This window comes from Aythya ferina, assembly GCF_964211825.1.
Source record: "Aythya ferina genome assembly, chromosome: 4".
Lineage (NCBI taxonomy): Eukaryota > Metazoa > Chordata > Aves > Anseriformes > Anatidae > Aythya > Aythya ferina.
The window spans coordinates 30,842,875-31,398,750 of record NC_140300.1 but is presented as its reverse complement, the minus strand read 5'-3'; the positions used below and the strand labels follow the sequence as shown (position 1 = coordinate 31,398,750).

The 555,876-nt window shown below is 43.5% G+C and overlaps 7 protein-coding genes and 3 long non-coding RNA genes across 29 annotated transcripts; 1 reads left to right on the top strand and 9 right to left on the bottom strand.

Annotated features, from left to right (window-relative positions):
* Positions 1-46,406: 46,406 nt before the first annotated feature.
* Positions 46,407-111,027, bottom strand: LOC311435581 (uncharacterized protein). Its single transcript, XM_084516752.1, has 16 exons — positions 110,999-111,027; positions 109,537-109,668; positions 108,619-108,748; positions 107,875-107,958; positions 106,580-106,675; positions 100,998-101,069; positions 100,170-100,294; positions 97,952-98,233; positions 97,329-97,384; positions 96,119-96,227; positions 95,783-95,936; positions 94,583-94,690; positions 79,739-79,783; positions 70,655-70,708; positions 63,006-63,135; positions 46,407-46,436 (listed from the first exon to the last, which is right to left on the bottom strand). The coding sequence occupies exons 3-9, from the start codon at positions 108,647-108,649 to the stop codon at positions 97,376-97,378; spliced, it is 699 nt and encodes a 232-aa protein (XP_084372878.1). The 5' UTR covers positions 108,650-108,748; positions 109,537-109,668; positions 110,999-111,027; the 3' UTR covers positions 46,407-46,436; positions 63,006-63,135; positions 70,655-70,708; positions 79,739-79,783; positions 94,583-94,690; positions 95,783-95,936; positions 96,119-96,227; positions 97,329-97,375.
* Positions 111,028-115,458: 4,431 nt separating this feature from the next.
* Positions 115,459-156,936, bottom strand: BMP3 (bone morphogenetic protein 3). Of its 4 annotated transcripts, XM_084516562.1 has the most exons (7): positions 156,641-156,936; positions 156,430-156,508; positions 148,534-148,642; positions 146,913-147,407; positions 135,312-136,219; positions 126,306-126,527; positions 115,459-115,805 (listed from the first exon to the last, which is right to left on the bottom strand). In XM_084516562.1, the coding sequence occupies exons 4-6, from the start codon at positions 147,265-147,267 to the stop codon at positions 126,336-126,338; spliced, it is 1,455 nt and encodes a 484-aa protein (XP_084372688.1). In that variant the 5' UTR covers positions 147,268-147,407; positions 148,534-148,642; positions 156,430-156,508; positions 156,641-156,936; the 3' UTR covers positions 115,459-115,805; positions 126,306-126,335. The 4 variants fall into 4 exon arrangements, with proteins under 4 accessions (XP_084372688.1, XP_084372686.1, XP_084372687.1 ...); XM_084516560.1 differs by lacking the exon at positions 115,459-115,805 and having other exon boundaries at positions 121,592-126,527; positions 156,641-156,935; XM_084516561.1 differs by lacking the exon at positions 115,459-115,805 and having other exon boundaries at positions 121,592-126,527; positions 156,430-156,504; positions 156,641-156,935.
* A 2,633-nt stretch (positions 156,937-159,569) lies between these two features.
* Positions 159,570-369,214, bottom strand: CFAP299 (cilia and flagella associated protein 299; the record flags this gene model as incomplete). Its single annotated transcript, XM_084519236.1, has 8 exons — positions 159,570-160,585; positions 161,478-161,982; positions 164,601-164,730; positions 173,079-173,129; positions 191,045-191,187; positions 295,844-295,934; positions 367,457-367,581; positions 369,068-369,214. 7 exons carry the CDS (start codon positions 369,212-369,214, stop codon positions 161,887-161,889), a joined length of 783 nt encoding a protein of 260 aa, XP_084375362.1. The 3' UTR covers positions 159,570-160,585; positions 161,478-161,886.
* LOC311435496 lies at positions 219,498-227,085 on the bottom strand. Its single transcript, XR_014692173.1, has 3 exons — positions 226,985-227,085; positions 221,392-221,500; positions 219,498-220,950 (listed from the first exon to the last, which is right to left on the bottom strand). It is a non-coding gene; the product is annotated as an uncharacterized lncRNA (long non-coding RNA).
* On the bottom strand, positions 341,597-344,864 carry LOC311435497. The gene is made up of 2 exons (XR_014692174.1): positions 344,678-344,864; positions 341,597-342,482 (listed from the first exon to the last, which is right to left on the bottom strand). It is a non-coding gene; the product is annotated as an uncharacterized lncRNA (long non-coding RNA).
* Positions 369,215-370,410: 1,196 nt separating the features above from the next.
* FGF5 (fibroblast growth factor 5) lies at positions 370,411-375,037 on the bottom strand (the record flags this gene model as incomplete). Its single annotated transcript, XM_084518584.1, has 3 exons — positions 370,411-371,286; positions 373,223-373,326; positions 374,740-375,037. 3 exons carry the CDS (start codon positions 375,035-375,037, stop codon positions 370,927-370,929), a joined length of 762 nt encoding a protein of 253 aa, XP_084374710.1. The 3' UTR covers positions 370,411-370,926.
* A 4,131-nt stretch (positions 375,038-379,168) lies between these two features.
* PRDM8 (PR/SET domain 8) lies at positions 379,169-382,833 on the bottom strand. Its single transcript, XM_084517009.1, has 4 exons — positions 382,647-382,833; positions 381,276-381,496; positions 380,903-381,134; positions 379,169-380,720 (listed from the first exon to the last, which is right to left on the bottom strand). The coding sequence occupies exons 2-4, from the start codon at positions 381,492-381,494 to the stop codon at positions 379,303-379,305; spliced, it is 1,869 nt and encodes a 622-aa protein (XP_084373135.1). The 5' UTR covers positions 381,495-381,496; positions 382,647-382,833; the 3' UTR covers positions 379,169-379,302.
* Positions 382,834-390,809: 7,976 nt separating this feature from the next.
* On the bottom strand, positions 390,810-392,930 carry LOC311436680. The gene is made up of 3 exons (XR_014693025.1): positions 392,674-392,930; positions 391,607-391,677; positions 390,810-391,380 (listed from the first exon to the last, which is right to left on the bottom strand). It is a non-coding gene; the product is annotated as an uncharacterized lncRNA (long non-coding RNA).
* Positions 392,931-398,713: 5,783 nt separating this feature from the next.
* LOC311435492 (uncharacterized protein) lies at positions 398,714-443,454 on the bottom strand. Of its 17 annotated transcripts, none has more exons than XR_014692147.1 (11): positions 442,906-443,454; positions 441,072-441,258; positions 440,653-440,819; positions 430,983-431,092; positions 417,041-417,128; positions 416,055-416,104; positions 412,677-412,785; positions 403,797-403,869; positions 402,738-402,849; positions 401,139-402,165; positions 398,714-399,188 (listed from the first exon to the last, which is right to left on the bottom strand). XR_014692147.1 is itself a non-coding variant. In XM_084516556.1 (7 exons), the coding sequence occupies exons 1-4, from the start codon at positions 409,170-409,172 to the stop codon at positions 403,841-403,843; spliced, it is 267 nt and encodes an 88-aa protein (XP_084372682.1). In that variant the 5' UTR covers positions 409,173-409,198; the 3' UTR covers positions 398,714-399,188; positions 401,139-402,165; positions 402,738-402,849; positions 403,797-403,840. The 17 variants fall into 17 exon arrangements, 5 of the variants coding, with proteins under 5 accessions (XP_084372682.1, XP_084372685.1, XP_084372683.1 ...); XR_014692148.1 differs by having other exon boundaries at positions 440,653-440,810; XR_014692149.1 differs by lacking the exon at positions 441,072-441,258.
* Positions 399,691-510,870, top strand: ANTXR2 (ANTXR cell adhesion molecule 2). Its single transcript, XM_084516554.1, has 17 exons — positions 399,691-400,019; positions 400,567-400,638; positions 403,625-403,696; positions 409,056-409,137; positions 410,125-410,229; positions 410,325-410,393; positions 411,292-411,372; positions 428,242-428,302; positions 429,372-429,467; positions 433,551-433,620; positions 451,535-451,613; positions 454,311-454,406; positions 459,654-459,695; positions 460,842-460,937; positions 464,434-464,601; positions 465,896-465,976; positions 509,016-510,870. The coding sequence occupies exons 1-17, from the start codon at positions 399,880-399,882 to the stop codon at positions 509,052-509,054; spliced, it is 1,449 nt and encodes a 482-aa protein (XP_084372680.1). The 5' UTR covers positions 399,691-399,879; the 3' UTR covers positions 509,055-510,870.
* The last annotated feature ends 45,006 nt before the right edge of the window (positions 510,871-555,876 follow it).

Genomic DNA, 555,876 nt, shown 5'->3' with positions numbered 1-555,876 from the left:
ATGTGGGAACTCTCTGTTCTGAGCACGTCCCCTTTGATATCCAACGAGGTGCAAAGTGCCACTTACATCTCAGTAGGGTCTGGCCAGCATCCTGCTACACCTGCTGTTCCACAGCACGGTGCCAGTACAGCCATGGTACCGAGGCTGTGTGCTGGTGGCAGCCCTGCCCAGCCAGCAGGACAGAAGCCTTTATCTAGGCTTGGTGAAGATCCAAAAAAAAAAAAAATCATCTTCACCGAGTGAAGATGATTTTTAACAGCACTGCCTGCACCCACAGGGAAAGGAGTGAATGCAGTTGACTAAAAGCACAGATTTCCTTTTGAGACTCTACCTGTCTCAGCACAGTACTTCACTAAATTCCTACTGCATGCAGGGCACATTGCTCCAGCAGCATCAGGATTTTCCCCTCAAAAGCATGAGCTGTGGCGCGAGGAACTGCTAAGTCCACTCCTACTGGGAAGAAAGCATGATTTGAAAAGCTTTCCATGTCGCCTGTTTTGGGGAAACAACACTGTCAGGAAGTCTCTACAGGCACACAGGTCCTCGCAAAGGGATCAGAGGAGAACCAGAGCCAAAGCACCAGGATGATGTGGGGAAGGACTGTAGTGGAGAAAAGTGGTTAGATCAGCTCCACCTTTGTCACTGCTCAGAGAGAAGAAATACTGCATTCAGTAATACAGCTGCTCGTTCACTCACTGCTCAGCGGCCTTTTTGAGGCATTTCATCCTGTGCTAAGACACAGGAGGGGAAATGAATACCCCTGGCTTCAAGGCACAACATTAAGCATCCAAGTAACTCTAAAAATTTCATCTTTTATTTTCCTCCCCCATTCTGATTCAACTTCATTGGCAGTTCTTCTGTCTCTTTTCCCCTAGTGCACATGAATAAAACTTTGACTCATTTTATTTAAGTCATTCAGGCTTCAATCCAGCCAAGGATATCCTCCTAACTTAAGAGCACACTGTGTGTCTGTAATGAAGCCTCTTGGGTATTTTGTGCATTTGTGGAGTGTTTGGACAGATGGAACCCAGAAAGTCCAGCCCTCGGCAGGACTGAGCCCAACACAATCACTCCTGGGTTGACGGCTCATTTTGCCTGCACCTCAGTAAAGATCACCAAGCCTCACTCAGAAGACTAGCACTCACAGAAAAAAATTGTTTCTCTCATTCACTTCATCCCAGTGGTAGCATCCAACACTCGGGGCTGAAGAGCAATATTTAGAACAATCAGATATTTAAAATAGAGAACTACAGTACATTTAGATTGCAGAAACTTTCCCCGGTAGTCAGAGAACAAAGTGAAGAAAAAAATCCAGCAGTTACATATTCTTGTGTAACAAGGTTTTGATTTGCCTTTTGCTTCTCTTTGCTCAAAGGATGCTAGCAGGTGGTACCATAATTATATTTTACTATTTCCAAGCACAGAAACATTAAGTTGTCAGGTTAAATACCCAGGAGGTAGACAAGGAACTTAACCAAGACAGGTATTTTCTACTACTTGCTGTGATTCAGTTGTAATCCTGAAAGTCATCGCAGATTGCATGAAATCACCTCAAAATTTGAGCCCAACTCAACACAAATGTTTACTGAGTTTCACATGAAACTTAGACTATTGCTTTTGGCTGGAAACCATGGGAAATATGTTAACTTCATATGATCAGACCACAAAATGGATGAAAAAGAGCAGTCTAATCTGAGCTTTGTTTTGAAAGATTTGGTTTTGTTCAAAGTCAAAACAAAGCCCAGCTACTCGGAGTTCACGTGATGCAAAAACAGAAATAAAACATACACAAAGTCCCTGAGAAATGAAAGAGTGGTATTTTGCACAGTACTACTACTTGCTTTTATATGTGGAGTGGAAATAACTTTTCTCCACTGTTTCCCATGCCTTTTTTCCAAGGGTTTATATGAAGACCAAGATCTACCTCAAACAATATCTTTGCTGAGACCATGTTGAAGAATGCATTGGTTTGGGGGTTATTTGCTTTTTTTCCTTAAATATGAAACAAACAAACAAACAAAACAAAACACTACAGGCATTTGTTCTGCACTCAAGGGCTTGATTTTGGTAAATTTTAGTCAAAAATTGAATGCTGTGACTCAACAAACCAATTTTATTTTAATCAATATTTGTGATCATGTGTGACAGAAAACATTTATCTGTTTTCCAGTGCTTGTATATAATCTGTAACACAAGCCAAACAGCATGGATACCTATGTTGCCAATAATCCTACCTATCCTACACTCATGATATGGCAAGGTGCCACATTTAGAAGAGACAATGACAGATCTCCGGACTTGAAAAAAAAATAATAGCCCTCCCAAGACCAACTATGCACATGGGGGTGATGTGGATGTGGGGGGCAGGCCATCTATCAGCTTCAAGTTTCATCACCACCACATTTGACTGCATTCCAGTCCCAGAAATGAGCAACATGAATTAATTATTTCTTCTGGATGTTTGTATCTAGTTTTATAGCTTATATAAATATTGCCACAGATGTGAAGATCGGGTCGAGAGATAAGACCTGCTGTTTGTATGTTCCGAAGAGGAGGCGTGTGGGGTGAAAGATGTGAGAGTTTAACACCTGCATGAGTCAGGAAGTTCTTAATACATTAATGACACGAATTTCCACTGAAATATCTGGATTTTTCAGGAGCTGTCACAGTCATCAGCTGCCAGAGATACATAAAATCTGAGGAAAAAGGACAAAGTGGACAGAACCTCTGGAAAATTCCTAAAAGGCAGAAGGACCACACGAAATAGGCTAACACCAGGAAATTATCCTCTCAGAGAAATCTGAAGACCAAAGCTAGGCCATCAACTTCTAGGACTGTGGGTCCAAAAAGTGTCCACAGCATGCCAGCCAAATACATGACACTTTTTAGGTAACATCCTGATATAAGCAAATAAAGCTTGCTTTTAGTTTCAGTTTTCTTTTTTCCCCCAGTGGGCTTGGTCTTTTCTATGCTTTAAATAATTAACCACCTTTGTTTGTATTTAATCTAGCTTGAATTAAGATTTATTGCAAAGTCAGTGGTAACAATCACATTACTTGAAGGTAAGGCCTTGAGACACGCGGCTGTGAGCTCGGCTGGCTGAAAGCTCCTCTGGGGCTGCACTTCACAGCAGCCAGAGAGCGACAGGACGTGGCACCATGCCAAGCACACAGCCCTGCTGGGCAGTCGGTATTGCTGGAGACGGGCTGAAGCGAAAAGCTTCCTCAGAGGCCAGTAAAAAGCAGGAGAAATCTCTGGCAAGTTGTAGTGGGCTTACGTGGCATGGTTTTGGTAGCTGGGGGCCATACGGGTGGCTTCTGTGAGAAGCTGCCCCATGTTACGTAAGGGCCCCACTGCTGACCAGAGCTGAGCCAACAAGTGATGTTGTTTGCGCCTCTGTGAGAGGAGATTTAAGACAGGGAAAAAATAATGCTGCCACACAGCAGCTGGGAGAGTGAGAGTTGTGAGGAACAGCCTTGCAGGTGCCAAGGTCAGTGCAGAAGGAGGGGGAGAGGTGCTCCAGGTGCAGGAGCAGAAGTCCCCTGCGGCCTGTGGTGAGGACCATGGTGAAGCAGGATGTCCCCCTGCAGCCCATGGAGTACCACGGTGGAGCAGGGCTCCACTCTGCAGCCCGTGGAGGAGACCACGGTGGAGCACCGACGGAGGCTGCCGCCTGTGGAAGACCCCTGCCGGAGCAGACTCCGGGCCGGACCTGTAGCCCGTGGAGAGGAGCCCACGCAGGAGCAGGTGACCTGGCAGGAGCTGCTGCCCGTAGGGGAGCCAGGTTGGAGCAGTTTTCTCCTGAGGGATGGACCCCGTGGTACAGACCCGTATCTGGAACAGTTCCTGAAGAGCTGCTGCCTGTGGGCAGCCCACATCGGATCAGTTCACCAAGGACTGCATCCCGTGGGAGGGACCCCACAGCACAGGGGATGTGAATGACCAAGAAGGAGCGGTGGAGAAGAAGTGCTATAGACCCCTATTCCCCCGTGCCACGCGGGGGGAGGAGGTGGAAGAGGGTGGATGGGAGGGGAAAAGGTGCTTTTGGTTTCTTTCCTTTGTTTCTTACTTCTTCTAGCTTGTCAGTAATAAGCAATAAATCTTACTATCTCCCTACACTGAGTCTGTTTTGCCCATCACAATAATTACCGTGAGATCTCCTCGTCCTTATCTCAACCCTTGAGCCCTTTGCATCGTATTTTCTTCCCATTCCTCTTTGAGGAGGGGGAGTGAGAGAGCGGCTGTGCTGCAGCTCAGTCGCCCACCTGAGTAAAACCACCACACAAGTGACACAGTCTTCAGGGCATGCTTAAATCCTCAAGTCCAAAGGAGTTTTGACAGTATGCAGTCTGCTGTACAGAGACGGCCTCTGGAGCTGAACAACTCCTTGGCTGCGATTCCAGTTCAAGCTGGACTGTTGCTGCCTGCTTGCAGCATTTCAAATGTTTCCCCAAAACCATGTGATGCCACTGTCTGTAGCACAGATTGCCTTAAAAACCAGATGCCAAGCAGCCTTGGGATGCCCACAAGTTCCTATGCAGATCCAGGCCGAGACCCAGCAGAAGAAAGTGGCACCCAAAACCTCATCGCCTCCCGGGTGCAGTGCCCTCTGAAATCCTGTTACAACGGGGTTGAATGAAAACACACGCCCATTTCAGGGGTTTCCAATGCACGGCCATTACAAGTTCTGCCCAAGGTCTCCTTCTGCAGTTAATTTCCTTGGCTCCGCAAGTACCCAGTGCCCAGCAGTAACCCCTGGCTAATAATAAAACCAGCCGATACAGGCAGTGCGCTGAAGTTTACTGACAAGAGGCTGGAACAGTCTGATAGCAGGGGAAAAACACCAACCCCGCACCAGCTATGCCAGTGCTTCCAGCTTCAGAACAGCTCGCTATCACCCAGCAGTCACCGAGGGTATTACATACAGAGTTTGTGAAAAAGACCCCTGCTCCTTTTATCCTTTCGGGAATTATTTATAGATCCATTACACTTCATATCTCCAAGTCAAAAATTAAAGAGGCCTTTCAGCCCAAATGACATATGCTAAAAGTCAATTTAAATAGTGCTACCAAAGGCTGAGGATTTAAAAGCCCATCCTGACATTTAATAATTTTTAAAACACTCCGGAGACTTCCAGCTCCCCGTGTCATTACATACCATCACTTCTGAACTAGCAGAGAATTCAGGAAGCTCAATTCTCCAGAGCTTTCTTCCTGGTCAGTTTGCTGTTTGTTTTCTCTAAATCAGCTCTCCTCACCAGAGAGCTCCTAGCCAGGTCAACAAAAGCACTCTAACAGCTGTGTGGCTACAAAGGGCTAAACCATTCCCCTCCTGCTGACTTCTCCGAGTGGATCTTGGAGGCTGTGGGGCTGGCACTTTTCCATTGCCAGAGGCACCAGTACCCATGAGAATCCCTCACGCAGTTTTTGGGAGGCCACAGCTACAGAGCACCCTCCCATTTGCCAGCAGATCCACTGCAGTGCTAAGATCCCACTGTGCACAACAAATATGTCATTTCACAACACTAAGGAAGTGATTTAGAAAATGGTATTTTCTAATGGGAATTTGAAAGCTAGAGGCTGTCTGAACACGTCTCTGCTCACTGTGCAGGCCGCAGCTTTGCCACTGACTTCAACAGAAGCTATACTAGGTTCTTTGGAAATTCCCTTCAAGCCACAGAAAGAAGCTGTAAAAATTATGGGAGGGGGATTTCCACGGAGGAAATGAGAGTAGTATCCTGTCTCCAGAAAGGCTAAAAATAGAAAAAGAAGGAAAACCCCAGAAACTTCCTTCTGCCCCAATGGACATGCTGCACATTGCAGCAACCTTGTGCCAGAGGACTTCCAGTCACAGCAACTCAAGAGCTCCACTTCTTTTCTGAGACTGTTTAGTGGAATCGTGCTCTATGACAGAAAGGCAGCATAGCTTAATCACTTGAGTAGCTGCGTACCCCCAAGATGAAACAACCCCCCCCCCCCCCAAACTTAATCTTACTTTTGTTCCTACCTTACAGGTGTTTTTTGTTATCTGCCAGCACTCCGAAGGACAGGGGTTGCTCATTATCAGCCACCAGTAGTGCTGAGGGCACTTTGCCAGCTACCACTGGACCTGGCAGAGTGCAAGATCTGCCAGCCGTGCCAGCTCCTCGAAGTAATGGCCAAAAAATCCCATCTATAGGCACTCCCAATGCTTCTGCCCTTTCAAGGCGACTGACAAATGGCATCTTACAGGCAGCTGCTTGGGACCTTGTGTGTGCATTGCTCAAGCAGCTCCATTTCTGCTGGGTGCCACCCACGTCATATAGAAAATACCATTAAGACAAGCAGCACTCTTGGGGATATGCTTTGCTTTGAGAGAGTGCGAGCATTTGTGTTCAATTTAAGACAATCTCGTCAGAACCAGAGTCAAATGGGATCTATGTACGTGCAAAACATGCAAAAACTGAAATAATGCTAACAGTCCCATTCGAGATGCATCAGACAAACTTAGTACAAATGCCCATTTTTTTTTGAGGCAGCTAATCTCACATGGTGTCCCCTCACATTCTTCCCCCATCCCACAGCAACAGAGCTTGCTGCTAGTGGGGTAAATGGAGCAGACTTCTCTGAAGGAGCTTCAGATATTTCAGCCTATTTTTATTTGGCCTCTGATGGATACAGTAGGATCCTAAGGAGGAGAACAGTGCTGCATTCTCCAAATCATGTGGGAAATCAGAGAACCTGCAGTCAGTTCTCAGCAAATTTAGTCCCACTAGCGTAGTTCCTTATCAACAAATTAGGAATAGGCAGTTTTCCCATCCTTTATCTCATGTTGTCTATCAAAAATTGTGGAAAGCAAACCATTTTCTCCTCTGTCCCTGGAAAGTGCTTGCCACAGTGCAGGCCCCCAGAACCAGTGCTCCCACATCAAAATTGTGCACAACAGCCCCCTCTCCAAGTCTTTATAATGGAGAAAAGTGAGAAATAACCCTCAGCTCCCTCTTTTTCCCCTGCTGAATGGCCTTCCCCTTCACCAGTTCATCCCAGCACTCACATGAGGCTCACATGAGTTTCCATCTGACCACCTTCCTTTCTGCGAACACGCTTGCTCAAAGCTCACAGCTTCGCTTTTAGCCCGGGAGAACCTCCCACAACCCCCATCAGCTCAGATCTTCTGGGCTGCAGCTCCCCAGCCTGCCCACAGATCCCCCTCAGTGACAGCTGGCTACTGCTCCTGGGTCCCCCCAGTCACATTTCTCTTGCGTTACACTTGACACTCGAGGTCAAACACCACAGAAGCTTTGATGCTGCAGGGATGTTCACTCCGTCCATCTCTTGGGGTCGGGCTGTTCCAGGCTGAGCAGCAGAGACAGAAGAACTGCTTCCCTCCCCCGCATCTTGGTCCTGCAGTGAGCATCCACAGCAGGGAGCAATTCCCAATACTGCTTCTCCTGCTGCAGCAGCATTACAGTGTCCTCCTCGCTTAGGTAGGTAGGAGTGAATCCTAGAATGGTTTGGGTTGGAAAGGACCTTAAAGATCATCTAATCCCAACCCTACTGCCACGGGCAAGTACAGCAACCGCCATCCATGTTACCATTATCCAATGAGAATGCCCTCCCATATTAGAGGGATTAGAGCCACCTCCTTTCAGAAGCATCCATGCTATTAAATACTCGCAAAGACTGATCTCTCATGCTCTTCAAATCAAAAGCTGTGTTATTTTCTCTGATAGTCACATACAAGCTAGCCAGTTGCATTAATTTTCTGCCACAGTTAACTTCTCATAAGCTATTCTATTGTGAATAATGCTTTGTAGCCATCTCTTTGCTTGCTTGATTTAAAAACAAGCAAAAAAACCAACAAAAACAAAAACACACACACAAAACAACACCACACATTTGCAAGGAGTCAGCAGCTCAGGTACCTTTTGCTTTTTGAAAACATCTAGCCTGCAGAGAGCAGGTTGCTACGTGTCCCTGCCTTTGCAGGTCAGCTTTCCTACATGTAAGAGCAACAGCATCATTACAGACCTGATGGATAAAATGCAGCCTGTCAAACTGAAAGAAATCCATCTTCCTTGTTCATTTCCATTTAGACTCCTCTTTACAACCACCATTCAGCATCCATGTCATGTACAGCTCAAGCTTCCAATTTGTATTCCATAAACGGTGCCCTCTTTTTCCTCATCTTTCTCTCACAATAAGCTGTGACAAATCTGTTATCGTGCAAGCCCCTTTACACTAACTCCACTTAGAGAAACACAGAGCTCATTCCATTTTCAGGTTGCAGAGCCACCAGGCTGAGTAACCTGCCTCCCAGCAACATGCTTTCGTGGCAAGCAATCCACTCCTACCATGGGTAGGGGGGTACAGACAGTTACACTACACTGCACAGCAGGGAATAAGTTGCCTTCTACTCTTCACAATTTTTTAGGTTGTTGTTAAAGTAAGGTGAAAGCAGCCCTGCTGCTGTCAATGAGAATTGTGTTACTGATCTCTACAGGGAAAACATTTCAGCCTGACTTTTTGGTTGAAGAACTAGAGCTGAACCACAGCATGGCATTTCAATTGTGGGCCTGAAGCTTGAGTGAGGATTCGCTTCAAAGTCCTAAGTCGCTCTCTTCCCACACCTGGACAGCACAACCTCCCCATAAAACCATAACTTCTACAAAAGCTGTCCACAGCCCAGAAGGAAGCCTTGGGTTATGCTATGTTGTAAAATCAGTACAGCCTGATAGCACACAACCAATGAAACCACAGGTTTTTTACACAAATTTTAAGAGAATAAACCTAAATACCAATTGAAGACATTCCTATTTCTGTTCCTGAAGCCATTCTCAAGATGCTAAAGGAACAGCAGCAGGAAAAGGGAAATCAGAAAAAAATAAATAAATAAAAGCCCAGAGAAGTTAGGGGGAAAGTGAACCTGCTTACAGCTTCACAAGCAGACATCCTGCTGGCTAGAAAGATGGCTGTTTGTTTGCTGAGGGGCATTAACACATTGCTCAGTTCTATCTGATGGGAACAGCTAGCTGGGTTAACAAGCATTTTATCTTTGGATAACGTGTCACAGGCTTTAGAAATGACCCCATAGGATGGAGAATGAATGTTCTCCCTTCTGTTATACCTCCCCGATAGAACAGAAGCCGGACTCCCACTCGCTCCGCCTGAGCACAAGATGCTGTCGCAGCATCTTCCCAATCGCCTCCTCTTCTGCTCTGCAGCTGTCACCTCACCTTGCAGCCCAGCACAGCCTGCGTGTGGCAAACAGGACCACGGCCTCTAAAACTGGCATTACATCAGCTCATTGTTATCGAGTCTCCAGCCCCTGCCCCAGGAAAAATGGGATTTCAACTTGGCCATTTATTTTCTTGAAAATACAGATGACCAAAATCTTTTCCAGCCATCTCTTTCCGACAGGACGCACACTCCTGTTAGGAAGGGAATTCAACTGAGGTTGTGAAGGAGAGGAAGCAGCTGCTGTTAAACGCCTTTCTCTTGTACCCCAGTGTGATTACCAGTCACGTGCCTGGTTGTCTTTGCCCAGTACATGCAGCCCATTTTATCTGCTACCTTTTTCAAATAACATTTCAACAGCTTTCTTTATCGTCAGGGTGAGAAGGCTTTTCTGCCAACAACCAGGGAGAGAGAATGAGGAGGGAAAGCAAAGCTTGCAGCTCTTACTAACAGAAGCACGGATCCCACTGCACCGTCACGTTGCGTTATTCAACAGGCTGATACAGGCACTTCACCGGGTCGGCTGTTTACAGCTTGCTTCGTTTTGTTCATGAGAAGCATGTGAAGCTGCTACACAAGCTGGGCCAAAATCATCTGTTATGTAAATAGATGCAATTCACCAAGTTAAAACAGCGGAGAGCTACACTGAATACACACACTGGTTTTCGGTCAGTTTGCCCCTTTATACAATAAAACAGCATTGTGTAGAGAGTGCAGAACCCATTCAGTAGAATGAAATGTTCCCAAAAAAGCTTCTTTAGCTTCATCCAAAAGTAACAACTGCCAGTAAATAGTTTTTTTTCAACCGAAAGTAATTGTAAGGCACCATCTCGCAAAACACAACACATTGCAAGTACGTTCGTGGTTTCTCTGAGCTAAACATGTGGCGTGTGCTAACTACCCCGTCCAGAATACTGGAACATTTAGCTATGAGTTTGCCAACAGCACATGCGGGCACAGCGCCAGCACAGCTGCCAGCAAGGGCTGCCACACCTGGTGGCAGCACTGCGGTTGGTCTGCAAACAGCTTGCAGAGGTGGGCCATAGCTGCTTCCTGCTGCAACGGGTGGTGCAGGCTCTGGGCACACTAGGGACCACATCAGCTTCCACGGTCTAGGAGGAAGGCTCACCTTCCTCCTAGAGGTTAGCCTTCCTAAAGGAAGGAAAGCCAGGTCTGGGTTTTCAGAGACAGCTATGATGTGGATTTCTCCAAAGCCATGCAAAGGCTTGGCATTGAGCAGCTCTGTCCTTCCTCTTTCTCCCACCAGTTTCACTAGGCCCTCTGACTGCACTGGAGTTCCTCCTGATGTAGTCACAGGAGGATGAGCTGGCAGTGTTTGCAGCGTGTTTAGAAAGCAGAGTCTCACCTCTGCTTCCTCCAAACCTGCCTATGTCAAAAGAGAAAGCCCAAACTGCTGGAGCCTTCAGTTCCTCTTCTCTGGGGACTCATCTGTAGGGGCAGCCAACACTCCCGATCCCACTGCAGAGCAATGGGACCAGCCCCTGCACACCAGGCAGCTGGAGGCTATCGGTACGGCTGGCCCTTTGTGCAAAATGGCTTTCTTCCAAGTAAAATCCTCAGTCACACACTTATCTACCTTAATTATCTTTCCTATTATCAGCTAATAGGTGAGAACACAAAGAGGCCAAGACACATCACCAGGACTGTATGAGTAATACAAGTTCACTTGTCTCAAATCAGAGTAATCAGAAGCATTAATCATTTAATGTAGAAGCAGAGTTGTAATTTTCTTGCTAATGAAAAACAAACCACCCTGAACAGCCCCTGACAAGCAGGCAGGTTCTGAAATGGACTCTTTGTACTAAACACCCTTATTTTGTAGCATTCATCTGTGGGCAGCAGATACTGACACAGCCCCAGCCACCCACAAGTCCTCACTGCTCACTGAAGGAGGCAAGAGTTGATGGGCTATGTTGAGACTCTGCAGATAAAGAGAAAGAAAAAGAAAAGCCTGACACAGGAGGACAGCTTTTCAGTCTGGATTCACTGCACAACCACGTGCAGTGTATGCACTCTGCTTTACAATTAGCTCTCTGGAAACAACAGCACACCCCATGGAAAAAGTAGGTGAGACTATTTCTTGTGCATCTTGAAAGCAAGCACACAAGTCAGTGCTCTGCTGAGCCCCACCTTGCTCTTTGGTGCTGAGAGGATGTGAGGATGTTTCAGCCCCAGGGAAAAGAAGCTGACAAAAAAAAAAGTTTGATCACTAATTTTATGATCAACACTGCTTGCACAGTAGTCTCACCTTTCATAAATATATGTAGTTTAAACACGTGTGGGCCCCTTACGCTTTCATTCCGACTCCACTACTTTAAACTGAAATACTCCTAAATTTGAAATACTCCTAAAACACATCCAGAAAGTTTCTGACAGCTGTCTGGATGGTAGGGCTGTGAAACAGCTCAGTGGCAGACAAGAAGGATGCAGGACACCTATGCTTTTGGGGCAGAGGTATAAAAGCTATCTAGTTTCTAGATAACTACCTAGAAATACTAGATAACTATCTAGGAATCAAGAAGCTCAGAATGTAAAGAGTCACTTCTGTATCCTTCCACTACTTCTATTTAGACAGAGCTGGACAAGACATCCATGCCCAGAACTTGACGTAGATAGAAAAAAAAAAAAACAAACCTGAATCAACCACGGGAACTTTTGTTCTGTAAATTTACACAGAAATAGTCTCTGTATTCTTGCTCTGACATACAACGAACTTTCTTCTCTGCTAACAAGTTACTCTCCTGCGCTTGCATAAACGTCCTATTAAAATCAACAGGTACACTTTGACAGCATGGTGTACATGTATCAAAAGGCAGGCAACTCATGTTTACCTCTGCAACATGATGTATCTGGGAAACCACAACAGATGGCGGATGTGCAGCTTAGAGTCCAGACCAAAAACTGGCAAGATGGGAATATTCACTGTATCCCAGGCATGGTGATCTGGACCAGTGACATCTTCACTGCTCTGCAGAACTGGTGCAAGGACTAGGCAGTGCTTGGATAAATAGGTTTAGGAATTATCCTATAAATAAGTTGCACCACAGGCAGAAAGTACAACAGGCAAAGTGACATATTCAGTTTACATAACGCTGTAAAAAAAGAGTCAAGTTGCTACTATTCAAAACCTAAAAGAAAAGTCAACAAGGACATAAATTGCTTCTGGCTATCCCACAACAGCCAGCTCAGCATCTTCTGCAGATTTAATTATATTTTGGTTCAAAACATTCAGTACAATGCAGTAATATGTAAGTAAATAGTAACAAATGACCACATCCGTCCCTTTCTAAGCACAAGGTTAAGTGAAAACCAGCTATACAGCAGTTCACCTATTTCAATGTGAAGAAAGGACATAAAAAAAAACAACACAACACCCAGCATTTAAAAACCAAATACACATCCATTCAGCTGCATTTTTTCCAATGCCTGGAACGTTTGCTCTGCAATTGAAAAAACTGTCTTCGTCCAAAATTCCTGCAAAACCCTATGTGTCTGTTCAACATGACAATGCAGTGTCATGCAGCATAAGAGCACACACACAATCGCACAACTAACTGTATTCTTAGACTCTCTTGCAGGCAAACAAAGCAAACGGCATCTGCCTCCTAGGAGTCCATTTCATTATTTATCACAGAATCTTCCTTTGCAAGGCTTCTGTACAGCATCCTCTCCTGAAAGCTCATTTCATATAATTCCACCCAAGTTGCTGCTGCTTTTTCAGCTGGGTGTCCTTCTCTGATTTGTTACCTACTAACATAAATAGTCCAAAACATCTGCTGCAATACCAGCAGCATGCTTTTCTCCCTCTCTCGGCAAAGCATTTCCAGATCCACCTTACTCCTTTTCCTCCAGTAAGAAGCCAGTGTTTTTCTTCTCCCGGCATGCTCTTTCACCACCCTAACCTTTGAATTATCTGCTATCTACGTAGTGGTTTTCCTAAGGTTTAAAACGGTCTTGTTGTACTAAGACCTTTGTCCTTCCCTTCCAAATGACAGAAGAGGTAAGTGACAGAACGTGACTATGATTTTCACCTGAAAGTACAAAACAGCTTCTCAAATGCCACTACCACATGCCATATTCCTCCTACACTGTGTTTTCTACTCAGAACAAGCTGGTTTCATTAAAGGGACCCGGAGTATGGAACTCCATCTGTCCTGCCCATTTACAGGATCCCAAGTGACGATTTTCAGAAGTGACTAATATTCTCGGGCTCTTTAGCTTTTCAAAGTTACTATATGGTATCTTCCAAAAGGTGGCCAGAGCACACTGCATTCTAACCTCTGTAAACCTAGCCCTCTCGTTGTGATGGCTCAAGGTGAACACACTCAAAACCTCTGACAGTGAGAAGAGCAGGACACCTAAAGCATGTTGGCCATTTTGTTCCAGGTTTACCCTTTCTGAAGGTGTCCTGAATGTGCAGTTCTGAAGTTGTGTACCTTCAAAACCTTGTTGCTCCCACCTTGGCCTCTGTGTAGCTGCTGACACCTGAGCGAGGCAGCTGTGAAACACTGTACAGACAGACACACTTTGCCTAGAGAAACTAACCATCCTAGCCAAAGGAAGAAGAGAATCAGGTCTGTGAATCAGTGCGCTTTGAAAAACTAATTGCCAGCACCACCTCTATGAGACTGCAGTTCCTTTTGAACTGACCCAAACACAGACCATGTTTCATTTCTGTCACACAGTTGTCTCTAGTCTCAAGAGAAGAGCCACAGCTTCAGCTTACATTTATTTGGCCCAGAAATGCCACGTTGAAAGCAAAGCAAGGGAGTCATTTTCCATCCGAGCACAATGCATTCGACATAGCATTTATCCTACACAGTCTTTAGCAACTCAGTTTTCCTAGAAGAAAAGAAGTTTCCCAAATTGTATGCTTTGTTTGTCAATTTTAACCAAACTTAAGTGCCAAGAACACAGACTGGGCTTTTAAAAGTTAAAAGAAAGACTCTGCTCAGAAATTCATGTTTAATCTGAGCTTCCATTGTCAACTTTGTAGCTGTCAAAACCAGCTGTTATCTTGGAGGGCTGAGCCAAAAATGAAGCAGGGGACTTAAATACTTCCTTAATGACTCCCATTCTTTCTTTGCTCTTGCTGAGCAACATCCCCCGTAAGCCAGGGTTTCAAAACACAATTAAAACTCAAGAACAAAGAGCTTCTGATATCAGACAAAGACTCGATCTAAGAGGCAGAAGCATGGTTTCTTTAGACTGTGTCTTGCTAGTGGGGAAAAAAATTAGGATTCCCCTCACCTAAAGACAGATAAAAACTATTTGAGTTGATCTTTGAGAGTCCCCCTGGCAGACCAAGGAGAGAGACATGCACTTCTCAGGTGTGACTCACTTTCTTTGAAGGCCAACTTTAAAATAGATCAGACAGATCGCACCTTAAAGCGCCTCTTCTCCAAACACACAGGCAGTCTAGACACTAAGGTACGGATTGCTCCACTGTAGCCACATAATATAGGTAAAGAGTAGTAAATGGGATTTCCTGCCAAGTAACTCCAGCATAACAATCAAGCGTAATTGCTCGCTCACTCAAATCCCAGAAACTGCTTTGCGAAGTTCAAGCAATTTGATCAAGAAAGGGGAGGAAAAAGGGAGCCTCTAGTTCAGTTCCACCAAGACATATTTGAGAAGCTAATTCCTTAAGGAATTCCTTTATTGTCCCTACTTATTTTAAAAAGGAAAAAAAAAAAAAAAAAAGTTTAAATGACATCTAACAGGAAGAGAAAAACATCAAATGATTTCTTGCAGGGCCCTATTCTTGTAATGCTGCTGAACCCACGCCAGAGAACAGCCAACGGTTTCAGGATAAATCTGCTTCATAACATTCATGTCCCACATTCCCTCCCAGCAGCCAGAAGTATGTACTACAACAGGAGGGGACAACTACGGCAGGGAACATTTCATCTATAACAGCTCATGTGCCTTCACTGGTAGCGTGAATCTCATTAGTAAACCGTTCAGGCAGTATCACTGCGCCCAGTGTATTCTAAGAAAAACAAGATTCAAGAGTCCATTGACTTCTAAGCTTATAACACAGCAGGAATAGGCTTATTCTTCACCACCACGAGGACATGAGAGATATATTTAGAATCCTCCTGTAAACAGAACCACAGATGGAGAAAATTATTTTCTTGCAGAAGAGACTGCCAGCACATTTTGTGCCCTTGCAAGGGCACAGCTTATGATGTACATACACATCAGCTCCAGATGATCTGTTTTTCAACACTGCTCCATTTAAGCACTGCAAAGTGCAGGCACTCACTGCACAGAAACTATGCCAAGGCAGCTCTGCTATTACACATGTGAAGTGTCGACAGCCCTGGCTGGAGGGGGGCCTGAGATTTCTCCCTTGCACAGACACATGCACACACACCTGTGTTCACTCTTACAGCATCCTACCTCGTGCTGTGGTCAAAAGCTCACGTCAGCAAGTTAAAAAGCAAGAGCCAGGCTCTCCAACAGCAGCTCTGAAGTGCTCATGAGCTCCAGCCTTTATGATGTGCACTGTAAGCAGCAATTCCTGCTGCTGCAACAAATATTGCCCCCTGCAGAAGACAAATGCACAGTTCTTTTGTTTTCAGTAACTTAGCAGAAATGTAAAGAAAACCCCAACCATGAACAGCAAAGAGTTCTTTACATTTTGATTGCGAAGGCCAACACATCTGGAGGAACAGCAGAAACAAGCCTAGGGAGGGATGCACAGACAGCGTAAGCTGGTTTTCATCTCAGCTTCTCCAAGGATTTTAGGATTTTCAGACCCAATTTTAAATCCTTTACCAGAACACGTACTCAGAGGGAATGATCACGACAGCTTAAAAAGCCCAGCCCTTGTAACAGATGGGTTGTCCTTGCGGGTCAGCTGCGGGCTGAGAACTCCTTTCCTAAAGCTCTCTCTGCAGTGATACGCATCCCCCAGATGTGAGGGCCCAGCAGGCTGTAGAGCCACAACAGTCAGTGTGTGGCAGCGGGGCTGCCTCCGGCCGGGCAAGTTCCCAACCATTTGGGAGTGCTTTAGAGTTGATCATAAGAGCAAGTGGTGTTTTAGGGTTATAACACTGAAAATCAAGTCAAAATGGACATTATCATTGGGTTGGTTTTGTTCAAATGGAGTTGGAAGTATTACTGCCTGTTCTGGGCTTTTTAATGGTGCGGAAATTTGTCCCTTTGAGCTCTGATCCAGCAAATTAATCTACTGGCAGGCCCAGCAAAGCATGCAGCTTAGGATCTAAACAGTAGATACAAGCTAGTTTATAGCTATCAGCAAGATTAGAGTTCCTAAAATAAACCTGTAAAACTGTCTAATTCACCTTGAAAGATAAAAAGGTTTCTTTGTCTATCCAATCACCAAAGAAACAGAAGATTGTCAATTATATCATATACTTATTTTCTTCAGAGGCTTGGGTGCATCTCCACAGCCCTGTTCCTTGCAGCTAGGGTGAATATGGCCATGGGTTTGGGAGAAGGACAAACTCTTTCTGTGACTGTCATTAAACAAATGTCTTTTTATAGGATGATGCATTGCAGCATGCTTGTTTTAAATTGCTTCAAGTCCTTGAGTAAATTGCAATTAAATAAAGCACCCATCTAAGACTGTTTATTTATTTGTTGCAAGCTGCTTACGTTCAGGAAAAATATTATTTCCTCTATCAGCTGGTTAACAAGCATATGAGAGTCACACTGAGCAGGCAAACACATAATTCAAAGCTGTTCTTTAAAATAGGAAAACCTTCATCTTTTGCCCAAAGCTTTCCAGGCATTCTAGCAAGTCGCAACAAGAAAAAAATCCTGTAACTAACAGACAGAAAAATCCTGCCAATAGTCCACAAAAGACAAGAAACTAAAAGGTACTCATGACAACATAGAAGGACTGGAATAATCTCATCATCCCATCAGAAACCTACAGAAAATACATATAACTTTTGCAAAGATGCCACAAAACCAGTCTGGTACAGATTAAAAATCATGAAGCACTATCATGAAACTAATTGTTTCTGATTTAAACGTGTTAAGCAGGCATGTAGCTAAAAACGTTCTCCCTTTTCTCCCCCTCCATCTGTTGAGCAGAGTTTGTTCTCAGTAGACAATCTGGAAAGCCATACCAACTTTGGTTCGCTGCAAACAGAATCCTTTTTTGCCATCGGACTCCAACTTTTAGCACTCAGGTTTAATTGTTTTAACTACATTTTTAGTTGAAAATCATACACACTACGTTCCTTGACTGACAGAACTATTTCCACACTACATTCTTGAAAAACACTCTGAAACACAGTACCATGAAGTGCACCACAAGGCAGATGACAGAACGCTAACTTCAGATCTATGTCTACTTGCACACAGGCTACATTTCCAACTGTGTTTTGCAGGTGGGGATAACACAATTTTAAAATTACAGTCAGACTCCTGCTGAATGCAGTAACTGTCCCGTCAGATTAGAGGGCAGACGACCCTTAGAGAGCCTTGTGTGCAGAAACTAAATGCACCGTGCTGAAAGTACAGTTAGCAATGGGATGCTTATCTTGCAGAATAAACACAGCGCTTAAAGCAAAGAGCATCTAAAGGCAGGTAAGTGCACAGGAGATCTTCAAAGGGAGCCCTGGAGAATCTGGAGGGCAGGAATGCGGGGCAGGCAGCACACGCAGGCCTGGACAGAGCGGATGACTGCTAATATCTAAGGTGAGTGACCCCACTGCACAAAGCAGCCTTGGGAGAGGCTGCCTTCAGTGCTCCAAGGAATGCTCTTAAACCTCAGCGCAACAAAACGTGACCCATTCCGAGATAAAAGAAGCCCAGACATTAGAAGAGAGGGTAACTTGCTCGAGCTGATTTCACACACCCCCAGCCTTAGCTAGTTTCTCTCATAGCAGGCATTCATTAAAAAATTCAAAGCAATTCATCACTTCCTCCTACACACAAACTGTTTGATGCAGTCCTTGAGTACAGCAAGGGAGCATCGGGCCAAATGCATCACTGTCATCACCCTGCTTCTCACTATTTGCCACAAGCATTGCTACAGGCCACTGTTGGAAAATACATGACAGGATGTGCACAGCTTTGGTCTCACCTGGTGCTGTTATTATGCTGCTGCCTGGTGTTCACAGCACTCACATGAGAGATGTTCATGTGTGCTCATTATTTTGAGGTGTTTTTTTCTGAACAAGCAAGTGAAGTCCATAGGCTATGGAGGCTAATAAAATGCTTTGTGCAGGATGGTTTAAGGAATATGAAGTTCTCTCAGAGGAAGAAGACATGCTTGCCAAAAGCAGAATGTGTTTTTATATGGTTAAGAGTATAACTGGGCTGGTCAGAGCAGCAACTGAGGATAAGGCTTTGAAGTCAGCAGCAGAGAAATATTCATGAGTCAAGAAGATCTTCCTTCAGAGCTAAGCTTGCTTGCATGCTGACATTCGAGGTGAGCAAAATAGGAACAAAATCAATGACAAAGCAAAAAAAGCTCAGCTGGGTTGGAATTCCTGACCCTGAACTATGGTCAAGACCATCACATCTCCTCAGACTCGCTTCTTACAGTGAATTGTGAAGGTCCCCTGGTCAGGGATGCTGCCTTCCCTTACGATGGTTATACTGCCGCATAAATCACCACTGAACCAGCATCAAGCACAAACCAGCTGACTCAGGGGCTCAAAGCTTTAACTGATTACATTGTTGGTTCACAACCTACACTCATTTCAAGAGCTTCTTGAGGAACAGCCTCACAACTTCTCTGAATTACCTAAACATCTAAAAGGCAAAGCTCTCTTGAATGTCAGGCTGTTTATCTTCCACTTTTCAAGACATGTGAAGAGTGAAATACCAGTACTAGTTTAAGCCTGGATCCAATTCTACAGTTTATTTGCATTTATTTACAGGCCTTCTCTCCTGCCAGGGCTGCCAAGGAAACACACAGTCCACCACGGAGCTGGTAGGGGCAGTGGGGAGCTGCTGTCATGTCTCCCATGGGGGAACAGACCCAAAGAAATGAGCTCTGTGCAAGGCACTCCTTATGCCCAGGGCAACACACAGAACAAGAGATGAAAAACAAAGGCAAAAGGGGCTGTGGGGACAAGAGACACTCCCCGTGCTGCCTGTGCCAGTGTTTTTCCCGATGGGTCACGAAGAAGTGCTCCCATCTCAACCTCTGCAGGCGGGTTAACCTGTCCACAGACCAGGACGAGGGAACAGAGAGGAAAAGGGGGACACGTAGGCAAGAAAAGCAGGATGGAGAGCAGCACAGCACTGAATCACCCAGCTGTTGACAGGCATGCCATTCTTTCCACAGTCACGTGAAGCCACCACCTCCTCTGGGCAGGGACACAGCCCCTGGTGTGACCTCTCCCCCCCAGCCACGCTCCCATGCAACAAGCCCAGCACGGCACCTTCCTGCAGAAAGCACCGTGCTCTTGTTAAAACCATCATCCTTAACTCAAGCCATTTTTTTTCCCCTGGTTTGTTCAAAACCCTTTCAGGAGCACGGTAGTTTCCTAGATGTATGCTGCTCTTAACTCCCCACGTAGGTTTTTGTTATTTTATAGCTGCCTGACTCTTTCTTGTGCTAGATTGAGTGGCTCATGAATTTCTCCTTTGGTCTTCTGTAGCCCTTGTGGAAAAATCTCCCTTGCAAGAGTAGAATTCAAAAGAAATTAATATCCCTGTGATAAGTAGCATTTAGGACTTAAAGTATTAGGTGTATACTTAAAGTATTTAGGACTTAAAGGTGAGTCACATCCAGCTCACCAGTAACATTTCTTAAGGAAACTTACTGAGTTCTGCAGCTGTTAAGTACACATTATACTCCAACACACACAGACACAAAAAAAACCCTTTGGTCTCTCCACTTCCTTCTCCTGCTGTCACAGCTTCAGCTTCCTCTTTCTCTTTTGTTTTCCTGATTAAACCAGACTGAGGTTTTTCATCATTGTGAAGCACGAACTTTATTTTCGGCTTGTTTCATGGTGCGGGCACTCCTGCTTTGGGGCAGGCAATGACCTAAGATGCTCCTTGCATTGCCGCCCGGTTCTGCTTTCATTTCTCCAGGCAGGGCCATCGCCTGACTGCTTTCTCCAGTCTGCCCTGCCAAGTACACTGTGCAATCCAAAAGAGAAAGCTAAAAACATAGCTCATTCTTCACACAGAAAGAGCAGAAATCCTTAATTGTCGCTGACAATTTTGAATCACTTGAAACATCTCTGGAGACAACACAGCAGGGCTTGAACAGGGCCTGCTTGGCCTCTTCTTGGACCTTGAGAAGCTCCCTGTCCAGCAGCACTAAACCCAGGTGCCAAGGCCTCTCCTGCACTGTCAAATGCTGGTTTGATAATAGAAGAAGGGGTTTGAGGAGCTTTGGCCTCTGGTAATGCTGTATAAGGTAGCAAGCAATTGCAGCCATGCAGCATCTGCAGAGCTCCACCTCCTAACCAACCTGTACTTCCCCATTTCCACAAGAAAACAGTCCTGGCTGGTAAGACAACAGACCACAGTTAAGCTCATCTTTGGAAGTAATTCACTCCTAAGACACCACTGTTATCATGTCTCCCAGTTCAGCACAAATGGGCCTTTCACTCATAGGTGATTACTGGTGTGAGTCTTCTCAGACTACACACCACAGGTAAATGAACAGCAACATGCATGCATGGAAGCTTCCTGCCCGCTCTCTCCAAACCTGCCAGTATCCCAGCCGTGCGCTTTGTTTTCCTGCACTGCCTTTTACTGTCTGCCTACGCTGGAGCTAACATACGCTCACTCGGTCTCCTCTCCATACTCACCTGTGTCACGTACGCTGCCCAACAAACTAATCCCAACCGGCAAAGGACAGCCTAAAGCACTTCAAAAGCATCCTAGAACTGGCCGATATTCTGGGAGCTGGAGAGCAAGCTTTTTAATTATCTGACTCTGCTCAAGGTAACGATGTGTTATTGACCTGCTGCACTACAGCACACACAGACGGTTTACTCTCGTGGGCTAAGGTGCACTATGAAATTTAACAGGAAACCTAACAAGGCAAGACAAAGAGCATTATTTCATCCTTAGCTTTGATGAGAACTAATGTCTCAAGTACCAGACACATTCAGTGACTGATCCTAGGTCCCACATAAGTCTGAGGGACAATTAACAACTAAACCCACGCCTTAGGTGTCTTTTCTATCAGTGTGGGAATAAAAAGCAAAACTGGAAACTGAAAAGTCTTCTCAGCTACGGCTTTGCAGAAACCAACTGTCCCTTTCAACAAGCTGTCTTGCCATGCAGTAACAGAAAAAAACAACTGCCTCAACAGCAAACACAACCTTCTGTGAATTCATTTGGAGAGGCTGTGTTCCCATGGGGATCCTTTGATGTCTAATAAAAGATCTCATCCTACAACCTTTCCTCGTGGTTCTCTTTTCTCTCTTCAGCTGCTTTACTCATGCAAAAGCTGAATTTCCTTTGGTCCCCTGCTCTACTACTGTCTCTCGTTTGCGTGACTGGAATTTAATTTTAATTTGAGCTTAAGCCCCACCACCACACCAACCTCAGCATGTGTTCATCATGTGCCAGCACAGTAATGCCAGAGAACAGCAACTCCTAAATGCCTGCCTGCTCACCTGTCAAGCTGCAGGACAGCCTGTGCCAGTCTGGGCTATCAGGCCAGGGGACCCAAGTCCAAGGGAACAGCTCGGTGGCACCAGAGTCAGGTCAACAACAAGACTGAGTCAGTAACCATAACCATTTCCAGACCATCTTAGAAAAACTCTCTCTCATCGCCTGGAGATCCCTGCAACCAAAGCTTGTTATTTCCACAGATAAACCCTTAACACGGTTCACATTGATGCAGTGTTTTCTGTAACTTTTTTGGACTTTCCAAAGCTAATACTGCAGAGTGTGGGTGTAACCCCAGGAAAAGTAGCCACAGGCAGCAGAAGCAATACTGCATATAAGCCCTGTAATTTTATGCCTACAGAGAAGATTTGTTAGGAAGAGTTAACTTCATCTGCATTAACTAGACAATGTTCTTTCCCCCCAAAGGAGGGAATTAGTACCATAACTGTAGGATCAAACCTGTAAGTCAACATCTACAAAAGAACTACCGACACTGGTTTTAGCTAGCATGGGGAATTTAACAAGAAAACTGAAAAGCAGATGTAGATATATGAGTTGTGAACATTTTTCCTCTCACCAGATCACTCTGGCATTGCAGCTACCATTCTTGAAAAGGTCTTGGGTCACACTGCTGGGTGCTGGGATTAATGCCAGAGCAGTTTAGCTGACTGTAGTCTGTAAGAGAAGAGCTCCTGAGACTGCTGACCAGATCGGTCTGTAAACCCTTATCTAAAGGGTCTTAGTAGCAAAAGCCATTAGATTTCACTATAAATTCATTTTTAGTAGGCCTAATCCTCAGGCAAAGTACACAATCAGGAAGTTAGGTCCTCATCATCGGTGAGCGTCTGTCCCAAGAAGCTGTGTTATATTGTATTGGAGCAAAGGAGCATACACAGAGCGATGAGCACACTGCTTTGTAGTCCTATTGCCGAATCTGAACTGACACACACGTATGAACTCTGGCCCAGAGCAGCGATTGAACACGCAACGCACAAGGAAGCTTACTCTTTAATTATGAAGAAAGCATCAATCAATACCTGTCTGGGGCAGTAACTGCAGCAAAGTTCCTTTTCACTACTGCTGAATCATTATCTTTCAACACCTACACAGCTTCGCTACACCCACTGTTTACAGGAATGAATAGTGTCACGAGTGACCGACAGGAGAGCTTTACAAACCCACGAAGTGGTGAACGAAGCTCTTTACAACGTAGTCCACCCTGTGTCAGTCAGACCTGTCTCCTGCTGTTCAGTAAAGGCCAGATAATAACACCTGCTGAGTACCTTCTGTTGTGCTCAGTTCAAGACTGGGATGATTTCAGTATTTAGCTCCAAGTTAAACTATTTTTGAAAACTCATGAGCATAAGAACTTTCTTTCACGCCAGCAGTGCTTTTCATAAGTACAAGACTAGATATATTAATGCTGGCTGATCTAGAAATACAGGTTATTCTTTTTTTTTCTGATTTTAAACACCATTCATCCCATTAGAAAACGGAGCTGTGTCACAGGTGACCTTTTCAGAGGAAAGTGATCTATTCAAGGTGACTATCATCAGGAAAATCAAACCTGTTTTCCAGCTAGCAAAGGTCAGTATTTGTCTCTGTGCCTGAGTTAACCGCTGCAGTTTCATCCCCCTAGAGCCCACGTTCTCTCTTGTGGGGCTTGTTCCCTGCATGGAATATAAATGCCTCAATATGTCCCAGCTGAACTGCTATGGAGGGTCATCAAAGATTTAGTGTAGTACCTACTGTAGACTGTAGTCAAGTGCTTTATGATCAATGCCTTGATTTTGGGATGCGATTCATGATGATTAGTATGTTCTGTGCAGCTGCTGCTTTTTCCAGACTATAAAGTACATGGACTAAGTTACACGTTAGTAATGCCATTTTTTCTAAGCTTTTTTGCACCTCTGAGAGCAAACCGATAGACTAAAGACAAGAGAAGTAACAGCATTATGAAACAGCTTTCACAAACACCCAAGCCAATGAAGGGATCCAATCCCGATCCTTAGGAGTGTTTGTGAATGCTGTAGCTTAATTACCATGCTTAAGCTGTACTAAACAAATCCAAGTTATGACCTGAGCTAACAAAATGAGGGTTCACCTGCTGGTTACTGATCCGCAGTAGTTAATGGGAGGATTTCCAATTTATGTTACTCAATTTGGATGACCAAAAAAAAATCTTTTAACAATTTGTAAAATGGAGGTTTAAGAAGTAACACACTTCTTGGTCTTAGGTAAGTAAAGATACTACACCATCAGGCAAAGATCATGTGTCACCTACAGACAATAATCAACGTGCTTCGCCCTTGTGACATTTAAAACGTGCGTGCTCTCCCACCCTGATTACAACCTCAGGCCCGTCAGAGATGGAACATCCTCAGATCCTGTTGTTAAACTCATCTCCTCCAGAGCCATCCTTCTTTTTGACTGCAGACACAGAGAGGACTTGACCTCTCTCCGGAGGGCCCCTGTGAACAGGAAAACATGGGCAGGCAGCATGCTAGAGAAAACAGACCAACTCCCCTCTCCTTTCACCTTATTATGAGGGAGGTTCTAACCAATTTAACCACCACCCTTCACTACTCAGCCCTGACTGCACAGCACCGTGACATGTGTCCCACACAGCCAAAAAATCTGGGAACTATCATTTAGTTTATTTTAAGAACCTCAGGAAGAAAAGCTCCAGCAGCAGCCAACTGTGACAGAGGGGAGGGCAAGCCTCTTTCCAGATGACCCATCCCTCCCACTCTCTCATTGAAGCACCAGCATATCAATTACAACATAAATTAACCGCCAGGGTGGGTTAGCAAATGATTAAGCACTGAACCGGTCTAGCCCATAAAGCCAAGAGAGAAACAACAAAGGAAAAGGAGGGCAGGGGAAGTCGGTCTGGATTTGGCCTCTAACCCCCTCCCCTGCCTGGACCTACCAGGAAGCTGAGCCCCGCTGAACTGTGCCATGCCCAACTCATCAGGGTGGGGTGAGGACGTGGTACAGTCCCCAGGGAAAATTTTGCAGCAGCTTTCTGAAGTGAAACGTTACAAAAATCCACGGTCCACTGGAACTCTTGTACTCAAATGAGACTCATGTCCAATGAAAGGATGCCTTTAGTACTTGCCGTGGCTATTGTACACAGAAATAGCATTCCATCTCACACGGAGTATAAATAACTTTGTCACATTCATAAGCTACTAGCGCAATGCCACTTAAGTTGTGGTTAGAGTTTAAAAGAGATCAATAAAGTTAAGTTCTGCACACCAAAACAAACAAATTAAGGGCCTGAGATTAACTGGTTTAGCTAAAGCCATCTTAACCTTACAAAATAAATTCTTAGATTTCCTTAGCTTGGCCTATACCATAACCTACGTGTCTATGACGTGTGTAAGCATGGTTTAACTAAACCAGTTCTGAGTGAAATTCTGAGGATAAATATCTCTTATACAAAATTTTGATACAAGAATAATGTCTGAAAAAAGGATAAAAAATCCCCCAATGAAGAGATGTCGTCCCTAAACTCCATACTTGAAGCTGCAGTTTAAAGTAGTAACATGGGTCAGCAGAAGGTTCTCAGCTGGTAAAACTATCACAGCACAGACAGCAATGGTTGAGTTAGGCTTCAAAAATACATTCTCGACATGCAATGCTCTGTCAAAGGCCACCTGATTTGGACAGTTTGAAACTCTGAAGTTTTGATATGTGTCCAAAAAGCTCTGTTCGGATCAAAGGAAACGGATAGGATGAATGATCTCTCAGAAGATAACAAATGTAAAGAAAACCTTTGGCATCGTTTGGAGACAATAGCCTAAAATAAAGCTTAACTGAATTCAATTCCCCAATTTTTGAGAAGCATAGAAATTCAAGTCTTGTGTGTAAAGGATTGATCAGGTACAGAGGGCTCCAAAATTTGGCAGAAAACCAGAGCATGTGCATCTCTGGAAGAAAGCAGGGCTGCAATTTGGGATTAAAGTTGGCACTCACTGAAGGAAATAAAAATTTAGCAGAGGTTCGTTCCATCATTCATTCCTTCCTCTTGAATTCCTGCCCACAGTCCCACAGCATGTTTTAAGAAGTTGGAGACATTAGGAAACAGTTTCACAAAATGGAGAGCAAGCAGAAAACTTTCTGGTGAGCCAATTAAAGGACATCACTGGAGGAGGTGGAGGAAACTTGAGCACAGAGCGTCCATAAGCTCCAAGTATATTCATGTGGCCTAATGGCACTCCTGCAATTTTGCTTTTATTCCACAACAAAATTCTGCAGTGTGACAGTCACACTGAATGTGTCACTAAGTGCATGTATTGTGTTTCTTCTCCACCCCCCAATAAACTTAAGTCACATGTGGTAAGGCATGGTTACTCCAGCGTGTACCATGTATTTTGTGATATTGCTAGCATCGTTTATTCAGGACTTGAGAATGCAGAAGCGAGCAACAGCAGAAGGACAGATGAGATTTTGGGGCAACTCCTTTATAGCCACTGCAGAATGAGACTAAAACAGAAAGGAAAGCATAATAAAGTCATAAGGTTGCTTGGATTAAGAGCCTGGGATATGGGATGCTTCTGAACATCAACAAAAAGACAGAAAACGTGAAAAGACATTTCAAAAACAGAGACTGATTCTGACACGCTCCAAAGCTGCGACTTCTCCTCCATGAAATTCATAGGGTGCCTGAGAACAGCTACAGGTTTTTGTATGTTTCAACAAGAGCTATTGCAAGCCACAGACAAATTCTAACCATGAAATTCCTTACCTGCATTCTGCAAAATAAAAGTTTTAGGGGAATCTGAACCTGACTTTTGCTGACTCAGGCCTACATGTCCAGCCAGCATCTTTAGAGAACCTCAGCAGGCATGCCATCCCCAAACAGGTACCTTTCACTCTGCTTACCAAATATCCCAAAGTTTGCTTACCAACAATTCCAACACATTTTCCAGTTGTTCCAGATCTATCCATCCCTCCTTGTTCCTGTTCTGATATGATGTCCTCTGCCCCTGCTTCTTGCAAGACTCAAGTCCCATCAGGTGACAGTAACGGCCTATACCAACATCCTGCTAATTCATACTTGAACCCAACAAGCTTAAGCCTGTGACTCAAAACATCGTGCGTACCGATGTGTGTGCCTGGCTAACAACCAATTATTCTGAATTTCACAATTTCCAGTTTCCAGTGAACTCTGAGCTAAACATACTCATCAATCTTAAATTCAATGTGAAACTAAATCCCATTGAAGGCCATTCAGAAACATCATTCATTTGCTGACCCTGTACAAAATAAACAAGAACTTCCGACTTTCTCTTCATTAATATCTTTGTTTAAATGTCTTGAGATACTCAAGCAAAAATAAAGCCAGTGACGCTTGCATAGAATATGAGAGCAAATAAAAGGTCTTTGCAGCAACAAGTCTCCCAGAACAGAGACTTCAGGTATTTGAAACAACATATTAAGAAGTTGCTGTCCGGAGAAGACTGATATTTACACAGCCTATTAAAGAGATCTGAGCACCAGAAAGTTTCCTTTGATGTCAATGGCAGCTGCCAGATGCACTGCACTTCTGAAAACAAATCAGGGTGATGCTTTGACCTCTGGTCATCTTCTCAAGTGCCCTGTTCTGTTAAAAATTGTCATTTCAGAGAGGGAGTTCTACAGCTGAGTGACTATTCAAGAGCTTAGCAAGAACTCATACATAAGACTGTTGGCCAAAAAAAGAAAAAAAATCATTTGTGAGGAATTACTGGGTCTAAGAGAAACAGTACTATAGTAGTACAGAAGTTTACTCGATATTTGAGCAACAGATGTATTTTGACTCCTGTCACGTAATTACGTATTTCACGGTTTGATAAATTCTTTTAACCTCTCATTATCACTCTTCCAAGAGGTTATTTTTTCAGATAGTTTACAAACTCAGGGCTGTCACAAGTATCTCCTCCCTCCTCTTTGGGATGTAGCAGGTTGCTGTGGCTAAGGTGCAGGAGATCAGGGATTAGGCTGTTGGATGCAGTCAAGTGGTTATGGAACAAGTCAGGAGCCAGGGATACAATGCACAGGCAACATCCTTCTCAGTGGGTGCGAACCGGGCCAACAAAGTAAAACAGCCAGGTTGCACTCTCCAAGTGTTTCCAAACCAAGTACTATGGCTGCAGATACAATGAAATTTGAGCAAAAACCTTCAACTCCAGAGATTTTCAGAAAAGCTGCCAGCTTTACGTCACAACTTCATGTCAGTATTCCATTTGGAGAGCAGGAAAAGGAAGAAGTATTCAAATCAGGGTCAGAGTTGAACAAAATCAGAAATGCTAATCATACACTAAAACAAGCAATTTAAAAAGAGCCAAAGAGTCAGAAGCATATTCAAAGGCTGCTTCCTACAGTTCCACCCTGCTGACTACACTGTTCCAACACCACTTGCTCCAAATCACAAGGTTTGTCCTCAGTCACAAGGGACTGCATACAGAGACCATGTAGGAGCCTGAAACATTGCTGCAACGCAAGGTCTTCAAAAGTATACACAGTTGAGCGTGACTGTTCTCAAACAAGAACCAGCAGACACTGAATGGAACTAACAGCAGTCCGGCCAAAAAACAAAGAGCAGAACACGACACATGGAATTCACTGCAGAAGCCAGCTCTGGTTCCTAAAAGGTAGCCTAAGTTCAAACTTAGACCAAAAATTTCATGGAAGAGAAATCTATCCATGGCTGAAGAACAGCCACATACTCAGAATATTTCAAAGGCACGGAAGTAGATGAGGCAAATCTCACCTAAGCATGCCCTCTTGTTACTGCTCTCTGGGTATTTACCTATGGGCACAGTATATTCCTTAGTAGACCGCAGCCATCTCGAGTCTGACCCTGTATTGTCGCTGCCACGGGCTTAGTTATACCTGCCAGGAGATCACCTGGATCAGGCAGGTACTCTGCTCTTCCTACCTATTATTGCATGGCCACACAATTCTTCCCTAAGTTTCATTACAATCAGTAGATGTAAGCAAAACAAGACTGTTTTGGAACAATGCAAACACCCCGAATTACTCACAGGGGAGAAGGGCTATGGCAAAGTCTCTCATGTCACACACAAGCAGAAGGTGGCTAATCAAGGGAGAGGCACGTTTACATGCTGCCAAGTAACCCGTCACCCAAAGCCCAACTTCACTGCACATTTTACTGGCGTTCCCAAGAACAAAAGGTGCCATCTTGCAAGGCAATTTTCATGGTTCACGAGTTGCCTCCAGCAGCCCCATGACCAGACAGCTGTTACTTTGCTCACACAAGGGGGGAGGCACGCAATAGCTTTCCTAGCAGAAACTGCTCCGAAAGGAGCTAGCAGAAGGAGCAAGGTGCAGTTCCTGTTAACAGCCTACACAAAACAAGAAGGAGAAATAAACAGACCTCACTGCTATACAATAAGCAAACAAGCAACTTCCAAGAAGTTTGCTTTGCCTATTTAGCAGTTCTGATCCACACCACATGTTTAAATGTAATCACTCCAAACCCTACTTAAGGGCAATAATAACATCTCAGGACATCTCAAGGAAAAAGAGAAAAAATGGAAAAAAAAAATCAGACCAGTCACAAAAGCCGCATGCAGCAATGAATGAAGGAAAGACACTGAATATCAGGAGCCACAGTACTCAAACTCTACCTTAGTAAATATGCTACTTTTACATTTTAACGTCAACTATATTCACTCCCCCTGCCTAGGCACTCAAATTGCTGCAGCAAAAGAAACGTGGAAGGTGGCAACAAACCATAATGCCAGCAGCAGCTGCAGCTGATGCAGCTACCTGCCACCAAAAAGGCTCATTCAGAAAGGGACAAAGTGGAAACCTGTACTGTACCCCTGTAAAACTGAAAACATGTTATTTGAACGTTTTTGCTGTGAAACTTTACGATTGAGAACTAATCCTGCATTAATTGATGCATCAGCTGAAATCAGTGTAGGAGGAATAAATATCGCTAATACTAAGAGCTCCAGGCATAAAGCCATGGTATCTGATGAACAGCAGCTGAGATGAAAGTAGGGATGGAGGGCTGTTAAACGAGGAGTGCTGGACCGGAGGCTGCTGTACTAATGCTCTGTCAGTTCCCATCAAATGGTGTGTCTCTTTAACTGAAAATTCAGTTTCTGTTGTTTGTTTTTTTTAAGAACTCAATGCTGAGAAGCTTTACGCTACATGCACAGAACTGGCAGGTCTTCAGGTGCAGGTATTTTTCACTGGACAGAGCTCTACTAGCTGTTAACCTGAGACAGCGTCACACCTTCGCTTGGATTTTGTCTTTAAGCCCAGTTTTTGAAAAGGGCTGGGGGAGAAAGAAACTGATCGCCCCTCAACAGCCCGTTTTCTCTCACCCCCACAGAAGGTGCCCGAGCTCCAGGGCATTTGCAGCCCAAGCAGAGCTGCGCCACAGCAATCGGCAGCTGTTCAAGAGAAGCACATCAGACAGCATCAAAACACTGCAGGCCTGGTAATGCAGATTCCCAAGCAAGCTGGGACGGCTCCGTAACCACCCTGCCCTCCGGGTGGGGGAGACGCATCAAAACAGCAAGATAAATCAAACACCTGACAGTGTGGGACATCACAAAGCCTGTTTTAGTCAAAGCTGCCTGTCTCTTCGGGAATCTGCCAGTTAATAACACCGGGAGATGAATGGCATCCCAGGATGTAAAGTTAACTGAGAATGTGCTGCTTAGCAAGGGCAACCTGAGAGTTGTGTCCAAGGCATTTTTTCTCTGTAATGTACCTCCTACCTCACTCAGCCAGATTAAAATTAGTTGTGTACCTGGTCTTCTATTTTACTAGTCAGTCCACATTCAGGATGCATAGGAGCTGCTGCTTTTTCAGAAGACTACAGGAGGCCAAGAAAGTAGAAATACACTTGGAAAGGAAGGCCACATGGAAAAGAGCTGTCCTGACAGGACAGGGAGCTGGGATGGGTCCTACTTCCCACCGCTCCTTGCTGCAGGAAAATCAAGGGTCACCTTTTCTGGGACTGCTGCTCCACAAAGAGGATCACAGTGAAACTCTTCAGATTAGAATATATTCATATTATTTGCCACATGCCTAAACACATTCTATATGGCTTACATGTTGCTCTTGTGCATTTTCTCTTTCTGTCCCAAGCCAGTTGCCTCCCTCCCTACCTGCCTTCCTCCTTTCCTGCACCAGTCAGGTCAACTTGAAACACAAAACTCCACCAATTCCTCTCGTTCTCACCACTCTGGTTAACAGGATAGACAGATAAACTACGATTTTATGCCATTAAACACATGCTGCTGTGCTACATATATGGAAGACCATCTTTATTTATTCTTTGGGTGCAAGCAGCAATTTCACTGTTTGTGGACACAGTAGTTCGTGCAACAAAATTTGTTATATTTTCTGTTCTCTGAAGTTCAGTCCTACATTCCAAGACTGCTTCCTCTTCAGACATTCATCAAGAAGCTGAAGTCTTAAAGTCCAATAGAAAGTTTCAAAGATGAGCTGCAGACATTTTAGAAGAATTATTATGAATCCACAGCCCCTAATCTGCTACCTACTGCTACTATTAGTAGAATTAGTTTAAAAACAACCCCACAAATCAGGCCAGTTGTAAAAGTTACGATTCCCTCTTTTCCCTTCATCATAGGTACGTCCAGAGTTCAGCCTGTATTATGTTGCTGCTCCAGTATTCAAGAACAATTTTAATACTGAACTCTTCATCTCTCTGTATTCAGAAACTTCAGACTTCCTTGCAGTAATTCAGGATATTGTCATAAACACTTTCAGCACATCATACTATTTAGGACAAAAAAAAAAAACAGGGTTTGATATCTGTGTTGGATTGGTGATCCTCTAATAAGCCCCCAGCTTTGCTTGAGTGCTTCAGAGAAATAACCAACTCAACTGCAGAAAGCACCTGGATCCTTGGCAGGATTCCTCTGTAGCCAGAAACCAAGTGCAGGCAAACTTCATTCATTTTTATCCTACCTAACACACTGAAACTGAGTAGCCTCCTTAGCTGTATAAGTATGCAGTTCTGTAGCTTCTGCTATGCAGTGAGCATCTGTTTTCATTGAACAGTCAACATTAAAACCTTGCTTTTCTTCCTGTCTGCTCACAATAAAGTATACCACAACAGTACTCTAATTCTTACTTCCAGCATGTCCTATCCAGCAATGGTTTGCATTTAAGCTCATCTGCTACGTCTCCAAATCTTTGCAGCTCTGTGAGGTCCTGCCAACGTGCTGCAAACTCTTTTCTAGTTTTTGCTAACACGTAGTTATATGCCACTTGCCAATTCCGCCCCCTTGCTGTTGACCCTTTCTGTTCATCTATACACTAGCAGATAACAATTGTTCAACTTGAACTTTCAGCCCTGATTCTGATAGCTTGTGTCAAAGAAAAAATACTTGGAATTTTGATTTGCTTCCCACTGCCACAGAACACAAGATAAACAGGAAATACATGACATGTGGAAATGCAGACCAGACGCACAGAAGGCACCGCTTATAGGCAGGAAATCAATAACCACTCACAACTGTCTTCTCCAATTCAAAAAACATTAGGCAGACTTACCCAAGACCATGCCAGATAAAAATATTTTTCTTCATTAAAGTAGCTGTAGTACTATGCTAATACTACTTGGTCAAGCACTGGAGGAGGCTGCCCAGGGAAGCGGGGAAGCCCCTGTCCCTGGAGGCATTTAAGAGACGTGTGGACGTGGCACTAAGGGACACGGTTTAATGGTCCAACTGCGTAGGTCAGGTTGAGAGTCAGGCTTGATTTTGAAGGTCTCTTCCACCCTCTTAATGATTCTATGATTTCTAACTTACCTTAGGCTTAAAGAAAGCTCCAGTTTTGTCTTTGACACATTGTCAGGCATAAGCTAGCAGTCTCAAGGAGGCCTGCCCTGCGGGAATCAAAGACTACATGAGTGACATCTCAAAACAAATTCACGTCACTGCTTTCAGAGCAGGACTCTCCCATTACTTTCTCCAGATAAGCAGACTCCTACATTCTGTCTTTTCCTCATTACTCACCAAATGATCATTCTTTAAAATGTGCCCTTTAAAAAGCAGTTACCAAACCTCCCACATAAACAAAAAGGGAAAAAATGCATCACAGTTCTAAAGTTTATGCTATCAGTGTGATATACACAGACTCAGACTACATGGAAAAAGTGGCACAAGATCCCTCTGGACTGTAGCAGCTGTCTAAATTTCTTCCAGGTGATGAAGACAATCGTTTAGAAGGGAATGGGCTTTAGAGAACACATAAATCAGTAGAACTAGGGAAAATCTCAGCCTAAGTAGGAGTTTCATGAAATCGTGGTGGTGTTTTTTTGGAAATAACATTCACAGGGAGATATGGGCCTGGATACTGTTGCAACAAATAAACTCATGTACACCAGCTTGCCAACAGCACCTTTGTGTTAGAAGGCTGCCCTCATTTCTCATGTACTATTACCAAATTCTGGGACAAGCTGCAGTAATTGTTGAGATAAAAGCATGAGAGAAAAAAATGGAAAAGAAAAATGAACAAATCAATAGACAGCTTACAAAACCTCATATAGACCTCAAATTTAAGTGCACTCAGAACCATTTAAAGAGTATTTTCAGCCAAAACAGCTATATCACTAAGTATTTATTTTGAAGCCTTCCCTAACTTGCATCAAACACAGGTGAGCCCATGCTCAGTGCCAGCCAGAGTGGGTCAGAGACTCACAATGGTTCCAAACATGACTCTTGAGGAATGGATGAAAGAAAGTAATTGCTAAGTACACCAGAATAATTTTTAGAAATAACCAGAAATAGTAAGGACCAGCTGAAATCAATAGCATTTTATCTTCTGTATCTCTGGGAAGGAACAGAGTGCCTAGCACAGCTCAGAGGGTGTTGCCCTCAGCTCTAGCAAGCCTATGGCAAGCGCGCAGGCTGCTGGCTGCACCCACTGCTGCCCAGATGGGATATCCCATCAGCAGTTATCCATTCCAGCTGGACAGCAACAGCACCATCTATGTTACATAGCCCACCTAGAACACAAATCAAGCTGAACAAAAAAGAGATCTTTTTTTGCCAGGTTATATTTGTTTGGCCTTTCATATTACACGCAACGCTAGTACTTATTAAAAAGTTTCAAATATGCAGTTTCAGCCATTGGCAAACCTAAGTTCTGCAGTAAGCCCAAGGCTCTGCAATAGGTCATCCAGAACAAACAGCACCTTCTATGTTTACATTCTCCAATTCACTTCCTTTTGTATTTCCAGATCTGCACAGTGCCCTCAGATAAAGGGCAGCGCTGGTACTTCAAGTAGTGTGACAGCTGGGCATGCTGTTACATGATCTATACCTTCCTGGAGTCTGTTCTCTTTCTCTCTATGTATAAATACATAAATATAGATACACAGAATCTATATAATAGGTAATATATATTTAAATGTACCTGAAATGTTTAGTTATTATACCTTTGTGACTTCCTAACCCATACTGCGGGTACTCCTGCCATTACTTCACCTAAAAAAGCCTATTTCTTCCATACCACTGGTATTTTATTTACATGTTATACATGTTTCTGTATCACCTATGATTGCCTTATCATACTATGCTTTCATTGTAAGTAGCCACTCTTAGCTATGTAACTGGTAGGTAAGAGAACAATATAGAAAAGAGCATATAGGAGAGAACATACAGAATATAACAAGAATATAAAGAGAACAATGACCTTTTTTCCCTTTCCTTCTACAGACTTGCATCTGCATTCTCTTTGTGGTGGTTTTGGTTATCTGTTAGTTACCCAGAACTGAAGTTACATACCCTGCTGTGCAGAGCTATATATAACCTTTAGGCCAGCTGCCAATGCTTCCTCCAAATGTGATCCAAGCAGGATGCATATATAAACTGTTAGGGCATAGAGAAGAGTCAGGTGATGAGCATGCAACAGGCAAATTACTGTGCTGGATACGAATTCTCAAGTCCAGACCTGTCAACACATACGTGCTTTTGGTCTATTGATGGAGTCATGCTGAAATAGTCACAGGACTTGCTCCTAAGTTTGAAAAAAAGAAAACCAATCATGTCTAAGCTTTTGACAGCAATTTTATATAACTTCAGCCAGACCAAAACCAAGCACATTTCCCTATATGCTGCAATGAGTATTTGCTGTGCAATTAACATGATAAAAGTCTGCATTTTTGACAGTCTTTATTATAAAAGTTTTGCAACCTTCACATCCCACAGATCTCTGGTATACCATCTGTCCCCTAGATATATTTCCCATTACTCAAAACAAAGGAGATGTAACAAAGTCCATCCTGTAAGCAATAAAGCTAATATTGTTACCTATACTTGTACTTGTGTGCATTATCAGTTTCAGTTGTGCATCCCTTTACTTTTTGCAAACCAAGAACCCCATTCATTTTGTTACATCAGCACATGGCTTTCCATAAAAGCAAAAAAAAAAAAAAAAACACCACAACAACAAAATCCTCACACACTCAGACTTTGAGAAATTTTAGAGAAATAATATTCATCCTCAGTACCAGAGAGTCTTTTAAAGATGTATTCGTAATACTGACTCCTTGTCCTATCAACATTACTTCAGAAGTCAATTTAACATATACCACCGTGAGCATCCTCCAGATTGGTAACAGACTGTGGAAAGCAGATGTTTTCCCGTTACAATCCTAACAGGCACATGGCAGCCAAAACCTTTTCCAATGAGTCACATTTTCGCAAACATCACATTCCTTTGTTGTGCTTGGAAATGAAGGCAAAACACTGATGACCCCTGGCAGACTTCTCTCTCTCCGACCCACACCCCGTGAGCAGTCCAGGGAGATGAAGCTAACCCACGAGCTGCACACAGACAGGAAAAGTTCCTCTTTGGAGGCCAACTCCAATTTATTTACATGTGTCACAGCTGTATTTCAGGCCTTGCCTTCTGCTTAGGACAAGCCTTCATTTCTCCCAAGAGATGAAGATTCTCTTTTCCATCTCAATTTTCCACCTGTCAAGAGGCAAAAGTCGTTCAAATTCAGAGGCCTAAAAGGTAGAAGGATCCAGGATAGTCTTTGTATGGGCTGCTATGTAATTACTGATGCTACTTTGATCTGGTGATAAGCAGCTGGAGAGGATTTGATTTATTCCAAGCACACTGAGCCTCAGCACCTTTGGAAGCATTCTCTGCGTTGGACAAAGTCTGTGTTTTAGTTTTAATATCTTGCTTCTAGTGACACCTGGCAGGTCTATTACAAAAGGAAGGCTGAGTATAAAAACGTTGAGTACTTACAAAATAATTTATCCCCAAGGAGACTTTGCAGCCTTAAAATTCACAGCCATCTGATCTAGCCTCAAATTGACTGCTTATGCTTTTTGACACTTACTACACTAATATGAGGAATCCCTCTCACACATTAGTGTCACATCAGTTTAGGAATTCTGACAGTGACAGATAAGCTGAATGCTATCTGGGAAACCAGTTTTGCATGTCTTTCTGCTTGGGATGAGAAGTCAGCATCTTGAAACAGCCCTGTCCTCCCTTGGACATGCAGTAAAAAAGAAAACCTTATAAAGGTAAATGAATACTTCCATTAATTCAAGATGTTGTATAATACAGCTTTAAATATAAGTGAATCATTATTTAACTAAAGTTGCTCATTACCTGCATTTCTCTTAAACACTTTCTAAAAAGGTCAGGTTTGGTCAGGGTGAGTAACACTGATGTAACAGCTGTCCATGAACAGTTGTACTGCAGATTTAAGAAGGTAACAAACTCAGTTCACAGCACTAACTCCAAGAAAAAATTAGTAATTGAGCTTTCTAAATGGCGGATGCAGTACACCGTTACTGGCTTTTACCATGGGACAGCCTCTATTTGCAAGACACCAGCAACAGAATTCCTGTTAGCTTCAATGAAGCATGGAAAACAAAGCTCTGTAAAGAACTCAGGATCTGATAATGTAAAGTGATTCCTACACAATTTTTCATGTCGTCTTAACATCTATTCTGATACTTTTATTATTGGAGCTTAACTTGAAAGCACTCTAACAAATCTGATCCTCAGCTGCTAATATGCATGGGAAAAAAAATACACATACACACCACTGAAACCTCCATTCTCCCCAGCCAAGTTGCAACTCATCTGACTTTCCACTCCAGAAAACAGTCAGTGCTCCTGCCAGAAAAGCGACTGAAATGAAACACAGCAATATCCATTCCTCTACAAGGTAGGTATTTACAGTATATTTTGGAGTTTTGTCCTGGGACCCAGGTTTAAATGACTCAAAACTCTGAGGCTTCCACTATTGTCCAAGAAATTACTTCACACTTTTCACCATTGCAACCTGATTTTCCTCTGACACGGGAACGTTTCTTTTCTTCCCCAGTCTCATCCTGTTCTAACTCTTTACATCATCAACAGCTCAACTGTTTGCTGTCTCAGCTCTTCTTTGAGGATCATTGTACATGCTTCCCAATCCATCTACATTGTTTGCCAATTGCTTTCCTCTTGCCATCAATTTAAGCGCTCTCCAGTTTTCTTAATCATTTCGTAGTCCACACAATTATCAGAAAGGTATTAGAAAAGGCTACAATAATCTCCTGTTATCTGTGTATCAGCTCTTCTGAATATATCCTTAGAGATGCTTACAAATTTGCTTCTTCAGGCTTTGTTGCTTCTGGTTTGCGTTTGAACACTCAAAAGAATACTCTGGCCTTTGTTGCAATTACAATTCACAAGCAGCACCACTGCCTCATCCTTATTAGTTCAGATGCAATATTTTCAGCCCTACACAGCTTTACCAGTAAAACGAAGCACGAAGGCAGCTTCCGTAGAGTAAAAAGGAAGAAAGCTGTTGTACACCAGGTGCTCAGCACTCAGAGTAGGGCCCTTCAGTTGGTGCTGAGGAGTAATGATAGACAAGGTGCCCTGGTCAGACCAAAGCACTGTCCAGACCTTTTCTGCATCTCCAGGAGTGTGTTGACATGCAGATCTTCAAGACGAGGGAGGTCTATTTGACAGTCTCTCCAGTAAAGCATGTGGGAGCTGAGAGTGCAAGCACAGAGCTTTACTGGGTTGGATGTGAAGTCTGTGTGTTGAGCAATGCTCAGTGGATTTCTTTTTGATGAGTTTTTATTCAACAAGATGTAGGGCTGCAAGTGCGATCTTTTACTATGCAAAGGGAGAAGAGCAGTAAGCCTGAGAACTTCCAGCAGAGAAATATTAGCACTTGACTGAGTAGTTTCTGCCTTTTTTTCCTTCCATTATAGCATCTCACAACTTCAGACAAAATCCTGCCTCTTACTAAGTCATGGCAACTGCCAGCCCAGTGTGACACTGACATCCACTCGAGTCCCCCAGGACACAGTACTATTAGTAATGGTGTGATCAGACAACTTTCTTTGGAAGGGTAGTGACAGTCACCACTATTCAACAGCATCAGCCCCTTATTCATCCCACCAGCTCAATTTCATCTTTTATTTACCACCCATCAGGATTTTATTTATTTAATTTATTTTTAAGGCCTGTACTGGCCAAAGGAATGCAAAGGCTCCAAGCTAAAATAAGCCAGCTCAAAGAGCTGAACAGGGCTCAGACAGCGGTTGCCTGTCCCTCACGTCTTCCCCTTCAAACCAGGAATAACTTATTTCCCCAGTCATGAAGTTACAAGGCACCAAACAGATGGAGTGGCATTCAGCGACAGGAACCTTTACTGCAGCAGTACATGACACAGACACCCTACCGCAGGGCTAAAGGGCAGCATCTCACAAAATCCAGTTACCCAGTCAGATGGAGACTTCATGTGTAAGACGTCTTTCTCTCAGGGCTCTTTCTATCACAGACACAGACAAGAAAAAGAACAGCCTTCTTGTTCTGCCTCAAGAGGACAAAGACAATTTGCAGCACTGAGACCATGAATCAGGCAGTGAGCGTTCTGGGGAGAAAAGGAGCCCTCTCACATGCTTTCCACAGCATCACTGTGACCCTGCTGGCCTGTACATAAATCTGAATTCAGAAGCAAACACACTGCCCCATGTGCTTTAACAAACAACTTACCTAAGATGCAATGCTGGCCATGGAAAGCTCAGGGCAGAAAGCTGTCCCGGAGCCACAGCAGCCCAGAAAGAGAGCTGGAACCCAGCAGCAGCTGGAGGTTTCCATTTGACATACTGGAAAGCTCAACAACATGCTCACGCTATCAAGCTGCAAGCAATTAACCACTTTGCAAACATACACTTTCTATACAAGAAAACACTGATTTCAGGATCTGGTAGTGTCCTACATTTGTTGCTTTGATGCCATCAATAACACGTTATGAAAAGCCTTAGAGTTCTTGCTATTTGCTACTTGAAATGGGTCCTTTTGCATTTTTCATAGAGCTCTCCAGCAGAAATACACGTAAAAGATGACAAGCAAATGCCAAATGGTTGAGTTCAGTTACTGCTTTGCTTCAGGAGACAATGAGGACTGCTTCTGCTGCCTGCATCACAGAGCACAGCAGCTTACCTCGAGCTGCTGGGGCTCCTGAGCAAGCAGCTAACCGCAGACTATCCAAAACAAGAAACACATTTGGTTCCTCTGTACGGCACTAGTGCTGTCTGCAGAGCCACAGGTGAATCCCTACTGTTCAGTTAGGTTCTGACTCTGCTTTCAGTTGTCCAATACATGGCTGTTCCTGGTAGCAAAGCTGGCAGCAGCTTCCAGAGAGGCAAGGACCCCCAGAGCATCTCCAGCTCTGAACTCCATCTGCACCCACACAGCGCCACATCATGTTTCTGAACTGGCTTGACACTTGAGCAGAGTTTTTACCACCTCAGAGAATTTGCTGTGTTTCTTCTAGAGACTATTAAGACTTGTTACAAGTTTCTGCATCTGGCCCAGCAAATTCACGAGACCAATCACACCATCGTTCTTCTCCAAGCCTTCCGAGCTGCTCTTACTTGAGCTTCTTTACATCAGCTTTACGCCAACACCATCTTTAGGGGTGTTAATTTCATGCTTCCAACCTACTGTAAAGCCCCTGCTCCAGGAAGGCCAGCAAACTCAGGCTTAGTTTAATCCATGTGAATCGTTCCACTGAGACTAATAAGAAAAGGTAGCATATGAACTTAAGTGCTTTGCTGAACCGGGGCCAAAGCCTCCTAAACCATTTTAACCACAGGAGACAGAAATCAGAGCCTCAGGCTTTTGCTCTACAGCTTTATATCATATTACAAAGTTCCCTGCTTCCAGACCCCTTCCTTCTGAATTAGAGCCAACAGGCTTACAGGATTGCCCAGAAGACAGTCAAGTTTATGACTCGACTAGGGTTTTCCCACATCTTGTGCCATTTCACATCTTCTTTCCTTTTGTTTATATGTTATTCTGTCCCCTCTAAATGAATCGTACTTCCTTAAAGAAAAAAGCAGGAAACCAACACCCGAGCTCAGCATCAGCAACTCCCTCCACCACAAGGTACCTACGTCAAGCCAACTCCAAAGGTTTTCTCATGATTTTCGGAGAAGCATTATCCTGTGACATCAGTAACAGATTACTGTTTTCTGGCTAAGTATGCCACTGGCCCTTTACCCCAACGCCTTACAACAGATTATTTGGATCTATAGTGCACGCTAAACAGGATCTGATGATTACAACATTATTTACAAACCTGAGCTCACCCATCTAAGGAAAAAAGAGAAAAAAAGAGGTTCTCCACAAAATTCGTGGAGTCATTTTCAGAACTGCATGGATTTTGACAATGTTTCTAATTAAAAGATTCAATCTCCTTTCAATTTTGAACCTGCAGAATTTCCAAGCAAGCTGCAATAACCACAGGAGAAACTGGGAGTTTTCAGGACAGGTCCTGAACTGCCTGATTCTGCTATCAAGTGATAGCAGAAGTTGTGGGGCTTTTCCATCATCCAGCTGCCAGCACCACGTAGCTGTCCCACAGACTGCAATTATGAGGAGCCACTGAAGCATGTGACAACTTGGACATGCACATGTGTGGGGAAATGGCCTGTCCCACCAGCCTGAGTGCTCTTCAGCAAGGAAACAAAGATGCAGCACAGCAACCAAACGCTCATGAGACCACGGAAAGCAATCATGGGTCTGATTTCAGAAACTCAATTAATGCTCAGCCGTAACAGGACTGTACACTTAAAGGTTAGGAAGAAGCTGTAGCTCCAAGGAAGATTCTAGCTTTATGTCATTGCACTTCTTCACATTAGCAGGGAAATACAAGGTGTCTCCGGAACAAGATAAGGAAAGGTTTCCTCCAGTCATCTCTTCAGAGGCTAAAATAAGCTGCTCAAAACAAACTCAGCTGGCCTGAACCCAGGAACAGGTCTTACTGTGCAAACTGGATGAGGTATTCAGGCACGTGAGTTCTGCTGCCCGCTGATCCCATCGCTGACATTTACCTGCCACCCTGGGGAGCAGGGAGGAAGTTTGAGACAATTTACAACACTGGACAAGCAGGAGCACAAGACAAGACAGTACAAGCTCCTGAAAAACAGTAAGTGCCTGACCTTTTTTCTGCTTCTCTGTGCTTCAGACGCACTGCTCGAGAGAAGGGAAAGATGAGGGAGGGATTAATCTGAGGAAGTAACACATCTACACATTCATGCTTGCTTCTGGAGCCCTTCTCAGCCAGCTTGCTTTATCTCCCATTACACAAAGCTGCAACTCACCTCACAGGTCTCCCAATTGCCTTGCAGACAGCAGTATCTACAATCAGGCCCTTTGGAGTCAGACCTCTTTGTCAGCTGCCTGTATTTTCACAGAGCCACTGAAAGCAAGTGTTTCTTGAAGCAGCCAACAACCACACAATGAAACCAAGTGAGTGCTTTTTAAATATCTTGGAAGCAGACTGCACGCCTGTGGTTCAGGGAAGAAGGTAGTCACAATGAGGCCATGTCAGAAGTAAGAACTGGCAATAGACAAATCTCATTCGCTGTACCCAGCAAACAACTTGGCAGGAAGGATAAGGAAGCCTGAAGTGCAGCGCTCATCAGGAGCACAAAAATGATGCCACATTTCCATTCAGCCTGGCAGCAGTTTTTCAACTGATGATTTCTGGGAACATGTTGCAACACCTTTCTGTAAAGCAGTAAGCAAGCAAGTAGAGCCTGGCTTTGACACTTATGACAAAGGTTGGGTATCATTTCCCTAAATGTAGACCCTTTTACATTTCAGAAATAGATGAGGTTTAAATTATGAACTCTCTTACATGGGGAAAAATATCTCTCCAGTGTCTTCACTGTGAAAATCATGAAGTAGCACACACATGCTACAATTCACTGATGTAAAAAGGAATAGGAGCAATTTCAGTCACCTCTTCAGTTAGTTTACCTTTGTGCAGCATTTACAAAGTTGGAAGCACTGAGTGGCTGCAAAGGAACTCCATCCCTGGGAATTTAAGTCTGTCTCTTGGTTACTAGACAAGTAACATTCATGTTGTTAATGTACTGATTTTTAAACTGCTGCAAAAGGAGTTTAAGTTATGAGCTATTAAGGTCACCCAACTTAGTGAACAATTTGATCTGTTATTAGTACAAGTCACTGCTCATCTCCCCACAACATCTCAAAGGAAGCTCCCATAGACCTTCAGCTGCAGCGGACTGTCAGTAAAGTGCACAGAATGTGACTGAACATCTGACACAGGCCCTGAGATACCACTTAGGTGATATACAAAAATAAACTACAGTGAGTAAAGAATGAAGTTGCAAAGTTAAATTTTCAGAGTTAGAAGATCTAAATAGGAGATAACCAGGACATTTAGCAAAGAACATTTAACCTCAAAGTTTGACACATTAAGAGCAACTAAAACAAGTCTGTCCTGAATGCCACCATCTTCATCTGAACTGAGAACTAATTTTGCACTGTATGCTTGCATATGTCTAATCTCAGCCAAGGTTAACAGAATCTATTACATTACCAAATAAAAAATAGTAATAAGATCTATGAAGCCAGTAATACTGATACTTCTAGCATTGCTCTCACCTCTTAGAAGCAGTGACTGCCACAGCCACAGACTGCCTTGCAACAGTTGCATGACAAGCAAGCAAAAATAAGGGCACAGGAGACATGTAATTTTCTTGATTTTGCCACCTTTACAATGTTTCCCTAACATGCCAGGAGCATATTTTGTTGCCACTATGCTCATCTTGTTGACTGAGTAGTATGAAGATTTCAGGTTTACTCCCCATCTTCATGATCCTTTTTTCTCTTGTCTGGAAAATCGCTTGCTCATATGAACTTGGTAGTGTTTATGGTCTGGTATGGTCATACTGTGTCCTGATTTTATTATCATCCTGTGCCCTTATTTTTGCTTGCTTGCCACAACTTTCATAGTGTAACACATTTAACATGCACACACACACATATATGTATATATATTACCTAGAGGCAATCTGCATCAGACACAAAGACTTCCCTACGCAGCCCTGCAACATCAGTTAAATACTGCAGAAAAAAGACCACCCTCCCTTTTAGTAAGCTGAGCCATTGTTTTAGGACAGGACAGCAGTAGCAGAAATACTCATTAATAACACAATCCCATATTCTTCTGTTCCTAGGCTCAAGGGCTCAAACCCTCATACTTGAGCCAGGAGATCAAAGATGCACCCAAATTCATGCAAGTCCCCCATGTCCAAATTCTGCCATCATCAATTTCCTTTCTGGACTTCAGAACTAAAACACGCCAATGCCCTGGACCAGGTGTTCACTGGATGTAAAAGAGCACTTCTTCAAAGCCAAGAAAATTAGCTTTACCTAAGCATTAGCTAGCAGCCTAGCCCACTGTGACTTTCATGACTTCATCCATTGAAGGGCTGAATTTTTGTTTCTACTTGCAGTGCTCCACGCGTGTACCTGTAAGCACAGAACAGCACTGGCTAGGCACTGTAACAGGACCTCACCGACTGAACGCCACGTGTTCCCTGCACCTGTACAGGTCAGCCTCAGCACAGAAGAAAAAGTCCATCGTTCTGTCTGGACTGTTTTCTCTCAAGTAATGGAAAGGGCATCATTCTGAACAGTCTGGCAACAAACCAAGGTGACACCATAATTGCCAAGAGCTTGGAGAAAGTATTAAATATGAAATAGAAAGGAAATATTCGATCAGATCCAATTATCCTGATGAGCCTGAGATGTAAGTTATTGAAGTTCTTGGCATATGCACCGGTACGTAGGCTATCCTGAACCAACAACCACCTCAGGAAAAGACATGGCTGCACCTCTTAGTATCTTTAGGCTGATCTTCTGCAAGGGAGCAATTTCACCTTGTGCCTCATGGCTCAGGTGGATTGAAGTTTCTTCATGCCTTTCTTTCAGCTCCTCCACCTCTTGTCTAAGAGACCAGAGTACAGAGCCTGCCCCTCTAAGGGTTAAGAGATGTCTCAGAACAAGGCAAGCTGAGCATTTGCTTTTAATTCTGTCCTTTCCTCTGCTCCCAGCCTCAGTTTTTCACTTTGCCTTTTAAGCTTGCACATGCCATGTGAGCTTGTGGGATAACTGACCAGCCTGAGACTAAGAAAGCCTTTTTGCTTTGAAACCAGCAAAACAAGTTCAGGAATTGCAACTACATGTAGTCAAGCCTGCCCTGTAATTAGCTTTAAATAAAGGTCCCCTCGACAGGAAACTAAATACCCAGACTGTTTAACAATGACTAGCACAGTGGACAGGGCTTTCACTCCTTTGCCTCCAACACAGCAGCAGCTTTTCTGCAAAGCACAATCCAAGCAGCACAGTAAAGCACTACAACAACAACCATTTACAAAAGGGTCTTATTTGGGCTCTCAAAGAGGACATTTAAGAGTGGCATGATGCCTTTCCTCACAAATCAATTGTTCCCAGGTGGAAGACCGCATTCATTCCCTGCAGCCACAACCACAAACCCAAGAAAGCCATTAGTGACCCAGCCACATGACAAAGCCTGGGGCACCCACAGACCCTACACAGAAGAGACAGCCTTCCAAATGGATCAAGGGGCCAGAGGTTGCTGCTACTGGCTGGGGGCTGCTCCGCCTGGCTCCCCAGAACAAAGCACCGCGATGAAGTGGGCTGAGTACACGGTTCTCATGTACGGTGGGCAGTACACGGCTGCCCCTGCTTCTGAGGAAGGCATCCAGTAACCATCATGCCTGAATGTCAAGCGCCAGCTCCACTTCCACCAGGGCTTACCAAAGAAGAATAAAGCCTACTCCAGCTTCCCATGACCTTCACTGTAAGATGAACTGACGCAATTAGCCATTTTCCCTGATTTACCATTTTTAAGGATCATTGAAATGGGTGGGAAGACTTCATTTGTTCAAAAAGCTTTTTGAACTTGGTTTCAAAGGTTACACGACCCAAGGATACTAAAAAGGCCTTAAGAGGCAGACTGTCATTTCAGTGTGTGCAAAACATTTAGCTGAAGGTAATAACACTTCCCCCTGCACTGATGTTTTTAATCTGGTTTGCTCCCCTTCATCTACTGGTTAGTGATGAAAACACCGAGTCCCTCATGTCTTCAATACAGTGTATTGAGCTTTACAGAAGCACCTGTGCCACCTCATTCCTTGAAAAAGATTTCTGGGTTTCATTTAACTCTGCTTTACAACCTGAGAAGACCTTTTGAGCTACAGCTGACTTGCTGCCTGCAACAGTCCTTGTTCTGGCATAGAGCTGAAAATCAAGGTCTCTAGTTGTATACTACAAAGAAAAATAGCAAGGTCAAACCATCCAATTTTGTCTTACTTTACACTTGGAAAAATGTTACCTAAGCACTTCTTAAAACCTGATGGTCTCAGCTAAACAAACCGATGCTTGACCTGAAATTCCTGCAAAGTGAATGCCTGCTCAGTGCCCTTTGCAAGCCAGACTGCTCTGAGAAGTAAAATTCAAATGTGCTGAAAAGTTATGAGCAAAATTACAGCAACTGAGACCTTGCACCAACTTGGCTGTTGCTGTCTATAAATAACCTGGTTGTTGATCCTGGTCCCTCGTTCTAGGAAAAGCATCCCATGATTAGGATTTCAGTGCTGTGAGAAGGATGGGAGAGAGCGCAACAGATGGAGCTGAAGACTTGGTGAGATTGAACTTTAATTTGCAAGCAGGATTACAATTCAAAGGGCCCTCGATTTCTTCCCTTCCTCCTAGATACCATCAAGTTTACAAGTATTTCAAAACACTAACAGCACTGCAGCTGACAGGTATGTACCCAGTGATTGTTATAGAGTAATACCACCCAGCTGTGAAGTAGTTGTATTATACTCTTTTTACTTCTCAGCTATTGAAATCTTCTAGCTGTGTAGATAGGTAAATAAAGTACACCTGGAAGGATGCCTCATTAGAAAATTGTTTCTTTGGATTTAAGTAGTATTGTGACCAGGCTGACTGCTAGAACTCTGATTTAACACTTGCAATTTTATCTAGTCCCTGATTTCTTAAACCAGGGTGCCATATCCTAAGTAGCTGCTCCTTAGAAGTTAAACACCCCAAACATTCTGGCCAAGATGAAGTCCTGCTCTTTTCAGAGGAGACCAAACATTACTGTACTTTGTGAATTAAGCAGGAACCCCAAGTGTGCAACACTGGACCAAAAGATCCTCCCGCCTTCTTGTGTGCATGGCTTTCTTCCACCTCTTTTCAGTTTTGAGGCTCCCTTGGAAATCTTCTCCAGAGTCAGACCTACAAACAGCAAGCCTGAGGTGGGATGGGCAGCATTTGCTTGCTTGCTTTCATGCACCACTTAGAAGACAGCAGACCACCAGGCGTTCATTGGTACAGGACTAAAAACCTGTTTTACAAGACCCATGTCTGAGATAGTGATACACTGTAATAGCACTGCTGCTCTAACAAGTTTAGGCTTTTCCTCAGATCCTCAAGCTTGCCGTGTAAGAATGCTGTCCAAACAAGGAATGTAAACACGGCAGGTCATAAAGTAAAGGAAGGGTATTTTTACAGGTATAAAGGTGAGAAGAGAAAAGGCCAGTTTCAGTGGGGCTGAATTAATAGCACTGCATATCTGGAAGTGCTGACCTCAGCAAAGTGTAGATCCATGAGGTGGTGCCATCCTTCCCAGCCAATCTCCCTTGAGACAGATCTTGCCTTTCCATCGCTGCTGTCTCAAGCTGCCCCAAATGAATTTGCAGTTTCAAAGCCAATTGCAGTTCAGCCAAAGACAGAACCCTGTGTGAACGCTTCCAAACTCATTTGGAATAGCCATCCACAAGGTCAGTCAGGAAATCAGTTACACCAATGAGGCTGTGAGGGTCAGTCACAGCCCAGCCTTACAGCTAGAAAGTACTGCAGGAGTTCTGAGTAACTCAGCATTTCCCTTGTCACCGCTCTAAAATGAGAGGCAACAGTCAGAACCACCGGAGTGGCAAGTTTGGCCTACATCATCGTCACACCCTTGCAAAATAAGGGAATAATATCCTGTCAGCTTTCTTTTATCTACAGGAAACAGAAGCAGTAAAGTCTTGAGAGCTGAGTCAATCTGTAAGTGTAAGGCAGTGATAGTAATAGAACCCAGATATCTTCCCACTCTCTCTTCCGTGCTGTCACCACAAACCCACCCTAATCACAAGCACACTGCGTGATGACAGATGATCTGCAGTTCATTCTGCCTCTAAAAGTCCCCTCATTAGCATCCTGAAAACCCGAAATAGCTCTAGACCCATAATTCCAGGTTTACCCATTTCTCTTCATGCTTCTATCTGAAATTTAATAGACAACATGTGAAAGACAGTGATCGAGAGCTGTTCTAGTATGTACCTTCCACTCGAAGGAACCTTCACCTGCAGCTCCGAAGCCATCAGGTCAGCTTCCTCTCTTCAGCGTCTATTCCCCTCAACTCTACCTCTGCAGCTTTGACTTGTACTATATCCCTCTCGCTTTCTCCTTAGTTCAGTTTTGTGCAGAAGGCATTGTTCCTTCTCCTTTCAGACACACCTTTTTCCCTTTCTCAAGATACTCATTTCTATATTTTCAGTTCTCTTTTCTTCAATGTTCTGTCCTATCCTAGGTCACTGGCTATTACACTACTACCAGTGACGTGGTACTACAAGATGTTTCATTAAATGGCTTACAAAACATGTTACATGATGCAGTAAGAGCAGGAATCAGCTTCTGGGCTAAGGTGTCTCCAATTTAGGCATCCACCTTGGAATAAGCTTCATTCAGAGATTCATACATCTCTGCTGTCTACAAAGGGGGCCAAAAAGTCTGGCGATAGCTTACACATCTATATGCAGAGACATAAGTTCATATGCCTTCAGCTACAAACTGTATCCCATGTAGCGTCCTAAACACTGGCTAACAGATCTCAGATCACAACTATGAGCAGTAAACAGATCAGTAAATGCGTACAATTCTCCAGCAAGTTCCACAGAGATCTGGCCTTGGTCTGTAGTATTTAGATGCCAAAGAAACCCAAGGAAGCAGAGGGCTATGTTTTACTAAAACTTGCAAACAGGACAATGTGGACTCCCATCACTGGCAAAAATTTTCAAGAAGATTATATGGCTTCCTAAAGAAAATAACTAATTTCCACATGTCCTACAGCCCACAGACTAGATGACAGTCTTTCTAGCTTTATAATACACAAAGACCTTTTTCCTTTTCTGAGTTTCTTCCTTATGTCCCCCTCTTCAAAAACCCTCAGTGCAGCAGCCATTACCTTCACCTGCTCCTACAGTGACTTTTAGGAGACTGTCTTTATTCCTTCCCTGTCTTGGCACATGTCCTGCCTATTCTGGTTACACAACTTTAATAATCTCAGTTAGAGAACTCTTCCTGCAGCAACATCCTCTGCATTTTTTTTTTCCCTTCCCACCACTCTATTAGGAAGCTCCGAAAGCCCTCTCACCTGACACTCACGGTCACCAACAGGCTGCACACAAAAACACTTGGCACACTGACAAACTGAACTCAAGCAGACTTCACATTGTGCTTCCTCATCAAAAGAACGGGCTCAACTCATTCCCTTCTGCAGTCACACTACCCTATATATGATGGGATCTCTTCCAAGTCATTCTGTGCTGCCTCTACCTCCAATTTGCACCCAAGTCACTAACACTCAGGAATTAGATGTGATGACTTGCATACCTGCCTGTTAGACAAATGGATTATTCCTTAGGCATACTCGGTCTTCTGCAGCAGATATGAGTCAACTGCAGTTATTAATGAATCTGAGGTGTTCCGCTCTCAAGCATCATACAACTATGAGCACATTCCATGGTAAACTGCTTAACACAAACAGTTGAATCGCTGTGGAGGTAGGCTTATGACCTGCAAAACGTATGGATAAAATACCCATGCAACAGCACTGTTATGCAGGGGTCCTGCCCTCCATCAGGAGTTCCCACTGCTCTGCATGGGGTTCAGCGTCCTCACCTCTACTGGTCTAGGGTCAGCCTGTCACTCGATGGCTGATGCTGTCTTGTGCCACTGTTTGATGCTGCACATCTGCGTCAGCCTCCTTGCTGCTCCACAGTCAAGCCCCACAGTGTCCCATAGCAAAAGGCCACACTTAACTGACCTGCCGAGAGAAAGCTGATCTACCCATGCTGCTGAACTGCACAAATTAGCAGTGTGCAAATTACTGAGGGACTTCCAATGGTAACAGTGCAATTAAAGCACTACAATACCTGAATTTCTTTAAGAGCTGCGCATTCCCTGTGGCTTCTGTGTTCCAGCATTAGCAACGAGTTCTAAATGATTTGTTCAAGGATGCAAACACAGCAAGATCCAACCAAGCAGTCAATCAAATCAGAGCCAGTCATCTTAGACAAAAAAAAGTGATGGGGAAAGTTCACGTGCTTCAGAAAAACAAAGCTTTCAACCTTGATTCAGTACGTACCCTGAAGTTCCACAAAACATCCTATCGGAACTTCAGCTTTGAAGTATGGGCTTATCTCGGAGCAAATTTCTCCATCACATAATGCAAACCACTGAATTCCATCCAGGGACCTGCATTTATCGTGACACCTGCATTTTGTTTTGGCACCATTCTGCAACTAGCAGGGACCAGCAACTTTTAAACTATGTACCTAGCTTTCTAGCATGCTTTAGTCGTGACTTGAACTGCAGAACACTTACACAGCAAGAAGTATTGCTGAATTCTCTGTCACGATGACCAATTCTGCACTTACCTCCTCCCCAGTAATCGCAAGTTTGTTCAAACTCCCAGCTCCATAAAACATACAGCATAAGAACTGAAATAGAAGCCTGTTTATTTCCTACTTAACTTTGAACAGTCCTTCAATTCCCCCTCTACTTTGTGCCTCACTTGATTTAAGGCAACTTCATTTGTTAAAACTAAAAGCACGAGCCAGGCTCTAGGTGGGTACAAACAGCATCAAAATCCAGGGCACCAACAACAACTACATGCAGAAAAGAACAGGCAACTTGCTTTTGATTCAGCAAGTTTCTTTTCTTCTGGATGGTTCAGCCCTCAAAGGATTCAGGTAACTATGTGCTGTTTGCAAGATGCACTCATTGTTCTGAGCACTGCACATTACAGGCTGCACGTTCTTGTACAGAACGCAGGATACACTTTCCCATATAGATCTACCTTTGGCTTGGGAACAGGCAGTTTATTTGCAATGGCAAGGTTAGCACAAAATTGCATAGATAGTTCACATTGGTCAGGAAAAGGTGAGAGGAAACCATTTCTAACCAGCCATTTTCCACTATGCTTTTAATTTAAAGGAGTTAATTGTGAACTGCAGATATGCTTAAGACAGTTTTCAGCTGGTAATCCTCTCCAGAAGGACTTTTCACAGTTATTATTTCTGACAGTTTGTTACTCATCCATAATATGCTGCTTTTCTGTTCATAAGGCTTCTCACTTCAGACTGACTTATTTCACAGCCAGAGAGACAGTGTCATGAAAACAGTGCATCCAACACTGACCGTGAAGAGCTCATCTGAGAAAGATGACTGAGATAACTTCCTCTTGTGGTTCTTGGAGCTATTAGTATTTCTGTTCTCCAAAACTAAGGGCTCTGGGACAAATTCATTGCCAGTAGCAGGCTGTGCTCCTGCAGCAGCACAGGACTACTCCTGAGGAGATGATCTCCAAGACCTGCACTACCAAGCAAGGAGAAGCCTTGTTCATGTTCCCTGTGGCTTAGCTCTATCATCTGAAAGGACTTCGCTGTTTCAGCTTTGTCAGTGGCTGAAATCGGTGTAAGCCTACAGTCACAGGCTCCAGAGGAATCACACTACAGCTCTGATTCTGAGCCAGCACCCAGTTTAAGCAGCAAAGCTTGACCTTAGACCATGGAGTGTCAGGAAGGCATCTATCCCCTCGAACCCAGGACAGTACTGGAAGAGGAAAACCCAGTCTCTCCACAGCTGTTCCTTGCATGGAAACAGGAAGGACGAGAGGGAGAAGAAATCAATCATCGCTCCTTCAAAGCGGCTTTCAAAGCCTTTTCCAGCACACACCCCTCCTCCTAGCCTGCAGATTACAAGGAACCAGGGATCCTGCTGAAGCCAAACATCCCCCACATTCAGTGACTGGCAACACATGTAATGCTGTCTGCTAGTCCTCCAAAACCCACCTCCTGATGCTCTCGCACACGGTGTTTCAGCCTCATCTTAGAGTCAGCAGTCACCCCCTGAAAAGAGCAAAGGAATCCCCTGAGGCTACATCTTACTTTGTACTGGGAAGTTCCCATTCCAATTTTCTCCCCCGAGCAACTTCCAACACCTTCACATGCAACGAACAGCCAGATCAGTGCCTAGTAGGGGGTTCTTCAAAGCCATATAGCTTAATCCATTTGTGCTATAATTAAATCAACTCCAAATGCAATTCATCAAGAAAACAAACTTTGAGTGAAATTCTACTCATCTTCCATCATTATTGACACATGGCAATGCTTAAAAGCTGGAGGAGCAAAAAGCAAAAGTCTTCTCTTATTATTCTGGCATCTAATAACCACTTTTGTAGGTCCCTAAAAAAATGGAAGTTGCAATTTTATTTAAATATTAATCTGAACTGGATTGCTTGGCCTTCCTTGATCATTAAACCAGGTAAACAGCCATGATTTATTTTTTTTTTTTTTAATGTTTTATAAGCCTAGCATACAGATCAACCTTAAGAGTAAACACTTCATATATTTCTTTTCTTTTAAGCTATTTGGTATCATCACATTTAGATGTGCTTTTCAGAACCACCTGGAAATGTATGAAACCTGTCCTTCTCAGGTCTCTGAGAACCCCCCTCTCCTCCCCTCCCCTTGTACAGTAAAATACAACCAGCCTAACAAAGGACCAAGACAGGTGAAGAATTTAAAAGGCATTCCCGACACCTGCACAGCCCCAGGCCTGCTCCAAGGGGAGCTATTGGCCAAGTTCCTATTGCCTTTGGTAACAGCATGTGGCACTACAGGGGGCCTACATTGTGTGGAGTGCATCACCCTAATTTAAGAATATTCAAAAAAAACAAAAACAAAAACAAACAAAAAAAAACAGGGGCAGGGAGAGCTTTCTCCATTTTAGTTTTCGATTTCTCGCTCAGAGCTTGTAGTAATATACATGTATAACCTTTGCCCAAATATCAACAACTTAAGTAACATCAGGACAACGCTGCCACTGACTTACAGGGGTCAGAAGCTCACACTGAAAGCAAGCTCCCAAAATAACAGCTGCAAGCAACATTTGACCTAGTCAGGGATGGCTACGTTTCACCTAATGTAAAAGGAAAAATGCATTTCCATACTGTGAGGAAACCTAAATTCCCAGAGGACACTGGTAGCATTGAGACAGGAACCAGGAGACCTGCATCTGTGAAAACAATTCCTCCATGCAAGCTCAAAAAACTCATCTGTGTTCCATGTAGAGCAGCCTCTCCAAAAGGCACTTGACCTGCCTCCTGAACTCGCTCTCCCTTTTTTGACTTGAACCGTCTTGTATTTAAGAAAAATTTAGGTAGCCTATAAGGAGGAAAGAAAAGAACTGCAGACGGAATTCCACAATCCACTCCTCCACCATCAAGCAACTCAGCACCTGGCATTTATCTCAGCCATCAGCACAGGAGAGTGGCAGGCAGAGCGGCGCTAGGACATCTGACTGACAGCTGGTGCTGTCAAGATAAATTACTTGCCAAGGGCGCGCTGACCTTCTGGCAAACTCCTGCAAGCTGAAGGACTGCACTGCCCACCCGTCAGCCTTATCCATGGGCAGAAGAACCTTGCTCCCTCTCGATCTGCCTTCTATCTGAAGACATCTGTTCTCAGCAGGAGCCAAGGTAGCGCTCTCACCTTGCGGCAGGCACCTGGGAGTCTGCATGGCACTTCAGGAATGCTTTGTTTCTTGCGTGGACACAACAATCATTTTCCAGGATTTCTTGATGCATTCTATTTTATGTCAGAAGAAATGTTGACTCCCAACAGCCACCAGCAACAGGGCGATGCTTTTGATGGCCATTTTTAGGACCTATATATCCATTTGTTCTAAGGGTATTTCGGAAGGGTATTTCAGAAGATTACCACTAGCTTTATTGTTCATAAGGTTCCTGTTCATTCATCAAAAACAGTTCTACTGAGCTGTTTTCTCTGGTGTGCCTCTACCTCATATTCACCATGCGGTGCTGTTGCGAGTCCTCTCTTCTTCTATATGCTAAATGCCACGCTGCATTTGCACAGCCTATTTCACCCTTCCTCTAATTGGAGGACACAAAAGTAAAAAAGGTTTTCAAATAGAAATATTTCTATTTGATGATCATAGAGCAGCTCGGGTCTACCCCATGCCTACTTACAGAAAGTTGAAAGAAAACAAGTTTTTAATCATAATTAGGTCCAATTTATACCACAAAGAAGCGTTTACCAAAAATAACATGCTTAAGTGTTCTTATCACATTTCCAGCAGCCAATCCCTTGAAAAAGGCAGAAACAAATAGCTGGCATCATAAATCTTCTGTTGCCACCATTATAATGTATAGGAGCCTGAGCTGCATTTCAGAGGTAATTAGTACCCTGTGTGTCAGTGAGCCAATAATTGCACTCTGTTTGGAAAGCTGTTTGGTGCACGTCTCAGTTTACACAATGAAACACGCTGTATTTTCCCTCAGGTTAAAACCAAGGTTGACATTCTGAGTAAAGGAAACATGCACGGAAAGGCAATGAAGCTTCCTCAGAGGATGCTTGCTATTTCAGAGCTCTAGTTTGGAACAACAGCCTCTGACCTATGGCCAGCCCAGCTTAATTACCCTGTCCCATTAGTCACAAACAGCTGCGCCAGGCCAGCAACGAAGTCAGTCTCACACTGATGTTGGGGACTGCTAACTCGCTCACTGATACTCAGGGGTAGCTGGGCTTCACACAGGCTGCTGCTTAAAAGGCAGCTTGTCACTCAGTGTTTAAACAACCACTTGGTTCAGCTCACTGATCTGGCCAAAAACTGGGCCTCACTCCATCGCTGCCTTTTTTTAGAGGAAGAAATTGTTCCTCTTCCTCCTGTAGCTATGCTAGTACTTGCTTGGATCTAAGACAGGTGATGGAAGTAACTCCATACACATCACTCCAGGGTACTTCAAGAGCTTTCACCATGCTGCAAACTGAACGACTATCAACAATTTACATGGTGTGCGGTCAGCGTATGCCATTTCTCATCTCTCCTTCCCTTTATCTAATAATCTAATAATAAAAACATGAATAGCATTTTGCACATTCAGTGCTGAATCACTGACTAATAGGTGAAGTTAAAGATTGCCTGCAGCCAGGATGGCACCAACTGCTGTTGTTCCTGTACTGGAATAACAAGTACTCCTTCAAAAACAGTGGGTTTCTCACTTTCAGGGTCCCCTCTGTTTAAAAGGACTCAGAGAATACAAATACAGAAGCAGAGTGCAGTCCCAAGACAAGCAAAACATACAAAACACTGGCTGAGAACATCATGAGCTCTGCTGCTCTCACTTGGTACCCTTGGAGCAAGCAAGTTACTCTTTTCCATATATGTGTTCAAAGAACTGCCATTTTCCAATGAAGTTGCTACAATCAGTTTTTGGTCACTGTACAGAGCCTCTCATCTGTATTAATTAGCTGCCCAGCAAGCTCCTTCAACTAGTAGCTCCTGTTGGAAAATACACTAACTGATAATTCCCAAGACAAGCCTATCAATTGCTAATTAAACTGGAGCACAGACTCTATTTGCAGAGAAGGTTTCCAGGTGATTCAGGTGAAGAAGAAGCCAGCTCTCCTCACATAAATCATCCCTCTGGTTTGTGACTTCCTCCCCTGTATTCCCCTGCAAAGACAAGTGCTGGAACTCATTGCAGCATGTGCAGGCTTGAAGGGGAAAATGCCCCTGTCCGACTTCATAGCTCCTTTCCCATCAGAGAAAGGTCCTCTGAGGCAGGAGTCTTGATTTATTATCAGTGGCACCGATGGCTGTAAGATCCACAAGTCACAATCACTGCACACACACGTATGGCTATTCATATAGCACACAAGCCATCTCGTCTTTCCCCAAGGGTGCCATTTTAATGACTAACCATAACTGGCAATTTGTCATGTCTAACGAGCAGAAAGCCTTCAATCAGAGACACTACGGAAACATCAATGCTACTCTGAACCAACTGTATTTTTTTGTTTTGTTTTGTTGTACACACAAACACTTCAATTATTTCAGGGAAGATCAAAAATATTTCCAAAGCACAACTCTAAAGACGTCCTATGAAATCCAAGCACTCACTTGCTGATTGATCACAGTGCTGGGTTTACCTTCTGATTTTACTTTCTTACAGTTCTGTCTCAAGGCTGTCCTTAGCCTCAGAATGTCCACGTGTTAGTTAATAGCTCTAATCAAGCAGAAGAATTCCCAAGTAGATGAATTCCCAAGCATTTGTCAGCACAGATATTTAGCAGAGATAATTGCTCAATAACAATTTCTCATCCTTTGAAGAGATAGCCTTTTCCATGCCAAAAGGTTGAAGCTTTTCAGAAGGACATTAGCACCTCAGCACCTAACAGCTCAGCACAGATTCACAGAATAATTTGGGTTGGAAGGGCCATTAAAGCCCACCTGGTTCCAGCCCCCTGCCAAGGGCAGGTTCTCCTCTCACCAGCCCAGGCTGGCCTTGGGCACTGCCAGGGATGGGGCAGCCACAGCTTCTCGGGGCAGCCCAAACCAGGGCGCCACCACCCACATGGTGGGGAGTTTCTTCCTTACATGAAATGTAAATCTGCCTTCTTTCAGTTTAAAACCATTAGTCCTTGTTCTGTCACCACACGACATTGCTAAAAGGATCTCTCCAGCTTTCCTGTAGGCTCCTTTAGGTACTAGAAGCCTGCTTTAACTAGAGACTAGAGCCTTCTCTTCTCCAGGCTTTACAACCCCAACTCCCTCAGCCTGTCTTTGTAGGTTTGTAGGAGAGGTGCTCCAGTCCTCTGAACATCCTCACAGCCTCCTCTGGACTTGTTCTAATGGGTCCCTGTCCTTCTTATACTGGGGGATCCAGTGCTGAATGCAGGTCTCCAGGTGGGGTCTCACAGGAGCAGAGGGGGAGCACCACCTCCCTCCCCCAGCTGGTTATTCCTCTTTTGATGCAGGCCAGGATACCATTGCCAGCTCCTGATGAGCTTCTCACCAACCAACATCCCCAAGTCCTCCTCCTCAGGGCAGCTCTCAATACATTCTCCACCCAGCCCATATTTGTCCTTAGGGTTGTCCCAGCCCAGAAGCAGGACCTTGCAGGTGGCCTTGTTGAACTCCGTGAGGTAAGCGCAGCCCATCTCTCAGGCCTGTCAAGGTCCTTCTGGGTGGCATCCCTTCCCTCCGGAGTGTCAGCTGCACCACACAGCTTGGTGTCATCTGCAAACTTGCTGATTCATTGACTTAGAGCAATAATAAAAAAAGGGATGGAGGACTTTTCTGACCAGCCGTGTAAGTAGCACACCACTGTTCCATCCTTACTAATTATGACATGCCTAGTGGATGAGGGAAAGGCTGTGGTCTACCTAGACTTCAGTAAAGCTTTTGACACTGTTTCCCACAGCATTCTCCTGGAGAAACTGGCTGCTCATGGCTTGGAAGGGTACACATCTCACTGGGTAACAAGCTGGCTGGGTGGCCAGGCCCAAAGAGTTGTGGTGAATCGAGTTAAATCCAGCTGGAGGCCGGTCACTAGTGGACTCCTGCACAGAGAAAATAAGGCACAGGGGATAACTAATCACTCTCTACAAGTACCTCAAAGGAGGTTGTAGCAGTTGGGGTCAGTCTCTTCTCCCAGGCCGAAGAACATGAGAAAAGGGCCTCAAGCTGCACCTGGGGAGTTTTAGGTCCAATATTGGGGAAGAAAAAAGTCTCCACTGAAAGAGTTATGAGGCATTGGAACAGGTTGCCCAGGGAAGTAGTTGAGTCACCATCCCTGTAGGGATTCAACGAAGGCAGAGCTGTGGTGCTTAGGGATACGGTTTACTGGTGGACTGGGTAGTGCTAGTTTAATGGGTGGACTTGATATTAGAGATCTTTTCCAACCAGAATGATTCAATGGTTCTGGGATTAGAAATTGTCGTGGTTTTTCAACTACTACATGTTTGGAGCCTATATTTCCACACAGAATTTAAATTTAGTCTGTGTGAGGTACAGGACAACAAAGAACAAGACAGCAAGATGGACGTGGGGAGATCTGAGCTCAAGCCTCCATTTTCTCACTTTATCCCAAAGTTGACTGCGTGACAAAGGGGAAACTTCTAGCACTTGGAGCTCTAAATCAACCCAAAGAAGCTGTACTCCAATATAGTGCAGCAGTCAGCCCTTTTTACAAGGCAGTTTAAGTTAACACTTCAGTGGCATCTGACTTGTAATTTCTTCCCTTTCATACTGCACCCTATACTACCTGGGTCTGTCTGCTTGGTGAAGCAAACTCTAATAGTGGCTGAGCATCTACCACATAAAACTGTAGGGGGAGATTATATTGCTTTGAAAAATGCAAGTCCTTTATAAAGGAGATGTTTTAGGAGGGCTACACACCCCTGCATTACCTATCAGGGTCAGTTTCCCTCACCAGCTTGGCTGCCAGTGCAGCCAGTGTCAGCCTAGCCCACATGCTCCATTTTCTCCAGTCATTTTCAATGCACACAAAGGTAGGTGGCCACAGTGAAGAATCAAAACACACTGCCAGTAGTTGAAGCCAACTATGCCCCCTGAATTATTTTAATAGTGGAGATGAGTAAACAGCAAAGTTCAGGAAAAAAAAAAAAAGGAGCAAGTAAGCATTCCAAGTTTGTTATAAGAGTATGTGAAAGCCAAGTGGTATGGCTGAATAGAAAGCACTGGAAGTAACCACCAGCTCCAATGGATTGTCACTGAGGTCCTTGGTTTTGTTTCCCCCCAGAAAATTGGCATGAATGGTGGGGAAAACATTAAGGAAACAAAATCTTGGGGAATTGTATTATTTAAGCAAGCCTTGAGCTGTCAGCATGCCAAACATCAGCTCTGTTTCCAGTAAATAAAATATAAACAGATATTCAGAACTGCCATCTTCCCAGGAAAACTTGGCAGGCACTGGTTTTCTACTGCCCTTATGGTACTGCTGCCCAAACAAGCTGGCCACCAACCAAGCTGCAAGCTGAAACCAGCTGAAATAGCTGTAGCAGTTTCAAGTCAGCCCAGGCTGACTGCAGACATGTGTTGTTTGATCTGCTCAAAGTACTCTACCAGACCACAGCTTCAGAACTGCTTCTTACTACTTCCCATAGACCTTAAGACAGCTGAAAAAGCAAAGAAGCTGATGAGGCCTGGAGAAAGGGTTGATTCTCTAAAACTGTTAAGCAGCATACCTGAGTTACAAAGCACCTAGATACTCACCAATGCTTATGTGTGACCTCTCACAATACAAAAGGTCTGACACTAGCAGCTAAAATAGCAGCTTTTGGGAGAGACCTTCATCCTCTAATGGTTTTTGCATTACAGGAAGAACAGAATATACAGACCCATCCTTTACTGTAAGCCAGTGTCTGAAGATACAAGTGCTTACTGGAATACAGTTTCAGAACTTAACCATTTAATAGAAGATCAGTTAGTGAGAGCACATAACACTAAGTAAGGATCTTATCAAGCGTATTTATGTTGTGCAACTTGTGTCAAAAAGCTCTAAAGCTGAAGAGTGTTTAGGCAGCTACTCTCCAGCTACTTAGCAAGCCAGGTTCTCTCCCTCCATAGTTGTGTTATTTCCAGGGACCTTATTTAAACGTAGAAGGGAAATAAGATGTATGTATGTTTTTCAACAGAGTTTAGGGAATCAAAGAGTTCCACTAAGACAAACCTTACAGTGCACATGAAAAGGCTAATGAAGGGCTCTGTGCCAACCAAGACAGACATTACATTGCAGAAGTTACTGAGATGCTGTACTTTCATTAAGGGAATCATTACGTGCACATCACAACTCACTTGCCATGTAGTGGCACAGTGAGAATTCATTATTTAAGACAAACCACATCAGATTAATCTCAGCTTCAGGAAATGTGACTAACCTGACCTTAGGAAACAAATGTTACTTTTCCTCATTATAAACCAAACATTGCCACAGTAGGGGCTATAGTAATTATCTGAAAGGTGTAAATTCTGTACACTTAGATCAAGCATAATCAGACAAGACCAACAGGATCTCTACAAAGCAGACTAAATGAACAGGAACAGCAGAAACCCATTGTGAACAAATTTAATTAAAAACAAACAAACAAACATGCTCCAACCCAACAGAGATGGAAGGAAACAAAGGGAACTATCAGATGGGGATATTAATTCCAGAACATCTCCCAGCAGCAGGAAGCCAAGCTGTAGATTGCCACGTAGGTAACTGCACAGAGCACCTCTGGCCCAAGCAGCCCCATCAGGCAGGCCCTCAAAAGCTCGAGTCATTAGCCTGGAAGTTTTATCTCCAGCCTGCCAGCAATTCCCTCCCGTAAACAAAATTCGAGTTACCTGCATTTCTGCCAGGTTTAAGCAGAACAAGTCTGCTGTCCTTGTCCTAACAATCCCACTGTGGGACATTGCCACCTTGTGGGTCCTGCTAGTACGGAACAAGAAGCTGAAGGAAGAAGACAAAATTCCCTAACAGTCCAGGTATAATGGTAAATCCCAGTACAGAAATTTTCGTTCATACATTTAATAAATCAAACAGCATTTCTGAAAGAAAAGCCACAGACAGGATCCAAGTAAAAATCAGACCAGATGAACCCTTTTAACCAGAGCACGCAGAAACTGACAAAAAGTGATCTAGAACTTCCAGTCCTAGACCAGCTTCCTAAGCAGAACCCAGCAGCTGATCTTCCAAAACAAACAGGTATCACTCAGACCAAGCAACAAGTTATTCTCATGCTCTGCAACATTTTTCTCCTGACCAAATACCTGCAAGTGCATGGTTAAGTGGGAGCCTAGTGGTTTTTATGGGTGGAGAAGGTAGCATTTTATTTAGTAAGTTAATACAACAGGTTAATTGCCCTTCTATGCTTCAGTTATCAACATCATTAGCACATAACTTAATAGCCAAGTAAACTGGCCAAAACAAAAGCATTCTTCAAAGAAGTCCTTGGAACTTCAGAGATATGTTGCCTGTCCTGTTGGGACTTGATTCTCCTTGCAAAATTAAACTGTATTTGCTTTAAGAAAAGTCACAAACAATTTCATGCCTTTTTTCCCCCACAAATGAGGACTTGGCCCTTATTTACCTTGAAGAACTGAAGAGATCTCAAATACATTCTAAGCTGTATTCTTTTCCTTTTAATAACTTACCAGAAATGACAAGTGTCATCTCATCTTTTTGTTAATACACCACCCAAGGACACTGAGCGCCACATACATTTAATCAAAGGCATTATCCCCAGTGATCACTAGAGCTAAGTAAACAGGTTAACAAAAACCTAGAGAACTGAAATTAGAAGTGATTAAGTTAACGACGCTCAAGTTCTCTTCCCTGTTTCTGTCATTCAGCTTTTAGTCCCCTCATTATAAAGCTGCCATTACTTTCACTAGTCTGCCAGTCACTGAACACCCTCCTAGGGTGTAAAAAACTCAGGATTCAATGGCAGTCCTTCATCATGCAGAAATGACACCATGCAGTTCCATTTCTACCTGCAATTAATTTAGAAATTTATTTGGATTTTTTTTTTTTTTTTTTTTTTTTTTTTTAAAGTCAGGGAATATTAATGGCATTTTACTGACTAAAAGCAGCAGCCTTATTAGCTTAAGAGTAAATCAGAAGCAAAACCTACTTTTATTCTCTCGCCACTGGAAACTACCACCTCTGTCTCAGATTCCTAGTTACTTCAGAACACCCACCTGCCTCCTATCTCCATAATGCAAAGGAATGGGGGTTTCTATGAAGAGAATCCTTATTTTTTCCCCTTATAATAATCCTAATGAAAACAACAAGAAAATTATCTGATTGCACTATGTAGTTCTATACCTCTGAGTCAGAAAAGACAGCCAACAGCATGCATTTTTCCCATGTCTCTGTGTTTCAGGCCTAACACAGGTCTAGTTCTTTGCCTGGGGACTGACTCAACTGCAGAGTCAGAAGTTGCCATTTACCACAACTTGCACCAAACTTCTGTAGCACCAAACTCCTAACAGTACAAGCTGCTCTTCATAGCAAGCAGCAATCCTACGCTGAGAAAACCTGCCAATAACTTTTTATACAACAGCACCATCTGGATACTCCTACCAGAAACGGGCTTGTTATTTAACTCATTTATCTTTCACGGGAGGATGCTTTGTACAGTCATCATTGCGCTAACTATTCAGCACGAGTTGTGAATTAAAAAAAACACATCCCACAAGGCCAAATTATGAGGTAGACTGTTTCCTACTTATTTACACTGCTTGAGCATCTCACTTGGAAAGCTAAGATAACGTGGGATCCTTCCCCCATCCCACCACCTGAGGTGCTGTGCCTCCTCCACTTTTCAACTCTACCACTCAGTCATGCAAAGGGTTTGGTGCAAAAAGGCAGAAATCTGCTCTACAGCCATGCAGAACTGCAGACCTACTTGTTTCAGGTAGCTGCTCAAGCGCACAGCTTGACCACATTGCTAAATGAACTCCTGTTCTTGGGGTGGGACTCCCACCTGTTCTCACAAGTTTTTGTCACTAGCTGCCTGGGGTTTGGAGCTATCTGTACAATTCCAGTAAAGCCATTTCATTATTTTCCTGCTCTACTTAAGTTTTAAATGGATGTATTTAAACACACAACGATCATACAGAATTTGCACGATACTTCATTGGAGATAGGAAAAATCTGCCAGAGATTTCACTGGATCAGGAAATTTGTTTAAATTCCTGTGTACTCCAATGGATCCCTTACATTATCACAAAAGCAGAGGCAGTATTTGTCTTTGCTTCACTCTCCCTCTTGTTCTCCTCCAGTATACCAATGGACAGTGCTGATGGGTAGCCAAGGGCTGACACAGTACAAGTGAACCAGCCCGAGCCTTAACAAAACCTTGCAGCACTACCAGCAACCACTATCTCCAGCCACCTTTCATGCCAGCAGCAGCAGCAGGCTACGGTGCAAGGAGAACCTGCCACTGATCAGTCTCCCCAAAGCCTGCCAGCCCTGCTTTAAGTTGCAGGGGAGAGTTAGAGAAATCAAGAGGAAGAAAGGATTGAGCAAGCCTGTGATGACAGCTTCTGTCAAGTAGTTTTAGTCTGGAGAGGTTCCCGGCATGTTTACAATATTCATCAGCTTCTTTTGAAAGAAGGTGTCCACAGCGGGAGCTACGCTGTAATCAGGATGGCCAGAGCTGTGCAGATGCACAGATGGGATGCCTCCAAAGCCTGCTACTTCCATAGCAGCCTAAACCCCCCTGGTTTCAGGCTGCTAACCCTGTGTTAGATACCATCCACTGTGAGAGCAGTGTAATCTCTTCAAATTAACATTCACAATGACACCTTGCCCACAAAAGGGGCACAACTGTGGGTAGAATGGCAGACCACAGAGAGCAGGCAAAGCATCACAGAGCCCATCCCTTCTAGGTCACTGGTCCAAACACACAGCAGATTACAAGGGCACAAAACACGACCATCTGCTGTGTCTCTGGCATGCTGCACAGAGTAAGCTTTGTGATCTTAAGCCAGGTCTCAGTAAACAAGTATTCACAAAGACACCAGCATTAATTATATACAATCCCGTACGTGTCACAAGTGCTCAGCACTGCTGCCAAGTCCCACGTTAGCAGCCACAGCAGGTGCACCCACTGCTTCTGGTGGCCAGCTCTCCATCCGGAGCTGAGCTTTCAGACCTACCTTGGGACCAAGGTGCCCAGCACACCACAATTCTGGGTCAAAGCGCCAGCGCAGAGCAGTGAAAAAGGCGGCGTGCCAGCACAGCATTCATCTCTGCCTGTTGCCTGTGTACTTCTCATCTTTGAGTCAGCTATGGACAAGAAACACAAAACAAGACCAAGAACAAGCAGCCAGGAGCCTGTCTCATGTCCGCTGCACTTTGGTAGCAGAAGGTGCTGGATGGCAGCTGCACAAGGAAAGCTGATGCCACAAGCAGGGGAACAGGGAGCACTGCAGGCATTTTCATGTCACAAGAGGGAAGAAAGCATGGATGTCCGGAAAGCAGTGGAAGATAACACATTTAACAAAATATTCATCCTTGTGGGATGTATCTCCATTCCTGCAGTATTTCCAAAACACAAGACAATCAACAGTTTTGTTTTTTTCAGACAACAAAGTATGAAATTATGCCCGATTTCTACAGAGTAAGAAATTGGGAGAGATACTGCTCTTCAGGTGTTAAACTCTGCTTCTGCAGCAAAGTCTGGCACCCTTGATAGCTATGAGCAAAATACAAGTAACAATGCATTATTAAATATGGACTGACATTCCCATTAGAGGATCCCTTTTAACAGGAAAAAAAAAAAAAAAAAAAAAAAAAAAAAAACTCTAAAATCCACAGTATGGCTATGTCAGCACACTTTCTTAGCCCCCAATGACATAAATTCACCTCACGAGATGGAACCTGATTATTAGGTACCACTGCAACAGGGCAAAGACCAAAAGGTTAATAGAGAACTTCAAACTACATGTCAATCTAAAATACGTTTCTAGCTCTTATGGCCAGTGAGAGTTTGTGGTCTCTAAAAACACACAAGATTTACTACCACTCATCAGGAAAGATCATGAAAACACCTCCATCATCAGAATACGCAAAAGCGTTTCTTGCAGCTGGTCATTCTGATGTGAGCATCCAGAAGTAACATACAAGTGAAGCATCCCTCATGACCAAACACAAGAAATAGATGAGAAGGATACAATCCCATTCTAAACTATAATTATGGCACAACAAATGGCATATTTTTATACACCAGAAGCTTAATGAAAGAAGAAGAAATATAGTACAATGGCAAGCTACACAATTTGATCACTATTACAGAAAACACAGCTAAGCAATTTCTCATCAGCCCTCCAAGTTAGAGGGACAGTTTTGCACCAAAAAAAAAAAAAAAGGCAGAAAAAAAAAAAAAAAAAAGACAGAAAAAAACAGCCCTAGGTTCTTGCATGAGGGGTACCAGATTAAAGGGGGAACTGGAAGAAAAACTTGACAACACCTCAGGGAAAGCAGACACCCAACACTACCACAGGCTATATTATTAGAGCCCTTTGGAAAGAGATCACTAAGCATGAAAATGAAGTTTAGACAATCCAGAGTACAGCACCATACCAAGCTATGTCCTCAGTACTGAGATGTCAGGTTACTGTCCAACAAGTATTCTGATACTATAAATATGAAGGCCAGGGAATTCCAACAGGATTAGGAAATCTCAACCGAGCTCCTCCTTCAAAAAAATCTTTGTGAACTACTGCTCGATCCAAGTCTTCAGTCAGTACTTCCCCTGCCTGGTCTAAGGCTTTCCACCACTCATCCACATGACAATCATCAAAACAATCCTGATGAAGGGGCCCAGCTTCAAGCTTTAACATCCCACAGAACTGTAGTACCAGGCTGGCCCACACTTTGCATGCCTCCCTAAGCACTATTTTCACTGCATTTTAATCACGTTTGGATTTGTCCTTGCTGCTTTGTCTGTGGTCCCCAGCAGAGCACTGCAATACTAACTTTTACATGGGGGCGTCACAAGTCAAACACACTGGCAAACCTCAGATCTTCAAGCTTTTTGAAGTAACAGCTGAATTCCAGGCTGCTTCAGAAAACTACATCCACTATATAACCTTTTTGATCATTAGGGACAAGACAGCAACTGTAACTACTCCTCATGTTATCTTTTCAGTTTCATCTTAGTGGCTTTTTTTTTTTACTTGCATTTTTAAGTGTGAGGGGATATAAAAAAATATTATTTTCCACAGTTTGGGAAATAGCACTGGAGCAAAACAAGTGTTTATTGCTAAAGGGATCCTTCAAAGTTGCTTAAAAGCTATTATATTCAAAACAATACATTTTAACTGCTCTTAAGTTTCATCCTGATTGTGCTCTTTTTGCTGTACTCAAAGACGAATTCTGTCTAATACAAGCTCTGTCTTTTTAATACCATCTCATTTGCAGGTCTGTGTAAACAATTCTATGATAGGGCTCTAGGAACAAGGCTCATTATTTGGTTTGCACAGTTTGATTCTGAAATGCCACAGAAAAACACTTCGCAGTACCTGATTTTACAGCCATTTTGAAGCAGACTAGGACATGACTTTACAACCTGCAGCAGCATTCGGCTGGTTAAGCACTAATCCAACATTCTGTTCTCTATGTCTCCATGATATTGATTTCAAATGGATCCATGTTCTGCTTTCATGCTTTTAAAGTTGAACAGAACTTTCCTCACAGATTTAAACAGCACAGCTGAGGCATCACCTTCGGCTTATAGATAATTTAAATCCAACACAGGAAGTGAAGCCAACAGAAGTGGATTTCCTTTATTTTGCAGAGTTTTGAGAAGGAAAGCAGCTGTGGCAACTTGCCCAACAAAGTGTTGGTACTAAATTAGATCAGTTGATCGAAAAAAATTTAAGCACTCAAGTAGGATCGAGTCCTAGCTGTGTTGATAGCCCCCCCCCCCGCAAGAAGATTCACAACTCATCCATAACATGCCACATATGCCTCCCTCAAAATGCAGTTGAAAACTGAGCCCTCCCCTTCATGGGTTAGTACAGGACTGACACACAGGGCCTAAGTTTCCATTTTAAATGCTAGAGCAAGGCCTAAATGCAGAGCATAGAGGGTTAAGATTGAAACAAGAATTTCAGTTCCAAAAGGAACTTTAAGCCGTCTTAGGGAAACAACACTGACAAAGGGCAACTACTAAAGAACTGAAGCCAGGAGAACAGGAAACAAAAGGTTTTCCTTTGCATATTTCCAAAACATGCAAGGCCGAATTAAACGCTAATTACAGCCTGATGGCAGAAAACAAGCCTCTGCAGCATGTACCAGGGCTTACTAAACAGAATGAGCCAGGGGCTTAACACATTGTATAACACTCCTGCCATAGACTTACAAACTTCTCTTGCAGCATGATTTTGCTCCAGCATTGATCACTTCCTTTAAAGTATATTGCCCATTTTTCTTAAGGAAATCCTACAACACATGAATTGCAATAAACTCAAACACATCTTCTAGAATCTACAAAAAAAAACAAAAGGACATCTCAGAATTATAAATCTCTCTATCCTACAGGATTGCTATCACTAAAAATGCTAAGAGATTTACCACCCAAGGCAGACAATCTTCAGAAACATATAATTCTCATATTAATGTCTTAGTACTACTGCCTGACAATTTTTGCATTTATTACTCAAGTCAAAGAAGGTCCTTTTTATTGAGCTGTTTTATATTGTCGTCACAAACATCCACAGAAAAACAAACTATACCAAGTTCCAAAATATGTTACATACTAGGAAAACACACCAGCTTCAAGGCTACAGGATAGGACAGAGATGATATTTCCTGGCTCCTCTGATAGAAAAAAAAAAAAAAAAAGATATTATCCGTAGTCAAATTATGACGCCAAATTTCACTGGCCCTGGCAAATTTCACATCTCAGTAGCAGAAGTTAGCCTTACTAATGTTACTGAAACTAAGGATCACAACTCCTAAGTAGCTAGTGTAAGAAGAGTAACAGTGGTAACAGGTTTCTGGAACCATCTGATATCCTGGCCATCCTTCTTGCTACCCAGGAAATAAATGCAGAGAAGGGGGAAGATACATATGACTTATAACCGTGACAGGACCAGTTATGGACAGCTGAGCTTTATAATGAAGTTCAAGTGCTTTTTCCTAAAAAAAATTTACAGGGAGAAAACAGGGACAGAAATCATCTTCGCTCCTGCTGCCTTTGGAAACTCAAGTCAATGGGGGCTGACTAAGAACTGCAGCATTCAGACCCCATGCGGTGCATCCCCCAGCAGAAGGCTCAGCTGCTGGTATTATGATCCTCATTACAATGCAATTCATCACAGTCAGCAGATAATCCTCCGGGGTTCTGTTTGCCAAACCACACAGCACTAAGATGAACTCCTATTCTGCAAGGTTCATCAACACATAAGCAATCATGACATTAAATACTGGTATAAGGAACACAAGAAGTGCTTGTCAGGGAAGGCAGAGCACTTCAGTATCTCAGCAGTCCACACAAGTCAGTGCATTCTGGCTAGCACCCCCAGCAAACCTGAGCATGCTGTTGTTGCAGCTATATCCGTTATCCGTCAACCTGGAGATGGAGACAGACAAAACCCATGTGTTATTCTCCTTTGCCCCTTCCATGGAGTTATGTTTTAGTGAACATGTTGACACAATATTAGATGTGAACTTTTACTTATTATTTTGAGTACAAAAATGCAGCATCATAACTATTCTCACTTATCCCATGTCCAGTTGTTCCTTGTCTTCGTTCTCAAATTTACTTGTGTTTCCCAATCATCAACAGGAATCCTCAGCTTGAAAATCATCTATTGATCTCACCCGCACCCCTTTCACAGAATCATAGATGCACAAGGTTGGAAAGGACCTACAAGAATTTCATCCAACTTGGTGTCTTCTGCAAATTTACTGAGGGTACACTCAAACCCCTCATCCAGGTCATCAATAAAGATACTAAACAAGATAGGCCCCAGTACCAGCCCCTGGGGGACAGCACCTGTAACAGGATGCCAGCTGGACTTAACTCCATTAACCACTACCTGCTGGGCATGGCCCTCCAGCCAGTTCTTTACTCAGAGAAGAATATACCTGTGCAGGCCACGGGCAGCCAGTTTCCCCAGGCATCTGAGCACAAGAAGGAATTTCTTGAAGGGATGAAGTGTTGTGAAAGGATTGTTGTTAATAGTGTACTTGGAATGCATTACCAAGTTCCATTTAGCAAGTACATGACTAAGATGCATGAAATGTGTATGTCCCTTCATAAAATAAATGACTTTATACTAGCTCACCTATTTTCCTGTGTTTTTCACTCCAAAGCTGCTTCTTGAGATAGAGCTGTGGCTGGAAACAAAGCCTGAAAAACTGCCACCTGCTACTGCTTGGGGTAATCTGAAGAGTGTCTACTCACTGAGTGATGCCCTGGGCTTCTTCAGGCTCAAGATACACACATTTTTACCTCTCAACTCAAACTTGCTTTCAAGCCTCTGAGAAAAGCACTTGGTGACTTGTGTCCTTTTTAAGATTCTTTTTCCTGTGAGGGGAAAAGGGGCAAATAAATTGCTTGATACCATGGACGAGTCTTGTTTCTGCACCCAGTTGATCTACCTGCCCTGACAGTGTATGTCCTCAGAACATTTCTTAGGCCCCTCTGTACTAACGAAGAACTTCTCAATACAGTGTTTCTGTAAAGCTCCATTTTCCTTCGGAGAAAAATTCACAGCTACGTTTGGGTTACTCTTCTCATTCCTTTCCCATTACATGTTTTTTAACCTCTGTTTCTCCACTTCACTCTGATCAAACAGACTATTTCAACGTCTGCCTTTGATTGCTTCTCTGTCATCAAACATACCTTGGCTAAATAATTTTTTGTCTTTCAGTAGAGAATCATGCTCAGACACGAGCAATGATGTGGTACAGTTAATACTGGGAGCTTTTTGGAGAGACTGTGGCCTTCTCAGCAGTGCCACCTACCTGCCAATAAGCAAAGTGTTAACATGATCCCAAACCACACTGCCCTGGGCAGGACTTGCTTTCTATTCTGAGTAATACTAAGCCCTTTTCTCCCACATGCTGCGATTGAATGCACTAGACCTTCCTTCACAATGTGATCCGCAACCAGTCATTAAACTATTGGACATTAGTCTTGAACCATAATATTAGCCGTTCCAAATTCCTTCACACATTTCTAAGGCAGCCAACCTACAGAAGCTCCAGCTTTTCTCTCAAACCAGACTCTCCTTGACATTTCTCCCAAAGACAACACATTTTTAACTCCACTCTGGTCTTCCCATGCTCAGCATCACATTTCCCAGCACCACTGGAACATGCTGCACTGGTGACAACTCAATGATTTCTTCAATATTGCAGTATGAAATAAAAGCCCTAGGTAATGCAAAACTAAATTCATGCCTTCCTGTAGAAAATAAAGGCAGTTTTCTCATTGCTTTGGTTGAGAAAAAAGTCAAGTGCAACTAGAAGACAAAAACATGAAGATCAACCCACGCAAATCCAAGTAATCCAGAAACTGCAATTTCTGGAAGTCACTAATTAAGAAGAAGTTCGGAAGAGTAAGCCTGATGCATAAGATACAAACATTTGAAAAAGCAATATGAACTCTGTGACACGTGCAGAACTACCAAAGCCATGTCCTACAAAGGTACTAGAAAGCAGAGACAAAACCAGCAACAGCCTCGAGCTGACAGAGGCACTATAAAACCTGCCTGTCGTTGCCAGTCTGCACAACAGGCTGTAGAGAACAGTCAAACTCTGTAGTGTAGAAGAGTTATCTATATTAGTAGTGAAATACATCAAATAGGAGACCTGGTACTTGTAAAGAAGGAATGCATTTAGACCCTTTTCTTGCAAAAAAAGAAACAAAAATCTTCCAAAGCCACAGTTATTGACTCAAGCAAGATGATGGCCAAGAACAATCCTTATATGAAGGAATTCTCTCCAAGATATTTAAGTATGTAGACCAATGGCACAGAAGCTTCTTACAGTCCTGTGACAATCATGTCTACATCACATAAAATAATACACTGTTGGAGCTCCTTTCTTATTCCCCCCCCCCCCCTTATTATTAATATTATTTTCCCCCCTCTTATAGTTAATTAATGACCTCTACATACATTTAAAAGATTCAACCTGAAATCTTTCAGAAATACAAATCCAAGCAGTTTTCCCTGCAATTGGCATTAAGTTAAGCCTTACATCAAGTCAAAAATCAATCTGGCACATTTCAGATTAAAAACAAAACAAAACAAAAACCACAAAAACAGAAGCAACACAGGATTGTTTCCATAGGGTGCTAAGTCACAGCACAGCAACCCTTTTTACTGAAGCTGGATACAGGCTCACAATGGGTAGGGTGATTAAAAACCAAATTTTTTTCTCAGGTGAATTCTGTTCCAAATCCCTAATCCATAATGGTTCCTTCTACCTCTTTTAACTTTCCATCCATTTCCAACATTTTCCATCTGTATTAAAAGCAACATATTAGAAGTTCAAGTAAAAGAAACATTAAGCTATCTGAACAGCTTGGCAGCAGCATTTCCCATAATCACCTATGCGCAAAGTCAGATCAGGGAGCAACATGCGAAAAACTTTACCCCAGAAACTGAAGACAAAATCAAACGGTGTTCATCTCTGTTTCAATCACAGGTTATCAAGTTCCCTGCCGCATTACACTACTTACTTGCGGAGGCTGCTTGGTCTTAGGAGCACCCAAGCATGTAGTTTTCTACATGCCACTGTTTTCTTAATATATTAAAAAGATGTGCACAATTGAAGGTTAGCTTACCTGTTTGTGGGCAGTTAAGGGCTTCTCCTTGGCCAATGCCCTGAAGAGCACAGTCTGAAAAATAAAGGACATAAGATCCGTTAGTCTGGACAACTACTGTTGTATTTTCTGGAGGATGAACAAAACACCTTTCTTTTAACAAAATGTCTCTAAACATTAAAATAAATCACTACTGTACAGTAAAATTTTACCTTGGTATCAAGACATGCATGCTACCCTTAGGTTCTTCTAGTCCTTCGGCTAGGTGACATGGAATAAAAAAGTTTCTCTAGTGTTAAGTTGTGCAACGTGCTGTAACGTATACAGTTGTTTTACATGATACAATATTCCGGGCTTGAAGTTCTGTAAAAGAGCATACTCAAAGTTCCAGTAGGAGTTAACTGCAAGTAGGAAGACCCAATGGAACCCTAAATAGTCCTTTTTTTTTTTTTTTCTTCTTCTTTTCCCCACAGTAATCACAGTATCTATGCACAAAAGCACTTTAAGTACAGTCCAGCAAAACTTTTGCAAATCGAATGTGAATGCTGTCCCTTCCACAGCTCTCTGCAATGGTTAGTTTCAGCTGTTCTGGTCAGTTTTCCCTCCTACTGTAACAGGCAAGGCATTCCTGGAGGGGTGTCAGGCTCAAAGAGACACTCCTAAGTGAGGGGTCAGTCAGAGAACACCCGTGCTCTATGCGTCACCCTCCATCCACCTGCAGAAGGGCCATTAACTTTCAACAAACCACCAATACTTTTGACAAGAAATCTGTGTTCACGTACCAGGACCTCATTTTATCTCCTTGTCAGTATGAATCATTTCTGCACAACACAGCAAGCACTTGGGCATCTCAGCACATGATGCACAATATTCCTAAAGTACTAACAATGACCGTAACCTGGTGCCCACCAACTTTGGCTTGTGCACAGCAATGCTTTCAATAACATCCTCAACTTCTAAACAGAATGTTACATCAAGAATGAGCACTACCTGCTAGAAATACATTAGTTCTTTTCCTTCATCAAGCCCTTAAGTCTCTAATCAGTTTTATTTCCAGAACAAACAGTATCAACACCAACCCAGCAATAAAATATACAGAAACAATCTAAAATACTAAACCAAATGTAGCTGATAATTTATATTTTCCTGTGCCCCAGTGAAGAAACTGTTAACTGTGCCAGCAGGATCAACCCTCCAGTCTAATGACCATCATCTGCATCCTATTTAGATAATGAAGGTTTGCAGCACAATTAATGGAAAAGCTGTTGGGATAAAATGCAAAACAGGGCAAAGAAAACTACTTATCCTCATTTAATGCAAAGTGGAGCTAATAGCTCACCCAATAAAGACGTAATATTTGCCTGTGAGATGACCTAAAAACTTAAGAGTTCAAGGCAAAATTAGGCTCTCAAACTGGAATCAGTTGATACATTTTTTTTCCTTAAACATGTTCAGCATTTCAACTCTAGGCAAGCATTTCCTCAAAAAGGCTGGAGAAATGAGCACTAAACGTTTCAGCCTACTGTATGCCCGAAGGCTGCTCAGCATATTAGTCAAGCACGGAAGGTAACAATCCTCAGTGCTTGTTCACAGTAGTTTCACCCACATTGACAGGAACTGATGCATTGAGAGATTTTCTGCCACTGAAGCTGAATCCCCTGCGTGACCAAGCATACAGCATGAAGCAGAGATGTTCTGTTACAAAGCACCTGAAGCTAGACAACTCAGACATCGTGTAACTGAAATTCACACATGTGATCCAAAGCACTCTCAGATAAACATTAAGAAGCCAACAGAAAAATAACAAACTTTTATAAAAATAGGTTCCAAAACTTAGAATGAGTTTTTTGGCTAAGAAAAACAAACATTAGGTTTCATATATTACTGGGGTTTCTTCTACTGAAGTTAACAGGAGCAGAAAGATACATACTTCTGTCTGTTAAGTGACAGGGTTAGAGCCCTAAGACTGTATCCAGCCCCAGAGGAAGCCCTGAAGGTTTCCTCTAAAAATACCCTTAGCAAGAGTAAGTACTCTTAGCAAGACAAGTCAAAGGGGAGGGAATTTCACACAGAATTCCAATTACATATACTGAACAAATTAGTGACCTTTTAAATCTTTTACTTGTTAATACGAATTTAAAAGGAAAAGTAGTTCAACAAGTCTTCTCTTCCATTGTTTCTCATCCTAAAAATCGAAACTCTTACCCTCCGGAGTAACTGCAATGTATCAGACAACTGGGCTTACTCGTGGAAAAACAATATCTAGCACTACACAAGTAACTACTGGGTCAAGCACGGCCATGCAGCTGAAATACATTTTTGCATCCTAAATGCTACCTCATTCTCCACAAAACACATTGTCCCAAAGGACAATGAGTGACATCTTTCCAGCACAGTCACACCTTCACTTAACCTGAATTTCCTCAGCCTTGGACATAACCTCTTATCTTCTTCCTGCCTGAAGAAAAAGACTCCTTACCTTCCAAAACAGCAGGACTGTTTCCCTGCTGCTGTTAGTCAACCATCAACCGGAAAGCTTCTAGGACTAGACAAAACCTCATCACCACCAGGCCTGGGTTTTATTTAAGAAACTAGCCTACCAGCTAAGAATCAGCCCCTCCCCGATTCCAGCTGTTCATGTCAGGAAAGGATTCTCTATCAGGTTATAGCACAATCAGCCCTCACACACAGGTATGAGCAACAAGACTGAGTACCACAAAAACGCCTGAAGTCTCAGATTCCCAAGAGCCCACAGTTTCCCCATTTATATCATCCCCGCATCCATACAAATTTCTTAAGGAAAGCAGGCAGGTGGCTCAGGTCATGAGAAAGCACAGGTGTGTTACCCTTGAGATTTGGAGAAGAAATTTATGATTAACTCAAACAAAATGTTTCAGTGGATTGATATAAGCATCCTATAATGCCCTTCAGCTGCCACTTGCAAAACCAACCCAATTCTACTCACCAGGAAGCCATCTTCAGTGTTTGAGCATACTCCTCTCAAAGGGCTCAAAGACATTCAGTTGTTAGGCTGTCACCTGCTAGGGAAAACATCTGAAGGTGACAGGAGCTGCAGGTCTCGGCACTTTCAGAATCAGCCCCTTTTGTATAGCCACCTGTCCTCATTGCACACAAAAAGTCATGTTCAAGTTCTTCCACACTACATTTTCATTTTTATTGCATCAGTTAGATTACATTCAGCAACAGTGCTAATTATACAGAAGTCTTTGTAGCGAGTTTTTCTTCTCTGAATTCACATTATCCTTTTTCTCTCCCACTAATAGCTCCTCTGCTCTGCCTGAGGTTTAGCATGGGCTATTGGAATATGTGAGGGAGCCTCAGAACCTGTTTTAACTAGCAACTTGAACATATGCAGGGTATTTATGACCCAAGTCAAACACAAGAAAAAGCAATCACACCACACTATCCTGTTAGTTACAGCAATAAAAGCAGTTAATTAGCATTAACTCATTTAGTCACCGAGAATCTTCTCAGAGACTTGGGTTCAGTTTTCAGCTCATAGGAAGAACCCAAATTTGATATTTTTACACTTCCTCCCACATCAGGAAAGCAGGGGCCCTCATTAAAGCATTTTGCTTGGATTAAAAACCACCTTAGCCTGATCTCTGCTACCCATTTCTGTATGAGTAGAAAAACCAATTTCATTTCATCTCAACCTCCCAGCAGTTTTACCCTTTATCTGTAACTGTTTTTCCCAATTTAGTACACTCAAAGAAACTGGCACTGTGCAGAGCCTAACATAATGTGCTTTTAAGCCCAAGACAATTCCTGCTGCTGCAGCTACAGCTACCCAGAAATTCAGCCAAACAGCTTGAGCTACCCTGTTAACAAACAGATGAATGTTCCTGCCAGGTTAAAAGGTTTCAACACATGACTCACAAGGCAAGGTTAACAAATGTATTTTTTCCTAATACATGTTTCAAGTGCAGAACAGTAATTGCACGAAAACAGCTACACACTAGGTATGAAATGGTATAATTGCTCATAAGTCACAACAAGACATTAACACCTGAGAACATGAAGAAAGGAAAATCTCTTCATTGGCTGCATAGCTTGTCACAACCAGTTGGGTTGCCTAACTGTACAGCAGGGTTGCTCTCAGAGGCGTATGTCAAGCTCACAGATCAGTTCTCATTCTGTACTGCATTTCCAGAGTTAACAATTAAGAAAAATATAAATAGGGAGAAAGGAACAGGAGGTACCCTGTAACCACTGGGGGAGGGGGAACAAGAAAAAAGAAAAAAAAAAGCACGTGAATTCTAAGTGCAATTTTTAGGGCTAAAATCCCAGAAAAAAAAAAAAAAAAAGTTTTATCCTTTATTGCCAGTTTAATGAGGCTTTCACCCTGTTGTGTAGGACAAATTGTCACAATAGAAGTACTGAATTAAGATTTTCACTGCGATAATTTTCACTTCCAAGAGCATCGGTATTTTAAACCATAATGGACCTCCTTCCCACCCCATACTGAAATATAAAAAGGACCAAAAAATGGACAGGAAATTATCATTGAGCTGTTCGCAGCTGAGATAACTACTAGTGTAATCACTTTTTTCAGTTTACCTGAGTTCAAAGTGTTTTTTTTTTTTTCCCCCAGTAGATTTTCACCTGGCCCTTTAACCCCCATCCTTTCTTCTTCATCGGTTAATCCTCTGTGGCCAGTAGGTTCAGAAGCCTACCAGCCTACACTCATTGCCAACAGACTGCATTAAAAGCGTAATAGCGGCTGATGAAGTGAACACAAGGGGCAAGTTCAGAGATGCAGAGAGTCATTACTATAATCACCAGCTATTACACATCTTTTAAACCAAAGCAGAATAGTAATGATGGCCCCAAGTAACTATCTGATGGGTTCTTAAAAGCTAAGCTCTGATGCTGGCGAAACAGCCCTCATTTGCTACCAGAGCTGCTGTGACAACTTGACAAGAAATCAATAGCTACACTGCCCACTGGAAAAAAGAGGAAAACCTGACAAGTTTGTCCCACAGCTAGGGCACTGATGGATAGATCCTCCCGCTACTTACCCCCACCTGCTACAAAACACCATTTCTGTTTCAAGACTCCCACGGGCCTTCTCCATCAAAGCCTAAGGACAGGGGACACTTCAGTGCTGCAGCTGACAGCTCCTCTCTGTCCTCCACCAGTGACATCAGTAGACATCACACGTGGGGTCTAAGCATAAGCTGCTCCAGGAGCACCAGCACGATCCCCCAGGTTTCTTCAAAGGCTACACCCAAATAATGCTCAGGAAACAGGCTGGCAATAAAGAGTGGTTGCTTTTGATGCATTCACCAGGAGACGCAAAATAAGGTGGCTCGCAGCAAACCTATTCACTGAAGAATACCTTATTAGAGCTTGCAAATTAACTAAGATCCAGCTCATTAGAAAAATTACAGCTTTCATCACAACACTTATCCTTTTCAGGAAGCAGTTCACTTAATTGGAGATAGAGACAGATAGACATATTTAAGGGAAACCATTTAAATACTACCAAAATGCTCACGTAGGCAGTATTTCAAGGAGGCCTGTCTGAACCAAGCACATGTCTAAAGCAGTCCAAAAGGAGTCTCACCTCTTAATTGACAGTATATGCAATACTTAACTTTAAGCAACGGAATTGAATTGGGCTTTCCATCAACACTAGCAAAGTGTCCTTTGCTTGGAAAAAAAAAAAAAAAAGCCTTACTTCTGGCCAAGCAGTGTTGATAAGGATATAGAGGGACAATTTTTACCTAGGAGTAGAGGGAACAGCCCTGAAGGCTAAAAGGCTTTTACAAGTTCAAGCGTAGCTGGTACCTTCTTTCCTTACAGGATCTTGTATTTAGACTGCACAGGAAACACACAAGACACCTGCCAACCTCTCACAAGGAAAGGATGCTGATCTGTAACAAAATCTGCGAGAAAAACTAAGTGATATTTATAGCCTAACTCAAGTTTAGTGACCTCACCTAAGCATTGTAACCTGTTTAAACCTGTACAGTATTCCAAGTTTTAGTCTTTCCAGAACCAAAAGTATAGGGACAGTTTTTTCTGAAGATGGAACTCACCTCCAGTGCTTTCCCCATCTTTAAAGATCCCGTACTCCCACTTGTTAACTCACTGGAGAAAAGTCAGTTCATTCACTTAGAATATGCTAATAACAACACTAAAGAAATCTGTTCAACTTTGTGCTGCAGAAAACCTAGGAAACAAGTGTATTTACGGGACAGACCACCTAACACACTTAAATTTAGCATAAAAGTTAGTTCCTAATTATGACATAGCTCTGTAGGGTCCATTACACAACATTCATGTTTCCCCTACAGTAGTCACAGCTGGATAAAGCAAGCACACACAACTGACAGCAGCAGTTCCAGCACCGAGCAAGCGAGGCCAGCCCAAGGCACTCTGGTGAACACAACTTCCTAACGATGGGATTTGCAGCACTTAAGATCCTTCAGCCTTGCATGCGATCATGCTCCACAGAGAACATTAACCACGTTATTTCAAGACAGATAACCACGTTACTTCTCATGCATGGCAGCCAGACAGCCAACCATGCATGCAATTCCACTGAGAGATGCAGACAGCCTCCTAGTTCCTCTCTCAGAGGCCCAGTTCCCATAACACAGCCCAAGGGGAGGGAACGCTGAGGGGCAGTTCATCCAGAGAACAGAGCACGCCTTCCAGAGTTGGTGCACATCACTGTTTCCATTAGAACAATCAGTGAGCTTTACTAATTCTATATGTGCTTGCTTGCAGACACTTAGCCAGCCATAATTACACAGGCATAATGAAAGCAGACCCCTAGAGGCCACGCTACCTGCCAGCCACCTCTACACACAGATTTGTATGCCCCTTTTATCTTTAAAAGATAGTGGAAGCACATGGGGAAGAGCAGCTGCGGTGACAAAGTCTTCTCAGTAAGTTTTGACTGATGTCATTTTTCTATGATTTAAAGAACAAATTAAAGAGGACAAGGATTTTAGCTTCTGCTATCAAGTCTGTCAGAAGGCAGCTTAGTTTTCCAGCTGGAAAGCTTAAAGCACCTGGGCTAGCAAGGTAGGGCAAACACGCACCCTTTGTGTTCTGCCACTAGTTTCATCAGCCAGAAGCTTATTTCTTGAAGGGTTTGGCTTCTCTTCCTGGTTCAGGCTAACTAAGCTGCTTCCTGCACCCTTCACTGTTACCTCAAGCCCCCCTCCACTCTCCTGCACTCGGCCTCCATCCTCTACATGCAGGGTACAAGGAGGTGTTCCTTTTCTCATACCGGGAGAAAACATCACTCCAGGGTCATGTTTCTCCCCCTAAGCAGGATATGAGCACACACATGCACAAACATTCCTTTTCTCACAACAAAATATCACATTTCTGCCCTATACCTCTGATCGGAGTTAAGATCTAGTTGGCCTAACGCTACCCACTGCTATTAGCAGTAGAGCAAAGAAGAAACATATGGTAGTGCCTGCACAACTGGCTATTTCACTGGTGAGCTGGCATCACTTGATACAACGGCTAACGCTGTACTGATGCAAAGGAAAAAACGCAAAAGGTTACCAACTTCTCTGCCTTGTCAAGTTTACTTCCCCACAGCCTTTTCAACCAAGCCCTGCAGGCATGCTAGCATTATAAGCAAATAATGAAGCATCTGGGGAGTCTGCAGTGGGAGCACTCCAACAGCACAGCTCACTACCACAGCTCATTATATTTGCATGAGGCAGCAAAGCGTAAGGGGGACCAGCAAGTGCAGTGTTTGAAAAGAACAAAGGTAACAAGGTTAGTGGGCTAGGGAGTGAGGAAAACCCAGAATTAGCAGTAAGCTTAAGGAGACAGTACAGAAACAAAACAAAAAGGGTGATAGTAGGGAAAGCATCCTGAAATTTAACTTGAGAAACTTATCAGGATGGCAAGGAAAATACCAGGTGTCAGTAATAATTCACATTCTACCATTTCCTCCCCCTCCCCCCCAATATCTACCTGACAGACTGCCAGCACTAACCATGTCTGACTCCAGCTGTTCTGTTGTCCCTGGCACACTGACCACAGGCAGTCTCTTCCCCTGCATGTGATCCTTAATACCCTGAAGGGAAAGCCCCAGGGAAGTGACAGTTTTTTAACCTCAGCTCAGTATTAGACCACTCAAAGATTTCAGTTTTATTAATTGTTGTTTGTAGGCAAGTGCAAAGAACTCCACGTGCACCACTGGGGCACTTTTCAGCTGTGATTTTTGAGCAGCTTAAGGACAGGCTTGCACCTGCCACACATTTCCTATCTTCAACCTTCCTGCTTGATACTGCACTCTAAACAGTTTTCCAGCCACCCATATCAAAAGATGATAATTTCCTTGAAGTAGAAAGAAAATGAAAAAGCACATAAAATGGGAAAACATCGGTTCAGTTCTCCATCAACTCCCAGATTTACACATATCACCCAGTAATTACTAACTACAAGGGCCAAGTGTGAAAGCTCCATTTGCATACAGCCCCGCTCAGATTTGCAACTGTAGGCAAAATTGCCAATTATCCACAAAAAACACCAGTGCAAGGTCTCCTAAAAATGTAGCCCTAGGCCTGTTGGAAAAATCTCTTTCAATTCCTGCTCAAGTCATTGAGAATCCTTCCAGTGACCTTAATGGCTCTGGAGTTTGTGACTGCGTTGGCATTACAAATGCACATTGCTTTCAGTGACCCAAGGTCTGACACTACCATCCTCATTTATCTGCAACCTCAGTGAGACCATTTAGTAAAACAAATGGTTGAGACTGGTCTAACAAAACAGATACAAAATTGTGTACCATGAAATCAGATCTAGTCTTTTCAACACCAAACACCAAGTGGTTTTAGGGTGGTGAACTACGTGGTTTTCAAATGAAAACCACTTGAAAAAAGTGTTTAGATCAGCTTGTTACTGCATGATTTAAACCCAAAATATCATTACTGCTCAAATGATAACTTACTAATACATGCATCCAGGTCAGTAGGCAGTCAGAGAAAGTATTAGGTCACTCAAGAATTCCCAGTTTTCTAGCATGTTTTGAACACAAATGCACCCAAATGCTTTATAGGGGAAATAAAACAAATCGACTGTTTAAAAAAAGTTTGAGCATACCTTCTGCTTAGTGCTTTGCTTCACACCACCACGGGACTGTCTGGACTAGAAAAGAAAGAAAACAAATTCAGCTGGGAGAAAAAGAAAAGGTAAAAACATACCACAGAAAAATCATTTAAGGTACTCATGGCTGCTTTTCCAAGTTCTTATCAGAGCTATCTGTCACCATATCCTTTTCCTACACCCCATCCACACACTAGTCTGCAAGTAGCACTTAGTGTTTGATCCCAGCAGCCAGACCAAGCAGGATGCAAGCCAGCAGGTCCCTGGGCACCTCTCCTGCATGGAGCAGGTCTGCAGCTACAGAGCTCACCAGAAGTACACTTGCTCCCAGCCTCTGCTACTGACTGGACACAACTGAAGCAGCGTGCAACGCTCCCTGCTTCTTGGGAACTACAGCATCAAGGAAACAGGGTGTAAAGTCAAGTCTGTATCAAGTCAACTGTGGCTTTCATCCCTACCCCTCTATCAGGAGCAGCGTAGCTCAGAAGCCATCCTCCAAATACAGCTCAGATATGTGGAAATAAATATTTTTCACCTAAGAATCACACATCACAGAAGAGAAACTTGCCTAGACAACACTCATGATTCTTCTTAAAGAGCTTCATGTTCAGAGACAATTTGATCAAAGGAAAAAAGCCACTGAGGCAACACAAGCAAATCCGGAAGCCAGTAAAGGATAATTAATTTTAAACAGCAAGCAGAATGCTTAATTGTGCTGTGTCTCCTCTCTAACCAAACATTTAAATAGCCTGAGACCAAATCCTGAGGTTTAACGCTTTGCCCTTGCACAGCCCTGAAATTCTCCTAACCTCTAGTTAAGTGCACCAAGTCAGCTAATAACATGCACCTTGATAGAGTCTGAACAGAACTGGCTTCAACAGGTGTTTTAAGGTTTGCCAGAGTGCCATCAAACAATGAAAATAAGAGGCCATCCAAGTAAGATACATAAGCAATTCCTGGATCCCACCCAGAGCACTGGGCAAGTCATTTACTGTATGACTCTACAGGTAACCATTCAGAAGTTCCAGATGAGCAGTAACCCAACAACTACAGACACCGCTTTTATCTGCACCAGCAAAGAACGCATGGAGCTTGTGTAAAATCAGCAGAACTGATAAGCTCTGAGCTTCTGCACAATCCCTAACCATTACTCAGCTACAGCTTTTGGAAGAAAAAAATACTTCTGCAAAAAAAAAGTCACGCTTTATTCTAGCAGAAGGAGCCTTTAGACCATCTTGTCAACAACACTGTTGCCAGGTGTCACTAACACCAAATTAAAGAAAAAACAAACATTCACATGATACATAGTTGGTTATTCCCAAGTACACTAGGCAATTCAGTGGATACATTAAAAGAGTTTGTTTCAAATGAACTCTTAAATAATTTAAGAGCAAACTCATTATGGACATTTGGTAAGGCAACCTTATTCAAGAGGCTTATAAACCAGTTCTATATATAATGATATTCCCTGCCAACTGCATTGCAAGTACATTATCAAAGACCAACACAAAAACAAAGAAGCAAACAACAAGAACATGCTGCTGCCACTTGTTCTGTGTGCATTTGTTATGAATTAAATCACATGTTTTATTAACCAGTATCCTGAAATGTGGAGACCCCCCTGAATTTAATAGGCTGTCTTCCTCTGTGCGTGGTCAAGGTCTCACCACTCCAGCGGTGCTCAGCCTGCAGTACCTCTGTAGCCAGGCTCACCTCAGCCAAGGGGAGCTCAGCCTAGCAGAGTTCCAAGCAATTCAAAACGCCCACTCAGAACAAGAAGCAAGCACACCATTCAGGAAAAGTAGCACAAACATTACTTGCAACTATGCCATTCCTACCTGTGATTCTTTACGCTTTTATATGTGGACTCAAAGAAAGACATTTGTACCTAAGTACCTTTATAAACAGCCAGGAAAGAGCTCCATGTTTAAACACAATGCTCAAACTTCAGTCATTCAGAAATGAGCAACAGCATGATTTTTATCCTTACTGCAACCCATCTTAACTCTACAGCTGCCGGGATTACCACTTATACCACCTTTCCAGTTACACCTACCTCAAGCTAACACTTTAGATACAGTTTGTATGATAGCTTTTTTATTAAAATGTTGTAGCCTATCTTATTAGGTTAAGACCACAGATTTGTTAATTGCATTCATTTCTCCTTCAACAAAATACTCTTCATCTCCACTGACTATTTTGCCTTACCAGCTTCAAAAATGCTTAGAACATTTAAAACAAGTGCATGTGACTTGTTCTTTAGCAAGAAAATGCAACTAGCCAATAAAGCTTGCCAGTCTTATCTTTATACCTTACAAGTCAAAAACCTTTTTAAAGGTTTTAAGACCTTTAAAAAACAAACAAACAAAAAAAAATAATCAAAAAACGTTGAAACCTTTAAAACCTTTTTAAAAACATTTTAAAGGTTTTAGACCTTTAAAACCTTCTTAAAGGTTTTTAAACCTTTTTTTTAAAGGTTTTAGACAAAAGTCCTGACACCTGAGGCATCCCAAGCAACCTTAAGCCAATGCTTCATCACTTCCACTGAAGCATACATTTCTTTACAGTGCAGTTATTTCCAAGTGAGCTCTAAGGATATAATGTCTTCTCCAGACTGCTGCATCAGGCTTGCATAAAATTGTTTTTCACTCCCAAAAAGTAGCTGTGGGTCTCCAGAAGCACACACCTGCTATGAAGCATGGCTGAAGCTTTGCCTCCAGGAGGACAATGCAAAAAGCCTCAAAGCCTAGGGAAATGGCCCACCCAGTACCATAGCTGGTTTATGCTGAAGAACCTTCTTGCCACTGACTTATTCCAGGTCTCTGCCTTGGAATAGGGGGAAAGTTGAGCTCAGTTCTAAAGCAATTGTGTTTCTGTTGCAGAAACATTGTTATTTTTGTTTTCTCTTTTCTCAAAATGATTTTTTTCCCCCACATTGAGTATTTCCCTTAAAGTTATGCATCTACATCAAATGCTCTGAACATCTCTTCTCGAATAATGGATAATCAAGAAAGGCTAGAATAAAAATCAATTCCAAACCCATTACAGATGTTCAAGAAACATCCTGTCCACTCAGCACTGGAAGCTAACTGCATACAGAAAGACCTGCCTCCCGAGACCTCCTTGCAAAAGTTCATGCCTCCGTTCATCTTTCAGTAGCTGCTCACATGCTTCTGCCAAGCGACATGCATTCTGTCAGAAGAAATCAAGTCAAATGGACTCCACTTGTCAAACAGAGGTATGTAAGCACTGGAGGGAAAGAACAGACATGATGCTGAGCAGGCTAAATTAAATCTCATGCTAAGAATTGGATAGCTTACTTTTCAAATTTGAAGACAACCACAGAGAATTAAACATAAGTTTACAATACAACATCAGCCAAACACCACACCTTGCCGGTGTTGAACTTGCATATGAGTCACTTGAACTTGAAATCATATACAGGGGCAACGTTTTTCATATCTAACAGTAGTAATAAAATGTGAATGCTTCCTTCTTTCCCCTCCCATGGAAATACTACAATGAATCCCAGCAATGAAATTACATCAGGTATTGTTCTCATACCTTTTCTAATCAAGTGCACTTTCTCAGTTTAATGGATTCTAGCTGAAAATCTGATCAAACCTTACAGCTGAAGAAAACTGCCCCCTACTGTTATCATTCCTTACCATACAACATTTTCTTTGTATCACTTCAATGCACATGAAAAATACAAGACAAGTAATCCCCCTTCCAAGTAATGTGGGCTGATATTTTCATTAAACATTCAGGATTCAGACAGGGGAAAGACAACCAGGAAGTTCATTTTAAGGTCAGTACACACAAGCTATTCCACAATGCACAGAGCAGAATAGGAGAGAAATCTAATGCACACATTCTGAAACATTGATTAATTCTCCTAAATAGGACATAGCAAAAATTCACTCTACAGTTATAGTACACAGTGTTTGTTGCAAGAAAGGTCTCATGGCCAATAGCTTCTTAAATAATTCTTGGATCTTTAGAACTGTATCATTCCTTTCTGACCTTAATGAATGTCTCCCAGGCAGACAAACTGCCCATTTTAAGAGCTGCAAAGGCTAATGGTGCAGACCTTCTCATAGGTAACAAATCCCAACCCTCTTTTATTTTGTATATACTAAGGTCCTGAGTGAGGAGATGAGAACCACAATGTTTGGCCTCAACAACAGCTCAGGAGTACTGACAGGTTTAGCACAAGGTGGCTGTGATTATCCAAGCCTTGCTGTAGGGACAGCTCAACTGCTGGTAGCTGCTGCTGAAATATTACTACGTGTTTGGTTTAGCTGACAAGGGTGAAAAGAAGCATCCTAAGTAACTAAAATGAGCTTGAAACGCTGCTGCTATAACAATGTTCAATTCCTATTTCTGAATCAGAATTCTCATTTTGCTTACAAGCAGGTACATTTTCAGGTTTTCATTGACTAAGCAAGCAGACACATGACACACTCAGTCACCTTCCCTTCAGAGCTGTGGCCAGCTCCAACAACTCTACCTCTAGTCCCCACCCCCTGCTTTTTAAGCTTTGGAGTCCTGGAGACAGGAGACTACGCTTTCATGGAGGAAGGTGAATACCTGTATAAAAAAAAACATTAATTCACAAACCCTTAAGAACATGGAAAAAGAAGATGGCAAATACCCAGATGCGGAATAGATTAGAGCTTCCGTTATGTCATGCTGCCTGCTAACAAACCCCTGCTCAGTAGGGCACCTAGGAAACTGCATCTCAGGAGTCAAGTCCAGAGGATTAAGCCTCAGCAACAGACCCACACACTTTAACCTTAAGACACTTGAAATTCTGAATGGAATTTCCAAAAGCATTACCACCACTCCACCTCTGATATCACTGCTGTCTAAGTAAAGGGACCACAAAGCACTTGAGAAGCTCACTCTGTCACGTGGTACTGCCATCAGCTCCACGTACATCTCCATCCTCGACTGCGAAAACATGCTAAAACTTGTCCAAAATTGGACTCTATAGGATTTACAAGCATAAAGTTTCTCCTGTTTTTAAGTTGATGTACTCACAGCTGTCATCACATACAGTTTCGAACTATGTTTTAATCTAGCCAATCCAGTCATCCCTCACTGTCCTTCAGCAAATAAATAACATCTGGAACACTTAGTTTAGGACTTAGCTCTTCCTGCTAGCAAGTATCTAAAGCTCACAGGAATGAACTCTTTTCCTATAACAACAACAACAAAAGTTCCTTATGTGAACCATTTCACTTGCATTTTACAAACAAACTGTGTCAAAGCTTCCCTCTGCTTGGCTCTTTTTGAGCATACAAATTAAAATAAACTACCAGAAGAACAGAAAGAGGGATGCTTTTATGCTTGCTTACTTTTCTCCTCAGGGGAAAAAAACATTTTATGAGATTAGGAGCAGTTCAGTAAACAAAGGAGGCGAGGCAGCTGCTTCAAGCTCACGGAGAAAAAAAGGGAAGGAACAAGTAAAGGGGGAAAAAAAAATAAAAATCAAACAGCGCAGCAGAATCCTGCAGTGATTTTTTCAGATCAAACCTTGAGCTTTCTACTTCCAGTTCCAAGAATCTGAATGACATTAGTCATCTTAAGAAGCAACAGCTTGAGTAAAGCTAAAGGTAAAATTCCTTACACTCAGAAGATATCAAGTGTTTGCAGTAGATTAAATGCTCTTTGATTACACCACACTATCTCCCCACCCCTCCCACCCCCCAGTACAGCAGAAACAAAGTATTCTATTTCTTTCCCACCCCCCACAAGAAATTGAGGGACTGTCCATTGAATAACTTCCTGAAATCTGCAAGTCAAATGACAATGCCCAACTCCGCAGGACCTAATCCCAGCACTGCTAAAGAGAAATTGCATGCCCAGAGCTAAGAAGGATCCAGGTCTGAAGATGAACAGATATGACTGATGGCTGATTTATAAAGGATGCTGCTGGTACGCTGAACATGTCTGAAGACTGTCAACTGCTGTAATGTTTCACATTTGTTCTGTGATGTGACAGTTTTTAACTCCTGAAGTTAACCAGGAGTTAAACGCTCTTTAACGATTAAGAGATTAAAAACCCACACCCCTTGCAGTCATCAGTGTTAGGAAAGTCTTGCAAACATGTTCATAGACACTCTGAAGTTTGACTGTCATGAACACATGAAGATGCTGTGGCTTTTCTGTATGCTTAGGCCTTGAGCAATCTTTTGAGTTCTAGGTACATTTCCTTGCATTTGTCTCAAAGAAATGTTAGCCAGACATAGCCCTTATGATTGGACACCTAATTGCAGTTTCAGGTCTCAGTGCTCTTAAGTATTTCATTACTGGTCAGCAGAAAGATGTAGGCAGTACAAAACGGATTGAACAAATCCACTAGTGATAAATACAGACCTTGGACAGTAACGCTGGCAGTTGAGCCAGTGATGGAAGCCATGAACACAGCTGCCTGCTGATCTCCAGGGTTTGGGTTAGTCTTCAACAGATTTGTCAACTGTAAATTATGATTTCCAATTTTACGTTTTGGAAATCATGGTGACATATCATAACCTCCTTGCTATATCACAAGTTGGTATTTACACAGGCACACACCAGAACAATTAATTCTATTTTGAACTGACTATTAAGCTCCCACAGCATTATGACTCCTAAGGCCTTCTGAATACTTTTTGTATAGTTTTTAATCTGACTCCGTGAAATGGTGACAATTTTAAGATAGGCCTCCTGGCAAGAAATCTACAAGCTATTTTCTCCTGTGCACATCACCTCCACCTAGCTTTCACTTAAACTCTCTTAGCAAGTAGAGTAGTCACACTAGTCAAGGATTAAAGTTCCTTTTAAGCTACAGATTTAGACATTTAAGATTCCCCAGCCCAGCAATCGATATGACTTGACAGCTATTACGAATGTGTCCAATAAGTTTACTCTTGAATTCAGTCTGAAGTTAACATTAAGGAGTAGTAAAGTATTTTTAATCCCTTCAGTTAAAAGCCCAGACTTCTGTACCTTGTTGGAGTCCTAGCATCTTTCAACCAAAATCTGTTTTGGAGTACTACAGGCCCTGCATTCAGATTACAATTAAACTGAGAGCAATGTGGAGAGCTTCTTACTTGGTCATCAGCAAATTCAGCAGGAAATCCAATCAGACTTTTTTGTATGCTAGGCTTTGAACCACCATTCAACCACTTCAGTTACATCAAGGTCTCAAGAGGAACTTTATACAAATGCAAGGTGTTTATGCATGAGCAACTGAAGCATTCTCTTGGGGGTGAACTTCTCTGATCACACTTGCATGTAATTAATGGACAAATCACATCACTCTAATAGCTCTCTAAACCACTTGTGAGTCACCAAGAAACTAAGACTGAACAACAGGCAAAACCCTGCTTGTAGCTAAATCAGTCTGCTGTTTTGACCAAGTACTTCTCCAGAAACTGTTTCATCATTTGGCCTAACAACGTTTTGCTGGACTTGTGCTTTAATTACAAGACCCGGGAACAACCAGTGATTGTGTCTGGGATTTCCTGTTGTGTTTATATGGACTTGACCTCTGAAAAACTGCAACTCATTGACTTCAGAAGCATTCATTAAGATGAAATATTTGGACAGATTCTACTGGTAGGTTTCCTGCATCAAACTGGTCAATGCAAACTAGGTCAATGCAGGGCACGGCCCACCATGTGAAGCTAAAGCAGCAGTGGACTTTTCTTCCACAGGAGGCAAAACACTGGGCCACAGGATCTACATCTGCAGTGGTTAGATGTAAACCAGATCTCCAGCAGCACACAATGCTTTCCTGGTCAAGCCAGACCTATTTGTTGCTTGCCATTTATTGCTAATATGCACATGTAAGTTATTTTATCAACATACAAGCCTCTGGAAACCACTAGTCAAATGTAACAGATATTTTACTTGCACCTACCCTTGCCAGTCATTTCTGAAGGTAGCCTAATATTTATCAGCTTCTAAGCAGCAACTAATACTTACCTGCACAGCCACATGCACACACCCCTCTGTATCTATGGGTACATTAACGAGCAAAAAGATTGCACAAAATTTTGTACTATCCATGCTCTTTCTCAAACCTAAAGGTAGCATTTCCCAATGAGCACCCAGAAGTACACACACCAAACATTACAGACACTGTTCTCTACAGACATTCTGGAGGCGCAGGCTTGCCAATATCAAACACAAGGCAGATCACACCACGCTTTGAACATCTTGTTCTCGTGTGACAGATGCTGACAGTTTGAACAAACATCACCCCCGCTAGCATTTTGTTATTGGTTTCAGACTGCTTTGTCACATCTTTCATTATCAATGAGAAGAGCACAATTAAGACTGCATAAAAATTGAGGTAGGATGAAGCTGAAGGTCAGCGCATCTAAAGGTAGCTGCATACATGTAAACAAAGCTGCTTAGCTCCTACTGGAAGCACCAGAGACCTACCAAAGGAACAGTAGCCAACAGCCCCAGCTGACCAACACAAAATGCCCGTTTCCCAACCAAAACGATTACAGACTCTATTAGTTGCCTAAATATAGGTGCACAGAACCATTTCAAGTGCTACCAGACATGCCAGCTGGCCTGCAGCTGCTCCTTGGCAGCCATGTGGTTGTGGGCGACTGCCAGGTTCCATAACCACCAGTTCCTACATCTGTTATTATCCTGAGAGACTGCCCCAGAAACAGAGGCCAAGCAAAGCAGGCCATGTTAATTCCTTGCAGACCAGTTATCATCAAGCTGACTTTGGGAAAAAAAGTTTCTCCAGTGTAATAGATCATTCCAAATCTCATTCTGGACAGTGATAGATATTGAAATGAAATTCCATTCTACCATGAGTAGTCCTAGCTCCTTCATTGCCACTCATGCTCACCTGCTGGTCTGCAGAGCACTTTCCTCCACAGCAGCCCTGCCACATCGCCTAGCTGCAGCACAGGCTTGCCTGGGACAAACTCTACTAAAACCCAGAGGCTGCCCAGGAGACCTGATGCCTGCTAGCTTCCACTTGCAAAGCGTGGCCTCAGAAAGGTCTGAAGAGCATTCGCCAAACTGAGGCAAGGCTCTGCACACCCAGCCGTGCCAGGCACAATCACAGCTGGCAAACCAGGTCCCGTTGAGCCACAAGGGCCACAGGGCAGGCACAGCTGGAAGCCTCTCACTATCCCCAAGCTGCCCCATGACTGCAACCACTGAGCACCGTTCACGCAAAGCCTGCTTGAGGATATCCCTCTCACCCATCAGCTCCATTCAGGCTGCCTTAAGCACTCCAATCAAGCTTCTGGAGCGAGACCACCGATTCATTTGGGTTTCACCACCAGAGACAGGCTCAGAGGGGCACAGGCACACGCTCAACTGAAGAGCTACATGCTAAACCCTGTCTCTTAAATGGAGAAGTTTAATTACAGTACTTGCAATCTGCTGTGATGGGTGGTGATAGCAATCACATAAGCACAGGACAAAAAGTACACCAAGCAATTTGTTGAACTAGAACAGATCTTTCAAGTCATGCTTTCAAGAAGCTATTTACCACAGGAGGTTAAGGCACAGAACAGCAAGTGAGCTCACGTATATTGCCGACAATTAAGACACAGGGGATAACGCAAGCTAACCGGCAAACTTAAATTAAAAACATCGACAATTTATTTGCCAACTTACTTATACTTTTGTCAGGTATAATCCATGCGATGGAAGAACTGCGCAATTCCAAACTAATAAACCTTTTTTGTGCTGTTTCTCCAGACAAAATTGAGTTCAGCAGTACCTCGTTTGAAATACCAGCCAAATCCCCAAATGCATGCTAAAAGGCAAGCTCTTCCTCTGCTCCTGCTGCCCACACACAAAGGGATATTGCTGCAGTAAGTTGCTATCCAGGTTTGGACTGGAGCCCCTAAAACTAGGCTAATAACCCTCCCATTAAATACACTGCATGGGGGGTAAAATCCTCTCCTGAGTCTTTAGACCAGACTTCTCCAAAGCACTGAGAGTTCACCTAGAAGGAACATTACAGAGGCACTCCTCTCATCCTAAAGTTGAGGAACTTCATTTTCTAAACCATATTCTTTCCAGAACACTAGAAATGCCTGCAGCCCTATCTTCGCCCCAAAATTCAGACAGGGAACTTAAGGTGCGTGCTGTGTCTTGCTGTACACACCAAGGGAGTTTGTTTGTCGCCTAGTAGTCGAGACGTGTCAGTTTACGTGCATATATTTGGGGGTGGGAGAACCGATGGCTGTTCATTTCCTAAGCCAAGCACTTTTCAGGTGAGCAGTGAGCAGCAGCACACAATTAAGCTCCAGCTCTTTGTCCACCAACATGTGGAACAGTAAACCCCTGGGGGGTTACTATTACACAGAACACAAAACATCCCAGTTTCCTGAACCCCTGCCCCAGCCCTGGCTATTGCTCAGTGGAGAAGAGGCGCGCAAGCTGCCAGAAGGTACCTGCAACACCCCGGAGACATTTAAAAATCACTAGTCAGACAGCATCGCTGCACAGTCACCTACCTCACATGCAGAAGAAGCACCCTTATCTGGCAACACGCAGCCTAGGAGCTCAGCAAGAAACTTTGCCATATATGAGCAGGGAGGAAAGGGTCTTCCTTGTCACCGTGCCAGGCAAATATCCTTCAGCAAGAGAGGAGCTCAGCAGAAAAATTCCTCCTCGCTGCCAAGCCAGGGCCACTCTTTTCTGGGCTCGTTATCCAGGCCATCCACCAGCATATTCCTGCTCTGTCATTTCAACAAGGCTGCGCAGGTTCACTGCGTAGTAGCTTACCAAAATAAACAAATCAAGTAAGGCACCAGCACAGTGCCTGGGCTTTTCAATGTTTGCTTCTCCCCTTTCCCCGCTGAATGTCACTATTATCATAGAAAAGGAAAGGGGCCCCGCAGAGGGGTGGTAAGAGGGACAACGCTGCAGGACTGCTGGCAAACAGACGAGCACTGGCAAATTACCTCAAGTTGCCTGTGGTACAGGATTTGTCCTGTGCACGGCGCATACACCTCCTTCCTGTACCAACGCACAAAACACTCCCTGACAGGATCCTTTTCTATTTACACTCAGGAATACTCGACTACTTCAAAGTCAAACGGCAAAAGAAAAAAGCAAACCCATTTCCAGCCCTGACTACCAATGAGTAACATCCTCCATAGATCATCTTTTTGTCAGCAAGAAAGAAACTTGCCTGGAGCCTCTGTGCCCCCCCTGAGGCAGTGACTAGGGCTTGGGGCTAAGGCTCCACACCTCAGTTTGTCAGCGTAGGATGCACTGCATGTTCAGTTTCATGCACTGTGCAGTTGTACAAAAAACAATCTTGCCTGAAGCTTATGGAAATTTATCAGTGAAATATAACTGTCTCCACATCAGCATTGAGTATCTCAAGTCCAAGCCTTGACAGTTGCTGTGCTAGGCTTATTTTTCTGCTCTGCTACAAGTGAGGGCACAGACAGCCCAAGAAAAAAATGTCTCTGTGCACCACTGTTCTCAAAGCTGCCAGGCTTACTGCAAGCACAGGCACAGGAAGTTCCTAATGCCACTTACACATTTAGGTCATGTATCAAAACCCTAATCCTCACTGAAAAGTCTGAAAAAAAAAAAAAAAAGAAATAAAAAAAATGAGAGGAATTCAATTTCTCTGCTCCAGGAAAAACTGGCTTGACAGCTTGGCAGCAGCTGAAGTAGCACGTGGTACAGTTTAAGCACCTCAAGTAGCCCTAAAAGTCAAGCAAATGTTATTACAGCCATTATGGCTCCTGGCTCTATCAGCAATCTCACAACATCTTGCATTTTCAAGCAGTTCTAAAGCATCTAATCCACTTCTCTCAAGGACACTTTATTTGCTCACTGTACAGCAAGTATTGTGCAGTTACCACACAGGTCAACCCACAAGTGGAGTCAGATGCAGTCAGTGGCAAGGAAGGAGCAGAACATTAGCACTAACACATCCTGTTTGCAGAAGACAGCTGAACTGGCCACTCACCCAATGCAAGTCTCTTGTACAATCGAGTCAAAAAATAAAACCCTGCTTTGCACATACTAGCTTAGAGAGAGCAAGTGTAGCAGTCTAGACAATAAACAGCCTGCACAACTAATATTCTCCTTTGTTTCTGTCAGCATCCACACAAGTGGCAGCAGAATCAAACTGCTTTAACACACTAAAAACCCTTTAAGCGTTTCCCTTAACATTCTAATACTTCCTGATACAACACCTAGTTCCTACCTGTAGAGGGCTTGGAAGCCCCAATTAGTCCAACAGGCTTTACACCACCTAGCACAGCAACTGATGAGATGCACTAACATAGCACTGGGATGGAGACAACAACAGTTGATCAAAGTCAAGCACTTTAATTTGCAAGCAGACCATGGACCCACACTGCATCTTCAAGGGAGACCATTTCACATCTGAGACTTCAGAACACTGTTCCATACTTGCAAACCAAAAACAGGGGCAATCGTCCTGTCTTCCTCTGACAAATGGGGAACCAAACACTTAATAGAAGCATTCAAAGTTTTTCTCCCAGTCAGAAGCACCCATGGCACAAAGTTTCTAAAACGGAATACTAGGCTTAACAATCTTCTTTCGCTACCCATAAAAAAATGGAAACCCCAACATTTTCAGACACTCTTCTATAGGTTAGTTGCCCTCCTGCTTTCGGACTGGATTTATACCTCCACTGAAGGGCTTCTGCTGAGCTGGAACACTAGCAGGGAACTCAAACATGCAAAGATTTATCTATATAAATAAAAATGAGGAAAGAGAGCAAGACCATCCTTTACCAATTTGATAAGCCTGTTGTATTAGAGATCAGACTGTCCTTTTAAAAATCTTTCTTAATTCTGGCCGGGTGACAAGGGGGTCAGTATAATCCTATGCACTCAGGAGGAAGGACTTGTTCTTTTGTCACCTCAGCTGATGCCAAGGGTATTACAACAGCTACTCTGTCCCCTTACTCCCTTTCATACGCAGACATTTCAGAGAATGTCAAGTATTTTCAGTTCTATGTCTGAAACACAACCCTCTATCAGTGCCTCCCTTAATAACCAGGCACAGGGGTTATGTGGGACAAACAACTCATTTCTGTGTCACCACTGTCATCAGGTGACAATCAAACCAAAGGCTTACTGCATTGCTTATTCTGCATCAGGACGTAAGCGACATGCTCCTCAGATCCTGGTACGGTGACAGGAAGGCTCCTGTGGGCCTAATGACAGGGAGAGATGTGCTTCCAGTGCCTCCTCCATCCCAAGCAGACCAGAGGGGCCTGCCAGAAGCACCACCAGCCACAAACAAGGCACTACACCTGGCGGTATTGGCCAGTGGGCTCCATCCACAAAAGTCCTTGTCAGTTCTTTCCTTCGGCTGGCAGGAGGGTTTCTCTCTGGCTGGGATTTGCAGAACCTCAATTCAAGCAAGTAAGGCCATCCCATGAGGCTACAATAAGCAAGGACAAGTCCTCTCAAGGGAGAACAGCCAACCTGCTGGATTAGTAAATCCACAACTCTTGCCACAAATCCCTCTGCAGATTACTGAAGGCCAAGTAAAACAGTTGAAAAAGCTGTTCCACGAAATGCTGCACTGACCCCTTTCACTTTGACTTCATGATGGCTAGATATGTTCTCAAAATTGACACAAAGCTGACAACATGGAAAAAAACAATGACTCTCCAACCCTGCAGTGAACCACATCACTAAGCATCAAATTCCTTCAAATTCAGCCATCCTGACCTGAGGTCAAATCAGTCAAGGCAAGAACAATTCTCGATACTCAAAGGGCCGAAGATGACAAATAATCCAAGGCATCACTGAAACTCTGTTCTGAGTTGTCACTCAATCTTTTGAAACATAAAAGGAAACACAAAAAGGAAGAACGAACCTGCAAAGGTCCTTAAGACACCTTAACAAGACCTTTCCATATTTGTTCAAGAAAAGCAAATAATCTTTGGAGACTAAGGGTGATTTCAAGTGTTTTTATGCTTGTTTAAGTCAGCTATACCATTGTACGTGCACGTTTTGCAAAGGGAACAACAAGCTTAGACCTATCCCCAGCCCCACTACCTACTTTACGGCCTAAACATTCCACGTGTTCCTGTATTTTCAAATCAATTGCTGCTTCACTAACAAACCCAAACTCTTCCACTGCAAAGGGAATTTGTTCATTTAATATTTGAGCCAGTTTTACACGGGCATGCTCCTGGCTAGAATGCAATGAGTACACAAGAAGGTACTCTGGAGGTTTCACTCCTGTCCCCAGCTCAGGTGCAGGAGGAACACCACCCGCTGTGTTCCGAGCCAGTCAATCAAACTCCATGCTCCACACATTTAATGTCATGCCTGACAACAACCCTGAGGGGATTATCAGAGGCCTAGGATGTTCTACACTATTTTAAGACATTATTCAAGAATATTAAATAATGCAAGTAAAACCTTGTCTGCTGATAAATACTTTATGTCTTTTTATAGCTGTTCATTCCTCACCAACTGCACAAGTCACTACTTTAGAAGCTACCACAAATTTTGAAATGGATGTCCCTTTGAAACAGTTTGCAACACAAGTGGCAAGCTCAACACCTGCTGTAAACACCTTTCCTTTTCCTCAAAGTCCCTTTTTTTTTTTTCCCCCTGCCATGCTAGAAATGTAACTAAGTCAGGTTTGCAATACATTATTAGCAAAGTTTGCAACAGGCAAAGCTAAAAGGTGTCCCTGAAAGCAAAGTTCTTGCAAACATATTATGCTAGACAGAAGTTATGCAATGTACTGAACATTATAACAACTTTGGTAGTCTCTAAAGAAAAAGACATTTGACTTTCACCGACAGAAAAACCAAGAGCAACACAATGCATAAAACATACCAACTGGGTTTTGGATACTTTGATGGTTGTCTTTGGAGTCTTCTTGCAAGGCAGACATCATTGGAATCCATCTTTACATGCTCCTAGGATATACTTTGTTTCTAAGGCCTGAAAGGAAGAGGTAAATAGTTACACTGTGATTCATTATAATATTTGGCACATGAAATTAGTAAACACAGGGCAACCATAACTCTATTACACTTCCATGAGGCAAAGCTTATGCAGAGGATTGCTTAGGCCCATTATGATCAATAAACATCAACACTTGACACTGCCTGCTCAAATGAGGATCAAAGGCACTTAAAATCCCACGTGGCCTGGACACCGTCCCACAGTGCATGGCAAGTATGCCGGCAAGTCAGGTGCCCTCAGGCAAAGACCCCCCCCACACCATCTGCTGCTTCTTCAGGGCTCAGCTCAGCTCAGCAGCCAAGCAGGTGGCCGCCTCAAGGCTCCCCCATGCCACAGCCACCAAGCCCCTGGGCATGTGAGGCAGCAGGCGCGCAGCCTGCTCCGCTGCTTGTACAAGGGCCCCAGCTGCTGCATGCAAGTGCCCAGGAAGGTGGGGCGCTGCTGGGCTCTGTCTCACAGGGCAGCCCTGTTCCTTTGGCCTTGGCCACCTGTGAAGCCTCTTGTTTTGGGATGTTGAGGTCTGCAGCATCCCTCAAGGCTGCAGCAATTGTAACAGGGGCCTAAAGTACAAGTGAACTTGCTCACTCAATCACAGCAACCTGGGCAAGGACAGGGATGGGGCCAGGGCCAGGGCCAAAGCTTGTGTTCCAGTGGAGAAAGGGAGCTGAGTGCAGCCAGTGCCCAGGCAGCAACCCCTCTCTCTCTGCTAGAAGGATAGGAGAGCCTCATACTCGTCGCATGGGGCTGCACGAAGACCACAGACCAAAACGTGCCAGAGGCTTCCCAGATGGCAAAGTGCAAAGGCTGTGACACACCCTGATGACAATGAGTCATGCTGGCCAGGCTGCCATGTGGCAGAAAGCTGCTGAGGCCACAGGAGTGTGGCAGGGAAACAGCCCTCCCCTGCTTACAGGGGGCTCGTCTGGTGCAGGGAGACATGGCCTTTTATGGTCCTTACAGGGTGGCCAAGCTCTGCTGGCAACCAGGAGGAGCAACAGGAGAAAAGGCCACAAAGGCCAGAGAAGCCAAGACCCATCCCTGCTTCCAGGGAGGTTACCCAGCACAAACCAGACTGGGCATCGCAGGTGTCAGCTGTCATCTTCTATACACCCAGGCCTGGTGACAGGAGGGTCCCTGTGCTCCTCATCATTACCCTGCTCCTCTTCTGCCTCACAGCTCCACACCACAACTCTTTCTTCCTTCTCTGCCAGCTCGGCTGCTGCTGCAAGGGAAGGAGGACACCGTGAGCCACCAGAAGCATTGGCTCCTCGCTGTGGCACCCTGCGAGGCCTAAAACTCGGCGCACCCCTCACTCAGCCAGGCTAGTTTCCTCCTTGCAGCCCCAGCAAGGACGCTTCTCTATTCTCCCGTCCTCTGCTTTCTGCCCTGCTGCCTCTCACTCACAAGAAAACTCCGGCCCGTGCTCAGTGGGAAGTGCTGGTGATCCTTCTGCAGCCTTCCTCCAGAGACAACATGGCTGAGTCGAGGCTGAAGTTGCCCTTCAGAGCTGTCACTGAAAGAAAACAGCAGAGGTCCAGTGTTAAATGGAATCGGTCCCCATGAAAATGGCTTTTATGCATGAAAATAGCACTCCATTACCATTGCCCCAAATGTCAGTTTGTACATGTATACTCTAAAGTTATGTCAGAATTTCTCTGAAAAAAATGCTTTTTTTTTTTCCTCTTTTCCTCAGTTACCTCAGCTTTTTCCTCCAAAAAAGCTCACTGTGTCACTTCCGAGTTTCTGCAGGTTTTCCCCAAAATATGTCCAATTACCCTCTGCAATTAACTCCATCCCCCTTTCCAATCACTCCTCCCTCTAAATTATTATAGATTTTCCCTCAGAAAATGCTTAGTTTTCCTATATAAGTTACCTCAAGTTCTTCACCGACAGTACCATTTAGTATCCTCTAAGGGTACCTCAGCTTTTCTACCCAAAAAAGTAATTTTACATCAATGTCACTGCAGCTTTCCCCAAAAAATGCTCATTTTATCCCTTCTATGTTACCTCCTATTTCCCCTCTAAAAGTGCTCATTTTTGTCCCACCTAATGTCCCAAATTTCCAACCACTAAAATGCACTTTGTATCATCTAGTTACTTCAGGTTTTCCCTCCAAAAATGCTTTTTGTCACCTAGAAGTTACCACAGATTTTCCCCATAGAAGATGATTATTTTGTCCCCTTAGGATTACCTCAAATTTTTTGGGACCTTCATTTTGTTCCTTTTCTTAACTTAGATTTCCCTCCCTCCCAAACTGCACAACTTTCTCTCAAAATATCATTTTATATCTTCTTATATTACCACAGCTTTTCCCCCTAAAATGCTCATTTTATCCCCTCTGAGTTACCTACTTTTTTCCCCAAGGCAACTGTTTTTATACTCTAAAGTTATATCAGCCTTTCCCTTAAAAAAAATATTCATTTTTTCTCCTCTGTTACCTCATCTTTTTTTCTCCAATAAAGCTCACTTAGTCCCTTCTGAGTTTCCACAGATTTTCCCTAAAATGTTCATTTATCTTCTACACGTAATTCAACAACCCCCCCAAATAATTTTCCCCCTCTAAATTACTATAAATTTTCCCTCAAAAAATACTCGGTTTTCCTGTGTAAGTTACCTCAGTTTGTTCCCCAGAAGCGTCACTTTATATCCTCTAAAGTTACATCAACGTTTCTGTCAAAAAAATACTCAATTTGTCTCTATTTGTTAACTGAGGTTTTCCTTCAGGAAAAGCTCATTTTGTCCCCTGTAAGTTTCCTCATGTAATTTTCCCTCTGTTACCTCAGATTTCCCCCTTCCCGCATTGCTCCATTTCTCCCCAGGATGTATTTTATAATTTTACATCCTCTAAAGTTATTTCAGATTTTCCAGGAAAAAGAGTCCTGTTTTTCCATCTAAGTTACCTCATATTGCCCCCCACCCCCCATTGCCTATGTTGTCCACTCCAGGCTAGCTCTAATTTTTCTTCCAAAAACATTCATTTTGCCCCCTCCAGATTACCTCAGATTTCCCTCCCAAAACATCATTTTGTACCACTGAGAGCTGCCTCAGCCTTTCCCGCCCCCAAACTCAAAGCGCCAGCCCGCGCTTTCCCTCAGGCCCTCCCGCCTCTCCTGACGCCCCGCGGCCAGGCGCTGTGAAGGGCCGGGGGCAGCCGCTAGGAGCTCGTTTGCAGCCCTTGCCGCTTTACCCCCTCCTCTGCAGAGCACCCTCTGAACAGCACTCAGCTCAGCAGAACACCTTTTTTAATCTTCCAGCCTGTGGGAGGAGGTCTGCAGAGCTGTGTGGAGCTGCAGCAGGACCAGACTTGCACAAAGCGGGAACACCTTGCAAGGTAATTGCTTGGGCTAGTTGCTTAAAGTGATGATTTCTTTTCCTTATCTGTTTCTTGCTGCAGTCCACAGAATGGCAAGACCTGGCCAGGCTGCTGCTCCCACCACACATCATGCTAGGATCTGAGTGCATCCAGCCCAGGAGAGGGCTTATGCCACTGGCTGCAACACCAGAGGCTTCCTTTCCAACCTGCAAGGAAAATAAGGACTACTTAGTAAGTATGGCACAGATGCATCCTAAAAGTCAGAATCCTGTTTAATACATCAAAGTGGGAGAGCTTGGCACAAAGGAAGAGACCAAAAGGAAAAAAAAAAAAAAAGTCAAGATCAGTTAGTTAAAGGCATCTATCGTTCTTTTGCCTATCTGGGGAGCAGTAACATTGACAAGGGAGAGAAATTGGGGAAAAATAATAAGAAGAGCAAAGATAGCAACAGAGAGCATATTGATACTACAAAATGAGATATTATTATGGGAATCCCACCGAAATACCTTTAAACACAAATCTGGAAGAGCACACTATGCACTATGGCATGGCGAGTTCAATGCTCTGACCAAACTGTTTGGTGCAAGCTGCTTCATGACACAGTTATGTCCAGTCTTACTCTTTGTGCTACATGGAAAAAAACACACACACACACAAACACAAAAACTTGTATGCATTTTTAACTGCATTATCTCTCTGTTCAACAGTAAACCTGACTTCCAGTCAAGGAGTGCGTAAGGGAAAGTATTTAGATGCTATATTACATTTATACCACTACTCTTGAAAATCAAAATAGCTGTGGTAATTTTTGTTACTAAAATGTAAATTGACAGCTCTATAAACCTAAAGGAAGTAAAATCTTATGAAATTTAATTCATTAGTTTCAGAGGAAAAGAGAAAGGGAAATCTCTCTGCAAAGCCAACAAAGGAAAGGAGTGCTTTACTCCAGGAGCGTCAGAATGGGAGGGCATCCTACAAACAGTACCGTGGTTAGGGACTAACACCTGCACTCAGGTTCTTGGTCTTCAAACACCAGAGCAGGGTGGAAGCAGCAGTGATAAGTGCTTCCAACTCCTGGGCTGCCTTGACTGATGCATTCCCTATTCTTGCTTTTTTTTTTTTTTCCTCCACCACGTGCTGTGCTACCATCCACCCATTCTGACATGGCAGTGCATCTTCACACAGACCTCAGGATAAAGAGCCAGGATTGTGCGTGGTGAGTTTCTGAATTATTCTGACTTATTTTTATGTAGTCAGCTTCAGCAGCTAGGGAGAAATACACCCTTCCACAAACAACGAAAGCCTAGCAGATAAATAAGTCTTTTTCAAGTAGCTGGAATAAGAGCCAGAGTAAAAACATGACAAAGATAAAGAAACAATCAAAACCATGGTGAGGATCATCATGAACTAGTGAGAAAGCTATTTTTCTCTTCTTTAAGAGCCCCATATGAGTGTTTCCCACAAAATTCTTGACTACTCCTCGCTCCCTACACCTGCTTCACTTTGCATCTCCACAGAGAAAAGTGGGTAAGACACTTCATGCCACAGACATTGGTCCTTAAACAAAAGGGAGAACTACTGTCTGCCCAGATCTCAGTTCTGCAGACACCAAGTGTAGTGTCAAAACAGTGTATAATGCTGTCAGTTAATGTTTCCATCTGGTCATAAGAAGAATCCTAGGAGGCAACAGTTGCTTAATACAATATTTAATTTGAAAGCAATACAGCAAGATTCCTTCACAGCCTTCTCTACCAGCTCTGAAGGCATTTAGGTTCAGATTTCTATTTCTTCCCATATGGAAGAAAAAATTCCTACTGTTATGAAAGGGCTTTATTCCTAGAATACTCAGTTAGTAGTAGTATTCCAGAAGTGACTACAGTCCTACAATTTATATGCCAGAACTGGAAATGGTTCCTGGGAGCAGAAAATGTTTTCCTGTGCTGACGCAAATCCTGACCAAACCACAACAGGAGACCGCTGTGTAAATTAATGATGAACATCTCTAAAAACCACAAGCATGGACTTTACTAATCCCACAGTTCTGATGCAAACAAATACACTGTCCTTACACTGATAATTTGTGACTCATGCTCATATGTAAACATTCAGAAAGAAAAATGCTCTAGGACCTGGCAAAGAGACCTTTTTAATACTGTCTGTGGAGACTGGGTTGGTGACGTTGGCCTGTAATGACTGATGTGTGGCAGATGGCAGTGCCCTTGGGACATCATGCAACTTGGACATGACACCATGTGAGATCCAGGAAGCTGCAAGCAAGGAAAACATACCTTAGATAAAACATAAAACCATTCGCTGTGCTGAGTGTTGTGCATTCACACAAATAGACAGCTAAGCACCACAGAGACAGTGGCTCACTTCCCCTGTGTGCCTGGTGGGACAGAGAAAGAGGAAAGGAAGAGTAAAAAAAAAAAAAAAAATCAATAAAAACTTATTGGTTGAGATAAAAAAATAAGTAAAAAGTGAAGAAGTAGTAGAGTAGAAATAAAACACAACAAAACAAGTGATGCAGAGGTAATTGCTTACCAGCTCACACAGTTAGATTTGTTGAGCCAGTTTCCAGGCAAAAAGATGCCAACCTCCCTAAGCCCTCCCTCTTCCCTTTTTATTGCTTGACTTGATACAGTGTGGAATACCTCTTTGGTTCCTTTGGGATATCTACCTTGCTGTGCCCCTTCCCAACCTCTTGCATACACCCCAGTGTGTTATCAAGGTGGGCAGAGAGAGGAAAAACCAGCCTTGATGCTGTGAAAAACCACAAGTTTTTCTTTACCATCATTGCATTACCAGCACTGGGTTTGGTCACAAACCTAAAACATACCACTATAGCAGCTGCTACAAAGAAAATTAATTCCAACCCAGCCAGACCCAGAACACAGATAAGCAGGGAGCTGTCCTTACAACGAATGCAGTGTCAAGCATCGCCTGTTAATACAATTCTTCCCTCCTTACCAGCCTCGGGGGTCCCAGGCAGCCAACCAGGTGGTTGCACTATGATTTGGAACAGACAAGGGAAGATGTCCACTGTAAGAGGAAAATAAACATCTCTAAGGTGCAAATTTTACACAAAGACAGGAAATAGGATTTCAGTTCCTCACTAGAGTAAATGTTTTACCTGAGTACTGAAGTGTAAGAAAGGAAACACAAATAAATCTGAAGACACAGCACTGGTGTCCTTGCTACCCCTCTAAGGCTTCCAGAGAGTGCACGTTAGTGCCTTATGCGAACAAAAACACCATACCTAGACCCAGCCTGAGGGCAGGTCACAGTTATTCCCTGCACTAGTACAAACTGGACGGTCTCTTCTCTCAAAAAAAAAAAAACTTCTCACTTATGCGTGTGCAATCATTTTGGTGCATGGAAAATTGGATCTGTTACTGCTTTATTTATAAAGCCAAACATGTATGGAGTAGCCTCAAATCCATTTTCCTAAACAAAAAAAGTAAAAATCCTGCCTTGTCAAAGGGATGTGTATGTGCTTCCACGTAAACCATGAAAACAGGCTTACACTTTCTAAGGACAAACAGTTATGTTTTGGCTAGGTGATTTGCTGCCAAGAACAGGATAACCATTTCCATTCGTCATACCTGTGCGATTTAGGGTGTTGAACACCTGCAGTTTTTTTTTTACTAGGGAAACTACCCCAGAGAAACTACCAAGGACTTGGTCCCTTCTGGACAGCAGTGCTGAAACCTCACACTTGCTGCTGTGCGAGTAACTGACTGTTCACCAGCTCTCCTCCTGACTGTCCATCTACATTCACAGCAAGTCTTAAACATGCCCTTCAATTGCAACTTCTTCAGGGCTGTCTGACTCAAGAAACTGTACAGACTTTGATACTAAGTTGTTTTCTCTGCTTTCGTCTAAGTCAATAAGCAGTTCTACTTGTGCAGACTTTACTAAAGCACGGTGAGGTGTATGTCACTGGACAACACCACACACACAGCTACCTTAAATCAGCCATCCCTTTCTCCAAAGTTATTTTGGTTAATTGGTAAGTTTTACAGACATTCATTTTGGAAAAAAAAAAAAAAAAAAAAAAGTGAATAACCCCACCCAAATATATTTTTTTATCCGTCAGATTCTTAGAAAACAGGACTCTCTGGGTTCTTTTACTTTGTTTTCTGCTCTAGAACAGATTTTCCTTTTAAATAACTTGCCTTCAGCACTAGAATCCATAAATGGACAGAGAATATTTCTGATGTGCTTGAAGATTTGCATTCAGACACAAGTTACAGCTGGTTGCTAAATCTGCCTGAATACTGTGCATTATTATGACACCCTGTCCTGTGTACAGAATCCCCTTCTGTGCAGCAATTTTACTTCACTCGTAACAAAACTTCACGTCTTCCATCTCTGGGTTTTCCTGTCAGCCTCTCCTCTAAAACTTCTTGCACTCCTTTTAAAATAGAAAGAAGGACTACCACTTTCAACTTCTCATTTTGAGTTTGCCAAATTTTGTATTTTAAATGCCAGTAATGAAATCAAACGTGCTTCAAGATCTCCTTCACATGTCTCCCCGCCTTCAATATTTAGAGAGGCTTTTGGAAGAGCACCCTGAACAAGAAGTATCTGAGTAGATGTTTGTAACCTATATGTATGAACTCCTATTGGTGCATCCCATCTTCTGAAACTCGGGTGATATTTTATAAAAAAAAATATTTTTAGCAATTTGGTTTCCTCTATCCCACAGTTGTTGCACAGATTATTTCCCCCAACACACTTGTGCTCAAAATACTAAGATGAACGCTTGACTGATTCTTTAGTTTAGCCACTGACTGTTCTGGTCATGATTTAGAGATTACACCACCAGTAAATCCTGTAGGAGGGCAGCTCTGAATCCACAGGAGATGGCCCTTGCTAATGATTTAGGCTACTTGCTTATCCTCAAAATATCTAAAAATACAATCAGCTTGTTGGATATCCAATTCCTCAAAGCTCTTTTCTTGTCCATTCTCCTTTCCTTCTTCCTTTGTCTTGAGGAGTTAAGGTTCTCAATTATATTAACATCTATGAACCCCTCTGCTTCAGAGGCTTTGTCTTTGTATAGCTGCCTCCTGTTATCATAAGTTAAACTGAATTTTTGTCCCTGGGTACATTTGTTATAACTATCCTTATTCATTCTGGCATAGGATCTGTTCCTATTCATTCTTAAATCCTTTCTTTGCCATGCTGCAAATGCTACTGTGTTGTCAGGGTGTTCTCTAAGTCATTAATTTCCCCATGTGCCTCATTATCAATAGTTACTTCAGTCTCGTTAGGATTATTAAATACATTTGAAGCAATGCTGTGGTACAAGTCACATGCAAAGGCACATGCTTTGAGGAGGCAGGTGTCTCTATTCTATGTTCAAAAAAGCTCAGGGTACTTTGCGTATGCTGCATCAGTTTAATGAAAGTATCTTGCTTTGCATGTGAAATTAAAAACATTTTGATACAACTTCCTCAGTTGTGCTTATGTGTTCTGGCCTGAGGACTAGTGAAAAAGTCTTCAAAACATTCTAATCAGTAACACTGCACAGAAATTTCCTCAAATACAAAATAAAAACATTGGACCTTACAGGGACAGTGGAGAAACAAGGCCAAAATCTATTCAGCCACCTCCTAACCTTGAGGCTTCCTAAGGTCTTAAGAGAGGGTCTGAGCTCTAGCCACATACCGCTGGGGTTTTTTGTATTCTTTTTACTGAGAACTCATGAGATTACCACACTAGCAAGATTTGGTTAACGTGCCAGCTATCTCCTTCACAATGTGAAGATACAAATTAAGCTCTTCCATCAGAATCTATATTCACAGAAAAAAAAAATCCAAATTTGATTTACTATGCATAATTTATCAACTCAGCTTTTTTTTTTTTTAAACTAGGGTTCACATTTTTAAAGGTATTGAACAGCCTAAGATGCTACACATGCACTTCAGCAGGATTTTCTACTTATCTAGAAATATCTAGATATCTAGAAAATCCTGGGTGTTCTAAAATCTCGTCTTGATACCATCAAAACTAAATGGTGTGGGTACTCTAACTCAGCCTTCTCAGCTGTAAAATTCTGGTGTCATTCATTATCTAAAATGACTTGCATTACATGGCCCTTATGGAAGCCATTTATACTTTTTGGAGAACAAATTTTCAAATAGCTTTCAAGATTTTTTTTGCCTAAAAATTTATCACTTCACTTTGATCATTTTTAGGATGATTTTTCCTCATCCAGGCTAGGAAAAAGTACCAGCTGAGAGTGATTCCCATCGTATATACTTACAACTGAACAGATGGAACTCAAAATGCTCCGCAAACACTGGAGAGCTCAGATATAAAGCATGCCTTTCAGACCAACTTCATTATACATTATTCAATTTGTCACACACCCCCAGCCCCCAGCCCTTTCTAAAACACATAGCTGGTACTGTTTGCACTTTAATTAGCAATTGCTATCTCCAGTGCAACCTCTATGCCAATTAATGTGACGAGGGAGATCCAAATCCAATTCCTATTGTATGCACAGTTACATTCCCTTCACTTCTTAGTGACAATTACATTGCAGTTCCTTGTGCCCATATGTTACTGGCTCCAAATTCCTTATTTGGCCAGGGCTCACTTTGTGGTGTTTTTGGTTTTAAAAACAAAATCCTTCTTCCTTCTTTCTTTCACTCTTGCTTGAGAAATCAGCAGGATTTTATCTAGAAACGTTGACAGCCTTCAAAAATGGTTAACTTCAAAAAGAAGTGCTACTGTGCTATAGTATCATGAAATGAAATTAAAAGTGTAAATTTTACATTTGAAAAAGTTAATGACATTAGCCCTCTATTTTTATTACAGTGGTCCAGGAAAGCATGTAAGCATTCCAGTTATACTGATATACAGTGGTATATTCATTTCTCAACCAGGTAACACTGGTTTTATAAACAAAGGCCTGTTTTATCTGGGAACTAGCTGTAGCTATCAATGTTATCAGACTAAAGGAAATGGTCCATAGCTTTGTACTGGTACAAATGGGGAGAAACTGTGAAAAACATGCCACCTGTGATCGAGTCATGGCACACCGAGGTGCTGAGCACTACTCTAGCATTCGACTGCACAAAACAAATCTGTCAGAATTTCAGATATAGGGGATGAATGCGAGGAATCCACGATGAGAACTATACAAAACTGGGCTGCTGACATTTTCCTCACAAAATGAATACTTGGCCAACAGTATGTGAAATGCCAATGGGAACTGCATGACACGATGCTCAATGAGTATTTGAGTGATGACGGGAACAAAGATGCACCATAGCTCCCCTAAGGGGTGTTTCAACAGCAACACTGAGCAACTCAAAGTTAAAGTTTAAAAAAAAAAAATCACAAGACCTCCTCACCAAAACAGCCCTTTATGAAACCAAATTGAGAAAGTTGAACGAAGACTTCACCTGAAACCAGCCTTTTTCTGGAGCATTCTCCAAGCAAGCATTCAGAGCCCTCCAAGGAACAGCTACAGCTCTACTGCTTCCTTCTCAAGGCAGCTGCTGGGGACAAGGCTTCATGCAGTCACGGGAACAAAGACAACTGTTCTGATACTATGGTTTCTGCTTTTTTTTTTTTCTTTCTTCATTGTCCTCTGCAACATGATGTTCACTGGCCTTAACCATCTACTCTAATCCAGCAAGTGAGCAGTATTTCCATAGCCAAAGTGCTCTTTACTCTCCCTATCATTTTTCAGTTAGGCCAAAAGTTATCATCTCTACTAATTTCATTAAACATTATCTGCTCATGCAAGTGTTCTATGTGAAGGTCTAGATTTGACAGAAAGCTAATTGCTGGCTCAGTGAAAGCTTTAGCCAAACAATTTTCTTTTACTTGTAAAGGAGAATGATACAGAACGACACGTATTTTGATCCCGAATAAGCTAATCAAAGTTTCATCTTGAGGAACATAGCAGTTCATTCCTACTCTAACTAGGAAATTACCCACTTAAGCCTCAAGAAAACCAACTGCCTCTCAGCTCTCCTGGCAGGTCTTTCTCAGCAGGCTGCTAGCATTCTCAATTATATTTTGGTATAACATAACAGAGTAATCTTGCCACCTCTCACTGGCACCCAGAGGAGAGGATTTTAAGAAATGGATCAAAAATTACCTACTTCTGTATTTACATAAGGTTGCCACCTTGTGTAAACAGTTTGAGAGTGTGCTTGGATAATGGCACTTATATACAATGCAATTCACATATTGGGTGGGTGTAATTAACACAAAAACACTATCAATAATGTGGCACTGTGTATCTGTGGATATGCTGAATGGATGCATACAGTATTCATAGTTTTATAACAACAACGGACACGATGCAAGTTAGATGGAGATTTAAAATAAAGAACAGTGCCACTGAAATAATCCTTGGGATCAAATATTTATCATGTCAGAGGAATACCTTGAACAGCAGTGCCCTCTCCAGCCCAGTTCTGCAATACTAAGACACAACAACACACATCTGTTCTTCAAGCAAACAAACCAGCTCATTCAACCTCCCCTTGTGGGATTTTCAAATCAAAATTTTCATAGTTTACCTGGACTGGACAGACTACACGGTTGGTCTGCACTCTTCTCCAGGAGAGCTTTCTTAACCAAGACAGTAGCGCAGGTGAATTGCTCTACAAGCAGAACTGAGTAGAAAATAAACGTGACTCTTCTCTTACAAGGCATATTGGCATTTAAACTCCTCCACACAGGTTTTTACTTCTTACACTCTTACAGCACAAGAACATTGACTCATCCAAGCAGATTAAAAATTCTTATTAAACATCACAAATAAGCAACAAATGTAGAGATAAAACCAGTCAGCACAGCTACATAAGCAAACCAGGGGCTACATGGCAATTGCTAAGAGCTGAAGCCTCTCTTTGGAGTCTTTCTAAGTCCTTCTGCCAGCCCAGGACCACTGGGGACAGGAAAAGCACCTCTGTCTGTCAATATTTGAGTAAGGAAGTGGCAATTTTCAGTTGCGTACCTCTGCACACCTTCTCCCTCACAGCAGTATCAAACAGATAACAGGAGAAAACAAGACAGTCTTGCCAGAGATACAGAAAGGCACACCTGATGAGTACAGGTGAAAGCTGCTCGCACCATCACTTGTCACATGGGCCCAAAGCAGCTCTCGCTCTGCTTCACCAGTGGAGTAAAAACATCAACTAGTTGAAACTCAAGTGACATGGCTTAAGCAAATGACTTTTTCCAAGTCACTGGAATGTGCCCTTTCTCATGTACAATGATCAGATGACAGAAAACAAATGAGGAAGCCTTAGTACCTTGCTTTCACTGGCTCATATAACCCCTTCTAACAAACCCACAACACTGTCGTGGTTTGCTGTCTTCACTGCTTAAAAACTTAAATGCTGGACATCCTATCCACTGCAAATCTGGTCTTCCCTTCTCTGAACTTATCCTTGCTCACTTTACCTGTTTGTAACATTTGCCTTTTGCTTCAATTTCCTCAATGTATCTTGGTGTTTGGACAGGATGCTTATAATCTGCTCCAAAATATACTTGCTTTGCAGGGGCCTGCACATGAGCAAAGAGATGTCGCTGTTGCTCTTGGCTCCCTCATTTCCCTAATCACAGAACAGAAGGAAACGCCTGGGATCCACTGCTCCCAAGTGCCCTCACAGGTTGAGTCCCAAAACCCAGCTAGGTTATGATGAGGGAAAAAAAGTGATTTCCTAACTCAGTGCATCTTCTGCAGCCATAGCTGATCTCAGAGGAAGATGAAACACAAAGCTTATTGCTTTACAGCTCATCCCAAGCCACAGAGTCGGCCAGCAGCAGCAGCATGGCACTAGGAAATAGGAAAAGGTCCCCAAGTTACCGAGCCTTGGTGCACAGAGCACAGGCAGCCACATCAGCACTTCACAAGGGTGAGACACCACAGAAGGGAACAGCATGGTCCAGGCTGAGAAAGGGAAATGATGCTAATTACTAATTTGTCTTAGAGTAGCTTCCTACCATCCTTGAAGTGTTTTTTCTTTCTTTTTTTTTTTTTTTTTTTTTAAAGACATTGAATGACAGCTTGCACATAATTCTGTGCAGGCTCTGCTGTAGAGAGGGAAAGGCAAAGGCCACTTTCCATAGACTTCAGAGAGGAGAAGGTGGACTGCAGATGTCCCGCAGCTGTACACAACATCTTTGTTTCACTGGAAGCTCATTGTAAATCTGTTGTTTAAGTATACCTGTTGCAATGATTCTTAATTTAGAGGACTTCAGGAATATCCTTGCATCTGACCCTCATTTATAATCCTACATAAGGTGCTTTGGTTCAGGTTTAATACCCCTTTGGGAAACACAATAGACTTACGGAAAAGCTGAGTTACTGCATGCACTTTGAGAGCTGGAAAACTGAGAAGGAAAATCTTGCATTGATCAAACTTGTGAAGGAGATATCAGCTAAAATGAGGGCCTCAAATCTCCCCCAGGCCCTAATAAATATGCTAAGTTCACTCTAAGGACATATATATTATGTGAGCTTTAAGGGGTACACAAGTATGATTTCGTGTGTCAGAGGAAGCAAGGGAAGCTTGAACTGCTTTGTGCTGGAACCATCCTAGAAACTGACCTTGTTCCTGTGCAAGGTTCACAAGCCTCATGCCACAGCACCACGTATCTCTGATTTCTCCCCTTTTAGTCCTCCAGGCCCAAGCACAGATGATTAATGTAGGCTGAGCACGTACCAGCGTAAATGGAAGCTACCAGAAAGGAAAGATTGAGGGTCAGACATTTCCAAAGTAAATCCAACAGCTCTAAAAAGTTCTTTTGCATGCGGGTTTAAGAACTACACTTTGGTTGTACTGAATAGCCCAATGGGAAGAACAGAGTTCAACACCCAGTCACGACCAGCTTGGCCCAAGGTTATGCAATCATCTGGAGCTAGAACCAACAGGCCAGAGACCAATTCCTCTAACTACAGCAGACTTACATCTGACACGTTGTACACAATAGCAACATGCAGAAGCACGAAAGCCTATGTCAGACCAATTCAAAACCTGCTGAGTGAGGCCTGTTGAAGGACCTCAAGAATCCCTCTACCCCAAACTCACACATGCCCCATGGTCTGACATGGGCACCCCCAGCTCCTAGCTCTGCGCAGTCACTAGGCACAAGTTCTGCCCAAAAGAGCTTAACTCTTGGGACAGGCTGGCAATTCTTCACTTAGAAACAAAAATCAAAATGGGAAAACTTGCTCAAGTGATTATGATACAAATTAGATACAATGCCTCTTACTATCCACAGCATGTTTTGAGTTAATTTATGATATAAAATGATGTCATTATACAAGATAATTTACACTGAACCATAACTTAAGCACACATCATACCCATTAGTATAGGGCTTCTAGATCAAGACCCAGTATCACAAAACACATACTGCTAATCACGGTAGAATAGTTCTCACATGCATAAAACCACATCCCTGCTTCCTTCAGGCCAGTACCCCATCACTCTGCTCATGTAAAGCTTTCAGTAAATCTACTCACACGAGGCCTATGATGAAGGTAATTCTCCACCAGCACAAGGAGGTGTCTTCCAGCAGCTACACTGCCTTTGGAAGAGGCAAGGTGTCTTCTTGTTCCAAGAAGATTTCTGAAGAAAAATCCAGTGACAATTCCCTAGATGAGGCCCCAAAAGCGGTCACCTCAGCAATCCTCCTGTTCACTACTATTTAATAAGCAGAACCTGATACTAAGGTCTAAGAAGTTGACGAATGATCAGCAAGGCTTCATGGTTTCAAGGCAAGGGGCCCTCTCAGCAAGGCTGGCCCTTAATCACTTATTTGGCAGCAGTACTGTAGATGTTTTCAATTAAGTGAAAAACAAAGCCTCCAGAGAACATGTCTTTAGCCCAAATAAAATCTCTTGAGCATCACTTTTTTTTTTCCCTGTGTCAGCAAAGTTGTTGAGACAGCTGCTACACACAGGTGGTACTCCATACAGTGCATTACACTGCTTTTATGGGTGCCTTGAGACTCCAAGTCTCTGAACAATTAATTTTACCACTGCCGCTTTGACCTATCAACACTTTTTATCACTGCAATAGCTCCTTATCAAATCCACATGTGCAGGTGCACCATAACCACCTTAGGGAGAGCACAGGGCCTGCAGCAGGTACAGCTGGGAGCAAACTAGAGAATAATGGGCAATAAAAATAGAAGCAGCAGCCACCAAGGCAAAACTAACCCAGGCTAAAGCAAAATAACACAACTGTCACCTCTCCCCTGTGATCAAAAACACTCCCAGCAGTGGGGTCCTTGCCCTCAACACGAGTGCACGCAAAGAACATTTCTGTAAATGTCTCAGATAACCTGCCACTGAAGATAAAGACTTCATATGCAGGCTGTTCAGGCACCAGCTTAGGAGCAGCTGTGTTTGGCTCTCCAATGAGCCCTCTGAAGAGGGGCAGGTGTGATCAACACCTTACCACACTCAGCTCTGCCCAGGCATTACCAGGCCCACCTAAACCACAAGAGCCACAGCCAGGCACTGAGCTGGGGAACCTTCCTCCGCCTCCAGACCCTTCAGGAGGGTTTCCCCTTGTGTAGTCAGCTTTGTACTGTGCTCAGGAGCTGGCACCCAGCTGCATGGGTGTAATAGGAAAGGTTTGCTCAGGATTGACTGAAAAAATGGAGCTTGAGAAAAACCTTTTCTGGAAGAACTTTTAAATATAGTATGACAAAGACAGAAATAAGTACTCAAAAGGAGAATCCTGCCCTAAAAAAAAAAAAAAAAAAAAAACGCAACTTGTCACATTTCCTTCTTTGGGTTAAGAACCAGGTTTTTCAGGACTTAAGCTTTGCTGCTGCATGCCTTGACTGTAGCCTCCGTTGGTATTTAAACACAAAAGCTCTGCCAATTTTGCAAATCCATTGTCACAAGGCTGCAAAATCAGACATTTCATTCTGTATAAAATTTAAACAGGCTAATGTCTGCCAACTTACGTCACCTTTTGACACTGACAGTAGCTACACACAGTACTGGCTAAGTCTCCAGAGGCACATGTCAAGGTTTCAGTGACCTATGAAAAATTAAGCAGTAAATCAGCACAGGCAGCAGCAACTGGGATTTTCTCTTGCTTGGAAGACAAGTCAGATCATCCCTCTAGGAAAAGGGAAAGAGACAAGTGTTAATCCAACAATTTGTAAATCAGCAACATCATTAACAAATACCATTGTGTTCTTCAGATACACGGAAGACCAACCTTGTTAAGTCTTCACTTCTTTTAAGAACTAAAGCTACCACTGTCCATGACCAACAAGTAATCAGATTTAATAAAGATTATATCATTTTCTTGATATACGGAGCTCATTCTGGGTAGCAGTCTTACCTTTCTCCCTGCAAGGTAACACTTATTAACACACGTGCCTCACATAAAACAATCTTCTGATCAAAGACCAGAAGCATTCACATGCCTATAACATAAAAATTGGTCAAAGACCCTAGAGACCCTCAGATGTACGTCTGAACTCCACAGATGGTATGAAGAGTAATAAGTCACCCTGTCCTGAATTATGAAGGCATCAAACGAACACAACAGAAAAAAGAGCTCATTGAGAAACACTCATGCTTTTTGGCTCTCTGAAAGTGCCATAAGTAATGCTAGGCAAAAAGTAGCCTCTTAACTAGTGAATTTTATATATTCATAGATTCAAATTACAAAGTAAACTTTCATATTCATCATCCCCATGGCTCAGGTCTGCCAAGTCTGTTTGGGCTTCACCTGAGAATACTTGAACTCACTGCAAGTGTTTTGTGTTTCTGACCACATGAATATAATGAAGTTTTCTCTTAACTTTTTAAGGAGCATTTTGTCTCTTGTTTCACTTACTAATATGGGGATGAGGTGGGGAAATAAGTCTTTTTTGTCATTGTAGTAGTGTACTTAAGCACAACATTGTGCTCGTTTCTTTTCAAAATAGGATGGAACAATAACATTGGATCTAGACTCCTATCCATGCAGTTTAAGAATGGAACAGCTGTATCCACACTGGTGAAGCAGGAGAAAAAAGGATAGCAAGGTAAGCCTTTTGAAGAAGGGACAGCACAAAATGCACTTTGTGGACAGACATTGGAGGGACTCCCATCTGAAAAGCACAATTCTGCCTAAGGGCAGAAAGACCACAACACATTGACAGGACTCACTCAAAGAAACTTCAAATTATAAACAAATTTTTGTCACGTACCTGTTAAGAAAGGTTTCTGACATCCAGTCCTTCTTCCCCCGTTTCCCTGACAGCTGACATCCTGCACAGGCAGTCAGCCCAAAAGCTGAGCCTCTCCTAACTGGGCACTACCATCCCTTCTTAGTCCTGGATAGCTCTCAGCAGCTGCACACAGCACAATGATGGTCTGATCCTTGCAGTTAGGACACCCTCACACATTTAGAGCATTAAGACTTCATAGCCTCTCAGAACTAGCTATATTTTCAGACTGCTCTGCAGGCACTGCTGCTTCCATTCAACTCCAAAAGCCTCCTAGTATTTCTTATTCTTACCTGAACTCCCTTTTACCTCTTCCACATTATCTATCATCACTCTGACCACATCCAGCCAGCAACCACTCTCACCTCAGTTTACCCCTCATAACATCTCCCTGCTCTTTTCCACAGCCCCTGTGCAGTGGTTCCCTACTTACGGTATTTCCAACACAGATTCTTCAGCTGTGGCTGAAGGAAAGCACTCAGATCCTGACTTACCTGGATCAGACACACTTGAGACCAAAGAACCTTCAGCAATTTAAAACATTCAGGTACGAACTCCCCTTAGGCTTCTCCCCTTGGCCACAATCCTCCCCCCAGGGTCAGCTGCTGAAGAGCACCCTGTGGGAAGCCAGTGCTGGAGCAGCTAACAGCCCCCCACCAAGGAGAGCCTGTGCCAACATTTACAGCCATTTACACCAGCTGGGCAGAGCTCTCCAGGCCCAGAAGGAAGTGAGCTGGGACTGAGGAGCCTGATGGGTGTGAGAGCCCCAGCAGCCTTCCCAGGACACAGCCCTGTGGAGCCAGACTCTGCTGCTGCCCTGTCTGCCAGCAGAGGCACATCACCAACTCCTGGCTCTCCATCCTCATCCCTGGAGCTACAAAAGCAGCCACAGCTGTGCAGGACAGGCTGGCCATGCTGTCTGGCTGGGGAGAGGGGATCCTGCTGCATCATCCTGCTTTTCTCATCGCTGCCACCACCACAGGCTAGGCAGGGCTGTCTGGTTTGGCCCCAGTGTGGTCACAGACCTTTCCCCATGTCCCTTCCCAACAAAACGCTGTGGTCCCCAATCTACAATGGGAAATGGGCATGGGGTTGGATGTACAGCACCTTTTTCTGAGGTCAAACACACACAGCTCTTTCCTAGGAACTGAAAGGATGATCTGATGCACTGACCAAGAGAAACTGGGATGTTTCTGAATGCAGTCTAAGAACCCCAGCACACAAAGCACTAAGATATTACTGTCCCAGGAGATTTGTTCCTGTAACAGAGCATTACAGCACAACATCATGGGCGTCACAACATCACGGAGCCATTAAGGGTGGAAAAGACACCCCCCGGGTCACCTGGCCCACCCTTGGCCCAGCCCGGCCTCCTGGGTTCAGCTCGCTCCCTGCTGTCCCCAGCTGGCAGCAGCTCTGTCCCCTGCGGTGTCCCCCTGCACTCAGATCCGCTGCGGGTGGGTTCAGCGAAAACGTGCCAGGAGCAGTGACAACTATGGAAATGGTGCAGCTGCTGGGTGTCGGTGTAATCTGGATGTGTTTCTGCCCATGGGCACCAATTCCTAGTTCCCCATCCACCTGGATCTCTGGATTAATGCTTGCTTTTTGCCACGAGAGGGAACCCTTCGCCTCACAACACTGCATTTCCTCAAGGCAAAGCTGGTCTTGAAATTACACGCATTAAAGGAGCTCGCAGGGAGAGGAGCCGTGAAGGCAGAGCCGTCTGGCAAAGGTCAATCACAGCTGCCCGTGAAAGGCACAGGGCAGCAGAGCACAGGATGCACCGAGTGTGGATAGGGGTGGAAGCAGCACAAATACTGACTTTTCAGATTTTTTGTTGGTGCAATTCCTAAGGCACAAGACCGAGCGGCTCACAGAAGAAGCATGCAATGCTGCTTGGCTTTTATTTTCCATTCACATTTTAGGCTATTTTCAAAGCTCTTGCCCTGTGTTGTGCCAAATGCTGGCTGATGGGGGCAGCTGGACTCCTGAGGGAACCGTTTATTCTAAGAGTGCTAGATATTCACTTTCCTACTACGAAGTGTCCAGCAAATTTGTAAAAAAAAAAAAAAACCCACAAACTATTTAAATATTTATATCCTGGTCATGTTTATATCCTACTTGGATATTAGGTGAAATTTCCTTATTGTAAGGGTTGTGCAGCATTGCAATATGCTGCCCAGGGAAGTGATCACCATCCCTGGAGATCTTCAAGAAATGTGTAGATGTAGAACTTAGTAGCATGGTTTAACGGTGGACTCGTCCCTATTAGGTTGAAGGTTGGATGAGATCATCTTAGGGAGCTTTTACAATCGGAATGATTCTATAGTTCTGTGAGATGTGGTAGACAAGGAAATGAGACACTTTAAAAGGGAGGTTTTTAACCTAATTTTATGATCTATAGCACTGTTTTGGTATCTTGCTTGGCATTTTTCCTCACTGACGATGTTCCCATTTCCCAGTGAGAATCTCACTGGAGCTGTGCTCACTGTTTGCTATACACATGTGGCAGGAATATCACAAAGGCAGTGAAGAAGCTGCCTTGGTCTGTTCCTGAGTCACCAATACAGGCAGCCTGCAGGTTGCAGAGTCCGAGGAATCCATGCAAACTGGCTGTCACAGCTGGTGGCTGTGCAGTAAAACAAGCTAAACTGCAGCAGCTGTTTGTACAAGCTGCTGAATGGGCATCGCCTTGCCTCCAATCAATTTAAAGAGTTTGTTTGACATTCAGTCCTAGTAAAGGCAGAGGAATACGTTCCACTGAATTTAATGAAGGATGGAGTGAGACCACATTCAGCTGCTTTTGTTTCCCTGCCTCACTGCAAGCTAGCTGCAGGTTTCCAGCATAGCTAAGTCTGTGGAGAGTGTTAACAGCTATACACTGCTGAAGAGGGAGCAGACTATGAGCACTTCAGGCTGTGCACTTCAAGCTAGTACTACTTAGCAGTATCAAAAAGCAGATTTTCTTTTTGGGGACTAGATGAACACTAAACATTATATATATGCATGGGCACACACATCTCACAGCAATTTTTGTTATAAGCCACCCTCCAAAAAAAACCCCCAAAACACGTCCCATCATTTTGATAGTATTTTTTTATTTATAAACTTTTCCCATTTTATGCATAAGTACTTAAATAGGTTTTAAATGCAGAAAGAAAACCAATATGATAGATTTAAGGAAGTCAGCAATTAGATAAATTTATATGTAGAATTTCAGTTGCTTACAAAGCAATTATACAAGTTCTTTAACTCAGAGTTTAGATAAATAAACTGACAGTTCAATACATTCTCTTCTTATAATGACATTCCTTACAGCAGTCCAGATTCTTCATTCTGAATTGTACTTGTTGTCCACATGTTTCAGAAGAGACAGAGAAGAGGGGCTATCCGTGGGACAGAGCCACTTTTCGTGCAGCTCAGTCTCTTGCTCAGATACACTACAGCAAAATCTATGCATTTGCTGCTGAATATTTTTCTCAAATCTTTTCCAATTTATACAGGGCCCACGTACTTCAGCTCATTTCATTTCTAGGGCTGTATGCACAGGACCTGTAAGTTGAAGAAAAAGAAGAAGCTGAGTCGATGCAACATAAACATTTTTTGAACTAAGTCAAAATGTCTTTAATACAGAAGTACTTCAGACATCAGCTCAGAGTCAATGAAGCTACACGGTCATAAAAAAGAGAAACAAAGGCTGGGGGGGGGGGGGGCTTAACAGTGTGCCAGAGATGGCAAGAGATTGGAAGGAGTCAGTTAAGATCATTAAACTGTGCTTAGAGCTGCAAATTGCACTTTATTATTATTATTTTTATTTGGGTCAGTAGAAAATGGGTTTTGACATTCATTTTTTGGGTCTGCTACAGATTTCTAGTTACTATCTCTTTGAATTCATTCTCTCCTCAACATTCCTGTACACCATTTGTACACCATTCTTCCCCTTACCACAGGGCACTAACAACCCCCCCCCCCCCCCTTTTTTTTTTTTGGTGCAGGACAAAACTCTACTTTTGCCACTAGAGAACTCATCCAGGGCTGGGTAGATGGAAGTGCCTTTCCCCATCTCCCACACGAGAGCAGAGATACAGGTAAGCACTCAGGACACGCAGACAGCAGAGTGAAAGAGAAAATTGTGAGGTGTCTGCTACTTACATCTAGTTTTCTGTGCAAGTGATGAATTTTCATCACAGCCTCACTGCTGCCCCTTCAGGCCTTGTGGAGAAGCAGGACACTGGCTACTAAGTTGTCATACAGTCCAGGTACTGCCCTCATTTGGTTGGCATCCCTGCAAGGAGTTTGGCATTTCTGTTCGGATTTTTCTTAGTCACTCCTTTTCAGCCTCCACCAGCTTTACTCACTTCCTTTGCCATTATATTTATCAGTGCCAGCACCGACCTTGTCTGCAGCATGCAAGGAGGTGGAACAGATGCCTCAGACAACACTCACCCTGCCTTCTCCTGTGAGAAGGACCAGGAAACAGGGGCTAAATGTCTCCCCCGGTGTGTGGGGAACAGACACAGAAGTGACCCAGCACAGGCTCTCTGAGAAGCATCTTGTTTTCTTTCTCCCCAACTCCAGGCATAAATGTGGCTGGATGACTTCAGAAAAAAACTTCTCTTGGGCCTCAGAACTAAATTATGCTTCTATTAAAAGAATCTGGGCAGTGTTTGGGAAGAAGCTTGTCACTGTTTAAGAACTGCTGACTAAGAAAACACCTGTACTGGCCTTGATAAGTGAAAGAGATAAGGGTACCTTTGCACAGTGAATTTCTCTACCACGGGGCTCACTGATGACTGAGTAATCTGGAAGCTGAATTGTTGAGGCTAGTCACATTTATTTAACAAATTGAATTTAGTATGAATTTCCTGCATCACCTGGTAATCAGAATCAGCTGTTGGAGGGAGAATTAACCTCGGTGCATCAGAGTTTTGAGTTCATACATTTGGGTGGATGCAGGGTAAATGTGCAAGATTCTCACACTGAATGAGAAAACAGACAGACTGACACGTACAGAATCCCAGGGATTTCAGGCAGGTCAGATTCAGCCAAAGCTCTCATCCTTTCCCCTTGCCTTGAGCGCAGTTGAGCCTTGTAGTGAGTGATAAAAGAGCAAAGGCCAGAGAACAGCTGGAGCCTTGCAAGTGGCCAAACTTACAGCCTTAGAATGAGGGTGTTTGTAGTCCAGTTCTGAACCTGATGAGTTTGGCCTCTTTTCCCCTGTGCCTGTTTGCATTAAAAACACTGCTCAGGGCTGTCGAGGTCACTCTTACACTAACCTGGCCTCAGAGTCACTCTGACTGGGCAGACAGGGTGTTTCCCTGCCCAGCAGGGGCTGTCTGTCTCCTGAGGCTGTCTGTTCCTTCTGGAGGTGACAGCAGGATCCTGGCAACCTACTCCTGACTGGGGGAAGCAGCACCAAGCAGATGTGCATGTTGTGCTCTGCTGTGCATGAAATGGGATTGGGTTTCTGGTACAACCCTCTCTCCGTGACTCTCACCCAGATACTGGGGTTGTGTGAGGAAACATTCCCTTCCTCGCTCCCAAATTAGTCCCCATCTGTCAAGCCTAAGGTCAGGTCTGCATCTTGGCAAGGAAATGGACTAGGATGGGTTCTTCTGTCCTTACATTCAGGATTTCACAGGTCCCATATGCAGAGAAAACCAGCCGAGCTCCTCTTTTTCTCGCACTACTCAATAAGCTGCCTCTGAACAGCCATGGCTTTCCCCCGCTGCACTCCCCATGGGCTTTGTGGCAGAGTGAAGGATTTTTCTTTATTTGACACTCAGTTAGAGCTCAAGTCTTGAGAGATTTAAGGCCCCTGGAGAATTTTGCATTCTCTCAAGAGACTTGTGTATAGGTTTGTGTTTAGACACCTGTGACAGTTCAATGATTTGCCTTCTTTCAGACAGCAGAAAGTGAGGGAAAGCTCAGAAAATTGAAGCCAGTCTTCTTGGCTGCATGGAAGCATGCTGCCATAAATTCATCCTTCTTTCTCATTTCTTGCAAGGTGCACAACAATGGCATTTTGTATCCTTGAGTTCTCTATGGCTGAGTGCTGTAGGGCAACTATCTTTCTTCCTGGCATGGCAACGAGCATTTGTGATTTGCTTCTTCACTTCTTAAACTAGGGCTAAACGAGCAGGAATAAATCAAGAGCCTCAGATGCACACACCTGAGTGTGTCTGCTGTTGAACATACAGTTTCATTTTTCACTGCTTAAGTGGCTGCACGGCCGTGCTCAGATAAATGGTTTAAATGGTTGTGGTGCTTTCTAAGTGTGTAAGATCTTTTGAGATTAAAAGCCAAGGAAAATGGATTGACACTACATTATGGTTAACATTTTCTGCATGGTACAGTTTTAGGGACAGAGGGGAGGCAGTAATCATGACATGGAATGCAGCGTGAGTAAAATGAGACAATTCCTTGCAAAGGTAGAAAGGAAGGAGGAGGTTGTGCAGAGGGCAGACATGAAGAGGTGAAATTAATGACAAAAATTTAACGTTGTGGAAAGCTTAAAAAACCTGTTTTTAAATTAGATCCAGCTCTCTATTCACTATCATGTTTCCAGTTCCCTTGGAAATTGGGATAACCTGGGGCTCACTAAAAAGTCTCATTTATGAGAAAGGGATTCTCTGATCTGTGTTGCAGTAAAAGAACCTCAAAGTGAAATACGATGCTGAAAAGAGGGAAGCATCTTTTCATAAAGACCTCATGAAAATTCCACATGGCAAGAAAAAAGTGATATTTTCTCCAAGCTTCATACATCAAAGTCCTATTTCTCTGCATCCTTTGAAACGCGTCACCTTCTCGCAAGAGGTAAGATCAAAATTAACTTTATGGGTAAAAGACTGCCTCTTGAAAGTAAGCAGATAAAAGACATGAGCTTTGCTCAAAAGGAGAAAGTGTATTTAAATGGAAAACTTGATTTGTGAAGACAACCCCATGCTTGAGCACTCTCACGTGCAAGAATGCTTTCTTTTTGTTCCATGTCGTGATGGAGTTGGATTTAACTAGGAGCCTTCGGCCTCTCCTCAGTAATAACTAACATCCCTCTAGCAGGCAGTGATCAAAACCCAAGGGAAGCCTGGAGCAGCTCCCTGTGCTGCAGATGAGGCGCACCTGCAAAGCTCGGACACAAATACTAATCCTTAAGGCCCCGAGCACCTGCCTGCATGCAGATTGTGGGCTAACTGGGAAGGATGTGCAGTGTGGCCGTGCCTGAGGCAAATTCTCCTTCAGGCTTATGTTGTGAGCACATGCATTTGTAATCCTGAAAGTCAAAACCCATCTTTCTTGAACTATCATGTCCTTATGGTATGTGAACCTTGGTCACCTTGAGGTGGGAGACCTTTAGACCATGCAGAGTTTCTGGAGGGACTGGGCCAGTGGGGAAGCAGTCAAAAGCATCTTTTCACTTTGTAAGTCAGAGTCCCCTTTCTTGTTTCCTTCTTGTAACCAGAGGTTAGAGATAATAGCCTGATTCTTTACATTGTGTGCAAATTCACACCAGACAGAGAGTTGTGGTTTCAGAGTAAACTAGCCTGTACAGCAGCCACAAGGTGGCTAATTATGTTCTTCCAAGTCTGTGATTCCTTGTTTGCCCCACTAATGTTGCATGACAATCTGTTTTGGGGATAGTGAGACATCAGTAAGATTTCCCTCAGTGTTCAGGTGCATCCTTTTGCAGAACTCCTCAGTGTTAGATCACTGTGACTTCTGATACAGGGGGACTTCGGGCTGGTTGGTGGGAGCTGGCACAAAGCTACTGAAATAAGGTGAGCTCCTGGTCCACACAAGTCAAGGGTAAACTGTGGCTGACCTCCCTTAGCCAGTATTTCATTGATGCACAGCAGCTGAGAAGTGGCAAATGTAATTTTTTTAAAGCTTATCTGATGTTCTTTGCAGAGCCAAAAGCAATTACCCTTACCAAGGCTGCTGGCCAACTGCATCAAAAGCCAGAATGAATATTCCAATTAAATTATTGGGCTGATAGCAGAAGGCATGGCTGCTTAATTATCTAGTAAGTCACTAGGGAAGTAAATTACCGAATCACAGCATGGTTTGGGCTGGAAGGGACATTAAAGCCCATCCAGCTCCACCTTGCTTGCCATGGGCAGGGACACCTCCCACCAGACCAGGTTGCTCAAAGCCCCATCCAGCCTGGCCTTGAACATTTCCAGGGATGGGGCATCCACAGCTCTTTGGGGCAGCCTGTGCCAAGTGCCTCACCACCCTCAAGGGGAAGAATTTTTCTTATATCTAATCTGGAGGTACCTCCCCCTTCCCAGGAGAGGGCAAGAGGCCAAGCGTGGCCCTTGGTGCACCTGCCCTGAAGCATTTAGAGCGGGGTGCTCTTGCTAGGCCAAGTTGTGCTGTGCAGGGAGTTGTACTGTGCGTACCGTGGTTTTGGTTTCTTTCCAGAGTTTCTTTTCCATAGTTTTGTAGTAAAACATTTCTATAACTGAAGCCAAATGTCTTGTATTGGAGTGGACATGTGGGTTCTTCTGTTACCCTAACCTGGGGACACCTCCCAGCTGCCCAGAGAACAGAACTGGTGACAAGAAAACTCTCCTTGTTTCCTGGGGACAGAGCAGACCGGAGCCCTTGCTTCCCTTTGCATGCATTCCCAGGGGGGCAGTGGTCAGCTGTCTGCTCTCATTTGCTTTTGTGGAACCACTGAGCCTCCCCCAACTTTCTGTAACTTCATTCAGTAGGAGAGGCAGAGAGGCATCTGCACAGTGGGTATAGCCCATGAGCTTCTCAGCTGCTGCCTCCTATGTGGCCAGCTCAAGAAGGACAACGCTGTAGCTAGCCCACCACCACCATCCTTCTTTGGGGAAAGTCAGAAGCGCATCCTGCTGGGACCTCCCGACTTCCTTTCGTAGCTGTGTGCTGTATGCAGTTACAGGAATTGCTTCCCTCCGTGGTTTTAACACAACAGCCTCAGGTTCTGTCCACACCAAGAAAGCAATTAGGGTGGCCTCATTCTTCTGAGGAACTGCAGGGTGTCACCACAATTTCTGCACTATTTTTGTAGGCTGGAGTCAAAACTTGGTGAAACCAATGGACAGAAACCCACTGACACCTTTGGGCCTTGGATCAGGTCCAATAACCTTTGCAGCTTATTACTGTCATACTAGCTAACCTTTAACTGAATCCATAGTACCCACTCCCCAGCCACTGTGTACTTTGCTCTATAAACACAATCTCTGTTTGGATTGCCTTTGCAAACGAGCACTTGAGACGTACATGTATGCATATCTGGAGTGCTGAACACAGAATGCAAAGAAAACTTCAAGGTTCTTAGAAAGACCTGGGTACAACACAGAACAAAGGAGTTTTCATGTAAAAAGTGATTTTATTTTATATTTTCTCCAGAGTTCATAGTGAAAGTTTCCCATTACTGAAAGGAAACAAATACAAATTAGGCAAGCTTATACATCAGTAGTGAAACATGCCCTTCACAGTGTTGCTGCAACCTGTCCTTGTGAACTTGCCCACAGTCCCAGCATTTCATCTTCGCAACGACAGTGAAAAATGCATTGTTTGAAGAGCGTTGGGAGGAAAATATGAAAAGGACAGGATGGCCACAGATATAAAATAAATTAAAAGTATCTGTAAAGTTTCTTTCCATATACAAAATAACTTTTCTTTTTTTTTTGTACTTTTAATTTTTTTTTTTTAAATTGACATTGTCTGTACAAACATTAACTTTTAAACAAAAATCATTTACAAAGGCTGTTTTTACAAGGAGAAATGGGTTGCTAAACAAAATGTCAGTCTCCTGCAAACCACTGAGCATCTCCTCGGAGATGAGCATCCTATAAGCTTTTGGACCGGTCCAGCACTGGAGCAGAGGGATTCACAACCCCAGGGGTGCATGGCACATCACGAAATGTACTTGGCTCCTGGCAAGCTCAGGGTCCCCAAACAAATGAAAGAACGTTGCCCACTTTGTAACCCTGTGTCACTGATTCCAATGGACAACTCTCCTGGGTCCAGGTATCCGCACTGCAGGGTGAATACGTTTTATTTTGCAGCCCGTTTTTTGCACACTTACTGCCAGATTCTGTATTCAGCCTGAAAGAAGGGGATTTTCAAGAGCTTTCTGCAGAGGCTTGCTCACAGTCTGCTCCTCACGGGGGACTTTGCTCCCAGAGTCCTTGGCAGACTGAGGCAGTGCTGAATCTTTCAGGACAGCCTATCTGAGGAGAGTGTTTGAGGAGCTTGAGACATTCTCTTGGCATCTTTTGAGCCAGCCATAAAAATAACGCGCAGGCATTAGATACTATATAATTAGATGGGAAGCAGAGCCATTTATCAATTAATACTATTTAAAAAAACAACAGGTGGCAAAAGCCCCCCATGCTGATTTAAGACTAAAATGGTGATTAATAACATTAGCTGGAAGTTATTCTGAAGACCCTAGTAATACAAAGTTATATACAGAAATCATTGCTTATGTGATTAATACATTACTGATGCTAGACATGGCTTTACTTAGAAAGTTGCATGTAAAAATAAAAATGCAAAAACAAATCCTGTGCATAAAATGTCTCACGTACATAGTTAATTGAAGGTAACACTCAGTACAAAGTTGGAAAAGGCAGATCAAATTTTACTTGGAAGATTGTACTTGTTCAAACATGACAAGGTTAATGACAAAGACCGGCTTTATCGCAGTGAAAACCGAGCATAGCATATTGATGCTCCAAAAAGAAAACAGGTGATGCTTTTCAGGTTAACTCCAGGCTGCCTCGTAACAGCAGTGTAAAGCATTGCCTATAGTCTTGAACTCATCTTCAGTCCCAGAGAGTGACTCAGAGCACTGCTGCGCAGGAGAAACTCCTATATTTAGGTTGCGCCTCTGTTTTGGAGTGCAGAAGCCAGGAAGCTTGGCTGCCAACACCCTCTTCTGTTCTGGGAAACTCCTGCCATCCAAGGGGCGGGCCCAGGTGCGTCTGATCTCTGCGGAGCCCAGTTCCTGGCACTGCTTGTGCCAGGCACTGTTCACACACACAGCTGAGCCCAGCCCTGGCCTTCTGCCCAAGAGCCAGCGGCTCCAAATCCTCCCTCCCCCTTGCAAACAGGACACTGGGGCTTGGACAGCATTCCCTGGGGGACTGACTGCCACTCTCAGAGGCAGTGGTCTCTTTTGCAGTGTGAGGACCCATCCCATGAGGATTTAGAAGGCTGCAAGGTACTTTTTCTGCTGCGTTTGGGAAGATGTAGACTGGTGCTGTTCTGAGACAGGAACATGCTGTCATCCTAAAGCAAGGTGATGTGAGAAATCCAGCCCTCAAGTGCTGCTGAGCTGCACCCACCTTTCTATGGAAAACAAGACATGCACCTTGAGAGCCTTCAGCCTGTACTGAACAGCAAAAATTACTGTAAAGGAAAGGATTTTGGCAATAAACTATTACTCATCACCAGCTACCTCACCCTGGACAAAGAAATGGGACATTCTGGCACAAAGCCGAGGTTGCCTTGTCAAGCTGCATGAAATCTGTTTTGCAACAAGCTCTCTACAAATAGAAGATTCGATTGGGTTAGGTTTATTGCTTGAGCTTGCGCACTGTTTAGCAGTAGCCATCACCGTGCAGAGCCACATAAACAAGGCATTTATCCATGCAGCTATTGCAGAAGGCAGCTAGGGGAAGCCCCTAACTCTGCTCGTGCTTGCAGGGCCTGCTGTCTGAGGGCCGGAGCCACCTTCCAGCTTAGCACCCCATGTGCCCTGGTGACAGTGGGCCCTGCAGCAGAGCGGGGGGTTCACAGGTGAGCCCCGCAGGATGGGCAGCCTGGTGCACATCGCTGCTCCTGACCATCCTGAAAGCCACCACCAGAGTCCCCACAGCTCAGCAGCACAGACAGGCTCATTTTCACCACCAAGACACAGCAGTGAAAAGCTCTGCTGTCTGCACCTGTCTGTCATTTCAGCCAGAAGAAAAGCACAGCTTTTTTACTCCAGTTTTTAAGTCAAGCTGATTCGCACACTGAATGTCTAACTTTTTCTCCAACATATGGAAGTGGATCAAAAGAGCCTTGATCTAAATGCACACAGCTGCACACTTACGGCTTACTTTTGATGGAAATTTTGCTCCTATATGATGAAGATGGCACTTACTTTAAAAATGGAGACTTTTTTCTTGCAGTTCCAGGGAACTAATTCTTCAAGGCAATATCCTGCTACAGAGCTCTTGGAATCCTAACATAGGACAATTGAATCTGATAGCTGTGCTAATTACTGTTGCTTAATTGCAGACAGTAAGAAGGTATCAGATTGTGATTTGGGGAAATCTGACTGCATGGGTATGCTGTTGAAGCAAGATAAGGGAAGGACTGAAAACCTAACTTGCATCTGGGACTCATCTTTTTCTTCCACCCCGCCCTTTTTTTTTTTTTTTTTTTTTTTTGAAGCGAAACTCCTGTCAGCTTCCACTGAGACTCTGTGCACTAAAAAGTCATTGCTGAAAGGATCCCTAAGTTGTGTGTTCCACACCTCTCACACCTACGCACATGCAAATTACTCAGGTTGGTAAGCATGATAGCACTGCTGACCAAATACAAAAATCAATCATTGACTGTTTAAATTAGCTTCAAATAGTCAAGAAACTGCAAGAAGGTATTTACATAGGAAAACTGTTATCACCTTCAATACACCAAGGAATCACTGACTCCAAAGTAGAGAACTGAACTCTCTTGACCATGGGGAATTAATTTATTCCCTATGAATATTTGCCCTGTAAGTACACTACTTCACACAGGCAGTTATGTAGATTACTTATCAAAAAGGTGGTTCAATGTTTACTCTTAGCACAAACTACAACATTGTTCTTGACAGTCAGAAGTGCTTTAAAAAGCTTCATCTCCTACAGAGGATATTGCTAGAAACAAAGCCTGAAGTTTCTCTGACATTGACCCAATAACAGATACAACTTTTCGCTGATGTGTATATGATTCATTACATCACTTCTTTCCTGCTTGTAGTTTTGCACAAAAATTTTCCAGGTGGAATGCATGCTTTGTATTTTTGTTGTGCAAAACCTGCTAGCAATAAACCTTAAATTGACAGAACAGGTACAGCAAACTTGATTTTCCGAGTAGAAGCATAGAGAAAATAAAAGCTGCTATTTGATTAACGTGACAATCAAACCTCACCAACCAGAGCTGGTTTTGATAAAATAACTCTAGTGAAGGTCTACGGGTTAGAGTTATGCACCAAATAATTTCACGTTCGGAATCAACTACAATAATTTACTCATAGATTATTTGCAAATATGTTCTCGAATATTTGTTATCAACAAGTCACTCAGCCACTTCACTGAGCATGATACTTTCAAACCCTTAGCCTGCTGAGTTTCTACAGTGGCAAGAAAGAAAAGTCTTTGCTTTTGAGATACCACAATTTCCCATGCAGCAGTAATGTGTTTTGTGTTCTTCACACCAAGGGCACTGACATCTAGTAATATGTTAACAAAAATGAGTACACACATGCAGTCAGTGACATGTCATACCAAGGGAATATATGTTTAAGTTGGATTATCTAAGGCTCTTAGAATGTCAGATATTTTTTTTTCTTGCTGCACTACTCAGTAACCTAAGGCAGAAAGCTTAGCTTTAAAATGATTAATAGTATGTTTCTAATCTCCCTCCCCATTAGTCACCAGAAGAACGGAGACAAAAATTAACAGCTACTGCTGTTTCCAGAATCATGTACAAAAATAGATTAGTATGTCCTTGTGACAGTTTAAGAAATCTTGAAGAGTCTTCGGTAAATTCCTCTTTCATCTCTGTATTTCTACAGAAACAGTCAGTCCCCATTGCTGTGAGTTACGTCTTGGTCAAATTCAAAGATTTATGAAGTTCATGTTCCCTTTCATTGGGACTGCTCTTCAGAATCCATGTCATTTCCATCCTTTTAGTTTGGATAGATTCATTTTTTTTTTTTCCTTCTCCCCTCTTCCCCCTCCCCCCCAAAGGAAATGCATTGGCAGTGCAAACAAAAAGTAGAAATCATAAAAAGAACCTCACAGAATAGCAAGTGATCACCTTAGCACTTCAAAAGGGTCTTCTGAGATGTTATCTGCATGCACAGGATTCCACTGTCATGTTGGGGTACACCTTAAGAACCACATTCTTATTTTCATCGAAGAACAAGATGCTGAGAGAAGACATTTTGTCCGGAACACAGCAAGGCTCAGGAATGCCCGGGACTACTCCGACTGCTCTCACTATACTCTGGATGGTGGCATGGTTGGATGGCTTCAAGGCCTGCAAGAGAAAGATAAAAGCAGAAAATATAATTTCACGTATGTTAAAAGGGACCTGTATACTCCAGAACAAAGCTTGTTTCTTTAAGAAGGGCCCTGTGGCCGACACACTGTAAAATCTGTCTTTTACTCGACTATTCCCAGTTGTCACCGCACACGCCCCGAGCCAGAAGCAGGGAATATGACTCCGGCCTGGTTCTGCTGGCCACTGGATGTCACTGCTGCTCCACTGCTTTCAGCTAGAGCATCCTGCTCAGGACAGGGGCCTCTTGCTCTCGGTGGGACATCCTTCCCAGGAAAATGCCCAGGCAGCAGACCTTGCACCAAGGTCAAGGTCAAGGCAGTCTCTTCTGATATAAATTAAGTTTCATGTGGGCTGCAATTTAGTCATAAACTTGTACAGCTGGGAGTGAGGCAGTCAACACGTTAGCAGGCTGATTCATTAGGGGAGCAAAATAAATACACCTTCTATGATAGGAAGTCAGGCTGGTAGAATATGAGTACATCAGGGGAAAAAAAAAAAAAAAAAAAAAAAAAAGGATAAAACATATACAGAGAAGAGTATGGAAATACTTCAGGTCACAATGCTAACTGCTCCAGTTTGCTGTCTTCCAAGCTTAGGTTGTTTTGCTAATTCTTCCATGCCAAATCACTTCTCATCTGTAATATACATCATCGGTGACACTGCTGAATAACTGAGCCTTCAAATCCCATGTCACTTGTGCCTTATATTATGGGGACATATTGCTCTAAAGGACTAAATTACCTGGATTAATACTCATACAATTTGAAACAAATTTTGGTTTAATACAAATGAAAAGCAAATCTGAGCAGTGAAATAGTTATTTCGCTACATTTGTACAAAACAAACAAACAAAAACAAACAAAAAACCAACCACCCCAACAATCCAACCAACCAAATAAAATATGAGTTCATTCACAAAATGAAAAGTCAATATATTCAGAAAAGTGAAAACTAAATATCCTAAATTTTACTTCCAATGCCCTCAAACCCTTCCAGATCCAAATAGCTGTAGCAGATGAGCATGAAACATGCACAAGACAGATTTTAGCCAGAGACTTATTTTTGTAATAGAGAAATTTTAACAATGCATCTTAGAGCTCATCTTGCATCCAGAACCTGGGAATCACATGGTTAAGTTCACTCAGTCAGGTGTCACTGAGAAATATATGGAACAAGATCAGGCGGGCCAAATTTGCAGTTTGCGGTTTTGTTGGGATAAGAGATGATTTGTGTTGCGATAAATCAGTCTTGAGGCTTAGATATCTACCTACCTCATCTGCAAGTCCTAATGACCTTTCACGCAAAAATCAGAGGAATAGCTGTGAGGTAGCGGCTCGTCAAATCGCTTGTGCATAACGTTTGTACATTTAGAGGTATCTGCTTCCAGTTCAGCTGGCTATGGATGCCTAACCTGTCCCTTTTAAGGAAGGGATAGCTCATGACTCTGCATTTTTCCTCTATTCTCACAGGGACAGATGTTCCTTGAATTCCAATAGAAGTGAATCAGAACGGACTTTTTCCATACCCCATCGCTGAAAGCAATCTCAAGTGAGAACTGGAACCACTTGACAGAGAATTGGAAAGGATTCACTGGGGAGCACTCAGCCTTTCTTTAGGTACATGTTAAACATAATCTGTTTTTTTTGTTTGTTTGTTTGTTTTTTTTTGTTTTTTCCTTCTATTGAGGAGCCTATTTTGCATGCAGAAAGGCGGAGCAACAAATGATCCCAGTCCTGCGTGCCTCTTGCTTCTGTTTACAGTCTGACACTCCAAATTTTCTCATGTATACTCAGGATCCAAGTCCATTTTAAACACAAAGGTTGTATAAACCCTGATCTTTTTTTCCCTTTGCTGTTTCAGTCAAAGTTTATCAGGTGAGTGAGATGGAGACATGCAATGATGCTCTGCTTAAAATACAAAAGCAAAACTTCTTGAAGCATCCTCTTATTGGCTACAGATCTCCCAGCATTGTTACAAACACATTGCTCTCAATCTAGCTGGCAGATCTTAAGAAAGACATTTTTGTTCATGTTTGCTTTTAATTCAAGGGCACCTATGTTCCTCAGCAGTAGTTTAAGTATATAATTCACATTTTTCTATAATTTCTCTCTGCAAGAGGATGTGAAAGCTCCAGAAGCATCCAGGCCTGGTCCTTTACTCAGCTCCAGTGCAGCATTCTCCACAAACGTCACTGGGAGCCCAACACATTTCCTAGGCCTGCTGATCAGATGCAAAGAGGTAAAATATCTAAATATTTTAGTGAGTGCTTTTCAGAAAACTGAAACGCCCCTCTGGGTACTGAACAGGCATTACGCCCTGCACAAGAAGGGGTATTTTGGCCACTGCCTGTGGGCTGCTGGCGCTCTGTCCAGCACATGCTAATGAAAAGCAGGCAAAGATTTTCTTTTAGGAGGTGAGGCCATAAGGAGCAGTGGGAGGGAAAAATGCTGAGCCAACTCCTCACTGCCAAATCTGTGAATAAGTACAGCTGTGGCTAAGGCTGCACCTGCTAAGCTGCTTGCATCCTTGGGAGACTCGGTGCCCTGTTGAATTTCATTAGAGATGTATTAGGAGCGGGGCGCATGATGTCAGTTACGAGCTTTCATTCCTGACCTGGGAGAGGGTCTCCCTGGCCTGCACACTCGGTGGTGTTCTGCAAGCCCAACACACGTGGGGTTGAGAGCAGTCAAGCCAGCTAATTGAAATCAGGGAAAGGGTAGGGCCAGAAAGTTTGGAGGTGGAGAAGGAAGGGGGGGGGGGGGGGGGGGAAGAAACACATCTGTTCTTAATTACCAAACAGGTTGTCAACTTTAGGAGTTCACCCTCAGCAAGGGAACATTATATACCCATAGGCACAGATTAGTTTGTTATTGCCTGATGGTTACAGTATCACTTTGCAAACACAGTCTTATTAGCAACACCAGATATTAGGTATGCCCAAGAATAACACATGGCTCTAGAAGATGCTTGCTTCACCTTTATATTAATTCTGCTTTTCATTTGCCTTGGAAAACAAGGTCATTTTGTTTTATGTGATTAAAAAAAAATGCACAAGAGGAACTATTTGATATCTAATACAGACAGATGTCTGCCAGTTGCTCCCAGGGAATCAGTCTCAGCATGAGGTTTCAGTTACCTGCTCTCTCAACAAACGCTCTCTCTGCAGTACATGGCAGCAAACACTCATAGTCACGGTGTCCGTGTACCTAAAATGCTCTGATTCTATATTCCTCACCCAACTGAGTCTAGGCAGTTTTGCACAGATAAGCCAGATCAGGCCTTTTGTTAGAATTTGGGGAAGAAAACTGATGTCCTGATTACGGTGGTGTAGGCTTGAACTACATGGCTAGCTCCTGGCAATCAGACCCACTTCGCGTCAGAGAAGTCATTCAAACGCCGCTTTACTTGCCCACTCACCTCTCCTGTTTATTTCTCACCTTTCTTCTACTGTAAGATTTTTGAGGACAAGGACCACTTCTGATTTTGGGTACATGCCTGTCCCAGGTGGACTGCAGAGGTGAAGAGGAGGGGGAAGAATACGCCCTTGAGACTGCTGGACTTAGCTATGGAGACAGTAGTAGCTGCAAGTCTACTTATTTGGGTGGATGGGGTTAAAACACAACATACCAGAGGCCAATGCTATTATTTGCTGGAAAGTAGATCCTGATTTTGGCTAAAATACTTTTGGCTCTGTATGACAGAAAATCTTTTTATATGAAGTGCAATACGTCAGGGGAATTAGCTGAAGACAGACGACTCGTAGATAAAGATGGAACTCATCTTTCACCCAGGCCATATCTGTTAACTTCCCTTCAGTGGTGCGCACTGTTAATACCTCCCTGTCATGCCCCAGAGTGCCAAACAGAAGTTCAAATAACAATTAAACTTCACTTTGTCTCTTCAGAACCGTTGGTTACTAAACTCATCTCAGGCATTTTACTTGCCAGGAGCATTCTTATAGCTTTTTTTTTTTTTTTTTTCCTCTCTCCTTTTTCTTCTTCTCCCCAGAGGTTTGCAGTTACTCTGGGTATTAAGCCCTGAGTTTGTGAAGCATGTCTGGGATTTTCTGGTTGCAGGTACTAAAAGAGGCTCTGCATACAGAAAATGAACCTTTTTATTATGTTGCTTCTTTATTATTACTCTGCTTTTTGTTTCTGGTGGTTTATGTATCTATCTGAAGATAGCTGGTGCTTTTTTGCTACTGCTCTCCATGTTCTCCAAGTCTGATCTTGACTCTTTCTTGTATTCTTGTCTTAAATTAGTATTTAGTATGAAATTAGTATTTAGACTTGTATTCTGTCTTAAATTAGGTATTTCCCATCAACCCGAGGTAGGATTAGATTTCAGTAGGAGCACAGAATCACAGAATCACAGAATCACAGAATTTTCTAGGTTGGAAGAGACCTCAAGGTCATCGAGTCCAACCTCCAACCTAACGCTAACAGCCCTCCACTAAACCATATCACTAAGCTCTACATCTAAGCGTCTTTTGAAGACTTCCAGGGATGGTGACTCCACCACTTCCCTGGGCAGCCTGTTCCAGTGCCTCACAACCCTTTCAGTGAAGTTCTTCCTAACATCTAACCTAAAACTCCCCTGGCTCAACTTAAACCCATTCCCCCTCGTCCTGTCACCAGGCACGTGGGAGAACAGGCCAACCCCCACCTCGCTACAGCCTCCCTTGAGGTACCTAAAAAGAGCGATAAGGTCACCCCTGAGCCTCCTCTTCTCCAGGCTGAACAAGCCCAGCTCCCTCAGCCGCTCCTCGTAGGACTTGTTCTCCAGGCCACTCACCAGCTTCGTCGCCCTTCTCTGCACCCGCTCAAGCACCTCCATGTCCTTCTTGTAGCGAGGGGCCCAAAACTGAACACAGTACTCGAGGTGTGGCCTCACCAGAGCTGAGTACAGGGGGACGATCACCTCCCTAGCCCTGCTGGTCACGCTGTTCCTAATACAAGCCAGGATGCCGTTGGCCTTCTTGGCCACCTGAGCACACTGCTGGCTCATATTCAGCCGACTATCAACCATCACTCCCAGGTCCTTCTCTGCCTGGCAGCTTTCCAACCATTCCTCTCCCAGCCTGTAGCTCTGCTTGGGGTTATTGCGCCCCAGGTGCAGGACCCGGCACTTGGCCTTGTTGAACTTCATGCAGTTGACCTCAGCCCATCGGTGCAGCCTATCCAGATCCTCCTGCAGAGCTTTCCTACCCTCAAGCAGATCGACACACGCACCTAACTTGGTGTCATCTGCGAACTTACTGAGGGTGCACTCGATGCCCTTGTCCAGATCATCGATGAAGATATTAAAGAGGACCGGCCCCAGCACCGAGCCCTGGGGGACGCCACTAGTGACTGGCCTCCAACTGGACTTGGCTCCATTCACCACGACTCTTTGGGCCTGGCTATCCAGCCAGTTTCTAACCCAACGAAGCGTGCGCCAGTCCAAGCCAAGAGCAGCCAGTTTCCCGAGGAGAATGCTGTGGGAGACGGTGTCAAAAGCCTTGCTGAAGTCAAGGTAGACCACATCCACAGCCTTTCCCTCATCCACCCAGCGCGTCACTCTGTCATAGAAGGAGATCAGGTTCGTCAGGCATGACCTGCCTTTCATAAAGCCATGCTGACTGGGCCTGATCGCCTGCTTCCCCTGCAAGTGCTGCATGATGACTCTCAGGAGGATCTGCTCCATGAGCTTTCCTGGCACTGAGGTCAAACTGACAGGCCTGTAGTTTCCCGGGTCTGCCCTCCGGCCCTTCTTGTAGATGGGCGTCACGTTTGCTAGCCGCCAGTCGATTGGGACCTCCCCCGATAGCCAGGACTGTTGATAAATGAGGGACAGTGGCTTGGCCAGTTCCTCTGCCAGTTCCCTCAGTACCCTTGGGTGGATCCCATCCGGCCCCATCGACTTGTGCACATCTAAGTGCCGTAGCAGGTCACCAACCAGTTCTTCATGGATAATGAGGGCCACATCCTGCTCCCCATCCCCTTCCACCAGCTCAGGGTACTGGGTATCCAGAGAACATCCGGTATTGCCGCTAAAGACTGAGGCAAAGAAGGCATTGAGCACCTCCGCCTTTTCCTCATCTCTTGTAACTAAGTTTCCCCCCGCATCCAGTAAAGGATGGAGATTCTCCTTAGTCCTCCTTTTTGTGTTGATGTATTTATAGAAACGTTTTTTGTTATCTTTAACGGCAGTAGCCAGATTGAGCTCCAGATGAGCTTTGGCCTTCCTAATTTTATCCCTGCACAGCCTCGCTACTTCTTTAAAGTCCTCCTTAGTGGCCTGCCCACTTTTCCAAAGCTTATAAACCCTCTTTTTCCTCCTAAGATCAAGCCACAATTCTCTGTTGAGCCAGGCCGGTCTTCTTCCCCGCCAGCTCGTCTTTGGGCACGTGGGTACAGACCGTTCCTGCACCATTAAGACTTCCCTCTTGAAGAGCGCCCAGCCTTCCTGGATCCCTCTGCCCTTCAGAACCACCTCCCAAGGGACTCCACCAACCAGTGTCCTGAGCAGCTCAAAGTCAGCCCTCCGAAAGTCCAATACAGCGGTTTTACTGGTCCCCTTCCTGGCCTCGCCAAGAATAGTGAACTCCACCATTGCGTGGTCACTCTGCCCAAGACAGCTCCCAACGATCACGTCCTCCACCAGTCCTTCTCTGTTTGTGAAGAGAAGGTCTAGCGGGGCACCACCCCTGGTAGGTGAGCAGGGAGAGACCAGTAACAAATTCTTCTAAAACCACTACCTTCAAAACTGTTTCGGTGAAAGCCTTGTTTGTTTTTGAACATGCACGTTATCGAGCATTCTTAGGTTTGATCTATACCTCATAGAGACAGAAGAGGCACTAACCCTGAAATATATGGTATGTATTGACTATTGAAAGAAAGCTTTTCTTAAGGCCATTGCTGCCTCAGGAGGTAGAAGCCTATTTTATGTCTGCCAAATGAAAAAAATAAATACACACACACAAAATCTAATGAGTGGGCTGAAATGGTTATTCTCTAACAAATGCTAGATCATGGGTGTTCATAAGCATCTCAGCTATGATTTACTCGCCTGAAAATGGAAAGAGCCAGAGCTGATAACTTTATGGAACAGGAACCTAAATACTTTTGGGCTTAACGTGAGACAACTTCAGGCCTTTCTAAGAGGCTACTGAACATTCTTGTCCTAAATTATCATCAGAAATAGAAGAACTTGACTGAAAGTGACCTCCAGTAGAATCACTAACTCTCTGAACCATACTTCACGTTTGCTTTGTGTCTTTGCAACTCTGATGGTAGCCCACAGCAAGTAGCTCATTTTAAGTGAAGAATATTTTAGAGGCCAGGATCAGCTGAAGACTTTGTGTTTGTGTGAACTCTTTTGAATTAAAATACTTTAGCTTTTCTGGTTTAACTGTCATGTACCATTTTCTGCTAAACGGAAGACCACACAGCACTCTTTTACGGTTGGGATAAAGTTCTTATAACAAAAGCTGCATCTGGAAATGTTAACCCACTTTTAAGTAGATGGTTACAGTGGACAGTGAAAAATTTGTCTGTCCTCTAGAAGTTCAAGACCACTGATTTTAAAATTTCTAACCTGTATATTGAGTAAAGCACGGTTCCCATCAACAATAAGTTAAAGGCACAATGCCATTGATGCACAGGTAGTGACTGTATCTCTTCCTATTCCCTTTCATTTTTTCCCCTTAGATCCAAAACCTGAAAGTTTGCCATTGCAGTTTGAGGTAGTCAGACAAATCATCTCCTTCAAACAGAGACTCCTTCCTCAGCTTGTTTTATTTGGGCTCCATCATCTTTGGTAAAATTCGCCACCTGTCATTTTCAAAAGGTGGCTCCCTTGACTCCTTAAGCCTCTGAGATTCCACATGAATTTTGAAGCAGACTGCCAAGGTTTCATAGCATCAGGAATAGGCACTCTTGAACATGAGGTTTCAGTGAGACCAGATGTCCTACCTTCACTGAAATTTCCTGTAGGTGTTATTTGAGTGTACCCCTCATTTTATGCCAGCCTTCAATACTGCATCTCACTTTTAGGTCTTGGTAGACTTCAGGGGGAAGCACACTGCTAGTAATGACATTGGGCATTTGATTTTCAGGAGCTGACTTCATCTACCAAAGTCATGGCGCTTCTTGCTACCCACATGCAATCTCATCAAAAGCAAAGGATACTGCAAAAGGCAGTCTGTTGGGAACCATTTCTTCTGGATCCACTCTGTCACAGAAGTGAGTCATTGGGATCTTTGGCTTACATGCAGAGCATCCCAACTGCTCCTGTAGCTCCACATACTCTCTGTCACTCTGACAGTAATGCCTCATGAGGCACACATTTTTCCTAGAGGATGCTGTAATGACTGACCCCACTGCAGGCCTGGCAGCAGAGACTTCTGCATGGTATAACTCCTACTGTCTAATAAGTGATTTTCTGTGTCTGGCCTGTATTATGTTTATTAAACAGGTTAATAACAAGTTCACACATCATTAGCACTATTCAGGAAATGTTTTATGTCGATTTGGGCTCTGGACAAAAAAACTAATACCATGTAATATTTTTTTAATTATCTTTACAAGCCTGTTTTTTTACTAGCTGTTTTAACCACTACTCCTAGCAGTACAAGACAAAGATATCAGTTATTTACTGTATCCCAATACATAATAGGTGACCAGCTGCATTCTACTCATAGAGAAAAAAAAAAAAAAAAAAAAAGAAGTGCATAGTTTACAATAACAGAAAGTGCAAAAAGATCAGTAAAAACAGTACCTTAGGAATTGGGAACTGACATTCCCCAGAGCAGTAATAGGCATCAAAGGATTTAGGGGAAATAATCCACTCGCTCCAGCCAATATCTGCAAAATCCACCTTGAGATAGCGCCGGGCGCAATACCTTGGCTCATTCCATTGCTTCCTCCTCGCCTTCTTCAAGGTTTGCTCATCGAACTGCAGAGTCTGGCTCTTCTGGTGATGATTCTTCCTCTGCTTTTTCTTACTCTTTGCCCTCTCTGCCAAACGTGGCTGGAATGTTTTGTATGATTTTCTGTCTTCCCATCTCTCATCCTCATTGTACTGGTACTCAGCTCCTGGAAGCTCATTGTTCTGCAATGGCAACAGGACATTTGTAGAGCGTTTCCGCCGCCGCTTCCCACTGCTGCTCCTTACATGGCTTTCTGGCCTAGGAAAGACCCTTGTCAGAGGATTACGGTGCCCTTGCAAACTAGAGACAACGCTCTCTGGCTCTGAAATAGCAGAGTCGTTGGCATATATCAGAATGTAAGGTTCGTAGTAAGAAGGTGCCCTTTTCCATGGGTGATGGCTTGTCAAATCCATTTTGACACCAATCAGAAGTTCATTGTTTTGTTTTGCTTTGTGCAGGACCTGAGTGATATCCTTCCACTGCCAGGAAAGGACATCCCCGTAAGCACTGGAGACATTTATTAGGAAACGTCCCAGACTCTGGGTCTGGTTCCCAATAGAAGGAAAGGTCCACACTGAAAGATGTACTTGAATTTCAGGTTTTCTGTGCCCATGAGAACAGCCTCTGGATTGTGAACAGTTCCACTTAGCGTTCAGCAGATCACCAATATAGTAATACACCGAAGCTGACAAGATATTTTCAGTCTTGGTGAGTGAAGTCAAGTTAAAAACATATGGCTCCTGGCTTTCAGGGCTCCCTAGAAAAAACAAATATTTAGATAAGAATATGAGCAATTCCAAATGTTATGGAAACCAAAAGGACCAAACCATATTACCTTCTAGGTTATACATTAAGTTCGTGGAAAATTTTTATGCAGTGCTTTGGGAAAAGGTTAAGGCCACTGTTCAGAATAATGACCAGCTGGTAAACTGGTGACCTTAACGTCACATACTTTCTGTCTGGCTTCCTCGTAATGTGTATCTCAGTCCAGAAAAACTCATACATGTGCTACCACTCCTTTGATTCCAGGAAACAAACCAGGTCATAGGAACACAGGTGATAAGAGATGCACTGAAGGCTGTATCTATCATCCAGAAACTTGAGCAATATCATAGTAAGGTTTTGCTCTCCCTCCCTCCCTCCCTCCCTCCCTCTCTCTCTCTAAACATTCTTCCCTCCCTGTAAAAACACCTTAGGTAACATTGCTCTGTCCTGCCTACAAGTCTGTCTTTCTCTCTCCAAGACAAATGGGACATCAACAGCACTGAGCCATGCCTTAACCAAGACACAGCTGAAGCTGGAGAATGGCTCCACTGGCTTCACCAGGCACTGGATTGTCTGTACTCTTCAATCATACTGATGAGCCAAAGCCCCCTTGCTAGAAAGACAAGATTTGCTTCCTTCGTGATAGAGGCTGAATGTGGCTGTGAGGAAGACAAAAATCCTGGATTGAAATGGGGCAATGATTCTCATTGCTGCCCCAGGCTTTAAAGTATGCTTCTAAGTAAGCCATTTGAGCTTTGATCACTGAGCTGTTCAGTGCCAAAAAGCCTAGCTGGTTCCCTTACACCTCCCACTCTGCCCCTCTGTGATCTGGGCTTCACCTACAAGATGGGAACTTTGGGACCTGGGTGGCAGCTTCTAAATTGTCAGTGGCTATTAAAGAGGGACTCAAATACATGTAATGTTTGGTACAGCTACATATAGGATGCTAAACTGCCAGGCAGAAGAAGTACTACATATTTCAAAAACTAAACCAAAAGACAAGTTGAAATCCTGTGCTACAAAGGATGCTTCCTCTCAACGTTAACCATTCCTCCATGACCAATTTAGTGGCCTCTTTGTATGTATAAATGACACAGAGCCCTTCACAACTACAAGGGTAGAACTGAGCACAGAAGCAAGCATTGACACCAGTCTTGCACACAAAGAAGGAATGCAGCTTGCCTCTAAAGACGTGGCAGGGAGAAACACCAGGCTAGAAGCACTGTTTTCATTTTTAAGGCTCAGAAGTCAACTGTGGAGACACAGGCAATTCACAATTTGTAAAGGGCTAAAAACACTCAAGCTTGTATGACTTCCTTTTGGCTAAGTCGGACACTAATCACAACAAAAATTTCCCTCTAGAATAATCTGGATCAGGGTCACTTCAATTACACGGGATAAATTCAGTCATTCCCCCTAGGACATTTCATCAATTTTCATGAGAACCAGTAACAAAATATTTACTAATGTAGCTGGAGCTAAGTGGACAGTACTTGAGCAACCCTAATAACCAAATGAAAGCCAAACCAAGCTGTCTTTCTGTGCAGGGTGGGAGGAGGGATGGGCAGTGGTGGCAAAACGCACCCACTAGCCTCTGTGCAGACAGAAACAAGCTAAGGACAATACATCTTCATGGTCAGGGTATTACTGTGTCATTTAGGAGGGATGTGGTGCAAAGCGGGGTTTCCACATTTCCACATGTGAAATTAGAGAAGTCAATTTAACCACAGGTATCTTGCACAAACCCAGAGACACACTCCTAACACAGGAGTGAAAACATATAGCTGACTACTTTAATCTCCTGCAGGGTGTGACAGAAAGGCTTGGAGGTGAGGCTTAATTTTTGTTACAAGATTTCCTGGTTGACGTGCTGTTATGTCTGTCCTTCAGAGTGGGAGAAATATAGATCCAAACGTTAAAGTGTTATCGAGACCTGTAAAAACAAGCTGTATCGAAAAGTCAAATATAGTCATGCAAAGGTATGCTCTACAGCCCCCCAGAGGGCTGGAAACAACCCAATACGTAAGGAAAATGAGGCAACATGGAGTTAAATGCTTCTTTGACACCATAGCATGTCAAAACCCTCTCTAGTGGCTGGAGAGAAGTTTTAAACTCCAGAGTTTTCCAAGAGTTGTTGTTTTATCCCTAGAAAAGAGAAGCACAGAGGACGCGCCTGTGGAGTAGGGAGGAACAGCCTCTCTGCTTCCACCCTCAAAACACTGTATTAAGCCCTCTGCCAAAGCAGTGAGACCAAATAATTTCCAATACTGAACTTTCAAAAATTTTGGCAGCTTTATGCTCCGGGTGATGTTTTGGGTGACAATCTGCGCTTCCAGGCACAGATATCATAACTGCTATTGTCATTCAGAGTCCAGGGCATGACAGTATTTTCCCTCTGTCTGCCCATCCCAACCAGATAACTTTTTTTTTTTTTTCCTAATCAATATTTAAAGAAGATATTAAAAGAGGAGAAATCAGCCTCAGTAGAAAGACAGAGACTTTCTCCCCAGTATGTCACATGTATTGCTTCAAGAAATTAGGGGAAAAAAATTCTCAGTGAAACAGGGGGAAAAAATGCCAAATCATTTGTGGAAGACACCATAGATTACACACTCAGCCCAACCTGACAGTGGATCACATAAGGTTCTGGTAGGTAAATTCTTAATATCTGAAAACTAATGTACCAAATCCATCCAATTTCTGGCTATCACTTATGCCTGGGATTTTCCTTGATTTTGATAATTTTTTTTTAAATTCCTGAAGGCCAAACCCAGCTACTCATGTTTGTACTAAGCTCACATGTGCACTTGACCTCTGCGTGGTTTGTAATCACTAATATTATAAGCTTAATATGTAATCTGGCAGAGGGCTATGCATATCAGTCTTAGGATACAGAATTTATGGTGTCTCATGCATGTTTGTTAAAGAAGTTATTATTTGAACCCCTGTTTAATGTTAAATGACAAGTTTTGATTTTAATTTTTAATAAGAATTCCGTTTAACAAATACTGCTTGTTCTAAATTGGCATATTGTAGCAAAACACAAAACAAGCTGCTTTTGTTTATAAAGAAACTCTATCTGGTGTGAAACAGACACAGGAGGAACATATACTTTGATTAAAAGCAAAGCCTAAGAAGCCACTCTTAACTCTAGACCAAAGACTTGCAGTAGGTGGTGCTATTTTCTCACTGAACGGCCTCTGAGCTCAAGCCATTAAGAGGTTTCAGATAATTCAGTTCACAAAATCATCTACAAGCAGGTTATTAGCATCCAGCACAGATGCCTATGGCTTTGCTGGCTCTCAGCTCAAAAAAACTCAGCTGTGTGGCCCAGGTTTCTGTCACAACTTAGGAACACCGTGTCAAATCCATCCTTTGTGTGACAATGATACCTGAGTGTGATGTGAGCACTGCACTCAAATAAGCATACTGCAGGCCAGTAATTACCCTTATGAGTGACAGATATATAAAGGAAGATTCAGCTTTAAAGTATCTACAAATGCACCTTTTCCTCAGGAAAATTAAATTTGCCTTAAAGGAAACTTCATCCTCCATCCCAGACAACAGAAACCTCTGAGGATCTGTCCCCACAATAACATAATTTCAACTACTAACCAAGGACAGGAGGTACTGAATAGCATCTAACAACATTTTACTGTGAGGCATGAACCTTTCTGAAAGCCTCAGCCAGCTTGCTTTAGTTATGCTGTCTGATGTGAGCTGAAGCTTAGGTTTTATAATTAATATTTTTAAGCCCCCAAACTTAAACCAAACCTACCTAGGGCTTCAGCAACTCCAATAACTTATAGATGTTCATTATAACCAATATCTCCTAGGACGCTAGTATCCATTTAAAACAGAGAGGGGAAGGGAGCCAAACCATAGGGCCCAGCACCAACAGATTAGCAGCCAGCGGGGAAACACGGACTGTCTTAGCCCAGTAGAGGTCTCTGGCCAGTTTGTCTGCTATAAAAAGAGCTTTAAGGTCTCAAAGATAACAAAATCTAGTAAGACTAACAGAGAGCTTTGTTGCTAGAAGCATGAAGTCAGCTTTGCAAGTTGAAGGAAGAAAAGCAGGCCCAGAAACCTATGCCCTGGGAGGTCATGACATTGCAATAGCTTTTTTCTTATGTTTTCAGTATCAGACAAAAATGAAAACACCAAACATTTGGAGAAACTAGTTGCCCAGAAGTGAAATGGTCTGTTGCAGCAATCGATGTTCTCCTTGAAGTATCTCATACTGAAACATGACACTTTAGAGAGATGCTGGTACCAGGTCTCCCTCCAGCAGATGGCTGCTGGAGCAAGCCCACAGCAGGGACCACCACCTTGCTGCCTGGCAAGGTTCTGCCACACATCTCTGAGCAGCTGTACTTGGTAACCTCGCACTCATACACAGCAGCACACAATGTGATGCAATTACAACTCAGTCATTATTACTTGAACAGCAGTAACTTGGGGGGCTCACTTCTACTTCCCAGCACTGCAAGCAGCAGAATTCTATCAGAGCAGTATTAGCTGAGCTAGTCTTTTGTCTAAGTCTTCTAGGACTTACTTGAAGAGAGTTGTACTAACTCAGCTTTGCTCTTCTGTAGTACCACACAGGAAGCACAGACAACTTCCCTGCAATAAAGTCAACAGCGAAGATTTAAGAGGAAAGGAGCAGAGGAAAAAATATGGGGAATGAAAAGAACTCCATGCAAGGAATACCCTGCTACCTTCCAGATACTCTGAGGCTAGGCTTTAATGGCAATCTCTGCTCCCCTTAAAGGGATTACCATATGTTGCTGGCAGCCTGATGAGGAATTTCTGAAGACCAAGCTCTGCATGACATAGCTCTTCCAAACTGCAGCAGGTAAGACACAGCATCAGTGCACTTTCAGTATCTTATCAGATACTTATCGGATACTTATCAGATACTTTCAGTATCATTTGCCTGTACCATGTAGAGCTTTGGAACAGCAGCCATGAGCTGGGCAGGAAAGTACTTCACAGCGAGAACACCTCATTGCTTGTATTCCTGTGGAATATAACTCCTGAGGTAAAGGCAGGTACATGGATAGGCTACAAAGTTATTGGCCTCCTCAGCCCAACTGCAAATCACTACTCACCTCTATGTTCTTCTGTTTCGAAAGAAACCCAGAACCCAGAGAAAGCTCCCCATGGCAGGGGAAAAGGGGAGATACATTATCTCCAGGCCTAAAGCAGAAATGCCTTAACATTTTCATACAGGTGGCTGTCATACAAGTCAGGCTGTGCTCACTCACTGGGCTGCCAATAGTTACTGGCAGCTAAAACCAGCAAGCAACCCACCTCCTAGTGCTACAGCTGAAGTACTTGTAGCCACTCAATCTTCAGAGGCATGGCCTGTGCTTCCTCACCTTGCAATAACCCGCAGCTGTTTGTATTGCCTGTTACTGTTACTGGCATTAAAAAGGTATTTTAAGAAAGAGCAGTAGGTCTGTGGAGACTGACATCACCAGCAGAAACATATTCATGTTACAAGGGGCATTTGCAGGCATCAATAAGCTGGAACAAATCCACCAACATGTGGTGTGTTTACCTTTATAGAGGATGCACTGACATTTTTATGGACTGCCAAATCTATCCCATGGGTGAAAAAGGATGCAATAATGAGGGCTGTTTAGTTATATAGTCGTTATTAGCCATCATTTAAATGAGATATTAAAGTGGTGCCCTTGTGCCAGTGCACAGTTAAGAACATATCAGTGTTTCCGTTGTAAAACCTTGTTTTCATGGGTTCATAGGCCAGCTACGAAAGTTCACTCAGAGCTGGAAATGGGAAAAAGTTTAACACAGATTTGGAAGCCAGATTTCTTCTTGTCTCCAACCTTTTGCTGTTACTTGATTGCCATTTCCCCCCTTACTGGTTTGCGTATTTTGCAAAGGAAAAATAGAGGATCCCATTCTGCTTTTTTAAAGGGCGTACAGCTTGGTGCCAAACTGGCTTAATTATTTCTATCAAAGCAGGCAAGGTTGTAGCAGCTAGGAACTTGACACACAAAAGTAAAAAAACCATCACTCTGATTAAAGCTAAATAATCCCATTTAAGTTTAATCATTTTGATTAAACTTAAGGAACGTTGAGATGCAGTAATGGTACAATAATTAGGATCTAACTTACATGCCTATTTTGTGATATGAAGTGCATGAATATGCACATTGCACATCACAAATGTGCTGCACAGCATGTGAATCGTCTCCCTACTACATGTTTTGAGCAGAAAGACCAGGTCTGTAAACTAAACATAACAACAAATCCCAAACTAGCACATAATAAACAAGCAAGCAGGTAGCATCAATAAAACACAAAAAGCTGTGAAGGAGAATGCAAAAGGCTGGTTCTCCTCCTTCTCGGTCATAATTCACTTCAGTTGGTAGAAGTAGGTCTGCTGTATGAAAACAAAGGTGCACGCACCGTCTCCTCAAGGCTGTAAATCTTCACGTTGGAACTTAGGTGCTCTAGAAACTGTGCCTGACTGAGGACTGGAGGCTAGTTCATCCACTCGGACGACAGCACAGTGAGACAGGTGGTAACAGAAGCCAGAAAACCCAGATCCCAGGTCTGGTCCTGACAGGCCAAATCTACCGATCCTGCCCATTTGCCTCAGCAAATTTGCAGATTTGGGCCCAGTTCCTTCTGCCTAAGAAGTATCACAGTGCTAAGAAGAATGCTGTTGATTGCATTTTATTTATAGGGGCACAGAACCTCTCTCCCTCTACCCCACAAAACAAACAAACAAACAAACAAAAAACTTCAACAAAAAACAACCCCCAGCCCCCCTGCCATGGTCTTCTGCCTGAATGTTTTTAAAGCTCTTATCAGAGACGACCTTACTGTTACCAGTGCTGCAGAGGCTAGCATTGGGCCCCTGCTGATTTTCCCAGTCTGACAGCAGCCGGTGGCTCGCTGGCTTCCCCGTGCAGTACTTGGTTTCCCTCTTTGCGTGGGCATTTCACACCGCAACAAAGGAAAGAAAAGCATTTGAAAGAGGAGGAGAACATAGTTCTTAAACCACAAGAATTGGCCCAGGGGCAGGTGTAATACCTAAAATTACTTGAAATTCAGTCAATAAAAAAGAGTTTAAAGTAATTTCTGCCTGTATAGCTTTACTATAACATCATTACAGGGACCCTCCAATTAAAGTTAGAGTTTTTCAAATGACTCATTTGCAAGACATGTTCCTTTAGCGATGCTATGATTACAAGTACTTTCAAAAGCAAACTGAAAGCCTTGTGTTCAAGGCTTTTATCTTTCCACTCTCTGCATTTATTCCAGGTTGTGACTTTCCTCCAGGTCCAAAGCCTCAGAAGCTGCAGATCAGCACAGCTCTGTGGAAAGCACTGGGGGCAAACAGATTTGTATCAGCCCAAGGGCTGGTCACTTGGTGGTTTTGCTAAGGGGCAGGAGAAAAGAAGATTTGTGTGCAGAAACTGATGCACAGACAGTTTAAGATTACGCTCACCCTAACTGTTAAAGCATTCACCTGTAGCTCACATATCACCCTGTCCTCCCCACAGCTTCCAGTTTAGTGCCAAGGGATGGAAAACCACCCACTGCTGTGAGACCTGCAGAGAACTGGGGAAGGCTCTGGCTCAGGATTTCTGTTTAAGCAGAGCTTGCCATGCTGCCTGGTCTAAGTAAGATGAGGGCCACTAGCACCATCCCATAAATATCCCACAACACTGCACTTGTAGCCTGACAGCTTCCCAGAAATCATGGGCTGAGCATCCTTTGACTGAATATGTAAAGGTAAACAAGGGCAGTTCAATCCACAAAAAATGGTGCTGGGATGGGACTGCATGTTCTGTAGATGATGTAAATCCTTACTGCTCCGAAAATGGATTTGGGGCTTGGGGCTTTTTCAGCTTTGTCACGGCCATCACAGGTTGTTTTTCTGAGCAACTCAAACTGGACAATTCTGTTCTGAGATAACTTGGTGGGAGAGATGAAAACCAAATTTGCCAGAATACAAGAGCACGTGAACAGTCATCAAAATTAAAGGCCCAAAATCACAGAGCGAGCAACAAACCACCAATTATCCAGCCTGGCTGTGCAATCTGGTGTGTGGAGGATTGCGGGGCAGCATCAGATGGACCCTTGAGAGGTGACCACACAGGGTAGAAGCTCTCACCCTGTCCCCTTGGAGAACTGAGCCACATAAAGGAAAACTTGCATTGTGCTGTTGTTAAGGCGTTTTTTTTCAGTAACCACATATTGGGTTTTCTTTGGGCCTGTCTCCTGCAAGACTGCAGCTCTGACAGACAGCACCACTTTTCTTGGACTAGAAACAGGGAAGAGTTTCAACAGATCCTACCAGTTCTTCATCTCATTGCGCACCACGCTATCTTTTAGGGTCCCCAAAATTTGCCTGGTGGGTTACCTGCAGGAGCTGGGAAAGGCTTTCCTCATGCTGCCAAAGACCCAGAAGTCCTTTAGGGGAAAAACATGGACAGAAAGGTTTCTTAGCTCTATTCGAGTGGCGTGTTTTTGAAAAGGAGTTGTTTATCTCCTGAAAATACATGGTTAAATTGCCAAATATATGCTCAAAATGCACATGAAGTCACCAAAGTTTTCCTTCACGGCCTCTTGCTGCAAATGCAGGAGAAAACAGTGGATTCTTAGGGGAGTTCTGCTCATCGTATATCAAAAGCTGTCTCCTGAAGGGGTTAGCAGCAGGGAGGGTCTAATGTGTGAAGGAGTAAGGGCAACAGAACTGACTAACAACTGGTACAGCCACGTTATGGCCGGGGGAAGCCACTGGGAGACTGAAATCTGCAGCTGAGGAGCCCGGCGGTCAAAGCAGAGATCTGGAAACGAACTGTCTGCAGAAGGAAATACTGTGGAGGTGCCGTTTGCATCGCAGGGCTGGCCAGGCAGTCGGGTGCAAGGAAGAAGCCAGAAACCAGAAGTCTTTTAATGTTCCCCCAATGCCACCCCAAAGAACATTTGATCTAAGGTTTTTTTACGGAAATGCACTCGGATGCCATCAATAACCATACAAACGAGCTGCTGCTGCCTACGGGGAGAGACAGACAAAAGCCAATTGGTTAAATATTTTGCATAAATACTTATAAAAGTGTCAAAAAACTTATAACCACTTCCAATTTATTGCTTTGGCACTTGAACTGTGAAAGTATTGGAGGAGGAGGAAAGGGATTAGTGAATAGTGTGTTTATAGGACTGCTGCCACCCAACGTCAAGTGAGAGTATAAATATAATCAGAAAGACCACAGAGATGGGATTTCAACCAAAGGCCTTCTAGGTTTAGAACAATAAATATCTTTAATCAGATATGCTTAAAGGAGAAAATACACTCTGTTTGGATTATACCTTTCCCCCTTTTTTTGTTTTGGATTATACCTTACTCTTTTTCAGTGAGGGCAACACTTAACTCAGAACAAAGGAACATATATTGGATTTATATTTCAAAAACTGGTTACTTTATAAAGACAAGAGAGTACCTTCTACATAAGATCTCCATGGGGACAGCAAACCAAGAGTCCCACCTATCCATCCTCTAAAATGAACATATTTAAGTCTCTAGCCTCTAAATCCTCTCTTGCGGACAGAAACACTTGCGGTAACATATGATGGAGAGTGTTTGTAGCACAGAATCCTAACATGCCAAAGCCATTCAATTATTCACGGTATTTGATCTCTGTGCAGAGCTATCCTGTAATAGACATTGTTGCCTTTGAAGAATCAGCAGTAATGACTCCCAAATAAACCTTAGCAAAGTCTGGCACCCAGCTCTCAGCAAGTTTTCTGGGAGACAAAGGAATCAGTGTAGGTCACAAACTCCCAGACAGAACTCGGTTTTACTGCTGGGTCAACCCTTCGGTGTGATGAAAACCAAGAGACTGTCAAAGCAGGCTGCTCTGGATGGCCCAACAGTTGTCAAACAGCAAGTTTCCAGGATTCAGTGGATTTGGGAAGTTTGTTACAGTGAGAGTCGCATTAGGGTTGTGGCATTTCCATTGAGCCCTGACAGAGGTCAGATGCATTATGGAGCAGAGCAGTGGAGTCCAGAGATGCAGTGCTAAGACAGTGCAGCCTTCTCTTTCTGCTAGGACATGGTTCCTCTGCAATACTGCTATGTTATACACGTCTCCCCCACCAGAAATATCCTTTTGTGAAAAGTGACTTCACGTTTTCAGAAATCTACCTGTGCACAGCAGTCTGTAATCAGGACAGAGATCTACCTGCCGCTGCCAAAGATGCTGAAGTACAGCACTTGCCACGCACAGACTATCCTTGAGCTCAACTCATTCCCTATTGCCCCAAACTGCCGCTACTGTCAGCAACATCTCAAACTGTTCTGTAGATAGTCTAAAGGACCGCCAGCACATGCTACTGCTCTCTCACATGCAAATCAACCCGTGATTTCAACAGAAGCTATGCATGCAAAATACTGATAAAAGGAGGCTCCGGAGAGGATATATTAATTAGTCCACTTCCCTCATATGGTACTCAGATATCATCCAGCAGAGACGCCGCGTACCGAGCTGAGCAGATAACCCGGTAATTAAAACACACGGGACAATGTAAGCACCGTGTCCCAAACCACAAGCGTGGCTGCAGGCAGCGCTGCTTTCCTCATCTCTCTTCTCGCCCCCTCCCCTCCACGCTGGGGCTCCCCTGGGGGGGCGCTGGGGTCTCACCTGCAGCCAGCGGCCGAAAGCCGCGCACGGTGTTGCCCCGGCGGAGGGACGGAGCCGGCAGCCCCGGCGGGTCCTGGGGCCGCGCTGCTGCCGCCTGCCCACCGCTGTACTGGTCGTAGAGCCGCAGCATGTGCTCCGACACCTTGTCCCCTGGCTGCAGCCGCTCTGCCCGCCGCTGTCCCGGGCTGTAGTCACCTGCCACGGCTCTGGCTCGGCCGCCCTGAGCTCCTGCCAGGGCAGCTCGTCGCCGCAGCCCAAGCCGGCGAGCCTTGGGCACGTCCCCCAGCGCCAGGCACAGGCAGCCCCAGCCCAGGCACAGGCACAGGCACAGCACCCAGCGGGCCGATGCTGCCATCCCGCTGCCGAGTCGCCCTTCTGGCCGGCACCGGGCGACACGGCACCGGCACCCCCGCTGAAGTTGGCTTCGGACAGATGCAGCCCCCGACAGCGGGAGGAGAAGCGGGGCTGTGCTCAAAACCGGAGACGGGGTTTCCTCTTGTTGGTAAAAAGAAAAAGAAAAAAAAAAGAAAAAGAAAAAGAAAAATAAGTGGGGTGGAGGAAAGCGCTGCCGTGTAAACTGCCCGTCCTTCCCAGTGCTGGCAGTGAAGGTGTTTATTTCCCTCGCTGTGCAGGTTGATTTTTGGCGAGAGGTGGAGGTGTTGCTCTCCGTGCGGCCGGATGCTCCTTCCCCACTTGGACTGGTGCGGGCGCAGCCCGGGTGAGTTTTTGTGGGGTGTGTGTGGTGTGCGGGTGTGTGTGTGTGTGTGTGTGTGTGTGTGTGAGTGAGTGAGTGAGTGAGGGTGTGCGAGCGTGAGCCCCGGCTCTCGGGGCTGATCTGTGTAATCAGCAGCCAATCGCACCGCCTTCTGCTTCGGCTCTGGCTGCAAGCGAGAGGCAAAGCAAAGGGGAAACCACCACCCAAAGAAAAACGCGCACACACACACACACGCAGAGACAGAGGTGACTGGAAATTCAATCACTAGTACTAACTGTGTCCCTGAGGGCAGCGGGGGAATAGGCTGGTGGGATGTTCCCTTTTCACCTACACCCAGCTTCTCCCAAAGGCAGAAAAACAACATGATTGCAACAAAACAAAAATCCTGAGTCAAAGTGTACTCAGCCATCTCCCCTCGGATATCTCAGGGCTTGGCTGGGCTCTGCACCCTCCGGGGCAGGCAGGTGGAAAGGATTGTAACTGGATTGTGTAGCCCCCCTCTCCCAGAGGTCACCCAGACTTGCTGGCATCCTGCTTCCTCCTCTGTCACCCTCAAACCCAGACAGGGCTGCCCAAAGTGTCCCCAGCAGCCTGGAGCTGGGAAGGGACGTGTACTATGCCCAGGTGAAGGCAGACGAGTGCTCTCATGCATGGGAAGCCTTCTGCAGGCTGCATGGGCTCAGGCAGGGAAACTGCACATCAGGACTCGTCCAGCACAGCAGGGTGCAGCAAGGTGTTCTATGCACAGCTGAGAGAATTTCACATACCTCCTGCCTGGGCTGCTTTTCACAACCAAAAGGACATAAAGCTTTCACCCCCTTGCCAGCGCCACAGCATCAGACAGGACCCCAGATGTGTAACACTGTCCTTTCCAAAATATGCTCTGCAACACAAAGATTGTCTTACCTCATCCACCCGGTGGGGGAAAGCACAGCAGGTGGAAGAGAAGCTTCTTGACATTTTCATGGTGTGTAAATATATGGGTTTACCTTTGGAGAATGACTTGGTTTCTAACCTGAAGAAGGGAAATAAGAAAAATGAGCTTACACTTTACTATATGGAGCTTAGCACACATTATTTCCAGCATGGGGCATTCACATTTTCAGTGGGTGACAGTCAAGTGTGTGATTATCACAATGTAAATGTATCAACTAAAATACATCATGTACTGGAAAGTGAGTTTGCTTTTCAAATTCCAATGAATTTAGGACCTAGATACTAAACATCCCTAAGCAGCTTTAAACAGCTTGTCTGTAACTACAAGAAGCAAGTGCCTGCTGGCAGGTAAGAAGGAAAGAATGACTTTTAAAAACAGACTAATGATTTTTGTATGCATCTATATTTAAGTGCTCAAATACAAGATAAGTCAGTGTCTTATTTTCAAAGAGGTTTGAGACATCCAATTTGCCATGCATATCTAAAAATATTGTACATAAATGTACACACACACAATTTCAGTATTAATGCCAATACTAACTATACTTTTCATTTCATTCTCTATATAAGAAACTTACATTACTGCAACATGAAAATTGTGCATTTGAGCACAGCTAAGAAATTCAGAGCAAACAGCAATTTCTGGCTTATACCCATGGCAAAACTGTGCATCTCAAGGAGGAATTCTTAGGCAACTGAAACGCTGGAAGTGGTATTGTAACTTCAGCAATGTTACAGGTACCTTAAAGGAGGCTGTAGGGGTACCTTAAAAGTGGGGGTTGGTCTATTCTCCCATGTGCCTGGTAACAGGACAAGGGGGAATGTTGCACCAGGGGAGGTTTAGGTTGGATATTAGGAAAAACTTCTTTACTGAAAGGGTTGTGAGGCATTGGAATGGGCTGCCCAGGGAAGTGGTTGGGTCACCATCCCTGGAGGTCTTTAAAAGACGTTTAGATGTAGAGCTTAGTGATATGGTTTAGTGGAGGACTTTTTAGTGTTAGGTCAGAGGTTGGACTTGGTGATTTTGGAGGTCTCTTCCAACCTAAATGATTCTTTGATTCTGTATACCTGCTGATGGCAAGAGATGTGAGTTAAAAACAAACAAACAAACAAACAAACAAAACCAAATCAAACATAACTAAACTCTCTTTTAAACCTACAGTGCCAAACCACTGGCCATATGACTGCATGACTGTGATCTTTTGCATAACCAACACATCTTCCAAACTGTGGCCTGACTGTTGAGATTGGACCACTGTAAATCAAGAATTATTTCAGTCAAAACGAAATACTCCAAGACAGTATACTTCTCATGCACACTCTACTCAAGCAAAGGAGGATTTGACAATAACTAACTGAGGTTCAGCATAGAAGCTCAAGCACCCTATTGCTGAGCCCTTATTTAAAATCGCTTAAGTGTTAGCAAAAGCACTGTTTATGCAAAATTAATTCAGAATCTGGCTCCCAGAGCCTTGCACCTCCACTTGACTGCAGTTGTTTAAACTAGGTGTCTAAAATAGAAAGTTTGCCCTATACAATCATATTACAGTGAGCGAAGAGAGAGAAAGAGGACACCTGGTGTGAGGCAGAAAGGAAAAAATGACTTCTCGGGCCATTAAGTACTTTCTCTGATTCCTCTTTTTAGACTGCTGTTGCATTTTTTTGAGAATGCTGCAGATGCACATACTCATTTCAAACACCACTCCCTTTATAGACCGTCCCTGTAATGTGGTGGGACATTCAGTTCCTGAGCTCCTGAAGTTACAAAAGTTATCCTTAGCTCAAGCTGGACACGTGATTTTAAATGCCTGAGCACTGTGACTGCACAAACCAAACTGACCTAGCACATATAAGCAGTTACTCCTCATTAGTAAATAATGGCTGGCAAACTCTCAGACCTGACTTTTGAGATAAAACTCCTTTGCGTCTCTCTACTAATTCTCTTCCATTCCTTCTGTGCAAGTATTGTGAATCACTAGCCAGTTGTTCAGAGAACAAAACTCTGACCGTGTCCCAGACACCTTATAGTTCAACCTCATGGGTTTCAGTAGAGTTATGCTGATTGAAGAGAGAAGAGGCCCTCCGAGCTTTGTAACTGTACTGGTAGTGTGTGCAGTGGTGACGCTGTGCTCCTAGCCTTGACAGAGAGGCATAGTGCTTCCATCATGAATATCATGGAGGTAAAGGCACCCACAGGTTCATCCTCAAAACAGCGGTTCTGACAACGAACCTTTTTAATTGCCAACATGACCGCGTGCCACTGAAAACACCCTTTCCTCTTACAGATGCACTATTTCCAACCAGGAAGTGCACTCTGCTTTGGTAAAATAATCTCACAGATCAAATTCAATGGGTTATTTAGACAATGGTCAGTTTCCAGCTGCTTCTACAACTGTATAATAATGTGTTTTCATATAGCATTTATGGGACGGGAGGAGAAGTGGAAAGAAGTAATTTACAAGTGGATTGGGACAGTGATGTAACAGGCAAAGGATATACTATGATTAACGTCCATGCTCACCCAGCACAGTTAGGCTAAAGGCTCAGGTGAAAGGACTGTGCAAGCAGTACTGCAAAATGAGTGTGTGTGACACTGCAGGCATGCCAAATCTGAGTAGATTTGAGAGAGAACGGAAAGAGACGGAAAAAGACCCAACAGCAGTTAAAATGGACCACAAACATTAAGAATGAGACACAACTTCCAACTCGATCTTTCTCCAAATTCACCATTAATGAGTGATAGCTCAATGACTCCTGATCTCTGCATGGTTTTGGGTGGGGATATACTAATATACTTGACCTTGCTTTGCATCTTTTGGTTATGCCCCACTCCTAACTGACAGCACGACAGCCCTGAGTCAGCATTGACTTGCTGAGGCTCTGGTAGGAGGGGAGGGGGCAGGGAAGTCCCCTGAGGCACCATACAAGCAGGGGAGCTGCTCCTCCCAGCCCTGCCAGCTGCCCTTCCTGCAGGCAATCCTCCACCTGCTGCCTGAGCTCCGCCGCTCAATGCTGCTTTTGGGGTGTGCTGAGGGGCAGATGAAGAACTTGCCTTCACTATGGTTTTCTGAAGGCCAGACCTGAGGTACAGATGTGCTGGGGGCAGTGGTTAACACACCTGCAGCCTGTCACAGAAGTGTTTTCATAGTGGATGAGATACTCCCTTGAGCAGTATTCCTGTCCCCATGAAACCTAGCAGGATGGTTTAACACTAATATCAGTATAAGCAGACTCCAGGCTTGTAATTCCATCATACTGCCTCATGCATGCTAAAATTACTCTATAATTCTACTAATAATAAATATCAGGCTTACTGTACAGTACTTCAGCAATGTACTATGCCAAACCAGAGCTTACTCTGAATTGAAAGGACCATCTCTCTGGGATGGTTTCTTCTTCGTGGCCTCTCCAGTCAGTGAGCTTTCTGCCATGGCTGACCAGCAAGAAACCAGCTCATCCCAGCTGTCAAGGTCACTTTGCTGGCATGATTGCCTCAGAACTGGGAACAGTCTCAGTATTACTGTTTCTTACAGGACAGCATGCTACAGATGTCAGCTTGCACAGTGATGCTGCACTGAAAGGACCCTGTCTACGCAATGCCCTCAGCCCACACCAGTCTGCCCAAAAGGCTAGGAAGCATGTGGCCTACCGGTCCTCATCTAGCAAGTAAATCAAGTCTTGGCAGGAAAAAGCTGTGTTTAATTTAAAACTAAACAGCTCAGAACCACTGAGAGTGATTTCCGATCCATCTTGTTGCATTTTTTAAGCATGCATTAAACATGCACTCAGCACTCAACAGAAAATATTCATGGCTAGAAGCTCGCATTGCATACTCTTAGTTCACACAGCCGGTACAGTGCAAAGATACCGGGAAGTGCCAGCCTTCAGCGTAAGTCCAGGCATTACACGAGTGGGATTAGATGGTTTTTCAAAGCTCCCCTGAACTGCGAAAGCAGAAGTGTGGGGTGACGTGCCAAAATCAGTCAGTGAACCTGCTACTTTCAGCCACTTAGGTACATCTGAAATTCAAATGGGGGACCATTGCAAATATATGCTATTATGAAGGGTGCATACTGGTGGAGACTGACACCTAACTGCAGGTGGCTGGTCTAGCTGGGTGTCCCCTTCTAACCAATGGAGGGAGAGGAACCTGAAGAGATGCTTCAGCTCACCCAACAGCAGACACTTGGTCAGCTGGTTTGCTGTCCATGCCAACGCGAAAATACTCTTGGAGTTTCACTGCTGTGACTTTCAACTTCAAAGCCATATTATTGAGCTAGATCGTGAGCCCCCTGGATAATTCTGTACCTTTTCCCTTCAGTGACAGCCATGTGGATACTTGGAAAAGACGCTCCGCAGATCAGTGCGCACTTTTGAAAAATATAGATCTTGGCACACAAACAACAGTCTCTGCATCTGAAAGCAGCATCTGAATTTGCTGATTGTGGGGGGAAATTCTTCTTTCATCAATTGATGAATATTCATCACTGCTGGTTTGCACACTTAATGGCCTTTGATGAGCTGGCAGAAGCTACCGTGCTATCCTGTCAGCCATGGTTTGTTTTCTTTCTCTATATCAATGTTTATTGCTAAGATATGGATGTATTAAAACATTGAGAGGTAGGCAAAGGGATCTGGCAAAGTGGGAAAATGGTTTCCTTTAAAATGAAATATTTTGGTTTAAATAAATTGTGGTTGGTTAGTTTGGATTCTGACTACCTCCCATCTGAAATTCTCCACGGGCATCTTTTCAGCTCAGTTTCTTAAATAACATTTTACAAACAGCAATGAGGGCCATGGAAAGAACCTGTGGTTTGGTTTTCAGTAGATATTTTGACACTGGCGCTACTTCCAGAATGGAAATGTAGTTCTGCAGTTTTTCTTAATATATTTTGTGGCCTGAGTTCTGCTCCAAGTGAAGCAGATGGGTCTCTAGCCTGGTTGCACTGATGGGCCAAGTTTCATAGGGCCAATATACTATACTTAATTACACAATGATTACACGTCAGCATTTACTGATATGGTTTTGCTACATTTCATTCTCTGACACAATTAGTACTAATTTTTAATTAAGGCAGCAATTTCTCCTGCTTCCAGATTAGCTCGCAGTTAAAAAAAGAACAAGTTAAATGTCTATCTTCCAAAAAGCAAACGGCGAGCCCCTTGAAAGAAACTCTGCTAGCTCTGCTTTGGAAAGAAGGAAGAAATATGAAGGCCATGGTGCTGCTCTGACATTTTAAACTTTTCTATAAAAAAGGCCAAATGAAAAGTTCAGATCTGAATCTCTTCCCAGAAAAATGGGCAAGTCCTGGCTCAGTTTCACCCTATGATGACCTCTAAGCAACCGATCCCCAAGTACTAGAAGCTAAGCACTGTTGCCTATCAGCATAAAGAAGCTCTCTAACAGCTGAACTGTGCTCTTGTATAGGAAAGACAGGGGACTGTCGGGGTGTGGGAGACAGAAGTCTCCTCCAGTACACCTGTCAGAACTCCATTGTCAAGAGGAGGTGCACCAACAGGTACTTTTTTGTTGACTGAACTGACAGTCTCACTTCAGTGTCTGGGGAAACATGGAACACGTCCTCTTGGGACATGTTTCTGGGCACACGAGGGAGAAAAACATGTCTGGGAACGGTCAGCATTGGATTTGCCAAGGGTCAGTCATGCCTGACCCACCTGATTGCTTTTTGTGATAAATTGACTGGATAAGGGGCACCAGTGGAAAACATTTAGCTGACTTCAGCCAGGATTCTGCCACTGTCTCACAACAGTACTGTATTCAAGTTAGTGTGTTACCACCTGGATGGGTGATAAAAACATTTGAACAACTGGGCTCAAGGGTCAGTGTTAATTGGACATACTCTACCTGGAGGTCAGTAATAGGTGGAGTACTGCAGAAGTCCACCTTAGGGCTCGATCCTGTGCTTCTCTGACACATCTCTTGGCAACGCATATGAGCCAAAAGCTGTTGTTTGCTTTGTGTCAATACACAAGCAAATCCTGAGGCCTTTTCTCTGGGCCAGATCCTCAGTGGACACAAACTACAGTGATTCACTCATTTCCACAATATATAGCCAAAATTCACTGTATTTTAGTAGCCATGCTTGAAAGACTGGCAGTTTTGTGCATGTGTGTTTTTTTTTTTCCCTCCGAGACTCAACCGCTATTCCTTCACTGATTTAAGCTGCAATGATTTTCATCAAGTAAGCCTTTGACCTAGGAAGGGCAACAACTGTCAATAAGTTCTTCAGTTTAACACCTCCACTCTGCTCTCAGCTTTTCAGCTGCCTGCAGAACTGATCCCAGTTATGCCTGAAGAGAAGAAACTCAGAGTAATGGAGCACCTTAACTTGTCTGTCAATCTGGGTCCACTCGGCTAACAGGCACACTGATCGGCTCTTCACATTTTCTACTGATAGAGGCTCATCCATAGAGGCTCATTCAGAAGGCTAAGAAGGGTTAAAGAATGCTTTGGGCCTTGACATTGATGCAACAGCAGTAAAAATGATTTGTGCAGAATGAGTCTGAACTTGGTGCAGAAACACTACGTATTTTGCATTTTTAATGGAGATGACTAAATGTGGTGTTAATTTCTTATTTTTCTCCCTCCCCCTTTTTTTCTGTCTTGGTTTGCCAAACGTAGCAGCTCAATGGCATAATCATCAAAGCAACAGAGTGGAATAAAAGCTTACCTGCCTTTCCTGTGTTTATAAAAACAAGGCAAACATTTCAGTATGATATACTGACAGGCTCCAAATCTCAAAACACTGTCCAACTTCCTAAATCACTTCTTCTGGAATATCCAAATAAACTCATCTGCCTTTCTGCACAGAACACAAATCATTCTGGTACAAATGTACAGATCAGGTCTTAGTCAGTCTGGAGGGCAGGTCTCTACAAAAAACAGCTGTAGGGGCATGAAAAGCTACAGAACATGCAGGCAGACAAAAAGAATAACCATCACCACATGGGACAAATTCTGCACACACACTGGTGTGATTATGAAGTGACTCCATCCTATCCAGCATGGTCACTCTAGACTTCCATCTGTGGAGCTGAGATAGCCATTTGGATAGCTACAGGTAATCTAGTACTATTTTTTTTTCTTACCCTGCTCCCCAGTCAGAAAAAACTGGGAAGACGTGAAGGGATCAAATAATGCTGCTCCAGAAGTAGGCACCGAACGCCAGCTGGTGCGTGTAAGCTTGCGTCTACAGATGCACTTGCAGACAGACATCTGAGGCAGAATCGAGTTGAAACTATGTGAAATGCTGGCTATGCATAAGACAGCCTGACTTCCTTTTTCTTCCCTTTAGTAATTACAGAAGTTACTTGCCTTTCAGTTGGGCAGGACTGGACTTTCCAAGCTGATCACCCACGTGTGCTTGTTCTACCTATGGTACTACAGAAAGGGAGGGTCAGTGCATGCTTCTCATTTGCTCTCTCCTGCATTGCTGAGGACTACAGCAGGTTATCTACAGCAGGTTATCTACATGTGTCAATCAGCCTTCCGAGCTACAGCTCTGTTCCAGTGTGCAGATCCTGCTCCTTCCCTGCTGGGCCTTGGCAGCTCTTTGCTACCGCAGCTCCAATCTGATCCACCATGGAGACTCTGGTGTGCACTTCATACACATTACTGTACAGTAGCTGAACTTGTAAGCAACCTAGCCTATTTATTCCTTAGCCCCAGGCACCTCGTAGGCCTCAATCTTAATTAACTTTATTTAAATGATGAGCAACTTTTGTGCCACTGTCAGAGCCAACCTCACCATCCCCCAGCAGCCCCTTTCAAAAGTGCTGTTTAAAACCTCCACCAAAAACGTCCAGGTTCCCACCTTTTCAGAGCTTGCCATGTAATGCACATACCTGGTAACTTCACAGTTATTTGTTCCCTCCACACAAGCATTCGGAAGTCCCGGGGAAGAGGAAACCACAAATACTCTTTCTGGGGGAAATGAAATAATTACATATTTGCATAACAAAGTGATATTAGCAAAATCTGTTCAGCATGTGAAGGCCAATCCCACATTTGCGTTTATTAGTTGCCTGGCTTTCAGGCTTCCCAGAATTTACTTACAAAAGCAGTTTCCACTGCTGTGGCTCCTACATCCACTTCTCCTCAGTGTCATCGGGTGAATAGCCCCTGCAGCTTCACCTCAGCTTGCTCACACCAGCCCTCTACACCATCTGTTTGCCTTTCTCAGGTGGGCTCCTGCCACCACGTCCGTGGGTCAGTGACACCAGCTTTGCTCCCAGCAGCATGTGTCCAACCCCCCTAAGCCAGCCCCACTCTTACTAGACCCAGAAGGTCTGACTAAGGTGCTCTCTCTGTGCCCCAAAAGCCATCACTCTGCAGCAGCCTTGTCTCTTTTCACTGGATTTGGTCCATGACCCAGTCAGCAGACTCCACTGCTGTCAGCTCTGATGGACTCACTGATCCCAAGCCAAATCATTCCCCTGCATCCCCTATATACCCGTTTCCACGTGCAATGCCATAAAGTTTGTAACCAGCACAGGAGAACACTAAACAGCACATCAGCAAGCTGTGTTTGGAACTGCACTACACCAACTGCAAAATGACAAACTGTCTCTCCTTTCTTTAACTGGGGAACAACGTGGTGCTCTCTCCCATTACACCTCCTAGCTCTTGGTCTTAGAGATGCGTACCAAAGAAATCATCTTTCTCTAGGCAGCGTCATTGGGAGAAACTTTAACCAAAGCACTCCTGTGTACAGCCATTACATATATCCATTTTGCTTGCTGTTTTATGCTCTCTAGGCTGGGTGTTTGCTCAGGTGGCCAGCATCAGCCTTCCCGTTGGAGGTGCCTTCCCAGCATAATTTCTTCTCTAGGGCCCGGAGATCACATGTTTCTCTCATCACAGAGAACTTCTGCTGTGGGATCTATAATAACTCTGCTTGGAGTCGAGCTGAAATAAAACATGCCTCAAGCGAACAATAGCCAAATAACAAGAATGATGTTTTTTCTTCTTGTAAAGAGCATGTACTGCACACAGGGCTAATCTGCATGGCTTCAGTACATTCAGCACCTGTGTTTTTGTTTTCTTTGCAGTGGGAACAGTGGCTTGGCCTGCACTGCTTGTCCCTGCCTGCCTCGCAGAGAATTGCCCAAAGGTTTTATTCATTTTTAATCTGATTTCTTTTCTGTACGTGGGGAGTTGGAGTTAATGGAGGATTTTCCCCTACAACTTCTTTCACTGATGGCCAAAAGGAGAACAGCTAACAAACAAGTTGTATGCTCCTTGGAGGTCTTGTTGTTCTTTACGTGAGATAGGGGTCAGCTACTGAGGTGGTACTGGCATCATCTGTTTCCTTCTTTCAGCTGTGAAGAGACAACTGGATTGGCAAGACTGCAGCTGGAATCACGAATTTCAGAGTTCAGGCAGTGCCGCTGCATTTTCAGATACCTTATTAAATAGCCATAAAATTTAAGTGTGGGGCTTAACTACCTGCATTGCTTGGGTTCCTCATACAGTTGGCCTTCCATGAAACCACTTTTGGTCTGAGAATGAAGAGCTGCTGAGGCCTCTCCACACCAAACTCAACAGACTTTCATTTAATGTAATACAAGACATTTCCAACTATGTCAAACCATCCTGTTGTTATAGTTTAAGGGCAACAAACTTCAGATCTTGGTTTAAAATGACATTTCAAAGCACAGTATTTAATACTAAATAATAGCCCTTCCTGCGATTCTGTCTGTAGCTCAGGATGGAGCTGTTCATCACCAATCTCTATTTTTCAGCTTCACTTTAATATCCAGAATAACAACAACAAAAACGTTACGAACCTGCAAAGAAGACCAAAGATCCATGCTCTGCATAAAAAGAACAGGGCTACAATTTTGGCAGGGGGGATAAAGCAATATAAAAGAATCCAAAACATATACAGGCTAATAGTATCTGTTGTCCATTAACTCATTTATGCAGTTTAAACATGCTTGAAAAAAAACACACATTGGTATAAAGCCCTGAGTTCAGCGGGTCCTTTGCAAGGATGCACTTTCTCATCAATGCCTAAAATCAGTTATCTTATGGCAGCATGCCCACTCTGTCCCTGCAGTAAATGTCATGATCAGCAATGATACAGGGTTTCTTTTCAGAACAAAATACAGAAATTTCCAGTCCCCTTGCATTTATAGCAGGCAATAATTTCAGGCTGGACAGTTTGTATTTGTTTCTGCTGAAGAGTCACAGAGCATAGGAGCATATTCAGGGAGCTTTCATGTGGTTATCAGTCCTTGGAAAGCTTTCCTCTTGATTACCATGTGTTTGGCATGTCCACTTTGCAATGTGTCTACCCAAAGTTGAACAGCGACAAGATGCTGGGAAAACCACCACTGTCATTTTAGGGAAACTGCACTTAGCTGGTTTTAGGCACTATTCTGTTTGTCTAAGGAAATGAACCTTTTCTTTAAAAACACAAGCCAGACTACAGAAGTGTTTGGGGACACATTTTCACTTACAGCAGAGGCTAGGTTCAGTCCTTCGGACTGGCAAAGGACTATGACACGTAATTCACGAGCTTTCATTTGTGATAATGCTCTGGGGTCCTGTGTTTTGAACGTCAGAAGAGACAGGACACCAGGAGGTTAGCTCACAGGCAAGGATAGCTGGGAAGAAATCTAATGAGTTTACCGAGCAGTTGGTAATTCTGTAAGCTCAATGAGTGTTATTCTTCTGTATCAGACACTACAGTTTAACTTTTGTCTCAAAAGAGGTTTATCACTCCAGTCAGAAATTGCAAATTCCAAAGCACCAATCGCAAAAGATGAGGCTTCATATATCTTTACAGCCTTCCAGTTACCCATCTTTAAGGATATACAGTCCACTGCTGTATTCACTGGCCTGAAAACACATAAAGCCCATTTGGTCGTAATTCCCTTCCTTTTTCCTACAGATGTACACAGCACTCTGTTAGACTCCTGGTTCTTCAACAGGATCAACAATATTAACTAATAAGATACAAACAAAGGAAGTTTAATACATGGAAACAACTTCTAAAGTCAAAAAAATTCTTCTGCTATGTTTTACTTCACTAATTCTTTCCCCCTTTTTTTATATTACTACTATTATGACACTGAGATAATGCTCTCGAAACTCCAGGGACCACTTTCCAACTGAGGTTTTTAAAAATCATGTTGAAAACTGATTAGATTGAGGAAAACAATGGCAGTTCATTTGTTGAGAAGAATTAAAAATATAATTTTCTACCAATTGTCCCTTCTATCAGTCTTCACAATGAGCATTTCTTCCTCTCCAGTGTTCAAGAAAGGCAAAAACTAATATTTTCAGAATGACTCAGGCTCTCTAATTTAGTCTCGTGAAAAACAGATCCCAAATTCTAAGCCGTGCTATCAAGGCAATTTTGCTTTAATGCTATGAAAATATTTAGTAAGTCAATCTCTAGCCCTTCCCTTGAGCTGCCTCAAGATACAGGGGCTGCAAATCAAGACTGAGGCAACCACAGAGCCTAGTTTTCCGATGCAATGCAAGGAATGATGGACATCTTCATGTTTGGTACTGTTAAATGAAGAAAACACCTAGAAGCACCAAGGTCAGAAGTCTGCCCTAACAGAGCATGGTATTCCCTCTAAAGATGTACGTCTCCCATACACAGTCCTCCCCAAAACCAGAGTTACCCAAGTCTTGGATTTTTGTCTTTCCATCACCAGCGCTGGGAAGAGACACAATTTGTCTTTGCCTGTTTGCTCTCCCAGCAGCCTTTTCCCTTGGTGTATTTCCAGTGCCTCTGATGTGTAGGGCTGCAGTGCGTGCCCGCCGCGGGCAGGGAACCTTCTCCTGCTGGCATCTGCTTCGTCTACACTAGGGGGCTCTGCTGACCCGGCGATGGAGGCAGAGGCCGAGGTCCCGTGGTGAAGGAGAGGCCCAAAACCTTGAGCAGCCTCGCCATGCTCCCGGAGCTTCGTCCGCAACCCCACTGCGGTTCAGAGACGAGCACACCAACCTCCAGCCTGTCCGGGTGCTACGGGACGGAGCGCTCTGTGTAAAAGCAAGACATTACAGTAAAAGATTTTATTATATTTGGGAAATGGCAGAAGTTCATAACATTGAAAGTTTTATGGGAACGAAAACAAGGCTTCTAAGTCTCTCCCAAATTATTGCAGCTTTGAAGTAACAACTTTCACTTTGTAATTGTTGGAACACTCCCTTCTCCTTGCAGTAAAGGGATATTTAATGCGCCAACTGCTAAGACCAAGGCTCTCAGCCTTTTCCAAAGGGAACATGCTTGTGATGAGGCTGGTAGATAAACCCCACCCTATGGTAAGCCTAGCAGCATTGCTACCATCTTTTTTTCTTGTCTGGTTCCCTCCCTTGTCCTTTTCACAAAAAGTGAAAAGTGCTAAGGCCAGCAAAGATGATGAAAATCATCCAGTCCCTCAAACAACGTCCAGGGAATTTTATCCAGCCCCTTTCTGCCTTTGTTTCCTCTGCTTTCACCTCCACATCCTTCTTCTTTTCTCTGTAATTATTTCTTTTGTTTCCTGCAAGTTCTTTCTGCCACTTAGCTTTGTGCCATTTTCCAGTAAGAAGACTTGAACCACATTGGTGGTTCTACCAGCTGGGTCATGTAAGTATGGGCAACGTACCCAAGTGCCCTGGGAAGGTAGGAGAGTCCCTTGGGCCATTACACTGCTGCCTGAACTTCTGGCAAGCTGGTACTAGAACAGTAGCAAGAGCAGGAATGGATGAAAAGTGGCCTTCAAGGAACCACTCATCAAAGTGCTGCAGATTTCTTTATATTTACCAGTCCAGTGGAGTGATTTCCCTCCACTATCATGTGAATGACTTGGTCCATATTTAATGGTGTTAGCTGCTCGACACAAATCCAGGTCTCTCTGAAAAAGAGACTCCCAGGAGGAATTTAAAATACCTTATTGTTGGAGAACTACAGGACAGTAGCTTCTTCTTTACTCCAGGAAAGAATGCAGCACCTCCATCTGTCCTGGTCACCCTGCAGCCTCAGTAGCAGTGGGAACGTTGGCTCCAAATCTATCTTCCCTCTAGGTTATTCTGCAATTCACACACCCTGTGGGACTTCACAGAGGGCAAGCAAGGGAGCCAGATACATGGACTATACAGCAGTGTGGAGTCTTCTTTCCATGTTACTTCCCTTGAGCTAGGCAAAAAACAACACTAAACCAGCACAAAAATCCCGTTCCTTCCCCTAAACACAAGGCAAAGGTCTTTCTGTTTATTTTTATTTTTTTTTTTTAACCTGTTTATTTTTCTTCCAAATGACTTTAAAGTAGCTAAAGGAATCACTGGGAGGAAAAGAGACCTTAGGGTTCTCTTCCAACGATATGGTCGTAGATAACCATGTGGAGATAGAGATTTGTTTTAACAGGTGTCCGTGTTGTGTTGTCTCCTGGGTAGACCTGAAACAGAGAATATTACAGAGAGGCAGTTAGAAGAGTCAAGGCATATTTCTGTCATTTCATCAGTCTGCTTGTTCCCTTGGAACATAAAGTTCAATAAGTGCAACTAGGCTTGAGGATGGGGATTTCTCAATGGAAATTGATGTTCAGGTGCTAGACAGTCTTATTTCTCTCTCTTGCACTGGCTTGCATCAGAAGCAGTGTGGCCAGCAGGGCTAGGGAAGTGATTGTCCCCGTGTACTCGGCTCTGGTGAGGCCGCACCTCGAGTACTGTGTTCAGTTTTGGGCCCCTCGCTACAAGAAGGACATGGAGGTGCTCAAGCGAGTCCAGAGAAGGGTGACGAAGCTGATGAGGGGCCTGGAGAACAAGTCCTACGAGGAGCGGCTGAGGGAGCTGGGCTTGTTCAGCCTGGAGAAGAGGAGGCTCGGGGGCGACCTTACCGCACTCTACAGATACCTTAAAGGAGGCTGTAGCGAGGTGGGGGTTGGCCTGTTCTCCCACATGCCTGGTGACAGGACGAGGGGGAATGGGCTGAAGTTGCGCTAGGGGAGTTTTAGGTTGGATGTTAGGAAGAACTTATTTACTGAAAGGGTTGTGAGGCATTGGGATGGGCTGCCCAGGGAAGTGGTTGGGTCACCATCCCTGGAGGTCTTTACAAGACATTAAAAGACATTTAGATGTAGAGCTTAGTGATATGGTTTAGTGGAGGACTTTTTAGTGTTAGGTCAGAGGTTGGTCTAGATGATCTTGGAGGTCTCCTCCAACCTAGATGATTCTGTGAAAGAGAGTAATAGAGTTCTTTTAGCTACATGCAACTAGGAACAACTGGACCATCATCTGTTTGGTCAAAGAGAAAGTCCAGTTGCAAAGATCAGGCAGCTGGCACTAAGTCTGGTCAAGCTGAAACCAGCACAAGAGAGAAGTCCTACTCATTTCAGTTTGTCCTGCACTTTGTCAAAAGCTTTGTCTGCTTAAGTAAGTACTGAAGAAGTGCCAAAACCAGATGGATCTCTAAGGCAGTCACAGGTTCGTGCCATGCAACCTGTGGGGGACACAATGTACACACACAAATGCTTCCTAGCCTGGCTGTTGGCATGCGAGGATCTTTCACATAGACAGTCAAGAGCTGCTTATTTGTTACAGATGTTCTGCAGCTGCAGGAAGTTAGATTGGTGGCCCACTTTCAATGCAACCAAACACATTTTTAGGTATGCATTTTTGAATTTCTAGCAAACCAATGCACTTATTCTGAAATGCATATAATTTGATATTTTGTACTGTTACTATTCATATGCGACCATCTTTCATGGGAAGCACATCAAAGAAACCATCATCCTAGGATCTGTTCTGTACAAACCCAAACAAATTATTGCCCAGCTTAGTTCATGTTGGTTTTGAGAGTAACCAAATCCTGGGTGTGTTTGTCACATTCAATCTACAGTCCAAAAACTTCAGTTGTAAAGTTTAAAGAAGTGCAGTTAGCACCAAAGAACACAGACGGTTTCTTACAGAAGGAAGTTGTCTATAGTGATACTACCCATTCAGATCTCAACAGAAAAGATACAAGTAAGTGTCATGATTTAATCAGTTTTCACCTATGGCTGACAAAGGGATGTCTGGGTATGACTTCAGCATGTGAGAGCATTTGCTTTGTTTGTATTCAACTGTGACAATCTCAGTCTGCTACAAGAACAAAATAAATGGGACCACTTTCCTCAGGACTTCCCAAATCTTTTGTATTAAGGAAGAAGAGTAATGATGGTTCATACTGGGAATGCTGCTGGCTTCCATTCACCTCTGTGAAAGTGCTGGTGTGCAAGATGGCCCGTGCTTCAACTGATTCTGCTTTCTGGATTTGCTGGTGTTCAGAGGGCCCTGCCAGGATTTGGGATATTACAGGTGCTGCAAGCTGCAGCTTTTGTTTCAGAGCAGCTCCATTTTTATTTACTTTTACCCACCTGCAGGCACTCTTCATAACAGAGGTTTGATTTTTAAGAGGAGGTTAATATAGGGACCACCAGCCCCAGTTTGCTTTGCCAACATTTTAACAGCTTTTCCCTTCAGCTAGAGGCATGTGTGACCCTCTGAGTAAAACACAGTGTCTTCTCACACCAGACGTACCTGCTGATATAATTCCATGCTCCAGTCCTCACATCTTCCAACCAGTCCTCCTTTTCCTCCTCTGTCTGTTCACTCTCCCAATGTTTCCCCCCTCCGTAGCACTTCCAGGCAAGGCACTTAACAGAACACAGCCCCAGTGTGCAGCCTACCCTGGCAGTGATGGCAACACTTTGTAGTTCTGATTGGAAGAAAGGCCAAGGTAAGGGAGAAGGTAGAAGAGAAACCCAGCTTTGAAGACATTTCACTTGTACCAGTCAGTTTAACTTCTGGTTTCCTTTACAAGGGAAAGACCTACTCAGTCATAAACACGGTAAGTGGAGGTTATCCTTACAGGGACCAAAGCAGCTGTGTTAACAAGGGGAATAGCATGTCTGGGTAAGCCTGAAATATTAGCTGCATATTGATAAAGAAACTATTTGCAATCAGACTCAACAGTTTAGCAGTCAAACTCCATTGCATAAGGGAAATCCAGAATACTGCAAAAAAAGACATTTACCTTGGGATTTACATTTATTATTTTCCCATCCATTTTGTTCTTGAAGAGTAGTCCACAGGCATTTTCTGCAATCACTTCGTAATTTGGGCTGGGGTTTGAAGAGACGACATTTTTATTCCAGTTGTAAAAGCTGTGAAAATGCGAAATAGAAATGCTGTAGTTTTAAGGGATGTCATTCTTCCCACTTAAAGGACAGATTCTGACCTCCTCATTCACGTTGAGTAGTTACTGACTCCACAACAGCCCCTCTGAAAGCCAAACAGATTTACTGAGGAGTACAAGTCTACTGAATATTAGAAAACCTGTCCAAATGTTGCCCTATGTATCTGATCTCTGGCAAACCAAAACTGAGGCCCCTAGCTGTCTCCTCATCTATTCAGTACTAGTGTTACTAAAAGATTCAGCGCCTGGGTTATACCTAGAGGGAAGTGGTAGTGCTTGAGAACTACTACTGTGACGGAAACAGCTCTGGAGACCACCTGAAAGTGCTTCCCGGACCACCACAGATCTGCAAACCAGATGTGGAAACCAACAGTTTCCCCTTTGGATCTCGCTGTAACTCTCTTGCTGCCTTACTGTTTTTCTTTCTCTTGTTTTTAATGTAATTCTGGTAGTCAAGTTTGTGGATGTCTCCTCATGGGCCAGATATGGCAGGATGAGCTGACCTGCAGTTCCCCAGGGAAAATCCCTGCTCCCCAAAGAGCTGTGGGTGTCAGTCTGTGATTGATTCCAGAGCAAACCACTCCATCAGAAGGACTGGGTCTCTAGCTTCTGACATGTCCAGTGCTAAACACAGAGTAGGAAGGAAACATCAGTTCACTATGTCAAATACAAAACGGACACGAAATTACTTCAGCAGCTAATTGGCCTTAGTTATAGGTTGGAGGTGCTGGAAGTCCACAGGACTTCTCTCAGTTTTGAGTGCTGACTTCTCCAACTTTTTATCTCCTGGCCTCAGCCCTTTTGAGTTTTGTACTTGGCACCCACCCAACTAACAGGCTGAAATTCACACATTCATTGCTATTGCTTATTTCTATATATATTTTTTTAAATCTCAGATGTAACTGCAGATTGCATGATGTGATGCTGCTGCTACTCATCCCTCACTGAGATACCCATTTGATCACTGAAATGGCACATTACCTTTCTGCTAGTGGTCAGAGACGTGTGTCTTTCACAAAAGGAGGTGGAGATGGGAATAAATCAGGAAATCTCTCTGGGTATAGGGAGGATTTAAAAAACTTAGAATATTCAGTGCCTTTTATTCTAGTGCCTTCTGCAAGAATATTCCATTCCAGCTAGAGAGAGCTTTAAAAGTGCCTTGAATTCTTCCTCACTCTGAAAGACTGTAAAAAGGTAGGCCTCACTGTTACATATAACGCTGAGCCTTTTTACATCCTGAATACCTCGGGTAGGAACAGACCAATGTACAATGACACGGAGAGGAATTTACAGCACCCTTGTGGAATTCATCCTGGCATCAGTGAAGTCAGGGGTTGATTTGCCACTGAAGTCAATGGCCCTGGATTACAGCCAGGTAATGTAAAATGGACTTTGAGGTGTGCTCAGCACAAAGCTATGTCCTTGAGGCAGTAGGTTAATGCAAGTAGGAGCCGCCCTCTGGAACTCTGTGCAGCCTAACACTTGGATGTCTGCAAAAAATGAACAAAAGGTGGGTGGATGTAATTCGTGTTCAGCTTGGTGGTAATAACCGTTTTGCTTTAACACAGTAGTTGGTCAAATTAGTTCATTCTCTATATAATTATTTTATGTTCTCGAGTCCCCACGTTAAGTAGTTAGATTTTTTCACTGTGTAAATCTAAGATTATGGAAAGAATTATATACAAATTATTTGTGAAAATTCTTTTCTCTCTCTACTCTGTTACATCATTTCATCCATGCATCTTTTCCCTGTCTCCCCCAGGACACAACTCTGTTAATGAGACCAATTGCACACATAGAGATTGTTCTGCTGGAAAACCACTACCAGATTAGGAAGGATTTGCTGTACATTAGCTAAGGAGGTGGGGGGAAATGTCTCTCTGCAAAGACTTCCCCACAGTCATTAAAATGAAATTAAATGTCTGAAGGAGGAAATAGTCAATTAGCTACCAGATAATAACTTCCTGCATTTTGCCAAGTTTCCAACACTACTCCTACAATACTTCCACATTTAAGTCACTGGGAACTTTGGATGTCCACTGAAAACAAGGTCAGGGCTCAGACAGGCTGTGTGCTGGGGAATAAATGTCTAACACAAACAGTTTTGTTGGGGACTTTTGCACAATGATGAATTAGTTTCTGTCACGTGCTTAGATGTTCAAGAGGAACCCACTGGCCATCGGCAAAGTGAGGTGGAACCCCCAGAACTCGGTACTGATGAGAAAGAGAATGGGGCAATGCCCTGCAAAACTCTCTGGCTGCCCCTCCCACACATACGCATGTGGCAGTGCTGCACCCTGCACCGCCTGGCATTCCCGTGTCCTCTAAAACAAAGAGCAACAGATAACCTGGAGGCTGCTGCTATGAGGAAGACTTTGGAGATGTCTGGCCACAGAAAGGAATTTCCCCCTACATTCCTTTACTCAGGTTCTTCACTGAGAAGTGACGCAAGTGATGACATCAAGATTCAAGTAATCCTTGCACCCAGCTTCAGCTGGAAAGATGTTAAGGGCTACTGCTGCTAGAGGGCAGCATTGCAGGAAGGTCAAAGCAATACGTGAAAGATGGAAATGCATCTAGCCAGGATATCAGAAGAATTTTGATCAGAGGAACAAGGGATTGGAGAAGGCTTCTCTGGAGCAGCCTCTCCCCTGCCAGTTAATGTTGTGGCGAAATTTGGTCGTCAGAATCAATGCATTCTACCAGGAGGATGTTGCAATAAAAGGAGAGTGGAAATAGGGAGCTAGGCAATCTCATCTCATCCTTATTTCTTTCTGTAGAATAAATTCTAAACAAGCTTCAGTAGGAAGCTCTATTTATGAGTTGCTATAATTCCAATCTAACCAAACTGATTTTAGTAGCAGAACTACATGTGGCTTTAAATATTTAAATTATCCTCAGATGAAAACATGGTATCAGATGAACAGGATCAAATGCCAAAGACAAAATTTGCAGTGTGCATTTTTTCTATTACTATTTTGTTTGATTTCCATGTGTTTTGGAACAAATGTAGCAGTTCTCAGCACGGTACTTAAGCATGTGGAGTATGAAAGACTTAACAGTGCCCACAGTCCAGCTGCAAGAAGAATGTATCTTTTTTTTTCTTTTTTTTTTTTTTAAACAATGACTTGTCGGTGCAGTGGTATAGAACAAGTAGCACACTGTTTGGGAATACAGACAAATATGCAAGCCTTTTTTTGTTTTGTTTTGTTTTTTCATTCATCAGCTAATTTCTGGTCTGAGCAGATTTTCATTCTGCAGACAGGCAAATGCCCTCCCAAAACACAAGAATATGAATACAGGTTTTTGTATCCTTAAAGTTATCCTTCGGGTACCAAGATGGCAGCACATCAAACCACATGGTGCTTACACAATGTCTTTCATCCAAAAATCTCTGGGTCCTTCTGTAAACACGCATTAAACCACTTGACATTCTTGCGAGATGTAAGGCAGGCTTTATTACAGCTCATCAGTGGCTGGGGGAGCCAGGGCACAGCAAACAGCGGAGATTTTTCCCTGGGACACGTGTGCTGAAGGCAGAGCGGTGAGGAACCTCAGGTGCCAGCCCTAGCCAGGAGATGGGATGCTTTGGTAGGAGTCCTGTGGCCGCTCACATTCAGGGAGCTGCCCAACTGCTTTCCTACAGCCGAATCCCAGGCAAGAAAAGGTTCCCTTTTTCTCCCCTTAGTCTGTAGTGGGAAACCAGCTGTGATGTTAAAAGGACTTACACAGCCTTATTCTAGGGGTGGAAGTGCAATGCTTGGTGCATCAGGCCTGGACAGACTGGAGAGGGTTTTAGACACAGAACAGAGTGAGGGTTGCCAATCACCATCTGACCAAAAGAAGAGGTGTGTATCTCCAGGGTAAGTGCTTTGTTGTCCCAGCTTAGTATTTACTATTTAAATCAGCAAACTCAGGGAGCGAGAACATAGTGCAAAGGTGTTTATGTCTGTGTTGGCCCACCTTTGATCCCATGGGGTTAAGTTATACTACCCAGCTCTTTCTTCCCCTCAGGATAAGGATTGGTTCCTTGATTCAGTTCTCTACTTTTCTCTTCCCACCCACACATACACTAAGATAAAACCATTCCCTATAGCAGACTGGGACTTCAGTCAAAAACTAATTATAAACAATGATGGCTCAACAGCTTTTTTCAGTTTGTGGTTCTACGAATTTGCGATGCAAACTATCTGGCTCCAGACCCCCTCCTGGTAATTTACAGACCAGCTCTCTGTAGTTGGGCAGCAGCAGAAGGCTGCAGACAAGGGTGATAGGGGGATGCAGGACAACAAAGAAGAGCAGAAATAGAAATAAAACAAGGCAGCAGCTCCTTTATCCTGACATCCTCCTCCTTTCTGCCCTCCAGAAGGAGTGCACTGCTAATCTTCCCAGTAAGGCTGAAAACTGGCATCCTGCATGGTGCTAAACACGACAAAATAGCAACATACTTGGATAGGACTTGGGCTGTCAGTCCTTCCAGAGCTTTCTGGTGTGAACAAGGTCAATGCCTCAGTGGGATATGACTCCACACCAACCATGGTTTTGTAATAAGATGCATGTCACAGACCCCTGGTTACACAAGAACAAGCTACTTTTTCCACCTAAGAAATTTTAAGATGCCCAATATTGCTTTCCCTTTTCATCTCGAAGCAGCTTGGATTGAAATAATTGCATTTACCAAACAATTGCTGAGGTAGGGTGAGATTTATTATAGTACTTTGGGAAACCAAGGCAGTTTGATTTGTCCACAGCTACTGTGCACAGCAGCTAGTTTTGGTGGTTTCTTTTCCTGCTGACATGCTATATTGTCAGTACTGGATTAAAACCTGCTAACACTTAGCTAAACTCACATGGCCAATCTTCCAACCTGGTTGTATGTCCGGAGTTACTCCAGTGAACTCTTGTATTCAATTGGAGAAACAAAGGTCTGGTCTGTAGGACCTGTTCATGCCTTGGTTTCCTTCTGCTCTGCCTGCAGTTACAAAGCAGCAGTCACCACAGCAGATACTGTCTGACAAGTCCTGTTTATGCTACTGGCACAGGAGGTAACGGGGTCCTCTGCCTCTAATCTGTGACAGGCTCCCCTGCTCAGAACTGCTATGCCAGAAAGAATCCTTTTGGCCTTGCCTTTAGCCATGCAGTTCCCTGCATCTCATTACCGGCCTTGGCAAACAGCCCCATCAGCACTGGGGGCAGCAGGTATCTTGGTTCCAGGGGTGAGCACCGTGCCAGTCGGCGCTGACCTAGCAGAGGTGCAGCTTCTGGACAGCTCCTGCAGCAGCGCTCTGCTGCCAGCGCCAGCACCTTCTCCCTGCAGGTCCCAAACACATCCTCACCCTCCAACCTTTCCCAGGCAGCAGCAGCAACCCTGCAATCCCACTCAGCAGAGGCCAGCGGCTCACCCGGTGTGTTCAACCATCCAGTGCACCCCTGTGGGTCACTGGGATCACATCTACTCCATGTCAAGGAAGCTTATGAATAGCAAGAGTTTGAAAATGTCTCACAGAGCTTGACTCCCCTTTTCTACCGCATGGCGTAAAAAACATGATTTCTTTCCTGATCCTGACCTGATGCCACGAAACCAGTGCTGTGAGGACATGCAGCCAGCCAAGCACTCTGCACAGGAGACCCTGCCATATGAGCGATGATGAACGTTAAGCACAGGGAATACGAGGAGGTTTCCATGGGGCACACAGACTGGCTTTGGGGCTGCTTTCATTTAACGCTGTCGGTGGTATGCTGGAGCAGCTTCGAGATCTCAAGGCTTCAGAGCTCCTCTTGGCCCTGTAACCCCTAGATCCTACCCGCTCCTTCTGATAAGCCGTCTGGCTGCTCCACCTCCCATATGGGATCTGCCCCTAAAACTGCTCAATTTTCCCTGCATAAGGGGGGGGGGGGAAGGAGTGTGATATGCAAGACAATGAGCACCTGCAGCTTCCACTGATCCCATTTGTAAGAACTGCCTCTCAGCAGCCTGTCAGTCATCTCTGATGAGCCGATGGGCATACCATGAAAAGCAATGGACTGAAGGGAGGTGGAGATAAATGCAAGGTGGATACTAAGAGGTGTGCACTGTTGGCAAGATTCACTGAACTATAAACCTGCTTTGCCCTGGAAACCTACACCCAGGCTGGACTAGAGCATAATACAAATCTTAACCCAAGAGTTATGCTGGATGCAGCTCAGAGTTGCACAGGAATTGGCAATTCAAAGCTGTGCCGTTGGAGACTGGCAAGTAAAGAGCTCACAAAAGCATTGGGCAAAAGGATTCTAGAAGAGAAACCTCTCCAAAGTCATGAGTTTTCTTGACTTGAAACAACTGAAGCCCTGTATGAGATGATTCTGCAACAAGCAGGCTAAATCCACTTCCCTACAAAATAAGGCAGACACTTTTGAGGAGGGAGGAAAGAGGGAGAAAGGCCTTTCAAACACTTTTGACTGGCAAACCAACTCAACTAAGATGGCACATTATCACGTACGCCAAGGCCATACTATGGCTTATCATGGCTTGGCATGTTTCTCAGTCAGAAGAGCAGCAGCATAAAGAGGACTTGGAAAGCAATTCTGTTACACAAGAGTTAGATGCCAAAAGCCAAAAAGATACCACAGCCAAAAGATGCTATCATCCCACAATTCAAATTTTCAGCCTTTTTCTTGACAGAATAAGAAGAACCTCTAATCTTCATATGAAATAGTCATTTTATATTGGAGAACACAACTATGTTCTCAGCTACAGCCAGTACATACCTCTTCTGCCTGTGCTCCTCAGCAGCTGCTGCACAGTCCATCTTGTTAGTCTGTCTGCCAGCATCTAAGGCAGTTACATTTTCATCTTCTGTTTCACTCACGTGCACGTACTCACAGCCACAAATGCTGAACACTGTGCTGCACAAAGCCTGCTCATCAGATAAGTTTTCTTCTGCTCATGAATTATCTATGAATCAAAGATGATTTCAAATATGTGTAACACGGATGGAACACATGATACATCTACTCTATCTACAAACACTCCCCCCCCGCCATGGGTATTGTACATACAGCAATGGGATCCAGATGATATTCCCGTGCATCTCTGCTATCTTGCAACCTGCCCACTCTATCCTGTCATCCTGTTATGCCACAAGCCATTGCACTTCACCTTCTATCAAACGTAGAGGTTTGATAAATTTCAGTCCTTATAGTTTGCATGCATCAGGTTTGCTCCCTCAGAAGGATGTCATTAAAGTCACCAAAATCCTGACTGGTACATGAACTTTTCATTTCCAAATTCTTCCCAAACACTCCTCATCTCTGGGTACAACTGTTCTTTCTGGGACCTGAACAAGTGCAAAGAAATGTTTCTACATTCAGCTGTGAACACAAGGACACTATGTTTGCTTCCAGGACAAGAAATACGGATTTTAACGATTTGTCATTGATAAGACAGAGCATATCATTGCCTAAATGTACTTCTGAGTGCAAAATATTTCCTTTCCTTTGTTGAGTTTGGACTGACAAGTAGAAGTAGGAAATGAAACAAGAGAGATCACTACCTACATTTTAAAAGTCATGAAAATAACCCAGAGACTATGTCACTGCCTTTCTGGGATGACCTGTGGAATTCAGATGCTGTTTCAGAACTCGGAAATGGTTTCCTCAAACTCTGGCAGAACTTCCACTGACAACTGTTCCTGCATGTATCTATAACATACCTCCAGACACTGGACTGCTGCCATACGCTGGAGTTTAAAGAAGTGATTCTCCCAGGCTGTATACTGCTATATTCTTCTGTGCAAATAGGTAACATAACCAAACCAAAAACCAACCAAAAAGTCTTTCCTCAGACAGAAAACATGAGCTGCATTGGAACCCATTAGCTGTGTAGCTCCATCTCATTCCCAATTCTGAGAGTCCTGAGTCTCACAAGTCCAAGCAGAGGCTTGCAAGGCTGATATCTTTTTCTTCACCACTGACACCAGGGGCTTTTTCTACCTCTGTGTCCCAAGTATGCAATGCCCCACCTCCAGCAGCAGCCTACAGCAGGGCTGTAGCCATCAGCCTGCTCAGCTTACAGTAAGCAGCCTTTAGTGCTGGCAGGAAGGCACAGGTGGCTGTGGGGCACGATGGTCCAAAACGAAGCATGCCTGGTGCCTGAACTGCACTCAGGTCATCCTTTCTGTAACGCACCCTGGCTCGCTGTCACTGGCATCACACTCCAACGTGTAGGTCCAGGAGCTATCGCTTTCAGTAGATGTTAGCAGACATCCCCAGCATTGGAGCACTTCAAAATATTTCTGGTAGCCAAGATGTTTTACAAGAAATCTGCTCAGTACTCACAGCATTGTTTGAACTTCAGCTGCATATGGATTTTGCATTTCAGGATGAAGGCTAGGAAAAAGAAAAGAAATAAAAGCAATGAAAGGAGAAGAAATTCAAGTCCTCAGGGTTATAGGCTCAATCCCAAGAAATGATGAAACTACTGTCAGATCCAGAAGCTGTGCAGTAATCACTCGGAATTTATTATCTTATTAGTTTTCTCCATCTTTAAAAGAATAAAACCTCCCAACACATTAGGATTTATGGCCAAAGAAAAGAAAAAGCTTTATCTTGAAGCTACAACGAAGAAGATAAAAAAGAGGCATGTAATTGTTGAAAGAACAACAGGATGAATAGCTTATACATATTGTGCAATTAATAATCACTGAAGGCCTGTTGGAAGTTGCATATAACTGACAGATCAACATACAAAACCCAAGTCCTTGTTCTTCTGTGTACCAGTAACAGTGATTGCATTAAAGTCAGCCACCCAGGAAAGTTTTTTTTTTCTTCTTTTTTTTTTTCCTAATATGCCTTTTCAAAGCATTTTGAGATGGGAGCAAAAAAGACACCAAGCACCACCATATAAGAATATCTGTCATAAAAGTTTCTCTCGTAGACAGTCCTTAGTGTCAAACAGAACACAAACAAAAAAACAACGTATGCAAAACATGCACGCATGGGTCACTCTGTCCCACTTCCTCACCATGTGCTGTGGCCAGCTGAGGTTCTGAAGGTGGCTCTGGAGAACAGGGGACTTCAATTTCATTCACTATGGACTTCGTGAATCCAGTTCCTCACCACAGTAGACACAGGAGTACCTAATTACCAGCAGTGAGATGGCAGAAGTGATAACAATCTTCCTCAGCAAATAATCAAGTTTAAGGGAAAGGTTTGGACTAATTATCTGAGGTGAATTTCTAAGGCTGACATAGAAATGATGAACGTTTCACAGTTGAACATTTGTCTGATTGTCACGTAGGTTCACTTACAAGCTTTCATCTTCCCTTAATGAAAAGCCAGAGTATGATGAACAACTGAAGCCTTGTTCCATCATTCAGCTAGTTTCTTCAGGTGCCAAAGATGCAGGTAAATGCCAAGACAGATTTCCAAAGCCTGACAATTTCTTGCCTGATGGTTTCTTGTAGTAGGTGGTGTGCACCGCAGGGAGCTTCCATGGGGTTTTGAAAATCCCCCATGGCACCTGTCTTCCTCAATAACACTTCTAAGAACAGCACCTTTAGATGTATGCCCAAATTGCACCGAAAACAATACTTAAGTGCTTTGTAGAATCAGAGTCATGATAAGCCAAGATGCGCAGGAAAGTCTGGAGGAACTAAATAACAACTAGACAGGAAGGCGAGCTAGAGAAGTAAATGTCAAATTATTATTGCATATCGATTCGGATACATGCATTTGTGGAGCTGGGCCAGCTACTCCAACGTTTTCCCTTTTGAAGGAAGCAGGTTTAACATCCATAAATTACCTTCTTGATCAAAGTTTGATTAAGCATCTGAGAAGAAATGATGGATTTTTCGAAAGGCATGTATTCAAAGCATGCTTAATATATGCATGTATCTCTGTCTTTCTTCCTGTGGTTTCTTTCAAAGGGTCTTCTTCCTTTCCAACTGTAATCTCCTTAGGCAAAAAGTTGAGTCCCAAAAGAATTCATCTATAAAACCATGTGCTAAAACTTCTAATTATCAGCCGAACTGATGAAAAATAATACTCTTATGAAAAATCAATGCTTTTTCCACCCCCCTAGTATTTTAGTTTAGTGGTGTGAGGTAAAGCCAGGGGAGACAGCCAACCTTCAAGGCTTGGGAAGCATTCTTTCCTCCTTCCCAGGCCTCACTAATACAAACCCTTTGAAATCCCAGTGGCCTGGGGACCAAAGGAAACCTCAGAGCAACTCATCTGATGAATGAGGCTGCAGTTTCCAAGTGACCTGGTGACATCCAGATGCACCTTCACTGCCAGCACTGGACAACGGCATGCTGAAGATCCCAGCCCTCAAGGAGAGTTCGGTTCCCCTCACACCTCAGTCCAGAAGACTGAAATCGCTGGGGGCAGCTCAGGCACTGGGGAGGTGGGGCACCGGCTGTGCTGCTGCTTTCTGCAAGCTGCTGCATAACAAGTCTCATATCTTCCAAACTTGGACAACTACATACACATTCTGAATACAGTTCTTTAGGCACCTTTTCAAAATATTGCTCTACAATTGCCTCCTGCATCCCCTTCTACCTTTCTGCCATTCCCTCAGGACTTTATCTGCATCCCAGTGACCTCAGCTTTTAAACACGCAGCAACAGGAGAGCTTAGAATGCATCACTAATTTCAATCATAATGAGTAGCAAAAATGCCAGCTTTTCAGGAAAGGGCAAACCTGCCTTGAGGAAAAAGCTCTTTGGGAGAGTCACTCCTAAACTGATGAGATCCAAAGGGCTGTTATGAAACACAGCCTGAGAAAAGCTCTGGATTACAAACCCTGGCTTCAGGATGCAAAAATTGCTGCAGATTGCTGGGACGTGGGTTTTGCAGTTTCCAGCTCGCCAATACTAGTTAAGTGATGATTTTTGCCAGGATTCAGTTGGACAAAAGCACCCAGGGTGCTGCTAAATCTGGGGACAGTTACTAACAGCCAGTAATGTAAAAACTTTTTTTTTTTTTTTTTTTTTTTTAAAGCACTACTTATTTAGTTACCTAAAAAACAAGGTTTAACTTCAGGCACCTCACTCTTGCCAACGCCAGCCGTTGTATGATCAGTTAAGTCTCTTACAGTTGAATGTTTGGTACAGAAAAAGGCACTGTCTGGTTTATTTGCTGCTAAAGGTTTAATAAAACTCATTACTAAATGAGTTTTCACTCATTTCCACTATTGGTGTGATACACATCAACATACAGTTTGAGTGGCTCAAATCAGCTTAATGATTGAGAACAGATTTTTTTTTTTTTAAGCGTTTACAAAATGCATTACTATTGATCTGGGAATCTGACACAATTAATTTAAATGCACGTTTAGCAACAGAGCAAAGAGATGACAGGGCATCAGGCAGATCAGGCAGGCAACCTTTATATTTCAGTGCAAACAAGGCGGCAGAGCTGTGATACGAATAAAGCAAAATGGCATACAGAGTATTCACATTCCTTATCTCTTCTCCACAATAGAGCCATAGCTTGTAATCTGACTGCAAAGCCCAAGCACATGAGACACACATGTAGAACTAGATAGTCAAATGCTGTCATCTACTGTCACATTAAAATGAGAAACAGTCTATAACCAGAACCTCTTTGAAATCTGGAGGGATAAAAAGGATGTAGGCCCCAGTTCCCAAAACTACATTAAACACATTGAATACAATGGGACTACACAGCGCACTGCAAGCTGTGCATATGCTTGGGTCAGAAAAACCATTCCAGGAAGAGGCTGTATGAATTGGAAGAGGGTGTACGTGTTCCAATAGGCAGCGAGAGAAGGAAAAAGAGGCTCAAGCTGCAGGAGAACTTCATGTGTTTGAAGGCTGCCGGGTATGTGAATAAACAGGGCAAGCAGTCTGAAAGCATCTGCTGGGTCTTGCAGGTGAGGGGACAGATCACGGATCTGATGTGATGGAGGGAGGGAGCCAATAAAAAGAGCCACAGAGTGAGTGAGCTGGCCTTGGTAACTGTTACTCACATTAGCTGCAAACCACCCGAGGTTATTTGAATCACAGGAAACGAACAAAGAAAGTACAAGTCCTTACAAAGAATGAGAGCACATTCTCCCAACAGGATAAAACCAATACTTTTGACTACTGAGGCTAAACTTTTCAAATCTGTTCCAAAAAAGACATCTTAGATAAACACCTGACAGCATGAATGTTACACATTTCTCTAAGGTTTGAGGAATCAGATACCCAGAAGGTGTATGCTTAACAAGGTAGTTTCAAAGACCGCATAATCCTCAGCTCCTTAAAAAACAGGCCTACTGAACAAGCTAAAGCAGTGAGAATCACTCCTTGCTCACCTTCAATATGCAGATGTAGAGAGGATATTACTGCCATACTACAGGTAAAGAAGAACCACAACAACCTCCTCAGAAAGCTACATCTTAGAAGCAATGTTTTTCTTGCTTATATTCACAAACAGCTTACCTTTCTACTCACAGAGCACAGAAGGGGTGTGCTTGACTCTTTTTGCATACATCCATCAAAATGTAGGAATACACAGGATTGAGAGTATCATAATACTGAAAGTCTGAAACTACAGAAATCATTCAATACAAAAAGAACAGTGGCGCTAGATGGCTAAGATGCCCTAAATCCTACACAACTTTAATTGGACATTGCTATATGACTGTGTTGACTTTCAAAATCATTTACTGCTTAATTTCACTACATTTCTGACAGAGCATCAGCTTGGAACTCTGTAAAATCATATCTTTTACAGGAGATATTCACCCTAGAATAAGACATCAGAAGATAATCACAAGTTATAACAAAAAAAATCAACTTCAGTTTCCAGTTTTGCTTCAGTTTGAAGCAATTTGCTTCAAAAACCTACTGTGGCTGATAGCATCAAGTTGGCTTGTGTTGAGGCTGTACACCTAATCCCCCTGAAATCAAGGGGACATCTTCTCCCAGGGCTGCTGTGCTGCACAGCTCCTCATTAAGGTCTGACACAACTTCAAGAGATGACGGAGAGTTCTTTCCCTACAGTCTCTTGCATACTGCTGATGCTTACAGTTTCCTGAAACACAAAACTTTAAACATATTTTTTTGAAAAATAAAATGGCAATTATCATCATAAATGGCTACTAATGCTCATAAAAAAAAAAAAGAAAAAAAAAGAACAATTTAACTGATGGATATGGGAGACTAGCTCTGTTTCCTCATCAGTTTGATAATACAAAGAGATTGATATTTATAATTTTTGTCCCATGTTTATCACTTTTCCATTTTTCAATAAACACTCTAAAGGCCAGAGTGGATTGGTTTTGCACCATTCAGAGAACAGGAGTGAATCCCATCTCCTGTGAGTCCTCCAACACCAAGATGCTTTCACGTTTGGAAAAGACTGCAATTCTAAGAGAAAGAAAATCAAAAATGAAACAACCTTGGTCTCTGTCAGGTCGAGGACAAAGCTCCAGCAAGAGCAGCCTCAAATGCTGCTTACAAGTCTGCACCTAACATGCACAAAACTCTCCTCTTTGCCTTTTTGACCAAAGCATTTTTCTTCCTTTATAAAAGAATATTCAGAATGGCCTTTTTGCAAATCTGGGAAGTTCTCTCTCACGTGGAAGCAATGCAAGAAGTCTCATGCAAGTATTTGTTGTTCCACAGCATAAAAACAGACAGCAAAGTCTTTTCTGTAATTCACAAAAGAACACATCCATAAAGTTCCTTGAGAGCTACAGTAAGATTATTTTGTTTTTAACTAACCGGTAGGTAACGACATTCGTAAGGCTGCAAGAAAACACAAAAACTGTCATCCAACACAAAAGGGGATTAAGCAACAAGGAGAACAGCCAAAAGGTTACAATGACGTTGCATTCTCCTGCCAAGCAGAACAGGCATCTACGTTACAAACTGTGATAGACAAAAGAGAGAGACCAGAACTTGGCAAAACAATGATTAAAAAAAAAAAAAAAAAAAAAAAAAGAAAAAGTTTTCAAGGAACATCTCTCTTTGAAGACAGTATATGTGGGGTGTACACATGGAAAAAAAAAGATTAATTGTTCCCTAAAACACCGCAATAGCACAATGGTTTTGCAGTGGAAAAATTTGATTTATAGCAGATTAATTACCTTCTAGCAGTTTAAAATTAAAAAGGATAGATAAGTTGTTCCCCTCCTTAATGTTTTGAGCTAGATTCTCAAATATTATGATTTATAACTGATGTAATCATTGTTTTTCCACATCTGCTCTGCGGAGTTGAATATCTTAGAGTACTGGAATTATGTTTGTGCTGCATATAGAACAGAATATTGTCATGTCCAACAGCAAGAAAAAGGATTACTCTCAACTGCAGTTTGACAATACATTCAGGTTCCTATGCACTCAACCAGATCTATATGCTACCACAGCTCCTGCCTCTTACACATGTTTTAAGAATTTTTACCAGTCCTCTTCAAGACAGAATTTCACAAGTCCAGTGCACAAAGAAATCCATGCTATGCTTCACTTTTTTTTTTTGTTCTGTAAAACTTTCATTTTACAATAACCACTGCCACACGCATCTCTTGACGTGCACGCCTTTCCAGGCATGTATCCATATTTAAATGCAAATGCAAGCATAGTGGAAAATCACCGTACAATTACAGACAGAATCCTACCAACACCCACCCACTGAACACACGCAAAGGCTCTCAGGGGAAACTGCAGGCGCCCTGGCTAATTGCAGCCCGGAGCAGCAGCAGCCCCAGCTGACTGCAACCAAACCCTGTCCCAGCCCCAAGTGTCCCCATGTCCCACTGCTGGCTCAAGGATGTCCCTGTTCCCCTGCCTGCTGATTAGGGAAGGGACTTCCATGGCTAAGGCCCCCACCACAGTGCTCTGCCCGTCCTTCCCTGTCTGTCCACGGGGTCATCGTAGGCAATGCCCGTGAGACAAATGCAGCAGCGGCACGTGCAGACTGTGCCTCTCCTCTCAAACATGTAGGTCTGAAGCCACACAGGAAATCACAGATCAAAACTAGCACTCCCACTCTTTATCCCTGCCTCGCTACTCATTATCAAGACATTGTCTGCTTACCTGAGAGGTTTGATTAATCATTTGTGGGTTTGCCATATGAAGTATCAATTGTGAAAATTCTGACTTTTCTCTATGAGTTTCAGGCTGAAAACATCAGGATTATATGTTGTAACATCATATGATGTGGGATTGTATGATGTGAGAAATCTTTTGAACGTTCCCTTCCAACAGAATGTGTCTCTCCTTATCTAACTCTACTACGTGTTTTGAGCAGTTTTGATTAGCTCCTGGGAGCATTAAGAACAGAAGAATTACCTTTCCTTCCCCAACTTAACTGCTGGCCCATGTTTCTCCCAGCCCTTCTCCTGCTGTTCTTCAGGAAATATTTTCAGTGTGGTTACAACATGTGTGATCTGCCTGTGCGGAGAAGGCCATAAATCCATATTACCAAATGTTTATCCGAGCTTTTGAACATCTTGGAGAGTGTGGTATCAGTATACCGCAAACCTCAGGGTATACCAGCGCAGGAGAGCGAGCTGGCCAGATACCATGTCATTACAAAGAACATTTTGATCTGGGGATGTAATGAGAAGCAGGTCTGCAGGAAGGTTTCCTCGGTGGCAGCTCCAGTGTGTAGGCGCAGGTGCACTACCCAGACAGAGCGCTGAAACAATGCATTTCTGGCATAGCAAGGACTCCAGCTTGGCTCGACGCTTGCAGCTTTCACATCCAAACCTTGTTACTAGATCAGCCTGGAATGTCATTCTAAATCCATGGTCTCCAGGCATTAATCAAGAAAGGGGGCCGGCAGGAGGGGGGATAGCCTATTTAAGGCTTGTAGTAAGGGAAAAACATGTCCTCCAAAAATGCCGTATCAGTGAAAGGAATTAAGTCACTTTCCTAGCTCGTGGTCATTTTCAGAGACATAATAAATATAACCTGGGGGACCCATACAGTACCTGCAGTTAAGTTGTCATCATGTGCAGATGGATGGTATCTTTGCTATAGCAGTGCATTACATTATTTCCTTAAATTGCTCTCACACTGCAGCCCCTGGAAAAGCACCAAAAGAATTTACTGGGGCTGGGAGACTCAGATTGCACTCAACAAGCCCCAGTGGGCTCACTTGGAAAAAGCATGGGAACTCCCTGCCACTTGGCCATTAAGCCCAGGATAAAAGGGAAGGAGAAAAGCTGTGAGCACTGCACCGGGCGGCCGCCACGACCCAAGCCGCAAGCTCTGCAGCCAGGGAGGGCTGCACCGAAAGGACACCGCAGCACCCCTGCTGCGGCTCGGCATCAGGGAGCGCATGAGGGGGCCTTGACCTTGGAGGGTCTGGTTCCCGTGGAAAGCACGATGCAAGGAAGTGTTACAGGGCTTCCCGGGGGAATGACCAGTTCTGAGAGCTCCTGGGAAGCATCTGGGAGAGAGAGGGGAAAAGGAGACAGGGAGATGCCAGGAAATTCAGAGAGCACCAAGACTGGGATGAGATTTAAACAAAACTAAAAAGGAGGACAACAAAGTCAGACACTTCCTACATGGAGGAACAGACAGGAGGTGCACTGGATGATAGAAAAAAATAATAATAAAATAAAAAGCTTGCCACAAAGGACATGACACTCCTTTTAGTGCCCACAGCTCTCTGCATCTGAGGCCTGTTATTCCTCCTTAGAATATCCCCTGCTGGCACAAAGCAAGCTGCCCTGTCTCAAAGCGGATGAGGCCTGAGCACAGCACTCGAGCTTTCTCATGAAGGCTGGCGGACTCATCAACCAGACTTCCATCTGCTCTCTGTAAACACTGGTGCCTTAGGGATATTTTGAAAATACAGTCACTATTGTGTGCCCTATAAAGATTTTCACAGACATAAATATGGACCCTGTAGTGCATACAAACAAAAAAAAAAGATTGTTCCCCCCCTTATTTATTTTTTTGAAAGAAATCAACAGACCCACAGAGAAATACAATATTTATCCACACAAATGTCTGCTACAGGCCAGAAATTTGGTTTCTTTACCTTCCCAATACCCCTTGAGAGATAACAGCTTTAAAGCTAAGAAGTGCTGCAATTCAATGGCAAGCCAAGTGGTACAGGCAGTGTGTGCTACTTTTTATGTATTCCTTTTTAAGAATAGTTGCAGAAGCAAAAAGATTAACTGGCATCTTGCAGGAGAAAAGACAGGTATGTTGCATCTTGGTAATCCAGAAATAAGGGAGAACATAGTGACACTGAACAACAACTTTTAACTGGAAATACTTTTTTGTACGCGATAAAATTACTTGCAGACCTCAACCGCAGCACAGGAGATAAGTAGGTTCAGTGTAGGGTACTGAGGGATTTTTCAGCCAAATGTTTATTTCAAGACCCTGATTGCTCCGACCTCACCAAGGATGTGGGAAATCCAGTTGCATATCCATCCTTCATCAGATATTTAATTACTGGCATAACTCTGACAGGAGAGCTTGAAAAACGCAGCCGCAAAAGCCAATAATGACTGAGTTATTCGGAGCTCGTTAGGGGTTGTCTCTCCCTGTTCCTTTCCCCCTCTCTTTTTCCCTCCTGAACATTTTAAATACACTAGGTCTTTCCCAAAGCAGAGTTCTGGAAGTTTTAGGGCAAGCTTTTTCCAAGGAGGTAAAATAGGTGTTTCGACAGATCCCCCCTTTGGTATTAGTTCTGGTTCCTGGAGATAACTATCAAGAAATGACCTCAGGTCTCCTAGGCCTAGGCACAGGTATGGGCTGTCCATCACAGGCTGAGGATTCATGCCACTGAGCAGCAGGAGAAACAGTGCTTATGGTGAGACTCAGCAAGCAGCAAGCTGGACTTTGCCCTTGCCAGCCACAAATGCTCAGCTTTACCTACAGCAGCTAGCAGCCCCGGCGATACCTGTTAGTTATTAATGCAGCACAGAAGGGTTTTACCATACTTTTCACTAGGGCATAGGTGGCAAAGAAAGCACTAAAGAAAGTACAAGTTATTCCTTACAACCACCCATTAAGAAATCTGGGCATACCAACTTCAGCCACAGCTATTTCCTTGTCTAACTAAAAGGAAAAAGTGGTTTCTCAGACACCGATGCATGGCAAAAATCACACACTGCCTCATGATCGCTGCATGGCGCTTGGGTTGACATTTACAGGACAGCTGGCCGAAAGCACCAGGTTTCCAGAAGAGTACTCACAGAACGTGACGGCCCAACCTGTTGCTTTGGGTTGGTGAAATGCTGCGCTTCTTTCTGGGCTGCCTGACTCTTCTCCCTCTCCCACTACGCTTCATGTAATCTGCTTTCATGCATAATTTTCCAATAAGCGATGCAACTAATGGCACACACAGCAGTTATCTTAAACGCTTCCTAATATTTTACGTGCAAACACATTCAGTAATAATTGCAGCCCCAATCAAGATGCCTTAGTCAGTTTTCCTTCTTACAAAAGCATGTAAATGTATTCTTTAAAAGTTTTTTTAATAAGTACTGAAGTGAATGCCTTATCTTGCCCTTTACTCGGGACCTAACCCACCAGCTGTTATTGTTCCTACAATTACTAATTACACCGCTGTCATGCCAGGGAGTCTGTTGTGGTGGGCACCTTGGAGGGGCCCTTTGAAAGGCAGCCCAAAAGGGCTAGGCACTTTTTCCATGCATAAGACGTGGTTGGGTTGCGGCACGCTGGCTGGCAGATTTTAAGCAAACAACGGAACGATTTAGAAGAGCTTGATAAAAACCAGCCCGACAGCACCAGCACATATCTATTGTCAGCATCGCAAAGATTAATTCAGTATCATTTCTGGTCCACATTAAGAGAGAACTGAGGCTTGTGGGAAGATACATGGCTATCTGGTGAGGCAAGATATATGGTATTGGATCTCGTGACCTGCAGAGCTCCCTTTGAATGAGTGAATACACAGAGGAGTGCTGCAAGATTGTTCCCTTCATTTTCAGAAAATCAGCAAGAGGCAAAGAGCTATCGTGTTTAGGTCTGATCTCCTTATGCATCTGTCTGTGCATCATAACACTGTCTTCATGCAAGTAAACAGCCGTGAATCATTTCTGCCTCTCAGATTACACACGGAAGCTTTAACCCAAATCACTTTCCAAACAAGCACGTGGCCAATTTTTGTTTTCCAAGTGAGTTTTCCTACTCTTCCCTTCTTTCGGGTGATAGGATGACTGCATGGACAAAGAAAGCAAGACAGCCCTTCCCAACCACTGAAAATTTTTCTTTCCAAGATTTTATTAATTTGCATTTTCCATTTCCTATTTCAAAGGAAAGGTAACCTGCTCAAAGCTGTAAAAAGCCAACCTTTCCCTTAAGAGACTTCATCTTTCTTAAGGGACTAAAATTTCAATTGAAAAAAAAGAAAAAGGGGGAGAAATTAAAAGTGAAAGAAGCAATATTTGGCAATATTTGATGTATTTAAGTATAAGCCAGATGTGGAAGTATATATCTCCAAATTAAACATTTACTGAGTTGGCAGTGATAGAATTTTCTTCTCACACATGCAAACGTCAAGTCTGAATGTAGTCTAATTTATACCTGTGTGTCCACCTGCCACTTGCTACCCAATGCCTCGTATAGCTAAGCAGCAGTTAAGATTTGCCCCCTATACTTCTGCACAGCCCCTTCTCCTCTTGGCACAATAGCATCATTTTATCTCTAAACGGTTTAAGGCTGTGATGAAACATCCTAACTGTGAGACAGCAACATGCATGAATTGGATTCAATGGGGTGACTGGTTTTCTGAAGCCCTGGGAGGAACATAAAGACTACTAAAAGCAACAATAGTTGTAGGTACTGAAAATCTTGGGGAAAAAAATCAGACCATGCTATTTGTGAGTCATAATATAAAGACACAAACATGATGAACACTGTTACACAAGGAAAGGACTCAAGAGTTGCAGATAAACACTGGGATGAACACTTTTCCCCCATGTGGCTAGAGGGCTCCAGCTGCCATGTTTGTGGTGACGAGTTCATTTTGATTTGGGCTCCCTACTTTCACACCCCTTGCCATTCATTTTCCCATAATATCAACAGCATTTGGCTTAGTATTACCTAGAAAGTGGGCAATCAACACAGAAAGCAGTTGTAACCAAAGAAGTAGATGGGTCTGTAAGAATGAAGTACGGTGACGAAGAGCGGAAACCCCCCCACTTATCTACTTTTTATGAAGGACAAAACAAAGTATTGCTCTCATCAAATTCTTTAAGATGAGTGTCTCTTTTCTAAGGGATCCAGCAGAATTTATTCTATCAGTCAGCAACGTCCTTACAAAAATGGAGTGCCAAAGTGATTTTTTTTTCCAACCTTGAGTTATTTTACACTCTAAAATCACTAGCAGTATGGTAATCCCTGCTAATCAGGGGCCTAATTCTAATCCTTTTTGAGATTGGTGACTGTACATTTTGGAAACTCAGGATGTTTTCACCTGTTTTCCCCAAACAAAATTTGGATTTAACTCGTGGTCAATATCCATGGCACTCAATCATTAGTGACACTAACGAGCTTCTGATTTGCAGGCTTCCAACACTATTGAGAACCTGACATCTTTTGTGTTATCTATGATAGCTGGAGAGTGGCATGCCAAATGCAATGAATGGGGCCAGCAGACATACACCAGGAATGGGTTACCAAAAGGCTTCCCTTTCAGAGCCACCTGAAGTAAAAACACCACGGGGCAATCATAGACATGTCTGACTGTGGATCTTTAAATTCAAGGACAACCTCCTGTTTTATTTGGAAAACAAAACAAAAAGCACCAAAACAAACATACTCAAGCCCTCACCAAGAAAACACCCAAATAAATACAGCCTGTTTTCCTCCTGTATCCATTCAACATCCTGCTCCCCAAAGGTGGAAGGATATGCACAAGAAGAGGTGTCACCAAGGACAGTGCCCACTACCTGCTGTATGTGACCTGCTCCTAACTCAAGCTGCTTTAATCGATCATTTTGCGGGCAGCCTGAGACTGCAGCCTCAGAGCACGTCCTGGCTGGGGAGAAACAACAGCCAGCGGCATCAGGCTGTATTCTGGGATTACCACAGCCCCTGCATGCAGGTCCCCAACTGGGGTGCAGCAGGAGTTTGGCTCTGCCTTGCCACCTGCTCCCCAAGGCAGGAGAAGCTTTAAACATCTTCTGCCTGGCACCACAGGACTGCCCATGGTGGAAGGTGTGAAGTGCACCTCCCTCCCTCTCCGCTCTTGCCAGGGTAAGAAGGGTTGAAGCTGCGCTCCTCTGTAAACTGCACTCAGATCTGTGGGGTACGGCAGCGAAGGGAGACGTTGCCTCATGCCCCGTGCTTGGGAACGTCTTGCTGGCCATGATCTGGCTTACAGGTCTTTACAGATTAACAGATGGTATCTTGGTATATACCTGACAATAAAATGGGAGGGAATTCCAACCCCAGCTAATGTTTGGCTGCCAAATGCTACGCCTACTCGTAGCCAAAACAGACCACAGTTGAACTGCAAGAAAAGAAGGGCAGAAGCTGATGGGATGGTTCTTGCCAATAGCAAAGAACAACACGCCGTGTCTGAAAGTACCGGTGTGTCATGATGCACTCCTATCGCAGGCGAGGTGTATCCCCACAAAGCCCTGAATGCCGGACCTCCCAGGCTCAGGCTGGTGCGTGCTGGGGCCAAAACCAAACAAGTTTCACTTCTGATGAGATAAGTAAGTGATTTCAGACCATTACTTCAGGGAAAAATCTAGGACCCTTGTTCTACAATAAATGGCTCCTTACCCGGATCTGTTTTAGAAAAGACTGAGTGAACTAGTAAGAAGAAATGAAAACACTGCAACCACAAGCTAGACGTGAAGATAAAACACTAGAGAATACAGTACCATACATACCATATTTATCACACCGCCACAGAAAATTAACAAAAACCCAGGGCAGAAGTTCACACAAAATCAGAATAGCACAACTCTACTGCAAGACATGAATTTCATCCTCCTTCACAAACAGAACTGAGAGGGATGCTCAAAGTACAGTTGAACAGACAAAAGGCAGCTCAAACTTTGTCTTTTGCTGTGCTTCTTCATTCAGCAGACTTTTTTTGGTACTGTTCCATGGAGCGAACATTCTCCATTTTCTTTGAACAAATTGTATTACACTTGTTTCTCATCAGATTACATAAATTAGCTGAGAAGGAATGGATTCAATTACAGTGCAGATTCCAGACCTCTTAAGAACTTACTGCCTAACACATTCCTTTCATTTAATAAACTGGAACCAAATGAGGATTATATCATATAAATAATACTCCCTTGATAGGGCAATGCAATAAAATGGCAAAAATACTCGGAGGAACCACGTAGATCAAATACAAGAGCCTCTGATATTACCCACCGGATTTAAAATATGAACCTCACATAAACCTAATTGTTCAGTATTTTTAAGCTGTATTGCGAGCAAGAACCTGATTCAGGGGATACCTAAGACTGAGCTTAATATCTTCTGACAGTTAATATCTTCTGACAGCATCAAACAGCTAATTAAAAAACGTGTTGCAGCAAAGTATTGATTTCTGTATTTAAAAGATAATTTGATAGCTTTGCACAAGGTACTAGCCTCTCCTGCAAAATCCAAGATTTACATGTCAATCTCCCAAGTGACTAAAAGTAAATACAACCAAGAGCAAGGGCTTTGGAAAGGTCTGAGTGAGGCAATTTCCCAAAATGAATCATTCTTTAAGAAGGAAGGCAGCATTTTGGAACAACTTAAGCTGATACAATGAATTTAGGAACAACCCTTCTCAACTGAAACACTCATCCATTCTTTCAGCTTGGGAAATAAATGTGCCCTCTACACTAGGACATTTTTATATCTGCCTAAATGTGTAAGTATCTGGGGAAGGAAAATGTGATGAAAAGAGCTAGATTTGAAGCTCGTTAAGAGACTCAAAGGCTGAGGTCACAGACTATGCATACAGTCAAATTATCTCCATCCACAAACAGCATCTGACACATTTTGAAGAAGCATGGAGGAAAATAAAGAGGCAGAGGAACAAGGCTGCCAAGACAAGAATAACCATTAAATGTACAATTAGCTGCAAGAAAATTCTTTATAGATCATTGAAGAATGGCTGAAGACAGTTTTGATGACAGCCTATGTAATCACAGCTTGTCTAACCCTAAAGCTGTATTTAATCTGGCATACAAGTACAAATACAGCACCCAGCAGGTGAAGTTCCAATTTAGACTTATAGCAAGAAACAAGACATATTTATCTATTCAATAAAAAGTTTTACAGGGGACATGGTAAATTCTCTGCCAACAGGAATTTTTAAATCATAACCGTATACCTTTCTAAACTAGCTGTCAATTATCCAGCTATGTAGTGTATTCAAGACTTGCTAAACTTTATGGCATAAGTTCTGCAGGAGACCAGCTTGCAGAGTCCTTGCAGTTCTTCCTGGGCTTAAAATCTAGAAAACTTTAGACTGAGAAGAATTATAGGCTGCGCAATACACCGAATGGATAATGCAGAACATATCAGTCACACAACAAAATATAAAGTCTATTAACTAAAAAACAATATTCCAACCAGAAAGAAAAGATTATAGAGAAGGCATGGGAATAGAAGGCACTGTTTGTGAAGAAATTTTTACCATTTTGCTTCAGAGAATGCATGCAAATTTAGGCCCTTCTCTGTTGCTGTGGTTTGGAAAACAATCCAAACTTTTTATTTAAATTTTAGAGGGATCCAGGCTGGCATGCACTTTCATTACTATTACCACGGACAGCCTTGCATTTCAAAGCCTAGGTCAAAAATTGATCAATTTTTATATGGCATGCACAACACAGGCTAACAAACGAGAATAGCCTGCAGCATAGAGCTCAAGTTCAGCAAAGTTTAATCTTCTATTTAAACTTTTTCAGGGTCAAGTCAAAGTTAGAGGCCTCCACTTCTTCTGCCCATTGCTCTTCCAAAAGAAGCTGCTGGCCACCTAATGGCTAGGTGGGCCTCAACATACCCACATGGATCCCTGCCTCTGCCTACCATCTTTGTCAATGAGGAATGAACGAGAAACAAGACAATATGCCAGCACCCTCAGCCTGCCCATTTCAGCTTATTTGACACCTCCAGAAAAGCCATCATCAAAATGTGTCTTGTAATACACAAATTACAAATTAGCAGGAGAATTCAGCTTGGTGGCCAGGGAAGGTGGGCCTTTTGTCACGTTCTGTACCACCCGCTGGGACCCTCCTGAGTTTGTGGACCTAAGAACTCTCCTCACATGTGTGCTGAACTGTGACAGGCCAGGGGCACTCGCTCACAAGGGTTTGCAAATGTCTCTGACAAGAGCTCTGCACTCATTAGTTGAATTTACATCAACTAGGTGGGGAATAGTGCTTAAAGGGAATTCACCTGTTTCAAACTTCCACAGTACCAGCTAAATCTTTTGTCCTGGGCTTCCTGATACCTTTTCTCTGTCTGGCTGATAACATTCACAATGATAATCACAAGAGACATGTCAGGAAAAAAGGTCCTACTCCGAAGATACTGAACTGGTGCAAAATGGGATGCTCAACAACACCTGTGAGCTACAGAAATGCATCACTGTTTGAGATGTTCTCTGACAGGGTGAGGCCTGTATGAAAAGCCATGTGTAGGATGCATCTAGAATCACATTGTCTAACCATGAAGGTTTTTTCTTTGGCCAGTGTACCAATGTGCCAACACGTCATGATCTGTGGGTATACTTATATGTAGAGTTACACATTTGTATATGAACCTTGTTAACTAGGCTTCATACATTCATATCAATATATAAATTAAACAAAGTGGTCTTCCTGGCAATGTGCATGCTTTATCTGAACTTCCCTCTACCTTCAACTGGTAAATTCAGATGCAGTTTTCCACATGTTATATATAAGGCTGTTCAACTAGAATATAAGTTATGCCTTAACCTCCCCACCCCCAGCACACGCTTTATTTTTTTTTTTTTAACAGTAAAGTAAAATGAAGCTATATTCTACCCTTAGAGGGAATGAAAATACAAAACTGTCTATGAAGAGTTTGTGGTAGTTTTGACACAAGGGAGGAAAAAAGAGGTTGAAGCTTATATCAAAAGAGACTTTTTCAATATAGAATAAACAGGACTAAGCACAGCTCCTGGATATCACTGACATCTCTTTTTGCGTATGGTGATAACTTAAAATGCTTATTTATGAGCCTCTAATAATATCCTAATATGTAGACAGGTCATAACATGCAAAGCAGACACAATGGTGTGTTCGCTCTTGTTCTTAACTCGGTTATGAACACCAACCGACTGTTCATCTCTGTGATTTAGAAGTGTAAAATTTGGAATTTTGCTTCACATCTCAGGCAATGCTGAGAAATTTGTGTGCTTCTTTGCCTCATTACTGACATCTGCTGTACTTTAAATGAATGGCACAACCTCACCAATCCACTTGTTCCCTCCAACACTCTATCCTGAACACCAGAATTTGACTTGAACAGCATGCGCAGTGATTTGCATTGCTTCCAAAGAAATAATTTGCATTACAGAAAACCACTCTCAGAAATTTGAGAAAATGCAGTAATTCCTTCGTACTGGGCACCTTTTCACCAGGAGATAAGTAACAGCATATGGCATGGCAGCGAGCTGTTCACAGGTCTTACATTCTATCACATGGGAAGAGAAGACTTCCATACTAATTCACAGCACCAGCTGAAATTTTTACGATTTCTTCCCCCGTTGCCAATGACACCTGCTGCCTCACACACAGCTTTGGTGCCCAGGCCCCAGGCAGACCTCAGCTTTGCCACACCTCTTAAAATTGGCCTTCACGTACAGACGCATGCAAGCATCTCTCACGCGTATATCTCTTGGCACAATGTCAGAGGATATATCTTAAAGAAAATATATTCTTCTGTTTAACAGCTTACTGATGGACTTTATCACTGATCATAGGCAACACCACCATACGACTTGTGCACGTGACCCGCTTTCAAAGCGAAGCATCCTCCCAAAGACCTCATGGAGAGCGGGGAAAGCTAGAGATGGCTACTGCCACATCTCAAGAAGTATGCTCTTACCCATTAAAGCACATCACTATTTATAGGCTCCTCAGGGTACTGAAAGATGCAGAGACAGGCAATGGCTGTATCGTCCTTTTTAAGTTTTATTCTCTGAACTAAACAAATCTGACAGTATCCTTCCTTTAAGCTGTTCTCTATAACTGATTCTGATCCAGTGCAAAACACTTTCACAGGCTCTCTTCTCACCCAAAATCATTTAAATCTCTCTCTTTCTCTCGCCTAAAAGCAAGTAAGTGGAAACAAAGTCAAGACAAATACCTCAAATCTGTTTTCCGAGGCAAAAGTCTCTTCTTTCCACTGAAGTAAGCTTCAAAATCATCTGTTGTCAGTCTGTATGCATAGTCGATGTATGCAGACACCTCCTGGTGATGAGAATTATAGTCACGAATGTAGATTATGGACTGAAAAATACAAAGAAGGCCACAAATGAAGGGTGGAGACATACATATGCATTCAGATTTCTGTGTAAAAACACTTAGAAATGATATAAATATTTTCAGTTTCACCTGGGCCAGACTTCTGTTGAGACACTCCTGTTACAACATATTATGGCATATTCTTAAGAGAAGCCAAGCAGTGTTGAAATAAAAATAAACAGAGATGCAGTATCATGCAATGTGCCCTTGTGTGTTCCCAGTGCCTTCTGCTGCCACTCTGTGAGGGTGAAGATTTTCCATAGGTCCCTGGGCCACATCTGCCAGCCCTATGCAGGCAACCCTAACACAGCTGAATGCCACAGGACACCTACTTTTCAGCAACAGAACTGAACGAAGGGTGTTTTTGTGTGACCACACTTCGGTGCTACTGTGCATGCCCTAATTACAGGATCAAAGCAGGTGAGAATGGTACTTATTTTGGGATGTGACTCTACAGCCATGAAAAGGCTTTGCTTATTCAACTTAATATTCACAATGGATTTGTAGCTTTTCAGAAAGACAACAGACTGAAAACAGGTTACCACACATACACCTCTCCCACGCTATGATCAGGGAACAGAGCGGATCCCGTCAGCCCCCTCTCCTGCAAGACCACGCCTGTGCCGTTTCACTCTTGACAACTGATGAGTAGCAGAGCAAAAATGTGAGCATTCAAATACATGCAAACAAACAGCGCTGCAAAATCCATGCCTAGAAATACAGCCAACCAAAGCAGGATGGCTACAAGTAGGAGAACACAAAAAGAACAGATTTACCAGTCATAAAGTCACGCCTCTGTAAATTACCCAATTAGCTTTTGCACCTACACATGTCACTGCTGAATTAAAGGTGGCAGTAGGGCACCTGGAAGACAGCAACACATTCAGCAGCAGTTCTGGCGTGTTAGGGTCATAACACGTGAAAGAATATAGTACATCGGCTCTCATGCTGCTGCTGAAATGCATGTCACGGGCAGAGGCACTGATGGGACGGCTTTCCACTGGCGGAAAACCTTGTTTCCTATTTTCTCTGCACTCCTTCTGTGCTCCTTTACCTTTTAATTGCATTATTTTCCAGTGAAACTGAGAACAGCTTGGTAGAAGGCAATTCTTCTTTGCACACCTCCACAATGCAAAAAGCAAAGAAATGATAGGATGAGTGCGGACTTGAAAGACAGAAGAGTTCATGCATCCTGGGACCCACATAAGAAAAAGTAAATGCTGAGAGGAAAGGTTAGTAGGTAGGTGTACAATAAAAGTATTTCTTAGCTCTGTGCCTGTTTGTTTTTACTCAGCTGAAATCAGGTGATATTTCTTTTTTGAATACAGGGGAAATGGAAACAATACCACATGGAACTCTTTCAAAAAGCATTCTTTATTTTAACAGCAGCAGATTTCTAGAGTGTAATGGTTTATCTGGCAAGCTGTTGTTATACTAAGACATACTTCCTTTTCCAATTTCACATTTAATTCCATCAAAACATGTGTTACTCATTTTGCAGTTTTGTACCATCGATGTTGTTGATATAAAGAGCCAGAAGAATCTCCTGCAATACATCTGACCATCTTGAAACATGTCTCCTCCCCTATTCTCAGCACGCCCCATTTTGAACAACCAATTTGTGTGTCTGGACAGCCTGGTAAGGACAGAGATAAGGCAATGAGAAAAAAAGACTGTCTACCACACCGCAAGGTGACCGCACGTTGTACCCACGTTTCTGTAACAAAACTAGGGGCATGCTGTACATCTAAAGAACAGGATTCATCATCCTTCAGAAAAGTTAGTTTTATATGAATACCTTGACTTGCATAGTATGATCCAATCATTTGAAGAGCTGACAGATGTTACAGTATTTTTTGCAATATTAAAAACAGGGTTATCTTTCAAGGCTCTTCTGCTTATAAAATTTATCTCCTGAAGTAATGTTCACATATTATCAGCTATAAATCAACACCAAACTACAGGCAAGCATACAGACTATCATCAAAATTGCTTTATGAACTCTAAGAAACCAACCAAAATATCTAAACAAAAATGTTTTATGTTAAAGGTATGCTTTTGAGGCCTCTTTCTTAGAACTAAAGGCCTTTGATCCTTCTCATCCGTCAACATGGTTTCTCTTCTTTCCTCATCCATGATTCATTTCTAACCACCTATAAGCATTCATTCATTAAACTATGAATCAGCTTGAATTTTCTTAAGATACTCTAAACTTGTCACGTCACACCTTTTTGCCCCAGAGAAGACTTGCACAAATTCACACTCTTCTCCCAAAATGATAAAGCTCTTAACTTAAAAATAACTCAAAGAGAAAATAAAAAGTAACATTAAATCCATGAAGAGGAAAATCTTCTAAAAGTCATACCGATCCTCTTCTGATTTGTCTCTAACACAACAAGCTAAGTGTGGAGCTTGTGCTTTACATCCATCTGTAAGCTTTCAAGAACATATTGTATGGTGAAAGGTGGAACAGCTTTAATTTAAGATGAGGTTTGAAAGCTACACTTACGTATAGCTTTTGGGCCTAAAAGCAGAACGTGTTTACAACTGGGGTAAACTGACTTATGATTACAACAGTTTGGAACAAATTAGCAACACAGAGTTCCTTTTACTGCTTTTCTGACGAGAAACTAGAGGGGTACAGAAGTGCTGTTTCTAGTTGCACAAAGGACCAAGGAGTTCCTGTAGTTTCAATGGGCTGGGGAGCAGACCTAATGCTGCCTTCAGCACTAGCACACAGGTGGGACTTTGCTCAAAGCCACACAGTTGTGCCTAATTCAGCCATAAATTTGGCTGGCAAGAGCCTGCACATCCCTACAGGAAACAATCAGTGCTACTGATGCTTTTGAGAGAGCCACAGATAATTCTGGACACAGATAATGCTGGACACAAATGAAACCTGCATTTCACTAGTGAGGAAATGCACATGAGGGCATGTTCCTTTGCCATATGCAAGGGGGACACAAACCAATGGATTCAGAAAGCTTTGGCACTATTCAGGGACTGTGACTCTGCCAGGAGAACAAGCAATACATATTTCCTTCTGAAATTTAGGCATGTCTCAAAAATGTTGCCACTCCACATAGAGTGAGTTCAGATGTTACACTCCCTCCAGTGCTGATGCTGGAAGAGGCAGCGGGAGAAGGGCTACTGGAAAGGCTCTGACAGCTGCCTCTCAACAGCGAGGGTTTTACCATGGAAAGGGAAATGGAATTTGCATCCTGCATATCTAAGTTCAAGGAGATTGTAAGAAAAAAAGCTCTGACCTTTTTCAGGTGGCATGAAGAGAAGTTTAAACCCATAGAAAAGGGAGATACAATATTTACAGAGGATAAGTATAAATCTCTCCATACATTTATATAAATATACTTGTAATAATTTTCCATATTCATTTATTATACTTCATACATGTATATAAATATATCTCTCTCCCTGGTAGAGATGCTGAGGAGGTAGACGAAGTTCAGGATTGGGAAACCGTGATTTGGAACAAAATAGCACCCTACATTTCTTTGCTTATCCTTTTTGCTTCTATCTTCAGTTGTGTATTTTTACACTAAACAAATACTCTGTGATGCCAATGCTCTGATTATTCCAAAACCTCTTGCATCTGCTGCTTCCTATTGACAAAGGCTGAAAATTCACAAGGCTAATTCACTTGGCTATGCTAAATACGGGGCCACTTTCTTCAGGAGCATAGGTATGTGATCCTTGGAAAAGGCTAATACTAACTTGTCATATTTCAAACCAGTTTAACAAACAAACAAACAACAAGCCACTGTGAATAACCAGTTCATTCAAGTATTTATTGATCTTTTCAACTACATGGACCATTTTTCCAATGCTATCTCCAATTAGGAGATAGCATTGGAAATTGCGGAACTGATTCCAGTTCCCCTGGCCTGAAATCAGGTCCTGTGCTGCCAGTTCAAAGCACTGCAAGTAGAGCCATTAGATGGGGATAAAGATGTAATTAAAATCTACTTCTGGGTATTTCAAGCACAGGCGGAAACTCCAAGTAGTACAAATCCTACAGTGTTTAATTTTCAGTTCCATGTCTGTTCGTTTCCCCCCAAATTCTAGAGACTCAGTTCATTTCAACAATTCTTTTGGAATTTTTTTCTGTACCAAACCTAAACTACAAAACTTTTGCAAGTTGTACACTGTGGTACACACTGCTTCCTATAAATCCGTATACTGACAACTATTGCACGTACTGGGCAGGCCGCCTTGCTCATGGCACGCACCTGATTAATCACAAAGATCCTCTCCAGCCTCCTGCACACACTTTAATTTGAATAGCACCCTCAGGGCTGTTTCATCCAACTCATTTAAACCAATGAAACAGAACTGTGTGATCTTTGTGTCATGCTCCAGGTTCATGAAAGAAAAAAGGAAGAATAGAAAAACTGTCCAGGCAAGAAAAATAAAAGAAAAATTTCCTTTGGCTGCCACATCGATAAACATTGGGGACTCAATTCTCACATACATTAATATCATTACATACTGTTCAGGGAGTATAAAAGCATTTTGAAAAAGGCACAGACTACATTTACCCCTTGCTTACAGTTGGCTTATGCTTTGCTAGCACTCGTGTGGTTAAGAGTCAGGCCCACAACTGTGATGACTTCTGTGCCGAGTTTTTCTGGGTTTTGAAGCATGTTCTTCAAACTGCTTCAAAAGCTACTGAAATCTTCTGGTTAAAAGGCAGGATCATGCAGCCATGAAGGCCTTCTGCCTTTGTCTCTAGAGGAAACAAACTGCTCCATGCAGAATTTCCATGCAAAATCTGAGAAAATATTGTATGCTTGGGTCCAGTACCATTTGCAAGTTTTCAAGTTATAAGAAAAAAAATAATAAAAAAACACCTGCCAATGATTCATTCCTATATACATTACTTCATGCACTGGAACGTGTCTCCTGAAACTGGTTTTGATTCCCAGCAAGACTTCATCATGGACACCGAAATGCCAGGACTTGCCCATTATTTGGGGTATATTTATATGCACTAGGAGACAGGTTCAATGTTCAGAAAAGACAGCACACCTGCTTCCACTGACATCTGCGAGCACTGATCAGACTTGCAGGGTCTGAGGAGAGTTTGTTTGCATTTTTTCCTACCTTGTAAACACTGCCAGTAAGAATTACATTCCTCAGACTAGGCTAAATCTTGGCTCTTTAAGATGTTCCAAACCTGAAGGATTATTTCTCCCTGGTTAGAACATCAGGCTGGGACCTGTGAGGAACAGGTACGAGTACCTGCCCCGGACTGCCATGCTGCAGGGACAGTCCAACCTGTGGTCTCAGTCCACTTTTAAGTAATGCTGCATATCAAAGAAGAGCTGAAAACCTCCTGAAAAGGGCCTCACCCCTGTGAGCGCTGCCCATGGACAAGAAAGCTGTCCATCACTGTTTTAAAGGTGAAGCAGCAAACAAGCTCTTTGTGCTAGCAAAGGTTATAGCATGCGCCAACACTGTTCAGAAGACCAACTAAATTCCCAAGGAGGGGAGAAAAACGACAGGCAATTTTTAGGAATTAGAGCTAAAAGACAGACATTGGTTATCTTACAAGAACTTTTAGCTCTCCCTAAACCTTTCCTGTGTCCTTAAGGCAGAACACTGCTGCTCTCTAAGAGAACATTTTAATACAAGCTTTCTTTAAGCACTTCTCTAGCACATCCTAAAGGCTAACAACAGCAGGTTTCTAACTGCATCCCAGGGCTTTGCTGGCCTGGGACCTACAAGATGGCAAATTAAATGGAGCGTGCCATGATTCACCTTACTTTGGAACTTTTGCAATACAAATCCACTCACGCTGGAGTTCAATGTAGCTGAGCAGACAGAATATGTGGGAATATAAAGAGACCAGCCTGCTGTCTGGTGAAACAGTCTTGTAAGTGCTTTAAAAGCACGCCAACCTGAAGGTAGCTGACGGGAAAGTAAAGACAGACAATACTTAGGAGTCAATTACTAAGCCACTGAGGAAGCGCTTTTCATGGGGACAATATAACAGGTGGGGACCCAGGGGCCCGAGCACAATTAGGCTGGAGGGGACAGGCATAAAACACATTACCAGTTAAAATATATTTTTAACGAGCAGCAATTTATTTTTGTTGTGTCGTGTTTGGCCTTATTTGCCACCCGCAGATCATGTTACGTCTAATAGAAATACCAGCGGGCAACAGTAGTCGGAGAAAGGACCTCACCTCTGTATCTTTAAAACAGATGCTATTCTCATTTCTGCTTTGCAAGTAGGAATAAATTGCTGACCTGGTCTCTGGGCCAGCCGGGAGTGAAAACAGTGTAAAACATAAGCTTGTAGGTTGGGACTTTATCTCTTGCACAATTTGATTTTGGGTGGAGAGAAAGGGAGGAGGACTAGCGCAGAAATGTGTTTTCCTTTTAGCAGAGACATTGAGCCACCCCTAAAGCAAGCCTAGAATGTGCTGTGTGCACATTCCCACGTTTTCAGCTGGGAATACCATTGTCTTGCTGATGCTAATTTTGAAACGTTTCTAGAGCTTGCAATACATCTGAAATTACTTCAGTTTCCTTCTCCAATGCTCAAACACACCAAGCAGACTTTTGGAATACATGCACCTTTTACCTACCTGTTCCTGCAAAGAAAAAAATGTGCTTAAGAGAAAGCACTGAATCACAGCAGCCTTTAGTCTGCTTTCTCCTCATCTACCTAAAACAAGCATGATGTAGACTAAAGGTGAAAGTAAATAAATAAATAAATAAATAAGAAGTGATTTTAACAGACAGTCAATTGTCCTGGGACACCAGGACATGCAAAAGTACTCTTTGATATTTTATTTTGTTAGCAGAAACACTCAGACAACAACTTAGCTGTAATTGAAAGCAACTTGTACTCTACCTTGTGTCAAATGACAAAACTCTTGTGGTTCACAGGGACCTATTTCATACTGGTGTTGCAGGAGTAAGACAGAGAGCAGGCCCTACAGATGGCTAAAATTATTACTCAATACTGCAATTCTCAGACACAGTTTAGCTTTCACTGAGGGAAGCAGAAGACCACTATGCTGAAGGATTTCAGGCTTTTATTAGCAACCACCTGTATTCTGTGCATTTACGTGCCAGGTGAAGGGTACCAGAGGCAGTACTTGGGATTTTCAGTGCCAAGACACCTGGTAAAGATCCTGAGAATGGGGCTGCTCAAGTCTAGATGCAACCCCAGCTCTCTGCACACAGCCTGCACTATTTTTCAGAGCTTAGCAGCCAGAGGACATCTTAAAAAAAAAAAAAAAAAAAAAAAAAAAGTAAAAAAAAAGGCCAACTTCTTATGATATTTAATTAGGAACTGAGGTCAGAAAAACACGGTTCTCCGTCTCAAGGGATGACTTCTTTGAGATGTTCAGACTGTGAGTGCTTAATATTTTCCCATGGTACAAGTAGGCATCACCAGATTTATGCTCTGATAGCAAGCCTTGTCCACTGTCATCATTCTGCCAGCAGTAGCACTGCAGAGACAGCCAGAAGAGGGGCAGATCAGCAGTTGTGCTGCCCGAGGTGACTGTACTTTTACCTGGAAATGACCATGCTCTTGGAGGTGTACCCGAATTCTTGCATATGCAGGGTCCCACGAACCACGCTGCCGGGCACGCGGTACCACTGCACGGCAGGCGCTCGGACACGAGCCAACAGCCCCACTACAAAGTCTGCCTTGTTCCACAGCTCGCCGCGTTTCCCTCGTGTGCTTCTGGGCATATTTCAGAAACGCAGGCAGCGAGACGCATACACACACAATAACCTAACCAACGTTTTTTGAACCTGAGAAGCAGTGTTTGTGGGAAAGAATGGCTGGCCAAGAAGCAGATGTTCCAGCTTTCAACTCTTCAGAAAAAAAGAAGAAAAAAAAAAAAGAGAGAGAAAAATCTGGTTACCCTTCAGAAGAAGAAATGTTTGCTATGTATGTGAAACATGTGCTTCCCAGTCCCTTACTGTTAAGTGCTCAGCAGCTGCTCCAACTGGAAGAAGCTCTGTGGACTGTGAATTTGCTTATCTATGTAAACAGGGTGTTGCCTCAGTTTGAAAACAATATTCTGGCTGAGAACAGGCTGCTGAGAGTGTGAGTTTAGATTAATTCTCTTAGCATTAAAATAAAGGAGCTTATTAAAACCAGAAATGCATGCTGAACCTAAAATTTGCCCAGACACGGCAAAAACACCAGCTCTAGCAGTGAGAAGGTTGCCACAGCTTTTGGGTTCAGCAAGTGCAGAACAATGCTTTTCCTGAAACAGGAGCACGAGCTCTCTGGTCAGCTGCTGCAGGTATTCTCGGAGCAGAATGGAGAGATACAAGGAGCAACAGAAAGAGAAGTAGAAAGGCAGTTGTGTATATGTAATAGGTGGAAAAAAAAAAAAAAAAGGAAAAAAAAAAGGAAAGCCAGTGCAGGACACTCCCATTCCACCTAAATTTATGTGTGTGTATGGGGGGGGAATGCTTTTAAATTGAAACGTATTGTAAAAGAGAACTGCAGGTATTTCACGAAACTCTTTTGGGGAAGCAAGTTTCTCTTTACAACTACTGAAGAACTACAAACCTCTCGGTAAATTCAGAAAACAAAAAAACAAAACAAAAAAAAATAATGAATCAGCCCACAAAGAGAGAGCTGAGAGAAGAAAACGCACGTTTCAGAACTGCTCACGCTCTCTTGAACACAGACCGTGTTGAACCACATTCTCCACCGAGGTGCTGGCTGCTTTGGAGAAAAGCACAGCTTCACCAAGCCTCACCGTACTCCACAGCAGGACAATGCATATCACCAGTCCAAGACCTGAACGATCCTACAGGAGGTGGAAAGGTTTTGTTCCAAACCTTTCCTTGCAGGGGAAAGGTTCGGAACCAAAGATTTGCAACAACAGGGAAAATTTGAAAAAGGAGCCTTTGTTGATCAAAACCTTCTACAATGTTTCATCGTTTTCAAAATAGCAGCCTTTAAAATCATTTTGGTAAATCAAACTGCCTTGAAGGTGATTCCCTAATGGTATCTACCAAAATTCCTGGACAGTCTCTCTGTTTTCTCAGTATTGGCCCCATAGCTGAGATTTGCTTGCAATGAACTTTCACCAGCTCTTCTTTTCCTCAGCTCAATGCCTTTTTTCCCTACAGCATTTCAGTGCCAATGTTCAGTTTAATACTGAAACAAATGTGAAGGAGAAAGGCACCATGACCTTTGCTTCTTGTTTCACTTAAAATACATCAGCTTAGAATGTGTTCAATAGCCACATCTTTTATTGTCAGTAGCAAGTAATCGCCTTTTGCATGTCAAGAATCATATTATATGCACACACTCCAGATTGCCAGTACAGCTAATGCAGCATCGTAACAGTAACAGTGATCTGGAGTCTCAAGCAACCCCAACAGAAAAAAAAAAAAAGTCTCAGCTTGACGGCCACTGGAAGAAAGCCTGGCTGACTTGTGCCACCCAAATTTTCTTGAAGTTGTATGAGAAGTGTCCTTACTCCTGCGCCTGAAGCAATCTCCTACCAAACATGTACAAGCGCCAGACCTACAAGCACTCCGTCCAGCCCTAACAAGGATGCACAAAGGCAAAAACCTCACTTGTTGCAGGGGATTTGCTGCCTGATGGTAAAAGCAGTGATACGGTCCTGGGAAAGCTCTGTCCTCAGGTCACAAAAGCAGAAAACACTCAGACTAAAGTCCCTCAAAATCTCTTCCTGTCTCTGGAGGGACCAGCAACAGAGGCCTGGGAAAATGCGGAAGAAGAGGGCAGGTGTGTAACGCTGCTTCCCCACTGCAGCACCCTGAACCCCTCCAGCCAGCAGCTAAAGCATTTCCAGAACCAATGGTCTGTAAAAACTAGGCTGTTGTTTTGTTTTTTTTTATTAAATCTTCCCCATGAGCTTGAGGATGCATGATGCATCAGACAACAGAAACTACTGCAAGAAACTGAAAATAAGGTTAGTTCAGCGTTTGCACGAGTATTCCTGGTTTTGCCACTCATCCGTGGTATCGTAGGAAATGAACGTGCAGAAAGAAACGTAGAAGTTGGAGTCACTTTTCCAAATTGATTCACTGAAAACACATTTCTGTTTACCTTGCTTAAGCGTGTAAAAACTGCGTAATAATTATACAGGTAAACCATGAGATAAATTAGCAAAAGATTCCAGCCTGGAAAGTATGTGAAAAGAAATGCAGCCTTTTTTCCAAGAATCTCAACTTTCAAAAGTCCATAAATATTGCTTAAGGGTTTAGTTTTTTTTTTTTTTTTCAGTACACTCTCCTGTACCTGCTCCATCAGAAGGGCATCAAAGTATTTTCCCTGGCAAACGCCTAATTTATGAATAAATAAGTAGTGAGGCATGAGAAACTAGAATAATAAGGGTATGCCTTAAAGTCGGTGAAAGGGACGGCTCAAAGCCTGCCCAAATATAGTACTGACTCGATTTCCACGGGTGAGCCTGCCTCTGAGACAACAGCAGCGCCGCACAAAGGGCTCTTTTATTCCTATGCTGGTCATCCTTGTTCTTCCTCCGACAGAAACAAAAATAATAGATTTTCTATTAATTGGCCAAGAAACCCTCCGGGGCCCCAGACCTGTCCTGGTTGACTCGCTCAGCCCGCGCGCGCCTGGGCGGACACGCAGCCAGGAGAAGCCTACCCATCGCGCCCGGCCCCGCGGGCTGCTGTGGGATGAACAATCCCCCAGTGTTCGGCGGGCTCCAGGTGTCTCGGGGTGTCAGCTGCCCTCTGTTTATTATTGGTTTGCTGTGTACAGGGAGGCAGGCCAGGCCATCAGTAACAACTCTGTGCAAATGGGTCAGGGAAATGAAAATAAAGCCTGTGCAGCGGGAACCTTGAGGGGCTGGGGTTTTGCTGGCAAGGCCTGGCCTCATTCCTCTTTAGGTGCTACTTAAAAATTGCTACTTGTTTGACTTGGAAGCGACTTCACATAGCTGGGGCTGCGTGAGATATGCGTAGCAGGGAAACCAGCTGGAGGCAGGTGTGCTGCTTTTTTATTTCAAGTCGTACCGGAGGAACACTTCCTCTGCCCAGTTCTGAGGGGTTTGCTTTTTAGAAGTCTGTTTATATAATTTGTTTTCCAGTGGAGAAAAAATTACTGTAAAAATAGTGAAAGGATTTATTTGCATGACTTTGAAGTTGGGGGGCTTGTTTTGCTTTGTTTTGGTTTTTGGTTTGCTTTTCACAGAAAAAAAATGAAGAGAGAGAAAGACCTCTTACAATTGCATGAAGACTTATAAACAAATAACCTTTCAAATTCACAGTCTTTTCCTATTTTCCGCTGGCCTAGGAGTAAAACACAAACCATGCTGCTCATTCACTGCTGATACTGGTTGGAGAACCTCTTGCAGCTCCTTTTTTTCTTGGGATTAGAGAATGGGACTCACATGTAGCTTTGGGACTAGCCAGACAGCTCAAATGAGATGTGTCTGAAGCTGCTGTTTGGGACACAGCCGAGAGCGTGTGTGGGCAGCGTGAACAGAGCACAGACATGCTGGTCACGGGCCTGGGGATTGCAGCTGAGGGAAGGTCACTTACAAGGACTGTCAAAAACATCTCGGGGATTTAAATGAGGAAAACAGATCTTCCCGCTGACACCGCTGGCTGACCCCAGGCACCCTGGCTGGGTGCTGTGCAGGGCTCTCGCTACGCACTGCCCCTACCAAAACTCTTCCCCCAGCATCAAGGCTCTGTCCCACGATGCACAGAGTGCCTCTACACCTGCCAATCTACACAGCTCAGTGTTATGTTGTTTTCTACAGACATAAACTGTGCCCCCACTGGGATGTCCCGCTGCCTTGGGGAGCGCTGCTATGACGATCCACAGCATCAGTTGCTGGGGCAAGCCAGCTTCTGTTGTGTCTTACCGTAAGGAGATCGTAAGGAGATGCATGCATGCGACGTACAACTCATGGTCCAGAATGGCCTCACTTTCTACCAGACTAATGAGACACGTACCTTAAAGAAGGCAATGAGATATATAAAAGTTAGCAGCTTTCCTCTTCAAGGGCAGAGGCTGAAATGAATACGTCGCCCCCTCTGCTCTGGGGTTGTCTCTAGTTCCCTAATAACTTCAAGACAACAACCCTGTTGACACAAGTGTATGCTTCTCCAAAGCCCCTCCTTGGCCTTAAGGGCAGCTGGAAAACCAGCAGTGCCCGGCAGGTGTAGCAGGCTGAGCACGGCTAACGTCTACAGCAACTTCCTTCTCCTAAAGGAGCACAGCAAGCTCTTTCCTGACTTTCCTCAGACCAAGGTACACATGGGCACAGCTTCTGAAAACAGATACAATGCCACTTCTCTTGATGCCAGTTCCAAGGAAACCTGGGAGGGACAAGAGACGAGGACCAGAGCATGCAGAAATTAAAAGCCAAACCAAGCCAAAAAAAAAACCAACAACAAAAAAACAACACAAAAACCAAGAGTAACATACAAAACCCAACAGGGCTGGACTCTAGTTACAATGATGGGGGACTCTGGTAGCTGCTGTCAGCTTTATGAACATTTGCAATGCAATCATGTGCACGCTTGAACTTTACTGAAGTTACGAGACCTGTAGGACCTTTGCAAAAACTCCTGCCAGATAGAATAAGCATCCACTGATGGCTCAAGACGGTTAAAAAAACAGCTTCACTGAGGTTATTCAAAACAAAGCTGAGGTTCCTGGCCCTACAGAGCTGCACAAAACTTAAAAAGCAGCTGAAACATCCACCAAAGTCCTTGAGTCTCTACAAAGGAACAAGACAAAATGAACAAAAAGGAGAAGGGGCAGGAAAGGAAATAAAGCAAAGCAGAGGAAAAGTGTTTTGCTTTTCATGTAAGAAAGTTTAGAGGCTTTTGATCATAATGAAAGCGTATTCATCTTTTCCTGTCACAAGGCAGAAGGCAGTGGGGTCGTTCATCTCAAAATCCTAATTAAAACAGGTTTGATATGCATCTGCCTGACTGGCCATGGTGTGCTCAAGGCAAAACACTTCCCAAAGGCACCTCTGACTCTAGCACAGGGCAAGCCCGACCCAGCCAGTGCACCCACCTGCAGTGGCTCCCTTGCACCTGATGCTGCTTCTTGGGGGGGAGGGAGGAGACTTACACCCTAACAACTTTCTTCCCCCCTGCCTCCCCCAAACATCTTTTTTTTTTTTTTTAAATTGAGTGACCTTTTTAAAAAAAAAACACCCTTCTAAAGAACACTCTTTCCTGGTATTTGTCAAGCATATTTGAACAGATTTAACTGCAATGAATGTCACGCCTCCAACTATTGAGCTGAACATGTCGTTCCCAGAGGTTTTTATTTTTTATTTTTTTAAACGATGTTTACCGAAACATCCATAAAATCCACTTGGCAGCCAGAGCTCGAGTCTCAGCTGTATGCCCCGTGTGCCCCATACCACTGGTACTGCTGGGAGCGACCAGGGAGGATTCCTCATTTCTGCATAGGCTGGGTTATTTCTTTTCTGATTTCAAGGGAGGGGAAGAGGCCAGGTCCATGAGCTCGAGGTTCTGCACACATGTAATGTGGGGCAGTGTTAGGCTCTGGAAGGACTCAGGAGTTTGCAAATTCTTCAGGGTAGGGAGCTTTTAATAGTACCTATTGTTAAGTTGCACAAGGTGTTTACTTTGTTATTAATAAATATCAAATCGAGCACCCAGAGGAATGGTACACACAGCATCCTGTGTACTTTTCCTGCTATTTCACGTGGGCATAGCAACCAGATTCACTTCATATGTTCTGAAGAAGACATCTGCAAGCATAGCTTGCTTTCTACAAAGTTTATTTCTCTATTGCTATTCCTGCTAATAAGACTTTTCATCAGGTAAAGCCTATTTATTTAATTTAAGGAAAACACTTGAAGTACTTTCAACACCACTGAAATCCACCTGCTTCTATCACAGGAGGTGAGACACCAATCAATCCATCCAAAGGAAAATGAGCAAACGGGGGAGGTTCCTTGCAGAGAGCACAATCGGAGTATCAATATTCAACAAAAAGAGAAGAGAGAACCAGGATTAAAAAAAGGAAAAAGCATCCTAGACTGACCAAACACTTATCCCAAAAGTTCATGTTGGAAACAAAAACACAAGAAAAATCCCTGAACACAACCCACTTACTGTCAGCAGAAGATGAAGGTCTGGCTTCAGAGCTGATCCTGCCTGAATCGTGCTCTCTGGATGCCACTCAGCAGGGAAGCAGGACAGCATGGGATCTTATTTGGGAAATGTTGTTAAAACCGCAACAGCCATTTATAAGACACTCATCATGCTTAATGGTGCTTCTAGGGCAAGGTATAAGCCTTCTCTCAGTCCACAATTCCTAGTTTAAGTCTTCATTTTGTGGTTGAGCTGTTGCTTATGCACTCACCTGTGGCATCTGTAAACACTACATGCCATGGAAATTGCAACAAAAGCAAAACCTCATAACCCAATTGTCCCTGGTTTTGCTGTGAAGCTCACGAGAAAGCCTGCTCTTTGTGACAGATGTCAGGCCAAGCTGTAACACTTGCAGCTCTTCTCATGAAGTCTACACTATACACAGAATTGGCACTGCAGTGACTGCTTTCCCACCCAGCCCCATGTCGTGCATGTTTTTCTGTTTTGTTTTTGACGGAGGACATAATTACTATAGAAGAAACTCCTCGTATGGTGAGAGCAAAGCAGGCTTCCTCACTAAGCACTTTCCGACTGGTGCAGGGTGATTAATCCCCCTTGCAGCTCACACTTAGTCCCATCAGCGTGATGCCAGCATGGCAAATCAATGTGCCCGGCATACAACATGAGCTGCAATGTAGCACAGCCACACCATGCGGATAGGCTCCATAAAGGTGATAAATCCTTGGCAAGCATAAAGCTTCAAATAGCAGCAGAGGCTGGATGGATGCCTGAACACTGACAGCCTTCTGCCAAGAGCTAGGTTAAGTTAGGGCAGCAGAGAGATGGGTGCCATTTGCAACAGCAGTGGTCAGTTTTAAATATGCCTCCAAGGCAAAAATAAACCTGAAGGGGCCGGTTGGCACAGCCTCCCTCATAAAGGCTTCAGGGGAAAGCTCTCATTTGAGCAGCCATTCCCTGAGGCCCTGCAGCAAGTGTCCTTCCCCACCTCTTAGTTTGTGGATTGGTTTCACCAAAGTCCCATTCCCTGGCTGGTTAGAAACAACGCGTCCCTCCCAGCGGTGCTCCCAAGAACGCCGTCAAGCCAAGCCACCAAGCCAAGCAAAATCACAGGACAGGGCTCCCTTCCCATGTAATTACAGGGCGGTGCCACTGGGCAGATGGCTCATGCAAAGCTTTGGCAGCCCGCAATTAAGCAGAAGAATCCTGCAGCAAATGTGGTTAGAAAGAAAGAAAGAAAAAGTTTGCCCAAGATTTGACAGAACTGCCTATAAATAGCTATAGGGCCCTGTCAAGCACATCTTTGCTGTAATTTCTCTTAAAATATCATTTCAGTGGGATTCAGTCCCATGTGTATGCTTTTTGTCAGAAAATAGCCGCACTAATGCATCTTAAAGATGTCTCCTTGCGCTCTGCCTACCATCTGGAAGGTATGCACGTGGATTTACAAGGCTTATATGAAGCATAAGTCAGTGGTTAATCCATTTGATTGTAAATCATGTGACTACGTACTGCGACCACATTAAAACTCTGCCATGAATGAAAAAAGGGAAAACTACAGCTAACCTACAATTTTGGTCAACTGAATCAAGCCTATTCCATGGGCTCACAAGCACTTGGTCCCAGATCTGTCATAGAAAGGAGATGCTTGACAGTCACATCTCTAATGACTTACATGTGTAGCTCCTGGAGCTGATGGGCCGGGGACTTTTCCCCCTCAACACTTACTTAGTTGACGAAGGAAAAACAGACAAAACTGAACACTGGCATTTTGAAGGGTGCTGAAGTGGGAGAGACTTGTAGCACACCTGCAGCCTTCGGCTAATGGTAGAAAACTAGTAACAAGGTTAAGGCTTAAACATCCACAACAAGACTTCAGGTGACTCCACACCCCAGGAAGGACCAACCTTACACTGATGGCAAAGCTAAAGCAAGCACATTGCCTTACTGCTTCTACTGTATGCTGACAGTCGCACACCTGTCAGCCCTGACCGAGGCAATCTGCTTACAGTTTTTACAGGCCTTGTGAGCATCTATTTACTCCCTCTGCAATCTAACCAGGCCATGCAAGGCTGCCCTTGAAACGCAGACCTTCCTGCCCTTGTGCACCATCACAGCTACTTCACGACCTGTGGGACAGCAGTGCTACTGAGATCACTTCCCACAGGCAAGTCACAGTTCCAAGAGGAAAAACCCACAGCTGGCATGTGGGGTGCAGTGCTGGGGTGCAGAGAGCACAGATCATTTGTGATTTGCATGGGGTTCAGGAGAGCCAACTCCAACCTTTCCACCCAGAGACCACAGCTGGACTCGCTCTCCTGCAGCAGACCAGTGCCTTACCAGTCACTGCCACCATGCTGGGCAAGCCCAGAGGGGCAGGCAGTGCCAAAACTGCTGAAAGCATCATCACACCTCGCTGCACTTGCAAGGGGAAGGCAGGTTTTCCTAGGGAAGACGCACACCACTGCAAGCCCGTCTTCATGCTGCTGCTCATCCAAGGTTCTTCACTGGCACTGCTGAACTGTCCCCTCGGCTGTCCAGGCTGAACACCACTCCTCTGACCCGAAGCCCTCTAGAAACTAAGGCTGTCATACATATCTCACGGCATCACAAACTATTTACTTTCTGATATCTTGCCCCAGTCCAAATTTCAGCACTCCACCTCCCCAGAACATTTTCTTTTAGGCAAGCTATGATCAAAAACTGCAGCGTGTGTTGTGCTGCCAACTGGTTTTACTGCAGAAATGGAAAGTGAATTCCTATCTGGAAGGGAGGCGAGGAAGGCAGTGGGAAGTCCTCTCCAGAGGACTTGGTTCTAAGGGCTTCCCCTTCACATCTTGATGATTTCCTCAGAGGTTCTTCCAAAGACGGCAGTACTCCAACATCAAAGCTGGAGAAAACCGCACTGCTGTGCTTCTGTTTGGCTCCTTTATCAGAGCAGTAGAGCACTACAGAATACTCAAAGGCTTGCGTTAATTAAACATCAGTGTCACTAGGACAGAAAGCATTACCTAAGACTTTATTTATGGGAACTGCGTTGCTTCTACTCAGAAAAGATGTGCGACTGGAGGGGGAAGAAAGAAGGGAAGGAGAGAAGGCAAAGAGATGTTACCCTCCACTAGTTATTTAAAGACATGGAAATAAATCTTAAATCAATTTGGTCTCACCATCAAACATCTAACCTCCATTAGCTGAGAAGACAGGGGCTTCTTAGGGGGAAACAGGCTTCCAAGCACACAAAGAAACACCCCCGCCACCCCTTCTCACAAATTCCACCACAGCCTTCCTTTCAAATGCCTTTTATGATTCAGTCAAATATATCCTTTTCTTTTTTTTTTTCCAAACTCAATTAATAGTCATTACACATATGGCTGCACCGCCTCAGAGCGAAGCAAGGACATGCCTACGTTGTGTTAGACACTGCAGATCTATGCACAGTAGCAGAAAAGCACTGTTTTCTGATGACTTCTTCCAAGTTAATTTACTGATCTGATCCTCCCTTTCACGTCTCTGCCTTGTTTGAGAATCCCTCACTCTCCCCTCACTTCTCTTTCGCATTGTGGCTCCCGTTCTCTGCTGGTAGCATTTATTTGCAATTTCTAGTTATCCACTTACTCAAGAGTGCGGGAGATTGGATTGCAGCCCAACAGTGATATTTGCATAGCATTGTTTCTGACTTCTTTTCTAATTTTACAAATTTTCCGGGCTCTTTTTATGGTTCACTGGAGACCTGGAAGGAGATACCATGTTGCCAGATTTCAAGATTTTGTGGTGAGCTCCGTGGTACTTCATGTTGCCCCAGTGCCTAGAGCAATGATTAATAAGGCTCTCCAATTTCATACAGAGAAACCAATATCCTTCATCCCTGGACAGGACAGCCTGGAAACTTGAACTAATGTTAGGGGTTCAGCAACAAACAGCTAAATTATGATTAGAAAATATCTCAGCACTTTCAAGTCAGTCTCAGGATTTAAGAATATTTGGGATTAGTAATTTCAGTAATTCTCTGATATTTGAAGTAATGGCTCGAATTCTGGAGGAAGGTGTATGTGAGGTAGGGAAACGTGCATTAGCTGTGACAAGCAGACTGTGCACACACATACTGCATGCCTTACAGCTTGATCCCTGCCCATGATTAGAGGGCAACCACATCCCTAAATCACAAGAGCAAAGCTTGATTGGACAGAAGCAGAAGTACCTTCTAGACAAAGTGGGGCTACAGGATTTAAACCCGTTGCAAAGGGAAAAGGAAAGAACTCAGAACTACTGAGATCTGTTTCATTCACCTGTCTTTGAATTTGCCTTGTCAGATGAACCTGTCCACGTGTCCTCAACAAGATGCATCAAGGTGCCTCCTCCCTGCACTGCCTGCATGACATGCTGCATTCAGCCTCTATGAACTCCACACACCTGACATCTTCGTAAATTCAATTGTGTGGTCTATCCCCTTACATAGAAAGGAAGCAGAAGTAGACCAGAAATCTTTTTGATAGAAGTATCTACCTACATTTCCAATGAAATAAAACCGGTAACTCCACTGAAGTCTCCCTTCTCAGGAGGGCTGCCAAGGCACACCCTGCTTGCTAATGTCAGTAAAACTCCCCAGTGATTAACTTCAGTGTGAGATTCAGCTTAAAATCAAAACTAAACATTTGAAATTACAAGCAGACAAAAGATATCCTGATGAACATAGGCTCCAGTTTAAAAAGGAACTGTTTTAATCAGAAATGATTTCAAATGTTTAATAGCTTATAGAAACACATCTGAAACCATATAGCTCACTTTCTGTGTGTCCTTTCCACTACCTAAAACCATTTGTTCCTGCTAGCTTCGTTTGACTTGTATTTCTCATCTGAAATCATCATCCACTTGTTGATTGGTGTGGACTGTAACTTCATGTGAGAAATAGAGCCTGTGAGGTTTTATCTGAAGAATCAGCAAAACCACTAAAAACTTTCATGTTTTTCATGTCAAGGGGCCTGCAGAGCAAGTGAAGAGACATGCAAGATAATAAATGTGATAAAGGGGGACAAAGTAGAAATCAGGCATATATCACCTATACAGGGGCTGATAGTTTTCGGATGGGCCGTTACTCTGTAAATAAATGGGAACTATGTGTGGATCAAAGCTGCTTGATACTTCAGCATAAATATTCCCCAGAAAAGCTGAAACAGCCAGAAAGGGTAGAAAACTCTTTGGTTCAAACAGGTTTGGGGCCATTCAGCTGCAGATGCTGGAGCAAACCCCAACTGCTGCTGCAGCAGGCCCTGCTGTCAGATGGGGTTCTGCTTTCTGAAGGAAGTGGAGCAGCGTGGTTCATCCCACTGATGGTCCCTAGCTCCTGGGAGGACAGGTCTGTGTGTGGTTTTGGGCAAAGACAAATCTACCTTGCACCATGAGCTCGATGGGTACAGAGGCAGCAATGGGGCTGGTGAGATATGCCTGGAGGATAACTGAGCAAGTGAGGCAGGGCATGGGTGTGTGTGTCCAGGGTGGGAGACATGCCTCAGTACCTGCAGGGAATGGGGATGGCCGGTACCTCAACCTTCGCAGGAGCAGAGTGACTTGACTGTCTTGCTCTTGCTTACAGACCAGAAGAGTCTGCTTGGACAGCTGCTGTAGTGCTGCCACTGGACTTGAAAACCTCGAGCTAGCTTCCTTTCTAAAGGCTGTTTTCATGCCCTTATAATGATACGTTTGGTTCCAGCTCTTGTTTACAACAGAGCAGCCATTGCCACACAGGTACTGTAGGAGTCCAGGAAGCATCAAAACAATGGCTGAACTCAAATAAAAATAGATCAGATGGGGCTATCAGATCCCTAGGACTTCACAAAAACTGTTTTATTTAAGTAGAAGTCAAATTTCCTTAAATAAAAAAAAATCTAGTAAATACCCAGATGTTTCTTCAATTAACAAAACCAGTATGGCACCATTTCTGATTGCTTGAAAATTTGCCATGTTGATCCTAACAGAGTTAAATCAGAGCAACTTTTCCCTCATCCTAGTCTCCTTTGTTGTAAGAACCTCAATAACTCTTTGAGAAGCTCATCAGCTGCTGTACCTTGATAGTCACTCCCAGCAGTACAATAGACTAGGTGTAATCCTGTGGAGTAACAGCAGGAAATGCCTACTGTGGAATTACACATCGTGATGTTCTTGATGATGTTCTCTGATAGTGCCCTGGCACCTTCTGAATAGATTTTCACATCAAAGAATTGCTAATATAAACATACTTTGTTTACACTGCTCCTCAAAAAAGGTTGTTCAACATCTTCTAAACATCTATAAATCACTGATCAGGCCAACTTCTACAACTAACTCATCCTGATTCCAAGTTCAGAGTTAAAAACACGCTCTCTGATTCTAGCTAAATCACAAACCCTTAAATTGGTGCAATGCTCCAGCTGACACACCACTTGAGATTCTAACAAGAGAACTATAATAGTGAAAAAAGGTTTGTAGTGAGGAAAAGGCCAAGCAGTTGGTTGCTCTTAAAAGTTCTGTGGAATAGAACTAGACTAAATAGCCCTTCAGCTTTGGAAATCATCCACACAACCTAGTGCATCTGATGTAAAAATTCTGATGTGAAACTAGCTCACTTAATAACAGGAAGAAGAAAAAAAAAAAAAAAAAAGAGTGCAATGCAGCTCAGGTAAGAACACACAGAACTTTCTGAAACACAGACATAAAAATAAGGAAATTAAGTTAATACCCATCTTCCACCTCTCCATGATAACTACTATACATTATAGCCCACACATTTTGGTCCAATATTGTAATCATACCTCTTTAACAGATGATTTTCTTCCTCAACTTTACCGATTGCTTTTGATATTGCAGGTGCTTGTGTTGACAGAGGGTTGTTTGCTGGAAGATGGCAAGCAGAGCACTAGCTGCAGGGGACAAAAGAACAGCACCTCTGGGGGAGGAACTGAATATGTCACAGTCATGATACCTGGGTCACGGCGGTGTTATATATGGCCAGCAATGCACAGTACATATGGCAAAGACATACACATGGGGGCTGGGGAGCAGAAGGCCAACCACCATACAATAATTTATTCCAAGACTGTTTTTGTGCATAAGTGGCACTCAGTGCCTGCGAGCAAGATATTAGCTTCTCATACTTTTATTTCTTTGAATAAAAGTGCACATTTGTTGGTGGAAAGCATTTTCTCTGAGTACACTGCAGTCCCTGACAATGCTGCTGCAGTAAGGTAAAAACATGGCTTTGGAGAGCAAAGTCACTACATATACTTCATCCTCCGTCAGGTATGACAGAATGGTGCCCCCAGCCCATCACACAAACGTATGAACCCCTGAGCTCAGAGAAGAGCATTTTGATTCAGGAAACAAGACTATTAAGCAAAGAAGTTATGATTATAACAGGAACAGTGGTTAAAAAGGACTCCTTGCCCAAATGCAAAACCCCCTCACACTCACCTTGTTAAGATCCCCTTTTGCTTTGCTAAATTATCTTTTTAGAAATGAAAGCAGGAACCTTCAGGGAAAATTCAGACAGAGCTCAGCATTAAATACGTCTTATGACAAAATTAAGGACAGAACCATTACAAAACCTCTCCTTCAGGCACAGTGAACAGAAACAGAAAACTAAGGAAATGAAGAAAGGCCCCACCAACTGCTCAGCTGGCCTCTTACTTTCTTGCTCGCTGGTCAATCAGTTTCAGACAAACACTAAAAAGGCTTTAGAACTCATTCTTAATCCAAATCTAAATATGGAATCTTTACCTGGCCCATCCATACTATAAATTCCATACTTGTAAGAAATGATATATTACTTTTTACATAAGTAGCATAGCAGCTAAGCTAAGTACTATATATAGCTGAGTTATTGCCCTCAAATTCATGAAAGTATAAACATTGACAGACAGATTACTTTTTTCCCATCATCATTTGACTTTGAAGCGAAGTCAAGCATGGCTCTTGATCAAGAACGCACTTGTACACCTGAGCATACGTGTGCACAGGCCCAGAGGAAATGTTAAACAGAGTTCAAATAGAAGCATGGGGATTTCCTTTTAGCTAACTCTGTTAGCCATGCTTACTTTTTTCAAGACTAATTTTCCAGAAGAACCAAAAGGGTTAGGTTGTCACTGAGCACCCAACCAATTCATGCAGCAGATTTAACACTTCTCTACACAAAGTTCCACTTGGGGTTCCTGCTGAAAAGCATCTTAAAACCAAGCAAAGAGCAGCAAAAGAGACAAGGCAAGTCAAGAGAACTGTAGAACTGCCTCATTGTGCCAGCTTGTTTCCTTGGCACTGCAAATTTGACACAAAAAAGGGTCATTCCTGCTGTCCTTCCCTAACTGCTGCTGCCCACGGGAGTGCAAGTGACATTTCTACTTGGGAGGGTCAAGGAGAGAAAGCTGAGATGATTATTCTGATGGGTAGAAAAACAATCTGCAAAACCCTAGCACAAAGCTAAAGCTTTAGCATGAAGTTTAGCATTTTACCATGCCCCAGGCTGATGTGCAGCAGTTGTAGGAGTGGAACAGGTGGAAAAGAAATGGTTGGCAGAAGAAAAAGATCAGGTTTACAACCAAAATCAAGTTTTCTTGCACACTAACAGAGGTGTTTGCTGTTCCTTCGTATTATTAGTTTATTTATTTAAGAGAAAAGGCTGGCCACATATTTCAACGGCATGATATAAAACCACAACCCGCTACTTTCACCAGCAGGGACATGATACATTTTCTTTCTTTACAGGTTCTACCAGCTTCCCTGCACTGTGGGCAGTGCATTTCCTTTTTCTTTCTTTCTGAGTGTCACCTCACACAAGTAGAAGTCTGCACACTTCTGGTGGCTGTGTCTCTGCACTGGCTGCAGCTGCATTCAGTGACTGGTTATGGGCAGAGGCAGACAAACCCATGGTGCTGAGTCCAGCTCTGAAGGTCCATCCCCCGCTGCAGAAGCATCCTGGCTGCACCGCTTCCAAATGCAAATCCCACTCCTGCAGGAGCCATCCAACAGCCCCTGCCTGGTGTCTGAGTCCGCAGCAGTGAGCAATGCTCAGCTCAAATAACAGAGCTATGAGCCACCCCAATGCAACCTCAAATTGGGACATTTTCTTCTTTGCCTGACTTTTCTTAGTCAAACCATAACATGCTTCTTAGGGTCAAAACAAGAACAAACGCCTAATTTCCACATGAAGACAGAGAAATGCAAAGCTAAGTGCACACAAACTAAACTGAGAGCATCAGTCTGAATTTCCAAGGAATGGCCCAGGGATGCAAGAGGCCTCCTCGGGCATACTTTCCTGGCACGCTGTCCATTTTCAGGGTGCAGCATCCCACCCAGCAGGTGTTCCAAGGGCCTTGATAAGGAAGCATAAGGAAGGCGACTGCAGAAACACCAGGATAATATACGCTTGTGGCTTTGCCCAGCATCAGCTGGAACTTGCCTTGTAGAAACCTCATTATCTCTTTGAATGTTTGTTAGCTGCTGCACTCAGTCATTCACACCAGCGTGACAGAGAGGTATAATCTCTTAAACAACAGCAGAAAATACCTACTGGAGAATTAAATGTGATGATTTCCTTTGATGATACCCTGCCACGCGATAGGATACGTTTTCACATCAAAGAATTCACACTCATTTCTCAGATATGGACTCCTCGGGCAGACAAGTCCTAAATCCCATTTGCAAAACAATTCTCGACCTTGAAACCAGCGATTCATTGAAAGGACGTGCATGTCCAAACGACTTTTTTGAAATGAAAAGTGGGTTCCTCAGTCTCTGCTAAGCAATGTGGTAATCCTGATTAGCAGTATTTTCCAAGTAATTACACTTAGAATAACAATGTTAATAAAAGCAGCAAATAAGAGGGCTCCTAGGATAGTTCCATCACACATAAGTTGAAATTCAAATAAAAGCTTCTGGAATTCATACTAGCATACAGTTTTTTGTTTTGTTTTTTAAAAAAAGTTAACTTGAATGTACTTCACAATTCAGCTAAATCAAAGCAAATCTTATTCCCCTGAAGCCTGATCCAATGTCAGTTGATGTAAATGAGCATTAGTTGAATGAGTAAATACCTGTGCATTCAGTCCTGGTGCCAAATTCACACATGGCATAACTTGTTGATGAATTTGCCTATATGGGTCATCAAGAAAATATTTTCTGATTCTTTGCAAGAATAACACAGGTGATTCATCTCCCAGGAAAAGTTATCTGTGAAACAATGATACTTACTCTACAGAATTTAATTCCTATTAATTTTCCTTGTCCTGACACATGTCACTGTTAGACAAAAGATCTGGCACAAAAGGTTTTCTGGGAAAGGCTGCAATTTATTTAGGTGAACATCATAGCCACCATTCCCAGTTGCACCGTCAGGAACATCTTTCACTCCCTTTGAACTGAAGTCCCCAGCTGGCTCAACCTTTTGTTTTGGCAGCCCTCTAAAGAAAGGTGATTTTTAGCTACCTTGATTGACTTGAATTTAATCCTGTAACTCATACTTCAGGGAAGTTTGTTTCTTTACAGTATTCCCTCAAACCTGTTGAATAAGCAAATGTCTCAAGACACGCCAAGTATGTCTTGTTATCTCCGTGTGCTAGAGATAACCAAAATTTCTTTCTTTCCCTCCTTTTTTTACCCCTCCCCCCCCCCCTTTTTTTTTTTTTCTTTTAGAGAGTCAAAACCCAGAGAGCCTCTCCAGCACAGACCTAGAGCCCAACCTGCACCGTGATTCCCCAGGAAGCCAAAGCCAAGAGTTTTCTTCACTGGGAACAATTACAAAACTCCATTCACCCTATGTATACATGGTTCTTTAATATCCCAGAAATTCACCTTATCTTTCGACTAGTCTCAAACCGCACCTACAATTATAACAAGCTGCCCTGATACGGATCTTTAGAGCTCGTGCTGCTGACGTGCATGCCATCGGGCGTGCACACAGGGCAGAGGTAACCCAGCAGAGCAGCACCGAGTTAGAGGGCAGCCAAGGATTCAGTCGTTCGCTCTCCCCAGAGGCAGCCACATGCACGCTGTGCCTCACGCCATGCCCAGAAGAGATGAAGTGATAGCGGTCCTGACGGTTTCGCCTCCCTCGACAGCGCGTGTCTCAGTGGCTGACCCGGCGGCAGACGCGCTGCCAGCTGCAGCCCTCTGTTCCCGCCGCTCACCCAGAGAAAACATGCAAGAACCAGCAAGTCGGAGGCCTCCATCTCAAGTGCCCTGCCCAAAAGATAAGCTGAGGAGATTGAGGCATCCCTTTGGTATGCTTTGGCTGCTGGTGCTGCTGCCTGAGAAGGAGGGAGTGGGTGCCCAGCTGCCTCCCTCTGGGCCAGCGGGCAGCGATGGAGCAGCGATCCGATAGCGGGTTGGTGCCGGGCCAGGGTGAAGCATGGAGGTGCTGAGGGCAAGGAGAGTTAGATTCAATTTTCCTCCACATGTGCAGCCTTCACACAAATAACCAGCTAATGCCAAATGGCCAGCATTTGTATCCTCCTAGTAGCAGCAACTGCCCATGCCTATTTTTGAGTTTGTGTCTGACAATCCATGGCAGGGAGAGCTCTCCCTCTTGTTCTGCCTGTCCTCTGCCTTCCCCCACATCCTCTCGGCTGGACATTTATGCAGCTTGGTGCATTGCATGTTGATAGACTGTGCAGCCCACATACCTACACCTACAAGTTCATTCCTTACATCTCAACTTCTTTACCGAAAGGGTTGTTAGACACTGGAACAGGCTGCCCAGGGAAGTGGTGGAGTCACCATCCCTGGAAGTCTTTAAAAGACGTTTAGATGTAGAGCTTAGGGATATGGTTTAGTGGGGACTGTTAGCGTTAGGTCAGAGGTTGGACTCGATGATCTTGAGGTCTCTTCCAACCTAGAAATTCTGTGATTCTGTGATCTCTTCAGGAAGAAACTTGGGGGACTCTGCATGTACCAGTTAAGGAAGGAAGGACGGAACAATGGGGTTAAGGGACAATTTTCTTCACTGCGTTAATTGCCCCACCTACCCTCATCCCCCTGCCCATAAGTATAACATGAACCTGCCATGCCAAATATTTAACTTCAGAATCACCTGAAACGCTTCTCACCCGATGAATGGTTTTGGAGATTTTCTGTCTGCACTAAATAACAATGCAGTTTCATCCTTTACAACATCAGCAAAGCTCCTGAAAGCAGTTTAGATCCCCAGTTAAGGTGAGAATATTCTATTAAACATTGCTACAACACTGACCCAGACAAACGCACATGTCCTTTTTGCCCTTGTCTGCTATGCAACAGCTACAGATCATGTGTTCACCCATACTAAGCATTTCAAAACATTTTTGTGATGGTCTTGACAATCTTCCAGTAAAAAGCAGCTGTCTAAATCTATCGTACAATAGACTAGCAGACCTCCTCCACGCTGCTGCTATAATTAGGTGTTGGGTTTTGTATTTTTTTTTTTGTCTTTAAAACAGCCTGCAGAGAATTTAATTTTCAGCTCAGCTAAATAAAATATTCAGAACACATCTAGTCCATAATTATATTTCAATTTGAGAAGAATGTGTTCTGCTCAAAAGAAAGAAAGCAGCAGTGTTGGTGGCAATTTGTTTTACCTTTCACAGTTTCTGAAAGCCAAACCCTCAGAGTAACTACAGCTCACAAACTATGGAGGAATCTGGGACCTCTTTCCAACGTGAGTTCAGCATTCTCATGTCTCTTTTACAGCATTACTTTATAAGGTAGAGGCTCTGAAATGCCTACACTTCAACTTTCTTCTGACACTCTCTTGATTTCAGTTAAGTAGAGAATTCAACTCCACATCTCCGTGGACATGACAGGCAGAATTTACAGAAAAAAGGGTAGATCCCAATAGGGTCTTGCTGCTTGTGGTGCACTGCTTTTCTTTTTTGAGCTTCTCAATGCAAGCCTCTGAAGAACTTCATTTGCAAAATAAGGGTAACCTTCTTTAGCAGTCGTTTATCAGAAAGAGAAGGATGGTGATAAACCACAATCAAGTACTGTCATTGAGGACTGGCACTAGGGTCTTTCTCCATCCAGCCTCTCTTCACCCTTTCCTCCTCCAGTTCAGTCCACTTTCAGCTTACTGTGGCATCACTTCCTAATTGTCAACAGTACTTATTTTATTTATTTATTTTTACTAGGTTTACTTCTCCAGCAGTAGAGCTGTTGAAGTCACTAGCTTTTCTCCCCAGTACCAAGGCTCCAGGTAACTTCAGCTGGCTCCTCCAGCCGCTGACTCCTCCTCACATGAGGGATAGCAACGTGAGGGTAATGTCAATCCCAAACTGCAGTGCCTAAGTGCCTACCCCACAACTTCACTTCCTTTGAACAGTGCCTGTCATTTGCTGAGAGACCAAATATTTCAGTTTTCTCTGTTTGAAAGGAGACAGGTGGATGACCAGTTCCTCCACCCTCACCCTTCCAAGGATATGCTGACTGCCCTAGCTCTTCCAGCAACACAGCAGTGCCAGAAAAGGATGACTAGTTGATTAGGAGAGAAGAAACAGAGCAAAATCAAGTGGTTCTTGTAACGGAGGAAAATCCGTGAGTTTTGCAGGGCTACATAAAGTGGTTGTAACAGCTGCTAAGGAGAGCAAGCTATTGAGCTAGCAGAAACATCCACTTCATAATTAATTTCTCTATTACTGGACCTGCTCAAAGATTTAACACCATTTTTCTTCAGCTCCCTCAGTCAGTCCTAGCCAAAATTCAGCCAGACCAGCCAGGTAGAGCCCCGTACTAGCAACAGACACCAGTGCAGCACTTGGTGGGGATCCACTGCATCATTTGTAACCGAGGCACCCAGATGCCCTGAAGGGAGGCTGGGGAGAAGGCAGAGGGCACCCATGGCCGAGGACCAGCCTTGGTTGTCACTAAGGCGAAATTCTTGTGTTGTCTGAAAGAGGAAGATATAAAATTCTCTCTCTCTCTCTCTTTTTTTTTTTTTTTTTTTTTTAAATCAGCGTAGCCCTCAACCTACAGGCATTTTATGCCTACAGAAATTGAGACACACACCAAGCCTAAAGTGCTCCGTTGACAAACTGGTACCCGTTCCAAGCTGAGACCTCAGGACTCACTCCAGCAATGGATACAGCGCATGAGCAGAGCATGAAAATGGATGGAATCACATTGTCCAGCTCCGCTGCGGGAGCATAGCACCATTAGCATGGCTAGGATTCCCTGGATTACAAGACAAAATACCACAGAATACCAGAGGACCAGGTCAAAAATCATCTCTCCTGTTTTCAAGGTGAACAGAAACTACAGCCTGGTCCTAATTTTTCACTGACTGAACCTGGATTTTTTTTCTGCCACTAAAACACGATAATTAACTTCAGAATTGGCAAGTATCGTGCATATGCATGTCAACATTCCTACTACAGGTTACTTTACAAAATAATTAAGGATTGAGTACTGACATTTTAATTAAGTTCCACTGAACCTAACAAGAAATTTACTTGAATACAGATGAAGTCCAACTGATTTAACGTATAGATTTCCCTAGCAGAAGCTCGAATTGCTGTCTGGCACCTTCCTGTGCGCATGCATCAGGGCCAGTCCCCTGGCTTCACAGCGTGGCCCTGACTCAGCACAACACCCATGCAAGTGCATGAACACCATTGGTGCTCGGGGCAGCAGCATGGGTCGGGAGAGTCCTGTCAGCTGTTGTTTTCAAAGATGCTTAGGATTTAAGTGGCTTGAGAATCTGCAATTACTGAGCATGAAATGAGATCTTCACGCTCGGGCTATTACAAGGATTCCAGTCAGGTTCCAGGAAGTAAATGCTGGAAATGCAGGACTGGTTATGATGGCCTTCACACGCCATTTGTAGGGCCAAATTCACCCTTGTTATCATTCCGGTGACTACCCCAGAGATGACTTTGGTTCAGTGAATTCCATGGATGCATGAAATAGAAATTATTTTTATGCAAATGATGGCAATCATGTTCTGTGTCTGTCTCTGGGCATTTTCCAAGTCCAGGAAGCCAGGAGCACATAGCGAAGCCTGCAAGGAGCGTTGCTAATCATGCATGCGGCAGAACACCTTGCCAGCTCTCATCTGCCCAGAGCGAGAGCAGAAAATGGAGCCTGGGAAGCTCGGAGCAGGGAGACAACAGAGGCTGCAGTGGTTATGGCTTCCCTGCTGGCTGCCATTTCTGCTTGATAAAGGGGAAGCAAACCGCACATCTTTTACAGCAGCAAAACTCATTGTTTTAGTTTCTCTGCCAACTGGCTTTGATTCGCTACCAGTAACGGCAGGGAGAAGGTTCGTTTCCTTCAGGGAGTTCGGGGAGGGAGCTGCTGTCCCCATCTGCACAAGCCACCTCTGCCAGGTATGGGGGCCGAGTGGGTCCCTGTGCCACTCCAAACGCATCTGCTGCGCGAGGGGGAAGTTAGCTGCCGGTAACTCACTTGGCACCATCCTAAATGCAGATGAATGCAAATCTCTGACTTACAAGCAAAGTGCAAAGTGCAAATGGGATAAGGCAGATTGCATGGATAGAGCACTTGGCTCAGGAGTCACACTGCTGCGTGGTGCACCAGAAGGCTTTAATTATGCAGATCTCTTTCAAGGTCTGGTTTGAAAGCGGACAAAAACTTATAGGCAGTTGGGAGGTATTCTTTTTCTGCAAAAAGCGTTGATAATATCTGAAGCAAGGAAAACATTTGAAATATAAATTAAACCAAAATTGCTAACCCCACAAGTTGGATCATTCCTTGCCTGTTCATTTATTTCCTAACCCTTTTCTTCCCCTTTGCATCTGCCTCTGACTCACCATTATCTGTTTACTTCCATAACATTTTTTATTTTTTTCCCTGGAGCTTTTCTTTCCACTGTTTTCCTTCACCTATTCTGTTCTTTGAAGAACAACAGCTCTTTACCTTAAATGATATGTTCTTGTTAGCGTAAGTCAGTGTCTTTCCAGATCTGAGCATCTGTTAGTTCTCCCCCCATCTCTCTCCCACTTCCCCAGTCACAAACTCACTCAAGCCTCCCCTAGTCTGTGTCCTGACAACGAGATGGGCACAGCAGGACATGCAGGAGCTAGCGGGCATCTGAGGGAAAAGGGAACCCTCAGCTGCCCTTACCTGCTCTTACCATCACCGTCCAGTGTCTGCCATAGAATTCTTTGACACAATGGCTGCAGCATACAATTACATCTCCGAAGCCAGGACTGCACCTTTTTCTCCGTTAGTCCTGACAACAGAAATAAAATGCACACTCCCAAACATCAGCAGCAGGTCCCTCATCCTCCTGCGGACCACCCATTGAGATATCTCTACATATACACATCAGTGGATTTCCTCATGCAAACCAAAGCCAAGCAATGCCTGATGAGTTATAGACATACATGGTATGGCAATCTTTGACTTACTCTGACTCTACAAGTCAAATAAACCTGTCACATTCAACAGGACTAACTTAAAGGATGATTTTGGAAATGCTCAGGCCTCAGCCCCTGGTGTATTGCAGCACTTCCTGCTACTTTGAATTTCTAATATATTGTCGTGGAGTATTATGGTTGGAAAAAGCACCTTGGGGCTGGCAGAAATGGTCTTGACTACAACATTAATAAATTAAGAAAAGCATCCCCAGCCAGAACCATCATCTACGTCTACAAGACGCAAATTCTTTCATAGAGAACTCAACTGGCATAAACTGTAGTATTTGTTCTGTTGAGTCAGCGTGTTCATAAACTCCCAGTCAACTCACTTACTGGAAGATTTTGATGTGTTCCAATAATAAAACTGCACATTGAAGCCTTCTCCTGCTCTTCTACATTTATTTACAAATAAGATACTCATGAAGTACGCTTCATTATGGGGAGCATACACTATGATTGCCCATAGCTTCTACCCCTGCTCATGGGCAAGCTCATATCTCTTGTAGGTTGTGGTGCCAAATCACCAGGCAGCTGGAGGAAAAGGGGAAGAAGGTAGTTTCCCCACCAGCCAGCTGAGCAGAGCTCTTCAGAGTCAGGATCTAGAACAACTTGCTTACAAGCTTAGCCCTCCTTTCAGAAGTCCTCTCATCTTGAATGGAGTGCATCTACTTAACCTTACGGGAACTGCCTCCTCACTCTTTAGCATGTTTTAAAAAACAGATATATTTTCAGGGGACATCTGTTCTCTGAAACTGGAGAGCTGTCTCTGAAAGTTGGCAGACTTGATGGTAACCTTTTGCAATGAGTTATGTGAAAACATCCAAGATAATTTTTAAACTTAAGTCTGTCCTGGAGGAGACACCAATGGGCAGCTGCTGTTTTGAAATGTCTTGAAAGAGAGAGAAATGAGCAGTGATTTCCTGGAGGCAAAAAAAAAAAAAAAAAAAAAAAGAAGAAAACTCAGAGCTTACTTTTGTGTTTGCATCCTCATGATCATGACCAGAGTTCTGCTTTCATGAGAACAGTCTAAATAAATATTTGGTTTAGACCTGGTTTCAAAGTCCCCTCATACTGTCAGGCTAAAGAGTATCCTAGACCAAGGATAAAATGCAGGTGCTTTTAGGTCTTGCAGACTGGCATGTAAGCTTGAAAGGAAGAGACTGCAAGGAAGGTAATAGCAGAAGGCAGGATGCTCTTTATGGATGAAATACCTCCTATCTGGCTGCATGGAGGCAGAATAGGAAAAAGATGGCTAGACCAATGTGTTCTTGGCCGCCTTCTTTACAGGCAAGACAAAAACAATCCAGCTCATACCTTCTCTTTTCAAAATTACTGGATCTCATATGCTTCTCAAATAGTTTAATATTCTAGGGATGTTACAAAAAGCAGCCTCCTAACACTCAAGAAAACCAGAAATGCTGTAAAACAGCTGGTTAGTGGGTAGCCTGTTGCCAAAAATCACAGAGCAAGTTAAATGGAAAAAAAAAAAAACTTAGTAGCTGCAAAATAAAAATATCAGAGTGCGAATGACAGTCAGGTTTCCATCTATACGGAAGAAACAGAAGCTGGATTTGACATTTCAGAGTGGAGTTTTGCTTATCTGTTCATTCATTATCTCCGAGAATGGATCACTACCAGTATGTTAATAATGCCATCTTTGAGTTATACTACAGCATCACCAGAAATTAACTTACATATGGTCCCTTATTCACCGAGTGAATAAGCAAAAAGCCTCTATTTTTCTCTTTTAAAACAGAGAAATCAAGTCTTAGCTAGTGTACTCCAAGAGCATTGGAAAATCACCTTACACAAGTTGAGCACGTGAGTCTGTTCCTGGAAAAGTCAAGAGCCATATCTGTTATTAGTATAAAAGTGCTTGTTTATAAAGGCACCTTTTCTATCTTGGGTTATGCTCTCTTACAGACACAGGTTTTTTTGTTTGTTTGTTTGTTTGTTTTGTTTTTTTCCTCCCCACTGGAAACAGATACATAAGCACATGAAAAGGCCCACGTTATCAGACTTCAAAAAGGAAGTCCTGCAGAATGTTATTCCCTTCTGTTTTGGAAAAGGGCAATGGGGATGAACACAGTTGTCCTTTTTTGACTCAAAAAACAATAACAACAGAACTAAACAAACCCAAAACAACACAAAAAGCTTAAAACTTCTCCCGGATTTTTTTTTTTAAACATTAATTTTTCCTCCACATTTGTATTGTGCATATTCAAAGTAAAGCAGAGGTAAAAAGTCATGCCTCCATGACAACAAGCCTTCCTGAATGAAGTTTACATCAGTGAATTTGGCAGAAAGAGGTCCATGTAGCTGGACTAGCAGCAAGTGAGACCTCTGCTTCACTGCAGAACTTAGATAAAGTCTTTGGAACTTGGCATGAGGACAGGGTCCACAACTCCTGACCAATGCACACGTCAAAGAAGCACTGACAAACTGTATGATGAGACAAGAGTACTGATGATGGTGCTGTGCCTTAGATACATCCATGCCCTGCATTCATGTGTCATATCTGTCCATTTCTGATTCAAAAATAAGCTGTACCCAGATAGAGGAATATTTGGCTTTTACTCTGCTCAAAGTAGATATGGTATTTATCCTATATATATATATATATATATATATATTTATTAATTCCCCTAACAGAAGTTAACAAGTCTATGGGTTCAAGTTTGCATTCATGCCAACCTCTTAGATGTTATCTCTACAGCTCTAGCACAGCTGCTTGGCAGGAGCATCTGCCACAGGGAACTGCGATATATTTTCTATTGCAGGTGAGAGGGTTGACGTTAAATGTATTGGTAGTTATACTCCACAATAATTTATGTTCCTAAATCCCTAACTATGCAGTATACAGTTAAACACTGTCAATGTCTGCGCTTACTGTATGTGCACAGTACATTACAGTCATCTACTCTGGAGGAGATGAAGGAGGAACCGCTGAAAGATCACATCAAAAGAAAAGAATTGTCAGCCTTCCCAACAGGAAGATGGAGATAAGTGCTTCAGCAGACCACTTCCACAAGGAGCTTGGTGCTGACTGAGACCTCTGATCATGAACACATCAAAAGTAGCAATGCACATCCTCTACCGACGGTGGAGGTTTAATCCTCACCCATTCTTCTTTCAGCTTCCCCAGCCTGAACTCATTCGGGTTGGAACATGATGTCAGCTGCAGTCCAGCCTTGTTTCCTCATAAACAATGTGTCATTCATTCTACAGCAGCAGTGTAGATTTAAAAAAAAAAAAAAAAAAAAAGACGTAGTACAAAAATAGACTTGGTTAATATCTGCAATTACTTAAAGCCTTAACCTTCAAAGACGTGAAAGAAATGAACTGAAATCATGTCCTGAGATGAGACTATCACAACTTATTACATATAAGACCAAAGCAATCTAGCTCTCTCAAACTTGGAAGAATGCAGCACTGAAATAGCACCCAGAGCTGCTCCTCTAGCCCCAGGATGTTAACAGGACCAGCTGCTTCCCAAAGCAGAGGAGCACCTCCAAAAAACAGATTTGACCTGACTGGGTCCAGCTCTGAGACTCAGAATCCCTAAAACAAAACATGAAGGAGAGGGCTTGTGCCATGGTGTTCAGGCAACGTAGTAAAACAGATCTGGAAGGACTCATCAACACTTCTGCAATTTCAAACTCAAATGGTAAATGCCATTATGCAACGTGGTTTGGCAAACTTCAAGCACCAATATTTAGGCAGGTTGGATTTTTATTAGAACCATTCACATGGCACTGAACCAAACCAGCATCTGAGTTTAGGGGCACTGTCACTCTTAAAACGTCCAAGGTTTTTGTGAGAAGAACCTAGGAAGGAACAGAAATTATCTGTCTGGATGCTTCTATCATTTTTGAACTCAACAGTTTTCTTCGCATAAAAGTGCATACTGCGTGGGGATGCTTGGGGTAAAGCAAGCATGGAGGGATGTGGCAGCAGCATCTTCTAGGACAGTAATGCTGCAGCACAAGGAACAGTCTTGGCTGTTTCACCTGGAAACAAAGTTCAGCTCTGCTTATCTTGACAGCAGTGAAGTAAGATGGGTAGGGACTGATAAGAAGTAAAAGGCATAACCTAGCTTCCTATCGATTTCCTTTCAGCATTCAAGGCTTTAATACTTGCTATTTCCCAACCGTGCTCAGGCTGAGAGTCCTTAGCCCTCACAAGATGGCTGTTTCCCTCCTCATTTTTTGTTGTTTTGAAACATATTCCAAGTTGTCACTGTAACTAGACACCCATTTTCTTGTGCTGACCACAGGAAGAGATGGACGAGTGCAGCAAGACAGCTCAAATGTCTTAATTGTAAACAGAATTCCGTTGTATTTTCATTTATATAAGACAGTTCCCACTATATCCCACTGTATGAAAACACCCAGTAGTACAGTGACCACCCAGAAGTGAAGGACTGAATTCCAAGAGGTTGTGGGGGGGAAACACAGCTTAGTTACACACGTGTTCTTGTTTATATAGTTCTTTAGAAAAATTAAATTGAGCTTTAGGAAAATAAAATTAAATATTGATGTCAACAAAATGCAAATTTCTAGAACATCTGTGTTAGAGAAATATAATCATGCTAATCAGCACACTGGATTAAGCTATAATTATAGTATTCAGATTTAAACAGAAAGGAGAATTTTAAATTATTATTTATTTTAAGTGGAAAGTCCTATAAGACATGCTACAGGAAGAAATAAAACGTATTGCTTTTAAGTAAGCCAAAACTACAGCGAAGTCTGATCTCATTACTCCAATCTACATACTCATTATCATTCCTCTGTGAAGAAGACAGATTTACTCTGGATTTCCGCTGGAATATCTGAGCACAGAAGAGTTATTCCCTATTGTTTATACTACGGTGGTGTATTGAAAAGACCTCTTATACACAGATGTTTTTAAAATCTCATCAGCACAACTGAAAAGGTAAGTACAACTCATCCTATTTCACAGACAAAAGCAGCTACTTATTAGTATTTATAAGACTGCAAAAACTACAAGCTGATAGAGATTCACTAGCTTAAGTGCAATGCTTTCAAACCATATGACATGAGAAAAATCACCTTCATCAACTGCCATGAGAGAAATAGCAAACTATGTTAGAAATTACTGGCTGAGCCCTGCTATAATCCTGCTCACCTACAGGTGAGAGGATTTAGCTGGACATCAAGGCCAGATTTTTCTTCCCTGATTTGGTCCAGCATGTCTTTTAATTACATTAAAATGAGATAACACCAAAACCTTTATCTAGCCATTACTTAGTCAGACAAAAAAAAAAAAAATACCCCATTGGACTTTCCTGTCTCCTTGATCTCCTTGCTGTTGTCTGCAAAGAAGCTATTAGAGCAGACTTTGTTAATTTCCTCAGAGAAACTGAGAACTTCTTGTCACTTATTTGCAAAATCACTCTAGTAAAAGCTCACCTTAGGCAGAGACATTACTCATAGCATCCCAGCCTGCTCTGGGATGGAAGGGCCCTTAAAGCCCACCTGGTTCCAGCCCCCTGAAATGGGCAGGGACACCTCCCACCGGCCCAAGCTGCCCACACCCCATTCAGCCTGGCCTTGGGCCCTGTCAGGGATAGGGCAGCCACAGCTTCTGTGGGCAGCCTGGCCCAGGGCCTCACTGCCCTCGTGGCAAGGAATTTCTTCCTTGTATCAGATCTAAATCCACCCTCTATTCTAAACCTACCCTCTATTAACATCTCATTTTACAGAGTGGGAGAGCAGAACACAGCCCAGATTTCTGCCCCTAATCCTTTTACCCAGCCTGTCATTACTTGACACAAAATGCTGGAGAGGGGTCTCAATGCTTTTACAAGCTAGGAAATGAAAAGAAAATGAAATAATGACTGTACTGACATGCTTAAAAGCAGCATACAAGTTTCTATGAAATGTAACTTTGGTAAATGCTACTTTTCTTTTCAGCAATACCCAAGTGCTGGCTGTAGGAGATTACGGTGCTGGCGTAATCAATGGCAGAGTGGGCCCATGTTTCTTGGCCTACCTGCAAAGTGATGATAAAACTGTCATCATTCACTCTTCAGATATGGGATTACTTGTGGATGCCCACCCTGGCCTCATCACCTTTCCTTCTCCACTCAGCTTCTTTCCCCTCATCAAGCCCTCAGATATTTCTATCCTGCTCGTCTCCAAGAGCAAGACTTCCAGCTAGTTAACCCACCCTGAAAGCCCTTGTATGTTCACAGCCTTGCTCTGTTTTCGCACAGCTTCCTCTGCTCAGCCACGCAAGCCTGTGTTTTCACAGCATACAGCTCCTGAGGGCCCCAGTAAACACAAACAAGAATCACGCCACCAGAGTTATTGACCCTAAACGCAAATCCAACCTGAGACGCTGTCCTCACATTCATGCTCCAGCCCACTGTTGGCAAATACGCCCTTTGCCTACAAGAGGGCCCTGCATGAGATTGCCACCTGTGAAGCCTTTGCTCCACACCAGCAGGTTGTGGCCAGCCAAGCTCACCCAGCCGTGCTGCAGCAGCAGGACCGCAGGTAATGCACTCAGGCCTGTGGAGACCTCAGGGGGTCGGTGAGCGCACTCAGCTCCTCCCCGACGCTCAGCACAGAAAACAGAGCGGTGGTTCTAATCCCACATTCAGGCAGCGTTCCCATTGACGTCAAACATAAATATTGGAGAGTTCAGCTGTGTAAGCCTTCTGCAGTGTTGAAAACAAGTATATTTTCAGTACTTAAATGCTTGGCATGTTCTTAAAGAGAGTTCAGATGAAGCCTACGAGGCAGGTCCTTCCACACAAGAACTTGCTGCCATACCAGCCTTCCAGGTGAACAATGTTCCTGCCCGTCTCAAGACACCGGGGTATTAGGCCAAGGCCCGATGCATTGACAATCTCGCCAGGCACATAACCCTTCTCTAGTTGGTTGCAGTGTCAGAGTGCTCAGCTTTGTGGCACACAGCGGAGTAGTAATTACACATGCAAGCACATGCAAGTGGTATCAGAACACCGGGGGCATTACCGATGGGCTATCCTAGGTGCTCCACAGAAGGCTTAATTGCATGCTCTGCTTCTGCAGATTGCCTTAACTGCTACCTATTCTTACATGTCAAAGGGTACCACCACCATGAACACAACACACATCTCTCATGTACGCTGGCAAGTCCCAGGAAACTGCAGAATTTTTAAGCTGGGGCAAACTTGTTGTGTGTGAGCAGACCCTGCACCTCTGCCACATACTGAGCTCCGCATGTGTGTTCCATGCCAGGAACAACAGCCAACTAGGAAAAAAATGCTCCTTTAAGAGGAGTCGGTGTAGACTGTCAACCATGCACTACTATAGAAGTGCATTTTGTTTTTTATTTTCTCTGCTGGTTCTCAGTTTGAGGGGCTAAAATCCATAGCAGAGAAGGAACTCCTCCATGACAGCAGGAATTGCTGCTGTTGAGCGCATGTGCTGATTGGGACCGTGGTGCAGCTCAGCTTCTCCCTGGTGCAATGCAAGTAGTGGTAGGAGTGCACGTCTGTTCCAGCCAGGGCAGTTTATATTTATTAGTGCAGAAGTGTAAAAATATTTGGTGGTAAAATGAACCCAGCGGATGTTTTTGCTGGCAGGAGACGTGAGTGACAACTGTACTACTCATTGTGAAAGAGTAACAGCTGAGCATGTGTTGGAGTTGCTTTCGCATTGACAAAGAGGCATCCAGTACTCTGTGATTAATTGGATTATAGTGGCTTTCCACTTCCCACCCAGATCAATTGGCTTTTTACGTTGTTCACTTATCACCCTGGAGGGGGAAAGGTTGAAACGTCTAACTGCGATAATAGATCTTTTGCAAGAGTTTAGAAGCCTATTTCCCTCCCTCTCCCAGATCATGCCTTTTCTGCTTTGCTACACGTTCACTATGCTCAACTACAGCTCTACTTTTTCTTTGGCAAAAATGATCACTTGAAGTTATGTCCCAATGTTTTATTTTGCATGAATATAACCTTTTTTTTTTTTTTTTTTTCCCCCACAATAAAACAAAGCAAGCATTTTAAACTTCAGTTTATGTGAAATCAGAATGAACATGCTCCCATGAAACCAATTTCCCTTGTAACTAAAGGTAGCTTTTCAACAGTACCAATAAAATCAGCTCCATTCCACAGGTTCAGCCTAAAAAAGAGCCTTCCTGGAAAGGTGCTGTTCTGCCACTGCTGGGGGGTTCCTTACACATTTTGAAAGTAATAGTAAATAACCTTCAGTTTTCCCTTGTTTACTTTTTGCAAAAACTGTATGATGTCTTCTGATCAATTCATTTCCTTCTGATTCTTTTATGTACAAACCTCAGCTTGGTGCATTCATTATTATTTCAGAGGGCTGAGCTATAAAAGACAAGACCACAAACACCCCTGGAGTTAAGAAGCTTTTTCCAGAGGGCACCTAAGAGGTACAAGGAGAAACTATAAAACTTCTCTGCCTTCACATTACCCTAAGAAAACAAACAAACAGGACTTGCCCTGTGGCACTTACTGGCATTTGGAGTGAAGACATTTCTCGGAAGCCCAGAAGACCTCACTCACTGTGCAGAAACACAGCACAATTCATTTGCAAGCCAGAGGCTGAATGTGCTTTCTTGACTGGGGTGATAAAACAGACATTGGTGCTTCAGCACAATGAAACATCACTGAAATAAGCCTAAGTTCCAGTAACTAAAATGTTACTACTTTTTTTTTTTTCTTCCCACATATAAAGGAAGTACAAAAATAACACAAGGTTCACATTTTACCTCCCTTCCTATATAGAGGAAAGAAATGGAAGACAAAATGAGAACGAAGTGGTACCTGGGGATCACCACAAGAAATGAAGTGCCTGGTACTAAAACCTTCATCAAGAAAGCAAATGGTTTTCTATACGTTTCACAGCATACAATCTTTCTACCTCTAAACTATAAAACATCTAGAGTCACCAAGGCATTAACGATGAAAACTGCAATAAAAATAGATCAAGTGCATAGTAGCTGCTCTGCTGAGATGTCATGAAACTTCATAGCTTAATCGTGCGTGTGCTCTGTGGGTATAAAGTGCTAATAATCATTTTCATAAAACATAATGTATAGGATAAGCCAATCTTGACAAATGCTGTCATTTTGGCACACCAAAGAGTTAGTTTTTGAAATGGCAGCGTTGACGATCTGCTCTTTCATATTGCCAGCATGATCAAAGACACATTTTACTGGCTTGATCAATGTTTGGCATTTCATATGTAGCTGGTGCACAACCCTGTGCTGTCAGCACACAAAAGGAAGCTATCATCAGGGTATCTGAAGAATTAGCCTTAGCAGAGCTATTGTTTAGACATCCTCCGTGTTTCCTCTAACCTACTGGTACTGTGCTAACACCACTTGGCTCCACTGAGTGATGAAACCACAACCTCTTGCCAATGTCATTCACTGAGGAGCCTCAGCTATTTAACATGACCAAACAAATCGCAGGCAAAGCAGCAAGTCAGCTGTACTGGGCTTAACAGTTCCAAACCCACAGAATGCAGAAAACAAAGGATATAATTAATGTTTACTCGGGTTTTGTTAATCTTACGGGACAGGTGCTCCCTTCCTGACTCCTACTAGTTGTGGCTGGATGCCAAGCGCACAAAGCCACAGGTGAAATCCAACTAATCTGCAGTTTCTGAAGCTCAACAACTGCGTTAGTGCTGCTGGGACTGCAGTTGGGCTGGAGACGCCAAGGATCATCCATCTCCAGCTGGATGTTGTACCATGAACTGCACAAAGCCAAGTGACACGCAGGGCAGGTACGCTCTGCCCATTCGAGCTCTGAATAAGCTGGCTGCAGCGACTTGTGCAACCACCACAACTCAGTATCTTAGCATGGCAGGAACCCAAGAGGACAGTGGTGGAAATTTGGAGCACAGCTACCTGTCCATGAGATAAATAATGTGCAGCTCAGCAGACAGCTATCTCTGCAAAACAATGGCAACCACTGAAAAAGCAAGATACTTTGTTTCGTTGAGAAGATGGAATTAATTATTTAGTCTCCTTTGATGCTCGCATCCACACTGTCTTGCACCCTAGTCAGTCAGACCACAAAGTGACAAATTTTTCTAACATGGTACCTTTTTTCCCCTTGGAAATTAAGCTCTCACACCAAGTGCTGAATGAGAAACTTCATCAGATGTCCATCACAATTTCACATCTCTTGTGCATATCCTTCTCTCAGTAGAGTTCTGCCTAAGAAAAAACAACGTACCTTAACTTTCAGCTCAGAACCCCAACAACATAACCCCAGAAATGGCCCTTCTCGTTGTCACCAGAAGCCACCTGTCAGAAGTTTAAGGCAGGATCTGTGCCTCCTCATTCATTTGTGAGACACCTTTTCCACAAAAATCCAACCAATTGCTTCAAAATTCTGAGATGCTATTCAGAACAGGTTCAGCAATTTCTGTGCTCTTTTGTCCACAAAAGGCAGCCCACAGAGCTGAGAAAAGAGAAAGAGTCAAGAACTAATTCCTCAATCAGCCTGGGATTGGCTGCATGTACTTTCCCTCGACTCAGCTGCAAGGTCCCAGCACAGGACCCTGCTTCTGCCCGTTCCAGCACAGCCCATGAACACCAACCCTCAATTAGTAGCTCATCTTTCAATGCCTTTGGTACCATTTAGGAAAAATGCCGGACAGAAAGACCCACTTGCCCCCCACTTTTCACAACCTGAACAAACACAGGCAAGTTTCCAAGTGCAGTACCTTCTACACTTTCTCCAAGAACCCCAAACCTAGGAATTTCAAGTCTGTCTGCCGTTTCAGTGTGAGTGAGCAAAGCAAAAATCTCAACAAGCATTTGCATCAACTCAATTCATCCTCTTCCTTTCAGATGACAGTTCTGCAAGAATCAAACCTTTTGCCCAAGGGGGATAATCAGCTCTCTGGGTTTGAATGTCATGCTGGAAACAGTGGGGCTCCCATGAGGACTGTGTGCCCTTCTCCTTACTCTGTAACCAGCCGTATACTTACTCCGCTTTTAATAAAAACAAACAAAAACTTGGCTTCTGCTTATATGGCTATTTTCCTGAACATTATATCAAGAAGCCTTAAAAAACCATTGTGAAAAATCAAAATCAATTACTCATTCTTAGTCAACTTTACCTACAATTCTATTAACTGAAATGTTTATGAGGCATGATTTTCCCCAGGAGAAGCCATCCAAGACTGATCCACCTGGAAACACTTAAATAAATGTTATTCCATACTATTCTACACTTGGTTAAAGCTTTGTTTATTTCTTCCATGCAGCTGAATGGTGTGCAACTCCCCAAATTTCTGTCTTGTGGCTCAAATAAGCCTGAAGTAAGCCTCAAAGTGAACGTTCTCAAGTTTGTTCACATTGCTTGTTCTTCTGCTTACGGGCCTTCTTAATGCTGTCAGATTTGAGTGAATCCACCTCATCTTGAGATACTTCTCTATTTCAGACTCGTACTTAAAACCAATTAATTGTAAAGAAACATGATAGTTTCATTAAGGGATCGTTCTTAACTGCTTCATCAGGCAAATTCCCATTGATTTACTGGAAGCTGTCGTTCCACATGAAGATAGGTGCATAATTTCATTCACTGAACTGGCTGACATCCTTGAGTCATAATTGAGCAGGGTGGGACTTTAATTAACTCAAGCTTTTCACCACTGCAAGTTTATACAAGTTTTGAACGAGCTGCCAAGCACTGGAAGTCTAGTTGTGGAAATCTCTTCCACTTGCTTGATCACCTAAATAGCCTTGAATGTTCCTAAATGACCATTACATCGCCTAGAAACCATGTCAGACAACTCAGAAATGCCAAACACGCACAATAGTCTGCAAAATCCAGTCATGCCGTGTCACCTGTTGATATTTCCAATCCACCCCCTCAGAAATGCAGACTATCACAGATGAAAATTCTTGGAGCAACAGCTCCTTGATATGCTATTGTTACTTCTCATTGCAAGATGATGTTTAATTGAAAAGGAGTTATGTAGCTGGTGTAAAAGTAAACAACTGAGTAATTGAATTATGACAGCATAAGTATTATGATCATTTAGATTTTTTCTATTGAGGAAAAGCAGTAGTGTTTAGGCATGCCTTCAGCATTTGCTTTCACCACAAAGTAAGCTCATTAACAGTATGTAAATACATTATTTTTTTTTTGTTTGGCCTTAGGGATTTCAAACATGAATCCCAGCCATATAAGTATTTATTTATTTAGAAATTATTTATAAGTCAACTTAAAATTTAATTGTTTTTAATGATTTTTTGAAAACCATTATTATTGGCTTCTTACTTTATTTGTTCTTAATTTATTCATTACATTAAGTAAAATAATTTAATGTTCTGTATACATTATACAAACAGAACACGTGTAAGAGCTGTATTAAAAGCTGTAATTATTAATAGCTTTTTCTATGTATCTAAATACTTATTAGACATCCACAGTTCTTTCAAGATCTTTTTCTATAAGGTGTTATATGATGGAAACCTGACCTCGAGATCTCACTGTAATTGCACCCAACAATACACAAGCTGCCACATTGGACCAGCCCAGTAATTCTTATACTACTTCTACTACAGAGGGGTTTCCCCTGAGAGACATCAAATTATAAGCTGTGACTTGTAAATTTACATCTCAAAATACTGATTGCTTTTCCTCCACAAATATGAAGCCTCGCTACACAAGTGGTGCGTATTTACCTCTTGAGACACATGTGGAGAGCTCATAATAAGATCTGAATGCAGAACTGCAAAGCAAAGAACTCACAGATCAGATTTATACCCCAGAGTAACTTGAAAAGTTCAGGATTCGTCTGTAAATCACTCTATCAGAGCTTTCCAGGCAAAGCAGCAGCTGCTCAGGGAGAAAAGGACAGGACTGTGCAGAAGGGAGAAGAGAACATTACAGATGCAATTGCCGAATAAGAATCTGATGGAAAGCACGCCTTCCCCACCTAGATCTGCTCTGAAAGTCACAAAAGCACTTTTTGAAGGCTGACATGCAAAGCCAGCTCCACAAGTCAGAGCAGGCAGCTTCTGGCTCCCCTTGAGTCTTTTCCCTTCAAGTGTACAGTCAACAAGGTTGTCAAGAAAACAGTTTCCTTTTAAAAGATATCCTGAGCCGCCCTGCTCATTTCATTTACAGCACTGCAGGGTGAAGAAGAGACCTTCAGACACTTCCAAAGTGCCACTATGTGATTGTGCCACCCTGCAAGAGCCCACCACCAGGTAATGAGAGGATGTGGCACAGAGGGAAGGCTGCAGGCAGGTTGGACCTTACTGTCCCCGAGTTTATTATCCTTGGGTTTGAAGTGCAAGTCCAGTGCAATGGCAACTCTGTGTACCACTGAGGATGGTTGGGAAGAAACCTCGACTCTGCAGGTGAACCTACCTGGGGCTGAGCTGCTCAGTGTCGATGGACTACTTTGGGGCTCTGGCAGCTCCAAAACTGATTTTTTGATTCAAACACAAGTTCTATCATGAACTTTTTGTTTGTTTTGTTTTGGCAAAACTGATGTTTGCATGTGAAACACTTGAGGTCTGACAAGGAACGATTGAACAGTTATGGTTAATGGGCAAAGAGCTCTATGTTAAGAATGCAGTTGTGACACTACTTTTAACAAAATATAGTCTCAAATCTTTGTACTGTAAGTTTATCTTCTGCAGATACATTCGAGAAGGTGTTTAACACAGCCAAGGGCTTTGCTCTTTCTCACAACAAATCAGGGTGAAAACATGCCATGTCACGTCACAGATGGAGTTCAGCCCTTCGAGACAAGCTGTACTCAGCGAGCTGCATTTAAAATAATCATCCAAGTAGCAATGCTTCTGTCACTCAAACTAATGGTAAAAACAAGGTTAAATGCTTTTCTTTGTGTAATACAAAGAATAACTTGCTTACTGTCCTATTATGTTATTACAAGCCATTATCTGTTGTACTGTATAAGACAAACAATAATCTCTTATAGGAAGGACCAAAATTTACAAGGAAGTCCATAGCTCGCAGCTAAATTAATAAGCCATGACTTTGTTGAGCAGCTCTATCACTGGTACAAAATGTTCTTTTGTTGTATTGTCAAAAGCTGTCAAACTGGCAATCAGACAAACTTGGGCCCTGCATTTAGTGCTGGGGCTGATGGAGAAGCCAGCCCTCCTCCTGACGTATGCCCAGCCATGCTCCCCACATGGGCTGGGGTCCTCGCTTTGGGAAGCAGAGCCATCATCTGATTTTCATAAGGATACAGCTCCCAGTTAAAGCAATTTCTCTACAAATAAAGATCTTAGCATCCTCACCTGAAAAGAAACACAAACAAAACCACAATACAAAACCAACAAGCTAACAAGACTGTTCTGGAAAAGGAGCCAGACAAACTCTTCCAGAAATACTTTTCAAAGATTTTGAAGCACAATAGCTATACATACATTCATATCAAACCATAAACTTATGGGACACAAAGTTCTTCTTAGTTATCATTACAGCAGGCAGATGAGCTGGTATGATGCAATGCCTAAGATAACAGTTTTCTCCAAGCACTGTCTTCTTTTCTATCACAGAACTTAATAAAGTATTGATAATACCTAACTTGCATCAACAATAAAGACTGGATATACAAGTGTTTCCTTTGCCACCTTTCCAGCAAGCAGGCTTGTGTCCTCTTCCCACCTGCAAGCTTGTGCCACAAGCGACAGTCCAGAGGCCAATCCCACAGCTGGCATGCAGCCTAAGCAGCAACGACCAGGTGCTGGGTGGATGGAGACTCAAAATTGGAGGGAACTTCCCTCCCACTACAAGTGTGGGGACCATCAAATTTTCCCTCCTTACTGACTACTGACAATTCAGGAGTCTGAAAGCACCCTGCAAATGCCATGGTGATTATTTACGTAAGACAGTAAGCCCAGGCTGCCCAAAGAAGCTGTGGCTGCCCCATCCCTGGCAGTGCCTGAGGCCAGGTTGGTTTGGGCAGCCTAGTCAGGTGGGAGGGGTCCTGCCCATGACAGGGGGCTGGGACTGGGCGGGCTTTTAGGTCCCTTCCAACCCAAACCATACTGGGATTCTGTGATTTTACAGGCAGCACAGGGATGCTCTGAGGCATGGTGGACTTTACCTGGGCAGTGCAAGAAACCTGCGAGAAACAGAGCACTTGGCTTGCTAGTGCCACTACTGATGCCTCCTTCATACGTGCATATTTCCTACAGAAGATTTGAACTTAAAAACATAACAAGAAGTCAACAAGCAATGCCACAAGAACAATTAACACATTCCTAATCAAGAATTTTAACACAGCTACACAAACAAAACTGCTCATGCCAACTGCAATACTAAGACTTTTTAAAACCCGAACAAAACATCCCAGGGATTGTGTGACCAGCTGAGCTCTTGACACGGCCGTGTATTTGCTAACCATTTAAATGCTAGCTGAAGTCTTGGCAGTTGTCATCTACCTGAAATTGTGAAGAGAACTGTGAGTTTCTTGTCCACAGGGGAATAAATGGTAGGACACACCACACACATCAGCAGGGTGCACATAATGGTCTGGCTGAGGGGTCCTGCTCTAAAAGCTAGTCGGAGTGCCTGTGGCAGCTCTCCAGAGCAGCATGAAGATTTATGAGGGAAAATTGTGAAACCAAATCATTTCCTTCAAGTCTTCTGCCTTTTCTGGCCCTTCTCCCATCAGATTAGCCTGCTTCACAACTTCCTGCTCTGAGTGTCTGCGCGCCACACACCAGAGAGACACGGGGCTCTAACAGCCTTTTATGGGGACATTCCTGGGTAATCAAAGCCTTTTTAATGAGTATGTTACAAGAAGGAAACATGACGTGGAGGCTCTTCATGATAAATATAGCAAGATGCCTGCAAAGGGGAGATTTTGAAAATATAATAATGGAACAAAATCAATCAGATGTTATCAATTGTACTAGCATACATCATCCCCAAAAGATGTTGGCTTGCAGACAAAAATATGGTTGACAGCACTGAAAAAAAAAAAAATAACACAGAAATGCTAGATGTAGAATACAAAAACTTGTGCTGAGTTGTGTCTTCTGAATCACAAGGCACGTGAACCTAAAAATACAGCATAATGACTTGTCACTGTTTCCTTATCGCGGATGCAGCGACACAGTTTTATCATAGCAGCTGTAAAAAGAATGTGAGGATGAGGCAGGGAGGGAGCAAGCACACGGAAATGCCACTGATAAATCTTTCACATCCAACAGAAAACTTAACGCAAAAAAACTTTAGCCTGAAGACTTTCAAGCTTGGGAATGGCCAAACAGATACAGGTTACTCAAGGGGGATCACTGGAGTTTGAGAGCCATTTTTTTTACCAGCCACCATCATGTGAGTCTCAACCCTGCCTAAATGCCCCAGGACACATTCAAGGGCCAGTGAACATTCAGTTTATGTTTACTTTTTTCTTGTTTACATTTGTAAGACTTCATATATTAGTCATGTTCATTTCACTGGTAGCCTTAATTAAATTTCATTGTGTGACATGGGTTTTAACAACCAGAGCTTTTAAATATTATTTAAAGTAGTGAACAGTAAACATAGTTTAATTATTAAACACGGGGCTACAACAAACACTGATTTTCATGAGCAAAGTAATTCGTGTATTTTTCCGCAAATACAAAACCGGGTGCATCTCCTTAAAGAGCAAAGATAGCTGTGCAGTAAGGCTGGCAAACAGTTTGGCCAAGCTTTGGTTTTACAAAGACACAACAAGAAAGAAATTTTGAAGCTGGAAAACTGTTCTGCACGTTGGTACCTGCAATGAATATTGTAGTTACCCTCACACTGGGTGTTTTATGTAAGGGAAATTATTTTTCATGTTGAACATGACCATATTAATGCCAGCGTTGTAAACCACGTTATCTATAATATCCAGCTTCCAGGGAGCTGACTGTCTGTCACTGGTCAGCAGCCCAAATCCTGCGGGCCAAGGCCAAAGGGGACCCAGGCAAACTGCTAAACAAGGGACAGTGTTTCCAGAAGTGCTTGGCACTGACTGACTTTGCTTGTGCCAAAGTTAGCAGGACCTTCACAACCAAGAAGCATGAGCCTTCTCCTGGTGTGGCCAGTTGGTGAGTCTGTATTTGCTGGTGTTCTTAAAGCAAGATGTTTCTCTTTGCTTCAGGTGAGCTGCTCACTACATTAGCCCACTACAAGCACGGAAAAGACTAACATTTCAGTAACACATCTACTTGGAAGAGAAATTTTAACACCAAACACATACACCGCTTTAAACATAGCAGTCTGGCAGAGCAGGGCAAGAGGCCACAAGAAAAAGACTTAGAGCATCAAAATTGCTGAGTTAATTGGAAAAACAAACAAACAAAAACAACCAAGCAAAACACAAAACACCACAAGTACCTCAACATTACTGACCACTACTACAGTAACACGGTATTTTTTTTAGTAGAGCAGGTTACCTTCTCTTGGGGGATGACCCAAAACCCAGATGAAGTAGTCCCTTGCCCTCGTATTTCAAGCAGATGCTCCTGGCTGCCTGATCCCAGGAAATGACTAAGATGCACAGAAGGTGGTGTGGCATCCATCAGTCATAACTCTATGGAGTGCTAAAAGTGAGGGTTTCTGCGTTTTAACAGTTAGTGACTGCTTTCACAGTCAGTAACAAGTAAAACAGTTAACCTTAAAAACTCTTCAATAGCGGGGAAAAATAAAGGTAAAGAACAAAAGGAAATGAGACCCTGGTCAGATCTGCAGCACAAGCCACATGCTAACTGCTTGACTCAGAGAAAGAGACCTCAGGATAGAATCCGAACCATCACTTTTGTTTTTCCAAATGTTCTTCAATGAATTCATTTATCTTCTCTCCTTTCTAGTAATCATTCAGCCATGATACCTAACTGTGCTGTAGCTTCATTCAATGCAAACTGCACCTTTGTTTTTCTTGCACTTGTTTGTCCACCTTTTGCCAAGACAAGATCCAAACCCCATAAATCTCACCCAGCTCACCACAGTAACTACACAAATGGCAAATTCTGAGAGTGAACAGTCTCAGACACATCCATGGTTCTCTCTGTACCTCCTACCTGTCTATGCCTAGAGACTAACAGGCAAGTAGTCAAGGCAATTATGTCCATATTATCTGCAGGAGAAGATCAAGCCTCAGCTAATCCTCTCGTATGCCTGTATCCTTCTCTGGAAGTCAGGTGGCTCACTCCAGCTTTGGACCAACATGCAGACTTGCATTTAGGCTGTGTGAACAATCCTGAGCTTGATACCAAAAACAACTTAGGAAGAATAAATTCCCACAATGGAGGGAAAGAGAGGCATAAAAGACATCCAGCATAGACAGAAGAAAGCCACCAAGAAACAATGTCCATCAAGTGATGATCTTCTACTGAAGGATTTACAATCTAGTTTCCAAACTTCTTAATCTACAGGAAATACTTGAGCCAACTCTCGGGTTTCCTCTGAGCAACCCCTCATGCCTGGGATAAAATGCCCGTTCTCTCATATCCCCTTCTGAAACTCAATATTTTGCAATGTGTATAAATATTTTGAAAAGTGGAAGCTGCTTTGATGATGCCTGCCACTAATGCTGAGTGGTGATGCATCCAACTTGCCAGGCACTCCCCCTCTACTGGCATTTCTGCATCATGTAGTATACTTTATGGAAAGGCAAATAAATGAAATATGACTTAAATAGTGAGAGTAAACATTTGGAGACAGATAGAGGGGAAGGAACCCTCAAAAAATCTAACCAAGTTCATCGTTATTTCATAAACCAAGTTGATTTCTGGAGACTGCTCAAAATGATGACAATACTGATACTACAAGGACAATTACGGGATCTTCAGGGAAACTGAAAGTTCAAGGTAAGCTCTGGATAAGTCACTGGGAAGGGTAGTGTATTCAGTACATTTTTACCAGTGAAGTGTGGGGTTCATGCCTGACTGAACAATCATCTTGATAGCACATACATCAGATCCTGTAACATTTTCACGCAGAGAGAAAACACACAAAAAATAAAGGTTATTACCAAAGCAAGCTGATTGTTATGTCACTCACAAAAGATATTTTGCCTTCCACAGAGGAAGAACTCTCATCACCACAGGGCTAAAAACAGAGATCACTAAAAATAGAGGTAATAATACCATTATTATATTCCGTTTTCAGCAGAAAGGCACAGTTTTCTGACAAGACCAAGAGAGAAGACAGACAGTTGATTTTATTTTTGTAATAGGCAGGGTTGAAACAAAGTTGTTCGTTAACAGGCAGTATTTTGTGCTTCCTTGTACTGGATTGTCTAACCAGTTAACACAGTGAAATTTCAAGGAAGCCATATCTATAAAATAAAGTTTAAAACACTCATGTCCTAATCTCGGCTGATCAGGACATCTTCAAAACATCTGCAAATTTTGGTGCAGTGCCCAGGAATCATAATTATTTCTCAGAAGGAAAAATTGAGATTTATTGAGTAAGACAGGGCAATACCTGGAAAATTATGAATCTTAGGAAAGATATGCTATTGGTAATAGCATTTCAAAACTTGATGAGAGTCAGCACTGTGGAATGGTGAACTCCAGGCGTATTTTTAATGATGTTTGTGATTACACTCCATTTCAAAGAATCAGCTGTCAACACTGATCATTTCCTTTTGTATAATTCATAAAGTGGTTAATTTCAGAAGCAAAAATATTATGGGTTTGAGTAATTGGCTGTTGAAGCACAGTAGGTACTAGATCTCCACATCTGGTGACTGGGAGCACGTGCTTAGCCTGCTACATACTTGCTCCAAAATGTACTGCGTAAGGAATGTGCTTCCCCACACAGGCTTTCTGCATGAAGCTGGGGTAGCAGAAATCTCCCCAGTGAACACTGAGACCTTGCAATAAACATACTGTTCAGTATACAGCAAGTATGATGATCCTCACCTTTCTCTAGAGGTAATCTGTCTAGCCACGCTTTGACCAGGGTGCTCAAAGAGGTCATGTTGTGGTGAAAAAAACTATGGGTTCCAGTGCATGGGGGTTTTACTTATAGTGGTCCTGCACTATGCCACCCAAATGCAATAATGGTCTGTCAAGAATGCGAATCGGCCCTATTTTACTACAATTTTTATGCCATTGAACAATGCGGGATCTTAGACCTATGGTCTCTGGGGCTCTGCTTTTCAACTTTTTCTGAGCACCTAAGAATTTTCCAGAGGAGATGAAAAATTCACTTACACTCACAAACTGGCTTTCATTCTCACTCCATGGTTTGCAGATGTCGCTCTGAGGTCTCTACAGCCAAGCTGAGAGCCGTGGTGATTAAGATGAACAGTACTGCATCAGCATGCAGCCTCACATCTTCTGTCAGTTCTTCCCCCAAGCACCAATGGTGCAGAGCAGTGACAAATACAAATCCCAATAGTAAAACTCAAAGTAGGGCAGCCAGGCTCCCAACCTTTCAACCTCATAGCCAGGGCCTTCTCTCTGCTGACAACAAGTAGGGATAGCATAAGAACAAGCCTCCTATTGACTACGCCCCATTTATGCTATTAGAACATACCTGAATACTGATTCTTGATATTTAAACAAATATGCTTGCTTAAAAGCTTTGATTGCGGTGGTTGTGGCAGTTAGCATTCCTGACAAAGACCTGAACTACATTTTGATTCTTGCATAAATTTTTAAGTCTCTTGATCTCAGTTTCTGAATGCTGATGGTGATACAGCCAGATGACTATAAATGCACAGGGATTGTCAGTGGATCTTACATGGACTTGCCAGAGAGACATGACACCAGAAGCCAGAGAGAGCGAGCACACACACAAAACAAACAGATAAGCATCTAAGAGTCATTTCTAAATATACTTTGTGATTATTTGTTTGGAAATGTATTTTCATAATCACAGCAATTTGATAAATAAAGCTGCAATGTTATTATTTGTGGATTTCCTTTACGTTTGTATATTTATTCCACTATAAAGAAAAACATAAGAATGAATTCTAAACACAATAACTACAGTTTAATGAGGATAATACCTATATAATTCTCCTCTACATTTAAAAAAGAAAACTAACAACACAAGAACACAGCATTTCAGGAATGTAATCTCTCTAATATAAGTGTTTCAGAATGGACTAGATTGGTCTTTTGCTAAATCTTTATCTGCAAATGATTTGAGGAAAAAACTTAGTAATAAAGGCAAATATTTTCCCATGCAGCAGTGGATCTTGCATCTTTGAAGTGAAATTTTGTTCTCACGTGCAATGTTTTCCATTTTTTAATGGGTACTTGTAAAAACAAGTACAGTTCCTAATTGCCAATCCTGCACATGTCTGGTGGGATCTGAAAATCAAACTGGGCCTTTTTCATTGATCACCAGCAAGAAGAATAAAGAAAGCAAACATGGCTCTGTGCAGTTTCAACTGCTTTTGAAAGATGGCTGGGATTAAGAGCAGAAGTCGGTGTTCCAAATGCAATTTAGTTAACAGTTCAGCTGGAGATCCGAGATATGGAATATTTTCCTAATCATTTTCTCACACAATGTCTTTGGAGGATTACAAATAAACGTTATTTAAAACTTACTTTAGTTATGACATGAAACAGATGGTACACCAAGTCCCTTCTTCTTACTATAAAAAGGGACTTTTTTTTTTTTTTTTTTTTTTTTTTTAAAGAGTGCTTCAGCAACTCAAACTTGATATTTGACTTGATCTCTGGATTCAATTAAGCTCCTCACATATGCTACTTTCCCTGGTAATACTTTTGCATTGCCCGTAAGTTCCTACCTCAAGCCTAATTTTTCAAGTTTTTCATTCCACAAATATAAAGGAAACACCTTTCCTAGCAGTAACTCTGTGTGGGTGGGAAGTAGCTGCTTTCTGTAAAAAGGCTTAACATTGGTACATACACACTTGTTTCAGCTTAAAACTTTGACATATAAAATCACTGGGGAACCTATCTCAAATTTTCACTGAGATGATAATGATTATGGTTTGAAGCTCATTTGTTTTCAGTACATTTACTAACACACATCTATTTCTGTCTCTTTATGCAGTACACCACAGCCTTTACACTTAGCAGTATGGGCAGTAGCGTACGCTCTTTAGTAGACATAAATCACAGCGGTAGTAGTTTGGAGGCCATGGCATTTCTCAGTGGCTGCTGCTCCATAATCACAGTATTGGGCCCTCAGTGTGCAAGGAGACATAGCTGTGCTTCGCTTTATGAAGGGAGCAATTCCACTCATTTTAGTGATTTTTGTTCATTAAGTATGCTGTACACCTTCACAACATTTCAGTACAACTATTTTAACCAACAGAACCACCTAGTTATCCTTTCCATATCCTACCTGTTGGTAGTTCTTTAGACAGACCATACAATTACAACTCTTATGAGCCTTTCAGACTGTCATAACTCAAATGCTTCCTTTCCTGCCATCACAAAAGAAAAAAGCAGAGTTACTGATGCCAAGTGGCAATGAGGAAATCAAGTTCCAGCAGAACTGCTGGCAGCCTACAGCTATATCCCAGAAGCAGACACCTGCAGCAAAAGAAAACATGGTGATACTTGAGACAGACAAGCCATCAGTTCCACATCAATACACAGCATTTCTCCAAGACTAGTTGTCCCTTAAGAATAGGGTGATTACAGCTACATTGACCAAAACTTGGATCATCACATTAAGGAACCTCACCATCTTTACAAGCAAAAGGAGTCATAAACAAAAACCGAACTCTCCAGCAAGATCCAGAGCCTTTGGAAAACACTGCAGAAAACACCAAGAGTTAGCAATGCACTACAGTATTTTGGGAACCAATTATTACTTTGTCCTGCTAATTAAAGGCCAGGGAGGAGGCATGCTGCCTTCACCATTTCAGGAATGTTTCATCTGCAGCCAGCCGTACCGCAGCGTTACACAGCTCTACTTGTTAGCAGCTCTATCAGTCCCAGATGCCATCATGCACCAGAGGTGAGACAAAGCCACAGAAATAAACAATTATAAGGAAATAAGTTGCAAACAGAATTGGAAAGACACACAGTTGTAGCCCCCAAATTATGCTTTTCTTGTCAAGTTTGAAAATTCTTTCACAAACAATATAGCCATCCAACAATGCTGTCCTGGAACAAAAAAAAAGAGAAACTCCTCCAAAGGAGCAGCAACTTCTGGAGAAACAAGAATATCCTTTTGAAAGTGCTCCCTACTTCATACCCAGCTTGACTGACTTTCATGTGCCAAGAACACACACGCAGCTGCAACACAGGGCATCCTGAAATATCTTTAGAAAACAGAGCTCTGAGCACCTTTCCCAAGTGATACAGATCCTCAAGTTCTTTGGTCTAATAAAACATCAGTGAGGGAGGAATTATTGTTGTTTTATTCAAACAGGTGCCAAAAAACCTGTGACAGGCAAAAATCTGGAAACGCATGAGATGGGGAGAGAGGAAAGCAAGCAGGAGTAAGCCCCACACCACCCTTCTGAGATGATCGCCTCTCCCTCGGACGGCTTTGTGAGTCCTATTGCTTTTGGACTGCCTCCCACTGCACTCAGCATCTCTGTGGAGCAAGAATCGCTGTCAGCCCCTGAGCCAAGGAGACACTTTTGAAAGGAACAGCAGGGAAGCGCACATTTGTTTTCAGGAATCATTTTAAAAGCACAGGTTTCCAAGTTACTCAAGCCTGCATCAAAATATTACATGAAACAATATTTGAGCATTTCACTTTTCAAAGTGAACAGAGAGATTCACAGGAGCTTCAATACTTGCAGGGGCAGAAGGTGAGGGGATAGAGAACGTCAGAGATTTTTAGTTGGATAAGTCAGCAAGGAGGATGAAACTCAAGGAAGAGTAAGCAGAAGTTGGGGTCCATGCTGCCTCTGGTATAAATTATACTCCAAGTAAATCAGCTGCCAGGATAACATTTTAAGTTGTCAGCCAGAATGTATGCAGAGAAAGCCACCCAATAAAAAAATATATCACAACACCAAGCAGCTCTTATTCTACAATGGCTCTCAGTGCAGAGGAGAGGAAAAAAAATATTCAGAACTCTAAGCGCAATTTCCAATAAGACCCCAACAACTTTTCAAAGACCTGTCACTGATTTTGCTAAGCTCCTGAAGCTAGCAGCATATTGGGTCAGGAGAGAAGTGGATTCCCCTTCTGCAGGTGCAATTTTGCATCTAGCAAATGAATTCCAGATGCAAACCAGAGTACTTGTCCACTGCTATAATGCAAAGCTAGAGCTGACTGGCGTTTGCTTGCTGAAATTCCCACCTGCAGTTCAACTGGGGGTTAAAAATGGGGGGAGCCTTCTTCTGAAAATCTGTACCAATCCATCTTTGTTGTGTCCCACTGCCACATATACGGTGATACGCTGGGACATAAAAACTAAATCTTGACCTTAAACTGTATGTCAGGCAAATAATTCATGTATGCCAATTATTTGTGGTAGATGAAAATATTTTTTCAATTATAAATTTAAGTTAAAGGAAAGAAAAACATCTGGAAAGGCCTTTTGTGTACTTGCAAACAGAATCATAGAATCACTTGGAATTTTGAAAAAGTATCAAGTCCTTGGGGATGTCAAACTCTTTTAAATTCTTGATAAATCACATTTCCAATTCCTTTTTTTTTTTTTTTTTTTTTTTTCTCCTGTAGGCACAGTGTTGGAATATGAGAAAAGCTCAAGATACAAAACTTTCCTAGAAGTAATCAAATGGCACAGCTGGCACTAAAACAATGTAGTGAGCTATTTAGGTTTTCTGCCTAGGATCACTTCAATTAGTTTACATCATTACTAACCATCTAACACTTTCTGAGTCAACATTCAGCATGAGGAGCTGGATCCCAACGTGGTGACACACTGAGCACCCTTTTCTGGGTACACACGTTGCCCTGGGGTAGATGTTTCAAGAAGCCACAACTGCCCTGATCCCAGCAGCCATGGTCCTAAGCAGGTTCTCCAGTCAGCCCTGTGCTCAGCCACGGGAGCTTGGAGGAACATTTTCTCCAAGAGGCTGAACTTCCCTATATAATTTTTCACACGATGAGGCCAAAAGAGGAAGCAGTAAGAGAAGATTGCTACTAGCACTCATAGCTGTGGTGGAGCAAATACAACTGACCTTCTGCTTTACATACAGAAGACTACCAAAAAGACGGGTAAATCATCATTTTATTTGCCAGTGCCTCCAAATGAATGGCACTCGGCAACAACAACAATCCCCTACAATTTATTAAGCCTCGCCAGCAATATTCTCCTGTCCTTCAGCGTAGCTGTGGGAGTAGAGGGAGCAACGGGTTTCTGCTCTGCAAAGGAGCGCTGCAGTCACCCCATCTCCACTCCAGCTTTGCTGAAATTTGTCCAGAGCAAGACAAAAAGGCAGCTAAAGCATTGCCAGCTCTATCATGCCGCTCAGGCTCTGCTCTGCCACAGGGTCTCAGCTTCCACAGAAGGAACACATCCAAGTCCCAGATGAGCTCAGCCCTAGCTTTCAGGGACTATGTCAAGTAACTCGGAAGGCAGCAGGCAATGCAAAAAAACAAAAACAAACAACAACAACAAACATTTCTGATGTTGGAGGGAAGCTTCAGAATTACAGACCTGAAAAAAGTGCAGGAAGAAGTTTCCAGCAGTTTCCCCCAATGGAAGCAGGTAGCTCTGACTGGCAGCCCAGAGTGCCTCAGTGGAGAGGACAGGGATGTCCGCTCAGGAAGCCCGAGCAAAAGGTGCAGGGGTAGCTGAAAAAGGTAAAACAAGAACGGACACTGGGAACTCAGCAGATTTAACACATACTTTCCACCAAAACACCGCATGGCCAAAGAGACAGTGGGTGGAGGAGGTGCATATTGGGATTACAGAGGCTTTTGAGCCCACCAATACTGCTACAAATAAGAGGTTTCTGCTAACAATTATTCACTCCATTAACCGTAGAGCTTTTTGTGGACAAAAGGAAGCCATATCAGCAAATCTCATGCTTCCTGGCTTAACTCTGTGCTGATCAAACAGGCCCATGAGCAACGACATACCACTTGGCACTTTATTACTGGCAGCAAGGTTCCTTCGCATGAAGCTGACAGAAGACAGTTATCTCACACAGCTTTGATAGCTCCATACCTCTTCTTACTCCTCCAAAAGGATTAGGAATCACACAGTGCGGTGGCAGCAACGTACATTTAAATGATGATCTCAGGGCTGGCTGCAGTGGTGATGTGTCACCAGAGGGAAAGAGGAGAGAGGAAGGAGGCAGTGATTGCACTCAGCAGTGAATGTTCTCCCATGCAAACAGGTAAAGGATGAGTGAGCGATGCTAACAGGGGGGATACAACTACTCAGGCTCCCAGTGAAGCTGCTTGGGGGCACAGGGATTCAACACAAAGTCTGAAAAAAGAGATCACTTAAGAATCATCAATTTCTGCAGATGCTATGGTTACCAGGCAAGAATATCTGCACTATCCTGGGAGCCATTCTGCAGTAGCTCTTGGCAAGTAGAAACTTCTTAAAAACAAAACTCTCACAAATAGATGGTATTGAAAGTGGCATCCATCTTATTTGTTATTAGCAAGTGCCTGTATTTTTATTATTTTACAGGCAGTAGACTTGGATATTCTCATCTTTTTCATCAACTTCAGGCTGTAAAGTAACTTGAGGTCTTTGTGCATGAGCTTGCTTAGGGATGGTAAAGCCAGCAGTATAATATTTACTCAACATTTTAATGCAGTATGTATGAAGTTGGTGTGCAGTAAATGCTAGGGTATTTTGCAGTCTCTGAAATTCTTGGGTGCTAGGTCTTCTCGAGCTTGAGAAAGATAGCTGAGAAACTGAGGACAGGAGAGGATCGCCCACGCCACCAAGTCCAGCTCCTTGTGACCAGCAAGAAGCCTACGCAGTCTGAGATAACTGCCAGGGCAGCTGCCTCGCTGTGGTGAGGGCATACGGCTGCCATGTAACCTCTTGGCTTCTGCAGGGAAACATCCAGCTGCAGCTGGAAGTAAGCCGGGAAAAGCTGCCGAGTTTGATCTCCCAGGCTGAGCTCTGCCAGCAGAGCCATCGGATGCTTCACCAGCTCTTACCAGCGCTGAGTTTGTTGGCTCCAGCTCTATGAAGACCTTGTGCCACACCTCACAGACCCAGGAGGGCTGGCAATACCCAAACATGAATTCACTGGGAAGTACATTCCCGTTCCCTGCACCACCACCTCTAAGTGCCTGTGGGTTCTCCTGCCCCTCCTTGCCAACCCTGGCCATGTCCAGCAGAGAAAAGGGGATGAAACAGGGAACCCTAGCACTCTGTCCCCAAGCTCTGCAGCCCTAGGGGTGGCTGCTCTCCAACCCACACAACCACAGCTGCCTCTCGGTGAGATGGGGTGGAGATGGGCTGGGGAGTGCTGCAGTCACGCCCCAGCGGGGAGGTTACACATACCTGGGAACTGACCTAGATTGGGACTTCAGATGCAACCCCATGTCCTCCGGCTTTGCTGCAGCATTTAAGGTGCATGGTTCAAAAGATGGGTGCCTCAAAATACCCACAGCGTACCACCCAAGGAGACCAGGGGATACCAAGGGTATTTCCAGCGCGGTCAGAGCATGTGCTGGCTGCACGGAGACTTGTAAAGACCAGGTAGCGTTTCCTGCACTGCATGCACTCATCAACAGAGAAGCCACAATCTTAATACAATGCATATTTATACACTAATGAGACTAATGCTGAAAGCTCCTGACCCAAACTCTTAGGTCTTTAATGGCTGGGGCTGAAGGGAAAGCTCCAGTTTTCCAAAGCACAGCTACATTCTTTCCAAAGCGCATCCAGCCAATTAAAAGCAATTTTCAAAAATCTCCTAGGCCTATTTCTGGTTAAAAAAGAAAAGATCAACATGGAAAGCCCACCTCCAATTGACAGTAATAGGATCAAGATGGATCCCTGAAATGCTGCAGTCAGTGACAGCAGAGCTGAAGCCCACAGACACAAAACAAGTCAATTAGCAACTCTCATTTACAGCGAGTTCTTAAAACACACAACAGATTCACAAGCTTTTAAGGATACAAATCAGGAATAACAACCCTTTGTCTTTAGATAAGGAGTGACAAAGTAGCATTAGATCAAAGCCAACATCTGAAAGCAGGGTGATTATTTTTAACAGTCTGTAACACTAAAATAGCACGAACATTTAAAGACATATAATTTGCTTTAAGTGTAGCAATTTTCGAGCCAAATCAATTTTTCAAGCTGAAGTTCTTGAAATGGTGATTGGGGGGCACCTTCACTCTAAAGCAACTACTGCTTGTCACAGCGCGCCCATCTGATTTCAGTGACACCGGTCACTTCTTACTCATGGTCTTTGGTTCCAAACAAGAGAACACGACACAGCTGTCTCTATTTTCTGTTTAACTGCCCTTACTGCTTTTGGAAAGTGCACATTTCTGGCAAGATTTCCCTAGATATGAATTTAAATCAACACTGGCAGATGTCTCAGGCAAAATCTGTTAACAAAATATCTCCCATATAGTGGATTTCAACAGGATACTTTCTTCACTCAGTGGTGCTGATGGTAAAAACCAATTTTCAAAGCACATCGTGTCACTGGCTGTCAGAGAGTCTCTCATCCCTTCTCTGCCCTGGCTCAGCTCAGGAGATGTCCTCGAAGGTCAGTGCTTTGCTGCTTTTTGTCTACTGGCAGCTCAGAGATACAAAAACAAAAACTGTAACAGCTACACCAAGACTCCCTCAAAAGAAAAGCATATTTCTGGTGAAGACAGTTTAGTGGTATCAAGTGCTTTCATACTCATTCAAATAGAATAAGGTATCACAGGAAGAGAAAAGAATATCTGCTGAGCTCGGGAAGCTTCTCAGCAGTAGGTCAATTAACATTATTGCCTTTTATTCTAAGTGAGCTTAGATTAATGAAGATGCAAGGCAGAAATTCACACAGCTGTCAGCTGGGAATGGCAGTGCCAGACATACCCAGAGGACATCTCAAGGGGGAGCCCAGCACAGTCTGGCAGATCAAAGAAAGGCTTTCTGGGAAAAGCGAGAGCAAGCCGGGAGCCACCGCTCGCTCCAAGTGCCTGCGTGCTTTAAACCACGCGCTCTGCGGGCGACAGCATTCGCATCGATTCCTCTCATCAGACACTGAGCTTTACTGCTGGCTGAAAGCAAGGCTTCCTTGCTGCCCTGGAGCTTCCTACCTGGTGGGGACCAAGAGCCAGCACTGAAGCCTGTGAGCACAGGGACACCCATGTCGCTGGGGTGACTGCAGCATGGTGCGTGGCTGCAGGGAAAGTTTTGACAGCGTGAGCACACAGGGCAAGCCACGGCTCAAGGGCATCAGTAAAAAAAAGCCTGCAGAATACACTGATTAGGAAGACATGGAAATGGGTCCAAGTCCAGGACAAAGCCCAGCACTAAACATGCTGCCTTCCTAACCAAAAGGGAACAAAGAAGTCCCTCAGGAAAACTTTGGGGGATTTTTAAGTACAGGACAGACACAGAAAGAGGAACAGGTAATAAATCAGATGTCTAGAAGCAGTTCTAAATACTGTTGTGCTATCAAAAACATGGATACCCTACTGATTTTTGTACAGAACCGTCACTGAATGAAGCCACGCTCACAAATGGCCAGCTGTTCCCCGACTCGCTGCAGTCCAAAGCCACTCGCCCTGGGCAGGGGAACAACAGATGGCGTTTGGTCAGCACCCAGCTTGCCCAGCATGTGCTGCTGACAAAGCACAGCATGCAGAAACAGGGGGTTTGTGCTGCCTTGGATAAAGGCAGAATCACCTACGGAACTACCCCCAGACGGAGCCGAGCAGCCAAGTGGTCAGCCGTGCCGAGCAGGGATCAGCAGGTCCCTCTCGGCCACTGCCATCTCCCTCCTGCCTGGAAGCTCCCTCTGCAAGCCCACTGCATGGATGTAACTCATTTTTAAGGATCTAACGACAGCTTTTTGTGATTCACCCAAGACAACAAGGTATCTGTGGCAGAACAGGAAAACCGTATCTGAGCTTTTATGTCTCGAGCTTCTGACTAATACATCCCTCGTATTCTCCCAGCCTCACCTCCCTGCTGTCACCCTGAAGCCTGCAGAGCAGCCAGATGTTCAAACCACAGCAGGCTTCACCACTGCAAACTCACTAGGAAAAATTGCTCAGTTACAAAACAGAGTTTTATTTGATTTGAGATTGTGGACGGGACCACAATCTGTGTTTTCGATTGTAGTTGTTTTGTTTTCTTTTTTTGAGTTCCCTATGCACAATGTGTAAACAGTGTAGTTTTCTGGCAAATTCCTTAAACAATTGTGTAAACTGTGTCTTTCCAACAGTAAACATCATTAAATCTGATAGCACCTGTTTCTCTCACCAGAACTTTATATACTTCTTTGAGAAAAAGACTTCACCACAAAAGTTTTCAGCAACTGAAGGTAAATTGCAAGCTCTCATCTGCACCAACAAATCTCTTCAACTTCAACCTCCCCCGACTAAATGAAGCTTCAAAATCAGCAGCTGGCAGGAGCACACTGTACATTCAGATGGGCACACTAGAAGTAATTTCACTGTAACTCACAGCCCACACCCAAATTCATACCAGAGAGAAGTTTACTCCAGGCATGCAGATGTGTTAGCCACTACCCAACAGCTTTTCTTCCCTTCCCTTCAGGCCCTCATGAGAACATCCCCAAGAGCTGTTCAGAGATGATGTGAAGCATGGCACATCGTCCCTTGCTGTGAAGTCCAACCTGACATAAGGTAGCCACAGCACCTCCCTCACTCTAAAACACCGACTGCTCCTGCTGATGTGAGCCAGCAAGCCAGCAGATGTGGGTTTGTGTGCTGTCACAAGGGGACAGCTAGAGGAATAGAGTGCTCAGCACAACAGCAGGGACTCGGGGTTACACAGAGCTCCTGGCTCCAAGGGAAACGAGCATTGCTAATGTTAGATGAGCCTTTTTTCCTTTCACTTCACAGCAGACAAGAAGTGAAGTGGTAACCTGCTGGAGGGGAAGCCCCAAAGGCTGCAGGAGAGGGATGTGGATGGGATGGGGGAGTGGCGGACTTCACGTAGCTCACAGCGTGATGCCCCTTCAGTGAGCTGCAAACCAGCCCTGCCCTGCAGATGGAGAGCACTGCAAGCTCTCAGGAAGAATTCACACAGCTTTCAGAGCATTTCACTGCTTCTCTGGGTTCCTATGTGAGTGATGAGACCATGCAAGTCCAACCTCTTCTTAAATCACAGCCGATGGTAGCCATCTTGCTGGAAATTGATCTAGTTTCTTATTCCCCCCTCAGAGAGGAATTCCGGCATAAGCAACTTTTAAACCTGTAGTTTTTACTTTATTTTCAAGAATTTAGCATTTCATGAAACACTATGCTATGTAAACAAAGGAATTATTCCTAACTATTAAACATAAAGCCCCTTGTTTTTTTTAAAGAAATACCAAAGCCAAGTACCAAGTCCCTAGATACGCCTGCAGGATATCCAAAGCAATTAACCCCTTTGTCAGACTTTTCTGACCTCCAAGATGGATCAGCCACATTTTGTGCAAGCATTTCTTCAGATGTTCTGGCAATACTAACGGTCTGTTCTTACCTGCTGGAGCTGAGTTCTCTGTTCCAGGACAGGTATGTGCAGGTTAGAAGCCAGGATAATAAATTGCCCTTCGGCCTTGGTCAAGTCATATTACTTGTCTCAATGCTACCCACCTGCTAGAGATACCAACACTGACCACATCTATTTTATATGCACATTTTTAAAGATCCTTTAGAAGCAAGCCCCGGTTGCAGTTCCCAGCCCAGCTCTCAGCACAGTCATTCTGAAATGTTGCATATAAAAGGCATTATTCAGGAAACCTGGAAAAGACCTCAGAAACTGAGCATAATAAAGACCCCAGTTCCTTCCCAAATACAAATAATGCGAAGCATGTAAGAGAAATCTTGGACTTTCCCTTTGGATAAAGAATTGCTGAAAATTGTATAGACTACATTTTTGATCAGGGAAATATTTATATTCATACTACTTTGAAGCCTAAGACAGCAACGCCTTCAGGCTAAGAAAATGTGATCTAAAACTCACATCTTGGCAGATAACAAGATAAGGGGGACCACACCCTCAGACAATATAAATCAGCATAGCTTCTGGGCTACAGCTTCCAGGTTTTAAACATATCTGCAGATTTTAAACCCCACTTCCTTCTTTGTGGCTGAGAGAAATGTGTGCACAGCCTCAAATCTAGAACTGCATGCGGCAACCCTGCTTGTAAACGATTGTCAGAAACTAACAGTAACATTCAGCTGGACAGCAGCACTCCTGAATGGCGGCATCCATGACAAATACTGAATGAATACTGCACAGGCGAGCAGCTCTGCTCGTCCTGGTGGTTTTTACCTTTGCTAATACTCAGGTAACATTCATCATTCCCATAGGTTATATGGCAGCTGAGAGCCAGTGATTAAAACCAACTGAGAAAACTTTGCAGACCTTGATGATCAGTTCTACTTCTGGTGTGTGGCAAAAAGCAGATGGCCTAAAGCATTTCAGAAAGAAACAAGCTTCAAAGATAATTTCAGCACAAAACTAATATAGGACTGAACTGAACTCTTGCCTCCAGCCAAAGCTGCAGTAACTTCCCCAATAGCTCAGCCTGGGCTTACGAATTCAGAATCTATCTCATGTTGTGGGCACTTTCTCCTGTACCTTGCAGTCTAACAACTTCATCCAGTACTATAAAAGGTTTTGCATGTAGATAACCGGTCCTGAATGCTAGTCCAGATTTTGCAGCTACATTACGCTCTTTGTGAGGCTCCACATTACTAAACCATCAGCGAAAACAATGGAAACGCATGTAACGAGTCACACCACTGAAAATCAATACAGGAAGATAAATCATTCTCCTGTCAGACTGCAGCAATCTGTTTGCCAGGATTCTGAGCTCTGCTGAACGAGTTTTTCCACGTTAACAAGCTCTTCACTCTTGGTGACCATGAAACCCTCTGGGGCTTGGCTTATGCTTATTAACTTGTGATATTCAACAAGTCTTAAATAAATAAATAAAGGCAGAAGGCTGCCTTTAAGCTACAAGCTACATTACAGGAGTCAGGAAAAAAAACAGGAAGATGTGCAGGCAGTAAGGAAAAGCATTAACGTAACTCCAGAGATCACCCTGCAAGAAGCGATCAGAGTTTGAGCTAATCTTCTGGCGAGCTGGCCTTTACATAGTCACTTAACAGAAACATCCAAACCATATTGTTATTTAGCTATAAGACTTGTTAACTTGTAGGTGGCTATTTTCAGTCTTTGGCAGTATGTAGCAGGTGACACCCACACTGCTGCTTTCAAGGAGTGTTACAGAGAATGTTTTTATCCCACAGAGACACCAAACAAAACTAGTATGTGTCAGAGAAACTGAGACAGACCTGAGGTGAGGGTTGATGCCTCCCCCTGCTCTTCTGTTTGTAACTAAGGTATCCTTTTCTGGTAGACCAGCTGCAGTAACCTACAGGTCTGAGGACACGTTCACCATAACCTCTTACTGTATAGCATATGTGTGTTTGGCCCGTTTGAAAGCAGTGGTTTTGAGACGTCTTCCACAATACTAGTGTGAAGGAGGTGCAATTTCACGTTTGGATTTGGCAATAAATCCTGACTAGTACAACTGTCTGGTCTCCATGAGAACAATGCAGAAAAAAAAAGTTTGGCTCCTAAATCAGACTTCAGCTCAGCGGTAGTCAAATCATGTAAGCCCCAAAAGGCTCCACAGCCAAGACCATGGAAATCTGGCTTTTGTGTCTGCTCAGACTTCTAAATTAAAGAATGTATTTGCAGACCAGCCATGGCAGAAATGCATAAGGAGGGTCTCTCACCCAATTAGTAACTGTTCCTCAAGAAGAGGGGGGAAAAAATGTTGAGAGAGATAGGATGCACGAGGAACGTGCGTGCAAGACCAAGCAAGCTGTAGGCAAGACATTAAGAATGATACAGAAAATGTATTTCTGAAATAACTCATTTCTTATCATTCTGGGCAGATGAAAATAACTTCCAAGCAAGGCATGTTCCTCTGTCTAGTGGTCACATGGAGACAACAGCTACCAAACTCTAACTGTTAAGAGCTGAAGCTTGAGCATTTGCTGTCAGCCGTTTTTATCTTAAAATACCAATTAAATATCATTCTCATTTTGCAAAGAGTAATTTACTCTCCCAACCAGCAAGCAGAAACTGGCAACTACACTGTACACCTGTTATTATGCATTACAATGAAATTAAAATATTTAGAGAATTTGGCAAGTCTACGCTGCTAAAACTATGCTGGTAGTTGTAACTGTGAACTGCGTAGACGAACGCTGTTCCTGCTTGGTAGAAAAATATTGCTGCACAAAAAGCTACTGGTGGCCAGCAGCTGGCCTTTCAAGATAAGTATCAAAAACATGCACTTTGTGACATTTGGTCAGATGGCACGGGTGCTGAGGCTCTTGTTATTCAGCAGAAGCAGTAGGGAAAGAACCGAAGAATGCCCCCCTTGCAAGCCACGTGCAGTGACCTCAATGGGTGAAGTGCAGAGCACTATTTATTCAGGTGCAACAATACAAATCTTTGTGGGTTGTTCTGCAATGATAAAACAAAGAGGATTCCAAAGAATGCGCTCCATGTGTGACTTCCCGAGCTCCACTATAAGCACACTGTATTTGCAATATCAAGTGACAGCCAGAAGCAAAATTATTGTCGTTTGGGGCCGCTGAGTGCAGAACTTGAGCAGCTTTTCAAAATGGAAAAGTTTTATGGAGCTGCAGAGCATAATTGGGATGTGGGGAATAACACAGGGACCCGATGGAGATCGGTCTTTTCTCCCCCAAGTATTTATTTCAGCTGTCCAAGCCTTTTCATGTGAAAATAAGTGGTACAAGCTGGTAATAAAATGCAATTTATGTGCATTTCTTTTGTCTCCATGAGCCGGTTGCACTATTAGAGTATGGGGAACTGTGTGCAACCCAGTACAGTCAGTCACCATAGCTTTTATAATTAATTACTGTTTTTGTTTAAAATTTATACTCAATATGAAGCACCACAAGCACATGACAGTTAAAGTTGCAGTAACTTGAGGAAATGCATCTCATCACAAATAACAGAAGCAATGCAGATACCTCAGCATCAGAGATCCTCAGTATTTGAAAGTTAGCCTAAATGTAAGCTCCACAACGCGTGGGGACATCACCACAGATGCACAGCTGACGCTACCTTTACACAATCAATCATTCTTGCATTTCTGACATGACCAACTGACTGCTGTCTACAGTGTTATTAGGTTATTTTAACCTCATCCACATGTTGAATAACATCCTCGTCCCAGGATTTTCAAAAGAAAATACCTAAAGGACCTGTGGTTTCCAAACAACACAGTGGTTGTTTCAGAAAGAATATGTAAACTGAATCTTAACTGACCATTTTAGGAGAAAATTGTATTCAGTAATCTTTGGCAGTTTTTCTATAAATAGATCAGGGAACTTTATACAGGATGCATGTAAGCTGTTGAGCTACACCTGGGCTATGTCAAGAACACAGACAGAGGAAGTGAAGGCAAGCCACCTGCAGGTATCCTCACCCAATGCCCTCCCAGGAGTTGAGCAGGAGGGATTCTCCGGGTGCTTCCACCTCGATTCCAGATTCTGGAAACTGCACATTGCTGGCTTCCCAAACCATGCCATTTCTGCTCTTTCTGCCCACATCACAACCTTTTCATACCCCATGGTATCAAGGATGTGGTAACAGATTGTTCAGCCTGAGCCAGGTACTGAGCAGAACCTGTGTAACTCTCAGAAACAGGAAATATGAACTGAAGAGTCAAGGTTTATTAAAGGTGTGCAGTGCATGATCCCTACTCAGAGCAAATAAGCATTTCTGCAATGTCTGGACAATTCTACTTCCACAGCTATGCATATAAAACCAGCCAAGATCCATACCGAAAGTAAATTCTATCAATGCTGTTTCCTGATCCTGATGGTTTTGGATGCCACCTGCCAGCTTGGCACTTCCTTTTCTTAGGGATTCAGTTAGTTATAACCCCAAAATACTACTGACAAAACCTGGCTCCTTCAGATCACAGCTGTTCCCACAGGATCCAAATGCTTTCCTATGTGCTCTACTCTGTTTTTGACTCTTTTCCTGCAGGACACTCATCTCCCACTACTTACAGCACATCCCGACTCCTGCCACAACATTGGTGTACATCTCTGATTCAGTGGGTATCTTATTCCTCCTTGTCAATACTTGTCACCTGCTTTTAACACCTCTATGCACGCTCTTCTCAGCCACAATAAATATCTCTAGGATTAGTAGCAAAGACTCAGCCTAAGACATGCACTACTTGCAAAAACATTCACTACTTACAAATAGAAAAGGGAAATTTCATGTTTCATTCTTCCTTTCTCTCCTGGAAATGTGCACACATCCTAACCCATAGGTTTCTTCAGCAGTCTCTTCTGTCCAGCAACACTAAGCCAAGGAAACATTGCCATCTCAACTGTGAGTGGCCGATTCTTTCCAACCCTGCTAAGAACAGGATGAAGAACAGAAGAGCTTTCCTTCAAAGTGAAAAGGAAAAGCTGAACTGGGAGTCTTTCCTGGTTCATTTAAAGGGCCTGTGCAAGCACCTGTGATCCTCAAAAGGCTGAGGATCAAAGGAGGAACAACAGATGAACCATCTTCTGCCATTAACTTTTCTTTCAGCAGAGAGAGAAATTCAGGCCAAAGGAATCCTAACCTAGCTGTTGGCCAGAGCAGACTCCTTAAATCCACTTTCAACTGTAATGAATACCAGTTAACTATCCACTCTCCCTCTGCCCTCCAAGAACATACTTATCCCTTATAATACCACATCTTTTCCATCCGTGTGATTTAAGTAAGGTAGAGAAAGACCCAGCCATGGGAATCCATTCTGCCACTGCTTTTTCTTCTCCTCAGGAACAGAGGTCATTTCGCCTTGGATTTTAGCTTCTTCAACTGAAGGCAAACAGGAAGCCAAAGAAGAGCTGATGCTGTGATTCCCTATGCATCCCTCTGAACTGAACAGTCAAAACCTGGCCCTTGAACAAGCAAGCAAGCACAGTACTTGTGAAAGCATGAAGGCCAAGAAGGATGTTGTTGGTGTTTGGGTAATGGATCACTACTCTGGAAGTGAACAGGTAGTTCAGAAAAGAAAAAAAAAAGACATTGTCTTAAGTTTTTTTTGCTGTTTTACAGAGATTATGTTTTTAAATTAGTGGGAAATGAGTAAAACAGAAAACTACTTCTCAGGACTGCAGAGGCACTTGGCCCGCTTGAGTTTAATGCCTGGTTAAATTCATCTGGCTCGAACAGCCAGCTCCGTCTGAATGCAGAAGCAAAGCATCAGGATCCTGATCAGAGATCTTTTGGACCATGTGCTGCTTAGCCAACATCTGTTTTTCTAGAAATGCTACAGCATAAGCTAGCAAGTAATGCATACCTTTGTTCTGCTATATATTTACCCAGACATTGCAACTCACTTTTGCAGATTTCTTTTTTTTTTTTTTTTAATGGAGGTCAGGCTTTTCAGTTTGGTTTGTCCCCTTCAAGCTCTGCTTGAACTGCCTTCACACAAAGTTCAACAGAATGCTATTTGCCCTGTAATTTTGTTTCAAGTTTGAGGTGTGAGGAAATAAATAGGTACAATATCAATTACATTATGGTTTTTTGTTTGTTTGTTTTTTCAGAAATTGCTAGGAATGGGACTTAGAGAAAATAAATAACGTTAACTCAATGTGGAGTTCTCTTCTTCGGGTAACATGTTAACAAAGAGTTGTACTAAGATCCCTGCACTCCATTAAAAAAGCCAACTGAAACAGACAATTTTATGAGAACTAATTCTTTTGAGTAGCCCTCTGAAAGAAGAGCTATCAGCCCTCCACGTACACATGCTTGGCAGTTTGAACAGTATTCGATGACAGTACCTGAAAAAACATGATCAATGCCCTTTGTGTGTGGAGCCAGTATGCTCATTTAACTGGTAGACCATCAGGAGTTGAAAGTCACTCCATTAGCTCAGGACGAAAAGGACCAGGTTGCTTCTTATTTACGCATTCATTGCACTTAATGAAGACCTGAAGAAGGTTTTTTTGCATAGATGGAGCTTCCCCATCCATAGATTCACAAACAAATGCCAGATACAAAATATCTGGCATGTTTTCACAGCACGTTTTCAGCTACAGACCTATTGTGTTTCTAAGAATGGAGTTTAGACTCACCAATCTATCACACTGTGAAAGAAAACTGCAGGGACATCAGGCACAGAAGGACACTGATCTTGTTTTTGGGACAGAGTTTGTGGAAAAGCTGTCAGATGAACTGGGTGTTCCTTTGTCAGAGCTGAGAAGCTTCAGTACCAGGAACAGATGTTCCCAGCTGGAAACCTTTAAGCAAGTTTAAGTCTCCTCCTGCCTTATCTTCTCGACGGCTGAAAGAAGTAAGGGCATTGGAAGAGAAGCACGATAGACTGCTCATCTCCAATTTGAGGAATTTGTGAAGCAATCAACATGATTCTTCCATTGGAAAGCATTCCTGTTTTGCTTACTCCACTACCAACCTAGGTCATGAACACTAACAAGGGTAAAGAAATCTCAGGATGCGGCTTGAGGTACCGTTCTGTGACAAACATTCCTGAGCTGCTTCTCATGTGCAATGATGGCTTGGAAAGTTACACCTATCCTCTTGATGGACTCTGAATTAAGCCATCAAATTAAATATGTCCATGTCTAAAAGATTAAAACAAAAATGAATAATGGAATTGATGAAGGCAGTTTCAAAATACACTTGGAACTTAACAGATTTAAATGAACTTCTCATAAAACAAGGTTCTCTTGAAAACACAGCTCTTTGGTTATCATTGTTTTGTTCAATGGAGAAGCAGCAGCAGAGGCCCAAACCCAACGCTTACAGTGGTGAAAAAAAGAGTGAAGTGAGTCTGAAATCTAATTCTGTTTAATTTACACTGAATGATCAACTGTATACAAATGTTCATTACCTGTCTGTTCATTACATCACTGTTTAGACGGCAAATGTGTACACACACTTGAGAATATCCATCAAGATAAATAATGCTAATAAAAGGCCACAACAAGGTACGTTCTGAAAGAGAAGAAACTGTATACATCTTCCTGCGTAAATCATACAGACGTTGTGAAAAGATGACGGGAGTTGTCTGCTACGAATCCAAGATACAGACATTTTAATAACAGTTTAGTCAAAGTTTACCTGACAGGAGTATTTAGATGTTATGTCATTAAACCGTAGCATGTTTATAAGAGAAAATACAAAGATGAAGAAAACTTCAGAGCTGGCAGAATTCAGTGGCTGAATATTACAACCTCATAGCACTACTAGTCCATGTGGAAGGTGCTTTCCCTACATCTGGATATATGAGGAGAGGTAAATCACAAAGCTAAAATACCTTCCCATTGATGGTTGGAATAAATGCAACCAATGTCAACCTGAACACATATTCTATCTTCATTAAGTTCATTGGGCTATGTATAAGTTACCAATTACAGTAAATTAAAAGCACTTGCATTGCTGGCTCTCACCTCATTGCTCAGTTTTTAGTTCTTTTAATAACCACACTGAGTGAATTTGACAGAAATAAAACTAGAGATTCCACTCTATTAAAAACACATCCTTTTGCCTAAGAAAATGACAGCTTCTTATGAAGTGTATTGTCTTTGCTCAAAGAAAACAAAAAGGGCAAGGTGCTCTGAGCAGAGTAATCTTCACTAGTGTCCTTAGCTGCTTCCTTGTGACTGTAGGCGACTGGGTGGAAAGTCTGATTGTAAAGAACTACAGACAAATGCAAATTGCATTTCAAGCTCATTGTTTTATACATGTCTGCTGGTGACTAACACATACTGGGAAGTGATTAAAAATATCAATTGGGATTTCAATGCTTCTTTTGTTTGTTCTTATAAAATGTATATATATGTATATGTATACTCAGTATCAATCTTGCAGGAATGAGTTTTTGCTCCTGACAAACCACAAGGAAGCACAGCTCACAGCAGAAAGATGAGGGTATGAGCTGGTGCCAGCCAAGCCAGCAGTTCTGTAGCTGAGAGGGGAGAGCTGGTGTAAGTACAGCACACAAGGCAAGTGACTGACTAACAGGCAGCAAAGCAGAATGGTTTCTCACTCAATAGCTGCAACATCACAACCACAGCACCTGTCTCTGCCTTAACATATTAAAAAAGAAGAGATCAGTGGAACACAGCACACCCAGCTCAGAGCCTGGACAGTACAATCAGGAAATTAAAGGCTGGACTACAGGTGTGTTGTTGGATCAGCCACAAGTTACCATCTGCAACACCAAATTCAGAATGAGGCTCGGACAATGAGTGACTCAGAGCTCAAACAGACAATAAAACAAGCTCTAGAAAGGGAAAAGGAGCTTGAAACACAAACAGGTGAAGTAGATATTCAGGCAAACTAGACTTTTTTTTTTTTTTTTTTTTTTAAAGAGGGAGGGGCATAAGATAGGGTAGCAACTTAATTTGAAAAAGAAAAAGCAGAAAGGTTTTCCCATCCCCACTACATCCATCAGCTCAGTAATGCATACTATTGCATTGATGTTGTACTAAAAGTAACTATTGCTATCAGACAGAATCAAAAGGGCATTTTTTTTGACATTCAACTAGTAACATCCTTAATTTTGGATATCATACAGTACCTCCATGTCTGTTAGTGTGCATTTTAGATTGAACTGCTCTAGTGGATATTGTTAAGGATACATTTTATTCTGGCTACACATCTCTGCAAGCTTATTTTGCATTTCACCCACAGAGATCAAATTTGATGATTTTTTGTACTGTCACCGGAGGACTACAGTTATCTCCTTGTGAAACTGGTTTTCTTACCATATAGTAAAACCACACCTATTTTCCACAAGCCCTTTGCATATGTCTATGATTTTGCTAAGTGGATGAATGACAGTTCAGTTCCCAACTATGCTAACTACTGTAACTTAGCTCATTTAGACAATTCAGACCCATTTTGTAAAGCAACCTTGCTATTTTTAACAATTCCAAACCCCATGACTGACTCCCAGATGAGCACTGAGGAGGGATCAATGATGTTTTGTGCAAGCATTAGTGTAATTCCTGGCATTATGCTACAGCTGCTTCAACAGCAAAAGAGCCCATAAATATTTGGAACAAGGAGAGAAAAGATGAACAGAAATGCAAGAGAAGCAGTATACTCTATTGATTTGGATATGTTAACATTTACTAAGAGTACAAAAACCTCTTAATGAGGTTCAAACTCTTGAGTATGAAAACCTCTTAACTTGTCATTAAGCCAAACCGCAACACTGTCTATTAAGGCTCAATGTGTGAAAACATTTCTCGGAACATTAATTTTGAAGTCTTGCTCCAGATTTTCTGTCAATAACCATCAAAGCCCCAGAACAAACCCCAAAACTGTGACAGCCTGCCTTAGCACGTCGCAGCCTGAGAGCAGCCGAGGAGAGACCGCAGGGGGGCTGGGAGTGGCGGGGGTTCAAAGCTTTAATGATGTGCAGGGTGAATAATGCAATCCTCCCTTTGCACCAGGGAAGGACGCAGTTGGCCAAACACAACAAACCATAAACTTGCTTCAAAACAAAGCCGCCAATCTGTGTAAGGCCTCTTGGGCCACAAAGAAGCAGTTCCATCGTGAAGCCTACAACCTCTTCTGTTGCTCTGGCACAATCACTCTCCTGATGCTGGGTCACAGCTTTCAAGCACTGATACCGAAGTTGCTGTCTCCACAGCTCAGGCTTGTACTGCACAGCCATCCAGCTCCTAGCGGAGCTGCTCCTATGTCACCAGAGGGATTGAGCGCAGCAGAGCCTGCACTGTCTTACTCTATGCACCGGCACTCCATGAGAAAGCCTTACTACCTAAAACCATCATATAAAGAACAAGATGCAAAAAGCAAATGTCACTGCCTTCAAGTGGGAGCAGGACCAGGTTCAGCCAAAGAACCTGCTGCCACTTCAGTACCAATTCAACGCCTCCCTGAAATATTTTCCTCAACAAAATAGTATCAAAAGGACTTCTGATAGGTAGAGAAAATAGAGGGAAATATTTGTTGAGCTAAACGGATATGAAGGAATTCAAGCATTATAGTATGTCTGCCTAAATACATCAATAAATAAAGATTAATCTAAAACTAACCCCTTCTGCCCCCTAGAAATGCAAGGCCATCATTTTGCTGTGGTGTAACAAACTTTGGCTTTGGCCTCATGTACATATGGTTCAAATTAGCACCTGCATACCTCAGTTATTAAACAAAAAACTGCTCTCTCTCCATGACCTGGAGAGTTTTTGTATACAAGAACTTATCCAACAGCATTATGTCTTCCCTTATCAGATGTGTGTGGTATGACATAATGAATGTAGCACTGCAGCACGACTGGCACCAGTCCAATTCCCCAGCACTGGGTCACATTTCCCACTGCATTGTTTTAAAGCAGACAGTATGGCCTTGCTTGCTAAAGGACGGAGCCCTGGAATTTTACCTCAGATCCTTCCAATTTAACCTAAGTCTGATGAACTAAACTCAATCTCTAGGGAAAAATGCATCTGTCTAAACCACCGCTTGCAGCTGAATTGAGAGGTATGCACCAGCAATTTTTATCTTGATTTGTTGCATATAAGTTAAGGTGTCTGCTGCGTGAGCAGGATTTCAAATGAAAAGTTGCTGTTCTAGATACTTCTCTGAAACAGTGCTTGGGGATTTGGATAGTGGAAAACAAATTGTCTTAACGTGCATATCTCAATGTTAAGGAGACCTAGCTTCTATTTCTGACTCTACCAAGTGTGCCACATGAGCCAACACAACTTGTTTACTTTCTCTAGGTCTCACCTTTAACCTCATGTACTCGTGCTCATCCAAACAGACTTACACCAGCTGAGGATAACTGCTGATTCCTTGCTGCTCTTGTACACATACAAACCATCACCTAAAACATACAGGTATATTTATACATTTTTTATTTTATATTGTATATTATTTATACATTTAGTTGCCTACTGAAGTGCTCTTAGTTCTTCCTTTCAATAACTGTTGATTTTCAAACATTTCTTCAGTCTTTTAAGAGACTGCTACCGTAGGCTACTGCTTGACAGATTTTCCCAAAGACCAACCCTATTTCACAATGAGAGCACCGTGGAAGTAGATTCACAGCTTAGACCCACCTCACTACCTCCTCCCCTTCTGAAGGCATACAGCACAACAGGCTACAGTGAAGCTGCTCCAAGCAGAAGGTAACTGAGCAGATTAAAAGGAACAGCATAATAACAACTGTCAGTAACCTGAGTGCCGATCTAGTAGTTGGTTCAAGTCTCATGCCAGCACAAGCTAGATGGTGACCACCATGCTGAGCTGTGAACTCACTTCTATCAGATCTGAACTTCCTTCATGCCTTGAGCTATCAGAACTGACCAAATATAAAAGCTTTGGATCTCATTTTCAAGCATTTCATGGGTCTGAAGTCCTGGTCCAAACCACTGTTAACAGCAACAAGTTAAAGCGGGCCAGGATTTAATTCCCAGGGCTGAATTTCCTCAGGGACTGCTCTGATTTATACTTATATGCAATTCTGAAAAATATTATTTTTCCTACTTATGTAGTCTATGGTAAACAGCTCTTTAAAATATGCCTCAAGAGCTCCCTAGCAATAATCATTCTCAAAAGGTCAGTCAGTGTCAAACCGTAACATTAATTTGTTCTGCACTTGCTATAAGGCTGTATAAAAGAAAACTTTCAAGTGCAAACACTGAGACATCCAAGAAGATTAGATTAAGTGTCTCCCTTTTCATCTCAGCTGAACACTGGCCAGTAAATACTCAAAATGGTGTTGGACAACTTTGCGCAGCTGTTCATTAGAGCAGACAAGAGGAAATCATTAAAGATAGAAACTTCCAGCCACTTGACTTCCACACCAAAATAGAAGAACAAGTGGTACAGGTCCATGACCTGATTTGCATGCTCACAAGCCAACTGCCAAGCATAGCCCTGCCTTGTAACGCAAACCAGTATTTTTCTACAGCGTAATTGAGAGCTTTCCAGTTCTGTCCTCCTGGGCTCCCATGCTTGCAAATCCAGTAGCTGGAATTTACATAATTGCAATTTCACTTCACAAATATTGTTGGGCTCTTTTTATGCCTGATTTTCTGGACAGCTGCTTCTTGGAGTTGAAGTCTTCACTAATTATTTGAAACATTTAACGGAAAAAATGCAAACCATATTTGAGACAATTATTACCAGAAAAAAAAAAAAAAAAAAAAGGCAAGAAATTCTCATGGTTTTGATGACGAGGGGACTAAAGGTTTTTGTGTGTCTTTTTTTGTTTGTTTTGTTTTTCCCCCTTTCGTTCTCCTTTGCTCTTTAAGAACAGCACATGCAAAACATTTGTGAAGCCAACACAGCTGCAGGGTCCGCTCACCAGACCAGTACTGTCTACTCAGTATCCTTTCTAGCTTTTTATAGATACAAGTTAAAAACACCGTGAAATTTATTTCCTGTAATAATGATCCCCAAATATTTTCTTTAAAAGTCAACGTTTCAGCAAAACTCTCCCAAGGATGTGGAGTTATGCAGCGCCATTGTGTTAACCCAGCCCTTCCCTGCCCCACGTCCTTCACCATCACCTCTGCAGCCACCCGTAGGTGCTTTCTTTTGCCTGCCAGAGTCTTCGTGGTCAAAGAGCCCAGGCTGGCTATGTACGGAGGTGCTGATGCCTTCTGAAACCCACCACATCACACACTACAGTGGAGGCACAGTCCAGTATATGGAATATACAGGCACTAAGAGGCTCTTTTCCCAATTTTCTCTTTTTCCTATTATAAATTCCTGGGCAGATAACTTTATAGCTCATTTTCCTCCTCTCTATTTGCTGCAGGCTGCTTCTGGTCTCCACCTCTGCATTTTCAGTGCCTAGCCTAGCCTCAGGAAGGAGCTCTAGAAGCTGTTATAATGTAAATATTATTATTTTAAGCTAATAAATATAAGATCTCCTGGCCTGAATACACAACCCATTCCAGCACACTGATATCATTTCCTTACACAGCACTTGTTCTTTTAACAATTATACAGACTTCCTTCCATAACAGCAGCCCTCTTCACAGTGGAGCAGATAAAAGCAACACACACCACTTCTTAAGCCGCAGTCTCCATTCCATGCTGTTCATGAGACCCTCTGACCTTACGTAGGGCCACTGGAAAGCTGTACAAGTCCACGGGGACAAGGAGATTACCATAGGATGTTGCTCAGAGGACATCACGTGTGCAGGTCTGGTTCCAGAAGCCAGAGGAAGTTGGGGGGCACTGCTAAGAACTGCTCAGTCTGTCAAACGGCGCGGCCTGCTCCTATAGCAGTTTCACTTGCTCACTACAGCAAAGCAGCTCTGAATTTTGGTACAGAGCATCTGGATACTGAACATGCCACAAAGCAGCAGAAGAGAGAAGAATAGTCTGCATGTCTGAAAACTCACTCTTTTATTCAAAATACTTCAAATCAGTTTAATAAGAGAAACCGCATCCTTGCTACAGTTAGATCCTTACCCCACTGTGATTATAACAACAGAAGGAAACAAAATAAAAACGCTCCCTGCTATACAAAGCCTCGCTTCTCTTTGCAACCTCAGAGCTGCAGAGTGAAAACATTCACAGCATACGCATGAACCCAACATGCACCAAAGGAGCTCCCATTCCTCAGCCAAGTGCACATCCAGGTAGGGAAGGACTTCAGGCACAAAGGTAGTTGGATGGAGTGAACGAAGAGAACATAAGAAATGCAGCAGCTAACATCAGTTCCAGCATTTTTTCTCCTTGGAGGACTTTGCAACATTGGAGGCACCCTTTTAAAATACAGTTTCCCTACTGTACTTATAGGTAGCAACACTGTGGTTCAATAGCTGTAGTTATCTAGGGGTCCACAAAGAAATACGCCCAGGTCCTTGGGGCTGCATACCCCTAGAACCGACTCAAGCACTTGGGACATCAGGCCTAAGATACTTTGCTCAGATTTCAGGTGATTTTTTTTTTTTTTTGGTTTGGTTTGTGGCACAAGCAGATCATTATTTGTATTTTGCTGGTAAATGTGCTAAGCACACTCAAAGAGGATGAAAAACATATCACAAAGCATTCCTAAGCACACTCAAAGAGGACGAAAAACATATCACAAAGCATTCACAGTATATCTTTAACAACAGAACACAGAAGTAATAATACCTGACCTCAAATAAATGGCAAGTCATTCAGAGAACTGAAGCAGGTTGAGTTGAAAAATATAAACTATTTCTGTTTCCTCTGTACTCTGCACCAGAAAAACTACTCAAAGATGGTTGAGACTGCCTAATCTAGACAATTTAATTGCTTTCATTTCATATAGTCACAGTGTTACTGTAAAATCTTTCTCTATAAAAGGTTAGAGCATCACTAACGGATCTTTGCAAACCCAGGTAAGACTAGGTAAGGGTCTGGGGTTTATTCAATTAAAAAAATATAGGTTGTGAAGAGTTTCAAGTCACCTTCTCTTCATGCTCAACCAAAACATTCAGATTTGTTTTTTCCACAAAAGCAGGTGGTCAACTTTTGCTCACATACTTGCCACTGAAGTCGGAAGCTATACACCCTTGAGGGAAGTGACTACAATATCAGGGCAGCACAGGTTTCTGGAATAGTGCCATGCCTGCCTTTTCAAATTCCTTCTCAACTGTGGCTAGTTGAGACGCTTGCTAGGGAGACGAAGGAATAGGAGAGAAGAAATAAATTACCTATTGTAATTTATTTCACCCACTGATATTTAGGATCTGCAGTGAAAAGCCATTTGTCATTTTGATATGCCCATTTTTCTATTCTTACCCCATTTAGTTCCCATCTTATAAAATGGTTGCTATAAATTTATTCTGCATATTTTGGTGTGACAGTAATGTTTATACCTGTGATATGCAAAAAAAAAATCCTGGAAAATTTTACAAATAACTTTGGAACTGGAGTTTAAAAGTGGTCACCTATATCAGCTTATTACTCTCCTGTCTATTGGCAGCTTCCAAGAAAACTCCCAGGAAAAGAGTCATGAAGCTTGAGAGGACAGAACTATTTGCTGACCCAAGACTGTGTTTTGATCCCTTATATTTATACTTCTGAGCTGTGTTTTGAACCATGTGGCAACCATCTCCTGCATGATTTTCTATGCAATAGATAGGGCTGACTTGACACCTCAGGTGGCATTACCCAACCCATCAAGCTGCTGTGATCAACCATCTTTGACATTCTGCATCAACGGAGTCCTGAACAAGGTGGTGTTTACTACCAGCAATACTCATGAGGAAGGACATTAACCTGGCAGCACTGCTAATCTTTAGACCCAACAGGGCTTTTGTAAAATATTTGACCTGAATCTGTGCTGGATGCTAGATTTATAGATGCTGGATAGAAAAGAAGGCAACAGAGCATGCAGGGTCAAGGAACAAGCATACTCTAATTCAAGGGACACAGCTTGATAGTCTTTGCTTAACACCCAAGTCAATGCAATTTACTTTGGCAATATCTACTAGTTAGGTTTATAACTTCATTAAGTTCCAGCTCTGTTCAGAGCCAAAAGAAAGGGAATCAGCCAGTATGATGAAAAATGAGTGACCCAAGGAATATTATAAACAGATCTATCATTTTTGTGTGTCAAATAACAGAGAAAGAGAAGTTTATTTTATCCCACCTTATTTTGACAACTCTAGCTGTCAACACTAGCTCAGTGTAGTATGATAAACAATATTTTTGTATCAGTTGCCTGCAAGTGCCAGTTGAAGAAAAAACATCTTAAAACTGTTACAGTTTTGCATGGAAAACAGAAGTTGCTTTGTTTGCAGTCATATCCTTTTACTAAGGCTGATGCCTAAAAGCAAGAGTCAGTTCCCAACGCATTCAAAATGGTTAGTGATCCCTGCTGTTAAACAAAAGGGGGCTGGTTACCAGGAAGCACCGAATATGTTATGGAAATCCCCTTTGAGGAAACTCAAGGGGAAAGCCCTCAAAGGGAGGCTCCCAAAGGCATGTGCTGCCTGTGCATCTGTCAGTCTTGTGACTGGAATAAGCACAGCACTTTTCAAAGTTACGACTAAGAGGGTGCAGTGTTACTGCTGTTTATGTTTTCTAATATCTTCACCCTCCATCTTGTTCTCCACAGTAGACCTAGAGTAATTAACTGATGTGAGAGTAGAATAACTCACAACTAGTCATCAAATTAAATTGAACACAGGTGGTCAGGAATAGTTACGGAGCACTGAAACCATGGTGGAAGCATTTCCAAGCTGACTAAATATCCCATCTGTATGAAGCATATCCAATCCTCTCTTTTTTCTTTTATTTCACAAATATTGCATGGGATGAAGGAATGTTAGGGCTGAACTCTCCAATACAGATGTAGAACACATGTATTTGCATCAGTTTAAAGTAAGATTACAGACAATGGAAAGCAGTTGTGGTTTGGCACTAGAAATCTTCCATTTTAATTAACTTACGGTCCAAATGATTTCTAGAAAGTCTTCCTTGCATTGCAGGAGTGGAATTACATCTATCAGGACAGGTTTACCAAACAGATTTTCCTAGGAGAAAACTATGAGAAACAATTACTTTGACTCAACCAACTCAGTATTAGACAATGGTTCAACTCACAAATAAGCCAGCTGAACGAGTTATGCCACAGGTTATGCCAGCAATAATCTCAAAAGTATGCCTATGACTGAAGCCCACAGCATATTACCCACCGCATACAGACCACAGTCAGGTGTGCTTCAAGGGGATCTTTCTGTATGCTCCAATTTTCCTATATTGCCATAGGAATTTCTCTTTTCCTGTACATATTGTGCATTTCTTCCTAGCTCAGCTCAAGAGGAATTGGCTTAAGGTGTGTTCAACTCAGTTAACGGATAACTGTTCCATTAAGTCTCTCATCAGGATTATCATCAGGTACTAGGAAAGGATTTTAATCAAATATTTGAACACAGAACAGGATGAATTCAACTAACCTAATTTTTAAGAGTCATGAGATTGAATTCTTGAAGGTCCTGAATGATCTATCCTTAAGATCAAATCCATTATTACGCTCCTGGATATAGGAGCGCACAAAGTCCCTTTACTATTGTACACTAACAAGAGTAGTCAGTTGCATTCAAATTAATTCCACTGAACACAGAATAATTCACATCTCATAGATATTCTATTATCGATAAACCTCTATTCTGAACAAAATTCTCTGCATATTAACATTTCCACACCAGGAAGACTGAACACAGGGTTAATAAGCTGAGGTTTCAGATAGGTGATATTTTGCTCCATTCAAGAAGAAAAAATAGTATGAAAGACTCAAGTAAGAAATAAAGAACTATCTAATCATTGAAGACTCTGTATTGTACTCAAAGGACTGTTTCTGTTACTGGTGGTAGAACTCATGCTTAGGTACCACTAAAATGTCATTTAACTGATGGATTTCATTTGGATTTTTCTTGTTTAAAAATAAACTATTGTAATCATGAAAACAATATTTAAACGTGACTTATCCAATCAAATTTCATGTTTCAGAATAAGCAGTGAAAAACAAGATTTTTTTAATAACTTTTAAAATTATTATATACTAAAAATGCTGGTATCTTCTTTCCTTTTTCTAATTGTATTTAACCATTTCATGGTTTATTAAAATTATCATTGCAGCTAGAGCTAATGCATTTCTTTCTTCAAAGTGCAAATAACTCTTGATTTCTTGATGTATCACAATGAACATCACACATGCAAGAAACATATAGCTATGGAAGAAGGCTAGAAAAAGACCAGTCCTAAACCTATTTGAAATTAAAGGTCAGTTTTGGAAACATGAGCAAACTGCTTACAAAAAAAAAACAACCCTTTGGAAAGCCATCAGAAATGCAACTCCCCTTGAACTACACGCATGATGTAGTTAAAGCCAGTGGGCTTACATTGCCTGCTCCTTTTTCAGATATGCAATGAGGAATGACAAAATCTGCCTGAGTCACAAATTCACACTTAAAGGAGGGTGAGAATTTCAGAAGTTCCTGAATGGAGTGATACACTCAACTGCCACTCCGAATCAACTCTTTTCCAATATATTATATCCACTAAACAATAAAAATCCTGCTTATGAGTGTGTGCAATGTCAGACACCCACGCCTAGGCTGTCACGCCTTTGTCTCTCAGCTGTCTTATGAACCCCAGACATCTGAAGTCTAAAGTACACCAGAAAACGCTCATGTGGGGTAACCTTGATGGGCAAAGAGTTCATGGGGCTGGCCAAAACAAACAAACAAACCAAAAAAAAAAAAAAAAAGATGAAGAATGTTGGGTCCATTTTAATTACACGTAAACAATCACAACAATCACTATTAAATATTCCAAAAAACTTCAGTGAGAATGCTGTACTTCCAAAACCAAGTAGGTCACACAAAAAACTGCAAAGCATTCATAAAATGCAAGCTGAAATAATACCGTGGCCTGATATTTTGCTACTGACATTTTCCATTCCATTAATTCCACTCAATTATGCAGACTGCATATAAACACTCTCAAAGGCTGGCAAAAGCTGTGCTATGAATTTATAGGAGAAATGGTTAATGTGAACACTTCCATTGACATGTGAGATGGGGATGCAATACGGTGTCATCACTTTTTGATGTCTGTATCCCCTTCCCCCCTTTTTCTTTCCCACCCTCCAGTAAATAGACTGAGCTACAAGATCCCTCTGGCAGGATAAAGCAAATTCTCCAAATACAACATGCTATGCTATCAGAGGATGCTATACAACCTCTAAAACAAGTTTACCCTGATGTCAGCAGCACTTCCATAAACCCATAGTAGAGCAAGGAACTCCCTAATAAACATATAGTAATCTAATTTTTCAAGAATTGAGAAAATGTACCTACAGCCTCAGCCACAGTGAGAGACAGTTGCAGGAGGCAGGGATACCTGTGGTTGTTGCAAGTTTGATGGAAAAACTGTAATACATTTACATCCCATTCATTATAAAAAGACCCTGAGTTCTTTCCAGCACAAATTCGGCATGGTCTGATAAGTTTTTCAGGCACTGAATCATCTCCCCTCCTGTGTGGCTGATGGTTCTTCCATTCTACAGCACTAAGGGAACCTCTGTGTAACCTTGAACACTGTGGAGCATTCCTGCCCCCTCTTGTCACAGCTTCATTACTACCACACTGTTTTGATTTCCAAAGGTAATTTCACCTCTAGCTGATAGATATTCTGTCTGGTTTCACCCTACAAACTTCAGTTGCGTGGCTCTCTGAGCTTTCTTAGGGATCTTTCCCTTCCCATACTTCTAATTGCAGGTGTCCCTTCTTTGGTTTTCCACTCATAACAGTTTGTGCAGCCTCTCCATCTGCTGTGTGCAGTGAATTCATGCATTATTCCCAAGAAACAGAAAATGAGATTTTTATAACTGTTCTTTTTAATGCTAATAGTTCAGGTATCTTTTCTCTTTCTAACTGGATGAATTCCTCAAATCTGTGTAACACCAGAAGAAAATCTGTGTCCTTGCAAGCAAAGCCACTCTGCAGGCTGTGTCACCTTGCTCACAGACAGCCTGAGGTGGTATGTGGCACTGCCCTGGCCTGACAGGGACTAAAGAGGGGATGGCAAATTGAGCTGTGACAACATGCTAATGAACATGCCTAAACCTTAGCAGGTTGCCCTGGAAATGAATTAGCTCATGTCTAAAAAATGGCACAAAACTTGCTGCAGGAAAAGGCCATTTGTGCTGAACCCTGCTGAAAGGCTTTCTCTGCTACAAGACCTATGTTATGTTTCCTTTTTTTTTTTTTTTTTTTTTTTTATACGCACAAGGTCTACTACATGTGCAATAGTACCAACTTGCAAGTGCAGCCCTATCAAGTCAGGCTCTGAAAGTCCTGGTGGCTTCCCCTTATCCTCAGGAATAACCAAATATGTGGGCATCTCCATAAACCACATCTCTCCTTCTCTTACCAGTAGTAGTCTTTTTGTTGTTGTTCGTTTGTTTCCTTTCATTTTTGTGGTGTTGTTTTTTTGGTTTATTTTATTTTTCTTCTCCTTTGTCCCATTTCTTTAATAACTAGTGCAATTTTTTTTTCTGTGAATAATTGTGTTTGAAAAAAACAAACCTTGTTTCTACCCATAAAACAGCATCTTCCTTTACACCTCAAGTCTCTTCCCTGCTCCAATGGCACCGTTTAGATGAATGTTACTCATGAAAATCATTCTGGGAGTCATCTGCTCAGAATTTGGCTATTTCTGCAGAAGAAACATACTAGCAGCAGGACAACTCCCAGACGCAGGGATGCTCACATTCTCACACTATGTTGGATGTGTTCTAAGACCCAGTGCATCTCTAGTACAACAACTTTTAGCAAAGCTCAGCCTCACCTCAAACCCAGAGGCCCAAGGACTTGACTTATACATGATGTCCATGCCCTCCAGCCTCTGCCAGCCTGGCACTGGCACCTGTAAGTGGTCACACAGCTCAGAAGGGCCACCTGTTGATGCGGACAAGGCTCAGCTGCAATTCTCATCTGTTTCTCAGGTCTAGCACTACAAAGTTTCCTTCACTGGGGTACTTTTCTTCACCCGACTCAGTAACAGACCTCCCAGCTCTCAATATAATACAGGGTAATAACCAAAATGAGGCTTTCCCTCATACCTTTAAGAAGAAAAATACATTTTTTTGAGAAAGATAAGTTTAAAAACATATCTCAAGAAACCACATTAGTGCCCAATATATCTATTAAACAGTTTCCAGTGATGACATTACAGCTTTTAGCACTGAGAAATTAAGACAAAATACAAGTTTACAACAGACCTCAGATTCAGAATGAAACTTTGAAGAGGAAAATGAGAGGATCAGATGAAGGATCAAATCCTAATTATGTGACATTTAGTACTTGGTCACCTGAGAGGTGAGTCTGCACTCTCTCTATTTTCAGAGTTACCTTACAAGATTTAAGACGGTGCAAATCAACCTCTCTTTCTGCCTTTGGTGCTCATGACAAGGGCAAATGGCTGGGCAGTAGAAGTTTCTACCTGCAGCTGAAACACAATAGTGCTGGGAATTCTTATTTTTTTTTGCTTTAAACTTGATCTTTCAGCTGCATGACTGACCAGGTTATTACCTCTGCTAAGCAAGGTCTGCTCAACGCTGACCGCCCTGGCTGTACAAACCAGAGACAAACGCTGCCATTGTGTGGTGTGTCAAGGAAATGGAGAGGCATTGACAACCATTGGTTTCCAAAGCTGAGGAAAGAAAATGCTTGTCTATCAATTCCGCTTGTTACTGTACATTATACTGTATCTATTACCAGCTGCTGACAATGACTTGTTAACATTTCCAGTTTGATTAGTTGAAATAAAAAGCAAGTAAGAGTCCATTTTTGTTCTCCTGATGCCTACTGTGGTATTCCTGTCCCAGAAAGCAGAAGAACTTTCCATTAGCATTACTTTTATAAGGCTCCATGTTTTTTTCACTCTTACAATCTGTCAATTTTGACATGTCCTAATGCTGTACAAAGCCTGTGGTGCCACGATCGTGCTGATAGCAAACCCCTCATTTCTAACTCAGAAGAGCGGATTCATCACAGAAACACCACAGAAAAGAAGCCAGAGTCTCTTACCAGAAATGACCTGCAAATCAGCAAAATCCTCTGTACTTTCCTGCTGCCTCTCCCATAGAAACCTAACTTTGTCCTTTCCACCTATCTTCTCGCTCAACTGAAAGGCAATCTGATTTCCCCCTGATCACAGAATCACAGAATTGTAGGGGTTGGAAGGGACCTCAAGAGACTATCAGGCCCAATCCCCCTGCCAAAGCAGGTTCCCTAGAGCAGGTTGCCCAGGTAAACTTGTGCCAATGACTTCTGCCAATATCCAACGATCTCGCACCACCTAACCACATCCTCTCTGCCCAGCCTGCCGCATCCCTTCCCCTGCAGTGGCTGTCCCACATGAGCAGTGCAGCATGTGCCAATGCACTGGCTCGGGTACCTCAAGTAGGAGCCGATCAGCCTCCTGCTCTACTGGCCCTCTTGAGAAAAGAGGGGATGTAAACACAACCTATGCTCTACAATCTTATTCCACTTGTAGCACCTAACCTGAATAGTTCTCACAAGTTACATTCCCCTTTTACTCCACTGGGCAAGTCCGTGAGCTAGGCCAAGACCTGAGCATGCAGTAGTGTGACCGCTAGAGATGTAATTTCTGATCTAATAAGGAAAGTATTATCACCTCTCCAAACAGAAAATCTGTGTTCCCTGTTACAACTGATTCCTTCTTTAGCTTACTTAGCATTCCGGCTGTGAATAAGTGATTGTTCTAAGGAATATACCGAGTTATTCCACAAGCAGAAACTTGTTTGTAATTACAGAGAAAGGAAATGCAGGAAGGAAAGAATCAATATGCCTGATTATATCTCCCCAGATATTAAGCTCAAGAGCCTGTGACATTGTTCATTTGTTACATCCTCAGCATCAATCTTCAGGAACAGAAGGTTACTCAGAATTAAGTATCAATCAGTGATGTTTCCATAAAAAACAACAAAGGGGAAGAGACCTCATATTTTAAAGGGGGAATAAGAAACAACTAATGACACACATAATAGGTTTGCTATACTCTTACAAGAAATAGAAAGGCTATGGTCTTAAAGTGAGAAATTACATGAAATGAAATCTGAGAAACTGCAGTGACCTGAAAACAGTTCATAGTTACCCATATACACAAGCCTCAGTAAGAGCCACGATTAATAGAATTCCCAATCCCTGTCCCACTAAGTTGACAGGAAACCACACTGGACTACAGTTTGTCCAACAGGGACAAATTCGTTCCTTTTCCATGTAAGTAACTGTCAGTAAATGTAGCCAAACATTTATACCCCATTCCCTTTCTTATTTACAACTCTCCTCCTGCCAGAAAACACAAGCACGGCAAGCTAGCATCGTACCAATTTCTGGCTCCTCTTTGTTCAAAAAGACAGCAAAATTTTTGTTGGAGATAAGGATTCCTGGCAGCCACAGGACAGGATACCCTCTGTAATACCCATCACCTATCTACAAATCAGCACAATGCTTATGCACATACCTGTCTTTGAACACGCATACAGAGCTGCTGCATACAAAGCTCTTTGTGTGCTTATAATTAAACATGCTTTCTAGGTTCTCTGCTTAATTTGTCTTTCAAGTGAAATACACAAAATCTTTGGTCACAGGAAACCAGAGACTTTCCACAAGCTTTGATAAATGTTACTATTTATAGAATTTACAGTATTCTTTCGGTGTACAAAAGGTTTCACCCTTTCTCCTTTGTTCACAGATACTTTCCATAAAAGCAAACCTCACTGCTCTGCAATTAATGGATGGGTTCCGAGGGAAAAATGTAAATGAAAAAATAACAGCCCCTAAGGCTAAATCAAAGGAAGGGGAAGTGTTTCTGCCATGTTCCATGCAATAGAAGACAGCCCATCATACTGATGAAGCTCTAGAATTTCTTTACAGACACCAGTGACCCCAGTAAACCTATCCCTCTTTGAGTTACATCGTTTATCTTTCAACTGTTCCAGTCCTTATTTTATTTTCATTTGCTAATAGGCAAAAAGCTTATCCAATAGCTACTGGTGAAAAAGCAATGCAAAGTTAATTTTATTTTGCCTGAGTCTGATGTGCAGTCACAAAAACAAATAGGCCTTCCAACAAATGTTGTTCTTGTTTCTCAGTAACACAAAGTTTTCAAACGCCCACTGAAAGTGCCCAATGGTCTTTAAGTTCAACTCTCATGAGAAAACACTAAAGGATTGTAGAACATATTGTTAATGTAAACCTTGCCTGTTTGATTCTGACATGTTAGCTAATTTAGCAAATCAAATACTGTAAGTGCATGCCATGGATTGACTTGTTGTGTTTAAGAATAAGACAAGAAATCCAACAGAAAACAAAAACACAAGGGTAAGAACTTGTGGCTGATGTAAAGCAGCTGAATAGGGTGCTTCTCTTTGCTGGAAAGACTTTAAGAAATGTGGTTTGCCCCACAGTGATCTGAAATTTTGCATGCTCTGCTTGAACTGCATTTGCCCCTACCTGCCGATGTATTGTGCACATTGTGCAGAAGATGTTTGGACAGCTCTTGAAAAATCTCCCACTGCTACACATAACTCTTAGGTTCTTCAGAGTCATCACTTTATTAGTTCTTGCTGACAACAGCTATCTAATACTCGATCAATGATTTTAAACAGGATCGGAGTTTCACAGACAAGGCAACAGAAAGCCTGAGAATTTTCTTTAGCTTGTTTTTGGCAGACAACCCGACGTTATTACAGCTAAAAGTTGTATAAAGTCACAAAGCATTTTCCTCCAGTTAAGGAACACATTTCTGTGCAAACAATGCACATAAACACAACTCTTAAATCACACAAAACGCAGCCAAAACTAAGCCAACGCCAGGCAGGTCAGGACTAGTATGTCCTCACTGCCTCCAAGTCACACTTCCCTGGCCTGCTGATTCAGAGTTTAAGCTCCTACTAAATGACTCAAGAGAACTATTCCTTAGTTTTTAGCTCTATAATTGCTCCAGCTGCATCCGCCACCCTGTCAAGGAGCTCCAAGCCGGCCTGCCAGAAGTGGCGCCCTCCATGAGCCTGCTGATGGGAGATGCCTCAGGGTGCGCTGAGTCAGCACAAGCTCACTGGCAAAGCAACAGCAGACATGATGGATGCTCGTGGCTTTGGCAATTGAAAAAAAAAAAAAAAAAAAAAGACTTAAATATTTACAAAGGAGACAAAGGAGACTGGAGAAAAAGCAGGCAGGAAGAAAATGAGACACAGATAACATTTCTAAACAATAGAAATCTTCAGAAAACATTCAGCTCAGCCAAGCTTTCATTCAGCTTCATCTTTCTACTAACAGCAACACTGAGAAAGTGTCTTGGGGTTAAATCCAACAAATCTCAACCATGCTGTGTATCAGAAGCAATTTTCTCTTCAGTGACCAGGATTTCACTTGCTGTGTTACCAGCAACAGGACAGTTCCCCTTGCAATTCTCTCCTTACACAGCTAAGACAACATGTTGATCTCAACTTCCTTTTTCACCTCATTCTGTAATTACTTGAAACAACAATGCCTGTTACTCCAACTTAGTTGAGGCATGCCTGATCTACTTAAATTAGTTCCTCTATCAAAACTCTAAATCCTCTCTATTAATCTAGTTATAGACATATTTGACAGGGTTTTTCTGAACAGAAGAAAAACTTAGTAAGCAGAATCATGGGTTAAAATCTTAGTCACTATTTTCCATAAAAGACACGTGTTTTAGCACCCTACTTGAAAACAAGAATTATGCAGAGTCCTGCCAACACTCCCATTTCAAAACTTCTTTGAAGGAAAATACATGGGTTCACAAGAAGAGAAGAAGCCTCCTTAAGTATCCTGAAACGCTACAGATGTGGCCAAGATATACTGAGATATAAGTGAAGAAAATGAAAAGCAAAACAAAGACGCAGACATTAGCCTGGAAACAAGACAGGTGAGCGCTAAGGCAAGTCAGAGAGATCATGGTGAAGTGTAACACAGGAGGACAGGAGAACCATCAAAACAAAATGGCAAGAACTGATGAAAGATGTCAAGACCACTTGGTGAATTAAAAACTTGGCTCATTGTTTCCCTAACACTGCCCTTTTCTAAGGAATTGTGCTGACAATAGGAAAATATAGCTAGACACAAAGTATTTTGATTTGTGGAGTATCTCCAGCTTTCCATGATAAACTTATCATTTTGTGCATGTGCGAGCCCAGCAAAACACACTCCACATCCCAAACAACTTTCACTCTGAGGAGGCAAATGAAAAGAGAGATGAGACATGTAGAAGAAAATGCCCCCAAGGAGTATTCTGAGGACATGGCGGTCTCTTCACCAGCAATAATTTTTAACACAGCTTGACATACTTTCATGAGGGGACTAAGACCTCAACCTTCTATAACTTGAAAAGACAAGTGGGAAAAAAATCAAGAAAAAATAAGAAAGATCATCTTTTGTCTTTCTACTAACAGCAACACTAAGAAAGCATCTTGGAGTTAAAACCAAGAAGAAGCAGTGACCTTCTGCTACTACATATCAGTATTGCACCTTCACAGGACCCTGACAGAAAGAGCGCCAAGACTCTAGCCTTGTTCAGGCACTAGGGGCTCCCCACAACAGCTCAGTTTGGATGGTAGCACTGCCAGACTGCCACCTGCCAGACATGCACTGTGAGCCTGCCCATGCAAATTCTGCAACTAGCTCCTACGCATCTCCCAGCACCTCTGGCTTGGCCATTTTTGTTCTTTATTCACCACTTGTTTCCCAGTCTTTCGCCTTTTCCTCTTTCCATCCCTGCCTCCCTGAATACAGGAGTATGAATGAATCCTCAGGATCTGGGATATTAATGTTGCATCACAGACAAACATATTCACGTATTAACTCTAACTACTTTCTCCATTCTGTCACCCTCTTCCCTGTAAAAATCAGCGAGCAGTTAAGTCACACAGACTACGTATTCATAGGTGAACTCCCAACACACATTTCACATACAGCGAAGAGCAAAGCCCCTCTGTGGTCCTCGAAAGCCAGCTACTATAAGCGCTCAAACAGAAAAAAAAAAGTAAAGTGAACCAACAAAATTATGACTAAACACACCAAAAATCCTGTTGGCCAGCCTGTCTGGTGCATGAGTGCAGACCTAACAGGCACCAGCACAGACCTTGGGTGAAAAGCTGCGCGCGTTGCTATGTCCTTTGTATGGCGTGCACCATAACATCTCTGTGGACTGAAGAGGGAATTGGTATTTTCTCCATGTAGCTTTTCATGTTTTTCTACTTCACTTCGCCAGTACGTTGAAGCAAGTATTCAAACTGCTCTATTAATGTTGCTCTCTCTTGGTCAACTACACACAGAAGTTCCTTGTATGTAAAAATCCCTTTGGTAAGACTACAGTTAATGGAGAGAACTGGTTTATGTAGAACAGAACAAATGCACTCCTATGTGATAACTGGAGCAGTGATTATGAACTCAGACTTTTGGTTTGCTTCAGAGCTGCAGGATATCTTTTTCCCTGTTAATGCTGGAATTCCAGGGCTCATTTCCCCAGCTGGTTTGCTTTCCCTGTGAAGCAGCCATGCTGCGGCTGACACTGACTTCCATCGTAGGGATAGATGACAGATACTTTTCAGAAAACCCCTTACAAACAAATGCTTTCAGGAACTTCCCAAAACACTGATTCATAAACCCAGGTCTGCAGATTTAGTTAAAGTCTCCTCATACCTGCCTGCTTTCTAAACCAACTTAAAAGCACTGTAATACAACAGTTAGACACCGCGACACTTGACTATCTGATACCTAAGCCTACAGATATCTGTAAACTCATTATTTGTAGATCAGTTCTCCTGTGTTCCCCTCTCTACCTTGGTGGCTCAGTTTGTGAAATCAATCATTTCAGAACAGGGCACGTACATCACTGCCAACCAGACATTTTACCTCTTCCCAACAACTATACCCTGACTCGATCAGCCCCTTTCAGTCCGAGCACTATCTTTCAAATCATCAGTGGGGCTAAACAAGACTCTTGCAAGGCCCCAGACCCATGTGCTCCCACAGGCGGGCAGGTGATGGAGAGGGGAGTCAGGGAGCCAGCCCCAAAGCAGGCCCTGCAGGGCGCCTGGCCAGAGCCCAGCTCCCAGGCAGCCAGCCTCATGCAGCTCTGAACCTTGACCATCTTCCCAGCTCCCAGCACAGGTGTGAACTGCACCTGGTAAAGCATTAACTTTGTTCTCTCTCTGTGTTCACAAAATAGGAGCTGCTCGGGTGCACCTGCTCACACGAGGTTGCTGGCACTGCACAGCTATCAGCGTATACTTAAGACAGCCCAACTGTGCTAAGGGGCGAATTCTAGGCTGCTAATGCAGTTGAGTGAAATAATGCAGGGAGTCCAATTTTCTCGTGTCAGCTAACCTTTGTTGTGGTGGATTTCTTCTTGCAACATCCGAGATCCCTTGCTTGGTTCAATTTGCAGTCCCTGGTGTTATGTGTTATCTCTTAGACTATTAAGTTTAACTTTTCAAATGCTTTTGAAGCTTCAATTTTTCTTTGTCTTGTATTTCTTGTACAAATCCTCAAGTCCCCAGAAACTGATCTCGATTTTACCTCACTATGTGAGAAGTCAGTGCAATACCTGCTGACTCCTTTTGGAAAGCTGTGATTTACTTCGTGGTTATCCACACATTCTTCTCAAAACAAAATTTGCATAAATTTCAGCTCAAGTTGAAGCAAATATGAACAAACAGTACTGCAGTTAAAAAAAGGTGACCAAATCTTAAACCAAATCTTAAGGGACTAGTACCAATTCCCATCTCAAACAGAAGAAGATAAATTTCAGATATTTACTATCTTCTCATGCACAGGAAGAAAAAACAGCCCAAAAAGATTGTAAGAAATGCTATAGACTTAGCTACTTTTCCTCAATCAAAATTAAGTCAAAATATTTATTTTAAAGGTCAAAGTATGGATCTTCAACTGAAATGTTACTTACGCCTTAATACATAGGAAGGTAAAACATGGAAATCTGTCCGAGACACAAACGCACTGAAGATGTGCCTCTGAAAGGAGAGGCTTCAGAAGAAATCTAACCTTTTGTATTAAATAGATCCATGTTAAAAACCTGGAAAAAATCAACAACTACTATCTCATAAGTCACCCAGTAAATACATAAGTACTTCCAGCCTGCATTAAGAACAAAGACAGATCCTTGGCAGGAGGGCTCGCAGGCACTTGGTGCAGTACCTGAGGGAAGTACAAAACACCCACGTTCCTGTCTTCAGAAGCGGGATGCTTGGGAGTTTAATGGAAATACAGACAACACACAAGGAATGGTGCAGGACTGCCATGAATGGCAGAGCCTTGTTTGTACCTAAAATAACTTCTGATGGTACAGGATGGACTCTGATGGAAAACTTATTCTTTATGCTTAAGTGCTGGCAGAGGGATTAGATATTACCACGTGCCTAATTACACAGGCATGCGTGCACCACTCCTGCCTGCTCTTCTGGTATGGGTGACATCTCTCATTTTTACCCCTGGATAATGAAAAAGAAGCTATTAAATGTAGCTCTAAAGAAAGTGAGAGCATTCAGTGGTTTCTATGGCAGGACATACCTCCGTGTAATTCCTTTGTACAATGACAGAATGATGGAGTAATAAGAACATGTATTACTGACAGGTGTAATTTCACCCCTGCTTGAAAGGCCATGACTTAAAAAGGAGATGAAAGTCTCAAACTGATGAATGGGGATGGAAAAAAACTGACAGGAATAACATTCACCATCTCAGGGGAGCTGAGTCACATGGGTCATGCGTTTTTCCGTTTGGCTAAGGAGCCGTCCTGATTTATAACATGCTCTGAAAGGACCTGCTGGACGTTTGTTCTCATCTGCCAGTGGATGGCTGCTAGAATGCATCGGGACATGCACAAACACGAACAGGGGCACTTCAGGGGATTCCTCAGCAGGTGTGTGCCTCTCCGGCCATCAACAGCAGCTACTATTAAGAAATTCTTTTCAATTCATCTCATGCTAGCCACCATTAACCGGATCTCACTGCAGTCAATGACAGTTTCATAACCAACTTCTGCTGAACCACATTCAGCTGGAACTGACCATGAATGCTGACTTTTAGATGTTATTATCTCTTTTCATTTCCATGATGACAGTCAGCTTCTGCCAGGGCCCTGTCACACAAGACATTGCACAGTTACCTCAAAAAAAAGGTGCTGCCAAGGCAATGCACTGCAAAGGCAATCCCTTGCTTGAAGAAAAAGGCAGGAACCACATCTCAGCACATAGGTTTGCACTCTGGAACTGAAGGCAGCTGGTTCAGCGAAAGCAATGGAGAACAGGACAAAGGCGGGAACCAAGCCTGAGAAGAAGGAGCGTATTTGGTAAGAGTAATATGCAAGGGCAGGAGAGGGAAAGCAGAGAGGCTACCCAACAGAGACCACGCACCCATCTTTCCCTCTCAGACAATGCAGAAAAGGAGCTGAAGCATCTCATGGCAGTTACTCATGGCACCAGGGGACTGAAAAAAAGACAGCTTTCTGGAAGGGAAACAAAACGCTCACAGCATCAGCCTCGAGCTGTCTGAACACAGGCTCTAAGCAAGAAGTACTCCATACTTAACTGTTAGACAACAAAAAACACTAATCTACAGAGCGTATACTATTTTTGTATTATTCCTGAATAACAGAGAATAATCATCTCCAGTAGTTCAGATTATGCTCTTTGACTGGAGTTGTTTATTTGATCATCTGGTGGCAGCCACTGAGCCATTCCTCAAGCACAGCAGGCACCCAGTGATCCCACGATCAACATGTTGAAAAGAAGTTCGTTCCCAGCACTACTGCAGAGTGCTTATGGCATGTCGAGAGAATTTTCTTCTCAAGGGAAAATGCATCACTTCTCCTTATTTACAGGATGCTGGTCAAAATCTAAGATCTCTTCTAACTGTGCAAGGCCTAGTACAAGGGGCTTCTGGTTAGGTCCGGCAATGCTGTTTTACGTACAGATATTTACAAGCATTGTCATAACTTAGATTCATTTCCTTTTAAAGTTGATCATGAGACTGAATGTTGTCATATTTCTCAGGGTTTTCTTGCAGATAGCTCATTGCACTATGTATTTATGTGACTTTGCTCTTCACAGAGAAAATCATTTCCTAGATAAAGACGACAGATTGGAGATTTGCAAAGTATGTTTTCTTTTCTTCCTTTTTTTTTTTTTTTTCTTTTCCCCCCGGCGAGCTGTTCAAAACTTATGAAGTGGTGGAACAAACAGTCTTGGCTGTCTAGTGAGGTACACTTTAAGTTTCAAACACTTGAAGTGGTGTTTTGTAACTTTACCACTTTGAGATACTTACATCTAACAAGCCTATATAGCATTATTTATCTACAAGCAACACAAATTTTAGTTCAAAACAAACACAGATCAAAATAAATTTCTAAAATACTCACAAATGCTAATCTCTCTCACTTGCTTTTTCACTTGCTTTGAGATAAATACTTGGTACTCTCCCAGATTATTGAAGGGAAAGCATTTAATTTTCACACAAAAGCAGCCTGCCTGCCAGAGAGAAGAGCTGTTTTCAGGACTGCCAGCCTTGCTGTGAGTTTTCAGTTTCAGGAAACACACCCAGAACCTAGATCTCATGAAACAGCTATGTTCCCATCCTCCTCAAAGACTTTGCGTGCCCCGGCACCACTGTGTCTGGCTTTTTTTCCTAAGACATGTTCCCTGATCTTGTGGGTCAACCCTTAGCACAGCCCCAAGGGCAGGTGTCTCCTTCCGACAAGCAGCAGTGGCACCAAACGGGCACGATGGCAGTCCTAAGCTCTTCAAGGACAGCCAGCTGGCTATGAATGCTCTCTGAAGATCATTCGGGCATCACAAAGCCTGAAAGAGTTCATGCTACAACATGGTCATAGCAATGAGTGCTGTGCACATCTTCCAAGCGTACAACCTCAACAGCCACAGAACAGTAAAGAAAAAAGGAATCAAAGGAGGGTGCTTTGTGAGCAGGGACTCAACACATTTCCTGGTACCATCTCTGAGTTCATCTGCAGGATCCATGCTGAAAACCTGCTTCTGGAATACCTGAGAGTTGACACATGCATCATGTTGGCTAGGAAAAAAAAAAAGCAACAAAAAAACGTCCCATTGCTTTCCATACCCCTTGGATACATAGCAGGCACAGTAACAGATCCCATTAAACTTCATCCCTTTGAAAGGGCACAATGATTAATCCTTATGAACATTACACAGCACAGCAGCAGTAGCCTATTTCTGCTCTCAATGAATTGCCCAAAATACTCATCAGATTTCCTACAAATTTGCCCAGGAACAGGACAGATTTCCAACTTTGGTCTTTAAAAGAAAGAAATCTCATTATATAAAATGCCTCACTGGCTCTTCAGTAGTGCTCCATTACCATACATAGCTGTGAAAAAAAAAATCTTACAAATTTTAAGTAAAACTGTGTAACTCTTAGAATGAAAATGAGACTGTAAGAGGTCTGAAATTAAAAATCATTCTTACGCTCCTGTTTTGCAAACAAATAAAGAAATTGTGTCTGAATGCAACACTGAGACCTTTGGTCAAATACCAGGTGTGAAATGCCCATATTATAAACTGAGCTTTTAAAAAACGTTTTTCTCTCAAAAATAAAACCACTCTTCCTGAAAACACAAATTCACTAATATATTACACATTGGTTTTCCATATTGTTTTGTTTCAGTAAAAATCAATGACATGTCAAGCTGATTTTATATCACGTTGCAAGCAGACCAGCTATTAGCTGATATGAAATTATACAAGATAAAAAAAATCTAATCTGATTGTATGTCTACCTTCCTCTTCAACACGCTGAATAGCTCCAGTCCTGCTAGCACTGATAGACATCACCCATACTGCCATGAATAGCACCACTGAAATGTGCAGCTTTTTTCATTAAAGCTTTCACTACAGTCAGTGGGACTGCTCTAGGTAGTACATTTAAGCAGTATGCATAAATATTTGCAAGATTAGGGACAAAGTCCTATATTTAAGATTTCTGTGTTAGGCAAGAAATAGCAATTTTGTTCCTATACCAGAAAAAAAAATGTTGAAACTACAGAGGAAATAAGCTTAGAGGTGAATTTTGGCCTACAGTGAGAATGGGAGCATGCCTTGCATGTCATTGTTCCTTTTGGTGAGAGCAGAGCACTCCCTTAACCCTTCTGGAAATCTGGAATAGAAAACACATTCCACTGCTTGACAAGTATTAATCTGTGAGTTCATATCCCAGTTCCGATGAAACTTCCTACAACCTCTTAAAAATGGCAAACAATAGTTCCCAAAGTGATCATATAAGCTATTAATTCTGAATTATTTAGAACATATTCTATTGCAACTGTATCAGTATAATTGCCACGCAAAATGGAACATTTCCCACATACTGCAATGCCCCCACATTTCAAGTTCCTGTGAGATAAAACCCATCTATGTTGTCTTTTCATTCATGAGGGTTTCAGTTGATGCATGTGGTTGACCTCAATTGTTTTCTAGGTTTGAAAGGAATGACTTGTAGGCGTACATTACACATGTGCTGGGGTCATTTATTACTCTGAAATTCAAAGAACATATACCATAATGAAAGCATATGCTGTTATTGACTAGTTCTGGGATGGTTTGAATTAGGAGGGCACTGGGCACTTTTTATAATCTGAAGATTCTTAAAATCAATTCTTGTAGATTCAAAATCATATCAGATGGCTCTGGCAGTAAACATTCATTCTCAGCAATCAGTTTGTCAATGAGCAACAATTTCCCCTTCAGTAATTTATCTCCAACGAGGTCCAACAGTCCACAAGTGTGTACAAAGTACAGCTATCATGATGCTCAGGTTAACAGGCAAGGTGGCCAAGAACATCACTCAAATGCTAAGAAGGAAAATATTTAGGAATATTGCGTACAATGCAGAGAAAGCCCTTAAAACATATTAGCTCTCCTTCCTGCTGTCTTGTTATGCTTCTGTCAGTAATGCTTTGAATGTCCTTTCTTACAGCTGGGTTTCACCGAGTCTCACTTATCAGATCATTAGTTAATTTGAGCAAATGAAAAGATCTGTTGACAGAATAGCTGTTTATTTCATTCATTTCCACTAAAAGCTTTCATGCATCACCTCTTTCCACCTTTCTCTATTGCTGCTTTTAGAGGTAATCATTTATAATGTGAAAATCATTGTTTGGTAACATTAGGCAGCCAGATGGTTGGGTTTTGTTCTCTCTAGCTAGGAAAAGATAAATACTCCTACTGTAAAGGTTCAAGAGCTGAAAATACTAATAAATAAATGTGGGCACTAATGGTTTTTAAATGTCAGTGATTGAAACAGACAAAAATAAACTGTTTTTTGGAAATACCACATTTTTTCTATCAGTACCATCATATTTCACTAAGCTTGCCCAGATACCTTTTTATCACCCTGCTTATTTGTTTTACACTACCAGGTAAAACAAACACAACCTGAAATATGATGACTAAGTGCAAACACTAAAAGGTTCTTAAAACACGTGCACGCTATTTAAGAGAATAGCTTTTCCAATTAAATCATGTGTTATTACTTATTTCCTGAGAACTGACAACTTGTTCAACAGAAGCATTCACAAAGGTTCGTGGGTATGCAGGAATGATCAAGAACTTTCTCTTGAGTCAAACAGACCAATTGGGATTTCGTGTGTAATCAGTTTTAATTTCTGTAATATCGACCAGGCTTGCATTTACACCTATGGAAAATTACTGCTGAGAGTGTGAAGTAGATTAAAGATCAAATTCCTTGCACATGATGATTTCAAATCATTTTCCTGCTTTTTTTTTTTTTCTTGCGGTAGCCATACCATCATTGCAGGAATGGGTTAGAGTTGTCCTTCTGTCAAATCAGCACTTTCACCCCTATCAGTCATTCTCACCAAAATCCCTCCAGCCCCCAGGTACAGGGAAATCCAAGGGCCACCATGGAAGGTCAATCACACATTTGAATCACTAAGAGCCACTAAAACTTTCAGAAGACAAAATAAACTGGAAAGGCACCACATCTGAACTCTGCTGCTGTTCCTAGAAAGGGTAAGACAGTGACTCCCATGCCCTTCCCACAGAAGGAGGCCACTGCAGGCATCCCCATCCCAAGACAGCCAACACAATGCAATACCTGCTTGGACTCACTTTTCATGTGCCTAGATAATGTCTGACAACAAACTCGTGTAACACTACCTGAACCCTCCAATTCATCATTTACTTTCGCTCGAGGAAAACCCATCCCAATAATTTTCAATGGCCCTTTTCAATCTCTTGGAGAAGTAGGAGCACTGCAACACACTGATTCAAGACTAGGAAACAAACCAAGTTCTTCTGTGAGGTAGGAAGACATTTAGCACATCTTTTCCCCATTTTAGTCAATGATTTAACCAAAATACATCGAGTCTAAAAACATATTTTCTAATTAATGCATTTCTGTAGACACTTACATTTCCTTTCTTATCCTTTGTTTAATACACAATTTGAGAAGAAAGTAAATAAATCCATCAACAACATATGCGAACAGCTCATTGTTTCAAAATGACAGAAAATCTTTAGAAATGTTTCTTATGTGGTTGTTAAATTGTATTCATACAACTTTCCTGATGTTGAGAATCAGTCTTCTCAGTCAGCAAACTACAGCTACTGTAGGAAAACAAAATGGCAGGTTTTGTTTAATTTACTTATAGTCTATGATGGCCTGCTTGACTGTGTTTGAGGAATACCCTTTGATGATCCAGAAACGCATTACCCACTTCAAGGAACCCTCTGACTTGGACATTTTATTTCTTCAATCTGATAGGCCACAATGGAAGTTTTCCATTGCATGTGCTAGCGTTTAGCACATTCTACCACCACAAATGCAGGAGGCTCAACTGCAACATACACTTGCTCTATTTATAGCTATGTTTGTAACACTACCTATTTCCATACTATGATTACTATTCTTTACTGGTTTTCATGTATTTCAGAGAAAGCAAGTACCTTACACTAATCTAGGTCCTATGCAGCAGAGACCTCAGGCCATGGACAGTCACACAACAGCAGGTCTTTAGGAGTGAAAAACTTCCAGCCAAAGACCCGGCATTGTATGTGTTTTGAGGGAGTTGCTTCACTGTAACTCTAATCTGATCCCAAGAACTGGCTATCTGCAAGAGACTAAGTGCCCCTAGAGCCTAACTTCCTGTTTCTCCTTCTCTCCCAGTTAAAGCCATTAGTGCATTCCAAGATTGTTCTGCAATGCAAAATCAAAGCATGTTAAGTGGGGCCTCCTGAGAGACTTATTTCAAAATTTCTCTCCTGACCCAAACTCAAAAGCCAATGTAGACACACCCTCATGGATATGTAAGCCATCTTTCACCAGGCCCTTCCGAGCTGTCTTCATACAGAATCAAAAACTCCTGCTGAGACAAACAAAACCAATTATAAGGTCTTTAAAGGAACTTAATTGGTCTTAAATTAATAGCCATTAAAAAAAAATTATGCATGTTGATCGAAATTGTACATGAGCCTCGAGGTCTTCTGATGACAGTTCGAAACCTTCAAATAATATGCCTGATGCCTTGCTGTCAGCTGGTCTGAAACTTGACCACTTGACACAGCATGAGTAACTTGCAGTCATTCACTGCTGCTGTGACAGTAAAATGACACAACTGATGCATTATAGAACATGTATTTTGCTTACCTGACTTGTGTTTCGCTATTGATACATTACAGCAAACAATGAAGAAATAAAAGATGCTCTATATTGCTCTTCTTTTGCCATGTTCTTTTCTACATGGTGTCTTAGCTTTGCAGACTTCCCATGGAAAACATATTATACCTAATCACGCATTTTTAAGCATTTAAAACAACCCATAATCCATGTATTTCAGTTAGTCTAGAACAGTTTTTCCATTATACTGTACCTACAACTTACAGAGAAGGAATCTTGCCAAAAACAAAATATCATTTTATTAAGTGGTCATTATCAGATATATTTCTCTAGAATAGTTTAGACAAAAATAAGGAAAAAACACTGTGAATTTAAGAGCTGCCTCAGTGTGCTGTATACATTTTCAAATAACACTTGCCATTTTCTGTTACCAGAATTTGATCATCCTAAGAGTGAAATAATATAAGTAAAATTACACCCTAAGTGTACTGCCAGCACCCCAACAATTGCTTTTGGGGTTCAGAGGACACCGTATCCCATTGGCACAGTTCCAGGTGCTTTTATGCTCCTTTACACCTGTTGCCACCACGCCTCAGCACTATATACTATGCAAACAATGGCAGAAAATGATGTCTATGATTTCTGGAGCTAAGGAAAAAAGGCTTCTGCTTGTCATCTGCACAATAAATCTGAACAAGGAGCATGACTTCCACTCATCCCTACCCCTTTTAAATGGGGAGAAGACATACTAAGCCTCAGACAGCTGCTGGACAAAGAATACATCTGCATCCAGGAAACAGAGTTACATTTCCTTCATACTATTCTCTTTCCAATGGAATGGAATTTGACATGTATTTTTATATTTCAAGGGCATAAGTGACTGATTGAAATTAAGTTATGATTACCTGCACGACTCATGCAATTTCCATGGGGACTTATTAAACAGACAAACTGGTTCAATTAAAAGGGAAATAAACATTTATAAAACACCATCTTTTTCTTGACAGGGAACCCTTCGTAGATCTTAGAAAACAGTAAAGGGAAACAAGATCATGTCAGCGCAATATTGTTGGTCATATATAACGCAATCTTATGTTTCATCCAGTTTTCAACACAGGAAACGTGCATTAGAAACTGCTGAATTCACAGGTTTCTCTGAGTCAGAGTTTCTTCGAATTGCTGCAAGGAACAAAATGTAACCAGTGCTTTTATACAGCTTCAATAATACACATTGCAAAGACAAAAAGGCCCAGCCACCAAACTGTTTACACAGCCAACACTCAGTGGGGAGAAAAATCAACAAGTTCCATTCTACTAGGCATGAATGTCATCTGATCTCCTGGTTGTAGCTCTCACAATACTAAGACAAGAACTTCATTTATTTATTTTCCTATTAGTAGAACTGGGAGGAAGGGATGAATTCTCAGATTTCTAATGTCCCTATTTTCTATGAACACATTCTACCTAATTATTTGAATCAGCTAAACATTCCTGATGTGGACACCAATGAAAACTTTAGAAGAAAAACAATGAGAACTTTAACTGCAACTTGTTCAGATCTCCGTAGAATCCAAATCCATGCTTACAGGGTCCATCTCTCTACAGATACATCAGGTTAGCTGTAGTCTCTCTCTACCCCTTTACTCTAAGCCTCTTCCAAAAGATCAGCCTCAAGATAATCAAACACTAACTGTGAGACTTGCTGCTCTAGGACACAAAAAAGGTGTTCTTGGGCATGGTATAATATCCTACAGCTTTTGTAAAAACAAACTAGAACATCCACAGAGCCCTTTATCACCTTGAATAAACAAGCAATATTTAATGCATACCAGAGTACAGGTGAAGGTTAGACAGGGTAAACATACACCTGTGTAAAGAAGTTGAGATCTGTCTGCCTGCTGAGTAAGTCTGATCATAAGACTTGCATTGGATTTCAGGTGAACTCATACCTGAGAATGTGGAGAATTCACCAGTAAGTTAAAAAATCTGTGAGTAGTTAGTTCTTACCTCACCCTGCACACCTCACTTGTTTTTTAAAACCATTTTGTGGTTTTTAGTTCTTATTTTCTCTTACCAACTATTCTGCATCAGACTTTTCAATGGAATTGGTTAAAAGCAAGTACATGCAGTGCATATTTCGAGACAGGCTCATTTCAGAAAATTATCTTCCCATATGAACTTGACACATGCATAACCTGGAAAAGCTGATAAAACAGAGAGGAAATAGGGAACTCAGCTGAGGAAGCCCCTCAGGATGACTGAGCAGAGCTGAGAGAGACTTCTTCCAGGTAGAGGCCTTCGCAGTTTTCACAACTGGATGTTTTTCATCCTCCTCTCAGAGGAAAGGAGAAGAGGAATAGGATGGGCTGGCTACATATCTAGAAAAGGCATGTAGGAAATCATCTTCAGGCAGAGGCTGATTTCTAAGGGTCTGGAAACACCCTCAGAGCTCCTGCCAGCAAATGCAAGCAAGATCACTGACAATGCTTGCTGTATCAGGAACTTGTCTCCCAGATGTAATATCCCTGTCACCGTGATATGCAGGACAAGCGCTGCTGACCCTTAAATAAAGGGCTAAGCCTTGTTGCAGAGAGCGCTAAAGCCAACTAACCATTACAAAAATTTTTGTGAGGTTCACATTTATACAGCTTTGGAACAAGAACTTTCCTTTTCTTTTTCAGCTCCCATTCCTTCAGCAGCCCTGAAATCTAGCTCTAAAGCAGGCAGCCCCGCCAAGCAGCATTAAATCCTGCCTTTGCTGAAGACCACCAGCAATCACAGCAGGTAACCTCCTTATGGCAATGTCATCACACGTGTGGTGACTTTTTGAGGTAGGCCACAAAGCCTTGTTTAGCCTTATCCAGATGGACTAAGAAAAGTTAGTTTTATGTTGAATAGTCTTTAGGAAGGAAACCCAAGGATTTAATGAAATTGTTCATTAGCTCAGAGAGACCTTCAATGCTATTGTCACACGGTCACATTCAAAGGAGGATGGAAAGCCATTTGATAACTCCCTGCCATGTCTCTCATTTTTATTAGACCTACTTGGATGAGTGGGAATTAAGTCCCACAACTTGCAGAGCTTTCATCTCAAAAGGAGCAGGTGCAGGATATCACTTTCTGAACAGAGAAGCACACAAACAATATAATTCCTGCAATTTCAATGCTGTCTCAATGCTGTTTCAATGGCAGGCAGTGGCTTCAGCTTTCCCAATAGGCAGTGTTTTCTTTGGGTAGGCTGGTCTGCTCAGCAGCCAGCGTACATAGTCTTAGAGACCAAGCATAACCCCCAAAACCATACAAAATGGTGTAACACTGCAGCAGGAATGCAGGTGGCACTGTGAAGATGAAGAGAAATAGTTTCATAAGGGAATATCATTTCTCTGTTGGATGATTGACTACATAATAGTAAAAACCATAAATATATTTTGTGCTTCTATAAGGCCACCAACAGATTTATGTTCTAAATCACTTGGAAATGCATTTGCACATTGAAGTTTATTAGGAAAACATTACAGGGTTATCTGTAAAGCAACAAACTGCAGTAGAGTCAGAGTTGAAATTTCAGATGTGATATATTTCATTATATCTAGGTACGTACTGAATAGCCTGCAATAATACTCACTGTTCCAAAAACTTTTGATATATATCACCAGAGGCTGGTTTGAGGGCCTAGAATTCATACCACTGCAGGCTTGGAAACTTGGAAAATGAGATCAGCTGTCAGCATTTTCATGGGATACTTACCCGCTTACTGTTTCCCTGTTACTTTTTTTTTTTTTTTTTTTTTTTTTTTTAACTTTTAAAGGCTAGCCTTTAAAATATCATAATATAAGGTTAATCTACCTTGTATTCTAGAGCCCTTTATTTGGGTGTATAATTGGGGTTTAGTAAACGCAATGAGTCCCCAAACTACACTGGATGCAATTTCAGGTCCTTAATGAATGCTACCGCACTGTATCCCCAAGACTGAGAAGCCTATTGCTGATCTCAACTTTTCCAGTGCCCTCCTTAGGAGCCCTGTTGTCACAGAAGAAAACATTTCATCTCACATTGCTAAATGTATTCGGCACCCCATGAGCAGAGAGACAGAGCTGAGGTTTTCCTCCTTTTTGTCTATGTTCTGGGCATCCTGGAATTGATTCGTAGGGAGGTCTTGGCCAGTCCAAAGGGCTGGGCTCAACCCTGCTGCCTTTACGTAAGGCCAGAAGAATCTGTTAATATAAACTGTTAGCCCTCTTCTGCTCTGAGAAGGGCTCTGTGCAACTCAGTAGTGTCCCCATCTGTAAAATGAAGAAATTACAGTTCTGATATAGCATGCTCTGAAAACGAGAGCCAGAAAGTGAAATACAAGAGGAAAGTGCTACAACTAATTGAATCTTTCTTTTTTTCTTTGCTTTTTTTTTTTTTTTTCCCTAACATGATGGTAAACATGTGAAGTAAGTCACAGAGTGCTTCTAAACCCTCACAGCTTTGTTCCATCCTATCTCATTTCTGTCACACATTTAACCTTTTGTGTCATATTTCTCCTAGAGAAATCCTTAACTATGCCAAGAAGCACAATTCCCAGGAGATTTGTCAGCCAGCTGAAACCACAAGGTGTTTGAAGCTTCACAAGAAAGCTTGCTCACATATGTTGTAGAACCACATGTCAGGCAGCATTTCCTCTGCAAATTCTCGAGGTTAATTAACTAGCCATAAAAGAATAAATATCATCCCTAGAATTATAGGTGGGAGGGAAGGAGTGGTGCTATTCTTTTTCTTCATTAGTAGAAGGAAAACAAAAATATCATTAGTTTATACCTGATCAACTTTCTAAGCAAGAAGAACCAGGAAATAAGATCACAATCACTTTCAACTTCCAAAACGCCCAGTGCTGCCTTTGCAGTCTCTTTTATCACTGTTCTTTAATACGAGAGGCAATCTAACAGACAGAAATCCAGACTTCTGTATATGGACTAAAGAAGGCAAGAAACAGCAGCACTGTATCTAAACAGAACAGCTGGACCAGGATGGCCACTTCTGACTCTTTTTCAGTTGTGTTACAAAGTTTAAATGAAAGCAGATTGACTTCAACTCACAGAATATCCTGAGTTGGAAGGATTTCATTTATGAAGACACTGAAGAGAGCTGGCCCTACAATGGAGCCCTGGGGAATCCCACTAGTGACTGGCCACCAGCCTGATGTAACCCCACTTACTGTAAGCCTTCGAGGCCAACCAACCAGCCAGTTGTTCACCCATCACATTATGGGTTTGTCTAGCTGTACAGTGGACATTTTGTCCAGAAGGATACTGTGATAAACAGTATTGAAAAGATTCCCATGTGGCCTCCCAGCCAGCATCATTCCAGGTGAGGAAAACACCAGCAAGCACAGCAACCGGACAAGTTACCACACACGAGCCAACTGAGTTGGGAGGCACATTGCAGTGTTCATAAAACTTTCCTGTGTCAGGTTCAACATCGCAAGCATCACCCACAGAAACTGCTACAATTCTGATGTTCATGAGCTGCAAACACATTCTCTTAAGTCGCATCTTCCTCTATGTAAAACAAAACTGGGAATCAATTTTCTGTGATAGGAATCTAGAAGTTTTTATGAAACCAAAATATACCCCTCTAGACATTTTTCCTCTTGCATCTTTCAGCTTGTCACTTACCTGGTTGTAGATTTCTGGGCAGCTTCTTCACATATTTTGCTTTTTAAAAAAAGTTAACATCAACAAAATACTAGGTTTCAGTGAATCTTTCCTAAATCAAATAATCTATTGTAAACTTTCTGCAGTAATTTTTCATGTAAAAAGCGTCATTTTTCCAAATCATTTTTAAGCTATTAAAAAGACTGTGATCTCACAGGTACTCACAGAAAGCTTTCCATCACAGTTTGCTTCTTCTCTTTCCGCCAGGGCCTGCAAAAAGTTATCTTTGAGTTCTTTTCCCGTGCTTGCTAGCAACCTAGAAAACAATGGTACAATTATTACTATTAATTATTGCCATTGGCATGGGGTTCACTGTTGGGTTAAACGTTCTGTAAATACAAAGAGACAGTCCTCACCCTATCATAGCTGATTTGTCTGTTGCTTGTTCTGATTTTACATACCATAAAAACATTCATCAAAATTAATCACTATTGCAGATGTACAGTATAATAGTAGTTTATCACAAGTTGACTTCTACTTTCATGCATTTTCAATTATAAAAAATAGGCATTTAAATTATTTCTGCTGTATCTACAGAATTATGGCCAAGGTCATGTTTACATAAGAATACCAAATTTACAGTGTGTACAAATATAAACTTCAACAGATTCCATACTTTACTCTTCCACCAGCAACTAACCAAATTAACTACTACATACTTAGGTTGCTGGTGCAGTAGGATCTTCATACTTTCTCTATCCTTAAGTACAAAACATATAAAAGAAAACTTATTTTGCTCCACAAAAACTAGCAAAACAAAAATCACAAAAAAGGATGGCGTACTCTAAAAAAAATCGCTCCTTAACTTTGGAACATACCACGCTACAACTAAAACAGTACTTAAAAACAGAAAACATGTACCACTTCTGTCTGTTGACAAAACACCATGATTATTGTTGTCTGTAAGGTTCTTAGCCTAATCCCAAGCCCTTCTGCACCTACAGCAGTCATTGCACTCACTCCAGCATGCTTTGCACAGATGAGGAGAAAATGGACACTGAGATTTTGCACTCTAGCAGCTTCAGCAGGAACTTTTTTCCCTCTAATGCTTAAGTCAGTGAATGATCATCAGAGTTTTTCTTTTTAAGCAACCAAAGGCACACCAGTGCCTCTGAGTTCAGCACATGTCTACCTGAAAGGGGAAGGATTGTGAACATCCCCCACTCTCTTGACAGGAATATTTCAATAAAAGCAGCAGCAAACATCAATCTAAGTAGGTGGAATACAGCATCAGGAAAGATCTTTGTTTCAAGTGTGTACTTTATCAGGTTTCAAATGAAAGTGCCATAAAAAAAAAAAAAAAAAAGAAAAACTCCCTTTGGTATTTTTTTTTTTTTTTTTTAATATAGTCATGCATAGTAATGTCCTTTAATGGAGTGAAAAGCCTGTATCTAAGATCCGAAACTCTGATGTAGAGCTATTAGGTCAATCTCTGGCCACCTCACCAGCTGTTATCCAGAAATACATTAGTTTGAAACTGTTACGGAAGTGCATCTGCTGCACTGTAAAGATAAAACAAATCAAAGGCTAACATATGGATTAAAACACCTCAATTAATTAGATATAAAAGAAGAATAAGAAATGGAGTATCAAATTTTTCTTTTCCTGCCCAGTTAAGAATTCCAGATTTCCAGACTTCATTTGTCTGGCAGATTTTAATACTAAATGGATAGTAAATCCATGTTTAACAACTGTTACAGCCTCAAGTTTGTTACTCATATTTCAAGCCAGAAGTATTTGAGTGCCTGAAAGATTGTGTTTTCACATACTTAAATCTACCTGTCCAATTAGAGACTTCAGTTTTCCTTAAAAAATAAATAAAAATATTCCTCTAATCCTTCAACTGCCAGCAAAATACTACCTTTAAGTTACGTTAGAAAGCACTGATCCACCTTCAGAGCATTACAATGTATATTTATTATTATTTTTTTGTTTTAGACATAGTTACTAAGTGCATCGTTACTTCTGCATTAGAACAAATGGATACCTCCATCTTTTTCACAAATAGTGCGGCTTAATTTCAAACATGGATCACTGGGTGGCCTCACCTATGTCAAAAATCACAGAGTGTTAAAACAGAGCTACAATTTCACAGGTGCATCACAGGTGTAAGGTGGGAGCTTTTCACAATCCTTGAACTAATTCCAAGGGGCATTATTGTGCCTTACTTGCTGTGTTGACTACTCAGGTTCTATATCTGAAAGTCTAACCTCCAAAGGACATAAGATGAGAAAAAGCAATCATCTGAAAAATATATTTTCTCTACGCTATTCTCAGTGACATTCCCGACTTCCTCTGTGGAAGATGCTTCTACTTCAGTTAAAGAATAATAATAAAAAAAAGTTTTCTTAGGTTTACTAAAATAACTTTGTTCTACTATGGTCCAAAAGGAAAATAATTGACATTACAGGTGAACAAAACATTAGGAATGCAACAGATTGTGGTTTAAGTGGCACAGAACCAAGATCACATAGAGCAGTGCTTATATTTTAATAAAAAGAGGTGAGAAAGAAGGACCAAAAAAAAAAAAAAAAAGCAAAATTTTTGAGTTATATCTGAGAAATGCATAAAAAACATATATCTAGTAAAATATTTCTAGAAAAAAAAATAAATAATCATTTTACCCTCACAACAAGGTCCTAATGGATGAAAAGTAAAAACAAACAAACAAACATGTTTGTGGGACCAGCGAGTGCAGAAACCAAACATGAGGTGTGTTCTCTACATTGGACTGAGACTCTCTGAAATCCCCTGCCTTTAAACACATTTTACTGGATAAATAACAGAGGTATCACTGTTAAATCTGAATCACAAGAAAGCAGAAATAATCTGGGGTACACCTTTATAATTTAGAAAACAGAAGAGCGTCAAAGAAAAAGAGGAGCTTAACACTTAAAAAGCCTGAATTCTAAAACTCCAGGACCTTGAAGGATCCCACAACATCTAAACAAGCATTCATCTTTTCTGAGGTAGAAACAAACAACTAGTTGGTAAACTTTCCACTTTATTTCCTGCTTGTATGTGTATGTTGTTTCTGTGAGTCTTGTTCGTTTTCACTTCTTTAACCCTTACGATGTGTATCCTCTGCCTCTCTGTGCCAGCTGGGAGTTCCTTCTCTCTTCTTGGGGCCTGCCCACACAGGAGAAGCGCACTCATTTTCCTTACAGGAGACTTTAAGCTGGCATAGTTCAAACAGTACAAAAGGTCACACGAATATTTTTAAGACTCACTTAAGTCAGGCTCATTTCAATACCAAACAAATCAGTCAGGAACTGACCTGAGATGCCCACAATGAATTGCAAGCTTCTACAGACAGTGAGGTGTTTCAAAATAAACAAGCAAAAACCTTCTGGTTTGACTTCAATAATCTATACATAAAGGACTGCAAGCCTCCAAGGACTTTCGTTTGAAATGAACTGGTTTAAAAACAGTTTAAGTTGCCATCATACATGGATCTTGTGTGAGGAAAGAGTAGGACGATGCAGCTTTTACAGGAACATTTTATGAGCACTTGTTACTTGCCAGTCTTCAAGAAAAAAAAAATTAACTTTTGTCCCCTTGCCACAGATGCATGCACTTTTTAGCACCCTAGTACAAGAGAAAAGAAAAGATCAAGGCATTCCACTCCACAGAAGTTCCCCCACACATAAACAGGCCGAAATGCCGGGGTGTGACTGGTTAGGAATTCAGAGGCCACGTGAACGCTTGTTCCATCTTCCTGCCAGACTGGATGAGGGAGTTCTCTGGGCAGGGAGGAGCGGCAAGGAATTCTCTAGCACCCCCTTAACACCGCTGCTGTCTAATGAGGTTATCTAACTTGCAGTGACCCCAAAATTGTTGTTTAAATGTATCAAAATAAAATAATAAATTAAAAAGCTATTCCCTCAAAACTCTGGATTAGGTCCTCCACAAATCTAGAGGACTACAAATCGTATAGCAGTAAAGAAGAGATGCCAAAGATACCTTTGCTTTCTCATAGAAACTTGCAGGCTGCTGCAGCTCTTGCAAAGGAGACCAGAGAATGTTTCATTATCAGCATGAAACTGCATCTCTGCAGCATCACACATGTAATTGTAACAGGTAATGAGCTTAGCATGCACTGCCTAATTACTGCCACCACTCAATTCCTGCCTCAGCATACTTGCAGAGGATGACTTCGAGGGAACACCCTATTTACAAGGCAGCGTTATCTCTTGATGAGGTATCCTGATGGTAGCTGCAGCCCCCTCAACACGACTCTGCTGGAACTCCCAGTGTACCTGACAGATGTCTGAAATTATTACCTGACTTCAGGGGTAGCAGCACACATGAAGAGCAGGATGTTGGTGTGCTGGTCGCTGCACAGCCCTCCTGTCCTGCTGGGCCAGGAGCCAGCCAGAAACAGCAGGCTGGTGGAAAAATTAATGCACAGGAGAAAGTTACTATTCACTTATTTCGAAGGGTCATCTGAGAGGCACAAAGATTAAGCATCATATCCAGGTACAACACAATGTCTCTCCAGATGTGTTGTTACTGTTACCAACCTGCAAATGTTCCGTAATTAGTTCTTGTATTAAATACTAATTTCTATATTTTTTTCTATATTCTAATGGTTTCTATATTCTAACTTCTCCCCTTCTAAAGATCTGCTTTACCTGCAGGTAAATAAGAGTAAATGTTAACCATGACTAATACTCCTGATCATACTGTCTGTCAATGAAAGCAATAGTGAAATTAAGTATTACAGCTTTGCAGACATTAAAAAGGACACTTTTCTCAAGGAACTGGTTTGTATACAGGAAGTCCTAGTGATGTTAACCCTATTAACTGTTGGTTGTTGGTTTTCATTCCATAAATCAAACTCTTTTATATGATGCTCTAACTTTCCCCTTGCATTGTCACACCACCTTGCTCCTCTCTTCCAAGGGCTCCTAGGACCTCCCACCAGCCCACAGGCCCCTCTCAGGTTCCCAGTTCAGATGCATTTTGCTTGCAGCGCGCTTCTCAGGTCCTCACTGATACACATTAGTGCAGTAGAAAGAAGGAAATCTCCTTCCTAACCTGAGTTCGGGGTCCTCAATTCTTATTTTGACAGGCTACAATGTCCCCCTGCCTGTTCTGCCCCCCCCCCCCCCCCTTTTTTTTTTTTTTAATGGTTCCCTAGGGTTTTGTTTACTTGATTTTATTCCATCTTTTACCATGTGGGCTTTTACCAAGAGTGCTGTGGAGTCACAGTTGGAAACAGAACAATGCAGTTTAACTTTTAGAGAGCCCTGTTGACCTGGAGAATGCTTTTTATCAAACTGAGATAATGGGAAGAACATCTAACAGTCACACTGTTATTCTTTTAACAGTACGCTGCATGTTCCAGTTTAGCAGAAAGCTGGACAGGAATGCACATTCTCACCTAACTTCTGCAAAGCAGCTGTGTTTTGCAAACACCTGCCCCAGGATTAGTGTGGAGATAGGCGTAAGAACTCAGTCCCAAAGTTACTCCCTCATCTCAAGACACGTAATTTGTATTTTGAAACTTCTGAAGTTTCAACCTCTCTGTGCCATGCACTTACAGCATTGTGTCCTGAGGCAGGACTATTACTTGAGTGCTGTTCCAAGACATCAGATGCCTATTTGTTTTCTTTACACCAAGTATGCACGCTTGAAAGAGGAGAGAGAGACTGCAGTACAAGATTATGCCTTAAAGACCAAGGTGTAAGGCTGGGACTGGAAAGACTGAAGTTCATTATCTTGCTCTGTCAAATACGTGACACAAGCTTGGCCATTGGATCAGTTTTCTTGTCCCAACTTTTTACACTGGAAAGCAGGCACAACTACTTCTCCAGGTTAAAGTGGCCCAACACAGCAAGGCTATCTGACCCTGCATGAGGAATAGGGCTCGACAAATAAACAGGGAAGCATTAAGACACTGTGGTAACGCAGAATGGAGATTCATTCATGTCTGTTCAGTCATAAGGACCGGAAACTTCATCAAATAGCTTGATCCACTTCTCATCTGCAGGTCTCCCCTGCAAGGATATGATCAAGCACACTTCCTCCACAGCAACACTTGGTGTTCATCAGATTTGAGTATGGCTGTGGCACAGTAAGGCAGGATGTTAATGCCGACCTCACGGGAAGGCAGCATATAGAGGGGCAGAACCGGCTCTGGTTCCAAGAGTTCCTTCAGCACTTCTGGAGATCTCTGCAGCCCAAACCCACTCCTGTCTAAGCCCTCTGCAAAGCTCCCACCGGGCCTCCCAAACACTACATCTTGATCTAATAGTTTCAGGGCATGCCGGCATTGACATTCATATGTACAACTTCATTAATTGTGAAACTTCAATTTCAAAATGTGTCTGTGCTAAAAAAGAACCATTCCTGACAACAAGGAGTTGGATTAAGAAGTTATGTGGGAAGAGAATATTAAATTTCCAACTGATCTGACATTTTTTGGCATATAATCATTTGTAAAATCTGCTGTAAAAGTTGTGATTGATGGTTACAGAATTTGACATAGAGGAAATACTTTTCTAAGGACCTTAATACCACACATTTCATTGTTTAATAAAATGAACAACAAACTATAACAAGTACACTTACTACATATTTATAACTTCATGAAATAAGCAAATTTTTAAAAACCATTTGAGTTGCTTACACACTTCTCTGGAACAATCTGCACAGCTATCACGGGCTTGGCTTGAGCCAAGGAGCCCACACCTGGCAAAACACTGGCACCAATGTTTCAAACGGTCTGAGCTACCAGCAACGTGACCCTGTCACCTATCCAAGTCACAAGCTTGGAAGAAAAAAAAAAGTTCCTTTATCAGCTCTGGTTAAGGTCCAGGAATGCACTGCTGCCGATGACAAACAAGGAAGGAGGGAACTTGAGAGATTTTTCCCTATGCAGCTATCACAGCTCACCCTCTATTAAAAGAAAAATCCTTGTCCTATATGTTAAACCTTACATATGGATGTTTGTAATAAGAAAAAGGTGAGGGAACTTGTCCACATATACCATTATGTCATGCACACAGGCTACCAGAAGGGTTTTGATAGCCTTCTATTTACTGAAGTATTTATTTATTAAGAGTCAAGATACTGACTCCAAGAACTCTGCAACATATAGTGCAATCCCCAGGCCAAGTCAAGTCCTTCATGGGATATCAATTTATAATTTATAGTCTAACAACAAAGTTGCTGATGACTGTCCAGCAAGATTCCCGCACCTAAGCTTTCAGCCTGATGTGTAGCTAAGTACTGGCCAAATCCATAAAACGTTCACCACCTCTTCCATTTCAAAGAGGAGACAGCCTGGAGAGCACACAGAGGAGCCGAGTGGCTACAGGCATTCAGGAAAGTGCCCAGGGACTTGTCAGGAGCTGGGGAACCCTTGGGCACAGTGATGTGTCATTGGCACACCACCCTACTGATATCCCTTTAACGCTCCCAGCGCTTGTGTGTGTGAACCTTCCCACCCTACAGACAAGGCTGGGAATGAAGCAGTAGAGCAGCCAGCTGGGAGATGCCCAGCACTCAACGATTCCCCCTAAGACAGAAAAATTTTCCAGAAGACGGACAGCCCAGCCTCCAGGCTAATGTCACATTGCCAAAGTGGCAGTGAAAACCTGTCCAACCCACCAGTGACTACTGAGAGGGTCACTAATGACACGGGGCTGAGGGAATCACCTGCACCCGCCATGCTTGTGCTGTGGCTTTCGGGTCATTTGTGGAAAGACAGACATTCTGTTTAACAAAATATGTCTAGAGGTGGTTCTGGGACATCTCACCTCAAAAAAATTACTGTTTCACAAGTGACTAGGAAAAGAGAGCTAGGACAGAACTAGGCAATTCAGGCATCAAACAAACAAAAAAAAAAAATCTGACCAGGCTATGTCAAGCATTCACTGAAATATTTACCTCTTTTGGTCACAAAAGGACTTCAATCTGTTAAAAAGAAAATAAAGCACCTCTAATTGTTAAGCATTTTTACTGTATCTGCCTACATTTTTGGCAACACAAAAGATCTTGGCATTGGGATGTAATTAGTAATGGAGAAACTTATTTATGATGATAAATACACTTATCAAAATCTGGAGATCGTTCACTGAAGAGGCCAACAATGTAGATTCACAAGAAACCCCGACACGCTTGCAACCTTTCTCCTACAAAGATGGATTATTTGATTGCCTTCAACTGTGAAAACTGAGCCTCAAAGTTGCAGTTCTTAGACAAGACTCTTACTTCCAGCTCTCAAAAACATCCACTTCTTATATCACCTTTTTTCCTTCTGTATCACTGTCGGTCAAAGCTTTGGTTTCCAGCTGAGGAAAGTGGAGCAGAACAAGCTACTGCCACGCAGCAGGAGCCACATGGTGCCCAGTGACAGCCACCCAGCTCCCTCAGGCTCCCACTCACCTCATTGATGGCAGAGCCTCCACGGAGGAGGGGAGCTCCTGGGACACGTGTGGGCGTAGGATAAATAGTTTGCCTAAGCACACAGATGGATCAGGGTCAAAGCAGTCAAGATTTGCTAGCCATTTGCCAAGAAAGGGTTGGCTTTTATAATTGATTTCATGAGAACATATTGACCTTTTACTAACAGGTGCAACAGTGTGGGTGCAAGTCAGATAATCCCTGTTTCCAGTACAACACAGCATTTGCTATAACAACAGAATGAAAACTCTGTTTTCTGGGTAAGAAAAATCTTTAAAAGAAACTGCTTCCACTCAGCACCTGGCCCCGCACTCTCTCCAGCTTGTGCCATGTCAGAAGTGCCCAGACATGAGGCGTGACTCTCCTCTGATGTATGCTGGTTCGCCCAACCTATTCTCCGTGCCTGCTGTAGTGACTGAGAGCACCTCCACCAATGCCTCCTTTAAATGAGAATTTCCCTGTTAAAAGCCTTGCAAGCTGAAGCCATTCGGCCCCAGAACAAGTCACTGCTTTAACACAGCACAGGCCAAGCTCTCCTCCTTGCTTCCATTCTTCCTTCCCTGTCTCCCCCTGAACTACAGCAACTAAAACCAGCTGCTTTGAGGCAGGAGGTGTCACTGAGGAGAAGAATGGGGGAGCAAGGAGAAAGGGGTCAGGAGACATGAACACAGACCAGAAGCTGCTCCAGCTTCCCCAGAGTAACTGGCACAAACAGAGGCTGCTGCTGGACGAACAGCCTGGAGCTGACGGACACAAACACTTAGCAAAAGCAGATTCAGGTGGAACAGAGAGAGCCAGCACACACCTGTTTGCTCCACCTCATGAATGCTCCATTCTCCATGTCCAACTTTGCTGAGGGGAAAAAAAATATGTATACTTCTAAAGCAGAAAGATTTAAGGCAGCACACTTCAATGAGGTGCTCTTATCTTTTTTGTGCTTGGCTGGCTGACCACTCTCCACTTCAATGACTTGGCTGCTATTATGCAAATGAGAAGGAAGCCAGAAGTCATGCACCTGTGTTTGCCCCTGCATTTGGGACGGCTGTGAGGTCTGTGAGCCCTGTTATGTGGTCAGCAGGCAGGTGGGATTGCTCCGCTCAGGTTACAGCCGGGCAAGTGAAGGGCTTTTGGGGCTCAAACAACTGTTACCAAGAATTCAAGACAACACAGTGGTTAGACTGGGTTTTACAGCCAAGGAGAACAAAAACTTTGGATATTTCTGAAAGCACAGCATTTAATACAGCTGCAGATCTGCACCCAGATGCTTTCTACGTGAGAAAAGAATAAGGCTCCGACCCAGCAGGGCATCCCTCCAACACAACGCACGAGTCAGTCCCACTAGCTCAGATGCTGAACAAAGCTTATGTGCGGCACCGCTGGCAGCACTGGGGCTTTACACATTTTCTAGTACAGGTCGTAATGACAAGAGAAACTTTCTTCTTGCTTTTGGGGAGATCTGCTTCACTGCCAACGTCGTCTCAAGTCCAGACCCTAGCTGTTTTGGTTTACTGACCGTTAACAGTAGCTTCCATCTCAACAGAACCTGTCTTTTCAGCAGGTTCCCCAACGCACACTGCTTTTGCCCGGTGCATGCAAGCTGTTCTGTATAGACCTGAAAGTCTCCAGTAATAACATCACGAACTGGTGGCAACAGTGAGCAGCATATAAACACCAGTACATGTATTTGAATGTTTAGCTTCTGAAACAGTGATTAGCAGACTAGCAGATCTACAGACTAACCTTACAAGTTACCGCTTTCAATGGGGAGGGGAAAAAAAAAAAAAAAAAAAAAGCCTACCTGGAGTTCCAAAGGATTATCAACCCGACTCTCCAATTTGGTGAAAACAAAAACTGTTGAAGACTCACTACTACTCTGAATTGAACAGGCAGGTCTAAACAAAACATCTGGTGCACCAGTGCTCTGTCATATAGTATACTGAAGAGAAAATGAGAATAAAAGAACATCTTTTAAAGAATGGCTGTGCTGTGCTTCTGAGCAGGTTGATGAGTATGGGCACAAAGTCACAGAGAAAGCAGCAGTGCCCTGGAAAGAGAGGAAGAACTCAGGTTGAGGTCGTACAAGAAGTACCCAGTTCAAAAAGACTGGCCCTAACCAGCAGATGCAAATGGCCAGCTTGCACGTGTGCAGCAAACACATACCCCTTCAGCTATCCCACCAGGCTGTTAAGAGGGCTTTGGGGGAAGAGAGGAGACAGTCTGTGGAGTCTGAGAATCTACCTGAAAACTTCACAGCAAAAAAAAAAAAAAAAAAAAAAAAAAGAGCAGAAGCATAACCACAAACAAGCAGCATGTCAGCTTTTCTGGGCACTCAGGAAGTTGGGCAGCTCTGCTTGGCTACAGAACTTTCAAATGATTTTCTGAGTGCTGGTGCCAGGGCAGAGGGAAGGAGGAATTATTTTCTACTAGCCGATAATTATTCCTTTAGCTGCTTGGTTTCCTTCAAGCTTAATTAAATAAACATGTTGTTTCTACAAGAATTCTTACCTCTGAATTATGAGTATTTTGCCTCAACTTTAACCTACATAAAATCGTTTGGCTGTGAATCTGACAAATGGGAGACTCCTTCAAGTCTAGCAATGGAGAACATGAGGAAGAGGCCTCTGGAGAGAGGGAGAAAGACACGGGGTTTAGCCCACACTTCACGTAAACATTTCTTAACATCGACAAATATCTCCTAGCAAGACTAAGCTGAGTTTCAGCTAAGTGTTGTGAACATTTCGCAGGACCTTATTTGCTTGCAGATTCCAACTTCCATTGCTCTGAACAACTTTATTTTGCTGGAACTTGCTGATGCTTTCACCAAGACCACCTGCTTTCATAACCATTTCGGTAGAGAGGATTTAAGTTGTCAAAGCTGGTTAATATTTCACATACTGTTGCACTGATTTATTGGTGAGTTGATATTTTGCTATTGGTACTATTAAGAAAAAAAGAAACCACTAACATTTGGGATAAAAAATAAACACGGCAGTGAAACACTGCTGTGTACTGAAAAACCCCAAATCCTGACCTTTTCAAGTAAGCTCCCCCCTCCTGCTCCCTTCCTAATTGCCAAGGAAAGCAAGCTGTTTCTAGACTCAGCAAAGCCACTGGTTGAAGTCCAGCTAAGGTCCTCAACGCACGGTAACTACCTCACCAGCACTGAGGGATTTATAAATTTGATTTAAAATCTATCAGCAAAGTTGGTAGGAAGGTTATTGTCTGGGGAACAGGGAGCCATCCCTTTCTCTTCTCTGTGCTTTTTCATGGAATGTGTTTTTTTTTTTTTTTTTTTTTTTTTTTGATGATTCTGCCAAAGAAAACCTCCACAAAACTGCAATTACAATATATTTTAGGTGTGGGAATGGGAAGGGAATATTGTATGACCATGTTTGCAGCAAGAAGAACCAAATGAAAAGTTCAGATCGGTAACAGATCTGGATTCCATCCTTTTCCTCCTCACTTCTGACAGGGAAACTTACAGAGCTAGCTGAACTCTCAGCATGAGGAATGAACAGAACTGGCTAGGGCCAAATGCTCTGGAAACAGATGCTACACAACATTTCCATGTGTCATGCCCCGCACCTCTGCTGCTTCAAGTCTTGCCATCCATGCTGGAGGCTGGCTGCTGCCCCCGTGTGCCCCCAGCATCTCCACGGCTGGTATTTAACAGCAGATATTAACCACCCCAAAAAATTATTGCCAATGCAACAGGGTGAAATGCAACTGCTTCAGCGCTGAGTGAGGCCAGACTGTGGTTATGCCCAAGTAGGAAAGTGGTCTGAAGAACTGTGTGCTTGTTTCCAAGCAGTCACCCAGTTGTGCATCTGAAAAACACCCAACAGGCTGACTTGAAGATGGATGGAGAAAGGCACAGGTGTGTTTCTTTACAGATAAACAAGCTTAATTATGGGCAGTGTAGAACAAAATAATTTTTAAGGACTTGCTAGCTGATGAAAAAGACAGAGCTTGCAGGTCATCCAAGATAAAAAAAAAAATCCCAGGAGAATTAATTGCTCAGGAGAGAAGAAAACAGACAAGGATGGTAATCTGACTCCAGCAGAACATTCCCCACCTGCTCCCAGACAAATGCACCTGCCAACAGCCATTTAGACGTCTCACTTCCAAACTTCTGTGTTAAGCCAACAAATTATGAAGTTTCAGTCTTCGAGCATCTGAGATTTGGCCTCAGTTACTGCCATATTGAGCAAAAGAAAACAAAGGTCAACTCGAGTCTCTAGACTGAGATTTTAGCAGCATCTGCTAGATTTACTACCTGACCTCATATATTATCACTCTCTTTATATAAAAGACTCATTCCCAACACCATGTTGTGGTACAAAATGCTTTGGCTTTTCCTACCATGGTGCAATATTTAGATTTAAGCGAAAAGACCAGGCATCACCTGCATGCGTTTGTACAAAATTAAAGCACTTGGGCTATCTTCTGTAGCTGTAACTCACCCTCTCAGTGTCCCCGAGAACCTGCCTCCCCTGTGACCTAATGTTAAAGTCATTGCCCTGCTCATCCACAGTGGCTGCAAGATTTCACGCCATGATGCCCAAAGCAGTAACAAACCTTGGCAGAATGTTTGAAGTCATCTGCAAACTCTAGTAGGACACTGTCATAACCATGGATCCCATAAGCACTAAGAAACAAACACTGATGTTGATTTAGAATCCTAAAATAGTACACAGGAAAGTTATCTGTGCACCACCTGCATGGCTCCTTCCCCAAAAGCATCAGCAGTGCTTGCTACCCTCAGGTGGAAGAACACACTGCCCCTGTGGTGAGCCTCATGTTTGGGCTTTGCACAGGGACTTAGAGTTTTAAATAATCTTCTGCAGCACATGACATGTGTGCTTATATATGCCCTATTCCCCCTTCCCAAGCTACATCCCCAGGATAATAGAGGAAAATGAAAACAATAATCAAATAAATTTCCCTATGTTACTGACTTGCGTCATGTTTTGCTTGGGATTTTCAAAGATTATGCATTTGTAGGAATTGGCCTGTGTTTCCTTGGAACCAAAATCATCTTGACAGAGCTGAAAGGGGTGGTGATGTCCATTTTGGAGTGGACTTAGCAGCCAGCTTAGTATCTACCCTTGAGTAAAAAGAAGAGAGTTTCATTCTGCAATGCTGACGCTCACGTTAATCAAACCAAAGAAACTCAGTGAAAACACATAGTTCTTACCTCACTGTAAGCACCTGTTTATAAAAAACAGAATTTATGGATGTGAAAATAAACAGTAACAGAAATTGTACCTTTATATCAAGCTGCAGAAAGTGGATTAAGTGCAAGCAAACCCTAAGTATCTGGGGGACAGAAGGAACTCTATAATAGCTTCGTTGAATCCTACTGACATACTCAATTATTTGTAAAGCTTTAGCAAGCATACTAGTAAAAAGAGACTGAAAAAAGCCTGAAAGCAAGACATCACATACATATAATTTTCTAAAATAACTGGTAGAATTGTGTTCACTTGTGCAGAAGTTCCATTTATTTAAATCCTGTGGGATTTGCAAGGGGAGTATATGATTTTAGCTCATTTATAATACACCTGCTATTTTTATTTCCTTATTTCATAAGCATTAGCATATGCCATTCTTTTTTTTCCAGTAGCGTGCAGTATTACAAAAGATCTAGGTAACCTTGTTATGAAGCTCTAAACTGAACTTTTTGGGGGATCCTTGCAGATACTTACTACCTCCAAGAAAAGCTACTACAGAAACTGTCACAGTTAATTAATAAGCTCATTTTGCATGTTCTGTCCAAAGCTCCAAGCTATTCCATAAGCAAAGGTTAAGAACAAATACCCTCAGAGGCTGCACAGGAAAGAGGAGGCACTTCTGAAGAGCATTCATTTCTGACCAACAATAGGAAATAAAATGAAAGCGAGAGCAGAAATCCCACTTTAAGAGACCGTCCATCAGCAGCCTACATGCCTGAAGCAAAATACATTATATTTTGCTTTGGATAATCTAACCTTTGCTTCGGCCTCGCGCAATTCAACCATGACTCAAGCACCCAATTACAGGAAGTCCCTCTGGGCCAGCACAGCGATGTTTCTGATAACAGCAATTGAGGAAATGGAAAGCACTGTGCACAAGGAGATGTTTTTATATAAAAAGCCTGGTCTGAGCAGGCTTGCAAGCTGTGAACAATTGTTGCTGATAACATTACATGAGCTGACTTTAAAATCTAAATAACACTGCTGCAATTAAAAACAACCTGTCTAGTTACCTTTCTGCAACCCGCTTGGATTAAAAGCTAGAACAGACAACATAATGTTATTTATTTCCTTCAGTGACTATAGATTAAGTTAACTCAAGTTGCCTCTTTTCAAGTGACCCTGATTTTCAACAAGTACTGAGCATTCACCATGTAAAAATCAAGACCCATGGCCCAAGACATAAATTCTTCTAAAAATGGCCTTTTTTTTTTTTTTTTTTTAAGTGGCTAAGCCCATTCACAAAATGGCACTCAACCCATTCATCCCCACAGCTTCTCAAGGCCAAGATCCACACAATCAAATCACAGCCAAAATAAACATAGAGACAATAAATTGTTCTAACCAGCACCAGGCACGTCAATCTTGATTATTCCACAAAACGGGTATATAGGATGGGTTTTGTGCAGATTACTAGGTTATCTCTTGACTTAACCCTATATTTCATTTCTATAATCCATCAACACTGCAAGAAATCTGTCTTGTTACAGAAAATGGACAGAAGATATCAGATGTCCTTTCCTATCACACTGAAATAATTTGCTATTTGGAAAATGTTTCTCTTCCAAAGTGATAGAAAAAAAAATAATCTGATCTTTTCTGTTTTGGATCAGAATGCTGCATATTTGCTACTGGTTTAGCACTAAATAAATAACTCAGTCATACAGCACTGGAGCCTCTCTGCCACCTATGGAGAAGGGTGCAGTGAGCCCTGCTTCCCAGCATCCGTGGTCTTGATGGCTCTTTGTCCATGAGCAAAATGAGAGACTGCTGACAACACACAAAAGTATTGGAGCCGCTCCAGTCTTCCCTTTCCTCCCAACATCATTTGTCCTCTTGGAAAAGACAGGCTTTCAGATTGTAAAGAATTTCATGTTTTCATTCCAAGCCCTAAGGCAGATGGAAAGTGCAATGGCCTAGAGGCTGAAATAGTAACATTTTGACCCATGAAGCGGAGCAGAAATATGCTCAAACACTGTGAATAGCGAGAAAACAAGGTGCTGAAAAGCATCAAGCCAGAAGTGGTGGCAGGAAAAGCTGAACAGCAGAGAGCCGAGGCACCAGCAGGAAGCAGCCCTGGTGCTGAGGGGCCTGGTACTGAGCTCTAAGCAGGACAAATGCCCAGAGCAGCAAGGGGTGATGGCTGCAGCACAAAACCACCACGTCCCAGCAGGCAGCTATACCATGCTGCACAGCACCACTGATCCCATGCAGAGTTATAGAGCAGCTCAGTGCATCCAACCTACCTCCTGGGATGCCTTCCTGGATCAGTGTACCTCCAGAAGACCTTCAAGTCTTGGGGGGAAACCAAGGACCAGCCCAACATTTTAACAACAGGACAATCAAATTTCTGTGCCAGCATCCAGGCTTGGCATGGCTTCATCAATTAGACAAGTGCTAATCATGGAACCTCAACCAAATCTGGTGTCTTGAGACAGGAGGATGTGGACACCAGCTCGGGCTGCCAAAAGGCAGCAGAGCAGCACCAGTGCAGAGGGATCCATTTCTGGAACACAGAAACAGCCCTCATATATGCTGGCATCCCCTCAAAACACCAAGGGTGCACCCTCAGAGCACTGCCTCCCTACATGGATATTTGTACAGACAAAGGTTTCTTTGATGAATTCTGACCTGCCCCAAATTCTTCTATGGCCAGTGGGCACTCTGACATAGATAAGTTACAGCATTCAGGTGGTAGCAAGTAAAAGCATTTAGAGTTTTTTAGAAATGATCAGGACACCTTTAAGGGTGGGTCAAATGAGCCTGAGATGTTTGAGAGAAAATAATTGCAGCTATTTGCAATCTGCTGAGCGGGGAAAAGCAAGGACACCCTCAGCACAAGGACGTAACACCGTAATGGCAAAACAGCTTATTCATGTTGGATAGCGGGCTAAATCCTGATCCCGTTCACAAATAACTCCATGCTACATTAACATTTTAGGACTATGAATAATGAGAGATTTTTCAAGAGGCCTTTCAGTTAGCAGTTAAAGAATTAAAGGAAAAAAGGAGAACAGAGGAAAAAGTGGTAAGACCTCTGCTGCAGGAGTGGATGGAGAAGGAACTGAAAATTGCGAGCTACAACTTGATATAATTACCACCTCTACTTGAGGCTCACAGCTGCTGCCTAAGATGTTCCAGAAATTTCTGAAAGCTTTGAGACTGCTGCCAAAGCAAATGCTGTACACTGCATGGCCAGAGAGAGGATTTCTAGGCAGGATACCTATCATTATAAGGGAATTCAGAGCAGCTTGAGGTTTGGGGTTTTTTGCTAATCTTTTTGTTTAGATCTGAATTCCAAGGTACAAAAGAAAAAGCTTTTGGCACAAACTGACTGACAAGAATATTTCTGTTCATGTATTTAAGAGAGTAAGTTTTTGCCCAATGAGAGTGACTTAGCTAGTATACAGAAAAGGTTTTCTTCTAATTCCCAGCAAATACTGTGTTTACAGTAAAATTAGACTAGGTATTTTCTCTTCTGCCGAGCTATCGAATCCCATCTTTTGGTTAACTCTGCCACGTTCCCAAGAGATAAAAATCCCATCACAAGTAAAACATAGTGAAGTTAGACCAACTTGGAATTGTTGCAGTAGAGCTCTGCACGAGCAATTACCCTGTCCAAGCTAACAAACGAGCAGGAGTCATATTTGTATCAGAGCCTACAGAAATCTTACTTCAGGTATAAAAGCCAATGAATTATCCACAGAATTTAGGTTTGCAGGGGAAAGAAAGGCTGATTTGTTTACTCAATGGCAGAATGAATTTAAAGGTAAGAAAATAAATATATATTATCAGAATTGACAAGGTATGAAAAACAATTATGTTGCTACACTTTAAAGGAAACATAGACAAAGAGTTTTTGCAAACATGTCCACACATACTGAAAAAGATTTTTAGTAGCTAACTGCAAGGAAGATACAGAGCATAAGAATAATTTTCTAAATAAATTAGCAGTATTCTATCAAACATGTTAATATCTTCATCCTGGGATAATCGACTCCTTAACCTTTGGCACTTGAGTTTACTTAACTGGAGATACAATAATTATTTCATTACGAGGAAACACCCAGGTTGCAACTCAGAATCATTAAAATGCTTGCAGTCCTAACCATACATGCTGGAAGAACATGAGCTGTACTTACGCAAAGAAGAACAAGCCACATTTCCAGCTCACATACACAGCCATACATAGACATGTCATGCAGCTCAGTAAAACTTCATTAACTTCACTAGAGCTGTACAGATGACAGCAGTTGTGGGTCTGGCCCAACATCTTAAATATATAACAATAATAATAATATATAAAAAAACATTAAACTAAAATTCTATTATTAGGAGCTTACATGCTATTACATGTGTGCTTGCAAGCATAAAATAGTAGTTTTATTATGTCTGATGAAAGGTAGCATGGTACTCGGCTCCCATACATATCCCCAGACAAGCTCCCTGGCAATTGGTTAATCCAAGAATCTGAAATTCTGCCAAGAAGCAAATCTTGCTCTAATATAATACTTCATACCTCATCCATCTTACTAGGGCCATAGTTCTGAATTGCTAAATGGTAGCGAGAAGTGCTTCGTAATTTAGAAAACCTGCAGCATTCTTAAAAGGGAAATACAAGTTAGAAGTTAAGGGTTTGTAGCATCTGGTTCCTGTTTACAGATCCTCAGTCTTCCTGAATGCATTTACAAGAATCATAAGGAGGTTAAAATGTTTAAGCGGAAAACAAACAAATAAACATTGCCCAGACAGGCAACGTTCTGCTGTGTTGTATTCTTAGATGGCTTTCTTTCAAAGCCTAACCTGGTATTGGGAATTGTACAATTTTATGACAAAATCTGGGACATTCATGCTCTGAGAGGCACACAGATGCAAACACAGCGACTGTCTGCTGGTTTCTAATTTCTATGACCTTTCTCAATAGACTGGTTGCAAAGGAAAGACAGGTTTCTACTGTGATAAAACCACACGAGGAACCAAGGAGTCAGTCATAATTCTAGAGCCTCATTGTTGATTGCAAAGCACATAAGCACTTTCTCCTATGACAATGGAACTCCTGTGCTCACTGAGTTCTGTAGCAAGTAGGTTTTACACCAACAACCCCTCATGGTACCTTGGCACTGTACAGGGATTTTTAAAAGAAGGGTTTACTACCTCAGAAAGCCTGAAAATCAGCAGCTGAAAATAAGATTTGAAGTTAGAAACTACTTATGCCTAATTATTTATGCCTTCCCATATTTATCTTTAAGGGCTAGGGAAAAAAATCAGTTTTAGGTACCAGTAGGAACTTGTATCAGTGATTAATCAGCTTTTCAAAGCATTCAACTGATATGTGAATTAGACCTTGGCATTAACAAATAAATAATTACTGGATTACCGGCTGATAACGGGCTGAAATAAATTAAAAGCACAATGCTATCTGAAAAGCAATTACTCATTTAATCAGTCACTGAAAAATTGGGGCTTTTTTCCTTCAAGCACAATACTTAATATATGTGTGCTGAATCATTGCCTATTTTTGACAGGATATTTGTATTGCATTTTCATTTTAAATTTCAGTATCACTAGACAACACGCACAAATCCGCATTGTATATCAAACTATGACTTACTACTGTGAGCTGTTTCTTTGCTTCATTCCACTTATGGGCACAACTGACTTCAGTGCACCCCTTCTAAATCTAGAAGGGTCTGCCTTTTCATAATACAAAATGGAAAATTACTTGCTGCTCAATGTACTTTATCTGGGAAAAACAAAACAAAACAAAAACAAAAACAAACAAACAAACAAACAAAAAAAAAAAAACAGTAAGAAACAAATGATAAGTGAGACATTCTCGAGTAAAACCTAAGTACAAGCTGAGCACTACTGAGGAGAAGCAATAAGGAATTTTAACAGAAACCCGGAGTAAGAAACACACTGTCTAGCGAGCAGAAAGAGAACTCAGAGCATCTTATGTTGTTGATTGGTGTTGATGAAACTCTTTCTTTAGTATTCAAACACAGCCACAAGAATAAAATCCATCTGAAAAGCGTTCAATGTCAGTTTCTATCACAACCATGGTTTCTTTGCTTCTAAAACCACACCACTACAAAGTCCAGTTTAGTGATTATAGCATTAAAATCCAAGTAAATGACAAATACTTGAGAAGATTAAGGGAGGCAAGACTAGATAAAAACAGCAAAGCCTTTCAGGTAACTGCATTTCTGGGAGACTCTTGAGAAGTGTGTACTGCCTGAAGGTATGTAACATCATGGAAAGCCATTTGGTTCAAAGCAAACTCAAAGCATAAACATGCTTTCTGCCCCACCGTATGTCCATACAAGGCCTCCTGAAATTCCTGCTTCATGTAACATGGAACAGGAGATGACAAAAGTTGTCTTGCTTTCAGTTAGGGTGAGGACCCCCACTACAACAAACAGACTTGCATTCAGTCTGGCTTCAGTTCCAGCACTTAGTCTCTTGATTTTGCCTTTCACTGGATGCTGTTCAAGCTGCGCACACTTATTCCTGCACAGACCTTCACAGAGAGAGAGATGTGTTCAACAAGAATGTATGCTGACAAGTCTATAAAAGGGAGCAAGGAATTAAATAACAGAGCTAAAGAGTGCAAACAAACCTGGAACAAAAAAGAAACCTACCTACAGTGGGCATGATGGGCTGGGTGGGCAACACTGGCTTCAAGGGGATGAAGGAAACCTCTTTGGAAGAAGCATTAACAAAAGATCCAGACATACAGCAGCAAGAGCAGGGGGAATTAGCTCATCACCAAAGCCACCTTGTGACCTAACAGAATTTTGCCAGTTTTGGTGATTACAACCAACTGGTTTTGCTTTATAAAAGTCTGTAAACATCCCCTGCAAAGTACTTGATCAAATACCTGAAAACTAATGGTTCTATATACTATCTGCAACAGGACACAACATATTTACCAGAACCTTCCAGACATGAGAGTAACAAGAGATAATTTTATCTTCAGAAAATAATCAAGTGAAAATACAGACATAAGATTGTAATTTTACAGTTGGTTTGAGCTATGAAGTTTCATGTATCTAAACGCATCTTGGAAACTTTCATTCCTTTTCGATTTGAAAAGCTATCCAACAAAAACTAATTAAATGAAAAATGCAATTTGAAGACAAAGAAAAATCTTACATCTTGTTCTTACAATAGTGTGCAGTTTGTACTTCCCAAACGTCTTGTGAAAATTAAATAAAAATCAAATCAATAATTTTGTTGGCTTTCATTACATTATTAACTATGAAAAAAAGATGAATGATTTTTGAATTTTCCAAATAACTCATTTAAGCTTTTCCTTTGAAGACCTTTTGAAATAAGTCTGATATTTGCTTTCCTGAAGTGTTTTGTTAAACACACCACTCTTTTTTCCTATGTATTTTAAAGTAAGGTAGAGTTGAAATTAAGGAGTAAATATGAAGACTTATTGAAAATCTGGAAAGTATAGACAGGAGAAAGAAAAGATTTATTTAATGGTGAAATAATGACTTTTTTGGGGGAAAGCAGTACCACAACTTAGGCTGCAAACCCCTGTCCATTAATGCATTTAGTTAAGGCCACTGAGATTTGCAACTATTTTATTTATAAAATGTGCTATGCAGCCAGAAGTCCATGACTACAAAGAGTCTGCATTTCAACTGGAGTTGCTAACATAATTCAAGTGGTGAACCTTGACCTTTGAGTGTGAGTATTGGTTCAGAAAACAGTTCATCAGGTCATAAATAATTGGAGGGACATTTTATTCTATGTGGAATAATATTAATTACATTCCTTAGAGAAGTACTGTTGCAGATGTTAATATCAGCAGATCAGCTACAGCGTACTAAATATTTTTGGAAGAAATGAGGAAAATCTGCCAGTTGTAGAATGTACAGTTTGTTTACTTCACTTCATTTTTCAAAATACCTTAAAATCAGAACTAGAATGGAACCGTTGCAAATTGCAGAACCTTCCAAAGTTTTGGTAATTCACCTAAGAAATTATGATGTAGGTGTAAATTCGGATTTTATATTGCCCTGGTGATGAATTTCAATGAGTGAGAATATCTGAGTTAATCTTTCCATAGCCTATCTCTTGTTCTCACACTCAGCCCTCTGTGTGCTTAAACTGCAGAAAGGACTGCATCACAAAAAAGCATTTTTGACAGTTTCGTGTCTCAGTATAGTATTTCATGTGCATATAATCCCCCACCCCTTTTTCTCCTCTTTATTTTTTTTTAAAGACACGTGCATTATACCTTTCACAATTTAAAATGCATTTTAAAAGTGAGATCTCTTCAGCTGTACAGTCCCATTGGATCCCAAGCTCAAGCTTTACAAATCTAAATAAACAAAAAAAAATAAAGAAAGAAAAGAATGATCATCTTCCAATGGTTCCTTATATTTTTATACATTTGGATATTAACAACAGCTGTAGGGACTGGTTAGAATGCTTAGTTATGCCTAACACTTTCTACTACGTGCCTTCTTTTCAACAGCATAAACATTTCACAAACAACTTCATTAGCTGTATACCTGCTGTTTTCTCCTTCAAGATCAGTTTTTCAGGACGTTTGACTCAAACAGATTTGGTTGTTTTCAATAAAAAAGTTTCTGAGAAAGAGGAAAGCTTTCTTGGTTGAGGATTTGCTTACTTGAACAAATGCAGTGGAGGTTCCACCAAGGGAGAAGTACTATCAGAATAAGTGCATTGTACTGCTTTTACATCCCTATTACTCTGAAGTGCATTGCACTTAAAAGAACATGGGGTGCCCTGCAGAAAGTTTCTGGGAAGAGGATTTCTGACCTAAAATCCTTCTGTTCTTGCAAGGTAAGACAGATTAACAAACACTCCAATATTTAAAAGCTGCACAAAAATATAGAGATCTCGACTGGGAAATACGTGTGCACACAGCCTTTATGTCTTGAGTGGAAGAATAGTTTGAAATGCACCTAGATGATGCAGACCTTGGTCAAGGAGAGGACTCCTTTCCTTCCTAATCCTTTGCTATGGTTTTCAGAGGATCAGTTTGTAGTTGTACAAGCGAAAAAGAGGCTCTTGATATCAATACAGTCACTGAACATTAGATCTTACAACTTGTCCTCATTACTGAGAAGCTATTTTCTTCCTGTGTACTGGCAAGGGGCAACTTTTTGATTAGTGCTTCCTGCACGACTACAGGTACTGGGCATGTGCAGATGAGCAGCATCAGGGCTGAGCTGTGATCTCACTTCTCCCATCAGCTGTGCTCCCAGGACAGAGCTGGCTGCCATGTATTTAGCGAGTGGTGGGAAAGTGCTTGTGTAACCTGCTCAAGTCACTCCTGGTGTGAAGTTTTACAAGGAGCAGGAGCCAGAACCAACACAAGGAAATTTTACACCTCAACTGCAACATGTGGTGACTGCAGCACAGACAGACGCACTGGGAACGGGTCTCAGCTGCACCACCAGCTACCTCAGCACCAACGTGCAAAACGTCACAGCATCTTGGGGTGTACAAGATATCATCACACTCAAGAGCTCCACTAGGTGTCTTTACAGAACAGACAATGCCAGCTGTATTAAACCACGTCAAGCCACGTGGTGATGATTTGGGGACAACTTCTAGTGATGGTGAAGACCAAATTCTGGTCAAACTACACTTACAGCAAAATTGCAGCAATTTTGTTCTGCATCGCATTGCGAAATTTCATGTAATGAGATATATATATTAAAAAAAAGTGTGAAAACTAGGCAGAAATCATTTATTTTATATCCTGAGTCTACCATCAGAAACCCAGCCCAGGAACGTACTTGGATTTAAGCACAGGCTAAATTAACTGTTTTCCTAATCTGAAACTGCACTGCTGGAGATGCCATGCTGGAAGACTGGGCAGCACACAGCTGTGGTGTGGAAGAGCACGGTTCAGTTTCTATTTTGCTTCCTTGACCAAAAAGCATCGTTTCTGAACCACATTCACTCATTCTGGCTGAACATCCTTGATCTTTCTACAATTGCTCACTAATCACTACTTTTACTTGACATTTTCTACATAAAACAATCTACAACAGTCACCATACATGTGAAAGCCTTCTCAAAAACAAGACAAAACAAAACAAACAAACAACATCAAGAAATGCTTCCTCCAAGTTAAGCAAGCAAGTCACTCCCTGGCAGGAAGGAGAATAGGACCAGGCTCTGAAGTGCTGAAGATGGATGCTTACACACCAAGCAAGTATAACATGGAAGCCTCAAAGCAATGTTACGGTGAAATCTAGCATCCCTAAAGCAGTTTTGGGACTCAGCATGGAACAAGCTACACAATCACCTCTCTTCTCCTCCCATCCCTTCAAATGTGAGCTGAGAACCACATTCAGCATCCAAAAAAGTATAAATAAAGGGACTTTAAACAAATACCCTCCCAAAAAGGGAATTTTACTATATTGCACAAAACATTTTTAAAGGCCCAGAATGGATAAGGGTTACAATGCTGAATAAGGAACCAAAGTCCTGACAGAAATTCACAAAAATTTACCATCTACTCATGTAAATGAGTAATGCGTAAGTAAACTTCAAACTAGAGGTGGCTTTTTTGCCAGTTGTGATTAAATTCTCAAATTTTAACATCCACAGAAACTTTACTTCGTCGTTTAAAAATGAAATTATATAGCTGACAATAACAGAACACTATTTCATGGAACATTACAAAACCAATTATGTCAGCTCGTTTTCCCCAAAAACACTGAAATTTTATGCTGTTTTCTAAGCTATCTACAGAGAGAAATGAAGGAGCCATGTGTATCAGCTTCCCTGTATTTCAGCCTACGTCAGCCAAAGGAATTACCAAAAAAGTGTTAACATAGGAAATTCTATTTACTTCCTAGTGTGGGCCATCTAGTAGCAAGATGCTTACTAACCAAGTACATGTAAAACTGGTAGTCAGTGTCTTCCTGAATACCATGAGATGAATAGAATTTATATATAACAAAATAATTAGCAATTCCCCAAAGTTGCTCATATTTACCTTAAGTACTCTTAAGGGTTTGATTCTAACTTTCATGGAAACTTCACTATTGAACATGTTGCATAAATCAACATGTTCAACCAACAACAAGATGAACCCCGATACTTTTTTCCTGCTCTTTTTGAGAAACCATCATTAACAAATAGCATCACCATAAAGTGCAGGCCAGCTGCTTTGTGGTATATCTTCCACCCCACTCTTTGGCACCAGGAAATACACACTTCTGATCCGACTTACTCTGCAATTGCTGAGAGCTAAAATTTACTATCGAACCATTTTAACTCATAAAAAATTATTAGCAGCTCTATCAGAGCATTTGTGCATACATACTTTAGCATATATGGTTATAACGTTAAATACCTCTTGTGTACCTGAAGTGATTACTAAAGAGATCAAATTTTATCATAAATAAATGAAACTGCTCATTCTGGATTTTGCTCAGCTGACAGTCAGTTTTGTGTTTTGACTAACAAAACCTCTTAGCTTTGCATGGCTTAGTTTCTTCACAAAGTAAGGGCTCCACAGCTGATTGTGCATTGCTTAATTACAGAGTCCAAAATCTTAATGATGAACACCCCCAGACACAACCTGCAATAGCCCATCCTAGTAAATAAAGGGTGACACTTGCTAAAGCACCACAAATGAAAACTAAGATTAAGAAATTATTTCATACTGAAAAGTATGTCATAGAAGAAAACAAATGTTTTCCAAGTGTGTATTCTGTGTTTAGTTACATTTCTGATTTCACCTGAAAATATGAAGTACTCGCCTTTCCCCTAGGTATTTCTATTGCTGCAACTCCTGAATACTTTGCACACCAGACTTCTGGTAACCACAAAAGCTCTGGCAGACCACACAGTCTTGGACTCAAGTATCTTATTTTTCAGTTTGTAATGCGATTATACCTAAACAGAGGCATACGGTGCCATTTTAGATATCCTGGAGCATCTAACAGACATGAGGCTGTGAGATACGACACAAGCCTTCAGGAACCTTGAACCTGGGAGTGGCAGCAGCTGGATTCCAGGCAGGTGTACGTGGTGGTGGGAACTTGCTCTTACAGGGCTCTGTCAGCCAGCTTCAAAACATTCTGCAAAATACTGCCTAGTTCCTTCCCAGAGCAATCCAAATGTTTGCAGGATAAAAACAGATTAGTATTTTGTTAATATCTGTGAATTATGCAAAAGTGCTGGAGCCCACCAAAGTCGGGAGCATCCTTTTTAAGAGCAAACAACATGCAGGTGGAGTGGCACTTAGCTTGTCAAGAACTGGGAACAAGCCTGGTTTAGTTTGTAACAAACAAACTTCTCTGCTGGTTTATCACTGAAATGATTTCTAGACCTGTTATTACTACACAATAACAGAGACAGCCGATCAGCTACTGAGAACAACAGAAAACAACTGCATAAGTCAATGCCTGTTATTTCCATACCAATAACAAACGTGTTCCACCTTCTGCCTATGTGACAAATGACTAGGGAGGCCATCCCATGCCAAACAGCACAAGGCACTGAATAAAAAAAGGGGCTGATTTTAGGAAAGAAGTAATTATTTAACCTTCAGTGGTGATCGCTATATGGAGTACTAACATTTTTGTAGAAATACTGTGAACCTTTTTTTTTTTTTAAAAAAAAAAAAAAATATTATTTTTTTTAAATTTAAAAAAAAAAAAAGAAGAAAAAAAAAAACAAACACCTTTGGGAGCTTTTACCTGAAACATACACTACAGGCCGTTGCTGTTCCAGAGACAGACAGATTTACCCCAAGCCCCAGGGGCTGTCTATGAAGCAGGCACCCCGAGGCGAGCAGAGGACCCAGCAAACCTGTGAACAAGTGGGGAATGCCGTTCTCCAGTGCAGAAGCACAGGAGACTGCCAGCACGGTTCGTGCAGGCACAGTGATCAACACAAGTTCACCAGGAGATACCAGGCCAGATTTCTCTGCAGTCACTGCAGCATGCTCAAACTGCATTCCCTCAGTAGGGCAAAATCTGCTAGCACCATAGTTAACTGGCTGCTGCTCCCAGCCTCTTACCTCTGCTTTCCATATTTCTGTGGGCTAAACTTCTACATTCCTTCAGCAGAGCATTTTCAATATTCCCATGTGTACTGTAAACAGAAGTGGACAGCTGCAGTATCATTAGTAGTTTTCCTGTTTTCTTTAAAGTCATCAAGATCCATTTTCATTTGGTTTTTCAAAAAAAAAAAAAAAATAAAATAAAGAAGGCTTGAAAAAGGAGCTCCAAACCTAATGCACCATAATGGGCATGTGGGCGGGTTGGCGGGAAAAATAAAGGGGGCTGGGATGGGGCCTCAATTGCTTCCTGTGGTTAAGATGTTAAAATCCATTCCAGAAGAGAAGGGCTTGATACTGTGGGTTTTGCTGGTATCTTATTTATGAACATCGGAAATAAACTTGCATGTGTGCCCCGCTTTCGGTAGAAAGCACGTGTGAAACAGATGGAACTCGGTTATATTTCCATCAAATACAATTGAAGACTCATATTGAAGATGCTGCCAGATGCCACAAAAACTAAACAGTTTCCAGAAGAACAGAATCTGCTGTTGCAGTGACAGCAGTTTCCAGCAAAATAACAGGCTATGCTAAAAAACTGAATGAATTCAGCTTATCCACAAAGATAGTTCTCTTGCTCAAGTCGTATATAACTTCTTTTGAAAGACCAAACACCCGTTTATTTCAATTCATTTAGAGCAGATAGATTAACAATCCGGTATACACTATTCCAGATTTAGGGCTCCTTTACACACTTCCATGAATTCTTTCATGCAAGAACAGCCAAAACATACTCAGGCTTGGGCAGTCTGTTCACGCTAACCGAGTCTGTGCTGTACACCTGTTACCTGGGCACATGTCTGCCTGCGTTATGGTCCAATGGAAACGTTCCACATCTGGCCTTTGATGCAATGAACAGCTTAATCTCAGCTTGTTTCATTTCTCATTCTCTCCTGACACCAATGAGAACAGTCAAATACCATGCATTTTTCACAAAAAAAAAAAAAAAAAAAAAAAAAAAAAAAAAAAAAAAAGAATATTTTAGAGGTTTCATATAGATACAAATGGAACAAAAGCAGCCCTCACTGAAAGGAACTGGAGAAAACAGTTTACTCCAGAATTACGAATGCATTGTGATAAGACACAACGTGATGTTCATGAACACTGTGAAAAAAGACAGTAAAATGAGTGTCACCACTTGTCAGGTCACTGCCTCCTCATAGAGGTGTGTGGGCAGGGGAAAGGCCTGACAAAGAACCTGGCTTGTAGCGAGCAAGACCCTGCTTCCTCTGAGCACAAGCATCTCTGTCTGCTAGACCTCAGAGCTGTAAATGCACTGTAAACACTGTTTCACTCAGGTTTTTGACAGGAGGGAAAATGGGTGGAAGATGTGGCTGGAGATGAGAATGTAAAACGTGAGACAGTTTTTTACCCTTAGAAAAAGGGCAATCATTATTACATATATTGGGATTAGACCTCTATTCCACGCTTGATAAGTACTGTATTCTCGTATTTTATAATATTATAAAAGCACCTGCACTGGGGGAGACCAAGGGACCTGCGTAAGCATATAAAACAGCCCAGCACTGTTACTAACTACACAACATTTGAGAGAACTGAATGAGTGAAGGCCCCTGAAAGCCTCCATGCTACCTCCCTCCCCTTAACACCCACTGGCAATTAGCAATGGACAAGCCTATCTCACTGTGCTGCCAAACTAGGAAGCATATGCCTTGAAGATGTACTTCAAAGACTGGTACGTGGGTACGGTTGGAAGCGCTTATCATAAAGATGAAGAGGTGACTAAGTTATAAATATCTTCATGTGGAGAAAATACCGGATATTTTCAAGCTCATTAATTTAGCAGGAGGGCCGTGCCAAAACCAATGCCTAGCAGCTGAGGCCAGACAAAGCCAACAGCTTTTTTGAAAGTACAGCAAAACATCTCACCAAAGCCAGTCAAATCGCTCCCATTTATGGATTTAGATGCAGAGCCAGTTGTTCTAGTGCAGTGCATTTAACTATGGTTTTAACAGGTAAGTCAGTATTCTCCCTTTGAAAAGACTCACATGTTCTTCCATGAAGCAGAGGGCTCACGTGCACAAAGACAGAAGGCAGATCCTCTGACAAGTCACGGTATTTTTCACCACAGAGACAAGAATTCCTGAACTCACCAAGGAGAAAGAGATTCCATGTCTGCAGGCTTAATGCAAACATCATTCAATTACTGCAGTCAGCATTGAGTTCATACCACGTTCAGTACGATGGTAACAAACTCTTTGTGAGAATAACCGCAATCGCATATCAGCACTGATATTTAACAACAAATTACTAGGGCAGATGAGTGAATACGAAGTGGGAGATTTGACTTAGGCAGCTGCCAGTCCAAAGTGACGTTTGCCAGCCTTTGAAATGCCACTACCTTCCAGGCTGTGAAATGGCAACAGTCACTTGAAAAAGCAATTTGCTGAATCACTGAAAAAGCAAAACGCACTTGTATTGCACCAGAAAGTAAATGCTGAAGATCCATGTGTGCAAACATCCCTCAGTCTTACAGCTCATCTATTAATCAGAGTTCCATTATTCCATCGGATTGGCATGCTGAGTTCTCTGTAGTACCAGACAGAAAAATCATCGTTAATCAAGTCTAATGATCAAAACACGAAGTTAATGGACAGGAGGACTACATGAAAATAAAATTGTTAAAAATCTTTTTGTTGCTATGGTGTTTGCAATTCTAGCTGAAATGTTTCAGGGAAAAAGAAAAAGCCTGCCTAAAGTATGTGTAGTTTAACTCTCTTTTTCTATGCAGAAAGAGTGGTAAAGTGCCCATATTCCCTTCCCCATTTATTTTCTCTTTACTTAATTATTTCCTCTTAGTAAAAGAACAGGGAAAAGTTAAAAAGGAAAAGTGACACTTTACAGAGTGCTATTTTTCACTTTTTAAAAATAACTTTTCACCTCTAGGCGTTAACTGAGCACTCAGAAGCCAGATGAACACACCCCCACAGCACTTGCAGCACAACAAAGTGGGTGCCATCGCAGAAGTCCAACTGCTGTGGCAAAGCCACAGAGGACATGCAGTCACCTCGAGCAACCTAAGGGGTACGTTGGGAAATCCTCACCCGCAGTGTGCCAAGAGGTGAGTGAGGAGTGTTCTCCTAAGCATGAGAGGATAAAAACTGAACTCACAATCTCTGTCACATGGAAACAGAATCACAGAATCACAGAATTTCCTAGGTTGGAAGAGACCTCAAGGTCATCGAGTCCAACCTCCAACCTAACGCTAACAGCCCTCCACTAAACCATATCCGTAAGCTCTACATCTAAACGTCTTTTGAAGACTTCCAGGGATGGTGACTCCACCACTTCCCTGGGCAGCCTGTTCCAGTGCCTCACAACCCTTTCAGTGAAGAAGTTCTTCCTAACATCTAACCTAAAACTCCCCTGGCTCAACTTAAACCCATTCCCCCTCGTCCTGTCACCAGGCACGTGGGAGAACAGGCCAACCCCCACCTCGCTACAGCCTCCCTTGAGGTACCTAAAAAGAGCGATAAGGTCACCCCTGAGCCTCCTCTTCTCCAGGCTGAACAAGCCCAGCTCCCTCAGCCGCTCCTCGTAGGACTTGTTCTCCAGGCCACTCACCAGCTTCGTCGCCCTTCTCTGCACCCGCTCAAGCACCTCCATGTCCTTCTTGTAGCGAGGGGCCCAAAACTGAACACAGTACTCGAGGTGCGGCCTCACCAGAGCTGAGTACAGGGGGACGATCACCTCCCTAGCCCTGCTGGTCACGCTGTTCCTAATACAAGCCAGGATGCCGTTGGCCTTCTTGGCCACCTGAGCACACTGCTGGCTCATATTCAGCCGACTATCCACCATCACTCCCAGGTCCTTCTCTGCCTGGCAGCTTTCCAACCATTCCTCTCCCAGCCTGTAGCTCTGCTTGGGGTTATTGCGCCCCAGGTGCAGGACCCGGCACTTGGCCTTGTTAAACTTCATGCAGTTGACCTCAGCCCATCGGTCCAGCCTATCCAGATCCTCCTGCAGAGCTTTCCTACCCTCAAGCAGATCGACACACGCACCTAACTTGGTGTCATCTGCGAACTTACTGAGGGTGCACTCGATGCCCTCGTCCAGATCATCGATGAAGATATTAAAGAGGACCGGCCCCAGCACCGAGCCCTGGGGGACGCCACTAGTGACTGGCCTCCAACTGGACTTGGCTCCATTCACCACGACTCTTTGGGCCCGGCTATCCAGCCAGTTTCTAACCCAACGAAGCGTGCGCCAGTCCAAGCCAAGAGCAGCCAGTTTCTTGAGGAGAATGCTGTGGGAAACAGTGTCAAAAGCCTTGCTGAAGTCAAGGTAGACCACATCCACAGCCTTTCCCTCATCCACCCAGCGCGTCACTCTGTCATAGAAGGAGATCAGGTTCGTCAGGCATGACCTGCCTTTCATAAAGCCATGCTGACTGGGCCTGATCGCCTGCTTCCCCTTCAAGTGCTGCATGATGACTCTCAGGAGGATCTGCTCCATGAGCTTTCCTGGCACTGAGGTCAAACTGACAGGCCTGTAGTTTCCCGGGTCTGCCCTCCGGCCCTTCTTGTAGATGGGCGTCACGTTTGCTAGCCGCCAGTCGATTGGGACCTCCCCCGATAGCCAGGACTGTTGATAAATGAGGGACAGTGGCTTGGCCAGTTCCTCTGCCAGTTCCCTCAGTACCCTTGGGTGGATCCCATCCGGCCCCATCGACTTGTGCACATCCAAGTGCCGTACCAGGTCACCAACCAGTTCTTCATGGATAATGAGGGCCACATCCTGCTCCCCATCCCCTTCCACCAGCTCAGGGTACTGGGTATCCAGAGAACATCCGGTATTGCCGCTAAAGACTGAGGCAAAGAAGGCATTGAGCACCTCCGCCTTTTCCTCATCTCTTGTAACTAAGTTTCCCCCCGCATCCAGTAAAGGATGGAGATTCTCCTTAGTCCTCCTTTTTGTGTTGATGTATTTATAGAAACATTTTTTGTTACCTTTAACGGCAGTAGCCAGATTGAGCTCCAGATGAGCTTTGGCCTTCCTAATTTTGTCCCTGCACAGCCTCGCTACTTCTTTAAAGTCCTCCTTAGTGGCCTGCCCACTTTTCCAAAGCTTATAAACCCTCTTTTTCCTCCTAAGATCAAGCCACAATTCTCTGTTGAGCCAGGCCGGTCTTCTTCCCCGCCAGCTCGTCTTTGGGCACGTGGGTACAGACCGTTCCTGCGCCATGAAGACTTCCCTCTTGAAGATCGCCCAGCCTTCCTGGACCCCTCTGCCCTTCAGAACCGCCTCCCAAGGGACTCCACCAACCAGTGTCCTGAGCAGTTCAAAGTCAGCCCTCCGAAAGTCCAATACAGCGGTTTTACTGGTCCCCTTCCTGGCCTCACCAAGAATAGTGAACTCCACCATTGCGTGGTCACTCTGCCCGAGACAGCTCCCGACGATCACGTCCTCCACCAGTCCTTCTCTGTTTGTGAAGAGAAGGTCTAGCGGGGCACCTCCCCTGGTAGGCTCACTAACCAGCTGCGTCAGGAAGCTATCTTCCACGCTCTCCAGAAACCTCCTAGACTGCTTTCTCAGGGCTGTGTTGTGCTTCCAGGATATGTCAGGGAAGTTGAAGTCCCCCACGAGTACAAGAGCTGATGATTTTGCAACCTCTGTCAGCTGCCTGTAGAATTCCTCATCCGTCTCCTCATCCTGGTTCGGCGGTCTATAGCAGACCCCGACCAGGACACTAGCCTTGTTGTCCCTGCCGATCCTAACCCAAAGGGACTCGACCTTGTCATTCCCAACCTCGAGTTCTACAACCTCGAAAGACTCTCTAATATAGAGAGCCACACCACCACCCCTTCTATGCTGCCTGTCCCTTCTATAGAGCTTATAGCCAGGCATTGCAGCACTCCAGTCATGAGACTGGTCCCACCACGTCTCCGTGATGGCAACCAAGTCGTAGCCTGCCTGCCGCACGATGGCTTCCAGCTCCTCCTGTTTGTTACCCATGCTGCGTGCATTGGTGTAGATGCACTTCAGCTGGGCCATTGCCTTATCCTCCGGCCTTGCCATTGTTCCCCCTGGCACAGCCCCAACAATCCTAGCCTCAGCCCCATCCCCCTTCCTACCTAGTTTAAAGCCCTCTCAATGAGCCCTGCCAGTTCCTGGCCCAGGATCCTTTTTCCCCTAAAAGATAGGGACCCGTCTGCGGCCATCAGGCCAGGTGCTGAGTAAAGTGCCCCATGATCAAAAAACCCATGATTTCTGCGTTGGCACCAGCCCCGGAGCCACGTGTTTAACAGGTGGGCTTTCCGTGTCCTCTCTGAACCCCTCCCTGCCACCATAGGGATGGACGAAAACACCACCTGCACTCCCGCTCCATCCACTAATCGACCCATTCCCCTAAAGTCCCTTTTGATAGCCTTGAGGCTTCTCTCTTCGATGTTATCACTGCCCGCCTGGACTATTAAAAGGGGGTAGTAGTCAGAGGGGCGTACCAGGTTAGGAAGCTTCCTGGCAACGTCCCTGACCCTGGCCCCAGGGAGACAGCAGACTTCCCTACGGGTAGGGTCAGGCCGACAAATAGGGCCCTCTGTTCCCCTAAGAATCAAGTCACCAACAACAATAACCCTCCTGTCTTTCTTGGTGGAGGCAGTCCTGAGGCGCGGAGTCGACCTCCTCGCCCCAGGCATCCTCCTGGGAACATTTGCTACCTCTTCCTCACACACCGACCTCTCAATCTCTAGGGCCTCAAACCTGTTGTGTAAGGGCACCTGGGAAGGTGGGGCCGGAAGGGGAGAGCATCACCTGCGATGTCGAGCAGGGACCTGTTTCCATTCCTCCTCAGCTCCCAGATCCCCTCCCTCTGCCCGACGGGGACAGGGCAGGAGGTCCGCCCCCATTTGGGGAGTCTCACCTCGGCACCTCCCCTTGAGGCCCTGCAGGGAGTTACTCCAGAAGTCTATCTCCCGCTCACACTCCCTGATGGCCCACTCCAAGATTTCTGACAAATTTAAGAACATGCTTATTTAGATGGCCAATTCACAATCAGGAACAAATTTTATTGCAAACTGAAGGCAGGACAGTGCCTTGTGTGGTGCCCTCACCCATTAGCTCACCGGGGGCTGCCTCTGCTTTCACCTTATTTGTGCCTCATGGCCATATATCCCAAACCCACAAATTTAGGGAGAACAGTCAGGGGAACTAGGGAATCTGCTGAGAGCATCTGTGGCCAGCAGGCCCTGTGCACAAGGATGCCCACCTGCACCCCGGGCACCTAAGGCCCAGTCACCATGTGCTGTCAGTGCCCTCTTCACCTTGCTGAGCACCGTGCTCCATGCACACAAGAGGTACGTGGACAGAATTGCACGCCTGCCACACCAGGAAACTGGCATGAAAGCTAATACAACACCAGGCATATCTCTGCTGTAGAAAATATCCTTTTGCCATTAAAACTGAATTTGGTAAAGCACATGGAAGATCTTAATTTTGCTTTATGTGAAAATTGTCTTATGTGTTATGCTATAGCCTGCTTAGAAAACCCAGGCCAAACCCAATAACTCGGTATCAGGTGCTGTGGTCATGAAATAAGACTTCTTGGTAGAAAGGAACCGTGCCTTTTGATCAGAGGTAAAACATACTAAAAGCAAGAGTTAGAATGTGAATAAGAATTTAATATTTTTACATTGCCTTTAAGCTTCTATGAGGGAAAAGGTGAAATCTCTGATTAACTGAAGCCATTTGGGGGATTACACTACAACGAGTGGCTAGAGTTACACAGAGTACATATATTGTATCTATGCAGTTTTGGAGATTTGCCACCACAAGAATTCAAATCCAAGCCACCTGGCCATAAAGTGCAAGTGCAAACCTCTTGAAATTCAAATACTTAATCTTTGTCTCCAAATAAATACAACAGAAATGCTTTTAAAAATGTACAACCATCACTTGGTCTCTTATTATTACTGCAAAACCTTTAAATAAAAGATTTGATTTTATGATGTTTAGAGATTGTGTGATCAGTTACTTGCCTCTTGACTTTGCACAACCAGGTGGCAATGCACACCATGTGAAATAACCCAAATTAGGAAAGGGACATTCTAGGGATAAGCCAAGAGAGTAAATTACTAACAGCTCCTTAGGGCTGAGAAGCAAAAGGGAGGAACTGAACGTGGTTTGCGATATGCAAAGACAGGCATATATTTGACTTGACCAGTTAACAGAGACCATTTCAACAGCAGATAAGAGCTAATAGCGAGTGGATGGATGCTTGCCCTTTGCAGACTGATCAATAATAAGAAGCCTAGAAGATTTTCCTTAGAGAAGGAAAATCTGTCACTTTCTTCAATGGTCAGATCTTTTGCTGGCTCCACAATTTTCACCAGAAGAAATGGAAAATACTTCTGATGCCTGTGGCCAGCTGAGCAAATAAGGCACCTGCATAGCAAACACAGCCTCATACGAGCTGTTGCAATGCTCACCAAGTCAAAATTTCACCAGTAAATTGATAACACTGGTCTCTCATAGCTGACAAACTAAAATCAAATAAGAAAGATATCAGGGCTATATTCTACCTCCTCTTTACCAAAATGAATCACAGAGGGCCAGGAGGTGGGTTCTGTCTTCAGAAATTGAGCGCCCTGTACTCAAGTGTAGCCTGTAAATACACACCCTATCTAGAGAAAGCATCAAACTAAGTGCAGCAAGGAATTACATTCTTTAACATATTCCCTGTTCAGTAATTAACAGTCACACATGTTATGATCAGCTTCGTCCCCAAATAAAACCCAAATCCTCATCTTCTCCCCAGACACATCTCAGTAAACCTTTCCTTCTGCAAGCAGGCTCCTCTACAACCTTTCCCTCATCATTTCTGCCAAGGAAATACAGACTGAGATATCGAGACCATAGGTCTCTCAAGCCTGCACCTCACTACTTTTCCTCATGGTTTTGTCTTATTAATTTGTACTTAATAAGGGCTTAATAAGGGCTTACTTAAGTGTTTCTGTGATTCTTACATACATCTCCAAAAGCTTGCCTGTAAAGAAAAGGGAGATGCTAGAAAACCCCTGGGGAGCTAGAAGGCAACTGTGTTCCTTAAGTAATAAAATCCTGAAGTGAAGGTGTAGAACTGTATTCAGGTATCTTTGCCTGTATGTCATGCACTCTCACACAGAGAGTCTTACATGTCATTGAAACTGGAAACATCCAAGGATTTCAGGTGACAACAGCTACTGCACTACAGTATCCTCCTCTCTCTTTTTTTTCAGCAAGCCTACGCATCAGATGGCAAGCACCATACACCAATGACAGGTTTGATTTTATATCTTCCTCACAACTACATCGCATGCTATGCCTTATCCTCTAAAACTCCGCCAATGCTCAAGTGTAACGCGCTTACTGTCCCTCACACCCACTGACTGGTGGGCAGCTCACCCTGCCTTTATAGCCCTTCTTCATTGTGGCAGAAAGGCTTCAAAGCTAACAATTTCCAACTACATACTGGTCAGTTTTTCAAAAGAGAAGAGAAGAGGTGATGTCATCCTCAAAGATGCAAGGATAGGAATTTTTGTGGTTTGCTTAATATTAATACATGGATTTCTGCCACAGAAACCAAGGCAATCATCAAAGCAAATAATCCCAGTTAACACTCGGGAAAAAATGGGCATTAAAAATATTGTAAAAGAACCACTCTTCAAACTGATGTAACTGCTCCCACTTTACTAATAGAATTAATTCATAGTAGTACTTCATCCTTACAACAGCTGAAGGTAAAATCCTGGGCTATCTCTTCACAGACAGCATTGCTTACAAAACCTCTGTATGTTTTTGCACATATGCACAAGCTTCAAAACAGCAGCTTTTGTGGTACGACACGCCTGTTGCTGCATGATTAGTTACAGCTTCCTGATGGTTTTAAAACAAATAGCTGCAGTGACAGTTTGCTCTGTTTGATTTAAATTAACGTACAATAGCAAGTGTGTTGACCTTGGTTATCCAAATGACAGCTTGCAACCCACTCCTGAACAATATCTGAAACGTTTCTTTGCTGCCATCCGTTACATTTTCAGTGAAATTCAAGCTTATGCTTTTGCAAGGTGCCAAGCAAACTTCCCATTTCTGTTCAGTTTGGTTTGAGTTCAGTTCAGTTTGTTTAAGCTTCTCAGGAAGCTGATGTTCCTTAGCTTTTCATAGAGCTTTTGACTGCAAATGAAATTCCTAAATTCTCCAGTTGAACGATGACTCTCTCCTTCCCTTCACAGGATCCAGTTTTAGAGCAAAAAACCGTCGCATGTCTGTGTTTATCAGTTGTTCCTTCTTTGTCTAGATTTCCTTCCTCACTGCTTCACTTCTACATGGCTGTTCCAATATTCACCTTAGCAGGATCATTTTGCTACATTGGGAGGTTTCAATACACACTTTCATTGACCTTACAGACTTTCAGTATTATCCTGTGCCAATAAAACACTTCTGAACTAGTGCTAGCCCAAAGGAATCCTGTTCAGTGCAGCAGAGACGTACAGATTTTATTTCTGTCGATTACAGCTGTATTTCAAATTTCCAGCAAAATCCAGGAAAAAGAAATCTACAAATAGAGGACCTAAGTGAAAACTGTAGATGATACTTCAGCTGAGATACCTGGCATAGCCAGCTTCAGTGCAGGTCTATCCCATCTGTAAATCTAATAAAAAGTGGAGGTGGACATCTTCAGATAAGGAGGAGGAAAACAAACAAAAAAAAAACAAAACACAACCCTCACCCATAAAACATGGGGCAGATTTCACATAGCTTTTTTTTTTTTACATTCTTTCTGTCTCTTGGCTGCTTGATTATCAGCTACAAACTTATGCTACATTTTGACACAGCTGCTAGCCCATCCATGATAAAATAAATAAATAAAAAGTCCAACACACTTTGCAGGAGCCTGAATCATCAGGCTTAACCAGTCTGGCATAAGCTGAGCACCATTTTTAGTGACATGCAATCACTTATTACTGTCCCAGGACACCAAAGATCACCAAATCCACATTTGGCCTGAGTTCACCAAATGCATGAAAAGATGAGAACTGCCATCATAAGCAACTGTGACAGGCCAAAGACTGCAATCTCTGTCCAAGAAGCAGAGGTAAGCAGCAGTCCCATGGCAGGTAAGATCAGTGGAAACACAGTTCAGAAAAAGGGTTAATGAAGCAAACAAGTTGTCTGAACAAACAGAAGCTACTAGGTGTTTACATTTTCTTCAGTTATTCAATGTACTGTATCAGCTACTAGAGCTTCAAACAGAACAATTAAAACACATCTGAGAAGCCTTACAGAGTACTGGTGCCCCACACAATTATCTCCACAGCAAAACTCAGGGCTAATGTGTTGCAATACGCCATTCAAGCACCAAACACTTCCTTTCCTGTGATAGAAGATAATCCAGGAATTTAATTTGTGAACTCCCAGGTGGCTGTCTTCCACATTACACATGCCTGAGGGCAAATGAATCCTTTAATATTTTTTGCACCCTCGGGTGAATGTTCCAGACATGTTCCAAGAGGAGCTCCCCTTCATGTAACCACATCACACAACAACAAGCAAGGATTCATCCTGAAGCCAAGCTAAGATTTTATTAAAAGTTACCTAGAAACATTATTGTTTCAATATTTTACTTGCATGTCGTACTCTGACTTCCATTTCTTCAGAGTATATCTGAAAACGTCAGCTGAGTGAATTCTGCAATCCCTTCCTACATAATGGATGCTTCTGCAGTCAGGAATGAAGCACTTCAAAGGAAACTGGAGCCAACCCTTGCTGTTTGAGAGAAACTTAAGTGTCACAAAGTACATTAACAGGAGGGATTCTGTGCCTGTAAGGTTAGCATCCTTTTGGGTCCTTGAATACACCAGCTCTCATCTAATACCACAAGTGCAAAGGATGCTCCGAAGTTTATCACCTAGCTTTAAGGAAACCATGAAGTCCAGTCTGGCCAAAAGGTCTTGACACTGGTCCAAAAGCAAGCAAACACAGCCGCTGATACTGAATGAAAAAATAACCTGAGCAATCAAGAGTACTAAGGTACAGAATCATGTCTTCACAGGAGATCAAAAGGCTCCTTAAGTCATTAAAGCCCACTTGAAGAACCATCAAATGCACAAGGCCTTCCTTTGGTTATTTCATTTAAAAAAAAAATCACTGTGGAAGTAAACGATGCCACAATTTTAAAGTGATCCTTTATACATCATTGACAGAACTCCAGATAGTGGTTTGGGGTTTAGAAGGGGTGTTGATGGTTTGGTTATTTTTTTTGTTTTTCTTTTCCCCCAGTGTTCAGAGCACAGGCCCTTTATTTTTCCCCTGTAATACAATTGTATTTAAACTTCATATAGTTTTTAAACACACACCCATTCATCCTCTAAAAATAGATATACCCAGGAAAGCTACTCTGCTGTTCATACTAACGCACGTACTTACCATGCTCACACAATTACTCATGGCTGCAAAATGAAGGCTTGCACAGCTGGGCGTAACATCGGTACTCAAAGGAGCAAAGAGGGTACGTGGAGATCTGTGCTAGAAGTTTTAGCTAGGGGCAGCTGCTGACCTTCCAGAAGAGCAATGACAAAAATGGATTTTTCATGTGAATTTCCTAGGTAAAATGCAGTCGAAGCATCCATTTGCTGCTACATATGCACTGTGCCTAAGCGTGCTGGACAGAGCTCGCTTGGCTGGCCCAGAGTTTCCCAGATGCTTCAGAAGCATCACCCACCTTAAGGGTCAACACCAGGAGGGTGAGAGGGAACCTGCACAGCGCTCCCTGTACCCTGAGGGAACATTCTGCAGGGACACAACCTGGGACAGCATCCTCTACGGGAGCCGTTGCACTGGGAGAGCCTTGAGGAACACGGCTGGGCTAAAGCAGTGTTGCTGGCGGAGCTCACCAGTGCAAAGAGGTGCCTCGTAACACTGATTGCTTATGCATAGCACCCAAAGCCAGATTTTCCTCTGCAGGGAAGGAGAGAAGAGAAATAAAATGGTGGCAAGGCTAGTTAGGATGACACAGACAATAGAGACGTCAGTGGCTATTAACCAGTGCCCAGTAATGAAATAGGGACAGCACAGCAATGTCATACCAGGCATGATTTGATGGTGCCCACCTTCATACTGCTTTTGTGATCTTCAAGGGACGAGGTATCACTGCAAAAAAAGTAACAGTTTTTATTAGACAAATTGAGACATTAGCTTGGACGAGAGCTTGAAAACTTGCCTCATTTCTGCAAGAACATCAGCTGGTCTAATAAATTTTTCTCTCTTGGAACTCTTAAACTTTGACAGGCATTTGGCATGAGAAATACAAACTCTTCTCTCCAGCATGGCTTCAACACAATGATGCACACTTTGGTAAATGAGATCAGCTTATTACAGTGTTTCCTGTGAGGGCTAAGACTTTAGAGCAACCAGAAATTGAAACTGGAAGAGACTGATAATTAATGTATGAGTATGAAGTGGTCATTTTCAACTTTGAAACCATCTACTCTTTAGCTCACTAAAGTCCAGGTTTATAAAACTGACATCTTCCCATTGTTTTTCAAGGGCTGATTAAGAAAACATGTGATTTTAGTAACATACTGGGTCAGAACTCAGTTTATATCATTGTTCGGAAAATGTAGAGTACCAAAACCCATCCTGGGTGACTACGACTGACATTTAGGAAGACAGATGAAAGAAAGCAAGTGGAAATTAAAAGTTATCCCATGAATGCAGCTTGTCAAACACTTTTGCCTTTTTTTTTTTTTTTTTTTTAATCACCAAGCCAGTGAATGCCAAACAACCAAACCATAGGCCTCATATATTTCAACAAATTTATTTCAACAAATCTTTGTCTTTCCTACTCCCACTTTCTCAATTCCAACAGTACATTTCTGTCTCTCATTTTTACAGTTTTACAATCACAACGTAGAGATTCTGAAAGCACTCTGGAGAGCAGACAAGAAGGACCCTGATAAGCAGTAAAACAGGGCACTCAGACCAGTTGTTTTTCCTCTTAAACGCTGCAAACTCTGACATGGAAGATCTCTATTGATCTTTTGGCTTGAGTAAACCGTAAGGACTGTTGACAAAACAACTCTTTTCAGTGGTTTGTGGGGACGGAACAAGGGGCAATGGCCACAAAACGGAGCACAGAAAGTTCTGCACCAACATGTGCAAGAACTTCTTCACAGTGAGGTTGAGGGAGCACTGGAACAGGCTGCCCAGGGAAGTTGCAGAGTCTCCTTCTATGGAAATTTTCAAGACCCGTCTGGATGCCTACCTGGGCAACCTGCTCTAGGGAACCTGCTTTGGCAGCAGGGTTGGACCCAGTGGTCTCTCGAGGTCCCTTCCAACCCTTACAATCCTGTGATTATAAAGAAACAAAGCTTTTTTCTTCTAAGTTGCAAACAGGGGCATACAGGATACAAAATGACAGCCTTTAGGTCTGGTGGGATGTAATGTTTGAAACTAATCTTTCATTCCAAGTCTGAACGTGAAAGTTTCCCACTGAAAGAACTGAATTAAAAACAATATAAAAGCTAACTTTAAATCCTGCAGTCCAGGAGCTCTGGTCACATGTTCTGTTTCTAAGCTGTTTTACCAGTTTTTTAGGAGTTGTTTTCTGGGAATTAAATAACACCTGCCCATCTGCAATTGATATTTGAACAGATATTTTCTTGCACCTCTGAATAAGTTAGACTGGAAAAAAAACAAACAACAACAGTACACCGCTGCTAAGTAATAACCAATACTAAATACTTAATGAATTAAGCTTTGACAAAACAGACAGCACCAAAATTATACCCACATTACAAACATCTATCTTTTTTGAAGTATACAGTCTTGAAGCTACTTGTGATAAAATAATTTTGTCAGCAAGCATTTGTTGTTGTTGTTTTGTTGTTGGTTAGTTGGTTGGTTTGTTGTTTGTCTACTTTTTTAAATGCAAATGAAAGCTTAAATTGTGAGGTTCATCTTTGCTGGTATAGTCTTCAGGTGAAATCGTAGCCGTGAAAATCAACAAGGTCATTATTTCACTCTAAAAACTCAAAGTCAAGTCCTTTCCAGGATTCCATCTTGAAAGCAGTTCCAGGGTCAGGCAAGGACAAAGTTAAGGAGGACTATGAAAAAAATATGGAAGATGGACTTGGAAAATAATAGAAGCATTCATTTATGACAGGAAAAAAAAAAAAAAAAAAAAAAAAAAGACTGCCAAACTGTTACATATGCTGCTCTCAGGACCTTACTGTATGGCATGGCTATGAAAAATCAAACAATAATCATTTACAATCTTTTATTTCAAGAACATGCAGGTAATGTATAGGTTTAAGTAATCCGTGTTGTGCAGAATCTGCATGCGACAAATCTCATACAGATTGTATCCCAAAAAGAGATTTAGAACCTTTTGAAAAATCATTTTCCTATTTCAAATTTTACTTAAACACTACACAAGAAGCTTACTTTTACTAACCTGAAAAGATCCTAGATGATGACATCTCTAAGGATGAACCTTGCTCCTCAGGTTAGACTAAGCACCCAGTACTTCAACAATCACTGAATTATTAAAATGAGAAGAAACAGATCAATTTAACAAATGATAAAACAGTCATATGCAGAACTCATCTTTTCACAAATACAAACCAAAATACAGCTTTTCTCATGAAGCTCAGTGGAGCAATCTCAACTTTCAAGCCCTTCAGGTGAGAATTGCTGATTCTGTATTAAAGTTTCAGGACAAAAAATGCTTTGGACTGTAAATGGGCAAAAAACTAGACTGGCAAGGAATTTTGCACGTATCAGAAACCCCTTCCAGTAGATACATGACTAAATTTAAACAGTAGAAAGAGGATTTTTTTCCAGTTCCCTTACTTTGAGCAATATATTGACAACACCACACTTCTCTAACTCACAGCACAACAGTGCATAAAGCCACAATACCACCATCTGTGCCCTCAGAAAGGATTATGTTTGCACTATTTTCGAAAATTACTCAAGAGCCAAGAGCTGGATCTGCAATAGCTCATTCCACATAACCAGAGGACAGCCGGAACAAAGGTTTTGTATTCCTGTCTGGACTTTCTGTACCCACAAGAGCTACACTTGGTGAACACCGCAGAATGTGATTACGTCTTGGCTGACTTTATTCTCACACAAGCATACGCCTGGCATTGTTCAGCAGTAACAAGTTCAGTATTTGCTGCAGGCTGCTGCAGACTCACCACCTGCTTCACAGCTCAGCACACGTGCTTCTGCAGAAAACCATTCCCCATGCTACAAGCTAGCCAGAGGCCTTTCTGACACCACTGCAGGACCCAGCTAGAGTTAAGCAAGAATGTCCACACGCACTCAGCTACTGATTGATCGAATGAAAGGCTGAGAAAGAGATTGAATCAAAGCTAGAAATCTCTGAGAGGACAGGGAAAAAAAAAATACACAAACATTCTGCATGTTTGTTTTGCCTGCAGCAAACCTGTTCCTAAGCAGCACCAGTTAGAAAAAAAATCAGCGTGTTTCTGCCGTTAAACCATAAGCACAAATAGACTGGCACAGCTGGCTGGAGCTGTAGGAAAGAGCCTGGAAATGGCCACTGACAGATGGCTGACAAGGTCCCGCAGCCCACACAGACTTGTGCACGCAGACTGCCCACCGCTGCCCGCAGCCCAGTCTGGCCACGTCAACAGCACGCACACTGCCAGCAGTCCAACGTCGGCGTTCGAGAGGGGCCAGCTGAGGGGCTGCTACTGCTGAAGGTGCAGTCGGACTCTGCAATGAAAGGACAGGCAGGGGAATCCTGACCAGTTCTGCCACAGGATCTATAAAGACCCTGGGTCCCAATAGCCCGAGCACCCACTCACATGAGGACCTGCAGTGACAGTGAATCAGTGCCACTTAAACGCACACAAGTCTGTGGCACTATTTTTGGGAGGAAGGAGCAGAGAGAGATTGAAATCTGCTCTGTTGGTAGCTGCACAAAAGGAAAAAGCTATGCAACTCACATCAACACAATTTGTTTTGTCTTATCCGTCAAGCTCACTGTGGCAGCAACGCAAACGCAAGAACACAACGTGAAACCCTCAGAGCCAGACAGCCAAGTCATGAAGACAAACACAGCTGCCCTTTCTAAAGAGCCTGAAATCCAATAGGAAAAAGACCCTGAAATAGGTCAAGTGGTAGACTGAAAATACTGACTATGAAGGATGAGGACAGAGACAGCCACCACTTACTGTTTTACTGAAAGGTGTTTTCCTCTTTCATGTCCTCACTCAGTGAGGCAGCCATGCCTCACCCATGCTGGAGGAGCAAGGACAACAGCAGCCTGAGGAACGGCCAAAGCCATGAGCACTTGCATTCTTCAGAGCAAGGCCAGAAACAGGAAAGGCAATTCCCCTTTAGACAGAGCCCCACAGTCCACCACCTCTAAAAGCCCCAGCACATCCTCCTGCTGCATAGCCACTCTATCTCCCAACACACAAAAACAAGGGGAGTGGTGGTTCAGGGCAGCTGTTCTGCTGGACTCTCCTGTTTCATAAACCTTTTCTTTTTTTCAGCTGATAAGGAAGAAGATTCAACCCATCTGTATTTCTTTTACTGCCTATTTATAAGAGCTTATAAATTTTATCTCTCTCTCTACATCAACATGACAAATGTTGGAAGAAAAAAAAAAAAAAAAAACAAACCACAAAGGTTGTCCAACAGAATTAACAGACAAAAAAGCACCATTTGAAGAGAAATAAAAACGTTTAGGACTAGTCATAAGGCATAATTCATTCCAGGTCATGATTTCAAGAGACAGTTGTATCACTTTTCTGATGTGAGTGTTCAGCAAGTTAATTTATATTACCTTCCAAAATGAAAAGTCCTAAATCACTAGGGTTTAACTGTGTTTGCTAGCAAAAACACAGGCAGAGTGTTTCTCACCACAGCTGCAGTCAAACCAAAAACTGGGTGTGAAAGGTGGCCGTGGGGCCAGGCTCTGCCAAGGGTGCCAGTAAAACACAGGTGTCACAGGACTTAGTGCACCTGACTTCAGACTGTCACTGTGCTTTTTAAATTCAGCTGAGGGAGGGAGGGAGACCAGGCCATAAAGGAAAAGTTCATGTTTCTGCAAACGTTCAACACAAATCGTTTAATGACCCTTGACTTAAGTAACCCTTTGTTCACATTCTGCCTCTCACATTTTGGGTGCTCATAAGTATAAATAAGAAGGAGGTAATGAGATGGACAGGGAAAGGGCAATGAAGTTCAAGGCTTCTCTGCCACAGATTGACTTTCATACAGCTACTCCTTGGAATTTAACATGGGCTCATTTCCTCTGGGAATAGAAACTAGTACCTGTGCCTGCTTACTGTTTAGAAACCAACTTTCCTGTACATTAAGAAACATAAAACTTGGAAAAGTGGTCTGTACATGCATACAGACCTTACACGTGTAACCTGCAAGAACCTGTGGAACAGATTCTACACACCTGACCCAATCAAAGCACCACAAATGAGCAATTGCCATCTTTATTAGCATGTGCACACGGACTGTGGTTTATGGTTTGCACTCCAAAGCACTCCAAACCTTCAGCAGGAATAAACTGATGTCATCGGACAGAAGTCTGGGGATGATGATGGCCTGCTGACTCTGCACCTTTCCCCATAAGGCAAGCACTGGCTCCATCAGCAGCCCTTGCCACAATTTGCAAGCCGTGATGAGGAACAGGCTCTCAGAGCAATAAGCCTACTTCCCTGGACAGCAGAAGGGGTGATATAATTCTCTTTCATCTCCACAGATAAGGATCAGACCTTAGGCAAATGGAGTACTGCACACTAAGTAAATTCAGCTGAAACGGGCAGCAGCTGAGAGCTACGACCAGTCCCTGCTTCTTTTTATTGGAAGACAAAGCTACGTAGGCAAAAGCTGGCTCCCTATATGCTTTAGAAGTCAGGCTGCACACTTAAAAAAGGAAAAAATAAAAAATAAAAACAACAAAAAAGTATGTGATACAAAGACCAAAAGTAAGAACTGAGAAATTTTCTGGTTTGGGGGTTTTATTTCCACACAACTATTAACCTTGAGCCCTCTCTTTCCCATGGCAGAAGTCAGTGCCTGGATTCAGATGAAATCCTGACCCACCGAACAACCTACATTTCACTGACATGTTTCAGAATGGATTTCGGTAAAAGTAAGCCGCATAGAGGAGTATAGAAGGAAAGAAAGGTGGTCTACTAGCACTTCTGCACTTAGAGCAGTTACTTTATTTATCCCTTTGTATTCAGAGTTACAAGCACTAGACTATTCTGGTTCCTTTATTAATTAAGCAAACCTTCCATTAGGTTACAAATATTTAAGCATTATTCCATGTGTAAATAAAAATATCTAAGGAAGTCTAGGCTTTATTATACACAGTTGACCTGCAAAAAAATCATTTTTAAGAGCAAAACTATTCTGAAATTAGAATAGCACACACAACAAAAAGGACCCAGTTACAGCCAGGTGACTGTTGGTTTTGGTTGGCTTCATGTAACAAGCAAATTGATTTTTGACATGATTCTACTATACAAAAGCATGTGCATGATCATTGAAACCTGAAAATACATGCCAGGTTAGACTTTAGAGCAAGTTCAATGGCTAACTTCTAAGTCCCCAGAAAAGCCCATGTACGAGATGGAACTGACTCTATCTTAACTCCATTCCTGCTGTCACTTATTGGCCTTATGAGATGCATCTCAGAGATAGCATTCACATAAAGCTATATAATTTCAGATGTGTGGGTGAATATTTCCTCCAATTCCTTAATTGTTTTATCTAGGAGTGATTAAAATGGGGGATAGTTATTAACATCAGAAGGTATAACACTAATAAGAGGGAAAAGCTGGACCTAGCTACAGTATCATGATGTATTTCAGACAAAGATTAACAGCCAGTTTAACTCTTTAGAGGTTTTCCATATATTTTCTTCAACAAAATACTTGGCTTTGTTGTGTGTTTTTATTATTATTCCATCACTGGAAGAAGAGAAAGACATTTGCTTGTATCTCGAAGCATGACTGTTAAGACGACCATGACCTGCAGAATCTCACGCTATGGAAAGCTAGATCCTGGACTTGGAAATGCAATTCACCTGAAAAAAAAAAAAAAGTGTTTCTCTTTTGTGTAAGCTCAAGCCAGAGAGAAAAGTTAGGGAGAGAAAAATATTCCATCTGCCTTGTGGACAAGCCTACAAATGTTGTGATAACTGGAGTGTCTATGTACGAACTAGCAGGTCTATCCTGCATCTTTTCAGAAATCCTCATGGCTTTTTATCCCCCTAAGATTAGCATAATGTGATGAATCAGGCAATTATTTAAAGAAAACAATGTTATTTCAGAGGTAATGAATCTTATTTTAATACACGTTAACAAATGAGCTTAACTGTGGCAACTATAGAATCTTTTGCAGCAAGTCCTGCTCTACAGTGGAAAAGACTGTGTTGCTACCAGGTTCAGCTCTGGTATAACACAAAGTATTTCATTCACTGTAACTGAGTTAGTCAAAGTGAAAAGCTCTTCTGACATTTCTAGAGACAAAGCTCTTTAAGTCACTCTTGGGAAGTCACACTGTCACGTACCAATCATGGTCATGGGCCAGTATTTCATTCTAAAATTAAGAGACTAAAAACAAACACAGACGACACAGCTTCTTACAGGAAGGAGGGCAGGAATGGGACCACGGAAACTCAGGAGGACCTGTAATGGGAAGAGCTCTAACTTTCTTCACCCATTAATAAGACCACTTCAATTTTATTTTAAATACAAACTGAATCTTCATAATGATTTCTCTCCGAGTCATCATGCCAACTTTATTCATCCATAAATTTAATATACACCTATCACACCGATGCAGTATTATCGCTGTTTAAAGCTACAAGAAGCAATGAAGAGTGGCAGAGGCTTCTGTTAGGTTTATAACACAGAAGAAAAACCTTGTCCCAGGAAAAAAGATTTTATTAGTCTTAAATATAAAATCCCTGGAAGTATTATCAGAACTTAATGTCAGCAAAATTAGCATTTACAGTGTGTGGTGTGGAAGCGTTGCCCAACACCTGCCTACACTATGCTCACTCACTAGAAGCCAGGGCTATTTTTCTTTCAAGGTTCAGTGAAATACTCAGATCAGAACTATGACAAATCCTGAAGCAACCTGGCCAAAGTGTCAGGTTAATTGCTTCCCATAGCTCACCACCACAATTAGCAAAATGACTTCACTTGTCTTAGCAGCTGTCATCTTGCCTCCATTTGTTTTCTCATTTCAGCTGGGAAAGCAGTCAGAGCAGAACTTCTATCAGTGGACAGAGGTATTCTGCACGTCAGTCATTGCACCAAGGCTTTGCAGCCACGCAATGGCTTTTCTCACTCAACAGCAACAATTTCTTGCCAGCTTTAGTCTAATGCTTAGTGGACAAGGTTTTTGTTCCTTAGTTGCTCTTACAAAATGGCAGTCGTGCCTGCCCATCATGCCACTCATCACCATCCTCTTCAGGACATGCCTTCCCTTCCTGTGCCAACTTCTGGTTGCCACTTGTTCAGGAGACACTGGGACAATGCCCTCAGGAATAAGCTTCATCTCCTGGTTCTCCTCAAAGAGGTCAGGCAGTTGGACTAGATAGTTTGTGGAAGGAGCCCCCAATCTTCTTGCATCTTCGCTGATGACCTCCAGTGAGCAAGAAACAAATTCATAAGGGAGAACTGCCTCCAGTTCTCTTCTTTTGCTATTGGACATGTGAAGTGCCTTCGCATTACAAAAACGTCAACTGCCCAGATCCTGTAATTTGATTGTTTTCATGTTACTTGTAACAATAACCAAGACCTATTTGGCACACAACTGCACTGAAGCTTGCTGTCGAACAATTCAGGCACTTTTAGGTGTACTGGCCTGTCATTCAGGGGCCTCTGGAACATTTCAGTGAGTAATCAGTGATTTCTGAGATCATCTTCCAAAACAGCACAGGACTGCAGATATCACATACATGATACATTGTCCTCATTTAAAACAAATTCCCATACTACTGCACAAGTCTTCAGTTTACAGGGACTCTTCTTTAACCAAAGCTTAATGTGCCATTGCTAGCAATACAAATTTCACATTAAGAGTATTTTTTTCAGTTGTATTCTTGAATGACTTCATTTCTGGGCAGAAGACACAGCCACCCAAACCACCAAGCACAGATTTCCAACCTATCTGGAATAGAGCTGTGCCAGCTTTGAACCATGATCTAAAGTTTCTGTAACTGCCTGACAACCTCCAACTTGTCAAGTTCCACAGCCTTGCATTACTTACCTCTGGTGCCTGTGTTCTTTCAGGTCCAACATAAATCAGACGTAAGTCCCTTTCTGCATATTCCAATTCCTGGGAATCTTCGTGGATAAAGTTACACACCACTTGCTTCATAAGCTACAGGAGAAGCATATTTTACTGTTTTTTTCTTGTTTTGTTTTCCAGTTCAGCTCTGGAGTGGACACTTGCAACACACTTGTCAGAATGTGTACTTGGTTATACATCATACATGCCGCAAAAGGAAAAAGATGATTCGTTCCTGTGGTCCTACAGATTGCTAGCCAAATTGACTACAGTATTGGCTTGTTTCTCATCCAGCATTTGTGATTTATTCCAATTTAACCTACAGCTTGGCTAGTTCTCTCTTTTTCCGCATCTTTAGTTGTTAAAAAATTATCTGCCAATGGTCTTTCCTCATATTGGGGCTTAAACTACTATTAAATTCAGTGTCTCCAGACAGATTTCGTAGTTTCTTCACTTTCTTCATTGACCACTTTTTCCTTACTCAACATACATGGTACTGCTGTGTGGTGTTCCCTGGCATTTCTTCGAGAAGAGCACCACAATAGATTTTAATAACTACCTGAAAATGATGAAGTTGTGTTCTGGGATTTGTATTGACAATTGAGATACACTCAGTGAGACAATGCTCTTCCTACATTTCAGTCTACAAGCATCCCTTATGAACAAAAGGTTTTGCTTCTCAGTTCGGATGCAACACCTCATTTCCATTAGGAAAATAAAAATCCATTTATTTTCTTCTCTCTGCTTAGTAAAGGGGGGAGGGGGAGGGTAAGTCTGACACTTCTCTTCCCATCCAACCAAGCATCCAAGTGGTATTTTCAGTATTAAAATACAAAGAAAATTATTTCAAGATAATATCTACTAGCTCTTTACAGCCCTATTTATAACATCAGAACTCTTCACATCCTTTCTTAAATCAGAATCTTTAAGTTATGAGAGGGATACTTTCTTTCAATCAAACAGAAGGAACTATCTTCCTCAAATGAGGAAAACAACAGGTAGCAAGACATACCCTGAAAAGTTATTCAAAACAAATCTGTTAACAGTTCGTAAGGATATGAAGTTAAGTTCAAAATCTGCACTTTAGAAAAACGTATTTCTAAGAACAGATGATAAAGTTTGTCCTTACTAACCTTATGTTCTTAGAAATTGCTGCATAGCCCTTTTTGTACAAAAAAAAAAAAAAGACATTTTAGGAAAGATTAGCATTTACCGGTATCACCCCAATCACCCCAGGCTTTTCTAGTAACCCAAATTTACAGATTTATCTGAGAGCAAATCATCTGCAGAACAACAAAATAGTCAAGTCTACATACTTTGTCTGAACCCCCCAACTCACATAAGGCCCAGAGCTACCACACTGGAAGAGATGTGTAACGTACTTGGCAGAACTCTACTACAAGTGTTTTCTTTTAAAATAAGATACTTAGTACATCTGGCAACATGGTTAAAATAAATAAATGTACTGACAATCCTCTGGGGAAAGCTTTTCAGGGGAGAAAATAGCAGTTTCGGTGGCTCAGCTTGATATGTTTTCAGTAACAGTCCAGCTTTTACAACCCTCCAAGAAGATCCATTGTAAAGAATCGGATCCTTTCAGTGACACAAAAAGCAAAGTCAATCGAAAAAGAAAAGATAAAGAAGAAAGTTTACAGTGGAAAAGTAGGATAACACAAATACATAAGCATTGGACAATCTATCACACTACGAAACGGGGAGACAGTGTCACTTACTGCTTTATTTTAAAATAAAATATTTATATCATCATAGAAAAAGCAAAGGCCAACAGAATGGAATCCACTGAAGACAGCTAAGACTAAATAAGTCTTGGATTTGGAACTTCTAATAAAAACTATTTCTTCCTGCATTGACACCCAGCACAGTCTAAATCAGTATCCTTACTTCTATTAATTTCTTACCTCTCGGTTTTCAAATCTTTTTGGGGGACTCTGCACCTACTGCTCTTTTCCTATTGCAGTGCTATGGTATCATAACGCATCAAGATTTTGGCTTGAACTCATGGTCTCAAGGCAGACTTTGTAAGAAACTGTTCTGCTTTTCAGTGCATTAGCCATGACATTTTCTCCGTAAAATAAATATTTTCCATAGTGAAATGCAGGTGCAAGAGAGAAAGTCAAGTACAACACAGGAATCTTTTTCAAATTAAGGACAAATGTAAATCTTAAGTTTTAGGTCATATTCTAGTGAATCAAAAATGTTTGGGGGCTGTGGAAATGAAAATGCTTTGTTCCTCTGACAAGTCTGTCTTGAGGGAGGGAGTCACAGCTATAAACCTGCAAATCCAACCTGTCCATTTTGGCTCTGAACTCAGCAACATAGAAACCACACTGCCAGTATGAAACAACTTCGTTGTTTTTGTGGCCCTGGGAACCAGAAAGCAAGGTCCTTTCAGCAGCATAGCGTTACACCTGCACAGGCAAGGTGCAGCATGTCCTGCCAATGCACAAACACCCGTACTTCAAACAGCTGGTTCACACTGTACTATCAGAGGTCACCAGCTTTTATATCTTCAGGTTCCCACAGCACAGGAAGCAAAATTTTAGTCTGAGGTCTCAATTCAGATTCAAGAGGAACTTAAATTCTTTCCCTGGTGCAACACTCCAAAAGCAAGAATGCCCACAGAAATGATGCTCCTGCAGCCACTCTGAATTAACATGCGAGATCTGGTACAAAATCCTTCTGCCTCACTGGAAGGAGGCGACAGCCCCGAGCAGCACAGATAATCTGGTTATAGGTTATACAGCTCTCTAACCCAAGTCAGTCGTGCTGATGAAATCAGGCTCTGTTCCTCAGATACTGCCATAGTATGTCCTTCTTTACAGTACTACCGATTTACACGCCTGTCAGGATTCATCCGTGAGAACTGGCATGCCAATATCCTAACCATTCCAACTTCAATACAAATTAACTATTAACCTTCTTGACTTCTTTCTGTAGTGCAATTAACTAGACAAAGCTTTTTATCACCCAGTATATTTATCAAATAAAGTGCAGCTTCAAATCAGCCTTTTGGTTTTAGGTCCAAGAAGAGCAAGGCTGTGCCCAGGAATCAAACACAGATGCATGGACCGCTGTCAGCTCATACTGGCAATTAACTCAATCTCTGGCACAATATAAACACAACAATAAAAAAAAAAAATCTGGTCTGAAGATCTCATTAAAACAGCGCAAAACCTATTTAATGCTGTTTCTGAAAGTCTTTAGATCATTACTTAAAGGTGCAATTCAAATAAAAAGTAAGAATGATAACACCCGTAGATAAAAAGTCTGTTTTGTTGTTGTTGCTGTTTGTTTCTTGTGTTTAAAGAAAAGAACAACTATCTGAAATATGTTTCTGCAACTCACATGGGTTGAACCTGCCAGCTGTTTTGGAAAATGAATCAAGCAAAGTCAGTGTTCTATGATGTGACAAGCAGTACAGTAGAGAGGTGAGAAAATACTGTTTTCAGGACAGGTTTCAGCCAGAAGAACAGCAAAACCTTAAAACTAAACCACTAAGTTATTCCAAATGTTGCTTAAAAATAATAGTTGACTACATCCTTTAAGTGTGTTCAGTTAGTCCTAGCACAGTAACCAATAACTTCGCTAGGTTAACTCTTCCACACATCAATCCACTTCCATCTTGCTCTCCAAGCAGTAACATACTTAAAGCTGCAGCACAAAGCATCAATCTAAGCTCAGGCCAATACCAAGTCCTGCTGCCGCCCTAGGACCTCTTCAGCACTCTGAGTGTTCAGCACTCTGAATGCTGTGCTTCTCGTAGCCAAATTAAAAAGTGGGTTTTAAATTCCAGATATTTGAATTACATCCAGATGGCATATTTGTAAAAATACATTTGTTATAAGATCTACTTTTCTTTCTCAATAATTTAATTTTTAAGAATGATATATGGATGCAGTCAAAAACAAACCTTCTTTAATCCATTTACAAATAACAATCCTGCACCTCACCTTCATTTTTCTACACTGACAACATAATGCTTTGATGCACTGATTACAGAATTAGGCAACTCTTCAACTTTTGTTAAAATCTTTGACCTTTAATGTAGTATACCCACAGTGTTTTTCTTTTAACTAGAGGAAAAAAAACAACACACTGGTAAAAAGTTACAAAAAGAAATCAAAATCATATTCAGAAATGTATCTAATGTTTGAGGTCTGAAGTAGATGCCAAGCTTCCACACGGCTAGTCACACTTCTCCCTTGGCATGTAAGCCTTGTGTTTAAATCACCTTGTGGTGATTCCTGCAGGCAGCCCCTTCAACAGAGATGCTCATATCACCCATGCCCCTTCCCAAACCTTCCATGTGTTTGCCCAACCACAGAGACATCACTGCACCACAGCTCTCCAAGTGCATTTAAGCCCTTGACATGAGTTAACACTGTTGCAAGAACCACGGACATCAGCTATCAATGCAAAACACGGCAGCTAAAGACTCATCTGTCCTGTTCGCTAACCAAAGACTCTCTTCTCTCCAACACCAGTGACTCAGCATTCAGTACCACTAGTTCTCATGCACATGCTTAATTTAAGCACTTAACTCTGAAGCATTTAATTAACTCTGTGGGAGGGCTTGCTGGGCCTGAAGTCTAATGCTGTGAAGTGGCACGCACACTGAGTATTTCACTTTGTGTCTACACAAACCATTACGCCGCTATGGAATGCGTTCTTCTAGAAAACCCACCCATGACAGTAGTTACACATCTGACAAAAATGCAGTAAGTTACCTCAATTCCCATTAATTATCCATTTTCTCTCACCACATCCTTAACCTTTCCAGAAAAAAAAAAAAAAAGAAAAAAACTCTACAGCTGTTGGAGTCATTCTTGGAAGTACATTAAAACACCCTTCCCTCAGAACACACGAGGGTGAGCACTGAGGGCACGACACAGCTCCTGCCCAAACCCACACATCGTGGCCCTAAAAATACGACAGTGTTTGAGCTGGGTGAACACAGCCAACACCACCTCCGTGAACAACTGCACGTAGCGGAGCACTAGCGCTGCTTGCTCCTGACAAACAGCGGAGTGACTCACCACGTGTTTCCCTCTAACACACCCTAGCAAAGTCTGGCCAGGAGAGCTGCCTCCAGCAACACGAGCATCCCAGCAGTGACGTGACTTACAGCAGCACCAGGCAGACAGGACTGGTCCTGTCTGCATGCACGGTGCTGCCGTAGCTCCAATGCATCTCTACAACAGAGCTGACTAACTTCCACATGGCAGTCAGCAAAATAATCAACAGTAATGCCACACACAGCCTTTCGGCTCTCATTAGAGAGACCTGACTGATGACTAAAATGAAAACAGCCCCTTGAGTTTAGTGATAGCCTTCCACAGCAGCAGAGGCTGACTCAGCTATCTGTAAACATCCTTTAAATATCTCCAACACCTGCAGCTTTGGGGTAACAGTCAAGTTGTTTTAGGAATTGTTTGTACCCTTTTCCCTCAGAAAGCAATTTATTTACATCTATGTCAGCACAGAGCCCTTCCCTTGATTCTATCTGGCATCCTCTACTGACACTCAGAACCTTTTGTGAGTGCAGGTGTATAAGCAGAATAGCTTCAATTAATTGCAGTGTTGCCCACAGCATGTTTCTGATCAGTGGCTGCTGTGCACCTGCAGCAATAAAATACCAAGAGAGATAATGTACTGAATTTTAATCACATGTTGCTGCGTTACATATTACACTGTTTAAAAACATTTCCTTTATTCCTGAGCTGTTTGTAAAAGGGTGTTACCAATTAAGCACGAATAGCCTGGGGAGTGATATTACAGTTCAGACAATTTGGTTACAGTGACTAAGTGGAGAAGAGCAGCTTGATAGCAGCTGGTATTTTTCTTATATGGATAACATCATAATGGGACATTTATTCACCCATCTTTGCGAGAGGAAGGGAGCTGGAGTAGCTTAAACACTCTTGCCACACTATAATGTGCTATTACTGTGTAGCCCAAAATGATTCACAGTTCAATACAGCAGCTAAAATGAAAACAATCAGTATGGAGGAATAAAAAACAAAATTAAGAGGCACATGAGTGGCAAAATGTTCCCAGAAAAACACTTGATTTCAGTTATACTTCTCTATATACTCAGGGAGACAGCCTGTGCCACCATACACATAAATTGTAAGAACACGTAAAAGGCAAAACTGCACGCTGGCTTTGAAAGCACAGCCTCTGAAATACCACCCCATTGCTGAGAACACTTTTTTCACATCCATGACAACACCACCAAACAATTTTAGGGCAATTTGAGTGTGCGCTAAAGGCCTTTGCTGAAAATGACGTGCAGGACAAGAAAAGAACATTCCTTAGCATCTGGCCATATATAACAGAGATCCCAAGCTCCACACATCCTGTCAGTTTCTTGGTTTACTTATGAAACCACAGTGCACCCCTGAGGAACGGTACAGCTGATTTTGTCATGCTCTGGCAACTTTGCAGACTGGGATCGGAGGTTGGGATGAGAGATTTAGCGCTAGCTCCCCAATATCAGGAGGAATTGCTATTGCCAGCAGCCTGTGCAGGAATATACTCAAGAGCAAACTCCCAGCATCCCATTTTACTCTTTCACTGCCACAAAAGGAGGATCATTACTTACATCCCTTCTGTTTGGTTAACCTGCAAATCAGTGTGAAAAGAAACACATAGTGCCTCTCTTGCTTTTCTGCATTCACATGGCCAGCAGGTACAAGCTGCAATCCCCAAATGGATCCACGCAACACTTGTCAGACGCACTGAAGTAAAATCAAGTCCGAATAATCCAAACGAAAGAGATTCTCCTGCTTGCAAGACTAGAACGTAATTAACAGCAGCCAAATGCATGAGACAGTGTCATCTTGAACTACTGGAGTGCCAAATGGAACACAATTCCAAACAGGTCCCCATGCCTCGCATCTTCCTCCATTACAGCATAATTGATAAATGCAGCCTTATTTCTAAACCTGCAACAGGTAAATACCCTTAAAAGGGTTTTCCCTTTGATAATTAGGTCATAAACACAAAAATAGAAGATATTTGATCAGAACAATCCACCCGGACAGTAATTCTTGAGCCACAGAAGGTGCTTACTACAAAGCATGATAACAAGGGGGAAACATTCACTGGTGTGCGCTTCTATCCCTGTGCACAGACAGATGTGAAAACAAGCTATAGCTATTCACTTCCTTACACTGCTGCCAAAATATGCTAAATGGGGAAAAATAAACAAGTAAAGCTAAGAGAAAGGTGACATACATTTAAAGTGCACTTGATTTCCTCTTCCGGGGGCTTCTGAAGATGCAAAACCAAACTTAACAACTAGGAAAGCATGTTAAAAATGATCCTGCAAGCGGAAAAGGATAGCAAATACTGGTAGCAATAAAAGGAAAGACTTCAGAAAATGGCAAAAGAAATAGGAAGAGATTAAAACAGCAAACCAGCAGAGAGAAAGCCACATAAACCAGGTGTCAAGTCAAAAATGCACCCACATGGTCAATCAGGCAATAATGACAGAAGGCTCTCAAGGACACACTTCTCGTAATGAAATTTCCTGACTATGTCTGCAGTGCAATGACAACTCGGGGGAACAAAAGCACTTGCAAATTAGCAGCCTGTTTGATTAACAGTGAGTTGGGTGGGATTTGAGCTACAACTCTAACAGTGTTGTAGAAATAGCTGCTAATAATACATCATAACCTTACATTCACCAGAAACTGGGAAACTTTGAAAGTTTTAAGTTTCTACTAGATACGCATCATGTATAGCACTTGATCACAACCCGAGGCTGGCTTATTTGTCCCTGGTCCCCCTGGATGGAAGGCAAGACCACGCAGTAGAGAGGACACCATCAGAAACACCAAGAATCATCAGCCCAACAGGCTAGGAAGGATCACTAAATACAATATCAAGTAGGTCCAACACAGTTCTTCATTCTCGCTCACTCTTGCCCTTATGGTTACTAGGTTTGTCATCTTATTTTCTGGGCCAGTGTGCACATTACTGACATTGAATTACTTCCTAAATTGATCCAATCCTTTAATATACATCTGCCACAGCAGCTCTCAAGTTAGGTCATACAGACAGTTACTTCCATTCATACAAAAGATATAGTGCTGCTCTTTAGAGTTCACTGAGGCACAAGGTAGTAAAACAAACTCATTTTACCAACAAAGGTTTTAACTTCTTTTTCATCTTTTCAGCAACCAGCTAGAACTCTCTCCCTTTAAGGGCACATAATGTTACTCCACAATATGGGAAAGCACCACTCTAAAGCACCAACAATATCCCAAGTAATGCCTTTTTACTCACATAATCTGTACAGCAATGTCACGTAATGAATGGATTTTAGTCACAATGCAGTTCATTGCACAATCTCATGGATCTATGGACAACTCACTCCTTAGACCAGGGCTTATCAATACATATGGCAATGAAAACTCTTTACTACTTCATTTTCTCCTCTTCTTCTTTCGGGACTTCAGAACTATTTCTGCTGCTGTCAGCAAGTTTGCATTTTTCCACACTGAATTTCACTAGTCACCATGGTACTAATCCATATAGTTTAGTTAAATTCCTCAGAAGTATTTTAACCTTCTCTGGAATTAACAGATAAATAATGTGGATGTGAGGATGGAGGACTGAGCCACCATGCTGTTAGTCCTCTGACGAGATGAAAGACTCTTACACCTTGGGGTTTTTAAGCTGGTTTGATGCACACCAGGACAGTCACTTACTTCACTAACCCAGGGGACAATTACTGTCAAAGCCATTTGGAAGGTTTAAGCACATTGTGTCAGACTGTTTGTCATCATTCCCTCTTAGCAATGTGTTTGAAGAGTGGCAAGAGATTAAGGAAACACAACTTTTCCTTTGCCAAAACCACCTTATCATGATTCTCCAGGTGTTATTTATTTTGTGACCAATTAAACACTTTGCAACGTAAACACTCACTAATATGCAATTCTCTCCCTTCAAACATTTCTAAAAAAACACCGTATTTACTATTCCCCATGGAGGCAGGACAAAAGCAGCTTAATAGATGTCATAAGCTCCTTCACCTCATTACTAACTGCTCTTAGACCCTGGGGAGCCCAGGGACTGGACTTGATGATATTGTTTGGTAACTTGTGTCGCTTGTTTCCAGCACATTTTTCAATATCACTGCCCATTTTAACTGTCAGAAAAAGAACCCAACTATCCCACTGCATTCTGTAGTGAAACATCAATGAGAAAGCATCATTTGGTGCCTGAAAATGATGCTTTTACCTCGATCTTCAACTTTTATTCACTCTTCTTTAGGCTAATTTTTTCCATACACCAATAAAGCACGTTTGCCTTTGGCTATTCTCTTTTTAAGTCCTACCAGCCTTCCTCCAACATAATGCTGATAACTGAAGCTTCAGCTCTTCAGAGGATTCCCCCTACACTGAACAAGCCATCAGATAACAAAAACTGGCTTTGCAGCTACTTCAAGCCAGAGCATTGCAAGTCCAGGGTCTTCTCTAGCTGCTACTGGTAAGTACTGATGGATTCCCAAAAGAGCCAAGCACCACCACACCTTCCCCAGGCTTCTTCATCTTTTCCTCACTTTCAAGTACACCCCAAAGGTAGGTTATCACAGGTAACTGGAGCGGGAGATTTATCCTTGGCAAAAAGGCCAACTGCAAAACAGATTGCTCTTCAGTATGGATCAGAAAAAAGACCTGTAAATTATTAAGCACTGGTTTCTCAGTGCAAGGTTACCATACCGATCAACTGTACTTACATATACACTCAACAGCCTTCTTGTGTCACTTAATACAGCAACATGTACCCAAGAGAATTCCTGAAATATCTGACCAAATAGCAACTAGCAGCATTGTGAATATAAGTAAATAATCTGTATTAACCAACATTGCCACAGCAATGCTCGTGCTGCTTTAAAGGATACATTTCTGTATTAACACCAGTGGGTCAATTATTAGCTCCCAGACCACTGGGAAGGAAGGGCAGCACTGCACATGGGCGAGTTCATATTGTATTTTTTGGGTGTCCAACCTAGAGAAATAATGACGAAATTTGAGAAATATCAAAGGAGCCACCGCAACTAGGTAGTTGCTGACTAGTTCTCTCAGGCAAACACTTCCAACACCTATGCAGGACAGCAGGCAGTGTTGTTTCAATCACAACAGAACAGGAGCAAGGTCAGAGGATTGCAAGCAGTAAAAAAAAAAAAAAATTCTCTTATCTCAGCCAGTAGACAACATCTAGTAATACATGCACAAACTGATATCCCTCAGCAATGAGGAGCAATCCTTAATTAGAACAGATAGCTTTCCCCCAAGACTTAAAGATAAGTTCCATGAGTGGACTAACTTTCATCCGTGATAGCCATGCTAAGACTTTGCCCACTCTCTCAGACTTTCGGATAGAACTACTCCCTACCATTAAGCATAGCTTGTGAGATCATCTAGCAGCTGCAAAGAAACACCATGAAGAGCTGAGAGAGAAAAGGAAACATTGACAATACCTACACACTACAGAATTACAGTCATGGAAACACCGAGCTACAGAAAAGCCTTCTTGCTCTCATCCCTGGTTCCATAACCCAGGGAAATCATACGGAAATGATATGTGACTGGCAGATAACTGCATTGTGAAAGGTAGGGTGGTGTGACAAGAGAGTATAGACATCTGCATGTGGAGAAAGCAGGAACAACACGGGATGTGCCAGGAAGATGCTGCACATAAAGGCATCCAGTAACAAGGGTGAAGTCAGGCCACGTGTCAAATCACACCAAGTAAACTCTCAGCCTCTTCACATAGAGCAGCATCCTTTCAAATCTGACTTCCCATGTATCTCTGCCGCCTCATTTGGATGCTTCTTGCACTGACCTGTAAGTAAAATCACCCACAGTTGTCTTCATTCAGGGTTCCTAAAGTGCTGTCAACCCTGTCACTGAGCACGCTAGGCATTAAGAAGCTCTTGACAGTTCAGAGAATTCCAGACCTGGGAGCATCATTATCTAAGCTGCAGCCAAAAGCTGTTCAACTCATTTCCTGAAATCCAACATATTCCCCATGGAAGTACTCAAATTATAGCATCCTGACAGTTCCTTAGCTGTCCTCAGATACTGGTCACCAGTGTTGCGACCAAAGGAGACACAGAAAGCACCGGGCCTGGAACTTACAGACTGAAGGCAGGACAATACAAAGGCAACCGAGTTCATTTGTCTGTCATGTGCCGCTCTGCAATGAGACGCATGAACTAGAAGTGAAAATAAACACACTTACTGTTTGTATTAAAAATTCCCTTCATCTCATTAGGTGATTATTTAACAGGCAATTCCCACGAGCTCCATCAGAATGGTTGCCTCTTGTAAGATGCTTGGCAAAAAGCCTGAACATGGACATATCCTGCTCCATAACTGGTGATCAAAAGCTGCTATAATAAGCCACTGGGAATAAGAGGCTAAAAACTGAATTCAGAGAGAGGCCTCCTCCAAGCTAAGGAGTGGTAGAAATTTCAGTCTAACAAGTACTTCCTTGGGCTTTGAAAACCAATGCAAGCAAAACGAAGGCACACAAGGTTAAGTGCTTTTAGAAAATTGTACTGTTTTAAAACCAGCATTGAGTAGACGCAGCAATAAAGTCGACTGATGGGAAGCACTTACAGCCAAGTGCCAAGACACAGAAAAGCAGGCAAAGATCTCTGGCTAAGAACTAGAACACACTCATGCACTTGTCCTCAAATCTTTTCTTTTCCAATCTATTTGAGAAGAACCAGTACAACTCCTTTGAGGGGAATCCTGCCTTACAAACCTCTTGGAGTCCTCTGAAGCAGTGGACATGCAAAAAGATGATCTGGTTGACACAGTCTACTTGGATGTTTGAAAGCTGACTACTGAAGACTTTCTAAGGAAACAATCTAGCAGTGGAATAAGAGAAAAGGCCCTTTCCAGGCTAAATGTTGCAAAAACTTAATTGTTTACTTCCATCCTTTATTTTCTATCTTTTAAACCAAGGGACATCAGTGGAGTGCTTGTTGGAGGTGTGCTCTTAAGCCTGGGGAAAACAGAAAGAGCAATTAGGAGAAAAAGCTTGATGATTATATGAAATCATTCAGCCTAAGGGAGAATCAACACCCTAACTAGCTATACAATGACTTCATGAGGTTTTGTGAGCAGGCAGTTGAAGGACAAAGTACAGCCAATACAGAAAAATATAAACAGATATCTACGGGGAAAAAAAATAAAAATCCTGTCTACCTATACAGATGAAATAAGCTTCAAGCAGATGACCATCATTCAGCAGTGAGACTTCTGGCTTATGATGTATAGTCTGGGCTGTTGCAACTACCTCCAAGTCAGTCCTGTTTTATTGTTTTCATGCAAATTTTGGATTGTTATTCCTAAGCCAGCTTAAAACAAAGAACTAGCTGGCTGTTGTGGAGCAGTACCACATCCTTAACAATCTAAAGAATGTGCAAGTCAGCCATTTACAAGTGTATTATCCTGATGTAACGTGGGCATTCATGGCCCACTGCTTCCCAGTGACCAAACAGAAGTGTAATTTACAGAGAAACATACAAGTTCAACATACCTTAAATACCATAAAGAAAAATGACAGATGCAGAAGAAATAGCAAGCTAAAAACCCTTTGCAATTTAAGTTACAAAACAGAGTTCAATGTCTTGCTAGAAGACAAGCATAGCAATAATGCTACAGACAGCTTCGTAACTTTATTTAGAAAAAAAGTTAATAGGGAACATCGCTTTTCTACTGCAATTCGGAAAAAAAAAAAAAAAAAAAAAAAAGCTTGGAAATGAAAGATTTCATTTATCCCAAGACTTAACACCCTCAAATACCTCATGAATTTCACAGAATTTCACAGAATTTTCACAGAATTTTCTAGGTTGGAAGAGACCTCAAGATCATCGAGTCCAACCTCTGACCTAACGCTAACAGTCCCCACTAAACCATTTCCCTAAGCTCTACATCTAAACGTCTTTTGAAGACTTCCAGGGATGGTGACTCCACCACTTCCCTGGGCAGCCTGTTCCAGTGCCTCACAACCCTTTCAGTGAAGAAGTTCTTCCTAACATCTAACCTAAAACTCCCCTGGCTCAAATTAAGCCCTTTCCCCCTCGTCCTGTCACCAGGCACGTGGGAGAACAGGCCAACCCCCACCTCCCTTCAGCCTCCATTAAGGTACCTATAGAGAGCGATAAGGTCACCTCTGAGCCTCCTCTTCTCCAGGCTGAACAAGCCCAGCTCCCTCAGCCGCTCCTCGTAGGACTTGTTCTCCAGGCCCCTCACCAGCTTCGTCGCCCTTCTCTGCACCCGCTCAAGCACCTCCATGTCCTTCTTGTAGCGAGGGGCCCAAAACTGAACACAGTACTCGAGGTGCGGCCTCACCAGAGCTGAGTAAAGCTCATTGAGTACAATTCATTGAAAAAGATGCATGGAGATCCCAAGCTAACACACCACCACACAGAAACTACTTTTAATATACAATTGTTGCCTGGATTTAAAGATAAAATAAATAAAAACACAAAACAATATTGGCAAGACAATTGAAAGCAACATGACTAGACATGATTCAGCTGAAGCACGAATGAGAGAATGCGTGAGGAGGAAGACTTCTGCTGTAATGAATGCCCTGGTGCTGAGCTCTCTCCCTTGATTTGGGAGGAAACTGATGGCTGCCACCTGTGCTCTGGGCAAGATGCTAGGTGTGCCAGCATGCAAACAGCAGCAAACACCCTGCAGGAGCATTACAGAGAATTTCTGAGCACCACAATTTAAAAAGCAAAACAAGATTTAGCCACCAAAGCACTAGAAGAAAATTCCTCTCACATGGTTCTGCATGGAAAACCACACAAAACTGAAGATATAGTGGCCGCTATATAATCTACTACCAGCTCTTGTCTACTACTGTCAAAGGGTTTCACACATACTCCGGCTGCTTTTTTCCTGTTTGTTTTTATTCCAAGTCGTTTTAACAGCAAGTTTGGGGGTTTGGGGTTTTGTTTTTAATAGTTCATCCTAGTTCTTTTACTAAGTTTAAATGTAAGAAACCACATGCTACTTCCAAACATGATGCTTACTTGTAAAAGGACTGAAACACAGCTAGAACTCAGATATGCAGACATTATTACTATTTGCCTTTTAGAAACTGACGTAGTGAATTCTGTGAGGGTTTAGTACATCACTTGGAGTGTAAAAAGTGACATTATCTGAAAATAGGCTGCTTTGGTGGGGCACATGTCCCAAGTTCCTAGGAAAAGTCATGCAAAGAAGTCTCTATTTTGATGTTAGTTCGTAATTCAGCATACGTATCTTGTGAGGCAGCCCAAGCTGACAGCTGATGCTGCTCCCACCAACTCTGCAGCCCTCTCCAGGGATACACACCAGAGAAGATGTTGGCCTTTTTCCTGTGCCACTCACACACGGAGTGTGAAGAAAAGCACACCAGAACATCACATAGCAGAAACAGATCCTAGAAGATGAACTAGACAAACATGTTGCATGTTTCCAAAAGCACGCAGAGTTACACTATAAGATGCTCTCTACCTGTCGGGAAGACTCATGAAAATGCAACACAGTTCCTCTTCCAGTAGGTGGCCCTAAGAAAGGGGCTGAATTCTCAGCTGAGGCAGCACTGCCCAGCCTCAGTGCTGCAACTGCTCAGTAAGAACTGAGCGAGGCTGGCTCTTACAACTTCACACAGATGGGCACCAAGCGAGCATCAGCTCCACCACAGGAAGGATGCAAAGAAACCAACAAGCTTTACGCATCAAAAACTCTTAACTTGAAACACTGAGCTGCCTGTGATCCTCAAGCAGGTTTGCACTCCAAAGGAATTCAGGCTTTGAGCAGTCAAGACAGCCAGACATGGAAATGTTTAGGCAAGTAGCTTTGGCCAGACCTTCAGCTTCTGTACAGGTGAAATGCATACATTTGTGAAAGCTGCTTCCTTACCACAACAGAGCTCCTGCCAGTACCTTTTTCACCACTCGCCGTTCACTATGTAGGAGGTGGCCAGGAAGAAAATTCAGTCTAGTCCTTGGCGTGGGCCTGCAGCTCTCCTTTTACTTTGTTGCAGAGGAGTATTTCAGCTCAACACTACGGTTTTGCAAAAGATTGAAATGCTTGATATACTTCAGAGGAGGAAAGTTCCTTTGTTTTTCAGTTAATACAGAGTGGCTGAATTTCAGCTCTTTGAAGATGCATGCTCACATGGCACGTTAGCTGAAAGAAGATACAGACATTTCAGCATCCCTGCCTTAGGCAAAGTTATGCCAAAAGGAAATAGGTATCAAATTCTTCATCAACAATTTCTCTTTTCTAGATATTTAGCACATCTTAACTAGGGTTTTTTTCTATTTATCTTGTCCAAAAGAAATCTGAACCAGCAGATTATGAGCTGCAGAAATCCACAGGCAAATCCATTTCCTGGACTCCGGTTTCTTTTGCCTGAAGATCACTTGCAAAATAACAAACCATCCCTCTGAAAAGGAAACATTTTCCAGCACCTACTTAAACACATTTCATTTATTTATTCCAAATATTTTCCCCAAACTATCCACAATTTATAAAGAAAAAAAAAAAAAAAAGGACCAATTTATTCTTAAGCAAAGAATGTTGATTACTCTGACATACTTCCAGGTGAAAAAACATTCCTGTTATTGTAACAAGTTCACTGCCTAGAGTAGAAAACCACCCAAACACACCTGGACCTCTTCAAAAAAAACATTTGATATTGTATTCAGGACATAAAGGACATAACACTTAGAATTATCAAAAACTGCTCAGGTGTGTGAGCAATTGAGGGACAGCTCTCAAGTGCTGCAAACTGAATGGTCCCCAGATACAGTAAAAGTTGTGATGACATTTATTTCCTTCCTTACCAGGACATACAGGAAAGGGAAAAAAAAGGCAATAGAGATACATGATCATTTACAGATTTATAGTTATTTGCCTGAAAGTGAAGACTGAAAGTAGGTGAAATAGGCTTTATTTTTCTAGAGAAATTGAGCTTTAAAGAGGGTGGAAAACCTCTAGACAAGAGACTAGTGTAGGTGACAAGATAAAGCAGGAAATGCAGAACAATTTTAAGCCTCATAAGGGATAGAGACCACAGCCATCAGCACCTAGCACTGATGCTACCAACTAGCACAGTTCTTAGACACAACCAACCAACTCATCTCCCACTATTTAATTTTACTTTGTGCTTAAGAAGCAAGGGTGAAATAACACTCAAGCCCACTCCTTTCTATGGCTGGAACTCAGAAATTTCAAATCATGACAGAAGCACAAATTGCTACCAGACATCTGTATCCTCAACAAAAACCATCAAAGAGTTGGTTTTCTAAAAAACAGAGTAGGAGTTGCACTTGTCTCCTTCCTTCATTAGTCTGAGAAAGCACGCTGCTTTGTACTGAATGGCTAAGAAAAGGATGCTGCTGCTGTTACAACAGCAAAACAAGTAATAAAAACGTAAAGAGAAAGCTGTGGTCTCCATCCTGCTATCAGGTTTAGAGTCAGGAATGGGTCATCCTCCCCTTCCCACTAAGGTACTGGTTTAACAATCTCTAAAGGAGCGGGTGGAGAAGGAGAAGAAACATGGAAAGAGCATAAAGATGTCCAAAAAAGATATTTTGCCTGGGCCAGAAGGGCCACCATGAAATATTCATAAGGCTGTTCCAGATTACTCTGTTTACCCGATCTTGAATTACTGAGACATGTGTGAGCTTCAAAAAACTTCAGCTCCGAGAAGCCTTCCAACACTGATATCAATCTAAATGTTATCTATGCATTATGGGCTTATAAAAAGGAGGAAGAACAGAAGAGGCCTAAGATACTCCTGCCATGGATTTTCTTGCACGTTCTCCAGTTCTTACTCACTCTGGTTGAGCCAAGAAGCAGAATGTCAGCCACGTGACTGAAGCCATCCAGCCTCTAGTTCCAGCAAGTGCTAGGAGCGCAGAGGCATGTTGATAGGAAATATAATGAACCATACTTTTTCCATAACATCACAGAAAAAAAATCAGAGCTTAGTAATGGCTCTGGGGGAGATTTGTCGGTGGACAAAAGCAGGAGCAGCTCTGCGTCTGCAGGCCTAGGCTCTGCAAAGCCTCCATGGAACTTCTGTGGTTGATTCAAGGCAAAGGGGGGCACCTAGCTGCCTTCCACCATTTCAGCCTAGGAATGAGTAGGCTCCTTCCATACTTTTAATGCCAACTAAAAAGCCAGAAGTGTTTAAAACAGTTGTCCCTCAATCTAGCCTGTGCCATAAGACACTAGCCACCCCAGCAATCTAAGAGCATCACATATCCCCTGTGTCCTTCCACTAAGGCAATTGGATGCACTTGCTAGCACAGTCCCTACCTTTGTCCTTTGTCTCTCCCCAGTGAAGGCACTGTCCCTGTCCAAGCCCATATTCATTTATGAGCCACAATGGAAAAGGCAGGGACCTGTGTTCACACCTTCCCAAATCACACCGCTTTCCTCTAAAATCCCCGAATGTATTCAGAGGTCACTTCCTGTGTTCCTCTATGAATCAACAGATCCATCCCTTTTCACTTTTTCTGTCTGAAGGAGCATCTATGCGATACTCAGCAACAGTTTGAATCATAGAAGGAAAGTGCTCTGGAAGGAATTTTAACAGAGAGGTTGTCATTTAGCTCTTCAGTCTCTTCTTGGCAGCCACAGCTGATTCTACAAGGCTTGCACTGCGCAGAGTCACTCTAGCACGAGAAGGAGAAAGAAGGTTTGAAAGAGTCAAACTCCAGATTTGAAATCTGGGCACTGAACAAAGGTTTGCTTTTGACAGATTGCTCTTTTGCCTTTTTGTTTGCAAGAAGAGCCGTTAGACCACTGGCACACACGTGGAAGTCCCTAACCAACAATTTTGTTTTGAAGATGTTGCACTTAACGGTAACTTAATACTTCTAATGTATTTCAATGCCTGGCGATGTGGGAAATGCCAAATCCCCAAATGACTAGATATGTATGATGTTAAGTACAAAGTCCTGAGGTTTACTATTTCCATTGAATTTCAGAACACTGAGGAACACTTTAAAAAAAAAAAAAAAAAAGAGAGGACAGCTGCAGACCTACTATTGACCCATGTACAGAAACACTCACTTTCCAGCCTGTTTGTAGTAGGAACAGATTTTAATTAGATCTGTTTGTTTTCTTAAGAGGAAGATCCCTATGCACGAGTACCTGTTCTGTGGACAGAGGTGTTTCTGAGTCCAAACCCCCTGAGTGAAGGAACTGAGGAGTAGCACAAAGGGATCAGGCACCTAAAGGAAAGGTTAAATGAACTGTGCTCAGCAGGACGCTTGCTGAACATGTGAAAGCAAACTGCTCTACAACTGTCTCAGGCTGAGAGCCTGCAGAAATGAAGCGAGCTCCCCCTTCTGCTCCGTTTCCTGCTTCCTATGATAAATGCTAAGGTACCTCCTGAATCAGGTAGGGCACAAGGCAAAAGAGGAGAAGGTAACATCTGTCATGCAATAGCCTAACACACAGCTTGGGAACAGCTGGCTGCAAGGTTTCATTTCCTCCTCAGGAGGATGAAGCTTAAAGCTTTCTATCACCCAGGAGCATAGCTGAGCTCAGTCATTTGCTGCTGTGCCCCCAAGCTCCAAGGCTACCCTGCAGGCTATTTGCACAGAAGGAACATTTCTGGGTTCACCTCCCTGCTCCAAAGGCCAGTGCTTGTGTTTTAAGCCACAGAACAGCAGCTCTGGGAGAAATGCTGCTATCCAGGACACTCTCCCCTTCCCAGGCAAGCATCTAGACTGAGGGGCTACTAAATCACTCTCATGCTCTTCTCAAGAGGGGAGGGGAAAAAAAAAAAAAAAAAAAAAAAAAGTAAAAATGAAAGGTACGCATGAAAAGGATCCATTTCAGAGGACAGAGATCCAGCAATCCATTCCAGAGCAGCCTGTACCTAGACACTATTTTTGCATTTCTCTGGTCAGGGATGTAAATATCCCTGCCCAGAGATAGCCATGTGGCACTTCTAACACCCTGCCTGAGTTTTTCAGCACTAATACTCTGAACAGAAGTAGCAGCCTTTTCTTCCACGAACAAAATTAACAAAGATAGTTCCAGTTGTTTGTTCCTCCCACCTCCTCCTTGTCAGAGGGCATTCATACCACTAAACTGTCAGCCGAAGCTCGAGTGCTGTGAATCTTAAGTGGAGGGAGGCCCCTCCTGGCTACATCGAGTAAGGCACCCAAACCCTGCAGCAGAGAGATGCAGGATTCCTGTCAAAAACATCTTCCTAGTTTCAGCCACTGCTTCTCGGCCAGTTTCGGTAGCTCCACGCACAGAGGACAGGGAACAGAGACAACTCAAAGCTATGCAATCCACCCCACGAGCAGGAGCACTGTCAAAGACACCTTTCCAATATGGACATGGGTAGAGCAGGAGTTGAAACGGAAGCAATTTGCAGTTTTATTTGTGCTGTTTAAAACTAAATCCTAGAGGTAGTGAAGACTCAGGTGCAATTCCAAAGTCACTTCATATACATGTGAAAGCAGAGCAGCCCCCACATAAGCAGAAGCATTAATCCCACGTTAAAATGTGGCTAAGGATGTCATGTAGCAGGATCCAGGCTTCAAAACAAAAAAGTAGTTGCAACCTATTGCTGCAACAATGTCTTCAGTAAGAAGAGGGATTTAAAGCACTGGGAGGCAAAACCGTATGTACAGTTGAGAGGAGTAACAGTTTTTTCCTGTCCTTTCTCCATTTAAACAGACATGCACTGATGTCAGCCAGAGTTTTATTTATCTTATGACTTTCCAGATGAAACACACAGCTCCTCTCTAACATCAATATCACAGAAGTTACAGGAAAGTTTTCAGGAACATGAGATTGTCCTGAATGACAGAGGTGGGATAACAGAAAGAACCACCAAGAACCTCACCCACATTTAGAGATGGTCTAATAAAAAATAAAAAGGAAAAGAAGTATCACAAAATCCATTCTTGTTTCCAGTTTGCTGGTGTTAAAGAAAAACAAACCCTAGGGCTCAGCCCTCTTCAATTCAGATGCTAAAGGAACACATGTACACCCTTGTTGCTAAGTACAGAAGGCATTTTCTGCTTCTGAGTCTCAAGGTCTGCAGTTCACTTTTTATTATCCTGATCCTTTGTTCTTAACAGAAACACACCCAAGCCTAACACTGTGACCATGTCCACTTTTACTGGAAAAAGGGCAAAGGATTTTAAAGGAACTGATCTTTTACAGACAGCCTCCCCCCACCAGCCCACCCAAATCCATTTTCTGCAACTTGTACGCATCTTATTTTCACCATTTGTAACAGAAGTCCTACCAACGCTACCAAGCATGTGCCTTAGCTGACGAGGCTATTTAACTAAGCAAGAGGTTTTTGGAAAGCTGAGGTAAAGATTCAGTAGAAAACAGCATCAGCAGTGAAAACACTTGAGGGAACACATTGGCTCTTCTGATCAGGACAGCTTCGCAATACAGTAATAACATGTCGCTACACCAAAGCTGCTTTTTCTACTGTTAGTCAAGACACAAAAATGCAGCCCTTGAGCAAACCGTGACCATTACATTTAAGCAAGAACCAGAAAAAGAGAAGCGCCCAAAAAATGACCACCTTCTTTATGCTTAAGTTGGCTAGTATTTGAAATCATCTGTTGATTTCTGTCTTGTTAGGTTCTTGCTATTCCACAGGTTCTAGGCTTAGAGGTCATTTGTTGCAATTTAGAGTTTCCCTGTTAGTAAATTTAGTTTAAGGCAACCCCAGTTCCAAAAAATAAGTTTATGATTATTTAGTGTTACAGCTGCAGAAGCAGGAGGCACAACAATAAGTCTGCCAACTAATGCAGCCTGCACAAAGTGTTTCGAACCACAGAGAGAGGAACTCCTAAAGTAAAAGAGGAGTTATGGAAGCCCACTGCAGACAGAGCATCTGAGAGTTCTGGTTTTAGTTCTTCCCTCTGCCAATGCAATCTCTGTAAGACTAATACCCATCAGGAGTTTGGAAGCATGCTTTACAAGAACATTACAAGACCAACAAGTCAGCTGTTGGAGCTTAGTGTTTTCTCTCCTGATGTCATCAACCCAACACTGTCACCATCAGCTTCATTTGGCTGCACACAAACTGAGTACCAGCCACACGCAGTTGGAAGTTTAAACATGTAGGACACAAAATAAATCCTTTATGTCTGTATTCAGATAATTAAGCCTTCAATTCTGCAAAATGAGTTTCCCCATATAATGAAACAACAGTCAATTATTTGAAAAAAGCTTAAGTTATGCCTGAAATAGAAATTGTTACAGGACTGTACATGAAGTATGGTGTTAGCATAACTACTCTGTACATATGTTCTTATCCCACAAACACTATGAAAGGCACTTGATTAATGCTGCTAAATTAGTAAGTGATAATTTTACTATAGTATGAAAGCAGAAGAGCACCACAGGAGGAAAAGATTGCTCAGCAGCTCTACTATTCACCCAGCCTCTTGATAAAGTACGCATTACTACAATGGTATACATGTATAATTACTTACAGCAAAGCACCAAAAAAGTTGGCTATTTGGAAAAGGGAAGAGGTGTTTTTTTGTGGATTTTATTGTTCTTTTTTCTTTTTTTCCTTCTCTCAAGAGGTATACAAACGGAGAAAACAGAAGAGAAAACAGTTAAATGTGTTAACACTTACAGACTGGCTAAACAGAGTGAAAAAAGGCTACATAAAATGCACGGTGGAGGGAACCAGCCCCAAGATATGATGAAGTTGCTCTGCAAAGCACTGAGTTCTCAGAGCAATTTGAGTTTTCTTGGAAAGCATGTGCTGTAGCTACACATGCTGTAACAAGTATGAGATGGCAAAAGCCAAAAGGAAAAAACAGCCTAGAAACCTACCATATGCACTGCTTGAACTTCCTTTGTTAGAGACTTTTGGAGATTACATCTACACTCTTTTCAAGGGCTTGGAAGAATGGAAGAGAAATAGCTGCCATAAAAGAGCAGACACCTTGTAATGATACCAACCAGGCCCTCCTCCTAAGACGATTAAGACTTCCCAAGTGCTCATTCTCATAAGCCTAAGAGTGATATGTTTCAGCTACACTACGTTAAACACGCAGTCCCACGGCAACTTCAGTCTCCCTGATCTCAAGGAAACACTAGCAAGGGTCCAGGACTAGCTTACCTATTGCTGTTGACAGGAAAAGGACTGTAGGCTACACAACTCAATCCTCAAAGTCTAACAATGGCCCAGGAAAGAAAAGGTTTTCCCCTTCTCATATACTACCTCTTTCCCATCAGTACGTTCACCATACTGTAAATATTAATCCCAGAAATCTGAGGTGTTAGAAAATTGCTATATCTTGGCTGCAGCTCCAGAAAGACAATCTGCCTATCAAAGCATGTTACTCTGTTCCCAAGCAGCAATATTTCGGTGTCTCAAACATACCTATCACCTTCAAACCATAGAATGGGCTGAGTTGGGAGGGCCCCACAAGGATCACCAAGCCCAACTCCCAAGCAATGTAGCTGCCTCATTCCTCCTGCACATCCCTGACAGGTATTGGGAAGCAAGGGGAAGGGTGTGGAGACACAATACAATCCCTGCCACAAATGAGGCCTGACAGACAGGACTCTGCTTTTGGGGATGACTTTGTTTGAGGGAGAGAGTGGAAGGAATTCAGTAAGGGTGAAAGAACTTCCAGAAAGCTCCAGGGCAGGTGCCCAGTGAGGAGCACCACGGGCACACACTTACTTCTGAGAGGTTGATGCCATGAGTGCCGCTGCCGCTGCCTGCTGGGCCTCAAACTCCTCCCGCTGCAGCACATCCTTGGAGCCGATGAAGCCGAGCCTCGCCAGCTGCCGTGCCACCTCCTCGCTCTGCGGGAGGAAGAGGGATGTGGTTAGGGAGCAGGTTCAGTGCTGGACCCCAGCTGCCCCCACTGACAACTTGAGCTGCAGGGACACAGCTCTGCTCTACACCCAGAGGAACCACCTCCCAGCAGGCCCCCACACTACCCTGCAGATATTCTGGCAAGCAGAGGAGGGCTCCTGGGCCCTTCCTTAGCTAGATAAAGTAATAGGGCAAAGCTGAAGGCAATCTGCCCAATACACCTGTGAAATCAGCTGCACCAAGGCAGGCAGGGCCGCAGGTAACCTGTGGGCTGTGCATCACTGGAGCCTAAGGCAGACCCAAAGCTACAGCTCTGCACCACCTCACCAAGAGGCCTTAGGCACTCTGTGTTGAATGCCACCACAGATGCTGGCAGATCCAAGACACATCGGTCAGCAGCAAAGGAAGCACAGCAGCTGAAGGCCCGCAGGTTCCTTCCTGCACCTCACCTCAGGAAAGAACACGTGTCTTGCTTTTTATATGTCTGGCTGGAAAATGATTCCTGAGGTTAATTTAACCTCCACACAGCAGAGTAGCACTGATGAGTTCAGTGCTCAGGCAGTGAGGTATTTCCTCTCCAGGCTGGGGCACCTGATAAGCTCTGACAGGCAAAATGCCACAGGAAATACCTCCTGCCACTTCCACCCATCCAGGAGCTCTGGCCAACTTTTCAGGAGTGCAGGAAAGCTGCCAGAAGAGGTCCGGGTTTCTTAGAGCCAAAAGAGGATAGACAGGCCCTTTCTGAAAGCAAACCAGTAGGCAACGGTGACTGTTTTCAATACCTGCTGCCTCTAAGCCTGTGACAGAAAACCTTTCGTGACTTAACCCAAAGTGTTTTCCACTGAGCAATGGGCACTGTCATTTTTAGAGACCAAATATTCAGCGGTCAGCACCAGCTGAGTATCACCATGATGTGACTTGTTCAACCACGCGCATCCCTCACTATGATTCAGGCTCAAAGTCATGCTTCATAAGCAGTGGACACAGCAAGATCTTCCCTGTTTTGGCTAAAAAAACAGTGCAGCAATGGCTCAAAGGCAGCACTGCACATCAGAGCCAGGCCCATTGCATTCGCCTCATGTTGTGCTTCTAGACAGAGGGGCGTTTCTTGCTGTCTTTGGCTGCTCTGGGTGGACCTCAGCTACCAAACTGCTGCTCACACAACAGGCTTCCTGGCCATGACCTGCAACTTGAGGCTTGCTTCTGAGCTCCCAGAGCTTCTGGCCAGCCCTGCTGCACCGTGAGCTCTGCTGCCACGTCCCATGCTCCGCTTCAGACTGAATTCAGCCCAGTTTGGGGGCTTACCTGCACACAGCAACCACACCACCTGCAAATGGCTCACGCTGAGAGGAGTGGGGCAGTTACCAGACACCAAGCAGCATTTTGCCAGCCCACCTCCCCTCAGGAGCCGAGCGCGGCTCCTCCACACCCCACCCACCCCCCGGGACCCCTCTGCCCGCTCCCGGCGCCTACCTCCAGGTAGTAGAGGTCCCTCGGCGTCACCTGCGTCTCCAGGTACTGCTCGTAGGAGCCGAAGGGCTGCTCCGCCGGCTGCTCCTCCGGCTCCTCCGGCTCCTCCGGCGGCTCCTCCGGCGGCTGCTCCGGCGGCCCCTCAGCCATCGCGCCCTTCCCGCCCGCCGCTGTGGTAACGGCCAGCGCGAGGACGCCCCAACGGCCGCCGGTCAGCGGGCGCCCGGCGGGAACGGAAGGGACTCTACCTTCTTTTATTTTGGGTCTTTTTTCCCCCCTTTTTTTTTTTTTTTTTGTTTGTCTTTGTTTTTTACCTCTTTTTTCGCCTTTTTTTTTAATTTGCATTTTTCTTGCTTCTTTTTGCTGTTTTTCCCTTGTTTGCTTTTTTTTTTGCCTTTTGCTTTTTCCTTTTTTTGCTTTTTTTTTTCTGCTTCTTCCTATTATTTTTTTTTTCCTTTTTCACCTTTTCTCCCTCCATTGCTCTTTTTGCCCTTTTCCCCTTTTTCTTGCCTTTTCTTTGTCCTATTCCTTACTTTTTTGCCTTTTTCCTCTTTTCTTCCCCCCCTTTTTTTTTTTTGCTTTCTGCCCTACTTTTGTGTTTTTCCTTTATTTTTACTTGTCCTTTTCCTTTATTTTCCTTTGCCTTTTTGCTTTATTTTTTCTTTCTTTCGCTTTTTTTTTTTCCCCATTTCAGTTTTTTCAGCACTTGTTAGCATCACGCTTTGAGCTGACATTCGCGAGCGCCGCGCCTCTCTCCATGCAGTTCCGTGCCTAATCAGTGTCTGAAGCCTTTTTATATCTGCAAAGGCTGCGGTAAAAGATGACTCAGAAAGCAAAGGGAAGAGGAGAAAAAAAAAATTAAAAAATCGAGTTTTAGGAGTTGGTGCACATTGTGCAATAGCACTGTCTGCAGCCTTGCTGACAAAGAGCTCGAGGCATCATGCAAGAGCCCTGCAGCGGGTGAGGTGCAGCAGGGCACATGTCCCGGTGCCCTTTGCAGGGCTGCCTGCAGCAAGCCTGCTCATTAACCCCCGGCCTTGGAGGCCAGGCAGCTCTGTGCCCCTCGCAAAGGGTTCAGATGCAATTGCCAGCTGCAAACAAAAGCACAGCAAGGCTGACAAGGCTTGTGAAACGCAAGAAGGTTGACACACTCAAAAAGTTACCTTTATTGCTTAAAACTCTCTCAAGTCAGCTACAGACTGCTTTTAGTTTAACAGAGGTATTTACCCATTTATTTTCACCTTGTCAGCCTCCTTCTGACCAGCAAACCCGTTTGGGACCAGGAGGGGTTTTCGGCCCATCCTGCTCACATTAACCTGCAACAGCTTCGCTGCCAGTGCTGCCACACCACGCTCTTCCTTACAATACCACCACCACATTTAAATTAATGAATGAAGTGCAGGGTGAGGCCCTGGTAGGAGAGCAGAGGTTTTATGGTTCCCCACAGGTTCAGCATAAATGTTTTCCAGGTGTGTGCAGACCAACTCTGATCAGTGTATCCACGGGGCTGCACATCTGCAAATGGCCGTCCTCCCCCTAACAGCCTTTACAAAGAGATATATTATTGCCAACACAGTTCCAAAACCCTCTGGCACTTGAGAGTTACTGGACGTAACTCTTGTACGAAAATGATTGTCAACAGCATCACCAGCGAAAACGGTGCAAGAAAACACGTCCGAGGCGGAGGCCCCTCATGGCTTCCCTCAGCAGCAGCAGAGCAACGCCTGCGCCTCACTCCCCATCCACAGCAGCAGCTCCCGCTCCGCTCTGCCAGTGCCCCCACATCCATCCCAACTGGGAATGGGGAGGGGTACCAGGCTCTGCTCCTCCCCAAAAATCCCTGCAGCCTCCTCTTGGCACGGCTACCCGAAGCGAAACTTGAGGCGGTACTTGACAGGGCCATGGCTGTGCCGCGGCGGGGTGGCCGCTGCCGTTTTCTTTGGTGGTGGTGGTGGAGGAGGTGGTGGCGGCTTCTTCTCGGGCCGGGTGACAGTGAAGGCCAGCTGCGGCGGGGGGGGCTGTCGGAAACGGGGCAAGAAGTGCGTGGAGACGTGCTGGGGGCGGGCACGGGGGCTGCAGCCCCGCTTGGCTTTGCCCCGCTTGTTGAGGGCCACGTACCACTCGCGGCCCGAGCGGCGGCCGCGGTGCACGGCCGAGGCGTAGGTGTTGTAGCTGTTCTCCTGGAAGCGCTCCCGGAACTGGCACTCGGATGTGAAATGTGCCTGTGGAAAGCAAGGGGGGGGACACAAAGATGGGTTAGCACTGCCGTTGCTCTCCCAAACCGCTCCAAGTACAGTGGACACCCCGCAATTTTGGCCTCTGGCCCGAGGACCCCAAAGCCCACTCCATCTCCTTGCACACATCACTCTGGCACCAAACCTGTGTCTGATAGCCTACATGGGCAGCTGGCATGCAGGTTGTAATTGCATTGGAGTTATTTATAACCTCCATTTTCTTCTGAAATCAACTAGGGTCATTCTGCCCCCTGCTATCTGTAAAACAATCACAGCATCGCCTCCTGTAAATGGGGCTGCACAGTCCCCCAGCGCTGGGGTTTTGGGAATAAGGCAGCCCACCGCCATGAACCATCAGCTCTACTCCCTGCCATCCCAACAAAATGAAGCATTTCTCATGCAAGTTGGCAAAGCAGCAGGTTTAGGGGCTGCCAGGTGAGCAGGCAGAGGGGTAAGGTGTTTGACTGCAGCCACATCTCCAGAAGAAAATGCAAGGCACATCGAGCAAGTCCTGACCCCGATGACAGCATGTAACGCCAGCTATCTATCACCTACAACCACCCAAAGGTCCATGGGGCTGGGATGGATTTTCAACTCCTAATTGAACCAGAAAAATTGAACCTTACCAAGGCACAGAATCCCAGCATGCAGTACATTTTTTCCCCCGGAACACCTTGAATTAAGACTCCTTTCGCTCTTTGCATCGAAGAAATGTGATCCTGGCAACTTTTGGTTGCTTTCCCTTCTTTTTATGAACCCACGGTGCTGCACTGCTCATGCACAACCATCCCCCTTCTGGACACAGCTTTGCTCACACCAGCTGCTCTGCGATGCCCTGACAGCCACAGCGATGCTCAGGCGAGATAACTGCATTGCCCACACCACAGGGAGGTTTTAGGTCTGACCCAGGCACTTCTCCTGGGAAGCTGCGAACCCAGAGAGCAATTTTCAGAGCAGCCCAGAGGCCCGCAGGCATGGTGTGATCCGCAGCACAGCACAACGGCACCGGAGCGGCTCCTGCATCAAAGCGCAGCCGTGAGTGACGGGCGCAGGGCGCGCTTTGTGCTGCTGCGCACTCATTAGGCCATGAAATAACTTTATCCCACCGAGGCAGGGAGGAACAACAGATGCAGGCTTTGCATTATCAGTGTTATTCAGCCCAGCCATCTTCAGGCGTTTGGGTCAAGTTTCTACAAATTGACAGCTTTCATCAGAGTAAAGCATCGTGTGCCCTCGTCCCGCTGCTCGTTGCCCTCACCAAGGTCGCTTCCACGCTGCCCTGTCTACAGCAGCAATTAACCATGCATGGACGGGGTTTGATTTAATTTCTGCCTCCACCACGGCATGCCTCAAGACGTCGAGGGGAACAATGGGGCCATTATGAACTGCAGGGGAGGGTTGGGGACCATACTCGGCGATGCTTCCATCTCATTTCATGTTTGCTTTGGTCTCATCTCATGTTTTCACTGTGTGTTTTGCCTGCTCCTCTCTACCTACACTGCTCCTGCTGTGCTCATTTTTCCCTGTTTTACCTTCACCCAGATATTCCCACTTTCCCCAGCCTCTCCGTCCAGTTCGCAGAAATCAGCAGCGACGCGCTCACCATTTCTGTATGATTAGGTTCCAGGAGCAATGCTCCGACAAAACCCGAGGGAGTTTTGCAAGCACATAAATACCGCTTTATGTCAACTTGTGGGCTTGTGCAGCCCCAGCACATCGCTAACACCCACATCTCGGCCGTGAGGCTGGGCTCACCCCCACAGGGCAGGCAGCCACACTTCCCGCAAGCCATTGCCCTCGGCCCTGCAGAGCCCTCCCGGCAGCCGCAGGTGCCCCGGAGCAACGCTGCTGCACACACGTGTGTGTGCAGCTGTCGCAACGCCGTCAATACGCAGTATGTACTGATAATCGGGGGTTTACTTACACTTGCATGGAGTTTTCCTTTTTTTGACATCGCTAAAAATTTGTTGCTGAAAACTCCTCGTATTCCTACAATCCCCTGAGACACAGCAAATATTTCCAAAATACCTAGGATGACAGAAATCCCAAAATAAATCACAGTTCTCTCCACATCAGCGTGACAAAATTAAAAGTAAAAATAAAAAATAAAAAGCTCACGTTTGCATTTCACCTCCAAAAGACCCTGCTCTTCAGCAACCTGTCTCTGTGCAACACAGCTGCTTGTTCACTCATAAAAACCTGCATTTACTCCAGTACTGCTATCAGTTTTGTCCTATTATTATTATTTTTAGCTGGCGGGAGCTGTGTCCTAAGCTACAAGCCCGTGATGAACAAAGCAAAGGGCTTTCAGGCTGAGGATGCTTTTTTGCAAATAACCAGGGGTGCCTTGTTTCCCAGCCAGCCCCATGGCTTCACAAGTTGTGCCAGTGCTGCTGGGCCCTCACGGGATCCACAGCACCAGGAAAAACTCTTTTTCCCCCCCAGATTTCTCACTTGTTTCAGAGCCAAGTACAGCCACACAATTTGGTCTTGCCCGCGCTGGTGCTGGGGGGTTTGCAAGGAGCTGTGGTTTAGGGGGTGATTTCGGCCTCAGCTGTGACAGAACAAGCTCCCACCTGGGGAAATCCCTCCTTTTGGGTGCTGGCCAGCAAGGCTTGACTGCCACAGCTCAGATCTCCAAAATCTGGGCAGTGGGCAAGGGCGAGAAAGGAAGCCACAGGAGCATGGAGCCCTGCATTTCTGCAGCCAGCCTGCTGCCACCCACCTCACCCCAACTCCTCACAAACCTGGATGTAGAAGTGCATGCCAGATTTGGGGCTGAAGCTACCACCAACACCAGTTTTTTCCTGAAGCTCCCCACCCTAGGAGTGCACGTGGGACCCATAGTTCATCCCACAGCAGGGCCAAGCATCGCTCCTCACCGCCACTGCCACGTTTCGCACCCCTGCACAGTGTCATTGTCCCTTTGGCACAGGTGTCCCAGCATGTCCCCACCACCCGATGTCCCCTCCTGTCCTCTTACCGACACCACAGCTCCTCGGGGCACACAGTGGCTGCTCCCAGGGCTCTGTTTTCCCCCTGGGACAAAGTGGCCCCGGAGGAAGGAGTGCAGGGATTAACATGCCGAGAGAAAACACGACGCCACACTTAAGCCCCCGGCCCCGCGGTATCGGATCTCCGCCACTTCCCATGTTTATTTTAAGGAGGAAGTGAGGCTCCCACAGGCCCCACACACCAAGGGGCACCTGCTGGGGGTCGGTGGCGTTGTCCCCATGCCCATGGGGCTGCACCTCGATGCCACGAAGCGCCATCAGCGGCACATGCCTGCAACCCACATCCCACGGCGCGGGCCCGAAGGCCACAAGTGGCTGGCTCCCACGGCTCCGCCAGCTACGGGGCAAGGGTGGGAGAGTGGCCAGGTGGAAAAAGGGGGCTTGGGGGGCGAGCGCGGCGCGGCACCCCCCCGTCCCCTGCACTCACTGAGCGGGCTGGCGTCGTGGGCGCCGTCCACCCGGCCGTCGGGGTGCAGCTGCAGGTGGAAGCCGATGCCCACCCGGCAGTACAGCCGGCCCCGCCGCCGCCCCGGGCGGCTCCGAGGGAAGCGGCTCGGCCCCGCGGCCCAGGAGGAAGAGGAGGAAGAGGAGGACGTGGAGGAGGAGGAGGAAGAAGGAGCGGGGGCGCTGCGTCCCGCCTGCGCCCCGCCGGGCAGCCGCTCCCGCCGGGCTCGGGCAGGCAGGAGGAGGAGAAGGAGGAGGAGGAGGAGGAAGGCCGGGCTCATGCTGCCGGCGGGAGGGAGGTGGAGGAGGAGGAGGAGGAGGAGGAAGGGCGGGAGGAGGGCGCCGCATCCCCGCTCCACCGCCCAGCACCGGCGGCAGGGGGCCGCCCCTCCCGCCCGCTGTGTGCGCCCGGGGGGGCACCGCACCTGTGCGGAGCCCCGAGCCCCCAGCCCGGGCTCGAGGGGTGCGGGGCCGCCCCCCATAGACCCACGCCCTCCCCCGTGGACCACCCCAACCCACCCCACCCCCCCAGCCGGGGCTGCGCCTCGGGTTACGGGGGGGGAGCGGCTGCGAGCCCCGGGGCTCCTCCGGGGCACGGCGGCGTTGGGTTGCAGCCCCGCCGGGAGATGACAGCCGGCAGCTGCGCCTCCGCCAGGGCTGGGGGCTACCAGAGAAGCCCCCTCCCCTCCCTTCGCCTCCCTTCCCCTCCCTCCTGTCTCATCCCACACCAGGCCCTGAGGCTGAGCCCGGCGCTGGGCAGCATCCCCGGGGGGCTCGCAGAGAGCCCCTCGCCCCCAAGAGCATCCTCGTTGGCACTGCCCGTGTCAGCACCCAGCAGCCCTCCCTTTCCAATTCCCAGAATTTGGGAACAGCATCCACATGGCCTCCCACTGACAGTGCTGTGACCTCAAGACATGCCCCAAACCCAAGACTGACCCCGTGCCCCACCAGCCAGATTTCTTCCCAGCAGAAAGGCATCCATCACTGGTGCCAACATCCCCCTTTCTCCCTCTCCAGATTCCCCAAAAATCTTTCTTTCATCCCCAAAAAGCTATCAGGAAAATCTTGCCTCCACACAAGCCAACACCTCCATACCTTCCCTGCCTCATCACTCACATAAATCAGCATTTTTCCAACCAAATACCCCCCAAATCCTGCCTGGAGCCATCAGCGGTGTTTGGGTTCATCAGGAAGGAGGCTGAGCCTCCGGCATGCCTCGCGAGGAAGCTGAAGGTCGCACACGGCACGGGCTGGTGTGGGCGGGGTGATCCTGCAGCCACGCACGGCAGCTCAGGATATAATATATTTATATGCCCGTACGGATACGCGTGTTTATATATATACACATGTGGATAAATATAGATGCCCCTAAATATAGATGCACATACCTGAAGGAAGGTCAAAAGCTCATTTACTCCTTCCAGCTGCAGCAGTCGGCCCCAGAAAGCACACGGCCTGCACTCACTCACCCACCGTGGGCCCATGGGGGCTGTGAGCATCCTTTTGGGGTCCAGGGGGTACACGGACCCCACAGGGAGCTGTCGGATGGAGATTTCCCCTTGCTAGCATTTCCGTGAGGCTGAGCGGTGCCCATGCAGTGGAGAGAAAAAAAAAAAAAAAAAGGGAAAAAAAAAAAAAAAGGAAGGCTTGAATCTAAATAAATAAATAACCCTAATAGCTCACTTCCTGGAATAATCCAATTTAATTGCCTTTAGCAGTTGCAGCCCTTCCACACACACACACACCAGCAGCCTCTGAAAGCTGACGCGATGCTACCTAAATTATTCAAGGCTCGGTTACAGAGCAAACTGGAGGCAAACGGAGGGGATAACAGGGTGCTGGTGCGAGCCGCGGTGCCTGGAGAGGAGGGCTCTTGGTTAAAAGTAAGGCAAAAGTCTTTAGAAATGAGCAGGAGCCTCTGCTGGAAAACAGACAGGTGCACTCCAGCAGTTGTCAGAGCAGCGCTGAGCTCGACAGCAGCTTTCCCCGTTGGCCTGGTGCTTGGTGCACGCTTGTTGTACGCCCGCTGCCGGTACCTCAGGAATATTTCCCCCTCCCCGAGCGAGACGTTTGCAATTTCCCTGCCAAAGCAGGAGCACGCCGAGCATCCAGCGAACCGCACGGCTCGCCCCTTCTTATGTACTCAGAGCTACAGGGCTTGCATTTGGGGAGCTGCCTGCTACGAGGGGGGCTCCGTACCCGATTTTCCACCACCACCGGCGTGCCCAGCGCCAGCCTGGCAGCCACGCGTGGTTCTTCTACCAGCCGGAGCCCGGAGAGGGCAGGGGAGAGCTTCAACGGGCAGAAAGTGGGCGCTTATCCCGCTCCTGGGAAGGCCAGAGGAGGGAGGCCAGAGGAGAGAGGCTGAAGAAGGCCCCTCCTCATCCTCGGGGCTGCCCGGGGCTGGAGGAGAGGCTGGAGCCCCGCTAGGTGGCAGTGCCCGCCCGTGAGCGGCCCCGGGAGCATCCGGACATCCCAAATCCCCCCCCGGCACCTCCAGCAACGGGAAAGCCCCCCTGAGCGGCTTGGCGCTCATTAGGGAGCGCTGAGGAGCCGCGGTAATTAAAGCGCAATTAAGCGCGGGGAGGTGGGGCTGGGCGCGCTCCCGGGATGGACGCGTCCGGCGGGGCCGGAGGTTTGGGAAAAAAGGAGGAAAAAGCAAAAAAAAGCAATCAAAATACACTTCATGGGACAAAAAAGTCCCTCTCGCCCTGGAGGGAGTCTCCCAGCCCCCCAGAGCCCCACACACCCCAGCCGAGCCCCCAGGGCGACCCCCCAGCTCCCACACCTGCGTACCCGGGGTCTGGGCACCGCCGGGGGGAGAAGGGTCCCGGTGGGGCGAGGTGCGGGGTGGGACGGAGCTATGGGGGCTGGCGGTGTGGGAAGGGCTGGGAAGGAAAAGGGAAGGAGAAAGGGGAAAGGGAAAAGCCGAAAGAACGGAGAAAGGAAAAGGGAGAGAGGACACAGGAAAACGAAAAAGCGAAAAGCACAGCGGGGAAAGGGGAAAGTAAAAACGGAATAGAAAAAGAAAAAGAAAAAGAAAAAGAAAAAGAAAAAGAAAAAGAAAAAGAAAAAGAAAAAGAAAAAGAAAAAGAAAAAGAAAAAGAAAAAGAAAAAGAAAAAGAAAAAGAAAAAGGAAAAGGAAAAGAGGAAAGGAAAAGAGGAAAGGAAAAGAGGAAAGGAAAAGGGAGAAAGAAGAAATTAAATAAAATTAAAAATATGAAAAAAAACGTAGAAAGGAAAAAGTAGAAAGGAGAAATCAAAAGAAAAAATAAAGGAGAAGAGAAAACGAAAAGGGAAAAGAGAGAAAGGAGAAAAGAGGAATTAAAAGAATAAGGGGAAAAGGAAAAGGAGAAATGAAAAGGAGAAAAGAAAAAGGAAAAGGAGAAAGGAAAAGGAGGAAAGGAAAAGGAGAAAGGAAAGGGGAAAGGCAAATGAAAGGAAAAGGGAGACAGGAAAAGAAGAAAGGAAAAATTAAAAGAAAACGGAGAAAGGAAAATGGAAGGAAAAATAAAAATATGTAACGGAAGGAAGTGATAGAATATTCTTTCTATATATAAAGAAGAATATAAAGACAGTAGAGAGAGAAAAGAGGAAAACGGGAGCGGTGGAAGAGAGAGAAGAAAAGGAAAACAGAGAAAATGGATGGAAAAAAGGAAAGAGAGAGGAAATAAAGAGAAAGAAAAAATGGAAAAATAGAATGATTTTTTTTTTTTTAATGAAAGAAAAAATGAAAGAAAGAAAGAAAAAAGAAAGAAATAAAGAAAATTAAAGAAATAAAGAGAGGAGGAAAGGAAGAATGCGGTTCAGACCGAAACGAAGGAGCGGGCAGGCACGGCAGGACCGAGGAGCAGCGAGCGGCGAGCGCGGGGCGGTGCGGGGCAGCCGCGGGGCTGCGGGGGGCGAGGACCTGGACCGGGACGGGGACCACGACCCCAGCACCACGACCCCAGCACCATTCCCCCACCACCATCACCACCATCACCACCACCCCGGCGCCGAGTAACGTGCAGCCGCGTTGAAGAAAATAAAGTCATTTATTGTCAAAGCATCCAACATACCCAGATAAACTATAAAGTTTAATAAATCTTTTCCAGGGGTGCGTGTGGCGGGGGAAGAGGGGATGAAAAGAAACACGGAACTATTGAGACTCCATTTCACGGGCACGAAGTTACACGCGGGGGCGGGCGGCGGGGGCGAAGGGGGCGGCGGGCGGGCGGCGGAGCCCGGTGCAAGCGGAGCCCGGTGTGAACGGACCCGGTGCAAGCGGGGTCCGGTGCAAGAGGACTCGGTGCAAACGGAGCCCGGTGCAAGCGGAGCCCGGCGCAGACGGCGCCCGCCCCGCCGCCCCCCGTAGCTTCATATCTAAAATAAAAATTTACCCTGACATAGAATTATTCTTACACCTAAACCATAAGTGCTCAATAATTTAAGTAGAAACGTATGACAAATGCATCAATATGTTGCAATATATGACATTTTAAACAATGTACTCGTAAGCCGCCGCCTCCGCCGCCCCCCGCCGTGCCCCCCGCCGTGCCCCCGGCTAGTTGTGCGAGGTCATGTGGCGGGAGAGGTGGTGCCGCTCTCGGAAGGACTCGTTGCAGATCGGGCACTTGAGCTTCTCCTCGCGGCGCCGCTTGACCAGGGGCTCCAGCGCGTACTCCTTCTTGTGGTGGGAGCGCATGTGGTACACCAGGTCCGAGGTCATGCGGAAGGAGGCGTTGCACTTGGCGCACCAGTTCTGCGCCGGCAGGCACAGCGACGTGAACGACGGCGGCAGCAGCGTCAGCGCCGACGGCAGCTGCAGCTGCAGGGGCCCCGCCGCCGCCGCCGCCACCGCCGCCGCCGCCGAGCTCTTGGGCCAGAAGGCGGTGGCGTAGAGGAACGGGCTCTGCTTGGGCAGCCCCCCGCCGCCCCCCGGGCCGCCCCCCGGGCCGCCCCCGGGGCCGCCGCCGCCGCCCGCCGCCCCCTCGCCGCCGCCGCCGGGCAGCTTGACGGCCAGCGCCTCGGCGGCGTACAGGCGGCCGGGGGCGGCGGAGGAGCCGTCGGGGCACGGCTCGCCCAGGCCGCCCAGCTTCTGGCCCAGCACCAGCGGCGGCCCGTGAGGGAAGGAGCGGGCGGGCTGCGAGAAGGCGCTCTTGCGCTCCTCCGCCCCGCCGGGGCCGCCGCCGGGGCCGCCGCCGAGCTGCGGCACGGTGCTGAAGGCGCTGCCCCGCGCCGGGCTGCCCCCCTCCAGCCGGGCGCCCAGGGGCCCCCCGGAGCCGCGGGGGCACAGCCCCGGCTCCCCCCCGCCGGGCCCGGGTCCCCCCGTGCCCGTCCCCGGGGGAGAAGCGCGCTCCTGGCCCTCCTCGGCCGCGCCGTCGGGCTCGGGGCCGCGGGCCGCCTTCTTCACCTCGACGAAGGCGCTGCGCTTGGCCTCGCCCGTCTCGGGGCTGGGGGGCGCGAAGAGGCGGCCCCCCTCCTCCAGGCCGCAGTAGGAGCCGGCCGCCCGGTACTGCTGCTGCTGCTGCGGGGTGCACACCAGCTCCTCCTTGGGCGCCGACGGCAGCCCCGGCCGCTCCGTGGGGAAGCGGCCCCGCTCCTCTTCCTCGGGGTAGCGCCGCTTCGCCTTGCCCCCGGCCGCCTCGGGGGCGCCGTCGGGGGGCGCCGGCCTCCCCGGGGAGCCTCCGGAGCCGGGGGCGCCGCGGGAGTTTTCCAGCTCCCTCGCCAGGTTGTGGAAGTCCGTGGAGGGCTTGGTGGCGGCGGTGCCGTCGGGGAAGGGGTGGTGGAGCGGCCCGGCCGGCTTGCAGAACTTGGCGGCCTCCGGCTCCTTGCCCGCGGCCTCTTTGCCTCCGTGGGGCTCGGCGGGGCCGGTGCCGGCGCCGTGCAGCCTCTTGGGGCAGCGGAACCGCAGGTGGGCGGCGAAGGGCAGCTCGAACTGGAAGCGCTGGCTGCACTCGGGGCACGCGTAGGGCGGCGAGCCTGAGCGGGGACACGGGGGGACGGGGAAGGGACACGGGGGGCTGTCAGCGCGGCCGCCCCTTTGGGGCCGCGGGGGACGAGGAGAGGAGCCTCTCCTCCCGGCCCCGCTGTCCCCTCGCCTCCCGCCGTCGGGAAAAGGGGCAGAGAGGGAAAACTGGGGGGTCTCGGGGGGGGACACCCACCGTTGGCGCGGGCGGGGGCCCGGGTGGGGCCGAGCAGCAGCAGCTCGGTGAGCTCCTTGCCGTACCACACCAGCAGCTCCTCGTCCTTGGCGATGCGGCGCAGGGAGCGGTAGAAGAGCTGCCCACTCTTGATGTAGGCCTCCAGGTTCTGCTCCTCCCGCTCCCGGGCCGACTGCACCAGCCGCAGCCACATCAGCCCCTCGGCCGAGCCGTTGGCCGCCGACGTGTCCACCTGCAAGGCGCCGCCGTAGGGAGCCAGCCCGCCTCGACGGCGCGCACCGGGCCGGGCCGGGCCGGGCCAGCCCCCGCCGGGCACCGGAGCCCCCGGGGGGAGCGGGCTGGGGGCCGCCCCCGAGCCGGGAGCGGAGCTTACCCGAAAGATGTAGGGCACGGTGCGCTTGTCGGTGGATTTGAGGGCGATGAAGGCGATGCTGTCGTAGAGCGACGTGTGGCTCAGGACGCAGGGGCCGAAAATGGCATTTTCCGGGATGTCGCAGGTGGTGTAAACGCTGGTGAAAATGTCAGTCAAGCACTGCTGCACCGTCTTGGCGTCCCCGTCCCACAGCCCCCTCTGCACGCCGGCGTCCTCCATCCCTGCGGGCGGAGAGAGGGGCGAGGCGGGCGCGTTAGCGGCGGCGCCGGGGGGATAAAAACAAAAGGGTGGGGGGAAAACAAAACCAAACCGACCCCCCCCCCCAAAAAAAAACACAAAACACAAAACACCACCAGCACAACAACAAAATGACAAAAAGGAGGTAGTTGTGTTTGCCTTTCGGGGTTTCGATAGGAAAAGCAGCAGCGCTGGAAAAGGAGAAAATAACGGAGCTCAGGGGAGGCTGCGCCGTGATTTATGGTTCCGGGGGGAACCGCGGGAGAGAAAACCCCGAGAAAACCCTGAGAAATCCTCCCACGGACCCCAGCCCCGGCACGGAGCGGGGCCAGGGGGTTTCGGGGGTCGTCATTGCCGGCGCTGGCATACCCGCTGCCCTCCCGGGCCGCTCTGCGAGGGGGACGCGTGGCTGCTCATTACCATAATCCGGCACTTTCCCTCCGAGACTTTAATTAAAAGCAGCAAGCAGAGGTAATTATTTTTACCTCGCCGCGGTTATTTATGGAGGAGGGGGAGCCCCGGCTCCCGAGATGCGAGGGGACGGAGCCGGGCGGAGGAGCCGGGGGAAGGAGCCGGGCACCGGCAAATGGGAACCGGGCACCGAGCACCGGCGCTCCCCGCAGGGCTGCGGGTGCCCTTTCCCTTCGCAACCCGATTAGTTTTCATGCCGCCTTCCCCCCGCCCCATCTGCCATCCAATTTGGTCCTTTCGAGGCTGCTCGGGAGCAAGCTGCCCGCTCTTCCCCACCGCCCGCTCCTCTCCGCCGCCTTCCCCCTCCGGTTTTCGGGGTCCAGCCCCGGCACCCCCCGACCTTTTCGCCCCTCCGGTTGCCAGCCCCCAGCCGGGAAAGGGGGCCGGGGGGGGCCCTTCTCGCCGCCTCCGCGTTGCGGCGCAGCCCGGGGAAGGGGGGGGCGTTATTCCCCGCAACGAAACGAGCGGCGGGCAGCGACCCCCGCCAAACTTTCCTGCAGCCCCCCCCGGCCACCCCCCGGCTGCTTCCCCCCGGCCCCCTCCCGACCCCCCCCGGCCGCTGCCTTTGTCCGGGCCGGGGCCGCTCCCGCAGGGTCTGGGGGTGCGGGCAGGGCCGTCCGTGCCCCCCCCCGGCATCGCTCCCCCCGGCCGGGGGGTACTCACCAGGGAGCGGGGGGGACCCTCCTCGCCCCGGCGAGCGGCACAAAGGCCTCCGCTGCCTCCGGCCTCCTCTGCCTCCGCTGCCGGCGGCCTCAGCGCCGCTCCATGGCCCGGGGAAGGGGAGGGAAGGGTTGGAGGCAGGGCTGGAGCCGGGTGGCGAGCCGAGCAGCCGGCCCCGGTGCAGTGAGCGAGCGGCGGGCAGCCCCACACTTTTTGTTTGCCGCACATAAGCTGCCCAATGACGCGTGACAGCCCACGTCCCCTCCCTTTAACCCCTTCGGGGGCCGCCCGCTCGCTGCCGGCCCGCCCGGCCCTCACCTGGCCCCGCTGAGCGGAGGAAAAGGGGGGGCGATGGGGAGACCCCCCCGCATCCTTTTCCCAGCGGATCGGGGCTGGGGGCTCCTTCCCCGACGGCTCTCCTCCCCCCCCCCGACGGCTCTGCCCCCCGGAGCCGCGGTCCCATAGGGGCAGCGCCCCCCGACGGGGCGGCCCCGGGGGTCCCCGGCAGCCCCCGGCCCTCCCCCGGCCCCCCCCGGCCCCCCGGTACCCCCTCTCCGCCCAGCCGGGGGACTCGGGGAGCCTCGGCCGCTTCCCCCCCTCCCCGCCTGGCGTTTCGGGCTTCAGAAACCACCCAGCGACCGCGAGCGGACGAAACAAAACCCCAAACGCCCCCAAATTAAAATAGAAAATAAAAAGCCCGGGCTGAACAAAAGAAGGCACAAAGCCGTTCCCAGCGGCGAACGGAGCGCTGCTTGCAATCAGAGAGTGGGCTGATGTTTGGCTTTCAAATTCACTTATCCTCGACATAATTACGATTTTCCTTGCATTAGGATTAAAGGCTGCCTATAATATGCTTTCAACGTTTATCTTATTAATTCAACAAAACCCAGCGTCTCCCAAAACGGAGACGGACAAAACATTAAAAATACGGGAGTCTGTAAAATTCCTGTAAAATTTGGATTTAATTCCTGCTTCAGAGCCGGATTTTTTTTTTTTCCTTTTTCCCGTTTTTTTTTTTTTTTTTTTTTTTCCCCTCTCTCTCTTATTTTTTCTTTTAAATGCTGCAGCCCTCGCTTTGTGACATAAATTGTCCAATTGTCTCTCATTAGCAGGGGGAAAGAAAACGGACCCGTTATTTCCATCGGCGACAATTTTAAGGGCCACCACGGCACACGAAGCACTGGGCAGCCGCTGCGACACGGCGTCGGATACCGAAAATCCCCGAGACTAACGAGGACGGCCGGGGCACTTTGGGGCACTGAGGCAGCCTCGGATGCTGCCAGAAATTGGGTGCCGGGCACGGGTGCTGCTGAGCCTCGCAGAACGATGCCTTTACACGCACACCCCGCTGCCTGTGGGGTCGCCTCCCGTTTAGCCACGCTGGGGGAGCGCAGCCGGAGCCCCGCTCGCTGGAGGAGCCCAGAGCCTTTGTCTGGAGCACGGGGAGAAGCTCAAGGGTGACACGAGCAGCGCCGAAACGCAGGGATGTGGGGGCACCCGCTGCGTCTGGCTCACCCAGGGGACTCCCCAGGATTTATGGAGGGGGGGGGACAGCATAAAGGATGCTCGGAGCTGCACTGTCCCAGGCTGCGTGGCCAGGAAGCAGCCCCCTGGGGTGCCCACATGTATGGGACTGAACCAAAGCTCTCCGGATGCCTGGAGAAACGCGTGCAGAGCGGCTGCCTTCCCCCAGGCAGCCACCGCAGCTAGGCCTCTGGCAGCACAGGCCCTTCCCCAGGGCTCCCAGGAGGGCCCCACCGCCCTTGCCCCCCAGCATCTTCTGCCACCCTCCAGCCTCATCTCCCAGTTTTGGGTGCCCCCTGCGCCAATCCCCAGCCTCCTGCAGGACGCAGCTCCGTGCCCGGCTGGGGGATGCCACCGGCTCCCCGGCTGAACTTCCCCTGAACTTCTTCCTGAGCCAACACAGGACCTGCTTCCATGTATTAATGGATATTCAGCAGCGTGCTTCAGATTATTATTTTCTTTTCCCCTAGCTGGCTATGAATTCCTTCTGACTTTGTACCTCACCATTTTGCCTCTCGGCACGGTGTTTCCCCTCCTCACCCTACTTGGCAGCAGCGCCAGGGCTCGTGTAAACCCCACAAAGCTTTCACCCGGTTTTACCTTCTCAGGGCAGGGGAGAGGAAAATGGGGGGACTGAGACCAGCTCCCCATCTCCAGGGGATGTGGGGTCTGGGCGTTAGGGTGTCTCTACGGCTGTTCAAGGGGATTGTGTGACATTCATGGTGCTGAGCCCCTCCAGGGGGTGGCTGCCCCCTGGTCAGGCCTGAGCGAGAGCCCCCCAAAGTTTGGTGGGTGCAGGGAGAGCACCAGAAAGCAGGACAGACAGAGGGCAGGGCGGACGGAAAGAAGGATGCGGAGGATTTCGGCTCCATCCCTGCCACGGCGGCTCAACACAGGGTGTGTGAAGGAGCCTGCAACTTAGAAAGATTTATTTTCTCTCGTCATAAATCTCATCCCGTTGTTCCTCTGACCAACCAAGCATGATAAAGTCCTTTTCCATAAAGTATTCAGTATTAAAGCCACAAAGCTCACCCAATCAGTAGCCATCTGCTTCTCCCATAACTGCTGCTCCAGAAGCAGGGAAAAGCAGCCAGAAGAGAAAGGGCACCACTGTTAGGGCTCCGGGACAAATGAGGAGGCGCTGAATAGCGGCCGAAACCTTTAGTTTGCCTTGTATATCTGTATCTATAGAGACAGAGGAAGAAAGGAAGCATTATATTGATACAACAATTGTAAAACAAAAAAAGGAAGAGGCATCTAAAGGGCAATACAGCCGGCAGCGGCGGGCCCCACGTGAAGGGGATGCGAACAGATTTACAGAAACCTTTAATCGCGCGCCGATCGGGGGACGGAGGAGGCCGGGGAAAAGCCGCGAAGGGGCGGCAGAACACCCTGCCTTCCTCCTCATCCTCCTCCTCCTCCTCCTCCCGGGCGGCAGGAGGGCAGGCTGCTTGGGGGTGCGGGGATCGGGCCCCGCTCGGGCCCCCCCGGCCGCAGCATCCCCGCGCAGGGTGAAGGCTCCCTTCCTTCCGATGGAGGGCAGGAGAGGAAAGACGAAGGCGAGGATGCTGCCGGCGGCCCCGCCGCCGTCCCGGGCAGCAAACGGCTGCAGGCTGAGCCCGAGGGGGGGGACACGGCCCCCCGTGGGATGGGGTGAGGAGGAAAATCCTTGGCAGCACCACGCGTGGGCTGGGAACCCGGCCGGGGGCAGGCGGGAGGGCTGAGAGGTGCCCACAAGGATGCTCATTATTATTATTGTTGGTATTATTTTTCATGCTTTTAGGGTTTTTATCGGGAGGTAAAGCCCACAGCTGGGAGGCAGCTGCAGCCCCCATTCCCTAGGCAGCCCTGCTGGGGCTCGCCTTTCTCCCCAGACTCTTCCTCGCCTCCTTTTCCCTGTGCTCGACCTGGCGGGCACTGCTTCTGCCACCGTGGTGGCAGAGCTGGCAGCAAGTGGACTCCCTCCTCCCTCTTCCCCCCCTCATTAATTCCATAAAATTGCAGCCACTTAATGATGTTTGAACTGGGGACAGTGCTCCCTTCCCAGTGGGACCATGCAGCACCTTCCTGTCTGAGCTCAATGAGAGCACCCATCGCCCCAGACGCATTTCTCTTCTCTCAGTCCCTTTTCTCCCCCTTTCCACTGTATTAAACCAGCAGGGAAGTAGGAGCTTTTCAGCCACAATTTTTTGTGCCCTCACATCTCCTCCCTCGCAGGCCTGAGGTGCTCACCGTGCCTCACCCGTGCCTCCTAACACAACGCCCAGGCCCTGGAGCTGCAGGATTGGGAGGGAAAAAGCATCTTTTACAGCCCCTTCTCACAACAAAACCCCATTTATCTCAGTGCAAGGCTGTATTTGTTGGCCCGTTGTGCTTGCAGCCATGTTCCCCTTCATTTCCAAGGTGTTCCTCTCATCACCCATCAAAGCCGTGCTCCCCGTTGCTATTTTCGGGCAGTGAGGTGGGAGAGGAGAGCGCTCCCGCTGCTCCTGCATGTGCGGCTTCCGCTCCCTGAGGGCTTCAAGCACAAAATGAAGCAACAGCCTCGGTACTTTTTGGAACAGAGAGCATCTCTTCGAGCTGCCCCTCCATCCAAAACCACTTCATCTGCAGGGCTCTGTCTCTGAACTCTTTGCTTTAAGCACGAGCAAATCTCCTGCTGCAGCCGTACAAAGCCGTGTCGCGCTGCCTGATACATTTCTTGGCACGTGCACATCCTAATTCCCAATACTATCATTTCTTTCCTTTTTTTTTTTTTTTTTTTTTTAAAGTTTGCTTTTCTTCGGTCGCAATGTATTATGTTTTACTGTATGTACTACTACATGCTGCTTGCACAATGTTTTGCATGATCTAATATTCTTTGTTCAAAACTGCAAAAAAATCTAAATAAAGACTATAGTGTGTCGCATCAGTATAGGCATCAGCTCGCGTTTTCTACGGCATATGGTACTTCAGAAGCCATATGTACCACTGTTTAGTGATTCTGGCAAAGAGGCGCAGAATGGTGAAATCCAACTGCCAGGATTTCTGAAAACAAATATGTAAATGCTCCAGTGCTTTTGTTATTCATAACATACCTCTAACACAGCACATACAATATGCTGTTCATTCTGTAACTAGTATACTACTAAGCTATATTTGCTTCAGTCCTCGCTTTTAAAGATTTCTCTGCTCTGTACAATTCCTCTATCCTTTCCATCCGTTAAATGAGCACTTCGAAAAGGGATTTTTTCCTATTTTATAAGATGCGCTTTTGGGGTGGGGGGCATCATATATCCATGCAAGAATCTACATGGGAACAAAGAAGCGTGTTAGTGCAGCGTCCCCTCCTTACAGCCCGTGAAACAGAGGCAAGGGAAGGGCTTGGGAACGGGCTCTGGGAAACAATAGCTGCCAGGGAAGGAAGGATTTGGGTTGAAGCATCCCTGGCAGTGCTGCCCCATCGTTCCCCTCCCAGCCACAGAAAAGCCCCTGCCCCAAGGACCTGCTCTCCCCATCCCCAAAATGGAATTTGGGGCTTGCCTTCTCCACGCAGCCCGAAGCAGAAGCAGGGACCTGTTTGTCCTCTGGTCTGTGCCAGCCAGCAGGGGGTACACGGGCTGTAAACCAAAACTTCTTGTGACAACTTGAGCAATACCTGGATTAGGAAAGGAGAAAAGTCCAGTGCTAAGTAGCAAAAAGCTCCTAGGAATCCAACAAGATTTCACAGTGCACTGGGAGCTGCCAACTTTAACTCTTATCCAGGGGTACAGGTTTGCTCTGCCTGTTTTATTGAGCGGGCCACACAAATAAAAACAGGCACCTACCACATGTGCCAGGTGAGCAGCCCGGTCTGACGGACCGCAGACATCTCAAGGGTGGTTCAGAGCTCTCCTCTGCTATCTCCATGCCAGCACCACAAGAGCTGGCCTGTTTTTAAGGGACCAACATCTCCATCCATGGAATAACCCCCTTAGACTTGCTTCCTCTCATCCACCCCCATCCCCACTATGTTGGCTCAGAGGTGGGACACATCCACACAGTGCTGGGTCTCCAAAAACAGCCCTAACAGGGGGGTTGTGCTCAGGCCCTCACCTTCCCACGACACTCACCAGTGGCAGCATTGCCCCAGCCTCACTTCAGGATCACATTCATCCCCTGCTGGGATCAGTCATGGGATGCTCGGGCACCCACATCCTGGCTCCTGGTGGTGCCGTCCCCCTCCGCCTCACCTGGAAGCTCCCGTGGGAGCGCAGACGGGCTCCGCAGCGGCACGTTTTGGATCCAGCATCCCTGTGAGAAACTTCTGCCGTAATATTTGAGTCCTCAGATGTTCAGCCATTTGCACATACTGCGCGAGCGCCTTATTTGCATAGAATTTGTATTTGTTGGTATTCACATTTGTAGGAGAACGCATACATTAGATTAATGTCATCACAGTTTATGGAGATCATCTGTGCCACAGTAGCAGCTCAAGGCTCTGGCTGTGCTCAGGGGCCCACAGTGGCTCCCAGGCGCTCCCACCTCCCAAAAAGGTGCGTCAGGGCCACAAGGGGCTGCAGCAAGCCACTGAGCTGAGCCCCAGCCTGCTCCACATGGACCATCCCCTGCATGCTTTTAGCCTCATTTCACAGCAGAGCCTGGCACATCACTAGGAGGAACTCACCCCAGTGAATCAGTGTCTGTATGGGGCCACGTGGACCCATCCTCCTTGCTTCTTCAGTACCCTTTTCTACAAAGCTCCCCTCTGGGGATGCTCAGGGCTCACACCAGGTGCCTCCCTTCCTTCCTCCCACGGGGCTGTTATCGCACGCTCCTTGGCTCACCGTGGCACCTGGGTGCCCGCGCCTGCTCGACAGCTGGAAGCTGTCAGGAGCGATGCTGCTGGCACGGAGCGTTGCTGGGCTCAGTCAGATATTGTTTGTGTGGCAGATGGAAAGCCTCGCAAGAACAGTGCCGCAGCAACCGAGAGCTCATTTTCTGCGAGGAGATTTTTGTTATCTGGCCATGCTTTCATCAGGTGACTCCACATCCCAATGAGAAAGGCTTTGTTAAGACACTCCCCTTACCAAAATCATACAGTTAGGCTTTAAAGCCGAGTCACTCCTGGTGCCAGCATCACTTGGGCTTCCCCAGGAAGCCATCCAGGCCCCCAGCACGCAGAGACACTCCCCAAAAAAAACACCGAGGAGGAGGATGGCACACTTCCTGATGTGCAAGGATGTGGTGACACCGGATGTCAGCCTGCACAAAACCACATCACTTCAGGGACTGAGACACTCACATGGCTCAGCTAGTGAGAGGGATGGGTTCCCGAAGGAAAAATGATGGCTTTACGCAGTTTCCTTTGTCACAACTACCACGCACAGCCCTGTGGTGCAACTGCCTTCTTTACACTACCTTGGAGAGGTTCTCGTGGCTCTTCACTGCCATTTTGTTCTCTCCTCCCTCCAAGTGGATGGCACACCTCGGGATGCTCCCCCAAAACACAGCTGTGACCTGCTGCCTATGGGGGAAGGTGGAGGAGCTGCCCCAACCCACACCCCAGTTAAGTGTGAAAGGAAGGAGCTCAGGCTCAGCCACCACAAAAGCAGGGCTATCCCAGCACCCCACAAAGCCCCATCCCCACTGCATGCAACCCACACTGAATATGTGGTTAAAACTCCTTTAGTACAGCATCGTATCCAAGTTTAATGCTGGCTTTATTAGACATGCATTCATTGAAGTTTTACTCCTTACAAGCAAGGAGTCATATCTTGAAAAGGACTTCAGATGTTTGAGCACTTACATCCTGTTTTTCAGGGGATTTATGCACCTAGAAACCTGGAGAACAACTTCCACATCATATGTGAACTACATCATATGTGAACTCAGGCATTTCTGGAAGTGTCCTCAAAACTTCATCAACCTTGTGGCAAGCAGCTCCTTATTTTCCATTGTGCTGGTTCTTACTCTCGACCAACATCTGCCACTATGATTATGATCTCTAATGAGCTTCTAAATCACATCACAGCATTCTGCATTGATGAACTACATTCAGTAACTGTTTCCTTCTGCAAGATGTGAAACACTTCCTACAAGATGCTGAGTGCTCTCAATTCCCACAACACAAAAGGTGAGAAACTGTTTCTTAGCATGTCTTATTCAAGGAAACCTGGGGACTTGAAGAGATGCATAAGGAGATTTCAGCCTGCCTGCTTTACACGCAGGAAATTCTCAAGAATTGCACTGCAGGTGGATAAAACAAACATGGAAAAATGCCCCAGAGAAAATGCACGAGTAGCTGCAGACATTGCCTTAGCTACTGACCCCTTTCAGATAAGTGAATCTGGGCAGACAACCAAGTGAGCCACAGATATTCAGGGCCCATCTCCCACAGCTGCCACCTTCACCTTTTCACCTTTAGGCTGGACATCAGGAAGAGGTTCTTCACCGAGAGGGTGGTCGCACACTGGAACAGGCTCCCCAGTGAAGTAGTCACTGCACCAAGCCTGTCTGAATTTAAGAAGCGATTGGACTTTTTTTTGACAGGATGTGATGTATGCAATTTTTCACAGGGTAGGGACTAAGGTGATGACTCCTCATGGAGGACTCAGCTTGGTCTTTCCCCTCCGTTCATCAAGATCCCTGCAGTTCCTGAAAGGAAGCGTCAGGAAGGTTGGGTTTATAGCCATGACTTCATAGGGATATTCTTTATTTCCTGCAGATAAGGACACGTACAGCTGGTGTCTGCTGCTGAGCAGTTACCACATCACTCTGAGTAGCTGTGCTGCCCTCCTAGCCTGCCTTCTGCATCACATCTGCCATGTGACGCAGAATCCATTGGGATGAAGTGTGCTGTGCAAGGTAGAGGTGGGAGTTCTCCATCACCATGCTGCTCATGGCATGGCTGGGCTGCCGAACATTACTGTGCTGGCAGCAGGCATCCCACTAAACGCATGCACCTGCTTTGCTCCAGTCCAAGCATGAGCCAGGCTCTGCTGTCTGCAGAAAGATTTCAACCCATCCCAAAGCTGACACCCACTTTTGGTCAGGTACAACACACCTCAGTCTTCTCCATTGCCCAGGAAGATCAACTCATCATGGGTGCTGAGCATCTAGGACACATCCTCAGCAAGATGAAGCCACCCTCCACTCTTCAGCCCATGGGGATGCATGATGCGCCTCTCCTAGGCAAACCCTGTGGAGCTGATGGTCTGTTCAATTAGCTTCAGCCTTATGAAGTTGTGTCATACTAAGAAAAAAAAAAACAATATTGATAATGAAAACAGGTGTACAAAAGCTGCAGGGTCTTCCTGACACAGGTAAAAATCACTGTGGTCAGCGTAAAAAGGGGACAACTGAGACAGCAGAACAGACCACCCATCCCATGTGAACCCTGCTCAACTCTAACACCCTCCTGCTCCCACCCCAAATGTGAGACCCCCATTTCTTCAGGTCTGTGCACACCCAGCACCTACCCACCACCATGACACATTGCTGGGGTTGCAGCCATCTCCAAGGGTTCTCACCAGGTCAGGAGCAGGAAAGCCTAAATAAGCAAACAGAAAAACAATGAGGAAAAAAAAAGGCAATGCTCCCAAGCAGCAAGGGCAGGGCACACACACCACGGCATGCCAGTGCTGCGAGGCATCTCTGCTTACACCTGGGTGCACAGCCCAGGTGAGTGCCCTGTGACTCAGCACCACCCCAGGAAATGAGTTACGAGCGAGTTAGAGCCCATCTTGTTTGCACAGCCTCAGCACGCACCGAAGCGCCGCCCAGTCTCAGGGTGATTCATGAAAAACGTTCTTTGCTATGTGAGTCTTGTAGTAAAGAGGGAAAGCTGCTCCCATTCAATCAAGTCCACTTCGTACAAGTCCCAACCACCTCCCTCCCATCTGAAGACCAGCGGGGTATCACCAGCACTCACTTCTCCTCCTGACAGCCAGGGAGCTGCCACAGGAGCAGCCAGCATCGCTCCCACGGCAAAAGCCCCTGACCCAGCTGAAAAAGGTTCTCACAAGCCCGCTTCCTTCCCAGCCAGCTGCTGACGGTGGATGCAAAGGAAAGACTGACCACAGTAGAAACCCCAGCCTCTTTCGTAACCTTCGGTTTTCCTCAGGCACATCCTTTACAAGGCTTGACTACAGCTTCACACGAGCTAACGGACTCCTGGTTTCACTGAAAGAACTTCATTAACCTGAAAACAGTCCAGGCAGCACCATGTGCAGGTTCACGATTACATGCTTTGGCTATGCTTTTAAATGCCCCAAACTCCTCTAATCATTCAGGTAGGGGAAGGCCTTACACCACTGCTAGTCAAGCCTCCTGCTCCAAACCCGGTAAACACCCAATTCAGACCCAAACTCTGGACTTGGACCACTCAAACCTCAAATGCATCCACGGATGCAGAGGGCACAGCCACTGTCCTGTCCCCACAGCAACCAGCCACCTCCACAGCTTCGTGCCATGGCTCTTCAAGGGAAGGAGCCCAGGCTGGAGCCACCACCCCTCCTCTCCTGTTCCATGGGATGCCAGCTCTTACCTACAAGCAGTGCTCCATAAAACCTCCACAAAAGGTCCACTATCTCCCTGTTTGCTCCTCCTGGTGCTACACAGCCCAACCTCCTCCTCCTGCAGCTTTCTCTCCTCTGTCTTGACCACCACAGGGTCACATTCATTCCACACGAGGTATTCTTTGGGGCAGCGCAAGTCCCTCCAGCAGCAGCTTCTCTCCCTGCCACAGGGACAGCCACTGCCACCACCAGCTGAGCTGCAGGAGCATGGCTCTCTCCCCCTACCTGCAGCACACCCCCATGATGACACCCAGGTGCTCACATTTGGGCCCTTATAATGACAGGCCTGCAACCAGGGAACAGCCAGCAGCTGTTACGGGCTGCAGGTGTCCCCAGCAGCAAGCGATAGAAGGGACCTCCATGAGAGGACAACAGGCTCTGGATGAAAGGACGAGTAAATCCTACAAGGGGCTGCAGGGGGCAGGAAGGGGAGAAATCATGAGAAAAAAAAAAAGAAAAAGAAAAAGAAAAAGAAAAAGAAAAAGTAATGCCAAAAAAATGCAAGATGCTTTCTTAAAACTGCACATGAGAAAAAAAATAAAATCAGAAAGTCCCTTCCAACCCTTTCAAAGCCCCTGCTTACACAAGGAGTTTGGGCATGCCGTGTTACACCACCGACCTGCAGGGCATCGCTTGCAAGTGCAGCGTGCTCCTGCTACAGGTCCGGCACCAGCTCACCTGCACTGGGCCATGTTTTTGAGGAGACTCACAGGACTCTGGGAACACACAGTGCTCGCACAGGGCTGAATTTCCCAAATGTGGGTGGCGGGAGAAGGCTTTCTGCACGCGGGCTGCTTGGTGGTGCCTGCCGCTGGCGCTCAGCTCAGGGCTCTCCGTGACTGCGGCTCGACAGTGATTGCATGCCGGAAGAGCGTTGCACAGATGACTTCACGAAACAAAATTAGGAGTCATACATAAGAGAGGACATTGCCACAGCTCTGGCGTAATTAGGAGCCATCATCATCAAGCACAGGAAATTGGCACATCTGCTTTTTCAGGCTGTTGGTCCGACGGTGGCTCGCGCGCGGTGTCAGGGGGAGCTCTGCTGCAGCTTGCGAGCCCTGCAAAGCTGTCTTTGCACAAATATTTGCACAGCCCCCTCCCTAAAACAGCAGTATAAGCAGTTCTTCCATCATTTATCCTTCCAGTTGTTATGTTCCCTTTCTCTCCCTAGGCCCTAGAAGGGAACATTGACTTGACAGTGTCATGTTCTCTTTCTCCTCTCCAGCCCCGAAGAGGTCAGGCTAGATAAACACCAGTCACTTTTTAATCAGGATAACCCCGAACAGAACAAAAGTTACATTCTTGTCTGGATGTTCCGCAGAAGGGGCTTGCTCCTTCCCCTTAGCATCAAGTGACGAAACCATAGCAAATTGGGTGGCTGCAGAACCAAGACACTTCACTTTTTCTTTTCTTTTCTCTCCCTTTGGGTACCTACCTGGGGATCTGTAGGATCCCATCCTTTGATGGGATACGCCCAGCTCCCCTCAGGGAGAACTGCTGCCTGCTTCATTCCCCGTCTCCTCCGGCTGTGCCGTTGTTTCCCGAGAAGACCAAACAGGGTCACTGCAACCCTAGAGTTGTGCTGAAATCCCATCCGAAGTGATCCTTTGGTGCTGCTCCAAGCCAGCGGCTGCTTCCGGCACTGAGTTTGGTGTTTTCCATCACGTGTTTTTTTTTTTTTGCTGTACCAGGCCAGGGCTGACTTATTTTGACTCTGTGATGGTTTGCACCAGGACAACACACCTTTCTGTCTTTCTTCTCAGTCCCTCTGCTTGCCTGAGTGTAGTGGGAACAAAGAGCACTGGAGAAGGTGCCGTGTGTCCCAGTGCAGTGACAGCCAGCAGAGCATTATGCTGAAAACCAGGAGAGCTTCTCTGCCTTTGCTGAGACCAGGAACGAGCACCGATTATCATCCCTGGCTCACCTGGGCAGCTAGAGGCCCCATGTGCAGATACTAGTTGCAGAGCTCTGTTCTCACATGTATAGCATCTCTTATCCACTGGATTGGTAACGTTCAGATTTCCTAGTTTTCAGAGTTTAAAGTTGTTGTTTTTCCTGTGTTTTTCAGTGTACTTTTGGTAGGTATCACAAATGGTTTCATTATGTCAGAAAGGAATGATTATTCAGGAATTCTGAGCTTGCATAATTCCCAGATTTGTCTAGACAGATATTTTCCATCTGGATGATACATGCAACACCGCACTAACATGAGTTCCTGTGTTACTTAATGCTGGCCTTTTTATTTATTCATTTATACACTAGCGTGCAGAACGCACACAGACCATTGGGCTACATCTGTACAGGGGAAAAAGGATTTGTTTGGCTAATCCTCCAGCAGGCAGCTCCTCTGTGACTACCACGGATTGTAGGAGTGCCGGACTCGCAGTGGCTTCTCTTTCCCTTTGCAAAGAGTGAGATGTGGTGTTGTCGGCCCATGGCAGCTCGAAGTACCTGGGAGAGCCCCCGACCGTGGCAGTGTGACAAATCCGGACCTCCATTGGAAAGTATATTTGATTAATCAGAACTGCAGCCACACACACACAAGTTTAATCTTTCCCAGACCGAATTTTGGCAGCCATTGAGCATCCTGCAGAAAGCAGCTCTGTCTCACAGAGGTTGTGCCGAGGTTCCCTGCTCCAGAATTGAACTTAATGAGCAGCAAAGTCCTGCCCACCCTTTGTCGTCTATAGGGAAGGCAGTGTGTGGGGTCACCAACCCTCTGCTTGACTTTGGCAGAGCCCGATGGCCCTCTCCCCTCCCGTTGGGCTCACCTCCCCATGGTGAATTATTTTCCACCATGGGAAATGCTTCTGAAACATGCCAAGCTCGGTTTGGCACAAACACGGCTCACCTGAGATCTTCCCAAGCAGCGTGGGGCAAAGAGAAGGTGTGGGTGGGTGGGCAGTAAGGGAGAACACACGGGGAACCTGTCTGCGAGTGCTGAGGAAAATGAAAGTGGACGAAGCAGCGCACAGAGCAAACAGGTGGCTCGCCTGGTGTCAGTACAGAGGTCTCCTGGTGCTGCCAAGAGCATCAGGGACCTCTCCCTGCTGCTACACCACCTTCTCCTCCACCTTGTCACAGGACTGAACTCCTGTCCAGCTCCCTGGGTATCAGCACAGATCTCCCCTGGCACCGGAGGCAGCAGCAGGAGGCTCCAGCTGAAGCCCTGTCTCCATGAGCCTGTTCTTTCTGGCGGCTCTGTATATAAACAGTTGTCTGGGCAGCCACATTTTTCTGCTCTGCGCTCCCTGCCCGAGTATTTGCATAGTGAGAAATGCGACGGGGTAAAGCACCCGACTGGATTTTGCTCAGCCCCTAAGGGTTCCTGTTGTGGTGGAGGAGGAAGGGTAAGAGGCAGGAGAGACACAGTGGTCTGATGAGTTCTGAGAATTGGGTGAGGAGGCCACATAAATCCAAATAAAGCCAAGGACATGTAAATATCCACAGGCTACTACCCTGTGCTTCCCTGCCTATCTCTGTCTCATCTAACCCTTCCAGCAAAACAGGCTTGATTTATCTGCAACTTCAGCACAAACCACAGACCAAAAGAGGAATTCACACACTTGGAAACTGGGAAAGAGCAAACCCTGGCTGTCACCCACCTCTGACTGGCAGGGTCGTTCTCTGTGTGAGCAGCTGGTCACATGCAGCTGAAATAAAATTTCCAACAGCTGGATAATGTGACACACACTCCTGTGGCTCAGGGCGGGCTCATGCAGATCTGGAAGCTGAAGCTCAGCCTTGTTTTGGTGACCCTCACCACGCCGTGCTGGATTCGAGGCATCCGCAGAGAGAGGGAGAGGCCAGTGCTGCTCGGCCTTTCTTAAAAGTAGCGGATTTGCAGCCTTTGCTTTTGCTGAGTCTTTGGCAAAGCACAGGCGGCTCAGCCCTTAATCTTCTGTGTTTTGAACATTCACGGGAACTATAAAATGCAGCTTACTCACCCTTTAGCCTTGCTAGCTCAGAAACATGAGAACTTCATGAGCCAGATCTTCGGTTGATATCAATTAGTGTTGGTCCACAGACTTTGGTGAAATTTCCAGCTTACCTCACACCAGGGCTCAGGTTTGTGTTCCGATTGGCACGGAGATGGCATTCTGACACGGCCGTGTCAGGGCAGAGCACCGTGCCCATGAGGAAGATCTCCATCAAGCCACCGCTGACTGCAGCTTTCCCAGTTCCTCTTGCAGAGGGAAGAGGCTTCAGGTCCCTTTTGGAGCAGGCCACGTGCCTGATTCACCTGCGAGGCCTGTGAGAGGCACACAATCCTTGTTAGGTCACTGTCTCACTTAAAAAACATCAATAAAGTGGTTGTGCTCACGCAGATGAAGGTTCTGGTCACAAAGCTGCTCCAGTGCAGTACAGGGTGGGACTGGATTCTAGGTGCATGTAATTTCTGTAGTTCACACACTTTTTTCTCAGGCTCTGTTAAATCCTGCCATTCTGACTTCCTCTTGTGGATTAGCCCCAGTAGGCAGCCACACCAAATCACTGCTCGTTTCCTTCCCCCCCTAAGGGGATGGAGGAACAAGAGAGGAAGGGCAAACGTGAGAAAACATGGGCTCAGATTAAATTTGTGAGGGAAATGTAGAAGAAGAGAAAAAGAAAACAAAGACAAGTGATGCAAATGCAACCACTCACCACCTCCCAAGGGTAGAGGGATGCCCAGCCAGTTCCCAAGCAAAGGACGGTCAGCGTCCCTAACTCCTCTCTTTTCCCTTTTTATTGCTGAGTGTAACGCTGTTTGGCATGAAACACCTTTTTGGTTAGTTCGGGCCCTCTGCTGGCTTGTGTCCCCTACCAGTCTCTGCACTCCTCACATCACTCTTTCTGTAGGGAATCATACTCATTTAAAGACCAAGGTTGTTCCTACGTCTGCAGCAGGGAAACAGAAAATACTTGTTTGATCTCACAGTAGTGGAACTGTGTTGCGATCCAATTTAGCAAGAAAAGACTTTAGAATTCTGTGCGGCGTCCTGTCGTTCCAACAATCAATTCAGCGTGGGAAACCTGTTTGTTAGAAGTGACAAGGAGAAGATGGATGTTAGAGATATCAACTTTGCCAGCTTATCGCTGCCGTGACTGACACGGGATTCTTCTTGTGTTTTGTCACGCATGAACAAGAAAGATGTCGACTCAGAGATGGAGGCTCCATGAGGATAACAAATACCAGTCCACCACACCGCAAGTTTTTCTCACCCAGCAAGCCAGCTGGATTCTCCCAAGCTGTGTGCCAGCGATACCCGCAGTAAAGCAGAGGTTCTGTCACAGAAGCTTGCAGTACGATGTGCTTCTCTAATAGGGACACAGCTCGAGGTCACAGTCACGCTCGGGTGTGCTCCCAGCAGCCCTGAAACACAGGCCAGGAGCACTCGGCGACAGCACCCCTCTTACACGTCTGAAGAGGCTAATTCCCCCCGGTCCCATCTGTGTTCCCTGCGTACCAGGCCTCCTGCAACCCCATAAAACATTAATTTAATAAAAGCCACAATGACGTGACAGCTTACTGCCAGTCACAAACCCATATTGATTCCTGAATAATTCATTTGGCAGAGGATGGGGCAGAAAAAGGTAATTTCTGGGGGATTTTTGTCTTGGTAAACTGCTCACCCTGTGGCCAGTTCCACCGCAAGCCATTTGTTTCAGGAGACTGTCCAATTCTGAAGGAAACTTGTATTTTCTTGTAAGGCATTGGGCACCTCTGACCCATGTTTTATCTTGCCACAGTTGGACAGCCTTACTGATTCATTGCTCCCATGGCTGATATCGTGGTAGAAGACACATTTTTTGGTAAATTTGAGAGCTCTGGGATGTATTACTTGGCTAGAAAAACATAGCTTAATGCATGGTGAGGAAGAATGCCCTGCCTAGCCCTAAGCCTGAAGTCTCGTGAGTTCTCCTGAAGTCTCTGGCGCTGGAGAGCCCCACACCTTCAGCTTCCCTGCATCGTAGCTGTGAATGCAGCCCACTGGAAATTAAAGCCGCTTGGATCAGATGCTGTTAAAACAAAATGGTGAACAAAAGAAAAACCAACTTTATTTGAAATCCTGTCAATCACTCGTCACATAGTGCTTGTGGCGAAAACTCCATGCAGGAAACAAAGAACTAGAGGCTAGACATTTATTTTTAACTGGGGAGATAATTTTGGTCTATGCAGCTCGTGGCTAGAATTTTTCATCAGCGAAAACTCACGCATCTTTTTAGCCTTCAGATAATATTTTAAGATTATAAAGCATATTTGAACTTCCTGCGAAAACCTGAGGCCCCAGATGGCAAACTCTGAAAAGATAATATTCTTGCAGCATGAAGTGACGCTTTCCACAGTGCCTCATGTTCGCTGCGAAGGATCCAGCTTATGCTTCAGACCAAATGCCTGCTCTATATTTAGCACGGCAGAGTCTATTGTGAAGCGGTGCAGTTTGGTGGTTACCACGTGCGCAGTCCCAGAGCAACAGTTTGGGTCTGTCGGAGCCGGTTCCTGAAAGGAGAAAATGGTTAACGCGCATGGATGTAACACGACTTGGAACAGCTTTTGGTGGATTTTGGGGGGGAGAAAAAGAACTTGAGCGGTCTTTGAGCTGGCAAAGTGCTTACAAAGGGAAGCAGTGATCTAAAAATAAGAACAATAGTTTAAAAAGACACAACGCGAGGAGGCCGGCGGCTCAGCCTCCTCGGAGGGCGGCAGGCTCGCACGGGCTGAGCTCGGCGTCCCGGCCTTCAGGGGGCTGCCGGGGGGCCCGGGGAGCCCCGGCTGCGCCTCGCTTCTGAGTTTGCACCGCCCGAGGGGAATGCGAGCCCCGTGGCGTGTGGCAAGCGCCTCGCTCGGCTCTCAAACTTGCCTCAGAGAGCCGGCAGGGCAGCGCCTGAGGGGAGGGCACGGCCCGGCCGAGCCGGGCGGGGAGGCGCCTGCGGCGGAGCCGGGTCGCCCTGCTCGGGGCTGCGGGCGGCCAACGGGCCCGGGGAGCGGGGGGGCGGTGAGGGAGGCGGGCCGAGCCCGCCCGGCCCCGGCCCCCGCCGCTGACGGGCGGGGAAGGGCCGGGCCGGGCCGGGCCGGGCGAGCAGCGGCGGCGGCGGGCGAGGGGCGGCCACTCGAGCAGCGCCCGCGCCCGCTGAGCGGCAGCACGGCCGCGCCGGGCCCCCGCGTCCCCTCGCCGCCGCCCCGAGGCCCCATGGCGGGGCTCTCGCTGCCGCCGCCGCCGCCGCTGCTGCTGTCGCTGCTGCTGCTGCTGCTCCCGCCTGCCGCCGCCTCCCCGGCCCCGGAGCAGCCGTCGTGCCACGGCGCCTTCGACCTGTACTTCGTGCTGGACAAGTAAGGGCTGCGCGGGGGGCTGAGGGGGCGGCGAGCGGGGCTAGCGGTCGCCTCAGCGGGCTAACGGTCACCCACAGGGGGCTAACGGTCAGCGCGCGGGGCTCGCCTCAGCGGGCTAACGGTCCCCACGCCGCGCTCAGCCGCCGCCGCCGCGCCGGGCTAACGGTCGCCGCGCGCCACCGTCGTGTTTGTTTTATTATTATTATTTATTATTTTATTATTATTTTTGTTTTTGTGAGGTAAAAAGGCGTTTTCCGAGTAAAAAAAAAGTGCCGGCGGCGGCCGTTTTTCGGGCAGCTGCCGCCCCTCCCCCGCCGCAGCTGCCGGCGGTGGGGTTTGTGGCGGGGAAGTTTGCGGCGGCCGGGCTCGGCTGCTGCTCGCTGCCCCGACGGGAAACGGCCCCAAAACCGCTCCCGGGAACCTCCAGGGGGGTCCTGAGGGGAGCAAACAGTCCTGGGGGGCTGGGTGTCGCTGGAAATGCCCCTTTCCTCCCCCCCCTTTCCGTAACTCAGGCCTACGACTCACACGCTTCTGCTTTTCTTTCCAGGTCTGGGAGCGTAGCGCAGAACTGGCACGAGATATTTGATTTTGTGCATCAACTGACGGAAAGATTTGTGAGGTGCGTTTTGTTCCCTGCACTGTCTCTCGTTCTGGGATAGCTTGACAAAAGCCCACGTTTTCGTAAGCTCGGTAGATCCCTCTCACAAACATGTTAAGAGTTTGGCTTCTAATGCCCTGATTGCGAGAAAATCTTGGAAACTTTCCCTTAATTTTCTCATGTTTGGAACTCAGTAAAAAGGCGATAGTAAGCATCTTTAAACACTTAAGTCTCTCAAAGTACTTTGAGGGGTGAATACCTCTTTTTCTGCTCTTATTTTTCCCTGAACCACAGGGAAATACTTCTCATACATATTTTTGCCTGAACCACAGGGAGATACTTCTCATACAGCATTTCATGTATACTGCTTTTAGAGATCTAGATGAAGATAGCAATCTGATTACACCTCTGTGTGTGCATGTAAATGTGTGGCGCAGGTGAAAAATGGGGAAGTATCTTTCAAGCTCAGAAAAATACACAGGAAGTTTGTGCCTTGGTAACAGTGTATGTGTCATACGTACATGTAATCAACTTTATGTTTAACTGGCTCGCAGTACTGTCTGGCAAGTAGTGGTGCTGCAGAAATGGCTGTTGTAAACACTGGCTAACTGTACAAACAGCTGAGGGTGACTGGGTTGTAGCATCCTGCTTTAAAAAAAAAAAAAAGTGAAACAAAGAAAACCTCCAAAAATACAGAGACAGATGTGGCAGTTTTTGCTCTGGAAAAAGAAATTCAGCAAGCACTTATAATCTTGGCTTGCTAATAATAAGGAGATACAAATAGGCTTGTATAATTTAATACAGTGCCTACATCCATCATCTGTAAAGCAAGTCTTATGTTAAGCAAATGGCTCACATGAGCCTTTGAAAGTTATTTTGTAAAGTTTATAAGAAAAAGAAGAGAGCCTGGGGACACTGTAGCACCACTTCTTTTTCAACAACCACTGAAAAATACATCTGTCCCCACTAAAAGAGTGGTGCTTGTCTGGTGTAAATCCTTCCATTCACCATCTTTTGCAACCAAATTAGAATGCCCTCTGCAACAGTTGTTGTGTAGTGGTCTGGCTGCATTATCTAAAATAATTTAGTTGGTAAGTTATTGAGCTGATCTTACACATCAAAGGAGTGTTAACAACAGTGCAGAGACAGACAACCTAACCTCAGAGCATCTGCACACTCAACCTTATGTGGCACTAAGCCTTCACAGAAGGACCAACCATCGGTTAGCTCCTGTGGGAGCCTGAGCAGTTCATACTGTGCCCTCTGAGAACTGATAGGGCCTTTGTGCCCCCTTCAGGCCTCAGTACACTTTTAAACAGGGTACAGAGTCAACCCTGCTCTTTCTTAAATTGAAAAGGTGTGGGCAGAACCACAGGGAACCATTTGGTAGCAGGTTGCTTCAGTCCGCACCTAAAGTTTTCATCTGAAGAATTATTTCACAGCTGTGTGACCTGTGTGCATCTGCTCACCAGTTTGGCTCATCTGTTGCATACATGTTTCAGTAGTAGCTCTGTTGCTGCCCTCCTCCATCATCCTGGAGTCCAAGTGCTGGGAACACAAAACAGAAATGGGGTGTCTTGCAAAGAGGACAGATTCATGGTTAGTTAGAGGACAGTTCAAGTTAGTTAAGTAGTAACTTTGACGTTTCTACTTGTAGAGGGTTGCATCTCAAAGAGGGAAGTCTGGCATTGCTTGGGCTAGATAGATAGTGATCTAATGCAGAGGTGGGGATTTCAGCTGTTTGTTTGGCAGCTGTTTGTGGCAACTAAGACAACTGATAAACCCACAACTTAGATTACAATTACATTTAGAGCATCTCAGATATTTTTTTTTAATATCCAGTACCTCAATAGCCTACAAGACTGGATCTTAAATCCAAGTTGTGAGTGGCCAAAGGTTTTCCCAGAACTTTTATTTCCGTGATGTCAATAATTTTAAGTTGCATCACTGACACAAAATAACTGAAAATGCATAGTCATTTATCTTTACAAGTGTTGTCTTTTACTAATATTAACCCAATAAATCAGTGCTGATACACATATATCATGAATTATAAAATTTACCAAATATCTTGTCATGAATATAAATTCAAGGCAGGTAGGATGGATGTTAATACTTACCTTAGGGAAGTTACTGTCTTGGCCTTCCAGAACATCAGTTCTTAAGAGATGCATTTTTCCACTGACAGTTGGAGTTAACTCCTCTTAGTCTTACTAAGAGACAAGTGGGGTTCTCAAAAATAATAATAATAATAAAAGATATAATTCCTTATTAAAAAGTAATTTCATACAGGACTGCTTTGTACAATGACATTTCCCTGGATGATTTTACAGATGTTGATCGCAAGTGGCACAACTCTATGTCAGAGACAAACATCCTAATTCTGAAAGAGTTTGTCATGCCACTTGACTAGAGCTGAAAAAGCCAGACAGTGCTGCTGCTTTAATTCTGGTGATTTTATGACCTAAAAGCATAGTTGGAAATATACTTTGTACTGAGATCAAACTTTAAGAAAGGGTAACTAACTTGTGCATGTGTCCATGTTTACTGCCCTGGAGCAAGGGTGCACTGTAAGCGCATAGCCCTAACTTATTTTTACACCAGCGAGTGATGATGAAAACATCTTTTATACTTTGGTAGATAATCAAATTGTATGTAGATTGTAGATTGTTTGGTAAACAATCCATGAATTTCACATTCAGTTGGGTCACACGAGTTCTTAACTCTTAAGTTCAGCATGTGTTGATTTGGAGTTCAGTCAGGAGGAAGAGAAAAATAATTCTAATTCTGCTACTTCATTCTCAATGCATGCCTGGAAAAGGAAGTGAAATGGGCAGAAACCCTTCAGTTCCTTTCTTGTTCTTGTTTTCTAGTTCAAAAGTGTGTTCTTTGGAAGTTAGAGGATAAAGACATTAGTAATAAATGAGTACATGAATGGAATGATGTGCATGTGTACATTTCATTTGTCTAAACTGTTGTTTTTTTCTTTTCTTTCCCCTTTTAAAAGCCCCAAGATGAGATTATCCTTTATCGTGTTTTCCTCCCAGGCACAAGTCATTATGCCATTAACTGGAGACAGGTTAGTGCACTGCTTTTTTTTAATTCCCATCTCCCTCTCCCCACCAAGAGCTCTTATTAAATCAGAGGAACAGTCACAGATACTGAACAATAACCGATACCTTTAAGTGGTGGTCAGTCACGTGGCCTCGGTGTAGAGATGGATTTAATTTTGTGAACATCTCAATGGAAAGCCTGGTAAAAGGGAAAAGGAGAGGGATGAGAAAAATTCTTGATGTGAATTCTGCTGCTGCTTTGCACACCAACTATGAGTTGATGGTTTTTCATCTCTTGCATGACTCTGCACCTTCCTTGACACAACAGGAGAAATTACTTTTGCATGTACTTTTATAAAGCAAGCTCTTTAGATAAAAGTTTCCAACGTTTATGTCCAGGTAAAGCACACAATAGTAAATTAATGTTTCCCATTATCTCATATTGTCTATGTTCTAATGATGACTTCAAAAACAGTTTTAGATGGTAAAGTTTGTGCCACTTGAAAGATGAGAGATCTTTGTGACACCATGGACGTGTCTTGAGGTACCTGACATCTTCCCTTCTGTTGATGTTTTTAGGGGCAATGGAATGCAAGGCTACTCACTCTGATTTCAAGAAGTGATGATTAGCAGCTACGACAGGTCAGGGATAGGTGTTGGGGAAACAGCAGCAAAAAAATCAGGTAGAGGAGAGATTGTTGCAAAATTAACTACCAAAACCACAGGAACTGGGAACTATATTGGGGAATCCCTTCTTTCAGCAGAGGACAGTTGCAGTACCCTCAAATCACCTGGGTCCTTCAGAAATCCTTTCAGCCCTGTCAAAACAACACACCCTTACTGTCTCCCTTCTGTCCAGAAGCCAAGCACTATGAACAACTTTTTGGATTTGGAACATTTGGATAAATCATTTACAAATCATATTAATGAACTGTGGCAGGGTGGAAGTGAGGTAGTCCTTCCTTTCTGTTTCCTTTAGTGGAATTGATACAAAACATGATGTGTCCTTTTCACTCAGTTTTGTTTTTTTTTTTTAGTAAAGGATACATAATAGCAAGTACAACACTGAAGAGAACTGACCTTGGCAACAGACAAATGTCTCGCCCTATAGTAAAGGAGGCTGACATTCTAGAAGTAGACTGTCTGAGGACACAGTTCCAAGCCCCTACCTGTTCAAGCACTTCAAAAAGTGGTCTGACTTGAGAACAGCTAAGTGCTCACGCCCCAGCCTGCACTTGGATGCTGGAGCTGCTCTCTGCAAGGAGAGACAAGGTTATAAACCATTTTTCCAGATGGCTTGAGAGAGTTCAGAAGAGGACATTTAAGCCTGTTCCAAGGACTGCTCAAGTCAATGAGACCCTTTCTCTCGATTTCAATAGGCTCTCAATCCCTGTTAGTAGTCTATTCCTTATCAAACTCAGAGTCAGCATTGATACCACACAGAGCACTTGGACAGAGCTCTGGAATTGTGCCACATGAGCACAAGTGCCTTTTTTATCGTTGCGTGCCCATGGCACGCTTCAGGCTGTGGAAAGAATCAAGTGTTTCTTGGAAATCTAGTTTAAAGCATAGAAAGAACCCATTTACTCTCTTGTGGATTCCTCTGAAGGACTTTTCTTAAATACAAGGTTTGCCAATTGTTTTGAGCATGTTTAGGAGGAACTAAAAGGAAGGTGGAGGGGAGACAACAGTAACTGTGACCTGACCCTATCTACATGAATAAGAACGGATAGATAGAGCTGGAACAGCTGTTACTTTCAATATTGAAGTAGTCAATGGTTAAAAATGACTTACAATTTTAACTCCCATTGTTCTGAACAGGAGGTGAGCAGGCTAAGTACAGCGCGGTATCAGGGATGGGTGTTCGTGATTATGGGATGTTCCAGCCTTGTTAGTTTACGTGCATTTTAGCTTTGCCAGGATGTTTTTCCCCACACTCACTTGCTAATTCACCAATTAGCAATTTGTGAAACCACAACTCATTCCCAGCAGTTAGTTCAAAGTAGGGAGGTCTTTTTTGTTTAAAAAGCCAAAGCATTCTAATTGTTTGCACAAAGTGATTGCTGCTTTTTCCTATATAATAAAGATGTGGATATAAAGAAACCCACACCACAGTGCTAACGCCCCTGCATTGCCAAATATTTTTGGGACTATGTAAACAACTGTGCAAAGAGAAGTCACTGATAACCACAGTACACACAATGCTGTGACAAATACTTGGAATAAAAGTAACACCCAAATGGAAACTACTGTTGTAGAGATGCTCGTTCCCCAGTGAAGTTTGTCTGCAAACTGTATACAGACCGATAAACAAAGATTTGTGCATTCACATTCGGGGCTCAGCTATGCTACCACTTTTAAAAAGAAAGCTGCTCAGAAAAGCAGTTACACTGGCAAAGGTCGATGTCTTCTGCATTCTCTTCTAGCCAGCTGTATGCTGGCCAGCAGAATTTCAGGTTTCTGTAAGCCCGATTCTGTAGCATGTGGTTGGTATCCATAGCCAGAACTAGCTGTGCTGATTCTGTGGGATATAAAGAAAGATTATGTTCCTGAAAGCGGAAAAATTGGACCCTTAAGTACCTGATGCATTACCAGCTGCACCCTACCGTGCTTGTCCACAGCCTGATGGAGTTCATTCCTTTGCTGCCCTTTGGTGCCTGTCTGTTTTCTATTCAAAGCACATGCAGGAGTCCTACAATTTGAAGCAGAATGATTATTATTGTTGTATCTAGCTCTCCAGTATTTAAGTAAATCTGAATTCTGGATCATGCTCAGATAAAGGAAGGTTGCTACATTTTAATTTACATTAAATTGATTTATTTGTTTGCAAAGCTGGGCTGCATTGTAATCGCTCTTTACTAAATGGTCTGGTTTAACTTCTAAATGTAGTTCTGCAGCACCCTGTCTTGGGGCACGGAAGGTAGGAGACGAGTTTGCTGTAGACTTTGGCCCAGGCAGGGAGCGGTGTTTGTAGACAGGCCCACGTGCCTCCCAGAGGAGTTGGCACAGCCTCCCACACAGCAAACAAAGCCTCTCCAGCTGGAGTGTGTAATGCTGGCATAAGGTCCTGCTTGCCGAGACAGAGCACAGCAGAGGTCCCCAAAGGGCACGGCTCAGCCCGGCACCTCTCCTGATTTCAGCTGGGCTGGGCTGGGCTCTTCCCCACAGCCCCTGCTCACACAAGTTCACAAGAGAATCCAAAAGAACCCTTGGATCAAAATGACAAAGTGCTTATAGCCATGGTTGCATTTGCCTGCCTGCTACTAGAAGCATTATCTGAAGTAGCTGCAAAGTTTATAAGAGAGAACAGACAGGGTATGTAAAACAAATTAAATGTGCCTTTTCTAAAAGACAGAGGTGTGATGCAGCACATATGCCAAATGGGGAAGAGATATTAAAATTGTGATTGTTCAGCCCAAACACAGACAGGCTGCAAGTTGCTGATTTTGTTTTGCCTTTTCCACCTCCCTCCCTTGTCTGACTTAAACCACGAAGCCAAAGGCAATCCAGCCTTTATTACCATTATTGAATTGTAGTGCAGTGGTGTCCAGACACCCAGGCTGAGGTCATGGTTCTGTTATTTCAGTACAGATGAGCTTCATATAAAACCAGACCTTCTCCGCAGAGTTTTGTGGCTACAGCAACTCATTACCGAAACTAGGGAGAAGAGAATTCTGAGAGCACTGCAGAGCAAGAAAGAGGGCTTCCAAGTACTACAGCTGGCTGAGTAGAGGGTCCTGTTACTGCAGGGGTTCAGGCAGAGATGAGCTCCTGTGCCCTCCCTCCAAACCTTCTGGGTGTGAGTTTTGGTGTGACTCGGCTGATCTGTTTTGATGCTTGTTAGGGGGCGGTCTGCTTGGGCTGTAAGTCCTGCATTCGCCTTGTGACAGCCAGAGCAGGGCTTGCTCCTACCTGACCCTCCCAAAGCAGGGGTGGAGCTTCCCTGTGTCTGGCTGGGCTGATCTGGTAACACGTGCCCCAAAAAGGGATGGTGACTGATTAAGTTGCAGCTAAAAAAGCTGCTGCTGCCAAAGATTTTCCTGGAACCCCTTGTAGGCAGAGGCCTGGAAACACCAGAGATTTCTGTGTGGCTGGGTCACAAGACATTTTAGATAAATAAAACTGAACTGATTGTACAAAAGCTATTTTTGCAAAATGAAATCTGTTTCAGAAAACTGGGACTTGAGTTGCTGCTTGTTTCTTGGCAGCAGAACGCTAACGCCTGTGATGTGCTGCCACTCATCCTGGCAAGCACTAAGTATGTGGTTTATAATCTGCGTTCATACATAATCAGTTTCAAGTTGTTTCTATAGATGCTGAATATAAAATATTTGGATCAAACAGATTGTATTATCTTACATAACTTGTTCTTCTCCATACATTCAATGTGACATTTTTTATTTTTATTTTTTAATTGTATCAGTTGATCCTGTGATTGGGAGCTTATTGCAGCTAGGGATTGTACTTTGGAACAGAGCTTCTAAACATAGAGGAACCCTATCAGCAGAACAAATGCCTAGTGGGTGGCATTCAGGCAGACCGGCATATGCATTCTTTCTCATTTTGCTTGCCTTAAGGAAAGCTTTCATGCATCCTGCAATGTATTTTCCCTCCGTCTCCTCACCCCTGCTTATTTCCTCATTGTCACCTATATTTATTCTATATGCTCTGCCCCACATGTCATGTCTTTACTTAGCTGTTTTTTGCTTGTTTGTTTGTTTGTTTTCTCCCCCCCCAGGGTAACTTTCCATGGGTTGAGTGGAACTTTAAGAATTAAGAACTTCCAGATTTAGTTGGAAAAAATCTTTAACACTATCCTTACTGCTATTCCCTTTCCTTAGATAAAAGAGGTGTCCCACAAATGCTGCTTTTGCCTATCAATACTAATTTTTTAAGGCAGAAGAACTTAATTATTGCAGTTCTCTCCTACCCTATTAAATAGCCACAGACTGACCAGGATGATTTATTTAACTAGAAATGTAACTGCTATTTTAAGGGATTTCCTTTTCTAATTGCAGCATGATCAGAAGTGAAGTCAGTTTAATTGAACAAAGTAAACTTAATAAAACAAAATTTCTGGTGGGCCATTTTAATGCTGAGGCTTGGTCACTTTTTTTTTGTGGTATTTACTCTGAAACATTTTACCCAAATCCAGCTCTTTGACTCACTGAGGCATATTCTGTTATTTAGGTTTAAACTAACTGTTAGCACAGTGCTGCTTCCGTTGTGAATATAAGATCTGCCTCCACACATAGCTAAATGCCGTGTTTTACAGATTTTAATTTCAGGCTTCGTTTACAACAAATGCTAATTTTTTCCATCAATAAAGTAACATCTTTTCCCACTGTAAATCAATGCTGAAATCCTTAACCTTTTTGTTTTCAGAGGGAAAATCAAGCAAGGTCTTAAGGATTTGGAGGAGGTGAAACCAGCAGGGGACACATACATACATGAAGGATTAAAACGGGTAGGTTGTACTCACCCTCTTGCAATTAAAACCATCTCTGTTCTCACCCTTTGGGTAACACAATATGTAACATAAATGGATTGATTTTATATTCTGGTGAGTTACACTCAAATATTTCTGGCTCTCTTGTGGTCCTGGGACTGCCCGGACACTAAGCAGATCCCATGCAGGAGGCAGACCGGCCATTGCAGGAATTTGCCATATGCAATTTCTTTGGTTTGATCCTTCACAGCAGAGAGTGTTTCTTTGTTCTGGATCAAACAGCTGACACAGTTACATGGTAAATACTCACACACAGCTTTGTCAGGCTGCACATATAGCAGGGCCTTCTAAAGAAGGTGCTCATTGACAATTAACAGCACAGATCAGAATTTTAGAAACAACTAGCATTTTTTTGAACTACTTATTTTTTCTTGAGATAAACAGTGAAAGTACACTTGGTCATTTTGCTGAAAGCCTCAAACCCTGCTGGTAAGAAGTAAAGTGAGGAACTAAGCTTTCATGGTTATGGATAGAAACTTACTTTCTTCCTTTATGCCTGTAGAGCCAAGATTGTAATTATGATCTGTGGGCTGAAAAGCTAGGCAAACAGAAGTTTGTTGCTGTTTAAAAAATGGTAATGGTAAGCCACTCTTCTTATATCTTGGAACCTACTGACTGACATTTAAAAGCTGCGGGTAGCAGAGAAAACCTTATGGTGGATTTAAAGAAATGTGAGCTTCAAAACTCAAAGCATCCGTCCTGAAGGAATCAAGTTTTTTCAAAAACTGATCAGTTACTGACTATCACTTCAGAGATGCACTCACTACTAACTGTAATGTAGTGACAAATTATTTCCTTGGTAGTAACACGTGAAAGGAAGGCAGAGGATCGTCGGAAGAGATGGGTTTGAAGATAAAGCAGCATGTTGTTTCAAATGCCATGTTAGCTTAGAAGAGACATCTTGGTTAAATGTTCAGATATAATTTTCATTTTTTTTTTTTTTAGGCCAATGATCAGATTAAGCAGCATGGAGCAAAGTTTTCTAGTATCATCATTGCATTGACAGATGGCAAGCTAGATGGCCAGATTCCCTTGTATGCAGAGAAGGAGGTGAGCACTAGGTGAAAATGCATGTTGTATTCTGAAGAGCTTGCATTGCCTTTTGAACGAAAAAATACTTAATCCTCTCTTCTATTCCCTGGCAGGCAAAGATATCCAGAAGTCTGGGGGCTAGAGTTTACTGCGTTGGCGTCCTGGATTTTGTACAACAACAGGTAAGAACATTACTATTTTAGATTAGTAGGCCGTACCTTGTTACAGGGTTTTACGTGTTTCATGTTAAATAATATATAAATAAATTTTACTTACATTAGGCAGGACAATATTTTCTCTGGCTCAGGAAGCAGACACTCAAATGCATATACAGGCATGAACAGAACGTTTGGGTGGCACTTCTGGTGCAGGAAAAACTGCCAGAAATACCCTTGCTACCTCATATCTGCCTACAGCAAGGGACATAGGTAAAACCTTCCATTAAGACACTAACCAGATCAGGCTACAGCTGGCATTAACTGCATTGCTATGGACAAGCTTTAAGCAGAATATATAACAACCTTATGAAAAGGATAAAGAAAAGAAATTTTTCAAAAAAAAAAAAAAAAGAAAAAAGGATCGATATCTTTCACCAACTAAAAGTTCTTCCAGATCTGCCATTCTCTGGCAAAACTGTCCTAATCATCCCTGGAGCTACTTCTGTAGCGTGAACTTGACTTAAAGGGAGCAGTGTACAAGAGATGCTTTACTATAATAAAGGTATGTAGAAAGGCTTTTTAATGTAAGGCAGAGTGAAGAAAGAACATAACTTTGGAAAGATATGCAGAATTACTGCCGAAATACAGGCCCTAAAAGCTTTTTTTACTGTCGTTGTTTGACATGATGGATAGCTACTACACCATATTGTTATCTGCTGTAGGTTCTCACAGATCCTCCCACTTAGAAAAAACATGGGTAGCTTCTTCACTGGAGAGGGAACCCAAATTTTTCCTTCTCTTTTCAGAGTTATGAAAGGTGTGTTTTTTTGTACATCTTTTTTTTATTTTAAGGCTGAAAAATCATTTAAAGAGCTTCATTTGCCAAGTGATTCATGTGTTTCCATGTGTTTTCTCTCCAAAGCTTGAAAAAATTGCTGACACAAAAGAGCAAGTCTTCCCTGTCACTGGAGGATTCCAAGCACTTAAGGGGATCATCAATTCTGTGAGTATCAGGCAATAAGTTGAACATTTCCTCAAGATAATAGCATACTCTCCACTTCCACTTGCTCTTCCAGGAAGAATTGGTTCCTAAATGAGTAATACCAATATATTGTGCTCTACACACAGAGATGCAGTTGTGTAAATAAACATTGCCTGCTGCTCCTGCAATTTTTCATGCTCAGACCTTGTATAGAGTTTGATAGCTCCCAGGTCTATAAAGTACAGTGGGTTTGAGGAGGATGCATTGAGGAATGGCTGCTACAGGCTTAATCTAAAACAAATTGAGACTTTTACTCCAACAGAGTTGAGAACAACTGGTTAAAGTTATTAAGAATGAGTGACAAATACATAGTGCACAAATCTTGGTATACTGAGAAGCATTCTAAATATACACGTATATGTTAGCCTTGACATTAATTGCTTGTTTTTCTTGTAAATAAGACTTTCAGTTCCTCCCCCCCCCCCCCCCCCCCCAACATGCCATGAGCAACTCCCATCAGTGAGATGGGGCTCTTCAACTTCTTACTGTGATTTGCAAGCAAGAATCAAAGCAAAAGGAACGTTTTGTTTGTGGTCAGGGGCTGGACAGTATTGTAGCTGCATTTAAAGCAGACACCTTAGGTTGAAAGGACATAATTTGTTTGCCTTGTACTTTAACTAAAGGTCGCGTGCCTTACGCAGGGTTAAGTGTGCTGCAGCTGCACATAAGCAGCAAAAGAGGAAAAAAGCTTACTGTCAAGTCAAAACCAATAATGAAATCCTTTTTCTGAGAGTTATAATTCATTTCCTTTTCCATCTTTTTTTTCTATTTTAAATAAATGAAGGATACTACTCACATACAGGATATTATGCAGTCATGAATTTATCACTTCCCTTGAATAGTGTGTTTTTTTTTGTGGAAGTTAACGGCATCATGAAACAACTTCTTTTCCTTCTCATCGCTTAAAATAAATGTAATTTGAGAAGCTTCCTTGCACATTCTAAAGAGAGATAATCAACCTTTTCATGCAGTGACATTTATTTTCCTGAAATGATATACACCCCATGTGGTACTCCTTTTTTTAAATCTCAATCTATGCCATTTTAAATACTTACACAAATCAGTTTTTCTGCTAGTGCAAACCAATGCAACGTTTGAAGCCACCAGAGAAAGACTTATAGATAAGAGCAAAATATTTAGTCCCAATTCATTAAGCAAATAAATTTCCAGTGGTACTAAATTTCAAAATGCATATGTCAAGGTAAACTAGGTAAAGGAAGAAGACATCTGCATTTGGACTGTCCTTTCAAACAAGAGTCACTGACCTGCAGGTTGGACCCTTCAATGAGTTGGATTTCTCCACTCTTCTTGCTCTTTGAGAAGGCAAAGGGAGTACAGTCTCTTGAAGTTTCTGAAGAGCTCAGCTTGAGAATTCTATAATTAAAATATACAGAAAGTTGACATATCCTGCACGCTGTCTCATTTTCCCTTATTTTTCATCAGTGTGGTTCTGGGCAGGCTCAGACTATTTGTCTTATTCCTCCCAGGAGCTTTCAAGCACTGCCATTTCTTTGTGGACAGAGTCAGCTTGGCAGATAGCTTTTGCACAAGTCTCAGTCCACCTTCTTCTGACACTCATGAAAATCTCAAGTGTAAAAATAGCAGATGTATGCATATCATGGCTGCAGAGCAAGAAAAGATGCACCTAGTTGCAGCACCTTGTTTTTAAAGGAATAGTTTAGGACAGGGACTGTGCAGAAACAGCAAACTTAAAGGAAGTTGTTCTATAGCTTAAACATAGCCTGCTCTTTACACTCTGACTTAACTCTGGAATTTTTTAGGGTTGTTAAGCAGATTGTAGCTGTAACAGATGCTTCAACATTCAGCTTGCTGCTTATTTCTGTCCTTAGAAAGACTATGTTGTGGCTTTCTGGGCCTATGGAAAATGTTGTAATTGTTGCGAGTGCTGTAACAAAGGAGCATGAGAAAACTTCTCCAATAGGAGATGTACCACCTTGCTTCAGTCTTTGTTTCATCAGTCTCATTTGTTTGGATAAGCGATCACACAAAAAGCGTTAGCACTGTGATACCTTCTGAGAGCTTTTAGGGGCTTGAGTATTGTTTCCAGCTTCCTGAAAAGCACAGAATCTAACTGGAGTTTCATTTTCCTGTCATGACATTTAAGACTCTCTCCTTTTCTCTTCTCTAGTAAAGCACTTTAAGTGTATTTGCTGGAAGCAGCTGGAGTATGATACATTGCCAGCATCTTTGTTTTTACCACAGTGCATGGAGGGATGTATCTATAGTTTTTCTTCCCCGTTTTTTTAATGCACATGTTGGCTGCATTGCCATGATTGTTTAGTATGCTGTAGTTATAATTCAGTTTCCATTGAAAGGGTTTTGACTGATTGTGACAATTCATTCTCATTGCATTATAAAATCGATAAGCAAGATCTAATCAAATATGAAATAGTCACAGTTTTCCTTATTATTCACAATTATAAATCCATTTCAATTTGCAAGTTAGCTAAAGAACGCAGGCTGAAAGAGACACACTGTCATAAAAGGGAAGTATAATTTCAAAAGAGATAAAGAGGAAATACCCAAGTCACAAACATGCAGAAGTATTGCTCGAAGTGCAGCATCAAAGGTGCAGTTCTGAAACCTCCATTAACATTATTGAACATTTTTTGTTAAAAAAAGTACTGCTTACAGAAATAGCAATGACCCAGCAATTAAAACCCTCGAGCAAAACTACAACAAAAAAAACATTCAGTAGGAATTGTAGGAGGAGCTTCTACTACATTTGTCTTTACTGGACTCTCAGCTGCAAATTTTTTGGCTGCTCTGATTTTATACTTCTGGTAAATTGACAGAATGTTGAACAGTTCATTTGCTGGTAGAAAAAAGTGACAAGCTTTATCTTACAGGATCTACTACAACCTGCTTTGCTTCTGCAGTTGCTTACAGTCTAAGAATTTATTACAATTTATTTTCTTTGGAGAGATGCACAAAATATGTTTAATGATTACCATGGATTAATGCTTAAGACAGTTGGAGATTTGCATTTAGAGAATTTTGAGCATTTAGCTCAAATCTTGAAAGCTTGTATTGTGTTTTGACTTTCTTACTTCTGATAAAAAAGGCCAGTGAAATTTCAAGGATTTAAGCACCTCCACATTGTGTTGTGTTTCTTCCAAGTAATACTGACAAACAGAAACTCCTCACAGACTTCTTTAAGTCTGTTTTTTGAAGTTTCCAGCTCTTCTGGAATTGCTAGTATCTAACTTTATCAAGTAGTAACTGAACAGCATTGTCAGAGCAAATAAATCTGAGTAGAAGTCTAGAGCTTAAAAGAAAAACGCTGAAGGCAAGTTATTATGCTATCAGGAACAGTTTACTGATGTAGTTTGGCTGATAATTACATGGAGTATGGCCTCATGAGCAACCCATAGCAGTGTGAACTGAAAGGGTTTCAGACTGTACAATTTATATCAGCGTGTGACAGTTCAGTACTATGTAAGACAATAAAACTGTTCTTTTTCCCCGTCTCCTCCCCTATATTATTGAGGTTAAACTTTTTTTGTTGTCGTTGTTTAATTTATATTTGAAGAACCATTTAGGAAGTTACCAATTTCATTGTTAGGACTGAGTCGGTCTGTCATAATCAAACTACCACCTTCTTAAATGGCTTTGGGGGAGGCTGGTGAGAATGCACTTGTCTTTACAGCTATCAGGCACAGGGGTTCTGAGCAGCTTTGGGAGAAGGAAGATTAGCAGGGTCAGGACCCAGTCTATAAGTAAGCTAACTCAAGGGTGCCTCAGTTGCATCTTGCCACATATAGTCCTGAACCAGAACCTTTATTGAGAGAAACACTGTGGAGACTTTGTCCTTATTAAATAGCTCAGACACTCCAAATTTCTCTGAAGGATCAGTTTCCACAAGGTGACTGGGGACTGTGGGGCTAGCAGCCTAGAAGAATTTGTGAAACATACTGGGCATCAGGTTAACTTCTCTGTAATGCAGGAACAGTATTGGACTCCGTCAAGGACACGAGCAAAAGATGCCTTTGTTCACAGAAGCAGGAAATTTTGCAGTTATGAACACTTATTTGAACTATTTCATCATTTATGAAATGAAAGTTACAGGAACAGTGAGAACAAGTGATTAAATTAAGGATCTGGGAGCCAGGATGCTGCTGCCATTTGAATCAAACACATGGAGCTTTACAGTGGACAATAAGGTCTCTACTCCCTTGCTGGAAAGCTCCACGTGTTTTCTAGCACCCTGTCTACTTCTCTGCCCTAACCCATCTGTATTTGGCTGCGTATTTGAATATAGGGGCAGTATGTAGTACAGTCAGCCTTCCCTGCTTCTGTTGTGCATGTTACACCTGCTGGCAGGCTTGCCTTTGGAAGATTGTTACCCCATTTTTTTTTTAATTTATTTATTCTTTAAATCAGGCTGAAGTTCCTGCCTGCCTATAATATCCCCATAGACCTCCACTGTCAATCAGCATGACATTTGATTTCCAATTGTTCCTGCAGTATTTTCATATTTTGTCTGTTTTCATGACTCGTTTCTGTGCTTGTGGTTCACACAGCTAGGCAAGTCAGAATTGCTTTTATGTGCCACATTCTGAAAAGCTAGAAGAGATAACGATCTCTGCTTCCTCTTCCCCTTACGCAAACACAAGTCCTACCAATTTGTGAAAGTTGTCTGGTTGTCTCTGCAGGCAGAACTGGACAAGGCCTGTAAGAAGATAAATTAATGGAGCTTGCTTCAGTAACATTATTACAGTATGTGGCAGTTAGAAGTAGACTTCAAAACATTTTTGTATTAAAGTGAGTTGGCAGCACTTAATGCTGGAAGTTAAAATATATTTTGTACTTCAGAAATCCCTAAGAACTTGTTAGTAAGACTACAGAATCTTGACAGATGGAGAACTTGAGAGGAAGTAGTTTACAAAACATTTCTGTCTAGAATTGTTTTACCTTGCATTGTTACAAAAATTTATTGAGAATTCTATCTGAAAGGAATTAGAAATACAAGTGTTCATCTCTTTTTGCAGGTGCTTAGTTTTGAATTGGGCATTTTAGGTACAACCACCCTTTAACACAGTAGGGAAAAAAAAAAAAAATCAAGGTATATAAGCTGAGCAGTTGCATTAGGTAGAAGAATTTTTACTGCACATTTGAAGCTAAATTGGTTCTAAGTTGGCAAAGCCTATCATGGGAAATAAAAAAAATCTAGTCCTTAACACAAAGTTGTAACTTTATGAAAAAAAACAATTAGAAATTTGCAGTTAGTATTTCAACCAAATGAGAGAGACTCGTTAGGTCTTGGACTTGGGCATAGGTGTGGGGAGACACCATGGAGCAAGGTATTCGTTGTCTGGACAACCCACCTACAGCTGTACCTTGCCTACTGCCTTCAGCTCTATAAATTCCTTCGCTGGAAGGATATTGACAGAAATAGGAAGAAGGTCAGTTAGCTGTGTAACTGATGGATGAAGAGACAGGACAACAGGAAGGAAAGATTCTTGGAAGAACAGAGTAATACATCTATCAGTAGTGCTTATACCGAATGTTTTTCGTGGAAATGCTGGCACTGAAATTAGTAGCACCACTTGCAGCCTGGCATCTTACCCCATGCAGTGAAGATTCCTCAGGTTACTCATATACCTACCTCTCCTGGGAGAGAAGAAATCTCAGTGTCTTTGGGATGTCAACTCCAACACCAAAGCAGGGTTACTTTGAACCATAAAAAGAGCATACTAGGAACACAAAAAGTGAACAAAGGCCGTAATGTATTCAGCGTCCTTTAAAATAAACGTATTCTTAACATACCCAGTGGCAGACTCCTGCTCAAGTGGTATGAGAAGGCAGCGCTATAAAAATCTTACTGCCTAATTGTAAAAATTCTTTCCAGTAAAAGTCTTGTTGATAATAGAGGGAAGGCTGCTCTGATTGTAAAGAACAGACAGTAAAAGCCCTCTGGAATAGTGAATAATAGTTACTGAATACCTGGGGAATTTGTGTCAGTTGGATGGTTCCTGTGCCCATCTCTGCATGACAATGCATTCCTGCCATTAGGTTGTACAGACTGTGCACAGCTAGGCTAGTAGGGCCCAAGTGGGCCCCTATATAATGGGCATGCAGCAGTGGCAGACAACAACTCTGAACACCTGACTTGGCATTCAAGATCTCAAGTGACGTGACAAGTGTTGTTACTGCACTTGTACCTCAACATTTCAGCAGTGAAAGGGATCACGCAGGCTTTTGATGAGATTTTGTGAGAAGCCAGCCTGTTCCTGCACACCTCACAGCCAATCCTAAAATCAACAGGGAGACAGAGGCACTGTGGGGGGTAAGCCAGGGTGAGCTGGCGCCGGTGGAGAGAAGAGAGCAAAAGTCTAAGAAGGGGCAGCCAACTACACTGAGAGTAGGCATCAACTCTTTCACCTTAAGAATGATTTTAAGCCATTAGGTTTGTAAACCCTATTGCAATTAGTTTACAGAAACATGCTCCAGCCTGGCTTCATCAGCCTCTGAAACCTTCTGCTCTAGATATGCTACCAGTAGGACTTCCTTGCTCTGTGCTGGCGTGGTCCTGAGTTACTACTGGTCCTCAGTTCTTAAACAGAGCTAGTAATACCAGCATTTACTGAGCCATTTCTGTCTGAACTGCTCCTCTCTCACTGGCTAAAACTGCAAGCAATTTGGTTATCGAATAGTAATAAGGAACTAAATTATTTTGAAGTAGTCAATACTTTTGCTCCAAGCTGGCTCAGCTGACTAGAGCTGAAATTCCTCTCTTGTTTACCGTGCTTGGAACACACCAAACACTCCCCTCCCGGCTTTCTCCTTACATTACACCCCTGAGCTATGCATGAGGGGAAAAGGGCTGGCAAAGGGACTTCGTGCCGTGAAGACCTTTCAAGAGCAACATCAGCTTAAACAGCTCATTATCAATTATACATCGACGTAATTGGATCATTTCCTGTAGGAAGAAAATATGCTCAGTTTATGCACCGGGAATCCAGGAAGCCAACTATTAAATGTTTAAGGAGATGGGGGGAGGAGAAATGCAACAAGTTATCATTAAAAGAATTACTCTGATTAAATCAGTCATCCTCTTTAATCCACTTGGATGGTCTAATATTCAAGCTGCACTCGGTGCAAGCTTGAGAGCTAACGTTGTGCTATGTTTTCCATGTGATTGAGACTGAGTAGATAGTTTGGGGAATTACTGCATGTAGTTGTTAAAGGGACTCAATGGCCTGGAATTGAACGCTTTCTGCTCTACCCTTCACTGCTGTGCAGCCCTTAATTTGACATGCTCTGACATATTACCAACCCTATAATGTTCTCCTGGTGAACAGAGAGCTGGAGAAGCCAGCAACCTAACTGACACGGCTCCGCTTTTCACGAGCACAAGCATGCCTTGTGATTCGGATGAGACTTGTCAGCTCTCCTGCATGGCTATCAGTTCTGTTACATAAGGGGTGCTGTAAAACTTGCTGAAAATGAAGCACAACTCCAACTGAAATCTAGTGTTTCCTTAGCAATAAGTTTCTGAGACAGATTTTTTTTTTTTTTTTAAAGAGCCTAAACAACTTCTTTCCTGTTATGGAAAATAACAGTTTGTCTCAATTCTTATTTACATTACTTGATAAGTAATGGGCTTGGGGTTGTTTTTAGTAATCTGGGGGTAAAGGTTCTGATGCTGTTAAAATACGCATCTCTTCCGACCTGCAGTTTTGTCGTCTACATTTGGTTTACTCAGTGACTGCAAATGAGGCACTGCTTAGACATCGTATAATTAGAATATTCTCACTAACCTGACACCGCACCAGGCTGCTCTCTCCGATGGTTATTTTATGCAAGACCATATGTCTCAGGGATTTTTTTTTTCCATTTCAGTGGGGGACAGGATAGCAACCCTTCCCCCACGTCCTTTCCTGTTGCACTTTGTGTGCAGCAGTGCCGAGCACCGTCAGGAAGTAGGCTGAAATTGGCAGCGAGTCCCAGCTAAGAGCACAGATGTTTGGCAGCAGACAGAAGTAGGTCCCCATTGCGTACAGCACTGCTGCAGTTGCTTTGCCATCGCTTATTGGCGAGAAGCATCAAAACGGTGTTTCCTATGAAAGCATTTGCTTCGTTTCAAGTGATGTTGACTAGATTGCCTTCCATCTAGCGCCTCGTGGCTTTCCTCAGGAATTTGCACAGGGATGTGGTTATGTGCAGGGAAAGATGTAGCTTGCTTTAACATCGTAATGATACGTGATGCAATAACATCCCGTAGATTTGGTACGGAATTTCCCTTTGCATAAGGATCCCACGTGTCCCCTTTTCCTCTTTTTAAAAAAAATTGAGATCATGAAGACACAGACGTTGTAACATTATCTGAAACACTTCAAGATTAAACTTCGGAAACATGCAGTTTACTTCCAGAAGTTCAACCATTAGTTGCTGCATGGCGAAATCAGCCTGTCTAGAGAGTAGTCTTGTTAAAAAGACTAAGGAGAGTGTTTCTGACTCACATATTCTAAATGCAATTAAAGCTACTCAGGTGTAATCGGTGAAATCAGAGACTATACTTATTTTCATTTGGTCTTGTGATCTACTTCAGGCCTTTAACCTTAAAGCATAGCTGTACCACAGTATAAAGGGGGGAAAACTCTTACTCAACTGAAGAAACCAACAACTTGTGTGAGAGAGAGAGAGAGAGAGAGAGAGAGAAATCTTTAGCAATACCCAAATGCATAAGACCTAAGTTCTTATCACCCTGATTTCACATGTTCACTTCTGCATACTGCAACACTCAGCTCAGTAGGAAAATGACTGCTCTATGAACAGTCAGCATTTCACTCTCTAGAAGAAAAATAGCAAGTTAGCCCACTGCTCCACTGAAACACCTCCTGTCTAACTTTCACTTTATTTTCACTGCCTCAGCAATAGTGGAAAAAAAGTTTACAGTTGTAGGAAGAAAAAAAAAATAGTTTCCGATAGAACTTTTAAATGACTCATGTAAAAATAAAAACACATGGAAACACAGGTTAAGCCTAGTCCTTATGCAACCAATCAGAACAAACAAAGCAAAGTCATATTAGGAATTAAACCAACCACTTCTGTGACCTCTACTACAATTGGTTTTTCTTGACTCCGTCTGGCCAGGCAAGGCCCTTCGCCCAACCTAGCTGGAAATGACTAAACCAAACAATAGTACAACACTGTTTTCATTACAAATTCTTCTAAGCTTTTTTTACAGCTCCAAGCTGGGATAAAGCTCAAGAAGCTATTAACTTACCCAAGAAGGAACTAACTCGGGTGCTTTGTTCCACAGCCTCAGTCAGTTTCATGCAGCACTAACCCAGTCTTTCTACACCTCTTTTATGTATGCTGCTACAAAAACTGGTGCCTGCCTCTTAACAACCTTTGCACTCCAGCAACTTTGCCTACCACCTATGTAGCTGCTCTCCAAGCACCAGCTAGCTGTACAGGTGTACAGCACTCCCTGATTAGCAATTAGTGGGAGACAAAAGGTAGGGGCAGTCCGTAATCAGCAAACAGCCAATACAACTTGAGTGTTGCAGCTGACAATCAGAAAGCTTGGCCTGGATGCACGGATCCAACTGAGACTAGTCATGCTAAAGTTACTTTTAAGCGCTATTTTGCTGTCAGGGCCCCTCACAGATGCTGTTTGCAAGTTAGCTGTCGTGTGTAGCATCTTCTTTCCTCACCTATCCCTCCCCTTTCAGTACATTTAAAATAATTAGCAATGTTCTGCAGCAACAATTACAGGGTTGCGGGTGGCTGACTAGTACCATATGTGTACCACTACATCTTGGTCAAAGGGGGAAGTGAAGGAGGTGCAGCTCTTCCTGATGTAGGTGTCATATATAACTGAGAGATGTACTTGGTACGTTGTATGAGGAAAGGCACAATTATCTTGGTGTCAAACTGTGCACGTGGCTTCTTCAGTTTTAGTTCTATTTGTAGTTTGCTGTGGACCTAATTCTGCTTTCCTCACAATTAGTTTGCTCACTGTGTTGTGTTTATGGCATTGTTAAAGAAAATGATGAACTCTCTGTCAGAAAGAAAGGAAAGTAAAGGGGTGTAAATCTACAGAAAAGCCAGTATTTGGAGTTTGCTGGTAAACTAGCATTCAAAGCTTTTTTAGCACTCTTTTGCCATGTTTCTGAATTGTACAGCACACATCTTGCAGCGAGCGTACACATGACTGGCTGGCAGAATATCAACAGGCAGTGCTCCAGGCTGCAGGCTCAGAGTGCAACGAGCAGGAGCTCATACTGCTGCAAATATATTTTTGCACGTTGACTGTGAAAGTGATTATCTTGCACTGTCAGCATATTTTTCTCGTGGCTTGTCAAATGCAAGTATAGCAAATGAGATTGTTCTTAAAAGGTAAACATTTTTCCTGTTCAGAACTAGGTTCTGGAGAAGCAAGTTAGATGCATTTGTTTTACTACTGTACATAGAGTTCATGGAACCGTCTCTGGAAATCCTTTGTTCAAAGTGATTCATCTGCCACGTGTGATCAAAATTATCAAAAAACTCTTCCTCCAGCACTTCGTGCCTACACTCATCTTTGAACCAGGAAGCAGATACTTTACACATCCGTATATCATTTTCTGGTTTCTACACTTGAAAATCGATGTGATGGTTCAGTAAAGACTCCAGCTGTGCTGATGACCTACCCCAAATCCTGAACTCCATCTACGGTTCTGGGGAGGAACAGATGCCATGAGAGTTATGATTTATGGTGCTGTTTGCTGCCAAAAACTTTTGAACTGCATGCTGGGGCTAAGCAAAATCGAATGATGCTGTGAAATGAATTGACACTTAGCATATTTTGTTAATTGTCGATGTACAGTTGGGTTGCTCATGGCTTGTTACTAGTGCATTGTTTTCACAATTTCTTGGAACGTGAAATTCATTAAAGTGCTGGAAGGGAAAGTCGTTGTTTTAGCCCGCGCGTAGCACTGTACCGCATGGTATGGCTCTGTTCCGCAGTATGTTCCGAGGATATGGTAGACAAAATACTTGCAGAGCTGCATGAGCTGTACAGTTCAAATTCCCAGAACTTTTAGAGGTAGCAGCAAGGGTGAAAAGTGAGTCAAAGCAGACCTGGTCCCAGTGTGTGACGAGTTAAAGAGGTAGTGGAAGATGCAGGAGGCAGGCTTTCTATGGGAATAAATGTTTGCATAAAGCAGGGGCAAGACCTGTGACAAGACAAAATTTATAAACAGAGGTGGAGTCTGCAAAGCATATAAGCAGCGATGAGACTTACTTCATCCAGTTATTTGGTTGTCTTTTTCTAATTTATTGCAAGGACACGTGCCTTTTCTATGCTAATGTAATTATCTGCGTAGCTGTATTGTTTCTGCAGCTTAAATAATTCTAACAAAACATGATTCTCTTTTTAATTCAGACACCTGCAGGTCAGAAACTGGCACCATTTCTGTAAAACATTTCTAATTGAATCAAATGCTAAACCACTTACTTAAAAAGGAGGCATTGCAGTTTATATCAGCCTTCAGGAATCTTCTAGTGGGAAACATAGAAATCCTGGCCACCTGTGTGGATTGATGGGGCTTTTAAGTACTGATTAACAGACAGGTTGCTTGGATGGAAATTGATGAGGTGAAAAGCAGTCCCACCTTGAGAAGCTGGTAAAATGGCAGGGATTTCTACAGCTGTTTTGAGACATTTACATACATGCTAATTTGTACCTGAAACAGACTGAACTTTCCTTGAACACAAAACTGTGGCTGTAAACCTCCAAAATAGCTCGAGGGGTGGAGATAGGTGACAAATCAGACAGACAATGTAGAACTTCAGATGAAAACCTAAATGCCAGTTATCTGGTTCAGGAGCTAAACGCTTGCAGTGTTGTACCATTGCTGTGCTATTAGCTGTAAGTGAGCCAGTAAACACAGTGTGATAAGGACAGTGGAGTACGTAGAAGGTCCTCTAAAGGACAGAGCCTCTAGCAGCTGCCAGATAGTACTGAACTGTTGTGGAAGGAAGCTGAATCTCATGTTCTGCATGGGACATCAAAGCATTGATCCAGCCATGGACTTATCTTTAGGCAGGATCACATCCTACTGTATTCAAATGAACATCCATGCACCTACAGTTCCACGTGCAGTTTAGGAATGTGATAACTAGTGCTCAGAACCGAGCAGACCAGCAGCTGATCTACAAGTGACCCTTTCAGAAGAGGAAGCTTTTTTTTTTTTAACCAAATTGAATCCCAGTGTACATTCATGAGTTTGTATCAAGGATGAATTTGCTTTTGAGTGCCCATTGGATAGTTCACAAGCCTTTATTCTGATAAATTCAGCTCTTGGAAGCATTCTGAAATGATTAACTTGCATTACTGAGAAATGCTACGGAACCTGTACAGGATCCATTCACTTAATGGCCATAAGATGTGATCTCACTAAAAGCCTCTAAGGCTCTTTTGCCTTCAGCTAACCCTCAGAAGTTGTTCAGGGTGGTGTTTGCTGCACTGAGCATAGGCTGCATTTATGCTGCTAGCTGTGGAGGTAGCTTTTGTAATAACTGTTCATAGAAAGCACAGCGTAACTTTTAGTCAGATGCTTAGCTGCTGCAATATGGCAGTTATACAACAAACACTGCGTGTGGAGGAGCTACAGAATAAGGTTTTCTCAGCAGTCTGTTTTTTGTTGTTGTTGAACAAGGGGACATCTGTGGCCTGAATTTCATGTCTCATTTTCCTTAAGTACAGGAGAGTCACCACCCTAAAGAGCAGCACCATTGCCCTCTTTTTCCAGCAGCCACACATGGTTCCTAACGAGCATTAAAATGACAAGCCTACAGCTGTGATTTTGATACAGTCCTCTCCATTTCATAAGTCCCTGGGTATTCCCAGCTGTAACCAATTCTGCATAGCATGGTTTTGCCTCAGACTTGCAAGACCCCTCTGTAGTTCCTCCAGTTATTCCTTTCTGAAGCTGTAAGGAGGCAGGACAAACAGGTCTGAACTCTATTCTGCACTTTGTTTTGTGGGGAAATACTTGTTTCTGGGACAACTAGCACTCAGGGAGGTGTCTAGAAGGAAAGCCTTTGTAAGCTTTGGAGAACAGAGCCCTATATTTGGTTTGGCGCTCTGGAAATGAAATGAATGACATCAACTCCAAATCTCTCCTCTGCCTGCTGCTAAACTAAGGCAGTTTACAGTCATATTTGAATTTATTGTACTTCAGCAGGGTGCTTAAGTATCCTATTCAAGAATGGCCTTATATAGTGATTATTTCAACTTTTCCTGGGGGCAGTAAGTCTTTAAATGATGACTTCGCAATGCCAAATCATTCCCCGATTGTCCTGAACCAGAGAAGAGGGAGCATAGTACAGTCTTTTGAAGAGTTCATTTCAATCTTGCTGACTTTGCAGTCCAGTTTTCCACAGCAAGATGGTTTAAAGTTAGTTTTGACATTTAATATGTAAGGGGGGGCTGTGAAATTATATAGATGCTTTGGTTTGTGTGCTGCCATTGTTTGAATGTGCTTCCATAGCACACACAAAGGAGAAGGCTCCACTAAAAGCTGTTACTGTCAAGACTGACCTCATCCTCCTCTTTGGCTGCACAAGTGGCAAGAATACTACAGTTCAGCATTGGGTGCTAACTCCCACACCTCCTGTGCCCAAGCCCAGTGCTTCTTCTTTTAAGTGCCTGGGAAGGCACCCATTTCTAGAACAGGGGAGGTTAGACAGTCCTCATCTCTTCTGAGTATCCTTCATAAGCTCCTGAAAGATTATTCCAGAAGGCTACTCAAAAAGGGTGAAAGAACAGTCCCAATCTACGGGCACAAAAGCACGTTTAGTAACGGAACATGGATCTAAGACAAAATGACTACAATGCTTTCCCATCCTTCATCCTGAAGAGAAACTTCTTTATTGGAGTGCATTGTGCTAGCTTGGAAGGAACACCTTGCATGGAAAGAGTGAGAAATGAATATTAAAACAGATAGAGAAGTGTGAGCCAGAGAAAGAAGAGTGAAAAAGCCTCAAGATTCCATATATCCTTTTAAGATGATTAAGAACAAGTGTTGATTGCCATCTTTGGAAATATTCTCGGGTTCTCCATTGTGACAGCTAAATGCTAAACCTTACTTTTTTGAGCAAAGCCTTTCAAAATCATTACGGCTGTTAAAATTAATAAGATTAGACCTTTTACATGAATGTTATTTCTGATTTGCCTTTGAAAGTTAAGTTCTCCATAAAGTTTTGCTTTGAGGGAGCATTTGGAAGAACCCAGAAAGTAAAGGCTGAGTGAAGAGCTATTTGTATACTTGTAGGTTGGTGCCACCTGATTCAACTCCGTACGTTTGATATTTGCTTCTTCAGGTTGCTTGCTTGTTGGGAGAGATTCTCAGAGATGATAAAGCAGATTTCTATAGCAATATATATTTTTAATAAGCATGGACTATCAGGAGAAGTACTGCATCAAAGGGTAGTGAACTATTTGGAGTACCTCAGAAAAACAAACTTCAGTATCTTCAGAGCTTTGCTAGTGTAAGCTTGGTTCGCATGCAAATGACAGCATTAGGTCAATACCCTTGCCAAGAAATTGAGGGTGTTTGGGGGAGCACAGCTGTCTCAAGCTATGTGGAGAATGACAACAGTTTAAATGATGAAAAGCAGTGTCTGTTTATTTCTAAGAACGGTACTGAACAACTGATTTCCTGTTTTGTCACAAATGGCACATCTACATGTAGAAATATTAATTGCATGGTACCATGTGGGAAGAGTATATCCTGAACTATTATGTTTCCCTTTTGTTCATGAAATTTGATAATTAACTCAAAGCCATACTATATATCAGTTGCAGTTCCCCCCCACACACACTGTTTATTCTAAATACAAAGGGAGTTAAGCATGTCCAAATAGGTTATTTCCCTGCTTTGTGTTGCATCTGGAAATGGTATTAGAAAATTGCTATCAAATATGGTGGGGCTACAATACTACTTTCCACAGAAAGACAGATGACTCAAGCATCTGTCCTTGTTCCAGATCCTCCCTACACTGCAATTCATAATGCAGCCCTTATTCACCAGTGAGTAAAGGGGGACAATATAGGAACTCTTAAGTTTCTTCCTGGGGATCTGGGGCTACTCCGATGTGAAAGAATCCCAGTGAATTCTATGGGCCTTCATATAGCCAAGCTAGATCAAGGGCTAAATCATTTATACTGAAACAAGTCCATAGTCTCATTGATTTAAATGGGACTATTCATGGGACTCAGTCTTCAGAGAAATAAGAGAACATGTTTTTACAATAAAGGAATAAAATACTTTATTCCTTCTTTATTTTGCACAAGATGCTTCATTATTTTTCTCCAAAAATAAACTAAGGAACAGTTCTCCCTCCACTGAAATAGCAATCAAAAAGCTAAGTCCTTTTTTGGAAGCAAGAGAATGAGATCTTCAGCTAATATAAACTGCTTGACTTACACTGAACTTCAAGCTACATTCTTTCCAAAGATCTCTGTTGCTGTGTCTCATCCAAATGTATGTGCCTGCAAGGTCTCTTTTTAAAATTTTTAGATACAGCTTTGTGTTTATAAGTGGGCATTGAAAGCACTACAAAAATAATTTGTGTGCAACAGTTTGAGGGGAGACAGGTGATATGGAAAGTGTTAAATGAGACAGGCAGTTTTTTTTTCCTTGGAACCTGCATGCTTTTTGATTATGTGCAGTGACAAACATGTTATTGTTTCTACTGGGTCTCAGTATGTAGCAACAAAAATCACCAGCCCAGGGGAGAGTGAAAAAGGTAGCATTTAAAGGGACAAAAAGGAGCTGAGTGTAAGACAGGTACACTTACTGACAGGCCAGCTCCAGAACAGGCAGTTTTGGCAAATGGAAGTACAGAAGGGATGGTAACAGGACAGTATACTATGCACATTATTTGATTTCATATAATATTACACAAGAATGCCTGCTAAAAATAACATACTACAAACAACCTATTTAAATACAACAGGACAGTTAAAGAATTCATAACCATTGGGTAAAATCACATTATTATGCGAGGGTAGAAAAAGACAAAGCTATTCATTTTCTTTTTTAAATCCTACAAGTTTCAAGTGACTTCTTCCCCAAGTCAACAGAAATCTCCTATTATTTGCTTACAGAGGGGCAGACTTGGCTGAAACTAAGCCAAGTGTCCACAACCACCTTTTTTAGTACAAGTCATTCTAATTTGTCTAGTTCTTCCTTTTCCTTACATTCCATCCTCTTTATCTCTCAAGTTAGCTGTAGCAATATCATTTTTGTCCCAGCCCTCTGGAAGAATATTCCATGACTGATTGGAGAAGCAAAGCAGGCTGGATGATACAGCAGTAAAATAAAAATCCTCACACCACAGAATACAGTTCAAGAAAGCCATGCGTTCTTGCTCTGCTTTACATAGGGCAAGATGCCAGCACTTGGAATAACGTGCACTTGGCTTGACCCACAGGTTACTGGAAGACTTTTGCCTGGGCTGGATTTTGGATCAGGCTCCTTGTGACTAACTTTTGGCTTAAACCTCCAGAGTGAGTTCCATGGAAAATTAAGTCAGGGAACTGGACAGAAATTTCAAGGCCAGAAATTGTTTTGAAGAGTATCCCAGGTTTAACACACTAATCCAAGTCTTATGAACTCTTCATAGATTTGACTGTGCCAATGTGCAGAAGTTTTACATGGTTCACAATAATGTCCTACAAAGTCAGGCACGTGCAAATCCAATCTGTAGCTGTGCATGTACATCTTCTAGGTACAGGCATTTGTTTTAAAATATTCCTCACTGAAATAGCATTCTGAAACCCATTTCTGTTTTCCTTATTTGCAACAGATACTGAAGCAATCATGCACTGAGATTTTATATTTGGAACCATCCAGTGTCTGTGTGGGAGGTAAGTTTTTATCATTGTAAAATTACTACAGTACTCATACCTGTATTTTATTCCAAGGAAAATCCCACAGGTCATCTAGAAAACAAGCAACTCTACCTAAAAAATCCTCAGGGAATTCAAAGTAAATCAGATCCTTCTCTTCTGGATCATTTTTCTCTTCAGGAGCTCTCTTCCAAGGCCTGCTCTTATAATTTAGTTTGTACATAAACTTTGAGAGACTTAATCTCCTGCTGTGCCATTAGTCATGCTCTGCACTTACCCTCGTATTCAAAGCAATGATACATTTTGTGACACTCAAATTCTTACCTATGGTCACCGAGACAAGTTCTGGGAATCCTGATAATTTAAGTTCAAATAAACATGAGAATATTTCTAGTGCCCTGAATCTGTAGAGTATGATCAGTAAAGCATTTGACTGTTTTGATACAGCATGAGGTAACATTGACGTAGAAGACTTACACTAAATTGTAAGGGCTTGTCTTCTTTCTAGTTTCACATTTCACACATACTTTGAAACCAAACAAAATAAGGTGGTTGCAACATCTCTGTGTTTTGATGTCTTTTAAAAACATCAATCTCAGTGAAAACACTGGCCTTAATAAACAAACTCTTCCCTCCTCCTCTGCAAAACACACAAATAGTATGGCCCTTACACAACTTCTGGAGAACTAGTTCCAAGAAGGAGAGACAGAAGAGAACGTTTTAAGTGGGCCTGCTCAGAATCCGGAGAGTCTTCCTAGGAGATGCCCAGACTCCTTATTTATCTAAATACTCAATGGGAAGCTTTCAGCATATGCAACCGAGATGCAGGAAATTCATTTACACAGGTTCTATTGCTAGTCAGATTCAAATTCAGTTGATACTGATTCAGGAACAGTTGTTTTTATTTTTCCCTGTAATGACTTAACAGAAAAGCGAGGTACTAGGAGTCAAAGAATGTATTCTAGGTTTGAACCATTGCTGTGCTGAGCTTCATTTATTGCTAGCTGTATTGAAATTCTCCCCTTCTAAATTTAGTCCTTATTGCAGCATACTGAAGACAGTTGACTATTTATTTTTTCCTCTCTAGAGGAGTTCCAAGTTGTTCTTAGAGGAAGTGGCTTAACCCTTGGTGGAAGAACCGATGGCATTATTTGCACCTACCACGTGAACGGAACTACCATCCGTAAGTAGAGTTTAGGATCATCTGCCTTCATATTTCTTCATAATGGATTTCCCTCTCCCCATCATTGCCTCAGTTAATTCAAGTCTTAAGAGAAAGGTATGGATGAAAGAAAAATGGGCAAGCTCTGAGGATTAGTAAGAGAAGGCAAGATGGTTCACATCTCACACTGTGGTTTGAACTTGCTACTGATGACCATTAGCTGTAAACTGTGACCAGTGTTTGACCACATGAAATAACTCCATCCATGCATTTTGACATAGTTCATTTGTTTAGCTTTCTTTAGCAGCATTCTTCTCCAGCAATGATGCTCAGTGCAGCCAGATCCCTATCTGGATAGAAACTTCCTGACATGCAGAAAGGAATTCCTCTTCAAAGTGAACGTGGTGTCTTCTACAGGCAGTTTGCCTGTAGCTTTGTGATGATTAGGAATCACTTCTCTGGGAAAGTGTTGTTTGTTTTAATTAGCATTCACCCTTGGTCAGATGTTGTAATCCTTTGTTCCTCCTCTGTCAAAATATTGTCTTTTGGGAAATTCTTCTGAGCAGAGGGCTTCAGAAGTTAGAGGAACTCCAAAAACATAACATGAACTATTTGCTTATCTTATTGAGAATCTCAGTGGAAAAGATCATCTTAGGCAAAATTTTCAGGAATTGGTTCTCTGTTGCTCAGTGCATTAACTTACAACAGGGCAGAGGAAGCGTCAGGCCAGGATCTGGATTAGTCCTAGTCTGCTGCTCTGTTCCCTGAACTAGCAAAAGGGAGATGATGGTGGAAAAAAATACCATTAAGAGAAGCCTCTGCCATTTTTGATATCCAGAAACGGGACAGCTAGTAGAATTACATCCAATTCTTGCTCTGAGCAGTGTGTCTTAGAAGCAAGCCAGACTGGAAAAGTTACAAAAAATGGACCTGTAGAAAAAACTTTTTTCCCCTACATAATGTCTGATTTTTGTATTAGCTTCTCTTGAATTCCTATCCTATTCAACCTGTGTTTCCAGTATACTTCCTTCCAATTTCTCTCGCCTGTTAAAGATTTTATAAAGCAGTTTGAAAAAGAATAGCATGATTCTGGATAAAGGCAACTAGCATAAATACTTTTGTTTCAATTCCCCTTGTTTCAATTGAAATTGTCACCTTTGTTCCCTGTATTAAGCTGTAGCTTGTTTATTTACACTTGCTTTATGGATTGGCTTTATAGAACTAGAATTTGAAACACGACTGAATTAGTACAGTTGTATTTATTATCCTGGTGTACCTTTCTTACTTGGAGAAGTGAGTAAACAGGCATAGTTCTAGGTGAAAAAAGTTAATTTTACACTAGTTAGGGTCAATAGGGGAGATATCAGTAACATGACTAAGATAGCGACAACTTAAATTTACATTTAGGTGTCTGGTTTGCAAATTAGAAGTTGCCGAGTTCTATTCCTGGTTTGCTTCTGACTTGTTTACTATAAGCAGTTCCCCTCTTTACAACCCCAGTCCATCCATCTGGGCAATGAAAATAATAGCGCATACCTTCTTCACATGAGTGTTTTGAGGCTCACATCCATATAGTTAAGTTCATAGTGGTATTTGTATGTTCAAGATCTTCAGGAGTCCCATAAGGTATGGCTGAAGGTAGGGACCTACAGGATGCAAGAGAGAAGGATGTAGTTATTTTTCACAAGTATCACAAATGCAAGCCTCCCCTGTCCTGCTAGTGGTTGCTGCTATTGTAACAACAGTTTTGGAATTAATTAGTAGCATTGCTACCAGCATACAGGCTTACAGTACTTAATGATTGCTAGGTTGTAGTGCTACTCAAACCAGGGCCTGTGGGGCCAAAACCAGCCTCTGGCTACCCGGATTTTGATCTGCTGCACGTTCAGAGTGGGCTGTGAATGCACCGTGGAACATTCAGCAGAAGCTGGCATGATGGGCAGAAGTCAAGAGGACACGCACACTATAAGGAAGGACTGAAAAAGTGCATTTCTTACATTTACCAGCAAGGATGCATGGTCAAAGTTGACAATTTTTTGTAATAGTAAATAGTAATCTTGGCTTTCCAAACCCGCTGAGAAGAGATCAAGAGGCAACAGGCTTAAAATTCTGCAGCAGCTCTAGCTTAGTTATTAGGACAATTCTCTCCGTAAACATTTCTCAGGTCTGGAGTAGGTTACCTAGAAAGCCTTTTAAATGCTTAGATAAATGTCACTGAAAAATGCATGAACCGCATTGCCTTCTTTAAATGACCTTTAAGAGTATTTTCTGACTTTGGTGTCTCTGATTCCCTGATCATGTAGTGATTTAAAGCTGTACAGAGCATGTGTCTGCTTTGAGATGGTAGAAATAGCTACACTTGGACAGGATGAAGCCCCCAAATACTTGCTAGCATCTGATGTGAGAATTTCCAAGTAGATCTCTGGGCTGCTTTTCCTTTTCTTGGCTTCAGTAAAGGCTGTGCTAAAGCACACAAAGGGAAGGGAATGGCACAGTGATGTATTATTATATGTTGCAGCATAAAAACACAATCTGCTGCATGGGGTTTTGCCAAGGGCCTGCTGCAACCCACCAAGCTTCTTGTCTTCAGCAATGGACAACAGCAAATGTTTACTGAACGGTACAGGGAGGTAATAGGGAAGTTTGATGCCATCCTTCCTCTGATATGCAAGCTGTCTCTGCAGCTCTGTGCTGGGCTGCAAGCAGTTTCCTCTTGAGAGAGGCTAAATGAGAAGGGTTGGAAGGGCTTTGAGCTCTAGTGAGAGGAAGGAGGTGCTCCCAAGAAAAGGGAAAATTGTTCCAATGTTGTGTTCTCCTGTACAGAAAAACCGGTGTGCTCACCGTGAGCCTGTAACGGAGGACACTGTGACAGTTCCCCTTACTGATAGCCCGGGCTCCTCTTTGAGACCAGCCTCAGAGCCAACCTTTTTGTCAGTTCTTCAGGTTTTGAAAGATACATTTGGCATGTTTCTCTTTCTGCATTTATAAAGAACCATTACCAAATGCTGGAAAGGAAACCTGCCAAATGTAGCTGTGGAATAGAAAAATAATCTATGAAACATACCATTAAGACAAAAACATATGGCAATGTGCTAATCCCTCTTCCCCACCTCACAACTAGCCTCAAATCTAGGCCAAGCAGTCAGTGCAGATTATAGCACATGAGAAAAGCTCATTTATGCTAACAGCTCCTCCTTCAGCTGCCCCTGAACTACTTGTATGTCTGCCTTCTCCCTGAGTGCAGGACCGAGTCATCTCCAAGTTTATCTCACAGATCATTCATCTCCCCTCCCTGCCAAATCAGGAACTAGTCTGTGCTTGCAGGAGCAGCTCCAGTACAGAAATTAACACTTCTATGGGGAAGTTGGGAGGACAACATGTGGACGTGAACAGACTTTTCCCCAGTTTACCAAAGACATGAGATAAAAGAGCTCCCTTCCGCAAATACAGTATCCTCTGTGTACAAGGTTTTTCTTGTTTGACCCCTTGGTCACTTCCTGGATGCCCTCCAAGCTTACTGCTGTCTTCTGCTACCCAATTGCAGGGTGGAACTTTATTTCTCTCCTCTGCTTTTCACAGAAAAGGAGTGTTCTGCTGGACACGCTGCTCTACAAATAAACGTCTATGACCTTTGCAAGCACTGAGACACCAAAAAGCATGAGAAACACTTGAGAAAACACTCCAGTCTCAACTGATAGAACAGTCATTAACTCAAATCCTGTACTGAGCTCACTTAGAAACCAATACACACCTTTCAAATATAAGGAAAGCCTAAATGATGTTCTCCTCAAAAAAAAAAAAAAAAAGCCTTGATTCTAAGCAAACATTTCTCTGCAAGGACATGATCTGACATATATTAAGCAAGTAATATGACATGGGCTCAGATTTAAAGTTAACTCTGGGTTTGTAATATGCCCTTCACAAGGTATGAGTTTTTAAAAAGCAGCTTTCTTCCTAACTTGGGCTTGCCTAGCTTGCAAGTTCCAGACAACCCATCCCATTTTGCAGTATGCTGGGTACTAGTGTGGACTTCATAGCACCATTACATATCACCGTCTCAATTAAACAGCACAGTATATTCATCTCATGTGATTTGTTTTGCAGATGAAAAACCCAAAAAGGTGGAATCAGAGTTTTTGCTGTGCCCTGCACCAATCCTATACAGAAGTGGCCAGTAAGTACTTGAAATAAATGTCATCCTATGTTTTGCTAGCATTGGACCCATTATTGCTGATGTTAATCATGTGGGCTTTTAGCTAGAGGCAGTCTTTTTATGGAGGACTGTTTGTTTTTGTGTATTTTTTTCATTCTTGTGTTATTTCCCTGGTGTATTTGCCAGCTTTAGAATGGGCTTTAAATAGTCATCTGTGACCAAAGCAATTTGGACAGTGCCTTAAAAATGAATATTCAGCCAGTTTATTCAACACTGAAAAGGTCTGGCTTGTCATAAGTTTTATGCAGATTAGCTGCTTTATCAGGGCATAATACGCTCTCTTCTGGATCATCTTTAGGCTCATTGTTAAACAGATTACATTATCACTGACACTTACAAGCTATTATTAAAATTATGTGTCAAGATGTGTACCACTGCTCAACATGTAATGATAAAACGAGGCACTAATTTAACAACGGCAGCAATCTCCTAACAGCACCGTGGCTAAACCACAGTTCCAGCCTTATTCTAAGTGTCACAGGCCATGGCTGCAGATTACTTCTGTCCCTTGGAGAACTAATTCTTCCCCCCTCCTCTCAAATTCAGACATGCCCAAGGCTTTTAGAACCACTTCAGCTTCATTGTTGGGATTTATGAGATAGCAGCATGAAATAAAAAAAGTTCTCTAAGCTAATCACAAGTGAAAAAACTGCATGTCAGATCTTGGCCCTGTGGGAGGGAGAAGGCTGTTTACTTTCTCAGTTTTGCAAGTAGGTCTTATCAAGTAATTATTTGGGATGAGTTTTTAATATTTTTAAGTTTTGCTACAGCTTTACATTGTCAATTTTTGTGAGAGTTCTTAGCCATTTAAGAACTAGACATATTGCTTAGATTAATTCATTTTCTGAATTAAGCAATAATCAACAACCTCAGTTGCTGCAAGACAGATAGCAAAACCCCAAATGCACATCTGTTTTGTGCATTAAATGGCAACTGGGAGGAGAAAAGTTGGGAAGCAGCAGAAGAAAAAGCTTCAGTGAATAACCCCAGTGGAAGAAAGCAGGGTGAAGCACTGTGGAGGAGCTGCACTGTAGTCTCCATGCAGCAGCCAAAGCTCATCTCTGGGGAGTGTGCACTGTTTTAGAGCAATGCAGGAAATTGGCATGGAGGGGGAGGAGTTTTAAATTCCCTTAAGTTTTCCTGATACTGAAGTTGCCTTTAACACAACCACGCAAAATGTTGACCTGAACCTTAGTGCTAACAAACTCCTGCAGCACAATTTGCTATTACATTACACTGTGCAGTTACACTGGTTTTGATAGAGCTGGGCTGCAAGCTGTCGTGTGCCTGTTGTACAACAAACAGCTGTAGCAAACTGCTGTCTTAGCTAAAATAAATCAGCACCATGTGCAGCTGTGAGACCTAATTTTATCATGAGGAAAATATAAATCAGTCACATTAAGAACTCCTCCTCTCCATGCTAAGTATTCCAAGGGAGTTACATGACCTTACAACAGCAGATTAGGCCCCAAGTTCTGAACACCCCAAAACCTGAAGCTTCAAGTGAAACCATTTTTGTAAAATGAAAGCATAGCACAGTCTGAGAGCCTGTAAACAGCCTGTCCTGCCAAATGAATGTGAAATGCATGGCATATTTATCTGTATAGATTAAAGCACCATAGAAGTTACATGCTGCCTTTCCCTTGTTCTGTGACACGTTACTGAAATGGACAACTAACTGACAATGTAACTACAGTCTAGATGAAGCACCTATTCACAGCATGTTTGTTCTCAGCACTGTTTATAAGAACACATGAACACCACACACGAAGTTGTGCAGCTTCACAGAAAACCATTTCTCAAAACTTGCTATGTAAAACAGTTCCACAATCCTATTTTGAAGTAGTTACAGCTTTGGCCCGGAGATAAACAATTTGCTGTGCAGAAGAGTGACAGCTATGAAAGATATGTACATACTTGAACTCTTGACTTTCCATTGGCACAGCTCAGACTATTGCTGGATAACTCCCAGTAATTCCTCATGTAGTGGAGCTAATATTAGTTGCTAATGTAGCAACAACCGGTCTGCTCATTTTCTAGTGCTCTTTTTAGCGGAGTTAAGTACAACACAAGCAAAGTTAGCTTTGTGATTCTTAAACTTGCAGCTTTGTTTCTGTGTAAACAGGAAAGACTCACATAATGGGTTTAGTTATATTTTTGTCATTTGAGACACTTTGAGAGTGATTGATTCGCAGTTTTCAAATGCAGAACAATAAAAGCCTATGTAGACTAGGTAAGGTCCCTGGACTGGTGCCATTGTGTATTTATACTTGGTTTCCAGCTGCTGGCTGTGTTTAGTTAGGAGCCTCCAAAATACCATCTGTAGATTAATAACTAAGCTTTCTTTTCAAACTGTTTTCATAGAACCATGCAGGAGATTGATGTGGTAACTTTACATTATGTTACAACATGACTGTGCTGCTTGTGCTACTTAAAATACCTTCTTGACGTACCACTTCCAAGGTGCAAAATTACATTGTTCTCTGACAAAATCATCTCTTCTGCAAGACCCTTGACTAGTTGGCAGACAATAATTACTTGTGAGTTCTACATGAGCAAGTTACACATTATACAAAATTGAAATGTTAAAACTGTACAGAATGAAGAAATCTCTTGTACGCCATGGGATGATGAAAACCCAAGGAAGGTTAATTGCTTTGCTTCATGTAGTGAGAAATATCTTATTGTGAGGGCAACTGTAATATTAGAATCAAACCAGTGTGCAAAAAGGATCCATTTTCCTGCACTGACAACTGAAGAGCACTATTATTTTGAGGGTCTTGCAGAACAATTGAGAAAATGAGTTCCTCTTTATAGAAAAGGCTGGACTTCATTGTCCTGCCACAGCTTCAAGGGAATCAAACTAGATCAGAGCATTTCTTCTATGAAAATTACTTTAGAGGTTTCTGTAGTCATTGTACTTCAGAAAGTCCTTACTCTACAGTAACTGTTACTTTGCAGTAGCAGTACACAAAAAGCTTGAGAAGAATACATTCTTACACTACGACGGCTTTTGTTCTAGTCCTTTTGCTCTAAGTTCTTGGCGATCACACTCTGAAAATATATTTGTAGACTTCACTCCAGTAACCAATAGCTTTTATTCCTCTCAACCAAGACAAGATAATGGACAAGATAATTCTAATTCCTGAACATTTACAAATGTTTCTTAGTGCAACAATGCAAGTATTTAAACTACAACACATTTCAGTGAAATATTTTGTACTATATATTTACATATCTACCTGTTAACTACCTCATTTTTTTCTTTAAACTAGTTTCTTGTTGGCATATTACATTGAGCTTTTGGATTAGCTGGCTCTTACTGCTAAAATCCAGTTTAATATTTTCATGCAGATAGTCAAATAAACAATGCAAAATGGAGGCTTGGTTTCTGCTAGGAAGAAACATCTTCAAAATGAACCAACAGGCTGAGAAATAATAATTGTTCCTAGAATAGTTTGGAGAAGTTCAGAAGAGTTTTTCAGAATGCACATGCATTGTTGCTGACCAGCTTCATGCATCCTTGCACTTGAATTCAAACAAAATATCTGCTTTAAGATTAGCTGACAAAAGCAAAGTGAGCATTTACTTCTGACTCTGACAAGATACATAAGCTTCTTGTACCTTGAAACATACTAAATCTGTTTGAACTCAGGTACAGAAGGTTTACCTGTTTCAAGACACCAGCAGAAGAGAGGACATGGGGTCAAGCAGGATCATTGCTTTCATTTAACTATCTCACCACCTCCCTCCATCTCTGAATTGAGTGATTTGTTAACACCTTTCCAGTGAAGTAGCACTTGACCATATAATCTGAAGTGGGCAGTATATTTGCTTTTGGGCTTGTAAACTTAAGGAGTAACAAATAAAGAGAACTAACCCAAACAAACCTGAGTGCAAGTGAGTGCATGCTGAGAGCCGCCTTGAGTTTGTGATGAGATCACATGCAGAGAATGACAGCCTGCATTCATGTCTTGAACAACCTTACTTGCCCTCTGTTCAAATCATGTTGGCTTCAGTTTGCGTATATCCTTTCCTACATCCTGTCCAACATGAGCAGCTGATGGTGCTTAAGAAGCAAGGACTGAACTTCAGTTATTTTTTGTGGTAGGAATAAGAAAATACCATGCTTGTGTCCCACAGTTCTTTGCTTCCTCTAGATTCAAGTTATCTGACTGAATTTCAGTCTCCAACGTGCAGTTCACTTCAAGCAAAGCATACAAGCGTGCATGAGAGAATCTGTTAAAGATCATCAGTTTGTTTCTTACATATTGCTAGTAGTAAAAGCTCCTGGAAAAACACACAAGTTCACAAGTTTTGCAGTAACTTTAAATGTACTTCCTATCCAGACTTGCAGTAAGGAGTCACAGAGGGAAAATAGAACTTAATTGAGCAAGTCTTACGAGAGTCTGAAGTTAATTGGAGTATCATATAGCTCAGACTCTCACAACTGTAAGAAAACCTAAGAAATTTTGTCCTAGAACAAAAACACAGTGGGAAGGGATCTCTAGGACTGAGGACATGGATTTATGTTTCTGAGCTGCAAATACCACCTTGAAACATGCTTTCAGTTGGCTGTTAACCAGACTTCTCACAGGAGGAGCCTGTATCATTCCAGTCTTTGTTCCTCCTGTTGAAGAACAGCTGCTTGGCTCGTTCTGCACTCCCTTGTCAGTGGGATGGCAGCTCAGCAGGAGCAGCACATTGTGGTTTCTACACTGGTATTTCTCAGGTCTTCAGATTTTCATCTTTTTTGGTTTATCACTCCTTCACTTTTGAGCCTGTCTTTGCAATTCAGATGCTTTCCTTAGCCTTTAAAAATAAAAAAAGAATGAGGGAACAAAATCTCATTACATAGTGCTGTCAGCCTTTTCACTAACAGGTTTCATGACCTAGCTTAGGTACCTACTACATCTATGTCTTCCTCTTTGCAAGTTTCAACTTCTCTCTAGACAAGACAAATGACTTGTTTTCCTGTTTCACTTTTAGAGAAGTCAATTCCTTTCCACTGCAGGACTTGCCATGATGTCCAGTAATGCTGTCTGCCTGTTTGTACTTGACAGTTCACATTACCTGCCCTCAGCCTATTTTCATTTGAGCTACTGCTTAAACAAGCTCCATTTTTATCCCTTTTGGTAGCCTGTGACAGTCTGAATGCAGGCAAAATTTTTCTTGCTGTCCCAAATTTCAGTGGTATAATTTTCATCTCTGAGCTACAGATTTAAGGCAGAATGAGCTGCTCCACTTGTTGCTGTCAATCACATGCAGGGCTGAGGACAATGGGAATTAACCACAAGCTTGAAGTTGGACATGGTTTTGAGAACCTCTCTCAATAGGGCCTTAAGGGAAGCGAAAGTTGTATTCTGGAAGAGTTTGTAGCCCTGCTCAGAGGAGTACACTTCCAAATCCAGGACATTTCTTCCTAGGAGTTTGTGACAAATTCACATAAAAAGAGTTCAAAGTGAAACAAATACCACAGGGGGGCTGTTTAAAAATTAACTGCAGTTTACAGGAAGTTGCTGCTCAGTGCTTTAGGGGCCTTGATTGTTATTTACTGTAGCTATGTAGGAGAGAACTGAAACTAGCTGGAAGCCCAGGAGCTCATGCCCAGGCTGTCACTGATGCTCTTGCCTTCCTTCTCTGCCTCCATGGGAAACAACCTCTCAATTCTAAGACAAGCACTTCCTTCACATTATTTCAGGTGCTTTGAGTTAAAGATGTTTCCATTAAAGTACATGTAGGAAATTGCTATTTTGAGCCTTGTTTTCCAGTTAAAAAGTATTATTTTAATTAATCCCAGCACCAGATTTAGGAGGAAGAGCATGGAACCACAAAAGCAAACAGACACTGGAGACGAATGGATTGTGGTGCTCCATCCTGTAAATTACTTCATTTGGTTTTTAGACAGCTGCTCTCATTTGAGAGCAGCTGAAAGGTGTTCTCTGAAATGGCTGCCATGGCAGGCTGCTAACAAAGGATCCCAACTATTTCTCCCCCTCAGAACATGTTACATCCTCACTCCATCCACTGCTTCTTGGGGCATGAACCTGAGAGCCATCATCTTAAAAACTGCTTTAAATGTTTATCCCTTGGGAAATGAGCATTTACACAGGCCAGACATGTTTTGAAGCTCATTACACAGGCAGAATGCCATGCAAGTGCCTGCATCTTCAGGGATATGTATAATGCATGTGAAAGCAGTGAAGCCATCCTTTTGCAAGTTTGACTTGACTGTACTTAGAAAAATTTTTTTACATTTAATTTCCTTTTCTGCTCTGACACCTGTAGGTGCTAAACAACATCCACTTGCTTCCTTCCACATGCTAGTACATTTGCAGTATTAAGAGGCAGCATTTTCCACCTAGTTAAATCAATTAGCTAAAGCATTGCATTTGATGCACAGTGATCAAATACCATAGATTTGTATTTTTACTGCAGCTCCACTATAGGATGTCTACTTTCCCCCTTTTTTCTGTGGTCTATGAGGGCTCTGAAGTAGTACAGCAGTGTTCAAGTGATGCTGCGTAAGATGACTGATGTTTAGTACGTTTGCCTAATTAACTTCTGGCTAATAATTCTAACCCATTAAGTAGCTAGTTAGTATTTGTTTCGAATAAACACATCTGGTCCTGCAATGAGTGAAGGTTCTGCCTGTGCATGGGTGACAGATGTGATGGTAGTTTCCCCAGTGCTCCCTTTTAAATAATTAACAGCACACTGGTGAAGTAGCTTTAGACAGACAGCCTCAAAGCCAGCTGTATAGTCTCAGAGCTGGATCTATGGACATGTGCCTCATCTCATTAGTCCGCTCCATCTATTACGCTCCCTCTTCTTTAGTATTTCAAAAAGCTACGTGTAGCTCTAAGAAACATCCCTTTAAATAACTTTGGACTCTTGGCTTCTGTTCTGAAAGGCAGCAGAAGAAATAATGTGTCAGGCCACCCAAGGGGCAAATAGCATTGAATTCACAAGCCTTACAGATTGATCTCTTACCAAACAAAGGGCATTCGAAACAGTCCCGCCCTGGTGTTTCATTACTTGGAGTTGCTGGGCTAGGTTTGGAAACAACCTTCTTTTGAGGGAAACATCATCTTGTGTAGCTGACTCCTTTATGCCATCAGTAGCATCCTAGGCTGGAACAGCTGGTAGTTCTTATCAATCTCCAAAGTGAGAAAAGCTATTATTAGTTACATGCAGAGGGATCATTCCTCTTAACTCAGCTTTTTTTTTTTTTTAAAAAAAAAAAAAAAAAAAAGGTTTTTCCTTGTGGTGGTAGGGCTTTCAAGTCATTCCCTCCTCCCCCCCCCCAACACACAGGGGAGGAATTAATAAATTAAACTGCAGTATATTTAGCAAAAGACTAATTTGCACAAAAATTTGTTCCTAAAAGTGAAACTTGAGTTCTTGCTCACCAAAGGGCAAGGTAAGATTTATTCCTAGTTCTGAGGGTCCATGAACCCTGCCCATTCTGTGTGGCTATGCCATCATGGTTAGCATGCAGCTGTCATTAGTTGTAGTGATACAGGCTCAGTTTGTGACCTTTGTTTTGTAAGGCATCAACAATAGCACAGCTGCCCCTGCATAGCTGAGATCTCAAACCTGCAATTTGGCAAGAAGAACAGAACAAATTGGATAAATATACATAAACACATTGTGAAGGAAGGGAAAACAGAACAGAATGAACCAGAGCATCATCCTACAACTTGTTTGATAGGGATGATTTAAGTAGGCATATGGTATAGTTAAATGTGCTTTCAAAAACATTGGCCTGATTCTTCAAGCAAATATGAAATAAATATCTAAATTGAACGAGAGCTGATACAGTATCATTAGTTCTCTCAAAGGAGGCATATGAATGCCTTTGGAAACGTGTGCGAGTGGGGGCTGGGCGTGAACAATATGCAGATTTACATTCCCACACAAAAGTATCATTAACTTATTGTTAAGATTACACAATTGTACTTCCCTCTAACACCACAATCATTAAAAAACAAGCAGGCAGTGAGCTAATATTTAGATGTAACCCAGCACCCGTTTTTAAATCTTATTAGTTTACTCTTGGCCTAACAAAGCACCACAGCCACTGTAATACCTCCCAGACACACAATTTGCATCCATCAGCCACACTGCCCACAGTGCACATATTTGAGAACCAGGAACCACTGCTGTGCTCATCCTACATGGCAACCTTTCAGCACTGTCTTATTTAGTAACCAGATAACAATTATAAGTTAAAATTAGCCTTTGTCTTTCAGCATTCCTTTTACCAGATGGAAAGAAAATATCAAGTAGGTAATATATCCAGAATTTCTTAGCTTATTACAAAAGACATCTAAGCATATACATTTAAAGGATGCTCTTCACGTCAGACCAGGTGTTCCCCCCATATCAGGTGCACACAGAACTTCACTTGGTCAATTTCAGTGCATTTCCAGAGCACATAGATAACCCTACAAAATTACCTTTTTCCTTCAGGAAAGCTCATCGTTTTGCTAAGTGCGTTAATTTGAGCAGAATGTTAATTTGTTTGCCTTAAGAAGTATTGATAGAAGTTGTGTGAAACTTAGCTGAGAACCAGATGAAAGTAGTAATTACTGTCCTTTTCTGCAGCTATAGCTGCAAATTGCTATTTAAAGGCGTAGTCATGACTTGTACTACCCCTTGTCTGAAAAATGTAAAATTTTGGAAACACATAGGTACAGAAAACATGTGTTAAAGAACATAGATTAGATGCAAATTCGCATTTGACTTACAGTATTTTTTAAGAGTCACTTAAGAGGTGGATAAATATTCCAGGGTGTTTGTTGACAGTCATCTGTTTTCTCTCAAATTAAGTTACATATTTACCTTCTTTATTTGATACTGTGAATTAAATAGAATCACCATAATCTTTGTAACATAGTAGGGGATTAGTTTGGACACAAAAAATGAGTCATTAGTGTAAGTGCTGCCTGATGAGTACTTAGCTGCTTGCAGGTGAGGCAGGCTCAAGCATGGGTTTAAGGACCTATCCTGGAAGTCTTGGCCCCAGCCTGGAAGCTCTATTACAAGGATATATTATTTTTAATAACACTTCATCTGGAGAAATGGGAGCGATTAAAATTAAAATTAAATAAGATTTCTTAATTATTAGGTATCCAAAAGACGATGATACTTCACATTCAAGATAATACCTCTGTATACAAAAGCACAGGCACACTAAACCTGTGAGCTGTTCTCTCTCAGTAACTGGTTGCACAGTTGTACCTTAGGAAGAGCTTGATGAAGGAGAACCAGCAGTCTGCAGTTCCAAAAAGAGGCACCAACCAGCAGAATAATCACAAGGCTTTATTTGGCTTGCTAGCTTCCAGAACCCTTGTTGTCTTCCTTAAGCACAGTAGCTGAGTAGTTCTCAAAGGCTACAGAGATAACAACAGTCAACACTAACAGGAAAGTGAGGCATGCTTGCTTCTTTTTAACTTTCCTGCATCCCTCATGTGACTTCATTGTGCTCCCTAATTGGTAGGGTGCCATCTCTAAATTAATCAGGTTTTTGTCACCTGTGTTCATTTCAGAGCATCTGTGCTCAGGTGATCAGAATTCTTCTTCAGCACAGATCTACTCATGGCTAATTAAGCCCAGTGATTTGATACTAACATTATCTGTCATGTAAGCAGCTCAACTTCCACTGTATCACTGATTACTCACATGGTACAATCACCCCCCAAAACACACACACACCAACAAAAACAAACAAAAATACTAGAGAAATGCACTTAGGTAGTCAGGTAGGAGAAAAACAGAAGTACAGCTACATTAGGCCTGATGTCTGGTATAAATATTAACTTCTGAAAATATTTTAGAAATACATTTAGTTTGACACAATTAGATTGTAATTGGAACTATTCACAGATGGAAACATCCTCAATGAATTGTATAGGCTAACTGCCTCCTAAGACATATGGATCTGATGTTAAGATCAGTAGTAATTTCTAATGCAGTCCTTCACGTTCCTCAATAGGGCACACAGTGTTCCCAGAGCATTAAGAAAGAGTGCGTGAGCAGAACTAAGTGCTTAATATTATGCAGTGGACATAGTATCCTGAGCTGAATTAATAGACTAATTTAACATAATAATGACATTTCATACCCTGTTACTGCAGGTTCCCATGATTCCATGAGATCACAACTAATGCATTGCTGGCTTCCAGCTCTTTCAGATTCACAAGCACTTCCCAGCAGTGAAATACTGATGTACCTCTGGACTTCCATCCCATGGAAAGCCAAACCCAAGTAGAGAGTATATTGAGCACTGCGCTGAGAAAGCTAAGTAGTCCTGGGGTGGTAAGAGAGGATCCTAAGACAGTTGTAGCTTGATTTAATTTCAGTGCTAAGCTACACAAAGAAAGAAGTAGGAAATAAACATGAGTTTGTACTAATTTTTACCAAAAACTACACACACACACACACAAAACAATACAATAAAGATTTGCATATAGTAGAGGTCTTGATGGTCTCAGGAAAAAAAAAAAAAAAAAAAAAAAAAGTATTCATTTTTTTATGCCTGTGTGGCTCGTGGGAGAAAAACAATTGTGAGCATGTGTCATAACTGCAGATTATTAACTGTCTCCGGTAAAATTCTCAGTGATTAAACAGTTTCCTATGCTTCCTAGGCATAATGACCCTTGGCACAGGGGAAATGCACAAAACATTTGGCAAGCAAAGTTTGTAACCCTGCTCCAAGGGAACTTACTGTGTCCATATGCAGCTGGGGCTTTTGATCTAGGAAGAGGACCAAAACCAGAAGCGTGGGCTTGAAATACCTTCCTGTTTGGCTTTGCGCTGCCTCCTCCCACTGCAGGGATGTGGCCCTAGACTCAGCATCAGATCTGTAGTCCTGGAGTGTTTGTCAGTCAATGACAGGTGAAAGGACCTTCTGCGCTTCGGTTGGTGGGAATGCATGCCTAAGTACTAGTTGGATCCCCAGCAAATAATGTCAGCATCATAGAGGCCACTTCACCTGGCACAAAAGTACTCAGTCCACCTGCTGAGATGAGGTCAGGATTGTTTGGGAATGGAGCTTTCCCTTCAAACAAAAACACAACATTGCACCAAATCAGGACATGTTTGGTCCTCTTTGAAAAGTGGTGAAGGGTTAAAAACCTGTATGTGCTATGGTCGGTCACAGTGGGTTCCAGTTTCCCCATCCTTTGGATGACCAAAATAAAGTATGGTCACCTTAGCACCCCTTTGTCTTATCAAAATGTTGTGCAGGGGATGAGAAATTATGTAGGGGTAAAGTGATGGGTGTACAAAAAACAATAGTTGAAGCATTCCACCAAACCCCTCTGCTGCCACTGGTACTGATTTTCCAGTGTCTGATTTCTGTATATGTACATATATGTAGATATGTATAGATGCATTTATACACACACATGCACTCTTACTATTGGCATACCAACATCAACTGTGTAATAAAACTACACGCGATTCATGGAAGTAGTTGTTTTAATGGAATGCATGGCTAAATACTACTTAATACCCTTTCAAATACATAGATCTATTATTTTCCTTCTGACTATGTACAACATTTTAGCTATTTTAATGCTGGCACTTGATTCTAAAATACCTTTAGTCACCATAATTTTAATAACTTTTTGAGCAGTTGCCAGTTTAATTTTCAGTGCGTGAAAATTGGAGGTAAATTATTTATTACTTCTAGCAAATGTCTTTCACAATTTTATTTAATTTTTTCATCTTTTTTAATGGGTCATAAAATGGCAGTCTTTTATTGGATGCTCATAAAGTAAGGAGCAAATGAATACTTTGCAAATAGGTTACTGTGGATTGAAATGTCAGTTGTATTTCACAGGGTATGAAAGTCTTTAGACCAGAGCTGTAGTGACATATGGCAATGGGCCAAGTTCCTCTTCCGTAACAATAAAACAGCAGTGGACATAGAGGAAAGAACAAATTGGGATTGTTGGGACTTCTCAAGTTACATTTTTTTTGATAAATTATTTATTAGAATGGTCAGTGGTCTGTGGCTAATGCAGTTTAAACTTGCAAGAGTCTTCTGGTTAACTTTGGTCATAAATAAGAGTATTTTTAAAAGCTCTGTCACATTGAGTATTTCCAGTATTGATTCTCATCCACAAGGTGACACTTGCCTGTGACAAAATACAGGAAAATCCCTTCCACACTCAGGAAGGGTTATGAACTGTAAATAAAAACACATTTTTTTTCACTATAATGAAGTAGGTTTAAAAACATGGACCACTGGCAAATTGCATGTTAAACCTGTGTTACATAAAAAACAAATGAGTTTGTGAATAGGTGTGCTAATTACACATGCTTATAAACTCAAGTTTGCCATCTCTTTGATTGCACTTCACTCAAGTGCTGTGTCAGAAGTAGTCGCAAGATATGAAGGAGAACCTGGGCTAAAAGCTGGCCTTGGGCACTGCAGGCTGTTGGAGGAACAGTGTGAAGGCCTGCACTTGCTTTTCCCTGATGGCGTGTTCCTGCCATCATGTTTCTCAAGGTAGACACGCAGAAGCTGGCCAACTCCTCATGCTTCTGGCTGCCAGGCCGTGGTGTTTGTGCGTGGTGTTAGAAGAGCTGATGGTTATCCTCAGGGCCCGCTTCCCCTCCCCATGCACACAAAACTAAACCCACAGCATAAACCACGAACACAGCAGAGGTGAGGTTTTAGCGGGGTGCTGGAGTATGTCTTTTGAGGTTGCCACAGCAACATCAACATTTACACTTCTTGATTCTTTGTGGGTTTTAATCGGGGTTGACCTGAGGAGATGCTCTGTTTTGCAGCAGCTTTCATAGCAGAGTTCAGCGTTTGTTTGCGTTCTGGGGTGATAAAAAAAAAAAAAAAAGTATCATTCTAGCCTTTCCTTGCAAAAATACGGTTGTATCTAAAGGTTAGCTTTACTACAGGAAAAATGTGCCCTTGTGCGTGCTGCTAGGTGTGATAAGATTCACAGTGAGGTGAGCACAGTGAAGACTTGAACACAGGTCTCAAGCCAGCACAGCATTTCTGCTCTTCAATTGTCTCACTCTGTACGGACATCAGTGGGAGGAGGGATGAATTTTCCTCAAGTATTTGGAAAGTACTTAGTATACTGCAGCTATAGTCATGTGACTCACAGACATGGTAGCAGATCTGGCCACACACTTACAAAGCCATGTGTTACTACCTGCAAAGACATTTTTGAAGTATTTCTGATCATTTTTACCAGGCAGACCAAAGGTATGGTCTTACAACTAACTGACCAAAATCTGTGCTGCTCCTTCCCCTGTGATTTAAGCCTATTATAAGAAACCACTTCAGTCTCTTAACATTTTAAACTGTCTTGCTCCTGCCTCTGGAAAAAAAAAAAAAAAAAAAAAAAAGGATCAATAGAGGTCCAAAGATTTAGAAATGTTAATTGCTGACAGCAACTAATTCTGCTCTGAACTGTCCTGAGCTTTACGGGACATCACTGAAGGAATGCAGTACTCAAACAACACTGACAATTGGAAGTGAAGGCACCCCAAAACCGTAATCACTTCTGAATGTCATTTTATTTTCAGAATAGTTATGGTTTATGCAGAGTGCTGAGCTAAAAGCCTTGCATACATGGACAGTTAATAGTTAACTAAAATAGATGTATTTGTGGATAGGGCTTTCCCTTGGACATTTACAAAGGAGTGGATAGAAGAAACAGGGTGCTCATTTTATTGAGCTCCAAATTTGAAGGGGTATTATTAATAGGAAGCAGAAGTACACACAGCCCACCAAACAGGTGGATGCTAAAGAAATGAATAAAAAGCTTTCCTTATACCCTACAGACATGACAATTTCAGGACAGAAGTGATTTTGTATGTTGACAGGTTCATCCTTTTGAAGATGAGATAATTATCTGTATGAGTTCACTCTGTAGCTTCTAGAACTCAACAAGTATGATCAACTCCTCTGAAAATCTCCAATGGCTTATCCCTGCAGCTGTGTATCAAAATGGAAGTTGATACAGAAACTGGTTGTTCCTACTGCTTTGTATCTGTGTTGATAGCTGATGTGTTCAGTGAGCCTGCTGCTTGGGATATCTGTCAGAACAGCTGACAGCTAAAGGTTGGGGGAATGCGAAGCCTGACAGCAGCGATGCGGCACCGGGGACTCAAAACCTGCTCTTAGTGCAGTCAGTGGGAGTTATAGCTTTGGGCCCAGTTCTCATTTAGACATGCATGCTATCAGTGCCCTTTTCTGGGGCCTCTTGTATTGCTGGAATGGTGTAAAGATGCATAACTGTGACTGAGGATAAGATCTTCAGGTCCCACTGACAGCAAGAGTTCAGTCCTGGAGAGGGTGATAGTAGCACCTCCTACAAACAGGGGTAAACTCCCCATTTTTTGTGCTACTTTTGAGGCTCAGTTTCCAATTCAGACACTCAAACAGGTACCATTTATGTGTCATTTACTTGGTGTGTAACTGTGGTTGTGTACTGAGGCTACAAAAAAGAGGGTCGTGCCACTGCAACCCTGCCCTGTCAGCAAACCCACCTCCCGCAAACTCAGGCACGTTGCTGAAGAGAATAGATGACAGACATCCCTACTCACAAGCTTTCTCCTAAATCCCAGGTCAATATTTAGGTCAATGAACAGAACCAGAGCACAGCTCTCAGGTTTGTAGAGAACTGAACATAAATTGAAGAAAATAGCATATATTGCAGTGGGAGTGTGCTGCGTGGCAAAGGGGAGGGAAAAGAAAAAAGGATCACTTTTGATTCAAGCACTAATACATTAGAAAAAAAATGAGTGACATTTTTTAACAGGATTGTATGTTAACTCTTGAAAGCTGGAACTGTCCTTGGGAATCCAAGAAACCCCAATACCTAGTCGCAGGTGCAGGAATTCCCAAGATACGCTTTCTCCCTTTACACACTGGAACTTAGTGTGAAATGTGATACTTGAGTTAGTTAACACAGCCACCGTCAGGGTGTGCAGCAATGGGCACCGAGATTTTTGCTTTCTTAGAGGAGAAGCTGAAGAACCTGTCAGTGGAGAGGGGCAGTGTGGAGGTTGTGAGTGTAAGAAGCGCTGCTGCAAAATAAGTAATTTGTAATAAGTAATTCAGACCTAAAGGTCTGAATGATGCCTGGGAGCCTCCTTTCATCAGAAGCTGTAGGAAATGATCTATATTATCTTTCTAGTGGACCTAGCAGGGTTTTTTTGTTTGTTTGTTTCTTGTGCGTGTTTGTAGGCCTTCATATACAAACCTTGCATGAGAAAGAAATGAAACATCAGTAGCGGTCAGAGGTACAGCCACCATACTGCAAACATGCTTCAACGTTGCTTTTCTTCTAAAGTTTTAAATGTGTTTTGTTGCACTCATGCATCTTCCTTTTCAACCACTTATGTTTGGGACTGGTAGGAGTATGGTGAGCAGATAAACAAAGTACCAAAGGGTAAAAAACATTGTGAAAAGGTATTAGAAAGTATTCCTGGCTAAGAGCACAAGTTGGTCAGAAGGAAGGATGATATTGCCAAGCAGCAAAGGGAACTGGTTAGAGAGCAGAAGAAAATCCATATGAAATCGAAGATTCGTGTTCATTTATTTATTTATTTTTACATGAAATGGGGAAAAAGCAAGCATTTGAAAGCAGTTTGGAAATTTGACCCCAGTAGCTAGCAGTAACTGTGGTCAGATGTTCCTGGCCAAATCTAGGAGTTCTTCACTAGTGCACAGGCACAGTTATTTTTGATCTCAGTGGAGTTTTGCCCAGTGAAAGACTAGAAAAATGGTTCCAAACAACGATTGAAGAGCTGAGGAAAAGTTAAAATGTGTTTAGACACAGTTATAATAATATGGGAAATAATGAAAATGTACAAGATATGTAGGCATTTGGATTTGTAGAATTTAAGAACATCGTATGGTATTTTAAAAATCAAAATTACTTGGTGTACTGCAGAAGGGTTCTTACTGTGCTACCAGGATTTGAACCAAGCAGTATAATCCCAATTTAGGCATCAGTCACTGGGAAGGCACCCACCATTATACAAGAAAGTTCAGGAAAAGCATAAAGGCTGAATAGGCTTTATGGTCAGGAAACACAACCACAATGAACGCCTTTTCTTGGGTGTAACCAACTCCAAAATTTGGTGTGGAGCCTGTGGTGTTACTCTAACTCAAGCTTTAAAAAGACAAGGCGGGGGGGAATGAAACATTTAAGAGAACAATCTTTCCTGTTTGGATTTGAACATAACTGAAAAGTTGCCATCCAGAAGTACTTCTGTGTGCTGTGATTTCTTCTGGATTTAACAACTGAATTCAGTTCTCAGTTCTCAGTTACCTAGTTAATACCATGGTGTGATCAGAGTGCAAAAGGATGTGACCCAGTGATGCTGGAAAGAGTCACGGTAACTTTACTGGGCTGTAGGTCAGTGCCTTGGGCAGAAAAATGCTGCGTGCGCTGTGCTTGTGATCTGCAAATCTCAACAAAGTTGAAGGGTTTAAACTTACAATTTTCTTCAGGGACATCTGTCAGGATTTAGGCTGTGTTTCAGCAGCACATCATAAACTTAAGTCCTTCTCCATTCAACAAAAGCATGGAATGAAATCCTCTGGCACTTAAGTCCAGAGGATTGTTTGGCCAGTCAAACCCAAGCGGAGTTGTCATGCTCAAGTTTCTCACATCATTTCTCATTACAGTGGCAAAGTGAGAAATTGAAAATAAAAAGATAATAAAAAGCACAGCATTTTAAAAATTCATCCCTAACTAAAGTTTTTCACAGTTTGCTTTATTTAGTTAGTTGGGAGGGAATTTAATTAATTTTTTATTTTATCTGTTCTGGTTCACTTTCTCCCGTAGTAATTAGAAGTAAATTAGAGTTATTCTTTCTGTTAGATCAATTATTCATAACATAGACCATTTAAAAATTAGTTTAGTAGAAGCAACTTACTTCATTTTTACTAAAACTGAAAAAGAAATTAGCCAAATTAGTTAAAATAGCTTTGAACTCCATATTGACTAAAGCATTTGTGCCAGAATAAAAATTCATGACATATAAGAAGAACAGTATAAATGATTAATCATTTTAGTTCATGGATATCTATATTTTTATTTAATTACATCTATGCAAAGTATAAACTGTCTGAATCTTGGGAATCCAAGCCAGAGAAGCTGAAGAGTCTTCTTCTGTTTAACATTCACCATGTGTTGTTTTCTTCTAGGGTTAATTTGTAAAATGTAAACCACATACTATTTGTATGCAGTGTTTATGTACTATTTATAGAAAGTCTTGACCATTTATAATTATCCGACATTTTTATCCATAATGTCTGCATATGACTAAAGAAATGTTTATGGAATAGATGAAACAATGTTATTTTTACAGTTGATCTGCAATTTATTTTATGTAAAACTTTTCAGGGTATTTTATGTTAGAGAAGGGATATTCTCTGTTCAACTGCTTATTGAGAAGACTAAAATGATTTCTAAATACTAATCGACACAACACCAGAGGGACACTGCAAGCTATTAATATATTCAATTTTAAGCAGCATAAACTGAAGAATAGAAAGCTCAATTTGAAATTACCAAAAATTGGTTTCTGAAAGCCCCAGGGTTGTTCTCAAAGTACAACCCTGTAACAGTTACATACCATCAACACTGAAAAGTCATCAGAGGTGTCTACATATGGTAATGCAAAGTAACCGTGTTAGTTTTAGGATTTCTGTGAAATCTCAGCTAGTGCAGCTCCGAGGGACTGGCTCCCATCTTCCTCTCTTTGAACACATCCTCTGTTTTTTGAACACAGTCTGTATGTACAAGAAGCTCCACAGCATGTGTGTGCCTTTATTGAGTTTTATGGCTGCTGATTTTTTTTTCCATTTTCTTTCTAGAACTCTAGAAGTTTTGGTGAGTTTGAATGAAGGGCAATCTTTCATGTCCAGCTCATTAACAATTACTGCTTCAGAGTGTGTAAGTAAATAGCTAATGTAATTCAACGCTAAATGCTGAAATTCAGTTTCTGTTATGGTTTTATCATTGAATGACTTCCCAGTGCAGAGAACCTCAATGCGTGGCAGGTCTTTTAGGTGTTTAGAATGCACAAATCCACCTAACTGAAAAACACACCTGTGCAGACATACAGAACATACAGAATTTGATGATACAAGATTTCTTAATATTTAAGTGCATACATATTATGTATGTCCTAAGTAATTTTCTCCAGGTTTTGAGACATGCTTATAATCTCTTTTATAACGCCAGTACACTCAATGAGGAAGTTTTTCAGCTGTTTTGCATTCCTTGATGAAGTGTGTGTGGTGGGGGTTACAGCCAATTTTTTTTTTCTACAGTTACACAAAACGATTTCTTTAATTCTTCCCATTACGGTGGCAGACAGCTTTATGTTAGGAGCATCTTTATTTCAGGATTCCATGTAAGTGAGGTATTGCTGTGCCTATCACCCTAGACTTAAAAATAATAATTGAAAGCCATGTCTTATACGGTAGGCTTGGAGATTTCTCTTCGCTTTCTGACACGGGCTCTGTAATCAGGGTTTCTTCTTCCATTACTGCTGATCTGTTTTGCTAGCTGCTTCAGGAGCTGCTGATCTAGACCATATGCAGAACTATACACAGAGGGAAAGTCCTGGAATTCTCCTCCCCCACACTACCTCAGCTGGCTCTGTCCTGAGATCCAGGCTCTGTCTGTGTGTTCCTTGTCTGTGCTGTGCCTGTGTTGTGCTATAGCCTGCAAATCGTGCTTTGCTAAATAGATTACAACAAATTACTGTACCACACTGTGCAGCTGTGACTTTCAAAATACTGGGAAGCTTCCACGCCATTAGAGACCTGCTCGCTATAAACATAATAATGTCTTAAGAGCCAGGTGTGACACAGTCACCTGGGGTCCTGTTGCAGCACAGCTCCACTTTGTAGGATCAGTGGGAGCAGATTGAAGCTGAGTAGTGTGACTTCCGTGCAGCTTTCCTGTCAGGCACAGAAGCATACAGAACAGTGCCTTCTGCTCATCAGCATGTATTTTTCCAACAGTATTTTCATCACTCATAGGTAATTAAACTAAAAGAGAAAAAAATAGTATTTTTTTTTCTTTTCATTTTAGAACTAAACACTTGGGTAACTATAGAAGTCAAAGTTATCTCAGTTCAGCCCTTAAGTTTCAGGAAGGAAGCCTGAATAAATTGAGAGCTGAAGAAACACATGCTCCCCAAACTGTGTTTCTCTGCTTAAGCGCCTCTTTGTCATTTGGATGCAGTTCAATTTTACACCAAAGCACAACAAAGCAGCCTCTCAGCATGATAACCTAAGGAGTGTGGATTTCCTCTTTTTCCTTTTTAGTCCTTCCAGAGAAACCAGTACGCAGTAAGTTTATCTCTATGCCCTCTTAAAGATTGCTAAGCTTGCTGACATAGGTAAAAATAAAGCATTGCTGCAAAGGAGATCATACCAAATTGCTGGGTGAAGCAAAATAACTGTTCCCTCTGCTTATATTGCTTCCCTGTGGTCAGAAGTTTTAACTAACAGCAAACAGAATGAATACAGATGTGCACTGACAGAAAAAACAGTGGAACTTCTGATCATCTTTTTTTTTTTCTGTCTTTCATGCATGTTGCAGCAAAGAGAGCTCCATACAAGGAGAACTGCTGTTTCCATAGTAGCAGATGGGCAACTGCAAGAAATGGGTCACTGCTAGAATTCTTCCACTAATTCTGATGGCTGAGCAGCTGATGGCTAGTTGGTATACGAGAGTTACAAGTTCCAGCCTCCCCTGGCAAACACACATTGCTGCAGAGAAAACAAACAAAAAATGTGTTGCACCTACGCGCTGAGGCATGCATCTTACCTGTTTCTTGTAAACCTCGCTGCCTGGTATATACATGGTCACCTACACATACTTCGGATAAAGCTCTGCTTCACTTGCAACTGTGCTTGCTTTGGCAGAATCACTTGTGCTTGCTGTACTCCAGCATTAGTGATTCCTAAACGTCTCTCCTTTCCTTTTCCTCCATCTGAATTTCAAGTAAGTTCTGTTTTCATGAGGTCACCATGACATGTTTCTCAGTGTTTTTCTAAACCGGCACAGAGGCACAGGCTACCAAGGGTAAGACGAAAAGCACCTACAGGATGTGGGTTTGAGGTGCTGCAGATGGGCTGCTCACTTCCTCATTAAGAGTGACATTGCTGGAAGCAATAGAAGTCATTGAGAATTTCTCAGGACAGTTGCTTCAGGTTCAAATGCCACTACTACAGGCATTTAGTGTGCTATAGTCTATGCAGTGTGAACAAATACTATGGCTTATTACTAACTTGCCCAGATGCATGGATCCTAAGCATAAAAGCCTGACTAGAATATATGGATTATTGGTAAATATTCATTAAAATTCCACCCACCTACCCAAAACATGTGGAACTGAGGCCTCTAATGGAAGGTGTTACTGAACTTACACCAAATACGATTTTGACTGAGATACCTATCTTGATCCTTTGTGCTAAGTTTCTCTGTTGGAGAGAAAGTGAGACAGTAAATAGAAAATAAAAAATAAATAAGTGGATTTGTTTGGTTGTATCAGCTAGTTGGAGGCTGTTTGGGGGCAAGTGAGAGGAATTGTTTGCACCATCCACTGATGTTGTCTTTCTGCTTTCTTTGCAGTCTAGCGGAGTAGCAGCACTTATTGCTGTTCTTGTGCTGTTACTTCTGGTGGCGCTTGGCCTGCTCTGGTGGTTCTGGCCCCTCTGTTGCAAAGTGGTGAGTAAAGACTTTTAAAAAAACTCAGTGGACCTGTGATTTGCAATCATAACCTAAACTGTATTGGGAAATACAGATACCATGGGAAATAGCTTAAGTAATAGGACGGTTACATGTGACATAAGCCGTCTGATGAGGCAGTTTTCTTTCATTAGTGACAGGCAATAAACTGAAGAAGAGACCAGTTTAAACACTGTGCACTGCACCTTTAGCAGTACTTCTGGCTTTCTGAGAGACTTGCACACACGGACGAGCTTCAGCAGGCTGATGTGCTGCTCATTGGCTTTCTACTGAGCAAGCAGATGTGCTATATTCCTGTGAAATCTCTGAAAAAAACAGTTCTCTTTTATTTGAAAGTTGTTGGCCATAATGGTACACAGATGTTATCCTGAAATCAAAGACCATTTTAAAAGTACTATCACTAAAATTGGTATTTGTAGTCCATTATAGGCTCTCAAGTTGGAAATCCCTTATTGTCTTAATAATCCCTAGCAAAAAATTAAATTTTCATCTTGCCCACATTACATATTTTTTCATCTGAATAATGAACGCTTTTTATCCTTCTAGCAGCAATAAGCAATGCTGCTTCACTAACTCTCCTTCCATCTCCTCGAATGCTAGCATTTTTAAATTGGTGGAGTTTAATAGTCATCCACTTCAACAGCAGCACTGAAGACTTGAGAAGTGGAGATTGCTTCCAGGCTGTTACTGTATTCCTTGTCTTCTCTCAGACTTGTGGAAAGGATGGTGGCAGAGGAACAGACCTTCTCTCCGGACCATTCTGAAGCCAAAAAACTGAAAAGTTTTGTTTGTCATGGTCTATTAGACACCAGGCTATTCTAGAACAAGAAATCCTCAATCCCTGTTTCCTTCCTCATAGTCTGTGGTTTCTGAGACCTACAAACTCTCCTCTAATAAAATGACTTTCTTCTGTCTCATTCTTCACATCAGAGTCCCGTAAGAAATCTAGGAACATTGTCTGTTAGTTGTTTTCCCTCAACAATGATATATATCATGAATCTTCCCATGGAATAGAAAAAAATAACATCATAAGAAGAAAGCTTCCCATTTAGTATTTTAAAATAATTGGCTCACCTTGATTCACAGTTCCCATCGTATGGCAAATCTTCCCACACTACGCATCTTCCTCTCGTTACAATAAATAGCAATTGCAGTGTCTCAGTCCCTTGAGAGCAGGAATTCCTGAGAGAGCAGAGTGATGATTCTGTAATGACAATTACAACGATGCTTTCTGGATCTGTATGTCAAAGTCCTCTATAAAAAGTCAAATGTGCAGCTCTGTGACTAAAATTAACTGAATAGCTGCACTGTGTAATGAATTGCCTTGGGTACGGTACCTTGGGTGCACAGTGTTATTAATGCAGGCTCCTGTCTGGGCTAACCTCCTTGGTGGGGATAACTTGGGCGTCTCCACAAATAGCTGAACCAAGAGGTAAGAAAATGTCCCTTCATCCTGATTAATCTCATGCTTAAGTATGTTACTCCCTGATGTTTACTCTAAGGAGTAGTAACTTACCCAGAGTAGCTTTTCTGGATGCGGTGTTTGGTTTGTAATTGGCTACTGCTAGGGAAGCCTTTGGCTCTAGGTTAATAAGCTATTACTAAGAAGCTGCCTATCTTGTATGGGAGCAATAAAACCAGGGCCCTTTAAATTTTAGTGCTGTTATTTCCTCCCACCTCTCATAGACATTATCTGCTCCCTTAAAAAGAAACGGTCATTTTAGGTCATCGTTTCCTACAACAACACTGAGTTCCAAAACCACATACTTGCACTGAACCTCTTACCAAATACCGACTCTTCATTTCTTGTTGTTTTGATGTCTGTTTCCTCGCCACCTTATACTGTGGTTCTATTCTTTTCCTTCTATTCTGCATTTAGGTTCTCACATTACATGCTATTATCACTTCTGCCTAAGTACTTCTGGGCTTTGGTGTTTGAGAAGAGGGCCAGCATACTATGGCCAGCCAGGAGGTCCTCTGCCCTTTCTCTGAGCCTACTTCCCTGGCAGAGTGGCATGTCTATTTCATGGGACAAAACCCAGGAGCAAGGCTGAAAGCAGCAGCCTTCAAGTGTTGTGTCATGGGCTGCAGAATCGAATGGAAAAGGGAGAAGTGAAAGGTGTTGCAGACAGTACAGAATGGGTGTTCTGAGCCACACAAGGGGGTGATCCCTGTTGCCTGCAGGAAATGTGAGCTTCAGGTGGTTTGGGAATTCCACTTTGTCCTTGCTAGGACTCGGTCTTCACAGCGTTCTTTGATACAAAGTCCGTGTTGGGGTAGGGGCTCTCCTTTTTCTTCTTTCTCTTTTTTCCCTTCCCCCCGCCCCTCTGCTTTTTTTTTTTTTTTTTTTTTTAAGCAGTTCACTGTTGACAGTTCTTTCACTCTTCCCTCAATATCAGAACATATGATCGCATCAAGCTGGCTTCAGGCTCTGGTGCTGACATTTCCTAATGCCCACATCACGCGAACATTTGAAAAGTGTTAATGAGCAGATCAAAGGGACTGTTGCCTGAAGCAACTAACTTTTTTTTTAAAGGAATCGGCTTTCCTCCAAACTCAAGTCTTCATTCTTTGCAACTAAATAGATGAGGTGCAGCCTTGCCTGCGATGATGATGATGATGATAAAACAAAACAAAACAAAATTAGGAAGTAATTCATCTTTACATGTGTTTAATAAGACAGCAGCATTATCCAGAGTTTTCAGTATTTCAACAATCTGAATCAAGTTCAGGGAAAGTTAATTTAGCAATATGATGATCTCAGTATCTGCAGTGTCATGCTACACTTGCACTGCTTTATGCTGAAACCACATTCATTCTTTGGATTTCTCTTTTTTTAAAATGTTTTTCTACTGATTTCACGTGAAATAGCAGGCAAGACTGAGAATATTCTTTGTGTGTGCATGAGAGAGAGAGTGTGTGTGTGTGAGGAGCCTGTGGAAACATAAGGATGCAGGCATTTACATTCCACTTCTGTCAGCAAGGGTGAGTATCTGCTACTCAAAGCAGATTATTTTCTCACACCACTGTCACATTTAAAGCAAGTTTCATTTTCTGAAGCTATTAGAAATAGCAGCTAATTAATGTATTGGTTAGTTTCAGATCAGGTTTACCCTATAACTTCAGGGATTTTAGCAGCTGCCGTAGGATTGAATCCTTTGCTCAGGGAGTCAAACAAAAACTGTCACTGACTTGTGACTTTCAAGCCCTGTGAGGTAAACAGAGTTTTCCTTGATTCTTTGGGGTAGAAATTTTGATTCCATTAAAAACAGTAGGCACAGGGCCCAAGCGAACTTGAGCATGTTTAGAAGTTTGCTGTATAAAGCTGTCTTTGCTGAGAAGAGATCACAGGGCTTAAGAATCACAGAATTATAGACAGTGCAGTGATCATACTGTTTAATGATGTAAGTGTGCACCCTAGCTCGGCCTTTTGTCCTGTATAGCTAGCAGTCTTGGCAGGAAAATATGTGCTTTCGAGGTAATGGTTAGAGACAGGCAAAAGGAAAAGAAAAATGAGAGTTAAATAAATAAAACACTGTGAACATTAGTAGATTGAGAGCATCATTTTACTGTTTACAGTCTTTTAATTGCTTTCAGTGAGAATGGAAGATTTTCATGGCTTGGAAAATCTTGCTCAGCACCCAGATCTCTCAGAATCTGTCCCATGATCCCTCTGTGTTGTTGTTTCTGTAAAGTTCAGGCAGTAATTGCAATCTGGCTTTCAGCAATGTTTGACAAACTAAATAGTTGATTTCTGTTAGTACTTTGAAAATTCCTGATGGCTGGTAGGAAAAAATATTCAGAAATATTTAAAGAAAAACAATTTCTTGGCATGTTTTAGCAACATCCTACAGCAAAGGCATATATGGTTAAAATCCAAAATTGAATTCCCAATCCACTGGAAGTACTCTGAGCATAATAAACAGTTCAGTATCTTAAACCTGAAGTACCATGGAAAAATGTTTCCAAGAGTACCATAACTTACTTGTCCGAGTTGGTCTAATTCCTTTATCCAGTGCTAAAGATACACAGCTTATTTTGGCAGTAACTATCTTGGTGGCATTGTGACTTGGATGTAAGTCAAGAAGGAAAACTCTTGACTACTGGTCCAGTAAAAGATGTTTCCTTAATGTCTGATGCTATACATCTGTGCAACGACAGAATGCTTGTAGGCTGTGGTAGGGTTAACAGAAGTGCTGTAATTAATTACACAGAGCACAGAAAATAATACATATCATAATTAAGGTACTTCATCCTGCAGTAGGAGAGGACAATTTTGGTTGGTCTAAGGCATAGCAGAAATAAATACCTTTACATTCATGGTATATTTTTTAATAATTTCTATACAACATTCCAGCACAAAAGAAATGCCCTGATATCACTCAAGTGCTTCTTTTTAGCTTTATTAGCCTGCATTTCTTGTGGATAATGCCTGTGCTTTCATTTTCTGCCTTTACCATTTAAAAGGGTTGCCGTCTTCCTCTTCCCCTCCCTTTACTGCTGGGTGGTTTCCTTTCAGTACCAGGGAACTCCCTGAGATTTACAGTATGCATGCAAGAAAGAGAACAGTAAGAAAATGTAGGTAGAGGTTTAAATATAGGTGTGAATGAATTACCATATGAGTGGTCCTTATCCAGTAACAGCTTTAAGCAGCCTTGCAAACGTGTAACTCCCACTTGCAGGCACTGAACAGTCAAGGAGCGACATACTTAAATTATTAGTCTGAAATGTGAGACCTGTGGAAATGGTCTGGACGTCTAGAGGTGAAGCCTGAGCTACCAGAAGGCATTTCACACTTGTCATTGGGCCAGAAATTATCCAGCAGCATGGCATGGCACAAAGAAGCAGGCGTCTTGGCCCAACATTATGCAAGACCTCACATAGACCTCGGGCTGCTTTTCCTCCCAGGCTTGCTAATTAACTCCATAGGATTTCATCACTGGCTATTACTTAGAATGACTGAGTCCTATCCGGTCAGGAAGCAAAGTGGCAGACACGTCTGCCCAAAGAGTGTCTGCCAGTCAATTGATTTTATTTTCTATCAGACGGATGGTGTTAATTTCCAGAAGGCCTTGATAATCGATACCCAAGGGACTTGGCAGCAGTGGCTGCCAGTTTATGAACAGATGTGGGGGACTCAGATGGAAACCGTTCACTGTTAAAATTTTCTGTTGGCTTTTTGATGCTGCCAGCACAATTCCTTATGCTATTTTTTTTTTTTTTTAGGTCATCAAAGATCCCCCTCCACCTCCACCACCTCCAAAAGAGGTACAGTATAAAAGTGCTCCGCTTATCACGCTGGTTGCATGGTACCATTCCTTAGTGTTCTCCTGTGTTCTGCACATCTGGCTGCTTTGTATTTTTTAGGAAATAAAGCTCTTTGTAAACAGCTGCTCAAGAAGAAAGAACTGTCTCATGAGAAGTCTTAGGCTGAGAGCAGGATGGCCAATGTCCACATCTCTGTTCTGTCTTTGTCATCTCAGAGTGGTGTGAATTTAGTCACTTAAGTACATATCCAAAGAAATATTTAGGAGTTTTATTCCAAGACTGTTGAACATTATTTTTTTCATTCTGCAATGAAATCAAAATCAAAAAAGACTAAATAGTTCTTATGACAGTCTAAAGATTTATCATATGACTCTAAATAGGGTTTTCCCACAGCTTTGGATTTTTAGACACTGAAGAATCCTTATAAGGGAACTTCTCTCTTAAGGGCAATAATGTAATAGAGGATCTCCTGGTGTCTTCAGTGTTTTTTGCCTCTTCATCTTGATTTAGCCAATTGTTTGAACGTATTCAAGTGTCTTCTGACAGCTAAATCCATGATAAGGTACTTCACTGAGCTGAGGGAGCCAAGAGCAAGTTTGACAAAGTTTGGCTTAGGAAACTGTGATCGGCTGCATAACCTTTATCTGCAGATCTGCTGAACGCTGCCTGCTGAATCCCAATGAGGAGGACTGATAATCTGGCTCTTTGAAGGCATTACATTTTCTGTTAGAGAAAGACACCACCAATCTTTTTCTTTGTATTTTGCTTGTTTTTATTAATGGAAAGGAAAATGATCAGTGTGATCAATGAATACTGATCAGTATTCATTCTGAATCAGTATTCAATGAATACTGATTCAGAATGAATACTGATCAGTAGAATAGACAGTTGGATTCTCCATTTCTATTTTCCTAATAGATGCCAGCAGTGCTTTTCCCATGCAAAACCCTAAGATTATTTCCAAATGTGATCAGATTTTGTTTGGAAATCGATGAACATTTGAGGAACCTAAAAATTTGGTCCTTCACACCTAAGATAGGAAAACCTTTTCTCTGTGAAATACACTGAAAATGAAATACACTAAAAAGACAATAAAATAAAAAAGAAGTATCCTTTTCAAGAAAATGTCTTTGAATTTATTGACAGGAAGAAGAACAAGAACCCTTGCCTACCAAGAAGTGGCCCACAGTGGATGCTTCCTACTATGGTGGACGAGGAGTTGGAGGAATTAAACGGATGGAGGTTTGTGCCATACAGAAATGACAATTCACTAAAACATAAGATCTCTGAGGCTGCAAATGGTGGAAAGAAAGACTTAAAGTGTATTGGAAATACAATGGTATAATGTTCTCTTCTTTCCCCGTGACATAATCCTTATAAAATTTTTACCATATCAAATAATTTTGACCTTGCTTATGAAAGAACAGCTTTCAGTAGTTCCATTTGACTGGAACTTTAAATAGCTGCCCAAAGACATGCTCTTTCCATCAAATTAATGAAAAGTAGAGAGTGAGAGCCTTTTCTGAATGTTTTGGAAAAAATTACAGTGAAACATAAGTCCTCTAAATGTGGGCCAGCCAAATGCGTTGACAATGGTGACGCTAAGGAGAAGCTTGATCCCAGAGGAACTCTCAGCGACAACAGTGCCTGTCTTTGAAGAGACATGATAGCATCATGTTAATTAAAACAGAATGAAAAATGTGCATCCTTATGGGCATGTCCTTATGTCAGATTTTATAGTCAAGTCAGCCTTTATGGAATTTACAAAGCAGTTTTCTGTGTTTAAGTTTAATCTGTGAAACTTCCACTGTCTGAAATACCCACCTAGGCCATATAGACATATCTTGATCAAATGGTAAATGTATCGGCCTAAGAACCATCTTTGCCTGCATTCTTTTGAAATGCAGCAGAAGAACGTGCGACTTTAAAGCTGTGTTATTCCTTCAGCAGTTCAGAATTGCAAATTTAGAAGAGCCTCATATTTTAGAAAAAGAAACCATTTTGTATAGTGCTTTTCAAATGCAAACTAGAAAATGCTTTCCAACATAAAGAATTGCAAGCCTGGATTTTAACGGGTTCCACGATGTGCCTCAGAAGGGATTTCAGGGTTTAAATCGTTACAGTTTGTACAAAAGATCTTGTCCAATGAAACAGAAACCTGATAGATACCCAATGAACACAAATAGTACCAGTACCATAAAGAAATGTGTGTTTATCAGATGGCAAATATACAGTGTTTTCTTTCAAAAAAAGAGAAGACTAGAGAATAGAAGGCTAGAAAACATTTTTATTTGTACTAGGAATTTTATGCAGAACAAAGGGTTAAAGATGTAAACCAACTGAAATTGCTGACAACACAAATTCTTAAAAGGTACTTCATTCCTTGGAGCTGTCTCTCTGTCCTTTTCTAGAACCTGAGAGTAGTCAGCAATTTTGGGGGTTGGGCAACTCATCTTAGATGCCTCAGCATTTGAATATGAAGCTTTAACTCTGTCCTGCAGAATCTGTTACAGTGGGGCTGAGGGGAAAGCTGTCTTAGTTACCTATTTCCAGCTGCTTGGACAGAGAGGTATCTGACCTCATACCTTTCACTGGCTTGAGAGAATGTTACTCATTTGGTGAATCAGAGCAGTGTGGAAACAGGACAGCAAACAAAAACAGTCTTACATCATGATGAAGGTATGCAAGTCTAAGGGAGGTCATTCCTTACCTGACAATTCAGCATGGATAGTGGTTTCTGTGCTGTGGCCAATGAAAAACTTTTTGGTCTAGTCATTCCATTTTCTTCAGTGTTTTCAATTCATGTGGTCATTCAGTTGTCTAATTCTAATTGCTTCTATCTTCTGTGTGTTCTGTTCTTCTGCCATTCTTCTGACAGCTTGATTTTTCCAGCAATTTCCTTAGAGAGAGAAAAGCAGAGAATGAAACAATAAACTTCCACTTACTGGTCCTGTCCAACTTACCTTACTAAATTCTCTTTCAGGGCAATTACATTCAGTCCTTCCTTCCCCACTAGCTTCACCCTTCTGTGACAGTCCAGAACAAGTTAGCCAGTGTGGCTCACTCTTCCTAGATTTGTCTTTAGGCATTGCTTTCGAGTTTTATGATGTCATTTCGGGACTCTACCCATTACAGACAGTAAGTTTTCATATTAAAGTTGTATTGTCAGTGTCCACAAATTCTGGTTTCTTCTTGGTGAAGCCACTTCAGCCTGTAGGAGAAGGTCATTCTATCAGTAAGGCATCTACCATCTATCTCTAAATGGTTTTAACAGTGTTTAAAATACATTTTAACAACCTCATAAAAAACACTGTAAAAGTACCATTGATCACAGTGAAAGATACAGATGCATTTTAATGACTCAGCAGGGTCTACTTGGACATGAAAGCCCAATCTAATATTGCAGAGACAGGATTCCCCAGTGAAAAAAAAGAAATCGCTAAGTGAGCCAAATGGTAAAGTTCAAAATAACAGAAAGGTTCAAAACAATCCCTGTTGTACTTTGGTGCTCTCATTCTCTACATTGAGATTACAGTGGTAACAGACACTTGGTGATTAAATGACATGATTTTAACAAGGGTTTTTCATTTGTCTGAAAGAAGGGGCAGACTACGACTTACCTATATATTTTCCTCACTCTCTGTATCAGCATGTTCTGCATAGGGAGGTGAGGAGGATGAAGAAATCAGGCTGCTTTCTTTTCTCATCTCATGGCATAGTTATCCCAGCACATTATAGAGTCCCTACCAGACCCAGAACAGTCTTATTCCTCTGTCTGGGTAGCAGAGGGAAGACTAGCGGTATGTCTTTTTCCTGGTGAGCAAAACAATTTTGTGTCCCCTTGCACTGGGAGAATTGTTGCATCCCACTGTTTTTCTGCCTACTTTCCAAGTGCTCAAATTGGCAGGTAGCAAGATAGAACTGACATATACCTACCAAGCACTGTGCAGTGATGCTCTTAATTCTGTCCCCAAAGTGGAAGGTCACTGTTCTCCAATTGTTATTTTGATTCTTCTCTTTTCATGTCTGGCATCTTCTGTCAGGAAGTCCCTGAAAAAAAAACAAGTATGTTGGTGGAGTCCTGCAAGAATGGTTAGCTGCTTTCCAGAAACTGTTTCATGACTCACCAGCATGTCAGTTACCCAAGATGTAGTGTCAGAACTTAATTTCCTGCCTGTAGGTTTATAAGGTCCTTCTTACATGCTAGATTGTAGCAGATAGCAGGATATAGAAAGTCCTGCACTGAAAATAATTGGGACCACTTTTACCAAGAACTTCTAAACTCCAGCTGTATCTTTTAGATGCTCTTTTTGGATGAGAAAGTAAGAGTCTTGTCTAGGCTTGTTTGTTTGTAGGATACAGCAAACATACTTGCTCAAATTGCTGCACCATGTTTCCAATTACAGTAAGAAATAAGATTACCATAGCAAAACATACCATCTCTCTTGGAGGAAAGTGTTTTGTGTGTGTGTGTTGTGTTTTTTTTTTTCTGTACTTTCTCCTTATGGCCTAGTAATTCCAGCCTTTCCTTAAAGTGGAAATACGTGCTCATCTTACCAACAACAATAATGTGGGTTTCCATTCCGTTTGAACTATTTGTATATACTTTATGCTCTTGAGGCAGCGATAGAATATACACTGTTACATGTTACACATTTACTTATTAAGCACTAATTTGTCACAGTTTTCTTGTCTTTTGCCTACGCTGCATTTACATCTCAACTCTGTCTTTACTTAGGTTCGCTGGGGTGATAAAGGATCCACTGAAGAAGGGGCTAGATTAGAAAAGGCAAAAAATGCTGTGGTGAAACTCCCAGAAGAACCAGAAGAACCTTTTCATCCTAAGCCACCTAAACCAAAGCCTACCTCACCAGTCATTCAGGAGAAGTGGTATACACCAATTAAGGTAATCCTTTTCATCTTCAGTACAATACGGTTTTGTACTAACGCTGGATTTTGTGTGCCTTACGAGTCTTACGCATGCTGAACTGTACATTTTTTCCAAGTATTCCTGACCAAATATAATGTACTGTTCTCTATATGAACACCTACTCAGGATGAATAGCAGGAGCAGTTTTTATCCCTCCATCAGTATTTCATCAGTAATTACCACATTCTGTTATGCTTCCACACAAAGGGACATACCATATAGTAAGATTATTAAAATACATGGGAGCTTTACTGGCATGTAATCTATCTCCGTGTATACCTAATCAAGGCTGCACAGTCCATAGCTGATGACTAAGTTTGCAATGTTTGCAAATTTACTATTATATAATTATTTATATTCATTATATAAAATATTTATTGTATAAAATATTATATGAATAGCATTTATTATATTTAGTTTGCCCATTACTAATCAAGAGAAGCAAAAAATTATATAAAACAATACAATGCAAAAAGTTTTGACTGAAATAAATGGTATAAAATACAGACATTTTCCTCTGTAGATTGCATGAGTCACCTGCAAACCTGTAATAAGCTCTTCTTAAAAACTGAAGATGGCTCCATAACTACCTTTCTTGAAATACGTTAGAACAGAGAATACGAAGGTTTAGCTGTGGTATGAATAAAGCTAATCCATCTTCCTAACTCCTAGTAAGTATTTTCTGAATTGCAGAAAGGCCTGAACACGTTCTCTGCACACACACACAAACTCTGCAGCCCATCCGTGCGAGTGGGATGCTTCCTGACAAGCATCAGAGCTGCTCTGCATGTTCTGCACAGTCTGAGCGCTCACAGTGAACCTGCTGCATTCAGTACATGTTGGACTTGCAACACAGCACAGATCAGCCATATGCCTAGCAGGTCCAAGGCTTCCCTGAAAACCATGAACTTCCTGTATACATGCTGTAACAACAAATAGATTTATGTGGGAGAAATCCTAGATGGACATGTGGCAGATCAGCCTGAAGTACTGACAAATAAACAGGTTACTTCTAGATCACTCAGAAATAAATTTGAGGCAGGTCCATGGTTTCTCTGCTCTCAGCAGAGGTATAAGTACTTTATTTGTACTCACTGATGGGAAAGATCAGCACCACAGCTATCTGGAGTGAGAGGCAGCCTAAGCCTGGCTCTGAGGAATGGATGTTTAGTTCTGCTGGTGAATTTCTTCTTGGACAGAACTTCAGCATGTGTGGTGTGCTTTCAGTTGACTGATTTTATCATAAAGTCCTGTTGCTCTGTTGCCACAGGGTCGACTTGATGCACTGTGGGCGCTGTTACGAAGACAGTACGACAGAGTCTCTTTGATGCGACCACAACAAGGAGACGAGGTTTGTGCTATGCAAGGGTATTGCAGGGTGGGCAAAAAAGGGGTATGTTACAGCCAGGGTTTCGTGGCTGCTGAACACTGGTAATTCTGTGCAGTCAAAAGAATGACACAACAGGAAAAATAATGCACTGGGAAAAAACATGCATTGAAGAATGTATCAGACCAGGCAAGAAATGTTATGGAAACATGGATGTCCTGCAAGTATAATTAGGAATTCTGTATTTTATGTGTGTTCAGCTGGAAAACAAAAACATAACACAGACTTCGTGTGGTCTAACCTCTCTCTAACAGGTGCATAATACTTTCTAATATTTAGCTCCTTGGAAGAACAGAGTTTGGCAGTCAGAATACTAAAACCACATCATATTTAGTGACCCCCAATAAATTCTGTGCACATAGATTCATGATGCTTTGCACTTGCATGCCAGAAGCAACATTCACAGGCAAAACTTGTTTCTCAGACAATTCTTTCTGTCCGTACACTCATGACTCATGAAAAAGTGGCCCCCACTACAAAGACTGCTAAGACTACAAAGTAAAGGAAATAGCTATTATTTGGACTTTTTACAGTAAATCTAGACTGTATTTTTTTTCTGATTATTGCTCCTTAAGAAAAGCATTACTTTAAATCTTGGCATTTACCTCGGGAACTGATTTATGATGAAGGTATTTCAAATCTTCTGGAACCATTCACCACTCCTGTGTGTGACACATCTGAAGGGATTTAGGGGCAAAGACACTTCCTCTAAGTGAGATGGCAACTTTTTCTCAACAAAACGGCCCCAAAAACAGATGGGTATGACAGATAAGATTTTCAAGTACTACAAAGCAGCAGTGTGAGAATCTCTATTTTTGCAGCAAACGTCATAAAAATGACATAAGAATTAGAGAAGATCAAGTGAGTGAGTTACCTTTGAAAGCATGAGAGGTAGTCACTATTTAAGCTATCTTCGTGATGATAGGGATGAATTTTGGTACTGTTCTAAAGTAAGAAAAGGTGAGACGTATGTACATGTAATGGAAGAAGCAGAATGACAAAATGCAGGGCTGGAAACAGAAAGCATAGTCTTTGCATAGCTGTCAAATATTAGTATTATCATTCTAGTTGTTTGCGTATTATTTACTGTTTGCATGTATGTTACACACAAGAATTAACAATAGCAATTAATTCTTCATGGAAAATACACAGTGCTTTACAGTACTTTAAAAAGTCAACTCAATGTAAATATAAACATTGATTCCTGAACTTCCCAGGTACTTGAACAGGCTAAAAACTGTCTGTCAGGCTCTATTTTGAGGATTTCTGGCCATAAAGACAGGTAGGTGCTGAAAAATGTGCCTGCCAGGGAAAGCACTTTGGCACCAGTGAGAAATCAAGCATTCATCTTCTCTGGACTTGACTGGAAGACACTGAGCAACATCTTGGTTTAGAAAAACCAAGAGGAACCTCACTAATCTTCAGTGTCCTTACTGAAAAAGGGAATAGAATTTCTATTAATGAATAAAGGCTAGAATAATGATTCAGGCGTACCACAAGTGTGACCTGTGGTACTGTAGGAATGCATTCCGCGTCTGAGTCAGTATTTTCTATTTTGGGAGAAAAAAATACATCTTGTTTATAATTTGCTAGGTACAGGTCCCATGCCATACCCCTGGTGGGTTTGTCAGTAAACAGATGAGCAGTCACGCATGTGCACTGCAAGATACATGCATGCACATACTTAATTCAGAAGCATTATTATGGGAAACAGCAGCCACGTAGATGTTTTGTTTTGTTTTGTTTCTTTTACTGCTTAGGAATTTAGTAGTTCCCATTTGTAGAAGAATTCACTGCTGAATTCAAGTCCTTGATCAAGTAATTGAAATTTAGGCATGAAGTATCAAAGCGGAGAGAGCTTTTTCTTCCTTCTCTATCCCCTCTGCCACCTCTTCCATGATGCCAGATAATGCCGAGGGTGGCCCAGTTTGAGGGCTGCATGCAGCTGATTCGGGAAGCTTTGATTGTGGCTGGAAGTCCTTGGAGTCATAAATTTTTCAGCCAGCAATCCGTGAGGTTAGGGAAGCTTGTACAGGTGTGAGCTAGCAGGTTGTTGCCGACATCTGTTTTGAGTAGAGGCGCAGGTCCTCAGCAGCCTGCAGCGAGGCTGCTGGATTGTCAGCAGATGTAGTTAAGAGTGGCAGAACAGTTTTGGTCTCACATTTGCCGCCTGGGGGCTGAAACAGTAAAGGTAGATTGGGGGTGGACACAGCTGCACTCCCAAACATGCCTCGGGCACAAATAAAGAGATCTAATATAGTTTGACTCTGTTGTGGTGGGGAGATGAGGACAGAGAGCCACTTCAGAGACAACTTAACGCTGCAACATCTGCCGCCAAGTTTCCAGGGAGTGACAGGGGACAGCAGGTACAGATCGAAGTCCCCACATAAACAGCCCCCATTAAGCCATGAACTCTTTTGAAGGGCTCCCATCAAACATAGCAGAGTCCGTGGCAGGAGACTGTTTTGTTTTCAAAGCAGTGTTTTGTTTTCTGCACTAACAAGATAATTTATAAATGATTCATTACCCTGTGTTCCTACTCTTATTTATACTTTTTTTTTTTTTTTTAAGAGGTAAAGAAGAATGAGCCACAGTAGTTTTAGGGAAGTTTGATAATGATAAACCAGTTAACTGTCCAAAGGTTTTAGCTGAGGATATGGCAACCTTCAGCCCACAGTGTTATATTCAGATGGGAAAGAGATGAAGGCGCGTGCTGTTACTGGAGCATTGCGCGGGAGTGTCTGCCATCGTTTCCATACTGAAACACCTCTTTCACAGAGTTTGTTTCTGCAGGAGAAAGAAACTTGGCACAAGTTTGCAATGTGACTGTTAGGGGCCTGTTCTTTTACATACATTCTTCTGTTTATTTTCCGAGTTGTAGTTTAGCACCTAAAGGTTATCACTAGTGTTTCTCAAATGCTTAGTAGGACCTTGTTGCTTTGCACAACATGATAGTGGCTGAGATTCTGATTCTGTGTACATGTGCAGACAAACTGCTTTTAAGACCACAAACAGTCTGTGCCACTCTCATTTAAGATATTTCACAATCAGGATGTGAACATATGTGTCAGGTAACAGGAAAAAAAATCTACAGCTAATTGCACAAAAATTTCTACAGTAGCACTATAGAATACTTTCAGCTTTTTCAATGTTACAAAGCAGCCAAATATATATATATAATTTTTAAACCTGTTAGTGTGTACATGCTTTAAAGATGAATTTATAATAATGGCTGTAGAATTCATACAAACATCTATTTAAAGTGATGTTACTTTGTCAGCATCTCTACATGATGCAAGAGAAATTATATTCCATGTTGTAATTCTGTTAGCACCACAAACGTGCAGTTCAAAGGACTGTGACAGTATCATATTCTCTGAGGTGAGGCCCATGTTCCTGTTCCCTTTGTGTTTGTTCAGTAGTTCCTATGCTGGGCACAGGCAGAAAATATCAAATCATTAGTTCAGTCTGTCAATTATAGAGCAGAAAAGGAATTGTTAGGAAGCTGAGGCTGTAAGTGCCTTACACTGTCTAAACATGCTATTTTGAATCAAAAGACTAACTGCAGCACCTAGAAGAACCGAAACTTTCAGTTCCACACCATGCTTTAACAGGGTCTGAAGGACAGTTCATCATCTACCACTGCAATAGCACTGCCAGCACGAGTAGTAGCTTTGTGTTTCATAACTCACTCAGCAATGTTAGCTTCCTGTACAGTAATGAAACGGGAACAATACTGGTGATATCAGGATTTTTTGGTTTATTCCATTATTTTCTAAAAACTGAACTTTTTGGCCTTTTTCCAACCAAGGAGGACCCACTAGAAAATGAGGCAATTTCTTTTTTTTATCTGTGAATGGTAGAAATGTGTAGAGAAATAAAAAATCATGGTTAGAGGAAGACTACTGTAGTTACTTATAGGTAGCACAGTTTTGGATTTAGAATGTTTTTCAATCAAACTGCAACTAGCTGCAACGTGCATTACAACATAATATTGTTCACTTGAGTTCCTTGTTCAATGATAATACACCATAGCATATTTCAGCATAATGTAGAAGGGATTATGCTGAAGAAGATGTTGCCTGACAATTTTGAAAAGAAACACAAGTATCATTCATAAAGCTAAGGTTATGTTTATCTGTGATCTTTTGAATTGCTGCTATTTTAGAAGATGCAAAACTGTTAAGAAAGTGAGATTAGAAGAGAGTTAAAGTGCAACTCTTTTTCTTAAATCTCTTCTGCCAAAATATTCCTTCTATCATTCCTTCAATCATTGAGAAGGGTCTCAGGTGCTCCTCCACCCTAGCTGGAGTGGCTGATGTTAGGTAGTATCTTAATAGATTTCTTAGCTGTCCATCACCAAAAGCAGTAGTAGTCATCTTTATGAAAAAATGATGATGTCCTGCCATTGTGAGAAGCAAGGATATTTTCCCACATACGTAGGCAGTCACTTTTGGCACTCCCTGACTTTGTGCAGATCAGAGCTGTTGCTTTTTTTAAAATCAAGCCTTCAGAATTCAGCAGTGTGAGTATGAACACTTCTATGAATGAAATAATACATAGAAATAAATCTACTTGTCAGCCTTCAGGCCCTGACATTTTTACCAATTTGACTGGTACTCCTACAGAGTGAAATGGACAAAGCAGCTCTAGCAGCCCTTGTGCAAGCCTGTCTCTGGAGGTGGCACCATTAGGCTACACGGGTCGGGGATGGTCCTGGTGGAAGTACTGTCATGAGAAAATGTGGGATGCGCCTTTCGTGTAGCCACGACATTTTAGTAGAGCATTTTAAAAAGCTGAGCTGCTACCATAGTTTGCAGCCAGAGGAATCCTTGCTGGCTATATTAGTTTACAAACAGATATCTGTAAGCTAAGTGTTTTAGGCCTTCTAAAATACCAGGCATCGCTGTAACTTGAGCTGTGCTGGCAGCCTATAATGCCTATTAAGAAAGGAGAAGTCAGTCTTTTCTGGATGGACTATGAATTTGTTACAGCTGCCACACACTGTCTCCCCCAGCCTGAAGAGCATTACAGTTCCTCCTTCCGCCCCTCACCCCCTCCATACTGTATTGAGAAGAAAACATTTCATTTGGCAGTTCAGTTTTTGTCACTGTTTCACTGAGCATAATTTAAAAGGAAAAATAATCGTATCCTTACTTCCTCAACACATCTTTATATAGGGTGGATTGCAGTAAAAAGTTACGTTTAATCACTACCTGGCTTCCAGCAAAGAGAGTGCTGCATATATCTAACCAAACCCAGATATAAACTCCCAGCTTGGGCACAGCCCTTACAGAGAGGGAAGGCCAATGGAGTTTATGTTAATGTTGAGAGTCTCATTAGCCCAGCTTACAGGAAGACTGACTACCTTCAAGAAGCAGCAAGAGGAAAGCTGACAGGTTAATTCAGTCGCTACTCTCCAAGAGCGACGTGACAGCTTTAACTGTCTTGTGCGTCCAGATTTATGAACTAGTCCTATGCTCTTAACCAGATTAGTTCCTTTTCCATTAACTGCTGAAAGTAGGGCAGCTGTCCGAGCGGCTGGTTGTAAATTCGATAATGTCTGCTCTGTTAATCTGTAGGCTTTTCAGATGGAGAAGGCAGCAGATAACAGGATTAAAGTTTCACGACCCAGGGTTTTCACAGCCCGATATGCGGGCGTAGGGGGATAGAGAATGACTTCTGTCATTAATCTTAATTGATTGCCAAGAGGTTTTAATCTGGGTTATTAATTAGGAAGATCCTTAACATACTGTCTACACATCAACATCAGATGCTCTTTTGAGACTTTTGGGACATATGGCCTATCTTATATTTACATTCACACAATTTGCACATACATATATTTCTGTATGAAGTGCACATATATATGTATATATGCATACAAATAGCTGTAGAAACATTTGCATGCAGAGAGGCATTGCACGCTCTTTGGCAATATTTGATGAAAATGAAAAAACACAGTGCACATAGGTTACATTTCCACATAGTAAACATGTATACCTCTGTGTTCATATGTTTATGTATCTGTTTCCATTATACATGCCACTTATCTCAATTCTTTCTTAAATGGAAATATCTGATTTTGCAGATTTACATAACGTTCACGTTTAACAGAAGTGTAGCACATGTCCGTATGTGCCTCTGGCCATTAAGACACCTACAGATCTTGTACAGAAACATTATCATTTTTATCTTTCGCAGTTCCCTGGAGTTAATATTCAGGCCCTCATTTTTCCCTTGTTTTATTTTTAAACAAGTTGCTGTTGGACAGCCAGAATGGGTAGAGGTATAACTCCCCATAGCTGCAGCTACGTAGCTACGCGATAAATCCCAGTAATGCAGCTTTGATGTTTACCAAAGTGCAGTATGCAGGAGGAAATATTGAATTATGGATTGAGCATATAAACTAGGCAAGATAAAATGCTATGACAGAGTCCTGGCATTTGAATTTTGTGTAGATTCAAACTGCACTATAAATTATCCTTTTACAGATAATTATTTACATGAGTAATCACACATACAGAAGGAGAGCCAGGGGCTGAAGAGGCCTCAAGTTTTAAGTCTCTGTGAGTGACAGTGGAGAGGACTCCTGCTTCCTGCTCAGCGTACTAGGCCATGCTGTCCTGCTTTACAAAACAAAATGCAAATATTATAAGAAGCCAACCATTTAGTTACTCATGAGCTGAAAAGTCTGCCCTTAAAAGTGTTCACAAGTAAAAATGGTTTGTGATCCTTCAGACGAGAGAGAAGTGTGTAACTGCTGCTTTTGGGAAGGGTTAAAAATGGCCAAGTATCAGGGGGACTTGCTAACAAGCTAGACAAAGGATTTCGAAGTTTTTCCCAGGAAAGGAGATTAGTTACTGTCTCACCTAAATGTAGACTCAATGGAGAAGCACATGAAAGAAACTGAAAGTTCTGTCATGCCTGTATTGCGTGTTGTGTTACCTCTTTAAACTGTTACCCACAACTTTCACTCATTTCCCATTGTAAATTGCATCCAGTCTTCCTGTAACAGAGAGTAACTTGCAGTGCCACAAAGGGGCATCACATGAATGCCCTCACCTCCCAAAGATTTGTTGTCTTTGATTTTGCTCTCTGCTTCAACTTGGATTTCATCAGAAGTAACTTTCCAGCATATTCTGGCTCTTAGAAAGAAATAGATCTTGACTCATTGCTAGGTTGTTTTCCTAACAAGGTCCCACTTGTGGAAGATTTCTGGCTTTTATCCTCTATCTTATTCTTCCAAGATTTACTCCTCTTGAGCAACACCTGTAACTTCATTTGGACTACTGAGTTACGTGGATATTAGTGAAGTCCTGCTTTGAATCAGTCATTCAGCAGTCAGCTGAGTCAATCTGCAATTTTTCACTTAGCACTGGAGGTACTTCTGCTGAGAAGGAACAGCATAGTAACAGCAGACTTCCCAAGAACGCATCTTACTGATCTGGCAGATAATCCATTTTTGTGGTGTCTCAGGAGCTTTGTTGTCGAGTTGGGAACGCCCCCTTGTTGGCACATTAAAGAAGAGGTCAGAACTTGATTTCAAACAATGGCATCATTTCTTCCACCTCATCACAAATTTGAAATCCAAGGATGAAACGACTTTAATGACCATGTTTCCTTGGCATAGCTCTGTCTGCCGTTTCCTATGAATCACAGATAAGGAGGAGGAACTGAAGTAATTTGAAACCACATTGTAGACAATAAAAACACCAGGCGTGGAAGAAAAGTCTTCCAATTGGCTCACGCAGAATCTGCAAAGAATCTCCCGTAGCTGTGCGTCCTTTACTCCTTTGCTTTTTGACAACATCTAAATGAAAAGATTGTATTTGGAGCAAAAATAATGCATTAGTCATTTTAGCTCCCACGCTCAAAGTGATTATTAGGAATGGTAATGTTCAGTGGAGATGGGATTCTCCATAGCTGTAGAAATGAAAGGGCCCAGAACTCTTCATCAGTGATTTGGCATGTTTAACAAGAATCAGACTGGGATTCCATTGCTGTTTGGAGAAGATCACTACAAACAGTTTATATCAACAAAGATAACTGACGATGGAAATCAACTGCCCAGGAGCTAGCTGGGGTCTGGGATAGGGAACTTGATAACAGAATGAGGCGGGAGGCTCAGAACACTTAATGGAAAAAGAAATAGGATAAATTTCCTTTGACTTCACTGGGCTCTAATTCCCTAAGCAACAGGAAAGGCTTATAAAAACATCTTGAAAAGAGTATTTTTAGAAAGGAGGGTTCCTGCATCATGTTGAAGGTGTCAGTGTCACCTGCACGTAGTTGTGGCAACCTACAATTCGAAGTGGGTTACTTGAGGAGTTTATTATGAACCTGTGCTCAATTACAGCTAAGTGAGATCCAAGTATGAGCAAGTACCCCACCCAGATGCTGTCACTGCACCAATACAACAGTCTTCTAAAGCCTGAAAACAGCTGCACACAATAATTTCATGCAAGCAAATCTTCTCATTAGCTTTAATACAACATTATCAGAAAGAAGGCAGGGTGATGGAGCTGCTCTGTTTTTGTGACACTGGTTGCATAAAACAGTTGGGAAGGACTACTGCTGAACGTGACAATTATTTGTGAGAGGTGGACAGTTTGAAGCAAGAAGAAAAAATATTAACATTTAAATTTACTGCTTCTGATCTTTTTAGTCTATTCACATAATTTAAAATTATTTTTGTTTTGAAATCTATTTTTGTGTGTCTGCAAGTCCATAATGAACTATAGATCCATTAAGAACTAACAAAAATCCTAAACGCTTGAATTATGAACATCTTAAAATAACTAAGCTGTAATATTTTCTTGGTAACTCAACTTTAATATTTATATGGAGTGCCTTAAAGTAACATACACCTATGATCCTCATCTGTATGTTTTGTCTCAAGAGGAAATTTCTACCTACTAAGAGAAGTGAGTGTGCCATACATTGCCAAAGCCCGTTATACATAAAAGTTCAGGCTAACATCTATCCATAAATTAGAATGCCTTGATACATTGGAGTTTTGTCTCCCAACAGTGTGACATAATGGCATGCCCTCGCCCTTAACATTTAATTTTAATATTGAATGTGCCGCTTTTTGATGGCTTGTGTCATAGCCTTCATGTAATTTAAACACAGTCTTAAAAAAATTAATTCAATTACAAGCAATGGAGTTATTAATGCTGCTTCATGTCACTAAATATATAGGGATACATATGATTCTGTTCCTTTCAAGTCACTCTGAAATGAATTTTGCAACTTCTGATAACTCTGGTGGACAAATGCTAAATGAAAATCAATCACTTCAATTTAAATGGACTAAGCTCACTGTTTCTTAAACAGCCTCTGTCGGACAGCTAACCAGATGATAAGTAACAGTTTCACTGACCTATATAGCCTTTGAATGTTTAACATAACCCTCTAAGGACAGCACTTCAATTACCACTGCATTGCTTGTACTCTAGGGCTCAGGATTGCTCATTCGTGTATAAAGATTACTTTATTTCTGTTGCACTTTTCTATCCGTAGTTTTCTTCCACAATGTTGCTCCATTTTTATTACCGTGTCTAGCAATCCAAACCCTGCAACTGAATTGAATTTGATCAAATTAAAGAGGATCAGATTTTCCTGGAATTTGTTATCACTTTTTTTCCACTGGAAACAACAGAACTCCCTTGATGGTCTGAAATATAAATTCTCATGTAGGATGCAAAACATCACTGTGTGATGAGAGAGGGTAAATGCAGATGGAAAGTACATGTTAGCTAGTAGAACATTTTATCTTTCTGTGCCAAAGTAGATGGGTAATATTTTATGTTATATTACAGTAACAACATAAAACCTGCTAAAATTTGAAGTGGTTGTAAAATGATGGACAGGGACAGGTATCTTTGGGTTGCTGAAAATGATCCCACCTCTCCCCCCCTCCTCCAAAAAAAAAAAAAAAGTATATTATTTAGGGCTTAAAATTTTCAGAAAAGCCTAAGGGCTCTTAAAATTTCACCCAGTTCCAGGGAAGGACTTCCCTAGCAAAGCCCAAACCATCCCATCAAAACAAACTGTCACAGGTCCCTAAATCATACAAATCCTGTGTATTGCCGCTAGAAAATGACTGCTTACCACTGGAAACAAGTATTGCATTTTAGACCACATCCTTATGTCTGTCCTGCTTCCTTCCCTCTTCCAGTGCTGCCTTTTTGCCCTATTCCTGGCTCAATTCTCTCTCTGTGTGGACTGCTGCATTTGCCCTCGCTACTGCAGAGCTCTGCTCACTATCTTGAAACTAGAGTGCCTATCACAGCTGAACCACAACTAGTTGCAGGTCATTTATTTAATTTCATTAATAAAATAAAAGTGTCCACAGACAAAGGCTTCTGCCCTCTAATAGCCACTTCGAGTCTCAGGCAGCTGACGGGAATGACCTTTTATTTCTGCAGTCATTTTCATAATGATATTCAGGGTCAGGCCCAACAACCAATCTGCCATGCATTAGTAGACATCAGTTCCCTTTGGTAATACGAGATAGATGTACCCCAAGCAGATGGTCAGAGATCATAGGTGGCTAATGAACTTGATGGGGCATTTTATAAAGATTATGATGGCAACTAAATATGTTTTTCCCCTCTGATAACAGCATTTATAACAAAAAGAAAAGGTGTGTAAAGGACCAGGAGGATACAATGGATTGTGTTTTTGCTGGACCTAGAAATCTCTGAATTCTGGATGTAATTTCTCAAATCTGCTCTAGAAGTGCAGTGGCACAAACTGCCTTGTGGTTGGCAGAGTAAAAGAAACTGCTAGTTTACCTTGGTGCTAATTGAAGGGAAGGTGGCACAATGTTACCCCCATCCTGGTATTTGTTAGTGACTCTCCCGCTTTGAATAACTTCTACATGTCAGGTATTTTAAAGCTAGTTATCATACTCCCCACTCCAGTGAAGACAAAATCCAAGAAAAAACAAATTTCATGAAGTTCAGCCTTGCTAATGCATATCAAAGACATGTGCACATGGGGTGCCATGGGATTGTACCCCTTTAATCACAGAGTATAGCAGAGTCATACTTGTTTTCCTTGAAAGCCCTTCCTGCTCCTAGCGTTTGCATTTTTGGGGTGTGGGCATGTTCAGACCTACCAAACTGAAATCCAATTTATCATTCCTCTTTTTTCCTCCAAACTAACTGTATGCCTTCATGTCTCTGTGGAACTGACCCGAAGAGTATCAAGGCCAATTGCATCTGCCTAGCACTTCTCCTAGTCAGGGCCAAATCAATCAACAGCACAAAGCCATCAAGCTTGGAAGAGCACTTCATACCATTTCATGCGCTTAATTCTTGCCAAGTATAACATATTTTTACTGAGTAAAAGCCAGTTTCTCTCTGCTAGATAAATAGTACAACTGTGTCTCAAATTGCAAGTGAAATTTTACTTTTGACTTTAAGGATTTGAGGTCTGTGTCACAAGTATTTGAGAAACCCCTTCATCTCCTGCCATATTACTCTAGGTCAGCTCATTCAACCTGTCCAAACCCCACCTGCGTGGAGAGATGCTAGCTGGAGATTAACAGTCACAGCCAATCCCTAGCTGTGGCATTTGCCTCCTACCTTTGATTCCTAAAATATACATCCAGTGGTTTTCAGTATGGATTTTGGAGTTTTCTCTAAGGCTTATCTGAGGGGTAGTAAACGCAACTGGTCTTTAGCTGAAATGATTGCTCATTACACCTGATTCCTTAGGAGGTTGTGTGTTAAAACTCGAGTTAAAAATCAAGCTAATTGTGTCTGCTATTGACTTAGACCTGTAAATGACTATGCTGAGCTTATACGCAGCCATATGGAGGGTTTGGTAACAACTTAGGGATGTGGTTTAGGCTTTCCAGAATTTAGTTTAAATGTATTTCCAATAGTTTAAAAAAGATAAACAGAAAGAAATATTCCAATTTCTTTATATTTGAGTTTCCTATCTCGAATGTAATTATAGCCCTTTTCTTAAAAGGGTCAGCCACATGCTCAGTTGTTTGCCTGGGGAAAAAAAAATGGCTAAGAAGTCATGAGAAAATTAGTATATGATATCGCTATGCTGGGGAAGATGTTATTGTCCAGCATGTTTTACAGCCACATGTTTTCATCAAGGTAAAAATGCAACAGAAATTTTCCCCCAGTTTGTATCTCTGGTCTAGTCACAGTTGAGCATTTCTTACTGGGTTTTGAAGAAGTGCTTGGATGAGCAAGAGGTGCCTCCCTTGAGTGAGGATTGCAGGACCAGCCTCGGTAAACCCCTTGCCATTACCGGTGATACCACTAAGATGGTTATCACAAGCAGAGTAGCTGTGAGTTCTTTGCTCTAAAGTATTACAATACTTTGGGTTTTTAAAAATAGTCTACCTATTTAAGTGGAACATCATTCCTGAACCTTGTAAGAAGAAACACTACAAAGGAGGTTACTATAAAAGAGAATCGTGATGGTGTGACCTGTCTCAGCAGACTATGACAGCAGCACTGATCAAATTCTAAGCAAGACCCATGTTTTTTATTGAACCTGCTGTCACTTCATGCTGCAGTCTCTCACAACACCTCTGCTGTTGCAAGAAAGACCACCATGCATGGGCCTCAGCAGTGAGTACAACGGTTCTCCCTGGGTTCTCCCTGGGAAAATCTCCCAGCTGGGCCATATCCTCATTTTTACTGAGAGCACAAGAATAATTCACGGCAGCTAAATATCTGCCCAATCTCCTCTTCTTTCCTTCAGAATGGTTGAGGCTTGCAGAGACTGAAGCAAAAATGTTTGCCGTCTGACAACTCTTTTAGTCTGCCTTTTTAGTCTACTGTCTCCACCAAGATCACAACACAGACATAAATGCTGCTAATTGGAGTGAGGGTATGAAATACACTTGAGCAAAAAGCAGGAGGAAGATGTAAGAGGAACAGAAAGCATGTCTTTGGACTGGCTAATTTTTGATTTCCACTCAGCACTTCCCAGCATCTGCACCACTGCCACACACTGAAGTTGCGGGTTTGCTAAATGCAGCGTGTCGTCCCTGAGCAATGCAGCAGGGCTTCCCCCCAGTGACAGTGCTGGTAATTAAGACACAAGAGATACAGCAGCATGTTTCTAAGGGTTACAGGGTCCGAAGAGGACAACGCAATAAAGAATGAGGCTAGTGATGCTATGTGACGTTTTTGTAGAGGTGATGTGAACACCAACTAACGAAGGCAAAACCACTTATGGGATGAGGAGAAAAGAGAGGCCTCCAGTGAGCCCTGTGAACTACAGCTAGGAACAGAGGAGTAGAACTGATGTGGGTAGGCGACTTCATATTCCGTTTTTAGAAGATGAAAATGGGAGAGTTAAGCCCTCAAAGCAGACAATTACCTTTGGTGCAAGATAAAAGCAACATAAACAGGTTTGTTCCCATAGCTCTGTTGAGTACACGTAAACGTAACTCTGTGTAACATCTCACTGGTATTACTCTCCACTAACAGGGATCTTACTGTGATACTGGGGTCAACTAATCACTAGAAAAGAGAAAAACTATCGTATCATTTTTAAATGCTAGGGTTTCTCCACTGTGACCACACCGCCACAATGCCACATTGGTACATTTTGTGGAAAGGTCTAATAACTAAACACACTCTTACTTGTCATAGAGGTTACGGGACAGGGATTTTACCCTGTGTACAGCACAAAAATCAGCTGAAGTCAGATCATATGCCAGGCTAAACTGAGCTATACAGAGTGATATATATATATTGAGACGCATGCTGCCTAGTGTTAGAATATGGCAGCATGCAGAGCTTTATGCTTCAGGTGGCTCTGAACAATGACTATTTGCTTTACCTACTGTATGAGGCCTAAGCCACGCACCTTCAAGCCTCCTTGGAGACAAGGTGGTGGCATCACCGGTCAGCCTACCTGGGAGAGGGACAGCTGTTAGAGCCCACTGCAGCCCCTGTCAGTGTTAATGACCCGCAGTTGACACCCCATCCCCGCCACCCTTGTTCAGGGTACAAGTATTGCATTGGAATAATCACTGCCTGTCAGCCCCTATTTCACACATAGACTCCTCTTAGCCCAGACGTACAAAGGGACATGTGTCTGGATGCTAAACTAACATTGACTCTCTTTGTGTCTGGGGCTTCTGTGCTTGGATGTGTGTGCGCCGTATATATGCATACAGACATCCAGTGCTCAGGTAATACCAAGGGTAAGTTACACCAGTGAGACTCCCTCACTGTCCTTCCTGGATCCTGTCAGATGTAACTCATCAGGAATGTGTAAGGGCTCTGGCCTCCTGTAAAGTCTGAGTACCCGGATGGTAGGCTTGTATGGGCTCTGCCTTGCTCCACAGCTCTGTTCTCCTCCTGGCTGTGGGTTGCAATAGAGAAACCTCTTAAGCACCCTTGTCCAGTTCTCTCTGCTTCTTTGGATTTAGGAATCTTATGCCCGGGATGTCCTGATTTTGAGAGCTATGCAGGTGTTACATATCCCGTCATTTTCTGCCTCCCTGCTACGGCTGGCTCTTCTATAAGCAATAGATCATAGAATTACAGAATATCCCAAGATGGAAGGGACCCACAAGGATCATCGAGCCCAACTCCTGGCTCCCCATAGGACCACACCAAAATCAAACCACATGTCTGAGAGTGCTGTCCAAATGCTTCTTTAACTCCAACAGGCTTGCTGACCACTTCCCTGGGGAGCCTGTTCCAGTGCCCAACCACCTCTCAGGGAGAACCTTTTCCTAACACCCAGCCTGAACCTCCACTGACACAGCTCCATGCTGTTCCCTCTGGTCCCCATTGATGTCGTTAGCATGCACGTGCTCTCACTGAATTGTGAGATAAGCAACTCTCAAGATCATTATAGTGGAGGACTTTAGGAGTTTGGAGTAGATGAAACATCTCTTCAACACAGTTTTTCCATCCCTCCTTCTGTTCCTCTGGCCTTAATATTCCTGGACTACAAACATCTTTGTGTGGACGGGGTCCTGTGGTATTGGCTGGTCACCCGTATGGGGACGAAGACACCCGAGGCAGGAGAGGTGTGGCCAGTGTGCCTGCTCCGTCTTTGCAGGGTTATGTGGTTATGTGAAGCACCCTGGCAGCTATGAATGAAGTTTTTCTTTGGCTGCTGGACCACCTGCAAGAGCTGCAAGATCTGTATCGAGGAGAGAAATGTTCATGTACAGGAAGAAATCAAGTCCAATAAAAAAGTGCCATTACAGCTAGCTGCTGCAGACTCTGCCTTAGATTATCTCATCTTTGCTGATGAATCCCTAAGGAGGTGGCATGCTTCAACCTCATCACTCCAAAAGAAGCACCAGAGACAGGGACACGAGATTTCAAGGCTCCTGTGGTCTGAAACCTGCCTCTGATGAACAAGCTTCTGTCTCCCATCGATCGCATTGAATGCAGACCTCATCCAAATGATAGCATTTTTTTCAGTACATGCTTGGATGCAGTTTTTTGTTTTTGTCAACTGTTGCTTTCACTTGACATCACCTGAAAAAGCTAGTTTGGCAGCAGTCAAAAAGCTGGTAGAAGAGAGCACAAGAACAGCAACAGGAAACCATGTTCTGTGTTCTCTGCAACTTCTGGTGCAGGGTATGTCTTTCCTGTCGCGACTCACCATCCATCGTGCAGTAAGAGACACCTTCCTGGGCAGCAGTAACACTTGTGGTATTACTGCAGAACCTGTGCGCACAGTAGTGAAAGCAACAGGAGGTATTTCTGTCTTTCTATTAATGGCAGATTCTATTACAAGTTTTTGGATGACAGTGTTCTCAGGCAAGCAGTAAAATAATGATGATTGGTGAGAGAGGAAGTACTGAATTTCCTTTTGGTGTAAGTGGATACAGAACTGTTTATATCAGTGCTGAGGTTAGTCCTATGCATTTTAAGTTTTTGAGGCTGATTTTTTCCAGAGATGCTACTTGGGTTTATTTTAAGGGTTCTTCAAGGTGTAAGTTTGTGAAGAGCCTGCATTAGCTTTAAAGCGCTGCTCTGGGAAGGTATTATCAGTAGATATTAATTATTGAACACTATACCTTCTGGAAAAGTTGTTTCATCACCAGAAAGTGACCTTGCTAGAAGAGGGAGAGGGAAAGAGAGACGTATAGTGCCTCCTGAGATCAAGTGGAGTGATGCGTATCAAGAGAAGACACTAAAGATTTATTGTCTGTGGCAAAAGAAACACAGATCTCTGCTTGCGCAGTAAGTGTTTTTGACATCATACACCATAAAGAATGACTGGATACTGTCGGTTAAAAATGTTTCACTCAAGGCAAGTAATAGACATTTTCACAGTGCTGTTTATATTAAGAGGTCTGATTGCTTGGCTGTTTAGACTGGTTGGTCTTGAGAATTTTGTGGTGTCTCTGTTATGTCAGTTTCAATGGCAGCTGAATAATTGTAAGAGAGGATACTAAGAATATGTCAAAATGGAAAGAAATGTAATTTCTTAAATGTATTAAATGTAATGTAATAACATTTTTTAAAATCTTGCCCTTTTTCAAAGAGGCTTGCAGATAGTGAACCCAAACCATTGGTTTTAGTCACCATTAGACTAAAAGGTGTGATTCGCAGGCAGGGCTTGCTGAAGAAGGCAGCTTTCTTTCGACTTAATCAGGGAAGCAACAAACTCATGATTCAAAATAAGAGCTGGTAACTTTGCTGCTCCTGTTTAACAGTTGCCAAAAGAAGATCCCTTCTGACCTCGGTGACTGCTGGTGGAAGCTCTTTCAGTGTGAAACGCAGAGAAATCCAACATCAGCACTGTTTAGAAGCCTTACACAGAAATTTTATCCATTAACCTTATCCTAGCCTTTCCCCTGGAATTTTTGTTTTGTTTTTTTTTTTTTTTGCTTCAGAGCTGTTCATGTAGCACTACTCTTGTCTTGCAGTAATGCTGCTGTGAGTTTTGACATTGCTCAGCTTAATCAGTTCCAAAAACCCAAACAAGTAAGATTTCAGTTTAAAATTAAAGCTACGGAAAAGAAACAATTCAAACTAATTTCTCACTTTTACAAATGCTTCTGGTGGATTGGAGAGCATGGCATTATGGCAGAGAGCTTTTACATAAATCATAATTAGATACACGTGCAAATACATCAGCTAGGCCTAGGCGCACAATTAGGCAGCTAATTATGTTGAAAATGCAATTGCACACTTAGCTAAAATGGCCATGCTTCCTCTGAAGCTGTCCGGTTGTTTCTGTCCCCTCCTCCAGCAAGGCTGTGGGCTGCCACTGGTTGAAATGCCACTGTAGGTGTCCTAACTAGCCGCAGCGTTTGCCATCCTGTCCCTCACCCAACACCAGCCATTTGGATGCAGAAGTGGCTGCTGGGGCAGGTTTTCAAGAAGGGTTTCTGCCACACTCTCTGCCCAAGAGCATCCCAGGTTTTGGCCTGGTTTTCTGCTGAGACTGAGGTGCCAGTGTCATGCAGTGACGGTGTGGACAGGCTGCAGCACGGAGGTGCTGAGCGCTGGTCAGTTCAGAACAAGTCTGGGACATGCTACAATGAAGCAGGTTTTGGAGACATCACGTTCCCTTCATGTTTCATAGAAGAGGTGGCCAGGTAGAAAAGGACAATGTTGTGGTGTGGTTTGGAAGGAGAAGCTGTAGCACAGGCAGCTCCCTAGGACATGCCTGTGCCGATGTGCTCGCTGGGTATCCATGGGGAACCAGGCTTCATTGAGTTGATTTCTTGTGGAACTGCTTGTTTTTGAGGAAATGACTGTGGAGTCATCAGAGGGTACTGTAAAAGAGGAGGAGTTGGTAGTTTCCAGCATCTCTGGCATCAGGCCATCCTTGGCTTTAATTTCGCTATTTTTTCTCTTTCTGCTGTTGCTTCTTTTTCTTCCGTTAAACAAGGAAAAGAAGGGGAAAAACCCAGCCAACTGTGATTTGTGATTCAGCTGACAGACAGTGTGTGATTGAAATTGCAGCTAGATTGATTCCAAAGGAAAAAACAGTGTTTAAAATAACATCGTCACTATTCAGGGACAGCACTTCCTTTGCTGAAATGCCTTATCCGAGGATGTTGTCAATATCATGATGCACTGGGGACATAATTTTTCAGCCACTGCGTTGTCTGAACTGACTTCTCATCAGCAAGGATCATGTGCAAGAATTAATATTTTAAAAGTAAAAACATGCAAACTAGAAGGTAACATTCAAAACTGGGGGAGACCACCTAGCTTTTTCTGATAATACCTTGTGGATGATACACAATTGTTTAGCTTCACTTCTGTTTACTTCTGTTGATTTTTTTCAACCTGGATTTTATAATCTGGGGGCAACTGAGTGAGATGCCCGATTTCTCACAGAGGAAATGTGGATTGCATTTTTCACCCACCTGCTGAACTTCAGCAGGCTGTGTCTCATTTTCTTTATTCTTAGCCTTTTCATGTGACTTAATAAAAACATCATGGCTTCAAGGTAGTGCTTTGGAAGTCCCTAGCAAGTACAAAACCACAGCAGCCCATTAATCCCACCATCTCCAGAGGCATGTGCAGAATAGTAAAAGACCCTTCTGCGTGGTGCATAGGGGAAAACCAAGACAGAATTTTAAAAATGGTTAGTTAGAAAAGATAGTATGTCTACCTGGCAGCTGAGAGCGCTAACTAGTTAAGCACTAGTTTATATCCCTGCTGGAGACAGAGCTCACCATAGAGGAGCTTTAAAAAAGCATTTGAGCCAATACTGCAAAGTCCTAGATATATGACATTTAATTTTGCAAGAAGCAAGAAGACCTAAACTACAAAGTTATGCATTCACTGAATGATCTTAAAAGTTCAGAAAGTAAAAAAATAGCTCCATGTTTGCAATGCCCAGTGTTTATACACACACACACACCTGCCTTTAAAGAAAGGAAAAGAATGACTGAACGTGCAGTGTGCTGGGAGGTCAGAGTCCCCGGCGGGGCCCCAGAGCCTGGCCAGAAGCAGGAAACCCTCAAGTGGCAGACTCGAAGACATGAAAGATTTTGCCAGCAGTGGTGGATATGCTTAATGTGGTTAAAAGCTTAACAGCCTATTGAAATTAAATTGTAAATGCATCCCATATTGTGCCAAAGTCTTATGCCTGCCCGCAGCCCTGTGAACTGCCTTTTCAAGCTCCCAGTTTGCTTGCCTTGCATGGTATTCGCCCAAGTACAAACCTGTCCATTATTTCCCTGACCAAAATATTATAAAACTTGCCATTTTTCAGGGATAAAATGAAGAGAGAGGGGGGTAAGCATGGAGATGATTCTATGTTTAGTTATATATGTATTTCTTGTTCCCTTTCTAGCTCTTGAAATGCAATATTATAAAATTCAGAACTTTTTTTTTCTTCTACTGCAGCATTTTTAATGTTCAGATGATATAATTTTTTAAACAATTGTACTAGGATTAATTATTCTTGCATACTGCTCAGTATATTAAGCACTCTGTGTAAAAAGGAAGTTGCCCTTAAAATAAAGCAGTCACTTCTCCTTTTTAATACTATGTTAACTCCTGCGAAGGAGGATCTGGAACTGAAAGTTTCATGTGAAAATCTTACAATGGAGAGCTGTTTCCAAGCACTAGCCAAGCAGTGAAGATGCGCTCTTTCCCCATCACCTTTTCTTAACACTAAAAACACAGAGCTACTTTTAAAAATTGTTGTGGTTTTAGATTAAAAATTAATATAATTTGCACAAGCTGAGGTGCTTCTCAAAGAAACTAAGTCTACTTCAGGGATCTTATCTTAATTAGCTTGAGTTGAATATGGAAAAAAGGATTTTTGCATAGATTCTGGAGGGAGGGTTGCTTTTGTTTCTTCCCATGCCACTTGCAATGATTAGTCCCTACAGCTGAGAAGACGTGCTTCATTCTCGTATTTGCAGCCACTGCTAAGCACTAAGGAAAGTCATTATGGTACTTGGGGAAAAAAATCCCAAGTTTCACGTTTTCCCTATTTCTTGCCTAAGCTTTTACCTTTTCTTACCTTAAGCTTTTGTTGGCTTGACAGAGATATAGAAAAACTTGCAGTACAACAGTTGTCTGTGCTCCCAGTACCAGAACTAGCTAAGCATTGCTATCAGGCATGATGTGCCACTGTACCTGCACATCCGGACACAGGGGTTCCTGGCTGCGGGGCAGATGTCTGAGAGACCTGCTGATGCTCTATGATTTGTCACACCAGTGTTCTGACAGTACTAAGGTTTGGGATTCCTTTCCAACGTGGCTGTAGCTTGGCACCACCATGGCCAGCCTCAAAGCACTCCGTTCACAGGAGATGGGTGGCTGAGAAGGGAGGAGATGTTTTTTGAACTCCCTACTTTCACGTGCCCTAGGAGGGGACACGCAATCCCACCTTGGACATGAAGCACTTACGCAGGTGGTGTCACCCCCCTGTGAATGTATCATGCCCGAGTGGGCTCCAGACGGGGCAGAAGCTTGCGTTCCTTTCTCCTTATCAGATTTCCTTCCTCATCATTTACTATTATCTCTATTACAGTGGAGGAATAGGCACTGTATTTTCTTATTGTCACTATCACGTCTGCAGTGATTTATTCTCATACTTAGTAACTGAATTAAAATCTTAATTAAGCTTATGCCACTTTTTTCTTCTTTTTAATTAGCTATAGCCAAATCACTTGTCTGTGGGAGGAAGTAAGAAAAGGATTTTTTCCCTGATCTGTACTTGTAGTAGCGAAGCCTTAATGAGAATATCCTCTCAAAGAGATATCAAAAGGTTTATTTTTTTATTAACATTAAGAATTTGTTCCCCCTGGAAACCTTGAGCCTTCTAACCAGTTACACCTAATGGGGAATTCCAGTAAAGATCCAGCCTTGTTCTATTGAGCCTGATAGTGCCAGTTGGTGACCTGTACCTTGGGTGGAGGACAAACACGAGCAGAAGCATCACAGCAAAGGCTTTCCCTTGACCAAACACGCCATTTGTAAGGAGACAGAGCGCAATCTGACTGAACAGCAGCTACACATCAGAAAGATCAATCAAGAGGTCCCATCCAGGGGCGAGTGGCAAGAACAGGCCAGAGGAGTAACACGGTGCCAGCATCCGTTCTTCACATAGATGTACAACTCATTCTTTGCTTGCCCCCAGAAACTGCTGAGCCCCCCCCAGAATGTCTCTGATGAGGAGAAAATAGTTGCCAGACCCCACCCCTCCCTTCTCACTGTTTTACTCATGAATTCCTGGCAAACTTTCATTCACCAGAAGTTAACCTAAGGGAGCATGGATGAGCACAGCTACACCTGGATTTTGCATTTAGGTCCTGCTCAGAACGGGAAGTCACTCGCTCAGTAACATCCCTGGCTATTCTGATCTTAGAAGCTTGTAACAACCGTGGTACTGGGGAAGGGGCTTAGCAGCCTGCTGAACATCCAGCTGCTGTCCTCCTGGCTGAATGCGTTGTGCACGTGTAGCTGTGTGCTAAGGCTTGTTCTTTGTTACCACCAGCTCCCTAGTCAGCTTCTTATCAGGCTCTTACCCTTTTGCAGGTAACTCATTAGAGGGAGTGCTATTGTATAGGAAAACCCAATACTTCGCAGAAATGTATTTTTAGAGCGTTTCCCGGTGTTAACTGTGTACTCAGCTTTTACAGTTCTTTTTTGACTTTAATAAGAGGTCTGGATATGACCGATTGCAGCAGTGAGGTTTTGATACCTATAATAAACAGTGCTTTCCTACAGAGCAATAAATCATAGTAAAACAACGGAGAGTTGGTGGAGGTTGCCTGCATGAGGTTGTTTTGGCCCGCGGTATGCTACAGATGTCTGCCCTGGCTTTGCAGTAGCAGCTGAAATCCAAACAGGTTAGGCCGAAAGGGTGAGCTCAGCTGTGTCAGCCCCTGTGCTTCCTCCAGACATACCACGCGCTTCTCCTTCCTGCTCATGTTTCACCCACACCAAATGTTAAAGAGATTACAGGGTTTTCCCCCAGCAAATTAGACATTTGTACTAAGCTCTCCTAAAATAACAAATGCTGCCATCAGTGAAGTGTAAATCCCTAACTTTTAGTAGCAAATAGATTTCTGGTTGGTCTTCTTTCAACGGTACCCATTCATTTTACTCTTGCCTCAAACATCCCTGGCCTCTTCAAAGGCTGCAGTTTTGAGGAAAAAGGGTAAGCTGGCTCTTTTCTGGGAGGCCATAGCTGAGCTAATGTACTCATCCAAAGGGTGGGATCTCTCCTAGTGAGTGCTGGCAGCCTCCTCTCTGCATTCAGCCAAAGCTTTTTATCAGGTCTGCAGTTGTAGTGGGGGTAGGATTTCTGCTATCAATTAAATTCTGAATTTTCCTCTGTAATGCATCTTCACATTTGCTATTTGTAACAGAAATCTGCTTCTACGGTTTTCTTAGTGTATATATAAAACCTTATTAATGAAGCCTTTATTAAGGACTCTTAGGAAGAAACCCTCAAATGCTTGTACGTGCATGTTCCATGTCTTTCCCTATGGAAACATGAGGCACTCCTTTTGCTTGAATCAGCTGTTTACTGAGAAGCTTTTTTTAAAAAGCCTGTCTCTTGTATTCGTAACTAAAAACACTTCTTTCCACATTAACCTCATCATTTGAGTTTAATCTGTACTATCCTTTGGGAGAGAAGGAGCTCTGGCATGTGATTGTTTCAATGTCCAAGTGGCAGACTTTCAAACGCACAAGCCCATCTCTGGTCTGACAGCTTACTCCAATTAGGGCTGACACTCTGTCCTTAACTCATCCTCTTGTGCATAGGTATTGCAGCACATATGGCACGTAACGTCGTGTGCTCATCTGAGACCTCTGCTGGGCCTCGGCAGGGAGGAGAAGGGAAGGAAGAGGGGTGGGAATGATTCTGGTGCTACTCCAACCTGATATTGTGCATGCATACATGTACACGTTCAGTGGACGGACTCTGTCATGGGTGTGTGGGGAAGAGATCATCCATCCCCATAAATTGTGTCCAGTCTGAAGGAGAATGTGCTCCCACTAGTAGATCTGACTACGTTACAGCAATAGGACGAGACTGAGATTTTCAAAGGGGCTTATGGGATGTGAAGTGTTTCAGTGGGACTTGGAGGCTGGAAGTTCTTCTGCAAATCTCTTGCTTAACGTTTGTGTGTTGATGTTTTCTACTTAAGGGGCCTTTTGGCATCTTTTGCATTAATTTATAATGCTGTGTTAGCTGGGTTGCAAGCGCTGGAGGAAGGCTTTCTTTTAAAAAGACTTTGCTTTGAAATCAGACTTGTTTCAATACAGAGACTGACCACCTGCCAACTTATGTCAGGTTTTTTGTTTGTTTATTTTTTGGATTGTTTTGATAGCTTTTACAGCTGTATTTCGTAACAAAATTTCCCTGTGTCATTACATTTTACATTTTCTAGTGGAACACTATGTGATACTGACAATATTTTGTACAGAAGGAACCTCATCTTCCTATTCTTACTGGTATCTTAATGTAGCCCTGTTGATTTTAACAGGATTAGTCAAGAAAAGAAATACTTCATTGATGGCAGCTTCTGTTCAGTTCTGCTGATGCATTTTGTTTCTCTCAGTTTACACCCTTACAGATCATGGGAGCAAAAAGCCTGGGTTGGTAATTTGTCTATTACAGCAAATAAGATTATATGCTAGCATTCAACTGCAGACACTGCTGTAGAGCTCTCAACCGGTAAGGAACAAAGCTAGGAGTGTATCTTCTTAATCCAGGCTCAAGTGACAATAGTATATTGATGATGGGCTCGTACTGCTTACACTTGAATTCTGTACGTAATTCACCAGCTCGGAAACCTCAGCTGCTTTGCAAATGGACGATTAGAAGCAAGGATTTTTAGACAAGCAAAGTGGGGCTATTTATTTCGGCAATACACAAATGATAGACTGGCCTGATTAAATTCTATTAAAATTGGTATAAGACCCTTCAAACACGCCAGTGACATTTTAAATTTTTAAAAATCATTTAGCTGAAATTAGCCCTTCACTGACTGCAGCTAAATATATGTAAGCCATTTTAAGACTATTCACACAGCTATTCTCACTCATTTAACTACACTTGTTTGAAAATATAATTTGAAATATATTATCATAATAATGAAACCTGTATTTGATTTTTGCAAGAATATTTATAAGTTTATAATTTAACATTGTAGGCTTTTATTTTATTATGATTTCAACTAGAAATAGCTTTCATCCCCATCAGTGACAGGATTTAAAAAAGACACCGATTTACCTGTATTATAATTAAATTCATGCTTAAGTATGTGTGCGTCTCCAGCTTTAGAAGATAATTGTGCACACCTCATTGCTTTTTACTTCTAAATGTTGCTGTGGCCATTTACCAGGTAATTTCAGAAGACAAGTTCTAAATTAGCGGTGATTTCATAAAGTTCAAAATATTCACACCTAGCTAGGGGATGGCTGGGCATTCCTCCTCCTCTCCCAAAAGCAGCGTATTAAACATTCATGAAAAATACCTAAAACAATGGGGGGAAAAGTACGTACTTTGAAGCTCTCTCAGGCAGCAAATTTTCACAGTTTACTCTGCTGTATAATAAACAAGTTGTCACCATAGCAACAGCCACATAATTTGGTTTTTATATAACAAACGACAAACCCCATTTCCTTTCCTAAATTCACCAATTAAATTTATCACAGGATTTTTTAATCTTACTCCATTTACGCGCTCCGTACCATTTCCCTACCCTTAAAAACGGGCTTTTTTGTGATGATTCTTAATTTTGTTTTAATAATTAAAAAATAATAAAAATCAATGCTTTAGAGAGTAAACTGAAATAGATTATGAGGACAACGATCACTTCTTTCAAGTTCCCTAATTTGAGGAATGCCGTCTAACTGGCGAGGCACTGACTGGCACACCTGCAGCAGCACAGGGGCCTGCTACGCTTGTAGCGCACCTCCACGTGCGCCATGCAGTGAGGTTGCAAGACGAGCATCTCACGTGCTGCTGAAAAACCACAAAGCTCAGCGGTCCTTTGCAGAGGGGAGAGGATTTGTCCACACACTTTACGCTGTGGTGTAGTCAGCGGCTCAGCAGTGGTTCTGACCAGAAGCTTCCTGGCCGTAGCTCCCCCCACTGTATAAACCCCTGGAGCACGCCTGTCTCCAAGCTAACAGGAGCCAGCCCCTGGCTGAACCATTCCTCCTCTTCCTCCTCCTCTTCCTCCCTGGCTAACCAAGCTGCACAACTTCAAGGCTACAAGGTAGCTGGCCGGGAGCATGGGCATGGCTGTGTACAGATGTCGATCTAGCTCATGATGGAGTTGTTGGCCCTCCTCTCTGTCCCCAGCAAACCAGAACCACAGGCTGAGTTTATATAAAATAATGGTGGCACGTTTCTGCACATTTCAGTACTGCAAGACAGATCACCCCTAACCAGCTATGCCAGATGCAGAGCTAGCATTCAGCTGTGCCCAGTTCTGCGCTGAATTTTGTTCACTGCCTGTACTAGGTAAGCAAGAGGTACTTCTGTAGACAGAAGCAGCAGATGAGTAGAAGAAGAGTGTGATCATAAACAGAGTAGAAAAGAAGGTGCTTCAGGTCAGAAGGTAGGAACCTTCATGTCAGACTGCCCATTTTACATTCATACCAGTGCAGTTTCCCAGAAGAGGCCAGCTGAAGTACTACCCAAGCATTCAAAGGCTGGATTCCTAAAATAAATGGAAAGGGTTCCTCTCTCCATTTCAGAACGGACAACTGGATCACCAACTCTACATGGTAATACACAGCTTTAAGCTCTGACAAGCCTTATATATGCTGCGAATGAAGAACCAGATGTTCACTCCCTCCACAGCTCTTAAAAGTTAGTTTCACATTCTGAAATTGTCCTCAAGGGTGTTCACCCCCCCTCCATGTGTTAAAAAAAAAAATACCGAAACCCAGAAGCTTTTGATAATGAAGCAAACATATTTTTATGGTGTGGTCTATTTTTTTTTTTCAGTCTGCTGCTAGTTTTTAAATATAAAGTATAGCATATGTTTAACACAGAACATATGGAAAGAAAGAAAAAGCAAATCGTGAATTCCAAACATCATATTCTTGGTAGAAAAGATTCCACAGTGTGAAAGTGGTCATTCAGAACAACAACAAAAAAAAGTATTACTTATAAATATTTATAAAACCAGCTCTAGTTCTTCTCTTATTTATTGTGATGTAAATCTGAAGTAAGAGCACTCCAGACAGCCCAAAGTGCAGAAAAGAGAATGCCTGCAAGTATTTGGGGGGAACAGATTAGTTCAATACATCTGTAAGAGCACGTCTGAAAAACGGATGCTGGTGCAACAGAGCAAGAGCCACTGCTGCTTTCATGCCTTCTGTGTCCTCAGCTGCCTGTGCTCCCGGACTATTCCCTCCAGCCAATGGATCCAAAAGCACAAGGGGGACCTTCACTCCCAGCTCCAGGCTGGCCCCCCCAGCCCACTGCCCACAAAACCTGTCTGGGACTACTTCTCTCGCCTCAGCTGAGACAGCGGTGGGCCTGCTATTGCAGGCATGAGTCCCTGTGCTAGGTGCTATAAAAATGCCATGATGAAAAGCCAGTCCCTGCAAAGTACAATTATGCCATTAATATAATCAGAAATTGCCTTTACCAAGGAGTGATCAAAGGATGTGATCTGCATTCCCACACTAGTACACCTGCCCGTGAACGCAAAACAAGCAGCAAGAACGGGCAGTGGAGATGAACAAGTCCAGGAAGGAGGCATGCTGTATAAATCACAAGCTCTAGCTTTACAGCATCAGGTCTTGGTAGGAAGAAGAAAGAGTCTGATCAGTTTGGGCACTGTCTGGACAAACACAAAGATAAGTCCTGCCTTCATGCAGAACATTCAAGTAGGAATAGTGCTCAGCTCAGAGGTGGCTTCTTAGCCCCTCTGCCAGAGGCTTGCGTGCTCACTCTTTCTCTAATATAGGTTTGGCTGGCTAAGGCACATGCTTTTTGTTGACAGACATTGCACTGATTAAATTAAAAACATTTTTAAGCCACATAATTACCTTCTAAATTCCTAGCAGACAGCTATGTTTGGTTTAAGAATTCCTCAATTGTATTTATATCTGTTCTTAGTATTTTGTACCTACCTACTTGGGACAGACTGATACAGACTGCTATCAATTAAAAACCTGGTGGACAGAGTTCTTTTTCTTGGGTTCAGTGAAACTGGTCTGAAACCACAAAGGTAGTAAAAACGAGGACATCTTTGCCTTTATCACAGAATCACAGAATTACAGAATCAGTTGCCCATCTCTTGAACAAACAGCATGTTTACCTGGGCAAGGGAGCTGCAGGGCTAGGAACAACTTAGCTCATGACGCAGACATAGCTGGAGTGGGAAAAAAGAGAACTTAAGAATTGAGGGGAGCTAGGGCTGTGAATGCTCTGTCAGTCTGTGTGCAGAGACAGCCCAAAGACAGACCCACTCGGACCATTATGCTGTCACTGGCTTTGTATTAGCATTAAAACTCTCCCTGTCTCTCAGACAGGCAGAGATTTAAGGTTCAAAGGCCCTTCTCTTGAAAGTACCTCAGCCTAGACAGCCGTGGGGGAGAAAACAGTCCCAGTGGGAAGAGGCTGAAGGTGGAGCCTGGCTCTGGTACATGACCGGCTATGAAGGCGAGGCAGCCGTGTAGCGTGTGCTGCAAGACAGGTAATAAAGCTTTGGGCTGCATGAGATGCTGCCATTTCTCAGGAGTCCTGGAGGGAGGTGGCTGTGCTGCTGTTTATCAGTGCTCTTTGAGCAAGGAACAATATCTGTTAATAGTGACAAGCAAGCAGACAGACACTTAAAGACTAGTTAGAGAAGAAAATGCTTACCTCACCCCTTATTTATAGCAAAAACACAGTTAGAAGCTATTTCACACTTTTTTTTGACCAACAGATGACTCTGCATGGAGAGCAAAATGATAGATCCAGCTGACATCTGCATTCCTATACGCAGTGAATAGTGTAAATAACCTCCAGTCCTAGCTGACAGATTAAAGGCAGCACTCGGTCCAAACTCTGCAACCAAACTGAACCAGGATGGAATGCAAAAAGACTGTCCCCAGCCCCAAACTAGCCCTCAGGTTGCAGTAGCTTTTTTAAGTCTCAACAGTGTATCTTTAGAAGGTGAGGGAAAGGGGAGTTTGTTTGGATACCAGGGCAGAAAGAACTGGTTTTTGTTCAGAGAGAAAGGCTCTGAAAGGACAAGGCAGATTTCATCAGCAGTTGAGGTGGGGGCATCAGTGCAGGTGTTTGTGCTCACCAGCGTGTCTTCCTCCCTGCGATCCATTAGTGCCAGCGTAATGCTCTAGGTACCATCCTTACTGTCTCCCTTCCTCCTTCCCCCCCTTTCTTTCTCTCTCTCTCTCTCTCTCTCTCTCTCTCTCTTTTTTAGTGCACTTCCAGATAAATGCCAGTCATTTGGCCAGGGCTAACTCACAGAAGGTACAGCAGGCACAGATGGTACTAATGCATAAATGTAATCTAGTAAAAGGATGCCAACACCAACCCAGAAAAGGTTCCAAATAACTGCAGTGCACTTACAGCAATACAGTGATTGGCAAGGTGAAAGCTGAGATTTGCAAGAGCTTAGTGTTCCCTAATCAACAATAGAAATTCTATAACAAATGAGCATATTTATTTATTAATTTTAAAAACGCACTTAATACCAAGATCTCTAGGCATATGTATAATAAAAATTCACCAAACCCCGAACTCATTATACAAATTATACTGATCAAAGTACAAGAAGGGAAAAAGGGAAAGGCGGATACTAAAAAACAAAGACCAGCACCATGTACCCATTCCCCAGCATTTCTCAGGAGAGCTCCTAAGAGGAAAGATGGGCAATGCAGAGGTGCCTGACAGTCAAGGGATCTAGAGAGCGCCTGGGCAGTGACAAAAGGCAATCCCACATGGGTAGCTTTGCAAACCAAATAACACCCTCAGGATTCAAGGCATAAAAAGACCCACACCAAATCCTAGCCTCTAGAGAACATCAGCATCTCCACTAAGCACATCTGTAGCAGTGATTCCCCACAAGGAAGAAATATTTCAAAGAATGGAGAGCCAAACCACATCGCCTGGTCCATAAGGAAGAAGGAAAATGGTGCAACTGCTGAAGGACTCGAGCTGTATCTCTGCAGTGCACACATCCTAGCGGCTGCTAGCACCATTGTGACAGGCCAGCTACTTAGTCCTGAAAAGGAACCCGCAGTAGACACCACATTGTCATAATACAATCTGAGGACCAGCTTCTGATCCTATTTCAATGAGCTTTACACTGCTGACTTTAAAGGAACTACTTCTGATTTTCAGAAGAAGACACGAGATGAGAAGCAGCGCTTAAAAACTAAGAGAAGTTGTTATCTTTAGTATTGCCACACCTGAATTTGTACATGTCTCGCTAGTGGGAGGTCAGAAGAGCAGAGCTAGGGATCAGTATAGTATAGGACAAAAATATTCCTAATTTACAGACCTCTTGCAAAAGATTATGACAGAAACCTGCTGCACGTGTGCTGCTCACCCTGTCTTGCCTCCTGGAATAGCTTCTTGTATGAGCACAATTCCTACATTCCTCTCTTCCTCTGCTGGCTCCTGATCTTCCACCACACAAGAGCTCTGCAGTTCAAAGGCTGCTCTGACCTGTGCCTGCTATGAGCAGCTGCAGCTCACCAGAGCCCTGTCACTCCTTGCAGCACCTCTTTTCTGCAGTCTGTGATGTCCAAAGAAGAGGGTGAGCTTTTAATTTCTACGGAAGGAGCAAGATTGCAGCCCTTACTTGTAACAGTTTGTGGTCCTTGACAGAGACACCAAGTCTTAAATGCCGGACTGCTGCAGAAATGAGTGTTGCCACTGCACCTTTGTCCCCCCTTTATTAGCACCAGAAATAAGCACTGGGTATGGTAACAGACAAGTTATGGCAAGCTCTTCTTCCAGGCTTTCTGAGCCCTGAGCACAGCAGATCGTGGGTCAATGACTAGGGCTTCAACCAGCTGTAATACTAGCAACAATAGCCATAAATTCACCCAGTTTGAATTATGCCTGACATACCATTAATAGACATCTTTGCAAGTCAAGAACAAAGCAGATTGACAGCGATGCGTAAGAACATAAATCAGATAGCTTTATAAATTCTCCTCTTTCATAATCCAGAAGGTCTAAATCAGATGTGGCGCAGGCCACAGCAGAAAATACATCCTGTGGTCATTTTAATTATTGTGCTGTACAAGGATTTGGCTGTCATGAAGGGTTTAGGCTTTGGTTCAAGGTAGAGGATTCTGGAGCTGCCACTTCAACACCACTCTGTATGGAAAAGGTTTGGTAGAGGGACAGCAGCGATGTCCAAATATCTGCAGAGTTGACAATTAGTAATCCATGTGAATGGAAACAAAAGCCTAATGATGTGCTGTGGGGTTTTGTCTGCGGGAAGGGGAGCTGACTCGTCGACATGTGCTCGTTGTACCAGGGAAGGCGACATGGGTTGAGGGGTCGGAAACGGCTTGGCGTTCGCGTTCCTTACTGGGCCCGGTGGTCAATGTCATTAATGCTGAATTCATTATTACGGCAAAGGATCCAGCTATCAGATAGCACTGTAAAGGCTTCAGTTGGTGAAGTGACAGCTGGATCACAGTGGCATCTAGAGGGCTGTTACATGCAGTGTGCGCGCAGGCATTCGTGAGGTTCCTGCTGCGGCTCTGTCTCTCCAGCTACGGAGCCATCTCAATCTCAGCAGTCACAACTGTGCTGCAGCCGCACCCACCCACCGTGCTGGGGGATTTCCAGGCTTCTTCCAAAGAGAATTCACTTAAACCCTATCTACATCTTCCAGCAGATTCATGTTTTTCACAGATTTTAAGTCAGATTTTCCCCCACAGTAATAAAGTGGTCATTATTAAAAGGCAAAAATAATTATATATCATCCTAAATGTTCATCCTCTCTTTTCAAGTAATTATCATACGCTAGATAGTTGCTGCAAATGAAAAGAGCCAGGCCATGAGCTGGGGTATGAATTCCATGTTTTTGTTGTGTTACAAGCTGAGAACATGACCCCTGGATGACTCGCAGACATTACAGTTGTAGAGCATCTGCTTCTTACTTACACGGGCTGTTCAGAGAGGATGTTTCTTCAGAAAAGGCTGTGTTAAAGACGTGCATCAGGAAGACAAGGCTCTGGGAAGTGTCTGTAGAGGAAGGAGGTTTTAGGATGGGCTTGAAGGGGACTTTCCTCAGCTGAGGTCATGACTGTGGAGGGAAGGAGCTGGAAGAAAATGGTTTTGGTTTATCTGTTGCTATCGACGATGTGAGAGAAAGATAAATTACATTCTTCCCACTTCAAATGGTTGCATACAGGGGATGAAGGAAGAATAATGGAGATGTTAGACTTTTGCGTGTGAGATGCCATCTCTAGGAACTGTAAATTTCTGGTATTCTTGCCTTTTTTGATGAAAAAACTCCTACAAATGCCAGGTTGTGGTGTTTGTTGGCTTTAGTGGGCTTCTCTTAAGATCCTCTTCTGATTTCACAAGGTTTGAAATTTTACGCATGTAGAAGCGTATTTTTTTCTTTCTTTTTTTCCCTATGAAAAGATGTAGAGGACTCAAGAAGTCCTTCCTGATGCTAACATGGGGAAGCCATTTGGCACTATAGTTCAGGCCTGACATCAATTTGGCTGCAGTCCTCCCATAATATAAATGGGGTCCCCCAGTAATACTCCTGACAAGGATTCATCCCCGTACATGTAAGAGTTCAAAGAGGAAAGACACTTCTCAGAGAAAACAGCTCTATCTTCAGAGCTCCCCCCTCCGCCTCCCTGCAGAGCTACAGCAGAAATACCACAGAACAATACAGCGGATGAGATACCGCAGAAATTAAGGAAGAACTCTTGGAGCTGCACCTAGAAATAAAATCCCACGATCCCACGCCCCCTGCCTTCTCACTCGAGGAGAGGGAACTCTCCCCCCACCAGCTCAGCTTATCGCTCTGGGCATCACGGGGGAAGAGGTGGCCCGGTCAGCGCGCCCCTTTGGGTGAGCGTCAGCGCTGGGTTAGGTGTGTGCTGGGACGCCCGCCAGGACAGAGATCACTTTCCCTCTGGCAGTGAGAACAAGCCCGAGCTGCCTTCCAAGGCATAATTAGATCTGAAGGAGCAGAGCCCTCCATTGGCAAGCGCTTGCAATGGGAAAACATTAATGTGTCCTTCAGGAAAGCAGGGTCAAACCTTGCCAGGCCATGGTGTATTTCCACAGAGGCAGAAGAGCTGCAAGTGCGGGAGGCTTCCTGCCAAGGGGTCAGATGGAGAGAGCTGAGGCCCTCGCTCCACAGAACCCGCGACGGGGAAACAGGGACTCTGCAGGCCATTTCCACATCCTTTCCTTTTGCATAAGCAATGCTTGCCTCATCTGAGGAAAACAACAAACTCCTGCCCTCTAGAGACAGGAGACCTCCAGCTCTGCTGAATAAAATATTTGCCACAACCTCCTTTTGAAGCAGATGCTACAAATGCATACAGTTTTATTCTCCCCTAAGGCCCACACAACCAGCTCAGCAGCTCATCGTCCTCTCTTCTCCCAGACCTGGAAGGCCAACTCGCAGGAGAAGCAGCTTGTCACAACCACTCTTTTTCAAGGCAGTAGATTATTTGGAGAACTGCTGAATAAAGCACTCACAGAAAACTTGGCAAAGGAAGATAAATCCCTCCCTTCCTCATTACCGCAACCTGTCTGGGCAAGACAGCAAATGCTCACACTAGTTGAGCACTTTTTTCCCTTAACTTCCCCAGCTGCCGGCAATCCACTCCCCTTCTTGCCCTTCTCTGAAAACTGGTCAGGGCACGAGCTGTCTCCCTGCGGTGTAAGTCACAGGGTGATGGCACTCAGAGACACAAGCAGGGTACCGACCATACGAATAACCGCGGCGCGTGCTGCTCCTGCTGATGCTCACGCCCCGAGCAGCCCCATGGAGCCCAGCTCCCTGCAGACACAGACGTGTGGCTGTGCAGCACGTGTGCTGCTTGCATTCAACCTAATTACCAGGAGCATAGCATGGAGGGGACTTTGTGGGTTACTCTTCTCAAGTTTTCCAAGGTGGGAAAAATGTCTTCAAAGCCTACCCCTGAATCGGTGCTCTCAAGTACCGTGAGTCTTGGTAGAAATGCTCCTTTCAGTGCCACACAACATATTGAGCTACAAATCCTTTCAGTCCTGGTTTTCACAAGGTTACACCACTGGTAAGCATGTACTTCCAAGCTTTTATTCACTGTAGCAACTGTGCGGAAATGTCCATATGTCCAGTTACAAAATAAGCGTTATTAGTGGGGGTGAAAAGCTGTTCTTAATAGCATTTTCCCAAAGCCGCCAGTGTACTAAAAATACTACAGCTAATACCCCCCGATTCCTCACTGCACCAAGCATGTTCATTTACATCTGAGCAAAGTATGTACGAAGTGGTTACCAAGCCTTGCCAGATCGTAACAGCAGCGTTTTGTACGCACGCACGTGCAACCAGTGAATGTTTGCTCCGCACAGCAAACCGCGCCAACACGAGATTTACCAAACCACATGCATAAGTCAGGGGCGTTTGGGGAAACAAATCAGATCTTCGCAGCTTTGCTGAACAGTAGTGAACACTGCATCAGGACCACATCAGATATAACACATCAGTGGGTTTAAGACACCCACAGGGCTTCTCTCCACAAAGTAGTACTTACATTAAGGTAACAGTTTGAGGAAGATGGCTACAGATGAGCTACGTATTTTCCTGCAAGAAACATTTTTTTGACACAGCAGCTACAGCCACCTGGCCATCCATTATACACTTTATATATTTGGTGACATCTCTAAAACACCTGTTTTGAACCTTTTACTGACAGTTTCTGGCCAATACTCTAAAACGCAGTAGTTATTTGGTGCAGAAAAAGGGAACTACGTTTTAAAAGAAATTCGTGTTGTCCTCCTTTTCTGCACTTGGCTCTCATTTTAGTCGCCCTCACCTAAAGCAAGCCCCAGGGATGAGAGCTGGGTCTGATGTCGGACTCAGCTACTGAGGTATCTGTAACCTGTGCTGGCACATTCTCCTCAAAGCAGTCAGATGCTGCCAGTTCTCATCCTGAAACAACTGTTCTTGAAATTCAGATATGTGTCTTCTGAAAACTGACCTACATGACTGCCAGATTGCTTGGAAAGATCGTGAGGTGCATGCACACATGCTAAGGAGGCTACATTACATAAATACAAGAATAATAAACAACTTATATGACATTCCACTTATCTCAAGTTGCTGAAGAAATATGACAGTGTAAAAAAAGTCCTCCTAAGGTTAAAAATATGTAGCACTATTTGCCTGTACTTTGTTTCTTCTTACGCGGTTGCTCTTTTAGGTAGATTTTGAGCATACCCAGTGTTGCTGCTAGGGATCAGAGCTTACCTCATCTGGGTCAGTGACATTTCAGCAATAGGCTAAGTAATTTTGGGGAGAAAGACAACTTGGGCAGCCCTAGAAATGCTCCTGATGTCTATATCAGTAATAATATTTTCTGCAGTAATAATGCCAGTTCCTCAAAGAGATGCACTGCTGATTTATTCTGTGAACAAAATGATACTTCCAGCTGTGTATAGCACCACGAGTCATCTTTTCCCAGGTGCTAAATATGCATCACCACAGCGTGCTTTGCTGCTGCCGACTGGGACTTCGGCACTTCCAATGCGTGCGGCTGCCGAACGGCGCTGTGTCAGGACGGCAGTCAGTGAGCACACAGCCCCTGCGCCGTGGTGTGGGTTGTCTTCTGTGGGTAATAATCCAACATGTGCAAGGACAGGAAGATAACAACTTCAAGTGGTTTTGCTTTATTTAAGCAAAATATATAAAATAAACATGCTGATAGCGATGCACATCTGCAGAGATGAGGTTTTAGGACTAAGAGCCTGGCAACAGAGCATACAGGTTTCTGTCAGCAAATTCCTGCCATGTTCTGAGCTTCCCAGATCTCTGGGACCAGGGATTTCCTGATTGTCAGGGACAAAGAGCAAGCACACAAGAAACAGAGACACCAGCATAGGTCTCTGAATGCTGCTTAGGGCTGCATGGGACATGGGTGGGTTAGCAAGCGCTCTCCAAAGTAAACATATAAGTCAGCCATCTTTTAAAAAAAAAGATATATATATATAAACTTAACTTCAGTTGTATGCTCCAGCTTGTCAATGGATATTTATGAGGTGAGTGTAATGTGATAACGGTTATAGCAGTGAAATACATCCGAGCGGGGGAGCTAGTAAAGAAGCACACGAATGTTAATGCCAGTAGAATTTTAATGCCCAGGAGATGGGGGCAAGGTGACATGAGCTGTAGTTAACACTGCTTTAGCTGGCTGTGGGGAGACATGATCAGCCAGGTCCGTTTCCAAAGGCTGTAGCGCGGTGGGTTTGGCGCACGAACCCAGCACAGGTTTGTCAGCACGAGCTGCTGTCTGTGTGCCCCTCCGGTACTGGGCTGTGCCGAGGGCAGGCAGCGGGACTTCTCCAGTAAGGAAATCCCCTCTGCCACGCGGCTCCTGCTGCTAGACTGGGAGGAAGGTGTTGCCAGTGGTGTCATCTTAGCACCTACTTTGAATCCCCACCGGTTTTGTTCCTTTAAAATACCCTTTTATTGTCACCACTCCGTACAAGCCTGCAGGCCAGGAGCACAGGTAGGAGTTTATTTATTAACCCAGTAAGGGAGTTAATGATTCCAAAGAGGTTTGGAAAGCAGGAAATTGCCTGTTCACTTGTATTACTGCAAAGAAGAAAAGGCTTATGCAGTCCAGTTCTTTACTGAAAAACTACAGGGGAGAACCTCACACTTGCAACTTTGACTCCTCTAGGGAGGCACACCACAGGGAAACAAAGCTTAGGAGGACGCGGACGTAGAATCAGGTAAACCAGGTTCTCGCCTGAGGGCCCTACTGGCATCTACAGCCTCAGCAGGCTGTAGCAGAGAGCTGTTGCGAGACAGCTTTGTGAGGAGCGACAAACCTGGGCTCACAGGGCAGAAAGATGCCCTGACAGTGCTGTGAAGACAGGGCCAACATATACAACATCGCTAAATACTCCTCTCAGGAGTGCCATTATTCTAAAACCCTCTCCTTCCTTGCGGCTCTGCAAGCGCTGAACAACGGTGCTGGAGGGCACAGAGCTCACGTGTGCCACATAAAAGACAACTCCCCAAAGGGTATGTGCTCTTTATGGAGACCCTTCAGCCGTGCTAAGAAAGAAGCACACGATGCTCAGCCTCTGCTGAGACACTGTACTGGCAGACATTGTAGGATCTTGATCCTCCAAGTCCAAAAGGAGCCAATCTTTTATGAAAGCGTGTATTATAGAGGGCAGTACAAAAGACATCTGTTCTGGACAAAAGATGGTTTAAGTGCCACTTCAGAAAATGCAGTTGTTACCAGTCGTAAGTCGGATGCTGAACAATTCAGCAGTGCACAGGGAACCTTTACCTACATATATGCAGTTACTCAGCATGCTACAGAAACACGTCACAAGCAAGGATGATGCACAGGTGACAATGTACACGGCACAGGCTGGGTGGATGGATATCGTAAACGTCCCATCTCCAGCCTCCCTGATTTCACAGACTGCTTCACATGCTCTTTCTCAGTTACAGAAGAATGCTGCAAGCGAAGCCACACACACACCAACACCACCAAAAAATAAGAGCCAGAGATCTGAGCGACAGTATGTTAGGAGCTACCCCTTAATCCCTATGACTACCCAGAGCAGCCAGCTATCTCAGTGCTTAGCAAATGATTTCATGTCTTATGCTGAACTGAGAACATTCTGTCCCTTCTGTTCCCCTTATGGTTTAGGGGGTAATATTAGTGGTAGGGGGACGGCTGGACTGGAGGTCTTTTCCAACCTTAATCTCTCTATGATTCTACAATTCAAGTTTTCGTGTCAAACTGCTTACAGTTCTCAGGTAATCCAAGCCTGCCAGCTGAGTAGCATTTGGAGGGTGTCGGTGGTGAATGACCCATAGCCTCCAAGGAGACCCCACACCTCACTGGGACCTTGTTATAGCACTGAGCAGTTGACACTGGGTTCGAGGTTTTATCTGGAGATCCTGACTTCCTTTAATCGCATCCTTGCAAGCAATTACCAAAGGGAGCAAACCGTCAAACTTAAAGCACTTGTTACCTGCCCATTAAATAATGACTCATTTTGGAAAAGTCGTTTCAGAAAGCAATGATTAGCATGTCTTATGCGAGTACCAAAGTCAGAGCACGCCGGAAAACAGAAGAACATTTTTTTGCTGAATTTCAGCCTTAGTGGTAGGAGTATGAGGACTGCTGTTACTGTTTTGGCAAACGCAGTACACGTTTCAGATACAAAGAGAAGAGCCCGTACATCCATATCTGTGCATTTGTCTCTCCTTTGCATATGTCATATACTAAAAAAGATGCTTCTCAAAAAGCTCTGTGCACTCCAGATGGAACTTAATAATAGAAAAAAATACACTCTGGCATGACTCAAAGCAACAAAACTCTGCCCAATCTATTGGGCATTTGTGGAGTGGCCATCCAGCTGCCCCCCAGCCCAGGCCCACCCTGCAGTGCCTTCCTAGGCAGTACAGTGAAATGGGGGAAAGGAAGGGTCAAGAGCTTTGCCAGCCTGCGACCTCATTAAGAGAATTCCACATCAGCCTGAACAAATACAGTGCACACAGCTTCGGTGACGGCAGCCATCATACCATTGCTCATTTCAAGTCTACTGTTAGACCTTGCCATTTATCGCTTCCAGGAGAGCATCGCCTCTCGCTCTCACCCCTGCACATCCCAGAACACTTTTTGCTGAGCATTGTTTCTTCTGTCTGTGGTACTTGAAGGGAGGAAAAACAAAACAAAACCCAAGCCCAATGGACTCTTAAATGTTTGACCAGGACAAAGATTTACGGGTGAACATCTTCGCAGGATGAAACTGAAAATGCAGAAACTCTGCAGCTCAGTTTGAAAAAATGCAGGAGGAAAGCAGAGCCCCTTTGTCTCTGTAGATTACCCAGGAGCTAAGCTGTGAATATCCACTGAGCACTGGGAACATGGAGGGCCAGCCCTGGCAGTGCGGGAAGTGGGCGCAGCTCCAGAGGAGCCTGTAAAGTTTCCTCAACTTCCTCCACCAAAGAGCCCAGTGTTGGGTTACAGATGGTTGGAAAGCAGCGTATGTTTGCTCACACATGCACACATACAAATTAAAGTGCTTCTCATACCTATCTAGCCAACATCAACAGATGAGTTCCAGGCTTGTAGCACAGCGCAGTCCAAAAGGCATCCTCCTCCAAATGCTGAGTGCACTGCTCCAGCAGGGCTGTACAGGCTCGCAGGTCACAGAGCTGGAGGAAGCACAGCCATTTCAGCAGACGCCTCTTGGACTTTTTTTTTTCACTGCCACATGAGGATCTTTCCTGCAGTGCACTAGGAGCATCCCCTTCCTTTAATATTGGGTGCCCTGCAAGGCCTTTAATTTATCCTGGTTGCTCAGTAAGTTAAATTCTATAAGATAATCAACAATGTAATAAATTACTTCAGCGTAACATAAAAATATTCCTTCTTATATAAAAACCTTTGCTGTAGATTTTTCTCTATTTTTCAACTAAAATACTTACCATATTCTTCTCCTGTGGATCCTGCAGTGCATCTTCAAGCATTTCATACTTAAGGGTTTTCTTTTCTGCTGAATCTGGTGCATTAATATAACCCCCATATTCCATACAAAGATCACAGAATGCTTGCATAACTCATTTTTTAATTACTGTAGCCCTAAAATACTAATTTAGTTCAATTTTATACTGACGACATGTTGGTATTGTTAAGGTTTATGATCCAGTGATTTACAAGGCATGATACATCTGAATTCAAATTGGTTGTATTGATTGTTTAATTGAGTACGGGGACATGAGTGTAACATTAAGTCACCAAACTGTCTGACCATGCTAATGCTAGGATGGTAATTCACAGGTTTTATTAGTTACATAGAACAAACATGTTTTAATTCCGAAGGCCAAAAATAGACAGATAAATCTACTGTTTAGTAAATAGCACTTCTAGTGATATAAATAGTCCTTTTTGTAAAGTTCAGATTAAACAGAATAGAAATTCAATATTCTGTTTCTAAAAGCTGAAATAGATACCACTACATAGGGAGTTCTGAATTTGATTAGAGAAACACCTTCCACGAGTATGAATCTTTTTCCTCAAACCAACTTGCACAAAGACAGCGATGCTGGTTATATCACATGCACCCTGATTTGCAGTTGATGAAAACCTACAGGCTTAGAGTGATGAATCCTTAACAGAGTTAAACATTAGTCTTTTATCTTCATCAGTTTGCTCATCTATAATTGAGAGCGGCTCAATCAGAACTAAATACCTTCCTCTGCTTGCCACATTCCACCACATCTCAAAGAATAACACAGCACCAGGGGCTTTGCTTGGGGCGAATCTCCAGGCCAGATTTGTAGAGTATGCAGGTCTCGAGATCTGCCCTTGAGATGGGTTACATGATTAAGAGTCTGGCTGACCAGTTTCCTTTTCTTTTTTTTCTTCTCCTCCTTTCTCCCCCATGACTCCTCCAGTAAGGAGGCTGGGGATAGAGATGATGGGAAGGAAGTAAGTGAGGAGCAGTAATGCCAATTGCTTATTTTCTATTTAGGGATCTTTTCTGTCCCTCCTGAAAGAAAACAGTCTCTAGGCCAGCATTTAATGGAAATAAATATGGACATGAATCAAACTGTGGCAAGCTGAGAGCAAGAAAAAGGCTTACTGATAACACATCTTTCTATTTTTGCTAAGATAATATTAAAGGTATATATGGTAATTGTGCAAGTTAGTGTGTTAAATTGCATGTGTGATGAGAGCTCAAAGCCCTTTACATTGGCTTGAATGCTAGTTTTTAATGCATTTCATGTGTAGGTACTGTGAAGCCACGCACCTTGTCACATCCCATTACCTAAACGCAAAAGCTGTTCTCTGCTATACTGGCATGCAATATTTGCTGTTCCGTTAATGACACTACAGTGGTCCTGACCTTCTCATTAATTAGCGCTTTCAGCATGTTTCCCAACATCCTGATTTCAGCTCTGTCTTCTGCGAGCATCACATTTATGTACAAAAAAATGACATCTTAAACAGGAGGCCTTGCTTTCATTAGAAATTCCTCATCCTCCAGTCCCCTTAAGTAAGAGAGTAGTCCAGGCTGCTAGAACGGACACTCACACACGTAAGAACAATCTGATCATACATCAAACATACTAACAATGCCTACAGGTGGGTTCAGACTGGCAGTGACTCAACCTTTGGTTAAAAAAACAAACACACATGACAAGAGCTTCTTCCAAATCCTTGTAACCCTGACTAGAGGCTGGCAGGGAACATGTGTGTACAAGAGAGCGTTGGTAACAAGACTGCAAGGTACAAGTTCTCCCTGTTTTTCTTTACGTGGTTCTTTAATTCCCTGGAATTAAAGGGCTAATTTAATGCCCTATTAGTGGTATTTGCTATATAGTTCATGAATGCCATTTTAATGAACTGGAAAACCACCCAGCTCCTCTTAACACACTGCACTTAACCACGTCACGCAGCCAGGCCTCGAAAAACGTATTTTTCCTTCAGTGATGATTGCAGACCTCAGGTAAAGTGTTGAGCCACTCAAATGCCTTCTAATCAAAAGATAAATGCAAAACCAAAATGATTAATCCTCAAATCATTTGCCCCAAATTGAAATAAAGTCATGCACTGGTAACTATGTTCAAAGAACTGTGGGAAAGCTACAAATGAAAGCAGAACGTTTGCACTGACAGGTAAATTGCAATGTTAATTTACAGTATGGGAGAAATACTGCAACTCCCCCATTACCTGGTTTCTAAAGATGTTCTGAAGTGTCTTGCTTTTGCATTATGGTATCAACTCAGAAGAAAAGTCCTTGTTGTCAGTGTATATTTAATGTTCGCTTTGTTGTCAGAAGTGCTTGAGTTGCAAAGCATTTGTGGATTTTATCCTCCAAAAATACTTTGCTTCTACCGCAGAATTCATTTTGATATGCTTAATTTGAAAAAGATAAATGTAAAGGCCCATAAAGATGCACCATGCCTTTTTACTTTGCCTTTAATGGAATCTCTCAGTGCTCCGGGTTTATCTCTTTGCTTCTCTTCTGCATTTATAATCCAGATGGTAGCAGCTAGAAGTTACCACAATTACCCAGCCTAACTACTCACCACTTCTGTATTTATCATGCAGTTGATAGGAAGTAGAATTATTAGAAGGGCATTAGGAAAAAAAAATCCTTGTCCTGTCCTGCACTGTGCATTCAGTCCTGCAGTCCATCTAGAAAACGCTGCCCCCTCCATACCAGTCGAGGGCAGGTGCCAACTGAGACCTGATTAATACCAAACTGCACTTGTGTGTAATTGTCCTCCGCTGGTACCAATAAAACATCTAGCTCAAAATAAATACATGAAGTAGTATGAAATTCAGGCCTAATTTTGTTTGATTATGCCATAATCTCCTGTGTTTAAAAAGAAAGTAGTAATTTTCCCCCAAAATATGCATCATTAAATAGGATTCAAGAAATAAGCATGGCTCCATACTGCAAAACTAGCAGAGTTTGATCGGCATCATCTTTTAAAGGTCCCTTAGAAGCTGTCTCATAGGCACCACAGTTTACTGAAAGTCATCAAGTAGGAAATGAAAGGAACAGAGAAAAAAAAATATCCCCAGCTTTTTTCCTATTCTCCTAATTTTCACAAAAATGAAAAACCACCACCATCAATTAGCTGAGGAGACTTCCAAGTAAGATCCCTCTCACCTCCGTGCACACCTGCACACCCGCGTGCCTTTGCAAATGTCCCCCACAGCAGAGAGGTGCAGCAGGCTGGCAGAAGGGGAGCACTGGTTCAGGACCCCTGTGTGAAGTGGGCACCCAGCTCCTGCAGCGAGCGGCACCATGGAGGTGCGAGCAAGGAGCGGTGCCTCGGCTGGGCAAGCCACCTCCCACGCTCCTTACTGACCACCAATGCCTGACTCGGTGCTGTGCAGCCTACCCCAATGAGAGACTTTGTAATTATTGACAAATTAATGACAAAACATTCAGTAGGTCTTTGCTAATCCTCCCGCGTGCTCCTTCAGGCAGTGCATAATACTTGCACGTGCCTCGGAGAATGACTTGCTCTGCGTGGAGATGCCCCGGCCAAAGGCGCGACCAATACAGGCTGTCCTTGTCCATCATGGAAAGAAAAGGTGCGGTGCCCAGAAGGGCTGCCCAAGTCAGGAGCTGTTCTGCTGAAAGCACTCCTGAGTTCAGAAACCAATGATCAGTGCGGAGCACGGGTCTTGAACTAAGTTCTGCAAATGGGCATTTTTTCAGTGCTTCTCAAATCAGTAAAAAGGGGTTATGAGCTTCGCTATGGGATTTGACTCACATCCAGCTACACCAAAAGCTGTCACCCGTAAGGACCCACTTACAGGAGAAGGGTATTTACTGAGGTATGACACCATGAGAACTGGTGCACAGCAATGTTAAGCTCATCAGAAGACACCTTGGAGGTGCAGAGCTGGGGTTACTGCTAATAAAACACAAGTGCAAGTCAGCAGCTGCTCCGCTAACCAAGTCACGTTTATCTGCACTGTGCTGCGTGAGGATTTGGCTCGGTGGAGTGAGAATCTGTCTTCACTATGATCTCCCTTTACTGTGTGTTTAGCTAGGTTTTATTTTGCTCCCAGAAGTTTCTGAGAATTTCAGATCGGTAAATTATCCTCAGAGAAGACCTCAGAGCATTCAAAGTGTGTCTTCTGTGTCATCACTGCTTACCTAACAACCTAAATTTCTAAGTCAAATGTAGTACACTTACTCTGGGTAATTTCCATTAATTCTTAAAATGGTTTTCATGGGTATGTTATCTTCACAAACATCTGAATTTAAATTACAGCCTTCCTACAGCATGTAATATTCAGCATTTGAAAGTCTTGGTTGCATTCATTACTTCACCCACCAATAACAGCTTCTCTCTTTTTCCCTCCAGGGCCGATGTATTAACTTCACCCGAGTTCAATCTCAGTAGAGGAGGAGAAGAGGATACAAGGAGGAAATACAGCCACATTGCCACTTTTCGACCAAGCAGAGAGAACTGAGCACTGCCCCGTGTTTCTTGGATGAAGCCTCAACTCAGAAGGTTTCTGCATTCCCCCCTTCCAGGAGCCAGCATTGCTGTGCCAAGCTCTTATGTTTCACCACCGTGCACTCCCGCTCCATGACTTGCGACAGTGACAAGCAGCATTGACTTGCATGCCTCTGCTTTCGTAGAACACAAAGGGAGAATACAGACAACCAAAGATAATAATGGTTTTTTTTACTTTTGTTATTTTTTTAAGGACTACAGATTCTCAGGACATAATGTGCTTTTAGCAGAGATGCAGTTTCTCAGATGCGAGGATGGCACGTGTTATGTAAATAGGGACTGCTTGCCAAAGGCGGAGGATAAAGCTTCCCACCAGGCTAAGCAAACGCAAGAGTTCACTGCCTTACAGCGATGTCAGATCACAAAACCCTTCCGAGTCTCCCATCGCATTGTGCCTTACGGGAACCTTCTGACTGGAAATCTTGTCATTCTAACACTGAAAAGTGCACACGCATGACAAAATGTAGACAGGATGCCTCAAGGTATTGGTAGCAAGCAAGACTTTGCCCTTTAGTTTTTGAAGACACCTTTCTTTCATTATGCACCCGGGACAGGAAGAAAATTAATAGAGCGTTATTCCACGGGAAGACAGCCTGTAACCAGAGATCTTGAGCGGAGTTGGAGGGACTGATGCTTCAAGACCTTGACACTGTGGCTGGTGTTTTTTTTCCCCTTCCTGCATTCGAAGTTCAGTAGCGCATAAAACATCATCATCTATAAACATACCTAGCAGTAGTAGGCTTATGTATTATTTTTTTAAAAATTAAAAAAGCAGTAGCCACTAAGCTGGTATCTCAGGGTTTTTCTCCCCCCGAATCTCCAAGGGCTCTTCAGCGTCACAAGCCAGCAACTCTCTTTGCATGAGAATTTCAAAGTTTAATTAATATAATTAAAGGCAACAGCAAGCAGCAGCCTGTGAAGATTTTGCTCATCTTTTTTATGCCTTTTGACATTGAATGACCTATTACTGTATGTGCATTACTCGGTTTTCAAGGGGGCACCGAGCATTGGTTGAGATTCAGCAGTGGAAAAAGACCTCCTTCCATCAATTTAGAAATTAAATTTACAGGAGCGCCGGCCATCACAAAACATTGACAATGTATGTATTATAATTTTTTAGAAAAACCAGTGTCGTGTCACGTCGACGATGCCAAATTATGTTAGCGTGAGCGGAAACACTGTGGGGGAGGAAGGAGGGAGCAGCTGAAGAAAAAGGCTCAAATGATCCAGTCACTTTCGATACTGTACTTCAGATGCAAAATGGATATTCGAGTCGAAACCTGACAAAGCGCGCCTGCTTTGATGGGAAATGGTATAGACAATGACCAGTGGCTGGGTCAGTGGGATGTCTCTCTGCGAGCAGGGAGGCTTATCAAATGACACTAAAAATAAGTTCAACAACCATCACGTTTGAGGGGAAAAGGCGAACATATCACATTTGGTGGGCATGAATGTGTGCAAGATGGAAAGAGCAATGCGATGCATCCTGGTCTAATTATCTCCTTTGTGCTCTTCACTGAAATTGCAAGGGACATAAATAATTCTGTTGGTCGATGTCCAAGTTCGTGGCACCGCCCAAAGAAGCCTACACATGTATCCACTCGCTTACATCTTTTGCTTGAGTTTATTTATGTCACTGGTAGCCTCATCATCAACAGCCATGTGTGCACATTATGCTATGAATAAAACAATTACCTAAGTTTGCGATCATTTCTTCTTCTTCTCCCCCCTAGTCCCGCGTCCTCTCCACAAATTACACCTCCACTTTGCCAGCTGCACAGCCACCCCTGGCCCCAGCTGCAGCAGACAGACCATCTTGCGGCATTGCGCGGCATGCCAGAAAGCCAGTGGCAGCCCAACGCGGGGGCTGCTGCCTGTCCCACAAGCATTTAAGACGCCTCAGACACCGGTACGTACAGCATGCAGCATCAGTGATGGAAGCAGAGCGATGAAGCACCCGCAGAGATGGCTCACCGCTACTGCACCTAGGGCAGCTGCAGCTCTGGTACCGATGGCCATTGGTTGGGGATGGTCTAGCACAGTGGGGTAACAGAAGCTGATTTTACCCATGAAGCCCACCCATCAACAAGTCCTTGGTTTCAATCAAGCTACCGACTAAAACCTCTGTGTCTCCTCCAGCCAAACTTGAGGTGGAGAACCCAAACTAAGTAGGTTTGCTAGGACACGAGGTGTTCCATATCATTCCTCACAATGCTGTAGCAGTCCAGGCAGAAACACTGATCTCATCAGACAAAGTTATGAACACCTTGCTCACTTTTACTCATTTTTCCTCCATTTTTAATGTAAATGCTACGCTTCCTTTGAGTTAACTCTGGAATTTTCAGCTTGCATTTTGAGCACTGTGTTGCATAACAGGGAAACATGCAGATGAAGAGGATTTTTTCCTCACATGTATCTGTTGTCTCTCAGAGAATATTTGTAACAAACAGAGCCACAGAAATGTAAATCCACTCACAGTCTTTTGTCCTCTATAGTTGTCTATCCATATTCATTAGAAACTGTGGAATGTGCAATTTTTCACAGAATGGCTGATACCAAGCAAAAACGTATTTCAGGTATCTACAATGATTTTCCCTTCTAATTGGCATGATATTACACTATGTTACACTTTCCATTTAGCTGGAAATGATACCCTTAGAGTTTCATTATTATACAGTGCAGAATATCTGTCACAAATAATCTGGGGTGGGGGCAAGAGGCACAGGGTAATAATGGTTTAAAATCCACTGATTCAAACTGACACAAAGTAAGACTTATCTGGCACGATAGCTTAAAATGCTTGAGAAAAACGTAATTGGTAGGTTTAATGCAGTGCGTCCCTTGTACTGTTTCACACCTTGGGTATCTCCTTACAAAAAGACTGTGTCCTGATAATGGCTTTTCTGTCTATTTGAGCCTGCCTAACCAAACCTAATAGCGTCTTGAAAAGATAAATTAGCATGGGTAATCCAGAAAACCGTCTCCTTAGAAGTACGCATAAACAATGCTTCAAGAAGATGCCGACTGTTACTCCAGTATCCTATTTTTATGTCAAGGTGACCCTCAAAATATACATGGACAGCAACTACGGGCAGCGGGTGGGTGGTGTGACCCTTCACACCTGTGTTAAACTGGTTTGGGAGACTTGAGGTGTTAGAAAATTTGGGGAGAAAGAACGCATATTCAGAGCATCCCTTCCCAGGAAGGAACGTGGTTTTCCAGGAACATGAGCTCCTTGTTCCCATTCCTATCGGGTGGCCCCAGCAACCAGTCCGTAAGGCTGCCGTTCCAAGGCAGGCTTTGGAGATGCCCGTGCGTTCCCTACGTGCCGCGCTCCCGTTTGCTTCCTCTCACCAGTACTCGGGACATCCTGGCTTGGTCTCCTCTAGAGAGAACGGGGTACAAAACACACACTCTACCTTGCAAAACAGCACGCTTGGCTGCTTTATGTTGTAAACATGAAGATTAACAAGCAAACATGAAGATTAACAAGCAAAGAAAATAATAACTCTTAAAATAAATAAATAAATAATCAATCATGTTCCATTGCAATTAAAAAAACAAAAACAAAAACAAAAAAACAGCTTGAGAGATGACAATCAGAATGGGTTTTCTAACAAATGGTACATTATTTCACCCACCTGCAGATGCCTTGTACATCACAGGCACTGGACATTCACTTGTTTTGTTATCGCTGAGAAGTGCTGCCTCGGGATCAGCTCTGTAAATGGCACGCACCTTGCTCACAAAGAAAACATACCACGGGTGTACAACACGAGGCACAGCTATTGGGGGGGTGGGAAGTGCCAATTCCAGGCAGTGAGAACATCCAAATAGATTCTCCCATAGATGCCACCAGCTATATTGAAACCTGTTTCAGATGCTGTATCAGGCAATAGGAAAAAATCTGAAATGTTAGGAAAATGGAAAGTTGGTTTCACTGTCTTCGTGCTAGATTCCCTGGTAATCCTACATGTCTAGGAGTGTTATTCACAGGCAAGCTGTTAAAACAAAACTGGGTCTCCATGAGGCATAAGCAGCACTCTATAATAATCTCTGATTTTTAAAAAGATTTATAGGTGCTCCTTTTAACTTGACCACACTAAGAGAGAGAACGCACACCCTGCCACATGTAAGAATATCAGCAGGAAGAACAACACGTTGCTGAAATATTTTTTCCTGAAGAGCAATGTGCAAAATACATAGAAATACCAGCAGCCAGCCTTCAGGAGCTCTGTTACAACTGAGAGAAAGCAGAATTTATATCAATGAAAACAGTACCGGGGACAGCAGAATATCCTAAATATGACAGGACTGTTTTTATTTTATACATTCTGATAACAGGGGAATTTAATTGGCTGGAGTTAATATGAAATAAAATGAAAATGAATTTTAAGTGTTCCGTTTTAATCAGCTTTTAATTTGAGAACTACAGCTTTCATCAAACATTAATCCGCTGGGCTTAAACAAAGGGAGACAGGTCAGGCTGATCTTTGTAAGGGGTAAGGTGAGGGAATTTTCTTAAGAGCCGCGATGCAGGTTCGTTCTGAGTCGCAAACACTGCATGAAAACCCAGGCTGCCTGGTAAAAATTCATGCTGGTATTTTTCCTGCAGGAAATTACCATGCCGCATTTCTCCTCATCTAATCGCCCTTAATGCGACATCACAACTCTGTATTTTCCATATTGATATTTACTTAACGTCATCACATTCAAATGTCCTAACATGTATGCATTGTGCATGCAATCCTGGCTCTCTTTTTTTTTTTTTACTTCCTTTTTTAAAGGCAAAAAATAACATTATTTTTAACAGTCTGGGTAAACGGCACCTCATGCAAGTCATGTTTATGTCCCTTACCCGTAATTTTGATAGACTATGAACACACAGTTATCCGGTCTCTTCGAAATTAGTGGTGACATAAGACTGCACTGCTCATTGTTTTCACTTTTAAGCATGTCTTTACAATTCAAATCATGTTGACGTATTAAAAAAACAAGTGGAAGCCACCGGTAGGGTAGGTTTTACCTTTCACTTTTCCTCCCTGCACGTGGAAAAGGACTCGAGGATTTCGTGTTCTATCACTTCAGACAAAACATAATCCTCCTGCAGCTGGAGAAGTATCTCTTTTATTCATCTCCATTTAGTCTGCAGGGAAGGGTAAAGAAACTGAGTGCTATCAATTACGTTTTTCCAGGTGGGAAAAATGCACATTTTCTCCTGCGGTTATTGACTGCTACCTCACAGCTAAAATAACATTGGTCTTCTGCAGAACAGTTTTCTTTTTTCTAGCTCATTGGGAAGCAGCAAAGGTGCCATCACCATCTGTCTTCAGATTTTAGCTCACTGGAACTTCTTGCTCACAAGAGGAGCCTCTGACGAGAATTTTGGAGGCTAAAGCCCACAATGTTGGGAGGCAGGGCCTGACTCTGAACGCTTCCACTTGTGCCTCACACGCTGCTGAGGGTGCCACGTCTCCCAGGCAGGGGTAAGGGCGTCCCGGGGCGCCCTGCAGCACGTGCCTACAGCCCGGTAGCTAATCCAGCAGTGCTGGTGGTGCAAAAGCACGGCTGACTTCTCTGTCCTGTGGCCGCTGTGGATTGGGAAGCACGCCAAGGCCCAGAGGATCTCCCAAGATAATTGGGAGGAGCACAATGTTAGAGTAATGCGACTTGGATGTGAGGGCAGAAGGCAGCGGTGCATCTCATCAGCCCCACATCGATGTGTACAGGTGTTCACAGGCAGTCCTGAAGGAAGTCCTGAACCTGTGCAGGAACGAGGACAGCTAGCAACAGGCTCCACAGCCAGCAGCTTTGACAGCAGCCTGCAGCTACACAGAGATTTCCTTTTCAAAGAGTAACCTGCTTGCTGGTGGGTGCCACAGAAAGGGTAAATGGTCCTCTGGAGTCCAAACTTCCAGCCTGTTCTACACTATCAGCAGAATGGGAATAAATAATGGGGTTATCCGTGGTAGAAGCCGAGCTTCAGCATTACAAGACAGAAACGCGTCCTTTCACAAGGCTGTTAGAGGGGGCTGTGGGTTTTACTGTTGTTTTCAGCAAGGAGGAAAAGGATCCAGCCCAAGGAGCTGAGTTTGACAATGATACCATTAAAATGGTAAACATCTGAAGTCACCAGGAGATGGACAGTTTACAACAAGAGGAAAAAAGTGAAGCAGGTAGGAACTGATCAAGAACTTAAGAGATTACAGTAAGCCAGAAGTAAATGTAACATTTGCTAATGAGCATTTTCTAAATACCTCTTGTGCTGTTACAAAATTACTTTATGTCAAAATTTCTAGTAAAAGCCTTATTAGACCTGGCATGTACTATTTTATTTCACAAATCTGTTTCGCATTGGCTCAATTAAAATTGTTATATATTTTTGGGTCTTGTGTAGGTGCCATCTGTTTAACAGTACAAGTGGGTCCTGTGATGCACTTGTAAATTTTCTGCTGCGATAATTTTTTTAATATAATGAGGGACTTTGGATACAAGAAACCGCCTATATTCGATGATTTTTTAGTTTTTGGCAGTGAACTTGCAATGATTCTTACCGTGTTACAAGGATGGCTCTGCATCCTATGGAAAAGCAAACAGTTGATCTACATGTTTGCACCAAAGTCATATTATTTAATTCACACTTATTTTTTTCGTTTGCTTTTTCTGCCTTATTTTGTAAATGAGCTTATCTTCCCCAAAATGGAATCCAGAGGGATGCTCTCAGCTGGTTGAATATGGCTGTAGCTGTTGCCTTCCATGGAGCTGCAGGGACTTGTTGAAGTCTGTGTTGAATAGATGGTGAAGTGCAAGCGTTGCAGGACTGCGCTTGGCTGTCTGAGGGACCAGGTCTCTGCTGCTTGTGTCAGCATATATTTGCCCATTATTAAATCCTCTTTATGGAGAAACAAAACCTGTCTGGCAGCAAGGGGCCACAAAGTCAGCTCCATGCCCAAGGAGCTCCGTCGTTTCTCGCCTCAAAGGTATTTCCATGGGGGCTGACTAGACTGGGTGATGATCTGGAGGACCACAACCCCACAGGAGCCTTTCCCTGCTCACTCATCCCCTTTGCTGATTCTGAGCTAAGTTATAGAGGAAGGCAAAATATTCTCCTACATGAGATTTGCTGGCAAGTTGGTGACCTGGCTTTTGATGCCAGCATGCCAGCAACACCCTGAAGCGGCAGAAGCAGCCAGGCCCAGCAGTTCTGTAGCCTTTGGAGAACTTGCCTTCAGGTGTCCTGGGAATGAGGACACAACGCACACCAAAACACCCAGACACCAGGGGAGGCCTACAGGGCAGGCCTGACCCTCACCTTGCCCACAGCAAGAGCAGGACAACACAAGGGGCCCGGAGCTCCTGGGGAAAATCTCGCTGCACCCAGAGCTGCACCAGCCCCAGCGTGCCAACCGTGCACGGCTCAGCCACAGACCCCATCCCATCTGGCACGCGCTGCCACCGGTGCTGAGGCCAAAGCTGGTTGGAACAAAACACACAAGTCTCTTGTGAACATGACTGGGAAGAAGGATGCACCTTTTTGAGGTGAAATGCCACCTGCACAGAACTGGTTTGAGTTTAGTGATGCACTCTACAGCACAGCAAAACCTGGGGACAAATCTCCTGGGCAACAACAATACTTGGGATTTGTTATGACTGCCATTAGCTCTCACTATTACACCGCAAGCACTGAAGTGCTGTTCCCAAATCACAACAAATGACAACAGAACTCCAAACCCAACCCAGGAGTCAGTTTCCCTTTAAAAAAATGTAGCCTCACATTCTTCTGCTGAAGTCCCTGCTCAGTTTCAGGAGAGCAGTATTTGCAGTGGTGACAATGCTGCAGCTTCTTTTGAAACACTCAATTTTGTTCTGCAGTCCAGAGAGAGATGCCAGATTTTAAGCACACCGAGCACATATGCAGCAGCTCTCTTCTCCCTACAGTGCAGAGAGTTCAGCTGCCTGTAGTGCTGCTCAGGATGCTCAGCAGGGCAGTTCCCAGTGAGCACTGGAGATCAGAAAGAGAACTGGCTCGCTACAAACCTTCAGACACCCTTTACCTTGGTCACCTGTGACGGTCCTGTTTTCCCCCCTAATTTTTGTTGTGTACCCACTGAGGGTTGACTTGCTTACAGCGGTAAATGTGTTTTCCTTCCAAGCAGACTGGGGACAGAGGATGCCCTGGTAAGCACCAGTGAGGGCACCAACACCGCCAGCCTCCTGGCACTCCTAGAGCAGAGCCTTCTCTGGCAACAGAAAGCAAAGAGAAGCTCTTCATCATGTCACAAATTTCCTAAGCTACCATTAGAGAAATGGATGCACCTGAAATACGCTTCTCGTCTGTTTGTGACTTTTGCTTAGAAAATTGGAATCAGCTGCAGAGAGACTCCTCTTTGACTCAACAGTCCCATAACTCACGCAGGACTTCAGAAGCCATGCATGCGGAGTGCTGCCCCTTATTCCTCCGGGTAAGCTCCTGACACCCAGGGGAACTTGTCTGGTCTGACTGCGCTGCTACACAAAGCATTTTATTTACAAGGCAACCAAACACCAAAGCAAGGAACAGGGAGCACCGAGACGTACTGATGCCCCAGAAATCATTCCACAAGGCTCCCCACGGTGCCTTTCCTCCTTCCCAAAACTGCTCCGTGGTACCCATGCGCTGAACAATTCCTTAGTACTCGGGACAGCTGCTCAGGGTATTGTCAACACTCTGAATATATCGGATCTATTGACAGAACTGCAAAATGCTGATTAAATTATGTGCTTTAGCCAACCTGTGTAGGGAAAATTAATTGAACTGCAAAACTGATGGGTTCAGTGCTACCTTGTTGGAATGGGGAGGCTGGGCTATGTAATGCTTGATCTCCTCTTATTTGATTAGGCAAATTAGGAAACAACAGTGTGAAATGCATTATTGTACTAATATGATGTCCAAAATGTGAATCTCATTAGAGCTCTGGCCTTGATGCTTTTTGTTTTGATTCTCTGTAAGCTGTGAAAGAATAAGCAGGCCAGAAAGCTGGATCTTTCAAATTACATTGGAATTGCCCAGTAGTAAACGTTGCACTCTGAGGCGTTAGTCCCTGCAACATCTCCTTACCAAAAGCATTTCTGATCATTTGGAGAAAACATCTCTGGCTGCTAAACATCATCGAAATGGAGGAACCACACCAGGTAGATGAGGATGGAGCCAGAGAGCAACACCTCTTGATGTAAACTTGCTTAGAGGTGAAAGCTGCTGTGGAGAAAGGAAGCTTTATGGGGTGAGCCGCTGAGGGTAGCACTGATGCTGCAGCTGCCCCAGTGGGTGCCTGAACAGTCAAAAACCTCCTTTTGCAACACTGGGTAAGACTTATTTCAGTGAAGGCACAGTTAGTTTGGGAGAAGGAAGGAAGAAAGAAGTGAGGAGAAAGGCCTCTCTTGGAGAAGGGCTTGGGAACCCTGCTAAGACCAAGCCTTCGGCACTGGGGAGGGCTGAGCCACCACGACAGCTGCGCCCACGCTGGCTGCGGACCCCCCTCGCGACATCTGCCTCTTCCAGGAGAGGCCTGAATTCAAGGTCACTCCGTAATACTTGGGGAGAACAAAAACATATGGTATAAAAGTAAAACAACACCGCATTTCATCTGGAAGAGGGTTTTACGAGGAGAGCCAGTTCAGATATAAGTTGGTAAAGGGTCACTTCACAATATAGCCCTTTCAAATTGCAGTTCAAACTCAGAATTAATTATCCTTTCGCTGTCTTGGGTTTTCTTTTCTTTTTTGCTTCACATTAACTGCAGCTGAAATTATTTTAAAGCAATGATCTTGAACGTCATGTCCTTCAGCTGGCCCTGAAAATCCATTTTCAATGGAAAGCCTCCTTTCTTTTCCAAGATTTCTGTTAGTCTATAAAGCTCATCAAGGCTCTGGTTCTCTAGGGGTGTCAGATGCTCGGATAATACCCAGGTGCCTGCTGGCTGGACCACTTCCAAGGTACTTTATTAGCATGAATAGGCCAATCTGAAAGCCAGTTAACTCCTTCGGCTTTCAGGGATACAGCGAGAGTCCTGCAGCAGCAGCGCGCTTTGCGCCTGTGCGCAGCTCCAGCTCCAAATTCTGAGTCATCGAGTTGCGAGATAAAAACAGAACATCAAGGGCACTAAGAATAGGCTGAGAGACACCAGCCTGAGGAAAAAATATTTGTTTTTCTGCAACGATACCTGCAGGGACGGTATCTTTAAGGCCATAACTATTCAGAAGCTCCCATGCTTTGGAAATGCCACGTTCCCCCTCCTGTGTTAGCCCTGGGCACAGCACAGAAGCAAGGTGGCTTTCCCACATGGAGCCACCGCAGCTGCATTTCAGGGAGCTATTTTCATTCCCCAGCTGCTGGCGGCCCCCAGCAAGAACTGTGGTTTAGTTTTGGCTGTCAGTGGCAGGAAAGGCTCTCGCGGCCACCAGGCCAGCAGCACCACTGGTCTGCACACCCTGGCACAGCCTCAGGGCTCCCAAGTCATGCTGCCACGATGCCACACCAGGAGGTAAGTCTCAACACCGGAGGGGCACGCTGGCTCCCTGCTTTACCTTCTCACTTTGCATGTTTTTCCAGAGGAGGGGGAAAAAAAGCGTACAACCCATCCCACCCTAAATGTATTGCAGTGGTGATGGTCCCAACCCACATCAACCAAGTGCACATTTTGGAGCTTTCCCCAGGCTGGAAAACCTGCCTCTCGCCGCACACAGGGAATGCTTTCATTTGGCTTCCAGCTGCAGAAAGCTTTGTGGCTTCTGCCTGGTGCCAGGGTTTCCCAGCGGCACCGCGCGGGGCTGCTCTGACTCTCTCTGACCCCCGAGCTCTGTCTTGTCAAGCAAACGAAAACCATGGTTTCGGAGCTGCCTTCAGCCTCTTTCTGCATCTCCCCCAGCTGTGAGGTGAGGAGGGCAGCCTGGGCAAAGCTCAAGCCAGGCTCAGCAGTCCCCAGGCTGCTGGCTGAGTGCACGCCTGCAGTGATGTTCTGCCTCCCCTCCCTAAAGCCAGCCCGGCAGCGGGTCTGCAAGGAGAAGGTGACTCCTGGGGATCACCCAGCGCAGAGATTTCCCTCACCCTTCCCTACCCAGCAGTGGAGATTATTCATGATTCCTGGTTAACTACTTCAGGCAGGATTTGCAGCAGCTTTCAGCCAAAGCTCAGCACTGCAGCTTGGGAACAAGTGGGACATTACCACTGACATCAGCCCCCAGCGTCTTGAGAACGACTCCCTGTCAGCTCGGTGGCTCTCAGGACTGGAAACAATCCTGCCAGGCAGAGGCTGGCCAAAACGTGCTGCACTGGACCTGTTTCTTCTTCTGCAAGCCTGACCCAGGGGCTTGCTGCAGGAGCAGCCACAAGGGACAGGGGACAGAGGCGCAGGGGCGTCACGGGGACATCCCGACCTTCAGCTGCACCGCGGCCAGCAGGCTGGGAGTGGTTTCCTAAGTGACTCACAAATCTCCTCTGCTCTAGCGCTGATCTTGCCAAGGAGAAATCTTGTTGGCACCGACCATTGCTGCAATACATTAGATGCAATCGCTGGCGACGAGTGTCACGCTGCTCTGCCGCTCGGACATGCCCTGAGTGCTGGCACAACCTGCGGTCACCTGACGAAATGCAGCAGAGAGCGGTGTGGAAGAGAAGAAACTGAGACAAGGCTTAGCTCGGGTCCCTGTGGTTGTGCAATACACGGCTGGCAGCACAGCTGGCAATGGGCAGTTCCTTGGTAGCACAAGATACTGGCTTTTCCTGTTTACGTTCCCCAGAGAATAAGAAAAAGGACTTATACCAAAAAATAGCAAGTACGCTGAAAAGCAAAACCATGGCATTCTGGAGTCTCCTGGGGTACCTAAAATGTTCCTAGAGACATACTTTTGCTTGAATAAACCCCATATATCCATAGCATCCCTCTTACACAGGCTTCCTCATTTTTTACGTTTAAATCACCTTGCTGGAGATTCAACCCAGGGGCTAAAGAGCTCCCGTGTCTTGGAGGAGCAAGGGCACATGCTCAAATATTTTGAATAATGGCAGTCCACGTTCAAAGCCTTCACCATTTAATTTTGTTTTCCCTCTGCTTCCATCGGGGCTGCGTTCCCAAATGCCTCGTCCTACAAAGCTGGGGGCAGAGGCACGCTGTCACAGTGCTCAGTTCCCTACGTGGCCTGTGCCCGCCTGAGTGCCTCCTGCAGCACGCTGCAGTTCCAGGCTCCCCGTCAGCTTCCCGTCCTGCCAAGCAGGTCCACGCAGCCCTCCTCCACCCGTACGCCTCTTGCTGCAGGAGCAGAAGAAATTTTTTTTTCTACACTAGCTGTTTATAACCACAATAGATCCAACAGTAAATAACCCCCCTCCTGTTTTTTTTTTTTTTTTTTTCTCTTCTCCGCATCCCTTTCTCTTCCCCTACCATCTCATTTCTCATTATCATGACCTGGCTTCACTGATGAAATCTTTTCCTAGAGCACAGGATAATTTTCCATAAAGCTGCATGTGCGATATTGCCAAGGTCTCTGGTGCCTTTTAAACTTGGTCTCCTCCAACAAATACCCAAGGGGAAAGCCTCAGCTACCACGGTTTCCTCAAACATGAAGAGGAAGGACTAACTGCAGCATCTAGTTGCATGGCAACTAGAAGAAAATGTTGACCTCTTCTGATTATTGGCTTTCTTACCTAAAGAGAGACAGCAGGTGAATCCACAAGAGAGGTCTTATTGTGAGTTTTTTTGGCCAGGCGCCGTTCTGTAACCTCATGGGGTTTCTGTGCCCTCCTTGACATGCAGGGCTTGGGGACGAAAGGCCTTCGCCCTGCCCACACTCAGCAGCAGGGTGAGGAGGGGCTGCGCCCCCGATCAAAACAAGCAACCACGAAATCAGGCGAAGCAACTGAGCATGTGAAGATCCTGTCATCACACGCTTAAATTAAGAATGGTGAGCAGATGCCCTTGACTTTCCTGTGATTTGAGAAAACTTAAGCCCCCTGCTTGGAGCTCCATCGCTTTGCTTTAGAAACAAATGAATCAGAAGGGGCCGCTGGTCACGTAACCAAGAGAATGATTATCGGGGTGCTGCACCCCTTTCTCTACAACTGGCTCTTCAGCCCACTCACCACGAAATGGCCGAATTGGAGGGAGGTCTCCTGTTGGCCAGGAAAACACCGCTCGTGGGCTAGTGGCATGGCACAGAAAGGCAAGCACCCATCTGCTCCCTGCAGGTAATCAACCCGGGAACATGCCTCCTCCTCCTCAACCAAAAACTGAGTCAAAAAACTGAGCTCACTAAGTCAAAGCCTGGGCAGAAGAGGTGACAAGGGCTCTAGCAGGAGCACGAGCCCAGGGACCACTCGCTCCACCACCTGATCATCAGAGTTAGGCAGACCAGTTGTTCCTAAGGCCCAAGCAATACCTGAGCAGCGGTAACAGTTCAGAGCAAGCGCCCATCCAGTCCAGTTTCCTGACACATTGCAGGCTCCCCCTTACGAGTATAAGCACGGAAGAATATAAGAATGGTGCAAACACGTGCATTTTCCCTGCATGCTCTCCCAGGCCACAGTTACCAGCTCAGCAATGCGCTGATCCAGGACAGGATCAGCTGAGGTCTCATCGTCTCACCCCCACTCTTTCATAATACATTTTTTCTTTCATTTCCAACATGCAGAATTGGACCATGCAAAATTAAAAATAAAAACCAGGGCATTACCTGAAAAAAAATTGTAGGGAACAGCTATTAAATTGAGCCACCACGATGCATACAATTTGAATAAAATACCATCCCACAGGCATCTTTAAAGTTTTATAAACCAAAGATCGAAGCCAGTTGTATAGGACTGCTTAAGGCTGGTTTGAAAGCAAGGGGCTGACAGCACGGGACCTTTCCTTGGACAACTTGCTCACCTGCACCTTGCCTGGGGGCCATAACTGAATTCTTTTTCAGAAACAACGCCACGAAACATCTCTGAGGAGATTTTTACAGTTCATGTCATTTCTGAGGTGCTATTGCAAATAGAACTACATCCACGCAGCATTAGCCAAGAAGATTTTGGTAAGGAAATGGCTTTCAGAAACTGATCATTTTGCAGGTTTTGCTTTCAGGAAAGGTAAATATATTCTGCAAAAGGTACTTTTACAAATGAGGCTTTGCTGCATTCCTGTTTGATGTTCATTTCTAACTCTTCCCACATCGGTTCAGCTATTTTGATGGCAATTAACAGCAGCTTGCCGACAGCCTGTTTTGCTGCTATAAGCCCTCCAGAACAGATTCCTGAGGATTCGCGTGGACCGTTCTCTGCATCACTTACGCACACCTTGCTGCCTCTGGTGCTGTCCTTGGAAAACTGGTGCAGAGCCCGATGGCAGCTGGGGCTCAGCTTTGCAGCAACTTGCAGATTACTTGCCGTAATCAGCGTTTAAGGAAGCGGTGGTGGGCACAGCACACCACGAATCTCACCTGAGCTCCATTACTGTTATTTCTACCTGCAAGATGCAGGTCAGAAAACCCAGTGCTTTGCTTTGGCTGCCCTTGGTACTTCCCCAGAGCCCCCCCTGGCCGTACCCAGCTGCCAAGAGGCAGCAGCAGTGCTCAGGGCACGGAGCACAGGAGCCAGCTGCAACAGCACCATACATCCCAGACCACGCAAGGTTTGCTTTGGTACCAAGGTACTGAACTTCTAGATGAAGCACACGTGCTGCCATGCTCTGCGGTCAGGATAGGAGATCATGCTCAGCACCCCCAATTCATCTAAACCACACTCTGTGGTAATTCTCTGCAAAGTGACAAGCATATGGACTGCAGGGCTTCTCCGAAACTAGCCCCTAACATTTTTGTATCTGTAACTAAATCGAACCAGCTGATGGAGTGGCTTTGCTACTTCAAATAATTTCAGCTGAACAGACCATCTGCTAACCACCAAAAGTCCCCCCCCCTCCTTCTCTTTTATTATTTTGCAGGGCAGTATTATTTGACACACAATGTTTGCGTCCAATCCAGCCTGCGCAAGTCAGCTAAAGACTGATTTTTTGGCTCCTGCAATTTGCTCGTGAAGCTTCAGAAATGCTGAGGTGAAAGCTTATCTTCGGAAAGGGAAGCACAACATTTCTACTTTTTCTTGTACATAAAAAACTGCATAAAAGTATTTTTTCAGGCCATCTTGTTTTCTTTTCTTGAGAAATACCTTTTTCTTAAAAGCTGATGGAGAAGGGGGTGAGGTTTTTGTGTCTAACGAGAGAGCAAAACTGAGCATCGCAGAAGGAGAACACACCTGGGCAGCGCACTTACTGATCGCAGCCCTCGAGACCCAGTGTCTTGGGTTTACACGCACCGTAAACTCTGTGGTGCAAACTCACCGCTTCAAATCACCAAAGAAAGGCTGCCCCCTTTGGTTTGTAAACCAGGGAAAACTGTCCGCTGCCGAAGCATCACATGGTGTGGAGAGGCCAGCAGCACGGAATTAGGAAAGAGCTGACAAGTGTGAGGTTTCCCCCAAAGACGTTGAGGAAATATGAATCCTTGGGAAGAGCGAAAGCAAGTTCAAGCCTTCTGCAGGACGGGGATGTCCTGGAATGCAACTGGAGTGGCTCCTGTTTTCCCCTGCTCCCCTGGGAACACCCCAGGGCTGCGGCAGGGCTGAGAGGGGGGCAGATGCCCCATCTCGAGGAACTTCCTCACCTGTACGGAGGTGACAAGCACTTCTGGAAGCAGCCGATGTGATGCTGGGTGCCTCCAGCACCCAGATGTTCTGTCTGGGGCGGCTGGTGGCACCAGGTGACAGCACTGCCCTCAGACTGCAACGGCACCCCCCAGGTCAGGCTTTAGTGACAAAATGTCTGCAGGACCATGAGACTGCATTTATTTCTATTTGTTTCTCGTTACGTAGCTGCTTCAACCAGCAGCTGAAGTTAAATAGGACTGGCTTAAAAGGTAAACATTTCTCACAGCTTTCTCATCAACTATATTAAATATAGTCATAAAAAAAAGCCCCACAATATTTTCTGTATTTGCTGAAGGATGACGTCCCTCCTTGCCTTAAGCGTGTGCCAGATTACTCATAAACCTGGACCATATGCCACTGCAATTTACTGATGGGCCCAAGCTGTTTTGGTAGATACAAAATCCGAGGGGATTAGGGAGGCTCGATCCACGCTGAAAACAGAGCAACAGTGGTGGGGCAGCTGCTTGCTCTCTTTGCTCACTCTCAATTTAGGTCAGCTGCCAGCAGCCCGCCCTGACTCGTGCCGGAGCCGAGCTGGGCCACGCTGCTGGGGCACCCGCACCCATGGGCTCACGTCCAGGCAAGGAGGACTTGCTGCCTCCCAGCCAGCAGCCCCGCTAGCTCCCTGCTCATGGTTAAACCCGGTGCCTGCACACACCTGGGGGCTGTGGGTCAAGCCCACGCGTGGCAGGGACCAGAGCATCACCTCCCAACAGCTCCAGCAATGCTCCCTTGGGTAAATCTCGCTGGGGGCCCACCCAGAATGTGGCCAGCACCACTGCTCTGGTTTTATTTCCCCAGAGCAGCAAGGGGGCTGCTTGTCAAGAAAGGAAGGACAGAGTCCGGCTCAAAGTGCTGTCTGAAACGTGGGCCCCTCCTGGGCAGGTACCTGCACGGAGGAGCTCAGCCAGACCGTGGCTCTCGGGCACTGCCTCGGCTTCTTCCTGAAGAGGCTGCCGCTCACGTGAAATATCAAACGACACAAATGATTGCTGACTCAAGAAAAGCCCACTTAATCCCAGTGGTACACACAGTCCAGTCGGCCCACGCAGCTACATATTCAGTAGTGTCCTCACAGGATCACTGGAGTTTCTTTCCCCTCCCCGTTATCTCCTTTTTTTGCTTTCCTAAGTGATCAGACGAGCTCCTCCTTGCTTCCAGCTGCCCCCGTGAGGAAAGGCGCCACGTGGCACCCAGGAATTACAGAGCACTGCAGGGAGTGCGACAGCAAACTGCAGTCGGAGAGGTGGCTGCGAGCACCCATCGTTTCTCCACCCAGACGAGTGGCTCTCCAGGGCACAGCTGCCATGCATGCAACTACAAACCTGAATAACCTGAACCTTGCCTGCACAATATTCCTTCGCTGGCTGGAATTTGGGACTGCAGCTTCTGAGCACTTACAAGACCCTCGTGCACACAGAGCTTGCCTCAATTTCTGGCTGCTGGAGCTGGCCGAGCGCTTCGCTCAACACAGCGGCTCTGTTACCTCGCAAGTCTCAGTCCCACCCACAGATTGCACTGCCTGGCGCAAGTCCATCTAAGTGCAGCCATCGTTTTTTTTTTTTACGAGATCACAACTGTAACTTCACGTTCCTCAGCCTGACAGCCAACACGCACCAAAAGCTACCGAGCTGTACCTGGCAGGCTCCAGAGGTAGGTGTGACGGAGCCTGACAGCTAAAGCTTCGGTCAAAAAGCCCCAGCTCCAAGTTTTGTGCAGGGTGAGGCAGCTGCTGGCTTGCAGCTGCACCGCTTGGCTGCTCCCTCTCCTCCGACAGAGGAAGCTGTCCCGAACCTTGGTGCCTTCACTCTCAGACCCTCTCTGACGTGGAGGGAGCACCAGCACCACACACAGCTCCAGTGGCACTTCCAGACCTATTCCTCCCCTCCTCAGGAGGCTCAGGACCCCGTTATACCGTGTCCCATCTGCTGTAATAAATATTGGCCCTAAATCTTCACTTAGGCTAAAATCCTTTTGGATCGGTCTGGCAAAATAGAGAGGCTCCATGGCTTTGGGAAAATGAGTCCTGTGCATCCAGGAATGGGTTGCCAGGAGTTGAGGACTGCAACGTCTGATTGAAAAGGCATTTGTTTATTTTCCTACAGATTTGTCCTCCTTAACTTTCTTTATCATTGCCGTGTCCCAGAGCGAGCCTGACATGCAAATGCCTTCTCTTCTGAGCCAGGGTGGCTGAGATGGAACAGGGCTACTCCCTGCTTCTCGCGCCCAGATGTGCAATGCAGATGGGGCTTGCAGAAAGGGACAAGGTCTGGCTGATCATAATCATTTACAACTTTTATTAAACCCATTTTCCTTTCTAATCATTATAATAGTTCCCCAAAACATCATCCGTGGACTTTAAGTGTCTCATTATTGTGTGTTTTAATGAAAACTGTGGAATTATCTCGTGCTCAGTGCCACATGGCCCCATATAGCAACGACAATGCTAAATAATTTTTAAAAATTTATAGTTTACAAGACGTATTTCCCATCTGTGGCCATGTAGTAGCTCCCAAATGCATTAAATTTCATTACATTAACAACACCTCTTAAAAGCAATTGGCTTAACTCCACAGGATGGTTTTATAATGACCCGAGAAGTGTGTTGTAATGTATACACATGTTGAAGATTAACAGTATCTGAGTGCTACCACAGCAACTCAACTCCACGTCCAAACCAAGTGCTTTCATCCTTCAAAGCGACGCATTGCTGTTCAAAGTACTGATCCCATTAACACAAAGAAAAAGAAGTTCCTTTTGGCACTCTGCAAAAGCTCAGCCCGACGAGCGGAGCTATGACAGCAACGAAAACCTGTGGAGTTGAAAGTGCAACGTCTCCAACATGATTAATCCCTGGGGGGAGATTAGCAGCAACTTCTTCTTCCCTGCTCTCCCCAGAGACGCTCTCTGTTACAAGGCAAAAATACACGAACTGTGCCCAACTTAAAAATTGATTTTGGGACGGAAGCCAGACCAGATGGTTAGAAAAGCTAAATACCGTTGATTTATTTCTTACCCTTTACGAAGCAATATTAGAGACAATGGACCTTATCAGAACAAATGAGAATAAACATGGGGATGCAGCCTCAATAGAGAATTAACAACCAAAGCTACCAGCTTCTATTATGCAATGATTAATTCTGAATTTGTGCAAGTATTATCAGCAGAAAATGTCTAGCTTTATCTATCGAAACCAGTGCCAAACTAGACAACCTTTTAAGTCAGTGCTCTTCAATTTGCAAGATACCTCAGTATAAAAAAAATAATGCAGAAAACGCCAGGGCTTGTGCTGCAAAGTCAGCTGGAAAATTAGCTTAAAGACCACCCTGCTCTCCAACCCCAAAGAAGAAAAAAAAAAAAAAAAAAAAAAAAAGGAAGGGAAGCTTGTGGGTCCTCACCAAGCAAGCCTTTGAGCTGCAGCCCCAAGCCCGACACCCTTTGTACCCCCTTCCCACCGAAACAAGCAGCTGGGTGCTGCCTCCGTGTGCCTCAGTTTCCCCACCCCAAGCCCATCAGGACCTCCCCGCTGGTGCTGCAGCACGGCCGACGCTGCCTCTGCTCAGCTCCCCAGCCCGCTGACAGAGACAAAAGGCACGAGATGCTATTTCCTACGTTGTGACTATCGGGCACTCCTTGTAAACAGGTTATATTCATTACTTAACAAATGTTTACCGCTGTCCTGTATCACCCTCAGGTTCGCCCAGCTCTGCAGAGAGAATATTCAGCGCTGCTTAACGGCTGTTGGCAACAAGAGGAAATGGACTTTCTGATGGAAATGTTCAAGGCCTGTTATTTGTGAGATGCAGCTGAGATGGGACGTAATGAATTTAGCCCTGTTTCGCTTCATTTACCGTAGCTAACACATACAATAAAAGTTTAGTTTATATCTGGTGCTGCCATGCATGAATATCTCATTATAACTGCAAAGACTTTTTATTTTTATTGGGGCCCGTAACAGCATTGTGGTATGTTAATTATCAGCGATGTAACAGAAACGCAGCAAGCTTTCCTTCCTTCCACACGGGCTAAGGAAAACCAAGGGGGCATGTCCCAGGCCAGTTTTTCAGCTGGCATGCTTTGTTAGATGACAGGAGCAGGTAAGAAGGATGAGATGCAGAGCATGGAGCAGGGCAAGGAGCTCACTTCCCCAGAGCACCAGCCATGTCCCCTCCCTCTAGACCACACCTTTGCTGCCACCCTGCAGCTTTCGCTGCCCCTTTCTCCCTCCTTCTTGTCCCAACACGTGGGCCAAGACCAGGGGGAAGACCCCTCACCCCACAGGGAGGTGCTGCTGGGCTGGGGCCAAGGGTACCACGCAGACTCCACACCTCTAGTGCCTTTCCTCCAGCTCTCTGCCACCCGGAGTATGACCTCTTTTACAACAAAAACATACCGAGAATCATTTGTTTAACTAAAGGGTAAGCTGCTGTGGCCGCATTTGGCTTGGGCAGGGTCTCAGCACACTTCAACAGCTCACGGTGTGCCTGGAGACATATGCGTGGCACCACCTGATGAGGGCACGCTCCTTTCTCCAAAAGGGAAGGGGACAGGGCTAGTGGGTCACAGTCCAAGAAGACACCAGCACCAGAAGCTTAGCAAGTGGGATCGGATCTGTTTTAGGATATCCTGGTCTGCTGAACATCCTGGATATCCAGAAAGCTGCAGTCCCACATGTCAGACTCATCAGTGGTGAGACCACAAAGGTGATGTCAGTCCTCAAATGTGGCTAGCAGGGAAAAAAAAACAAAAAACAAAACGCATCAAGTCATCCTATCCTGCCTTGAAAGAAGCCATTTCCTTTGATGCCTGCCCCACGAGAGACATAGGCACAACTGGTGGTGCCAGTAAGGCCACGTGCTATGGCTTGGTGACAGATTTTTAGGAGTGCTGGGATTTTTCTGAAGAGAGGAAGAAAACCAGGACCTCACTAAAAGCTAGGATTTGTTTCACATTCAGCTCCAGACACAGGAACCAGCTGTTTTCTACCTCTGTGTAAAAGGACTTCTTTGAACACAGCTTATCTGCTCGTGGCTTCCATGAGATCACATTTCCCAAGCCTTCCACCACATCCCCGAAACAGAGCCAAAGAGAGGGGAGCAGCTGGGAAAAGGTGGAGAACTTTTAAGGAGTCCCTGTGAAAGGCACACGCTTCCTAAACTTCTGAGAAGCTGGAGGCTCACTAAAAAAGGGACAACAGTGAAGGCACACAGGAAGGAAATCCAAATGCAGAAAAAGACACCCACTGCTTAGCCAGCATACGCAGTCAAATGCCAGCCCACAGAAGACTGAGATGCTTATTAGGTAACATAATCATTCAAACCAGATGTCTTTTACAAAACTGAATCCTTAACAACATTCAGTGACTCTTCTTCCTTTCCCTAACATTAATATTCTGGAAAACTGCACGCTGAGTGTTGCTCAAACTGTTAGCGCTCCAAGGGCTGAGGCTGCGGTGAGTCAGTGCTGCATGCCGTGACCTTTTGCAAACCCTGTGCGGAACCAAGCCATCAGCTGCAATCAGAAAATCAAATACAAATAATTAAAAAAAAATAATAAAGTAAACTGTTCTTTCTTTGGGGCTCCCTCCCAGTGTCAGGACGGAGCTCAGACCTGGTGCAAACAGATGCAAAGCTCCTAGAAGCAGTAACTTGTGGCAGGTTTCCACATTTTTGCCAGGAAGAGAAAAAGAAAGAGCAGCAGCCAGTCCCGTGCTCTCCGAACCCAGCAGAAAGGATTCTGCCCAGCAAGGTACACCAAACTCCTCCATTCTGCTCCTGAGAGGTTCAGAGGCTGAACCACAGAGACCTGACCTGTCAAATAATGATTTTGATCGAGTTTCTCGCTTTGCAGTAAGTCATTAAAAATCTGCAGCTGAAGCCCACGTGCTTCCCCAGTCAAAAATAACCTCAAACAAGTTGGAAGGATTGACAACTTAGTGGTAATGGAGTGAGCAGGCTGCCAGCTGGATGTGCAAAGCTTAGAAATCCTTCCTCCTCTCGCGGAAGGCACCGACTGCCAGGCCGGCCTGGGATGACTTCGCAGGCCGTGGTTCATCACAGGGCAGTAGTGCAGCAGGTGCTCCCCTGGGGGACAAGAAGGGACTCCCGTGCCACTTGCCATTTTGGCTGTTGGGGGATTAGCCTCTCTGTTGAGAGCGGAGCTTTCCCGTGCGGGTTCAGGTCCTGCTGGCAGGAGGGAGACCCCAGTGTGCAGGCGTGTGCTGTTTATTCAGCTCCTTGCCAAGCCGGAGAGCTGGGACTCCTCCCTGACACGTGGGGCCTGCGCCGCCCCTGCCCCATAGCAATGGGTTGGATGTGGGGCCGTGCCCCCAGCCCGGAGGTGGTGGCAGTGCAGGGGGTTTGCCAAGCATGCAGGGGTGGGAGCCTTGATAAAGCTCCACAGCTCCAGATAGCAAAACAGGAACGTACTTCGCTGCTTCTCATCAAACTTCTCCGGCCTTTTTAATGCTGTCCTGTCCTCTAACTGCAGCTGCAACTTACCACTAAGTCACACAGCTATTCACAGCTCATTTTCTCCATTTGGCTCCTTTAACAAGTCCCTCTGCCAAAAAACAAGCAAGGTCTGAGCTGCGATTCTTCTCTTCCTGACCTCTTCTTTCCTTCTTCAGTTTCAGGAACTTCCTTTCACCAGGAGGGCTTTCTAACCTTCCCCCGGCATCATCTCGAACCTGGCCTCAGGCTGCAGGTCTGGCAGTGCGGTGCTGTGCCCAAAATGCCCTTACAGGGGACTGGCTCTTGACCCAAGTAGCACCTGGCAGCAGAGGGTGGCCCTGGGCAATCCAAGATCCCGTCCCGGGCAGTTCATCAGAGAAGGACTGTGGTAGCAGTGGGGAAACACAAGCTTTGGCAACTTTGGTTTTCACTAGACAGGAACCCTGATTCCTCATGGCTTTCTAGAGTTTAAAGCATTAAGTACAACCATAGTACTTGTAAGTACTGCACTTATTTAAGTATAAGGTCCAGACTGCAACAGCTTGGTGCTAGCAGAACCTCATGTGTTATATTTTCATGTGATTTTACCTTCCCAGTGCTTCCAGTTCAGTCCTGCCTGGTTAGCAAGTCTAACTGATTCGTTTAATCTTATCCAGCCTGAGCAGGGAACTGTCCTGAAGTTTCTCCCATTTTATTTCTGAAAGTTTGGCTCCAAGTTTGTATTTACTTGTGGCTACAGCCACATGAGTTTGAAGCCAGATTTGACGTTTGGATCTTTGATTCACCAGAAAGTCAGAAAGCTCGCTGTGCGTACATTCTGTACGTGGTTTTACACAGCAGTTACTATGCCTAAGGTCAGCTCGAATTTACACCCAGAAACTTGCCTCCAGACTTACATTTTACAGCTTGTAGCATACAAATAACTGGATGTGGGATAGGAACACCTGCTTTGGGGATGTGGGGTCAGAAAGACTCAGGAGATACAGAACTGGCAATAAATGCGCTTTTGGAATGAACGCCAAAAACTGACAGTTCAAAAGTTCAGCTTTTTGACTCTTCAAAGGGAGCAGTTAGCACAGCTCTTAAAATGGTACACGTAAAGATGGAAGGGAATACAACTTCTCCCAATGGTCTTGAGTGAAAAACAAATCTAATTCATACCATATGAAAGTTGCTGCTCTTCCAATAAAGTTGTTGCCAAGTTGCTGAGAAATGGTGATGGAAGACACACTGAGCAGCGCTGCGAAGGCATTTTGAACTGGTGACTGCTCAGTGACTGCTGCAAGCATGGTCTGCCCTTCTCCGCTGCTCAGATTCCCGGTACTGCCTCGCAGGAGAACAAAGTTTTGCTGTTTGTATCACCTACACAGCGCGGAGGCTCGGTGTAACAGCTGAGATGTGTTTTGCATGCCTCGCAGGCCACAGCCCGTGCGAGTCAGAAGGCTGCAAGCTGGAGACTCGCAGAAACAAAGCAACCCCTCCTTGGGAGGAAAGCGGGATACAAAAACTTCTGGCTGCATCTGCTGCTCGGTGTTGAGTGATGATATGGATGTGGTGTAACACAGCCCCACCTATAAAGCTTCTGTCTCTACTGCACAGGCAGGTCTCCTGGGGAAGGGGCTGGTGCCCTGTTTCTCCAACACCCCATCTCCTTCTGCTCCCCTCCGCCCCTCTCCATGGAAGAGGGGTGGATGCAACACGTGCAGGGAGAGCAGATCGCTGCACATGCCTGACTTTGGCAGCCGGCTCTCTATTTTTCTTTGGCCCTGACAACACACTGATGTTCAGGCTCTCTCATTTCCAAGAGTTTGTGTAATGAGAGCTGCCCTCTACAAACTGCCAGCATGATTACAAATGAAAGAAAGGCACTGAATCAAACCTGAGCCCTAACGCAACAAGAGCAAAACTTGAGAGAAGAACCAAGGAGCCACATGTTAGTGCCCATTGGGCAAATCAGCTTCCTGAAGGCTTCCTGCATGGGCTCAGCCACACCACTTGGGAACTCCACACCTTTGTGAGAAACAGAGGCAGCAATGCCAGGGCCTCACCCATGGGATAAAAGCTGTTTGTGTACTCACCACCTTGCAATAACATCCTGTCTTTAGTTTGGAAAGAATTCCAGACTTACAACAAACCAGGAATGGAAATGATGCTGCCTACAACCATGAGCTCAAAGAGCATCTGCCTGGGAACCTGTGCTATACGTGCTCCTGGCTTTTAAGAGGTGTTTGGGAGCTCGTGGGGAAGCCCCACACTGTGGTGGCGATGGCTCCATTCCCCCCAGCAGCACTTGGGAGAAGCAGGAATCACAGCTCCTGCTTGCCTGGGTTGCCTGCCTGCAGCCCACCTCCAGCTGCCAAGTGTGAGGCATCAGAGAGGCCACCACTGTGGTGTCCTCCAGTTCCACCAGTAAAGTTAAACTGGTGCGACAGGATGGAGAGACTACCTCCTGTTAAGGGCAGACTGTGGTACAAGGTACAACACCAGCTAGTACTTCTGCCAGACAACCTGCTCACTTCCCAGCAGGTCCCTGTGTTGAGAGATACCAGTAGAGCAGTCCTCTCCATTTCTCAAAACAAAGCGGTGACTCTCCTACCTCACCACCCTGCTGCCACATACAGAATAATGTATTTCAGCACAGAGCAGGAGCAAGAAGAGGGATTCTGCAGGAATACTACAGCAGCTCTAGTTATCTCCAGTGCTATATCCTTCAGGCTAGGAGCTTGCAAGTCTTTTCTCTGGCTTCCCTTTTATAAAGATGTTTCTCTAACCAATTTCTTACTTCAGGTAGATTTGGATATTAAAAAAAATAATAATATAAACGTATCTTTGCTGTAGGATTTGAAGGATTCCCTGATAGCTGTGGGAATTGAAGCAGAGTTCCTATTCCTCTTAAAAATATCTTTTTTAATTCCTGCTTACGTGATTAGGTCTTGAAGCACAGATACATTCAATCACCATCTTGGAGTCTATCGTAAATCGTAAATCTCTGCAATAGAAAAGAACTTAAAATGCCTCAGGCAAAGCATTCAATGGGAATGTTTTGACCAAGTAACGCTGTGAGTTAAGTTTGCCTTCACACCTTTATCCAAACGTACAGGGAAGAGCAGTAAGTGACTCTCAAGCAAACTGGGCTGTGACTTACTGGCAGCCCAGGTACCCTGCGATATCCCTTTCACGGGCTGTCACCTCCAGACTTCTCAGGCACCGCAAGGCTCTGCAGTTCCTCAGATGCATCTGGGATCCAAGCTCTTAGAAACACCTCCAAGACTGAGCTACCTAAATTGCTGGAAACTTCCGTGGGAGTGAATGGAAATCAATTGAATTCCAGCTTATGTCAAATACAGCTTAAATCACCAGGGGATCAGATTAAGTTCCATCAGTACAAGACAGGTTTAAAATAAGTGTCTGCACGAGCTTCTCTAGCAGTTCAGTGAAACAAATTAAGCCAAGTTTTTAGCAGCACTGCCTGCTCTGAGTCATAGCTTTTAGGCCCCGATCCTCATACTCGAGCTTATTACTGAAACAAGCTTATTACTACAAACAAGACCAGGGGGATCTGGCTCCATCAGGGCCACGCCAAGGTAACCGTACCAGGAGCACTGCGTGGTACCAGAGGTCCACGTCTCCTGCCTAAGGCCCCTTAGGCCTTACCCTCTGCCAAAATTCCTTCCATGTACCCAAACTGCTTTCCAGCATGACACTGCAACTTAGCTATGTTTTCATAACGAGCTACCTCAGCATTATGTTTATTTCTAATCTATTAGTGCCTAGGCAACCCCTTTTCACATACTGGCTGCTCTGCAACCATTTAACGGCTGTCTTCGCTTCCTCAGAAACTACAAAAAAAAAAGTTTGCAGCACAGGAGAGAGCCATCAGGGAAACAGCGAGGAAGGCTCGGCTCCTCTTCTCTTGGCAGGTTCATAATCATATGCTGTTGCAGAGATTGCGGTTCTCGCTGTTGGTTGGATGCTGAAGTGGAACACAGCATTTTCAAGCTTGCTTTTACACTGCGCTACCAACAAGGCACATGCATTCCAAGATGTGCATAACGACAGTATAAAAATAGGTAGATTAAAAGGGTGGGGGGGAAGAAGACAGAGTTATATTTAATTATTCTCTATTTTCTTCATGTTAAAGAATCATCTCTGACACATGCCCAGATAAAGAAAGCAAAGCCTCCAGCCGCAAAATCAATGCCAACTCTTTTCTAATATACTCCCAGTTCACAGCACGTAGCATCCTGCAAAACCCAGCCTTGTGCCCACAAAGGATGATACTCATTTGTTTGCAGTTACTGTGAGGATGAAGGAAGAAGTGAGGGAGGGAGGACCTGTACAAAAAGAAATTGTGCTCTGTGCTCTGAAGCTGGTAAGACTCGAGTTTAAAACTGATGCTCCCCAGCAGCAAATCTGGTGTGCTTCTTGTTGAGCAATCTTGCTCTTTGGGATTGCTACTCTGGTAAACAAGAGGGTTAAGCTTTATCCTTCTGAGACAGGACGAAGCATTTCCTAGGGCTGCCATGCCCACCCATCACTCCTCTGAGATATTCTCAGCCTTGTGCCTAACCCCCAAATCACCACGTGCTTACAATCAGGTGCCTGCCCTCACTGAACTCGTCCTGGAAGCAGGAGCATGGGGCTGCATCAGGACTGCAGTCTCAAGCTGGAGGTGGAGAGCAGCAGGGCAAGAGCAGCGCCTGCACCGAGGCGAGGCAGGCTGCACCATGCTGATCTGGCTGCCTCGGTGCGACAGCTGAGCTCTGCTGGCCTCTGCGCATCACTAACGCGTCTGCAAAAGCACAAGCGCTGCTCGCAGCGCCACTGGTCGGGTCCGAGGTGTGAGAAGCAGGAGCGGGAGGCCTGCAGAGAATCACAGGTTTTTCAAGTGGCACTTCACACCCCAGCGAATGCAAATGCTTGCAGCTTTGGGGCTCAGGACATGCACACGCAGGCGACCGAGTCAGGACACCGCATAACTGCCTTCATTCCAGCTCCTTATGTCTTCTGGAGAGCAGGCTGAAGCAGACGGGCCCCGTTGTACCACCAACTGTCCTGTTACTGCCCCTGAATGACAAACACATCGGGACTCTAACACTGGCGGCCCTCCTTTGGCTGCGAGTCCCCTTCCAGGAGGAGGCCGTGCGGAACGGCGGGAGCTGCTGACGGCACGGGGGGTGCTGCAGCCAGCCAAGGCGCCCGGGCTGCGGGAGATGGAGTTGGAAGGCGGGGGCAGCCCAAGGCCCAGGCGCCGCGCACGCATGGCCGGTGATCTGTGGGGTTCAGGCTGTCAGCTCCTGAAGGTCCACCGACTTGGCAGGCAACGCTCCCTGCCCCTTCTGTGCTGACAGAGAGCTAGGTGCCAAAACCGCTCCCCACGCTGGCTGTGTTTCAGAGGGTGAGGGGAAGGTGAGAGCCGGACTGCGCCGCAGCTTGCCAGCCACCACGATTTCTTCCTGAAAACTGAATGCGGTATGGGCTTACCCTGTGTGAAGGACCTTGCTTACTTAAGTGGCATCACTTTTTGAATCCCTTCTCAACCGTTTGATACTGATGTTTTCAGCTAGGGGCTGGCATCTGCATAAAAAGAGGGGTTTCAAAAGTCATTTCCTCTTCACTCACTCAGCCCTCGGGTTTAACTCCATCCTCCTGGCAATTCTGGGTTTCTGTGAAGTTCACGTTTTGCTTTTTCTGTGTGCTGTGCAAAGGGGACCATGGCAAGGTGGGTGTAAATACTGCAGAAGCAGCACTATCACATTTAGCCTTAGAGATTTTCTCTTCTTTTAAACTTCTTAAATTTTGGATTAAAAAAAAAAAAAGTAATGATCCTCCAGTACCTTAACCCAAACCCATATTTTCCTTCATCTCACTTTTCTAGTGACAGGAGAGGTAGCTGAGCTCTTCTCCCCCAAAGATTTCAATTTCCAACTAAAAAGTGATGATATCCCCAGTCTTTTAATGGTTTCCCTTTACGGGACCAGCTCTGAATATAAATAAAAGATCAACAAGCTACGCTCACCATTTATAAAAAATATTCCAACACAGGAACTTCTCTTTTTGTACCCTGAGAAGTCATTTAAATGTAGCTCATTGCTACATATGTATAATTCCTAAACAAACATAATGAAAAGAACTATGCAAGTTTTCACATAAATCCCATCTTTCCATGTGCAATTGAATAGATAAATGTCATTTGTGGACGTCACAACCCAATTAAATGTCCTTCATCTTATAATTTTAGGGGTATGGTGCCTGTTCAGGGGCTCCCAAGTTTACAGCTCTGGCATTTTTTCAGTCACCCCATTTCATCTAAGAGAAAGGTTTTATCCCTACACTCGGCTTCACGTGGATTGCATTCGGCTCTGCCCTAACGGTAAGATAGAGTTTTATATTTATGACATCCCTCTCATGTGAGCTACTCTAGACACTTTTGTTCAGCCCCAATGTTTCTTGGAGAGGGAAGTCAGAAGCTAGCCGTGCCAACTACACAGCTCGTGGTGCCTTTTCCTACTGCACCGCCTTCCCCGCTGTGACCAGGGTAAGGAGGAGAGCCCTGGGGACGTGTCCGTGGGACCCTCCCTGTGCAGGAGGACGTGCCACGCTCTGGGGACACGACTAGGAGCCGCTGATCTCCTCCAGGACCATCCACTGGGCACCACTTCTGCCCTCAGGTCTACCTGGCTTCAGATTTGAATATCCACCCTTATTCCAGCACAGAATTAACGCTTTCCAGGAAGTGGAAAACTGCCCACTGCTAGATGACACCTTTGTAGTTTGTATAGAAAAACCAGAGTTCAGTTATTGGATGAAAAGCTTTCAGAGGGAAACAACAGAAACTTTAATGAGACTTGACCTACACTGGAAAGGAGCCAGCAGCAAAGAACCAGAAGGGTTTTGCTAGACTCCTTACTGCCTAGGAGAAGCCTAGAGTAATGGGTAGGAAGGGAGATAGCCATATTCACAGACTATAATAAAGTCAGGAAGGTAAATAACAAACAACTACGCAGTCAGACACAGAAGGGCTTAGATCACTCAAGTACCTGGGCTCGAAGATAGCAAATGCTAGCAATCAGTGCAGATAAATGAAGAAGGCTGACTCTTGAGCAAGGAACAGAGAATTAGTATCTGCTAAGGTGAAAAAACGCAGAAAGACATTGGCAAGGGAGAGGCTTCTGAAGCACGGAGAAGATTTCCCCAAGCTACCGACACAAAGAGCATCTCTGCAGCAAAGGAAACAAGCAAGCAAAGAGCTCCTACAAGTCGCTCAGCTCAACAGAAAGACGAGGGGAGCTAAGAGAGACGCACGGTGCTCTCGGCACCCTTCGGCAATACTAACTGTACTGCGAGGCACTGGCTGAAGACATGTGAGAGCAGGAAGGCAATGGAAATGCTACAGGTGTGATTTATTACAACTACAGGGCACCTCCATCAAATATGGAGATGAACACAATTGTCTTCCTCATCATCCAGAAACACAGGCATTTACTTTCTGTACCGTACAGTGCCTTTCACTTTTAATTGTATTTTTTTCTTGGCTTTGGCATCACCACCTGCTACTCCATTTGACAGCTTTGCCTAACAATAGGCTGTACATAAATGTTCTAATTTCACAGGCTTTTTTTTTCTTCTTTTAAATCAAATCAAATCCATGCTTACTGTAACATGGCTCTCAGCTGAACGGGACCTGAACCTAGCATCCTTTCCCCTGTGACCATCACAAAAGTACTTGTGCATTGTGGCAGTAACCAACCAGACATATATTTCAGCAACCCTCCTCTGAAAAACTGCAGAAGACACATTGTTCTCACGGGGGGAATGTAAGGCTCCAACAGATCCTCCATCCTAATTAAGCGGATTGTTAGCTAACACCAGAGAGGAGCCAGAGAGCACCTTTTTTTTCTGTTTAAGCAACACACTTTGTGAAAAAGAATATTTTTCTCTGCAAGCACTGAGGCGAGGGAAGCTGGCTGTGTCATGACAAACTCTTATTTTAACCCTGATCAAATGCAGGACAAGGGTCGCTGGTGCAGGGAAGAAGCCGGGCTCCTTAAAACAACATGGATCACTCACTGCATGTTACTGCCAATGTTATTGCCACCCAGATATAAATATGTACGTGGACTATCATTTTCTTGTAACAAATGGTAAAAGATATCCTGGTGACAGTGAGGCAGTCATGGAGAAAGGATTACTTTATCACCTACCTATGACTATGTTTCCCAAGCAACGTTCTCGCCAATCAGATGCCCTGGGTGATCATTAGTTCTTGCACATGGCAGCAATGAAATTGTCCCTTAAAGTAAATCATTCAAGGATTTTTATAATCTGAAATAAAATTTTCTAATATTTTTTTCCTAAGTTTTCCAGGTTTAGGGTTTTAATCTTTTATTATTTATTGTACGGCAGTTGTGAAGGGCATGATGAGAAGCCCTGTGTAAATAGTTGTCGTTGGAGGACCAGTGCATGACAATGCTGCATTTAAGAAATTAATGATTTTTTCCTTTCTCTTATTATCTCAATGTTCTTTGTGAGGATGTTCAAATTGAACAGAAACCAATAATAGTAAAACAAAACTCACTAAAGCTTCACTTTGGCTTCTGTGTATTTTCCCACCTCGTGGCTAAAGTTGCTGATAAATATTCTTTTGAAATTGTACCGGAGGAGGAGAACAGCATATATATTTTCTTTTCTCACATTTAGAGTATCAAATTCGAAGAACACGATTTTCTGCTGCTTGAGATAGAGTATTCCTCTATTTTCATACTCTCTAGGATTTATTGCTCTTTATAGCTACTACCAACACAATTTAACCTTTGCTATCTTCACCTCTGGTAATTTTTTCTGTCCCACCAGAGCCTGAATTACATGCTAATCATAGCAAAATACCGGACATTCTCTTAACTGTGGGCTTAAAAATAATCCTCTTTCAATAGAAAAAGACATAAAATACCTCATTAGACCAATAGCACTACCAGGCACAATCCATCCTAGAGTATAAAAAAAATTATGCTACGCGTCATTTCTTTCTAGCTGAATTCTCTGACACCTGGAACTTGGAGCGAGCGTTGTGGTGTGAGCCTGCTGCTGACCTGGACACAGAGCAGCTCCGGTGCTTACTGCAGGGCTTCATCCTGCTCGCCTGAACAAGGCTCGGACAGGAGGAAGGTCAAAGCATGTTATTGAAGCACCTGAACGTTAAGGGCTCGATTAAAAGGGAGTGACTTGGCCCCTGCGTATAAAAAAAAAAAAAAAAAAAAAAAAAAGGAAAAAAAGGGAAAAAACCAACCTACAATAATGACTTGCTTCTTCAGAGCAGCTCACGTCAATGTGTGTTTGCCAGGTCTGATCCACAGCGGCTTTGAAATCCTTCAGACCAATCCCCCATCTTGCAAGAAGGCAGCAGAGGCTCTGCCCAGCACTTCAGACTGTTCTACGTCCTTCACAGCTTTTTTATCAGCTTGACTGTATGTCCTACATTAGGACCAAATCCATACACTACTAAGGACATATAATTCATCCCAAATGATCAAGGATAATTATATGCTTAAAGAGCAATATGCAAAGGTTCTCCTACAGATAATTAAGGAGAAAACTCACAGTTCACCCATGTGGGAAGTTAGCCAGGAAGTGCAGACATACTTTGGGAATTCATCCATTATTTATAATCTGCAGTGTCTTGTCAAAAACCCTAAATGAAAAGTTAAAGCTTTAACACATTCTCCAGCATACTGCTGGGCCATCACCTCCCATTAGTTTTTAAGTAACACTCCCATTGGGCCAGATTCATCAGAAGGTTTCCTGGCACCTGCTTAAACCCCCTGGACCTCGGTGAGGCGTCAGCGCAAGGAAGCTCACGATCGGCCACTGTCGCTGCCCTCGCCCTGGGATCCTGCCAGAGGCGCACAAACACGGCCCCGCATCCAGATGAGAGCCGGGGGTGAGCCCTCACTGACCCCATCTCAGCCACCCAGGCAGAGCTTTCTCTCCCCACCGCCTCCGACAGCACGCTCAGACAAGTGCCCCAGCTCTTACCCTTGCCACCGATGTGCGCGGATGCTGCAAAACGTGTGAGGGGCTGACCGCAACGTGACTGCCGGCAGGGCAGAACTGAGCGGTGGTCGTACATCACAAATACCAGTGGTGACAAAACAATGCCACTTCTGGTTGGCACCATGGCACTGCCCTTGGTTTCCTATTGGAAATGTCCTCCCATTTCATTTCCCTTTTCCCTTAAAAACAAAAAACACCACCAGGCTACCAGTACAACTCTAGAAGGACCCTCCAGTATTTCAATTAAAATAGCTCATCTTTAGACCTATTTTTTTTCCTGGACACCCCTACACTTCCCATTCGCAGCCGAGGCACAAAACCCAATTAGTTATTAATTGAGGCACGTTAAAATTCATTAACTCTGCGTGTGAAGCTTAAGCTATAATTAACTGTCTTCCCAGGCTTTTGTTCTTTAATCTCCAGGTAGAAGGTCCCATTGTTAATAAGAAAGATAACGCACAATCCTACAATCTCTCTCGTGGGTAGATAGCTTAGCTCTGGTGGTGGCAATGTGACATTAACCCCAGCGGGGACTTCTCTTGTTAATGCCGTCCTGTCAGCTATCGAACGTTGTGCACCACATGTGAATTGAAGCATATTTTGAAAGGACAGGGGCACAAGAAAAAAACAACAATGAAAATGTTTTTTGAAAGGTCATTTTCAACAAGCTCAATGTCCTGCTACAGGACACGTATACCAGTCTCATTACTACATGCATATCTTTCCTTCCAGCTTCGCCTCTGCAAGAATTTTCATTTTAAAGAGCTACTAAAAAAGCAGCTCAAGGCAAGTTCTTGTTTCACATATGGAACAGCACGAAGCCAACCTTTATTTTAAAGCAAAATGAACGCAGAAATTAAGTTACATGTCAAGTTCCAAGGCTTAGCATTGCAGCAATTGCTCTGGAATTTGCATACATTTCTGCTACTTCTCCACTCACTGAATGGATGCCCAGGCTTGCAAAGAAATCAGCTCAAACCTAACTTACATAAAAAGCGCCTCTTCCCAAATGGAGCTGCTTTTAGGATGGAATTTCACAAGTGGTTCAGTGGAAGCAGCTTCCCACTTCTAATTTAGGCACCATCTTAGGCAGAAAGCACATCCTGGCTTTAAACCTGAAGATGGTGGATTCTGTCCTCAATAAACAGCACCAGGAAGAGAAGAACAGAAAGAACTGCAATAACTGAAATGAAAATGGCATGCCTTTTGCTTGGTCTTTTGTTGAGGTGCTGACCTACAAGCCATAGCACCACAGTGCTTTGACCAAATAAAAAAAGTACAGGTGAAGCGGAAAGAAGAGACAGAACAAGCTGCTGCTGGGGCTGGGTAGCCTTCCAAGCTCAGCCATCACTTATTTCACACACGCTTTTTGCAGTAACAGCCGAGATGCTGCATGCACTGGAAGGACTGCTCCCAAGGGGCACAACAAGCGGGCAGAGGCGGTGCCTGTACCCAGGGGGACAAGGGAAGCTCTGCCTTGAGTTTCAGGCCTGCAGCATCTCTCCAGATCTGGGAGGTGAGCTCTAAATGTATTTTCTCAAAGTCTCTGCTCCTTCCCGAAGACCTGTGCTGCTGCTAAGAGCCGATTCACTTCACCAAAACCAAAGGTTGCCATCCAGCCACGGGCAGCCAGGGGCTGGGGCCGGTCAGCGCGGGGAGGCAATGGAGCCAGGACTCTGCTTCCACTCGTTCCCCCCACCCCCTCACTTCTGCAATGTGCCAGCCTACACATTGGAGCTGGCACAGAGGGAAGGCAATCTGTGCCAGAAAACAAGTCTGGTGCAGATTATTTCCCTGCTGGAGCAATGAGGAAGCCATAGAGACTTTGGGAGTCGCAATATGGTTGCTAACCCCGTTCCTGCTGCAATGCAATCATGCGCTGCTTCCTGCGGGGGCTGGACTGTCTGCGGGGCCCCCATCCAGCCAACGGTGCGGAGAGCGGCAGGAGAAGCACTGGTGGTGCAGTAAGTCTGAAGGAGATTTCCCCAGGCTCTAACAAAGCTTTCAGAGCTGTATGAATGTCTGTACGGGCTGCACACACTCATCCAGCATCAAGAGCACTCCAGGTACCAATTCCAAGACATCTGGGGGAAGCAGCTGGAAGAAGCAGCAGCAGCAAAGGAAAAGGCAACTGGAAATCAGAGAGTGCAGTCAAGACACAACCAGATTTTTGCAGTATTGTGTATGCATGCTACAATTTGTATTATTTGGCTTCACGTCATGTGCAGACACCATGTGTCCACCCGTTGAGATGTGCCTTTAACAGGTGGCCTGTGCCTGTCTGGAGATGGCACCATCCACTGCATTGCAGGTCTTGCATCCACCCATACACACGTTAACCCAGGCGGTCAGCTCCACTCTCCCTTCACTTCTCCCTCTGTGGCTGTGCCAGGGACCTGTGGATACTGGAGGGCAAAAGCTCAGGCAACTGCTTCAGGCCTCGAAGCCATCGGTCCATGGCAGGGCTGCCCGAACACACTGCTGGGACAGAGACTTATCCGTCAGCAGGGCAGGCAGAGCCAGCCTTGGGTGTTGCTTACTCATCTTCCCACCCGACTTTGTAGCAGCGCTGACGAATTCATTTCTCTGTGTTGAGGAGTCAGGGAAGCAAACAAGGCTTTTGTGAAAGCCCAGGGAAAAAAAATTGCAGTGACCTTGCACAATTTTTCACATGCCTCTGTATCAATCACAGACGTCCTACCCTCATAAGCTGGAAAAGTAGCGCTAATACCAATATTGATGATGCTGTCAAGCCTTCACAATAGGTGCCTGACAGCGCCGTGTAAGCCAGAGATACGGAGAGTTCAGGCAATCAATAGCTTGCAAAGTCTCATGCAGAAAGAGCCACTCAGTGCAAACACAGAAGACGCCGTGGAAAATGTCTTCCTTCTCTTTTCTAATCTTGAAAGGATTAATGCTTAAGGGAATCACCTACCTCGAAATCTGCCAGCAATATGCTTTTTTTCACAGGAGAATACCAAAACAATTAAGCCCTGTTTCTGCCAAGGAGCATCTGGGGTTGAGAATTAGCAGCTCTCTGTTGTGAGAAGCAGCTAAACAGAAAGCAGAGGATGGTAACAATCGTACTGCACTTCCAACCTGGAGCCCTGGGAACGCTGTGTTGAATTTGCTTGCCGTTTCTGGATTTTCCTCCTATGGGCCTGTAAGCTAACAGATCACCTCATCAAGAAGCCTGTCTCTGCTCTAAATCCAGGTGGCTTCATTACTCTATCAAAATATTAATAGCGGTGTTATAAGATCAACATTTGTTTTGCCAAGAGCAATGAATAATGCAAACAGTACCGCCTAAAATCATTATTATTTTATTTAGATCAGAGGCTGAGAGCCACCCTCTGATCCGGTGCCAAAACTGGAAGAAAACGAAGAGCGTTTAGAGCTGGTAAAAGGTAAAGGATACAAAGGCACAGAGAACCAACTGCTTCATTTATCAACTCAGTGCAGAAAGTCAGCAGCCGCAGCACATTCCCCAACCTACTACCAAATACACCCTATTTTCATTTCCTTTCACCTTTGGAGCCCGTGTACTCCAGCAGCTGAGGAACGCTCATTTCTAGAGGAAAGAAGTTTTTTGGTTTCCTTCTTTCTGAAAGCACTGACCCAAAAACTCTATCATTAGTAACAATAATTAAAAGGTGCCATAAGAGGGAGTGTATGGATGATTGCCACTAAAAGGAACAGTCTCATTAATTTATTACAGATTTTTAACTTGGCTTCATTAGGACATGTCTGTTGAAGGCCATTTAGGACTCTGGGGATGTTCCTGTACTTCAGTGACTCCCTCAGTGTTGTCACAAAGAAGGAAGGCAAGTAAGATCTGTTGGCTAGTATGCAGTTTTGTGTAGGTAGCCAGGAAATTTATAATTTTGTCAGTCTTGCATCCAAGCAGAAGCACCCTCTTGAAATCGAGGACCTGACTGATTGAGCAGCCATTCAAACAAGCGCTGTGAACACCGGTCCCTCTAGCACAAGAGGATTTCGGAGCATCTTTTGTTGCCTCTCTAAACCTGCCAGCCTTCATATGGCCACAGAAACATACCAGCGTGGCTCCCAAAGGCCCAACACGTCGGGCTACCCCAACAGTGACTGTCTTTCCGTGGCATCTGGGCACCCCATTCCACTCAGCCTCTTCGGAGAAACTTGTTTTCCTAAATCTTCCTGATAAAAACACCCCAAGTTCGCTCTCAAAGGCAGCTTTTAATTGGGACGTGGGAAAGGCACAGCAGCCCTACGAATCATAAATAATGATGAGCACTTGGGAGAAGTTTCCCTCATTAGACAATACCCATAAAGCAGAGTTAACTAATAATTAACAAATCTAGCAGATAGTAAGTATGCAGCCCTCTCTAATGGAGCAGAAGACAGGGAAATATTAAAGAAATGCTAACAGCTGGCTTGTTAATACTCCGAGAGCCAATTTCCTACGTAAGACTCAAATGGGAAAGCAGAATTGTAATTAAAGTCTATTTTGAGATAAACAGGAAAAAATACCCCACCTCATGAATCATACCTTTTATTATACACGTATTTGGCACCTACTGGCCCACCAAATCTCCCTGGTCAAGGAAGAAAGTGCCCTGGGCCCGCTTCTGAGTTCCTGCAAGGGGCTTTCAGCAGGACGGAGCACTAAATTAGGAGGAAAGGGCCCTCGGAAAGCACTTGAGCACAGCGAGGCTTTTCGGCAGATGTGGGCTGTGGACTCACCATGAGACCAGGAAAACAGAGCAGGAAATGCTAGCATTCCCTCCCTTCACTTCCACAAAGACTAGGAGCTGGACCAAGAGTCCATGCCTGATCTTCACAGCCACGGAGCAGCACGGCCATGTGCCTGGCAGCGAGAAGCAAGGCCACGTCCTGCACAGGCATCTCAGGTGACTTCCAGCCTGCTGCAGTTGCTTGGAAATCGGCTTTAAGAAATGATGTTCTATTACTTTGATGGTAGGAAAATACTTCCATATCAGCACGGTTTAAAAATAACTTATTCTTGCTTGTAAGCATTTTTCAGGAATTCTTTAAGGTGTGTGCCTCAAAGGAAAATTTCTACAATTAATTTCACAAAAATATATAAAAGAATTGCTTCTCTTTTCATTTCTGTGAGCAGTCGGATTCATTTCCATGTATACTTTTCCTCTAATTGCAGTCAGAAAGAAAAGGCTCGGGTCTTTCATCAGATACCATCCAGAGTGAGATATCAGGGTTAAATCCACCCTGAATGGTAAAAGCAAATTAATCTAGGCTGATAAAGCGTGAGCCTTTAGTTGCCAGGAATCCGCTAAAGCCCCAATCTGCAGAGATTTATTCCTGCACTTCATTTCAAGAACACAGCCAGCCTGCCTCCCTCCAACCCAGCACAACTCCACTTTATACATTCATATATTTGTTTTCCCAACTGAAATGCAAAGAAAGGATTTTCTACCCATCATCAGCTTTGTAGATAGCCTGTACCTAAGAAACTCATACAGAAAGGAGTCTTTAATTAGTTTAAAACAGCGCTGAATGCATGCCTTCATAGTGCTCTGAAGTAAAACCAAAAGTGCCACCAGTCTTTAAGGTGTTCAAATCACAAATGTTTTAAGCAGCAAAGAGACAAACTGCATGTTCTAGAGCACTGAATGTCTAAATATTGTCCTTCCCTCCCCCCAAAAAAAAAACAACCAACCAACCAACCAAACAAACAAACAAACAACGACTATTCCATTGCAATTTTGAAGAATGGGCTTCTTTTCATATCCAAAGATTTATTTTTTGTTTTATCACCAACCTGACACTGTCAAGCAAGTCAGAAAGGTGAGACTGGACTTTCCAGTCCAAAGACTAGGCCACTTTCCAGTCCAGTCTCTGGAAAAACTGAAGGCACTGGAAAGCCTTCTGTTTAAAGCTCTGGGATGCAAAATCTACTAATTCTCTGACCTGACGTCAGCTAGCAAACACAAACAGCCCCGGACATCTGATTTGAAGCCCAGGCTAAATGTATTTGTGAGAGAAAGCAGGGTCCTGATATTAATAGTTTCCTACAGGGAAAAGAAAGGAATGTCTCCTGAATGGCTCCTCTGCCCCTTGCTGAAGAGAAGACTTGAAGCAAGAGAAAAATGTACACAGACATCCTACAGTACATACAGCAGATTCAAGAGCATTCCTACTCTTTTGGGAATAAAGCAGAGTATTTCTTGCCTGATCAAGGGCAAGTTCTCAGAATCTGCAGGGTTCCTCACCTCATCTGCACCGTGAAAGACTAATCCCTAATAGACGGTGAGGATTTGTCGAGGACTCAGCAAAGCAGTGACAGGAGCCACCGTGCTCTGGTCCTGCCTAGCTGCTGGTGAACGGCTCCAGCACTTGGCCACCTGTAGCACCAGAGCCGGGGAGAGGGAAAGAGATGCAGGGTTTACGACTAGGATCTAAAACAAATTTTATTGGAAACTTTTATGTCTGTAGGTTTGAGTAGTTTTTATAGAGAGGAGTTCTGAAAACTGCCATAAAATTTTGCCTTGGGGGTTATGATTACATTTGTATCTTTCCCAAACTTGTATAAATAAAGACGACAGTTTTTACTGTAGAAGCTTAAAAGGTTAGAGACGTATTTGGGTCTGTGATGAACCTTTTATAGATGTGATGTTATAAGAATTTATTCTTAAATATCTATAAAAAAAAATACAACTTTACATTTCTTGATAAAGCAGTGGCGATTAGAAAAAGAGCTATGTGGCAGAGGTGGCTGCATCGCTTCTGACTTCCTTTCTGTTAAAATAATGCTTTGTTAATTTTTTGTTGACCGGAAGCAATTAACTAATTTGCATTCTGTCAGAGGAGGAATGTTTTTTCTAAGGATGCTTCCTGGTCTCCTGGCGTTTCACGTGAGATTCCCCTCACACCTGATTTAGGTCATGAGTTGGTATAAAACCTCTTTATGAGGGACTGGCACCTCATATACTTATACCTTTGTAAATATGCCGTATGATTTTTGTACAAGTAAACATAATACCTATGTTTTACGTAGCATATGCAAAGCTAAAAACATTGAAGGACTCACCGCTGTTGGACCTGCTATGGTTTTCCCTTCCACGCTTCTCCTGGTTGATGCTGTATATTTTCCTGTGGGGTTCGCTCTCCCTTTCTCCCCTCTCTCCCACACATCCGTACATTCATGCCCATAACCAATTACTCTCCAAAGTTTGGCAGTGACAGGAACGCAAGAGCAAATGCTTCCAGTTCCAGGAGCACTTTGTACTGGTTAAAACAAGCATCCCAATGGGTCCCAGGGGAGTGAGGTAAACCACAGCAGTGGGGCTCTTTATTGGGATTAATACACTTATTTTGCAAACACGGAACAAATTGTTTGTAAAGTGAACACTTGAACACTGGAAACAAGGACTATTGAACCTGCTCCCTCTTCTCAAGCACAACCACAGTAGGATTTCAAATTTCAATGAAATGAGCGATAATCTTATTTGTTGCAGATAGGATGACTAATTAGTGAGGAAAACTCCTTGAAAGCATTCAGTGCAAGCAGTTCTCTCTGAACGCAGTGCACGGCACAGCGGGGCACTGAGCACTGCACTGGCATGGATACACACTACTCTGCACCATTTGCATGTGTCCCTGAGGAGGCATGCTGATTAAACTGGGCCTTCATGAAGTTAAGCAACTCAACCATGCACCTGAATGAAACTTTTTGCCCACAAATACCTTAAAATCAAACAAATTAGACACCTTCATTCCAAAACATACGTGTACATTTTAAGGCAAGTATTCACAATGAATTACCACGCTGCATAAACAGTGATAGACATAACGTAAACATGAAATCAAGGTATCCAAACAGAAATAGAACGTTAAAACCATATAAACAGGCATAAAAAGAGAAAAAAAAAAAAGCCAAGAAACAGCCCTCTTTTTATTTTCTTCTTTATTTCAAGAAACTTCCCTTTCTCTTACCTTGATTTCCTCTTGATCAGAAGAATTGTGTGTTGCAGTAACAGTGAAACATGGACTTAACAGAATGCCATTGGAAATCATAATATTTACGTCCAGTTGTTGTACTTGATTCAGAGTTAAAGTAATTTTTACTAATCGCCTTTTCATCTCACACAATGGTTCCAGCTAAGTAAGATTTAAATATCTCTTACCTTAGAGTCCTCATCTCGTGTGCTGCCTCATGACCATACCCTTGGGCAGTCGATCCATGGCTATACTGGGTCACTGGAGATACAGCTGTACTGCAGCATCCAATGCAGACGAGACAGCTGGTGCATGAGGCACTTTAAGAGCCCTGAAAAAGAAATGTGCGGGTTTGAACCATGCCACGGTAAAATATTCTAACATTTTCCAATAAAGAATTTTCCATTCTATGAGAAATACAACTGTAAAAATACAAACTTTTGTGTTGATTAGAATGAAAATAAATTTTGAGGCATTGGAGGAAGTATGAAAACTTTCTTTTAATGATTCCAGTGGTAGCTTCTCTTTTGCCACCACCTTTATGCTGTGCGTGGTCAGAATGGAAGGCCAGAAAAGCGAGCCCATCCACTGCTGTGTGTTTGCAGAGAGCCTGCTCTTATAGGCACTCTGGTAATACAACTAATAAATAAGAGGACATGTTATGACTGGTTCCTGGCATTCAAACAATTAAGATTCATTCTACCAAGCACTTCTACATATGCCCAAGCCACACTGGTATCTAAGTTCAACATTTCCTGAATCACTTCATCAAATGATAAAGATTACTGTTAGTTGCATCCATCAGCAGGCTTAACAGAGACCAAAAGGGGACAGGTACCCTATAAGTATTGCACAGCTACCCAGAAACTCAGCTGCTTTACAACAATTCAAAGTTAAGACAACTCTTAATAGAAAATTATCATTTTTTCCTCTTTCCCTGAGGAAGAATCAAGGTCTTAACAAAGTTGGGATGACCAGAGCTAGCTAAAATACACTTCTCTGGGAAAAAGGAGGCTGTAGACACTCATTCCAGCTTTCTTTTTAGAGCAGCTGCTTTCCTCTCTGCATACACCAGCATTCACTTTCATCTTGCTTCTAAACCTGATGCTTATCCTATCAGGAAAAAGCACCAGTAACATGGGAATTTAGGCTGACAATAGACGCACACATTTAAAATGATGAAATGCAAACATTAGCGTCTAAAAGCTCACCAAAATTAAAGACAGCAAACTATTTGCATAAACTATTACCTGTGGAATTAGAGAGACATATTTTTCTTAATAACCTCATCTGTTTTCTGTATTTCAAAGTGAAGAAAAAAAATTTAAACCATCACGATTTTACTCATTATCATCTCTTTAGGTCTTGCTACAGTTATGAATTGCTAATTGTTTGAGCATAAGGCTTCAAGATATCACTGGTGGACACCAGGTTTCAATCCAAGCAAAGCAAAACAAAACAAAAACATTAAAAAGAAGCTCAGTTCTAGTAATTAAAAAAATATATATATATTTATTTTTTAAAAGTTGGTATAACTTTGATTACCTGAAATCCAATTTTAATGAAATGTTTCTGGGGGCCTTCCCACCAAGCAATGATTCTGTTGGGATTGCTTTTGCAGTCCACTAATTTCTAATCATCTCGAAGTAGAAGCAGGAACGCAGAGAAGATTGGGAGAGAGTGACAAACTAAAAATCTCAGCCTCTGGATATGAAAACACTCATTTCAAGAGAAAGGAAGAAATACAGCATCATGTTGTCATGAAAAACAAACTGGGAGCAGTTTTATTTTCCTTCCACAACAAAGAAATAAAATCTTGAAAACTGGTAGAAAACTTACTGGTGCATTTTGCCAAGAGACCTTTTGTGTTAGGAGTCATTTCAACTTGCCCCCACCTGAGGGTTGACACCTGTATGGCTGGTGGAGATGCTCCCCTGCCCTTGCCTTCCACCCCACCAAAACCAAGGACTCAAAACTTCACCGAAGGCTAATTTCTAATTTCTTTAGCTACTCCACTAAACTCTTGGAGGTACCCTGAACAGCATATTTTACATATATTGACAGGGCTCAGAGGACTGTGGCAGCTAAATACTGCCCAAGGGTAAGAAGACATTGAGAGATGGCGGAATATCGCTGGGAGCTGGAGGCTGAAGGCAACAAGCACAATCAAAGCAGCCATTGTTACCTCAGGCCATCTTAGTGCTGCTGTCTCCAGGGAGAGCCTGTGCTTGTTCATTGCCCTTAAAGTGTTACTCTGGATGCTGAAGACTGTGCACAAAGACTTGGATATAAACACCACCTGTCTGCAAGGAAACTTTCAACGTGGAAGCCTTTAGAGACAGCATGGCAGTGGGCTCCAGTTGCTGCACTGAGCTGGGGTCCCCCAGGCCAAACCTGTGGCAGTGAAGCACATGGGGGACCTGCAGGTACTCACGGGTTGAGATGCGACACTGAGCACAGAAGGATGCACAGGGGTGTGCAGGGCTCGCATTTAGGTTACAGGATCTTCGTGGTGCCCCATGAAGGTATGGGGTCGTCCCATGGCTGAAGAGCAGACCAAGGAGGCTGGCTGGCTCCTCAGGGGAGAGCTAGAGGAGGGACCCCATCAAGTCCTGGCAGGCAGATCTGAATGCTGGCCAGCAAAGTTTAGCCCTGATGGTATCTTCTTGCAGTTTATTACACAAATTAATAACGTTCAGAACTCAGCCCTACGTGAATCCCAGCAAGCACTCGCCACTGTGCTGCCTGCAAACGCCAGCCCCAGGCTCTTACTGGGGGAAAAGTGATTTGCGTTTTGTTACAGATGCACCACGGGCACTGCATGGAGCTGCTAGCAAAAGGGGTGTTTTAGTTAACCTTTAGGTTTTCCTCATTAAACTGAGTAGCTGTCACTTTTTTTTTTTTTTTTTTTTTAAATTCCTGCCTTTGAATTGATCGTGTGATGACAAAGAGCTACAAGCAGATTTCTACGTGGTGCTGAAACCACAGTCCAGGAAGAGCCAATTTTTACAGACTGTGTTTTATTAAGTCACTCCTGATTAGCATTGTCACTTAAAACTATCCCAAATAACCAGGATAATGACTGCAAGTCACACTCCAGCTTTATCCTAGCGACTTTAGCAAGTGATGGCTCTGCCAGGAGCCCCACGAGCTGCCCCAGACATTGCTGCCCCACAGCCCCATCTCACAGCAGCATGAGCAGGAACTGGGCAGTGACAGCGGTTTTGCTACCGTGTGCAGGCGGGGGAACACGAGGCAAAGTGAGAGTCACTGTGCTGCTGGGGATGTGCCCAGAAACAAGACAATTAGGAAATGCCAAACAAAACAAGTAGCAGCCGAAACAGAAAGCCTTCACAATGCCTTCACCCGGTTTCAACTTGTTTCTTTTTTTTTTTTTTTTTAAAAAAAAAAAAAAAGAGCTGTTGGATCCAGGCTTGCTTGCAATGTTCTTCTTGTGCTGTGTGCATGGCATCCCAAGCCTAGACCTCAAAGAAGCCAGCAAGCAGAACAAGATGAGATGTGTACATTTCCATTTCCAGATCTACCCTTGGAGAGCGCGGACTCCAAATCGAAACACCAAGGCTGCAAAGTCAGCACCATCCAAGCCCAGTGGCCATTTCCAGAGGACCCAAGTGGAGTTGTGCGGTCCCAAGATACCACCGCAAGCATTGGGCTAACATCAGCCATTCCAGCTGGAGCACTGGTGCTCTGAGCAGGAAGGAAGCAGGGGAACATCCCAGAGGAATTGGGAGATGCAAGGAACCCCCAGGCCTCCATCCCTGCTCAGAGGCACATGCCAGGGGTGCAATATCACTCAAGGGGCATAACCGTGCGGCAAGGCTTACTCTCTACACAGCTGCCACGGACAAACACAGCGATGATTCTCCCCGTGCTGGTGCAGCAAGGCCAAAGCCTCTGGCCAGCCTCCGCCAGGCCTGACTGTCGGGCTCCTCCGGTCTCCTGTTCCCCACACAGGGTGTGCAGACGAGATGATGAAAGCTTCAGGGAGGATATTTTGCCAGCGTCTATCTTTTTATTGTTGTTACAGGTTGGCATCTCCAAAGAGCAAGGAACGGGTGCCAAGTTTATTACTACCCAAGTTTTATGATTTACAACCTGCACAACTGAAGCCTGAAAACACAGCAATTTTGCAGGGTAATTCTGGGAAGTAACTATCCTACAGCACCAATTATTAAAACCACTTGCACACATTAAAGCTATAAAGATTAAAAATATAGCACACTTGTCATTAAATATGTATGCAGTCATGTAATATGTATTATATACCAGTGCAATGGCCAGCCGCATGTGCTCCAGCACAGCCCCATGGAAGGACTGCAAACCCCAAGTCCCAAACCAGCACGCATTTTGTCAAAGCCGAGGAACAAGTTTGTCATGCAAAATAAACACAGATGTTCCAAGCACTGACTGTAGCTTTCAGGCAATGGCTAGGAAAAGAAAGTGCTGTAGGAAAATATGCCGCTCAGTACAAGTCTCCCATCTCTGCACATACTGTACTTCAGCATCAGCTGAGGCTGGATGAGTCATTTAAAGGACATATCCTGTTGTTGTTTTTAATTTCGTTTGCTGCTCATTGTATTTTTTCCTCAATGCTCTGTCTTGAAATGTATTCAAATGGCTCCCCATCCTGATGTGCCTGGCACGCTTTAGTGACACAGACACTCTTTTCTGTGTGGCTTACTAAATCTGCTTCATGTTTTAGAAAGGCTAGAGTTTATTAGCACCTCAGGCCTTGCTTTGCTTTTTTATTGTAATTGTTTTGCTCTTCTCCCTCATTCAGTTCCCCTGAGAAATGAATCATTTTCTATTGTGCTACACACAGGAACATCTTTCAATTTCTCTAAGTACCGCATACAATTCCCATGGCCTAGGTACACGTACGGCTGTAGAAACCACGCACCCATACGCATGCACGCCTGCACCTCCCATTGCTCAGCTTTCAGCCCAGTTTTCATCTTTTTCCAGACAAAAGCACGGTCAGAGTTTCCAGGTAGAGCTAATATTTATGTTGGCTCAGATAAAAAGTTCAACTGAAGCCATGGAAAAACAAAAAAGTTAGATTCTGCCTTAAAAGTATGTTCAAAGGAATCTCCATAGTTGTCGTGCACAACCAAATGGGCGCGGGCTCACACTTTGGCCAGTTCGTTCTTTAGCCATAAGGGAAAATGGTCTGGCTACAAGAGCTCCACGGGGAGATCCAGTCTGCTCTGCCCAGCCACAGGCTCTTCTTTTTTCTCCACCTTAGAACAGTAACAACACCAAGATGATGTTTCTCTGACATACCATGAAAATGATACACGGGGAATAGGAGGCTTTGGGACACTCCGGTAGCAAGGGCCATATGAGAACAATCCCTCCGAGGAAGGATTCTTTTTTTTTTTTTCCTTTCTATAATCCTACAGAAAAACCACCCGCCTTTCAGCTAAACAACCCAGGAAACTACAGATTTTTGTCTCGCGGTTCGACTCGAAGCTTGTTTCTCCAAGTACTCGTATGGATTTTGTGTCTTCAAACGTGTAACGCTGGCATCTCAGCACCAGCTCAAGCAGCAGAACTTAATTCTTGCCACTTCCTATTAAGAGAGCAGCCTTCTTTTTCAGCTAACAAATGCTGCTGCTCTGTACACACTAGCAAAACAGTGAAAGAATAAGTCCATACCCAATTCTCATGCAAACTGCCACTGCTGAAGCTCACAAGCATACTTCACCTGCTCACAGAGTCGCTCCTGATCCCTGCGGGCTGATGCACCAGAAGGTGAAAGCACACCCCCGCATCTCACCTGATGGCATCTCACCTTCCCCAGACAAGAGGAGGCTTTTTGCCTCCAAAATTCAACACAGCAATTCCAGTTGAAGGACAAGGGATCGATTCTGATGGAGGATCAACCCACAGCCACTCCTGCAGCAGTTCAAACCTGTAAGTTTTGCAACTTGCTTTGCTTGTGGCCCTTCTGTCCCTCCCTTGTCCTCCTTTTGCATGAAATATCATTACATCGTCCCCACTCATGACCATGTGCAGACTTGAGAATAAAGCCCTCCTGAAATCCCTTCCTGACTAAGAACATGACACTCATGACTGTATCGTTGGCTTGATTTGGGAAAGCATCTAAGAGAGACTCTCGGCTTCCCATTCTTAATGGCCTGATGCTCTTTTCGCCTTTCCATTCCCTTGCCTTGAGCGTAGCATGGAATGGCTGGGAACAGCGCTGACCAAAAAACAGTGCGTGCTGTCTTCTGAGCCTGCCTTCAGCCAAGGAGCAGAGGAAGGGATGGAACAACTTGAGCCACCCCAGCCTGACTTAACAGAAGAGATCCAGTCTGCATGACCAACCCCGATGAGGAAGCTTTCAGGCTCTTTTAATTCACTGCGAGACACTTGCAGACAGCTGCAGAGAAACAGCTCCAGCGCTGGTGCAGAAGGAGAACGTTTAGACTTGATTTACTGGATACACATATACAAGATGGTCACTAAACCTATCCCAAAATTAAGCTACGACAACCTTGCACTGAAAAAT

What these genes read in the sequence shown, in the direction of transcription:
- LOC311435581 (XM_084516752.1), bottom strand. Translation starts at nt 108,649, where the DNA reads ATGAGGCTTGTGAACCTTGCACAGGAACAAG. An exon ending in GAACCTTGCACAGGAACAAG is followed by an intron (nt 107,959 to 108,618) that starts GTCAGTTTCTAG and finishes TCCCTTTCTCAG; the next exon opens with CCTGGACCATGCTGTTCCCT. An exon ending in GCCTGGGACCCCCGAGGCTG is followed by an intron (nt 100,295 to 100,997) that starts GTAAGGAGGGAA and finishes CCTTGCTTGCAG; the next exon opens with CTTCCTGGATCTCACATGGT.
- BMP3 (XM_084516562.1), bottom strand. Translation starts at nt 147,267, where the DNA reads ATGGCAGCATCGGCCCGCTGGGTGCTGTGCCTGTGCCTGTGCCTGGGC. An exon ending in CTTTCGGCCGCTGGCTGCAG is followed by an intron (nt 136,220 to 146,912) that starts GTGAGACCCCAG and finishes TGTTTTTTCTAG; the next exon opens with GGAGCCCTGAAAGCCAGGAG. An exon ending in GTCAGTTCCCAATTCCTAAG is followed by an intron (nt 126,528 to 135,311) that starts GTACTGTTTTTA and finishes TTTCTCTTGCAG; the next exon opens with GCCTTGAAGCCATCCAACCA.
- PRDM8 (XM_084517009.1), bottom strand. Translation starts at nt 381,494, where the DNA reads ATGGAGGACGCCGGCGTGCAGAGGGGGCTGTGGGACGGGGACGCCAAG. An exon ending in CCGTGCCCTACATCTTTCGG is followed by an intron (nt 381,135 to 381,275) that starts GTAAGCTCCGCT and finishes GGCGCCTTGCAG; the next exon opens with GTGGACACGTCGGCGGCCAA. An exon ending in GGCCCCCGCCCGCGCCAACG is followed by an intron (nt 380,721 to 380,902) that starts GTGGGTGTCCCC and finishes GTCCCCGCTCAG; the next exon opens with GCTCGCCGCCCTACGCGTGC.
- ANTXR2 (XM_084516554.1), top strand. Translation starts at nt 399,880, where the DNA reads ATGGCGGGGCTCTCGCTGCCGCCGCCGCCGCCGCTGCTGCTGTCGCTG. An exon ending in ATCCTATACAGAAGTGGCCA is followed by an intron (nt 433,621 to 451,534) that starts GTAAGTACTTGA and finishes TTTTCTTTCTAG; the next exon opens with AACTCTAGAAGTTTTGGTGA. An exon ending in GAGGAATTAAACGGATGGAG is followed by an intron (nt 460,938 to 464,433) that starts GTTTGTGCCATA and finishes GTCTTTACTTAG; the next exon opens with GTTCGCTGGGGTGATAAAGG.
- LOC311435492 (XM_084516555.1), bottom strand. Translation starts at nt 409,172, where the DNA reads ATGGTTTTAATTGCAAGAGG. An exon ending in ATGGTTTTAATTGCAAGAGG is followed by an intron (nt 403,870 to 409,152) that starts GTGAGTACAACC and finishes CCCTTTTACCAG; the next exon opens with GCTTTCCATTGAGATGTTCA. An exon ending in GCAACAGATGAGCCAAACTG is followed by an intron (nt 401,692 to 402,086) that starts GTGAGCAGATGC and finishes AAATTATTTTAG; the next exon opens with ATAATGCAGCCAGACCACTA.